This window comes from Lagopus muta, chromosome 3, assembly GCF_023343835.1.
Source record: "Lagopus muta isolate bLagMut1 chromosome 3, bLagMut1 primary, whole genome shotgun sequence".
NCBI classification, from domain to species: Eukaryota; Metazoa; Chordata; class Aves; order Galliformes; family Phasianidae; genus Lagopus; species Lagopus muta.
Window position 1 is genome coordinate 73,266,433 of NC_064435.1, and position 576,716 is coordinate 73,843,148.

General features: G+C 35.5%; 1 protein-coding gene and 1 long non-coding RNA gene across 7 annotated transcripts; one reads left to right on the forward strand and one right to left on the reverse strand.

Annotated features, from left to right (window-relative positions):
• Positions 1–29,471: 29,471 nt before the first annotated feature.
• CDH18 (cadherin 18) lies at positions 29,472–470,728 on the reverse strand. Of its 5 annotated transcripts, XM_048939478.1 has the most exons (15): positions 470,480–470,728; positions 315,746–315,827; positions 230,698–230,733; positions 208,354–208,427; positions 189,057–189,537; positions 156,752–157,046; positions 148,150–148,269; positions 97,597–97,764; positions 87,868–88,055; positions 81,264–81,517; positions 66,757–66,893; positions 53,683–53,804; positions 48,933–49,050; positions 36,688–36,939; positions 29,472–35,149 (listed from the first exon to the last, which is right to left on the reverse strand). In XM_048939478.1, exons 5-15 carry the CDS (start codon positions 189,282–189,284, stop codon positions 34,647–34,649), a joined length of 2,385 nt encoding a protein of 794 aa, XP_048795435.1. In that variant the 5' UTR covers positions 189,285–189,537; positions 208,354–208,427; positions 230,698–230,733; positions 315,746–315,827; positions 470,480–470,728; the 3' UTR covers positions 29,472–34,646. The 5 variants fall into 5 exon arrangements, with proteins under 5 accessions (XP_048795435.1, XP_048795436.1, XP_048795433.1 ...); XM_048939479.1 differs by lacking the exons at positions 230,698–230,733; positions 315,746–315,827; positions 470,480–470,728 and adding an exon at positions 267,103–267,218 and having other exon boundaries at positions 29,472–35,137; XM_048939476.1 differs by lacking the exons at positions 230,698–230,733; positions 315,746–315,827; positions 470,480–470,728 and adding an exon at positions 267,103–267,218.
• Positions 470,729–526,881: 56,153 nt separating this feature from the next.
• On the forward strand, positions 526,882–542,808 carry LOC125690761 (uncharacterized). Of its 2 annotated transcripts, none has more exons than XR_007375781.1 (4): positions 526,882–527,027; positions 529,678–529,784; positions 533,754–533,845; positions 542,304–542,808. It is a non-coding gene; the product is annotated as an uncharacterized LOC125690761 (long non-coding RNA). The 2 variants fall into 2 exon arrangements; XR_007375780.1 differs by lacking the exon at positions 542,304–542,808 and adding an exon at positions 535,841–536,834.
• Positions 542,809–576,716: the final 33,908 nt, after the last annotated feature.

A 576,716-nucleotide genomic window follows, 5' to 3' on the forward strand; every position in this document is an offset into this window, starting at 1 on the left:
AACCCAAACCATTCTAGGGTTATGATTCTATGAATGTGCTTCATTCCAGGGATCTCTATATGTCTCTCCACACTCTCTGAAGTTTCAGGCAATCACTCTCCAGAGAACTGAGTTTTATCAATTAACAGTTTGTTCAACCTAATTGCTTCTTGTACATTATCTGGGGACAGAATGGAAGAAAGCGTTATCCCATCTCTGCCCACATATTACAGACTTGTTTTATTTTAAATGCAAGTACTTACTGTTATCAACAATAGGTGAAGAAAACTGCATAGTTGTGGATGAGGACAATTACTTCCAAGTGCAGCCTTATCATGGGGAAATCGCTCCAGTACCTGAATGCAGCATAAAAGATCTGTCAGGTTTGCCCTTTCAGCTTCAGAAGGCTGTTAAGTGAAATGCAGTATAATGAGGAAAAGCATGGCTTTAACTGTTATATAGGAAGGATATTTTGAGTTTCTTTGTGCAGATGTACTTAAGACAAATAAAACTATCCTAAAAATTGAGTTTTACAATTTTCTGGAAAGCCCTCCTGGGTCAGTCAGCCTAAATTTCATTTACTGCATGCTGTCTTTAACCTTGCAGAATTCCATCTTAACAATCAAGCGCTATTATTGGGAATAGTTTTCATTTTGTTTTTTTTTCTAGATAACATGAAGTCAAGCTAAGAAGAATTTGGATAAAGGTTGCAAATAGAGGTAATAATTCAAGGAAAGTTTGTTCAGAAAATACTAAGATTGCAGTGTTCGTATATGAGGAAGGAAATGAGACTTTCTGTGGTGAGCTTCACTTTCTGAACACATCTTCACACAAGCATCTCTGTTACACGTTTGCCAGTAAAAGTTCAGAACACAGCTAACACCACACTAAATTAGAAGGTTCATAGAAGTGTTATTACATATTACTTTTCCTGTCTAGAAAGAAAGCGGAAATACTTTTTGAGGAATGTGTCACACTGCTCAAATAGCTCAGTAACTAATGGAGAATAGCTCAAGTGATGAATTACATGTCACAGGATGGTATTTGCAGTTCCAGATAGACCCCATCTACACATTTAGGTTTCTAAATACACTTTGTTTTCAACTATTGAAAACACTTTGCCTCAAATATTTAGGCGCTTGAAAATGAGTCTTGGACTTCTATGTCAGTTGCATGGTTTTGTGTAAATTACCTTAAATATTTTAAAATTCCTGCGCAGTTAACAGTTGTGCAAGTGCAGAGCTTCTATACACTATAGATTATCTTACTTTGCGCCATTATATTTTAGCATAGTTATAGAGGCATACTTAAGGAATACAAATTTAAAACGTAATTAGTTGATAAGAATTCTATATATTCATTACTTCACCCAGAAAGAATGTGTAGATTCACTGGTAATTTCACTTTCCATAATTTGTATCTGGCACTGTAATAAAATAGGTTTTATATCACCACTTTTTGTCATGTCTGCTAATTAGAATAAGCATTAATGCCATTCAGTCATTAAAATTAAGAAAAATACTATAATCATCAGTTTATCCCTGATCATTATTTTGTAGCTGTAATTGTGTCACAAAATGAACACTTTTTTTTGTTCAACAGATCAGATTTTCCTGCTTTGGGCAAAGTTATTGGATGCAGACTTATGACACAGGTAGGCTTTTCTATTAATTGCCAGAGCCCAGATTGCTGCCCAAAACCTGTAGGTGCAAATTAAATGAACTTATACAAGTGGAGAAGTAGCACCCACAAACTATCAAAAACATTATTATGAGATATTTTACAGCTCATTTTGAAAGTGAAACATACAAACTGAAAGATCTATTTGGGTCTGTCACTATTGGCTGTGATCAAGCACAAAGGTACAAAAAACATCACCACTGCTTGCTAGAACAACGATTTTCTTCAGAGCTCAATTTATGTCCATCCTATTATATGAGAAAACAGTAAAAGCTCCAACATTCAACCAAAATATTGTTGTAGGTGATACAATAATTTTCAGTGTTTAAATTCAGATGGCTGAATTTCCTTTAAGTAGACCTCAGAATCTTCCAGTCTGATAAAGCCATGGCAACCAGAAGAGGCTAAATCCCAAGCTACACCACTGTTCACCATTAGCAAATTCACCCATTCTCTTTTGTTCATTATGGACCCTGGGTTGAATCGGTATATTTTATCATGTTTTTTACCTAGAAGTATATTTTATTATTTTATATTTTATTTTTTTTTTATCCAGGATTAAATATCACTGAGCAGTTAAAATTAACAAAGATATCTAAACAGATTCCTGAATAATAGACAAGGATCCTCCAATATTATTTGTGTATTTAATTTGCATCTTTTCTGTAGATAAGATTACTTACTCCTCCCATGGTAAAGATCTATGTATTTTGTACTTTCATAACATAACTTATCCATTATATTTGCAAATGTGCCATGCAGTTATATCTGAAACACTTCTAGAAAGTTGTCTTGATGTATAAAGATACCACTGTGTTATTCCAGCTTGGAAAAAAAAAAAAAAAAAAAGGAATTTACAAAAAAAAAAAAAAAAAAAAAAAGGGACATAGCCTTGACCTTAGTCAAAACTCCAAATGTTGATATTCCTAATAGCTAACACACTACTGTAACACATGAAGGACATGGGTATACCGTATTCTGTATATATGTAAATGCATGTATGCAGTGAAACAACCAGCAAAAATTAAGACTTTAAACACAACGTCTGATGCAAAAGATGGAACTCATTTTAATTATTAAACAAGAGAAACATGGGAGATGAACTTTATCAGTTCAGTGTCAGCTAAGCAGAAAATTCTTTAACGTTGCCTTTCAGAATGTACCTCATGTACCTCTCCTATGAAGAAAGATTGAGAAACCTAGGCTTATTCAAACTGGAGAAGAGAAGACTTTGGAAATCATTATTGTGGCCTTGCAATATTTGAGGGGACTTTATAAACAGGAAAGGCATTGAGTTTTACATGGTCTTATAATGTCAGGACAAGGAAGAAAAGTTTAAAACTAAAAAAATGATGTACAGTTGGAAGAGTAGCACGGTTAGGATGATACTTTACATGTGTTATAGTTGGAAAGTGAGAAAGAAATGAAGACATGCTTACCCACATCCAAGGATCTATGCTCACAGTGGAAAACTCCAAAGAGAAGAATCTCCAGGAAGAGATCCTTCCACCATGGTAGTCAGCCCTTAAGTGGGGGTCTAGGAGAAGTGGAGCCAGATTCCACCCCTTCCAGTCACACAGCTGAATTGCCTTCACCTGTGCTCCCAGGGCTGACTAGTCCTTGCCTCAGGTGATCATTCAGTGGTTCAGGCCATAACTCAACAGTTCCCATACAAGGGGAGATTTACATCAGTTGTTCTGAGGAAATTTTTTACTCAGAGGCTGGTGAAGCACTGAAATCTCTGGTTGCCCAGAGAAATTGTGAATGCCCCATCCCTGGAGATGTTCAAAACCAGACTGGATGGAGACCTGGGTGGCCTGATCTAATGGATGGCTGCCCTGCCAATGATAGAGAGTTGCATGTAGATGATCTTTAATATCCCTTCCAACCTACATCATTCTGCATTTCTATGGCCACTTTTGGCTGGACCTTTGGTATGTGACACAGTGAAGTACTACTATATATGTCACTGGTGAGCAGAGCAAAGTATTAAACATTATTTAAATGGTTTAGTAAAACAAGTTCAAATAACTTCAATGAGTCCAAAGATAAGTAGCAGTGAAGAAAGCCTGTAGTCAGAAATAACCCGTAGTCATATGGCTGCTTCATAACTAATACAACAAACAATTTAAGACAAACTTAGACAAGACTTTGAATTACACTTCTGGGGCTACAGCAGAATGGAGGAATCCAAAAAAAAAAAAAGATTGCTCTGTGCGTTCAAGTCTAGGAGAAAGCTTAATGGCTGTAATCATCTTTCCATGTCAGTACTGCCATAAATTAAGTGTGGAATAATTTCAGTAACTTAAACTAACTTAAAATATTCAATTTTACTTGAATATATTTGGCTCTTTCTCATGAGTGCAGGATTTCAGTGAATGGGTGGGGAGGCTTCACTGTCCACTTACTGCTCCATTAGTAATACTTGACATGTTGCCCTGAAAATCAAAAATGACTCGTGGAAAAATGTGTAACAAAACTGAGATTTACCCATTATTTTTTGTGGAAATTAGCCTTACAGAGGAACCATCACTTTTCTGGAAAGTTTCTGCAAGTATTTCTCTTGGATGTGATGCACTCTATCCTGATTTGGAATATGGTAACGATACCACCTAATGAAAAATTTTTTGAAAAGGCCACCATCTGGTGATTAATATCAGTTAACAACACAGTGATTTTTCTTTTCAAGTGAGCTTCTCCTAAATCAATACAACTTTAGATGTCCCATCTGTTATAAAAGACAACCTCTTACTAATTCAGTGTTAAAATCTCTGCTTGAGTTTGTTGCAACTCTACTTTTCAGCATTTCAGCAAATTTGGTCTGACTTTCCTAACATCCTATATATGCATGCATAATTAACAGAAAGCAAGTAGTTTCAGGAACATTAATAGTGACAGTCATAGCAATAAGACATTTCTCATCTCTTTGGCCAATATGTATCCAGTAATCTTTTTTATACCCTAACACAGACATAGTATAGTACTTGAGAATATCATAAAATGAGATGTGTTTTCAAGACAGTTCTGAAGAAACATAAGGGGAAATTTATCTACATACACAATAGGTGGAGATGTATATAACATCTATGTTGCAGCTATGGAAAAAATTATAATTGAGATTGTAAAAATGTGTTTTTTCTATTTTTATGACTCAGAGATAGAAAGCAGCCACTGTGAAGATACAGTCTTAACTTATGAATCTGAAAATTTATGGAATGTCAACATGATATATTGTTAATATAAAAAAATATACATGGCAGTATTTTTAACTTAAAAGACTAGAAAACAGAATGAGGAAAACATACAAACTCAAATCTTAAGCTGTAGTCTAACTGCTCAGAACTTCGATGCTGAGTTTATAACCCTAACAAGGATGGTAACAACAGTTCGTGTGACACAACATATCTGGGTTTTTGGAGAAGAGTTTTGTGAAATATAAGATGACAGACTGCTGATGAGCTGAGAAGCAAGCACCAGGCATTCAGGGCAGACCCATGAGCAAGGAGACTGGAAGCAGAATTTGAAAGGGATGAGCTCACTTGGTCCTTCAGGGGTCAGAGGCTGCAGTCAGCCACACTTCACACAGGAAAAAAAAAAAAAGAGTGAAAAGTATAAAAAGGTTAAAAAAAACTTCCGTATTGAGCAGCTACCACCTGAGCTTGGTGGATCACCAAGAAGCTTATTTTTCCCTTACTTTTTACATGAAAATGACGTTTTAAGGATGGAACTGTGTTTGAGATGTCTGCAGCTTAGACAACTATTTCTATTATTCTTGCCCAAAGGCTCACAATTCAGTTAACAATGCTAATATGGGCATGGTCTCAGATTGAAACACATTTCTTATGTATATATTCGTAAGTCATAAAATGCCTTGGGTTGGAAGGGACGTCAAAGATCATACAGTTCAAACTCTCTCCACAGGTAGGATCTGCTAGGTTAAGATTCAGATTAGATTGCCCAGGAGCCCACACAACCATAAACTGTTGACAAAACAGCTGCATGCCACTGGGCTGGGGCCAGACGAGGCCTGGCAGTGGGTGCTCAGGGCAGCCTCACTCAAGTCCCTTTGGCCCAGGAGGGATGGAGCCTGTCCAACCCCAGGGCTGGAGTTCTGTCCTGCTCACCTTCCTGCCTCCCCTTACAGCCTCCAGCACCAGTGTTGACAGTGCTGGCCCCAGCACTTGGAAAATTTGTGAGACTTACTGTCAGTTGTGTTAATTCCTCCCTTGTATCAGCACCCATAAGTAATTCATTCACACATTGGCACAGTGTAACTTCCAGCTGTTTGTGCTGCTATCCCACCTGTAGCAATTGGACAGATCAATACAACAGGAAAGGCATTACAACAAAGATGTGATGACAAAAAGGCTAGCACAATGGAGAAGTGTTATAAAGGAAGGGAAGAAGTTTGCTCATCTGTATCCAATTTTAGGTTTGCAGGAGAAAGCTTCACCAAGGTGGGACTTTCAGAAAGAGATCCATCCCCAGTGGCTGTTAGCCCTTAAATGAAGCTTAAGAGAGGTGCAGGCAGGCTCTACCCTTTCCGGTCACACAGCTGAATTGCGTTCACCTGTGTTCCCAGGGCTGACCTGGTCCCTTCTCCGGGTGCTCAATCAGCGGTTCAAGCTGTGACTTAACAGTTACCATACACCACTGCAGCAAATCTCATAGACTACTGTATTTCACTATAATTCTTAAGTTATTCTGGAGGGATCTCCTGTGAGATGCAGCTTTGGTTTCTGATCACAAATCTCAGTAGTCACAGAATCACAGAATGGCCCGTGTTGGAAGGGACCTCGAGGATCATGAATCTCCAACCCCCCTGCCACATGCAGAGCTACTAACCTCCACATTTAATACTAGACCAGGCTGCCCAGGGCCCTATCCAACCTGGCCTTGAACACCTCTAGGGACGGGGTAATCACAACTTCTCTGAGCAGCCTGTTCCAGCACCTCACCACTAATAACAAAGAACTTCCCCCTGATATACAACCTAAGTCTTCCCTTCCTCAACTTAAAACCATTTTCCCTTGTCCTGCTGTTATCTACCCTTGCAAAGAGTCGATTCCCCTCCTTTTTATAGGCTTCTTTTAGGTAGTGAAAGACTGCAATGAGGTCACCCCGCAGCTTCTTTTCTCCAGGCTGAACAAACTGAGTTCCCTCAGCCTGTCTTCGTAGGGGAGGTGCTCCAGTCCCTGATCATCTTTGTGGTCCTCCGCTGGACCCTCTCCAACAGCTTTCTGTCTTTCTTGTTCTGGGAGCTCCAGACCTGGACACAGTACTCCAGATGGGGTCTTACAAGAGCAGAGTAGAGGGGGAGTTGAGATTTTAAAGTATAGAAATCACTAGTTTTTTTATGAATGTAGAGAATCAGATATATTTTTATTAGTTTCCAAGTGCATAGCAACACTTATGCAATGAACCCTTCAAGATCAGCCACTCACTCAGGAGGCTGAGTGAACTAATTGTCCAACTGTGAGTGAAGTGAAAGTGAGTTACCTGTACCTGTTCCCCCTCTTCTTTCCCTCTACACTCCAGTGTCCACCTTAAGTTTAGCAAGATTTTTATTTGGACTTTGCTCTCCTGCTAGGGTTTTTATTTGATTTTTTAATGCTTGTTTTGTCTAACATTGTGCAACACATCACTTGTTTATCATTTAGCTCCTCTTCTGCTCATGGTTAAAATTGAGCAGTAAAATGGAGTCTAGTTGCATCAGCTGAATTTGCTTTAAGAATATAACCAGTAGAGGCATGAATTCACTAAAGCTGAAAGGAAGAATAGCATGCTTTTTTTTTCTTCTTCTTCTTCTTTTTTTCTGTAACTCAAAATGTACAGTCTTTGGTTGTGCTCCAGTTATACAAATTTTGAATTCACTAGGCCCTGCTATGTGAAGTATTTCAAGAGATAATGGCAGTGCATGTTGATCCTGTGTGTGGGACCTGCAATTACCCATGCATTGCAGCTCACTAAATATGAACTGTAGAACATACATCACTTTTAAAAAAATATGCCACTACACGTTAATCCATGCTTAAATTAATCCATGCTTAATCCATGTGCAAAGTTGTTATACATGAACCTAGATCAAAACATCTGTAGTTTTATTTTCAGTATTAAAAGTAAAATTAGAATCCTCTGCCTAAATGCCTGCAAAATCTGGTCTTCTAATAATTACCTGGTTTATCAGAAGTGCGATTGTTTTTATGAAAGAAATCTGTGCTATCTCATTTTGCAGTGTATTTCTGAATAGCTGCTTTTTGTTCTTTCGAATGCAGACAATGCACTGATGCTGGGACTTGATTGCTCAAGTGTAAAGAAGTTCATAGTTTTTTAAAGTTATACCACTCCTCTCAGACTGAGATACAAGGATAGCACTAGGCCTTGGGATAGAATTCTGAATGTGAGATGAATTTTTATAGATGATTAAATTAATATGGGAAGGTGCCCTGTAACTACATAGGATCATTCATATTTTTTTCTGAGCAGAAAAATACAGATCGGATCAACAAAACCAGTCATGTATCAGAAATAAATCTGACAATCACCTTAAGAAATAGTTCTGGATTTTATAACCCACACAATTACAGAATTAATAATTAAAAAAAAAAAAATTAAGCTTATATTAGCAACTAGTCTGCTGAGTGTCTTGAGTTTACCTTGTAAAATGTAGCTTTCAGTTTTAATGAATTTTTAAGATTGAAAAAGCTTTTATAATTTATTTTGGAATCAGCCATGACTAACATTTTCAGTAATATTTGCCTAAATGTTGTTTTTCATATTCAATCTCTGAGGTTGGCTGTGTGGAATTCAGTAGCTCTGAACATCCTCTCTATTATTATTCTAAAGGAGATGGTACTGTAGATACAAAGTTGTCTTTTCCTGATATTTAGATTTTTGAAAAAATACTGTAAAAAAGCCAACAGATTGCAATCTCATCATTGAAATTATAAAATCAGAGTGGGTGGTGTTGATAAATGTGTCATCTTCTTTTGATCACATTCCTTCCAAGACTTCTTACATTTCAGTCCTCTTACTAAAATTCAGGGATGAATCTCTGTTCTACAAAGTCAACAGCAAAAAACAAACAAACAAAAAAACTACTCAGATGTATTCATGTTAAAATCAGAAGTGTTCTCCTGTTAGTGTGCTCTAAATGTAGTGTAATTTAATATTGTAAACTCAACATTGACATAAATGCTATAAGCCTACCTATTCATTTAACAGCTGATGTCTACATCACAGCATGTGAAATTTAGGGAAATTATATATAGAGATATTTAAATGCCTTTCATTGCAGTAATTGTACCAAAAAGAACAAATTGAAGCTGCACATTCTGATATAAGGCCATGTTCAAGACACTGGCATATGAATAACCTAACATAAGATAACATATCACAGGTTATTACTGGCTCACTGACACAGAGAAATAAAAAGAGAGGCTAATAATTAAAAACAATGATGACTCAGAGAAAAGAGAGGAACAATAAATTTAAACAGATAGATAAATTTCCAGAAATGATAAAACATTAAAATGAGTTTCTTCTTCCACTAAGGAGAAAATGTAGTTTTTGGCATGCACACTTTGTGAACTTATGTGATCTGATTATGCTTATTAATGCTGCAGGCTGTATTATTAAGACAGGTGAGGTGAAGAAGCCAGTGGGGGGCCATATTGGCAAAATGATCCCACCTGGATGAGTGCTCCACCTTAATTCCTTTTTCACTGCATGAGTAAATCAAACACCAAAGTTCAAGAAAGTCAGACAAGCAAGTGATGGGATTACAGTTCAAGATGAAAAGGTAGGGATAGGTTGGGGAGGAGTGATGAATGCTCTTTCATCAGAAGAATTATAAGCAAATGTGATATTTCTTCATAGAACACTTAATTCTCTTCCCTGTCTCAGGTCATTTAACACATGCTTTCATGGTAAAATGAAGCAGTGTTTTCCAAAATTACAATTATTTTAATTTGTAATGTGTATTTAAAAAAAAAAAAAAACTGAGTTTACTGTATTCATCCCAGTAGATGAATAAAGAATTTCCGATTTCAAACAGAAATTAGTAACTGAAGATCACAATCTATATTTCTATATGACATGAAAGAAAAACAGAATCACAATGTAGAAAACATATAAATGCTATATTAACGTCATAAACAGTGGGATCAAATATAACTTCAGCAACTTTGCTCATGACAGAAAGCTGAGTGATGGATTTTACACAACAGAAGGAATGGATGCCATCCAGAAGGACATGGACAGGTTTGAGAAGTGGGCTCATGAAAACCTAATGAAGTTCAACAGGACGAAGTGTAGGGCATTGCACTTGGATCAGGACAATCCCAGATATGTTTACAGATAGGGAGAAGAACTCACTGAGAGAATTTTTGCAAAGCACTTGGGGTTCTGGTGGATGAAAAGCCAGACAAGAGCCAACAGAGTATGCTTGCAGTCAGGGCTGTACCCAGGGCTGAATCAACAGAGGGTGATCAGTAGAGAGAGGGTGGGGATTGTCTATGTCTGCTCTGCCCGTATGAGGACCCATCTAGAGAGCTGTGTCCAGGTCTTGGCCCCCAGCACAAGAAAGACATGGAGCTATTGGAGTGGGTCCCAAGGAGGGCCATGAAGATGATGGGCAACTCTCCTGTGAAGACAGGATGAGGGGTTGATGGGATGATGGGCTTGTTCAGCCTGGAGAAGAAAAGGTTCTGGGGACATCTTGTTGCAGCATTCCAGTACTTAAAGGGATCTTGTAAACAAGAGAGAGACTATCTTTCTACATGGGCAGATAGTGATAAGGCAAGGGGAATGACCTTAAAGTAAAAGAGGAGAGAGTTAGGTTAGATGCAAGGAAGAAAATCTTTACTCAAAGGGTGGTGAGGGACTGGAACAGGTTGCTGAGATAAGTTGTGGAGGTCAAGGCCAGATTGGATAGGGCCTTGGCAACCTGATCTACGGCATGGCGTTTTGATGATGATCTTTAAAGTCCTTTCCAACATAAGCCTTCCCTAATTCTCTGATCTGGAGATAGAAACAATGTATATTATTCTGTAAAGATGTGTTTTTCCTGTGTAGCTGAAGTGGACATATTTCTGATCTTGATCAAAGTGGACAATCATACTTACAACCTACAACAGGATTTGGAAATAAGGATTTTGTTAGAGCTATATTTGTATAATCACAGAATCACAGAATTGAAGGGGTTGGAAGGGACCTCCAGAGATCATTAATTCCAACCCCTCTACCAAAGCAGACTCCCTGCAGCAGGTTGCACAGGTAGGTGTCCAGACAAGTCTTGAATATCTCCAAAGAAGGAGATTCCAGAACCTCCTTATAATGCCAGGGTTGTATTTCTCAGAAGAATAAATTTACTGTTTTCTGTCATAATTACTCTCTGTTTCTGGTTCTACTATAGCTTGACTAATATTATTTTGGGGGATCTTAAAACAGGAAAAATAACAAACAAACAAACAAAAACCCCCAGAAAACAAGACAGTGAAATGTACATCTTAGTATATTGTCAAAATTATGATTTAAATGGTTCAGCCTTTGACTGATGGTGTGGATGGTAGGACAGGCAAGAATTAAGAGAAAATAGGGAGTGTACATTCCTTCACATAGAGGTCCAGAAAAATGGAAAACAAACTTTATGAAGGGCTCTGGATCATAGTACATAATATTCCTTACTCAGAAGGAATATATCTAGTCAAGAAAGAAAAATTAGAAAAAAAAATTCTTAACAAAACTATATTAAAAGCACATATTCAAAATTGCCATTTTGGAAGAAAGATGGTAGCCTTAATGAGGGACCAATTTGGCTGTATCATAAGTTCATGAATACAGATGACAGAGAAAGTGGATAATGGCATCTACCAGGAATAAATTCTGAAGTATAGCATGAGCACCAGAATAAAAAATCAAAATAAGAACTTTATTCCCCTCATTCACCAGAAAATTCAGTGGAAAGTTCACTGGCTACTGTGAGAAGAGGTCAGAATTCCTCCACGTCTAACTGCTCTTCTACCCATTAATAACTATTTTGAAAGATAATGGAGGATATGTGGCAGAAGACTAAAAATATTTTTGCCTGTCTTTGAAGGAAAGACTCAAGATACTATGTAATATTAAGCTAAACTACGACTCTCAGAAGAAATTTAAAGCAACTATTGTGAAATAACTATTGTGAGAAACTATTTGTGTTTACCTTAAAAAAAAAGAGCATCAGTGAACACTGACTCTGTGAGGATATTTCTTTGCCCAGATTTCCTCCAATGAATAAAGAATTAAGTGTCACATAATGCAACACAAGTAAAGCCTGAGATGGCATTTAACATAGTCAAATGTCCAGAGACTATGTTCAATAACTAGCAGCAGATTATAGCCAAAACTGAAGAAATGTGTAAAGTACTTTTCTACTGGAGTTTGGGAGTTGGTCTACAGTCTCATATTATTCTATATATTCTAACTCAGAAATGATGGAGTAGCAAGAGTACTTAAGCATACAAACTACACCTGTGTCAGAGATATTGCAAGATGTGAACGAAAATAAGTATTTTATTTTCTTTTTTACACTTGTTATTTTCTTTGTGTAACAGTTTGCTTCTAATGCCATCAGTCAACAATATGCATGCAGTCATGCTATGGCTAGCAATCAGCAGTCCTTAACTCCTCAGTTTCCACAGGGTTTTAATCATAGAATGTTTGTTTATGGTTAGCATCGTGTGGGTAACCTGACATCCTGCTTCACCCTTCAGGAAAGAGTGACGACAAATCATAGTATGAGCTTTAATTTCAGTAAATAACTTGTCTTGTGGTATTTATGCTCTGATTCTTTTTCTTAAGAGACATTATCGTGGTTTAACTCATACGGGTCCAACATTTTGGCTTGCCTGGATGGCACTGAGTAAAGAATTGCCTTGGACTGCATATGAAATACATAATAAAGTTCATTTATATAAGCAAAAAATTCTTTTTAACATAATTTTTATTAAAAAAAAATACATTAATAAAGCAACAAAAAAGTTCGTGGGGCAGGTCATATGCATCTGGTTCTCGTGGGACTGAGTCCAGGTAGGAGCCCTCCTCTCATCCTGCAGCACAGCAGCGCACAGCAGCATTACGCACTGCTTACACTCCCTCTGTGTGTTTCTGCTGCAGGGACAGCCCCTGAACAGTTGCATCTCTGCTTCCAGTGCCTCCTTTGCAGAAACAAGGAGTGATTTTTTTCAGAAATGTTCACCATAGGGATGTAAATCTCACTCAGGTTGGTGTCCTTCTGTCAGCTCCGCAGATTTGAGGCCACAAGAGCTGTGTCAGCCCAGGGACTGCTCTGACAGGCCTGGCCCTCTGGTGTCTGTGAGATTTGGCCTCATCTTCATGGAGAAGCTGGAAACAGGATCTGGGTGGAAGGGCATGATGCCTTGGATCAGCTTTAGTCCAGGAAGTGTGTCCTTCTGACCTTCCTGCCACCAATAAAAGCTCCAGAGCCAACTCATATCTCGTTGACCCCAGCACTGCCGGCAGGGAATGGGGCCAATCCAATGGCTCTGTGGCACCAGAGAGCAGCAGCTCCAGCTGACATCTGGGCAGCATTGGGGACAGCTCACAGTTTTGGGGTGCCTGAGGGCAGCCTGGTACCTGGCCAGTCCAGCCAGACCGATACAGACCAGAGAACAATCCACTCTCCTTTACATAGGGATGAAGATATCTACAACCAGCTCCGAGGATGTCATGGGAGCAGCTGTGCTGCAGTCCTATGGGGTACTGCTGAGAGATTCTACTTTGAGGATGCTGCCAGGCTGGGGATGCCTCAGATCATCAAACACATGAACCACTAATTTCTGACCTGAAATCAGTTTTTATGTATGCTCCTGTATGAGCAACACAGTTACAGCCACTGCCTGTAGACATGATGGCCACCCTTGGTCCAGTTATCTAGAGAAATGTCCCACTTGTCTCTTCCATGATCTGATGTGTTGTATTAGCACACCCAGCTCAAAATGATATCTTTTAATTCAATTTTGAATCTTATAATTCAAAAGTCTTTTCCAGATTAAGAAGTCCAGGAGCAGGGGCAGACATCAGAGAAGCTTTGAGTTGAATGAAGGCAGTGTGGTGTTTTGGGTTCCATTCCAAAAAATCTCCTTCCCCTTTGACAGCTTCATATGGTGGTTTCACGGTCAGTCTGTCGTTTGGTATCCATAATCTACACCATCCTTCCACACCTGAAAAATCTCATAGTTCCTGTTCCAGCTTCAGCACTGGTATTTGACATATCACCTGTTTTTGCTCGACCCCCAGGCTGAGAATGATGGTAAAACCCAGGTAAATCACAGACCAACAAGTTATTTGTGTCTTCTTCTTGGTTGCAGTGTATTCAACAGACTTAAAAAAATGTGGATTTATTGTCAATTATATTATTTCCTTCCGTGTTGCAGCAACTATAAGGAGATCAACTACATATTGCAGCTTCCAGGTGTTCCTGCTGCCATCCTTCCAGTTCCTTAGAAAGCTGATTCCCAAATATAGTCAGGCTATTTTTAAAGTTCTGAGGGAACATAATCCAACATAACTCTATTTTCCTTTCAATTTTGATGTTTTCCCATCCAAATGCAAAGTCTGGCTTGCAGTGTTCCGGGGGATGCTAAAGAAGGTATCCTACATTTGGAGCAGGGGTTGGGTTGTACAAGCTGTGCTGGGACACCTGCAGCCTGTGGGCTGCAGGTTGGAAGTGCCTGGAACAGCTTTTCACTGAAATCCAGACTCATTAAATCATTTTTGCTTGTATTTCTATATACAAAAAATACACATAATGTAATTGCACGTAAGAATGTAAAGTATATATAAGCAGTATAGAAAAAGGACTATTGAGAGGAAAATGAAACACTGAAATCTTTTTAAAAAGATCAGCATTAATTCTGATTGTTTTTGTGTTCAGTTATTCAGACAGTTGGGTAATTGCAAACAGTACAGAAAAAAAAAAAAAAACAACCAAAAACAAAGCACAACAACAAAACAGCAAAAAACAACCTGGTGATCTGCTAATGAACTCTGAGTCCTGAAACCAATGCCAAGCAAAGGGCCGTTGTCTAATCAAGCCAGCTAAAGGACTTAGAGCTTTCAGCTACTTTCAAAGGCAGAAGAGGTCAGCAGTGCTCAGAAACATGCGGCTTCAAATCTATTGACATAATGAGCTAAAACACCGCTTCTGTCTTTAGCAAACACATTAGTGTGAAAGCAAGGATATTAAGTGCAATTTCAGCACAGGAGCATGATTGAAGCATTTACAAGTTTTCACAAATATTCTGTCTCGCTTATAAGAAACAACTCATAATACCAAAGATGTATATAGCCGAACAGCTCGTATTTTAAAAAACTGAGTTCTGAAAATCTGCATATTTAATTATTTTTCAGCAGAATTTGATTTATCTTTGGAAATTAACCAGCAGATTTATAAAAAATGCTATGTTTTCCACAATCTCAGATATTACTTTTGTTAGAAAAATTGTCTAAGGATTAAGCAACTTTTGGGCTTCTGAAGTAGATGGATTCTTTTCTTAACAAAGAAAGAAAGAGAGAGAGAGAGAGAGAGAGAGAGAGAGAGAGAGAGAGAGAGAGAGAGAGAGAGAGAGAGAGAGAAAGAAAGAAAGAAAGAAAGAAAGAAAGAAAGAAAGAAAGAAAGAAAGAAAGAAAGAAAGAAAGAAAGAAAGAAAGAAAGAAAGAAAGAAAGAAAGAAAGAAAGAAAGAAAGAAAGAAAGAAAGAAAGAAAGAAAGAAAGAAAGAAAGAAGAAGAAAGAAAGAAAGAAAGAAAGAAAGGAAAGAAAGAAGGAAAGAAAGAAAGAAGGAAAGAAAGAAGGAAAGAAAGAAGGAAGGAAGGAAGGAAGGAAGGAAGGAAGGAAGGAAGGAAGGAAGGAAGGAAGGAAGGAAGGAAGGAAGGAAGGAAGGAAGGAAGGAAGGAAGGAAGGAAGGAAGGAAAGAAAGAAAGAAAGAAAGAAAGAAAGAAAGAAAGAAAGAAAGAAAGAAAGAAAGAAAGAAAGAAAGAAAGAAAGAAAGAAAGAAAGAAAGAAAGAAAGAAAGAAAGAAAGAAAGAAAGAAAGAAAGAAAGAAAGAAAGAAAGAAAGAAAAGCTAACAAATTCAGTAAAGCAGGACAAGATGTGTAATAAAGGCAACAGTTTATTTTGTCTTTAAGCCCATTTTATTTATAGCAGTCTTCTGAACAGAGAAGAATTCACACAACTAATGACGATCTCAAAGAATCAGTTTAAAATGAACTCACTGCCATTCAAAAATTCGGTGTACCCTCAACAGAATGAATTTATGAACATTATACAGGTATGATAGATGAATACATAAGAAGTAAATAATTTTAGTTTTCCCAGTGTGTATTCTTAGGTGTTCTAAAGTCCTGCTATTGAACTGAGTTAGGAACCTGTTTTGTACAGAGGCTATTCATACACGAGGAATAAGAAAGAACAGAGTACGATCACCTTCCTAAAATGCTAAATTGATGCATAATGAAAGTGCGTAGTTGTCAGTGTCTTTTCATGGGAGTTAACTGAACCACCAGTACCAGCTTGTAGAGACTATCAGTAACTTCAATTGTTTCATTTGGGGAAAGCTTCAAGAACAGACATGATCTGATAGTATTCAACAGCTCGCTGCACTGACATGTCAATCATCTTTACCACTGACTATAAGCAAAGTGAATAAGGATGAAATAGGATAAGATTCTGCAGAATTTAGAGTTAGGGACAGGAAAAGTGCTTGCATGAGAAATTAATACATCCACATGATCTTACATTGCTGTGTCTCTCAGATACAATGTTCTGAAATTGGTCTCCTCTTATGAGATGATTCGGTGAGTGATGATCCTAGGTACAGAAAAATATTTATTTTTACGATTTTCCACACATTTGCATGCTAAAATTGATCAGATCCTGACTAGAATCCTTACCAAACTAAGTATGCTAGTACATTTTTAAAATCTAAGCAGAGAACTTATTTGAAATCTGAATTCATTACTTGTTGGAGCCATTTTACTATGCATCTTTTATTCTCAACAGTATTAAAACAAAAAGCCTTTTCCCTTCAGTGCAATACCAGAATTTTATTCAAAGATGATATTTTTTATTTATTACTCTTGTTCAGAGGGAAAAAAAATAGACTTTTAATTCATGCTTCTAAAGTGCTGCATGACTACTTAGCTAACACAACACAAGGGAATAGTACCCTCCATCAAGCGAAGCAAAAATGACTGAGACTATCTAAAAAGTGTTACAAGAAATTTAAATAAAAAATAAAAGTGCATTGTTGTCTGGCAGATATCATTGTGCATGGTGGTGACATCCAGTACTGACTTAAGAAGTAGATCAAGTACTTTGTGTTGACTACATATTATGCAGTATTCAGCATTTTGTTCTCTATAGATGCTTTTTCCTCCTTTGCTGACAATATTTTGTTTTCCATGGTGTTTTCTATGAAATTTTGACAGAAACTATTTGCCAGAATTTCATTTTGCTCTTTTCTCTCACTGCTTTCCAATCAAACCATGTGGCACGGACATGCTAATGAAGATTGCACTCTGGGTTTGTTCAGTACTGACTGCAGGCTATGTGGCAAGCTGGAAACTGTACTACTGGCCAAAATGTAAGCTGCATTTTTTCACTACTTTTCCACTACAGAGATATTGGTTTTTGGTGTGTATAGTATCTTTTCTCATTTTTGTACATGTAGTATCTCTTATCACGTTAAGTTTTTTTTTAGAGGATCTGCTATCATCATTCACACAAAAAAATCAATTGCATTTTTGGTTGTGCTTCTTCAGATTCAGTTTAAGTTATAGAAGCAGCAAAATCTAGTAGCATGGAAGGAATGCAAAGCGTTTTCAACTCTGCAGCCCTCAATTTGGTAGCTAGGTTTCATTACAAGGCAGAAAAACAATAGATATAGTCTCTGAGCAAGATGTTTAATAACAACTTCAGGCACCCTCAAGCTCTATGCAAAGCAGAAAAATGTGAATAAGTAGGTAAATACTGCATCATCAGAGAGAGCATAAACCACTATTTATGACACAATGCTTGTGTACTTATTTGTGGGTTGCTCCGAAAGTAGTGCCTTCTATTTATTTCCATGGAAACGACAATGATAGAGAAAATTCTCAGCTATAAAATTTGCTTTTTTAATTCACAGCCATTAGCTGTGTATTTTTGCCAGCAGTGAAAACGAGCCTGCATGTTGTGATTGTAAAAATCTACACCAGTGGAGGCACAAGAATACATGTAGAAAAAATCATTATATAGGTATGCGTTCAAACTTCATTTCAGATATTAAACATGAGATTTTTGAAAGCATTTGAGTCGTTAATGATTTCTTTCCCACTATCTGAAGAACATAAAACTAAAATTGTTCAAGAATATCTTTTCTGTTCAATTGTGTCTGTACTATGCCTGAGAGTTAGCTCAACAGAAAAAGGAATAAGTTTAGAATAAATGTACCTACAAATAAATTTAAATAATAAAAATAGGCAGTGGAAATGCAAGGGGGAGGCTGGATTTTGTCCTCTTAGTTTTTAGGTCAACAGATAAAATCAGTTCTCCTACTAGACAGAGGTCTAAATGCCAGACGGCTTGAACAAATACTCCAGTTCCCTGGAGTAATGATATGCTGACAGCAAAGCTCCTGATTCCTTTATGCCCATGTTGCGTGCAGGGAACATGATAAGCAGTTAACAGCCATGACTCCAGTACAGTGCAGTAAAGGAATTTGTTGTATGCTCTGTACGAAAGAAACATTTCTTATTATTGGTTGTCTGGCAACAAATGTGAACACATTGCAGTCGGAAGTGGTGTACAAAAATATTCATTTAGAAAGCTCTGTTGGAAAGTCTATCCAGGAATATACAAAAGGAAGCTCATCATACCCTTATGAAAGATTTAGGCTTCAGGGACAGCCTGGCACTGTGTTTCTGCAGGACTGGGGAATAAAACTCATCACTATTTCTTCTAATAACACAGTCTTGATTTATAGGCCATTACCTGCATTTTATTTTACATGGGATGGTTAGAATAGGAATTTTTTGGATGAACGATGTTTGAAACTCATGTATCAGTCGTATTTTTTTGCTGTATGTAATATTCCACAATGCTCTGTAAGGCTCTCAGGTAGAATCATCAGTCATAGCTAAAATATAGATCAGAACTACTCCTGCCCCAGGCTTTTTGAAACAGAAAAATAAATGCCTCTAGCACAGATATCCACTGTCATTTCACTCCCAATATGCCCCTAGCTTCTTGGAAAGCAAAGAAATTTTCTCCCAGGAGAACCATCAGGGTAACATCTTTGAACTGAGACAAACTGAGACTGTTTCAAAAGGAAACAGCAGGGCAGGCAAGCCAACCCCAAAATAGCCAGTCCCTTCAATCATGAGGTTCATGCAACAGTGGTGAAAAGCAAACACAGACATATAAATGTGAATACACCATACAGAAATAATTTACCTTCAGTGCCACCCTAACTGGCTGAAAATGAATATTCCCATCAGTACATCTAGATTCTGGATGTCTTGTTTCATTATTCTCAACTTCAACAGTTTTCCCATCTTAATAAGTTCTGTATTCCAGAATACATATCTTCAAGCAGAAATTTTTTTCATTTTTTTTTCTTTTTTTGTTTAGTGTAATGGAACAAAACACTTGGATCTATCAAACAAACACAATAGTAAAGATGACGCATTGAAGCATTTCAGTACAAGGATAAAAGCAATCAAGTTTTGACACAAGTATACAGAATTTGTTGTTCTGCTGTGACTTTCGCCTTCTCTCTTTAAAATATTGTCAGTGGTTTAACATCTTTATTCAAACCAAGTTGTTAATTTTACCTTATGATGTTTAATATAAAATGGTATCAAAAGAGACTCCATAAGAAGGTGTGGATCTGAATAAAGTTGTGTTTATAAGCATACCTTCGAACGTAAGGATTTTATTTTTCTGGTATTCCTAGAATATTCTGAATAAAACAAATGGAGTTATTTGCGTCTATGAACAAGATTTTCTCTACCTCTTTGTTCAGAAACACTTTAAGTGCCCATACTTAGCTGGATTGTGTGACTATTGCGGTAAGTATGTTGGTGTGAATTCAGCATAAGTAAATAAAAGTTGTTAACTGTGAGTAGTTGCTGTCATATTTGCACATGACATGGACCAAACTGATAAAGTGCTGTAAGTTAGATATAAACTTCTATTACCTGATAAATTTTAAGTGCAAGAAGAAAACATTTCCTTGACCAAGGAATACACAGCTCACTGCAACGATCAATCCTCCACAAAATCTCATTGCATCATCAGTGAACTCATATTAAATATAAGTAGAATACAATCTTTGTTCTAGAAAAGAACAATAAGAATTACATACGTATACGTAATTGCACATATATACACATACAAAGAACTTAATTAAGCCAATTATAGTTCAAATTGCCTATTTATTTTATAGTAATCTATATGATTGCACCATATTCTGTTAAATTACACATATGGCATTTTTTTTCTCAGCAAACAGCATTTAGAGTTTCTGTATTAAAATGATTCTATTTTTACACAGACTTTATAAAATATTATCAGGTAATATACTTAACAGCAGTTCCTTTACAAGTTTAAGTACTGGAAACAGGAAGAGCAACTCTAATAAATCTACTCACTAATTTACCTGGTAAGAGGTAGATGTCATTTGGTTACAGATGACATTTCCAAAGAATATGAATAATTTATTTGCTTATTACATGGGTAGTGGAGAATTGTGCTTCGTATGCTTAAGATATTAATTTCCTTTCTTTCAAGTTGTCATACGTGTGACAGAAGATGTGATAGTTCAGTGCATTCTTCTCTATTATCATTTCCAATAGTAAGTGGATTTAAACAGTTGGTTGGATTTGCTTTGGATTTTTCAAGTTTTAACATAAATAGTTGTAATCTTTAATGTCAAAGTTTTCTTTGAGCTACCCTGACAATGAATAAAGAACATAGCTAACTTAGTTTCTTAAAAGGTATTTAGTCTGCTACAATCTTGAATATAATATGAAGGAATCTTTCAAATATCAGAACTGATGTGTTTAATAATAGTGAAATAGAATGGTTCACATTTTTATTTCGTTAAAACTGAATCTTTCATGTGGTTGCTCTGTAATTTTCAGCTCTCAGTAATTTAGTTATATAATGATTCACTTCTGAGCAATTTGAATGGGATAATATATGCTTGAGGACAGTATAGGATGAGTCAAGGTCAGCAATTCTTTGACTTCAGTTTCATAATTCAATTGTACTTTAAATTGAGTTGTGGGTTAATTTTCCTGACTGGCATTACCTACACGTGTAACAAGTTAGCTGAAGAAGGTTCATGAACTATACCTGTAACTGGGTGATGGGTGAATTTCAAAGACAAAGGAGGGAATGGAGGTAAGTATTACTGAGCTGGAAATTATTTGACAGTTTCTTCATATTCCAAATTGTCAGGCATGATACATTGGACCAGATTTTTTACAAATAACCATTTTATCTCATTTTTAATATCTCTTCTCTTTGATAGAAGCCATTTCTTTTTTTCTATTTCTACTTAGCAATATTTTCCATTGTCACTTAGCAAAATTTCTTTGAGTTGAAGCAGTTTTCAAAAACAATCCCAGAAGGATGTTGTAGATCAGTCACACTGATGTCTGTGCCCATTAATAAATTGCATTTGTGTGATTTACCAAAGCCTCATCTGGCATGTAAATAAAAGCATCCACAACCTCTCTGGGCAACATGTTCCAGTGTCTGACTACCCATAAAGTAAAGAATTTCTTCCTGATATCTAGTCTAAATCTACCCTCTTTCCATTTAAAGCTGTTTTCCCTCATCCTGTTGCCCTTATAAAAAGTCCCTCCCCAGCTTCCCTGTATACTCCCTTCAGGTATTGGAAGGCTGCTATAAGGTCTCCTAGGAGGCTTCTGTTTTCTACCAAGTGCTGCACCACTCAGCTTGGTGTCATCTGCAAACTTGCCGAGAGTGCATTTGATCCCCCTGTCCATGTCACCTACAAAGACATTAAATAATGCTGGTCCCAGCTCTGATCCTTGAAGAATGCCACTCTTCACCAGTCTCCACTTCGACACTGAGCCACAGACTGTAACTCTCTGAGTGTGACCACCCAGACAATTACTTATCCAGCAAGCAGTCCATCCATCACATCCATTTTTTTTTTTCCAATTTGGTGACCAGGATGTCATGCAGAACAGTTGTCAATGACTTTGCACGAGTACATGTAGATAGTATCAATTGCTCTTCCTTTATCCACTGTCGTTGTAACCCCATCATAAAACGACACCATGTTTGTCAGGAATGACTTACCCTTGGTGAAACCATGTTGGCTACCACCAATCACCTCATCTTTATATTCCGTGTGCCTTAGTAGTGCCTTCAGGATGATCTGCTCCATGATCTTACCAGGCAGAGAGGTGAGACTGACTGGCCTGTAGTTCCCCGGATCTTCTTTTGTTCTGTTCTTGAAAAAGGAGGTTGTTTCCCCTTTCCCAGTGTCCTTAGATAGGTACTTTTACTTTAAACATTTTTCTTGGCTTCTGTGTGCTTTCTCTAGTTTTCCAATGAAAACAGATTGTTTTGCTGAATAGTTGAAATGGGATGGAAGGAGAGAACTGATTTTAGGCAAAATATTTGAACATTTTGTGCCAATTTGTTACACAGTGGAAGAAATAAAAGTAAGTTTCTTGTTAAAAAGCAGATGTCCTCAAGGACAGAGGAAGGATCAGTGGCAGAGACAGGAAAAGATGATGCATTCTATGGATGTATCAACATTTATTTTTCACAACACACTTTCACTTTTATTGGACTTTTTTTTTTTTCCCCCCTACTGTTAATTCTCCAATAGTAAAATATTCAGCTAGCATACTACATCACTATAGAGGTATTTCTTACTACTAAGTGAACTATGGTATCAAGTTCATTATTACAGTTACTCCTTTACTGTGTGTATTGTGTAACACACTATCATGCTTCAAAAACTGTTTTGCTCACCTGTATATTTTCTATTTTTATTGCATAGGAAGATTAAATCACCCTGAAACAACAAGTTACTTAATCTCTTTCTTTCAGAAGTAATTAAACCTTATCTTCCCCTTAGTTAGGCCGTTTATAGGATTTCAATTTTAAAAAAATGTCCTCAGTTAACCCATGTTTTTCTTCACATCGCTTCTGTCACATCAACAGAGTGACAGCTTTCCTGAAGTGTCTTTTAAGTGTTAAGCTTTCCATGATAGAAAATTTCAGCTGCTTTTTATTCAGAACAAAGAAACTCAGATTCTGATCACCCAGAGGTTCAGTATTTTCCTTCAACAGATTTATGAGCATTCTGTATTTTCAGGCCACTGAATAGTCCTTTGCTTAAAAAAGCAGAGGAATTTGCTAGTGGAATTTCTACTGTTTGTTCCTTATCCCACACATGATTCATATAGTTGCCACCATGAAGTTACGTTACTTGGTCTTTTCCTTTGATTTTTAACTGTGAAATACTATGGATCAGGTTCCACTTCAGAAAAGTGAATGCAACATTTAAAGCTAACCTTTACTTTCAGAATGAGAGGAGGTGAGAATTCTAGTTGTATTTTACATAAAGCAAATCAGACAAAAATAAGTTACATTCTATATCCAGGCAGAACACATTCACTTCAATGAATTCTGTAGAAATAATTGTTCAGATTGTGTCAGTTATAAGGGCATGACGATGACCTACTTCAATCTAAAAACACCAGCAGTAATGTAGCAAGGATGGAAGCTGGAGAAAGAATACAATGCTGAATACAGCCACAGTGCTATTTAAAAATTGAATTGTTTACGTTTCTAACTTCCATTTCAAATACGAACTAGTGACCTTGTATTGAAATGCCTGATATTTCATACTGCTCTTTTCAGCCAGAGAAATTTGCCACTATTCCTTTATTTAAAAGTCTATCAAGAATGGGATGCTCTTCAGCAACACCAAGGACCATTCAGAGTAGTCTGCTCTGTCCACAGCTAACAGCACAAGATGTAAAGAGACAGATTAACCATAGCTGCCTCTCACATTCAGCATGAAGTCTTTCAGGTCGTGATAAAGTCTGACATAAAACACCTTGAACACAAGGAAAAGCTTTTCAGTTTCAGAGGGCAAAACTTTTCTTTTTCAAAGAAGTAAATCACAGCAGCATCTTCTTGGCTATCAGAATAATGTAGAAGTTCACAAGACAACAAGTATCTCTTCCACACATTTAAACTAAGATGTTTTTATCTGGTCTTTTTTTCTTACAAGGTGTTCTTTCTTTATAAAATATATCTTGGTAAGAGGCAGTCTGAGTTCAAGTCTAAAATGCCATCCAAAATCACCTACTTTCCATCTGATGAACTGCATATTTGTCATTGACGAGGAGGTTGAGAAATGCAGTGTAGAAGAAGCCAAAGCATTTTTCCTTCTTCACTTTTGACTTGTGATAAATTCTCAGATAGCTTAGCTGAATGTGGAATAAAACAAACAAATTTTTCATCTATGTTTTGTGTTTTACATGTAGTCTATTTTCTTTTGACTTCTTTGAGATAAGATAAACTAAGTCTGAGCAATTAAATCATATCAAATTCACCTATTCTCAAATTTAGTTAAAGTGAAAGAGTTGGAGAAGCACTAGTAGATGTTCTGGCATGTGTGCCACATGGCAGAAGTTTTCTCCAATGTCTTTTGAATTCTGTGAATATTCAGTGTTGATACAAATAAGGAAAAGAGTGCTGGATTCCTGTAAGTAGACACATGACCATTTTCACCTGTGGCCTTCTGTATAGCTGTTGTCCTTCTTGCAATCTTCACCAGAGGAATTAAAATTCTGCTACACAAGTAAGTGAGGAAATTGGCTTTTCACTAGGAAAATACAAACAAAACTTAGTGAGGAACAAACTAAATATTATAAAAAATTCACATGTATAATCAGCAAGCCCAAAACTTAAATATACCATTGGTAATCTGCATGTTGCATCAGTGACCAGGTAGTGTAGAGGGTATCTATAATATTGTCAGATGAAATTAACATTAACTGAATAGTGCGAAGAAACACAAATAAATAACATCTTGTAAGTATGTTATTTTTCACTGTGTTGTTTTCTGAATTTCATATTCTGCCCCAATTGTATAATACACATCACTTCTGTTTTTATTACCTATAATTAAAATGGTCATAAAATAGTTCAGTTTGAAATCATAAAACTTTACAATGGTAATCATAATATATTATTGAAAAATCTGTCCTGCATCACTATATATTTTATGGAATGTGTGGTTTATCTCTAACCGTTTTAACAATAATTGCATCTGTCCTGGATTTTTGCTTTCTATCTACTACCTTTCCATTTCTCTTTATACTTCCTATAATCATTATTCACTTTGTAATATTGGATTCAGAAATCTTGGGCTATAAGCCAGAATTTCTCTAGCCAAACTATGTAATTTTCTATGTGATTCTACAGCACCTACGACAATGCTTAACAAGACCAAGATTTTCAAAGTTACCATAGAAGCTGATAATATTATGCATGGGAAAAATGTAAAGAATTCAGCTGTGATTAAGTCCCATTAAAATGTTTGCCCCAGGGTAAAAAATGAAAATTGGTACATTTAGCAGCAGCTACCAATGACAAGTATTTCCATTTTTAAGAGAGATGAGGTATTATTCCTAGATTCCCCTGGTATTTTTAAGATAAATTATAGTACTACAGTGCTTCAAGCATGTAGGACAAATGGGATCTAGTCCAGGTAGAAAAGAAATGAAATATGAAACAAAGGAAGTGGAATATAAAGTGAACAATACATAAATTTCAGAATCACCCAGCCCTGCAGAGCTTGGCAGACAATAGTAATTCTCTTTTATTGAAAATATTTATTAAGCAATCCACAAAAAAATTGTTGCAGATTGTAACATACATGGGATTATAAAAGGAAGCTGGGAGATACCCATTTAACCTCTTACTCCAAAGTCAGTCTCCCACATCCATGATAAAGTGCTTTGACCAGTGAGTTATTGGTTAGTCCTTGTAGGGTTTGATTTATGATTCTATCTTGGACTTGTTTTGAAAAAGTCCTTGTAATAGACTTTTCATCAAATTCAACAGAAGTGACTTCTCAATGTTCTGATGAAATTAGGAGAAAATTTGTCAGACCTTTTATCCTGTGTTACTGAAATAGTAAAATATTATCAAAAGAGGGGAAAATGCATTAAATGCCCATTTGAAAAATAAATACATGACTTGAAGTGAGTTCTAGAGGGTCGTTTGTTGTTGCTTCCATTTTTAATAACACTATATAGGATAGAATATGCTCATGGGGAAGCAGTTTCAGATGTGCTTAGAGTCTGAACTTACAGAATAATAGAATCATAGAATGGTTTGGGTTGGAAGGGACCTTTGAGACCACCTAATTCCAACCCCCTGCTTTAGGCAGGGACACCTCCCTCTAGACCAGGTTGCTCAAAGCCCCTGGCCTTGAATGCTTCCAATGAGGGGGTACCCACAACCTCTCTGGGCAACATGTTCCAGTGTCTCACCATCCTCACAGTAAAGAATTTCTTCCTGATATCTAGTCAAAATCCACCCTCTTTCCACTTAAAGCCATGTTCCCTCATCCTGTTGTGCTTACAAAAAGTCCCTCCCCAGCTTCCCTGTATGCTCCCTTCAGGTACTGGAAGGCTGCTATAAGGTCTCCTAGGAGCCTTCTCTTTTCTAGATTGAAGAACCCCAGCTCACTTCATCTACAAGATCTGAGAGATTTATATCCCCTTTTTGCTTACTTTTCCTTGTTTCCTTCATTGACTGAGTGTTGTAGTTAAAGAACTCATTTAGTTAATACTTAAAGAACGTTTTGGTGTTGCACCTTAAAAAAGCTCTCTGTCTAAAAACTGTTATAGTAAAATCATCCATCTTGGGACAGGCAATCCAGAAATAATGGATTTCTTATTAAAGGAGAAACTCTTCACATATCAAGTTTGAAACAATTTTGAATTGCACAGCACAAGAAATGGCATCATAGTTTCTGATTTGATACTTCACGATTAAAAGACAGAAAGGACATTATTTTTATTATTATCACATCACGTGTAACTGACTTACTTCTCAGAGCCAATAATCCAAATAGATCTTTTCAAAATAATTAGGGTAACTAGAGTTTAAAAACATATGACCTCAGAATCCTTTTCTTCCATGTTACCATTTTCTACTTGAAAAATTATCTTGCAGAAACATGAATGGAAAATACAAGTTAGTCCAAAAAGCGTAAGTTCAAAGAAGTTGCAAATAGTAGAAAACTCGAACTGTGTTTTTACTTCCTTAGGAGAGCTCCAAATATGGTCTTCATGAAACAGCCAGGATACTTCAAGCATAGTGTTAAATCAGCAGGCCTACACAACTAAATAAATAATTTGCTTATTAAGAGGGAATTTTATTTTTGGTACACAACTAGTATTTTACTTATGCCCCCTCAAGTCCTACTGTGAAAATTGGTTGTTACACATGTTGTACTTGAGACTTCCAAACAGGACTTTTTTATCAAACCAGTTCCAAAAAATGAAATAATATTTTTTTTGCATGGAATGTGGATATTAGTTCAGATTTGATGTAAAAAATGTACAACTTTCACAATAAAGAGCCATCTAGTTTATTTCAAAACCATTACTGTGGAAGGCACATGTGTTTGAAGAACTGTACCACGCTACTTTCACACTAAAAGTCTAGCAAACGCTATGACAAATCTGTTCCTATCCAGGACTTGAAGAAACAAGATGGCAATTAGTAGTTCAAATATTTGAGTACTTCACTTACTTACAGGCACCTTTTTTTTTTTGGCTTCCCATTGGGCTATTTAGATTCTACCACTGATTACCTACGAGGAGAAGTTGCACTACCAACGTTCTGTGAACTATGTGAACTATTTTTTTTAAATTTTTTAATTTTATTTTATTTTTTAAGGTTTTGCTAGTACCTAACATCTCTCGGGCTTTGAGTGCCTCATGAGTTCTAGGAGCCCTAATTCCAATGTTCTTTTTTTTTCCTGAGGATAAGGATGATTCAGTTGATACCCATTGCCTACCAGATATATTGCTTTATTGCATGCACTTCCAAAACAAAACAAAACAAAAAAATAAAAATCAAATTTAGAAGCACCAGCTGTACAACAGCTGCTCTGAAATAACATCTCCTTTTTTATTATGTTGGCCCACCATTTCAGAAGTGGATGCTTGTGGTATGGCAGCAGAGGACAAACATTCCTACCAATAATCTGTTACATTTTGTTGCCATATGACAGATGGCAGCAGAGGGCAGTCTGACAAAATGGCATCTGACATGGAAGTGCACGTAAAACAAAGGCATCGCTCAATTCCTCCACACAGAAAAAATGGCTTCCATTGACATTCACTGACATTTATTGGACCCTTATGGAGACCTAACAGTGGATGTGAACACACTGAGGCAGCAGGGGTTCATTTCAGCGGAGATGACAGTGGATCAGCTCCACTGGTGCAGATTTTTACAAGTGCAGTATTCAGGCTTATTCATCGATGGTGAAAATGCATAACTAACGGTTGTGACTCTTGAAAAAAAGTGCTTCGTAGCTGAGAATTTGCTCTATCAAGTGCTGTGATGGTGCTCGAATCTAATGTATTTTCAATGTAAATAAACAGGAGGCATTACTTTCAGAATGACCAATGTAGGAAGAGTCTATTGGATCTCCAGGACTTACCTGTTAATTAAAGGTTGTAAATGGCCTTTAGAGGAGTCACTTAGCACTAAAGTGCCTCAGGGTGACGTGAAGCCCACAGATACATTCTGTTAAAATCACACAAAAATCTTCATGGCTTAAGAAGATTCTATGTATCTATACATTTATATTAATACATTTTGCCAAGAACAGAAGGAATTGAATGGATTTCAAGGAATGTGAAATTAAATAAATGTAAGAGGATAATGAGCTCTGCTTGAGAGAGACCCAATGAACCACCCCATGAACCTTAGAAAGAAAAGATGATCTAAACTCTTCATAAATATTCTTCAAAATGTGCAAACTCAAATGAGGATCTGAATAAAATAAAGTAGCTTCTCCCCTGGACTTGCATTTGCAGTCAGGCTAATAGTCACCTTGCTATTGAGTGATCTCTCACCATGCTGAGATTCTCCAGGACTATGCCAAGGCACTTGTGACAATTGCATAGACTGGTGCTAGACAGTACGGACTAGCCTATGGGCAGTAACATATAATAAGTAATCACATTTCAATGTCATGTCAGGCTTAGCTTTATTCTCAAATTCTGTCTGTCCAGGAAAGATGTTGTACATTCAACAAGTCATGTGTGAGCCACTATATCTCTGCTTTCTAGGATATAATTTGTAAAGCCTGTTAATTCACTTGAGAAAGAATGAGTGATTCCCATACACAGCTATTTCATTTGACTGATGATTGGGATTATCCTTGCCTGGTTTTTTTTTTCCTCTTCTGTGTAAACTTAGGATATTAACTCTGGCTGTTACCTCCAATCTGGTTCCCTAGATGGGCAATCCCCTAGCTCACTCTTGTGGATAATTTATTCCTCCCATAATGCTGTATTTCAGTTTCAGAACAGTGATGGTTGGAGTGTAATAGTTGCCACAAGTAAAAGTAATGAACCATTTAGCAGTTACACTGCAGTCTGTTGCAGAGTACCTCATGGTGACTGTCTCTCCCTACTCATCTGTAGCAATAATCATTTAAGACAGTCTTTGAAATAGTGACACAAGTGAGTGACTTTACCAGGCATTAAAATCTATTTCAGTAACCACACCGTTTCTGGCCCTGACCTCATTAATACTGCTGTATCACTGCTCATTCTTATAGACAGAGTGCCTTTCGGTAGTTCTAATTCTTTGGTGATTATAAGATACAGGAGTGAAGAGAAAATAACCCATTTTAGTTGTGATGTGGAATACAATAACCCATCACCATAGCAAAGAGCATATTTTATTTGAAAAATACGAATAAAAGGTTTTGTCCCTTTTGTTTATTAAAGGAAAAATGTAACAATTTCTATCAGTAACACTTGCATAAGGAGGTATACTTTACATTAATCTTTTGTTAAAAAAAATATATATTTTGGAGACTTTGGAAAAATAAGGATGGCCCAATACTTGCAACACGCTCCTAATGTTCCTTAGAATGCACTGTGCCATTTATATGTACTGCAAGTACAAGGTCTTAGCACTTTATAATCCACAAAGTTACCTTAGGCAGCATAATTTCATATTCTCCTCCACATATAGAACATTTCCTTTGTGTGAGTCTATGAGTTTGGTTAACTCCAGATCGGCCCAAGATTTGTATTTTTTCTCCTAAAGGATGATTTTACAAAGGCTTAGAGCACAGAAATTTTGCAATTCCTTCTAAACACCAGTGAGAATATTCATGTAGACATTTTCTCACATTATTCGCAATTGAAACAACAGCATCAATTAGAGCTTGAAAAAAAATGTTTACAAGTATTTTGATTTTCTACAAAGAAATGCAAAAAAAATAAAGTGCATAACAGTGAAATTACTTTCGACTTTTACAGTTTTCTGTTTATGCAATAAATGGCAACACTGATAAACAAATGTCTTCAGTGTCTGAATCTTAATCAGAAGCCAGCTGAATTACACTTCCTTTTCTTCAAAATGCATTAAATCACATTTTTTTACTCTTTCAAAGTTTACACTATATTTTTACATTTCCTACTTACAGAGACCATTTTCTCAGATAACATATCCTTTACAGCATACTATGCACTCCCACTATTACAAGAAAGAGAATTTATTTGAGGTAATGTGACAAATTAATTGTGTGTAAGTGCATGACTATTTCAATAGCTGTTGCAGAATTAAAATTCTACATCTGAAATCTCTTAGGCACCCCTTTCTATGTGCCGTTTAATGTTCCTATGCATCTTCTAGCTTAAATAAAACTGGCAGTTATCAGCATTTATTTGTTCGCTGACAACAGGATTACTATTTAGGGTAATGGGAACGTGTTGTATACTCATGTTCTCAAATACATCTATGAAAGCTTTAAGCAAAACCCATACAATCAGACTTAAACATAATCCTGGTAAGATTTTCCCCACAACACTGTCACTGAATTTACACCGAATTTAAATCAGCAACACTACAAAATGACTGTACCTTCCATGAAACACAGTATTAGTTTTCTTTCAGTTTAATCAATGTGAACATAGAAACTCTCAAATATCTTTTAAATTTGTTCATAGGACATGAAAGATCAAAGGAAAATTCTGTGGGATAAAGGAAATAAATCTGAAAAGTGTTCTTTTTGCATCATGAGGCCTGCTTCTGTGGCCCTGAAGATTTAGTATTCTGCTATTTGTCATGCAAACAACACGGCACAGCAATGTGCATTTGAGTAGAAAACATTAAGCATAGCAAGCATGCAGACGCATCATGACAGAAAAGCACATTTGGCGACCATCATGGATAGGACAAACCAAACAGAACACACTGCAGCATTGCTGAAGTACAGCCTCAATAGCCCTGCAGAATTTTAAATGACTCAGAATCCCCAGGGCTTTGGGTAAAATGTGCATGTTGTATAGCAGCAAGAGAGCACCAGGAACAGTGAAAAGGAGGCTTCTTAATTCTGTGAGATATGACCTCCTCTTTTCATTAACTTAATGAGAACATGAGCATAAAGAGCGATTGTTTGTGTTGCCGCACTTAACTTCTGTTGGCTTTAAGCCTGAGTGTTCTATAAAGCAAATAAAAATAAAACAACGACTGGAGTACTATTTAAAGCACAATACACATTCAATTTTCCCTGCTTTGGTGTAGGACAAGTGGGAACAGACATAAAGATAACTAACACTAGTTCTCAAAATCACTGTATAACAATGAATGCTGCTGTCTCATGTACATGCAGTACAAACTACCGTGACTCATGATACTACCAGCGTTCAAAGTTTTTCTTCTTAGCACTCTACTCATACTGTATAAAAACTGAGAAGTCAGAAAAAGCAAATGTAATCTAAATCAAAAGAAAATTTATCCTCATAAAAAACTTGCAGTTCTAGTTGTTTTATTCGGGATGAAATTGAAACACATCCTAACTCTCAGAAAAGATACATAAACCGTTTCAGGGTAAGAACAAAGGTCACTGCTTTAAAGCAGCTGTTAAACTGTACTCTGCAATGAGGATGGCTTCAGTAAATGTATTGCTAGAAGATCCTGTATTTGGTAGAAATTAAATAACAAAGTCTGAATATAGATTACAAAACTACTCTCAAATCATCAGTAGAACTTGTTAGGTGTTGGATGCTTTCCCCTCTAAACTGGTTTCTGAATTTGGTTGGTTGTTGATTGAAACAATACAATTTCCAAATTGAAATGAAAACATGTTTAAAAAACCCTGGAAATAACTGCAAATAATTTTTTAATTTTTTTAAAGTGTTTGAGAAGTTTCTTTCAAAGCTACTTATTTCTCCAGAAGACTGTGAAAACCAAAAGCAATCATCAGCTTATCGGTAAGGAGTTCATTGAATACAGACTCAGCATGGATGAGCAAGAATTGGAATACATTCAGAAGAGAGCAACAGAGATGGTGAAGGGCATAGAAAACAGAGTTATGAAAAGTGGCTGAAGGGAACCGGAGCTGCTTAGCCTGGAGGAGACCTCATTGCTCTCCACAACTACCTAACAGGACGTTGTAGCGAGGAGGGTGTTGGTCTTTCTTCTCAGGTGAAAAGTGAAAGGACATGAGTCAACAGTCCCAAGTTGCATCAGAGGAGGTGTAGATTGGATGCTAGGAAGAATTTATTCATGGAAAGGATAGCTAGACATTGCTAGGGGCTGCCCAAGGAGATGGTAGAGTCACCATTCCCAGAGGTATCTCTGAGACATGTGGGTGTGATACTTAGGGACAGAGTTTAGTGGTGAACGTGCTTTGTTAGGTGACAATGCTTAACCTGCTGATCTTGTAGGTCTTTTTCAAGTTAAACGATTCTATGATTGTATGTAATTCTTTCCCTACCAGTCTGAATCTCTCCATACCAGCCCAAAGTAGACAAAACAATACACAGCTTCTGCCCTGAACAGTTTCTCTATAAAATGCATACCATAAAAGCCCACATCTCTAAGTAGAGCTCCAATCATTTTAAAAGCACTAGACTTCAGTAGATAGCAAACCTATTCAGTCATAATCCTTCATGGGTGTTAATGTTACAGCTAGAAAGATTATCATGGTGAAAACAGGAAAAGAAACAAACAGGGAAAGAATGCTCACCCATATCCAAAGATCTAAGTTCACAGAAAAGAATCCCCAGAGGAAGAATCTCTTTCTGGAAACCCTTTCCTAGTGGCAGTCAGCCCTTAAATGGGTTTACTGCCAGTCACACAGCTGAAATGCCTTCACCTGTGCTCCCATGGCTGATTCAGCCCTTTCCTCAGGTGATCAATCAGTGGTTCAGGCCATGACTCAACACTTCCCACACAGTGGGATACTGTGTTCTCCTTGTTCTCTCATAGTATTATCAGAAGACAGAGAAACAAAAGGTTAAACTTTCAAAGAAACCAAGGGGAAACACAAATCTTACAGATATTAAGCAGCCTAAAGATCAAGTTCTGCAATGCAATGCAATGCAATGCAATGCAATGCAAAAAAAAAAAAAAAAAAAAAAAAAAAAAGAGATTGATTTATTTCATCCATAAGAAATCCAAAATGACACATTTTCTTTCTTTCACCCTCCACTGGCTTAAGATGTTTATCTTCCCATGATGTTTGAAATAAGGAGAAAAAAGGTTTGTTCTGCTTAGATAGAAATTACTCTAAAACAAATTAAATATCTATATATTGAACAAGAAAAACAAGAAAACAAGCATCATCATTTTGATCACCTTGTTTAAATCTTGTGTCTCACCAGCAGCAATATTTTGCTTTTAGCCACACACACAAACAGACACATTATGGTTAAGAACACTGTCATAAAGTGACTTTTGTAGCTCTTGGATTAAGACCAGCAAAAGACTTCAAAAGTTCTGTCTATTGCCATAAGTGAAGCACAGTGAACCGAACAACTGCATACTTTTAATTGTGCTGCCATTCTTGTTTTTACTGAAAGAACCCACACTTCATCTGCTCTGCTGCATGAAGAGTACTTCAGATTCATTTACATGAATGATGTTCCCATGAAAAGACAAAAAGCACACACATTGAAGACAACGCTTCTTCCAGAGCAAGTCTGGGGTTATGGTCTAGCATTGTGTTTGCACTGACAGCTAAAGATGCTCTCCCTCTGCTAGCTGGTTAGGGATAAAAAGATTATGAGGGACATAATGAAATGACATTTTCACATTGCAACCTGCCAATTCAAACAGATTAAACCATCAAAGGACCATTTATTTTAGAAGACAGGTGTGGATTATCACTGCTGTTAAAGGAAAATGACTCCTAGGACTTCTCACACTGATAGTAAACCCCATTAGCTACCTTACATTGGGATCACAAGGCCTAGAGCACAGCTAGCAAGGCAACCTCAAAACCATCTGCAAATGATTTGCTCTTCCATTAGTTATCTTCCTAAACAGGAATGATCAGAAACATACTGTAGTTCAGAGATGTTAAGCATATTGCAATAAAAGTGTCATTGCCCGGCTTTACTTTAGGTACTGTTACAGATGCAGTACCATAGACTTTATTGAGCAATTAAAAATATACACAAGGGACAATTGCTTCTTTTCTCTGTATTTTTCAAAATTTTACTTTCTTCCAATTGGAGAACCCAGTTTCAAACATGAAAAGGGCACTTGTTCTACAGTAACTGTGTACAACTTGCTCGGTTCCAAGCACTGTATTCATTTGCTGTCATCACTGTTGTCGTTCTATCTCCAGCTGTTTAGGAATTTCTCTGTTCTGGGAATTACAGCTAAGTTGTTCTTTCTGATTCTATTTCCCCATAGAGTTCAGCTAGCTTCTTGAACTCAGGCCCCCAGTCTCCAAGGTAATTATAATCCTGGTCAGACTGTGTCGTGACTGAATCCAGAGAGCTGATAGATCCAGCTTCCGATCTATGGCCCTCATAGGCATATGTCTGTAAGGAGTCATATGGGGGCACACTGGGGTCCAGATCAGCCTCTGCAAGTCTTTGTTTAATGAACTCCTGAACATTTATACTGTCAAGGCTTGAAGAAGGATGATGCCTGGGTGCAGGCTTAACTTCAGGGCGGACATCTCTCCGATACTTCAGCTCTTCTGCAGCTGATGGATTACGTAGTGCGGTGATATCAAATGCTTCTGTGTCTTCTTCTCCACCGCCCTCATCGTCATATGTCACAACATTTTCTCTGACATCTTCTTCTGAAATGATCAAAGGCTCCTTCTTGCTACGTCTTAGGGTGATGAAAAGGACCACAATTGCTAAAGAGAAAACTGCAGATTTTAGATTAGGTTTAAAGTTTACAGTTGAGGTAAGCAGATATATGCTACAAAAACAGTAGCTACTAAGTCATGAATTGAAATACTTGCCAGCTAATATTTGTATTCTGATGTTATTAAGCTGGCCTTGCACTGGAGTATCGTAACATTAGGCACATACCCAATTTGGAAAAGAGCCTACTTAGAGTCCCTAAGTGAGCAGTACCTTTTTTGTGTAATGTTATACGAAATTATATGAAGATAGATTACTGTATTCCCAGAAAGCACTCACGAATTCTACACAGTTGAGTTTTGACATAGCAAAATGCCAAAAACAACAAATAGAGATCACACATAATTAAGGAGAAATTTAATAATCCTACTGTAAAAGGACAAACTTCCAATACAGCCTGGTCTTCCAAAGGGCCAGTAAAGAACACATTCCTATTTACTTTGCAGGAATTTCTACTGTTTCTTGAGCCAATAATTAAATCCAGTTGTTAAGATTACTAGGGATCTCATATAGGACACAAAAAAAGATAATATACTAGCAGTTAGATGAGAAAGGAATAACTAAGGGTGACATTTTTGGGATGCATTGTTAAAGGCTTTCTGAGCTTCATTAAGACTAATATTCAGCATTTGACATATAATTAAAATGTACAAGCTTTATTTTTTTCTCTTATGAATGTTCAATCTTCTATGATAAAATACTAGATTAAAAACCAAATGTATTACTGTATATTTTAAATCTTTTTTTTGCAGAAGGAATTTCTGAACTAAGATGTGAGAGGTGCACTTTTAGAAAACGTTGACTCTTCAGAAAAAAAATCCTCAAAGTATCCTATGTGAGTCACCATGCAATTCCTACTATTTCCAGCTCTATTAGAATGCAGAGAGACACCTGAATAGATGAATATTACAGAAATATGTACCCAGCAAGTTTTGCCTCTGCCACACAAAAAAAAAAAATTAACTAATGGGTAACATTTAAATTGGCCCGGGTAGGAAAAAAAAAAAAATGGAAAGAAAACACACTTGCAAGGACATTTATCTAATGGAGCCATCATATTATCTCACATGTCCCTTGCCCCCAAGGAGTATGTTGTGCACTGCTATCAGCTTATCTCACAAAGGTAATTAATGGCTTTTGTATAGTGCTAATGGTGCTTCTTACAGTGTAATGCATTTCAAAAAGCTTTCCTCATCATCTCTTTTCTATCATTTTTTGCACTGTTCTAGGCATGGAATTAGCCAGTGGTTTTTTGAAATCTTTTCAAATTACAGAAAAATGGTCTGCAGTGCTAATTACTTGATAACCCCTGAAAAATTATTTCTAGTGGATTCCAGATATTCATGAATGTGCTTTAAAGGCTTTTTTTCCTATTAATTTTAGCCGAACCTTTCCCCTCTAATCACAGCTATGTGTTTCTAATTACTTTCTTCTACCAGGCAGCTTCTGGTTCAAAAACATATCATATTAAATATTTCTGCCCTGTCACATTCATAGAGCCAGCAGAAGATGGCAGTACTTAATATTGAAAATGACTTACCAAGAAGAATGACAACACAGAGCAGGATTGCAATTAAAGCTCCTGTGCTCAAGCCAGCTGAGGAGAGGAAAGCTTCAGCATGGCAAGTTCTCACACGTCCATCTCTCTCACATGCACAAACTCTAACAGTGAGAGTACTGCTGCTGCTGAGAGGGGGCACTCCACCATCAGAAATCAAAATTGGGAGGTAATAGATATCTTGAGTGGTTCGACTGTATCTCCTTCGTCTTGTCAGGATACTGGCTGTGTTATCTACAACATCATAAAAAAGAACAGAATCAGAAGCAAAATGAAAAATATGATTGACCGTTCATTCCCCATCCAGCAGAAGCACCAGGCATTTTAATATTCCACAATCTTAATCTGTGAAAATACACAATCTAGATTAAAATTGAGTGAGTACCATTTCTGACCATTTTCTCAAAGGAGGAAAAAGAGGAGGCAGGAAAAAGTAACTAGAACTAAATAAATAAGCCTTATTTAAGCTTGTGTCTTGAAGTCAAACTGGATTTTGACAAACATTTTGAACCCAGGTTGCAAGTGTTTTAATCCCATGATACACTTGTAAATGTGAATATCTAGAATTCTGCAAATTTCTGTTGTGGAATTTTTCCACAACAGAAGTCCTTTTGATTCTCAAAAAAGTGTTTAAATGTCTCTACTAAAAGTTAAAATTAAATTTTCATATGTTAAGGTCTGTGACAGATTTTATAGATGAATTGAGCTTTCAGAAAATATCTGAAAGGACTCCTGCAGTAGGGAGATCAGGAAGAAGAGAGAGGTGGAAGGGAAGGGAGAGGGGAGTGGCAGAGAGTGCAGATACTAGATAGTTTAAACTGATGAAGATATAAGGTAAATAAGGATGGTAGAGAGAAAGCGATGCAAAATTCTGTCACTGTTATTTTCATCTGGCATGTATTACAGTTAGTGAGAATACTAAAGCTTACTACATGCACACTGAAAGAGCATTTATGAGCACTAATTAGGATGGTAAACTGCCACCCATGTTTCTTCAAGTCTAAAAAATGTAAGGAGCATAAAGAGAATGCAGAGGAAGAAATGCTATGATAATATACAGTTACATCTTGATTTCAAATGTAATATTTCATTTTGATTAGTCGCCCCAACTTTAAAAGTATGGGCACTTCAACAACAGTCTGTAAGTAAAGCAAACAAAACTAGAGACTGAGATATTGGAAGAGTGAGGTGATCCAGAGAGAAATCATGATCAAGAAGCATGGAGAGAGGTTGGAAGAAATATGCTCTCCCCTCGTTGCACTTGCACATGATGCGGATTCCCAACAGCAGGTTTGTGGTTTTAAAGATTTTTTAAAAATAACGAAGAGGTGATAAGTGCAAAAAAAAAAAAAAAAAGTCTTCTGGATTTTTCTTTGTATTACAAAAACAAACAAACAAAAATGAACACAGAAAACTTATTTTTCCTTACCACTGCAGACACAGCACTAAATGTGTTTTCCATAAATTATGAAAAAATGAAGCCTGTGCCACTTTGTGAAAATTTAGCATGACAACACATCTAGTGTGGCATATTCCAGTCCATGGGATTGCTTATTTTCTGCACAGGTATTTGAACACAGGAATTATTTTCCATCTAAACTGGGTGCAAACTATATACCAGATGATTATGTTTCACGCCACGTCATCTGTCCAGCTCTATACCAAACTTTAAAGCATTAATTTTAAATCACCTCTCTACATTTTATTTTGGTGTATCACTGAGTAATAGTACTGATAATATCTGTTAGTGTAGCCTGCAGGCATAATATCGTAATATATTTGGTAACAGCTTTCACATGAGAAATATGTATGAAGTAGGAATTACCCACGGTCACAGAGGAGCCAGGCTTCTGACCCCAAAACTGCACAATGTCAGATTCTCCTGCATTGAACCTGATTAGCTCTCTTCTCCATCTTCCCTAATTCTTGCAAATCTTCAGTATGGTTATTTTGCTACAAACTCATTCAGTTTTGTTCTCATTTGCAATGGGTGCAAAATATGATTTCTATTTGTTTATCTGTTTTCAGTAGGCCTCTTCAACTTTGTCATGCCACAGCGCACTTTTGAGGACTGAAACTTGAGATTCATGCCAATTTCTTCCTCAGAGGCATGACACCAGCCCCATACAATGTCATTCACATTCATTCAATTTACAAAACCCTATTTAAGCCAAGATGGTATGAACAAATAATTTTGTCACCTGAAACAATCTTATACAAAGCAAGATCACAACATTATGGAAATAAATAATATTTGCAAGAGTTTATAAAATATCTTTGATACATTCACATGCCATAATAAAAATAATTTCAATAATGAGCAGAAGACTTCCAACACAGAGTTAATAGAAAAAAAGGTAAATCACTTTTAACACAGGGTGATGAAAGGGATTCCTGTATAAATGAAAACTTAAGAAATGCAGAAAGATGTCTCTTATAAACATTCTGATAAACTTTAACACTATTCCATATTGCTTAATCTGGGTCTATGAAACCCTATTCAAAATGCTCTGATGTTCTTAGCAATGTTGAAATTTTTAATTATTATGTTGTTAAGAAATACACAATTTCCAAGTTATTCTGCACCTAGACTAGGGAGTGAATTGTTCTATTTTACAAAAGAAGGAAGAAATCAAACTTGATAACACCAAGACTCAGACTACATTTATTTTATAAATAAAATTCTTCTCTAAAGCAGAGTGAGCAGTGATCTTTGGTCCATAATTACAGTCTGTGCCCACCTGGAGAGGTCTTACTTGGCTTTTCTGACCTAATTTTAAAATCCAAGCAAAAATCTCATTTAAGAAAATTGAACAAACTTGTTCTTTGATAAAAGTGTGGTCTATTTTTTGATTAAATGCAGTACCTGAACAATCAAAATGATATATTTTAAAATGCTCCTGAAAAAAACACATAATGTCATGGAGCACAGATTGCAGGTAGATCACCTACATGGCTTTGAAATTAAAAAGCGGAGAGTAAAGTAAGCAGCTTTACTTTAGCTGCAGAAAGTTTCAACTTTCTGCTACCTAATGTTGCAAAAAAAAAAAAACAACTTTTTTTTTAAATAATATTTAACCTATTTGCCACTTCTTTTTTTTTTTTCAATGCCTGGACTGTCAGTCCCAGCTTCCCTAATGGTGCTGTAGGTGTGGATAAAAGTCTTTCAGGGTTCAAGCAGAATACAAAATGACCTTCAGTTTGTTGGTCTGTCAGCTGCCAAAGCAGTGGCAGATTAGGCTCTGGACACAGCACAAGAGCAGAAAAAAAAAACAAACCGTAAATTTGTGATTAATAAGGAATTTCAAATGAATGCATATTTTGCATGAAAATAAAGTAACACACTCTTTATACACACAATGCGATGATTGCTGCTTCTGTCTTTCTCTATTCAGGAAGAAACTTCTCATCATCATCTTCCTCATAAGGACGATAGACTTTACAAACTTTCTGGTTCTTCAGTATCCAATTTATAATTGCTTCCTTCCTCGAAATGCACCTTGTTACAACTTACTAGCTGAGCTCCTCTCTAACAATTTCCTTTTTTTATCTCTGTCATGGTTTCATGGTTTTTCATCAGTATTCCACATCATGAAATCATGTGGTGCACGGGGAGTTAGAGTTAATGCTGCAGTTGCGTGGATTGTCAATATACTTCATGAGTTCTGGTCTCCTGGAGTCAGAAGAGAAGAATGAACTACAACTCCCAGACTTCATTTTACCATTTCCATTTTCCATTTGGAGGGAAAGATAAAACAGACTGGAAGTAACAAGACTTCCACTCTTTGCTCCCTGGCTGTTTTTACCCATGGCATTAAAGTAATGACTTTGGTTTTGGAAACTCTATCTTATTTTATTTGGTTTCTTAGATTCAAATTCAATCACTGTATTACAATATTGTACTATACTGTGCCATCTCACATTCTGCCACTATATTTAGTAATTTTTTTTTTTTTTCTTAGCTCATTGCCTTTGTTATCATTTGTCCAGACCCCTTTCCCTCCCTTTTCCCTTTCCCCCCCGCCTCCTTCCCTTTCCATGGCATGGGTCCGTGGGTCCCTTTGCCCCCTCATCACAGAACCTAGGCTGAGCCGGGCTGAACCATGGCAATCTTCTGTGCTCTGCAGACTGTTAAACAAAACAAGGCTGGGGAGCAAGTAAGATCTCAGAAGAGTGATCACTCACATTGCTGAATTTTAGCACTCTCCCTGGGATGCTGTTTGGGCCAGCTAAGAGTCTGTCACATAAAACCCAGCCTGACGCAATTGCATACAGCAGGGATCTTCCCAGCAGGCAGTGTGGACATGAGTGCACCAGTCTGCCTCGTGTTGAAAAAGGAAAAGGTGAAGAACCATTTCCTAACAGCGAGCTGCCCCTCCCCTGACACAGCTCCATGCTGCTGTTGCTGTCACAGAGAGCAGAGCTCTGTGCTGCCCCGAGCTGCAGCTGCCATGAGGCCTCCCCTCAGCTCCTCTGCTCTGCGCTGAGCAAACCCAGGGATTACAATCACTCCTTGTATGTCTTGGCCACCAGATATATCACTATCTCTGTTGTTTTCTTTTGGACACGTTAATTATTCCAACAGCCTGTGGGTCCTCAAGCATCCTCAACAGCTCTGTGCTACACTCGCAGCACGTAGCTTCTTTTCATGCTATGGTAATACTGCTCTGTTGGGCTGCCATACAGCTTTCATATTATTTCATAACCTCATAAAAAACAAAACAACAACAACAAAAACATAATGATGAAATCTAAGCACCTTTGGGTCCTGAGGAGTTACAAGGACAACTGCTATGCAATTGTTACAGTCAGCCTGTGTTATTATGCTTCATTGCAAGAAAACAATCACAGTTCTAGCTTTTCTTTTAAGTTACATTTTTCAATTTTTTTCCTCCTCAGCATCAATACTGCTACAATAAACTATTGTCTACTGGTCACCTAGAATTTCCCCTGAAGTCATTAGAGAGGCACAGCACTCCCATGTGCACATTTTAGGGCACACACTTAACAGGAAGAGAAAGCAATTTCAAAAAAGTGGCATTTCTAAGGAGAAATCTATTTCAAGTTGCAACAAGTGAAGAAATGACAATCATACAACAAAGTTATCCAGAACTAATACCTTAAAAACCTAAGGATGTGTTCAAGGACTTAGCTTGAAACTTAATTCCCTATTTCCATATCCATAAGCTAAGCGTTAACATCTGTCATGTCTCACATTCTAGAAGAAAAAAATTCTCAGATCTTATTCTGATAACTTCAATGGGTGACAGCAAGTGTTTTTACCAAGAATAAGAACAACATTTCATCTCTAATTAGAACTTTACATTATTTTTCTTACTCTGTTTACAAACCCTGAAGACTTTAGTTCAGCTACCTTGTCCATATATGCAAGAAAATTCTACCAAATTTGTAGAAGCAAATCTTCCTGAGCTTGTACCCAAAGAAGGTCCAATATTCAAATTTGAACAGGAAAGCAAAAACTTCTCCTTAACTTCCCTGGCACAAATCTGAAAAAGAGTGAGCAAGTCAATGTTACCTTACAGCTACAGAGGCAATCATGAAAATACAGGCTGAAAAGAAAAGCATCACTAACCTAATATAAAAAAGAAAAATTGATAATTCCTGAGCAGGAAAGGTTTCTGATAACTAAAAAAAAAACCCTCAAAGTTTAGCCAAACTGCACTACCAACTGCATCCTGACAGCTAGTCTGATATTCTAAGCAATCATCTTTTATTAAATTGTTTACATTCTATATCAAAAACCATGGGAGGATCCATTGAGAGGGCAAGTAGGAAAACAGCTTTTATGAGAAGGGTCTTGACATCACCTGAAAAATCCCAAACTAAAGGTAGCCCAGTATGAAGACAGATGTCAAGAGCTTACTGAGAGAATTAAAAAACAAACAAACAAAAACAACTTTGTTATATCAACAGAACTAGTTTGAAAGATAAGAGAGAGGGGATTATGAATTGAGAAATTCCTTTGATGTCTGAAAATACATACACCAACCATACACAGAACACAAGTATAGGATAGTAGCAATAGTACTAAGATGCTGGGAACTGCAAATCTGATGATTCTTCTAGGCCTCGAAAGAAAATTGTTTTTCTTTACAGATTTAAACTGTGAACTTTGCTTCTGAAAGCTGGAAAAGAACCAGGACTTGCTGAAGATGAAAGGGCTGGCTGCTAAGGGAAAATTAACAGCAACATAGAGAAAGAATGACTCATCTGTTTCCCTGTGGTGTACACTGCCCCAGTGCACGACCACTAAGCCTTCTCACATTTGAACTGTTACTTAGCAAACACAGCAAGTTAGAACATAAGATTCCTCTTCTGTGGATCTGAGGTTACAGATGGGAAATTCTGCATGGCTGTAAAACAGCAGCTCTTCACACTCTAAAGATGTGGCAGTTTGTTAAGCCACACTGCACACTGCAGGCAAGGCTGTTATCACATTCCTCTTTCCATTATCTCTGTCTTTTCATGTTGAGCTTCTGAACAAAGACAAGGCAGAAAGGCATAGGGAAATCAAAGAAGCTGAAATACAATGATAACACCAAGGAAGGTGACTACTGCAGCACTTTGGAGAATACAAATTTATTTATTATTCACAATTTGAGAATTCCTTTGACACGTTATATATTGCAGGCAGGCACCAGAGAAATGGAAATTAAAAAATAGAGTAAAGCCTTGTTAATAGATTAAGACATGTTTTAATTTTCAGTTATAAATGTTCTAAAAGGTTGTAATTAATTAAAACCCAAACAAAATACATTGGAATGAGAGGCATTTCCAAAGTGAGAACATGTAATTTGTTTATGTGGGATTATACTGATAGACATTTATTTTTCATTTCTTTACTGATATCTCCTGGAAGTACCTTTTTGTTTTTTATTGGTTTCAAAGATGCAAAACACGAACAGATAGCAGCACTGAAGTAGAAGGCATGAAGAACCTGTACACTATGAACTAACTAACTTATCGGGTCAGTCTTGGAACCAGTTTGAACCAATCAAAGAAAAACTGAAGATGCTCACAGAGCTGATGAAAAATTCCCTTTTTACCATTGTATGTTGATTGTTTGATAATGGCTCCCCAGGATGGCACTCAACCTGTTTATACTGACAGATGTTCTATGGATTGTGCTTGCAGTCACTACATATAATGCTAATTTGCACTTTCTCAGATATTATTTATCTCTTCCACATAATTCTCCTACTGTTACAGCTTCTCTTCATTACAGGATGGTATTTCATTGAAGGGCAGTAAGAACATACATTACTGTGGAACCTGAGAGAGCATGCCACATCTTTGATATAAACAAAGGAGAGAATTTCATAAATGTTTCCCATTGATGTTGGGTAGCAAAGAATAGGGTTTAACTTGACCTTCAGTGCCACTTCAGATGCTCCAAAGTGGTATGGTGTGAATGGCCTAAATAACAGCCATGCAAGGTAAAACTGATTCTTTTTCTTACTAAGTTTTGATAATTAACATGGGAAAAACACTCATTTGCATCACAGTCATGGTGGATGAATGCATTACTAATTTTGTCTTATACAGACACTGTAGAACTCAGCGTGCTCTAGATCTTTCACAAAAGCATTTCACTTCTGTGGATATTAAAATAACTTGTGACCACAACATTATAGAACATTAACAAAAAGGAATTCCCAAAGAGTCAGAATTAGAAAATCAGTGCACCTTTGTTTCAGTTCCAGAACATTCTTCATTACGGTGCCATTTTCAGAAAGCCAAATCTTTGAGAAAAGTGGAAAAGTGGGCAGATGGGAAAAATAAAATTGCAATTTTAATTTTTATGTATGTATGTATGTATTTATTTATTTATTTACTTTTGTGAAATGTAACCTATGTCCTGAAGAAATAAAAGGAAAGCAGACAAAATCCTACGTATTCTGAGTTGCTCTTCCTTGAAAGTAAGATAAACTTTGTCTAGCTTCAAAAGATTGCAGTCAAAACTTCCAAAGGCAAGATAATGTACAAATCTTTTTGGCAGTGTTGGGTGAATTTGTACAGTCTGCTCAAACCCTTACCGCCCAGGAAGTTTACAGGACTTATTGAAGCATCCATTATAGACTGTATATCTTGTGAAAAAAAAAAAATACCACCAGCAAAACATTGCTTTACAGTGCGTAAAATTCATAAATGCTCTCTCGCACCAAAGTGACCTGTCCTCTGGGGATTCAACCTTTTGCTAAGTCTCTTAAAAGTGTGGCATAACTTCTGCTAGAGGTCTCTAGTGGGTAACAAAATTGGCAAGGAGAGAGAATATATATACATATTTTAAATTCAGGCAGTGAGAGAGACTGTGCATCCATGTATTAATGGATAGGGGTATCATAACAGTGAAATATTCTTACATGATTTTCCATCAAACTAATGAATTCTGACAAATATATCAACCATACTTTGACGATCTGGAAAAATACTATGATTCTTTCAGGATTAAAAAATAAAAAGAAGAAAAAAAGTGTAATTATTAAATTCAATGGGTTGAAAGGATGCCATCTAGAGGGACTTTGGCAAACTTGAGATGTAGGTCCTTGTGAATCTCATGAAGGTAGACAAGGCCAAGTGCAATGCCCTGCACCTGATTTGAGATGGTCCCAAGCAGAAGAACAAACTGGGCAGAGAATGGATTGAGAGCATCCTGAGGAGAAGGATTTGGAGGTGCTCACTAATGAAAAACCCATATGAGCCAACAGTGTGTGTCTGTAGCCCAGATGGCCAACTATATCCTTATCATCAAAATAAGAGTGACCACCATTGTTGAGGGAAATGATCCTCCCCCTCTACTCTGCTCTTGTGAGACCCCACTTAGAGTACTGCATTCAGATCTGGGGTCTCAAGGACACAGACCTGATGGAGTGAGTCCAGAGGAGGAACATGCAGATGATTAGAGGGCTGGAGCACATCTCCTGTGAAGAGAGGCTGAGAAAGCTGGGGTTGTTCAGCCTGTAGAAGAGAACTCTCTGGGGAAACCTTATACTAGCTTTCCAGTGCCTAAACGGAGAAAGGGGATCTACAGGAAAGATAGGGAGAGATTCTCTCTATCAGAGAGGGAGTGTAGTGTTAGGACAAGAGGTAACAGCTTAAGACTAAAAGAGGGTAGATTTATATTGGAAATAATTAAGAAATTCTTTACTCAGGGGGCGGTAAGGCCATGAAACAGGTTGACTGGAGAAGTTACAGATATTCCATCCCTGGAAGTGTTCAAGACCAGGTTGGTTGGGGATTTGGACAACCTGATTTAGTGGAAGGTTTACCTGCCCATGGCAGAGGAGATAGGTCCATTACAACCCAAATGACTGCAGTTCTACAATTCTATGAAACAGCTCTGTTCTGAAGAGGCTCTTCCATCATAATGCCCAGGCAAATTTTAAATTGACTTGCAGTAGCTGATACTTCTGATGAGGCAAAAACTGCAAATTTAAGGCATTACACAAAAGTGATCTGGATTTCTAAATTATCTATTGCAACATAGTAAAAAACAATGTCAGAAGAACATGTACAACAAATAACTCAGATACGTAACATCAAAATAGCAAGAAAAAAGGCACTTCCAAATTAAATAACAATTTGGCTGTTCAGGTTTTAGTAGAAGTTGCAACACTTCCCTGGACAGAATAAATTGTAAACAGCCCTGTTTTCATTAAAAAGCCATCGTAAGTACAATTCTCAAACAAAGAGGTATGTTTCGCGGGTTTGCTTTCTAAAATTGCAGACTTCAGGGAATGATTACAACCTAATGCATTTTCTTTGTATTGCAAAGAAATTTTATAGCCCTGCTTGCTTACACCAGTATGGATACTGCATCATTTTGCTGGCTGTCCTCTTGCTCATGCTCTTAATTTTTTTTTTCTCTCTGAACTGTCAAAACAAAAAACTTCAGCGAGCAAAGAATGTACTGTAGCACAAGGTAGTCAGCAGGGAAAAAAATATCCTATTCTGTATTCTCTATATTTTTTCTCTAAAATGAAAATCATCAACATCATCAGAATCCAGAAGGTGATCCAACCAATTCTTAGGTTCAGATAGACTACATGCTAGATATAGTCCAATATCGTCCTCGAAGGGTTTTAACTTCTGTATTTTGAGGGTATGTACTCAAGGACTGGAGCTTTAAAACCATGGATTGTTAACGAGCAAAGGCTCAAGCTCAGACTCAAGGGAGATAATCTTACCTGGTCATACAGTCAATTGTATGGACTGACAGTTTAATATCTATTTCCCATGCTGAAGCAATGGGATACTACTAATCTGAATCATACGTATGTTGAGATTATGCAGGTACACAGGGATAAATTAGGAAATGTTATGCTTGTGTAACTCTTCTAGATTTCAGTGAAAGTGCATGGATGTGTTAAAATGTAAGGATCTAATTTACTACTGTAGAGTCTTGATCTTGTAGCTGTACTGATAATAGAGTAGAACAGAACATTTATGCAATAATGCAGCTCAAAGTCAGAGCAGTCTCATGTTGTTTAGGGTTGTGAAAACAAGGGAAGAAAATGTCTCCTGAGATTTTTGTGAAATTATTCCTTTGTCCTGAAAAATAAAAAGAGAGGATGACCTGATTCAAAAAAGTCTGCAAGAGAAATATAGCTTTGCATTCACAGATAAATCTATCACTGACCACCATATTCAATGCAGTGTTGAGCTTTTGTTTTTTAGCACTTTGCAAAATACTGAAAACTCTCTTAAGGCAATTGTTGGTAAATTTCTACAGAAACAAAACAGAACAAAAGAAATCCTAGAATCCCAACCATTATTGGATTATTAAATCCAGAAATAAAATAGCAAACTTAACGAACATAAGAAAAATTTATGCCCACCATTTCCTGGGATACAAAATAACAGAAATCCAGTTTCTGAATAGAGACAGGGACAAGTGTGAATGGAAAATAACTGGCTATAGTGAATGTGCTTAATCAATTTAACTTGTATTGTACATATAGAGTATTTTATCACGGAGAAAAATAGCCCAAAATGGCAGTTTTAAAACAGAATCAAAAGGTAATATGTTGAGTAAAACTGTAACAATACTTTAATTTTAAAGTTTTCTGGTTGTTCACCAACTTGAGTTTCTTGTTACGATTTAAGCTAAAATATCTTTGCGTATGCAAATTAGAAACTGTATTATTGGAGTTTCTGTTTGCCTTGTAGTTTTATGTATGATGTTACAGAAAATGCATACTTATTCTTTATCTTCTTAGATTAAACAAAAGACTATTTTAATACTTTTCTAATATTGATAGATGGATTTATTTTTTCTGTGCTATGAACAGTTAAACACTGGAACAGATTCCTAGGAAGATTATGCAGTCTCTCTTCCTTCAAAATATCTTTGAAGAATAGTTTCATTTGTACAGTGATGGAGCTAATGCTTCTCAGTCATTACAGATGTGCAGTGATCTATAAGATCTCAGAGTATCCCACGGAATTTTGCAAAAATACAACTATGCAAAAGCCAGCTACTACCTATTTCCACACACAAGAACACAATACACTCTTACACCAAAAAGTCCCTGAAGAAAGCAACAGACAGGCATTTTAAGTTTACTTTCATTTTCAACAGAGTGAAAAATAGAAACAATTACATAAATTGTATGGTTGATTCTTCTTGGGTTATTTGATTTTATTTTTTGAAAAGCTAGATGGTTCTTTGTTGCAAGAAATGTTCACAAAAACTCAGCCAGGTGACTCTAAAGGCAGCTACTAGGTGCAACCCAACTACTTTTTAGACATGCCTTATTAGGAAGAGCATGAAGAGGTAGACTACCACTCAGGAAGCACTGAAAGACCTACTCTTGGTATCATATCCATAAATGCAAGCACAAATTCAACTTTTTATTCACCTTAAATTCTTAGTTCCTCCCCTAAGGAAGGCAATAACTGTGAAAGTACTCACTCAATACTACCTACCTAGAAACAGATGAAAATGTCAACACTTATTAATTAATCCACTTTCTGGAAACATTTGTGAATATTTGAACTACAAATGCTAAAATGTATAAAGGAAATAGAGTATCTGATTATTCATAATTTGCAGTATATTCTATGCACCATGACCTTGATATTAACCAGTTTGATGATGACATACTAATTTTCCCCTTCTGTCAAGAAATGCATGGAGATTACTCTGTTAAATGAAACATCCCAGACAAAACAGAGATCCATTTTGTACTGTGTGTTTGATTTACCTTCATTATCCTTTAGAGTAAAGTTGGGATTCAAAGAAAGCCCTTCATCAAGAGAAAAATGGAATCTGGCCCCATTTGCAGAGTTATCTTTGTCAGTTGCAGTGATGGTCTGAATTACCTGAAATAAAAATTAACAATGAATATGCTGAAATTTAAACTTGACCCCAATATTATCTGACCTTAGTAGAATGTTCAAATTTTGCTTATTTTAATTTTCTACTTGACTGCTGCTAAATTCAACAGATGATATGATTGGGTCATTAGCTTGATTCTTCTAGCATGAAATGTTTCAGGAGCTAGATAAAAGCATCTAAAGCATCTACACTTCCCAACATTCGGATATGGTACAGACATGGAGATTTTCATCATCTGCAGTACCTCTTATTGACCTTCAGAATTACACTTTTGCCTAGGCTTTAATTAGAGCCTAAATTCAGGCTGAACCAGAATGGTCTGTCCAGTGCACCATCTTGCTTGACATTCTAACAATGAGATGTACTTCAGTATTGGTTAGGAAAAATAATCTTTTTAAGGAAAATGGCAAGCTCTGTTTAAAATTTTGGATAAGAATCAGTTTTTAAATTGTCAGAAAATAGAAAATAAAAAACAGCTGCCACTCCTGGGTATAGTTTGATTTGCCCCAAAGGAACAGAATTAGATGTAGCAACTATGTACAGGAGGGGTATTTTTGAAAGGTAAGACTTCTACCTTCAAAAGCCCTGATGATTTTTAAAATTTACTTTCAACTAAAACTGAGCTAAGCTTTTGGAATCTGTGACCAAGCAATATTTCTAACTCTACTTTCATTTTCATGCTGGGCCTGGAAGCTCAAGTGATAAAGTAGAATTTAATAAAAGTTGTTCTTGTGATATATCCAGTGAAGCCCTCATAGAGTGCTGCATAGAACTGATAGATATCCTGAGGGAAATGTAAAAGGGGGAGGGAGAAAGGCTCTTTTCATGAGAATTTTTCTGTTCAGTGTTCAGCTGCAGTCTGCCTGGGCTGAACCTGAAGCATAAACAGTGTGGGCTCCAGAGGGTTGATCTATTTTGAAATGAAAAGGCAGCACACAGTTCTCTACCACCATTCATGTACGAGAAGAAAAACAAATACATTTTAAAGCCAATAGACTACAATGATTATTCTGCTGAACATATACAAGATAACATATTCTTTAGACTGTGCTAGTTTTAAACAATTAACAATACTGCTGGATAACTACAGAGAATATTTTCACATGGTACCTTTTTACTGACCTGTAGAAGAATAAGATCAAATTGAAATGTCTATAATCACGAAGTTTTCCAAAGACATGATAATACAGATGAAAATGTTTGGTAAAAGCTAGTTGTTCTCTACTGAATTTTGAAAAAAATGAATATAAAATTGAAATAATTACCATGTAAAAACATTTATTTATCCTAGATACATATTTTAAGTTAATAATGTTCACAAGTTATGAGCAAAGCAAGACAAAAACAGGAGTTAATGTAAGTACATTTTCAAGACAATCAGTTTCCATTATTACTCAAATACCAAAAATACAGTCAAATGCAATTCACAGCTGCAATAAATACACACCAGAACTTAAAAAATGTGAATTGCTAAATACTGCTCATGTATCATACATGCTCATGCGTAATCATCATTGAAAGATATGTCACTTAGCTATGTACTTTCAGATTTTATTTGATGGCCTCGTAGATAAACTTTTGTCCTGTTGTCCTCTCTTAAATAAAATGTTCTATGATAGTTTACAGAACCTGGCTTCAAGAATATGGTTTTTTTTGCAAAAAAGGTACTTTTGATCAAGACCCCACTACCAAAAGACTAAAATTAATGAATAAGATGCATTAAAACTCAACATTCTACCTACTTTCTTATACGTGGAAATTTGAGTATCCCTTGAATACATCAACCCGTGTAAAAAGTACAGCATCAGATGGTATAGAAACTATGCTTTTCCAAGTGAAAAATGGACAGCGTGTGTGTAATGGAATAGGTCAAAAGAGCATCAGAACGATTCTTAAAAGAAAAATGGCCATGCTCTTTCTGAATAAGCCCTTGTTTTCCAAGGGAAAGATTTTGAAGACAGTCTTTTAGAGGCGAAGAACAAAAACGTGCATCTATCTGACATCCATATGCACTCCTAGCCCTTTTCTAATTAATAGGCCAACTAATTATTAGCTTAATAACAGATGTTAACATGCACCTTATCAGAGTTGCTGATTAAAATAAAAATGTAGACAGAGAAACTCATCTTCTGTAATCCTCACTGACACCACTGAAGAGATTAAACTGAAAGGTTATGGTATTTTTTTTAAAGGTAAGAGTTGTCCAGATGAAAAAGTATTTCAGTAATGAAGAAGTAATTGAAAAGGATATAGAGCAGGAATTCAGTCCAGCTCAGTTACTTTTCAGAACTGAATCAATAAACAAGTAAATATACATACGGCCAATTTACAGCAGAGGTGTGCCTTGCCAGCTATGATTCACTTCCTTTGACTATTAGAAATAACAGTGCCCAGGATAAGGTAGCTCTTCTTGGCAGCACAATGTTTATACACCCTGATTCTGAAAAACTGTTGTGTGTTTGTACACGTACGCATGTGTGTTACTTACAGTAATACATAGTGTCAGGGAAATTACATTTCATTATTACCATAATTTTTTCTATTATTCTTCTGAAAAACACCCAGAAATAATGTTATTTTTTGTCATCAATATAACTAGTAGACCTAGAGAGACATTTTAACAACCTAATACTCTGTCAGGACAAGCAGTGAACTTGGAAACATTCAGAAAACTGTCAGCATTTCACTCCTGCAATGTTCATAACAAAACACTTGAACTTTTTTTAAACCACTATTTACTCTCATTTTCTTAAAATTAATAAAATGAGACGTGTTTTAAACAAAGGAAAATTTCTTTTGTAATGGCACTTCATTGAAGATTCTGAAATATCATTCTTCTCCACTGGCTGTATTTCACAACCATACAGAAAATGAGCGTATTTCTAGAACTCAGGGTTCTCCAACTCTGTTTATTATCTAAGATCAAAATCACAACTGCTTCATTTACATTAATATGTATTATCTATTAGGCTTCATCTGAAAGCTGTTGAAGATACAGAATTTATTTTCTCAGTGACTACTAATACAGAAAAACTATCACTTCACTGTGGAAATTATCATCTTCTCAAAAACATTTTTGAGATGCTTTAGGGGGTTCATTGAAGTACATTTTCTTATGTTGTATTATTATTATTTTGGAAACTAAATAAATTGAGCTACTGAGAGAAAAAGAATCAGGAGACCGATTCTGTCTCTCATTTCTCTCTGTAGATGCCTCTCCTGAAAATAAATAGGCAAACAAAATTTTGTTAATGATAAAAAATCAGTTTATTTTATAATATATATATAATAAGTATATATATATATACACACATATATATATATATAATAAGTTATATATATATTATAAATATATAATAAATTCAAAATAGATGTGCTAGGACAAACGCCCTCAATGGCTATGCAGCTTATCTCCTTAGATTTCCTGAAGAAAGAAACAAGAACTCATACAGGACAGAGCAGAGCTGCAGCCCAACCTCAAACATCAGTCAAGTAGCTGTGCCTGGCAATGTCTGACAGAATTTATTCTTTAGTGATATTTTGTACTACTCATTCTTACCAGATGATGGATAATTCAGAATAAATGCTGTCTTTGTAGTGATTCAAAACTATTCAGCTCGACATGTTTTCTAGCACATGGAAAGTTGTCTTATTCTGCAATCTTTGCTTATTTGTTCTTCTTTAATACTTGTTGTTCATTGACTTTTTTTTTCCTTAAAATAGTTGTCTTCTGAGCGAGAGCCAGGTACTTTTGTATCTTTTTGTAGTTGTTTTCATGTGTTTTGTTTTGTTGTTGTTGTTGTTTTTTTAATAGCCCAAGGACATCACATTCTCTTCTGAAGCCTAGCTGTTTACTAAATATAGAAGTCATAGCATGTCTCATACAGCCTTGACGCAAGCTCATCATTCCAACCTACAACCTGTGTAATAATGCATAACTGCCATGAAGATCTGTGTAACAACTCAGTCTATGCAAAGAAGGTACTTCTGGTAAAACAAAACAAAACAACTTGGTAAAGTTCTCAAACTATGGACCACAGTGAAATGCATTAACCAGTGGCAGCTGGAAAGTAATTGTTTTTCAGTTCGAATTACAACCTTCCCTCTGCTCATAGTTTTGGAAGAACTGTTCAGCATATTTTCCTTGAAGACCCTTCACAGTCAGGTTCACCCTCATTTGGCTTTCCATCTGAACACTTCTGAGCAATTAAACATGCAAAAACTGAGGACAGCAGTCATGCTAATCAGTCATTCCACTAAGTTACATTTGAAACCTTTCTCTCACATGGCTCTTAGTGAGAGCTGTTAAATCTACTTTATCCATTTTTTAGAGGATAGTGACTTTTCAAATTCCATCTGGCCAGATTAAGATTTTTGTATTATATTTTCTTGAAATAACAAGAAAATACCTTGAATGAATTCCCAATCTTCTCCCTTTAGTCTAATACAGTTAAAATACAGATTAATACATTTTAAAAGTTGGATGAAATGTGAATTATGAAAATGAAATCAGAAAGATCATACGGCGTGTGATCATAACAAAGTTTTAACACTTCCAGCATTAACAAATGAAACAATTCTTCTTTCACACTGAGAAAAAGGTAACTGAGAGTTACCTGACCAGGCTTTGCATTCTCACAGACCACTACGTCATACTCTCTGGCGAGCTCTGGAGGATTGTCATTGACATCCAGGATTCTAATGCCAACTGGAACATGGCTCACTAGCCCAGGATTGTCTGAAAAATATACAGAGGGTATTTAAATATATTCAATATTCATATAATTAATTACATTATATATAATTTTCAATATTATGCAATATTGAACTTTACATAGATATTATTTTACAAAAACAATTCAAATTATGTTATATATGTAATATTCAATATATTGTGACATCCTCAATATACAGTGACATCCTCAATTAAAACATGATTTCTCAACACAGCAACTGGGTGAGAACTAGATACAGTTGCAAAACTTTAAGTAATAAGATCATGAAAGATGATGTTTGCTGAGCTTCACTTTTTGAAAAGAAATAGGGAAGAAAGCATAGTTAGTTATACCATAGCAATAAAAATACAAGGTACTCTGAGAATGAAGTAAAAGGCTGTTGGTGCTATTGCACGCTGTCAAACTCTATGCAAGAAACGACTGATTATTTTTCAATTAACATCAAAGTGTAATCACATTAAGACCTTTTATATTTTTCTCGGTGCCTCGATGAGTTTAGGAACTAGGAAGGCAGCTCCAAAAGTACTGCCTATTTTATGATGTTGGTTCATGACATCAGAGGCAAATGTTGGTGGTATGGCAGCAGAGGCAGAACCTTCCTACCAACATTCCATTACATTGTGTTGCCATGTGACAGATAGTATCAGATGGGCAGTCTGACAAAATGGCATCAGACATGAAAGTATGGATGAAGCAAAAATGTATCACTGAAATCCTCCATGCAGAAATAATTGTGCCCACTGATATTCATTGATACTTGCTGAATGTTTCTGTAGACCAACAGTTTGCATGTGAGTAGAGTGAGGCAGTGGTTTTCAGCGATGTGAAAGAGAAGACACATTCCAGATGGCCATGCACAGCTGTCACACCACGAAATGAACAGTGTTCCCATCAGCTCATCCATGCAAATCAGTGGATTATGATCAGGGAATTGTGTATGGAGCTGAACATTGCTTTTAACGTATTGGAAATGATGGTGATAACTTTAGACTATTGCAATGCTTGTGTCAAGTGGGTCCCATGAATGCTCACACAGGAACAAAAACACCACTGTATGCAAGTTTGTCAGGATCTACTGAACCAATACAAAACAGAAGGTGATAGTCTACTGGATCACATCATTACCAGTCATGAGACATGACATCATCATCATGAGCCAGAGTCAAAATGGCAGTGCATGGAGTGGTGACGTGAATTCCCCATCAGAGAATTTATAAATGCTGCCACCAGCAATTAAAGTGATGTGCACTGTTCTTTTGAATAGGAAAGGGATCCTTCTGGATCCTTCTGGATTTTTTTGGAAAGCAGACAAATGATCAGTTCTCATCACTACATAGCACTGCTGTCTGTCTCACCTGAAGGCTTGAAATTCCAGAGTCAGGACAAGAGGAAAACAACTTTTCTCTTGGAACATAATAACACCAGATCCCCTAACAGCTTGAAGACCATGGAAGGCACTGCCAATCTTGGTTGAACTATCCAACCACAACGTGGTCATAGCAGCTGTGAAACACTGGGTCACCCCTGCTACTGTAGATTTTTATGAATGTGGCATGCAGGCTCTCATTCATCGCTGGTGAAAATGCACAGCTAATGGTGGTAATGGTGTTGAAAAATAGTGGTTTGTAGTTGAAAATTTGCACTATATCAAATCGTGTTATTGTACTCTTTGCAGCAGTTGTAGTCTCTGTGGAAATAAATTGGAGCCATTATTTTCAGAGTAATGCATGCAAAGTTCAGAAATTATATGGAACTAAAAGCACACAGACATACATAAACCATTACCAAGGCTGGTTTAAACCTTCTCACAAGTTACCGTGTTGTTACACAAAGTAGTCAATAAGTCTTGTATTTTCTGTGAAAATTCAGCATCAGTGACACATCAGTTAGAAAATGTTTAAGTAATGGTGTCTTAGGGTATGATCTATAGTTGTTTGAGAGCTCACCTTCAAAAAGAGATCACTTGCAAAAAGCACAATAATTTTTTTTTTTCAGTGAAAATAAACTTTCTGTTTTAAGATGGGAAAAAAAATACAAATCTTAATGCATCATTCTTCTGTTCTTACTACTATGTACCAAGACACTTATATTTGATTAGAAGAATTATATTTTGAAGCCATTTTAAAATTAGGGGCAATATATCTTCCAAAGTCTGTGCAAGTATCCATCTTGTAGATAACAAAGTTCATTTTGTTTTTTACCAATTAAATTAAACTATCAGTAGAAAAAAACTAAGTCCATCATTCATGCACAAGGTAGAAGAATGGGTTTTACAGGTTTATTTTTTTAAATGTGCGTGTTTTATTTTTAATTATGTTTGTTCATGTGAAGGAAAACGAAGCAGAAATATTAAGGATCCAAAGTTCACCTGTCCTGGTTATTTCTTCTGTATTCAGCCAAATTATGTTTCCATCAAAAAAAGAGTCATTTGTAAAATGCTTCAGATTTTTCATGCCTTTGAAGGCATTTGCTCAGAATTCTATTATCATTCATTAGTTTAGACATTTAGAATCAAAACCACCAGTAATGTAGCCTCCTACTAAAAGAATATTTGAGAGCACTGGAGTTTATTTTGACAAAGTGAGAGATATATCCTTCTATGTTTTCATCTGGGATATTAGTAAAAGAGCCTGGATTTGAAAGTTTTTTTCAGATTTTTCATATTCTCTTTTTGATTAATATGACTGTTTGCATGATGATTTTCATTCACTTTTGGAAATTAGTCATCCATCCCCATGAAAAGGGGTTAGGAGGGAAATCAAAATGATAAACAGAAAAGGAAGACTTAATTTAGATAAGATAGGAACCTCACTGTCATTTCCAATTAACATTAGTATTAAAAGTTATAAGAATACATTCAGAAGAGCTATAGACTCACAAATTCCATTTTTTTTTACTGTGAATGTTCAGTTGCAAAATTAGGAATATGTTTAATATATAGTACTTAAGTAGATTATTTTAGTAGTCTAGAGGAGTGTTTAAGTGCTGTGAATACACAAAGGGAAAGTGAAGAACGGTTGGCTGTTTGCTATATGGTTGGATGCAAAAAACCATCCATCTCAAATTATGAAAGAAAGAAAAGCAGTCTTCTCCCTTTGAACTTTGAGAATTGACTGAAAAGATGTTTGGCCCTTCCTTGGTAGTAGACTTTAAGATTGTGCAGAACAGCACAGTACAAAGCAATAAAGATTAATGCTCACTAACATATTGTACAAAATATTTTAGGTAAATTGTTCTGTCAGTGCTAACAGACAAACAAATTACAAAAATCCTATAGTCACAATTACAGGATATGAGATCGAATAATATGTTATCTAATCTCTAGTTTAGGAAAATATCTATGTTCTTGAGCCTGGAATGCTCTAACTCAAATTCTGTGAGGTATCAATTCATAGAATCAAAGAATCATTAAGGTTGGAAAAGAACTCTAGAATCACGTAGTGTGACCGTCAACACATTACCACCACTCCCAGTAAACCATGTCTCCAAATGCTGCATCTTCTCTCTTCTTGAAAACCTCCAGGGATGGTAACTTCACCATCTCCCTGAGCTGCCTTTTCCAATGTATTATCACTTTCCAAGAATTTTTCCTAATATACAATCTGAATCTCCCCTGATGAAACTTAACGTCATTCCCTCTCATCCTGTCACTGATAACTGGGATAAGAAGCTGATCTCCATCTTGATATAATGCCTTGCAGGTTGTGGAGAACTATAAGGTCTTCCCTGTGCCTCCTTCTCCACAATAATTTCAGGCATATGAACTAGAAAAAGTTATAAATTACAGGAAAGATACAAAGTAGACAAAGGAAGAGTACACAAAAGAATAGTACATAGATCAAAGGCAGATATTATAGTAAAGGGGTAAGGAAGAATCCACCTGGGAGTGGCTTCAAAAGATACAGTGAAAGCGATGAAGATCTTAATATTAGAAAAAGCCTGAAGGTTTTGTCAGAAGGCAGAAGTATTTGTGACAACTAGATAATCATAGAATCTTAGCTGAAAGGGACCTCTGCAGGTCATTGGTCTGGTCATCAGTTCAAAGCAGTGCCATCTTCAAAGCTAGAAGAGGTCATAATACATCTAAGAGGAAGGGAGAAAGAAATCCGGAAAAGCTCAGGGCAGAAGGTAACAGAGACAGAGAACTGTTCTGTTGATCTGGCATGTTTGGAATATTTACTGAGGAAAGAAAATCAAATGTTTTAATCCAGTGTGTTCCTGTCTGGCAACAGACAGGTAAATTCCTGTGTTTCAGTACAGTATATCAGAACCCTTTCCCATTCCTGAACAGTGTCCTCCTGTATACCTGTCAATACTTTCCAATGCATCTTACTCCAGTCTGTTGAGCTTGCATTACTTTCACTGAGATTTCACAAAGATTCAGAGAGCTGTTGGTTTGTTTGTTTGTTTGTTTTTGGTTGCGTATTATCTATCTATCTATCTATCTATCTATCTATCTATCTATCTATCTATCTATCTATCTATCTATCTAGTTAGCTAGCTACTACCTAGCTACCTACCTATCTACCTATTTATTTTTGGCAGCTATTTTGCACAAGGAATTACTTTTTACCTTACCAGTTCAAAAGAGTACAGGGAATTGCTGGTATCTTTCTGGAAGCAGTTACCTTATAGGATCTCTGACCTTTGCAGGCAAATTTCCATACTGACAGCCTACTTATTACAAAATGCTAATACGGAAAGTATTAACATCACTTTCCAAAATGGTCTTGAAGTTTGTCAGATTGTGTATACTACATCAATGTGTATGCAAGATGATAACACAGGTTATAAGGGAGAGAGGGAATAACAAATTAACAAGGTCCTTATAAGCAGGTTGTATTTTAGTTTGTATTATTACAAATTATATATTTTATTACAAAATAAACATAAACTACAGCCTTTTGCAGGTGTGCTGCTCACCTGCAATCCCACACACACACTGATAACTGATCCCTTTTATATTAATTAGACAAATGCAATGCAGTAGTTTGGCAGATTTCCAGTTTTGAGATAATCAGTGCTGATGTATATTTCAGTCCTGTGCATTAAAAAACAACCAGATACATTCTGTATCCTATTAGCATTATGCCTCAAGAGAAGATTTTTCAACGTGAACGCTCACTGTTTTAAGGGATAACTGAAGCAGAAATATTGTTTTGATTCACCTACATTAGGGGCTTACTTTCTTATGCTTGAAATTTTTCCCGGAATAAATTCTTCTACCAGAACACTAAAAATTTGTAAAGCAATCAGTTTCATTGAGTATCAGTGCTGCATCCAGGCAGGCCTCGCTGAAGTTGTAGAATTCCTTATCAACTGCCAATCTGGAAGCCTAAATCTTCTCCCAGTTAACTTGATTGGGGAAACTTTAAAAACTCCCTTCAAGAAGAAAGCTTATTTTTAATATAGCTTCTGTTGTCTAAGACTCCTTTTTCACATCAACAAAATTCCCGCGAGCTTTATGAAGATAAATTCAACTTGAGTAACACTAACAGTTCTGATGTCAATAATCTTGTGCTTTTATTTATTTATTTATGTAGTGTGCGTGTGCATAAAGTTACAATGGTATAGTTTAAGACTTATGAAAGTTAAGTAGATAATTTAACACAGAATAAGCCTGAACTATTTTAATAGTGTGAAGAACTTTGCAAAAAAAAAAAAATTGTTTTTTTGACCTTCTCATGATGTAGCACAAAGATTTTCACCTAATTTAGGTTTATAATGAATGTCTATGCTTTTTCATGATTAGTGTTAAATATCATTCTTAATCACAACAAAAACATTTTCTTTTCCTTTTGACAGCTTTTCAAGACCTTATGACGCAAACCAATATTTGGGAAGTTCAACCAGCTATTTTTTCTGGGACTTTTCAAAGAGAAGTAGATCATCAGCAAAATAGTCTTAGAACACAGATCTTGTATTTTTAAACATCTGCTTTAATCTGCTTTCCATTTAGGGGAAAAGTAGGAAATATTTTGTGGCAGATTCTGTTTCTTGGAAAAATAAAAAAATGTCATTGGTATCAGTACCAAAACTCTTTCTGTAACTGAATTAGCTAGCAGAATGTAAGTTAAGTAAAAACGAAGAATGAGTGTGATTTTTTTTCTTGCGTGATTGGGAATTTATGGGAGATGCTGGCCTTAAGGTAGCACTGTAGGATCTGGCTCTGTAACATATCTATAATCACAAATGCAGCAAAACAATATATAAGGAAAATTTCCCTTTACTGATGTCAAACTAAACGTGTTCATAATTTATACTTTTTATTATTTATACTTATTATTAATACTTATCCACACTTCACTTTGTCAAAAAAAAAAAAAAATTAACTCTAAAAAATTCTATATTCATTTTAAGGAAAAATTCATTTTGAGGAAACCCAAGGACGCAAAGTCGGCAACAAACTCACTGGTATTAGAAAGAATCATCGTACTGTCCACCAGAGATAAAAGGTTAGGAGATTACAGCACTGTGACAGCACTTCACTCAGATTTATATTACCTTCTGTTAGACCTTGAAAAGGATTCTATTTATTTAGTTTTAATTTTTTTTTTTTTTTTTATGCAAAGTATTAAAACTATTCTTGGTTATTGGAAAATGGTAAAGTGAGAAAATAAAATATCATGAATTCTTGCTCTTTTCTAATTCTTTCAGTGCTATGATCCAGGAAGATAATACTCTATAGACTTATTTCCTCTAGGCAACACATATGTTGTTTTCATGTGTTTCAAAACACAAGGAAAAAAAAAAGATTTTTTTTTGTCTTTTGGTTTTACTTCTTGTAATATAAATCAGTGCACCTTCAAATAGCATTAACAGACCTATTCTGTTTGTTTTACACCTTCTCTCCATCTTCCATTCTCATTCTTCATATGACTGTTAATATCACATGAACACAAGATCTAGAAGCTAGTTTTTCTCTTTGTTAATTAAGAAGATACTGGAAACAGCTTAGCTGTTAGAATTAACATCTAAAAGGAGCTTCTTGATGCAGTCTATCTTGTAGTATTTTCAGGTAGAAATTTATATTGAAAGATATTCTTGATTTCTTTCTCAAAGCAAGCCATTTTATGACTTATGCCAGTTTTTGTCCCCATAGCTATTAGTTGTTCTTCTTGGGCATTAAGGCTTCAAGAATACTACTATTTATTCTGTTCGCATTCTTGCTTTGAAAACTTTAAGTATATGTTTATTTTGCCTTGAAAGTGGCTGTGATTTGGGACTTTGCTGTTGCTTTTAATGTCAGCAATACTATTTGCTACAGAACAACCTTAACTGAATCGCTCACAACTGTTTTTACAACCATTTTCGTTTAGAATGCTTCAGTATTTTGAAATCAGAGAATCACATAACCATAGACTGGCTTAATGATCTAGTTCTAATCACTTTGCCATATGCAGGAAACTTTCCACTAGATCACATTGCTAAAGCCCCATCCAGCTTCAAATGCCGCTAGGGATGGGACATCCACAACTTCTCTGAGCAACTTGATCCAGTGGCTCATAACATTCTGAGTAAATAATTTCTTTACAATATCTAACCTTAATCTCCCCTCCTTTAATTCAAAGCCATTCTCCTTATGCTATCACTATCAGACCATCTAAAATGTTGTTCTCCCTCCTGTTTATAAACTCTGTTTAGGTATTGGAAGGTCTTTTCTTCTTCAGTCTGAACAAGTTCAGCTCCCTCAACCTTTGTTCATAGTAGTGATGCTCCATCCCAACACTCCATGTCTTTGTGTTGGGGACCCCAGGCCTGGATGCAATACGTCACATGGGACCTCATGAGGGCAGAGTAGAGGGGAACAATCACCTCCCTCTCCCTGCTGGTGACATCTCTTTTGACACAGTCCAGGATACAGTTGGCTGTCCAGGCTGCAAGCGCACACACTACTGGCTCACGTCAAGCTTTTAGTTCCCCAGAACCTTTAAGTCCTTCTCTCCAGGGCTGCTCTTAATGAGTTCTTCTCTCAGTCTGCTCTCATGTCTTGGATTGCCCTGACTCAAGTACAGTACCTTGAATTTGGACTTGCTGAGTCACATTCAGCTTACAGGGACCCATTTCTCAAACTTGTCTAGATGCCTTTTGATGACTTCCCTTCCTTCTATTATATCAACGGCACTATTCGGCTTAGTGTCATCTGCAGGCTGCTGAGTGGTTGTTCTTTTTCTTCTACTCATTCAACATGCAGTTCTCAGAGAATCATAGAATGACTGGTGTTGGAAAGTGCCTATGGAGATCATTTCATTCAACTTCCCTGCTCAAAGCAGGGTCAACCAACGTGCGTTGCTCATGACCATATCCATTTGGTTTTTGAGTATCTCCAAGAACACAGAATCCACAATCTCACTTGGCAACTTGTTCACTTGTTTGACATATCTCACAGTAAATTTTATTAAGTGGGATTTTATTTCATTTTGTGTCCTTTGCCTCTTGTCATTTCACTTGGTACATCAGAGATGAGTTTTTACTTATCTTCTTTAATTTCCCCATCAGGTGTTTAAACATACTGGCAAGAACATCCTGAACATTCTCTTCTCCAGGCTGAAAAAAAACCCAATTCTTTCAGCCTTTTATTGTGTGACTGGTACTCCAGTTCCTTAATGATGTCATCCTCCTTCACTAGACTTGTTCCATTTGTTCCACGTCTCTTCTGTCCAGGTGGGCCCAGATCTGAATCCATCACTCCAAAAGTAGTCTTAACAGACTGAGCAGAGCGGAAGGATTACCTCCCTTGACCTGCTGGCAACACTCTTACACATGCAGAGCATGATGTTTTTGGCTGCTTTGCCTCAAGAGAGCACTGCTGAATCACGTTCAACTTGTTGTCCACCAGGATACTCAGCCAGGTATTTTTCTGAAAATCTGCTCTATAGAGAGATGGCCTTCCATATGCACTGGTGCATAGGGTTACTCTACTTGAAATGCTGGATTCCACGTCACAAATTCATAAAGTTCCAGTTCATTCACTTCTCCAGACTGTTGAGATCCTTCTGGATGGCAACACAACCCTCCACCATATCAGCCATTACTCCAGCTTTGTGCCATTTATGCACCTGCTGAATGCACTGTCTCATAAACCAGGTCATTAATGAAAAGATTAAAGAGTACTGCATCCATTATTGGCCCCTGTGGTACTCCACTAATGACTAGCCTCTGGCTGCACTTCAGGCTGCTCATCATAAGCCTTTCAGCTCTCCATTTCAGACAGTTTTCAGTACAACTCACTGCTCATTTATCTATGACATACTTCCACATGTCTTGTTCTTGTGTGAATTTATCTCAATCTTCCTTATTTTTACCAAGTGAGTGTGTTACTTGGCAAGCTCACTTAATCACCTGTTGCCCATTTTATGTGTGCTATCATTACAATGACTTTTAGTTGACATAACATAAATGACTCCTTAAAATAGCTTAACCTTACCTTCTTCCACTCTCAACAACCATTCATTAAGCTATTTCTTTCCTCTAAATTAGTCTTTCATCAGTTATAAAACTGTGCTCTTACTCTGCATTTTCCTATTTCTATTACTCCTGTCAAAGACTTGATCAAATTCTTTAATAGAGCCAAGTAAATTGTATCCCCTCCTTCTTTCGAACTGTATTTTAAAAACCTTTTCAAAGAATTCTAACAAGTTAATGAGACATGTCTAGTTCTAAGTGAAACCATATTTTTAAATCTATTGCCAACAACTTTTAATCCTTTCCCTCACTCCAAACACAGTAGACACTTCAGTGTAAAATACAGTACTGTTTTACCATCTTTCTTGTCCCTTAATGCCACAAGGAGATTTCAGGAAGTACTTTTACTGAAACAATCAAAGAAATAACATCTTCGGTGTTCTCTGGACATCAAAATCCCAGTTTTCGTTCACTACACGCTGCTGTTGAAGAATAATGCATATCAAAGAAAATAAAAGATTGTCCCATTCTTCTAGTAGTGAACTCTGGCAGCATCAATGCAAACACAAAAATCACTGTTCATTACACCAACATTACTTCCATAGAAGAAAGTGGTAGAAGTTACACCAATTTCACAGAAGACATTTGAGCAATGTAGAGTGCATTTGACTCAGTAAGTCCTACAAAGAATGCAAAATTCTTAGGGAGAGTTCAGAAAAAAATGTAAGAAACATATGGATATCATAAATTTGAGGCTAGAAATATAGTGTTGATTTTAAATCTCCTTCATATAAAATAAGCACAGCTACCAGTAGGTTATTGAAAAGGTTTCTGTCACTGAAGTGTGGTGTTAACAAGAAAACACTTTGAGAAACTAACTATAATAGTAACATTATTTCAGCAGAGCACCTCTTATTTTTGAGGCAGAACAATCTTTCTGGGCTTTTCAGATTCTGCAATGCTCTTGGTTAGGGAAATTGTTTCAGAAAGCTATAAATGACTTCCAGTACATCAGACAAATTTGAAGATTGCCCCTCTGACAGCCAAAGCACATTTTGGTCATAGTGCTCTACCTGTTTTTCAACCCCAAGTCTTATTTATGCCAAGCCTTGTGGATGGAAATGAAAATGAATGTCACAAAAGGATGTAGATATGTAATAGGCAGTGCTCACAAGTTCAGGCCTTCATGCTGTATGCACAAAATAAGTTACTTCTTGTCACGGTTCTATGTTTTTTTTGTTTTTGTTTTTGGGTTTCAGTATTCCACATCAAAACATCATGTAGCGTACGGGGCATTAAAGTGTCACTGCCCCAATTCCAAGTACCTATCCCTGTACATGACAGAAGTCACGGGATCTGGCCCTTCCGGGTGGGGGGGGGGGGCGTCCTTTTGCTACCTTGCAGTGGGTGCTGGAGGTGCTTTCCCAGCCGTTCCAAGCTTTTCAGGTTTGAATCGGTCCCGGGAACTCTCTCTCTCATCTTGTCTGATTTATTAATCTCAATTGCAATTAAATTGTATACATTGTGTTATCTTGTATTCCGATATTATAGTAAAATAAGTTTTTCTCCATAGATTGTTGCCGCTGCTCTTTTCCTCCCTTCCTTCTTTCCCATTTTTGTGGGACTGGGGTGGGGGGGGGAGGGCAGAGGCCTGTCACCTCTGTCACAGACATAGATTGATCTGGTCAACTCCGTGACACTTCTTCAATCATATATCCAATTACTGCTTTTACAATGGATTTGGAAGATTGTGCCAGTGTTATAATTTTCAAATTTATATAAGAAAATGGCAAAGAATTAGGCATAAAGAAAGTTTATCTGCCATTTAGTCTGCCTTTCAGTCTGTCTGCCATCCATTTCCTCCTCTATATTCTTTTTTATATTTTTCACTACTGAATTGTTATCCAAGCTGACAATACAGACCTACTTATCTTCCTTATCCCCACTTTGATAGCAAGAAAGGCAATGCAAGGGAAAGAAGAAGACTTATGTTTTTCCCTAGTAAGTAGCACCTTGAATGCAGAATTCTAAGCAGGATTTCTTAGAAGAAAAAAAAAAAGTTATTTCATCCTCATTATCCATTCAGTTATCTTTTAGTTATAAGCATCCTTAGCATAGTAAGTGCAATACCACTCACTAGACCATGTGAAATAAGTAGTGCAGAAAGCTACATTTCAGTTTAATGCTATTGAGATTTATTTCGGCAAATAATAATATTTGGATTGTCTCCCATTGACTGCTCCTTTTTGTATGTTTCAATGTGGCTTTTAAATCTTATTTAAAACTAACACTTATTATTCACCTTCTTATCATAAGGCCCAAACTATATTTCATTTCATGCTGCACTGAAATAACAAATATACTGTTAAGCACAGAGAGGTGCAGTGGTTACCACTTGTGAATAGTTGATCATAAAACTCTAGATTTTATTGTTTAATACAGAAATTTATTTACTTGAAAGTGTCAACTTAGTTGAAACAGCAATAATAAACAAAAACGATTTGTTGTCCTTATAAAATACATAGGTGCTATTAATTCTGTAACATATGCTAGCAGTACAATGGCAGAACAGATTCCATTTAAACCTGGAAATGAAAGAGATGAAAACACAGGGGACTCACTTATGTTAGTGGCACACGTTAGAGGTAACAAAAATGTAGACTGTCATCTGGCAATGATGGCATACACCAAAGAAGAAGAAAAGAAAGGGAAAAATAATAAACATAAGTTTATAGTTTGGATCAAAATCACTTTCCATTGAAAAACAGTATCCCTAAGAGTGCTGAGTAACTAAGTACTGGATTTACTGATACCACACAGGATTTTTTTTTTCATTTGCTTGGCTGGGGTTTTTTTTTTCTCTCTACAACTTTGTGTCAAAGTAAGGACACTGTAATGTAAAAGTTAATCTTTATTTCTTTAAACTGTCCCTGCCTCATGTAAAATATCCCATTTATCTGGGATATTTATTCAGACATTTCCAACTATTTCAATACTTTTTGAGGTAGTGGAAATTCATCACGCTTTGAGGCCTTTTAATGCAGCGGGAAGCCTTTTTTGTCTCTGCCTGTTAAAGGCCAGGAAAGCACACTGACAATCAGCATCTACTAGATACCTGTTGGAAGTAAATTAATATTGGCATAATTCGACAGCATAAACAGTAATTACAAGAAGAAAGGATGAATTTCTCAGACTGTATTATATAATGTTGTCTTCTAAGATAATATAAGTAAGATACACAAATAGGACAAGCTATTCATTTTAGGCCTTTCAATGTCTGCACTATTGGTAAAAAAAAAGTCCTATGACACGCAGAAAAACATGATAAACTTTCATAGTGGACTCATACAGGCTTGTGGGGTTTTGTTTGGTTGTTCTGTGGAATAAAGGAAGTTACACACAGAAATTTCTCCTTTACTGTTGTTAGTTAAAAAAAAAAGTAGCTTTGTTTAAAAAGAACCTAACACTTTGAGACAGTGTTCCTTAAAAACCAATTATTATATTTTCCTTTCAATTTTTTTAATACTATGTGCCACACATATCATTTACCTATCTCAGACGCAGCCACTGTGATGTTGTACCAAGGTGTTTCCTCTCTGTCAAAGATCTTGGCAGTTTTAATGGTTCCAGTATTAGCATCAATGGTGAAATATCTATCTTCTTCTGTGTTATGATCAATGAAATATCTAAGGAGAAATAAAATAGTAAATACATACTCATTGTAAAAAGTATGATCCAAGGTAACAGAAAGCTACATAAGAATATTACTTTCAGTCTTTCAAAGATCTTGGAGATTTTAGATGTTTTCTAACATCTAAGAAACATCCTAAGAAAAATTCTCTATTATGGGGATGCCTGAAATAACATTGTCTTTCACTCCTTTCATAATATTATTTGATCTTTTGATATGTAATAAGATTTCCACTATGAGTCACAAATACATAGATCGCTAACAGGTGATATTTTAGACAGCAGTGCTCATTTCTGTCAGAAGACACTGAGCATATTTACTTTGATTATAACAATGGAAAGGCAGAAAAGAAAACAGAAAAATATTCTTCTGCTTAAACAGCCTGTTCAGTCCCAGAACCTGTTTTGAAGCATGTCTTTTTGACATGAAGTTGACGACATAGCAACATAAGCCATTTTAAACATGTACATTACAAAGACTAGAAGCAGAAACAGCTGATTCCCAGAGATGCTGTTGACATTAGCCTTGAAGCCAAGAAGCATGCCTCCTTAACTCCCTTGGCTTCTGGGCACTTTGCCTAGCAGAGAAAGTATAAACCTTTAAGTGGGTAATGGAAGCAGATGGGAACACAAAAGACGAGATTGACAAGACTTTTCTTTTTTTTTCACAAAGCCTGAATCGCTTACAATAGCTTTTACAAATGAACCAATTACACACCCCTATTAAACCTTCTCTTTTAGACCTGATGAGGAAATAAGGAACAATACAGAGCCTTTTATGTACCATAATTGTTTTCCTTCATAATTTGCCAGCCTTGCTTTGCTTTCATTCTGGGATATTTTTAATATATGGAAGCTACATATAGATTAAAATGATTTATTTGTCCCATCCAACTGCTCTTATTTCTACATCACCAAAGGTTTAATTGCCAACTAATAAAAAGAGTGGTGCACATAAAGGCTGCAGAGCTCAAAAAATTAAAAATAACTTCAGTTTTATTACTCTCATAACGTACTTATTCAGACTATTTACAGAAATGGAAAACAAGCAAGAAACACTTGGATGAATGATACAAAAAAAATATGTTTTCTGAAAAAGCAGAAGAAATAAAGGACTAGAGGAGGAGGTAGCAATTTGAATGAATCACCTTTACTGTTCAAAGGACAGGAGAGAATGTAAAAGCCAGCTAGGATGTAATGATTTTCCCTATAGAAAGAAACTGAACCCATCTCTTCTAGCAGTAAGAAAAAATATACATACGCTTACAATAGGGCAGTTTGGGTTGTGGCATTTAAGATTTGTCTTTTCACGTTTCCTGCGTTTTCAAAAATTAAAAATATGTTCCAGGCACTGGAAATCTGAGCAGACCAAACCAGGCTAGAAAATCTTTTTTTTTTTGACTCTTTGCATCCTTCCTCTCACCATCCTGAAGAGTGAAACAGCTCCCATATGACCATGGGGGTGGTTTGAGCAACAACAAACCTTTATGCTCCTTTGGAATAAAAATTTAACTTACCTTCTCCTATCAAAGTCAGAACCCATGTGATCCATCAATTACCAACACCTGGGAACATCTCATTATAAAATACTTCAGAAGTGCTCAGTGATGAGACTTAAGATGTGAAAGATGGCAGTAGAAGTTGCCTCAAGCAGAAAAGAAGACTTAAAAGGTCTCCATATTAGAAGTAAACTGGAAAGATCTTGAATATGTAGGAGACGGGGGAATCACTTCTAAAGAATTCAAGTCAGGAAGCATTCTTCCAGAAAACATTATTTAATCATTGTGTCCTAAGTTGGATGAAAAAAAAACCAAAAAAACAAAGAAAACACTGATCATGACAAAATAAATGTTACAGATATCCAAGGAAACCTGTATTGCTTTCAAAGAATACTAGAATCCGCTGTGGACACATTGCAAAGCAAGAAAAAGGCCTCCACAGTTATTCTCTTGGTATTATTTTATCTAGAAGAATTGGTCCAAGCTACCCACACACTGGGAATCAAAATTAACTTTTGAGTTTCAGAACAATTGATTTTACCAGTGTTTCTGCTGGTCTTAGTCTACGAAAAAGAAAGCTGTGCAGAGCTGATCAACTGTGAGCAGGATTTGTGGGTTCTCCAAGCAGTTACTTGTAACGGAAATGTTTTGAAAGACTGATCCAATATCAGTGGAAAAGTTTTACTTCCTATGCAGGCAGATAGTTCTACCTTTTCCTAACTACTAAGAAACTTTGTAGCCAGAGTGCAATCAAACTCAGAAAGTACATACAGCTGCCACACTTGGCGCAGAGCTGTGTTAAGATTTGAAGTCTATCCAGAAGATGCATGCTTCAATTGGATCAGTGCCTCCAGGCCTTATACTTCATACTTGGCAATGCAGGCAACTTGACAAATTTTTGGACCATGTTAGCTGTGCTATTGTTAAGGGAGAAATAATGAAGTCTAGTTGTGTTGGACAAGATGGACAGCACATGCATATACAGACCTCTTCTACAAGAAGTGGAATAGTGACAGAGGAAGGATGGAAAGAATAACTGTTCACCAAATAATTTTCCTGGAGACCTTAGCAAGACCCTTTACTGTCACAATTCTCTGTCAGGTATGTGATGACAAAATGTAATTCTTTCTCCCTGACTACAGCCTTGTTCTTGGCTCTAGAGGTCTCCTGAAAATTACATGAATTATTTACAGGAAAACAAAACAAAACAAAATCTTCACTGAGCTATTCTTATGGAATATGTATTCTTAATTAAAACATATATATATATTATACATGAATCTTGCCTCTGCAAACATTTACTACTGTCAACAGCATTTACTTATTGCCAACATCAGACAGAGTGACTACTCTAGAGTCAGAGTAGTGCTAATATTGTGCTAATAACCATAAAAAGTAGGACTATTTGCAGACATAAGCTTAAAAATAGACATAATTTCAAACTGGGGTTAATGAGGAAAAAAAAGCAATAGGAATACACTGCTGCTTTTGTGCATGTCTAATTCACAATCATAACAAATTATTACTTTTCCCTCTATGAGGGAAGCAAGAGAACCAAAAAGAACAAGTATCATATACCAAACATGAAGCTTATGTAGAAAGACTGAAGCTCAACTCTGCTGTGAATTGTGACACCCTAACACATCATTTTCATAGACACATAACAAAACATTGCCTTACATTTTGAAATATGAAAAGTTTTTTTCTAAATCACTTACTTAAATATATCTATATAAGCTGAAAGCTCAGTATTGGATGAATAATTTAAATTGCACTTTCTATGTCACTCATAAAACAATCCTGAGGTGATTCTTTCAGTAACACTTTCATTTCCAGTGACAACAGAAAAATAAGGAATGATAATAATTTATCCACAGTAGCATTTTCTCTCTACATCCTAACTTTTTCATATAGTTACAGCATATTAAAACATCTAGAGCTCAACAGAATTTTTCTTGATCATGTATAAATAAAACAGTGGCCCTGTTTAAGGCTTTCTTATTATGAAGTTTAGTTCTCTTCCACTTATCCATATTCTTCCTAAATATTGCTTTGTGTATCATGCCTAAAGCAGCCATTTGCACTACTGGGGCTCCCATCCTTCATGAATGTCTGTCTGAAACAAGCTACAAATGACATCCTCAAAGAGCAAAGGAAATATGAATATTAATATAAAGCTCTACACTCAGATACCCCAAAAATGTTTTGTAAGATAGAGCCACTCATTCTTGTCACATATAAAAGAACATTTAGAATAAGTTTCATTGCATTTATAAAGCACATAACATTTTAAGGCTTTATAAAATATTAGCCACAAAGTTTTATACGTCCTGATTTTGGCTGGGACAGAGTTAATTTCCTTCCTAGTAGCTGGTATGGCGATTATGGGTTTTTCTAGGTTGCAAAGAGCTATAATGCAAGTTTAGAATTTCAAAGTTACGTCAAAAGTGAATTTTCATCATGACTATGCATGATGCAGATCAGCAACAGAATATGCTCTATTACACTAAATTACATTTAGAAGAGTTCTGAACACAGCAAACCTGTTAGTCACAGTTCCCAAAGAGCGTTTGAAGGAAATTAAATATCAAAACTATAGGCACTGAGAAATTCAATATGTATCATCTTTTTTTTTTTTTCAGGTAGAGTCACTGAATGGAAAGGCATTACCAGCCTTTTCATTCCTACTTCTGATCAAACCCCCAGCTTCTGTGACTTCACATCTTGTTTCCTGGCTTTTAGTGAAGCAGCGGTTCAGTGAGGACAGATATTCCCACTTTTTTTTTTTTAACTTTTTTTTTTTAAATCAAAAGTGCTTGCATGAATTAGGAAATAAAGAGAAAATTATATGCAAGATAGGCCCTAGGCGCTCTTGACATATAAAGCAGTTTGCATTTTAAAGTAGTTGGGTTTTAATAGCACAGAGAATGCTTGAGCATGAAGAAGGTTCTAAAAGATGCTAAAGGTTTCTGAAGATAAAACTCGTAATTATTTTCATAATCTAACTAAATTATTTGGCTTTGAGATAACATTAAAATCAGTTTGGTAATTGATAAGTGCTATAGTCTGTCAAGATCCCAGCGTCCACTTCCAGTTTTTATGTTTCATAGTTAAGCCTTGAATTTGAGATTTTAAATCTTGTTTTGAGCTTTTGACTTGTCTTTTTTTGTTGTTGTTTTTTGTCATTAAGCAAGTCTTTAAAACATTCCTTCCTTATGCCATTATTATTTATTACTAAATTTAATATGAGCAAACAAGAACTCTTTCAGAAATTACTACCTTGTCGACAAAACTTTTAGTTCTAAACTTCTAAAATCACATTTCAGGCAGGTTCAAATTTACAGTTCATAAAATCTCTTTAAGCTTGTATATAGAGATATATCTAATAGTCAGCTCTCAAATAACAACAAAAACTGGTTACAAAGAACCACTAACAAAAGTTCACAGAATCACCCGGGTTGGAAGGGACCCCAAGGATCATGTAGTTCCAACCCCCCTGCCTAGCAGAGCCACCAAACATACACATTCAGATCAGGTTGCCCAGGACCCCGTCCAACCTGGCCTTAAACACGTCCAAGGACGGGGCATCCACAACCTCCCTGGGCAGCCCGTTCCAGGGCCTAACCACTCTCCTAGTAAAGAACTTCCCCCTAACATCTAACCTAAATCTTCCCTCCTTCAACTTAAAACCATTTCCCCTAGTCCTGCTGTTGTCAGCCCTTTTGAAGAGTTTACTCCCCTCCTGGGTGTAGGTTCCCTTCAGGTATTGATAGGCTGCAATGAGGTCACCCCGCAGCCTTCTCTTCTCCAGGCTGAACAAGCCCAACTCCCTCAGCCTGTCCTCATAGGGGAGGTGCTCCAGCCCCTTGATCATCTTAGTCGCCCTCCTCTGGACCCTTTCCAAAATCTCTATGTCTTTCTTGTACTGAGGGCTCCACACTTGGACACAGTACTCCAGGTGGGGCCTCACAAGAGCCGAGTAGAGAGGGACAATCACCTCCCTGTCCCTGCTGGCCACCCCTCTCCTGATGGAGCCCAGGATCCCATTTGCCTTTCGAGCTGCCAGAGCGCACTGCTGGCTCATATTCAGTCTCTCGTCCATCAGGACCCCCAGGTCCTTCTCTGCCGAGCTGCTCTCAAGGACCACTCCTCCCAGCCTGTACAGGTGCCTGGGGTTCTTCCGGCCCAAATGCAAAACCTTGCACTTTGCCGTGTTGAACCTCATCAGGTTCACCCGAGCCCAGCCCTCCAGCCTGTCGAGGTCCCTCTGAATGGCATCCCTTCCTTCCACCGTATCAACCGCACCACTCAGCTTGGTGTCGTCAGCAAACTTGCTGAGGGTGCACTCGATTCCCTCATCGATGTCATTAATAAAGATGTTAAAGAGCACCGGTCCCAAGACAGACCCTTGGGGGACACCACCTGGACATAGAGCCATTGACCACCACCCTCTGTCTGCGGCCTTTCAACCAATTGCTTATCCATCGGGTCGTCCACCCATCAAATCCACTTCCCTCCAATTTGGAGATGAGGATGTGGTGGGGGACCATGTCAAAGGCCTTGCTCAGGTCCAGGTAAATGACATCGGTCGCCTTCCCTTCGTCCACCAATGCCGTCATTCCATCATAGAAGGCCACAAGATTAGTTAGGCATGACCTTCCTTTGGTGAAGCCATGCTGGCTGTCTCGGATCACATGCTCATTCTTTATGTGACCGAGCATGTTGTCCAGGAGGATCTGTTCCATGATCTTCCCAGGCACGGAGGTGAGACTCACCGGCCTGTAGTTCCCCGGGTCCTCCCTGCTCCCCTTCTTGTATATGGGAGTGACGTGACCCTTCCTCCAGTCGTCCGGGACCTCACCTGACAGCCACGACTTCTCAAATATGATGGAGAGCGGCTCGGCAACCACCTCAGCCAGCTCCTTCAGGACCCTGGGATGCACGCCATCCGGCCCCATAGACTTGTATTCATTCAGTCTAAGGAGGCACTCTCGGACTTGCTCTGCCCTTACAGTGGGGAGGGATTTACCTCCTTGGTCCCCACATAGAGGTTTGGGGATGCAGGGTTCAGGGACGTGAAAAAGACTAGAATCCTGGCCGCCAGTGAAGACCGAGGTGAAGAACTCATTCAGCACCTCAGCTTTCTCTTCATCTGTTGAAGCCAGTTCTCCTTTTAAATTTACCAATGTAAGTACGCCCGTTTTGGCCTGTCTCTTCTGGGCAATGTACCTGTAGAAGGTTTTCTTATTGTTTTTCACGTCCCTTGCCAAGTTCAGTTCTGCCTGCGCCTTGGCTTCCCTGATCCCACGTCTGCAAGTCCGGACGGCATTCCTGTACTCGGTTAGTGGGAATACTGTTAATATCAGTTAGTGGGAATACTGGCCAAACTGATCAGTCATGCCATCTAAACGCTATAAGAAATCAAATACTATTAAAAGGAAGTCTGTTGGGTTGATTAAATACGTTAGTGAATAATCTCAGAAGAAAAATATCCAGATTCAAAGGACAGAGAATTTAAAAACAAAACAAACAAATAACATCAACAAAAAAATAGAAAATAAACGTGTGAGGAACAACTATACAGTGCATGGGAGGTATACAAGGAAGAAAAGCAAGGAAATTGATTGGCTGCAGCTCCCTGTGTTTGGCCAGCTGGAGAGCTGCAGGAAGTGTGCCATGGTGGGCCTTAACTCTGGTGCATGCCCTTCATCTTCCATCTCCCTCCTGGCAGCAGCACTGCCAGCGAGCTCTGAAGACAAACGAGGTGGTGGGAAGGCAGTCTGTTGTCACACTTGTCTTGTACCACACTGCCTCCCTTTCAGGGACAGTCTATTTCCCCATAGTTCAAACAAACTTCTCCAGGAGAGAAAAGCAATTGGGAAGTGTGACACGGTAGTCATCTGCCAAAACAGCAGGTAACCAATTTTCTCCCTGCAGCATGTCTGGTAAAGGAGACATTAGATGTTCCAGAGTTCTGCAGCACCTTAGGCTGTGCTTTCCAGTTGTGAAAATGAAATACATTTGAAGAGAGCTTGGAGAAGATGATCTCTGTTTACCATTTCTTCACTTTTTTCAGATAGGTATAGCATTACTTTGAAGAGAATACTGCTCCTCCTGGAGTGCTTGCAGGATATGCTGTTCCCACTGAGTTAGCTCCGGTGCTGGCTGCCAGCTGATCAGCAGTACCTTAACATCTCCTGCCCAACACTCCCAAGCTCACCTCTTGTATCAAAATCTGCGCTTGGCAGATGTGACAGAGTCTTCCTTCTCCTCATCCCAAGAAGGTGAGGTAGCAGGTCCCAGGAGGTGCGGAGGAGCTGCAAATTGCTGCCTCCCCCCTCAGCCAAGCCTTTGAGTGGCAGCTGCTGCTGGTTTGCATTTCATGCAGAAGTTGGCTCCCTGCTGCTGCTCCTGTTCCCACTGCCTGAGCACTGCTGGCACACTGCTCACCTTGGACACTGGAAACTAGGGATGTTGTTCACTTGAAGGAAATGAGACATTTCTGTATTCCCATCTCTCTAGCTGACAATTTCTGTCTACATGTGCTAAAACCACTGATCATCTTTCCTAGCTAATTCTGCCAGTAAATGTAGGCTAAGAATATCACACACTCACAGAGGCATAATTCAGAAGTCAAATCAAGATAAAAGTTTTTCTTCTTTTCCTGACTTCATGAATTTCTTCAGAGGATTTCAACTGTCCAACTGCATTTTTAATAGACGCCTTGATGGTAGAACTGTTACATCACAGTTTATTTTTATTCAGACACATTAACATTAGATTCCAATGTTGCCAAAAAATAAAGTACAGTTGGTGTTATATGACAATCACTTTTTGCTCCCAAAGGTTCACCAGCTAAATAATGGAATTCTACTTACACATTTTTTTCACGCTAAAGAGCAAACCAAATAAAAGCAACATCAATAGATTAATACTTATTTATGGAAGTGAACAGCCCTACCAAAAGACTTCGTTACAGAGACTATTCAAATATAAACGCCAATTCCTAAAACCATAAAAGAATTTTAAATATTGTAGGCACTCTGAAGCCAGAGGAAATTACACTTAAACAAACAAGCAAACAAGCAAACAAACAAAGATGTACTGGAATGAAAAATCAGGCTCTCACAGCCACAGTACTAGGATGTTCTGTCAGTATTTCTATCAAAAATTTAAGTAAGGGATGGAGGTGGCTCTGGTTGCTGTGTGATGTTGACCACCATCCTGAACTGGATGCTTCCCAGAGAGAACAGCTGTCAGAACATCTTACCAGCTCCTGAACAGAGAGGTGGATGTTTTTGTTAGGCAGATTTGTTTTGGGGATGGCAGCAGCGCCATTTCATGGGAAAGTGGGAGGCCTGGGATGTGCAGCTTGACAAGAATCAAAAATAAATTGAGGCCTCAGGGAAAAAGTCAGCAACAGATCTCCGACCTCAGCACAGTAAAGAAAGGTATTAAAATGGTTACTCCCTGTGAAGACAGAGAGAATCAGAGAAGAAATTGGAGAAAGAAATCCACTCTGGCTTTAGCTGTTCCAAAAAGGAATAGTTCTTTTTCTATTCTGATTTACAGATGCTCTTGATGAAGAATACTGAAGGAATGCAGAAAGCAAATGAATGAAAAAGAAGATGAGATGGAGGAGGTCACAGCTCCTTTCTGCTAGCTGTGAGGCATTCACATACTCTGGAAAGATACTTTAGTGTCTCTGTAGGTGTTGGTCACAGGGTTGTGACAGTGTCATGCTCCGAGGGCTTGAGCAAAGAGGTGCCTCACTCCACAAGCTCAGGGATGGCAAGATCTGGGGAGATGCTTCCCCTTTGGGCATGTGAGGTGACACTGATCACAGCAAGCTGCCTTAAGTACAGCTAACAAAGCATCCTATGCGCAGGATATAAAACAGCAAACTGACCTTATTCAACTTATAGGTCATCCAATTAACAACTAAGATGCATCTATACAAAAAGATGAAGAGGATTCTTATATTTTCCAGCAAGAATGGCATAGAAACTGATATTGTTCTCCTAGGACAGGAAGAAAATAAATTGAAAAGTATAATTTTCATCTTCAACGTCCTTAGTCCCAGCACATGGCTGAGATCATCTCCCTCCCCTAAACATGCCAATACTGTACAATCAAAATTTGAGTGAATGGCTGAATCAGAATTTCATGTTTTATTCTACCTCCAGTAAATATAAACTTCACATCAGAAAAAATACAATATAAACAGAATTCTCTGGAACATTTTTTAAGCCTTTCTCCTACTCTTACCACAAAATGAATTGTCTGACATTCACAAAAATAAAAAGGCCTTTTCTGACTTTGTGTGGGTCATTTTTGTTTAATATTTTGTTTTTATTGTTTCATTATCAGTTGGCTAATTCCTGGAATTGAAGGAATGGTTTTCAGCAAAAGGAAAACCATGTGTAACTTTTTTTTCTTTTTTTTTCCTTTTTCTTTTCCTGCCTATTACTTTTAAGGAGTAGTGACAAGAGAACCGAGTAGAAAGTTATTTTAGAATGACATCAGGAAGTCAGTAAGATCACTCCAATTTCCTATAGCTAATCAATTTCAGTCCCAACTAATAAAATTCATTCTAACAAGGTAAGATTACAGAGTAGCCAGAGTCCAACATGAAAATGATTTGAATTTCAATGCATTAATATAACAAGACCTAATATGGTGCTTCTGTAATAGTGCGACTTTTTTTTCCACATACTACACTTACCAGGATCCAATCAATGTTAAAGAAGGCACTCAGCTCCTTTTAAGATAGTATTAGCCTGGGATAAAGTTAATATGAAAGAATTTGCCCATGTCATACAATTATTTTCACTGTTCTATCAGAGTTCAATAAAGTTTTGTGGTCCTGTAACCATGCCTTTGCTCTTTTCTGACCCATTAACTTGGAAGGGGCTTGGGGAATGGCAGCAGTGTTATCTTTCTGAAAAGCATTCCACAGAAAATAGAGCAGATGCAATCAGAAAGCTCCAAGGAATGTTGTAAGCATTCACTGTGGCTAAGACACACTATCTAAATATCACCTATAGGAAGATGGCAGGGTTTCAACAGGCAAAACTGCAGCCCTGAGGCAGTATTAGCAGCCTAGGGCTGCTCCCATTGCACATATGCATCCTGCCAATTAAAAACTTTTTCAGCTCTAATCTCCACAGAATTCTGCTGTGTATGGGTTCAGGAAGAAAAAAAGATGATATCTAAGTAAGTGCAGAGAGATTTAAAATGAATGATTTATTAAAATAAAACAACAGTAAGTGAATTCAATCTTTATCCATTCTTTAATGTTGTATTGGCAACTTTCAAGATTTGCTTGCACATCAGATATTTTATAAGACATAACCCTGATATTTAAAAGCAATAAAATATTTTGGTATGGAAGTAGACTACCTGGCACAAATGTAATGAGTCTGTAATCTCTCTGAATAAGTTACAATTTGGGATATTTTCTCTTCATTTAGAAGATAAATTTTTTAGCACATGGTTATTTTCCAAACCACTCACAAATAGTTAAAATTAATATATGATGAAGTTTATTTATTTGTCTTTCTTGTGTTTTCTATGGCTATGTTTACTTTTGCTATTTCAATAGAATTATAATTTTCAAAATACAGGACTTCAAAAAGTTTCATTGAAAATGCATTTCTATTTATGCAAAAAATATATAGTCACTTAAAAAGAAAAATCCTTTAAAACTGCCAAACTGCCAACCAGATAATATCTGAAGAAAATAAACCAATAATAGCTACAGTTGTTATGAGAAGTTCTTTTGCTAGGATTGAAAAAGTTAGTGTTACAAGAATTGGCACAAAGTCAGAGGCCTCTGAGATGACTTGGTTCAGAAGCAAGCTGAAATTACTGGGATGAAATTGCAGTGACAAAATGAGAAAAAAAGCATTCCGACTCTTCACCACTGATAACAACAGAAGTCATTATTTATTTATTTTTCTAGCTTCAATAATTAAATTTTATAAGGATTTCCCCTCAGCATTGTTAATTACTTTAACTACTCCTCTCACCATTATTCTAGTTATAAGAATCATTGCAGCCACCAAAATAAAGTGATAGCTAATTGGAGAGTGAATAAATCACAGCACCATATCTTTTCTAGCAGATGGACAATAGAGAAATGATATGGCTGCATCTGTGTGTGTATTGCTTTATCAGTTTCACACATAGCAATGAGCACCCTTACAAAGTAGAAAGGATGCAGAAGTAGATAAGGAAAAGCTGTGAAGCAAATTGCTGCTCCATAGCTGTCCTGTAGACTTACAGCATTGGGAAATGCATCCAATTCTCTTGGCAAAGGAAACATTATTCTATGCAGATCAGCTGTTCACGTCTTACTCTGTAGCTATCTGCTGTGGAGACTATGTGATATGTGCTTTCTTATATTGAAACTTTCTGTCTTTTATTTCTATAATTACTTTTTTTTTATATAATAAACTTGGAACTGTTCATGTATGAGGGAAAACGATGGTCTTTCAGAATCACTGGGGTTTAGTTGAACAGTGAAGGATACCCTTGCAGATTGGCACAGGACATAAGGACACCACACATACACACTTCTGAGAAAAACCACCTCCTAAGGTTCCTCCTTTAGGACCTGCCTCTGGCCAAGCACTAGTTCAGCTAAGCCACTCCGTGTGGCCCATGGCTGGTGATGTGTTGCATTAAACGTTATGGATACTTGATTTGCTAAGGACTGGCAGAACCCCTCTGAGGGGTGAATCCTTTCAGAAGCAAAAATTCAGTACATTCTGCCAGCATTTTATATAATTTCCTAATTCAACAGAAAGAAATGGAAGGAAAGGCACAAAAATGGGCAGAATACAGGAAAAAAAGTCAACTAACTTATTTGAATAATATGGATATTTCATATTCTGACCTCAATCATTGGTTACAAGTTCTTGTTTGGGAAAATAAAAGGCCAACACAAAAAGTAAAATATTTGGAAATTCCAGTCGCCCTTCCTACTAATTAATTGCTGTTTCACTGAAAAAAATCCATTTCTGCCCTTCCCAGACATTATGCAAACTGCAGTAGCTTTTCTGTCACCATTACTGTCTTATAGTTTTCTATACAACAATTTCAATGCCCACAGATTGCTGAAATATAGTAGAACTGGTCAAATCTGCACTTGTCCTTTCTATTTCCAATCTACTACAACTTCTAATGTGGCAGTGCTAGCTGCTGTTTCAGAATTATACTATTAAAAACCACAGGCACTTAGGAGTTGTTTTTAGTGGTATTTTCTAATTTGTGTTACGATTTGGACATAAATAATACAGTGCTGATTTTTCAAAGGCAATAAGTTGCCACTAAGAAATTGCATATATTGATTTTCTGACACTAAATATTTTGAATCCTCAAACAATTCACACAAGAGAACCATAAAAACTGGATTATTTCATTGTTCTGCAAAAACTGTTTCATCCTACCAAAAACTATCACACATATCCAGCAGACTTCAGCTCAGTCAGGAGTCCAATTAGCTTCTGAAATACTGTTCTCCAAGTAAATTCTCATATAATATCCAGAAAAGCTATACCATTCTGTCATAAAAAGAGGTAACCCCAAATATATGTTCATGAATGTTTTTTTCCTGAAACATTTTAAATCCAGTACCAATTTCAAGACAAATGCAGATAAAGTGAAGACAAAAAATGAAGACAAAATTCATACGTTGCATGTCAGTTTAGAAAGTAACATATCCAGCAGATAAAGTGAATAAAATACATTATCAGATCCTACTACAGGTGAAAACATGGTACTAAAGTCATCTTCTAAACCAGTAATGAAATCAAGCCTTAGTTCCAGGGCAGTCAACGTTAAATCCAGATGCTTTTAAATTTAGAAGAAGCCAGATTATCATCCATATGCATATTTTTGGCATCAATGCTTTTTCAAGCTTGCTGTGGGGGCATTTCCAGTTTGATTTCAGTTCCTTAGTTCAGATCATGACTTATTTCCAACCCAGTTCTGTTGCTATATGAACTATTTCAATTAGGGCAACAACATAGAATTCTCCCTTTTTTTTTTCTTTCTTTAAGAGCAAATTCAATTGAAAGGCTATCAAAATCTTGCCTTCCTAATATGTAACAGTTGTTTAGTTTTCAAATGATACATCTGATATTATAAGCGTTTACTTTTCAGCACTTGCACCAGACCTTGCAATTAGAGATAGCCTGACACATGATTAGCAATGTCAGTGAGCTGCATTATTAATTTTTTTTTTTCATTATTCTACTAAAACTGTAGTATATAAGAAAATAATGACTTCCTCTAGAAATACAATTTTGCCGCAATTACACTGCAATTACAGCATGACTGTCAGGAAAAGAGCACCTAACACAGCTCCTGCCTTGCACAAGCACCTGGCACAACAAGTGTGGGAGGAGTGCAGAGGACCATCTCAGTATCTGCATATATCTGAATAATATCTGAATAACAGGAAAAAATCAGCATTATGATCATGAATTGATTTATAACCAGTGGTACAAGACTCACTGGCAGAAGGACAGTGAAATGCATAATTTTACACGATGTGTTAACATGCACTGGTCTTGTGTAGTGGTTTGCTTGGAGAAGTGCTGCTGATGTATGAATAACATACATGTAATGTACATTATTGCTCAGACTGACGACTGAATGATGATTTTATGTAATGCAACAAAAGTTTGAATTTACATTATTAAATCAGATCCATGTAGGCAGACTGCAACACTATGAATACCAACGTACTTTTTCCTTGTGTGTACTAAAATAAAATAAAATACACTGTTTCATTACCCCAAATCTCACTAAACATTTAGCAGATGGAATTCAACCCAGTATAACTTGAACTTACTATACCTCACTAAACTGTTGGCAGTGTCAGGATCTTGTGCCGTCACAGTGCCAACAGGTGTCCCGATCTTTGCATTTTCATAAACTTCCATGAGATAGGAAGGCATAGTGAAGAGAGGAGGTTCATCCACATCGCCAACTATGATCTTCAGCATTGTTACATCCTTGAATGGTCCCAGGTGCGAAAAGCGGAAGTCAAGATGAGTATTTGCTCCTTCTATATTAAGCGTATAGGATTTCTTCTTTTCATAGTTGAGCGGCTGTTGGCAGAAAAAAGTATTTCTCATTACCATTCTGTGCTTCAGTTTAGCCTGGTAGCTAACTATATCTTTTCAGTTTAGTTTGGTAGCAGGTTACTGTGAAGGGACAACATTCTGTGATATTTCGACAGTCACTGACATACATTGTAAGTAGAAGGTGATACATGGAGTAGGATGACTCAGGTTTTCTCTCCAACAGAATTTTGTTCTGGAAGAACTTAGGATTGTGACTGAATGTCAAATTCTTCTTCTGTGATAATGCAGTCTCTGGATTTTATCACTCTTCAAAATTTAGTGGTTATTGCTAGATGCTTAAAAAGTATTCCAAATTAAATTAAATTCATACCTTTAATTAACATGTTTAATAGACAGTGATGGGGATTTAGAATTATTTTGGGCACCTCTTCTCTTAAACCTCCAACTGAAAAGCAACTCCTTGCATGAAAACACTCTTATAATACAATAAATTTAAATACGTAAGGATGGCCTGAACACAGGCATGCATGCTTTTCTAAAGAAAGGCAAATGAATGGTGTATACCTCTAGTCTAGACCCTTTTATTTTAAATTCTTTACCAGCAGCAACCTGAGGGACAACCTCTCAGTCTGTCTTACTATGTGCTGCTTCATTGCACATGTATTAAATGGCCATAAGTGGAAAGAAAGTCTGCAGCTGTAGACGTGTCTTCTACAAGGCATAATGTTCAAATAAAACCCAACAGAAAGCAAATCCCTGTCTGTACAATCCACAAGAAGTGCTACTGCCACTTTAGTCTTACCTTTAAAATTAATTAATGATTTTAATAATATCAATTAAAATTATCAATTAAGGTATTAAAATCAATAGATTTCCACTAGGAATCGTACAGCTCCACTAGGAAGAGGACGGTTTAACTCATGTATCACATAGCACTTCCTTTCTTCGGAGTAGTATTTCTAGTTAGCTATTTACATGACTACATTTTATCTGTTTCACTCCTTTTATATCTCTTTTAATCCTCTGAAATATTTTAGGCTTACTAATAAAAAAAAATGATGGCCTTGCAAATCATGAAAATGAAATTCATGTATGCAGATTCAGCTGCACGCTGTTAAATAATAAGTTTTATGGACAATATTTTGTTACAGAGACATTGAAATTAATATTAAAATCGGGAGCATGAACTGGCTAATAGTCTTCAATTTTTGTGTAAAGCAGTAAGTTATGAAACCTTTTACTGCAGTTAGAACCAGCCTGAGCTCACAGGACAGGCCATGACACACCCCATTCCCAACTCTTCCAGTATTGGATGGTTACATAGTGGGGGTGACTGAAAGAACCACAGCTATTTTGGGCTGTTTTCTTTTACGTCACTAAAATAATTTACTACTTTTCATGGAGAGTAAATCACGACCTTACTGTGAGAAGTTACCTTTTCCATATATTGTTTGCTGGAGTTTATTGCTGAAATGTCTATAAAAATACATTTTCCATTTACATGCATTAAACATGTTAAGATACTGATCTCAAAACCAGTAAGAAATAACAAAAACCGCATTACATGATGGATTGTACAAATTCTACATACAATAGTTTATAACCTGAGAGGTCAACATTTTTTTTGGTTTTGCAGAGAAGGATAAATGTGTAAATGAAGAACTATACTTGTACTATACTGACCGTAGAGACTAAATGCAATGATGAGGACAAGGCCAACAGGAGAAAAGCCTGAGAAAGCAGCCATAAAACACGGCACTTTGGACCAAAGCTATTTAAATGTACAAGCATCAAGACCAATCCCTGTTGCAATTTTTTGAACTTTTATCAGTATCTGTCTGCAATTACATGAAGTTCAGCAAGTTTCCACAAATCAGTTAGACTCATGAGGCTATAAAGAATGCCAAGTGGTCATTCATCAGTCTCAAGAAAATATGTAATTTCAGGCAGTCACTGAATAGGCTGCTAAACTTCACAGTGTTACATTTTAAATGCATTCCTCTGAGTGCATTTAAATGTTGAGGAAAAGCGCCCATATGTGATAATAAATACCTCAAGACTTTACTGGGTTACAACTTTCTGCCTTCAGTTGATTTATAAAGAAGGATAGGTAGTTAATACATATTGCCATGCTGAGCAAAGCAGATAGTTTGTACAGAAATGTACTACCAGTAAATTTCAAACAGACTCAGAACACAGCATAACAATAATTTGCACATTCATGCAATACGATTCTACTACAGAAATTTATCTCAGTAGAAAAATAGATCTCAAAATATTATACAAGGTAAATGTATATTCTTCTCTTTCACCTCCTGTGCCATGCTTTAGCCCACATCCCACAAGGTCAATGATCTAACTGGAATCCCCACAGGTAGAAATTTTGGTGTGACAGAATGTCATAAAAATCAATATTGTTTTGTGTGGACCTACAGCCTGACTGAACAGAAATCAATGGAAGTGTTCAAGACTCCGATCAATGATAAATTCTTATTTCCTATCACACTAGAGAGTTGAAAAGAAATACTTAAGCCAAGAATTATGAGGAACTCAATGTGTGATTTATCAATGTCTGTATATTTTGTAGATAAAATCTAAAGTAAATTTGACTGTTGATGTATAAGAAATATAGCTGGTCAGGATTTATATATATTTCTTTGATTTCTCCTCTTTGTGTTGAAGAAAAACAATTTAATTCTCTTAAAAATAATAGTATGAAACATTCTTATTTCTCATCTCCCTTTCTTGAATGTACAAATAAAAATACTAAAGGCATGGAAATTTACCATTATGAGATAATTTTTTGCGATGAAAAAAAGAGCTAAAAATACTACTCCTAATAGGTCAATTCGTACAGAAATATATCCAGTAAATACAATTTTATGTAATCTATACAATTTCATACTCTAAAATTCTCCAATTTTAATTTAGATGACATTCATTTACTTATACTATATTACTGCTATGAACAGGTCAAATATTAAATAATTATTTGCACTGCTTTGTAGCATATATACTCTAAGATTAAACAAATTCAAAATAGGATGGCAAATTTTAAATAGAAGATTTGGGAAAATAAAATTTACACTGACAATATTTGGATTAAGTTGTACAAGAACGTTAATTTCTCTCAAAAAACATTAGGCATAATATGGATCCTAAAGTCTTGTTTTCTCTTCTGTAGTTATTCAATTGGACAATACTAATGTTTTTTATTTAGAAGTACATTCCAGACAATCAGAAAAAGCTGATGTTTCAAGAAACCTAAGTTTTTAAAACTATAGCCAGAGCAGTTTTTTTTCTCTTAATTTTCTTTAGTCTTCTTTCCACAATTTCTGCAAAATAAAAATCATACACTTGGGCACAGAAGAAAAAAAAAAAAAAAAAAGAAAAAAGGAAAAGCCTACACTCCTGCACAGTGATTCACATAGGTAAAGAAAAAAAAAAAAAACAACACAAAAACAACAACACTACTTTCAACATTTTGAGATATCTTGGAGAAAAGATACACACTGTGCTACAGAATACTATTACCAGGGGTCCCAATTAGTACTAATTTTTTGGTTTTGCTTGTTCTCTCCTGAGAAGTAAGGAACTTTTCAATCAAAGGAAGCCAGATTCTACATATTTGAAGTGCTCACAAGTATTTTTCATTGTATATTTGATAAAATATTCAATAACTGAAATCTGTTTGCAATTTGAATGTACAGAATTTTATTTTGTTGGAATACTGCTTAAAATGCTGTATTAAAATTGACATTTATTTTACATTTACAGCTTGTCCAATGCTGTGCTAAGACCTTTGCTCATCTACTGTCTCAGGTGATCTGTGCTGTTTAGCTGTAGAAGGAGAGAATGGAAGTATTGCACACCAGCTTGTGACTTGTTAAGTGTTACATCTCTCAGTTGAAATAAAACATTAACCAAGTAAAATGGACCCTTTCTTGTCTTGATAGGAAAGAGACTCAAGTTTCTGTCATGTGTATGTAAAGGAATAAGAAACATATGCTTTTGTCATATTCTAAAACACAGAGAAATGTCTGCCAACAACAATAAGAAACGGTATTTTACATATTGAATATAAGAACTACTTTTGTTTTGTTTAAGATTCTTCCTTTGTTCTTCACATTCTTAATATGCATCTCTGTCGTACTTAATGAATAATAGCCATGGTGAACTTTTAAGCAGAACAATGTTCATTTTGAGGAAGCAGTAACAAATTATAGCATCACCTCCATCTAGGCCACCATTAGCTTCACTGGTATAAAAAAGTCAAGAGTTTATTTTTATGGCTGAAAGGCTAAAATACAGTGAATTGAAGTTTTTTATGACTCTGAGAAAGAAAGGAACCATTTTAAATCATTATAAATGATGAAAATTACATTTCCTTCAGTTACAAATACATGCATAAATACTTATCCAGATGCAAAAGAAACACATTTACTACAATGTTGTCATTTGTTTAGATTCCCTTTTCTCACAATATCTCTTTCAGAGGTTCTGGTTTTCATCCTTCCTAGCTTCAGTTGAGCACAGAATACATGAGCTAAATATGAATGTCAATTCACTACCATTTTTTAGGGCACATGGATATAATTGCTGCCTCAAAACAGTAACAACAAAGCCATGTAAGAATTGATAATTGAAATCTGTTAGCCCAAATGAAAAAAAAAATAATAACCAAGAAAGGATTTCCCTTGTTGGAAACATTTCAAAAAAACCTTTTAAAACATAACAACTTTCTGTACTATTATTAAAGTAAAGTCAGTTTTATTCATAGGATATTAACATAAATAGGCAAGTATTTCAGGAAAGATTTGCCATGAACTCATGTCAGGGGGTTTAATACACAGATGAAATTATCTGTGGAATTATATTTTTGTACGGAACTTAGTTAAGAGTGAACTTAAATGGCAAGAACACTTTATGATTAATAGTTTAAATAGACAGGCATAAATGCAGGGAATACATATAATAGAATCACAGAATCATAGAATGGCCTGGGTCTAAAAGGACCACAGTGAACAACTAGTTTCAAACCCCATGCCCTGGGCAGGGTTGCCAATCACTAGACCAGGCTGCCCAGAGCCACATCCTGCCATCCAGCCTTGAATGCCTCTAGGGATGGAGCATCCACAACCTCCTTGAGTAATCTGTTTCAATGCATCACCACCCTCTGTGTGAAGAAATTCCTCTCAATATCTAATCAAAATCTCCCCTGTCTTAGTTTAAAACCATTCCTCTTTGTCCTATCACCACCTATCCATGTAAACAGTTGCTCCCCCTCCAGTATATGCTCCCTTCAAGTACTACAAGGCCACAATGAGGTCTCCCAGGAGCATTCCCTCATCCAAGCTAAACAAGCCCAGCTCAACCTTCCTTCGTAGGAGAGGTGCTCCAGCCCTCTGATCATCTTAGCGGCCTTCTTTTGGACCTGTTCCAAGACTCCTGCATCTTTCTTATGCTGAGGGCCTGGACGCAGTATCCTAGATGGGGCCTCACAAGAACCAAGTAGAGGGGGACAATCTCCTCCCTCTCCCTGCTGGCCACCCCTTTCTTAATGCAGCCCAGGATACAGTTAGCCTTCCGGGCTGCAAGCCCACACTGCTAACTTATGTCCACCTTCTTATCCACCAGGACCTCCAAGTTCTTCTCTGCAGGCTTGCTCTCGAGCTGTTTTTCCCCCAGCCTATATAAATATCCGGAACTGCCCTGATCCAAGTGCAATACTTTGTACTTGGTCTTGTTGAACCTCATTAGGTTCTCATGGGCTCACTTCTTCAGCCTGTCCAGGTCCCTCTGGATGGCTTCCCTTCTCTCCAATGTATCAGCTACATCATTCAGATATATACTGTAACTGTGTGATGTTTAGGCTAGTTAAGTTTTGAATCTTTTTGAGTTAGTGTCTGTATTATACAATGCAAAATACTTAGCACAGTAGATAGCCAGCTAGGAAGAAATTCAAGTAAAAAAGGTATATGAAAACTTAAGTATACATTCATTTCCATAGATAAGCTTTGCATATAAAATTTCATCCATTTCTGTACAACTTAAAGCCAAATTTCTTTTTTTTTTTTTTAAATGAAATTTGATGAGTAAAACATCAGCAAAGTAAAATTATTTACCCAAAACAAACCAATCAACCAACCAAAGAAACCCACAAATGATATAAATGTTTCTGTCTTTGATTTTTTTTTCCTCCCTGCTCTCTCTGAAATGGCTTAAGGTGTTCTACAGAGGAACATGGATAAACTTACACTGCTGAATTTAATAGGGCGACACAGAAAAAAAATAATTACAGCACCTGCTTATTTGACATTCAACATAATATTTTTAATGACATACTCCAGCAACTTTCAATATCTGCTGCTTACCTTCTTCAGGGAAAGAATTCCTTCCCGTGTTTCTTTGTCAGTGGATATGGAAAACACCCCAGCACCATCACCATTTATAATTGTGTACTTCATGTCAGCATTTGAGCCAGTGTCTGCATCATTTGCCTTGATTTTGCCAACTGCTGATCCAACCTGAGCTGATTCAGGAACATAGAGCTGATAATGTTCTGAGGGTAAAAAAACAAACAAAAAACAGCTTGGACGTTTTTTAGCCAAACTAAATTAAAGAACCATTATGTACGTAATTATCCTATGAAAATGGATAATACTTCATAGAGAAAGCAGACAAATAAACCTATGAACATATTTAGGTTCCCTAAAGATTCCAAATGGAAACTGTACCTTCCATAGGATAGCTTAGCTCAAAATCCAAAAGACCTAAAGCAGGATTTGTTTTTTTTACAGCTCTTTTTGCTGCTCATCACATATCACAGAAATTAACTCTGAACTTTACTTATAGAATTTTTACAGTATTTTTAAAAGTTTACCTTCTCTATAGTCTAAATATATACACCTTCAGCCAGTTACCACAAAATGAGTAAGCACAGGAACATATTTCATCTGGAAGAACTTTGCATACTATATTAATGATTTGTTTTCCTGAAATTTTATCATCTGTCTTAGTACCTTTGAATCAACACATTTTTTGCCACAGAAAAATGTAATAAATCCTTAATACTTTACCATTATTGCTTACCAGTATTGTCCTTTTGCACATATTTTTCCGTTGGTATCCAAAATAAAGGAAAATGAACATAATGGGTACATAAATGAACTATAGAATAGTGACTATAAAAGGCACCCTTAACAACTTTCAGTGTTTTTATGTTAGGTTAATCAATGGAAAATAAATTTTTTGGATGATAATTTTCTTAACTGCGAGTATCATTTTGGCTTAAATTTTATGACAGGTACAAAGTTCTTATTGGGACACAAAGGTTCTACAAAGAGAAGAAAGTCATAAACAGGCATGATACAATTACGTAAAACTCAATTTCCATCTGAAACTAGGCCAGCAAGATGGCTTAAAGACATTTTCTCCAATAATGTTAGTGCTGTAAGACAGCAGGGACATTTAAACCATAGACTTATAACAACAGAAGTTATGAACATACAAAAGTCCCCCCCAAAGATAACTCATTTATGACCCTATCAAGCATCTGCAGAGTTTATATCACATGTCAACCTCCAACACAGAAAAAAAAAAAAAAAGGCAAAAAGTCAACTTCAGTTACTACGTATCTCCTGGAAACTCTAGAATTTTTTCTAACTTCTTAAAGCATTCTGCAATACCGAATGCAATAGTGAAACACTGAGGTGCAAGAGAGTGGATAAGTATATTCTAAATAACAAAGCCAACACAGTTACAATTTGCTGGGTTTAAGCCAGCTAGTATGACTGCAGATGTACCTCAGTAAGCACACAGAAATAGAAAGTTTTAAAATGAACTCAGAGATTCTATGATTACATGTGCATTATGGCAGAAAAACACTGACTGGTGAATTGAAGAAGCCTACAAATCTACAGAAGTTTCAACTGCAAAGGGAATGCACATTATTGCTAAAATAATTTAAGGCACTGGTTAGAAAATAGATGATTTTATTAATAATTTCTCTAATTCGTTGCGCAATGGTTCTTAAACCTTATGATAGCCAACTGTTTTTGCAATACTGATCTATAAGAATTAGTAATTAATACTAATACACATAAACAGAAAGATAGATGAGTGCACAAAATGTGATAAAACAAAGAGAAACAAAGAAGAGGTTTACTAGGAAAATAAAGGATGGGTTACAAAAAAAAAAAAAAAAAAAATCAAATTAATCTAAAGAAAACAAGAAATGTCCAGCAAAACAAGTGAAAAAGTAAAACCTATCATGCAAATCAGAAAACGGCAACTCTGATGCAGTGAAAAAAATTCTGCTCAATCACTGATTCAATTAAAATACACAGCAGATTCTTTGACATGCGTATAAAAGCCATTCTTACAAATTTTGATATAAATGCACTGCATTAAATTCTACTGCAATGTTTTATGCATATAGATGACATCAAGTGACATTTTCACACTGCTAGTTGCTTTATTTTGTACATAAAATTATAGTGATGAGATTCATTCTGGAATTTATTGTTAAAAAAAAAAAAAAAACAAAAAACAAGGAATGCTGTCTTTTGACACTTCATCTCTGACTAATGCATGCCAAAAAAAAAAAAAGAGGCCATAAAGAATGTTACATAATCAAGACACTCCAACAACTGGAAGTGTTATATCCCATATGATAGGGTGAACTAATTAGAGACTTCCAAATAGTTAAGCTCTTCAAACATACCCACATGACACTACACTTTGCTTCATAATCACACTCCAAGCGTTAGCCATCTGTTTCAGAAAATTGTGTTACTGATATCAAATTCAAACATTCTGAAATTCTAAGCCCTCAAGGAAAATAAGTATCTGGAATCACTTACTTATTAGTTACCTGTCCGTATTTGTAGAATTGAAATGTTTTGGGAAAAAAGTTAAAACAGTTGCAAATTAAAACTGCTGCATTAAGAGGTCAGAAATGAGAATTTAACCACTGCTTCACACAGAGATCGTGAAAGTACGTAACACTGAAGTGAGCTACTCAATAATTACAAGGAATATTATCTCAAAATGACACAGAAGAGGTTAGGATTTGGCAACATGAAGGTTAGATAAATAAATAAATAAATTTACACCAGAGGTGGAAATCAGAAATGTTCTTTCCAATCACTAAATAGTTGTAAACTTTATTACTGGAAGGTACAGGAATGAACCAGTGACATAACAGAACATTTCCCTGTGCATGAACTACATTCTGATAGGGCATTCAACACAAGGTTTGTGGGATGAGTATGCTATGAATTCATGACTTGGTACCACAAACTACGAGTCTGTGTCATTTCCTAAAATCTGACTGGACACTGAAAGTTTTGATACTGTTCTGTATCAAAACTGTTTCATAAAACCCGCCTGAGTTGAACAGATTGTTTCCACGCTCCCAGCATCAGAGGCTTCCAGCAGCTTCTATAAGGAAGAAATTTCAAAGTCTTCATGATGTTCTATGTTGCTTTAAGTGGTGGCTTGGCAACTCATAGATCATAATTCTGAAAAGGCTGATTTGGTTCTTAATGTAATGTTAGCGTTCACTGGGATGCATTCACGTGGCTCATGAAATTAATGCTATTTTCCTTTCAATGTATTATAAAGAATAGTCATACAAAGTTTTATGCTAATTGAAACACTGTTCAAATACACATAAGAGATCTTATTTCTTTCAATAAACTGTATGGCTTATCTGTCATTACAGTACAGAAACAACTTAAAGATTTGTAGAATGATTTACTTCCCATTTCAGTTGGCCTACAGGCAACCTATAATGCTGTTTTACTCTCAGAAAAACAATTTATTTGTCTGAATCTCTTCAAAAAAGAAATATGACAATATATACAGCAACTCAACAAGTAGATCATACACTGCATTTATTAATCTATTTTTCGTGATAAATTTGAACTACTTTTCTAACTTGTAACATTCTCTGGAACAGTAAGAATTACTTTCCTTAGTACAGGAAGATGCAGATGCAATACTGGGCTGACAGAAAAATAAGTAAATATTTGACCAGATGCTATTTGTTTATCCAAGAGTATAGTTTGAATAAGGTTTACCGATTGTTGGTAGTGGTGGTTCTTTTTTTATTCCTGGTACTAGCACAGCCTGGATTGTACTCTCATTTAGGCTTAGATTAATGAAAAGCATGAAAATTAAGGTAGTTCTGAAGAGCAACCCTTAAAATTGTGCAGTCCTATTTCCATTTCTTCACTCAGTAAACAAACGAGAACTCGCTTAACTCTCCAAACCATTACTGCCTCAAACATCAGAAACCATATGGGATGAAAATGATTTCAGAGTACTTCAAAATGGTTTTGTTTGATTTTGATATGTATGAGATATGCATTGAATAATCTATCTTGTACATAGAAACCCTATGATACCTAAGAAGCGAAATACAAAGCACTGCTAGATTCCATATACTTACTGTTAGAAATAAAGTCGTGACATGAAGTTGACATTAAAGCTCTCTATATGAAACATATATTGTCCATGAATATTTAACCAGATTTGATGTAAACATACTTCTACCCCTCCTAGATTCCTTTTATATTTGAAGTCTATAAAAATGTGTTATCAAAGTTTCGTGAATTCTTGCTAATGGAGAATTTTATAAAAATGTTTAACTGAAATAGTTCTCTAGCTTTAAGAATATGGAAAAAGCAAAATATTTGCTAGCACCAGAACTATGACATGACTGTAATTCAAATATGAACAATATCCAATTTTAATAGCTAATCCTGATTTTTAATAGCAAATCCTAAGATGTACATTCCCCATGAACTGCGCTGCCAGAATTTTACAGTTACCTGAAACACAGTCCTAACAGCATTCTAACCAAAAGAAAATCTTCCTACCTTCCTTTCATTCTGCAAATAACTAAAAATCTAACTTACACAGATACCATTATGCTTTCAAAAGTCCTTACTGAACTACTGTTTACATCTAATCAGCACTAAAAGCTACAACTATTTTTTTGCAGAAAAATTATGATATTAACAATGTCTAAATATTAACATAGAAAAAAAGAGCTTAGATTTTCTCACGAGTCTACCCGTTAAATTGTCTTATGATGACTTAAATTACGAAACAGAGCGGAAAAAAAAGCAGCTACATTTGATTTCAAGCTGTTTCAAGCATAAAATAAAGCAATATAGGCAGCTGTATTTCTCTATCACCTACAAATACATGATTTTCTCTATGAAGTGTGTAGAAACTACTTAATCTTTCAGAGAGATTAATAATAGTCTTCTAGAAGATTGATCATGCACACCAGGATCAAAGTACTTGAGTATACTACTTATCCAAAGAGCTGTTTCTGAACCTGATTTTGCTTCACTTCCAGGAAAGAAGAATGTTCTTCTCTAAATACTAGACTGGAAGAAATAATCAAATAAAATGACTATCATTTAAATTTCTTTAATCAACATGGCATGTATGCATGGAAAAAATGTTGGTAATGTCAAGACTTGAAACTTTCATGTACAAAATATGTAAACTATGACTTAAAAAAAAAATACATGTCCCAAATCATGAACCACCTGCAAAAAAAAAAAAAAAAGGCTAAATACAGTATTACAGAAAGCTCATGTGTGGAACACTGAAATAAGAAAAATGAGAAATGAAATTTCAAGATTAGTAGCTTAAGTTTTGAAGAACGAGTGTGAAGTTGTTAGGACATCCAGAAAAAAATGTTCTGAAGAACAGAAACAGCAGCCTTTTGTGGAAGTCTGGCTTCAAATCAGCTTTCTACCCTGACTTAAGGTCTTTTTGAAAGACCTAAGCATGTATTCAGCAATTACTGATACTTGGGTCTTTTCCATTTTACAAAGTTTTAGTATACTGGGACAGTCACAAAGGCAATAAGCATTACAGTGTGAAATATGAAAAAGACACACCTCAACATACTAATAAAAAATAATCTCATTAAATGCACAAAATTTAAACATAGAACAGTCTAGGAAATTAAATGCTTCCCAATACTCCCTGGCCACTGAATTATCACTGGACTTACCATCATCTGTCTCATAAACAATACAATGAAAAGTAAACTAGATAATTAAATATGAATCAAAGTTACAGAAATTCAACTCTAAAATGGAGATATATGGATTTGAAGAATGGACTATTTAGTGGATAAGGAATTGGTTGGAGGTCGCAACCAGAGGGTTGTGGTCAAAGGCTGTATGTCCAGGGGAAGCCATTAATGGGTGGTGTTTCCCAAGGGCCCATCTATGGTCAGGGAGATTCATATTAGATGTCAGGGGAAAGTTTTTTACTGAGAGAGTGGTGAGGTGCTGGAACAGGTAGCCCTGATAGGTGCTGGATGCCCTGTCCCTATATGCCAAGTTGGATGGGACTTCGAGCAATTTAGTATTTGATCTAGTGGGTGGCAACCCTGCCTGTGGCAGAGGGGTTAACAGAGGGGTAGAACTTGATGATCCTTAAGGTCCTTTCCAGCCCAAGCCATTCTATGGTTCTATATCATAAAATGACATTTAAAAAAAGTGAGGTAAAACAAATTTCGCATATACATATTTTCATACTATTATACAAAGTTTCAACAATCAAGCTTTATAAAAACTCTTTCCTTCGTGAATTATATTTAAATTCCACCTTATCCTAAAGAACAGAGTCAGATGTATGAAAGAAGAAAATCTACAAATGGGGAATCAGGAAGTTATTTCCTTGTAAAACTGTGCTCAAGACATAATGCTATAGATCTACTACACACTATCTGGACTGTAGTCATTAGCATTTGATGTACAAAACATGTCAGTGTAAGCATCTGCCAAGTGTGATGATCTTGATGCAATCAAAATGTATTCATCCTAAACAAAGGAAAAACATGTCTAATCTACTCATTCTAAGCAAGACCAGAGAGAATTAACAAAACAGAAGTATACAGAAAATTCTTATGTAAATCAAGCTTGATACAACTGTTTCATCAGCAGATGAAAATTCATTAACAGATTACTGAAGTAAATTTATGACTATGAAATTTGTGCCTTCAACTATCAGCCAAATACATCCATCAATGCTAAAACTGACAAGAACTGAGTGATGCTGATTACTGATAAGACCTTCCCATGCAGAGCACTGTCTGCCAGCTTACATTACATAGCTAGTTCGTGTATAACTAGACTCTAAAAAGAAGAAATGCGTGGTAATAAGGGAAAATAAATAAGAATTGTATAAGATGCAATAAGCAGATGAAAAGCAAAATGCATAGGAAGATTCAGTTCACGATTCTGATGAATTTACAACCCCTTGCCTACTTCTGATACATACCACTGTGTTTTGCAAACAGAATTTTTCAGCTATGCATCTTATCTCAGAGATTATTATTACCACGTATTCACTTCTATTTCAGAACTGCAATCACACCGATCCATTTATGCAGAAGGCTTCCATAATCTTCCTTATAGTCTTTTTGGTACTTTGGAACACTGTAGATCTTCTAATAATTTCTTTGGAAAGTCAGTTATATTTTGAGTGAAGTTACAGTAAATTCATATTAAGAGATAGATTTATAATTTCTTATTCAGGTTTCAATTAGTTTTTTGAAGAATTTATTCACAAAGGACAAATCTAGCTTACCCTAGTCCATATGCATGAACTCCTATCTACAGGGCCAGAAAAATAGACCTTTTAAATACATACAGCAAAGTGTGTTTCTAGATAAAACAAATAATAGAAGCACCAATCAGACATGCTTCCTAGCTTGTACTGTACTCATACAGTTACAGTCAGACTCACAACTCACATGTACGGCTATGAAGAAAAAGAAAACTAACCAAAACAGAATTCTGATGTAGCTTAGGCTCAGCCTGTCCCAAGATTTATACACTATATACGTAGGTTTGGTTAGTACTTCCCTTGAATTCAGTTCTGAATATGACAAACCTCAGTAAGAGCCATTTAGCGTTTCACCTAATAAGGAAATTGAAGGGAAACTTAACTGAAAAGCATGGCATACAATTAGAGAAGAAAAATAAACAGCAAAGTTGTTTTTATTAACATAATAGTCATATATTACTGCAGTATTTCAAGACAGTGAGATAGGCTGAGTTTAGATCATCTGCTTTGATTCATTATTACTAACATACAGCTACCATTCTTTTGCAATGGCTTTCAATTACACTGGTTGAAATGAAGTGAAAAAAGCAATGTACAGTCAAAGTTGCACTATACCAATTCTGTGTAAGGAAAAATAAGTGTTGTAACCAACAATACTTGTTCCAGGATTAACATTTTCTGGTAAAAATGGTACATGTTAAAACATAGGGTTTTTACCCTGCTTTACTAAACAATGACTTTCCATTAGAAATGAAATGATGCTTTGTAGTTTTTGAAAATATTTTATGCAATTATTAGAGTCCCTTAAACTGTGTAGAAGATAATGTGAAGATGTTATATTCTCAATTTCCTAAAATACTAATTCAAATTAAGAAATATATGTGCTGATGTACAATTTTGTGTTAGTCAGCTTGCCAAAAACTTCCACTCAAAATAAAAGGGAGCAAACATAGGGATCCATTTCTTCCTGAATATGCAGAAAAACTGAGACATTTTCTGTAGCTTAACTGCTTTATCTTATTTGATCAAAGATATGGCTTTCCCTTTGTCTTTTCAAAAGTTCAGAATTATTAAATACAACACAGAGTATATTGACAATTTCGTGAAACCTAAAACCAAACATACTTTATTAAAGGTTGTTTTTAAAAGGCTTGTGTATGCACATGTGAGGCACTAAAAACCACTCTTTTCTGCTATACTTTTAATGAGCCTTCTTATTGCTTGACCAGGTTTTACATAACATGCACTGCCAAGGAGCTTTGTTTTTCCCTGGAGCATTGTGATCTCTACTATTGTTCATAAATCTCCTCATTCAAATAGCTTATGTATTTCCCAGTGGATGTACCTATAGCTACTAGTCCATTATGTTCTACAAGGGCTCATGCAACGTCTGAGTCCAGATTACAAGATTCTTACTGGCCTTGAGCCAATCGGCAAAGGGAGTAGGTTTTGCTATGCAATTTCATTCCAGAAGACTTTCAAATAAATTGTCAACTGAATCCTGAGTACTTACAGGGCTCCAGCTGTTGTGTCAGATCACTATACACAAAATGAGCTGGATAAAAGTGAGCTTCCTATTAGTGGTGTCATAGCTGGCAGTTGCTGAACGAGACTGTCTCTTTTTCTGCTCATCATCCTGGCAGTGCATCCCCTAGCCGTTTTGCCTTCAGTTCCCAGGGCATGGATCTGTGGATCCCCTGTCCCATTAGTCAAAGAACCAGGTTGAATCAGCTCATAAACCATCAACCCCCCCCTCTTTTTTTCGGGGGGGGGACGCCCTGCGGGCCTGCTGTCCCCCTATCATGTACACAGATATAGAGATAACTCTGTGACAAGTGGTCACACAAAGATTTTCTAACAAGAGTATGCTGGCTTACACTTTTACATACATAAGTGTAAGAACATTCAGTTTGACACTAACACTGCCAAAACATTTAATTAGGAGAAAGACAGACTTCACAGCAGTTCAACAATTGTTAACGGCTCAGATTTTGTTTGTAGTGCAAAAAGTGATCTTAAAAGTTTGCAAGAGTTTAGAGAAAGAAATAGAAGAAGAAAACTGATAAATATGTATGGAAGCAGCCAAATGCAGATTTGAACTTTGAATGTGTTACTTTCTGTTGTTTTGAATGATGGAACAACATTTTGATTCCACAGGTGAATTATGTGGTTACTGCTTTATGCACATTCTAAAAGGTGTGGAGAACAACCCACATGTGACATGAGTATTTACTTATCACCCATCTCTCTCTTACTCAGTGTTTAATTGAAATAAATCTTCATGCTTTCAGTATTTCAGTTGTTTCATACCTGTGCTTCACACGAAAACACGAGAAAATTGAAAAAAATATTAGAGAAACAATATTCGTGAAATCATACCATTCCCTCAGTAGCCTTCTCCCCCTTGAATTTGAATTGATTTCACTAGTAGCTTCCTACTTCACTGACAAACAACACAACTTCCACAACAAAATATATATTGAAACTGTACATACTCTGAGGAAACCTGGGTGGATTGTCGTTGACATCAGTGAGCGTGATATTTACTGTTGTTGACCCTGACAGCCCTCCAACCTGCCCAGCCATATCTTTGGCTTGAATGACAACAGAATAATGCTCTCTGGCTTCCCTGTCCATGTTATGCAAGGCAGTCCTGATGACTCCTGTGGTGGAAAGAAAACAAACAAAAGAAAGAAAAGTGAGGATTAGCTTGTTATAGTAAAGGGAAATGCTAAGCACAACTGTTCTTTTCAGGAAAGGTAGAAGAATAGAATGTTTTTTCTGGAAACACAAAGCTTTTCTATAATCCAGATCAACTGGGTTAAGATGATATTCATAGTTAAAAGCCAATTGGTTTCTTCCTGTGTACAAACAAATAATAAATAATGGATTATATACAGAGTGTTTGAGAGTGCTTCACTGTCTCTTCTTAGAGCAAACATGCCAGATGCTAGCCAGTCAACTTGCTTGAGACTACGAAAAAACCCACAAAACCTCTTTGTCAGGTTGCTCTGAAAGTAATGCCTCCTGTTTATTTACATGAAAACTACAACAAAGAGCACAGTCACTCCATCTGACAGAGCAAATGCACAGCTACAAAACACTGTTTTCAAAGACAGTTATCACTAGCTATGCATTTTGGCAGCAATGAACAAGAGCCTGGATGCTGCTCTGACAAAAATCTGCTTGAGCAGAAGTGACCTACTGTTGTCACTGCTGAAATGCACCAACCCATGCCATGGTGTCAACATAATAAAACAGCAGTCATTACTTTAGGAGCAGCCCTCAACAGCTACATTAGTAAATTAACAAATAATGAATCCAGCATCATTAAAATGAACTCAGTTACTATAACTGTTTAAATATATACTTAACAGAACTATTAATGAGAATACTTAAGTGGAGAAGACATAACTTTTTTTTTTTTAAATAAAAGTTAACTTCAGAATAAGGCTGCTTCCCTTTGAAAACTACGCCAACACGTACTTCCTTATTTACATTTATCAATCATGCACACTTCTCTTCATAAGTGTATGAAAAGTGAAGGATAAGCTTTCATTGTTTCTACTACTGTACAGAAAGAAAAATAAAACTGAGTAAGACTAAAATTCTATTTATCTTTATGCATAATAACCAGGAATTTATCTTAACATTTAGTCAATCATAAATGCACAAGGAAAGATTAGTATAAAGGAGTAACAGTCAAATCTGTGAGTTCAGTTCTAGTGTTGGTATATCTTTCATTCATTATGATGTCTGCAAATGGTAATTTATTTGATCACAGGCTGACAGAAAGTTCATGGAGTTCAGTAAACGGAAACGTCAAGTGCTGCAATAGGGAAGAAATAAGACCAGACACAACCAGTCCATGCTGTGATGAGATGGAAAAATAATTCCACTGGTGAAAAAGCAATTGAAAAAAGACAGTTGTAAGAAACTTTAGGTTTCTGAAGTACACAATAGGTGGCTTGTTACTTAAAATTTCCCAAAGGTATCAGTATCAGGAAGTGCTATGCTTAAACCTGGCAGCAGCTCAGCACCAGTTTTTACTCCCTCCTCCCTCCTAGAGGAATGGGGGAAGAGAAATAGAAAAAAAAATAGTAATGACAATAGTTATATTAGTAGTATATTAATAGTAAACATATATATTAAAAAAAAAAAGACAACACAATTGCTCACTATCTGTCTAACAGCGCACAGCCTGTACCAAGGAGAAGCTGCTTCCCTGGCCAACTCCCCTCAACGTTCAAGTTTTTTCATTTCCATAGGCCTTTTAAATTCAAATACAGCCTGAATCTTTGTCTTGTATTTGTTGGGCACTATTGTTACCTTGCTAGTTGGCTACTTCTCAGCTGTATTTCCAATATATATTCATCTTTATTGAAAAAGGAAAGCAAGAACAAAAAAGTAAGATGTATAAATCATTACAAAAACTCCTCCATACTGTCTTTGATATTAAGGATGAGTTACATTAAGGAAGAGACAATTAGATTAAAAACTGTATGCATCACGTGGAAGTTTAGACCGCAGTGCAGAGTTGCAGATGCAGCTCTGGATCACTGGACTGCTAAGTCTAGTCATATCAATTTCTATCTTAAATTATGTGAGAGCTGTTTTCCCACATGGAATACTACTCTTGAACACACTTTTTCTTCAAACTCATCTAAATTTATGCACCCCTACATCATAGTCATTTTTGTTGTTTTATTTTTTTTCCCCTGATAATTTCTAGTCTTGAACTGTACAATTTGAGTTTATCTTACTTGATCATTAATGACCAGATACTTGCCTGCATTCCAGGTCAGACTTCATAACCACAATTATAAAAAACAACAACAACAACAAAAAAAAACAAAAACAAAAAAAAACCCAAACCACTTTTGCTTCAGCAACAGTCTACTTTGTTATGGGCTAGTTAATTTTTTGTATGGAAAATATCCACCCCGCTGTTGTACCATGTGTACAGTCAATGAACATATAAATGTTATAATTACAAAATAAACAAGAGATTTTAACAAAGCAGATTATAATAACAAAAAGAGAATAGATAGAAAGCTTACCCACATCCTGGGCTCACTACAAAACTCCAGAGAAGGGATCTCCAGAAAAGACCCTTCCCCACTGCTAGTCAGCTCTTAAATGGGTCTAGGAGAGGTGCAGCCAGGCTCCACCCCTTCCAGCAGCACAGGTGAATTGCCTTCACTTGTGCTCCTAGGGCTGACTCATTGCTCACCTCAGGTGATCAATCAGAGGTTCAGGCAGTGATTCAGCAGTTCCCATACAATCCTGCTAATTAGTAGAGATTTTCTGAATGACCAATAGGTTTCACTAGATCTCTTATACTCTAGTTTCTTATTTGTGTGTCTTGTCATAAACACAACCACCAAACTGATTTTGTAAATTTTACTAATTACTGAGGAAAGAGAACTGCTACAGATGGCAGTTTCATTAGTATTACTTTTATATTTTTAACAAAAATACCTATTTTTATACCTGTGTTGCTTTAGGATACATAGTTAACTTTTTTATTTTATCTTAATGTGCTGAATATATTATATATACTAACATACATTTCAAGATCTAGTACTATTCTTCCTTGAAAGAACTTGACATATCCCTTTGTGAGAAGGAAGGAGGACTTCTATGGGTTTTGACTTTCAATTTATTATTAGTGGTGAAACCTCTTAATGAGTAACAGCCTGAATTTAGAAAAAAAAAAAGAAAAAAAACAAAACTTCTGCCAAAGCCTCCCAAATTAAGGGACTAGAAGAGATCTTCACTGACTGAGCAGAAAACACACCAATTTATGTGGTAATTGCAAGGATGCCAAATGAAATCATAGCATCTTCCACTGTTTTCATAATGAAAAACATAATCAAATGAATTAAATTAAGAATATGCTGCCATACTGCCTGCCAACAAGCAGAGAAGCAATACAGATCTGCCACATAAAATTGCTGCAAATCAAAGGAATCCATGTTACAGAAATACCATAGCAACCGGACACCCTATTTGAGCAGGAAGCTGTCATTCTTTCTCTTGTCAATACTTAAAGCATATGCATATAGCTTACAAATTTTTCAATTCTGTTCAATTAAAATTGTTCATACTTTCTGAAAAAAGTAATTTTTTTTCTCAGCATCTTGTAATCTGGTTGAATTAGGACACTACCACTAGGGATGTCTCTTCACTGAAATGATGTACATGTTCCACTGACTTCAGAGCACTAATACTTCCAAATTACTGCCCTTTGGAAAGGTATCTACTGGATTTAGAAGTATTGGATTGCTGGTTTATTCCACTCTGATTGTAGTTATTCCTGCAAACATTAACTCTTCCCTTTGGCTCAGAAATCTGCATTAAAATTATCAGCTAATACAGTATTGAAATAAAACCAATATTCTGGTGCAAATCTTAGTATCTAATAACATAAAAGATCAGCCTGCTGCACTGACATTTCCATGCTGCTTTCATACTCAAATTCTTTCATCAAATCTAAGCCTGGTGTGACTCAACGTGGCTGTAAAGATAGGGGTGTCTTTTATTCTTTTCTGTTGAATAGTTACACACAGGTCTCTATGTCTGAGGACCTCTACACAGTAAAACTGAAGTTTTTAGCACAACTCCAGTGGTAGCTGGTAGGTTGTCTGGCAGTAACTTGAAGTACAGTGTATAATTTTTTTTTCTGTGTTTCTGTTTCCAACAAGAAAGAGTTAATCATGATGAGTAAAATGGGTCTATATTGTGGACCAATGAAGCTAGAAATGGTTTTTAATACAAAAATGAAGATGAAACAGAAAAAGATGCTTCTACCATAATAATGAAACAGTAAAATATCGAGTCATTAGATTTAGTTGGGCACATTATGACATGCAGCATCAATTCTGTAAATATTTCCTAGTTCAAGGGAACATCTTATAACTATCTACACAAAACAAGCATGAGCTGAACTATAAGAGTGCAGATGGCCTTGATTTTCCAAAAATATTTTCAGATTCTCTAAGACAAAACAAATCAGTAGTGGGGAAGTCATGCAGTCACCACCTGGGCAGTCCAAAAGGTGGGCTGCAGAGTCACTGGATGCTACAAAATTGTCCAAAGCTCCTAATACCTAGTTTAAATCTACCCTCTACCCATTTAAAGCTATTTCCTTCATCCTATCACTACATGCCCTAATAAAAAGTCCGTCCTCAGCCTTCCTGTAGGCCCCTTCAGGTACTGGAAGGCCATTTAAGGTCTCCTCAGAACCTTCTCTTCTCCAGACTGAAGAGCCCTATCTCTCTCAGCCTGTCCCCATAGCGGAGGTGCTCCAGCCCTCTGATCATCTTCATGGCCCTCCTCTGGACCTGCCCCAACAACTCCATGTTCTTCTTGTGTTCGGGGCTCCAGAACTGGATGTAGCATTGCAGGTGGTGTCTCTTGAGATTATTATCAAACTCATTGCACCAAAGTAGATATAAATTTTGAAATTAGTCAAAACTTTGCAATTCAGATGCTTCTTAAGCAACATTTCCAATATTTCTTGGAAAGTAATGTAAGCATAGCTTATGTTTTAGTATAATTTATACAACTTGATACACTCACTGTCAAAATACATTTCTCCAAATAACTGATACTGAAGCTTAATGGTAAATTATTTATCTAAAGATTCCCTGTGTTAAAAGGCATATGGTACCACAAGATCTCACATAAAACTCAGACCATTGACAGAACTAGCACTGTACTGAAACTAGCAGTTTGATTTTGGCTAAAGCGCATTCTACTAAAAGCATGTAATTTTAAACTGAAGCAATCAAGAAGTACAAGATATTATCTATTTTCTCAACTGAATATTCCAATTCCTAATCATGAAGTCAAAAGTCTACCCTTCATTTGGTGGTATGCAACTTCAAATTCAAAGCTTTGAATTTTGTTAACCATGAGTTTGCTCTTTTTCATTTTGTAAAGATATATTCTCATGAATCTACATTTCTGATAAAATAAATTGTAAAAATAAGTAACTGGAAAGCCATTTTTCTTACTCAAAACTCAGTATTATTTTCTCTTTTCAGTTTCAAAAAACATTTTATTAAGAGAACTAAGGACACATTATGTGAATATTGGTATCACAATTCTACTCTCTCCTCCCTGTACTAACTTCTGATGTAAATTTTGTATCAGAAATAGTGTAGGCATCAGGAGCAAGGACATGACTGTCCCCCTGTACTCAGCTCTGCTGAGGCTTCACCTTAAGTACTGTGTTCAGTTTGGGACCCCTCATTACAAGAAAGACACCGATGCCGTGGATTGCGTACAGAGAAGGGCAATGAAGCTGTGAGGGGTCTGGTGCACAAGTCTTGTGGGGAGCAGCTGAGGGAACTGCTGTTGTTCTGTCTGAAGAAGAGGTGGCTCAAGGGAGATCTTACTGCCCTCTCCATCTCCCTCAAAGGAGGTTGCAAGGTGGGGGTCAACCTCTTCTCCCACATAACTAGTGATAGGATAAGAGGGAGTGTCCCCAAGTTGAATCAGGAGAAGTTCAAGTTAGATATTACAAAAATCTTCTCTAAAAGAGCAGTCGGGCACTGGAATGGGCTACACAGGGAAGTGGCTGAGTCACCATCCCTGAAGGCGTTCAAGAAACATGTAGATATGGTACTAAGGAACATGAATTAGAGGGAAACAGGTCGACATTGGTGGTAGTTGGACTAGATTATCTTTTCCAACCTCAGTGGTTCTATGATTCTATAGTTGTATGAAATCTTGCTTTTCTAATCTTTTGCAATACATTACAAAATCAATTTGAGAAATGTGCTAGGGTTTTTTTGTTGTTGTTGTTGTTTGGGTTTTTTTTTTTTTTTTTTTTGCTTAATAGTGCAATAGTAATTCATTTTTAATTGCCTTATTCTTATTTTATGATGTAGTTCTCCTGGATACATTTCTACCTTCCTCACTTCTACTATAAATCCCGCATCCCAAATTGTAGGACTTTGCATTTATTGAACTGAATAGCACAGTCTTTCAAGTAAACCAGGTTATTCCACCAGGATGTGCTGTTTTCATCTGTGTTCAATATTCTGTCCATTTTGTGTCACCCAAAACTTTTATCAGTAATACTTTCATACTTCTAAACCACAAAGAAGTTGAATAGATTTGTTTTTACACCAATCCCGTTAACTTCTGGTTGTACCTCTTTCTTTCTAAATGATCCTGCCTTGATGACAATTTTTTGCTACCTCCCAGGTAGCTGGCTCAAATCCAGTTAATGTGTGCTTTGTTGCTACTACTCATTGCTATGTATTTTATTAGAATGCTGCGTAACCCCTCATTTCATGAAACACTGTAATTGGGTTTAACTTGGTGTTTTTACAGAAAACTTACTGAAAGGCATTACTGCAATTTTTAATAAGCTAAATACTTTCTCAACTATTTCATTTTGTTTTTGCATAAATTTGCCAGCCTAATGTTAAAGATTTTCTTTAGCTGGTCCTTTCATAAAATTTGCACACATTTACATTCTGAAAATTCTGGTTCTGGTATTTCTCTAGTAATACAGTATTTAAAGTGAGAATTTTCATGATCAAAACTGCATTAGCAAGTTATTCAAGTAGTTAAGAATTTATCTGAGACTGTTTCTTGGAAGATACTTTTCCCCAAGCAGATGTGACACAGTGTTCTTCATAGCTACTATTAAGACTACATGGTGTGATAAGCAAATAATTGCTTCTTTCTAAATACTGCATAGATCTAATTCCTGTAGCATTCTTACAGTTTTCTACATCTTCACTCATTTTTGTTCATGTTGTTATGTTCCATTTTTTCTCCTCTCTTCTTGCTTGAAAAATTATACTAAACCTATTTAAACTGTTGTCTTGTCTTTCATGGATTCATAGTTTCCAATGTTTTTAGCTTTCTTCATGTTATCTACTCGGTAATTTATAATTGCCATGTAGGTGTTCTGAAAGTAATGCCTCCTATATATTTCCATGGAAATGAAAATGAAAAGCCCAATAACTCCATCTGACAGAACAAATTCTCAGCTACAAAACTCTGTTTTTCAACACAGTCATCACCACTAGCTATGCATGTTTACCAGCAATGAACAAGAGCCTGGATGCTGCAGTGGTAAAAATCTGCTCAAGCAGAAGTGATCCACTGTTGTTATCGTCACTGCTGAAACACACCATCCAGTGCCTCACTGTGCTCACATCCACTGTTTGGTCATTCAGCAAGCATTGATGAATGTCAATTGCAGCACTTTTTTTCTGCAAGGAGGAACTGAATGACACACCTTTGCTCCATATGCACTCCGATGACAGACATCACTTCATCAGATTACCCTCTGCTGCCATCTGTTACACAGCAACACAATGTATCGGAATATTGGTGGGAAGGTTTGACATCTACTGCCATACCACCAATGACATCATGGGCCAACACAATAAAATAGAAGACATCACTTCTGGAGCTGGAGCTGTCTTATATGAGGATAAGTCCGTAACTTTGCACTGACTACTATCTTTTCCTTGGGACTGAATTAGCAGTTCTTTCATTGTTCTGAAGAAATATATGGTTAGAAGCAAACAGGTCTCAATGATTATTTCTCCAACTTCAACAATATAGCAATCAAATTTTTGATGTGTTTCTGTTAAAGCAGTATGGTCGTGCCTTACATAAAGTAGCACAAGGCAAGGCTAATGTTCCTGCTTTTGAAAATGAAGTTTTGGGTTTTTTGATTTTTTGACAATTCAGTTAAACATGTATTCAAAACCGAAGATGAAACTGTACTCTACGGAAAAAAAAAAAAAAAAAAAAAAAGAAAAAAAAAAAAAGATTGCTGAAACCCCTAAATTAATGAATACTGGCTGCGTAATGGAATACCTAATTATGCTCAAGATAACTATGTATCTATACAAATACATATACATACAGATATACAAAACTAACAGATTAATGTTGTTATTGAAAAATTCTCCATTATAGATTACTTGTCATGTAGACAAGTATAAGGATCAAGCAAATGATGTGCACATGAACATAAGGAAGAGGCAAAAAACACTGGGAAGAGGGAAATTATTCATTAAGGGTGATTTCTTCACAATGTGAACTTGGGGTTGCATTTAATCCTTAAACGACATTATGACACTTGAGAAGAACAAAACAGTTAAGTAGACAGGGGATGCTTCAGTAACCCCTGGTCACAGCAGATGGGAATTAAGTACCAGAATCCTCTAAAAGAAAATCCCATTTGACAAGAAAAAGCTTAGAACTATTTGAAGACTGGTTGCTAATATTCACCAGCTTTGAAATACCCTTCCCTTAAAACAGAAATAGTGTTTACTACTAGCATCAAATACTGCTTCTTGTAATGTCACATACCTACATACCTATCTACATGAAAATCTTTTTAATATGTAGTTTGAATGAAATGAAAAAATAACAGAGAGCTCAAGGTTAAAGTCACTAACATTTCACCCATAATCCTCAGCTCCTCCATAATAGAAAGGAAAATTGATTGACTCACAGACATTATTTTACATTTCTCATCTATTATTATTATTTAGACTTTTATGCAAATTTAACTTTTTGTCCTTAATAAGCATATGAGAATATATCTAAATAATTTGAGATAATTAACACAGTTGCCCATGATGTTGAATAATATTGTGTTTTCTTTTCAAGCAAGTCACCTTGATAAAGAGAGACAAGAAGACAGTGATTATTAGCCTGACAAAAAAGCCTTCAAATAAGGTCAAAATAGTGTCCAGCTAATTAAAACCTGAATGCAGCCACACAATCTTGGAAAGATTCCACATTTGAACAAATTTCATATGCTGACTGGTTTAATTGTAATTGACAGACAGTGTCTAGACTTATAACTCCACTCATCCTCTAGTAAGAAAGTTTGCTTAGCCAATAGACCAAGCTTTTACATGGTTGTGCTTTTTTCTACCCACGACACTCACAACATAACCATGAGTGTGCCACTTAACCTCAGTGCATCACTGACCTGTATGTAACACCTTAAGGACTTCATAGCAGTATAGCTGAATTTATATGTAATTGGCGTAAGGTACTTAGATTTCAACCTTAGTCATCATCTAAGTATGCTTATTTATAAATTTCAAGTGCAAATGAAATACAGTGGGACTGATGTCAATATGGAAATGCAAAATGTATAACCTAGGTACTTGAACAACAATTAAACTAATACTACAATGTGTGATTGTGGCCATGCAAGTTAATGACTACTGAAAGTAAAATCATCAAATTTAACCATCAGTAAAATACAATCAGCAAAAATTCTTTAGAAATGGTTTAGTAGCAAATTTAGTACAACTGAATATAACTATCTATACAATTATAGTATAGATAGTATCTATCCATGTATTACAATAAGTGAAAATGATTACATATGAGATTAACAGATATGCTTGAAGAAAAAATCTTAGAAAAAAAATTTTATTGTATTTTCTAGAAAAAAAACCTTTTAACTGAAGTATGTATATATTTCATATATACATACATATATATTTCAACATGTTTCATATATTTATATCTATATCTATATATATATATAAGTTCACTGAAAGCTTAGTTCTTATAACAAAATTCCAAGATAGTGAAAGAAACAGTTTAAATTCCACATAGAAGTAGAGATGTTTAAGAAATTTAATCGGAGTAAACAGAATGCTGACTTAAGAACAACAGTTGTTCAAAATAGATATTTTTGAATGCTGAAAATGTGTAAACAGCACATTTTTCACAACTTCCTTTTTCACATGGAAAACACAATGATTTTATATGCAGAAAATTTAAAGTTATCCTATATTAAAACTTCTGATCCAGTTGCTCATAAATATTTCCTGTCTTAGACCTAACACACAGAAAACCTTTGTCTATTAGGTGACACAAAAGGTAGTAATTTACTTCTGCTGAGATTCAGCTGGGATGCATTGATCTGAGAGTTAGATATTGATTTGGTCAGAGTAAAGATAAATCTCTACCTAGAGGCACAATAAATCAAATAGTTGGCTGAGAACAGAAGTCTGTGCTGTTCCACTGCTATGGGTGCACTGCTATCAAGAAAATAACTACTGAATTAGAGAAGTATTGTAGTACATTGAAAAGAAACACCCTCACACTAAAGTTAACTGAAAAAGCATCAAAATAGTCACACAAAATACAAAATATGATTGCTCCATGACAACACACAGTTTTAAAAGTTGTTTCATTTCTCGATTTGTCTGAATACATTATTCTGCAAGGTGCCTGAATATTAGTATGGAAAACACTTTTATGTTAAAACTGAAGCTTGACTCCATTTGAAATGATTCTGCATTCAGATAAAGCACAAATCTGAAAATACAAAAGCCTTCCCTTAAAACTTCTTACTGAATACTAATACTTCTGGGAATAACTCCATATGTATTTAGTTTTCAGCCCTGGGAAAGCCAGGACCCCATTTACAATGAAGAAAGCAACTTTATTAACCAAGTCACAAGTACCACAGTTTTATGCAATCTTCTATGATGAGTGCTGGAAAATAAATAAATACAAATTAATAAAAAAATATTCAAAAGATCACCTTTCATTTCCTCTTCCTACCTGTCATTTTCATCTGCAGTCACTGAAAAATGTAATAGCCTTCATGCTATACCTCCAAGTTTCCATTATTTTTTTGAGAAGACAATAAAACCTTAAAACTGCAGTTCCATAAACTGCACTGATCTACACAACCCCTTCAGATGAACACAATAACAAATGCATAAATATGCCTTTTAAAGCTCAGTGTAGAAAAATTAAAATGCACAAATTCAATTAAAGATTAAGTAAGCCTGAGTAATTGGTATGTCTCTTTTAAGTGCTTCATATTTTTGTACAGTTTGATTGTGCTATGCAGCTTAACACATTACAATGTTTCAAACATGCACTGAACCAACATTAGCTGTCTAAAAGTTTGACAAAATGTAATCTTGACCAAAGATGAAGGTGTGACATTCGAATTTTTTAGAGATAAAATATTTGGGAAGATGTCAAAAAAATGAAATAACAACTGGTGCAAATTTCCACTGACCTTCTGAAAATAAACTTTCCCTAGGATTGATACCTTGAATGAGTTTATTTGTCTCCATGATTTATTTGTTGTCTATACAGGGAAGAAAACAGATCAGAAGCAGTGTTATATTAGAGCTTTTTTCCTTCTCTAGAATTACATGCTGTGCAAATGTTTACCTCATGCAGGCCCAGAATGAACAAAAACGGGGATATTAACTAACTGTCCCTTTCACAAGAAATGATTTCCTAAAATTATATCTGTTTTCTCTATTTCTTGTTAAAGAATCCACTGTACAATAATATAGAGAAAAGATAATAGGAATAAATTGATTGACCATTCGGTATGAAGTCAATGATTGCTTACTAAATGTGTGTTCTAAGTAGTGATGGGAATTAATATGACAAAATAAAATGGAGAGTCAGAGAAGAATTCCAGTTTTTCACTCCATATTTTATTCACTATATTACTTTAATCAAAAGAAATTATTAAAGTATTATTTTCCTGGTGTTCTCTTTGTGTAAGCTTCAGAGGAAGAATTCCTTTAAGCTTCACCTACAGTAGTAAGCACTGTTCCTTGTATGTAACTCAGTTCTCCAGAATAACCTGAGACAATATGAAACAGTGTGTCTAAAGTAATTTAAATGTACCTACATATATGATAACTGATATGTAAATAAATGTTTTAAAAAGAGCATCTTATCTCATGTACCAAGTTAGAACCTATAAAAATCAATGGGATCAGGTCAGCCATAGTAAATCCTAATTCAAGTAGACAGGAGCTTTCCTTGTGCAGAAAAAGCAGCAATTATGGTTTGCCATGTTTGGAACAGTAAAGTGTTTTTCTTGTCTGCTCTTAAGACCTTAAAGTACATATATATAATTAAGATGAGCAGGGGCTCACATTGTTGATCTCAATCTGGTGTAAATCCAGACACTTCAAATAAAGATAATGAAGCTGCAACGATTTACATCAATAAATAATCTTATCTTTTATTTTTAGTCGAAAAAGCTTCTTACCATGATTAGGGCTAAGTTGTCAATACAGTACTCTAGATGATGAATTCTCACTCTTCAGCTATTAATAGCAAGAGGAGCTCATGTTAGCAAAGGCTGCCTTTATGAGAAAGCTCCTGAAAATCTGGCAAAAAATGGCAATTTTTTTTATACCATTATGTTCATACCATTATGTTTTCAGCATGCCTACTTGAGCCATTACCTTTCTCTTAGGCAATTCAATTAATTTCTCTATCCTTCTACTCACAATCATATATTTTCTTTCATGTTTATATTTTAGGCTGTACTGAATTTTTTACCATTTTGCGTTATCAGAAAGTTCATCAGTGAGACCTGATATCCGCTACAGACACAAAGTGGCTCCTGAATACACAATGTGCAGTAATTATCAATACCTACTTATAAAAACAATGCATTTCTGCTGATGAAGTGCATCTTTTGAGAAAAGCAGTAAGTAAACCAACACTGGGAATGTAACTGGAAGAAAGCTCAAGTACTATAAATTATCCTGAACAGAGGAAATTAAATAGGTTTAAGTGGGGAAACATCTATGAAGTAGAATTTATTTCCTGGATGTAGTATATTTATTTGCAGCAAAGTTAGTCACTGTAACATTCAGAAAAGTGAAAATTCAAATGGGCCATATATATTTTAAGTATTTCAGATTTAAATAAATGACATCTATAGACTGCTGCATTTGAAGAGTTCTGCTGGCTATATTAGAAAACTTAACTTCCAACATATAATAGTCCAGAAAATGGCAATGTGCATAGTAGCTGGTTCAGCACTAGTAGAGGCTGATCATTTATGTCCACATTATCTTCTTAGTTTTGATCAAGACTAATAGTACACTTGTAAAAACCACTTTTATGGAGCAACATTTCCCTATACATAGGACAATTGTCAGCTTGACCTCAGAGAACATAGTACCCTAATAAATCCTCTTTAATACTTTTGAAACTAAGTAAGAAGTAGCATTTTGAATGTTAAAGTCTGAACAGTAAAACTCAAAACATATTTTGACGTGCATAAAACTTTTGCACTGTGATCCATTACCGTTATACAATATCACTTAGATTGTTTATGAACTGTGTTGCAGAAACCATTTACAAAAAGATTGGAGAACAAACTTTTATAACCCTTTCTAGAAGATATCATTTATCAAATGGAAAATGGCACACAAATCCTCAGAATCTTAAGAAAATTTAATGGGATACACATATATAGTTTGCAAAGGACACAGCTATATCACTCTGCTTTGAATGAATTAATATATTTTTCAAGAACAATTTTCTAAAAGCTGTCTGCAAGCATTATATCTTTTATTTTTGGTCTTACCACTCTGAACAAAAAAGCAAATCTTAGCAAAATAGTTTTCCTTACACAATAGCAAGACAATGTGGATGAAACCAGTAATTTTCAAGCATAAATGTCTGAAAACAGTCATTTAAAAACATGGCCTCAAAATAAGTGTGCCCACTTACATCTGAGAAACCGTACCTAACACTAGGCAATGATATTTCAAAATATTGATTTCACCATTAGTTCCCTGTATCTAAAAGATTGTTTTTCAACAGAACACAAGGCACAGGTTTAAAGATTCTGTTTTACTGTATGAGGCAGGGAAAGTTATTATCTTTGATAAACATTACGTTAGAAAATGGAATAACTGGAGATTCCATCATTTATTATGCCATAGCTTGAATGATGTTAACAATTAGTACCATCTGAAACTCTTCTTAACTATATTTACAGTGTGTGACAGCATGATTAATATTACATAAATAGTTAGAATACTCTTACTACCATAATCCAAGCAGTCCAGTGATAGCCACTTTCTCACTTAATGTCATGTGAAAATCATTAACTGGGACTACCCCAATCCTGGGAACTGACAGCGTGCCCACAACACCTAGTCTGTGCAGAGCACTAGATCAAGCAACTACATTTCACCCAGGTCCACAAAATTGTTCCTGGAAACTTTTTAAAGAGCTATTTCAAGCAAAGAATAGAAGAGGTTTTAGCTGTCCACACAGTTCCACACAAATACTACAACATTGTGAATTCTACTGTAAAGATGAAATTTTCACTTTCTATTGTAAGGCTCCTGTTATTATAACGGCATATAAAAAGAGTGACTTGACAAATCTGAGCATTTTTCATTAAATTTTCATTAAATCAGAAATGGTACGAAGAGCATCTTAATAATTAGAGATCTGTTTACTGTGTATAATATTTAAAGGGACACAAGTAGAAAACAGTGAGAAAATACATAGAGAACTGTAATTCATCTCAAACTTCAGAGAGTTTAGATTTTTCTCCATTTGCATGCCATATTTAACAGACTGAATTCCAGAGCTTTGTTTTATTCCCTTCACATACAGTGAAATCAATAGGTTAGAGCCCTGGGTCTCCACACTTTAATACAGAGGACCTAAATACGAAGTAGAAGAACATTCCCTAATTATCCCATGGAAGCATGGACGTCAGTTTCCCCCAAAAAAGTCAAGTCATTCTGCTTGCAAAAACTTTCAGTTTTGCTTTCAGAAATGTTTCAGAGTCCAACTGAATCATGACATAGTTTGCAGCTTTTCTTCTCCTGCCAGCTGTGTTCTGACTATCTAGCTATTTCTCTGTGTAGAACACAATTATGTGAAGATTCTCTGTTTCTAAAGACTGCACACCAGGATGCCTGTGGTCTCTGACATTAAATACAAATTCATTATGCAAAGGCATGCCAGTCCTGCAACTTATCAGAGTGTGTCCACTTAGAGGACAAACATGATTTCCAGCAGCTGAACACTGGAAGAAACCCCCCAACATGAAATATAACAAATAATTTAGATCACTTAACAAGAGTCTTTACCTGCATTTTATGTTTTATTATTTTAATATCTTCATCACTAATTGCTTTAAATGGCTAGAAAAACATCAGTGATTGTGGTAGTGATGTTGTTTGACAGGGCTTGGTATAGCAGTGCATGAGTTAAATAGTATAGAACAGTATAAAATAGTATAGAATAAAAATAAAATAGTATAGAACGCAAACACTGCACATTTGAAAACAAGAGGCAAGCTGAACTCTACTTGGTAAGTCCTCCATTGTGTATTTACTGCATGTCAGTGACTTTCATTTTATTCTATCAGTTTGTTTTTATTTTTTAGCTACCAGCCCTCCTTTTTTATTTAGCACTGTGCCAGCTTTAACTATATTTCATGCTTTTCTCAGTGGTAGTAACTGACAAGAGTTAACTGTGTCACACAATACATTCTAACATAAAGCTTTTGAGCAACACTGAAATCATTTTCCAGGCCATTAGGTGCATTCCCCAACTAAAAGACTGATATGTTGATAATAGAATAGAGATAATTCAAACAAGTACATGCAGGTGCAAACCTGTAAAATGACAGAACGCTGCAAGGATAATGGATTTTCAGCCACCACTTATAATCCTCTCCTTGAATGCAATGTTTGTGTTTGGTAAATTTCTCCTGTGCAGCTGGCATATTATTGCCCCACAGTAACAGCATTTGGAGAAACAAAAGAATGAAACCAAATTCTGAGTGAACAAACAGAATTTCACAAATAATTCTGGAGGGAATGGAGGAGGAGTCACAACATCTTTCAGAGCCAAATGGTACAGTTTCTCCAGTATGAACGATATGACTGTGTTTACATGAATAAGGAACTTTCAACTAGAAATTACAAGCATTTGTTTCTTGAGCAGTTGTGGCCTTGTGCCATTATATCTATTCAACCATGCAGTGATTCAAAACACACAAAGGAAATAAAATGTCTTGATGCATACTTATGAAAAAGGAAGCAGTAGAGCTCACCTACGGTTCTGCCCAAAATGAATAGCAAGAAATACCCAAATCCTTAACTCTTCTGATGCATTTCCAATGAGAACTGTCTATTCAACTCTTTAAAATCTATGATTTTCCCAAATTACTCAACACATTCACAATTCCTATGCAAAAAACTACAATGGTTATTTTGCAATAGATACTACAGCAATTGAAATGGCAGTGCTATGCAGAAATCTTACATTCAAACATCCAAAACAACCCCTCCAAAGTCTAGATGTTAAAAGCTAACGTTTTGAATTACTGTAACCAGAATATGCTTGTTTGATAGTACATTTTTTTTCTATTGTGTTATGCAGCGTTTTTTACAAGAAGCACAGCTAAACCATCATGTAAAGAACAAGCTAGGTGCCAGTTGACTGCTGAAGTTCCTAATCTAATCTCATACCCATCACACCATTTTTATTATTCTTCCTAAGCCTCACATTTAAATCACAGATAATCCAGAACCACAACATAATCTGATTACAATTACTGAGCCTTCCATACTCAGAAGCTCTGTCCTATGTGCAGGTATTCCATACTTACCAAAGGAAAGATAATCTAGTTGCAGTAGAAAAGATTTAAAACAAACAAACAAACAAACAAAAAACAAACAAAAAAACCCTACAGTTTGTTTCAGCAAAAAACAGAACAAAATGCCATCTAATTCACAGTTCATGCTGTGAACTGGAAACCTGACACTGCCTGTCTTAAAACTGAAGGCATTTCAATTGCAAATATTTATTATGTAGGTTGCTCTAAAAGTAGTACCTTCTATTTATTTCCATGGAAACTACAACTGCTACAAAGAGCACAGTAACACTATTTTATAGAGCAAATTCTCAGCTTCAAAACACTGTTTTTCAGCATAATCACCACTATTAGCTTTGCATTTTCACTAGCAATAAATAAGAGCCTGTGTGCCATACTCATAAAAGTCTGCACCAGTGCAGGTGAACCACTGTTTCATAGATGCTATGATGGCATTGTTGCTAGGAAAATGTTGCCCACACAGTCATCAATTCAAATACATGGATGTCAGAAGGCCCCAAATCCACACGATACAGTGGTATAGTAGGACAGTCCAGCCAAGACTGGCAATATGCTTTATGATCTTCAAACTGGCATAGGGCTTGGCATTATCCTGTTGCAAGAGAGAGACTGTCTGCTTCTCTGGCATGAGCCTTTAGCTTAGCCAGCATCATGACAACAAGCTGAGTGTTACCCAGAGAGGTTGTGGATGCCCCTTCCCTGGAAGCATTCCAAATGGGGCTTTGAGCAACCTGGTCCAGTGGGACATGTCCCTGCCTATAGCAGGGTATTGGAACAGGACACCCTTCCACGGACTGCTGTTTTGACTCCAGCTCATAGCAGTGACACATTTCATCACTGGTAATGACGTGATCCAGGAAACTGTCACCTTTAGCTTTGTATTGGTTCAATAGATTCTGACAAATTTGCATATACTGTTCTTTCTGGTCCTGTGTGAGCATTCAAGGGACTCATCTGGCACAAACTTTGCAAAATTCCATTCCAACATTGCCACCATTGTTTCCAGTGCATCAAACCCAATATTCAGCTCCATACACAGATGCCTGGTTGTAGTTCACCAATTTGTGCAGAGTTGCTGATTGAGACATTTTTGTGGTGTGACAGCTGTGTGTGGCCATCTGGAACGTGGCTTGTCTTCCACATCACTGTTGCCACTGTTGAAACACACCACCCATCACCTCTCTTTGCTCACAATTGGTGTTTGGCCTGCATGGAGGAATTCAGTTCCACAATCTGCTTCATATGCACTGTCATGTCAGATGCCATTTTGTCAGATTGCCCCTCTGCTGTCATCTATCACATGGAAACAACATGGAACGTAATAGGACATTGGCGAGATGATTCATCCTCTACTGTCATACCACCAACATCTGCTACTGACACTGTGTGCCAACGTAATAAAATAGAAGGCATTACTTTTGTAGCAACTCTTTATTTTGACCAGGCCAAAAGCATGTAAAACACTGTGCAAATATTCAGAAATTAAAATACACTTGTTTTGATCAGAAAAAATATCCTCCTACTATGCAATTTTGAATTTGTGTGCTCACGTATCATTCACTGGGCATTTAATCTTTCTGAAATTCAGGAAATCAGGAAACAGTAGAAGACTGATGAATAAATTTGAAGAAATGTATTTAAAATCTCTACATGAGTCAAGTAGAAAAGAAGTGGGAAGCAAAGATAGACAGGTAGGAGACACTGCACACTGAATTGGCATTATACATGTCAAGGGTTTCTCTGTCTCAAACAACTAATCCACAAAATGTTTCCAAATATTAACCGAGGGAATAGTGTAAAACTTAATGGAAACAAACAAATAAACAAACTGCCCAGCAACAAAATGAAATTCTGCAGTCCTGTGCTTTATATAGAATGTACTGCCATATGATGTCTGGTAAGAAATTAAAGGGAAAGGACAGCTTTAACTTGGTTTTCCTTTACATTTCCCGTTAAAGTTTTATGTTATCTTTATACAAATGTTTATAAACTGTGACTCAAATAATTATAATGTTGTTACAATCTGATGGTAAAAAGAACACACAGGATACATTACTCAAATATATGCTTTTTAAGTCATAGGCCTGTGTTGGCAACAGTCCATTACAAATCTCATCTTTTTGGCTAAAATATGTCATTCTTTAGCATCATATAATTTTAGTTGTACAAGAAGCTCTTTTTAGTTTCATATATGACCTCCTAATTATTTTGAATTTAAACAGCTGTCCACGTTATATTTCTCAGTGGCTTTTCACAACTATGACCATAGTTCTCCTTTAAGAAACGTGAAATTAATTCCTGTTCCTGAAACTGTAATTGAAAAATCGTCATTTGTTCTGTCTGGTTCAGAAGAATAAAAACATACATTTTTTCCCAGACACAAAGGAGATTCCAAACTTTCAAATTTATTCTCAACCATAGAAATACACTGTCATGATGTTATTAACTAGACAGTTGTGAAAACAGATTGAAAACATAATTATTTACAATTACAATTATTTTATCATAATATTATTTCACACATGCTGAAGGGACATGGTAAAACAAGACCCTGACTACGACTCTTGACGTTATCTCTGGTAGATCTCAAGTATGTTTTGGAATTGCTTCTTTTGTCTGGAAAAGCTTGAACTAGCGAAATATTTCCCCATTCAAAATTGCAGTGAAAGCAAAACAACCTCAAGAATATTTATGAAAAAGTATTCTAGAAATGAGTAATATTGAGAAGTTTTTTTTTACCAAAACTAAGTCCTTTTAATTTGAGTTGAATTCTCATTTATAAATATAAAAAAAAGCTTTTCAAAAAGTTTTTTTTGTCTGTTTAATATAACCGACTGATCTGTATGTATTGTTTTAATAGCAGTCATCTAGGATTTTCTAGCAATATTTTCTAACAGAATCATGTTTGGCAGTCATTGAAAACTGTACATATTCAAAAGCATGAAGAGGAGCTTTTTTTTGCCAGAGAATTCTTATTTTTATATCTTGATATTTCTGTATCTTGACTTTATGAGAAAAAATATGCATGTGTGTAACTAAAATGCTTAAATATTGAAATTTTCTGCCGGAAGTGAATGTTGGAAGCTTTACAGTTTTTACTACTGTTCAGTCATCGTGTTTGTCTTTCAGGACAGCAGCCTAGAAGGTGGCAGACTAAATTTATATTGTTTAAATTATTTTTTGTTATAAGCCTCTAATAGCATAGCCCCTAACCATCTGTCAAACTTCCTTCCTCAGTCTTGTCCTGAGATGTTACGCTTATAAAAAATTATACTTTACAGATCATAACTAAATCTACTTTAGAGCAAGTAATTTTATCTATACTGCTGCATTAGCACAGGGCAATGAAATTCACACTTCTATGGCTTCCATTTCTTTTTCTCCATCTTACAGTTCTAATCATTTTCCCTATGTTCTGCAAGTAACTTACTTCTTAATAAACATTCCCTGACAGTGGAAATGTCCTGATTGCCAGTTTTGCTTAGTTTTTAAGCATTTTGGTGAAGTAGTACTAATGAGTTGCTAAGAAGAAGAGTTTTTCTTCCTAGATAAAAGTTAATTTGCATTGGAACACACAATAAAATATCAATATACATAACCAGATTTTAGTTCTGCAGCTATATCTTCTAATTGTCTCTCATAACAAATACACTTTATAATCAGTGGTCCAAGAAAACACTGAATCAGTTAAAAGGAAAGTTTGTGCAATCACCTTCTTAGTGATTCTATAGGGAAAAAACCCAGTTAAAGTGCATAGATCTACATGTATACAAATGTAGAACAAATGAAACAAAACAAAAATTCAAGGACTGCATGAGCTCACTGCAGAGCTGCTCAAGAAGTATATTACAAATACAGAACAAGTCTTCCCTGATCAACTTAACTACTGTTTGTGGAAATCAACCCACGTCCATTTTTGAAGCAGGAAGTAAGAGACTTGCAAAGCCATCAGACTGTGTTGATTATTTTATATCATGCAACAGTAACTTTCAGCAACATCTGGCTTTATTTTTACTTTCCTTACTAACATATATGTTGTTAAAACTATCAGAATATTTTTAAAAAGTAATTGCCTCATGTTAATTACTGAAATCTGAAGGAAGACTAACAGAAATTAACATTTTCTCCATCTCTCATGAGAATCAGTGTCTACAGAACACGCTCTTTTTTCTTTCAATATAGGGACAGGGAAGAAGTGATTGTATGTGCTGGCTAAAGGACAGAATACACAGCAAAAAAAAAAAAAAAAAGTTCTTTTAAAACCAGCTGGAAGTCAGCAACTGCTGCTTCTTCAAGGACCGGGTCACAGCAATGCCCTTGGTACAGTGTAGCTCAAACTACCCTATACAAGTGTGTGAGAGAAAAGAATAGAGGGAATAAGGACTCAATACAGGAAGTCTGTTCATTTCTCACTACAAGTTTATGGGATTGAATTTCTGACCAAGAAAAACTCAATATTTGTTTCCATAATATATTACATCCTAAACAGATATTGCATCATCTGTGAGTTATTGCACGCGTTATCTGCAAAAAAATATTTAATAGGCACTACATGTTAATAACTGATAAACAATGGTTACAGTAATGCTACACAGAAAGCAAACTGTTTTTAACTTGATAATACCTAGCTTCCTAATGTCCTTTAACACTGAAGAACATTAAAAAATATATATATATCCCTCCTCTACAGTCTGCTTTTCCTCCTTGGGCACTAATGCACTTAATCTAAAATCAAATAAGCTAAACAAAGACAGACACTGTCTAATACATTCATCATACTAATTATGTGTTGCATGGTATGTTTCTTCCATCAAGTGCCTCCTATGTATTTGATATAAACCTTTCAAATCAAAAAGAAGAAAAATGAGAACAAGTTTCTAAGCCAAGCTTGAGAGCATCACTTATCCTAGTGTCACTGAACTACAAAATCAATTAATGTCTTTTATCATCTTCAGAAAGTACTATCTAACAGTCAGCCTGCAACAAATTACACTAGATATTCCAGAAAGCAATTTCTTCTTCCATTTAGGATTAGGATGTAGGTAAATTGACCCTTTCTCTGTATGCTCACAGTGCAAGGAAACAGATCACTTTTCTTATGCAAACCTTTCAAAAAGATTCTGAATGACTTGATAAGATGAACCATGGTGTAATTTAAATTCTGGCTCAGGAACTTAGGAAGGAATATTTAACTGAGGTGTAATTTCTATGTAAAGTAACTTTCTGTAGATGCATTAGTACGTCATATAATTTAAACAGTGGAATTGACCTTGCTCCTAAATGGATTTAAAAAAAAATAAAATAAAATAAAAATCAACCTAGACGGTGTCTTCTTGAGTTAACAAATCTGCACTGCTATTTCATTACCATATTCGGTATCTCTGTTTTCTCTGTTTCAATTTCCCAAATGTGAGTAATCATCTCAGTGTCAAGATATCTGATTCCTTTCTCACAGCATTTTCCCAAAATTCATCTGACAGCGTATCCAAGTTTCACAGTACCAACCACATTTTAACAATAAATCCTTCCCCCTTTCCACTGTCAGTTTGGAAATAAAATGTATTTCTGAAAGTAAGTGAAAAAGGATTAGTATTATTGCTGGAAAAAAACTGCCTAGAAGACAAGAGAGCTCTTTTCTTTCTGTGTTACTGATCTCACTGTAGCCTGAGACACAACTTTGTTCTGAACATGAGGGTACCTCTATTTACTTTCCAATTTTGTCGTTTCTTACCTGTTTCTGAATGGAAGTCAAGCAGTTCATTTTTAGCTGCAACACTTCATAATGTAGGCACTGACATTCAGAAAGAATTCATTGCTTTCATTTGCCATTTCAGAGAGCTAAATTATCTAAGATAGCATTCACTAGCTTGAACTAGTATTTGGAGTTTAAATGTGGCAACTTTCAGTAGGAGACCTTTGTCTGAAAGCTCCACAAAGCACATGCAGTTTTGCTGATGCACACAAATGGCTGCAAAGCCTCTTTACCTAAACTTTCCTGTGAAAACAGATCTATACAACAATCTGCCATTTACATGACACAGACCAGTATTACGTTATGAGGAAGGAGAAATAAGAAATCTACGCAGTTTTCTTTGCCTTTCTTTCCTCCTAACAGGGCCTCTGCATTTTCTTCCTGCCAGAAACCATTGTCCTGAAGGTCAGCCTATGTCATTACATTTCTGAGATTGTCAGTAACATATTTCATGGATGATATTCAAAATTTAACCCATCTTAAATAAAAAGAATGAAAAATCTCTGCTTGATTTCCTATTTTGGTAATCAGGACAAAGTATAGCAGCCCTCCTGGGCCTCTAAATACTCCACTGGGGATTGGCTTTAACTTATGATCCACTCATTTTTCCATGTTTAAATTCAAAGCATGACACGATGTAATTTTTGCATAAGGAAATACACCAGTCCACTTTTGGCTGGCTATTTTTTAAAGGACATTACCTAAACTCTGAACAACCGAGGCATTTAATACTTAATATCCTGACATGGCTCAAAAATACATAGTACCCAAATAGATATACACAGGTACAAATTTAGCAGATAGAAAAACACAGAGAGAACAGTGAATTTTACAGTCCTTTACATAATGCTTGCTTTGAATGTGTCATTTGTGTATTCAGTGCAGTTTCCCCCTTGTGTAGATAGTACATTACTAACCCAGTAATTGAATATTTTTAAAGCCAAAACAAAAATTAAAAATTTTGGCAATATTAGACAGTCTCTAAAAAGTCTGAGGGGAAAAAGGTATGGTATCCAAAGGAACTACAAATGTTCCAATTTTCCTCACTTCAAAACAAGCAATAGCTTTTAAGAGTCTTTCATTCCTCCTTCATTCTCCTTCCTTTTGTCTCAGGGGCCACATAAAACTGTGACCATCCTCCTAGCTAAAAGAGCTTGGGTACAACTTCAGGTGTCTGCCAGAAAAGGATGCTTCTGAATGACATAAAGTATTCCCAAGCTTCAAGAGTACATTTGGTTTCTCTGCAGTAGTGAATATTTATACAAAGGGTTTTGCTGCAGTGGAACAGGGAGGGAAATACTGCTATCACTTTTTTGCTGAAGTTTTATATTCTACCAAAAATGATATTTATTATTCTGAAAGAAGCAGTAGAACAAATAATGCATCTGGATTTATATAAAGATCTTTACACAAGACTCACTTTAGTACCATCTATTCTTGCATGCAAATCATCTACATTCCATTTAAAGCTACTATATCTATTCCTTATGTACATACATGTACACAAACTGCAACATACTTATTTTTCCTCTGATGCTTTTAAGAAGTACCTCCTGTAAATCTTCACTTAAGCATGAAAATGTGAAATGGCAAGCTTGAATTTCAAGCAAGAATTATAGTAAGATTAAAATTCTTAATTCTTTTGTGCATTTTGTGAATATCTGCAGGTATGCAAAAGAAAGGGATATGAAAAGTCTATGTGATTGACTGCCTAACTATGACGTGGATGTCACCCACATCAACAGTTGCCAGTAACTCTATTCTTAGTACAAATACCATGCAAGTCACATTTATGTCAAGATGTTTCTTGGGGAGACAAGTGCAGAACTGCACTGATCTTCTTGTTTACAGAGAAATAATGCCCCTCAGTTTTTGTTTTCTTTTGATTTTCTAATCTAGGAGGAGATGCAAACTGATACAACATTAAATTTTAAGAAAACACTCTCCAATATAGTAGAGACTCATTCTTTTAATGAACTGAATGCATGACTAGGAATGAATTCTTCACAGAGATGTCCACATGAAAAACCAGGCTACACATCTGAGCCTACATGATTTCCTTCAATGTAAAGGAACAAGAATATCTTGCTTTCTTTTGGTTTGGAAATACAAGCAGAAAAGGACATTGCAGCTTCCTGGTTCTACTCCTTTTGCTAATGAAGGTCTAATACTCAGAAAATGGAAAATCTCGTGATGAAAGAGTATTTGATGCATCTTTCATTTTTCTACCATGCAGGTGGCTGAAAATTATTTTATTACAGTGAACATAGTTTTATTACAGCAAACACATTGAAAATATTACAAGGTGAATGGAAACAAACACAGATTTATTAACTATTTTTAAAATGTCTATTAATAGAATAATCTGATTTTTCTAAGAAGCCATCTAATCAACTATTTATGTAGCCATACCATATAAATGACATAAAGATACAGAATCTGGAGACACAAATAATCTTAGAATCCCCCTTGTTTCTGTCTAATTTATCAGCACAACAAGATGAGGAACAGAATAGGCTGATGGCTCGAGTCTATGCAGTAACAAACCTGGGTATTTGCAAATCTGTTTTAAAAAACTGCACAGTGACATCACTCATACTATGAACAGCTCAAATGTTCTCAGTATATACTCAGCATATATTCAACATACATTCTAGGCCTTTCTCACCTCAAATTAGCCTGGAGAAACTATGGTATACCATGTGTCATTACACTTACGAGTAGCCCATTTCTCATTTTCTCATGTTGCTATTTCCTGTATATAAGAAAAGTACATTTAGCAATGAGACTTAAGCAGATAATATACAACAAAAAATGCACTTGTAGAATTGATTTAATCCACTAATGTATATATTACTCTCAGTTCTTTCCTCTTAGAAGAAGATTCTTCTAGAAGTAGATTCTTAAATTCTTCTAGAAGAATAGAAGAAATAATTTTAAAATGTTATCCTGTAATTTGTTCATGAACTTTCCTCTTAATCTTGTTTTCCTATTCATGCTGCTATTACTGTCATATTAGGAGATAAATTTAAATTTCAAGTGTCAGTTGAAAATATTGCTGTAAAGAGCATGCCCCTTTCAGCACAAGACATACACACACTCTCTGAATTTTTCCCATTGTGGCTATTGTCTTTCACACATTTGGAGTGCAATTATCTCCAATCGACTCAATTATTCTCCAGGCACTGGCTGGCTTGCACTGCAGTTCCCTACCAGTACTGCTTTGAGATTGAACTAATAGAGCATGGAAAGTTTGCATTCTATGCTGAAAGCAGCCCTATGGAGCTTAGACTTCCCAGTTTTGGATTCACAGGCCAGTCAGCCTCAACCCATATCACACAACACTATTCTACCTGCAGTCTTATGGGATCCTATGCTCCCAGGTGCAAACTCGCAAACTCGCAAACTCACAAACTCAGGGACATTATGTCAAGCACTCTTAGCAGGTATTATTTAAATTGGTATTATAACCTTCAACTGTAAGTGTTTTCAAACCACAGTGGGTAAGCTGTTCCCCTAAGTAGCTGTTTGGCTGTTACAAATGTGTTTTTTTAGTCTCTCTTTTTTTTTTTTTTTTTTTTTACCAGATTTTTTTGATGGGTATAAAGTTATTTATTTATGTATTTAAAGGAATGCTTTATATGAAATCTGTCAATACAAATTAATTATCTATCTGCAGCAAACACATAAGATGAATCTTCCTCAGTTCTTTTTTATGTTTTGACAGGCTGCAGTCTTTTCTGGATTTTTAAGAACTCTTATCACTTGTTTCATCAGTCACTTTTTTCCTTCTGACTAACAGGGACAGTTGTTTTAATATTTATTTTCAAATCATTTTTTCTCTAAATTTCTTACTGTTCTCATGATTTTCTTCTGGATCCAAATTGTCTCTTTAGTAGCAGTTGAGATGGAGTAGTAGAGACACAGAAGGGTCTATTTGAACAGATTCACATATATAACGAAATTTCAGAAAACAACAGCTTTTTTGACTAGTAGGGGAAAAAAAATTAGAGGGTAATCAGAGCAAAACTGTAAGCTATTCTAAAAGACTTATGAACTGAAGGAATTGGAAATTCCACTGGCGAGTTCATCCGGGCGTGAAAGAGAGCAGATTTTAAGCTTTTAAACCTTTTTCCCTTGGCATTGCTAGTGGGCATTTCCTAAAGCCTTTCCAAAGGTGACACTCTTCTAAGTAAAACAAGCAAATGTTGAAGAAGGAAGAAACTTACATGGCTAAATTATAAATTAGATCATTTAGTTTGATTATCATCTAGGTCATGTAAAAATTCATAACACTGAGGAAAGTTGAGCTCTTCAGCTTCTAGAAAAGTCACAGAAAAAAGAAACTCTGAACTTCACTTGCTGAAATGGTATATTAACAATAGCAGGCTGAAGACCATTGTTATTTATTGAAGAAGAATTCTTTCAATGCTATTCAATGAAAAATAATTGTTAATTGCAGAGAAGCATTAAAAAAACAATAAGGATTGAGGCTTATGAGTTATCCCCACCATGAAAATGAAAACAAGATTTTCTTTAGAAACAGGGTTTATATTTCCTCAAGAAATTCTGAAGGGATAAATACAATTAATTTGTTATTCAAGTAAAAATATATCTGGTGCTCAAACACAGCAAGGACCAGGGCATGCCAAAGCCAAACAAAATTCTCCTTTCCATATTAACAGGGCATTTGCGAGTTCATCTGATTTAACTTTAAATATCTGTGATAGTTTAGCTTGATCTGCTTGTCTAGATTTTTTTTTCCCAAACAATTAAGAGAACTAGATACTTCCAGGATGCTTTAACCCTTTCAGTGAGATTAGAGATCAGAAAGAACAAAAGTAGAATAAACTGCTTGATAAAACCTCCTCTAGTACTGAAGCAACAGCATGTGATTTATCTTCCTTTTACTACACAGAATGCACTATTTTCAATTACCTATCCAGGAGATGGGTTCTGTAAAGGTATATGTGTGACAGGGAGATTCTAGTTGCCTCCAACATCTAAGAAAATCTGAAAGGTTGAAAGCAGAAGCCTACAGGAATACTGCAAAATAATTTATCCTCCATAGCTGCTAGCAGACAGGCATTTCTGCCACGAAGGATTATAGCAGTCTCCACAATAGAAGACCTACCTGAGGAAAAGAGATCTAAACTACTGGTTTGAGCTGCACTGCAGATGCTTTGTACTTTTGCGTGATGATCTAAGAATACTCCTGCAGCTGGGGGGAACTTCAGAGATAAAAAGAAATGCTGATGGCAGGTGACGGCAGTTGAAAGATTATTAGTCACACAGATAATTAAGTTTTTGATATCTGAAAAGAAGCAGATTAACTTATCTACTAGATGTAAAGGTAATAGGTCTTCTGAGATGTCCGGAGAACTGGGAGATGTGGGGGAGAGGTCAGTTATTGTAATTAATATCACTATCAGTATCAGTACCAGTAAAAAGTGCAGGAGTAATGTTCTGGGAGTTGTCTTCAGGAGTAGGGCACTGGGATCCATGATCCCCATGGAAAAAGACCAGGTTCATATGTAATACCTGAGAGTCAGGCAGAGATTTCCAGCTTCAATAGGTGCATGAGAATTTGGCAGAACCTGAATTGGAGGGGCTGAGCAATATGTTCAGGCTACACTTCAATCACGATTGAGACAGCCTGTTGGCACTAAAAAGCATTTTAAGCCAGGAGAAAAGTTAACAGACAGAGAAGTGCCCTGTTGAGCCTGTTGCAAGTCACAGGGGAGAAACAGCTATCATTTACTGTGACCTTGAAAAGGCAAAGGGGGAAACAAATAGCATAGTAACATCAAATATCAGAAAGGCACCTCAAACAACCAACATCACAACCTCCAGCAGCATGAAACACTAAAGGAAGCTCACAAAACTAGCCGGAAATATGTACTGGACATTAAGGTGCTAGAGCGGCTCCAAAGAAGAGCAAGACTTGTGAAGGGCTTGGAGAACATGCCGTATGAGGAGTGACTGAAGGAACTGGGGCTGCTTAGTATGGGGAAAAGGAGACTGAGGGAAGACCTTATTGCTCTCTTCAAATACCTGAAAGGTGCTTACAGTGAGAGCAGGGTTGGTCTCTTCTCACTGGTGACAGGATGAAGGGAAATGGCCTCAAGTTGCACCAGGGTAAGTTTAGGTTGGATATCAGGAAAAACTTCTTTACTGAAAGGGTTGTTAAGCACTGCAATAGGCTCCCCAGGAAGGTGGTTTGTCGCCTTTGTTTCGGCGACCCTGACTGAAGTCTCCCTGTGAAAGTGTTCCGACAGCCCCGGCCAGTTTCGCACGCTTTTCATGACACCAATATGGTGAGCGGCAAAATGGCATTAATTGCAAGGAGCACACCCTTCTTAAAACTTTCCCCATGCCTTAGGGCTACTACCTGACCAATGGACATGTGGCATGTCTTGTTTCTTCCTTATTTGGTTTATCCTGTTCTTCTCCCTTATCTTCAGGCCATTTGTTGCCATGGTTTCCCAGGGGCCAAGGGGCCCCTGTCGACCCTGTTCGACTGCCTCAGCCCATTCAGTTAACTACAGTGGTTGAGTCACCATCCCTGGACGTGTTTAAAAACCATTTGGATGTGGTGCTCAAGGACGTGATTTAACAGAGGGTTGTTAGAGTTAGGGTAGTATGGTTAGTTGTGGTTGGACTTCATGATCTTGAAGGTTTTTTCCAACCTGAGCAATTCTATGATTCTATCCTATGATTCTACAGAAATGTAAAGTAATGAATTCAGGGAAAATTACTAAAGATATCCATCCATACTGGTAGTTTCAACTAACAAAAACAGAGTTTGCAGTCATTGTCAAGAATTTCAGATCACTGACATAATGATAATTAAAAATTCAACAAAATGCTAGACAGACTGGAAAAGTTACTAGGAACAAAGTGGAGGATGATATTTTGCCACTCTTTAAAATGAATACTGAGATGTTCTGGTCTTAGAAGTTGCCTTAGAACACTCTGAGCTACAGAGAACAAGTAAAGTAAGGCTTGGTGAGGTTCTCTTATGAGGGTATATAAAGGTGGACAGTCTTGGGTCTTCTCAGTTTTATTTAGACAACTACTCAATATTTCTTTCTGAGACAAAGAAGCATGAAGTGAAATCTCACAGTCAGTATGTGACAGGAACATCTTCTGGGTTAATGAAACGGAAGACAATTTAAATGTAGAGCTTTTATTCACCAAATCTAACAATTCTAAAATTGAAATCAGATGATGAAACTTGCCAGAGAGGCTGGTTTAAACTAGAAAGTATTTCTTTAAAAATATAGGTTGCTACTACAGGATAGCATCAGCATGATCAGAAAAGTATTAGATAAACTCATGATCAACAGATTATGAAACTGATAGTGTTGAAATTAGGGAAGATGATATATTTCTGTATCTCTAATAAAACAGCTGTAGATGCAAGTATTAGGGGAGCAATATGCGGAAAGTGTCCTGACAAATATCCTCTCTCAAAACAGCATTTCCCCACTAATGTTGTCAATGGCAGAATACCAGCCTAGATAGACCACTACTGTGACACAGCAGGCTTTTGCTACATCCTGATTTCTGAAAATCTCTTTGTATGATAGCATTTATTGAAAGTCATGAGGATTTTGTATTTTCCATCCTCTCAGTCATCATGAAATATATTACATAAGTCAGAAATCAAATTTTAGACTGTGTTGCTTTATAAAACACCAACATTAGTATTTATATAACTTAATGGTAATCTTATGAAAGGTATATTACATTGATTTATGATGATGTATTTGTCCATGGATCTATGCCAACTTTTTATAAATATATTGTTCTGATTCTTAATTGTAGCTCTATTGTTTTAAACAAAAAACTCAGTTTTCCTTGTATTTCTTTGCTTACCATACTGCTTTTCTACCATTTGCAAATGTGAGACTATTTATGTGAATCTTCCTTTTTTTTTTTTTTTCTGGAAATATTTTCTCAATTATAAATATTTAATGAGCAGTTCCATGTCTTACTTCTTTGATCATGCATTATAAATAGCTAGTAATATTTCTTAGTCTACTACTTCTCATTTAAAGACGTAATCTCCTACCAAGTTTTAAAGTGTGCTTGTTCTTACTGTATAGGTTACTGCATTGGCTTGTTTTCTGAATGCACTTTACATAAAATGTTTGGAAAGTTTAATGAAATGTTAAAGAATTATCTCGACAATTTTACCATGATAACCAGAATCTACTTAAGATTGTACTATTCATGTCTTCATTCAAATAAAATCAGATAGAATATATCTAATGAAATATAGGCTTAGGTCTTAAAGGAAAGTTCAGTTCTAAGAAAAGATGTCAGCTGAGGCTGAAGGCAAGAGTGGCATTGATTTTGAGTTGCATTCACTCAGGAATCCGAAATACTTTGATGTTTTACAGTACTGTAAATAGTACTAACAGCTTACAGAGAAGCACACATACACACACACAAAAAGACAAGAACTGAAGATGTTTATGTCACACATGGGGAAAGAAAGGGCAGAATTCTGGAAACAGAGAACAGAATCTGTTGAATCGATTTGATCTAACAATTTCCCTTGGGCAGCTACTACTGGTGAAATGATATGCCAGCAAAATTGCTTTCCAGAAGCAGCAGCAGCTGGTGCAGGAGTAGATGAGAATAAAAGCAGAGCACAAAATTACAATAAATACACAGGGAGATTATGCAGGGTTTAAACAGCAAAGAAATATGGATTCTTTTAAATGGATTAGCTTAATTTGTACACTTGTATTTAAGTCATCACTTCGTCAATAATTAACTTAAAAGACAGCAACCAGCTTAGTCAGAAATAAATGAATCTGGCTAGAGGTGAAAGTCAGGGTATAAAAGGATAGCAAATAGGAGAAAAAATACATAAACTGTATTCTTTCTTTTTTTTTTTTTTTTTTTTTTTTTCTCCTGTTAATACTAATTAGTGCATTAAAATCATATTTTTCAGGGCATTTCAGTCATTTTTGATACCTGGAAAAACTACAAGCATAACCTGGAGCAGCACTTCTCTTGCTGGAAAATCTTGCAGGACTCTGCAGTTCAGAAAATGGTCTAATGACAAAAGTTAAGAAACACTGAAAACTGAATCAGTCAGTGTATGACTGTATTACAGTTAATAAAAATGGTTTATGATGATTTTAAGTACCATATTCTTCATCAGGGTAGAACAAAGAAGCCAGAATTATGCTTTTAAAATATTGTCAATACATCTTAAACATGTTACAGAATGTCCATTTTTTCCTGAACTGCAGGTCTCCTCTCTTTCTTTCATCTCAACAGTTCTCACAGCAAGCCTTCCTGGGATCCAGAGACTGGGAGCCAGTTGATTATTCACACATCAATACAACTACAGTGGTTCACATCAACTGAGCATTCAGGCAGTGCCGTCATCAAGAATTGCCACAGGGAAAACATTCAACCTATTCACTCTGGATATATTTACATTGGTTGTTTTTATTTTTGTTTTGTTTCTCTCCTTTCTCCTCTCCTCTCCCTTTTCTATTATGTTTTGGTAATATGAGTTGCCTTGCAGCACAGCTACAACAGACAATTACACAATATTTGAATATATGAGGAACAAGTTGTTGCAATCACCAATAAAGCTGTCAAAAACTATACTACAGCTATGAAATCATTGTAAATGCATAATTCCACATTTATTAAACAACACACTCATCTAAACAAGCTAATTTAATCTTTTCATAAACTCAGAAAAACTTGATTTCACAAATCTGCATGTGAATTACCGTATTCCTGTATCTTGCACTTACTTCTCTATTTAAACTAAGTGAGAAATTAAACAGAGTTCTGTGATAGTATGTGATAAAAGCATTATGAAGGTAATGTGAAAGGAAATAGCCTCCAAGCAGCCTCTCTTCTGTAGTATTCTTTTTTATAGTTTCCTGTCCTGACTCTTTCCATTAACCACCACAATTTACTTTTTCCTCCAGTAGATTTCATGTCTCAACTTCCCCAAATATGTTTTTATTTTGCATAGTCTACTTGATAAGGTAGTTTGTCAGAAGAAATGTTTTATCTGAGAAAATAAGTTCAAGAAACGGTACTGTGAGAAGCGATGTATATTATCCATTGGAAAAGAGTACTTCCATTAGGATATATGGCAAGCATAGTCTCAAAATAATTTAATAAATGTTTCAAGATTGAACGCTTAAAAAACAAGAAAATTTGCAGTTCCGTATCGTATATTATGTATATATGTAAGCTATGTAAAAGAATAAAAAGCTTTACATTTTTCTCTATCTTATTAGAAACGTCAAATAGATTAATAACATTTGCATTTTTTCAGTACTTTAATTTATTTTCACCAAATTGATTATTTAAAATTCCATTAATTTAATTCATATTAGATGACTGGATGCTACTTTTGAATACAAAACAATATGGTGCACTTTCACTGTAGAAACAACAAAAAGTTCCATACTGTGGACATGGTTCTGGCTGAACTATTTTATGTCTCATTTTTCTTTCTTCACACAAACCATTCAATGATGCTGTACAATGACACTGGTACAACCTCAGAGATGAGGAAAGTATAGTAATATTAAAGCAAGCATAACATATAGCACTAAAAAAAACAGATCTTGAAAAAATGCTGACATGGAACCTAATCACTTAAAGTGGCCACATGAATTGAAAACATGCTTAATTGTAATTCTGCAATAAATGCTGCCCTAAAATGGGATTAATAGAAGTTTACTTATATATATGTTCCATATATTTGCATGCACCCCGTAAGAAAACACAAATCCTAAGAGATTTTTAAATATTCTCTTCGGTCACAGCAATCCTCCCAGTGGGATGCTATAAGATAGATATGATTGTATGAAACGTTTAATAACTCAGATGACTATATTTTCATTCCAAATAAACTGTCAGAAAAAGGCAGAAGACTAGTATAATAACAGCATATGCTCTCGGTGGTACAGTATCAGTGCAACAAATCTCCTTTTCAAAGAACAGCTTATTCACAGAGGGGGGGAGCCAAACATCTATTTCTTCAATATTTAAGGATTTGTAAAATAAAGTGATTAGCTGTAGGATGGGAGCAGATAATAAATCAGAGGTAGATCCATTGTAATGCCCAATGAAGATAGTTACCCAGTAAGTAGAGAGCCCAGGCCAAAAACAATGCTTTTTGAACTTTTCCATCACGGCTATCTCCTTGTCACTGATTACGGCATTTTCTTCCCTGTTAAAACTCTTTTTTGCTCTGTGTGGGCCACTCCATCGGTCAGCAGGGGATTGACATAAAACTCTAATGCATAAAGCCAAAACACAAAGGAAAAAAAGTAGGCTACATTTAATCCCTGCTACTTTAAGCTTGTCTGGGCTTCACTGAGTAAGGAAGAACAGTGTTGAGCCACATATATTATATATGGTAGTAGCAGTAATATATAAGTATATTATACTTAACATATATAGCTAACGTATATAAGTAACAAAACTTATTTTAATTTTTTTTTTTTTTAATTAAAACCAAAAAAAAGTGACAAAATCATAAAGTTAGTGGGCTGGACACATATGCAAATGAAAACAGTGTCAAAAAGAAAGACTGGGGCATGGGTAGACAAAGATTTTCTCAGGTTCAGACAATACCGGTGCAAAGGAAAAGCGCACAGTTTAAACAAATTAAAAAAAATACTTATCAACTCAGAAGCATCAAAATACTGTCATGCCTCTTCATTCATCCTTGTCAATTTTTTAAAACAAGAAATAAACTTCAGCAACCAAATTTTTATCATCAATTATCAAAATAAAGATAGTAAAATATTTTTACAATGTCCATACCAAATATTTACATTGCAGAAAATTTTCTTTCACTTACAGCAGAAGCAATCATTCACTCTTGCTTACTCAAATCCAATTTTATAAGCAAAACTGCAGTTAAGCAATAATATCTATGGCATTTTTCACAGAATCACAGAATTGCTCAGGTTGGAAAAAACCTTCAAGATCATGAAGTCCAACCACAACTAACCATACTACCCTAACTCTAAAAACTCTCCACTAAATCATGTCCTTGAAAACCACATCCAAATGGTTTTTAAACACATCCAGGGATGGTGATTCAATCACCTTCCTGGGGAGCCTATTCCAGTGCTTAACAACCCTTTCAGTAAAGAAGTTTTTCCTGATATCCAACCTAAACTTACCCTGGTGCAACTTGAGGCCATTTCCCTTCATCCTGTCACCAGTGAGAAGAGACCAACCCTGCTCTCACTGTAAGCACCTTTCAGGTGTTTGAAGAGAGCAGTAAGGTCTCCCCTCTGCCCCTTTTCCCTAGACTAAGCAGCCCCAGTTCCTTCAGTTGCTCCTCATACGGCATGTTCTCCAAGCCCTTCACAAGTCTTGTTGCTCTTCTTTGGATCTGCTATTATAGCAAATATGAGATTAAACATCCCAACCAATTGAATATAACAAACTCCAATTCCTACCAGAAATGAATAATGTAACCTGCATCTTTCCATTGGCAGCTTCTAGTAAAACTAGAATCCAATTTCTCCACTTCTTTATCATGAATGCACCAAAACAACATACTCTGCTTTCATAGGCTCTAAAGAAATTATTGAATAAAAATATCTATTTTTTTTTCAGTTTTGTCTTCATTGGAAGATGTTAAAAAAATTTTAAAAACACTAACATCAGTTTGATATAATTTTTTCCACTCTTCTCCCATCTAACCTGGCCAACAAGATAAACAAGTTTTCTCAGAACTTTATCGACACTAAATGGAATAATATTTTTCCATACCAGTCACAATCTCTTGTCGTTTCAATGACTGTACTCTCATCTGATATAATTGTGAGGAGCTAAATGGAGCCATATAATCTATTAAAGTGAAAAAAAAGTTCAATGTTCTTGTTTTATAATTAGTTGTGATTGATATCTTTCAACATTAAGAAAAAAATGTGACTAAATCAAGCAAAGAACAAATAACATTTCAATTGCTACTGAGAACATATAGGCTGATAACTATAACAGCACAAAAACATTGTCAGCATCTTTTCTACATTATTTTCTGCATCACTTAATACTTAAACTATAATAATTCTATTTTAAATTGTTTAAGATTTACACCTTTAAGATTTACAACTGTGTACCACAATGATACCTGTTTTCCTTTATGACAAACTTTTTTTCACAATAGTGAGACTGGGACCCAAAAATGACCTTGAGAGAATGGAAAATACAAATATCCTACGTCAAAAGAAAACCCTCAAATATTACTTCTTAAAACAAATCTCTCCAGCATAGTTAGTTTTATTTCCTATCTCTCTCTACATGTATATATTGTATATATTGCAGAATGTATTTCGGAATATACATTTTATTATCCATTTAACAATAAAGTGTTAACTTCATTTGGAGCCACGTTTCCTACCTACACAATAAGAAAAAATGTGGACATACGTTAGTTAAGAAAAGAATAATTTAATTTAACTCATGCATGTACTCATATATCTAATCACTGGGAAGGCAACAGAGCATCCAAAAGCATCTACAGGAACTTGAACTGTTATTCTGAACCACTACAGTCTGGTGGCCAGATGGCATCCATAAAAAGATATAGGAGGATAGTGCTTTAAATGTAAGTCATTTTGCTTACACATCTTTAAGTGCTAACATTTTTTGGTGAAAAAAAAGAAGGAAAAAAACCTCAAGAAAACAAAACCAAAAGTCTCTTCCTAAATATAATCACATTTTATACTCAACTCTAGTATTTCCCTTCAACTGGAAATTCCAAATGAATTCTTAAGTACTAAACTTCAGCAGTATCTCCATAAATAATGCTTTTAAAATTTTTATTTTCTTTTGTGCATTTCCACAGAATTCCTGAAGATAACTTTATGTTTTAAATATACAAATGGCATAAGCATTTGTAAGCAAATGAAACTGCCTCCAAACAGTTTACAGATTATGATAATGAAAAGGTCCCACAGGAGAGCAATCACAGAAGATCTGTAGGTTTCCCAAGCTGTAATACTGCAATAATATTATCAGAATGTCTGTCAGTATGGCTCCCCCTGAATGCACACACAAAAACAATGAGGTTTCTTCATGAATGTGAGCAGTTGAAATCACTGAGGATCTTACAGCTACACAGCAGAGGGGAAGATTCTCATCATGATACCAGATATCAATATCGAGCATGTTCTATATTATGTTAAAACAGTTTGCAAAAAGTTCAAACACAAAATTGGCATCTTTGCATTGGTGAGATAAGACTAATTAAGCAGCAAACTAAAGGTACTACTAAAGGTATTTCCATATTAAACTATGAAAAAAAACCACCCTTAAAAGATGCATTAATAGTTTTTCATTGGCATTATTAGATTTGTAAGACTACCAGATATCTGTTGACGTCATGAAGTCAAAAAGTCAGAGTCTCAAGTTCAAATGACCTTCTATTAATGTAAAAAAAGGTATGATAAATATGATAGCTAATACAAATATTTACTGAAACACATGTATCATGAGTAATTAACAGCAAATCAGCAACCATTGTTGTTGGGTCTTTTTTTGCAAAAATAATAACATTTTTCACTTGATGCAAAAACAAAACAAGAAATCACTAGTAAGTGAGAACGATGATGTGCAAACACATTTTCCAGGAAATCAATAATCAGCATCTTTTTAAAATGTCAGATGAAATCTCAACCTGGTAAAGATGTCACTTATGCAATCTATTGTACCCTCCCACCACACCACAACATTTTATCATCTTTTGAGATGAAAAATTATGTAAGCCTTCATCAAAAAAGAGACCTAGAAAAATGAATTTTATGTCTGACTAAAATTCTATATTAACTATGGAATGCATTAAGTTTGGATTATTAATAGCAGAAGAGGAAAATATTTAACTTGCACAAATGAAATGTATCAGAATTGTCCACAACAATGCATATGGTAAGAGGCTGCAATAAAATAGCAGGTAATAAATAACAAACTGCTCGAAGTGGAACTGGAAGTTCCAACGCATGTTAAAGCCAGCATAACAATTTCAGATAAGAACATGAAATGTCTGGATTATGACTACATATCAAATGTACTTTTAGTCACCAGAGAATAAGAGTATGATAGAAAAAAAAGCTACCAGAGCATTTGATATTACACACAGCCCATCTTATGCTCCTAAGTGAGGAAACACAGAAACAGGAACAACAGATCTTGGTACAGTGACCTTTTTATTCTGTAACAGATTTGGCAGGCAAGATTTTTGTAAAGATGCACTGTAAAAAATGAAAAGAAAAAAAAAGAAATGAAAAAGAATATACATTTCAAAGAAACATATTGCTTACATAAATAGAGTCCTAAGGGAACGCATCTCCAGACAAATTATAGCTAGTATAATGAAATAATTCAATTCCACCTCAGCACAGATCTTCATTCATGATATCATTTCATCTTGCCTAGGCTAATGCAGTAATTTATTTCATAGCTTCTTAAAATCCCATTTTTTTGGAGCAGCAGCTGAAATACAGACAGCTCATATTCATCCCCTAGATAATTCCCATTCTTCTTCAAGATTACATTCAAAATAGTTTTTGTTCTCACAATGCTGAAAATAATAGCTTTCCAACTTTCCCCAAAAGTACAATATTTGTTTCTTACTCCTTCTCATTTGCTGAAATCGTATTTTAGTCATTACATACAATGTCACGTTCCATTTCAGCAAAATAGCTTTTACTTGCTTCTGCACCTCATAAGACCATAGTGCATAAACAAATGCACAGTACTGAAAAGATGTGACATGGCGTCCTTGGAGCCTTCTGTTCTCCAGGCTAAACAAGAACAGTTCCCTCAGCCTTTCTTCATAGGAGATGTATTCTAGCTCTCTTGTCAACATGCACTCCTCTGGACTCTCTTCAAAAGATCCACATCTTTCTTGTGCTTGGGGCTCTATGTCGAGACACAGTACTGCAAGTGAGGCCTGAACAGATGGCAGAGGAAAGGGGCCCAATCACTTCCACTGCCCTGCTAGCCATCCCTCTTTTGATGCAGTCTATGACACAGATGACACACCGCTGGCTCCTGTCCAGCTTTTTATCCACCAGGACCCCCAAGTTCTTCTCTATAGTGCTGCTTTCAGTGAGTTCTTCTCCCAGTCTGTACACATATCTGGGATTGCTGTGACAAAGACGCAGCACACTTTGCACTCGGCCTTGTTGAAACTCATTCAGTTCTTGTTGGTCCACTTCTTAAGACTGTCCATGTCCCTTCCTCCTGTCATATCAACTGGACCACTCAGCTTAGTGTTACTGTCAAACTTGCTGAGGGTGTGCTCAATCCTACTATCAAAGTAATTGATAAAGATGTTAAAGAGCACCAGTCACAAGATGACCCCTGGGGGACATCACTCATCACTGGCCTTTACCTGGACATAAAGCTTCCAGGTGGATTTGTTCCACAGTTTTTCCAGGCTCACTGGTCTGTAGTTCCCAAGCTCTTCCTTTCCACACCCTTAAAAATGGGTGTAATTTTTTCCTTTTTCCAAACAGAAAGTGATAGTATAATGGAGAACAGTTTTAAACTAAAAGATGGAAGATTTAGATTAGATATTAGGAGGAAGTTTATTCAGGTGTTGAGTAAAAAGCACAGTGAGGCACTGGCATGGGCTGCCCAGAGATGCCGTGGATCTCTCATTCCTGGATGTGTTCAAGGCCAGGGTGGTGTTTTTGGGCAGCCTGATCTGCTGGGTGGCAGCCCTGGTTATGACAGGGAGCTGGAATTAGATGACAATTCATAATTTCCAAACCAAGCCTTTTTTTTTTTTTTATATATTCTGTAAAAATGTAATTAAGGAAGAAAAAAGCATAAAAACATTTTTCTCCTTTTCCTGGAAAGGCATGAGGCTAGGTAATAAGTATGGAGCGAATGAATTCACGTGTTTGTCTCCTCACTGCAAGAGTTACAGTTCTTATGTTGAGTTCTTGGTACTCTTCATACATTTCAAAAAAACTGTTACATACTACTCCAAAAACTGTTTGCAAATCTTGGAACATAAACTGTTAGTATATCTAGAAATTGATTGTCTAAATTGACAAGTGACAAACAAAAAGAAGTATTCAAATGAGAAAATGCAAGTTTGCTCCAAATTTTCCAGTAGAAATTGTTTTTCAAAGACAAATACAGTTTCTTGGAACTGTTCGTTTGTTTGGGGGAACAGGCTGTGTTGGTCAGGAAAAATTCTGCTTCCTCCTCACTTTATCACTATCTAGAAATCTTTAACTAACAATAATCTAATGAAAAAAAGCCCACAACATTGTGGCTATTAATCTGAACAGTGATTTTCACAAATTAGAGACTTGATGTTCAATCAGAGGTGCATTATTTCATAATTGACACTTTTAAACTACCAAACACATTAATGACAATTTCATTCTGATTCAGAACAAACTGAAAAGGTAATTATTAAATGTTTCTTGTAAGACAGCTATTCAAAGCACTAATTAGTTATTTTAGTTAAAACTAGAATGACAATAACTCCATAAAAACTCTCTAAATAGGACATGATGTGATATTTTGAAAGAGATGGAAAAATACGGACTTTTTAAAAAATTCCTTTGCACTTCAAATGGACTCAATCTTCTTTTTTTTTTTTTTTTTTTTTTTTTTTTTTTTTTTTTTTTTTTTTTTTTTTTCCCCTCTCTGTTGTTCTTTCTAATGGGAAAAAGAAGAAAAAACTTCAATTTAGCCAGATAATAATAAAAATACACTCCTATGCTGTTGCCTTAACTTAAAATTTAGTACTGAAATGTTAGACTTCAGAAGCTTAATGCAAAGTTCACTGAATACTAAGTGAAACATTTCAAATGAGCAGATTTCAAGCAAATTTTATAAAACTGATCTGCATTATGTCACGGACGTAGTCCATCACTGGCCAGTGAAAGAGTAGTAATGGCATTCTATTACATTCTGTACTAAACTATGGTCCTCTTGAAACAGTAACACAGTTATATAGATAAATATATTGCTGTGCTTGTAAAATTAAATCTAAACAAACCTAATTTGGAGTGGAACGTCAGAAGTGTTTCCCACGAAACCAGATGGCACCAAAACATCACTGAAGCACTGCAATGATTACTGTCAGACAGGAGACCCTCCTTCTGCCATGAGGAGAAAGACCGGAGATCCTCAGACTCTCCTTCCATAAGACATAGTGATGTTTCAGTGTCCATGTTGCAAGAAATTGGCTAGCACCAGGATATGCTAACGTGTGTCTAGCCAAGGTGAACAGAGACAAAAGGAAAGTCCTTTTCTATTCTGGTCTTTATGTACTAGGCAAAAGTTGAAAGCTATAGAGAATACTGGAGCGTTCTTTCTTAGTAATAAATCATACAAGATCTGCAGAGGGTCCCAGGTATGGAGTGAAATGAGCTAGCACCACAGAGGCAGGTGCTCCAACATGCCTGAGCCATGGACAGCACACACTTTAAAAGAACCACAGATGCTGTAAACACCAAAAAAAGCTTCTTGGATATTATTCCAAGCTCTAAATTCTAAATTTTCTAAAATCTAAATAATTCCTCTTTATGTAGGGCAATATATGCTGCAATTCATACAGTGTATAGAGAGAAGCTATCTGTCATATATCAAATAGATTCTTATCTATAGAAATTAATAATAATGCAGTAAAAAGTTAAGGTGGACTTAAAAATCCTAGCATTCAATGTGAGTTAACAAACATTGCTCCTTGTTTACCTATAACCTCGTATGCACAGGTTCACTAAGTTCTTTTAAGAAAAATGTGTGACCTGAGAGAAAATGTAAAATACATTTGTTTTTTGTTTGTTATTCTGCTTCTGCCTACGAGCATGTGTCAGCAGCTACACGAACTATTTTTAATTTCAAGGCCTTGAATTTCACCCTGAGCACTTCTTGCAAAGGGAAAGGATCTTCAGAGTCAAAAGAAGAAAGTAATAAAAACATTGTAACTGTCATCTGGAAACAGTTGCATCTTACCCCAAATCAATTAGTTGCATCTTACTCCAAAATGAGTAAAAAACCCCACAGTGAATGCCCACAGAGGTTAAAACACTTCTAAAGTCTTGCCAGAGTTACTGTTAAAAGGAGGACAAAACTCCTGCTAAGTGGGCAACTACAAGGAATCACATTCAAAAGAAATACATCTGTGAGTCCTTCACCTCTTATGGTTCATTCGTCTAGAAAAACAGTTAGTGCCTCCATTCCACTTTCTTATTGTGTATTCAACAGAAGATAACTTATAACAGATATCTGACATACAGATCAATGAAAATTACTGTCCCTGGATGTCACTCCTATGAGAAACAAGAAATTAATTGCCTCTCATACCTATAAAGAACAACATATCCTGAGAAAAGTGAGAAGTACATGGATGGCAAGCATGTATCATCTGTCTCTTCATAGCTACGCCAAGAAGTCTCAATCTAATAATCTATGTTTACATTCACAATTATTTAAGATCTACTTTCCCATAGGCCTTTCTCTGAAAATCAACTCCACAAATGTATGCTTTAAACTTTTTAAAAACAATCAGGTATTGGCTTTTTGTGCAATCATTTTGTGCCAGCAGCCCAGTCCAAGCAAGCAAGCAAGCAAGCAAGCAAACAAACAAAACTACTTAGAAGTGCTTTATAATGGAAATACTTCTTTATGTATATTCATATATGCGATAATGTGAAAAGTAGTGGATAGACAGAATTTAACAAGAATAATGAATATTGACTTACTACGTAATGAAACAATGTTTAAAATAATGTCAAATTCAACTGTATTACTCAGATAATATTACATTGCAATTACTGCTATTTTTTGACTTATTACTGTCAGCTGGACATGGAGATGGTGCATCAAAATAAAACAAACATGTCTACATGCTAAAAAATTAATGTTTTATATAATTTAAAGTATAATTGTATTAAATAAAATTATTACTAAGTACACTTTTGTAGAATACCAGTTTTTAGTTGTTTAGAAAAAGTGCATTTTTCTCTGGATTTTTTTTAACCTTATTTCATCTTATCTGATAAGTTATATGTGATATTTTATATTATATATATATAATAATTCACTATGGCATTGATTACATAAATAATTTGCTGATACATCTTAAAGCACAATATTATTTTTATTACTTCATTATACCTTGCAACTGTTGCTTTGCCAGACCATTATAAAACCCTTGCAGAACATGCAGAAATTTGAGATTATGAGCCAAATTTTCTGAGTAATTTACAATAAGATGATATTGCCATTTATGGAAACTGTTTCAGAATCAGAAAATGCAACTGTTGACATGTACTGTCTATACCGCTGAAAAACCCTTGCAGATGATATCACATCTGAACTAAACATAATGCCTCACACAAAATATGCAGAATAGCCACTATGAGTATGAAACTCTATAAAAAACAAACAAACAAACAAACAAAAAACAACACAAAAGGCAAGAAAACAGCAGGCTCCCACCTGCGAGGTATAAAACAAGTTAGATATTTATCATAAAGACCATCCATTTGGAAAACAAAGGCCTCCTCAGTACAGCAAAGAATACCGTATTGAAGTTCAAATGCCAATGATTAGCAAAATAAACACACTGGGATGCACTTTCAGTCATTCAGATACTTCTGCAGAATGTTATGGATAAGGTGAACAAACCACGTCACTGTGATACCAACTTTTTTGAAGACTGATTACAAACAGATTAAAGCTAAGACTTGAGAAACACATTTAAGGGAGAGGATCTGCATTACGTTACCAGTTCTTGCCATTGCACATCATAGGCAAGATGTGCATCTGAAGAAAATCTCAACATAAAGAGATATTCTTCAGGAGAAAATAACTGATAAGTCCCTCATTTTATTTTCGTCTTTCATTCAAGTGTAGCCTAACTTGCATCATGGTTAGATATATATGGAATTGCAGCATTTTCTGCCCGAGCACTTTTAGATGCAATCTATTGATCTAAAATGTATTTCTTGAAAGAACAGTTTGAGAGAGAGCAAAACCTCATTTAATCTACACTTTTCCCTGAGGACTGCTCTCCTGATGGCTATATCTACTTCTAGGAGTGCAAGAGCTTTACTAAATTCCAGGAAGGCTTCAACTCCTACAGCTTCCCTAACGTTACAAATGCAATTGAATTTTTCCTTACAAATATTGTAAGCTTCACCTCACAATACTACACAACTGAAATACTGGTTGTTTCATGGACCAGCTAAGGAAAAAGAAAGAGCAACAGCATATTTTAATACTGTAATCATAACTACAGATATTATTCAGAGACTATCCACAATCTTAAGCTCACTGTGCTGTTTCTGTTAATGCTTGTTATTCAACCCTTCAGGCACCATAGTACCACAAAGCCATTCATTCCAGTGGGAGAGAACTGGAAAAAAGGTAAAACTTCTTGGCTGAGATAAAGTGATGCACAGTGCAATTGCTCACCACTGACAACTGATGCCCAACCAGTTCCTGAGCAAGCAACTGCACCCCCAGCCAACTCTCCCAGTTTTATTACTGGGCATGACATCGCATGGTATAGAATGTCCCTTTGGGCAGTCGGGGTCATCTTTCCTGGTACTGTCCCTTCACAGATGTTTGTGCACTGCCAGCCTCCTCACTGGCAGTTCAGTGTGAGAATCTGAAAAGTCATTGACACTGTGTAAGCACTGCTCAGCAATAACTACAACCCTGGTATGTAAGCAACACTGTCGGTTTTTTTTTTTTTTCCTATATCCAAAATATGGCATTATACCAGCCACCATGAAGACAATTATCTCAGCTGAAACCAGAAAGCTTGGCAAAGATAGAAAGGGATGGAATACTGCAGGGGCTGGAAATGCACTCTGAGGCAAACTCAGAAAATATGGACCCAACAGAAGGGAAACCAGGCAATCCTACTCACAGGTTTTATGTCCCCCCTTCACACAGGCACTGACCTTGTGAGTGGTACTAAGCAGAATACTGATGGGAGGATAAGTGCTGTCATACAGCTGATAAAGGTCAAATTTCCCAGACGGATCACAGTTCTGCTGATGGTTTATGAAAGTGGTTTCTCATACTCTTCCTTTCAGATAAGAATTGAATTACAGAGGTCCTCCAGATGTCATCTTTGTTATCATATTTTAAAAATGTGGTAAAATTAGTTCATAGATACCTTGTGATTTTTGGCCAATTGATATGGAGCTTGTGTTAATTCACTTTTCTTATGAAGTATTTCAACTGCTGGAAAATATGTCTTGAAAAGTATTGTTTTTATACATAATCTTTGGAAAATAATTGTTTCCACATCATTTGATGTGATTTTCTGTATAGTTTACTCCTAGATATTATCAGTTACTTTTATTCAAATGGTAACTAAAATGTTTGCCTTGTTCTGATGCACATATTTATTTCATCGAATGTAGATTATGCACAAATTATATTCTGAGAGTCCAGGATTTGTGTGCATCATAAAAATCAATGTTTATATGCAACTACTGAAGGAAAAAGTATTTTCAATCAATTCTGTATGCCTAACTTCTTTTTCACAAGTCTGCCACCCCTGCCTTTTGTTTGCCTCCAGTCCAGAAATAAATGTAATTTCTCAAAACAAGAAAGGCAAAAATGTCAGTTTACTCAAACTAATTACTGAAGCAATAGCATTATCAACACAATGTATTTGTTAAAAGAAAAAAAAAAAAATCTCGTAGAATAGGCACAAGAAGTTCATTCATTGAATAAGTATATCTACTGTGTCTGCAATTGCAGGCATCCTACCATTACCAAACCAGCAGGTCTTGGAAAAGTACCTCAGTATTGCTTCTCACTCTTATTTTTATTGCCATCGAAGAATTTTATTGCCACTAGATAACTGCATTTCTGAAATTATAATCCTCAATAATACCAACACTGACAACAACTAGTGAAAAGGAAAACTGAACTGAAAAACAGAGCATGGATCATGAAGCAGAGTTATGTATTTAGAAGGGAATTCAATGCATTTCGCTAAAACTTTATTTCACTTCTCAAGCCAAAAAAATAAGGCAACAGACTCAACAGCCTAGTAACTCTTTCCTCTAGAAAAAGAGATAGAAGTAGGACTCTACTGTCTAGAAAAATTACATGTATTAGAACAATTAAAGCAAAATAGTCACTGCTTAGTTCCATAGCATTACAGATTGATCTACTATCTACTGCTAGCAAGTGGACTGGTCCTTGGGTAAAGTCTTTAAACACAGAGTGTAGTGAATTAATCTTCTGAGTCAGTGTCCTGGCAATCATCCCAGCTGAGCTAAAAATTACAGTAACGTATATATAGATTAAGGATGAAGTCTTATTCATTCCTACCCCTTCAAGTTAAACACAGTCTATCACATGTGCAATTTCCACATGTTGTTTTGATAGAATATTAGCTTTCCTTATTTAAAAACAGAGAAGTAGTTGTTCATATATCTGTTGTGAAAAGTTCAAAGATGCAGAGATATACACCTGTTCATAGTGTTAATCATCTACTGGCAAAAAAAAAGACATTTACAGATAATTACCAAAGAACTCTTTACTCACACCAGTATCATTATCTTGTGTAATAGATACAGCATAGTATTTTAGACCTTCAGAAAAAAAAAAAAAAAGAAAAAAACAGCATGCTATTATCCTCAGTACATTTGAAAAGACATGAATATCTAGAAGCATAGAAAAGCAATCTTAATAAACACAAACCTTAGGGAACTTTATACAATGGCCCATAGAACATAAAAGTACAACCTGGCATTGGTGAACAGATAACGTTTTTACAACTATGAAAAAGACTATAAAAGAATAAGGCAATAGACTCCAATCCTCTATGTGTCTCATTGCTTTTGCAGTGACTCTAAACAAACAAACATTGTTCTTCTCCTGGCATTAAAGGAAACTGGGCATTAATGGGTGTATTAGGAGTCTGCGGAGTTAAGGGAACTTCATGAAGTTCCCTTCCCTTAACTCCTTTAGAGCAGAAGCACTTGGATTATGTAGAACACTTACATAGCCCCATAAAGCCATTAAAATGATACTGGAGGATCTGAGCATGAAAGAAAGAGATAGATTAAACACAGAACTCTCCAACTTGGGTATATCTACAATACACCAAACCTGCATTTCCGCAGGGCATAGTTAATCCTAATAAACTTACTTATTTTAAGCAAATGTCACCAAGTCAGACATTTCAACTAAAAAAAGTAAGAATTTCTTATGCCAGAAATAGGTATGCTTATTAAAGTAAACAGCACAATTTGAATTCTGAAATGATTTTATTACCTAATATGGCTATTCTACTAAGCCACATAAAGAGCACTCTTCCTTCTTGCACTCAAAAGTTTATGTAATTCTTTTAGTGTAAGATACCTTTAAGTGAAGAAATGAGGTAGATATTTAGCCATTAAATCCATAATTATTACCTCAGTATTAAAATAACTTGATTTAATTCTAATTTTAACATATTTCTCCAATGAACTACGTTGTATTGTACGCACTCATACATCAATATTAAAGCTGTAAATAACTTTGTAAACTATCAACATTTTTTTATTGTTTCTCCAAAAGAATATGTGTACACTTGCCTACTTAAAATTATGCTGTGCAGATTAATAAGGTCACAAAATATGCCGATCCCACATCAATAATGAAATTTTAAAACAGATAACAATATTTTTAATTCAGGACGAAGATATAGAACTTTGAAGTTTGCTCATTTAGTGCCCATGAGACACACCTTTACATTTGGAGGCATCTATCCATCCATTAACTGTCTTTATTGTCTGTATTTTGCTTAAGAACCAAATTAGAGAATTTGGTCATTTCTTATAGGCATGCTAGAAGCCATTATTTGTATTATTGTGAAGAGTGAAAAGCTGAAGGAGCACTCTTCTCACACTTAATTATTAAGTCTGTACTAATTTGCAGTGTCATTCTTTCACAAATAGGCATACATATTTATTTACTGTTCAGTATCTTCAAGTTAAAAACAAACAGAAACCCTAATTTGTGATTAAGAACTTCATAATACTACTGCTAAAACAACAGATCATTATAAACACAAATGAATACAAATACTTTTTTCACTGTTGTTCAGTTTAAGAGTACATGATTTCTCCTCCCACCACATTTCAATTCGAAACTGCAGTGAACAGTTTTCAAACTCTTATTTCATCATAGTTACAAGAACCACTGAGAGAACAGATGTTCCACCAAAGGTGTCCACTCTTTATTTTCTGCTCTGAGATACTGATGCAGTGTGTCAGGCAATAGCAGAGTTTAGGTATGAGCTTACTATATAAGAACTAGAGCTGCACTATGGATTTCTCTTTCATTCCTTAAGTATGTGGCAATTGAAAGCAGGCTGCTACAGGTGCTGGAAAATGCACAGTCTAATTTGAGATTTCCCAAGGTAAAAAAGAAGGGCTTATGAGCTAGGGCCTCCCAGTCAGATGTTTGATGAGCTGCACTTGACATGAGCAATGAACAAGGAAGGACAGATCCTATGAGTTAATGGATCAAAAGACCTTATGGTTTGAGAAAGATGAGGTACGTTCGGAACTCAGACTCCCAGAAGAAGTTTTGCATATTTGGGCATTTCAGAAAATTTTCAGGGTTCTGTAGAGTAATGGAAGAATAGTTCTAGAGAAGAGTACTATATTAAATATAAAAAGAATATTAATATTTTTCAATCCCACTGCTGATATCTAAGGGTTTTTTTATTTGCTTTAGTGAAATTAATGGTAGCATAAATGAAAAGTGACTTACGTTCTCTGGAGTCCCTTGCATATTTTAAAATATATTTTAAAATATTTTTTTTAAAAGTTAAAAAAAAAAAAAGTCACATGCCCCTACATATATAATCTTTGCAAAAACATTTAGGATTTAGACCTTCACTTCTCTTGCATCAGCTTTATTAACATGTACTTATAAAAATGCAGCAGAATATTTTGCAGCAATTAAGAAGGAAAGTAAATGGAAACCATAGGCTATCCCAGATAATTACTAATTACATAGCTAATTACAATTATATAACACAGCTAATTACTAAACATAATTAATAGACTCAAACAAAACATCTCCTAGAATATCATTCAAATTCAAAGCATTTTCTGAATCTTTAAATTTCTTGTTATGCATGGACAGTAGTTTTGAAATTCACAGTTGTAACTGTACAGCTGTAGCAAGTTTCTACCAATAGAATTCACAATTGTTCTTTTCCAGGGAGGAGGGTGAAACAAACAAAACAAACAGATTCCCCATGTAAACATTCAAATAGAATAAGGAATCAAAAACATTTTCATATTCTGTACACATATTAAAAACAATTTAAGTTCATAGATGTTATTAAAATCATGGCCTAAGGCTTTCAGAATGAAAACATACTTCCATCTGGTTTCTTTATAACAGAAACAATTAGTGACATAACAATATTATTTTCTTTTATGATACAGATCTGGTATTGAGAACACCCATTATGATTCTTCATTGAATAAATAACAGCTCCAGACTACATGTTCCACACTATTGTCAAAAGAAAAAATATAGGGCACTGACTCAGAGTGACAAAAGAGAAATAAAAATGTAGGCCAGAATTGTATATATAAATAAAAGAAGGGCAGAGAGAGCTTCAGTACTGTGCCACTGATTTGCTGTACATACTCCAGAATGCTTTTACTTGTGTCAGCTCATAGTCTGTAGGCTGAGGTGTGCAACCAGCAGTCATTTCTGGAACATGGTACAAACAGGATTGCATCAAGTTTACCCCCAAGCACTTTATACAATCCTTCAGTGCTACCCCTTTCAGGCCTTGCACTCTTAGGTCTTTCTAAAATGAGTTTAGCAATTTACAGAATGAGTTATGTCAAGAGACATCTTGGAGTCATCTAGTCCAGCCTCCTACTCAAAGGAAGTATAACCCAAAAGCCACCTTAGGTGCTACAGACAAATTTCTCTTGTACTGAAGCAAGTGCATGCCTCCAAATTCCACGGAGACTAACATACATAAGAATTCTAAATGGAAAAAAAGTTGCAATAGAAACAATTTCTACTACACTTTCTTCACTTCAGCACAATTGTCTTCCATACATTAAGTGTATGGATCATGACAGATAAGTAGAAAGGATTTCATTCTTCGATAAGAAAAGGGAAAAATAGTTTAAAAGTTCAGATGCAAAAAGACCTCTCACATTTTACTTGTTTAATATTAAGGACTATAAATATATTCTAAAGAAAATGCCATCATATTTATAAAGAAAATGGCCTTCATATAATCTAAAGATATTAACCTGCAGCTCCAAAGGACATTTCTTCTACTGATGCACAGTGTAAGCATAAATAATTTCACTTATTCTACTTCTTGAATCAGAGAATACAATTTCAATGCAATGACAAAACAGTAGTTTTATAAATACAACAATGATATTAATTTATAATGTGATATGTACTCAGGCACATAATAATCCTCCTAAGCCAACCCTTCAGGCAAAACAAAGCATTTAAAATCATAATATATTCAGCACACTTGAGTCAATTCCTAAACAGAGACTTGAAGAGATGTAAAAGTGCTATTCCACTTTTGCTGAATGGCTCATATCATGGTATAATGCAGAATTAATTCGGTACCCAGTTGGCTCATTTTAGTACTCAGTGAAACATAGCAACTCTAAAATTTTAGTGTTAAAGCCAAAAGTAGGATATAACAGGAACTAAAGAAAAAAAAATTGCCACCCACCCACATATTTTCTACACTGGATTCCATCTACCAAACTTTATTAACTGCAATATATTAACCAAATCACATTGATAGATACGTAAAACACTCACCTGTTTTAGGGTCAACAGAGAAATATGGCTGTCCCTGAAGAATACTGTATACTACTCTGGCGCTGTTTCCATACGTAGGGTCATCTGCATCTGTTGCTGTCACCTGTAGAACAGATGTACCTGTGTATATAGGAAAATAGAAGTTAGTGTAATTTTATGGCAAATAGGAAACATTTATAGGTACATTTCTAAAACACTTGCATTCCTCATATTCTCATATTGAGAGATCAGTGGCATTGTCTCTGTATTATTATTATTAGTATTAGAATTAGTACACAGGGAGTACTGAACGTAATGCCTCCAATTTATTTCCATGGAAACTACAACAGATACAAAGAGCACAATAACACTATTTGACAAAGCAAATTATCAGCTACAAAATACTATTTTCCAACACCATCAGACCTACTAGCTATGCATTTTAGCCAGTGATAAACAAGAGCCTGCATGCCACACTCGTAAAAATCTGCACCAGCACAGGTGACTCAGTACCACTTTTGCCACTGCTGAAACCCATTACATGTCACCTCACTGTGCTCACATCCACTACTTGGTTGCCATAAAATTTCAGCAATTTTCTATGAATGTCAGTTGAGGCAATTTTTTTCTGCATGGAGAAATTAAATTCCTTTGCTTTGTACACATTCTCATGTCAGACACCATCCTTTCAGGAAAACATAAAATATGAAGCATTACTTTTGGAGCAGTCCTCAGTTTATGGGAGCTGGTTTAGCCTAGTAACTGGAGTGCTCATCCAGTGTCAGTTTCATGTAACGAAGGATGCAGGTTTGAGCTCTGGCTGTTTTTAGAGTGGTAAGGCACTGGAACACGTTGCCCAGATGTGCTGCAGATGCCTTATGCCTGGAGATGCTCAAGGCCAGATTGTATAGGGTCCTGAGCCCCATCAGGTTGATCTAGTGCCTGACCTAGTGGTTGGCAACTCTGCCCATGGTAGGGGGTGTGTAACCAGATGTTTTTTAAGGTCCCTTCCAACCCAAGCCATTCTATGATCCTGTGATTCATTCACTGATGATGATGACTGCAGTATATTTTTATGCTCACTTGAAAAAAACAATTCTCATTCTCCCTATATGTATAAAAGTAACTTAATTACACATATACAAATATATGTAACTTTGCAGCATATGTATTCGTGCTTGTTCACACATACAGACCCTAAATCTGGTAATACTTAAGAGTTATGAACAACTCATATTCGCAGACTTCAGGATTATCATCATTTGTGGTACAAATTACTGCTAAACACATATTTAACATTATTTTCATAAATGGCCTCAAAGCAATAAAAGACACCAAAGGATTAAAAAAAAAAAATCAAGCTATCAGAAGGTATAAAAGATCTGCGAATCAAATAATTACATAAGAGCTGATGTAATTCCAGTGATGAATACAATATTAAAAAAATAATAATAGAATAAGGAGTTTAAAAACCAAACATTTGTATGCAGCTAAAAGATACCATTGGAAAAAATGATGTGCCAGCAATTGTGATTAAGATAACGTATCAGATATAATGAAGATAAGCGATTTTAAATGCACTGTATTTTTCAAGACATTTAATGATGAATCTGTTTTTCTATCTTTGCCCAGCACTTCACATAAAAAAACAGTAAAAGAAAGTTAATCAAGGTGTTGTCTTCTTCCCATACGCATATTCTTCTATAGACACAGCTTTCAGCAGACTCTTTTGGTTCAGTATTAAAATACAGAAAAAAAAACAGAGGAAAGGTTTATTAAAATAAAGGAGAGCACAGGCTGTTCTTCCATAATTCTGAAAATGGCTTCCCAGCTAAATTAGCCATGAGGGATCACTCGCACTTTGGGGTGTTCAATTTCACACTTCAGTTCTGAAGAGAAAGATGCTTTTGACTTGAATCCCTTGATCTCCCTCATTGTACTTCGATTTGCCTCATGGAATGCCAGAGCATGCCAATTAGATTCCTTCCAATCAAACTAAACCAGAAGATGTGCAGTAGAAGCATGGCTAATTTACCCTGACTGCAGAGAGGCATTTGGTCTCAACCAGACCAGAGCTAATCTGAAAGGTTTCCCAAGAACATATGGTAGGAACATGGAATCCAAGTTACACAGTCTCAACTATCCAACTTTGTAGATCAGTTTCCAATGCACAGAGCTATTTGTTAATGTAACATGAACTAATTTTTATGTTAATACTCAGTCTACATTGGGAACTGAAATACTTAAAATCATTGGTTCTCACTTAGAGTACTGGATTCAAATCTTGGCAGATACATACTTATTGCTGTTTCAAAAAGTATTCCTTCATTCTAATATACTAACTTGGACACAGAAAGACTCTTCTTGTGTCCCTTCCAGAGCTTTAGTAAAAGGTACAGTAAATGCGTCTGCATACTTAAATACAGTACCTTGTGGTCTCTGAAACAGCCCAAATGCATAGTCTCACAGCTGTATATATTCATACAGTAGATAAAAGGATACCTTGATGAATTTGAAAACTTGAAAATTGTAATAAAAATCAAGCTGAAGCTAGTAAGCTATTTATAGTTATTCAGGAGTTAATGGTAAAATTGACTAAATCACTGAGAAAATTAAATATGAAGTAAAGTTCATGCGATTTTCTTAGAATATTGTAGGAATCTATTCATCCATGTTGATTGTTATCTCATTTTAGCACAAGAATTCATGCAAACAGCAACAGGTCACCTAAAATACAGAAAATGAGGGGTTTACACCCTTTTTTACAGCTCCTCTAAACACTATTAGAATGTACTACTGTAGCTCAGCTGTTGTATTTAGAGGTGAAAATTAATCCATAATTCATTTATTGCTTACAGCCCTATTTATGGTTTATCATTTTAAATTGAAATTTTTCTTGTGGAATTTTTAACATTGCCAAGTTAGTGAGACACACTGATTTTATTCTTTTCAACTGCATACAACAAAATAAATCTATCCAACCGGTAGCCACCTACCAGGCTTTGTTACCAGGGTGGTGGGCAACTTTTGTACCTTTTTATATAGAGATTTTCCTGCTTTTAGAAACAACGGTTTCTGCAGCGCCCTACTCTTCTTACAAGTTATCTACTCATTCGCTCTTTTTCATAGAACTCTTGAAATTCAAGGTAGGCTTTGGAATGTATGAGCCTAGCTATTTCAGATAATAAAAATACATGAAATAGATTTAACATTTAATGGTACTATCATTCCTCACATACTTTCTTCTCCACTTCCCTTATTTTAAAAAATAGGGGATCAAATCTGAGTGCTTGTGTTGCTAGTTGGTGTGGGACAAAGAAAGAGGGTTAAAGAAAGGAGATATTTCACACGAGCAGCTGGCAGGTCATTTTAGCATGAATGAAATGCTATTATACCTTAAATTCCGGTTAAGTGATTTTCTAATACATATGTATCTCTTTCCCAGCAAACACCAGATAATAGCAATTTCGGTCTGAATAGTGGGAAAATGTTCTCTTTACATCTGAGAGAACACTTAGAATCACAGGTTTTAACTTTGCACCACCACCCCAACTCTCAAGCACTCTTTCAGTGCAAAGTAGCCCATCAGGTGCTAACCTTTTCACTGTACTAGGCAAGCGTTCCATTGTATTAAGCAAGTGTGCTCAGTATCTTACAGAATATGCCTATAATCGGCCTGTTGTCTAACTCGTTTATTTGGAAACAGTTTGGAAAACTGTAGGTTAGAATGCCTCATAGGAAAAAAAAAAAAAAAAAAAGAAAGAAAAAAGCTTAAAAGCGTATCTTTGCCTTTCAGTTACTCCTTCAAAGTTAACTTACTCAGCTCATTAAAATGACAAATCATGATTTGTACCATTCAGATACAGCATCAGTTTTTTGTTGCTGAGCTGCATGTAGCAACTAGGTGTAGCGAACAATTTAGATGGAAAAGAATACAGTACAACTGAGATGCCATTTTTAATGTTAAACATTCTGAATAAAATAATGTAGTACAAAAAATAAGCATCTAATTTCCCTGCAGACTTCAGAATAGATACAAACATTGGACCCAGAGGCATGCCTTCCATACTTTCTTCACTAACGTACTGTGAAAGTGCCTGTCAAGGAAAACTCAAAAATTCTGCCACGAAAGCATTCTGACACTCCACTTAGGCAATAAAAAGACTTCTTTTCCCCAAAGTGGAAGCTCTGCTTATTCAGAATACAACTACCATTCCACATGATTTCCCCCTTCAGTTTAGAGATTACATATTGGGAATTCCATTTTCTTAGCTGTTTTATTCTGTAAAATACATCTGCATGCTCTGAGCATCACTCTGGTAACTCTGCCATTTTTCCTGTTATCAAAAATAACAATCATTCTATTTGGGAAATCAAATTGTAGTTTTGTATTGAAATATTTTTTGTTTTTATTTTTGTTAATATTTTTACAGTAAAAATGTTTAAATATCAAGGAAAAACTGAAAGGAATACTTCAAACCATCTCTCTGAAGACAAATTTTTAATGTTTAATGAAGTAGTTCAATAAAACATGTCTGTTGAGAATGTAAATCTGTATGCATGACTTCCCATAGTTTGCAGTACTGTTAAAAACTCAAATGGATCAATATTGGAAAAAAAAAGTCCAAGTGAAAATAAGGTTAAGTTTAATGAACACAGGGATTTCCTGCCTAACTAAACTAATTCCTAAGCTAGTATTAAATCAGAAACAAGCCAACACGTTTTAGTTTCATCCTACATTAGAAAAATGATTTCACCAGAAAATTAACTCTTGGAAGCCAGTGACAACAGCACTGATCCAAGATCATACTGTAAAAAACTCCCCATATTTTTGAGTCAGCTATCTTTATTAGAAGACCAAAATCAAACCCACAAAAAGATTAACATTTCTTATGCAAATCACATTTATGAACACGTGAACAATGCCTTTCAAATTATCTGGAATTATGACTGTCTCACATTACAATAACCTGGGAAGAAGTATAGAACTGCCCAGCGTGTCTATTAATTGCCTAAGTAGGATGTATTGGGAATACTCTTCTTTATGAAAGAACTCAACACTGGAAAAGTTAACATGCAATATTTCATTATTTTCAAGCCATATATAGAAATGAGCAGATACGGAAGGCTTTCACTGACTGAAAATGATTCTATTTCCTTTTACATTTAGATAATCAGCACTCATATAAACCATAAAACAGAGTGCAGTTGTAGCTCTCATGGTAGGAGAAGTCATTTCAGACAGAAACATTGGCTCTTCAACCAACCTTTAGAAAAGAGGTTCAGTGAAGGCAAGGAATAGGCCAGTTGTTTCTTTTTTTTTTTCTTCCCAGCTCTTTCAGTGAAGGAGATAAAGCATAAGCAACACGTTCATTCTCTGCAACTGTGAATACTGTGATCTAATATTTGGCAAATAGTTCAATAAAAGTTCACTGTACTCTCTTGACAGTGACTTAAAAATGAAGAACGTTAAAGGTTCTACACCTACTTTCTTGATCTTTTAATAAAAGAGAAAGTTACAACATGTGGGAAAAACACCATCTAACTTCTTGAGGACAGACAGGAATCTGCTGCAGAAACTAAGCAGCATAGCAAAGATGAAAAATATCATCCATCACTTTGCATGAATATTGTAAAGAGTTTTCAGTTTTAACATCTCTGTAACAAGTTCAAGTAAATAAAAATGGAAGGACTGACGACTCCCTAGGAATTCATAAAATAACAACATCTTAAGTCACATATAGAATCCACAGCTAAATGTTAAAACTCAAGCTAATTACAGACCAAATGAAAATGGCATAAGGATAATGAATCTCTATTATTTGACAGAAAGAATATATCCTATATAAGCCCTAATGGAATTATTCTTCCAGAGACCACAAGCAGAAACTTGTTTACAATATGCAATAAACACAAAAATTCAGTAAATGGAAAAGAATGATAAAAAATAGAAAATACAACGCATGCCTACAGCAGATTGCCTGTATGGAAGGATATGAAAACTCTACTTTATTCATACCACAGGAAAGTTCTGTGGAACAGGTTGCTGACCTTGGGTACAAGCAGTAAAGTATTTTATTTATAAAACATAACATTAATGCTCTATCTTCAAAACTTCCTTGGTTTATTGTAATCCACTCTGATTTATAACCCAAAATGTCATTATAGGATAATTAAAATTGCTCTCTGGAAAATCTGTACTGTAATACTTAGATTCAGATGACTACAAAATTATGACTAACATCTAAATACTAATGATGTATTTTTGAGATAACAAAAATACATACAGAAAATAATAATACTGGCTGCTCTTGACTTGGAGGATATCATTGACTTACTTTCCCCTCTGTCCTCCCATCCAGTAAATAACAGTATTCCACAAACAAGGAAGAAAATACTCAATTAATTTGAATTGTCTTCTTTAAAGACAAAGGAAAACTGAGGAAAGAGAAGACAGAAAAGAAACTCACTGTTCAAAGAGGAAAATTCATAAAAGGGAAGTTAAAAACCAATATAGGAATAACAATGAAAGAAGAAGAGAGAAGGAAATAAAATGAGACCAAAGAAAGCTGTTTTTCCTTTTATACATTCTTGTTGTAAGAAGGACTGCAGGAAGAAAAGGCTCAGAATTATCCATGGCTGAGAGGAGACATCTGAAATAGCATACAGTGTGGGAGGACTTGGGAAGAGGACAGAAAAAGGATAAAAATGCTACAAGAAACTATGCAGAATGAAATGTCAGATTAAGACAATTATCATGCAGAGACGTATGTATTTTTCAGAACATCATATATAGAGGACATTTTAAGAAGAAAAATCAAGGAATTATTCCTACATTTCAGGGAACTAGAAGTGACAGAAAGAACAAAGAGGCAGTAATGAAAGCAAGAAGAAAGCGAGAAGAGAAAATGTTATGTACTTTTGATACATGATATTTGGTGAGCTTCAAAGTCCATTTAATATAGTCTGATTTTGCATGAAAGTTAGAGTACAGTAGATAGTGTTCTTTTCAATCCAAAATAAACATCACTCGGGTCAACAAAAAATCTACTGATTTAGAAATCAGTCTGACTTTAAACTGTCACAAAACTGAAATCAATGGCTCAGAAATAATATTTAATACATTTTGGTCTTTCCAGAATTGGATTACTAGATTACTACAGTTTCGCAAATCAATCAAATGCCACAGTTCACTTGTATGTGCAAGAAAAGAAATGTAGATGTGGAATATACTATTTCACTTATCTGTAATGTAGGTCAGGATTTTGACCCATTTAATCTCTCCATGTATTTGTTTGCATACTGTGAAATTGGTCTCCTTACATACACAGGTTAAAACTCCCTCATTACATAGTAAGATATGTTTGAACTCAGCACAATAACGTCATGAGGTACCAGAGAATATCAATCAAATGCAGATCTCTAGTTTAAAATTATTTTCAATTACATACACTTGGAGAATTCCACAAGGTACTCTCCCATTCAAAATAACACCAACAAGACAAAGCATCTGATTTTCAAGTTTGAAACAAACTATTTTTGTTATTTTCTGAGCTACTCATATGAACCATCATCACCACTCAAAGTGATCAAACGGTTGCAAAACATTAAGATTCAGTGACAACAGTAATGTTTGTATACAGTGATGAATATTGTTGTCACAGTTGAGCAACTACACATTTTTGGTTATTTTTCCCTTTTGACTTTACAATTGTACTCTGCAGAAGTTTAAAACCTATCATCTGCTTATCTGACAAACAGCAAGCAGAGAAGAGAATAAAGGTTAAACATCTGACACATCTGGGACTCTAAGCTAGTTTCTTAGATGGAGTGCACAGGTATTTTAATGGACAGGGTAAAGTGCATGTTCATTAAATAATGATATGTACTGTCCAGTCATTAATAAATACAGTAGACTTAGTTAGGTTGAATGTCATGACTGTTCTTTAAAAGTACTTATCACAAAAGCTGTATTTGCCTGTCAATCCTGAGCTAATTATGTATGTTTGATATTGAGATCTTACAGTTATAAATTAATTTCAACAGCAGAGAAGCTATAAAGAAAATTGATTGTATAATAAGGCACGTCAAAGAATAAGAATATCTGAACTACATTTCTAAAACACATAAAAAAAACAATTATCAACACTTAGGTGCATCTCATTTCACTTTATAAGAATTAAAAAAGTAAACAAAGATAAGAGGGTATGGTCTAAAATAATCTAGTGAACTACTGTTCCTTCGAATTTGTTTAATTCAGTGGATTGCATATACTGCTTTTGTAAACATAAAGGAATGAAATAAACAGTGTAGCTGAATAAGGATATACAAATATATCTTGTTTCTAGAATGCAAATGGAACTTGCCTAGAAGTGCAATGGAACATGTATCATAAACCAGTCAAGAATGAGGGTAACACTCCTTTGCAGTCAGCATGTATGCGTACTGTTTTCTCAGAAGGAAAATCATTAGTAATGTACAAGATCTGGTGACTTCTTCTGTAATACTGTAATATTTTTCACATACAGCCAATGATACAATACAGCATCATAAAATTGTCAAACAGCATGTGGTTTTTTTCTTTGTTAAAAGACTGCTGAATGGAGTAACTTGTTTTCCTTACCCATTTCAGACATCTCTGGCACAGTAACAATGTATGGTCCATCTGTAAATTTTGGTGCATTGTCATTGATATCCTGTACTTTGATAATAAACTCAGATTCAGGCTCAAGTGGCTTGTTTGTCCTTCTATCAATAGCTTGGGCATGAAGCACATAATGTGTCTTCTGTTCTCGATCAAGGCTTTTGGTTGAATGGATGTCTCCTGTTGTGTCATCAATAATAAATATAGTTCCTGCTCCTTCTCCAGTTAGAATGTATTTGACTGATCCATCACCTTTGTCGGAATTGGAGTGCAGCTGTAGAATAAATACACATAAAATCACATAAAATGACTTATTAAGTTTCACAAAAGGTTATTGCACAAAAGACATAAAAATTATAATACTACTGTTAACATTGTTTTGCCTAGTTTTTAACCCACTCAACTCCTGCTATAATCCCTCATGCATTATTACTGACAAGACAATCATTTTACTCAGGGTCATTTCCAAGTCAGTACAGTTCTTTTTTTCTTTTTTTTCTTTTTTTTTTTTTTCCTGCGGTCCTAGTTCATTCTAGAAAAGTTTCCCTGAATCAGTAACATAGTAACATTCTACTAAATGAGATATTTTTTGTTTTATTTTGGTTTGGTTTTAATCCTTTAAGCAGCTGCCTTGAAGCACTCATTGCAAGAAAAACAGCCTCAAGTGTTAAGTCTGAAGCAGTCACACTGAGGATTAAATACGCTCAAATGACTATAACTCAGTCCAGTCACCTATACTATCTCCTATGGCCCAAGGATAGCATCACTTTCTACTGTGTCATGTGTCAGAAACAGATGTCTGTCCAGGATTTCTCTACCCCTCCACAAAGTGTAAGCATTTCTTTTCCTTTCTGCCTCATTTGCATGCATTTGAACTATGTACAATGAAATAATGAACTCTGACTGATAATTCTGCCATTTGCATTGTTCCTAGTGCATACTCGGTGCTACAAAATATATGTAAAGTACAATACACCACCCTTTGAGTAGAACAAAACTTATAATTTATCAAAAAATCCTGGAAAATCACTAAGTACCTTGGTACATTAACAGATAATAAAAAGCACTCATCCATCCAGCTCAGTGCTTCTAACTCGACTCTAATGAATTGCCTATTTAGATATGAAATGATTGTGTTCTCTAGAAGGGAAGAAATGATTTTTTTCCTAGGCTAAGAATCTTTGCATTTTTGTTTGTTTGTTTGTTTTAATTCAAAACTGTTTTGAGAAAAAAATGTATTTATTGAGATATTCAATAAGAAAAAGGGATAATGCTGAAATGATCAGTCTCAGCTATTGGTCAGATATACAGAGCTGTTAAATCAGAAGGGGAACTTCATGATTTTAAGTACTTGTTCTCATTCTTATAAGATAGTCCTTACTGTCTCCCAGTATCTGAAAAGTAGCATTACTAACTTTCCATGCAATGTCTGAGCTAAGCAAAAACAGAATGCCAATTACTATTAACAATTATTGTTGCACAAGGTGTCAATTTCCAGATTCCTTTTGGTAAAGGAACAGTTCATTAACTACAAATACTTCTGGAGGTTCAAACAAATCATAAAATACAGATATACTGCTGTTTTCTCACTCCTTCCTTGTTTTCTTGGTTTTTTTTTTTTTTTTTTTTTTTTTTTCTTTTTTGGGGGGAGGGGCAGGTCTTTGTCTTGAATTTAAAATGAACAATCATGCTATTTGTAAAAGGAATAAGCATATGAGGCTTGATGACATTTTCCATCTTGTCTGTATCAAAACTACAGAATTAGGGTGACAAATTTTGTATCTTGTTCTCTAGGAGGCTGGGCAGGCTGAAGCTAAAGGAAGCATCTAGTAAAGTAAGAAAAATCAGCAGATATAAACTTTAGCCTATTTTCAGTTAATTAACCTTATTTTCATCAAAGCCACAAGAGGATCCAATTGAATAACCAAAACAACTGTGGACCTATTTTATTTCAAGAAGAAAAAAGAGAGAGAGAGAGAAGAAAGGTCTGCATACTTAGCTTTGCATTTAAAGGACAGCAGGATAGTTTTACAGTTTTACACCTTTCTTTTTGAGTAGTGATAGACAAAACTCCAGTTACATCCCTTATCATCTTCAGAGTACTATTGGATTCTGTGTATATTGAGTAATGCACTCAAATTGCCAGCAATTCAAACGTTATAAAAAACCAAAATAGTCTCTAAAGAGATTCATTAAAGCCAACAGTAGAAGGTACTTCAGCATCTAAGTTCTTGTTCACAAGCAGAGCAACACAGACTCAGCATACCATATTCTCTTCAACAGTTCCAACTTTACTTGTGTGACCTTAGAGAAGATATCTTACTCCAGACTCCTAAAAAGCATGTGGCCATTTTGTTTCCATGAGACGCTACCATACCTGTCAATGGTTACTGCAGGAGCACATGCACACTAGAGAATGAGACACTAACGCACTTCAGTAATGCAAATAAATATCTCACATAAACAGAAGATGCAGGGGTGTTTTTCCCCTTCCCTGCCACTGTAACACCATATAAAGAATAGCAATAGTAACTTCGTAGCAAACTCCCAGGTTGCAGAAAGTGAGGAAAAGCTCAAATGCAGCAGACATGGGTGCAGAAATAACAGAAAGAAGCTGCTTACCCCTGGAATGCCTCTGATACACAAAGATCTCCAGCAAGAGACTTTTACCTCCACTGCCAACCCAGATATGAGGTCTGGGAAAGGGTAGATCCTGCCTCCACCCATTGCATTCACTCAGGCACACTGCATGCAGCTGAACTCCCCTGGGTTGGCCCTGCCTTTACACCAGGTGCTCAGTCACTGGGTCAGGCCATGACAGCATTTCTGCTACACCCAGTCAGAGCTAGAAAGTTGGAACTTTGCAGGAATCTCTCAGGAAGAAATACAAACATATCTCGAACTGAAACATGATTACTCAAAATGTTGAGAGAAGTAATGAACATCATTGAAAAGAAAAAAAGAGTGCTATGTCAAGCAATTACAATACAGCTCTGTGATATTATTTACTGACATTCGATTCCAACTTTTAAACTGCTGCTGAAAGCAGGTTTGTTTGTTTGTTTTTCCCTTTATGAAGTAGCTTCAACTTGCTTCCTAAAGCACTCTCACCTTAGATCTGTTCTACTGTGATCTTACAAATCAGCAGTTAACCAGTAGAGACTAACACATCTTGGACTCACCATGAGACCCAGCCGTTCCTGTTCAGGCCCCTGTTAGGCTGTAATGGGCCTGGAACCCAACGTGCCACAGCCCTGCCCTTTCTATCCATGGTCTCCACCCAGCCAGTCTCACTAGCAAGACCACAGCCCAGCCTTGCCTGTACCTGTGGCTGGGGTTATCCAAGTACCCTGGAGCACACCTGGCCCACTCGGGGATACCCTACATTTTGGCCCCTGGGTGTTGTCTCATTCTGCTGCTCTGACAGCACCACCTCCAATCTACCAACATCTAGTCTGTGTCCAGAATTTCTTGTGAAAAGCAGTTTCTATTCTAAGCGATGTGGTGGCTTCTAGAAATGTTACTTATCATTGCTTATTATGCTATATTCCTAATGAGAATATATACACTAAATATTCTGAATCTGCCCACAGTCAGAAGAAGCCAGAAGGTATTTATTTTTTCATCCCCTGTTGGGTCTTATTTTCATCTTTACTTTTCTGAATTGAAGAAACTGAAAATACTAGCTGAAGAACATATCTGGAATGTCACCTTTATCAACTTAGTGAGCTCCACTTCTTGACATATTTAATAACAAGTTGGCTTCAGGATGATTTATGATGGTTCCTCAATCTTTAACTAGCCTGTATCAGCAGTGTGTGACTGATTCAGCAGAGCAGCAAGCAAGGTGTCCTTGTTTTCTTAAGACTTAAACATTTCTCTTCCGAAAGTCTAATTGAATACTTTCCATTAGTATTTCTTCACAAATTACAGAAAGATAACATTTTCCAAAGGCATCACTTGAAGAGATATAACAAACTTTTCAGTTAATCAGTTTCTTTATATTTTTATATTAACTTTAATACTACAAATCTTTAAATAGATATAATTTGCTGCATTAGCATATTGACAGCTTTTAAATGAAGACACTGTAGGCTTGCTGCCCTGTTAATACAGTATTATCACTGCAATTAATTGCTAAACTGCAGACCCAAATGTTCAGGTTCCTATGGCTTAACTAAAGGCCTGCTCACCACCCTTAGTCTTCATACATTTTTACTAAATTACTTAATTGCTTTATCTAATTCTTACTGACAATATACTTTAAGAAGTTTGCCTTTAAGTATTTTTCAAAAGTCAATCAAATGACTATAATTAAGCAGCAACTAGTAGACAGTATAGAAGTGGAAATCAATAGGAAAGAAGCACACAAATGAAACATAAAAATAAACCTAAACCAATACAAAGAGTAGGAAAACAATATCCTACTTCTGGTGGGATGTGGTATGCTAGCAACTCCCACCCATTATCATGCTCCCCTGTGCTTGCATGAGGGAGACAAGTGGCAATTAGAAACAAGGCATGATAAGAAGAATGAAGAAGAAATCTGACAAAGTATGTTTATTAGTGATTTAATTGTAGGACTGCTTTCCCCCTTTTGCTTTAATTGAATAATTCTGATTCTTGGTGTGTTGTGTGGGTGGGATTTTAGGTGCATCAGTAATCAATTTTGCAATATTTTAACTAGACTACCAATAAAATCTTGGACCTGAATATAAGATGCATGCTGTTCTGTTGAAAATGAAGTATTATGAAGAGATTCCCAAAAGCATGCTAAATTGAAATCTGAAGCTGATTTGAAAATCAAGAACCGTTGCACTAATCTAATGGAATTAAACAGGGCAGAAATGGCTATGCATACAATACATATAGATTATTTTGAAGTGACTGCATATATTAACTTAAAACTTACTGTTGACAAATAATGAACAAGAATATTATGTACATAATTTCAAAATCAAAACTTGAGTTCTGGCAATTACACTGACTGATTACATGATGCCTTATCTAGAAGACATTGACTCACTTTGCCAGAGATTCACAGACTTTTGCAGAGAGGAATGCAACAATGAAACTTATGAAGACTAAATTTAATTTTATAGACCAGAGGAGAATATGCTCTATTGATTACAGATTCCTCTGTCTCATCTTTCCCTCTCAGTTTCCAGCCAATCTTCCTTCACCTAGGCACAAACTCTTTCTAAACCTAGCAGACTCTCTCTTCATGTTGCATGCCACCCAGTCTCTATCCCTCTGCCAAACTCAAACTCTTACTCTAACAGTCTGCTTTTAAGCTTTCTATCCACACAGTTCTGGACTTCTGTATAATGATCTGTAATTTTTCTATGCTCTTATTCACTGTCTAAATGAGAAGCTGGACATAAGCCAGCAGCGTTCACTTGCTGCCTGAAAGGCAACTGTGTTCTGGGCTGCATTAAAAGAGGAGTGGCCAGCAGGGAGAGGAGGGTGATTGTACCACTCTATTCGGCTCTTGTGAGGCCCCATCTGGTATAGTGCATCCAGGCCTGGGGCCCCCAATTCAAGAAAGACGTGGAATTCATGGAGCGGCTCCAAAGGAGGGCCACTAAGGTGATCAGAGGGCTGGAGCACCTTTTCTACGAGGAAAGGTTGGGGGAACTGAGCTTGTTTAGCTTGGAGAAGAGAAGGCTCTGGGGAGACCTCATTGTGGCCTTCCAGTACTTGAAGGGAGCATATAAACAGGAGAGGGAATGACTGTTTACAAGGGTGGATAGTGATAGGACAATGGGGAATGGTTTTAAACTAAGACGGGGGGATTTAGGTTAGACATTAGGAGGAAGTTTTCCACTTAGAGAGTGGTGATGCACTGGAACAGGTTGCCCAAGGTGACTGTGAATGTCCCATCCCTAAAGCCAGGCTGGATGTGGCTCTGGGCAATCTGGTCTGGTGGTTGGTGACCCAGCACACAGCAGGGGGGTTGAAATGAGATGATCAATGTGGTCCTTTTCAACCCAAGCCATCCTATGATTCTATTTTATTACTATTTTTTACTTCATGCCTCCTAGTGCTTTTCGATGATTTTATATCTGGTCCTTGGCTTCCTTTATCCCTATCTAAACTAATTTTAATTTTGCATTTCTTTGTTCAAATAGACTGTAACTCTCCACCCTGGGTTACCTTTGTTTGTAGAAAGTAATTCTTGCAGGGTTAGCACATACAACTTAACAGTATAAAGCAGTTATTTGGTAGCTAACATCCAAAAGATATGTAGGATTTTATAAACTACTAGACTAGGTATTGGTACATTCCAGCCCTGAAAAAAAACCAACACGAAGCATCAAGCATCATTCACAATGAGAAGAATCAACTTCAGCTACTGTCTGGAATGAATATTTGATGATTTACAATCTTTATCACACCTCCCATCTATTTTCCCACCCAAATGTTTTTTGTCTCTTTTCTTCTCAGATCATTGAACTACTAGCAATCCCTGGCTCAATAACCCTACTGCTACAGCTTTGCCTTCTTTAACTTGTGTAGTTCTACAGTCTTCCTCACAGTCCTTCACAACTTGCTGATTTCTTCAATGGTACAAGGTTACAAAGCTGGACCATATCACTGCTTGGCTGTGGATTACAAATAACTGAATCCATGGAGGATGGAGGAAGATGATAAGCCCCACTCCTTTTCCTCAAATCACTAGTTCTCTCTTTTGCAACAGGATTCAATCACAGTCTCTCTCCTTTGCCTGTCTCTCATGAGTTGAAATTCCTTCAACTTAGTATCCTGACTACATTCATTCTGCACTTCTCCAAATTACTGAACAATTTTAACTGAAAATAAGAGAAAAAAAAATAGACTTTCTCCCTAATAATTCCTCCCATCTCAAACAGCTTTATAAAAGTAGGGGAAAAAAAAAAGTAAAATAATAAGAAAAGGGACAGCTATAATGGCAGCTCATACCATCTTATGTTAAGAAAAGCAGTGTTGAAGAAATCCCCTACCATTCCAAGCACTTATTGCTTCAGTTTACTGGGAAGCAAAAACTTAAAAAGATACAATGGACATCAAAATACCTGCACGTATGAAGCGAAGGGAGAGAAATTCAGCTGACCGAAAATAGCTTAGAGCTGAAGTTATTCTTTTGAATTTAAAAAAAAAAAAAAAAAAAAAAAAAAAAAAAAAAAAGCAGATGATGAATTTAGCTATTCCATGACATTTCACAACAGTAAAAAAATATTGATTTTATTTCCACAAGAAAAAAAAAAATATTTATTATGATTACTTTTTATTATTTTCAAATAATTTTTTGTTTTCTGTTTTGAGAGCAGCAGATTCTTTCAAGAAGAGTGGAAAACTCCCCATTCTCAAGCCTGTTGTCGTTGCCAATCAGTTTAACCAAATGCTAAGAGGGCTCCAGCATGGAAATACCAGGGAAATCTACCAATGCTTGTCCTACCCAGAGGAATCACAAAATTATGCACAAACAACACGAGCTTCGAGCTTAACAAGGGACAGGAGGATACACACACACAAAAAATCGGTTATTTTACTTGTGTTATGCAACACTAATTAATAATATAAAAATGCGGAAATGTATAAAGAATTGATAATACAATACTAAAAACACTGAGTACAAAATATTTTACTCTTGTAGTAGCACAAAGAGTCATCAGGTTAAGTTTCTTTGATGTTTATGTAGACACAACATGTAATCTAAAACAAATGATACAATAACAGCAGTAGTAAAATATGCACACCAAATTATTCTGATCGGTGCGTGCTGCAAAACAAGAGTCTAGCTGATACTACTGAAATTTTCATTAAGCCTCTGCAGTAAAAGCATCCTCAGATTTGCCACAGACTTGCTTCCTTTGGTCTGAGCTATAAGATATGTTTTAATGAAATATACTGCTCTGGGCAATGTCACACCTTTTGATGGAATTCTCAGGGGGAATCATTAGCCCTGGAGATAACTGTATAATCCATACCAGTATCCACGAATTGAGAAGAAGCTATTCTACACCCTTGCAAAACAGAGGAAGAAAATGAATACTAAACTGCAATTGTCTACATCTGCTGAATAGGCTTTCTGACATGGATAGAAAAAAAAAAAATGCACTGCAATCATCCAGAAAAAAACATGATGAAAACAGTATTAACTTCACAGTACAACAGTACAGCACACAAACATCTGTTCTGCAAGTTCTGAACTCTTGCTGCTACTTTTTTGGGAGTAGTTATGGGGTGAGTAATGGTGAAATATACAGGTATATAAGCAAACATCTGAAATAACAGCAGGTGTACTAAAGCTGACACAAGTGGTCAATATTAGCTTCTAATTTCTCTCTGTACCAAAGGACAACTGTAGTGAATGACAAGAAAAATAGCAAATAGAAAATAGAATCTTCAAACAACACAATATGTATTTATGTATAAAACTGTTATGTTTTCAAGGAACACTATGCATTTTAGGAAAAATAGAACCTGAAATTGCACTTGTATAAGAAAAATAATTCAACTCTGCTGAAGTCTTCACATGAACTCTGTCTACAGCAGTATTTCAGACTTTTATTTCACATTTTTTATTAGGATTAATAATATGATGGACATAGAAATAATTATTTTTCCCATAAAATAGGACTGCATTATGTATTGTATTATATATTTATTTTATAGGTTTTAAAGAGCTAGACAGACATCCTTCTTGCAGAACATGATAACCAAACACTACTAAAAAGCATGATATAATTGTGAATATATTTGTTCGCAGGTCCCAGGGCTAAATGACTGCAGCTTGTTGAACAGCTACTCTAATACACATCTTTTTTGTCGGTCTTTTTGTTTGGGTCTTATTTGAAAATAAAACCACTCTTATTTTTAAACAGATATCAAAACATGATTTTTCATTCCCCAGTTCTGCTCTATAACCAGAATAATTGTTTCAGATCGGAGACATATTGCATTTAACCTATGGAACACTCAACAGCAGCATTCAGGCACAATGGCAACTAGGTATGACTGTAAAATAAGTGGCTGTCTCTCATAGCAAATTGCCCTACTTTCCTCCTAAGCAATAGCCTCTCGTTGAAGAGCTTTTAATTTTCAGATTTCAAAGTCTCATTGAAATGCAAGTATAATCATCCGTGTTTCACAGATGAGTAAACTGAGGTATATTTAAACTACCATATTTACCCAGAAATAAACACATACGAGATACAAAAAGACACAAAAAAACTCCCATTTATCCAGCTGTGATATATTGGCGATACTGAACACTACAATTCTCAGAGAAAGCAAAAGGGACGAATTCATAAAGCCATAGAAATATTCCTCAAGGACTACAGAATTTCAGAACAATTAGAAACTTTCCCATGCCATCAAAAAAGCATCATCTATAGAAAAGCCCACTAAATGCCAAGAGATAAAAAATTAGACTTCAAATGAGTACTTCATTGTTACATTCAGTAAAGAAATTCTCAAAATCTAGGATGGATTTCTTCTGTTTTTTGGTAGCCAAGAGTCTGGCTTTAATGAATGTGAGCAAGTAGTTAATGTCTGGGTGAATGATATATTACTTCACAATGTTCTGTTCTGCAATGTACATTTCTTTTTGTTACTTCCGATGTCGCATGCCACAAAGCAGCATAGGAAACTTACGCACTCTAGACAAGTACATAAAATTGCCCTGATCTTCCAAGTTTTGAATATGCCCTCATCCACTGTTACTAAAACTCATTTAACAACAAGTATCACATTTTACCACAATGAATAATTGTGGTAACAACTTAGGATTACTTAATCCATGTAGGAGGACCATACATTTAACTAGAGTTGAACTCAAAGGCCTTGCTGATACACTGACACTAGAAGAAGCCCTGGCCATATGACACTGCTACTGGGAGAAGAATTTTGTTTCAGTTATGTGCTGTTCCTAAAATCCAAAGAGGAGGTATGATGCCAACAGAAAGCATTTTGAAAACTCTTGCCTCTCTGACATATGGGTACAAGTACACATCAAAAATGTTTCTGTTCTGTGTTTCTTTGCACAGAAAACAACTGATTTTCTTTACAACATGGAAGCACTGCTATGTTTGTAAATGTCTTATTGTTCAGCTATACTCTCACAGATGCGAACATCTGTGACCTCAACAGTGCAAAAAGTAGTCTTAGAATGAGTGATGATATCATAAATATCTTCACCTGGAGAAGTAAAGCCACTGTTACACAATAAATAGTTTGCTTAAGATAGTAAAAAAGTCAAGGTTAGAAAAAAAGTGAAGTACATATATTCTTTGAAAACCCCACAAGATGCTAGAATCTGGAATTTCAACAAAGCAATGAAAAGCTATTTTTTTAATGAAAAAATGTAGAACATTTGAAATAATTATGGAGTAAACATGCAGTTCCTGATTTCACATACTGTTTCTGTAGACTTTCTACATTCTCTTGACCCTCAGCTCTGGTGCTTTCCCCATCAAGCTAGTCTGATTGCCGTACATTTATGTTCTTTATATACACAAAGAGAGAACTCTGCTTTTCCATTCCATCTGCAGTACAGAGGGAAAAAAAAAGGGAATACACCTAGTGTAAAAATTTCTTCCAAAAGACAATACATATATGTCTTCGGTGAACAGGAATGCCAAGCTGTGGATTATTTCAGGTTTTTCCAAAAGACAAAGAGCTATTACTTCCACAAAACTCTTATTAATTCTATATTAGGTGATATCTTCCTCTATATAATTCCTTCTGATATTAATTGGGAGGGATGAAAATAGCTCACTGGAGCTGAAAGCTGTAACAGTACTAAAACTCTTATGGAAAGTATGATTAATTTGCTTGTTTGGTTGTTTGTCTGTCAGTGCTACTGCAAATAAAGTGCACTCACTGAGTGATCTTGAAACAGCATATTCAATTCTGAGCTGTAGGAAAAAAAACTGCAGTGCATCTATGCGATATTCTAAATCACTTGTTACTCTTTTCTGTTCCAAAATAATATCGTGAAGATAGAAATAAATGTGTTATTTTCTAATGTAGTATTTGTCAGCTGTGTAAACTCAGCTAGAGAAAAATTTATGTTAGCAGCTCAATTACAGAGTTTGATTAGAGAAAAAACATTACGTACGAAAGTTCAAGGAGAGATAATTAATTTACCAGCTTCCTTTTATCCTGTACTTCCAAATATCTTTCACACATTTTTGGTTTTCAAGTCTTTGAAGCTAATTTGCTGAGAAATTGGTAAGTCTGTGGAAAGAAAACAGGTCAGCTACTGTCCAATGGCTTTTATGTCAGGTGAAAAAAAATTATTTCATTCTCAAGAAATAGAAAAGAATGCACTACCACATACTGTCAAGAACTGCAAAGATCACTGTTTCAAAAGGAATTCATTCATATTTTTGTGAGCTATTTACAAATTAATGCTAACGCACTTATCCAGGTAAAAGAAATGCATGTATTTTTAATTGTTCAGTCATTTTATTTGCTATATATTGCTATATTTGTTATATAATTTTTAAATATTGAAATGTAGTATGACAATACAATCAGAATATTGATGATCTGGAGTACTGATTCACAGCCCCTGCAGTACTTAACACTTTAAGGAATGTTTTGGTTCTGAGTCCAGAATGCCATTTGTCTCTTTAGCAGCTTGTATTCTTACTGTGTGGAATTCAGATTTGTAAAAAACAAACTTGCTTATTTACAGTTTCAATCACAAGTTTCACAAGTGGTAGCTTTTTCTTTACATCTCCTGTAAAAGAGAGTACTTCTTTTTTCCTTTTACATCTTCTTTTTTCCTGTCGTTTTTCCTTTCCCTCCATCATCATCGTACTCTTGCTTTTTGCTGGAGGCAAAAAGTGCCACATGACATAAGAGCCCTGTACCATCATGACAAGGACATGTTTCTGCAAGTTTCTTTAAAAGGTCACTATCACCACAACATCTGTTGATAATACAGAATGCCAAGTACACTGCTCTTGACACCTCTGTTGGATAATTCAGAGGAGTATTAGTATTCACAACATCCGTTTAACACTAGCCCTCTCCACAGATGAAAGTCATGTAATGAGTGTAACAAAAGCGACAAACTAGTCATGCTTTCACAGTGGTGACTGTGCTTTTACAAGTATAAATAGAAAACAGAGAATATAACAATTCCAGTGAATAGGAATATAAAGACATGCTTTCCATGAAGTATAGAAAATGCCTTCTGGATCTCAAACTGATCTTAATTGGGCAGTTTCAAGAACCTTATTTGTATATGTCCATACTTCATGAAATCATGATCAAGGAGAAGTTTCTGAGCTGAAGTTTTTTAAGCAGGTAATTAAGTATTTTAATAAAGTAAAGCCTACCACCAAACACAGTTCTTTCTCAAAGAGGTAATGTGCTAATATTTCCATATTCTTCCCAGAGTCATCATGACATCTACCTTTCTATAAACATCTGTACTTGTCACTATTGCAAAGTTTTCATCTGGTAACATGGAATAAAACCCCCGTTGATTAGACTTCGTTCAGGACAACTCCTGGACTATTAAGACAAATGTTCTGAAAATTGTTACAAGCCTATTTGATATCACAATTTATGACTGACTTATGTTTTGGCTTAACAGCATTTGTATAGAGGCATTGTGAAATCTATAACTGTTGGTAGTTTTTACACCTTACAAAGTCATTATGAGTCCCACACGCTATCTTTTCAGTACAGTGCAGAGCATTTCCCTCCTTTCATGGTCAGTGATTCTCACTGTGAATGACAGTGATATTTAATGAGAAAAAGAAATGATGCTCAACTTCTGCAACTACAACCAGAAAGACAAAGCTTTCTACATTCCTAGAAAATCATAATATACATAGATTCCAAACATTCTTAATTGTTCCCGTGTTCTTGTCTTGTATGTTTAATTGTTCTTGCATTGAATCCATTAAATGTCTGTTTCTAAAATCAGCTGTAGTCTTCTCTGTGTACACTGGGACATATAAGAAGAATCTACAAACATATATCAGGTATTCATACATGATGTAAAATATGTATGTCCAAGATATTGTCATGGTTTTATGATTGTTTGTTATCAATATTCCACATCATAACATCACGTAGAGCACTGGGAGTTAAAGAGTTAATGCTCCAGTTCTGTGGATTGTCCATATTTCAAGGTACCTGGTCCTCAGAAAATAAGAACTATATATCCCAGAAGACTTTCACTGTTCCATTTCCATTTTTTATTTAGAGGGAAAGATAAAACTGTTTGCAAGTCATGAAACAGCCTCCTTCTGCTGCTGCTTGTCTCTGCTGTGTGTGCTCCCTAGCCGTCTAGCCTTCAGCATTAGAGCAAGGCCCTCTGCTTTGGATGCTCTCTCTCTCTTTGATTTGATTTATTAGCCTCAGTTCCAATTATATTGTATTATATAGTGTTATCTTGTATTCTGATATAATATTCAGTAAATTAGTTTTCTCCCTCAGCTCAATGCTGCTATTTTGTTTTTAGACCCATCTCCATACCCTTTCCCCCTTTCCCCGGACATGGATCCGTGGGTACCCCCACCTCATTAGTCACAGAATCAGGCCAAAAATGGCCCATAAACAATTGACAAATATTATGAGAAATACTTTTTTTATATACAAAAACTCCCTTGTGTGTTCAAAAACATGGAAGGTGTGCTGAAGAACTGAAGCTTTGGATATATGAATTTTAAAAGTTAAAAACTTATCCTCTAAGTTTTACAATTCTCACTGAAAATATATGTTCCTTATTATCCAGTGTAAAGTCACACGTACTTGATATTTGAACTTCTTTCATTTGTCTGCAGGACAGATGTATTTAATCAAATTATATTGAATTTAGCATTAAAAAAGTGAGTTCAGAAATAATTTCCACAATTGCACTTTGATTACATTTAACAGCAAGTATTTCAACAAATCATATGAGAATCTAATTGGTTTACTAAAACAGTAATATATTCTGCACATTACATTTGAGAGGAAAATTATGTCTATCATGATGCAGTGTCCTATATCCATGATATCTAACTCCAATAAGGAACGTTAAGATTTACTTTCTCTACATGTAAGGGATTGCAGACTTGCTGCTCCATTCACTGCTATCACTTAATTGTTAAAATCTGACCTTTCTCCAGCACCAGTTTTCCAAGTACACAAAATGCCACAAACAGACTATTCAACCTTTGAGGCAGTATCTTTCTCTCGTTGGTGTCTGTTATGTCTATGCTGACATATCAATACAGATGCCATTTATCACGAACATTTCAGAGATTGTTCTTCTCAGACATTCTCTGACACATTCTCCGCTCTCAAAAAATGCTCAGGCAGAATAGCATTACCATCTCCAGTGATTCTGACTGCCAAGAAAATGGTGAGTACAAGTAATGTTTTGAAACAGTATGTGTAAAATGATAGAAAAATTAATATAAAAGTTAATTTCAGAACATAATTAGAATTTCAGCATGTAAAATAAATTATTGCTAGCAGTAAAGGGAGGTGCCAAAAAAGAGTATCTACAGTCTCTTTCTGATACACAGTTATTTCATTAACACATAATAGAACTCAGTTTAACTTATACTAGGAAGATGTTTCCAGAAGATTAAAAACATTAATTATTTTTCAGGAAAAAAAAATATAGCTTGGTACTTCAAACAGCTCCTGAGTACAAACTTTCACTCTGTCATCCAAAAGTAAGTAAATGTTACTTGCACTGCTAAAACCAGATTTATCCTACATAAGGAGTAATCTAGTGGGTTGCCATTGTCCACTAGTACAGTATAGCCCTAACATCAGTTAACAGTAACAAAGCAGACTGCTCATTAGTCAGCATGAAAGCAAATTTCATTCTGGTTAGAGTTGAACAATTTTTTTTCTTCCAAGTAATTGTCTTTAACGTTATTCCATCAGCTGGAATTATCTTCCTTCCTTAAATCATAAAATCATTCCTTAATGATTTTATATCTTCACAACTAGTAAAAGCCAAGAAAAATGCTCGAAATGTAAATTTCACATTCCCTAATGGACTGTTCAAGAAAATTCCGAAGGAAAACTGAAAGGGCCCCCATCCTCCTTTCATTTACTTTTAAAAACAAACAAACAAACAAAAAAACAGAAAACAACCTTTGATTAGGCAAAAATATAGACTATATAGAATTTCATTTGTAAGCATGAGAAGCAAACTGATAGAATAAGTATTCAACATCACAACAGAAACTGGGAAAATGAGGGAAGCTAAATAAGATTGTCTCAAAGCTGATTCTCAGTAAATGTCAGCGAGACACATTCAACCTGTCATTGGAAAGGTATGGCTAGGAGTCAAATTAACATCAAAGAAAAAAAACAAGAAATACTTAAAATCAGGCACTGATCTATTAGGTTCTGATAATATTAGCACTCAAAGAGCTTTATTTCACGTTATATTGACTTTTTATCTGGCTTATGACTACTCCAAAAAGCAGCCAAATTAAATTTTTTGCAGATGTTTTGTATCATTTTTTTGTGCAAAATTAGCTTCAAAACTAAATGTTCTACCTAATTTTATATCTGTTTTTTCCTTGAAATGGATTAAGTTAGAAATGGGAAATGAAGTTGTGCACTTTAAATGTAATTATTTTTACTATTTTAAATGTATTTTTGTTTTTAAAATCATACTAAGTTCTTACCCTTACAAGAATCCTGTTGTCAGTCTGAATTCCACAAATCCTTAAGTTCTGTATGACAGAGAAGTACTTATTTCTCTGAATTGGTTTCAGGATCATTATCATTTTAATTGACATAATTATTTTCTTTTAAATTATGAAATGCAGAATACAATACTAGTGGACTTAGGATCAGACCACTAACCCTCATAGATAAAACTAGGGAAAGAATGATTTTTTTAATAACAAATACTGCATTTAACAATGCTTGTTTTGATTTATAATACTTACAATGAATAATTTATACATAATGAATGATAATATGTAACTACTAAATAGCATCATAAAGATAGAAACTTGAAGTTTTAGAAGATTTCAGATTTTCAGGATAGTAGGGGCAAAGAAGAAAGAGGGGGAGGGGAAGAGAGAACAGGGAGTTGGAATCATCTCCTGTATCTGCTGTTAGATGACCTGGAAAAGAGCATAGAGCATATAGTTTTTCTGTGATGGCTTTATTGCTTCCAAAGTACTTGGCATTTCTGGGAACCACTCACACTGACGTGGGTGTACAACACCTTGCCATGTCATAACAGCCCTACTCAGAAACTTCTGTGGTAATGGCAAGTCATCTAGGTAGAGATATTACAAAAGGAGAGTTACTTCAGACCAAGGACTAAATTCAAACTGAAAGAAAAAGGAACAAAAGGAGAAAATGTGTCCTATTTCAAGGATGAAGGCCTGTCGAGCACAGGGGTGATAATCACTCTGCTGTCAGCAACATCTGCAAACATTATGTAGCTGAAATACCACTTAGGCACTAAGTTAATTCACACTGAGTCATGAAGAGAAGGATAAGTTGATCCTCAAAACATTAGAACCTGCTGCCTTACCAGTTGCTTGTTCAGGTCCAGTGCCATGTCAGTCAAGCTGAGCTCTGAGCTGCAGTGTCTGCAGGTGCAGGAGATTAAATGTAGTAGTTTTCTGATGTGAAGAGCTCTGAGAGTTTTCACAGTGGAATAACTTTTTTTTCTTCCCTCCCAGAAACAGTAGGTGGTTTGCTGCATCAACTCCAAGGAGACAACAATCCCACTCTGTAGCTCAGTATATCACACTGTCATCTAATCAACTTTTCCCAATCTAGTACTTCAGAATATTCATATATATGTTTCATATACTGCCACCTTGCCTCTTTCTTTTGTTCTTCTTTCCTTCACCCTGGACTCTCTTATACAACCTAGCCTGAAACAGCCATCTATTTCTATGCTCCACATACAAGACTGTTCCTTAAAGTCCATCTCCAACTGCATTCACATTGAATGCACTGATATACTATGATGCCAAGGACACATGAAAATTTAAACTTCAGCCTGTAGTGTTCTAAAGTTTTGCAGAATTAAATAGAGAATTTTGGGAGCATAACTGGATGCAGAACTGTACAATGAATGGAAGATTATAGAAAGGGATATGGCAAATAAAATGTATATTTGTGTATATAGCTCACATACTATCTTAAGTTAAGAAGTACTGCTTAGATGTAAAAATATTTTAGAAAATTGAACTTCCATTTTACCTTTAATTTTGAATGGAGAATTAAGGTAATTTTCACAATTCTACATATTTTTCTAATACAAAGAAGAAAGTCTCTGGCAGTCAGCTAAAGCACAAGATATGGCTATGATAAATTTGCAGAAAGGCATTAAGAACACTCACAATCAGTAAACATGAGTTCATATGCTATTTTTTTTTCCTCCTTGGAAGTGGTGCCTTCAGTATCATTCAGGAAATTAGTGTTTGATGATTACAGTTGCTTGTGAAATTCTCAAAGTGCTCAATGTGAAGCCTTGTGAAAGCAGAATTCAATTTATAATAAAAATCCAGAAAACAGTTTCACAGCCCAAAGTACACTGTGATTAGCACAGCTAATTGTAGGCTGTGTGCCTTATGGTAACTAATGTTATGAACTTGTGTTACAGTAGTGTTATGAGTTTACCTCTACCCATGTATTTTACTGCTTACAATGCACAAACACCTCATGCTATGCTTTGTGAGTTCAGTATTTTTTCTTCTAATTTAAAATAATTATTTTTCAAGTTTCATTTGATCTTAAAAGATGTTCTTGGAGAAAACTAAAGCCTGTGCAACATAACATTACCTGACAATAAAACAGTACATTTACTTTCAACAAATGCAGATGTTCCATACCCACATTTAACTAGCAGCAAGCAGGCCTAATGTGTACGAATTCATCCAAAAACATTTTAAGCAGTTTTCAATTTCAATTCAATTCAGTAACCAACAGAAGAGTTTTGACAAAGTAGTCTTGCCACTACTCCATTCAACCACCTCCAGTAATAATAATCACGCTAATTTATTTTTTTTAATATTATCCAATTGTAAAAAGCCAGAAATGGGAAAGTTCACCTGTTGCACTGTTAAAAAAAAATCAATTTTTTATTGTAATAATCTCTAAACTTTATAGTTTATAAATCCTACATAGCACTATCCTTCTCTTATCCAAACTAAAGCGTTCCCTTCACTCGTTCACTTTTATAGACAATAAAAAATATATTCTTCACTTCATGGTAGAGGAGCAAATTATTTTCAAAGCTACGCTTCTCTACCTACTGCAAAAGAGGAAGAAAGGTGAAATAAAATCTGAGCTGGTGAGGTAACTGGACCTGAAGGAAGTGAAGGAATACTATACCTATGTTGTCACATCCAAAATTACTAGCCATGTACTAACCAAGATTGCATTTTTCTTCCTAAAGCTTTAAGAAGACAGGTCGCTTTCTGCATAAGCTGTATGGACTGCACTGCACCAGCACTCTCAGAACATTTCATATACACTTAATAACTGTGTACTCAATCACTCTGGCTGGATGAATATCTCTAGCTAATTAGTTTTGAATACAACTTCAGTTTGTGTCATGATTATTTTAGTTATTTCCCTCCAACATCCCCTCCATGTGCATGTTCCTTCAAGAATTAATACAAAAGTAACTCTGGCATGTGGACAAGTGCTTTGCAAAAAAAAAAAAAAAAAAAAAAAGAACGGAAAAAATTATCAGATAGGGAAAAAAACTGAATGAATGAGATGATGCAAAAGAGTACAGATTAAATGAGACAGAACTGATAAAAATCTGTCAGGAAAGGTTTAGTCATAACTATTCCCATCATGGGCTATGGGTCTGGAATGGATGGTCTCTTGAGGTTTCTTCCTGAACTATGAAACTGTGGCCTTTTAAAAAAACATTTTAGCTACTTCATGTATAAATCATCTCCTCCTAATCTGTAATCTTGCTTTGATTAAAGATAGGTAAACTAGTTCACTTCCATGAATAAATCAAACTTTAACATTCAAGGAAGCATTTGTAAAGGGTTGGAAAAAGGTTTCATTTTTATTCAGGGAATCATTATTTCATTATATGCCAGCATCATTTTTTTTATCTTATGGGCAAGGGTGCTGAAATACTATCAAAACACATTTTCCTTGATCAAAACAAAATCTACACACACAAAAAAACAAACAAGTACTCAAAAATCCCCCAAATAACAAGCATCTTGTAAGAAAGGCTGTTCTTTTTCAGATTTCTTAGTAGACAGAAGGCTTTATAAACAAGCAGATTTATCCGTTTTCTTACATTTCTTAAAACAGATATTAATATTTATCTTTTTCTCACCAGAATAGGCTTACATGCAAAAATAATGTAATCATATCAATAATTCTTTCTTAGAGCATTTATCATTTGTTAATTATTGTTCTGTCTGAATAATATATAAACAACAGGGCAATATTCTGCTTTATTCTGCACAAATTTTATGTACTACACAAGTTTATTAAAAGAATTTCTTCACTTTTAGAAACATGAGGGGATTTATTGGAGTTCTATAAACAGAGGAATGCTGAAAGAAAAGAACATGTTTTGAACTTACAAGGGTGCATACACATTTGTTATACATTCCCTTTTATCTGTAGTCCATTATTCAAAAAAAGTGGTTAGACCTCAAATACATGGAGATCCTCATTTGTAAGGGAGTTCTATCTTTCCTCACTTTACCATCCTTTTATACTTTTCATGTTTCCAGCTCTGGCTGCCAATCTCATCAAATTTTCTTGTTCATACTCACACCTTTTTCTTTCTCCACGTTTTCCCTGTCTTTAACTCACCCCTCCTCCACTTATGTCCCTTCTTGCTGTCCTGAGTCATGAGAAACTGGATCAGTACTGGAGCAGGCAAGAAAATCACTACTGTTGGTGCACATCTGCAGTGCACCCTGTGCACCTGCAATGCCCTCCTCTGTTTTACAGCTTGGCTCTGGATGCTGTCTCCCTCCACCACCCACCCTGCCTTCAAAATACAATTCAGTGCTTCAATGAAGAGTCCAACCCTCCTTTTTAGATGAAAAACACAGAACAAAACAAAACCAACTGATAGACAGTTTAACTATTTTAGCTTGGTAAGCATTTGTGAAATCAAAATGAACAAACAAAAAACAGCTGTAAGGGAGCAGCTCAAATATAAAAATATCAACTCAAAGAGTAAAGTATGTCTACAGAAGATATTCAGACCCAGTGCAAAAAACCTGTAAAAATATTCTTGACATCTTTGAGCAAACAGAAAAATAAAGAGGAAACATGAAATATACAGAAATTATAGCACTGGTCTTCTTGCTGTTTAATTCTAATTTCTCAAACAGGAAAATAAATGCTATTCTATTACAAACATTTTCTTTAACAGACATACAGTTAAATTTTCAGCTGAACTGGGAATCACTCCTTCTCCTTTGTCAACGGGTTTATACATATGCAGAAACAGATGCCTTTGGCACTCAGTTTCCCTTCTTGTCAGTAAAATAAATTTACTATCAGAGGCCTTCAAGCAAAACACTCACTGCTCAACTAACCAATGTACATTATGGTTAATTAATCAATTAATTATTCAACTTGTTTTTCTTGTACATCTCACACACAGGAATAGTCCAGTCACAGTCACACAGTTTCTCAATCAAGCTCTAGAGAAAAACTGTCTTTTTACACAATGTCCAAGTGGATAGATGATTCAGACTCTTTTACACATTACTTTACCCAGGCCCTGCCACATCCACATAACAAAAACTTTTCAAACAAAAGCCAACTGCAAATGTAGCATCTGCTTGTTAGCAGGATAACAAGCATTACTGTAATGCTTAGAGGCCTTTCTGAGGTAAGAGGGTCTGCAAAATTCCCTGAAAGTACATATATTGATTTTGATGAATCCAAAGCTTTTGCAGTTTCATTTCATTTTTCAAAGCAGCATCTAACAATTCACATTTGCAACTGTTTTGCTTCAACTCGAAAGGCAACAAGAAAAGTTACCTACCAGTAGATACAGTAATTGCACAGGAATTGTAAAAAGTATAAAAATTCTGCATTCTGATACGAATCATCCATTTTAGGATTATAGGCAAGCATTTTATTTAGATTCATAATTTAGACAAGCCCCAAAATTATCTATATATCCAAAAATATCCATGTGTTGCAAGAAGGATAGAACTGAAAAGATGACCCAAATGAGCTTTCAACAAATAATGAAATATCCTTAATGGTAACCAAACAAGTTCAGTGTACCAACTGCACCCTTGTTCCTGTGTACAGACACCAACTGAACAGCAGACATTCGGGCAAGTTCTTCTAATATTTGAACTTTCTGCTCCACATGTGATATTTTTCCAATGGCTACCAGAAGAAAAAGCAAGTTCCTCATATGTCATCTCATAACCACACTTCCCAAAGCGCCTTACTTGACAAAGTTGATTCATGATCGCTTCTCTGGAAAAACTTCACAGACAAAACTTATAACCAGTTCCTGCTAGAAACTCTTCAGAAGGTGCATCAAACAAACAACTAACACAGATCTCAGAATACAACTATGTTGTAAAAAAACTCTCCTTGATTCCCTATGGATGAAGATGGATCTCCAAATACAGTTCAGAGAATAAATCCAGTGTTTTGCATCCTACATTAGCTGAGAAGCCAGTCTGTGAAATTTAGATTATCTCCACGTTAGCATGGTTTGCTAGAGTTACTCAGAAACTCAGTGTAAACACACAAAACTCATTAATATGTTAATATCTACAAGATGTTATTAATTACCATATGAGACGCTATTCCTACTGTTTAGTAGGCTGCAGATCTTCAACTCTTCAATCTTTCTGTTCTGCTGAAGCAAGACAGCAGAGATGCATACTGCTCTCTGTGCAATACCTAAACATAGAGGACAAGAAAATGGGAGGAACAGAGTCCTCTTTTATACAGCACAACTACTTGTTAATTATGGGCTTCACTGGAGTGATGAACATTTCAGAGTGCAAAAGAATTGTAGACACAATACAACGACACAAGACAAAAAGTACCACATGCAATAATGAATTTCTGGAAAATAGGAACTGCAATCTTACAGTGAAATTTTAAGTAGTGAAGGGAATTCGAATGAGTAATAAAGAGTGAGGAGAAAATATTTCTGCAGAATCTCAACACGCTTGAAGAACAGTTTGTCTCCACTTCTTCAGTGGCATTATTGATGGGGGAAGGATGTAGGTGTTGGGAAATGCAGTAACCACTGGCTGGAAACAACCAGGCAGAATGGAATAACATGGGGAAGAAAGAGCATATTAAATGAGAGCTCAAGGTAAAAGAGAATGGCTGACAAACCGGTGCTTCTCTCTCTTCTATAAACTGATGCAGTGGAAAAATTTCGTTTCCTGCATTTACTTGGTTTTCCAAGTTACACAATGCAGATCATTTTTCTTGAGTAAAAAGTACCATCAATTAAAAAAGACTTCAGCTTAATAAACCATTATTGCACCTACAGATGTACTCAGGGCATTACATTGATGAAAATAGTTACTGAATAACAGCGAGTTTCCAATTTTCTCTTAAAACCAAAAAAAAAAAAAAAAAAGAGAGAGAGAAAGAGAACACTGATTTTCAAAAGTAGAAACAGTTCTAGCAATTCTGAAGAAACCTTAATGTACAAAACTGTGAACTGTGGTAGACAGAGAACTTACACATTCTCCCTGGAGTACCTGTGAGTATTGATGCTCTTGTATCACCTTTCCACCTAGGGATTTTTTCATTATTGTTTGCTACAAAAGGCTGACAGAGCAAAACATTGTCCTCCTGCTGTCCTGGTTTCAGCTGTAACAGAGTTGTTGTTTTCTTCATAGCATCTGGTATGATGCTATGCTTTGACTTCAGGAGGAAAACAATGTTGATAACACACCAGTGTTTCAGTTGATTCTGAGCACTGCTATACAGCGCTAAGGACAGTTCAGCTTCTCCTACTGTCATACTAGTGGAGGGCTGAGGGGACACAAGAATCTGAAATGGGATTTTACCAGGACAGTTGACTCACAGTGGCCAAAGGGATATTCCATACCATATGGCATCATGTGAAAAAACTATAAAACTGAGAGGCTGCTGAGCAGGGTTGAGGAGGCGGCTGCTGCTCAGGGACTGGCTGCGCTTTAGTCAGAGGGCAATGAACAATTGTGTATCAACTGTTTTGTAAATATATATGTATATGTATGTGTATACATGTATAATTATCCTCACTATTATTTCTCTTTTCCTTTTCTGTCTTAGTAAATAGATTTTATTTCAACTTAAAAGTTCTATCCTTTTTTCCCCATTCTCTCCCTCATTCCTGTGGGAGGGTGGAGTGAGTGAATGGCTGTGTGGTGCTGAGCTGCCTGTCAGGTTAAGCCACAATGCTCCCTTAGAAAATAAAACAGAAAATAAATAAATACTAATATGTAGGCTGGAGCACTTCTGAGACATCTAGAAGAATGTCTGTTTACTGTGTCAGCATGTGCCTTGTGAACAACTTAATTTCCCCTGAAATAGCAATGTAAAAAATAAATTTTAGCATTAATTCTGCTGTAGGAAATCGTGGGTCCCACCTTCTTGGACAATAAGCAGTTCACACTAATATCAGATTTCTTCTACTCTATATCAAAATAGACCAAATGAAAAAGTAGCCATAGAAAATTTACTGTGTATTACTACCAATACTGCATAGTGCTACTTAATAATATTTTTCTTCCCAAAAGAACCAGGAATATTACTCTAACCCTCGATTTGCAATCAACTATATCCCTATGTGCTACCTAGTCCAATGATTTGCATCTTTCTGCTACTATGAATTACTGTAGTTAGTACTGGCATCTTTGGTGAAGACAAAGATGCGGCTGTACTTTGAGGGACACTGAAAACTGTAATGAAAAATGTTGCTCTCTGCAGTGGAGAAATTGATACATAATAGATGAAAGATTATAGCTCAAGGTGGAAGTTTAACAGCTAGTTTGTAAGAAAGTGGCCACAAATGAAAACAGTTACAGAATTTTCACCTCTGATAATTTATTTTTTCCCTTATTTATGCCAGAAGTAGAGTATTCCGGGTCTCTGCTTTGGGTTTCTTACATAGGACCTCATCAATGGCATCTGATTTTCAAGAAATATTAAATATCTATCATCTTTAGTCAGAACTAGAAAGGGACAAATAATATCAATTTAAAAACAAAAGCTACAATACCACCAATATTTGGAGCTGCTGACTGAGCAAGCAACCAAACAAAAAAACCTTTTTCTTTTTTCTTTTTTTTTTTACAGAAAACGTAGTTAATTATAAAAACAACACTATAATGAATATTTGCCTTTTTGCTTGGAAAGAAACACGCCCCATTGATTTCAGACAATACAGAGATGTTAAAACTACTTCCACATTAACTGAAGGAGAGGACTTGTCATGCTAATACAGACATATAAAGGAATAGTTATCTAAGAAGGAAGCATGGACTGGGAATGCCGAGTTCATCAGCAACAGCCTCTGACACAACCAAACATGGAACAATATTTAATATAAGAATAAATGTTTCTGACAGTCAATATTTATTTTATCCAAATTTCAACTGCCTACAATTACAAATACACAGCTCTGATTTCTTAAATGAATGGGTTTTCTATCAAACTGTGGCTTGCTCAACATCTTAGTGTGCTTTTTTTTATCTGCTGAATTACCTCAATTCATTACTTATGAATTAGGAGTATAGTACAATTTCACACAGACTGCATTATTTTCCATAGTCTGTTTCTGTTTTGTTTTTATTTTTATTGTGGATGACTTTTACTGCTTATAAGAAGGTAGCAAAATATAGGGAAATTCATTCCCGATTCACACATTCCTCACACTACTCATGACTGCCTGTCCACTACCAAACTCACTTTTTTTCATCTCTTTTCAGTCAGAAGAGCTCCCCTACACTCAGCTGTTCCCTGTACAACTTCCAAGGAAGTAAAACAGCCTCTTCCTATGAAAAATCCTCTTTTCAAAACAAACAAACAGAAAGAACAGCTGCAAATAGTTCTAGAATATGGTTTAAGTTGTTCCTCATGCAGAATTTTTTTTTTTTTTTTAATATATATAAATCTTGTAGCACATCTCTTTTTATTGTTGTTGTAAGACTGAGGAAAAGGAGAAGAAAATGAGAAGTGTTCTTTGTATTTGAGGTGCAGGTATGTTCTGGATTGAAACAGTAAACATGTTTGGTCCTGTTATTTTTTCCCTTCTAGTAATTCCTAATATTCAGATTGCTCATTGGATTGTTCCTAAGCACAGAGCTGATGGAAGTTTTTCAAGGAACTAACAAGACTGTAAGGTCATATTAGAAGTAACTGACAACTCATTTAAAACAGTTGCAGCTCATGTCCTATTCTATATTTATCTGTATTGAATTTCACTCAGTCTAGGAAAACTCTTTTGCTGCATTTCTCTATGGCTAGTATTTCCAATTTTCTCAGTGGATTTTACAATTAATGCAAATTTTCACTTGACTAATCACTGTTTTACCTTAATATATTCCTTTACTATTAAATGCCATTTGGTTTTTCCCCGCATACAAGTTTTATATTACTATTAATAATACTGAGATCACTGCACCTTTCATTACTTGGATATCGACATATGAAGATAGTTTTAGATGAGAATTTATGTACTAGAATTACTGCTTTCGGTACATTTCCTCAGATCACTGCATCAAGTACATGCGATAATTACTGTTCATCTGTTGATTTGCTCCACAGCCTTTTGCACTGATACCTCAGTTTGATACTGACAAACTGTATAAAACTTCCTCACAAAACCAGAATTATTTTGACATATTAGATTCCATGTTGCTGTTTTGACATAAAGGACCAAGTTTATTCCTGGTGCCATTCCACATCAACTTAAATCAAGTTAAACCAGGTAAATACTATATCCCATTTCTTTGGTCTGAGAGTGAACTTCAGTGTGTTTATGCTTTTCTGTTTGTTTAGTCCGTCAAGTCAAAATGCCCGTCAGTTTGTACATAGCCATTTTCTGTCTAGGATTACAATACAAGAGCTCACTAGGAGAAAGTCGGATTGATCAGGCTGATGAAAGCACTTCCTTCTTTTGATTTTTCCCTAGATAACTTTTCAATGTTTAGAAATTCCATTTGAAAATAATAAATAAAAAGTAAACGTCCACAGCACGCTATGACTGGTAGAACTTGAATAAAGTGCCCTCATCCCCTCAAAAACAAAATATTTGGCTAATAAAGACAGTGTTACTATCAGCATGGAGGCAGCACAGGAGACTGTCTATCATCAGAACTCAAGAAAAAGCAAGTGCACTTGTGAATTTTTGGTATGAAAAGATTTGGGGTGACAAGTCCTTAGTCAGCTTTTTGTAAAAATAAGCAGAAAATGAGGCAGCTGATATCATATAGGATATATAATGTCACATATTACTAACTTCAGGTTACATAATAGCTGTACGATGGAGAGGGGCCACTTCCTCAGTTTCTTGGCAAACCTACTCCTTGAGCAACAGTAGGAGATAAAGATAGAAAAAAAGAAATAGACACTGCCTTGTCCGACCAGTGTCAGCTTCCCATCAACTTAAAAGGCACTGACTCAAGATGCTATTTATCAATATTCATGGTGACATTAATGAGGACCTGAGTAAGCAGGGAGCAGAAAGCCGTAAAAATGGGTACAAAGTCCACTAAAACCAAGAGACACACACAGTAGAGAAACTGTAAAAGGAGTATGTGTGTGATATAAAGTAAGAAAGGATCTATTAAAGTACATAGCTCTACTTATCCAGTACCAACATCTATAAACTCAGTCTCACAGATTCCTCTGGAGATGTCCTCCAGTAGAAGCTGGAGACATCTCTCAGCCTTAAAATGAATTAAAATAGTTAAAATGTTTCCTTAAATGTTAATTCTATTTATTCAATGTTAATCTTCCTTACTTCAAAGAATCTCTAGAAGAATTAAAAAGAAGCACAAATAAAAACCTTTTTCACACCAAACACATTATATTTGTAATTTAAAAGCTTGCTGAGCCTTCACTCCATTCCTTTTCATTACGCTTTCTTTTCTACATAAGTAAATTTGAATGTAAAAATTTAAAGAAGCAAAGTCCATAAAAGAATAGAAAAATGTTCATTTGCACATTTATGTTTTCATTGCTACCATGCTTTTACTAGACAAAGGAAAATTATTTTGCCTAAATTTGTAAAAGGAGCACCTTAAATGGTAGAAAATTGGACGCACATTGTGCAGGATACTGTTTATGCCCCTCAGACTCATTTTACAAAGGGATGACAATGGTTAGCAAGCTATGTGCAAAATCTTTAGACTACAGCATTTAAACTTACCTTTTAATTTTCTTTAAATTAAAATAAAACCGCGTTTTAAATTAGACTAAATTTTGGAACTGTTTGCTAGTTTTTTAAAATGATGAAACATCTTATATTCTTTATTTTACTTAAACCTCTGCCATTGAATGAAGTCTTTTTAATTGTAAAATTCAGGTTTTGTTTCTTCCTTAGCATTTATTCTGAAGGATAGATTTTTCTCTACTGTTATTAAATCTGAAATGTGAAATTGTCTTGATATGATCAGAGAAGACTAAATTCACTTTCCTGTACTAGAACTAATTTCTTGCAATGATACATCTTCATTTCGACTTGAAAATGAATTCTGAATGACAAGTTTGTTATGCAGTATTTCTGTTTTCAAGACTACAATAACAAATTAATAGATCTATTAACTTGAAAATTCAGCATAACACCAGAGATGACTTTCCTTACCTAACTTACAGTACTACGATTCTAGGACTTTTTAAGAGTTAAATTTTCCTCTTTTCTTTCCTGTATTCACACTCATTCCCATCTGTTCCATACTTCCTTACACACCCCATCAAAACAAATTATTTTTGTATTACAGGTAAAAGAACTGAGTAAACTAAGAATCTCCCTCCCCATCCCCCAAATTTAGGAAGAAAAGTTGTTAAAAAGCTATACACAGTTGAATACCTGAAAAGCCATCCCTGCCCTGTGGGGTATATTTGAAGTGGATTTAGAGGTATATATTCAGTATTTCAAAGATCCGAAAGGTCTACAGAGAAATCAAGTATCAGTCTAATTCATTATATTCTTGTGCTATTCCCTCTAATAGCACAAATCACTCAGATTCTAACCAATATCGATCTCCTCTTTTACACTACACATTTATTTCTCTCCCAGAGTCAAAAAACACAGTGAATGTGTAGCTATGACTTGCTTCCAGTGTAACTTCTAAGTTATATCACAGGGACTAGACAGCTACTCTGGAGACAATGACATTCAAAATGAAAAAGAATGGTAAAGACTGAAAGATATATTCTCTTCTTTTCTCTCCTAAAATCTGCTGCTCTCCAATTCCTGACATATGAATTATGAAACATGGAAACATGGAAGAAATGCAAAGGAAATGCAACTTGGATTTTTTAAAAATGTTAGTTTGCAGCACTACAGCACAAGTTATTCTAAGTTTCCTCAGGAGGGTCTTCATTCTCCTGAATGGGGAACAGAAGGATGGTATCTGACCATCTATCAGCTCACACTGCTCTTACTAGTCCCTTTTTCAGTACTCACAGTCACGTTTTAAGTAGCATAGTTTTCATCTGGGAATGCAAAGTCTCACATTTGCTCTTGTAGCTGGAAGCTCGGTTCTGTGGATTCAACTGCTTGGGACAAAGGCATTTGTTTCTGCTTAGTGGAATTTCTTCATTGCACACATGCACATACACACAGAGATAAGCAGTCTGCCTGAATACTGTTAGACATTGGTCTTAGGAAGTTTTCAAGAAAGCCACCCCAAATGATTCATGACTGCAGAAAAAAAGTCACTGTGGTTTTAACTTCTTTACAGATACCTTTTTAAATACGAAACTGCTTTTGGAATTGTCTTTTAGGGAGAGCAAGCTGTGAAACATTGAAGACTGATCCCAAATAAAACAACAGAGAACCAGTTCAATAATGCCAGTACCATGGAAAATATTTAAAATCTACAAAATGTTTGTTTCTTATCTCTATCACAACCTAATTTTTCCAAGATCTGTGTTTTGCCTTATTCCTTGTTCCTATAAAAGTCTCATAATCATTACTAATACACATTAGTTTTATACACATTTCTAGTCTCCAAACTATATTTTCTTACAGAAAAGAAGTAATGATTGAGAAACGGAGATATGTTTGATATTAAAATATAAAGATGACTTGTTGTCCTAACTTTTGGTGTATAACAGATGATAGCAGTAAAATTATCCACAGTCTTGACAGTCATTTCCTGATAAGAATGAGAAACCTTACTATATTCATTGCAGGCCTATCCTATTCTTGTCCTCAGTGTACATTTCCATGACAATGACTGTAATCATTATAACAGCATTGTACATAATGACTCTGCTTTCTGTGATGATGCTTCTAAAATGAGTGTGAAAAATGTGAAAGGACAGATATCAAATGGCGAAACACTCACCAGTGAAGCAGAGTAGTCTACAAAATTAATAATTGACAGAATTGATAGGGTGCTGCCACTGAATGGAAGACCGGAATTAAAGGGCAACACTCACATTGCCTTCTTTCATAATCTGAGGGGTTTTTAAAGAAAATCTCTTATTCAATTAGTCAGGTCAAATGAGGCCTTGTGAGGTATGTATAATTAAATGTAACATCAACTAAACATCTATTTTTCAAAATGAAAAGCAACTGATACACAATGATTACTACTCAATCTTCATTACTAACATAACATCAGTCTCACCTAGTCATTTCTTTTTTTCCAAATTAAAAGTAAATGAAGTAATGTGATTGATATTTGCAGTAACTCAGATCATCAGAACCATCACAACTTTATTTACCAAATATAAAGTAGAGTAATAGACCTTCTAAGTCCCACAGAGCTTCTGCAAAAATGAGTTTACAAATGTTGTGATGTACTCAGTATAGAAAACTATGTACAGCACAGGGAATTCTTACAGGAAAAGGAAGAAAAATATTGGTAAGTACAGAGGAAGAAATGTCCTCAGATAAGGAATGTGCTTCTGACCACAAGGGATTAAACACAGTCCTACTTATTGATCTTTTTAAATGTAGCATTAATATAGAGGTCAGAGGATGAAAGAATATTTCCAACATTATCATAGCAACATAAAATTGAAAGGGATCATTCTATAGGTCACCAAATCCTCATATAGATGTCTACTCTTTCATGCAATCATCTTTGAGAACGCTATCATAAAGACAAGGATGCTTTATTTTGAAATCCTTTCAGATCCTGTCCACTCTTCCTATTAACAGCCTCTTTGAGAATCTCACTTTCTTATTTCCATCCTAAATAAACTCATTGTGAACAAAACCTAACTTTTTTCAGAAACAAGCTGAATCAACTTAAATAAGTCTCTTTCCCCTGTGGTTTCCTCTGAAGTGTATTTGCAAAATATATACATAGTCTCTGTTATTATTTTTGATGGCAATTATCCAATCATGTTTTACTTTCCATTACCACTTCCAACCACAGTGTTGGATTTTCTGCATGTAGCTTCACAGGTAAATTCTTTTTTTTAAAATTAATTTTTTTTTTAAACAAAATTAAAGACAGCAGTAAACATGTTAGCATTGTTTTGTACAGCTGCCTTAATACTACGTTGTCTCTGTTTTCCCCATCCCAGCTTTTGCAGCTTCAAATCATATCTACCTTATTTAATGTATAACAGTAGAATCTATAACTGATCTGATAACCAGATTTTTGTCTTTCTCTGTCCCTTACACTTGATGAATCAACAGTGTACAACTGTTGAAATTCATGATCTTGCTCTACATGAGAGTTATTAGACTGTGGTCTTGATGTTTACCCTTTATCTTGCTGTACCAATATTCTTCATGCTATCTGCCTCTACCAGATGATCTTTAGATTCTCCTGCAAAGACGCACATTGGCAACACGTTTATAGAATATTTCTTCTATTCCAAACTCATACATGAAAATGTTAATCAGACTAACATGGTCTCTGGAGGAATATTCTCTCATCAGTTCACCTACCTTATAAACTTTTAATTCAATGTAACAACGTATTTCCATTTAGAAACGTCATTCCCCAGTCTACATTTCCCTCACAAATCCTAAAGATTTCCAGTGTGCCAAGTACTTGGCATTTTACTAAGGCATTTTACTAAAAAAACAGGGTATTTTTCTGATTTTTTGTGTTGACAGTATCTTATATGCAAATGCTCCAGTTGCTATTTTGGGTAAGATGATACTGTTCAAATTTGAAAGCCCTGGCTACTAGACATCTGTGATTTCAGGAGCTACTGGTTTCCTTGGATATTTTGTATATTCTAAAATATAATTTTAAAGACTTTCATCTTCAGGGCAAAATGAAGGCAAAACAAAATAGTTCATTTACCATGCTTTACTCCCATTAACCATCTTTCTTTACCACTCACATTTAACATACTTCTCCAATTTCATTACAGAAATAAAGATTCTTCTAGGTTACATAATAAGAAATTTTATCATTATGCTGACAGTATTCATGGGGAAAAAACTCCATCTGTCATGTGTCTTGCTATAAAGCTACACAGAATGATTTCTGTGCTTTTTTTTTAATGTAAATTTAAAACAGAAATTATACAGACAATATTACACATAATAAACTAGAATTCTGTTGGATAGCCTACAATTGTATAAGCATGAACCTTATGCCTGAAACTCACCATGTAAATAAAAACATAAATATAGGGCCTGCTGTTTCTACAGGCTTCTTATGTGTTATAGCAAGTAACATACCATCTGCATCTCATTATAAGAATGCTACAGAGAGCTCTCCCTTTGAAGGAGTCCTTTTCCAACTTACGCTTACATATCTAAATTAATATGTTCTTGAATCTAGACTGTATTTATTATATTTCCCGATGTAGAACTGAACCTTATTTTTAAATACTCCATAAAAGGATTTAGCACTGACATATTTAAATATTATTCACTTAGGGGTCTACAAAATCCGATGTAAGCCACATTTACTGCATGTACAGCTGAGCTCAGAATAAATACTCTAACTTCATCCTATTTGCTTTTATTGATATTTTTGCTTATAATAAACAAAGAAAGCATACTTAGGGAACTGGTAAGCTCACTGTGCTTGTATACAACAAACTGAGAGGTGCCCACCATTAAAATGAAGTGACATCTAAGGAGATATCTGGTTTTCCTCTATCAGTGCCACGTTTCAGGAGACGGAAAAATAAAAACAAAAAGATAATACCTTACCTTTCCTACATACTGAGGATCTGGTCCCATGTGTTCTTCTAAAACAAAGAACTGATTCCACACCCATCCACGCTTGGGACGATGATGTACTTCTGTTTCACCTTCTGTATGCCTGGTTTGATTTCTAGTCACCTTGATGGAGCCATGATGAGCAGCTCCATAACACCTCTGCACAAAACAGAGACAAACTAGGACTGGGCAGATACAAGATGTACTTGTAATTCTCATTGTAGGATAGGGTTCCTGTTCAAGGTTTTCTTTCTCTTGTCTTTTTCAGCTGTAATCCTTTAAAAAGTTCTCGAGATGGAAGGTGAAGCCTGGTTCAGAAATACAGTCCAAAAAGGGTTTTTCTGCTTGTTCATGGCTTAGCTGCCCATTGGGGGAAGCTCAAACTATATTTACATTATGAAAAGCTGACTGGAAAAACTGATATTTCTTCTGAGGTCTTCACCATAGAGCTCCACAGACGACCATTGTCTATCTAATAGGGAAAGAAAAGAAAGCCACTTACTCATCACTAAAACCAGTAGTTTTCAGTTTTTGACCTTAGATTACACTCACAGCTTTATTAACCAGTCTCTCAAAGACTCTCACTGTAGCTAAAATTTCAGTCCTTTCTGTAAAAGTGCTTTTTGATTTTTTTTATTAAAGTATCTTAAGAATTAGCATGTTTTTTTCCAAGCTATGAAGAACATATACTTCATTAAAAATTCAGTGACCTGGGCAAGTTAAATTGGTGATTACCTGCAAATAAATCACTGATCTGGTCTGGCAGTTAAAATCATTCCTACAGTGTCATTAGATAGATGCTAGATAGATAAGGAATTTCTGATAAGTTCTTGATCTTCCATACACTGCACAGAGATCCAACATTGTAAAAAAAACAATAGCTATCATGGCTTTCAAAGGAAAATCTCCAAAATGGGCTTTGAGGTTTCTGAATGAGTATTAGAGCATACTGAAAGAGACTTTCAATCAAAATGTGCATTTTTACTCAAGTGTTTACTTAAATTCCAACCAATACCATGGTGGCATTTCATAAAATTAGATAGTATTGACAGAAAATTCAGATATTGCTGTTTAAATGGTTATTTTTATAGAAGGACCAAAATTCCCAGTGACAATATTTTCTCAGCTTCAAAAGAAAAATATGATCTTGTTGCACACAATGGTAAAATATGAAAATTTACACAGAAGTTAATGTTGTATATAAAGCAAAATACCTAGGAAAAAAAAAAAAAATACGTTTTAACCTCAGAGGAATAATTACTCTGAGCGAACAGTTCGATCCCTTATCTGAATGTACCAAGAATCAATCAAGGTAGGAGACTCCAACCATGTAAATAAATCTACTCCCACCAAAAAAATTAGAACTCTTTTGGGTTTGTTTAGGTACCATAAAGTTATTAAAATCTATATGAACTTGCCAACAGAAAGAAACAGGATTTTTTTTTCTCCACAATAATGGAAGAGTACTTCAAGACTTTGCTGTGCAATAGAAATACCCTTAGTGACATATTTTCTGTTGCCATTATTCATTTTATTACAAAGGGTTATAATGAAGTAAGGGAAGACCACCAGTCACTTATGTCTGGCGAGGAGTCAAAAAAAGGAAACTCAGTACAGTATTTTCTACTGGAGAAAGGAATTTTTAGCATTCAGTTTTACCCTTCTTTCCATTTCTATATCAGTGTAATCACTCATCAACCTCAAGAAAGACCAAGCCGCTGATCTCTCAAAAGCCTTGCATCTCATTTCAGAACAGTTTTCATGCATCAATAATGTATTGTTACCTTCTTTACATAGAAATGTGACTTAATAGGAATTTTTCACAGCTAAATGTTGTATGAAGTCATACCAGAGAACAAATCCAGAGATTCCAAGTCACATTTGTTTCTAACTGTAACTTGCTCCTTGATTTCCTCCCCTTTTTGCATTTTTTCCTTTATTCATGCTAGAAATCAGTTTTGTCTTGAAGAATGAAGTTTCCTCCTAAAGATTCCTATAATTGCAGATGAGCTTCTTAAATAAATACTTAAGTCATTGTTATATTTCAGGTGTACATTAAATTAAATGGTACCTTACAAAACAGTAAGGCTACTATTTTATTTATTCAAGTACTATTATTCTTCCTTTTCTCTCCATCTTGGGAAATGCCTGGGAGCCATTTATAAGACTATCACCAGTGCATAATAATGCAAAAAATTGTATATAAGGTGCATTGAGATTTCTTAGATGGCACATTTAAAATGTATTTAAAAACCATTGCTACTAAACTTTCCTTCATAAAAACTGTTAAGATGATACTAGTGGAAAACTCATACTTTCTAAAAGAATAAATATATATGAGTGCAGAATATAGCAATAAATCACGATTTACTATACAGATCTTTGTTTCTCACTCCTCTCAAAAGTCATCTACAGAGTAAATTCAAAAACACCAAGATGGATCATTTAAACTGTGTTATTTACACAATCAAAACAAATAATAATAATTTTTAAAAGTGACAAAATTCAAAGGGCGTCTTCATCTCTTAAATGCCTGCTCTGCTTAGGTGTAATGGTAAGCAGAAGAAAATGAATTAAGTGGATTTACTTTGTTTCAAAAACACTATGTTATTTAATTCCATTCTGAGATTATTAGTTAAAAAAAACACCAAAAATTGAAGGCTTATTTTTTTTTAATTCTCATATATTTTAAAATTAGAGAGAGAGAGAGAGAGAGAGAGAGAAAAGATGACAATGGAGTCTGCTTCCTGTTATAAACAGGAATTCAGGCTTCAAGAGTTACTGAATTGTATTTTAAGCCTGGAGAATCATTTCCACATGAGAAGTTCGACAATTAAAGGAAGAAGGATATGTAGTGAAGATTCTTCAAAGTGTTTTGGCTCTTGTAAACTTATATTAAAACTAAAGCTTAATTAATGCTCAGTATAAAACTATTCTGAGTTACTCAGCATCCTTCTATTAAAGGTTTACTAGAAACATTCATTTAAAAACAAATAAACAAAACAAAGCAATTTGCCATGAGGACAGCAAAGCTAGTCTACAGGGGCAAGTACAGATGGGAAGATCTGAAATGGATAACAAGGAGATAGGAAATATACAAAATGTGTGCAATTGTAAAAGGATTGAACTTTTTGGAATGCCTTCATTTGCTGCCTTACACTCTCATACTGAGATTCTGACTGCTCAGGGCTCGTCTGTAGCTTCAGATTAAGTGTCCTGCTTCATGGATTTTTTTTATAATGATGCATGCAGCTGCAAAGCAGTATTCTGTTATTGCTGTCTCCTGGGAGCCCCTGATGAAAATGAGCTGTGTATCTCAAGGGACTGTCAGAATGAGTTAAAATTAAAATAAATAAATAAATAAATAAATAAATAAGATGAGGTGGGAGAGTCCCACCAGCACTACTGAATATCATTACGGGAGAGTAGTTACTGCTTAGCATGGCAGCAAGCCTCAGTAATGAACTCCCAGGAAACCAGTAAAAGCGTAGTGATACAAAATGTGTATGCACCATGAGGAGTAGATGCATCCTTAATAGTGGAGACTTGTCCTGAAACTCAGTGTTTCCTAACTCTCATAATCAAATTGATCATGTATCTGTATTCATCTGAATAATTTACCTTTGTAAATGCACATGCAGTGCAGCTCCACATTAATTATTTATTTATGTGATTATTTATTGTGATGCAGTTACAATAAGTTATGGTACTTGTAATTAACTGCACTTCTCATTTACTTTCTGAATTCCCCCTTTGCACTCTGCCCTATAGGCTTCTTCCCTTCCAGAAAAAATTCTGACATTATCAAAATCTGACCAACTCCAATAACATTATTTGAATATAAACTATCAGGCAGGAAAATAATCTTTTTCTTTCTGTTTTTCCTCTGCTTAGTCCATTGCCTGTGTTACATCCTTCACCACCACAGAAATAATTTTATACTGATCTTGAGATCAAAGACAGAAAAGTGAGCTAGCATTGAAATGAAAAGTTTGTTACTATTTTATCTTCAGGAAGAAGAGTTTCACAGATTGTCAAAAGCATATATACAGGACTCCAGTGGACATCTGACAACTAGCAGGGAAAAAAAATTGTCGTTAGATGAAGAGAAATGGTTCATTAAACTTATCTGTAGTTGATCTCTCCTCTCTTTCCCCAGGCTGTGGCAGAGATGAGCTATTGGACTTTGCATTAGAAGAAGAAGAACAAAGTTCTCAGCCAGTATGATACAGACAACATACAACCATCTGTTGAGCAATGCATTCTGCACGTACTGACAGAGATAGCATCCAAATTGTTTTGGAGAGAACTTTAAAGCTGTATTGCATATTGTTATCTTGTCCCTTCATTGCATTTATGTTGTAGGTATGCGAATCAACGTTAAAAGAAACAAGGCTCATCTCTAAGCCAATCACCCCCACTCACGGGTGAAAAGTGTCCAAGGTGTGATTCTATGTACCTCTTTCACACTTCCACACAGTCCTTTGGTAAAGATCATTTCTCCTAATCAAAGAAACCAAAAAAACTCTGTTAAGCTAGAATTGAATTTTTTTCCCTTAACAAATTATTTTACATAAACTATAAATATTTTTCTTTCATTTAAGGAAACAGAAAATCTATTGTGGAGTTAAAAGTGGGGAAAAATGTGAGCAAAAAAAGGATCAAAGAAAGACTAGAAATCAGATATTATAAGATAAGTACAATAAGTACAATTATAAGATAAGTAAAAAGAAAAAATTAGAATAAGATAAAACAAGGACATTGAAAAATTCACTGAAGAAATAAAACAAGATAAAGAAGAAAACTGGAAAGTTCAACAGGAAAAAGCTGCAGCTGTCGAAGCTGCTTCATGAAGCTATCAGAGACAAATTTTTCCTAAGATTTACAAGTGTGTGTGAAAAAGCCATAAGCAGTACAATTCCTATAGTGTAAGAGTATACTGAGTACAAGAAAGCCAGTTTGCGTAGTTCACTAGGAAAAAAGATAAGGAAAAAATTAACTGAAAACAAAAATAATGAAAAGAAATTCCACATAAAATATGTGAATCTGTGATCCGGCATGCTGAGATTGCCAAGAGAAGTGAAAATGTAGCATTTAATCCCCTTTTTACCTTCTATACCAGAGACGCTTTTTCTTTTGGGGCTTTCTAAAACAAAATATAACAACACTCCAGACAAATCCTTCCATTTAGAAAGCAAGTTGTCCTTCTGGAAAGTAAATTATTATTCCACATAACAAAAAGCTAATTTGACAGCACAGAACTGGTTGCAACGTGTCCTAATGCTGTCATTAGACGCCCAGAATTAGACACTACCCAATTTATTAGAATTAATAAATTACTCTTCCAAATTGATTTTTTAAAGTTAACAATAGTTGCATTTAGTTGCAGAGTAAGCATTAATTTTAAAAAAAATTCATCAGATTATCTCATATAGAAAAATGTGATGAATTTTTCAGTAACACACTGACTGACAGACACATGTCAAACAATTCCTACTTAGGAGATTCCTTTCTTCCAGTTGCCTCAGGCCTTCATAGAAACAATGTCAGAAGCTTCAGTGAAGTCTTCAGTCTTTAGAAGATAGTTTTGTCATAAGTGCTCCTAATCCAGACTATTTTCTAAATCTTCAAATCAATATATTTCTCTCCCTAGTTCTTCCTTAAATTCAAGGTGGAGATTATTCTCAAATATCCATTTTACCTATATCATTAGGTATATTGCTAGTTTTTTATTAATTGAAATGCCCTATTTTACTAACTGAAAATTTTCCATGCTTTAATTGCACTATTAATTCCCTGTAAAAATCACAAAAAAATAAAGCTCAGATATCCCCTTGGGTTTAATTTGTGAAATGTGATCTTAGAATTGAAATAATTTGGAGTTCCAAGATTTAATTAAACAATTCTTATGTTTTTATTCTTATTTCCATTGTAGGTCTTATTTTAGACAATTAATACCTAAAAGCTCAACACAGCACAAATTTATTTCTAACACAATAGTTTGTTCTAATCTTTTCCTTTGTAAATCTATTGCAGCAAACCAACTATACCTTGAGACTGAAGAGGAAAAAAATACAGCCCAGAGAAAACTTTTCATCCAGCATTAACACACTGACATTCCTAGTTTTCTGGTAAATTACTGACTGCTTTGTGAAGAATGAATAAAGAAATGTAAAACCTTCATTTAAAATTCTGGCTGCAGCCCTAACAATTAGCCAACATTGACTTGACTTAACCTTAACTTTCATTACCATTATTAAAGTAGTTTGCAGTCCACATTCCCTGTTAGTCTAACAGGTCCTCATAAAATTATCTCACTGGTTAGAACAGGTGGCATCGTTTAAACTAGCCAGGTCATAAAACAGAACCAACCAACCAAGTTCTGTGTCCATCCAGCCTTTTCATTTTGACTCTGCCAATATCAGTTTTTTGTGGGGCTTTTTTGTTTTGTTTTGTTTTTTTAACATATTAACCATCAATGCTCCTTAACAAAACCCACAACAATGAAGAAAATCCATTGGAATTAGCACATAATTCAAGTTATATTATTACAACAGAAATTTTAAAAGTGAACCCAAATGATACTTTGGTTAGATGATAAATAAGATAAGCTATGACCTCAACACTGCCATTAACAGTGAATAGGTCCAGTAAGCAGTAGCTATAGAGATTATTTAAAACTCATTCATTCAAAAAATATGTTGAAAGCAGTTAATAAAATACATTTTATATGAATGGGTATAAGAAGGCATTAAACACTATGAATCAATTAATTTGTTACCCTGCTAGTAAGTGCATTTTATGAAAGAGTGTAAATGTGCAGAGAAACCCATCTTTCTTGAACAAAGGAAGACATGCAAAGTTTGCAAACAGTACAGGAGCAGTACTTAATTGTACTTAGTATGTACACATAGACAGTCAATTAACAGCTATGTTAGCTAGTGGAAATAAGACATTAAAACATGATTAAAGGTTTCAAAGCCTGTCCTCAGCTGGCAAATACAGAACTTTTTTTTTAATGTAAAACAAGTAAACACATAGCAACTTCAGGGTAACAACAGTGCTCTGCCGCAATGAACATCTGTAAAAATTTTGTTTCCAACTACACAATGCTACCGGCAGAACCACAACACAGTAACAACACAATTACTCAGATAAAACCCAGCCACTGTTTCTATAGCTGTAATTGCATACACAGTGCTACTAGCCTTTTCATGCTGTGAAAGAACAACTGTGAAACAGAGAAAGATGAATCATGAATCTGACTCACACCTTTCTCTTTGTCTCAGTTGGAGACCAATCCACCTACAATTATATCTACAGTTCCCGTATGTAGCCAGGAATAATAAAGATATGCAAGACAGCACAAAGATGCTTTTATATTCCCAAAGCAGCAGAGCCTTTTCTTATGTTTTGTTTCCCTTCCCAAGAAACTTGCTAGCAGAATAAAAATTTCGGTGATTTTGTGAGTCATTTCCCTCATTTATAAAGGTCAGGTCAGTCAGTCAGGGACAAAAGCAAATATATGAGACTCTGATGACCAATAACCTAGTTTAAATAGGAAGAACTTGGAACATTCTATTTCTGTATAATACACAGGTACTGTTTATTCTAAGAAATTATTTCTCAAAGCTGAATAGCGAGATCTCCTTTGGAAAGTACAATAACATTCCAAATTACTGGTAAAACAAAAGGAAAAGAAAGGGAAGTCCGTAGACATTAGAAAGAATTACAGACATTTAGCTCCCATATTTTGCTGCTAGTTCAGCACTGTGTGCTTGAAACTCTTAAAGTTGTGTAAATTATTACAGTTTTGCTATCAAAATTATGGAATATAATGTACACAATGTAATGCACATACATTTCTTAGAAGAATGATAAATATGTCATTGTTCACACAAACCTGGAACTCAAAGTTTCAGAGAGAAATATTAAGTGACCTACCCTCATAAACAAATCTTACTCTCTATGCTTGAAAATTGAAAATATTTTTTTTCTAGTATGCCAAGAAGGGTGATTGTTCTGTGAGAATCACACCAATTTTTTTTTTAAAGTATATTTCATCATAGAACATAATAAATGTGGTTGTAGATATTATGGGAGCAAAAGACCACAGTAAGAATAAAAAGAAACTATTACAGCTACATTAAATTATGGCTACATACAAAAAGAAGAATTTACATGTGGCTGATAAAATATTTCAGAATGCCCTGTTAATTTGTACAGTAAGCAAGGTTTTTGTGAAATCAGCAAGCAGCACCCAAGTTTTGGCAGATAGCAGCATCTGTTTGGGTCAGTTACTGTCAAATTAATGCAAAAACACTAAGATCATCTTTCTTACTGCAAAGAAGAAATAGTAACATGACTTCTATTTCAGGCTAGAATTTTTGAGTGCCATGTGAAATTAGAGCAAATTGCAGCTGGCTTCAATGAATGTACCATAAAGTTTTTTGAGTTTTTTTCTCAAATCTACTGATTTAAGAATACTCTGAAACCACATGTATTATCACACAAAAAACTGAAGTCAAGAAGAATCTTTGGGCATCACCTCGTCCAACCTGCTGCACAAAGTAGGGTCAGCTTCTAGGTTGGACACAACTGTATAGCGTAGCTGTAGATAAGCCTGAGGGAAAGGAATATGTGTTGACCTGGGGTTAAGTTAGCTGAACAAGAGGTCAAAAGCCACTGAGTACGACAAAACTTGCTATATACAAAAGATTATAACAATATAAGAAGTTACAGAGAAGGAACAGCTGGATCTCAGAGACTTGAAAACCAGCTGAACTTCACAGACAGTGAAGAAGAATACAGGACCCCTATAGAGAGTAAAATATCTCAGAGTCCACAGTGTCTAGGCAACCTGCAATACTACTTTACAGAGTTGAGATTACCAAGGGAACACTATCAGACATACTGAATCTGGATGCAATCCAAAAACAAAGCAACAACAACAACAAAAACAAATACATAAGTCACACATAAAGAAAAAAATGAAATAAAATCTTTCACAGAAATAAAACACTGAGTGACAGGAGGCTGGAAAGAAGTGCTGTGGAAAGGGATCTGGGGGTTCTGGTAGACAGCAAGCTGAATGTGAGGCAACAGTATGCCCTGGCACCCCAAAGGGCCAATCATACCCTGGGGTGCACCAGACCCAGCACTGCCAACCAGGAAGGGGAAAAATTGTTCCACTCTGCTCTGTGCAGCCACAGCTTCAGCCCTGTGGGCAGTTTGGGTGCCACGATACAAGAAGGACATAAAACTATGAGAGAGTGTCCAAAGAAAAGCTACAAAGATTGGGAATAGAAGGTTGGTGGCCCTGCCTAGGGTAGGGGGATTGGAGCTTCATGATCCTTGAAGTCCCCTCCAATCCAAGCCTTTCTATGACTCCATGACTCTATGAGTGTGGAGCGGCTGAAGTTCCTGGGTTGCTCAGCTCAGAGCAGAGATGCTGAAGGGAGGCCTCATGGCAGCTGCGGCTCCTCACAGGGAGTGGAGGGCAGCATGGAGCTGCTTCAAGGGAAGATCAGGTTGGGAATTAGGAAAAGGTTCTTCACTGAGAGTGTAGTCAGGCACCAGAACGTGCTCCCTGGTGCACCAAGCTTGTCAGAGTTAAAGAAGCGTTTGGACAACACTCTTAGATATTTGGCTTGAATTTTGGATGGTCCTGTGCCAAGAATCTCAGAATCAAAGAAGTTGAATAATTTCAGAGAAGGAGGCACTGCAGCCTCTCTGGTTAGCTTGTTCCAGTGCTTAGTCACATCCCCAAGCAGATACACTCCAGTTATTGCCTTGCATAAGCAACTCCATTGTCACATCCAGCTGGCCTGCCTTTCCTAAAAAGTATATAACGATCCATGACAGCATTCCAGTCATGTAAGCTGTCCCATGATGTCTTTGTGACCACAGTGAAATCATGGCCTTGCAATTGTACACATCTTTAGTTCTTCCTGTTCATTTTCCATGCTGTATGCATTGGTATACAGGCACTTCAGAGATAAAAAAAGGAGCAAAGGATGCAGGTTTCCCAACAAGGATGCTAGAGGATAGATATACAGCTATACGCACCCTTGAGGTGGCTGGCACTCTGGCTAGCCACAGGAGGCAGCTAAGGAACATCTGTCAGTGTCCTGGTTGGTCTGGTTTATTCCCCAGTCAGTTGTAATCTTATGAGCATTTCCATTTTGGACCCCACCACTCAAGTCCTTCAGTTTAAAGCCCGCATCACTAGGTTAGCTAGTCTGCTGCCAGAGGTCTTCCTGTCTCTTCTAGATGGGTGGATCCCATCCCTCTCTAACAGGTTATAATCTTCATAGAACATCCCATTGTCGTGAAAACCAAAACCCACATGTGAGCACCTGCCACGTAACTATATATTGATATGCATTACACATTATTTCTGACTTCTCCCCTTTCCTCCAGCAGGCAAAACTAATAAAAGCTAATAATAAAAGATAATTCAGGCACCATTTCTTTTTCCCACTTGTACTCCTGGGGCTTTATGGTCTTCTTTGGTTCTGTTCACGTTCTGACTTCCAGTGTCATTCATGCAGGAGTTGGACTCAGTGATCCTTGTGAGTCCTCTGCAATTCAGAATATTTTACAGTTCTGTAATCATTGATTCTATCACTCAGGAATTGAACTCTGTGATTAGGGAATAATTTTAAAAGAAATAGTAGTGAATAACAGTTGTTGGCAGTTCCAAGATTTCTCTTGTATTGATAATAATAATAAACATCACAAGTAAAGAAAAAGAAAAAGCTAAGGAGATATGCATGTATGTAATGAGGTAATGGTCTCAACGTACCAAAGAAGGTTCAGGTTGGATACCACTCTGGAAAGAGTAGCAATGCTTAGAACAGGCTGCCCACAACAGTGGTAGAGATTCTGGAGGTGTTCAAGAGAAGGGTAGATGTGGCACTGAGGGACACGTTTGAGTAGGCATGGTGATGACTACATGGTTGACGGTTGGACAAGATGATCTTAGTGGTCTTTTCCAATCTTAACAATTCTATCATTCTATGTCAGGTCTAAATTTATATTTATAAACATGCCTTCTTGACATCACACTTCTGATATTTCTTTAAGTCACTGACTTTCCCCATAACATTATTTCTGCCAACTATACTATAATCACTGTCAACCATACAACATTACTGCTATTATGTTGATTTCTTCCCATCTCACTGAAAATATTTTGTATTTATATGGTAAAACTAGATTCTTATCTGGCTGTACCGATCCTTTCATTATTCTTAGCTTTCTCTATTCTCTTGAACTGTACATAATGTGCATTTCTTTTATTGTTATTATTATCTTCAGGTCTTCTTTTCTCACTTTTCCAGCTCAGTTAGTATTAAACCATCATGGTTCTCAAATTATCGTTTCTATCATTAAATGTGTTTAGTTCCATTTTAGACTGCCTTACTCATAAATACTGAATTCCTCAATGGGTATGTCACATCTTTCTCATGCATATCTATAGTAAAATACATTATCTCTTAAATGCAAGCAGTATAACTCAGCAACTCATTTTGCAAAGTATTAAAAAGTCAGAACCGATATACAAAACAATCACATCAATTACAAAAGCAGCTTTTCCCAGATGGGTGAATGAAAGGGATACAGATAAAAATGTTTTTGGGAAGTCTGCCTAATAACAACCAAAGGGAAAAAAAAAAAAAAAAAAAAAAAAAAAAAAAAGGAAGAAGAAAATTACTACAGTTTGCTATTGGAAATTTCTATGTATAATCACTATTGAAAACACAGAAATATCATTGTTAACTACTTTGGTTATCTTGGCAAGAAAAGTTTCTAGTAATTAGATAATACACTTCTTCCATAAGGCTGCTTTGATGGATGAGTAAATGTAAATCTTCATGCCAGGCTTTAAATATTCTTATACCTTGAAAGAAATCAGAACTATGTTTATGGCCACAAGTACTTTTATTGCCACTCTGTAACAGAAATGAACATAAGTATTAAACATTTACTTGAAAGTTTTTACTCTATGGCCAAGGTTGAATAGAAGAATGGATTTTTGCTATTTTATTTTTGAAGACATTTCTTATGTTGGAGGTTTTCCCAAGCCCAGACAATTAGATTTCCTATGTGTGGCACTGGCAAGAAAATCCAGTCATTTGTACTTTATGAGACACAACTTCTGTATGGTAGTATAGTCAATATAACATAGTCATGTCAGACATAGAAAATTTCCAGAATATTCAAAGAAAACATTTTCTTAAGCTTTCTAATTTGCTTCACTGCAAAGTCAGAAAGAAGTGATGTACTAAATTCAGGTGAAATACAAACTGGAAAAGATCTCAGGATTACCTTTTAAAAATCTTACTGAAATGTCTGAGGTGTTCTACGTAATTTAACCTAATTTCATCATTTTTTCAGATCTGAAGATAAATTAATATTTTATAAAGCAGACAATTTTCATGTACTAGTTTGTAATATTCTTCAAATCTCGAAATGTGTTAAATTCACTAGTTCCATTAAATTGCTATAGACTTAGTACATACAACTTCACTATATTCTCATGAAAATTTTAGTTTCCATTCTTGTCCAATTACTTTCCGGGAACAGAATAAGAATGGAGATGAATTGAGATTGAATGTCAAAGCCATAACACCAGCAAATCCTCAGGAACAGAAGGGGGATGTGAAATAAGGTTAATCAGTGGGATCACATCTTAAGTTCTGATTGTGCAAACAAAAAAAGACCTACTTAACTTCAAATCTATTAATGAAAAGCTCATTGAAGTTAATGGGATTGTTTGCTTAAGACTAAGCTTAAAACATAACTTTTTAAAGATCAGGTCACAAGCATTTTAATGGGGAACAAGGAAAATGAGCTACTGTGAAAAAATAACATCACAGATTAAAAGGTACCAGGTAAATTTAAGAACGTAGCATTCAGTTTTAAAATGTTTTTCTTTCATTACCATTTTAATAATAACCTAAAAATAAATGAAACATTGAAAGATCATTTTTATATTGTTTATAAATAAGAGTCATGGCATTTGATACTTGGCTTTCTAATGAGGGTTCAAAGTCTTCAAGAAATCACTCACAGTATGCTTAAAAGTTTAAAACAAAGAAAAGTTTTATATTGAATTCTTTGCATCCAGTGGGCAACTCTAACTGTAATATAAATGCTCTCTGGAGCTCTGCTTTGTTTCTGTAAGTGAGCAGGATGAAAGTTTAGCACAATCCTCCGATTTAATAATCATCCAGCATCATAAAGAGAGCACCACAGTCAGCTGAACATCCAGAAAAGCTATGCTCTTACTTTAAGAAGGAATGTATTTCATAGAAAAGATCAGTTTCTGATAAAAATCTTATATCTCAGTCTCATTTTGAGCCTTACATGACATTGCTTACAACAACACTGTTTCCATAGTACACTATTCAAACAAGGTGAAAAGTGGCAGACTGAGGTCCCTATGTGCAACATGTGAGGTATATGAGAAGGTTGGTGGACAAGTTTTAATAAACTATGTCCTATTTTTGAAAATACTCATCCAACAGAATTAGTAAAGAGAAGATCATTTAATAAGGAATACAGCAATGAAAAGATAAATTTGCAAGAGTATCAGCTCCAAAGATGTATAATAAGACCTGGAATATTCACTATGAAAACAGTCAAGAGAAACAGAAAAATAAACATTTTTTTAGTAATATTATCACTAGCCAGCCAAAGTGACATTCAAGTTCTCTACAGGCTGCTTTGTAGTCTTGCATTTCAGCATTCTGTGTTTCCTCAGTCCATTACTTTTATCCATTACTTTTTCAAAAAATTACTAAGAGGAATACTTACACCTCTACATATTCTAGGATGGAGCTATAATTAGTAGAAAAAGTTTGCACTGTAGGCAATAAGACTAGAAAACCTTCATCATCAACTTTTGAGAATTCAAAGTGCACAGATATTAAACAAACCACCACAAACTTCAGGACAAAAGAACAGTATCAATAAATAAATAAATAATAGTGCTTAGAGAAGCTTAAAAACCTAATAAAAGTTCATGATCGTGAACTGGTGTAGATGTAATAGTTTCAGGGCAACTTCAGGTCTATGCAGAAAACAGTGCAGTAGCCTGAAGTAACTAATCAAATATGAGATTAAACACAGAGGCTTGCTATAAGCATCTTAAACACCCAAGAAAATGGCTAATGGAATGAAAGCCAGTATAGCAAGGGTGCTCCATCCCAAAACTCACTCTAACCTGAAGAAATAATAGTTAAATATTCTGGGCTGCTTACTGTCAAAGTGGAAGGAAAAAGCTGCTTTTTTTTTTTCCCTCACTTCATAAACATCATCATGTATTTCTAATGTAATATTTTCACAATTTTCAAACATAAAAATTAGTACTATATTTCTGGAATTATACATTTATTGAGACTAAGCAGACTCTGTAGAGGACACATATGCCAGATTTGAGCAGCACTGACTAGTATTAAGCACTCATGCATACCCTGTGCATGAAAGCAAAGGGTTCTTATGTGATTATTGTATTAACAGAGATTTCTTATGCATTAAAAGGTAAATAGACTCCTAAAAAGATACTTATACATATAGCAGCGCAAGTATTCAGTAAAGAATGTCACACTCAGTGCTTCATCTAAAGCTAACAACAATGAAGAGTAAAACTCTCTAAGAAAATAATAGTTCTAAATCAACCCCGATGACTGAACAGATTAATTTTATGAGATCTGCTCCAAAGGTAATGCTTCCTGTTTTGTTATGTTTGCCTGTGACATCGGAGTTGGATGTTGGTGGTACAGCAGCAGAGGCTGAACCTCTGAACGGAATGATGTCTGACTTGGAAATGTGTATGAAGAAAAGGTGTATCACCGGATGCCTTCATGTGGAAAAAATTGCCCCCACTGACATTCATTGATACTTACTGAATGTATGTGGAGATTGAAGAGTGGATGTGAGCACAGTGAAGGGGGTGAGCACGTTTCAGAACCGGTGGCAGTAACAGTGGATCGCCTCTGCTAGTGCAGATTTTTATGATTGTAACATATAGGCTCTTGTTCATTGCTGGTGAAAATGCATACTTTGGTGGTAATTATTTTGAAAAATAGTGTCTTAGAGCTGAGAATTAGCACTATCAGATAAAGTTTCTGTGCTTTTTTTTATCGTAGTTTCTGTGGAAATAAATAGGAGGCATTACTTTCAGAGCAACCTACATTTTACAATGTTTTACTTAAAAATAGAGAGCATAGAACGACAATCATCCATTCAACTTTTCCTAAGAGTCTAATATCTTTTTTTCTTTCTAGAGAGCCTATTATAAGATACATAGTTTAGAAAATGTTAAGTTTTAAGTTTTATATTACAAATTTATAATGTAAGCATTACATTAGCCTTCATAACAATTTACCTAAAACTTCCTACAACCTCTTATGAATACAGATATTCTTTTGCACAGTTAATTCAATCGATGGAGATGAAATAATAAAAAGGAGTTCAGTATCAGATTACATTTTAAACATTACTCTTGGATTCCATTTGGGAAAAGGATTTAAATGAGATTTATTCATCAATCTTCAGTGTTAGCTTCTGCATATGTTTTCATAAGTTAATTGTGTTTGTTAGTACAAAATCCAGGCTTTCACTTATTAAAATATGTCTTACTTGGTTATTTTGAGGTCTTATCATTCAAAATCCAAATTTCTATTTACTGTCTAAAATTACAAGAAATGGTTGAAATGAATAACAAAAAAGAAAGGAGGGGAAAAAAGTGAACAGAAACTCAAGATGTTAACCAGTTATCTGCTTCCTGGTTGTTTACATTTCTGTGAGTTTTTCCGTCTGAAAATGCAGAATACATTTAAGAGCAGTTACTTACTACTTGTGAACAGCAGCTCTTGAGCTCTGACAGCAAAGCAGTCAGCTTGGGCTGCATAACACACTCAGGAAACCAGAAATGGATATCCATACTGTGCTCAGAACAATAACACTGCAGCAATACACATGAGCTCATTTTACCAAACCTTGTTTGAACGTATCTGCGTTATACCAAAGATGTTGCCAATCAGTGACATCTGCCTATGTCAAAAAGGTCAAGAACATATCAATGCATTATCGCATGACAGAGTTCAACCCTGTTTATTTCAGCATGTTTGTTTAAATAAACAAATGCCTGAGAAACTTGGCCTACTACAAGGATACGGGAGTTTTAATGCATGAATGAGGGCATTTGTTACATAAACGTCCTTTTAAAAGTTCTCAGTTGTTAAAGGATAGATATATACTGTACATACTATAACATTAACTAAATGTACATGTGGGTAGTAAATCACTTGAACTTGCTATTCAAAGCAGAAATTCATTCACTTTAGCTATTCAATAAAAATAGATGCAAAGTACTGATCCATCTCAATAATATTAGATCTGCATGTTTTCTAGACATGCTTTTTTATAGCATATATTCTATTTGGTTTGCATGTGCCTTTTAGCTTTTTGTCATATGTGAGAGAGAACTAATCCAATTCTGTCAATTTGTAACTTTTGCCAAAGAGATACTATACAGCTAAACAAAAAAATCTTGTAGGTTTACCATTGTTATTATTTTCAACCTTTTATCCTTCACTACTTTTATTTATGTGGGCTGAAATTAATTTGTACTGCATTTTCACCAAGAAGAGAGAATATGGGACCCCAGAGGAGCAGACTACATATGCCAGTGTTAAGATAGAGCTCACAAGGCATCAATCCTTTGGTATGTGCCAAAATAAACAATAGAAAGGAAACATTTTATGAGGCAGTTGTAACTCCATTTCTACATGCAAACAGAAAATCCAATGTATCAAAAATGTTCATGCCAAAATAATACCAACCAGAAACTACGCAGAATAACAAGTTCTTAAATAAGCAGAGTGACAGTTACATGGTAGTAGTGTCAATATACTCCCACTCTGCATATACATACAGACCATCAAAACAAAGCATTTATCTTTTCTCATATTTTCTTATTTTTTTTCCTCCTCTGTCTTAACACTATCAAAAATCACAAACCTTCTCATAGACACTGTCCTGAACAGTCAGTGTCAAAGTAATCTTGCTTTACCCCTGACACATGCACATTCAAATGTGTTCTGTTTCTGTTCTGAAAAAAAAAAAAAAAAAAAAATTCTTTCTGAAAATAGAGGAGAAAACATTCTAGAAACCAACAACATGGGGATTCTTTTCCATCTCTTCTCTCAAGACCTTTAATAATGAAATGGTTAGTTCAAATGTGTAGAAAAATCATTAGGAAGCAAGTCTCCTGATCCAGCTGGACTAGGCAGGATTTGTACTGCTAAACTAAGATCAGCATCTCTGCTTCTAAGAATAAGGTCATTAGTAATCTTAATCCAAAAATTTAGTTGGAGCACTTAGAAGTCATATATTCTTTTCCATTCTTTCCAATGTTTTATTAAAAGCTTTGTTTTCACTTGTATCATTCTCACATTTCAATGACTACAGTCTACCGAACCAACCTTGGCACTGATTTTTAAAACTTTAGTGCAATTATATCCACAAGGCATTTTGTTTTCAGGTAACTTCTCCAGCAGTACAGCTACCAGTCACAGGAGATGGCCTATATTATTACAGTTGTTCCTAAAATTTGTAATATTTATTTCAAAAATCCAATCATCCATTATCAACATACAACCCATCTAATTTGTGTGATGTGTCAATTCATCCTCAATTCCTCTGTTCCTTCCTTGTTTTCTATCAAGGCAATATTAATTATTCAGCAGTTCACATTTGCTTCCACCCAAAGCCCAGTGAAATGGCAGGCAAGAGGTGTACAGTCCCTCAGAGAAAAAAGGTATTGATTCTAAGCTGAACAGATGGAGGAAGGTTGTGGGTTGGCAAGACAGATTATTTCCTCCAGCATAGCTCCAGCGGTTACTGAAATATGCAGTCCACTTCCTCTGGCTTTCTAATTCTCTGTCATCTCACTTCAATCTAGCCCACTTAGCGGACAATAAACCACTCTGCTTTTTGGCTGGGTTAGTTTTTCTCTGGTTATTGTGCTGAGCTGCTTCCCCAAGGATATGAGTAAGTATCAGATTTGGTACCTCAAAGGAAAGAGGAAAACAGCTGGGAGGCGTTCATCTGGCAGCAATGAGCAGCAGATTGGTTTGTCCCCTTCCAATCCACATCCTGGTTACATCCTCACAAAAAAAAGCATTCCCACTCCTTCTAGCTACTCCAATAAAAAGCAACATTGTTCCTTTGCTTTCTAAGCCTGCTGTCTATCCCAAAATCAAGGACATACTAATGCATTCTCCTTCTCTGCACACACACATATAAACAAATGGCATTACAACATACTAAGGCAATGTCCGTAATTCCTAAGCTAATATATCTCCAACAACCTATCATTCTGATCTTCTGTCTCAGATGCTTTCATACTTTCATTTCTAAGAAAAAGCATAAATTCAGTTTTTAAACTAATTTGCTGAAGTAGCAACAATTTTAGAAGTATTGTATTCTGGGTGCAGAATTTAATGATTTTTTTTATGCGACTGATCTCTAGCAACAGCTTTAGTGCTTAATACAAATGCAAATATGTCTAAACATTTATGAGTTCAAGCTTCACAGCTATTTATGTTTTACTTTAATTTCTCACATCATGTTACCAGGTCTAACCAGTAAGATTCATTATTATACATCACTTTCTTTTGCAGATATTTTCTCTTGGGAAGAAACAGAAAGCAGTTAACACCTGTACTATGAAAAATCTGACATGATGTAAAAAACACTTAAATTAACAGAGAAGCACACTGCAAATAAAGCTGACAGTCATTTACAGTACAAACCAGAGTGACATTTTTAGTAGCATGAAAGTATAGATGACAGGCAAATCTTTATTCAATTAGTTCCTACTTTCCAAGGGCAGAGTTGTATGTGCACATCCAAACTGCTTCTTCTAATTCGAGAGACTTTCTATGCTGAATATTTAAAACTACTTAGTATCTAAATCAATTTAACAGAATGCCACTTAACTTACTTCTCACTTTCAGCTTTCAATAATTTACTCTGTATACTTCAATGTTGCATACAATCCAATTCCTAAATACAATCAAACAGATCTGCTGGCCTTTTTGAAATGTATTTCAGTTTCAAAATAGCTAGACTTAAATGTGTGCAAGATGCAGAGAATGAAATGACAGCATCATATTTATATTCTTCTTAGTATTATAAAAGTTTCATACCAATCCATCTGCATATCCTACTTACTTCGGCAGCTAAAATAGCAGGTAAAACAGGTACTTACTGTTCAGTGGTTACAGGACACTTCTCCACTCCTTTTCCAAGCAACTTGCCAAATCAAACCTACTGCCTCTGTAGCTGCAAGCAAACAAAAAAAAGAGTCAGATTTCAAGGAACTGAGAGAGAGGACATTTTACTAAAAAAATGTCTTTCAGATGAAGTAAAAAGTATGTGATATTAACCCTTAAACCTTTTCATCATAAAAGCTATTAATAATCTATAAGCATGAAATGCCTTCACAAGTATACAGTTAAAATCTTTAGCAAGAAAAAAAAAAAACCAAAAACAGAAGCAGTTAGATAACAAACAGATGCAAAAAAAAAAAAAAAAAAAAAAAAACAACCCAAAACAAAACAAAAACAAAAATCCATTGCTTCTGCACCAGCTCAATTTTCTAGCCTTTTACCACAGCATGAACCATGAATATTTCAATAGTGAATTCTTCTCATTCCTTTTCCATTGTCCACTGCATTCAAGGATTGGGCAGGGTTTGTGCCTATTCCCATGTTAGTGTCACATACTTTTTTGTTGTTGTTCATTCAAAAGTCCAATTATGTTGCCTTATGATTATGAAATTATATTTCTTTAAACAAGCTTTTTTATTTATTTATCTTAAAGCTAGAAATTTCCATTGGTGAAAATGCTATTGAAAAAAAGGCAGTTGTAGGAAATTTTCACTTTGTGAACTACAGAACATTTACTGCATTACTTATCATTTCCTAAATGTATCAGTATCAGCAAGCTTTAGGGTTTAACACAGCAGGAATCTCAGCACTTTGCTGACTTTGTTGAATTTGCTGATTCCACCCTCCTAGTGAGATTGAGGAGACAACCTGAAAAAACACCAACAAAGTAGAACTTATGTGTTTAGATAAGAACTATTTACAAAGAAAAGAAAGAGAAAAGAAAAATAATAACAGTAGTGATAATAATGCACTATAAGTAGGTTGCTCCAAAAGTAATGCCTCCTTATTTATTTCCATGGAAATTATAACTGATAGAAAAGGTAAATTAATGCTATTTCGTAGAAAAAAATTCTCAGCTACAAAACATTATTTTTCAACACAGTGACAACCATTAGGCATGCATTTTCACTAGTAATGAACAAAAGCCTGCATGCTACTCTCTCAAAAATTGCACCGGCAAAGATGACTCACAGTTTCACAGACGTTAAGAAAGCACTGTTGCTAGGAAAATTCTGCCCATACACTCTGTCATACATTGGCCCAGAAAGGTGGAAGTCAGAAGGCATCAAATCTGGACTACACAGGGGGTGTCAGGACAGTCCAGCCAAAGTTGGCAATGTGTTCATGGTCTTCAAACTTGTACTGGGCCTGGTGTTATCGTGTTGCAGGATAAAGCTTGTCCTCTTCTTTGGTCTGACTATGGAAGTTTAGCTTTCAGACTAGCTAGCATCTCAAAGCAGTGATCAGAATTGATAGTTTGTCTGCATTCCAGGAAATTCAGAAGGATCACCCATTTTCTATCACACAACACTGTGCAAATCACTTTACCCAATGAGGACTACATGTTGAACTTCTTTTTCGATGTGGAATTCACATGACACCACTCCACGGACTGCAGTTTTTACTCTGGCATGTAGCGGGGACACCACATCACCATTAAGTATGGAATTCTGGAAACTGCCATCTTCAGCCTTGTATTGGTTCAATAGGTCCAGACAAACTTGCTTACCATGTTCTTCTTCTTCCTGAGTCAGCAGTTTTGGGACCCACCTGATGCAAACTTTGCAATACTCCAACACTGTAACCATTGTTTCCAATGCACTGAAGTCGATATTCAGCTCCCTGATCATAATCAACCATTATGTGTGGATGAGCAGATCAAGAAGTTCTTTTCATGGTACAACCGTTGCACATGGCCATCCAGATTGTGGCTTGCCTTTCACGTTGCTGTCACCACTGCTGAAACATGCTACCCACCTCTCACTGTGCTCACATCCACAGAAACATTCCAAGAAGCATTACTTTCAGAGTAGCCCTCTTATATTTACAAAACAAGCGTGCAATTGCTTCTGCATTATCACCCCCCAACTAATATCCTCAGTCCTTCTACATCCCTCCCTTTGGCCAGGTTAGGTCATAGATTCTCGTTCTATCTCCTCTCAGCTCCTTGTGGTTCTTTAACTCCTCACCAGCAGGACAGTGTGAGGAGGTGATAAACTCAGATGTCTCTGTACAGCACCGCTCAGCAACAGCTAACACATTGAGTGTTATCAACATTGTTTTTCTCCTAAAGCCAAAACACAGCATCATACCAAACACTATTAATAATAATAATTTAAAAAAAAAAAAAAAAAAAAATCAACTCTGTGCCAGCTAAAACCAGGACATTATGCAATGCAACACATACCAGCCATTCGGAAGAGTTATTAATAATTGCTGCTCTACCACAAATCAAATATGCTGGAACTGTTCCTACAACAGTAGCATGCAGAAGCATCTGCAATTTACAGCAAGCCTCACTTACAAGACACCAGATAGCATCTTAGAAAATTAAATTTTAAACAGTCATTTCAGACCTAGTGTATGTTAGAGAAGTCACTGCATTAAAGACAGGTTTTTTTCCCATGAAGTATGCAAATCTCATAACGACTACAAAGTGAAATATTAACAGTCTGCTTTCTGAAAGAGGTCTGTGTTATTCTCAGACCTCTCATCAGCACCACAAGTAACCAGTAAGTACTTGCTTTTAAATGACCACTGCTAGCTGCTACATTCCTGTCTGTCCAGAGCAGTAGGTGGTGATGGGAGTACAAGAAGTCCCCATGCTGTCCTCTGCATGCCCACTCCTTACACACTGCTAGGAGACGGCCCCCAGCACTGCGCAGGTGAAAATGAATTAAAAACACTATTTTAAAAAGAAATGTTCTCTGAATGAAAATGGACATTACTACTGTCTTCTAAGTTGAAAAAATGAGACGTCAAGCATCACAGGATAAAACCTGCTTGAAAGCATGGATTAGGCAAAACATCTGCCCACTTTAATTCTCAGAGGAGAAGTGTAGATGAACCTCTGCCAACTTCTATGTCCCTGCAACACCATCAGGGCAGAAGACCAGCAGTGACAGCAAGCTGCCTAACAGCTGTGCACTGGCTTAAGCTATGGGGAAGGCAAAAGCAACTAGCCCCAAGTGAGGGTCAAAGGCCCCTGCCTCAGTTATCTAGATGCCTGCTGCCTTCTATATTCCAAAGAATGCTGTGCATCAAATGCATGACAAGGGCCTGAAATATGTTTCTTTAAAAAATCTTTAAACTATCCTGCTCTTGCTTCTGTAGTTCAGTACAATGAACAAAAAGTGGCTTTTGAAAATCTATTTATTAACAAGTGATTTAGCAGTGGAAAGAAGTCTTCAAAAAGAGAAAAAATGTGTTAATGTTCTTGTACTGTAGCAAAATAAAACACAGCAGTTACTGGAACTACACTCATTTAAATCAAGTGCAGAACTCTTATGCTACTCAGAGTGACAGCACTAGACACGAGAGCGTATTTGTTTATGAACATAAGGGTAGTTCCTGTGGGTTTTCAAGGCTGAAGTCTGGGATTTACCTGATGAAAATATGCTCCACAACTTCTAACATCAAATGTAGTAAAGTTATTGATTATACTAATCCAATAGTATATATTAATACCACAATACTGTAGCACTAATAACATTGCTTATTGCTCCCAGTTCTCAAGCTTGCCTTCCTCATCCTACTACTTTTCTACATACTCTAAGAGTATTGATATTATTATAATTAAAAGTCTTCATTTCAACTACAGATATGACTGAGCTTTACCAATTGCTTTTTTTTTTTATCCAGAAATAAAATGATCATTAAGTGATTTCAGAAATCAATTGCTTTACTTCAAATCATCAATATATAGTATCCCTTAGAAACTTCCGAATGCTCTGCATTCCTACAGATGTCCTCTGTCCTGCTACAGCTTTTGGATAATCCTTGAATATTATAGTATCAACCAACCATCTGCTTTTTGTTGCTATTAATATTTTCACAATTGTTCTCTAGAAAATTACAGTATAGAATTACACATCCAATTACACAACACATAATAATCATGTCTGGTAATAGAATGACCCTAGATGATCCTCCAGAAACCTGAAACATTTACAAAATGTGGTCATAGTAAAAAAAGAAAAAAATAAAAAATAAAAAAAAAATTACACTGATTAACAGAAATACTTTCTGTACTGTACTTGCTAAGGAAAGGCTAGCTATATCAGGCCTGAGAGTGACTGATAAGAACCTTTAGGAAACAAATTCGAGGAATCAAATTAAAGTGCTAAAAATGCTGGTTCAAGAATGGTTATTTGAAATATATTTAGTCACACCTGTCATTGCATAGTGTTTATTATTACCAGGATGGAACAAACACTCTTATTCATTTAATACTTGCTATTAAAACAAAATGAAATATGATGTAGTACACCATCTGACCAAATATCGGAGAAGAGTGTGGAATCAAAGCCTTTACTTGAGCTGCTGGTGGTGCCATCCCTTATGTGTCCCCAATAATTGCAGCAGGCTTACGGCAGGAACAGCCCAAAGCTTTGTGGACAGTGCAGAACACATGGAGCTAATCTTTGTAAACTGCAACACATTTCTGATCTGAGCAAGCCGTTAACTCATACTCCTACTGTGTCAACAGAAAAGCTTATGGCAGATTAAGGAAAGCAGCAAAGTTCAGCACTGTCTTCTATATCAAGCAAGTACAATATAAAAACAGCATTTTAAAATAATGAGAGGTATTATCAATTATGCACAAAGTGAGCAAGATGGTGTTTGTTGTTTTTTTTTTTTTTTTTTCTTTTCACTAATTCTTTCCTGAGATGAAGCAGCATAAGATCATTAAGATCATTTGCCATTATCAAAGTGCAAGGATGGAAGCTTTCAGGTCTCTGTTAGGTGCACGCATTCCCTAGCGTGCTGTTCTTTCTATACATAGCTGGAATCCAACTGAGCAAATAGACTGCATGTGCAAGAGCAGAAAGAAATCGGGCTTTTAGTGCTACAGCTTTTTCCCACACTGGCTGGGGAGAAAGAATATCTAACACAGAAAAAAATAATACATATAGATATATATATAGATATATAGATATATATATATATATATACACATGCGCGCAGAAAATCTACTTACTAAGAATGTGTGTAACAGCTTTAAAAAAACCCACAAAAACACAACAACACATATCACTGAGGTTTAGATGTAATCAACATTTGCTAAATACTTATGCCATAATATATAATCTGTAAAGTTCAAGAAGTAGTGAAAATAAATTAACTGATAAGCCACTTAACTCTTTTCAGCAGTGTTTACTCAGCATGAAAACAAAATTAGCTTAATAAGGGAACAAGCACCAGCATGACATAACTATTTCTATACAGTACAAACAGCAGATCCAAGGAAAGTACCCTGTAACCTGTTTGCATTCCACATAGAAATCAGAAAATGTGAAATCCTCTGGGACTTTGGCACTCCCTGTTATGACACAGAAGGAAGGTATACCATGCAAAGGGACCTGAACAAGCTTAGGAAGTTAAGCCATGCAAATCTAATGAGGTTCAACAAAACGAAGTGCAAGGTGCTGCGCTTGGGTCTTGGCATTCTCAATATGAGAACTGAGGGGGAGAACTCATTGAGAGCAGCCCTGCTGAAAAAGACGTGAGGGATCCTGGTGGATGAAAAGCAGGACATGAGCCAGCAGTCTGCTCTTGCAGCCAGAAGGTCAACAGTAACCTGGACTGCATCAAAAGAGGTGATTGTCCTCTTCTGCCATCATGAGGCCTCAGTTAGAGTATGGCACCCAGGTCTGGAGCTTCCAGCACAAGAAAGACGTGGAGCTCTGGAAGCAGATCTAGAGAAGGGCCACGAAATGATCAGAGGGCTGAAGCACCTCTCTCACAAAAACAGGCTGAAGGAGCTGGGTTTGTTCAGCCTGGAGAAGAGAACACTCTAGGGAGATCTCACTGTGGCTTTCCACTACTTAAAGGGAGCTTATAAACAAGAGAGAGAACAACTTTTTGCATAGAATCACAGAATGGCTTAGGTTGGAAGGGACATTAAATATCACCCAGACCAATCCCATGCTGTGAGCAGGGCTGCCACCCATTGGATCAGGCTGTCCAGGGCTCCATCCAAGCTAGCCTTTAATGCCTTCAGGGATGGGGCATCCACAGCTTCTCTGTGCAGCCTGTGCCAGTGCATCACCACCCTCAGCAAAGAATTTTTTCATAACATCTAACCTAAATCTCCCCTCTTTTAGTTAAAACCATTCCCCCTTGTCTTGTCACTATCAAACCACGTAAAAAGTTTGTCTCCCTCCTGCTTGAAAGGCCCTTAAAATACTGAGAGACATCAATGAGGTCTCCCTTGAGTCTTTTCCAAGTTATACAAACCAAACTCCCACAAGTCTGTCTTTGCAAGAGAGGTGCTCCAGCCCTCTCTTCATGGCCCTTCTCCAGACTCACTCAAACAGCTCTGCATTCTTCCTGTGCAGACATGCTCTGATTGTGATGGGGCAAGAAGGAATGATTTTAAACTAGAAGAGACAGGATTAGATTAGTTGTTAAGGCCCTGTGTAAAATCTTCATCAATGACCTAGATAGTAGGCAGAATATGCATCCTAGGATGGAAAAGCATGGCCAGCAAATCACAGGAGGCAACATTTTTCCTCTACACAGCTCTGGTGAGATTCATCCAGAGTGTTCTATCCACTTCTGAGCTACCTAGCACAAGAGAGACCTAGACATACTGCAGTAAGTCCAGTGAGCTCTGCTCACTGCTAGTGAGGGCAACCAACTCTGCTAGCCTGTCCCACGTACAGTCTGCTGCTTTCTTGCTTAAACTGAAAGGCAGATGATCTTTTTCTCCTGCTGTTCTTTGGGTTTCTGTCATATCTTGAAAGTTTTGAAGTGACCAGAACTCTGTGGCAATTAATGCTAATACATACAATGATTCGTATAACCTTAAGATCCACCTTACATTTGTTCTTCAGAAACCAGAACCTGTGCTCATGATGATCAGTGCTTTAGTAGAGACCAAATGTATGCATGCTCTCAATACAAAAATCATAAACTAAAAATGCAGCCTACCTCCACAGGGAAAAAAACAAAAAACAACAAAAAAAAAACCTCTACTCACCTGAATGCCTTCTTTGCATCAACAAAGAAATGGGTTTAGAGAATTGAGACTTAAAAGTACAATTAGCAATCCAACCAAAATCTTTCAGCCTGTGTAAATTCTTCAGAATCAAACATCCCAACATTATGCAGTACACATGCTAGTAATTTTTAAAATAGACAGTATGAACACTTATTGCTGTTTCCTGCATGTACCCGCCTATCTTCTTGTTCAAATACAAAAGTACATAAATAAGTTACCTAAATCTGCTGTTTGTCTGATCTCAGTGATCTCAACTTTATCACTCAGTGGTATTATTCTACAGATTTCTTTGTCTCAGACACAATTTTAAAGTGCATGTATCTATAGAATGCATACAACAAAAGTAACAAAAGCCATCCTACAACAAAATGTGAAATGCCACCAAGATCTCTTGCTAACTTCACTGTGAAAAGCTTTTGATCAAGTGTGAATGAACGTAGAGTAAAACCCTGACTGCCATCTTGACAGCATGGACATTACGCCAATGTGATGAGGAAGAAACAAATACATGATGCAAGGTATGTGCAGCAACATTAACTACAACTGTTTTTATTTAATCTTTGTAAATTATAAATGTTTTTAGATGTGATCTACTTTCAATGCTATAGAGAAATGCCAGTAATTGAATTTTATCTTAAGGTTTTTTATTTAGTTAAGTTTAATTAACAGCCACTGGATAATAAAGTATTTATTACCTAAGTTTGTCTAAATTTTATAAACCGGATCTTGGAGAAGACTAAAAAAAGCCTTTCTGCCACCCTTCGTTCAGCCTGTCTGAGGCTGCAGTTGATATTACAGGGCTAATGGAGGCAGCAGTATCTTAGGGATCTCTGGAGGACAGAAAGGTCTTGAGGTACACACTTAATCCCCTAGAGCTATAGGAGTATAGCTGTCTTTGCCTACTTAGTATTGAGGTGTGATGTTTGGATGATTTATAGTATATGAATATGAAGAAATACAACTTCACACTACCAGGACAAAACATAACCTACTTTTCACGGGTTTACTAGTGTATGCGATTCAAGGATACTTGCCAGTTCCTTTTAGGGTATAAAAATACTTTAAGAATTCTAACATGCTTCTGTAGGTGTTATTCAATGTACTTGCAGAGCAAGATTTGCTATCACCAGATCCATAGAGTAAGCACAAACATCTCTTACAACTTTCATAAATCTTTGAAGTTGTTTCCCACATATGCAAATATTTTGTTTGGTTCCAAGCACATCTAATTTGAAAATTCAAAGCAAAAACATAGATCTTCACTTGAAACAGAACATGTAAACTTACTTTACTGTTGTACAAAGATAAATGAACCATATGACATCCTAAAATGATCTCAACAGACAGATTTATGACTCTAGGCTATCTAACCTGCCCTGCTTTTGCAAGAAAGGAGTAAAATTGCCCAGAGTATTAAAATTCTTTAAAAATATGTATACTTTCCTGAAATATCATTGCTTGTAATAAATAATGTAAGGCATTGGTAATTCTATGATTTTGCCTTGCCTATAAGCTTCTGTGATTTTTCTGATGCTAGTTTCTACCATTATTCTTTTCAAACAAAAGTAATTTATTCCTTTTCATCATTTGAGGAAAAAACAAGTATTTGAGATTATTAAGTGGATCTAAACATTTTCCCTCCTATATTCCTTACACAGCATCTTTCATCAATCATTTTAAAACACTGCTGAAAGAAAAGAGAATCAACATGTCAGCAACATTTCTTTAGGATACATACTAAAAAGATCTACTCCCAACAATGTTATGAACATATCATGCTTTCAGACACTGCTTTGAACAAGCAATCACATTCCGTACAACATCACAGAGAAATGACAGCTGAAACACACATCAGCCCAAAACATTTCCCTTTTTCCAAGGTCACCTCAGTGGATTAGTTCTGATGAGGGGATGTGTATGGGAAGTATAAACAGTGGGAATCCTTTCCATTCTCCTTTTTCCATTTATATATATATTATTATATATATTATAATATATATTATAATTATATAATAATAATAATAATAATAATAATAATAATAATAATAATAATAATAATAATAATAATAATAATATATATTATAATATATATATATTATATATTATATATATATTGCATATATATATAAGGCCATTTATATATACATCTCAGATGTATACAGAATCTGAATACGCCCAAAAAACTGCATAAGTTGGGCAGATCTATAAACAAAATCACATAAGCAATCACGTAAGGACATGAGGGACCCATATATACATGTAAGATTACAGGCTGAACTTGCCATTGTTTTTCTGACTGGTGCTTTAATAAAACAGCCACAATTGAAGAGTAATGATCATCATGTAAAGGTGTATTTTAAAATGGTAAGGAAAAAAAAAAAGTATCTCTAAAAGTTTCTGAAGATCCAATGAAAGCAGTTTTTAAAAAGAGAGAACATAGATAAGGATGCATTGCAAAGGTACAACAAAAAGCTCTTAATGCTGGAGATAATTTAGACACAAGAAAACCATTCTGTTCATACACTAAGCTTCCTTCAAAACTTCATCAAACATCTGTCATACACTGTTGCTTTTTGTTGTTTTTGTTTTTCTTTTTTTTTTTTAAATCATTTCCCAACTGGAAAATGGTCCAGAACAATGTTTTATTTTATTAAGTACGTCTTGAGTAATGAGAGAAAACATGTTAGAAGAAATATATTCTATGGCCTTCTAAATGTGAACACAAAGTCCAGTGGGGATGTGTTTTCCCTTTGGAGTAACAGAAGATGACATTATATTAACTCCTAAAAAATTTTGTTTTCCAGTTTTGGTTTTGTATTCTGCTGTGTAAATAATTATCATCAATACAGTGATCAGTCTAATTTTTTTTTTCCTTTTATATTATCTTAGAAAGGTCAATAACTAGGAAAACAATCAAGAAATCAATTTTCTTGAATGACAGTAAGGACATTTTACTAGAGAAACCTAATCCTCTAGAGCATACTTTGCCAAGACTTACTTTATTTATTTCTAAATGTAGCTTCTATAGTCTGTATGTTGATAATTAAATTTCTGATTTGGCTTTCAGGTGCTGTACACAAAGCAGTTTCCAGTGAAATATTGAGACCCACTCCAAAAATGCATATTGAGTCATAAACATTGCTGCCTTCTCTTACTATAACTTTGCTGTCAGTACAAACTATAAAATCTTTTTATTTCTTCTTTATTTTTTCCCCCTCCTATCATTTTAAGAACCATCTGGAAGGGAAGAATAAGGTCAATAAATAAAAAAATTGGTCAAGATTCGAGATAGTATCCTTGTATTTGGAAAATATCTATTGCCTTCCTTCCTTGGAAATAGACATTTGTGGTTTTTTGCTCTTCATTCATAACTGCCCTTTCCTACCTCAAAGATATGATATTCATACAATATTGATATTAAATGGGTACAATCTATATAATAAATAAGCAAAATATTACCAGTAGAATAGCTAAAGTATTCTTATAGTTGCTCTTTTCCAAAAATCAATAATCTAAGGAGACATCTACAAACAACTTGCAAATACAAAAACAAATAAACAAGTGTACTGAATAAAGAATTCATAAGATAACTCATTTAAATGGCAAGATAGATTTCACCAAGCTGGATAAGACTGTTGTTTGTGTTTTTTTTTTTTTTGTTTTGTTTTGTTTTTCTTTTTTTTTAAAAAAAAAAAAAAACCTTTTTAACCTTCATTTCTTCTTTCCTTAAAACAAGATCAGCTTTACTTCACAGAAATAAAAAAGTGAGAAAAAAATTAATAGACATAGTCAAAGCAGTCTTAAATTTCATACAATTTGAAATGCACAAATATGCATATGAAAGAAATACTTTATCGGAAAATTTTGATCTGATATATATGAAGTGAAATATCCCTTTCCTTTATGTGGAGGGACAAAATGTTTTTAAAAAAAGAGGAATATCTGTAGTTTCTGAAGAACTGCTTTGTATTAACGTACAAATTGTACATCAAAAACCTCAAAATCCGCACATTTAAATCTCATATACAAACTTTGTAATGCACAAAGAAATGGCTATTCATATCAACTCAGGCTTGAAAAATTAGGAGAAAAGCTCTGAAGTAATTTAAGGCTGTTAACAAATATTACGTTGTCACTGAAAAATATTTCATAAGCTAAAGCTAAACACGCTTGGCTGCTATACTAGAAAAGATCTGAGGAGCTACTGAGGAGATGAATTGGAAAAAATATTTAAAAAAATAATAATAATAATTTTCCCAATGCAAATGTTACAGTAGTTAGGACAGAAGTCCTAATGTAAATTATTAAGAAAAAAAATAAATAATTAAAAAATGATGTCAAATCTTCATAATACTTGCTCATGGTAATTTCATTTATATTATTTAGCAATTAACAATTAGTTTGCTGATTTGTAAGTAGTAGACCAGAGCTGGTATTCTTCAGAGCCTTTAAATTCTATGAACAGTTTACTCCCAAGCCTGAGCAAAATGAGAAACACAAAGCTTGATCCAGCATCTCTTGTGCTGCATCTGAGTCTTTTCTTAAAGATCAGTAAAAATCATCATACGTTCTATGCGAAGTCTAAGGGTAAATCCTCATAGGTCAATGGAATAAACAAACTTTAATCTAAATTTCCCATGTGGGACAGACTCTGAACTTATTCACCACCTGCTCTGGCAACATAATTCTCTCTGATCCAGAAAAACCTTTCCATTCCTCAGATTACATCCATGTCAGAACCAGCTAAATCCACCTCTCAGTGTAACTCAAAGATAACTATCCTGAATTTGTATAACAGGATTTTTGCATTTGTCACTGAAATTGCCCAGCAAAAGAACTTCATATTGCTTCTTGCGAAAGTCTGAGAAGTTCACACAGAATGTAACAGACTTAGCATGATAAGAAAATCACCTGCCAAGCTTAAATCCTCCCACCAACAAACTCGGTAGATGATTACAGCAAAGTAGCTGAGTCAATAAATCACTTTTCATATTTGTGAAATAACCACTTTACAGGAAGTTATTAGAGGATTCCCAGGTACACCAGCCCTGGCTGCCGTGCTTGGAGGTCAATCAATTACAAATGTAAACTCTATATTGCAGAATACTGAAGAACAAGGTAAAAAATAATTATTACTTGCTGCTTAATGTTAGTCTTTTAATATGCATATTTATAAGACTATGTCTTATCTATGCTTAAACTATATTCACCCCACAGAGAGAATATTCTAAGAATTTCCTTCACTCATACTGCAACTAAGTTTCACGGGCTTCAAAGTATTTATTTCCTCTCCACCATGCCATTATTTTCATGTGAAGCAAAGCATACGCTGTCAAGCAAACATGCAAAATATTAGGCCCTTTTATAAAGAAACTTGTGAATAGGCCATCTTCCCAACTGATTTCCAACAAACAGCTAATGGGAAGTAAAATTATAGCTATAGTCTGATCCTGTCTTACAGCAAAGCCTTACAATGAAACTCACAGAAGGGTCACCTCCTTCGGTCCATCTCTAAGTAGAAAGCAACAACAACACACATCTATCACTTATCTCTGACTAGAATTTTGACAATTTAATAGTAAAGCCCCGTAAGGTTTATCAGGATGCTGTTGATATTGCACTTAACAATGTATAAAAATTTACACCTCCATCACTTTAGTATGAAGAATTATCAGTGAAGTTCCATTAATACTTGCTTATCTTAGTTGGCATACATACAGCTTATACACCTTTACTGACATAATGTAAGTATACGTCTTTGTTCATGTACTTCGGGTACATCAGAAGAATATCCATTTAATCTGCATAAAGGTATGAATGGCTGAAGACAAGGTACACTATAACTGCTGCAGTTAAAAAGATATTTGTATAAATCTTACAGAAAGCTGTTTGCTCTTCGTAGTCATATAAACCTTTAGTTTGTGTTTGTTATATCATCAGATCTCAGAACTCCTGGCAAACAAACAGCATTAGAATATTTTGTCCAGATGAGAGCACATCTCTCACTCAATGGATTTAAAACATAAAGAAAAATAAACAAACCAAAAACCTCTAAAAACCAAATCAGTCTTAATTACCACTGGGACTTTATTTATATCCTTAGATATTCATAAATTTTGACTAGGAGTAGAATATGCCTACTGCTACAAATATTAACAACTATGAATCTTACTGCAGGCTTACTTTGAGATTAATCAAGGTTAATTTTCAAGTTTTCAAGTTTTTTTGTTTTATTTCATGTGGTTGTTTTTTGTTTTTTTTTTTTGTTTTGTTTTTAAGTATTATATTTAAATGACAAAGCAATATTAAGGCTCTGACTCTGCTTCCAAAAAGGCATGAATTCTTTTAATGAAAATGCAGAACATGGTTTCCACTGAACAATGCTTTCATATAACAAAAAAATATTTGTCATACAAAAAGCTTTTAGCAATTGCTTTCTTTTAACAAGTGTATACAAAAAAAAGAAACAAAGAAACAAAAAACCCACAAGAAATATCCACAAACATAGCACTGTGAGGTTGGTCTTGCTTCTATTTATTTTAAGAATAATAAATAATGAAGTGTTTTTTTTTTTTGGACAATGGCGTTCAAGCTCAGGAGCTACTGACAGGAGTTTTCCTATGCACTTTTCCTCATTTTTGCTAGAAACACACCAATAATTCTGCATTTCTGAGTTCCTATTTAGTTTCTCAGAAATAGAACCAAAGTACATATTCAAGAAATAAAGGAGATATTAAGTTTAAAATACTTATGAATATTACAAATATTTCTTTTGCACTCGTTTCACTTTTGAGCTCTGCACAAATCAGGAATCAATGAGATAAAGTTACTTGTTCAGACAGATTTACCTTTAAAGGTACAGACTCCAACCACACTGGGAAATCTTGTCCAATATTTGATTGCTACCATAATCTTATTTTTTTTTCTGACCAAAGTTTCTCACATTCCAGCTTGAGCCCCTTGTATTGTGCTTTATTGCCATGCACGCTGAGAATACAGTTCCATCTACTCTATACTCTCCCATTAAGTAGCCAAAGACAGCAGCAAGATCTCCACAAAGCCTTATATTCTTAGGGATAAAAACTACTTTAAATATCATCTCAGCAGCTTGTCTTTGAATTTACTTCACTACATCAATGTATTTTCTGCCACGGGGTGCTCAAACTGGACACAGTACTTCACGTGCAGTCTTAAAAGTGTTTAGTAGAAAGGAAAAATTACTCCCCTCAACCTACTACTTTCTTGCTCATGCAAAGCTGAATACAGTTGGCTTTCTTTGCACAACTTTCTTTAGTAGGACTCCCATGACCTTTTCTGCAAAGATGCTGCCTGTCCTGCTGGCACCAAGCCTGTACTGCTGCATGCTACATTATTCCACCCCAGATGCCAAGATTTAACATTTGCCTTTGTTGAGCTTCTGTCAGCTCATTTTCCCTGTCTGTAAATGTTCTTTTGCAATCTTCATGAGAGTGCAGTCCACCTAATTTTCTAGGTCATTATTATAGATGTTAGAACAGCACATACTCTAGCTGCAGTTCTTGAGGGATACCAATATTCACTGGCCCCCAGCTGGACTTCTTACCACTGATAGGATGAGGGGAAAAAGCCAGGGTAAGTTAAGGTTGGATATCAGAAAGAACTTCTTTACAGAAAGGTTTGTTAAGTCTATTCCATAGACTCCCAAGGGAGGTGGTTGAGTCACCATCCTTGAACATGTTTAAAAACCGTTCGGATCTGGTGCTCAGGGACATGATTCAGCAGAGGGTTGTTAGAGTTAGCGTAGTTTGGTTAGGTTGTGGTTGGACTTGATGATCTTTAAGGTCTTTTCCAACCTGAGCAATTCTATGATTCTATGACCACAACCTTAAGATCCTTGTGGTTCAGTCAACCTTTGCAGTCTGTATCGCACAAATCTGGCTGTAAGATCACAGAATCACTAACATTGAAAAAGACCTCCAAGATCATCCAGTCCAATTGTCCACCTATTACCAATATCTCCCACTAAACCACACCCCTCAGTACAAAATCTAAATGTTTCTTAAACACCTCCATGGACTGTGACTCCACCCCCTCCTCCTGGCAGCCTGTTCCAGTGCCTGACCACTCTTCAGGAGAAGACTTTTTTCCTAACATCCCAACTGAATCTCCTTGGCGCAACTTGAGGCCATTCTCTCCAGACCTATCAGTAGTTACATGGGAGAAGATGCCAACCACCACCTCACCACTACCTCCCTCCAGGGAGCTGTAGAGAGTGATGAGGTCTCCCCCGAGCCTCCTTTTCTCCAGAGGACATATTCCCAGCTCCCTAAGCCAGTCCTCATAAGACCTGTGCTCTAGACTCCTCACCAGCTTTATTGCCCTTTTCTGAACATACTTCAGGGTCTCAATGTCTTTCTTGTAGTGAAGGATCCAAAACTGCACACAGTTCTTGAGGTGCAGCCTCACCAGTGCTTTGTACATAGAGATGATCATTCCCTTAGTCCTGCTGGCAGAATACAAGCCAGAATACCATCAGCCTTCTTGGCCACCTGGGAACGCTGCTGGCTCACGTTCAGCCAATTGTCGATCAAAACCCCCTGGTCCATTTCCTCTACACAGTCTTCCAGCCACTCTGTTCCAAGTCTGTAGCGTTGCCTTGTGTTGTTGTAGCCGTAGTGCAAGACCCCACACTTGGTCTTGTTGAACTTCACCCCTTTGGCCTCAGCTATCCAGATCCCTCCTAATTGCAGGCAGATCAGCACTTCCTGCCAACTTGGCATCACGTGCAAACTTAATGAGTGCGCTCAATTCCCTCATACATGTCATCAGTAAAGATACTGAACAGGACAAGTAACAACCCCTGGAGAACACTACTTGTGACCAGTTACCAGCTGGATTTAACCCCATTCACCACCACACAATAATAATACAGGAAAAAGTGTTGGAAGTCTTTCTAAAATCAAGTTAAACAACTTCCATTCCCATTCATCATCCTTCAGAAAAGACACTTAGACTGGTCAGTCATGGTTTGCCCTCATTAAATCAATGCTGATTGCACATATTCACTGTGTTTTCCTTAATGTCTTTAGAAATGGCTTCTGAAAGGTTTTGCTCAGTAGCTTGCTAAGAAACTTTCTGAGGTTGACCAGTCCCAAGTTACCTGGATCCTTCTTGAAGACAGCTTTGGCTTTTGCCTTTCTCCAGTCATCAGATGTTTTCCTTGATCACCACAACCTTTCAAGGATGAGAGCAGCCTCACACAGACATTGGGCAACATTCTCAGCCCCCTCAGATACAGCCTACTTGGTCCCATTATGTTAGGTATGTTTAATTGACTTAAGAACTTCCTAGTTCTGTCCAAACCTGTAGAGAGTAATACCTGACACCCAGCTTCTGCTGGTAGGCTCAGGAACCTAGAAAGTCTATAAATCTGGGTAACACCCCTGTAGTGATGTAGTGTAGACCCTGTAGGATGCATCCAGGAAGCCCATCTCATCTTCCACATAATGTGTTTTCTCATTTTACTAATGTTCAGTCAAGAGCCTCTTATTCATCTGTGCTGGTATTCCACCATACATGTGTAACTTTCTGTACACCGATGTGATCCACTGTAACTCTAATTATGTTGTCCCTTTAGGTCAAACAGAGACTCCAGATCCTTTAGTCCTCCACTGCAGACCCCTATAGGATTCAGCCCAGAAGATTCTGAAGCATGACAAAATTTGCTGCCCTAAAGTTCAGGTTTGTAATTTGATTTGCCTTACTCATTTTTCTTTCAGAATTTTAAACTCCACAGTCACTACAATTAAATCTGCTGCTGACTTCCACATCTGCTGCCAGTTCTTCCACTTCTGTGAATAACAGGTCTGCAGAGCACCTGCCCTTATTGGTTTAATAATCATCTGTGTCACGAAGTTGTCTTCAATACATGATAGGAATCTCCTGTTTCGTTTGCTCTTTGTCATGTCATTCTGCCCTTCCTGTAGATAACAAGGTTGTTTTAATCACCTATGTCATAAGAATTCCTGAAGTTGTTCATCTACTTCTGTTTGGTCATGTTATTTGAAGTAGATATCTAGTGCTGAATTACTCACATTGGCCTGTCTCTTGAGACTTGCAGCTCTTAAAAGGCTCACCCCCTGCACCAATGCAAAGCTCTGCGTGTATGAGACACTTCTTTGTGCAAAAATTCTGTGGTCACTTTCACACACTTCTGTTACCATGAAATAGCACAGCAATCACTCTTTCTGAAAATAAATATTTATATGGTATGGAACTTGCCTGCACCTTCTGGATTACTGTAGCTTCCAGCAAATTTTGCAATTTTTTTTAACCCTGCAACTCTGAGGGAACAATAACTTCAGTTTTGAGGTTTGTTTTCCAAGTCCTTTAACATCCATAGATAATATCTAATTGTAAGATGTATATAGTTTTCTTTTGTCTTTCAATGGACCAAAAAACCCAGTCCTTTACAGCATTTTCAATATAAAGGCCAGCTAATGTTTTATTATTAAGAGTTGCATACATTTGTCACATTTATGTTTCCTCCCATGTATAAGTAAAAGGAATGTTTCATATGACTCATTTCATTTAAACTGATTTAATAAATCATACCAGGCACAGCACTCATCTGAACCAATTGGTCATTTAAAATTTGTTTCTGCACTTCATTTATTCACTTGCTACCTTTGAGCAGCACGTTGATGGTCTGCTTCAGGAATTAAAAAAAAAAATTTTTTTTAAGAAAATAGTTTCTACTACTTATATACAATTAGGAATGTAGCTTTGGATTACTACATAGCAAAGAAAAATAATAAACAATAATACATAGACTACTGTATAATTATATTGTCTCACACTTCATGTCTATACGTGGGCTCTATTGTGAGAAGTTTATACAGAACAGTATTTTTTTCACTTATTTCATTTTACATATTAATATTGCTGATGCATTTGATCACAGAAATATGACTTCTCAAGAATAAATTCTGTTTTGGTATTTCAAATTTAAGTAATTCTTATGGAAGCTTAATACTGATAGCCCTTAGCACTAAGCTACCAGAGGTCAATTTCAAAGGAAAAAATTTTTTTAATATAATGAATGTTGACTTCTTATAATTTGCTCCTGAGCCCAGAGGGTACAGTGAGATAGTATTTTCAATCTTTCATACGTGCCAATGGAAGCAGAATCCAGCTGATTTTCTTTTTAAATTAAAGCTGGAATTCTTAAATAAATTGCTTGGTCCAGAAACTGCAGCTTAAGAGAGCCCACAAAAAAAAAAATAAATAAATAAAATAAAAAAGAAGAAAACATTGATGGAATGCAGTCCTCACGGTTTCAGGAGGAGCTAGCTAGACAACAGGCCAAACAATTCTTCCAGAAAAAGTACTTTAAAATAATCATAAGAGGTAATAACTAACAGTATGGGAAAAGGCTGTCAAAGAGAAAATCAACTTATATGAAGTGTATAAACATGCTGCTCCTATTTCTTCTTGCAATCGCTCTATACTTAATTTGTTGCTATTTATTCGTACAGTATGGAATATCTCACCTCTGTATTTGCTATTTGTTTTTATTCAGTCATGAACAATCAAGGCCTCAGCCTGTATTGTGGATCAGCATTTTACTGCTGTACAAACTATGGATCTTTGGACTGGACTTTAAGATGGGAGCAAGGATAGTCAAAATGGCCATAGTTTTAACAGTGCACAAAACACACAATTACAACAGGCAAGTCTACTCTGAATTCCAAATACATATCATGTGAACTATATAGAGATCCTCTCAGGGAATCTATAATACTGTCAAGGGTATCCTTAGTGAGAAAGACAAAGATCACAGCTGAGGTAGGTGCATTAATTCAGGGGAAAGCATGAGCTGGGGTGAGAAGGGTCCCTACAGGTTAGCTCCAATAAAGATAGCACTGTAGCCAAGACTAAAAGAAAATTGGCTTTGCATGCTCATCAGTGGCTTTTTTTTTTTTTTTTTTTTTTTTTTAATGAAACTTGTTAAAAGATAGCCACAACCAAAAAACATCATTGTGTTAGGTGAGATCACAGATCATTCTGCTCACTTACAGTGAACATAACTTGTATGACTTACTTACGTGGTAGAAAGCAACACGCAATAATTAACTCACAGTAACGTAAAAGTGATTGCATGCACATTTCTTGATAAAATGTTTTGCTTTGTTTTTTAAATACAGCTTCTCAGTCACCATATTATTATGCTTTTCCTTGCATATTTTTGTGTGGTTTATTTTATTTTGGGCACCTACCTATATATATAAATGATAGCTACAAGATACATGAATTTTCATCTGCTTTCAATTTTAGATTATATTCTTATTCCTGAACAGTGTATGCATTCCTACACCTTAAAATACTATCTTCAGTGGTTACCTACTTTCTCCATGCAGACAGAACTAGACACTACGTCTAGGCTGGACTGCTCGCTTGCAGAGTAAGAAATCCTGTTAGATTTCATAGTGAAGTTACATTACAAATACATTTTTTCCAGTAATGACAAATGGTAAAGTGGTTTGGTTGGGACCGCAGCAGTGCATTTGATCTGCAGCGGCTGACATTTAACTTAGCAGACACCCAGCTGTGGTTTCCACACTGGAAGACGCTGGACAGTGGAGGTTCCTCCTTGCTGCTGCCAGGGTTTGGGATTTAATCAAGTTCCAGAATCACAAGCAGTTCCCTTCATCTGGATCCAGTTTATGCCACTATAAACCTGCCCAGTGTTACTCATTTTGGGAATCTGAACAAGCAACATAAAACCTTAAGCAATTTAATCAGTGACCCTTCCAATCAGGACATACTAGCCCTAAGTACAAATGCAGTGTGGGGTAACACGTGGGATCTGTTTTATGTTAGTATAAATCAAAGTCAAGCACAGAAGATCTTCCTTATCCTCAGGCCATTTGAACAAATCTTTCATGTGTGAAATGCAAATGAAGTAAACAAATTCAAGCAGAGGATCTGTCAGTCTCTGACACTATCCTTACTACGAAAGTGGTATTAACCACATCCTGAAAGAATGTCTCTGATGACTCAGTGCTGGGTATTTCTTGTTTGCTTCTCTAAAAACCTCATCAGAATTATAAAATAAGCTAATCACAGAAGAAACAGATTTCTCTTTACTAATGCTTTGGCTTTCACTGTATACATATGCACATAATAATAATTGTATACCATCACTTAAACAGTAGCATGGGAAAAAGGAAAAAGATAATAAATAGGGGTCTGACCATGAGACTCAGGCTACTGCAAAGTATCAGTAACATTCTTCAAGCCTCAATATCATAATTATTTCCACAAGATCTTAGATACAAGTGAAGAACTGCAAACTCTGAACAATCAAATAAATCAAAATGGAACAGGTATGGCTCTTGTGATGGCCCTGCCAAAAAGAGAACAAGCATCTCTTCACTGAAGGAGAAGAGCAGTAACAAGGATGCCAATGTAACAGCTGGGGTTTTGATGACTGTAATACCAAGAAAAAAAGTCTTTTGTGGAACTCTTAAGGTTATGTGTATGCTTAAGCAATATGACTGGCATCATTTAGGAACCATCCTTTTTTTTTTTTTTCCTCTCTATAAATACATACACATACATATGGCCTGAGAATTACAATACACTCAAGATGTTACGATGAGTATTTTTAATAAGAGTATGAATAAAAAGAAAACATAATGAAAATTTTACAAGTTGGTAGAAAAAAAAAAAACAAAAACAAAACAGTAGTATGCCATTGCAATCAGTTTTTGTGACTGACTTCAACATAACATTAGGCTTATATTCCTTCAAGGTTTTTTTTGTATTCACTTGTTTTTCTTCCCCTCAATTTCTAAACAAATAGCTCCAAGCTTTTTAAAAACTGAAGCAGAAAACATACATAAAAGTGACATATATAACTTAGTTAACCAATTCTTTGATTCCTCAAAGAAACAGGACAGATTTAAGTAAGGTTTACTGCCACAGAAAAATTCTTCAATAAAACCAAGAAAATGCACTGCAACAACAGATTGTCATGGAAGCCCCACACATTCCTTGGCTATCATGGCGAACAATTTTGAGCTTCAGCAGAGGCAAAATCCCTACAGTGAATGCAGTGCCCCAGCCAAGGAGCCCAAGTCCTACAACTGCTTTACCACAGTGACTGACATAGAAAAACAAAGAAGTTCAATCAAGCTAACTCTAATGAACTTAGAGCACTTGTATGAAGCTGAACCGAGCATACAGACTCTCAGCTCTCAGCTGAAGATGACATTTGGATTCAACTGTCTTGCTATCTGCAAACTTTAGTCTGTAATTCATCACCTAAACGGAGAGCAATGTAATTTACATGCACGTCTTTAACACAAATAAAATGTTTGTACATACAGATACATAAAGAATAATTTTGGAGGAGTTTCTACTGCTTTACATCATTTTTTTTCCCTTAATCTTTCTTATCCGTTCTGCAATATTTCTGATTCAATTTTAACAATAAAGTCTTAGAAGATCTTGAAAAAGCCCAAAGCAGCTCCACTGTTTCAACTAAAAAACAGAACATGCATAACTAACAAGATAATGAAGTTTTTCAATATTTTTTTAACCACCTCTTCTGAATTTTGTGAGCTTTACATTGATATTTTGTAGTTATTAAGCATTTATTTGGAATTATATAATCATTAAATTTTTTTCTTTTAAATAAACTATATTAAATGAAAGCTGTTGCACTAATCATGAAGTAAAATTTGCCCCATTTTATAATTCAGGATGTTGAGGAGAAACAGCTTAAGTAACCATAAAGAATCATTGCCAAAATTCATGGGCGGAGCCCAATGCGCTTTGGGAAGACTGTAAGTAACTCCCACCATCTTCCAAGTTAGTCCCAGGCCACAAAACTGTTCTTGTTTCCTACTCATATAAACACTGGTATAACTGGTATAACATTGTTACAACTCAATGGCATTAGAATGTTCTTGTCACAGAATTTGTCTGAATTATATAAAACTTGCCTTTGACTATACTTGTATCTGAAAAACAAATGTGTTACTACTTTAAAATCGCTTCAAGGTATCTGAAAATGCATTGAATTCATTTTATTCTAAAAAAAAAAAAAAAAAAAAGAGCTATGAAACAATGGTTTCAATTGTTTATATCTACAGTTTTCAGAAATACTCACTTTGTTCAAAGCTAATCTTTTCCCAAGTTTTGGCCACTGCAAGTTACAGAAAGAGAAAAATCAATTAAAATGTAACAATGAACTTGAAAATTGAAAAGGTATCATAAGAAGTAGGAGCCAGCAGTATCAAATAACAATAAACAACTTTGTCTTATTCTAGGAATGCTCCTCACCTGGAGGTCTTAGAATACCTACTAATATCTTTGTAAACAATTTATTAGCAAGTTTATATTTATTAATGCATGACAAGTCATATTATTTTTCAAAATACATATTCACAAAGATGAGAATAAAGTCAATTTAATAATACAAGGTGTTATAATTTTTTTTCTATTTGTGCAATTTATAACATTAAGAGTAATTAATGCAAAGTAAAACTCACTAATAAAAGACAAAAATAGATATAACTTGCCTAATTGTGTATGCATGTGAGGCAAACACTATACTGACATATATAAAGTTAGAAAGATTATGATCAAACATTTTTAAAACCAAACTGTAATATTAAATTACAAGATGTAACATTTAGGACGCTATAAATCATTTTACTGTTAAGATATAAAATTGGCTGTGAAGATTTGATACATTTGTAGTTTTAAGGCAGATAATAAGAAAACACTGCTTTTTCAATGTGTGACTAATGTTAACATTAAACAGCTCTACTATACCTTGGGATTTTGATGGTAATTGGAGCACACTACCAGAACCCACACTGCTCAGTGCTTCAAAATGAATGGCTGAACTGGATAAATGCCAGGAGCTTAAGGTATCTGTTTTCAATCTTCATAATTAGTGACAAGGCATGAATTGAATACTTAAAGGAGTGAAAACATTCCTCGACTGAATCTTAGTATGCAAAAACCATCCTACTGAATTATCTCCTTGGCTGGCATCATGAAATGTGTGATCTGGCAAGAGGTATAGATCCAGCTCAGCCTAACTGACTGCATTAACTCCTGTAATGTTATAGGAATGGAATTATAATATTTTTTGATGGCTCTGAAGATAAAAGTGTCTCAGCTATTTTATGAACAGGATACAGAAAGGAACAAACCATTTGTTCGAGGTACTCAGTTGTGGAAAAACTTTTCTCAGAATAGAATAGATTTTATAGAACGATTCATTAAGGAGGCAAATTTTACAACTGTTATATACTTCATATTTTCTGAAATAAAAATTACATATGGCACTGTATTCTTTTTTCCCCACTCGATTTTGATCTGAAAAAAAAAAAAAAAAAAAAAAAAAAAGTACGTTTGTAGAACACCTTGCACATCCTGTACAACATGGTTTGATAATTAAATCAGCAACAGATGAAAATGCATTAAACCATGAAGAGGTCACTTGCAGTACTAAATGGATACCCTAAACTTCGCTTAACCTTGAGAACAGATGCAAAGCTAGTTGTTGGCATAATTCTGCCCAAATTTAAAAAACAAATCAAATAGATCAAAACAAAGGCCTTCAGGATTTTTAGGGGACTAAGTTTGCTAAAGACTGTGGACAAGCAGTCCTGATAAAAGCCTGAGAGAATGCTGGTTAAATGTGCTAGCTAAAAGCTATCCCTTAATGTTTATGAGTTGAGCTACTTCAAAAACAAAAATCCATATTTAAAAAAAAACAAAAACACATCCTCCAAGATCTGTTCTGAACTTCCAAGTTCCCACTGTCCCTATGAGACACATCCTGCAGACTCTCCTTTTGCCTTGGTGTTAATCTGGCTCAATCACCTTCCAGAAGGTAATAGGTCTTTTCCTATAGGAATAGGTCTGGGTGATAGGTCTTTTCAAAATTTGCTGAAAGTGTTACCAAAGCAGAGTATCTGACAAATCCATGGTGCTAAAAGCAACTATAGCACTCCATATATTTCATTTTCCTTGTTTCTTGACATTTGGTACCATGTAAACCAGGGACTACACCATAAACTTTCACTTTTGTCATCTTTTCCTGCACATTAAGAATCAAGAAACATAATTCCTATTCAGGTCAGAATTATTTTCTCTATCTATAATGCCAACTTTGTTACAAGAAGTGTTTGGGAAACAAAGTATTTCTGAAAGCAAAAAAAAACCATGTATTCTATACTTTTGTACTGTTTGTGAAGAGGAGCTCATATGTAGTAGCTGGAATGCCAAGACTTCACTCATTTTTTTTTTTAACTGAAAGTAATAAATTTGACTTTCCTCTCAAATTAAATCTCTTAGGTTGCAACTGCCTATCTTGAAGATGACATACTGCCATCAAACATTTGTTTTTTTACTGGTTGCCATGGAAATGAAGTGGAAAGTTCATTCTACAGCCCTTTCCGCTTGTTCCCTTTGTTCTATTTTAATAGGAAAATTGGTTATCACAAGCACTTTGTGAGCTATTTTTCTTTCAGATGGTCATAGAAAAGCTCTATCAGTTACTTGCTATTTCCCTATTTCATTATGTCTCAACTACTTACCTTGGATAATACAGATGTTATACCCAGAACTATTCTTACATCTCTTTGTCAGAATTCTGATTCTTTTCCCAGATATAAAAATTAAACCAGCCTAATAATCATACACACCCTCACATTGTGTTCTCCTGCCAAATCAGAACTTTCTATACATTCCTTTCTTCTTACCCATTTAAACTTCTAAATGGATCTCTCTGTTCAGCCTTTAACATACTGTGCAACATAGAATTCATTTCCTACTTCTTGTAAAGTAACCAACAACTATTAGTGTCAATCTGGGCAAGTACACCCATGGATTCCTCTCATAACAACAAGGAGAGAAAACAGTTTTATAATGCTTTCAGAACTACAGAGAGAAAAGAAAAACAGGCTAGTAATTGCATAATTGCCTTTGTTTTCTGAAGAACAAGGGGGCATTCCTTAAAGAGCTATGATGGTAATGATGATTATGGACACAAATGATTTCATGAACTAGGGAAGTACTTGATCAAAATTCCTTTCCTTTAATATCTGTCAGTTTACTGAAAACTTGCAGGATGTACAAGATTTTAGTCAAAGTAACAGGAGGTAAAACTTCTGGAAGCATTAAGGTCAACATTAAGCTCAGAAAGATATTTCACTAGCAGCTTCCAAAGAAAGAATATATTGACTAATGAGAGCTGAATATCACTTTGAAGTACTGAGAAATGGCACACATACACACAAAAACCCCTCAGCATCAAGAAGGAGGCATCAAAACAGCGAGATAACAAACCTACAATGTTATTTAGAGAAATTTATGATCTTTCCTATCTGAGTCACAGAATACAGAGAATGAAAGTGTGGCTAGTGTATTTATATCCAAATTATTTTCAAATGCCTTAAATCCATATGTCAAACAAAACAGCAGAGTAGTAATATAGCATTAAGGATCACATTTCACTCTGGGGCACAATTCTAGTCCTGCAGAGAAACCTGAGGAGACCTGACCTGCATAGATATAGCGTAATCCTTCAGTTGTGCTTCAAGCTGGGATTTGGACAAACTCTCTGGTTGAGAAGAGACTATCATCCTTACACAGGACAATTAGGGTGTCCATACCTGCAATTTTGCTGTTTCTTTAGGAGCAGATGTGTAAGACAAGTGAATAATTTGGCTAGATTCCTATTCCCTTCAACTGCAGACAAAGTTTTATTGTAGTTATTCACGTGGTCTCCATTTTTGCAACAAAGTACCTTTTAAATCAGAAAACTGAATAAAATTCATAGTGCCTCAACTTTCTTCCTCTTCCCCTTCATCAAGCAGGCTAAAAACAATACAGAGTGTATAACTGCATGGTTCCTTCTCTGCTTGCTGTTTCTGCAAGTAAGTATACAGAGAGCAGAAGAGAAAATAGACTAAATTATTATCTGAGCTGGAATAAATTACGTGCTCCATATAGCAAAAGAAGAGCAGGTGTTCCTTTTGGAGCAGAGCAACACGCTCTGGTGTGAGCTTAATAAGTTAAGCAGACTCCACTGAGACAGACTGAAGATATCAGTCGCAATGCACCTAGTACCAAGAACTCTGTTTATCTTAAATTCCTCAAGTAGTTGTATCATATTTGTCAAGGCTATTTAATTTAAATAAACTCTTCAGGAACCAGAACCACAAGCAGCAAAAATCTATATCTACATGGGCAGCAGCAGAGATACATGGCTATACCAGCTTAGAATGTGTAAATCAAAATCATAATAAAAGGCTTAAAAATGTATTTGATCATACCACTGTTGCTACTCCTTTAGCAAGAAGAAGGACGTGGAGCAATACAGAGATTTGCTGAACAAACAGACTCATGGAAAACCATATTACTACAGTAAACTTGATAGAAAATGAATAAATTCTGCTGAATGGTTTCCGCAGAAAACTCATGATTCCCTATATAGCAGATCTCAGCTGCAGAGGTTACTATACCTTGCAGAATACAGTAAACTCTTAATGCATGACGACTAGCCCTAACAGCAGGCAACTGTAGAAATTTATGAATGAAAGTATCTTTATTTAATCATTTATTTCAGAAAAGAATATTTTCACTGTTTATATTCTGACAAGATAATCAGTCAGCACAATTTTGATTATATTTTTCATTGATCTATCATTTTTCAATGCACTTTTAAAAACTGTACAAATAAATACACACCCTTCCTCACATATACACAAGTGTTATTTTACTGCGCTCATTCCAGATTCTGTTGTTGAAGGTTCAAATGAGCATGTGAGTAAGCCCTTACTGATGTAAATGCTGCTTATCCCAGAAAGTAGTCAGTCTCACATTGATGACCCTATTCATACCACTGAAACTTCAAACAGAACTTTCAGACAGATTTAATATGCTCATTACATGCATTTTAAATTGCATTTTCTTCTCTGTGAGTTCCAAAGTGGAAAAAAACAGATTTTTTTTTTTTTTTCCATGATAATTTATACTAAAATAATCCCTGGACTACAATTATATATTCATTCAAAATAAGGAAGAAAATTATTCTGGCTCTAAACTGGGGATACCTGTTACATCCTCATCTTAAGAGACAAAATTCAATTTTCACTGCAAACAAATGTAGCTATGAAACAACTAGTGCCATATCAAAGCTTTTAACTGCTTTTAATTTTTGCTTGTTTATTTTAGACTTTTAAGGATCACTTCATAAACATGTCATGGCAAATGTTTTTCTATTTCTACTTTTAGAAAAGGTTTCAAGTGCTATCATCAATCCTTCTGTCTTACAGTACCTGATATAGTTGCAAACAGTAAACATACTGTGAATAATGTGAACTTAACAGTTTTAAGTGGTCCCTGGTGACAATATTAAATTTGATGATAATTTTTCATTGAAGTACACAACAATAGTTTAGCACCTTCTAACTGCGCATCAGTTCTTCACCAGCAGACAAGAGAGCTTCTGAGGGATGTCTTACCAAAGTCCTCAACTCACAGTTGTTTCAGTGGGGATAAGAAATGGAATTAATAGTTATAATGGGCGTGCCAAGAGTGGATGCTTTCAGGGCTGCATAAATATAACAGCAATGAAAGAGTGAACAGAAACACATACTATATTGAATTTTATATAGACATTTTATATTTGATGATGAACTCTTGTGAAATTTTAAGACCCTCATCAACATGTACAACAACTGTGACATACAGGTACTGTTAGACACTGAAGGCACTATAAAATATTCTTGGCGCTACCATATGTTCTCAGTGCTCCTCAAGTCACAAAAAGTTATCAGAGATCAAAAAAGACAAGTTAGTATGATAGTCACCTGATATCTCTGTTCTATCTGTCCAAACAGTCAGGGAAAAGACATAGTGAATTAAGAACTAATTAAGAACCAATGATTTCCTAAGTAAATATAATGGCTCTAAAAACTTACACTCCTTTTCTGAAATGCATCACACAGTTGACAAACGCTTATGTTCTCAAGATCCTAGTTGTGTTTTCTCTTTTCTCCCAAATACCTTTTTTACTAAATGCTTTTGAAAAGACTATCATTTCTTGAGTAGGAAGCAAGATATTTTCATGCAGTATTAACATGCCATTACAAAGAAATACACAACTCCTTTCACACTTCATAAATAGAGGCTTTTTCTTAACAAACACAGAACATTTAGCTATCTCTACATATTTCATCTAAAGAGATTACTAAGAAATAATTATTCTTTAAATGACAGCAAATAACATTTCTAACACATAGGCTGAAAAAAAGTTTCAACCTTTAATGCACTTGAAAATAATTTTATAATCCAGGAATGAAAATAAAGTTTGGAATTTTTACTTTACTCAGAGAATGTACAGAAGACAACAGGCTAAATTAAATCCCCTGTAGCATACTTATTTTTGTCAGTGTTTGATCAGGATAGGTCTACCTACTTATAACATAGTCATTTTGTTATCAGAAGTCTGATGAAGCAAAGTATTTCAGCATCAAGCCGCATAATTTGATGCCATTTTGAACATCAAGAAATACCATAATACTCAAATACATACAAGCAATGCATTTAGCACAGTGCCTGCAAATAAACTTACTGGTTTATATTAACAGCACTCAAGAAGGAAGAAAAGAAAAAATCAGCTAACCAAAGTATAGGAATCAATACTGTTACAGTTCCTTGATAAAAATACACAGTACATAATCCCTTTACTCATTTGGAGCTTTACAATGATGACAGAGTACAGATGATCCATCAAAGACACTTTTTATGCATTTGGCTGTAGAAGTAATACTATTTTTTATTTAGACTACTTGAATAACCAAAGTGAATACTTTTGGCTACAATGGATCATCCAACAATAGCTATTGAAACAGTACTACCAAAAGCTAGAATGCTTTACCAGATGATTTACAGGGCCACAGGACTAAGCTTTTTTTTTTTTTTTTTTTTTTTTTTTTTTTTTTTTTTTTTTTAAAAACCAACACATAGAGCAGGTATACAAAATTTTCTGCTTTCTTCTGTAAGATTTCTATTGATACTGACAAGGCAACATTCTGTAAAGCAAAAGTTGAAGGTACTCTACTAACATCCCAAAGACAAACTCTCAAAACATATAAGTAAAATACACAGTAACAAGGACATCTTTTATTCAAAGTTTCAGATCCCTTAATATCACAGAGCATTTACAACTAAAGTAATAATTGTTGTTAAGTACAATGAAATCCAAGAAGGAAAATTTTTACATACTTGAATACAGAATATACATCATTCTCTCTTTCTTCCTTACACTGAATAATGGCTTATTCAAAGTAAGTAAGTACATCAGAATCACCATCATAGACAACTAGCTATTCACTGAAAAGCTTAAATTTTCAGCACAAGATTTAGCAAATAATCATAAAGTTCACATTTAACAAACTTTAAACTCAGTCACTAGTAAGGAAGACAGAAAGAAAACAGCATTAGTTTTGGGTATGTTGTATAAATGAAATGGCATAGCATGAGAAGAGGAAGGGTTCTTTTTGTTTGTTTGTTTTACAATTGCTAAATGATCCTGGAGTTTATATACTACTTTTCAAAAGAAAATCAGCAAGACCTCAATTACATGATGCTATTGTACCAGACCACTGAAAAAACACTTCATCTATGTTATGCCAGTAAATCCTTGCAAGACAAGTCATGGCGATGTCAACAGGTTACAGGCTAAAGACATGGTCTTGCGAAGGAGCCCTGTGGAGACAGGACAGCCCTGCTCTGTCCTAAATTCTCCTGTTTGCTACGGAAGTTTTGAATGCAAACTTGCTTACGGTGAACATGTTGACAATGAACCTCATTAATCTAGCAGATACAAAAGGATGCTTGGTGACACTTTGAGGCTGTAGCACTTTAGAACTTTCGGACAAGCACTCTCACAGACCAACAACCACCGCACTTGGCAGACCAACATCAGAAACCAGACTGGTGACTTTTTCCCTCCCCCCCATTTCTCTCCTTTCTTCCAGATAAAGTTGTTAAGTAAAGCAAGGCTTATTTTGATTTCTTATGAAGTTGCATCATTTAGCTGCACAGCTTAGATGAATATAACCGTACGAGTTCCAATACTTGTAAGTTAAATGTGCTACAGAGAGTCTCCTTAAAACTGATGATTCTGCTTGGACCCTGAGGATCAATTTCACCATAATTTAATCCAGAAGATTTTCAAGTCTGGTCACCACTCCCACCCTTCACAGGCAATACATAACAATTTTGCTTTGAAAACTTCAAGTTTTTTTTTTTTTTTTTTTTTTTTTTTTAAGTCTCATATTCCTATATAAACTCATAATATTGCATTACTGTAACAATCAGAAAGACCAACACAATGGAATGGCATTACAAGAGATGTACTGACAAGGGAACTACAGTGACAGAAAGGCGTTATAAAGAAAAAGGGAAGCGCTCACCCATCTCTGAAGATCTAGGCTCACAGGGAAGACTTCACAAGGAAGGGATCTCCAACCAGAGATCCTTCCACAGTGGCAGTCAGCCCTTAATTGGGGTCTAGGAGAGAGGCACAGCCAGGCTCAACCCCTTCTGGTCACACAGCTGAATGACTTCACCTGTGCTCCCATGACCGACTCAGTCCTTACCTCAGGTGACCAATCAGTGGTCGAGGCCCTAACTCAACAGGTCCCACACACACTGCAAATATTTTGCAAATATTTATTAACTGAAAGAATCCAGAGAATATATGTCCTACAACGGAAAAAATTCCAGTTCTTTAAGTTGGAGTTTCTTCCATTTTCATCAATATCTGCATTCAAATATTTAACAAATATATAAATCCAATTCTTGTAAATACAGACATACAAATTCTATTTTGCTAGTTTATTTCTCATCCTACATCCAGACAGAGTTTGTTGTCAGAGCTTGACTCTTGGATCTGTCCTTCTTTACTTGCTAGTCTGTCTTGAATTGCACTTTCCTAGCATGCATAATCCTCTACCTTCTACTTAAACACAATCTGTCGCTCGCATGTTGAACAAACTAATAACACCAAGCTACCTTTAAGCTTTGAGTCACTTGTGTTTGGACTTTAGTAAGAGTCTATGATAAGAGTCTATGATAATTAGTAAGAGTCTAATAATAATGCATTTTGGTAATAGCTGTGTATAATGCATACTATCAGTCACTTGACTGTGTAAAGATGATATATTTGCAGATAACTGTACTAAACAACTGCTGCAGAAGCATCATCTTTTCTTTGTATCTAAGAATAAAATAACTTAAAATTGTCTAAGTAATTAATCCCAAAAGAATGTGCTATAAATAATGGGCTGACAGTAAACCAGCATTCTATATGATGAAAATAATGGTCTCCTGACATTATTTTCTGTAAGCTCCTAATATCCTTATTTAAACTGTCCATAAATTGTCATCCTTCTGACAGGCTCTTCCTCCTACATCTACATTCCCAAGTATCACTCTTTTCACCTGATTAAAGCAATTCTACTCTCATTAAATGCTGAGATTCTTTCTACAGTTGCAGAATATATTCTTACCATGTTCTCATGCAGAAAGGTTTTACACATTGATAATTATCACATTTCTCACATGCATGCACAGTGTAACAAAACAACAAAATAACCATAAAAATCCTCCAGTAGTTTCAATAAAAATTGGAAAATCAAAAACAAAACAAAACGAAACCCTGTTTTGAGATTTGCTAATTATTTAGCAATAGCTTCATTACTTTGGTGATGCATACTGGCACAACACTGAATAGCACGTAGTCCAGAAATGAGTCAGAAAAATAGCTTCCCTGCACAAAACTTTCCACTGGAATGTTTGCAAAAACTGAATTATTATCTGGTATGCAAGATTTTAACTATTCATGTATTTACAATAAAAGCAACAAAAATGCATCTGTTAGTTCTTTAAACTGTAAGCCATTTTAATTTTGAAGACTCCCTAGTATTACTTCTGACATAATCAGCACCTTATTTCCTATCAGCCCTAAAAAGAAATGCACGTCATAAAGTATAAGCTCAGAAATACACAATTTTATCATATAAACAAAGTCAAAATAACCCAAGTACTTTCCTGACTGTGGGATAGTTAGTAGAAGGTGTTATCACACAGCAGTCTTTCCTTTAGAAACAGAACTTATTTTTGTAAAATTTATAGAAAACTTTGTATCTTTGAGACTTCTAACCATCTGTGGAAGTTGGCAAGAGATGGCCAACGGTTAAAAAACTTGTTAGTTGTGGAGGAGAGCAGGATAACACATACACATGCATACACAGACAGAATGTATTATTAGACTGAGTTCCTTTACTTCTGAAACAGTGTACTAATGTCAGAGATGTTTAAATAGACATCCCAGATTGCCTTTACAGTGTCTAAAGTTTTCAGTGCATCTGATCAGAAAGAAATCCAGAATATTTTATACATAATGTATGACTACTAAACACAAAACTAAACTTTAGTATATTAAATCATTAAAGACACGACAAGACATGACATTAAAGACATGACAAAGGTATTCTGCTAGTTGTAATCTTAAAGCAAGCATGTGCCTATGGCATTCGTTTTTCTATTTTGGAACTTGCATTTTCAAACATGCACACAAACTTCTGAAGCAATACATAAAACCAGCTAGTACGCTGAATTTTCTCCACATAGAATATTCCAATAATTTTTGATCTGTTCATTCCAAATATCAGTGTGTCCAAATTCAACCTGAAGATAAATTGACTCTTTCAGAAATGAGATTGAGAATGGCTAGTACCAAAAACAGCCTGTTACCTTTCCAGTAAAAGATCTGATCATGACCTTTATTATGCGCAAACTGCTTCTAATTAACAACATTTTGAACTGGGACATCTACAAAATGCATATGCAAGTCTTTGCCAAGAAACAAGTCCCACTGGTATAAGAAATTTTATTTCAGATACTGCAAAAGAGTTGAACAACTGGTATCATCTATGTTACTTTGTTCATTAGCCAGCGTACACCATTAAATTTTATACAGCTGTGCCAGTGAAAAGTACACTCTACTTCAAGGCACAATTCTCCACTCGATGTTAAGTTTCTTCATTCCAGACAACTTGACAAAAGATAAATTCTATTGTTCTGTAACTACCAGGACAAATGTAAGATCACAGTGTAAAGGGATTAACATTTATTTTTTTGCAGCAATATAATACATGCACGTGGCATGTTACTATCAACATCATTTTTATATTAAGAGAGCAAACAATAATTATAATGGGATTATTTAAAAGTTGTGAAGGATTTAAGGACATACTCCCCGTAATTCGAATGTGTATAATTACGAGCAGTATAGCAAATTGCTGTTACCAGACTGTTCAGTTTAGGTATGTTGTCATGAATACTAGGTTTAATTAGTATTTGGAAGGATATTAAATCTTTCCGTTTCAGATGCCAATTCAATCATAATTTCTACCTGCTTTCAGTGAGGTATTGCTCTTTGGAATAAACTCAGTACAGAGATACATCTAAAAAGCTTGTAGAAATAGCAACTAATGCAGAGTTCACTTAATAAACACTAAATCATTTCAATGTTACTCTTCTATTCTCTGCCTCTGCAAACCTATGTAATTTGAAGACCTCATTTACCAGAGAGTCTTTTTGCATCTTTTTCATACAACTGTATTTGTCATAATCACAAACTTTCCAGATGAAAAAAGTCATCTGTGAGAAAAATAACATGACATTTCATGTGAAAAATCTTCTGAAAATCACTTCCTTCCAAAGCACAACAGACTGAGAGAATGAAGAAAAGCATCTCTGAACAAGTGAAAATTAAGTGTTTTCATTAAGGTGTACTTTGCTATCTACTCCCCAGCAATGGCTCTGTACTACACAATAATGCATACCTTTCAAAACAAATGTTATTTTTTCCATAATTCACTCAGCTTTCAAGTCTGTCCCTCAACTGTTACACAGAGGCAACAAAATAAGGAAACATTTTGCATTAGCTAAACAAGACAAACAAATCTGCACCATCACTTCAGCCAGTTCTTTCTTCTGAGTACTACAAAGACCTGCAATCTTCTGCCTGAATTTAACATCTTTCATAGAGAACACTTTTTTTCATGCTCCCAGACCTCATTAGATGTTCAAAAGAAAGCTGATTTATGTCTCTTCCTTTCTTTTCACTTACTATTTTCCTCACCTCTACTCTTTCTCTTCGATTGAGTGGCATTACACTCAACCACCACCTTAATATCTGTCTGAATCCAACATCTGTTACCCAGTTGCTGAATTTCCAAATAAATCTCTCTGAATTTTCTCTCATGCCATTTACAATTTCTCCATAAACATTACTGTATTTTCCAGTATAAATCCCTCCTTTATCTCCATGCTAAAAATGTAATGCTTAAGTATTGTACTGACAAACATGTTTTATTTTCTGTTACTTGTAATTCTGTCAACAATATTTGCTGTCCACAGCAACCATGCTGTTGATTTGGTCTGACTTACACATTTTATTTCAAACCCAAGAGAATTAGAATTTTGACTTTGTTGGGTCTGTATGCTAAAAATACGGACAATAATATAAAAATAAAATGAAAGCATCCAAAAATATTTTTTTTATATTGTATTTAATTTCATTGGAAAAGAGAATGTGTCAGTTTAACACATAGAAACGATATTATCAAAAAATCACTTGTAAGGTTTCCCCTAGTTCATTTTACAAAGATACAGGTTTTGAAAGATCTTATTAGCAGTACCATGGCTGTTTATGAATAGCAACACCATCAGTCATTTTAACACTAAGGGTGCAAGACCAAATTACTATAAACTTACAAGCAATTTGGAATGAATCCATCATGAACTGCATTTCACAACTTTATAAAAGAAATCCTGTGGAGAAGAACCTGGGGTTCCTGGTGGATGACAGGTTGGCCATGAGCCAGCAATGTGCCCTGGTGGACAAGAAGGCCAATGGGATCCTGGGGCGCATTAAAAAGAGAGTGGCGAGCAGGTGAAGGGAGGAACCTCAGCACTGTCAAGGCCACTTGTTCAGGCAGCTGGATTTAGTTCTGGGCTCTCCAGAACAGGTGTGATAGGGAGATATTAGGGAGAATCCAAAGAAGGGCCACAAATATATTAAAGGGATAGAACTACCTATACTATAAACAGAAGATGAAACTTAGCGTGGAGATGAGAAAGTTCAAGGAAGGGGGATCTTAATAATGTGTATAAACACCTCCAGAGAGGGAAAAAGAAGAACCAGGCTCTTCTGACTAATTCTCAATGAACAGAACAAAAGGCAATAGGCACAAAATGAAACATGGGAGATTCCAAATGAACACGTGAAAAAACTTTTTGATCGTGAGGGTGGAACAGAATGCCCAGTGAGGCTGCACAGGTTCCACCTGTGAATTTATGCCAAACCCCTGGCAGTGGGCATCATGAAGTGATCTGCAGAGGTCCCACCAGCCCAAACCACTCAAGTTCTATTTTTTTATTTCTAGGCAGCCACACACACAACAACATACAAATAATTATACTAAAACAGCAAATTAGCTATAACACAAAGCAATTCCAACAAAGACTTCGTTTTAATTTATCAATGCCGTGGCCAGACTCATTTATTATCCTAACCATGGCATGTAGGAGGTGATATCATAATAGAATATATAAAAGATAACAATGGCCATGAAGCAGAAGGTGAAAAAAATGTTCATTTCTTATGGGTAATAGTGAGTAATAGTGAGCCAGTGTTTAGAAATACATGGTAAAAAAAAAAAAAAAAAAAAAAGAAAAACAAACTTTCTTTAGTCTTATTAAAATCAAGAGAAGATTTCTTCATTTTGTTGGCATGTCAAGTATTTCAAGCTTCACAGATAAGATTTTAGAAGTGCACATCTGCACAATACATAACCGCATGACAGATAAAGAAAACATGAACAACAGCTCCTCACAGTGAGCTCTAAGTAATTAATTAGTTCATGCTTTAATATAATTAGCTTCTTACACATTACGGAGCAGTTAGTTGTATTGAGAGTGACGAGTACAACCCCAGCCTAAAAGAAAGCGAATAATTACTCTGATCAGCCTGACTCTTCAGAAGAGAAACACTGATAAGGAAAAGTAGAACCTATAGCATCAAGGAACCCATAAATTTTTAGAGTCTGACTTAAAATTCTCCCTGTAGGTTCTACCCACTCCTACATTTCAAATTCACACTTGCAGCTGTTCTCCTGTCTCTCTAGAAGACTTAGATTTCATTTTTATCACGTGAATGTAAAATCTGATTTACAGCTTGGCCAGCAAGGGTAAGTAATATAACAAAGGAACACACTACGTCAAATGGAGCGGGGGAGCAGTGAAGATGATCAGAATTGTGGCTGGATATGTCTGAGATTTTTTATGGCTAGACAAACATTCTATTTAACATAAATATTGTCTATAAATCAGCAATTCCACAGATTAAATTCTATGCAGTTATTGACATTATTTAACACTACCTCTTATTACTGTTACAAGCAGAAACAGCCAAAAGGTTCAGAAGTTGATTTATGCAGCTCAACAGTGTAAAATTTGCATTGAATCTTAAATCAACACACCCCAGACTTTTCTGATCATGGACATACTCATTTTCAATTGCAGTTTTACTAGTCAGAAGGGGCAAGAAAATTCCACACCATTTCCATGACTAACACTTCCAAGCATGTGAATCCATAATAAAAGCTTTATGTTGTAACAGTTTTATTATAAAGTCACTTCAAAGCTGATCAGTTTCTTCTCTCGGGGAGAAGAAATTCATCAAGTTAAACAGACAACTTGCTCAGGTTACCGCTTATAGGCATGCTTGCCCAAGTGGACACTTGCTGAGTTATCGCAGTAGGAAAAGTTCAGTATTTATTTTGTGTTCTTAAATGTACACAGAAACACTGTAACTCAGACACCATATTGTGGAAAGAACAGATAAAAGATAACATGTAATGCCAACACCTTTCCGTATGGTATTTGCCAGAAAAAAAAAACTTTCTTTATATATGAAAAATATACACAGACTAGACTGTTCATCAGCACTGGCAATCAACAGGCTCAAAAAAGCCACATGCTTTACAGGTCTTTCATCGTAATTATTGGAAGACATTGCTGACAATATATAAGACAATAAGGCGAATAAAAACTGTATCATAGAAAGAAAAGATTTAAGGCATACCAAAAACGAGCTTCAGATACCAGAACATGTAAATAAACATGCAATTGTTAACTGCGATGACTGTTTCATATATTACTATCTTTTTGTATAGGTTAGCTTCAAAGCACAAAATTCAAAAACTTTGAACTTCAGAAGATACTTTTTTAATATCAGACAAGTAATAATGTAAAAACAGCTAGCAATTCAAGTACACATGAAATACAAAACCAGAAATATATTATTTGCAACATTTCAAACACACAAACAAATTATCACACTTTTGAGAAAGTGTCATCCATGATTCCAATATGTTTTATAGTTTACCTAACAGCATACCAGCAAATGAGATCATTAAAAGGCAACAAACCAAATTTACATGGCTAGCCTTGCCAAACCTCAACTAGTAAGTTATCTTATGATATAAAATGCTTCTCACTCTTTAGAAATGAGGGCAAGGTGCAAAGTGAAACATCTTTCTGTAACTGTACAGTACAAACTAGATAGTAGAACTCCATAAAAACTCTTATTTATGACTTATGTTTAAGCAAAGAGTTAGAAAACATCATAAACTACAGCCATTCACAGCAGTAAATATCAAACATCTAAACAACTTCATTACGTAAATGAAGTCTGCTTTTCTTTCCATATCAAGGTTAATTTATCTGACAGAATAAATCCATACAATGAACAAACAATGCATAAGATCACAAAAGTGTTGGCATATGTTACTGAATTGCATCACAGCAGCGTGAAACCAACAGCTGAGAGTGCTGAGCTGGGTGCCTGCTGCCTATCACTCAGAGTCATTGGAAATACCTATCAGCTTTTCCCTTTTGCCTTCTACCCATCAGGTGTGTGTTTTTCTTTTCATAAAATTAAAATAACCACTGGGAATGTCTACAGCCAACATCACTCACAAGTAAATCTTATTAACACATAAGCTAAGGTCTTTCAATGGAATAGTTAAATGTCTAGAAAACAGAAGCACAATCAAGTAAGAATCTGTCTACAGAGGACAGTTTCATTATAGAAGTTAATATTTAATACATGAGCAGTAGACATATTTGATCAAAAATTATTTTAATAATTTTCTGTAAAAAAAAAAGTTCTAACTCTGAAACAATACCTTCTATTTATATCAATTAGGTACAAAAATATGACTTTATGAGGACTCCCCAAAATTAGCTTTAACGACATCAGAAAGCAACCCAGCATTTATGCCATAGTCTTTGAATATGCCCTATCCCCAGAGATGCTCAAGGCCAGGTTGGATGGGGCAGTAGGAAGCCTCATCTGGATGGTGACTGGGGAGAAGAAACTGGAGGAAGGGTGCTGGAATGGCATGGCCTTTAATGTATCTTCCAACTAAAGCCATTCTATGATTCTATGATTCCAAGCAAAACAAGAGCTTTTGTAAAAAAAAAATATCATTAGTATACAGGTTCTAGATTTGATTTTTCTTTCCTATACAAAGGTGAATAAAGTGATATACTTTCTATATACTTCCAGTTCAAATTTTAACCACTTGAAGCAATTGAAATAGGTAACACTTTGGAACACCAGGGGGCCAGTAAAAGAAAGTCAAGAGATTTCATGCTTGTATCAGAAAACAGTTTTTACAATGCCAGTCTTGCAAACCAGAAGCAACACATAATTAACCACTGAAAATACCTGTTGATTTAACAAAATATTGCAATGAATATTTTTCTCCTCAATTTGAATAATTAACTATGAAATAGAAATACACCTCTGACTAGAAAATCAAGATGTTGAATTCTCCAATGTTATACAAAGTTTCTTATTTACAAATAGCTAACTCATTCAGAATGGAAATGACCTTTATTTAATTCCTTAATGAGAACTTTCATAAATCTTGAAGTCAGTGTCGGGTGCTAATTACTTGAAAATACAGCTTTAAGACCTTTGACAAAATAATCACACAGCTAGGCCAAATCTACCAGCTTCAAATTCTCTCTACTAACTTTATCACCATGCATTGCTCTTCAGTTAATCACCATAATAAAGGATGAGACTTACAATTGGAAAATTATCCTTGTAATAATTAAACATGTAATAGAACTTACCATGAATATAAAAAATGAATTTCATTCATTTTTTTCTGAAACCACCTAGAGGTCATGGGTTTTTTTGTTTTTGTTTTTGTTTTAACAGATGCATGCCATAGAATTTATCAGGAAATAAGTTACATAATAAGCTTTTCTCTGGAAAAGATTTGCATAGCAGAACCTAATATCTACCCCAAAATTCTAACATGATATTAGGATGTGATGCCAAAGGTTTATTCCTTACAAGATGGGTTATTTTTTCAGTTATAATTCAACAATACAAAACAGAGACAGATGGAAACTGTAGCCAGTTCCTGAGATAATTACTGAGCTTCATTTGCTACAGAAAGAATTCTTTGCCGTAGCGTGAACACTAAGAGCAGTTTTATTTGATTAGTTACTATTACAGATACAGTACAATACGATTAACAGCATAATTAGTAATTTTTTTTTCTTTTCTTTTTTTTAATTGTTGTTCTTCACCCAGTATCATATTTCAGGAATGTGGGGAATTTGAATTTTCTTCAGTGCTAGATTTGAGAAATAATTGCTTTTTTTTCTTTAAAATATCCTGCATCCCTGGGATATCAAAGTACACTGCACACAAATTAATACTTGTTCAAGTGCCGGCAGAATCAGTTGCATTGCTCATAGCCCTCTCTGACCAACAGTAACATCTGAGAAATTTGGTATTTGTTTAAGTACCAAAAGCTTCTACATAGATGTAAAAAGCTAAAGCAAACTCTCAGTTTCAAATATTCAGGCGTGCTGCTGGGTGTTTTGCCACATACTTTTGCATCCTTTGCATCAATGGAAAGCATGTTTTTTCCTCTGCTAATATTTGTATACAAGCTCTGGAATCAATGCACATGAAGTCTTTTACCTTTGAAAATTCTGTAAAATGCTGGAAATCCCTACTTGTGTGAACATGCAATTGCTCTGAGCCCAAACCAAGTCAACACTCTCACTAAATCATTTTTCTTTTTTTGTTGTTGCTGTTATTTATACTTTTTTAACTCAAAGAAAACCCAAAGCTCTCTCACACACAGAAAGACAGTTATCTTAAAAGAGATTTTACAAAATGCCCTTGTAAAGGTAAAAAATGTTTACTCTAAAACAAGGCTGAATCTGAACTACAGCCAGCTGACTTGTTACAGGCTCTTGCTATAAGCCAGGCTGGACTCCTTAGAGAACACCTTGTCATGATGGAGCATTGCTAGTTCCCACAGACAAACTGCACACTGGAGTTAAGCTCAGCAGACCTAATTTCTTTCATACATGAACCCTTGAAAATAGTTGTTAACCTATCCAGAAGACATTTTTGGTATCTTGACATTTTTCACTCTTTGGCATTACATTAAGTGTTGCTTCCCCTCTCTGGATGTTGCTTTGTCAGACAAGACTAGCCTACAATAGCAATCAGTCACCTCAGGACTCAGGATAACAGAAAAGTTAAAAAAAAAAAAAAAAAAAAAAAAAAAAAAAAGTCTTCTAAAGATGTAACGACAAAAAGATCTCCCTGGAAAATAATCAAAGATTTTCACATTATATTTTTCACAAGTTTTAGTTGCTAAATCACCCGCAGCCTAAAACTCATCCATCTGAGAAGAAAACATAACCTTCCACTCTGTGTGACTTTTATCTTCATCATGCTTTGTGGATACTTTTATAGATTTAACAGCTGAACCTTCCCGTTTCATGTCAAATATGTTGCACACATTCTAAGGAAAGAAGCAAACATCACTGAGTCTTCCTCAATTTTCTCTTTTCTCTTTCAGCCTTTGCCACCTACACAGCAGCAGGTTACCTGATTCTGATTCTCTGCACGTTTATTGAGCATTACAAACCTAGTTGTCCCACCACTGGAATGCAATCAGTCACAGCATAGTAAGTTAAATACCTGTGAAAGCACATATCAGCACATAGACCATAGTCCCTTTGATATTATCAGTAGGGCTCTGACACTAGGTAAGCATGCTCAGTGGCCACTTTTCAGATTTTCTTTAAAAAAATTTCCCTGTTAGGAAGGTTCATGTGACACGTATATTAAACTTTCAATGATTAAAGTGACTGCAAATTATTTACGTTGTGAAAAGCTGCAAACTAAATATAAACAAGCAGTGCTGTAGTTAACTAAGGTAGTTCAGTCGCAGAAATGGTTTGCTCCAGTAAAGTAGTCTTCTACAGTTTCATGAGTTCCAGCCAATTTCCAGTATTCATTGAAAAAATTAATGAAAGTAGAACACTCACTAAAAACAGTTCAGTATGTAGGCCATAACCCCATTTTTCCTTACATAACTAGTCTGTACATTGAGCTATAAACCCACCTTTATTTCTCCAGGCTCACTGGAACACAGAATCATAGAATCAAAGAATCACAGAATGGCCTGGGTTGAAAAGGACCTCAAAGATCATCTAGTTTCAACTCTCTGCTATGTGCAGGGTCACCAACCACCAGACCAGGCTGCCACATCCAACCTGGCCTTGAATGCTTCCAGGGATGGGGCATCCACAACCTCCTTGGGCAACCTGTTCCAGTGTGTCACCATCTTCTAAGCGAAAAACTTCCCTTTAATATCTAACCTAAATTTCCTCTGTCTTAATTTAATACCATTCCCCCTTTTCCTATCATTATCAACCCATGTAAACAGTCATTCCCCTTCCTGTTTATACACTCCCTTCAAGTACTGGCAGGCCACAATGAGGTCTCCCCAGAGCCGTCTCTTCAAGCTAAACAAGCCCAGTTCCCTCAACCTTTCCTCGTAGGAGAGATGCTCCAGCCCTCTCATGATCTTTGTGGCCCTCGTCTGGACCCACTCCAAGAGCTCCACATCCTTTCTGTGGTGGGGGCCCCAGGCCTGGATGCAGTACTCCAGATGGGGCCTCACAAGAGCTGAGTAGAAAGGGACAATCACTTCCCTCTCCCTGCTGTCCACCCCTTTTTTAATACAGCCCAGGATATAGTTGGCTTTTTGGGCTGCAAGCGCACACTGATAGCTCATGTCCAGCTTCTCATCCAGCAGGATGAGACATACATAGGAACTATATGTAAGAACTTATACCTCTCCATGGATCTCTAGCTAATCATTAGACAAATGAATCAAGTAAATAAAGTGAGCTGTTATTAAAAATTAAAATAAAAATAATAATAATAATAATCCAGTGAGCACAGTGCCTGTGTCTTTTTACTTGTTTCTTTTTCTAGGTGTTTATCACAAAGTCCTTATATGAACACAGATAAATACCACAGATATAAGCAAACATACATCCAACTATATTTACATTCCTAACTTCCTATATTTGCATTTCAGAAAAGCACCCTGTATTGCCTGCCCAACAGCACCGGAAAAAAATCAAGATCAATTTCTCAAAACTTCCAGGGTAGCTCTTGGCTGAAAGAAAACAAACAAACAAACAAAAAAAAAAAAACAACCCACACCTTAGACACAATGGACATTTCAACAGCTGTACCACCTGCAGGCCTAATCATGACTTTTGACAGTAACAACCCAGGTCTACAGGTACTCGGAAATACTTGCAAGAATTTGGAATAAAAAAACTGCCAGCAGAGAGATTACTGCTCATGTTCACAGCTTAATTCTGAGTCACACTACATGCAATAGTTTTGACTTGACTAATGCTGCATCAGGCATTAATCAGCAAAATTTCTGGCTCATTATCTTCAGAGTTAATTTTAGTGAGTCCTGTTTAATGAGCAGGATTCGTTCCCCCATTTCTTAAGTTAAAATTAGGTGTTTAAAATAAAAACTAATTTCACACAGAGGCGTTACTGCCCACTTGCTCACAGGATAAAAATATATTGTTACAAGTAAGAAAACTAGCATTTGAGAACAAATACAGCATGAAAAGATGGGAAAGTGAAGGTCTAGAAAAAAAAAATTGTCACTGAATCAATGGCATATCTTGCTAGTTTTCCACCCACCTTTTCACACCTCTAGAACTACACAGTTGTTACCAGATATCTCTCTGGCTGACAGAGAGCTAAGCAAAGAAGTTACCATCCACGAACTGCCCCAGTTGCACACTAACATCATCTTTATATTGCTGCCTCCTCAGATCATTAAAAACATACACGGCCATTCCTGACACCAGCTAAAATGTCTAGTTAGACTAAATCTTGCTTTTATATGTGGGTTATTTGACAGAGAAGTTAAGGAGAGGCTACAGGTGCAATTCTAGAGCCAGAAAGGAGAACACAGGAACTTTTTGCAGGATGTGGTAAAAAGCAGCTGAGGTAGACTTGGAGCTGTAAGCTTTTCACCAGTCTCAGCTGTCATCAAGACAGCACTTCAGACCATATGATAAGAGAAAGAAGTCACATAATACCACAAACACAGCAATTGTTATTGGAGATTGGCTTTAGCCTGTAACAATGTCTTATGGAACTAAAAAAGTAACAAAACACCTTTATTTTCTAAGATATCTTACATTTATGGGATATCCAATACATGAAAAATACTAGACCTGAAGAATTCTCACAGGCCAGGTGGGGATATTTAATGAAACTATATCCTTACAGAACAGGATATATTCCAGGAGAAGCCAGATTCATACAGGAAAGCAGCTGATATGATGCTCTCACTGAGCTCAGTGGCATTTAAAGTCTGCTATGCAAGCCAAAAAAGGTACTATGATTACAGTTCTTTAATGAGACAGTTCAGACAACTTCTCCTTGGAGCTGCCCAATTCCTTCCTTTTCTTGGCTATCTTATAGTTACAACAAGCTCCAGAGCCTCTTAGCTGGACACACGCAAAACCTGGCCTTAAGAGTTCATTCGTTTCCAAGTCTCAGATTCCTACAGGTGAAAATTAGGCTGTGGCTTAACCCATTTGGATGCGTACCTAACCAAGACTGAGCAATAAATTCAAGTAAATGTCTCCTTCTACACAAGTAAAGACTGCTCTGTTGCAGTGACTAAGGAAACATTGAATTCACCTTACTTCTTTGACTCCAGACCAGAGCTTTGACAGCAGGCTTTATCTCTCCTCTCTGCTTACTTCAAAAAAAATATTATTTCTCTGCTCATTTCACAATGGGTGCAAATGAGAAACAGGATCTTACAGAGATGTCACAGGAAGTAATTGTTTAATTTAGCTGCTTTTCAATAACTGTATTAGAAGGTATGTGCAGGCCTAATTCTGTGTGGATCATAAATTTCAGAGGAGAATATCAAAGGCATTTGAAAACAACATCACCACATTGCTAACTCCGCATCTTTATCCCCTCAAATTATAAAAAAGACAAGTAGTCACTAATAAACATCAGAAATATGCTACTTTTTCTTTTTCCACTATCAGCAATTAGTAATAAATTCAAGTAGATGACACATTGGTTTAATGGAAAAGAAAGAAAAAATAAGAGCAAAGTACTTACTTTCATAATTTCTGTCTGGACAGAACCCCCTCTAATTTGATTTATATTCCAGAAGGAAAATGAAGAAAAATGTAAAATACACTCTCTCATACAGGAAAAAAAAAAAAAAAAAGAGTTCTCAAGGGGGTAGGGAAGAAAAAAAATGGTTTAGACAATACTATAGCAACAGTAGAAATGATACAGTATTTTTGCTGCTTCTAAGGAAAAAAAAAAAGAAAGTACTATGTTGAAGCAGCTGGCCAGAGCTGGCAGCTGAACTCAATTATTACTCTGTCAGGTGCCATCTGATAAATTCTATACAGTATGAGAGAAGATAAATACAGTAGCTCATGCAAATCACAAAAGAAAGTAATCTCACCAAGCAGACAAACAAATACATAGTATTATCCTTCCTGGAAAGGATTACAAGTAATGAAAAAGATGGTATCTTAGGTAATGTAATGTCCACATTGTTTTCGATGTCCATCTACTGAAGACCTGTTTTTTCCACACTTCTTAGCAAGTGCTTTGGGGAGATAATAATAAGGTTGTTTGAGATTTCTACCAGGGTTGAACAATACACAACACATGTGCTACACACATAGCAATTACTTCAGATTATCAAACGCAGCTGCATCACGTATTGGGAGAACACAAAATACCCAGAAGTGACACAGCACTCAGTCCCTCAGCGTAGCTGCTTCTTCCTTTTGCTTAATGCCATCACTGAAAAAATTACTACAGATTTGTATTTGCTGCTAGGCCATGTTATAAATCAACATTCTCAATCATTCTGGGATGCAGCATGATTTCTTTCAAAACTCAGAGAAATCAGAAGGACTGTAAAGTCTCTTCTACTAATTAAGAGGCTAATCTTATAATTAAGGCATTCTTGGGGTTTTTTTGTTTGTTTTTTTAAGCACATAAAGAAGCTTTTTCTCATCATTACTTTCTAGAACATTCTGTTTAGTTCATCTGAACAATTTCACTGCCTGGGACTTTTCTTCAGACTCTGCTCCATAGCCAAACAGGTCTTTCTGGTAAACAAACTCCATCTTCTGTATCTTACCCTAAGATACCATAAGTGTTCTGTTTTACGCTCACAGGTTCCTCTTTAGCTTCAGGGACTTTAGATGCTGCAAATCAATTGTGCTTCTGCCATGAGGATGAGCAAGCACTACTTGCCCTTTCTGTGGCTCAAGTTCTTGAATTTTTCTGTTTAATAATGCTCTCATCTCTCCACAAAAACTCTTAACTCTCCATGAAAATACAGATTTCTGGGAGAAGCCAGCTTGACTTCATAATTAGTGCAAAAGAAAACATATCCTCAAAGAGAAAGGCATTTAACCTTTAGGAACTTCAGGAAGGAAATTTTAACCACTCTCTTCACCTGTGACAGCAGCAAAGGAGGCCTGCCTAAGATTCAGTTAAGTTTAGGGAAGTCGTTATCATCCAAGGTGACAAGTAACAAGCAGAACCCATATTATATTGTCACACGGGGTATTTTTTTTGTTTTGTGATATGACAAAAAATTTGAAGTGCATTTAACTATTCTGATCATTTTGCCTACTTCATTGTTCAAATTTACTCATATAATTTATAAAGATTATTCTTTTCCTATTTTAATTCATGACACATTACTTCGGAATAAAATCATTTTTTTCAGTTTTTTTTAATACAAGCAGAACATCATTTTGTAACTTACTGTCCCTCATGCTGAAATTTTCCTCAGAAAATGGCTACACTGTACATGCATAGCCTTCAAATAAGCAAAATAAACACTTGTTAGATGTAATGCTTTCCTACATCAAGACTGCTAAAGCACACTGCTAAAGATTCAGACTTAGATTTTAAATACGTGAAATCAGTACATAACTCCACAGAACTCAGCAGGTTATTTTAGAAAACAGCAAATAAAAAATAAACAATAACCAAAAGTAAGACTCGTGAACAGAATATTAAGGCAAAATTTAGGTTGAAAGGGACTTTGTGACCTCCCTCTTGTTTCAAGAGACTGCAAAGTAGGCACAGAAGCCCAGGACTGCCTGCCTCCAGGCTGTAGTGTTGACCTGGGTCATGCCAAACCAGGTGCTGAACTTTGAGCTGCATGTGAGAGTACTATTCAAAAGGAGTTTGAAGACAAACAATCCTATTCTAAGGAATTCATACCTATAACAGATGAGAAGCAGATGAGACTGGATGAAAACTTAAGAACAGGATTTTGAGGGAACATAAAGACAAAAGCAAATTTGAGAATTCTGGGTTAAGGTGTGGCGGAGACAACAGAGATGCTAATTCAGGAATGGGTGACAGAGATTAAAAAAAAAACAAAAACAAGAGCATCTGAGGTCCACCTGGACATAAGACATAAGAAAGATTGAAAGCAAAATAAAATTATGTACAACCTTAGGCATGTAGTTCATCTCTTGATTCAAGTAATTTTTTTTAATTTTTTCCCGCTTCTGAGATTTCAATTAGGCAACATCAAAGATAATACAAGACACACACAAAGTCTTCAAAAGGAAAAGTAGTACTGCAGCCCACCAGAGCTAGCTGACAAGGAAAAGTTCAATAATCCTTTACTGCACTTGAGCAATGAGAAGTGAAAAATATAAGCTTAGAGTATAAGTAATGTAAAGATATAGGTATGTGCCTGAAAGGAAATCTCAAATTCATCATGCTAGGCTTTCAAAGACAAACTTTAAACAAAATGGAGGGAGCTGAAAATACCTATTCATTCTGCTTGTGAGAAAAACGAATCTCTCATGCCTTCAGGCAGTAGAGAGTTATGTGGTCTTTTGAACAGAAAAAGTGCAAACTGTAAAGGATCAGAATGAATAAATGTTAAGATGCCAGTCTGACAGGGCTTCTGGGAATCTACTCAATAACAATATTTTTTAGATGTTTCACATAGGAATGGTGTATTTGTTATAGTTATTTACACCTCACAAAGTAAGCCAATAAAAATGAAAGGATGTGTTTATGCATGAAAGAATAAAGATGGACAAAAAGAAATATCTGCATGAGAACACATAAAAGGTTTACCAGTCACTTCCAGGTAAGCTGAAAAAGAGTAAACAAACAAACCAAAAATACTTGGAAACTTTTAACTGGACCAGATTGTAAAAAAAGATTAATGTTGTCCACTTAGTGCCTTTCAAGTATTGAAAGATTAGCCTGATTTGTAGGGCTCTTTCTCTCAATTTACAGAAAGCCTTGAAATGCAAGATTCATTGAGTCCTTATTGCAAGAAGAAGCCTCTTTATCATGAAAAGGCAGAGGCAAGTAATCCAGTGGAGGAAGTTTCCTACTGTTATGGTTGTAGCAATTAAGACAAGGGTAGCATCCAATGAAAATGAGATTTAAACATCTGAAGAAAACTTCATCAGGCATCCCTGGTGTTCGGCCTGCTGCAAAGATCCCTGATTATTGGAGTAGGATAATGGAGTAGCTGTGGAGAAGCCACAGAAAAGGTCAGTATGATGAGGAAGTTAATATCAACAGATCTCATCTCCGCTGCAAAAATTCTTCCTGTTCTACTGGCAGGAGTTCCAGTAAAAAAATAAAAAATAAAATAAAAAAAAGAGGGAGAATTTTGGCCTAGACAGAGTACACCTTAGGGTTGAGATTCACCTTGATATGCAAATATATATTGCCCTGACGAGCCAAAATTAAGCATATGATAGCTATAATCTCCAGGATCTAATGTATTACTCATAGCATCCTAAAGTGATTTATAAATACTGATTATTAGGTCTAAGCTTATAATCTTCAAGAGTAAGATACCCATTGCATAAGCAGCTTGCAATATATAAAATAAAGCTGCTCATAGTATATGCTAATTGAAAGAACTTGAAAGAAAGGCCAACAAGACCACATATCCTCTAAGATCAAATTAAGTTCCACACCTCTCAAACTCAAACCCAGAGAAAAAAAGAAATCAACTTCCTAATGTGACAAACTGTATAATTAACTATACATTCTTAGAAAAAGAAAAAAGATAAGGAGGCATCAAGTAGCTGACTCTAATTGACACCCTTACTGCAATAACCTGCAATAATACTTCAAGAACAGGAAAAAGAACAGGTTTAACCATGTTCTTCTTTTCTTGTATCATATCAAAAAAAAAAAAAAAAAAAAAAAAAAAAAAAAAAGACTTCAATCTCTTCCTCAAATGACACTTTCACTACTTTATTGAATTCTTTATTTCATATCTTTTATCCTTTCCTTTCTGCTTTTTTTAATCAATTTCTAAAATTACTCAGCAAAATTGCACATCAACTTACTTTCATTGCATGAGATATATGGGAGACAGGGACTTAAAAGGCCAATCATTACAGGGAGTTCATACACTAAGTTTTCCTGCAGACAAAATATGTTCAGCAGAACTGGGGGTTGAAACTATATGATCACTGTGGTCCTTTTTAACCCAGGCCATTCTATGATTCTTTGACTTATAGCAAGGATGGGGCAAAACTGCATTCAAACTATGCATTTAAAATATGTTTCTTCAACTGATCAAGGCCCATCTTTGTTCCAAATATTATGTTCTCCAATGCATGATATATTAAGGGCTTCATTAAAATGGAGCAAAGAAGTGGATCCTTTAATGTACCTCCAACTAAAACAGAAACAGAATTAAAAAATGCAGAATGGACAGTAGTTGATACACAAACATGAGGAAGTATAAAAACATGGACAAAACCATGGAGGACTGGAAGGCAAAACCTCCCAAAGACCAATGATTGCTCCATTACAGGCAGCAGTGGAGGCCAAGGCTCCCCCACTTGAATGATAACTGCTGGGCATGCAGGGTTTCAAACAGGAATCTATATCTCAGCAAGCACTGTAATGTTCTAGCTAAGAGGTGAGACTTATTAGTCAATAAATAACTAATGAGTATTCATAAATACAGTAAAATCCTGTTTCCAAGTCCCTGGGGATGGTAATAGATATTCAAACAGAAGTGAAACAACAGAGGAAGGGTTACAGAAAGTAAAAATACAGCTTGATTAACTATCTATCAGTTTAAGTTTGCTGATACTGAAGTTTTTAAATTAAGAAAGTGAAGATGGCCTTCAGGTTTCATAAAGGATAAACAACTTTGCTACAGAGGAAAACCAGTTTTAATATTTTAAGTTTGAATGTTGATAAAACATAAGGTGCTTGTGTAGCAGCATCAGGAGATGATAGAGAAAAATAAAATGCTTACCTTTAGGGCTAATGCTCTATGTGGACATTTCAGGAATGTCATTATCAAAAGCTTTGGTGACACAGCAAGATCACCAGCAATCAACAAAGATTCACTATACAGGCTGAAAGGCTTAAGACAGCATCTACAAACCAATTTGGATGGAATTTAGTTTCTAGTTCTTCTTTTCCTCAATACACTGATGTCACAATGTCAAAGATCCTCAGCAGACAAAAGCCAATTCTATTTAAGAGCTCAAATATTTAGTTTATAAATGTCACAAACATTCCTAGATATTTATTAACATTTTCCAAAAGACATAAATCTGAATCTTCAAGTTTCAAATTTGCAGGGAGTAACATATCAAATCACATTAATTTGTGAGCTTTAATTTTAATGAACAAAATAAAGTCATGAACAAAACATTTGCAAGCTTTATTTTAATACAGGAGTCTGTTGATAAAGCTACTTTTCTTTCACATAGTCTGAAATGCAAATACGCAGCATGAGAAACACTCAAGTTTTTGGGCTTTTATAAAGTTAGAAAAAATAATATCCTATTTCTAAAAGCAAAATTAAAGCTATGCTTTGCAAGTAAGTATATGCACAGAAGTCACACATTGCATAACACATCCATTAGAACAAGCCACATGTACAGAGATGATCTTCAGTTTTGTTCTGCAGGGTAGTCACAACACATTAAAATATCATAAGCTCCAAAATGAATAGAGCAAGTGCTCTTTAGAAAGTAATGAGCACTAATTATCACACAATGGTCATGTGGAGTAAACGCATTGCATTTCAAGAACATGACTCCTTTTTTGTTTCAGCATACATGGGGGCCTTTCCAGTCTCAGTGCAGAGCCAGGAAACAGGCAGACATCTTCACGTGCCATAATATATCCAAACAAACAGTATTGTAATGTGGCAATGAAAACCAGACTGACTTCTGTAACACAGTGGGCCCAACACTGTTCTCACCCAACTTCATATAGTCTGAAACTGGCTCAAGCTCATTAGTCTTCAAGTCACAATGCAGGGCTTATGAAGAAAAAGCTTTTCCTGATGGAATTGCTTGAGAGATATTTACAAATCTGCTGAACTGGTTTCTAGGAAGCTTCTTTTCAAAGGCATGTAAAAAGAAACATGCCTACGGTCATCTTTTCCATTCATTTGCCACAAAGAAAAATTATCTAAATAAAGGGGCCTTGTCTATCCTTCCACATATCCAGCCTGTTGCTTCCATGCATTAGACATGAAATATGCCAAATGTTTATACAAAATGACATCCGGCAGTGCATGGGAACTGCTGAATCACAGCCTGAACCTCTGACTGATCATCTGAGGCAAGCAATGAGTCAGCCAGCACAGGTAAGGAACCTGTGGCTCCACCTCTCCTATCACAAAATCACAGAATGGCCAGGGTTGGAAGGGACCACAAGGATCATGAATCTCCAACCCCCCTGCCACATGCAGGGCCACCAACCTCCCCATTTAATACTACACCAGGCTGCCCAGGGCCCCACCCAATCTGGCCTTGAACATCTCCTAGACTCCATTTTAAGTGCAGACTGCCACTGAGGAAGGATCTCTTCCTGGAGATCTCTCCTTGTGGAGAACATTGTGAGCCTACAACATCGGTAAGCATTTTCTGTTTATTATTCTCCTGTTGCAATAATCTTACTTTGCCTAACTTTCCTGGATATTTCTTAATTATAACATCTGTATATTCATTGATTATACAGGCAGAAAATTAACCCACGAAGAAATATATATGCAAAAAAAAAAAGCAGCAACTTGTTGGATGAGTCATCTTAAATTCTCTGCAATCCTACCTAAGTTCTCTAGGTCTTGCTTCTCCTACAAAACACATACATCTACATCCACCTAGTTAAGAGACCAAGAGGTCTCATGTTATGTTTTCTACCTCCAGCATAAAACGTGATTGGTATTAGTGTGTTGCTGTCATTCTGGCTGGACTTGAGGAACACAAATGTCTCCTTCAGTCCTATATCCCAACAGTAGGATCACCAAGAACATTCCTGTCCTAGCAGCAAGCCAAAATGTGGCTGCCAGCAACAGGACCCACTCCCCACACACAAAATACACAGCCTCTCCCCATGCCAATGGCCTGTCCAGCCAGCACTGGGGCAGAGGCTGCCACTGCTGAAGACCACCTCATCTGCAGAGGGATGGGGAGGACAGGGCCTGCTGCCTGTGACCTTCAGCAGCCCTGGGCATCCCACAAACCTCACACATACTATAGCTTGACAACATCCAGAACAGCAAATAAATCCAGCTTGTGTAGGAAACACTGCACCTAGCATGAATCAGTTGTACCGTGAACACTTTATGGACTTTATCTATCAGTGAGAGAAACTCAACCAGCTAGAATTGTTGAGCATCACTTGAAAACATGTATTTGCTTACAGATTGTCTTACTGCTTCCCATAATCATTTAGAAGGGTTTCTAATGAGAAGCTCCACTGGATTTCAAAATGAAACAAATGAATATAACAACAAACCCTACACTTTAGCAGTTTTCTCAAAGTAGTCTAAGCTGCTTCACAATTTAAAACAGAAAAAAAAAACAAAAAACAAACACAACAACCAGGCAAACAAACAAAAAAAAAGAAACAACAAAAAACAAAGAAAAAGAGTAAAACAACTGATGGCAAAGCAAAAACCACACTGCAAAATGAAGTGATTATTTTATACTTTCTTCCATGCAAATACAAAATATTTAAGATCTCTCTAGACTGAATAGGCAAGATAGTAACTCTAAGCTCAAATTCCCTAATACAAATGCAAGAAATCATGCTCTAATGAATGGCAAATATATAATAAATATTCTCCATCAGCAAAGCGTGTAGAAATTGCACATAATAAACAATGTGTAGATTTTTTTTTTTACCACTCCAAAAGAAGGCTTATTATTTATTAGAAAGAACAAAATGTAAAATGTAAAAGAAATTGTGATTAAGGACTGTAATCCAGATGTAAATTAGTTTCCTTTTTATTTTTAAATATTGGCAGTTCCCATAGGCAGTTAATAGCTGCCATGCTACGATGCTGTTCATATGCCCTAGTTTTATTTCAACTCTCCTGAAAGCCAACATTTTACACTTGGAAGAGTCAGCAGTTCCCTGGTACTAATACTATATATCAGCATTAAAAATACCTTCTTACAGCCAAATGAAATCCTTCTCACTACTGTAAAAACTAAAGGAGCTACTTCCCTTTTAGATGAGACTTTTTCCTTCAAATATATGCAATAACATGCATATGCACTCCAACACTCTCAGAATTCATAGCCATGATTTTTCTGTCCTGTCACCAATATTGAACTATTTAAATTGCTGTTAATTGCAGAAAGGCTCTCTACTAAAGGAGCACTTACACTTTATGAATAGAATATGATTTACTGGGGAAGAGTCTCAGGCTTGGTTCTGAATATCCCAAATGCATGCCAGACTATGGAGTCTCTACATTGCTAATTGCTTTATTATTATTATTATTATTATCATTATTATCATTATTATCATTATTTTCTATCAGTTTGAATACAACTAATAGCACGTGAGAGAGAGTTTGAAACCAAATCCTAGCCAGATAACCACTAGCCCAAATTCCAAATGTTACCTTCAGCCTTGTTTTAACAACTACCCTAGAAAATATACTTGCAAAGAAAGGAAAGAAGAAAAAAATTTTCATTCATAGCTTTCCCACCGTATGAAATGTGAATTAAACAGAATTCAAATCCAAATGTAAAACTAACTCTTGTGTAACAATATATTAGTCATTAGATTAAGTGATCTAATCATAGAATATTATTCAAAATAAATCATTTAATGTAATTATGGAAATGCACATTTACATCTGTGAAAATAAGCAGATAGGTCAAAGAATAGCTCATTGTAGATAATTTGATCAGGAACTTTAATATGCTTTTGAACAGCACCAAGCTGGTTTTCACTCTTCTGTATCCTCTCAAATGAACATGGGGGTGCATATTTTTACACGAATCCATAAATGTGTCTGTAAGATCTTAATAGTTCTTAATTGTGAGATAATACAGTGCATTGTACACTGTGAAATACCAAGAAAGGTAGCCAACAAAACAGGAAATTGTTTCCCACAGGAATACAGAAAGAGAAGATATGATGGGCAGGCAGTATTTATACCCCCTGCACCTAGATACGAACTTTGGTTCAAGCTACTTTTTATCACCAGCAGGGAGAGCAGGCTTCACCACACAAGCTCAAACACCCAAGCAGAAGACTCCATCACAAACCATGCAGAACCTGAAGCCAATCTGCAATGTCAGGTCCCCCGCACCCTGTGAAGAGCTGGATGAGGATGTAGCAGACATGTTCTACCTCTGGCAACCTTCCTGAGGAGCAAGAGGCCCTGACATCGGCTTCCCATCTGCTACATTGACACAACGTGACCAATCTCTTTTGGAAACTACTCAAAAGGTTCAATCTCATAGACACCGTTGGATACATTTGCTGTATATGACAGACTATGCCCATTTTTGTGAGTCTCAAACAACAATCATTTCGTATCACAAACTGCACAGCATCAGTTCTCAAATAAAACTGGCTAACTAGTCCCTATTACTTACACTACCATCATAAAAGAATAAAACAATACCTTTTCTTGATCCTTACTGCTTTAATTATCTTATATGCCTAGAAGTTCTAAACCAAACACAGTGGGTTTTAAAATGAAGCTATCTCAACATAAAACAAAAAATCTCACCAGCCCCTGCAGTCCCAATGTAGAAATGCAACCAGAACCTGAGCTGGCTTGGGTATATTTTAATACAACCCTGCATAAACATCCTTTAAAAGTTGTCCATATAAGCACTAATTAAATTGTACCAAAACTTAGGCAAAGTGGAGTCAGGATAGGAAATACATATGTGACCTAAGTATATGCCACCTTGGAAGAATACCTGTTTAAAAGAAGCAAGCAGGTTACAAAAGAATGGGGAGACAGGTGTTGAGATTTTAATTAAAACAAACAAACAAACAAAAAAAAAACAAAAAAAAAAACAGGAAACTCTCAAATATCTTTTCAGCAATATTTTCATATTTGTGCAGACATCACCAAATTGTTTATCCCTTGCATACAGAGCCAAAAATAAATAAATAATAATGATACACTGCTCAAAGCATCTTAACATCAGCAGTTTGCTTCTGATTTTGGAGGAAAAATAATAATTATTCTGTCAGCCCTCCTTCTCCCTTAAGGGAGAAATGCTTTTTTGGCTCCCACTTGAGGAACTTCTTAAAAATTCTACGCCAATTCCTGAATTGAACTTCTAGGTTCTATGTAACTTCTTTTGTTGGAAATGGAAAGCAGAACCATGTTTATAATGGAAACTGACTTTAAAGAGTAACGAACACACTAACACTGCAGCATTGGATCTGCAGTGTTCCTTTGAAACAATACTACACAGTGTTTGTTCTGTAGTTATCATGTCAGCATTCGTTTTACGCATTACTGAGTGCTGTTCGTTTTATACATTACTAACTGCTTCAGGGACTTGTCTAAGATTGCTTATCAGGTAAGTCATGATACTAAAGCAGCATATCCTGATCCACTGGACTGTACTCTCTTTCAACTAGAACACTGCTGACCAAGGAAAAGGTTTTCTATTGTAATCTCTGAACAAATACTAGTGAGACTTATGTGCTGGATTACATAAATCTTCATAGGCAATTTTCAGTTTTCCACATTATTTATGCTTATGACCTTCACATATATACCTCTTTCCTCCGGAAGATGAACAGAATCTCCTCTATGAATAGAATCTATTTACATTGATTTTTTTTTTCCCCCTCTGTGTTTCCTCCCTTTTTGTCATATCAGCTGCCACCTTTATTTTACATTGCCTACAAGCAAGCTGAGCCACAGTGGGTCACAATGGCCAGTTTAGCTCAGGCCTGCATTTCAGGCAGATCTTCCAGAGCTAACTAGCTGTTATCTGTCTGAGGAGGAGCTCATGTCCATCTGCATGGAAAAGATGACTCACTGGTATTTAGCTGGTTTGATTCAATCCGATAACATTGATAATTTGCAGCACTACTTGCCGTAACAGAACTGTAGTTCTTAACTGGAACAGGAGCTTCCAGACACTTCACAGAATCTTTCATACCCTTCAAATTGCATTTATCAGATTGAGATCTCAGCTGAAGTCTACGACACAATCATGTTTAGAACTAACAACTCACATTTCAAAGGTGTTTATTTCTAGATGATGGCAAATTCCAAGTCCTTATCAAAAACAGTAAATAAAGTAAAGCAGAGTTAAGAGACAAAATGATTGTTTTTAAATAATTTTGTGATTACATTCAGACTTTCATAGACTTTTCTGAAGGATATCATGTAAATGTTACACATCATGGGGAAGGCAGTATAGTGCAAGAACAGCTGTACTTCTGGCACGCACGCACACACTCATGCATTTTGAATGTTGAAGACACTTCTCCCAAGTTGTTTTATAACACTACTTGTGTTCACCAGAACTAGTTCCTAAGCAATAGCACTGCATGCACAGAGGCAATGAGTTAAGAGTCTCTGCACTGCAGGGCAAAAACACTATACAGCAATATTTAGGAAGCAAAGAATTAAACTGTCTTGGGAATTAAACTGGCTAAAGTATAAAAACTTCTGCTGGTATTTTATCTTACCAGCAGGGTCAGCACTCTGATCCTGGTGAAGCTTTATGGGATTCTCAGTACAGACAAATGGACAGAATTTAATTTTGAACTTCATCTGGAAATGGTTCAGTCAGCAACACAGTGCCCCCTAAGCCATGCTTATATACTGGATCTACTTCTGTTTGAAGGAAGGGGTGCTGTCTGAGACACTGCCTTTTGTGGAGGGAGAAGCAGAAGAGTGGGTTAGAGTTTTGTTTGTTTTTGCTTTTTCCTTCTTGTTTCTATTTCAAGTAGATATGAACTAAAATTCTCCATTGGGTTCCTTAGGTAGGATTATTAGTAACTTTAACTAGATACAGAAGAAAAGTATTGCACTACTTCCATAGGTCCATATCTAAGAGAGCCACACCTTATTTTGCATTAGCTAGCTATAATGTACTATGTCTTCTTTAGAAAAGTCTGAAATGAAATGTGCTGTGAAAGGCAGGGGACTAGTTAGGGAAGCCTTCAGTTTATTTCCATAAATCAGACTCCTTACCTGTAAAGCTGAGCAAAACACCAAACATATGCTAAACTTCAAATGAATATTTCCCCTGAAGGTAAGCATTTACTATTATCGAGGAAGAGCACAACTAGTGCAGATGGAAGGCTTCAGTGTTTTCACACAACTGTATATGATTGACTGCAGCAAAGGAGTAAAGCTCTGGAAACACAGGAGCTATGGTCAGTGTCTTGGAATGAAAAATAAAAGCTGATTTTATCATCCATGCTAATTTCAAGTCATAATTTTACTTGTGTTCTCCATCATATGTCTTTTGATCGTGAAAAACTAATGGGGTATCAATGCTCATGAAATTGGATTTCTCCTAAGCCCTGATTTGAATGATGAACTACGTTAAAATATAAGAAATGCTCATAGTGCTTCACAGCGACCAGCTCAGACAAATACATGCAGGGGTATACATTTGCCACATCTCATTGGCTTCTATACCCTCTCCACTCTGTATCTGCTTACTCGCATACACAGAACAGACTCTCAGAGGCACACACACACACACACACACACACACACACACACAGATGTACAGGACTACTTTGGCTTCAAAGATGCATGCTATGGAAGGCACACTGAGCTTGTAGAAAGCTTCTGGCTTGCAGAAACACTCAGTTCCAGACCACTGGCAGTGCAATGGGGGAAAACGTGTGAACAAAAGGTACACGGTGTTTTCTGTTCACTAATAAGGATACCATGGGGGTGGACTGGGAGGAGATGAAGAGAAGATTTATTTCTGGCTGTGCATTATTTACAGTGCCCTTTACACAAAGTAAAGTTGGGTCACTGCTTAAGCTTTAACAAACAGCTCGGGGTACATCTGCAAGAAGACTTTCCTGCTGCAATTTCAGCCCTCAGTTTTCACACAATATTACAGATACAGAGAGAAAAAGGAAAAAGAAAAAAAGAAAAAAAAAAAAACACAGGAATTTCTATTCCTATATCAAGTTCTTCACGTACAGTCTCACATGGCATGCTTTCTGAGCAGCACGGCACACAGATGTGAGTTGAGCTAAAGATCTGCCCGCAATCACCATGCAATCCCATCTGCACGTCACCCCTGAAGTTAAACGGCAGAACGGCAGGTACTACGGACACACACACACACACAGCACGGCTGCCTCTCTCTACCTGTATTTCGCCAGGTCCCCTTCCAGCCGTACCGGAGAAACGCGATTCTAACACGCCACAGGGGTGAAGCATACGTACCGGCGGTAACTTCAAGACAGACACACCGCAGGATGCCGCGCAGCCCGCCGCCTCCGCACCCCGCTCTCCTTCAGCCCTCCCCGCCGCGGTGCGTTGCCCGCTGCAGGCCGCCTGCCCTCAGGACGTGCGGGGACTTCCGCGGCACCCACCGCCCTCGGGGAGCGCCCGGCCCCGGCTGCGCGGCCCCGGAGCCGCCGCTCGGCAGCGCGGGGCCCGACTCGTCGGTGCGCCGCCTCCCTCGCTCCCTCCCGCCCCGCTCCGCCGTCCCTGCCCGCCGCACGTACCGGTAAGAGGGGCGCAGCGCCGCGCGGCTTCGCCCGGCATCGGCGCGGCTGCCCGGAGCGAAGCACCCTTCGTGCCGGAGCGCCAAGCCCACGCAAGGCAGGGAGGGCCGGGCCGGCAGATGGGGCGGGAGTGCACGGAAGGAGCGCGCGGCTCGGCCCCGTCGTGGCAATAAATCCTCGTATTTCTGTGCAAAGTCGTCACAGGCTGCTAAATATTCAGCTGCCGCCTCGTCCGTCAGCGAGCCACATGGCCTCGCTGGCTGCGGGACTCAAGGGGGAGGGATGTCCTCTAACCCTCGCTCCAGCCCTGCTGGAGCGCGGGGGTTCCCTGTCATCCACCTCCAGGTCAGCCCCACGCGTGTCGGGATTCCCTGCCCTTCAGCACTCACATCGATGCGCTATATGTTGGAAGATATTTGTATCTTTTTGGGCTGGGCTGGACCAGGGCAGGCTGTCTGAGGCAAAAGTAGTCCAAAATCTAGCGCTCGTGTAACAGCTTTACTCAAAACCTACCTTATTTGGAATTAAGATTAATGGCATTCTCCTGATTGAGGTTTTCAGTCATGGAGTAAACACGTGTCCGACCCTGCTTATCCAACTTGCTAAGGCAGTGCATTAAAAATGTAATTAACATGTAAGAGAAAGCCCTGGCACGTTCCCGCCTGGCAGAGTGGAGCCCTGCTTCCAGCCAGCAGGACGAGCGCTCTGGGCGTGCTCAGCTGCTACAGCCCTGGCAGAGAGAAAGGTCACCGGAATCAGCAGGGGAAAGGAGCATCCCGAGTGCAAAGGCGCAGCACCCAACGTTGTGAATGGTCGAGACAGGAGAAGGGCTGAAAAGAGCAATTCTATCATGTTAAATAACTGGAAAAGAAACCGTTACACCTGATCAGATGGAAAGCATAAGAGTGTACACTGATTGCTTAAATCAAAGATGGGATAAAATCCAGTGCTGGATTTGGGGAACTTTTCAAACAAAAGCACATTTAGCTGCTCAGCACCATATACATTAAACATAATTTTGCAAGCAGGGCTGGGATTGAATGCAAGAGGTGGACAGGTGTTTGAATGGGGAGAGGTAAGCCCTGAGAAGGAGCAAAAAAGAAATTGCTTCCATTTGCTATTTATACATCCTCTGGCTTGCAACTGCAGCATGTATGAATCAATGCTTTAATAGACAGTCTTCAGAACATTCTCTCTCATGTCACTTCTTTCTGATTTTGCATAGCTCCCATCTCAGATCTCGTGATCTGGAGGATGGGTTGCTGTCATCCAGATGCTCTTTCTGTGTTACCTCACCAAGAGGGAAGCAACTTCCACATCTCTTTGCCAGGGAAGTGGTTAGATTAGTAACACTGGAGGAAAAGGGTGAGAAATATGACAACTCTGCATAAGTCCATACAATTCAATTTGAATTCACACCGAGGCACCTTCCCAAAAATGCCCTCCTCACTGCCTCCAATGAGAGAAGGAAAGCTGGAGCCTTTCATCCTACGCCATTTGGTGAAATGCTGCTGACATGGAACAACCAGGGTGAGGGATGGAAACAAAGCATTTTGTTTTATATCTTTTTCAGCAATTATCAGCAACTAAGCCAGAAATATGAATATGCACCAGATACTGAAAGCATAAATCACAAGTCATTTGTTTCTGCAGTAAGCAGTATGACAAGCAGAGGGAAGTCTTGATGCTCCAGAAAAGCACTTCAAAGGTAGAATCTACGCTATTCTTTCTTCCTGTGTATGTATACATATATGTATAATAAATGTATACATGTACATCCGTATCTAGGTATTTCAAAGATTTCTCATAGGGAGGAGCAAAGAACATCCGCATAAAGAGATTATGAGCAGTACTGCAGGATAATTTGATACAAAATTGCCAGATATATTCTTAACAGCTTAAAATTTCTGTGCCATTTCAAGGAAGAAGCTGACACTTCGAAAAAAAGTTACCCTTAGTGAACTCTGACACTTCTAAGCCAATATTTCAAGACTAAATACAAAGGTTTGGTGTTCTTGATGTTAGACCACTTATTTTACTGGTACAAGTGTTAAAAGAATCTACATTTGTCATAGGAAAGGTACTTCGTGAACTACAAAATGAAATTAATGTCTGGAGCTGCAGCAGTAGTGCTGAAAAAATTCCAGGGAAATTTGGGTATAATGCATGGAGTCAGTATTGACGTACATTCACCTAAGGAGTCAGTGGACTCACGATTTCAGCTGTATAGCAAAACAGAAACTTTGTAGACTACATTCAGGAAGTTTGTTCCCCAGAACTGAGAGCTTGTGGCAGTAGTTACAGAGGTGGGTAGGTGGGAGGAAAGTGGGTATTTTCATACCTTCAAGTATGTGGATTTTTACATGTTTTGGAGCAATAAAAAATGTTGATGAACTAGTTCTAAAGTAGAACATATAGCTCTACCACGAACTAACAAGTTTCTACAGATTTAAAATGAAAAAAAGTTCAGCTTTTGCTGCTGTTTAAATCATCTTTGTTAGATAAGAAGCTCCAGTTAATCATTTATAGGATATGCCTGCAAAACCAATCTCTCTCTTTGTTGGTAGCTTAATATGCTAAACAAGTATTGATCATCTTGCAGGTAACTGCTAGAAACTGATAATTCAGCTAACATTCAACCAGTTATAAAAAGACTTAGTGGTTCATTAATAAATCAGGTAATGAAAAAATCCTGGTCATGTATAGATTACAAATTTCCTGTACCCTAGGTACATTAAGAATGTTCAGATCATATTGCAATAACGTTACCAAGTTCAGTCCAACTCTTTCTCTTAGGCACGTGTACTCTAATAGCTGTAGTCAAGAAAAATTAGCACAGCTGCTGCCAAGAATTTCCCTTCACACACACAGAACAGTTATACCAGTAGTTCTCATGTTCTTGTTGTAAGGCATCAGGAATACCCCTGCTACACACACCTCCAACAGAAACTTTCCAGTCCTCCAAATGTAGTTACATACTTCTTTCCTTTCTCCTACAGTGAAAGGGCTAAAAAAAAAAAAGAAAAAATTCTCCCAATGTGTGCCATCAACTTTGTAATGCATGCAAAGGAATAGCATCACCCCTGAAAATAAATATCAGTTAACACTGGCTATGTAATTGCTTGTTGTTTTTTCTTTTTGATTAAATTACATCATTATTTTTGTTCTCAGCTGCAGTGGGTAAGAATCAGTCACAGTAAAATGTCTGAAAACTGAGACTCCCTCACATCGCTATTTCTCTTCCTATTTAATAAACACTTCTGATTCAAACAGAGCTACTAATAGATATTCTTACAAGTACCATTGCATGAAGAGAGAAATTTTCTTAAGTTTGTATGTGATTTACTATGATAGGTCTCTAGAAAAGATAGTCTAAAATTATCTCAATGACTGCAATTAACAATTAGTTCTAAAGAGCATAGAAGGAAAAGTTGTCAAGGAAGATGTATAAATTAATGTATATCTTTGATATGCATCACAGTCTAACAATAACTGACTCACCATATCATTGCTATTTCTATGTAAAAGAGGACCTAAGAGTAATAAAACATAAAAATACTACAAACAAAACTAAATTTGAAATCAAATACATCACAGAATATTGTTGCTTTTCTATCTTTGCATTTCTTAACAAAAATCATGTCCAAATTGATCACAGCAGTCAACATTTTCATTTTTATCTAAACATCATTTTCTGATATAAAATGATGGGACAGAAATTTTCAACTTCGATGAGTGGATGAACATCTTTATTAGCCATCTTTATGTTCTGCAAAAATCTCAGATTGTGCCTGCTATATATTATGATTTAATTTTTTAACTTGGTAATGTGCACAAATGTTCAGAGGGAATAGGGCTAAAACAATGCCATTTGTCCATGGTCTCTGAATATTCTTTAAGCCATATATTTCCTTTGAAATGGCTGATTAGGAAAACTAAATTTTTTAACGCAGGTTAGCAAATGCTAAACAATACTAATCACAGAGGGAATGGCAATGCTGCTGATACTGCCTTGGCTCCTTCAACACTGAGCATCACTGGAGTATTTTCTAATAAAACAACAACAGCTGTTCCTAGATATATGATGCCAATAACAGTTGCCAGTCACAGAAAACTTACAATAATACAGTCATTTGCCTGTAGTATTGCATGAAATGACAGGTAAAACATACTGGCAGAACTTGGAGGAAACAACATAATACCTGGCATTTTGCTACCTGTTACCATAAAATTCCGAGCTAATCAGTCCCTCTCCAAATGCAGAAAAGCGCAGATGGTACATAAAGGGCATCAGCAACAGCACAGTGATTCAGCCCCAAGTCTCAGCCTCATAACACCATGGGAAGTAGAAGAAAGACCCAGCTAAAGACATTGAAATGATTGACTCAGACATCAGGAGACTTTTCTACCTATCATATGGAATTTCACGTTAGTGTACATGCAATGGACACCATTCAACCTTCAAACTTGCATAATTGGGATATTTCCCAGGAAACCAGCACAACCAACATAACTCTGTAACAGTGTGTACAGCAGTGACCACTGTAAAATGGGATGCTCCCTGATAACTATGTAAGGTTTATGTGCAATTGATAATGTTTCTGTAAATTGAAACCTGTAAAGAAAGTCACTCTTAAGTCTTTTGAAACTAGTGAAGGCAAAAATAATCATTTTTCATTCACAGGCCAATATTAAATCCTCACAGATTATGGTTCTTTCTGGATTGTTGCAAATGGTAACTTAGATACCTTGTTTTTTATATAATATATGAACAGATTACAGGCATGTCTGATTTCAAATTATGAATATTATATTTGGTTGAATTTGGTGGCTTTTACAACCATCCTTCCCAGCTATAATAGGTTTTTTAAAGAAAATTTTACTTAAAAGTAGAGAAATACTGATAGGCAAAATCTTCTTGGACAGCCTGAAGACAGATTTTCTTAAAAATTATTTCCAGGACTTACTATATACTTCTTACCTTTACTGAGATAAAGATATTTCTTCTCTTAGACTCCACATTCAGTAGGCTCAGAGCAGATAAAAAGAAGAATTCTAAAATCAGAACTTCAAAAATGAGAATTCTAAAATGTTACAAGTTGATGGTGAGATTACTGTTGAAGTGAGAACATCCTTTTCATTGAAACCATAATGCTGAAACACCCTGGAGCTGATTAAAGGAAAAAGTGGATAATTTTCTTTTATGTAGATGATTCTATAGGATGCTGGAGTCCTCACTTTATTTTTTTTCCACTTCTTACAAATATTAAAATGCAGTCTGATTTCCCTTTGCTCAGTATACCAATGCTTCTTATCTACAGGATCATGAACTCCAAAATCTAAAACACCATTCACAGAATCACTGAGATCAGAAGGAACCTTTAGAGATCATTTAGTCCAAGAACTACTGTTCACAGCCATGTCCAGCCCGTCTCTGAATGTCACCAAGGAAGGAGACTCCAAAACCTTGCTGAGTAACCTGTTCCGGTATCTGAGTACTCTCATGCTGAGAAGAGTTTTTACATATGTTTAAACATAACAATTGCTGCTTATTGCTTCATGCCTTGTCTGTGTGCACGTTTTCCACTCTCCATCAGATATTCATACATACTGGCAAAACTCCCAAGAATCTTCAGTTCTCCAGGCCAAACAGTACCATATCTGTCATATCTCTGCTCTACCTGATATGATATATGCTCTTATCCCCGTATCTCCTTCATGACTCTTCAGTAGACCCGCTCCAATATGATCATGCCTCACTTAGGAACTCAGAACTGGACTTAGCACTCCAAAAGAATTTCACCAGGGCTGAAGCAATGGATGACCTCCTTTGACCTGCTGATGATGCTCTTTCCAAACAAATTCAGGGTGCTCTTAGCCTTCTTTGGTAGAAGGAGACAAATTTGCACTGTATCTGTAGTAATTTTACTTTGTGATTATATTGCGCTGTACTATAGGACCAGAGCTGGATTTTGAAAATCACAGAGCTGTTATGCAGAGATCTTCATTGCCAAATCATCACAGCTTTCGGGACAACTGTATTTAGTACAGGGTTGTAGAGTCAATTAGTATCTAATCCCAGTGCTTCCCTTAACTAGATTAACCTAGTTTCTGATTATAGCAGGAAAAAGAATAAATCCAAGCAGACTTCTGACAGAGAAAGAAGCCGAGAGGAAGAAAAACAAATGACAAACTTCTTGGATGCTTCCAGCGTCTAAAAGCTGAAATTGACAAACTTTTCATTTAGAAGTGTCTAATGACAAAACAAAACTGAAGCATATTCTTTAGAGGTAGTCTTACAGCACTGTAGCTGATGAGGAATCCCTGCTACAAAGGTGTACTGAGCAGGCACAGCACACTCAAACATACTTCTTGTTCTGAGATTCCAGATCTGCTGCTAGCATGTTCCTTTCTCTTATGTGCTGTTATCAAATGGAAAATTATGAGATTGGCCTGAGGATTTTGACACTGCAGTGGAGATACCACTGATATCCATGATATCACTGAAGGAGAAGCTCCTCTGCCTTATATTCCTCTAGCCAGACAATGAGACAGTTGAAGTAATGTTCAAGAAACAATGTTCAAGAAACAGACTGATTATTATTCGCTATGTTTTACTTGAAGAAGCACTCCAGTTCTACCAGCCAACTACATGCTTCGTTTTAGGAAATGTCACTGACTGTCATTTATCTAGATTAAAATAAACAAACAAACAAAAGCATAAACAACAAAACCCTCCTAGAATGCTGCTCAGGATGTGCTCTTCTTGTCCCATTTACAGCTCACTACAATTTGTTAGAATTGATAAAAATGAAAAATTTCACTAGTATGTTTTGTTCTGTAGGCCAAAAAAACAACGAGAAATAACCTCATGGTAAATGGTGGCAAATAATGAAGCAGACACATATGTTTGCCTTTTTTCCCTGAGCATAAACAGAACATAGAATTTCTCTGACTAATAAATTTACTTTCATTTTAATTAAAACAGAACATTTAGTTAGATTTCCTCTGAGCTGTCAAAGAATTAAATAGATAAATGGCTAGCAGGGGAAAAAATGACAACATTTTCTTTAGTACCCCAATTGTAAACATAATCGATTGCTACCCATCTGTTCACAAAAGGTGTTTTGGAAAGACACATCAGACAAAGCCTTATTTCCTATAAAAAGCTTTACTAAAGCACTTTGCTTTTGATCTTGTAACTTCCAAAATGAAAGAATCTTTTTGCAAAGTGGAAACTGCCAGTTCTTTTTCAACGTATCTTTACATAAAACTGTCATTATTGGTTTACTCTTCCTGCTATTAAATCACAACTACTGAAGAATGGCTCCCTATCACAATGCCAAGCACACAGATTCTAATCAAGACTGAAACTATTATGTAAGAATCACAGAATGGCTTGAATTGGAAGAGAACCCTAAAGATTACCTAATTTCAATCCCCTAACCTTAATCTGGGTCATCTTTCCACTACCAGAACAGGTTACTCACAGCCCAGTCCAACCTGATTTGATGCCACCTTCCAGTGATGTAACATTCACAACTTCTCTCCCAGCACCTCACCACTCTCATTTAAAAAAAAAAATCTTCCTTACATCCAATTCAATGTCATGTACACGAAAAGGAGAAAGACTACTCCTTTTCTATGGTATTTAGCCTAACTACCAAAGTTTGATCAATGCATATTGTCCAGGAAAATAATAGGTTTGGTTTTTTGTTTTTGTTTTTTGATAGTTTATTCACTTCATGTCCTCTCCTTCTTATCTCTCATTCTTTCAGACTTAGGGATATGTAGTTAAACAGTTAAACTGGAGAAATACAAAATAAGTCAGGTTGCATCCAGCAGTACGAGTAGGATGAATGCCATCACTCGTCTCTACTATCTTCCAATCTGTTTGTCTTCCCAGAAAAGTAAGAAGGAAGAGCTGCAGAGCTACAAATGGTCAGTCTTATCATCACGAAATCCCTTCCAAGTTTGTAGAGCAAATCCTCCTGGAAATAATTTCCAAGCTCTTGCGGAAAAAAAAAACAAACAAAAAAAAAAACACCAAGCTGTCTAGCAAGTGTAGATTTACCAAGTATAAATCCTGCCTGTCCAATGTATCTTCTATGGTGGAATGTAGACAAACAGCAGTGCTGACTACTTTTCTTGAATTTATTAAGGTCTTTAGCCCAGCCTTCCACAGTATCCTTATAGCCAAACTATGGAGTGTTGGACCCAGTAGGCCACAAGGTAGTAGAAATCCAACTGAAGCATAAATCTGTTTCCAGAAATATGTTTGTCAAGAGTTGATACCGGTTCAGATACTTATTATTGTCTTCATCAGCAATACGAATAGTGAATCACAATGCAGGCTGACAGATGACATCAGATTGGGGGGAGTGGTTAAAGCTAGGGAGGGATGGGGTGGTATGAGAAAGTCTATTCTCAATTGGCTCTGCTGAAGAAAATAAATTCGAATTTTCAGTTTTATAGGAGCAGCAGTGAGAAAGAAAAAATGTATTTATTAATAAAATGCATGTGTTAATAAAAGGGACAGACATAGCTATATATATGCAGAGGACAGACCTATTTGAAAAGTAGTATTTTTACAATATTATTTCTGTATGTCTGAAAAATATGATGTATACACACACAAAAACATTTAAAAGGTTAAAATCGATCTTTAAAGAAATTTTTAAATAGAAATATCTGCAGCATTTTTTTCAAAGCTAGAATCTTACTATTTCCTTCCAGTTCCTTATAGTGGAAGGCTACAGATTAATGATCCTTTTTTTTTTTTTCTTCCAAACGCTTCAATAATAGTAGTAGTTCATAGCTGCAAATGAAAACTCAGCATACAGTATGCATATATTTATGCAACTAATATTACACTGCTTGAAGATGATTGTTGCAGCACTTACAATATAAAGACTGTTTTATGTTCAGATGGCTCAAGTTAATACTAGTTACTATTATTTTCATTTAACATCCATTTGATTTTGACCTTACTTGCATGCTACATTGTACCACATCTGAAAATATTTGCTGCACAGACACTTAGTGGAAACAGTACATCATCATGACTCAAATAAATAGAAAAAAAAATTGAACTCCAGCATTGTCCTGTTTTGTGTCAATGCAGTGTCAGTTTTGATAAACAGATATTAATTCCAACACAGATATTAGATTTGGAGGTTTATTTCCATGGCCATGACCTAAGTCCTTTCATATGTCTTTAATTAATAATGTATTATCTAATTTCATGGCTCATACTTTTGCATGTGTTTTTAAACCAATCCTATCAATTCTAAAAGACTCCTTACTATCACCACAGTTTTAAGATAACCCACTTGTCAGTTAATAGTTATTAACTTGCTGCTGTTAATTTTAAAAAAATGCAAGTCCAAGGAGCTTATTACAGAATGTGCACTTTCTTAGAAACAGGGCAGGACACAAATATCTCTGTTTGGAAACAGCAAAAAGGTTCTCTAAAATCCTCACTCTACTGGGAAAAAGGAGAAAGATCCAGAGGCAGAATGCTCAAGTGGCTGGAGATGCCAGCTGCGCAGTGGCAGCAGGCAATCAGGAACCAAACTGATCGGTGTGTCAGAACTGCGTGTATGACAGTGAGGCTAGGGTGGATACATACAAGCTAAAGATGCTGGAAGACAGCTGTTTCCAATTGTGAACAGACATTCATACTTGTTTTCTCTTGTTATTTCTTAGCCAAACCTCTGCCTCCTGTAGGTAAGGTTGGCTCTGAGATTCATCTGTCAACACACAAAAAAAAAGTGAAGAAACCCTTGCTGGGTCCAGACAAGGCGATGCAACATTATTCATGCTTAAACATGCTTAAAAGTTGTTTGTTGACTTGTAAGGTGCACAGGATCTGCTAATGCCAGGGAAATACCAATATTGCAGTTGTGACAATGATTAAATTCATAGATTGAAATCTCATGGATTTATCTCAGATTCCACCAATTTTTGTTGCATCTAAGTGACATCTAACGTGGCTCTTAATTAAATTCAAAATCTCTTTTAGAAGTAATATTTTTTCACCTTAAGATAAAAAAATGTCTTTGTAACGCAATGTAGGTTTCAATATATTTTAAGCGCTAGTCTGTCTTTTCAACCAGAACATTTTCTATTAAGAGTATCATGTTGAACTAATATTTTGAGTGAGAGGCTCTAGAGACAGCATGATTAAAATGCTCTTAATTGACAGTGTTTGAAAGAATAAAAACATACGGGAATGATGACAGAGATTACACTCACAGCTGCCTGATAAATTGGATATAACTGCCAATGGAGAAATTAAGAAATAAAATGTTTAGTCAGTGTCAAAGTCGTCATTCTCAGAATCTAAGACAAGTTCCATCCTGCTTCATAACTGACAGCTGAAATATGCAGGAACTTAAAAACACTCTTCTCTTTCTTTCTTATAGAGACAATCTGCAGACAAACTCTCTAAAATCCATTCATTTCTTTCCTGTTATTAAGGAAGTAGGCAAAACAAATTGCAAAAATTCCAGTGATAGAGTTGCTATTTCTTTAAATGGAGCGCATGGCTATGATTTTTATCAGTCTTAAATTTCACATTTTGTTTTGTCAATAGAACCAATTTCTTGACATTCCACAGATTTCAGTGTCATCATGTGCAGCAGAAGAGAGGTATATACATTTACATGGCTGGCACTTCATGCAATTTTATCTTTTGTTATTACTGGAATAGGATAGAACAGAAAAGTTCAATTGGCAAGGACCTTCAAAGATCATCTAGTCCAACTAGTCCAACTGCCCAACCTTTAAGGCTAACCAAAAAGCATATTACTGAGGGTATTGTCTTCTCATTGTCCTCTTGAGCACTGGCAGGCATGGAGCATCAACCTCCAGGAAGCTTTCCCAAGTGTTTGACCACCCTTATAATAGAGACTTTTCCTAATGTCCAGTCTGAACCTACTCTGGTGCGGCTTTGTGCTATTCCCTCACGTTCTGCCATTGCTGAGCAGGAGCAGACCCTGGCACCTCCCTCTGCTTTCCCTCTGCAGTGAGCTCTCACTTTCAGGCTCCTCTTCTCCAAACCAGGTTAATATCAAGCTAGTCCCAGGATTCCACAAAGATCCTTGTGTACAACCTAATTACAGTAATCATATTCTATGATTACAGCGGACAAAATTGGATCTGTGTGTGTTTTCAGGATCTTTAAATTGTCACTGCTGACTTCCTTGCATTGTTCATTTTAGGATATTTAGTACAGTTTAGACTGTACTAATGTTATCATATTCTTCAACCACCAGAAACATGTCACTATTTCTCAATTAATTTAAACACTATATTCATATTTAGGAGAAATCATCTGTGACAGAAACAAAAGTTTTTGTTCCCATACGTCTATTTCCAATAATCTTAAGACAATAATTAGTACTGTGTACAACAGCAATACGAAAAATCATTTAGCAGTAAACACTAGAGTACACTAATTTTTGTTAAATATTTAACAAACTGAAGATCAGCTCCCATAGCATATTCACAAAGGAGCTCCACAGCATGTTCAATTCTCCATTAACTTCACTGAGGTGCAGTAAGATCACCAAGAGTTCACTAACTCTTCACTTCACAACCAAGATTTAAGTCATCTGCTTTGAATTATGTCAACATGATTAATTAACAAAGAACTCATTAGTAAGACCTTCATAAAATGCAGATAAACGGAACGAGACTTGGGAATTAAATTCTGCTACTGTTAACAAATTTTACTATTGTTTCCTCATGTTTACATTACTACTGAAGGCTATCTAGCAGTTGGATCACTAAGAAAGGTGACAAGTCACTTTGCTGGTATATTACAAAAAGATATAACAACACTTATATATTCCACATATGATATGGATGTAAAATATTCATGCTATGGAGGTGTGTTTATGTATGTGAAAAGTATTACAGAGTTCTGCATGGTCTAGGAGTAAACAGCCATCGGTCAATGAAGAAAATGAAGAATGTGTCTTCACTTACATGTACATACATATACTTAGGACTGCTGAATCAGAAAAAAAGACATCTGAGGACCACATGCACTAAGATATTTAGATATTTTCACACAAGAGTTTCAGTGAAAGGATTCAAGGTAATATCTCCACCTCCTCTGTAAAAGGATCTTACACTATATGTTTGATGTGTTTTATTTATTTATTTATTTATTATTATTATTATTATCTTTTATTATTATTTTTAACTGTAAAATCTAGCTCAAACTGCTCGTTTGAATTTCTTGCTACCTTTTGTGGTTTTCTCTCATAAAACCACAGAAAATAATTTTAGATTCCTCCCTCTGCAATTTCTATGTCTTTCAAGTACCTCATACTGTGAGATTGTCCATAATATTCAAAAAGGTTCCTGTTGGGGAAATAACAGAAGTAGCAAATCTCTCCATCTCTCAGGATTTGCTACTTTTTCTTATTCCCGTTTCAGTCCTAGAGTTGAAACACAGATCCTGTGATATATTGGTATTTTATTCCCTTGAAAAATTATCTCATTCAATTCCCTAGACTTTTTTTATAATGGCTTCTTTTTGACAAAAGAATGAAAATTTATTTTCAAGTGTTTTTTTCTTCCACTAGCTCTTGCAACATAGTGAAATACTCCAATACTCCATATGCCCTTACCATTACAATTTCATCTATATCTTTTGAGTCTTATGCTTTTAACAGGTATTAAATAAAGTTAGTTTCAGAGTTTTCAGGAATTATTTTGATTCATACTGTTCCCTTCTTGTCTTTTTCAACGTCATTTAAATATGATACTTTTTTTTTTTTGTATTTTTTTATTTTCTATGCTTTCCTTTGTTCCTTTTTTTCTTTTCTTTTTTCCTTTGTTCTCAGTATAGAAAAATGCAAATTTCCAGGTATTTACTGGTTTTTGGATGTGAGCATTTCTTTTCTATTGACATTTGCTCTCATATTTGTAAATTCATGTAGTAATTCTTACATATATATATATATATACTTTTTTTTTTTTTTTTTTTCCCCTCCACTGCTGGTACATTTTTTCAACCTATTTTTTCTGTCTGTGACTGCTACAACGTTATCTTATTCCTTGGAGATCAAGAAAAGACCTCTTTGTGCTAAGGAAACTGTCTCTGAATAAAATTCTTATTTTGAATTTCATACTTATGCTCTTCCTTTTCAAAGGAATGGGTAGATTAAAATGTTTAAAGAAAAGGATTCTGTCCCTTTTCCCTCTTTGTAATTTGTTCTTCAAACAATTATTGCTGAGTACCAAAACACTTTAGAAATGCCTGTGCTGAAAGGGGGAAAACTGTGACTGACAACGTTGTTTCTGAAATACAGTCTTCCTCTCTACTGCCAGAGTAGAGCAGATTTTCTGTGTTCTGTACAGAGCTTTCTTGAGAATTGATGGGAGACCATAAAGCAAACTACTACTTTCATTACATTGCACTTCAAATGCAAGATGTATTTCTTCAGCTGCATCTTCTTGAACATAAACATAAACCTTAATTTACTTGTGCATTTCTACAGAAAGTACTACATCATACACATGCTTCCAAGATAATGAACAAGAAAACAGCACGGAAGACTGCCGTCCCTGACATAAGTGCAAGCTAATGCAAACGTAACTGTTTGTGAAATTGGTTTAGGACTACTGGTCTCTGGAAAATGTTCCCACAATTTCCCTATTGGAAAGGCACAGAAAAATTGCAGTGAACATCAAATAATCTGTTTTAAGGGAAATAACTGCCTGATGAATCAGGCATTATACATACTTAATTTAAAGGGAAGTAAGAAAATTTCTTTAGGATGATATAAGGAGATACAAATGAAATGGTAAGCCACATACTAAACATTCTTGAACAAAGAAAGTGAAAAGCCAACAAGCTACCAACCAGCAGTAACCCAGTATAACATGGAGATCCCAGCCCATCTAACATTATATTACTGTTTCCATTGCAGCTGACCACTCAGGCTTGGATAAAGGATAAAAAGTTTACCATGTAACAAAACAATCTAATTTAAATGTATTAACTGAGAAGTGTCATCTCTGCCACTGGGGGACTATCCTGGTCTTCAAAAAACATGCAAAAGCAGATGCTTTGAGGTACTTATTATCTCTTCTAAGTATAAACTTAGTTCATTGCTTGAAATAAATGGGGTTTAAGTATTTATTTAAATTCTTTGCTTAAAGCGCTAATGTATCAGAAATTTCTTTGGCAAAATAGATCTTCACTACCTAACTATACTTAATAGAAGGTGGATGAAACAACGCTACAGTAATCAATTAGAAGTAATTTGAAGTTGATCCTCTTTCCCCTTCTGCCAAACCATCGTAACTCAAGGTTACTTTGATCTACAGCATGATTTCTGTTTGTCACAAAAATCACTCACTCTCATCCGTCCTGATGTTCTATTTATGAACTTCAATAACAAGAATTTGATACTAAATATTGTCCTCTTCCAGGACAGTCTCAGCAGGAGTGTTGTGTTATGCTTCTGTTTCCTTCTTTGAAATGTCTTTCCTCTTTCCTAAATATGAGGCAAAAATTCCAGCAGATATCCCATTTGCTACATGTAAAAACTACCACTACCAGACACTCCCTGATTCTCACATTTTCACAGAATTTTCATATCACTACTACTATTCAGTCTCTACTTTTTGCCTTCATTTCTAACATTACTCATCCATAAATTTTTCCTTAACATGCCACTGCTGTCTCTCTTCATTGCACATAATGTGAAAGCCTGAAATTTAATCAAGATTAGTGTACCAGTTTCCATACATCAAGTGAAATGCCAATATAGAAGTTATTTTGCAGTAGGCATCTGTCAACATTTCTTGCATGCACTATTAATTAGTACAATATTTACTGCACCAGGGCAAGCAGGGCACAGACAAGTAAAGCGGCACATGGTTACAATGGTCAAGGTGCTTGAAGCTCAGATAAGTGAAAAAGTATAAGCCTAAACCTGACTGTTAGAGATAAAACCTCAATTATGAGCTCATTCTCCATATTCTTTCCTCTCCCTTCTGACCTGATACTAAGAAACTTGAGAGCTAGAGATGCTCTGACAAACAGCTGCAGTTTTGATTCAATGTGGCTATTTCCCAATCACTCAGGACCGCTGACTCCCACTTAATTAGCTGCCAGTGAAGTTGTCAGTTCCTTTTCACTCTTTGCATGTATTCCAGATTGTGGAAATGTGATCATTTTCTTACTTTCTGAATGCAATTTTATTACTTTTAAGTATTTTGAATACAGTTCTATGGATGCTACATTTTGTCAGAAGTATAACAATATATATACTGTTATACAATAGACATGCAAAACATACATACAGTATATACGTATGCATACCAACAACAAACCTAATCAACACAGAAGGGCTAATAGGGGGATACTTATTCACAAAACCTCAAAAAGCAAGCATCCCTTCTCATCCAGCTCTTGAATAAAATCCTCCCATGGTCTGAATTTCACATGATCTGATCGGAAACCTGAAATACAGCATTGGGTTTTTTTTGTAGAAGTACTCTGTCTTCTAACAGATTGTTGGAATATTTTAACAAGCAAAAAGCCCTTCCAGTAGAGAAAGCAAAGAAAGCAAAAAGAACACTGATTTTTTGGCACTAGAGAAGTGAACTATATTTTACTGACGTTGTAATGACTACAGATGGTGTCCCACACACTTAGGCTAGTAAATGGAAAAGCACAACAGGAAACAACAAACAAAGAGTGACAAGTGCAAAGAGACAATAAAATGTACACCAAACTTCATACTCTGAGTATGTTATGGCTACCCTGTATAATTGCAGTAACATAAGCCAACAGGATCCAACAGATCACCTAATCTGACCTGGTGCAAATTACAGTGAATTCAGGATGGAGCAGGAGTGTGAGTTCCTGTGCAACAGAGCAGAGCCAGGGACAATTCTGGGCCCTACCATGAGCTCAAGGAGTTCATGGTGGAGGCAGTGGATTAGATATGCTTGGGTGACCCACGAGGACAATCCATAATCTGAGCTGAAGGAGAACACAGCTACTTATCATTCCCTCAAGGCTCCTTACACAAGATGAGACGAAATAAAATTATATTCGCTTTCCAGCTGTAAATCTGCTTATTACTGTCATCCTGGCTTTGTGAGAAAGATACATCAGTCAGATAAGTAAACAGGATTTTCCATACTGCTTCAGAATACTGGACCAACACTACTCCATGTCCCATATTAAGACCAAGATAAATCACAAAAAAGCTTGTATTCATGCTCAGAGAAATGTGTTTTTCAGTGGTTGTGCTTAGGAACTTAGTCCTCCCTGAGTCCAGAGAAAAACTGGTGAAAGCCCTGGAACCTAGGAGTACAAGGATGGAGCTCTTATATAATGAAAACTGAAAGCATTATGATGAGCATGTGGAAGCCGAGTAGAATAATCCTATTTGCTTCTGAGCTTTTGAAGAATGATTAGAGTAACTCAGATGTTAACAAGTTCTAAGGCTAGAAGGATAAACAGTACAACCCAATCAAACAATTTCTACCAACCAGAAAAGCCTCACCATAAAAAACATAAAAAAAACAAAAAACACAACAACAAAAACAAAAACTCACTTCATCTTACTGTAATAAGATACTGATATGCTTTCTTTTTCCTCAGTTTATTAATTAAGCTATATTAATTTTCCTTACATCTAGAATGTTAGTAAAATTGTGATTTTTGATAAAATTTTCAAAGTATATTGTTACACTTCCAACATCAGGACTCCAAAACAACAAAAAATGAGCTATCTTGTCTAAGGCTGAAATAAACTGAACTCTTCAGCTCTCATTATGGAAGACTTATTTTTCTCATCTTGGATAATTCTTTTGCCACTTTGTCAACAGTACTGAGCAACAAAAGCAATCTGAGCTATATACAGTATTCTACCAGTGGCCTTTCAGTGTACGGAAACAGAATATCAGTTCCCTTTTCTTCTTCTTTGACTCCTACTCAGTCAAGGTCCAATTCAGACTTTCATTTTTACATAATGAGGTACTGAAAATTTCCTGCTAAGATCATTTTCTGTAAAGATTCATTAGCACTTTCCTGACAGAGTATTTAAGAAAAAAGGTCTGCCATCATAAAATAACTTTATCTTGCAGTATTAAAATTATTTCTGTTGAATTACTATAATTTCATTAGAAAATGCAAGATCATTCTACAAGTAGTGTCTATCCTTTCTTATAATTTGTTACATTAACAATATACATTCCACTTGCATATTGTCCTAGGTTATTTTTAAGCTGCAAACTACCAACATGAGATTATGTACAAACCTAAATGATTCAGATATTTAACAAAAATGATTACCTTGTTCCTTATGTAGATTTCATGGTCTGAAATCACCTCTTTGAGAAAAGGTTTTTGATATTTCAGTTTTGAATCTGCATAGTATATGCAAACAACTATATAAAATAAGATAACTTGAATATACATGTTGCTGGTAGAAAAAATAATGCAGACAATTAGGACTACACGATATCAACCCTCATGTATTACTAGATCAGATGTTCAGCATAAGTATAAACTTAAGACTATACAAATCCTAAAGCTTTATTTCTTTTTATACTCTACATCTTTTATGATCAAGTATTCAACTTTATTTAAAAAAATTAACAACAGAGGCTCAAAAACATTCTGAACATTTCCAAAGGACAGAACCACAGAATCACAGGCCCAGGTTGGAAGGGACCTCAAGGATCAGGAAGCTCCAACCCCCTTGCCATATGCAGGGTCACCAAACTCCACATTTAATACTAGACCAGGTTGCCCATGGCCCCATCCAATCTGGCCTTGAACACCTCCAGGAATGGAATGCATCCACAACCTCTCTGGGCAGCCTGTTCCAGCACCTCACCACTCTCATAGTAAAGAACCTCCCCCTGACATCCAACCTAAATCTTCCCTCCCTCAACTTAAAAAACATTTTCCCTTGTCCTGCTGTTATCCACCCTTCCAAAGAGTCACATCAATTTTATTATGTGCTCCTCTTCTGATTATCTTAACATTAGGTGGTGCTAATTAAGCAGTCATATGAGAAAGAGGAGGCCTGTGCTTCTTTTCAAACACGTTTCTGTCCAAAAGTATAAAGACATGTGGGCCAGCTGAAAAGATGAGCTAAAGTTATTCAGCAAGAGGAACTTCAAACCCATGTTGTATGAAAGTTAAACAAAATTTTATTTAAACGTTTATTCCACAGAAAATAATGTGTTGTTTTGTTTTGTTTTACTTCATTTGTTTTATACGAAAATTTCTATATAATAGAGTTTTGAGCTCTGGGTAGGAACCTGTGTGCATCAAGTATAAATGCATTGATGGTATGTCAAATGTAAAACACATAACTATAATATTCTTAACTTCTTTGTTAGTGTATCAACCAGAAACTGAAGTCATTCATTATTAAAATGTGCAACTTTTACAAATACTATAAATCTCAGTGCAGACTTACTTGAGAAAAGTAATTATGCTCATATCTAGATTCATTTTAAAGACTCTTTTTTCCATTGGTTCCCAAAACTAACAGAAAAAGTCTTAGAAGGTCGTAGAAGAAAAGGACCTTATAAGGCCTAAGAACCTGAAAGGAAATATAGCGAAGTCAAAAGACTATCTCCTGTGCTAGGAGAAAGAAAGAAAAATACTTATTTTTACATTTGTTTTCAATTTATACATTCAATTTTGATTTTATGATCTGAAAATCTTTACTTTTCATAATATTTGTATTCTTTGAAAAGAAAACCAACCAAACAAACAAAACTCCATAAAATCTAGCAACATTAGATGGCATCAGGGCCCTTTAAACTCTCTAGTTTCACTGTACCAATTTAGTGGCTGAATTTTTGTTTTCGTTTTTTTCATTGATGTGAAAAAGCAGTAGAGGGCAGACTAATTACCTCTCAACACAGGTATGAAATGGTTGTTATATATTGCTAAGTACCAAATGGTAGCTGGCTTTTATGTTTGTACATGAGTGAGAAGTTATTAGCAGCCTTGGTTTCCTAAAGAGCACACAGGCTGGCTTTGTCCACGCTGTCTAGTTTTGTACAAGCAGTAACACTAGGGTTCAAATGTTGCCATTTGAGTGGAAAAGAGAAAAGATTTGCTAAATATCTACAAATTCTGCACTATACTTTAGCTAAATTCTTCTGACCCATGTAGGAAGTAACAGTCTACTAGACAGTCACTTCAAAATTGAAAAAATAAAATGATTAAGTTGCTAAGACAAGTAACAATCTTGACAGTGTTGCACTTCCCGGTTTGAAAGGTATGGCTGTTCCTACTTTTTTTTCAAATTTGCCAAAGAGAATTACACTGTAAAAGATGAGAGTCCAAATATGATAATACCACACATCTTGCAGTTTTGTCTTTAAAACCAGTGGGCCTCTGACCTATCCCAGCTGTGAATCTGTATCAGCTTGATTCCTAACAATATTATTCAGTCTCTTCCTCTACCAAATTCCTGTACGCTCTTCCTTCTGATACCTTGGAAATGTAGGAAGTGGATGAGGAAAAAGTATGTGTTATCTCAAGGTAAAAGTTCTGGCTACTACAACAACAGCAGTAAACACACAATAGTTTAGGAAAAGACTGAGTGCGTCATTTTCAATTACAATACTCAGAACTGATTTAGATTGTGTTCTAAGTCAAAATACAGGTAAACAATTCATTTTTTAAAATCAGTTTCCTACTAACATGCCAAAACAAGAGTTTCATTTGAGATTCTGTAGCAAGTTACAATTGTTATAAAATTTATCAACTTTTTTTTTTATGAGACAAGATACTTCTGATTTCAAACAGCTCATCAGATAATCCCTTAGAAACAACTGAAAGTGTAGCCAAAGTAAATATAAATTTAGAACTAAATCTAAATGGAAGAATGTCATTTATGTATTCATTTCTTTAAAAACCTATGTATTATCTAGTGGTCATACTACTTAATACTACATAAAAGACAGAAACTGCAATATCTGCCTAAGTTGTGGGTAAATATTTCATGGGTGGAGACATTAAAAAACAAATAAACAAAAAAACAACAAAAGGCAATGAAAGTGCTGAAGCTCATCTAAGCAGCAGTAGTTCAGAATCAGAGAAAACAATAAAGCTTATAACCCCAATTATCCAGAAGTCTAAAGGGACACAAGAAAACTTGAGATAATTGGAAAAGCCAGCTGGCAGGCTTCTAAGTTCCTTGATCCCAAACACAGAGTTCACACTTACTAACAGCCTCTCCTACTCCCAGGGTTCCAAAGCTCAGTGAATGGAGTTGCACTCAGCTCAATAGTGCATACCTCACAATGAGGATCAAATACAGACATTGAGGCTTGAGCACAAGAACACCTCTATGCTGATGTCTGTGTAGTCTAAACTTACATTCTGGAATAAACCATGAAGAACAATTCTGCTTCCTACAGCTTTGTAAGAATGTGATGGTTAGGAATTTGACAAGGTCAGCAAATGAGAGAATTTGGGTAAGAGAGAAGCTGACAAAGAATTACAGCTGGAACTGTAGCATCATATTTAAGTCAGTATTATTTTTGACACAAACATTAATCAAAGATGGCTCTCCTAGACTCCATGGCCAAAACTGATTAACTACAATTAAGTATTTACAAAGATATATTGGTTTTCAAAGCCCACTGATATTGAACACATATTTATAAGATCTCTATGGTCTCATTATTACAGTCTCCATGTATCAGCATTTGAACAATGCTCTTCCAACCTGAGAAGCTTTGCTTATTTGGTTTTGTACTTAAGGAACAATATAGAGGAACACAGAAAGGTGAAGCAAGTACGTAAAAGTCCAAAAGAAAACACAAAGAAATCCATTCTGTACATCCCTCATCAAGCTTACTAGCTGCTCATGACCCATTTTTAGCAAAATATCGGAATCTCCAAAGACAGACAGATAAGTCCACTTAGCAGAAAGCTGTAAATAGCTACAGAAAAGCTGGCTTAGGCATAAACTAACCAGCAAATAAATACTTCTGTTTAAAATACAACCAGCCCCAAGTATTACCTTTCTGCTACCTTGGGTAAATGGTCAGTGTTCTTCCAAAATATCTACAACGGCTGCCCCAAAAGTAATGTCTCCTATTTTATTGTATTGACCTGTGATGTCAGAGCGGATGCTGGTGGTATGTGGTGGTATGGCAGTAGAAGTTGAACCTTTCTGCCAATATTCTATTTCATTTTGTTGCCATGCGATGGATGGCAACAGTCACAGTCTGACACAATGGCTTCTGATATAGAGTTCATAGGAAGCAAAGGTGTGGAATTGAAATCTTCCATGCAGGAAAAAAAAAAGGCTTCCTTTGACATTCATCAACACTTGCTGAATGTTTATGGAGATCAAATAGTGTACGTGGGCACAGTGAGGCGCTAGGTGGCAGCAGTGGCATTAGTGGGTCACCTCCATTGGTGCAGATTTTAAGAGAGCATCATGCAGGCTCTTGTTCATCACAACTGAAAATCCATAGCTAATGTCAGTGACTGTTGAAAAATAGCATTTTGTAGCTGAAAATTTGCTCTATCAAATAGCATTATTGTGCTCTTTATATCTGCTGTAGTGTCCATGGAATTAAGAAGCATTACTTTTGGAGCTACCTATGTATAATAAGATTTTACTGTGTTTCAGAGTTATTGGGCCCTGCTCAGTGGAATTCTGCAAGCAAATGCTTTTTACCTTTTGGAGGAAAGCTAGGGCTTTAGTGTTCCTCAGGTATTATCCAGAATCAATTTATTGTTAAGCTTCTCATACTCTAACTGATAAATTTTGATTTTTAGCTGAGGAAAGGAACAGAATCAAATATTAAATGTGATCAATAACCTTGCAGGTTACTTCATGTTACTAAATTAGAAATGGTTTTCAATCCATATGAATTTATTATACAAAAATACATGAATATCTATTGACTTTGCTACATGCACGCTCACTAAACGAAATGTCAGTGCACACTGTTCTATGCCACTGTTACTCTGTAAACTGTTGAACAGAAAGTTCTTCTCTCCACACAGAGATGTAAGCCATACACTTTTATAGAGTTATGGTGAGAAGATATGTTGCATATGGCACTTGAGGCTGAGGATTTAGAAGAGGCTGAAGAACTGTGTTGAGAATTAATGGGCTGATAAGATTCAGCTCAAAAGCTGTAGATATATTCTTATATCTCCTCCCCAGATTGTCTTGTCCAGTACACCTCCATGCAAAATCTTAAACTTGAGGAAATGAAAAATCAAGCTATTTTACCTGAATTTGCTCCCAAAGACTCTCGAGATCAACACCAGAAAGTTTCCACATTAGTTCCCAAAATTGTAACAGATTTAAGCAAGTTTATAACATACAATTCAAAACTCTTCTTCCCTTCCCACAATTTCTTTCTCAAAGCTACTGAAAAACAAACTGTATTTTTGGAAGGCGCTCAAAGGAATTAATAGAATTTTCTAAGTGTCCGAGTATAAAGCAACACAAGAAGGTGGATGGATTACTGCACTACATCAGTATAAAGTATAATTTAAAAGAATGGACACTTAGCTTTTATTTTTCTAGCCTGAAGTGGTTAGGAGTGTTTGGTGCATTTTCTGTGAGGCTCATACTCAGTTCACTGAGGCACAAAAGCATTGAGAGTACCACTGTCAGAAGGTAAGTACTGGGGAGTAAGAACAGCAGGTGAAAGCCACATTGCCTCTCCTTGCACAGAAACTTCTTAATTGATCTGACCCTGTTTCTGACATCTTTGGAGATGGCTAAAACTTACCTATGCTAAATACTGCAGAAGACTTCTTCAGTTTTTTTTTTTTTTAAATGTGAACATCAAATACATTTTAAGATGCAAATTTTCTGAATCAAACTAGAAGCAACAGTCTTTTTCTTATTGCATGACCAGGTCACTGTCGGTGTTAAGTGAATTAAATACATAATTTATTGAATTGTCTCTCTGAGGACTGCAATCTATCTGATCAGGTTCAGTATGCCATCACTGTTTTGGAGAGATTACAGACATTAATTTTTTTCTTTCTTTCCTCCTCCTATTCAACACCATTCACAGCATCATTTTTATAGCTATCATTCACCTGCACTTTATATGGGAAACTGAAGAGGTTTTTATTCCCAGGATGAAAGATCCTGATTTCAGGATTTCTACCTCATAAGAAAGAATTGTCCAAGCACTTCGCGGGCGCCTTGTATTGACTGTTTTTGTTGAGAAGTGGCTATTTGCTGAAGATTGAGGTTCAGACTTCATTTCTAGTTTTTACTCTAGCTAATTCTTAGAAGCAAATGTTAGTCCTTACTCTGAAAGCTAGATCCAATGGAACAATTCTTGCAAGCAATAGACTTTGCACTAAACCCTACTGATGCTGACACTAGTAACATTCAGATAAATGTAAGGACAACACAATGTAATGAGTTGCAAATTGTCTTGATGTGAACAGCTCTTACAGGACTCTCTCTGCTGAACCAAAAATTAGGACAAACATTTAATATTGGTTTTTACTTCTCAGAGATTACTCTGGTCTTGCTGCCAAATGCGAAGACCTTTGTTGATGCCCAAGTGAAAGCATGTTGGGATAGGCAGCTGGAAGAGAAGGAAGATAAATACACTGATTCAGTGCACTCACTCAGCTCCTTTTGGGAGCCACTAAGGAGGGATAGCATGATTTTCTTTGCCAAACTCCCAGTTTTTCTACTTGTTGCCTTTTACCATTTTTTGAAAACAAAAAAGACAAGTTTGCATCACTGATCTGTTTTCTAAAGTCTCTAAAAAGGAAATAGTTTTGACATTTAATACAGATGGTGAAAACAAGCACATGTTTTGAATGTAACACTTTAGTTTCTTGGTACAAGCTCAAGCTTAAAAGCATATGTATATAAATCCATATGCCATTTCTTCTAAGTAAGGAATCTCATTCATGTTTCCAGATAAAACTAGGTATCTGAGAGGAAAGATTTGTAAAGAGGAAGCTCAAATACGAACTTAATATTGTATGTAAAACTAACTGCTTACAGATTTTGAACATTACCTCAGCATTTTTTAAATAATACAAATACAAACCCTGGGCAGAGGAAGGGGGACTGAGGAAGCTGTCTTCAGACTGTTTTTCTCCTTTCTCAGGGCTTCCACATGGTCTTCCTCCATGACCTTGAAAAAGTAGTAACTCCACTTATGAATGGGACACAGCCAACCTTGAAGATTCAATCAAAACCTACAGAGAGTCCTGATGCTTGCAACACCAACACACTTCTGATGCCTTAGGAATTCCTCTCAGGCCAATCCGCAACCTTCTCAGGTCATGAAGTAAAGTTCAGGTGTGAGCAGGTCTTAGGACTGAGGTTATGTAGAGTGTCTTTGCCATTTAGAAAACCACATATTCTGCTTCCCTCACAGGCAGCCTACCTTCATTGTTTTGCTCTTCCTAATATGATGAGAGCAAAATTCAAAATTTCTTACCATATTGTTTTCATATTCAAACAAATGTTACAAGAACTAATGACTAAGAGGAGGTGAAATAATCTCCTTCATGTTGTTTTTTTTCTTCCCTGAAGAGATGCAAAGACAGTGAAATTAATACTTGATTTGACTGTGTATTTTAGGGTCAAAAGGAATAAAGAAAAGTTCATATCTACCCACTGACTGCCTAAGGCGACATTAAAAATGAGCCAGTCAAGCAGAATAATGACAGTGTTCTTATTATGTCCCAAATAAGACAAAACCATCTTCTGTAATCACTACACATATTGCTTCTGCATTCCTTAACCCTCATGAAAACCATGGCGTTATCTGGCGTTTTGCTGGGAAGGAGTTTTTTTTTTTTCCTATGAGAGTGGTAGGAAAGTAGAGTGTGTGGGTTTCTTTCTTTTTTTTTTTTTTTTTTTAATTAAAAGTGAAATAAACCGATCTTTAAAAGGACATTCTGACAGAAAAGAAAAAAGAAAGAAGATCTTCTAATCTGTAGTTTGTCAATTATACAGAGATTGTAAAACAATATCCTTATGTTCTGTTCAGTAGATCAGCATGTAATTGAATGTAGTGTACATTTGTGCACATCTTTGTCTTTAGATAACATTAAATGATTAGTGTCACAAAGTGATTTTTCATTTAGGCAAATTGTAACTTGAAGAGAAATAACCTCTAAGTCCTGCAGATCAAAACCAAGCTACATCTTTCTCTTCCACTCCCAAAAAGTAGCAAGTATTCCAATCCGATCTCAACAAGAGCCAATAACAAGCTTCCTGTTTTTTTGTTTTGTTGTTGTTTTTCTGATAAGCCTTTTTAAGTTGCTAAGCATACATCTCTTTACCATTATTTTCACATCCATGTTCTAGATGTGTACAAATACTGTTGCTGTGTTTAATTAGAACTCTGGTTTAAAAGGGATCAGGTATTCCAAAGTACTATTACTTATAAAGCTAGGAGCTTCTAAATTTCATAGAATTTGCATGGAGACAGAGTAGCTTTTAATTTAAAATCCTGATTCCCCTTAATATTTTTTATGAGAAGCTGACTGGTAGGAGTCCTGGCCTCACATCTCTCTCCTGCACATTTCATGCTATTACACTGCTCCTTTCTGCCCCCTCCACCCAGTAAGTGCAATCTCTGCTTCTAAAATACTAAGCCTGGCCTGTCTTGCTTATGTTAAATGTAACAGCCTTTTGGCACTTAGTGTAACTTTTATAATATCATACTATGAAATTTCAAGCGGTATTATTCATCACTACTAAGCGCTTCTTCCTGAAACAGAAAACTTTACAGACATTTCCAAGTCTGAAAAAGAAATGTTGATTAGCAAAATCTTTAGATATTAATGATCTACTTCCAGAATGAATGAGAATACCAAATTGAATGCAAACACTGCCTAACAGTTTAATTCAACCAATCTTGCTTGCTAACTTTTTCCATTCTAGCTCTCTATTCTCTTGTTTCATTACACTACTAACAGCTATTCTTACATATTACTTCTTCAGCAATAATCCCCAGTACAGTGCCCTGTGCTCTGACATCAGCTCCACCCAATAGCTCCATGTGATAAAACCAAATTCAACTACATTTATTCATTCTAAGCTAATTCCAGACGTGGGTGGTATGGACAATATTAGTCCATATTTTACCAAATGTGGTGAACATGCCTGCCCTTTCGATATACAGCCCTGTGTTGCCAAATTATAAAAGCCATACTTTAGAGATATTTTCAATGACTTGTTAGGTGATTATCTAGTGCAGTACTGACGAAAATGAGAAAAAGCAAACATGACTGCAGTTTAGTTTTAGTTTAGTTTCTCTTAATGCAAATAAGCAGCTGGAAACTAGAACCCATTCCATAAACCTGAAGCTCATTTTCGCCACTCTGTGCTTAATAATTATGCTCAAAAATGTTTGAGAAGATTCAAGATCAATCACTGAAATACAGAGGGGCTTTTTATTTAAGAAGTATCCATAATTTTATGTCAGTATCATTATACTATTTCAGATTTGTTGTTTCTTTTAAATAATTAACAAATTGCACATCAGCAAACTGACACACTAAACTGATATAAAGCCAAACATTCTTAAATATTTAAAAACACTTTGCAGAATTTTTCAATTAAATCAAGAACATTGACTTCTGATGCACTGGTGAAAAATCAGTTCTTACCTAGCTCTAAAAGCAAGTTATTCAATTTCCCTCAATGTTGTATTTCTATCAAATAAATTTATCAGAATATGACAGGAATTAGGAAAAAAAAAAATTGTCAAAGTGATCTGTATTGGGGTAACAGAATTAGAATGTGATCCCAGCAGATTATGATCACCCCAGCCATCTTTGACAAAAAACAAAAATAAAATAAAATAAAAATCCTACACAATGCGATAAGCGTGAATCTAATACCATCTGAAAGGAGCGTAGTGCACTTCACCATCCATTTTCTTCCATCTCTCCTGTACACACACAAATCTAATTTTTAAAAGATGACTGGTTGTAAATCTCTGTTTCAATAGGAGCTCCTGTCACAGTAACCTTTCTCCCAAGAGATTGTATGAATAATGCCGGAAAGTAATATTTTGCATGCTTGAACATAAAACAATAATGCCAGTGGTAACATGTGCCTTCTCTTCTTGTGATCGACAAAATTCTATCCGTTCATATTCTGTGATTAAATTATAACTGTAAATCTACATCTGAATATGCCAACCTGATCTTTATGATGGGTTTATCATTTCCCATCATCCAGCCGTCATGAGGATTGCTCAGTAAAATTACCTTCCTCATCAGAGGACCAAAATTCTACGTTGCAACTGGGACAGATACCTACTTGTCAGGACTCTACAGGCATCAACACATGTTTATCACCCTGAACAGCCTCACCAGGGAACTGGTGTGATCAATCTGTTAAAGATGCTGGCTTCAAACTCCAAGGATAAATTCCTAGCGTAATCAGACACCAAGTGAAGAGTCTACAGTACTGACTATGGACAGACTGGCAATATATCACAGTGAAATTAAAAACTATGTATCTGCAGAAAATATAAAGGGCTAAGAAGGCAAAGGAAACATTACGCGAAAGATGTATATATTCACTGTGATTCTACATTTCTGAGAGAGGACAGAGATTAAATATCTTCATTTCTACTCACTGACGAAGGAACACATGTAAGAATTTAGGAAAGATGTTTTATCATCTACTGATCACAGATGTTGTGAATAACTTAGGGCTTTCTTTACAGACAGGCATGTCTAGGATACCAGCAAATGTAAAATTTTAGTGAGATGAGCATATAAAAATGTCATAAAAATGTCCTGGTCAACCATAAGATGGTATTATGTGATAATGGCAAGGGCCATGTCTGCTGGCACAACCAAAAGCTAGATATCTAGTTGCCATTTGTAGATGCAAATATTGTTTGAAACAACTAAAGAAAGGGCATTACCCTACTAAGCTGAAAAAAAAAAAAAAAGTCCATTAAGTGTGGCTATTACCATTTTGTAAAACTCATGCACCTTTATCCCTCTTCAATTCGATCAAATGTCCCAAAGTCAAGGTGGTCAGTAATTGTAAGGAAATATCTTGGTAATCATTATGAAAGCTAAAATCTTTAAAAACCCATTAATGAAGAAATATTACAGAATAAATCAGTTTCATGTGAGGCTGGAAAGCAGGACACAATTTTCACACAATCATTAGATGCAGAAAATTTTAGAACACAGACTGGATGGTACTTCAACAAGTCCAGCACCCGCCAGTTAAATTGATGTAAAATGAACATATTAAGAGGAATTGAGAAAAAAAAAAAAAAAAAAAAACCACAACATTTATTCTTGTATTTAGAAACTACTTTATTCCACAGAATTAAAATAACAATAAAGATGTAAAGTTCATCTTCCTAATTGAACCAGGAACTAAGCTTCTTCCCTACTTGCACATTACGCCAAGCAAATACATGTTTAACTCAATAACTTGTTAACGCTGGCTATAAAACTAGACAGTTCACTGCACTGTGCATTTTCATCAGAACTGAACAAGGAAAGTAGAACTGGCTCCTTCTTGAAGTCCCAGATCTAGCTAAGCAGAGGAAGATAGCCCCACTACATATAACATTTCTTTTCTTCCAGATTTAATCATAATATTCATCAAAGATTTCTGAATTCTAACACAGTACCTACTGGTTAAATGAAATTAGATGAAAGCAATTCAATGATTAATGGAAAGTTTATTTCTAATAGCAAAAGCATAAATTAACATCCACTTACTAATAAATGATGTTACATTGAATGCCAGCACCTAAAACATACATCAAGTTTAATTGAACATGTTGATGCTGTTAATGCTTTATTGCCTTTATTTTGTTTCTATTCATTTGAGTTCTGGAATATGACATGCACTAATACAATGGCTCTGTTACTGGTATACTTCCAAACTTAAATCATTCAATGAAGAATTGCCTACTGCTACTTAATAATGCCCTTTAGAACAAGGTAAAAAAAAAAAAAATTGTAAATGCAAATTCCCCTCCAACCTCCCCTCCCCCCCCCCTTTTTTTTTCTCTTTAATTAATTGTAAAGTCTTGATGAAAGTTGAGGAAAAACACTAAAGATGTTTCAGGAAGAAGGTTAGAAATTATAAATATCAGTCAAGCACTATTTCTGTTCCTCAGAATAATGATACTGTGAACAGAAACATCCTAGAGATTTACTTCTTTATATGTCCAAACCCCCACTGGATGAAAGATCACAGAAAAATTAGAATGCTTATTTTGCAGTGTCCTGAACAGTTGCCAAGAAACTTAAAAGTAGTGGAAAAAAGAAATAAACAAAAATCCCACCAAGAAACTCACATAACCAAAACTGTCATTATTAGTGCATTCATAAAAAACCTAAATTTAAGTGTCAGCAAAAACTCAAAGCAGAAAATTTAAAATACATTATTATTTTTTAGCAAATTAATGACTATTACAGTATACATTAGAATTGCTAGTTTCAGCATTATGACAAAACTGTTTTCAAAGGAGCAAAACACAATCAAAAAACTGGGAGTGTTCACATAAACAAAAATTCAAGAATGAAAATGAAATATTTATTTCAATATTTATGCAACTTTATTTGCAGACTGCACGTTCTATTTTTAAGCAAGGTCTAAGCTCTCCGCTTGGAAGATGCATGTACTGGTTTTGTTACAAAGCAGAATAGATGCAGACTACAGAGTGAAACTGGAAGCACCACGATCTCTACAGGGTACATACCAGCTTTTAAGTGACCTACTTCTAACCTCATCCTGAGAATGATGTGCCATAAAATAAATGAAAAACACAGAGAAATGTGCTTACAGAACACTTCTTCCACCTTATTATTCTGTGAGAGAAAAACATGTTGAAAATGCTCAATGAGGCAAAATCAAAAATGATAGCTGGTAAAGATAGATTTTTAGATTTAGATTTTTAACTGAAAGCTGACATTTTCTTAAGAACAAGAAAAAACACCCTTAAGCTAGAAGTAACAATTAATAGTTATAATAAATAAAACTATGTATCTTTTTTCTGACAATGCTTTTTTATACAATAAATCTTCACTTTTATATAAAATTTTAAACCTCGAAAGTTGAAAAACAAAGATGTATGTTACATCTTTCTGTGTCTGAATATCTAAGAAAATTTGTAATCTCAAAAATCACATTACTTAGTATTAAACTGTCAGCACATGCATACCTAGATTTAGACGAGAGAGTGAAAGTGTTAAAATATATCATATTGATTATATATAATCTAATGCATGCTTGAAGATTTTTTTTTCTGTTCCTGTGAAGAGCGTATTTGATATATAAGAAGTCAATTTACTTAGCAAACCTGAATATTAAGAAATGTTTGATGTTTCTTCCCAAATCACAGTTAACACATTAATAAAGACAGCTAGGTTTTTGCAAATGTTGGACTTGTGAATATTATCTAAAGTCAAATATGTCTACCACAGAATAAATAAATGTTGAAAAAAAATGTTTTATAATGGTGTTTTAATGAACTTTTTATTATAGTATTCTTTTCAACACAAGATAAAAACTATTCTAAACTTTAAGGCATAAAATTTGAAGTCTATAGTACAGGAAATTCACCCACTCACTCACTTCAGCACATAACTTTACATCTTAACAACCCAACTTTAAAAACACAGAGTGGAAACCTGGAATGTTATGCTAATAATATGCATATCAGAATAGCCGTGAGAAGCTTCAGATAAAAGCTACCATATGAAAGCTACATTCCAAAATCCTCTAAATTTTTAAACGCAAAAGAATAATTCACACTGCAATTTGGCTGACATCTATTCTTCATTTCTCAATCCAATCAATTTTGCCAAAGTCACTTCAGAGGCATTCTCATTTGCCTTAGTTATGAGGTCTTGCATCACATAAAGTTATGCTCCAGTTTGTCTATAATCAACAAGAACACCCAACTTCGCACATTTCTAATTTTCAATCATACAAAAAATATAACCAATCCTGTACTTCATATCACAATTTTCACTGTTATGTGTGAAAATGAGATATTTACACAAATGAAACAGTGCCATCTTGCGTATTAAGGATTTTCTCTCTTGTCAAAATAGGAATATCGCCCCGGGGGTTCATGGGGTTTTTGTTTGCATAGTAGATTTTTATTTATATTATTTTTCCCTAAGAATAATATGAAGTGTTGCAGATAAAATCTGAAGTTAACTGAATAGAATCATCACTCAAGTAATTCACAAACTTCTATTAAAGTATCTCCTTCTACAACACACAAAATCAAACAGTTTTCATATGAAAGACTACAGGAAAGTATTGGCAGCCTGTAGTAGATACTGTAAAAAGAAACACTAAGTATTTGTAGTGGGTGATTCCTTGTCAAAAAGAAAAGTTGAGTTTTTTTAGAGATTGATTCCCTGTTCCCCTGAGACAGGAAGTCTCAAAAACCAGAAATCCAGCCATCTCAAGGGTGTGTATAGCTACTGGGAGATTTCTTGCATCTCTTAAGATAAACCTACATCCTCTGGCCCTTTCTTCTCTGAAGTGCCTGTATGCTCACACTGTGGAGATTAAACATAAGAACTAGAGATCCGAAAGTAGTCTACTTGTATCCAACAAGGGGAAATCATGCTTGATGAACGTGGCAGCCTTCCATGATATTGTGACCAGATGGGTAGATGGGGGGAGAGCAGCGGGTGTTTTGTACTTTGATTTCATAAAGGTTTTTGACATCATCTCACGTAACATACTCTCAAATAAACTTAGAAAGTATGGGATAGACAAGTGGACAGTAAAGTGGACTGGGAACTGGCTGACTGGTAGACCTCAGATGGATGATCAGTGTAGCAGAGTCTAGCTGAAGGCCTATAACTAGCAGTGTTGCCCAGGGGACGGTCCTAGATTTGATCTTATTTAACATCTTCAACAATGACCTGGATGGAGGAATAGAGTACACCTTCAGCAAGTTTGATGTTGATACTGAAGCTGGGAGGAGTGGCTGGCACAACAGAAGGCTGTGTTGTCATTCAATAAGGCCTGGGCAGGCTCAATAGTTGAGCAAAGAGGAATACCATTTCATTCAACAAGAAGTGTAGAGTCCTACACCTGTGGAAGAATATCAACAAACCAGTACAGCTACAGAGCTAATCTGCTGGAAAGGAGCTCTATAGAGAAGGGTCTGGTTGTCCTGGTGTACAACAGCTAGATCATGAGACAGCAGTGTGCCCTTGTAGCTAAGAAAACTCATTTCCTGGGATGCATTAAAAAGAGTGCGGCCAGCAGGCTGAGGGAGGTTATCCTCCTCCTCTGCTCTGCCCTGGTGAGGTTACATCTGGAGTACTGCATCAAATTCTGGCCTCCTTGATTTAGGAAGGACAGAGAACTTCTAGAGAGTGCAGCAGAGGGTCACAAAGACATTTACGGACCTGGGACTGTTCAGCCTGGTGAAAAGACTGAATGGGTATCTTATCAATCTTACCAAGAGAATGGGGTCAGCTCTTTCCAGTAGGTCCCAGTGAAAGAACAAGGGACAGTAGTCAAAAACTGGAACACAGACATCAATAAGGATACAGTGTACCTGATCGCTCTGGAGCATCTCTTGCCGAATGCTTTGATAATTTAAAAGCTATGTAACAATATGTACTGTCTGTAATTTGATAGACACATGCACAAAACATTGATTTAGCTGATTAAACAACTATCTTCTGCATCCATAAAATTATTATTTCCCTCTGATTACTTCCAACTTTGCTTAGAAAAGCTGGCTGAAGGACACTGCTGCTTATAGTACAAGCTCAATACTGGTGATAAATATGGATATGCCTCATCCATTTCTGTAATCATTCAAAAAAAAAAAAAGAATGCCCCAACCTTTTTGTACCTTGACACAAATATTGCAAAGCTTTTGATACATAGACATTTTTAGAAACAACAGATAAACACAATTAATTACGTAGCCCCATACTTCAGAAAGTGTAAGAAATAAAAAACAATTATGAATTAAGTGATGCTTACATTAGGAATTAAAACTCTCTCACAGATATAACTTTAGGAGTACTTCATGTCATTCAACTTCCTCTGCTGAAAGCAATAGAAAAGTAACTTTTCCATTAAAAAAAAAAAAAAAAGCAGGCAGCACATCTGGAGAAGCTTGCTTTTAAGTCAAATTTTTCAAGACAAAGCTTCCACTAATTTTCTTAGAGTTCATATGATGGCTAAGATACAAAAATAACTCACTGAGAAATAAAAGCCAAGTAGGGAAAACGTGCAGATTGCTCCACAGCACAATCCAATCCACACCAATCCATTTCATGATAAATCACATAGATTTTTCGTATGCAGTAGAAAAAAATTAGAAAAATTCTTTGACTAACAATCTCCCAGTGTTATCTCTTAGCTCAATATGTTCAGTATGACATTTTAAACATATCATTGCAAAGAGCTTACTTGGTTTGAACCCTACTATTTGGAAGTCATAGAAATAAGAGGAATTCAGTTATCTGATAATTGTAATGACTGATTTGACAAACATCATGCATAAATTACAAAGAAAGTAGCTACTTTATTAGCATGTAGGAACTGTACTCAGAATTTAGTTAACCTAACATGAAATTGAGGGTTTCAGGTTACAGATTTGAATGCACTTGTATACCAGTTGCAAAATAAGATATATCACAATAATAAAGTGACAGTGTTTTAAACTTAAGAGCACACATGCAGCAAGGTTATCAAAGCATGACAGTCTTACACATTCCAACTGGTCCTTTGGTATAAGTTCTTGATCTCGGTATTTGTTCTCTAATTTCACTAATGTTTTATTTACTCAATTAAATTACAATGATAAATTAAACTGCCTTTTAGTTACCTTCATTTTGTATTTTATTATTTATTATTATTTTATAAGTAGTCATGCACAAGTGGACATCTTCCATGCACAGTTCATACACAACCTTAGTGATCCTGTACTGGGACATCTGCTACTTAAAATGCTTTATATATATATATAATATATAATACATATCCATATTTATATATATGTATATATATGTATATATATACACACACACACACACACCACCCATTCTCTTGAAATGAATTGAAAATATTAAAATGTATTCACAATTTCTCAAAAGCTGGCTGTATCTTCATAACTTAATTTTCTTTCTTATTTGTCAGTCATGAAATAAAGCTTGCTGACAGTATAATTTAATTTTGCTGTAAAAGAAATTAGTGTAATCTTTGATTACCTAAGGTCATTTGTAAGTGATTCTTACGTAAATAATTTACAAGTGCACCATAAATAAATAAATATATATATATATATACAATTATATTTTTATATTTTCTTTATCGCCCAAAATATAAGAAGGAATTCTCATCCTGAAAACTTAAGCAACTTGGAAATAAACTGTACTATACTAAGTTAATATTAGACAAATTACACCCATTTGAAAATATCTGACTCTTCTATATTTTAGCTGCTATAGTTGTGTCATCTCACATATCTTACATGAAGATCTGGCACAAGCTGGAGGGACATGACAGTACAGATACAAGAGAGACTGTAAAAGCTAATAGAATATATCCTTTGATTTAAATTGAGTGCCAAATTATTTGTAGAATGTCTTTTCAATACAATATAAGAATTTGAGCAATCAAGAGAAATTCTATGCCACCAACTAATTAACTACCTACACACACCTACTACACTCACTGCAATGGCAAGCAGTTGTCTTTTCACACACTTTCTAAGTCTAATCTTAGTAAAGGCTTTTTTTTTTTTTTTAAAGAGAGTTTTCAGCAGGAGGCTAGTAGAAGGGAAGGGTAAAATACATTTTCCATGTAATGGAAGTGTAATCTTCTTTTAGACACAGCATGCAAGTGCTGTGTTAACAAAATAGAGCTGCAGACATTCTAAAAACAGGTTTCAGTGCAGACTGTCAATGAGCCACACATTTCAATGAAAAGGTACAGTAACACTAAAATGCACCTTAACTGAAGGAGAGAAACAGGTAATCCCATCTGGCAATAGAAAAATATCTGAGTCATATTCTTCAATTTATTGATTCTGTTTTAACTTCTAGATTTAATTATTTACTAATAGCATAGCAAGGGGTCTGGAGCGCAGGTCTTGTGAGGAGCAGCAGAGGAACTGTGACTGTTCAGCCTAGAGGAATCTCAGGGGGTGACCTTACTGCTCTCTACAACTCCCTGAAGAGAGGCTGTGGTGAGGTAGCTGTCAGCCTCTTCTGACATACAGCTAGTGATATGACTAGGAGGAAGTTACATCAAGTTGCGTCAGAAGATATTCTGGTTGGAATGAGAGAGTGGAATGGGCTGCCCAGAGAGGTGGTAGAATCACTGATCCCGGAGTTGTTCTAGAGGCATTAAACATTGCACTAAGGGATATTGTTGAGTGGGAAATATTGATAAGTGGATGGATGGACTGAATGATCTTAGATATCATCAAGATTAGTAAAGATTCTATGATTATTTATTGTATTAATTGTTAATATTGTTTACAGTCTAAGTACTAAAATTATTTTGAAACTTGAGAAATGTAAAGATCTGAAATAAATAGGACAGCTCTCAAAGCCTAAGAAATTTACTCATTAATTGCTGTAAAGTCTTGCAAAATACAATAACCATTAAGAAGCCTCAAGAAATTACAAGGGGAATAGTATCCAGCTTTTCATATACACAGACTGTTTTGAAAGCAATGCCTTTCTTTTTATTATGCTGGCCTATGACATCAGAGATGGATGTTGGTCATACGGCAGTAGAGGTTGAACCATCCTAGCAATACTCCATTACATTCTGTTGCTGTGACAGATGGTAGGAGAGAGGCATTTTGACAGATTTCAAAATACTAAGAAAAGGAAAAGCTAGCAAGAAATCTTTCTGTGAACTAATATTTAATAATTTTGCCACACCAATTTATATCAGTTATTATCTATTTTAAGATGTATCACCATCTTAGATGTCACAAAATCAACACATAACTCCTTTAGGGTTTAGATTGATCATCCAGAATTCAAATATATTTTTTTTCTTGAATTAGCAACCTAATATTCCTAATATTCATTGGTATGAATATTAGTAGAAAGCAAATAGATGTATACAAAGTAATAGTTCACCTTCAGTTTTTAAAATCAAGAAAATGAACTACAAAACAAAACAAATTCCAATAAGATCGATAACAGATACAGCCTAGTTAGAATGAAAATTCAGTACTAAAATTCACTACTCTTTCATTATTAAAATTTCACTATTAAAATACTGATCAAGTAAAAAAAATACCTTGTGTCATACATATTTTCACTATATTATGTATCGTTCAAGGCAAGTGTGTGAAAGCCCAGAGTTATAAATGACCATAACTGACTTGATCCAAGAATTACCACTTGTCGTGAATATTAAAGTGTGAGAAAGAAAAGTCTGACAGTAATGTAAATGCTTTGCTTCTGTTACCCGATCTCTTCAGCTCTCCTAAAGGAAGTTGACCTCAGCAAGTCTACCAGACATTACTGAAAAACATGACAGTGAGAATATGACAAATTGCCAAGTCCTCATTTCTAATATCTACTTATCCACATACATATCTATCTTTACAAGTGACTAGGAATTTGTATGTAAGCCTTGTTTTCTATTTGTATCTGTATAAATTAAACCTAATTCATATAATTCCTGCTTAAGTCAAGAGTCTACTGATACTGGAAGCATGTAGTGGATACAACTCTAGCAACATATAGTATAACGGCCCCATCCATTTTTCAGGACCCTGAAAGCTTATTTCAAAATTGAATGAAATCAAATGGCACAAGCCAGGATACATAATCCTTTGCATATGATCAACACAGCTTCCACAGAAGATAAAAAAAAATTACATTTATCAGATACGTTCCGGTGTACAGCAGTGGTAAATACATTTCCTTAAATGCAGTTAGGTGCCATATTTGGCAGCAAAGTGCTCCCTAATTAATTTTATGCATCATGTTACTGAATATTTAAGGAAATCTTTCATATTGATACTTTTGTATCAAATACATTTCCAAAGCATGCATTCTTGATTCTATCCATTGTCTCCTAGAGCTGCTGCTGCAACAAGGCTAGTGTCACACACAGACCATTGTATCCATCACCCCATATCCTGTGTACAACACCGAACAACATCCACACTTGGCTGAAAGGAAATGTAAGAGATCACTGCAGGTAATACTTGATGGAGAAAACAGTAAGAAAGATGGAGTTATGCTCCCCTCAGCAATGCCCAGTGACAGAACATTGGACAATAGGCACAAGTTGAAATACAAGAAGTCATCTTAAAGATAAAAGTAATGTTTCGTAAGGGTTATGGAACATGAGAACATGCTGCAGAGCTATCCATATCCTTGGGGACATTTTGAATCTGCCTAGACAACCTCAGACAATCTGCTCTTTTTGACCCTACTCTGCTCTTTCCATTGGACTTCTCTTCCTCCTTATGTCCTTCACAGGTCCTTTGTGTTTCATTTTGACTAGTAAGATTCAGCAAATCAGAGTACTTTGCACAGCTAGAACTCCTGAAGCAGTAGCAAACAGTTCCCAGCCTAGTTACATTGTTAGAGGAGCTTTTCAAACCAGTGAAACAGTGTTGCATTTCTGCTCCAAAACAAATTCCTTCAGCAATCTTCCAACATAACATCCTTCAGAGCAAAGAACTGTGAATTTAGGCCTTTATTACATAATTTTTTTGAAAAAAAAAAAATGACAAAAGCTTGTCAGTTAAAGTGTCTTTAATCTTTCTTACCTCCTTAATTCTGGAAATAGAATGCCATTGTTTCAAAACTGAGTTACAAGGCAGTATCTCTTGGCAGCTTATTAACAAGGCTTTCACCTTGCTACAGAAAATATTTTTCTTCTTTCTTACACTGAAAGCCTTTTTAAGATCCAATGAATTGTTGGCAATGAAATGGTATTACACCTCACCACTGCTTTGAAAAGTGGCTGGTATTAAAACTATGGATCAGAGAAAAACAGCAGTGTTTCAAGTCAAAAGGAAGTTCCTGTGAATGCTACTGGAGTGAGTGCTAGGTCATGTTTTAATTAAATTTCTCATTATTGATCTGAAAAAGTATATAAAGAGCATGCTAATGAGATTCACATATCTATAATGGAAGGTGTCACAATCCAAACAGCACAGACATTTGGAATGCACAAGAAGAAAATCTCCTATCCTTGATTAAAAAAAATTTCTATTATCCAGCAGTTCTTTTTTTGTTGTTGTTGTTTTTAAATCAAGTCCAGAAGGAAGATACTATAGTATTTTTCCATCAGAAATGGGAAGCTTTTCTAATGAAAGGTATTCTGGAGACAGTGGTAGCGACCAAGTTAGACAGGACTTTTAAGTACTGTTATATGCAGAGGTAGATGTAGCCCAGATAACACTAGTGAGAATAGAATGCTCTATCATATCTGAGACTGTGTGCACTCTTAACAGTGTACTACTGTGCAGAGATTAGCCTCTACCCAATCACAAAACTATTTACACTGGATGGAACTTCCAGAGGCCACATGATTTAACCTGCACTGCCCTCTTTACACCCTACCCCACCAGAAAATAGATCAAATATCACCACAGTAACCAAAGGGAATAAAATACTCATATGCAAAAATACTCATATTCATAGGCGTATGAGTATTGGCACAGTATTGCCTAACAAAGAGGTCATTTTAGACAATTCAGCATAAATATTTTATTTTTTAAATTAGTTAAGATGACTTTTTAATAGCCAGGAAAGTGGTTGAGTATTGAGTTAAGAGTAATTGAGAAGTAAGGACATTGTTTTCTTAAAAAAAAAAAGGCTTACATTTAAGAATAAAATCACTGAATCCCGAGCACCTCCAGTGGGATACAGATTTTCAACCTCCTTTTTCACTGTACAATGGAAAGACCAGATGCTTTTAGGAATGAATTGTCAAATGTTTTAACTCTATTGTTAGAGAAATGCTGTGGGAACGGTAAAAAGATGTTTTTAAGGGTTAGTGAAAAATGCATGCTGCACTCATGCAGTTTGTCTACAAATATGTTTAAAGTTTCAGAATCAAGCCCAAATCAAATATGGACATCCTAAACTACTGGAGAATAAACAGAGCTTTTATGTTTCCTCATCAGATCTTTATGTTACCAATACACGCTGTTAAAACTGCTGGAGAAAGTTGGAACTAACTTTAGTCAAAGGCAAAACTTGCTGGCCCTTTCCTTTCTACAACTTTCTGCAAGTGATAAATCCAAAAAATTCCAAATTGCCCACCCAGAGACAATCAAAGCAGCAATAGGAAAAGATGCAATGAGCACAAACTGGAACATACAAATTGCCATACAAACACCCAAAAGAACTTCTTTACTATGAGGGTGACAGAGCACTGGAACAAGCTGCATGGAGAGGTAGAGTCTCTTTCTCTGGAGATACTTAAAATCTGCCCAGATGACTTGCTATACAACTTAGTGTAGCAAACTTGCTTTAGCAGGGGAGTTAGACTCTATATTCTCCAGAGGTCCTTTCTAATCCCTGTAATTCTATGAAAGGCTACCTGTTTTTAAAGAGATACTAAGCAAAGATCTCATAATTTGACTCACATTAGGATTTCCCACTGGAAAAAAAAAATTTGAAATACCCTAAATCTCATGATAGTTTCACCAGTATTTACAATAATATATACACCTTTACATTTAACTTGCTGAAAAATAATTATGAAGGCATATTTTTTAAGAATTTTCATTAGCTATATTTATTTAATAACATATGTTTACTTATAGCATGCACATAATGAAAAAAATTTGAAATTTCTTGTTGGGTACAGTTTAAGCAATTTCCTTCATGTTACTGGAGTGTGCTTTGAGCTTAATTTACCTTAAAGAGAAGTTAAATTTCTATAACCTATGCAGTCCTGTTAATACTTTTTCCTAATCAGGAATCTTAATGAATTTCTCTTTCTACTACTAAATTAAATGGATGTTCATTTAATTATGATAGCACTTATTAAACAAAATAGAATGTAAGTGAACTTTCACTTAACTTTAACACTGCTTGAAAACCATGGGTATCAGAGATGAATTACAAGTATTCAAAGCTTCAACTTGCTTGGTTTAGAACTGCTAGGGTCACACTATTAAGAAAACACGCAATGGAAAACCTTTCAGGATCTGAAAAACTATGAAACTGTGGCCAAACTGTTAGTTTTCTCAGAGGCAGTCAACCATGTAATACATCAAAATTTAACAGGTTTAGGCAATTAAAACTGTCATGTTACAGAGTTTTCTTATCACATCAGGAGAACCAAAAGATAAAGTTACCTTGTCCCAGAATATACCATGAAAATAGAAGCCTGAAAATTAAACATTAACCAAAAGGCTTATTAATAGCGGTAGTACAGAAAATTTAAGTGGTTTTTCTAAGCAGATAGGGACTTTTCTTAGTATATTTTCCTTTTTTTCTTGCTTTTTTTTTTTTTTGCAAGAAATATTATAACAACACATTAAAACTTCAGCAACCCAAAACACATCAGAAAAAAAGAGTACTGTAGACTGCCTTCAATGCATTTGACTTGGTTTATACTCTGTAAATTAACTAACTTTAAACTGTAATGAGAAAGCAATATAAAGGTGGTCTTAAAAGATACTCCTGACATATCCATATCCAGTTGAAATTGAAGGGAACATAACAGTAACTGTTATGACTTATTAAAAACACAAGCAAGAAAAAAAACTCCTCACTGAAGTAAACAAATAATGCTATCAACACAATGAGTCAGTGTTTTTTTTTCCCCACTTAGAAATGATCTGTATAACTAGCATTCCATAAACACCTAAGTTAATATAAACAAATGTATCATAACATACTTCAAACTCTCCTACTACACATCTTACTGTCTAGATGGGAGAGTTACGAATTTGAAGGATGGACTATTCAGTGGATTAAGAACTGGTTGGCTGCTCACAGCCAAAGTGTTGCAATCTATGTTGTATGTCTGGATAGAGGCCAGTCAGAAGTGGCAACCCCCAAGACTCAGTCTAAGGCTCAGTGCTCTTCAATGTTTTCATCAGTGACACAGACAACAGAATCAAGTGCACACACAGCAAGTTTGCAGACAACACTAAGCTGAGCAATGCAGTCAGTACACTGGAGGGAGGGGAAGCCATCCAGAGGGACCTGGACAGGCTAGAGAAGTGAGCCCATGTGAACCTAATGAGGTTCAAAAGGCCAGGTGCAAGGTGCTGCATGAGCCAGTGCGTGTACACAGCCCAGAAAGCCAACTATATCCTGGGCTGCATTAAAAAAGGGGTGGACAGCAGGGAGAGGTGGTTTCTCCCCCTCTACTTGGCTCTTGTGAGGCCCCATCTGGAGTACTGTGTGGGGCCCCCAGCACAAGAAAGACACAGAGCTCTTGGAACAGGTCCAGAGGAGGGCCATAAGGTGATCAGAGGGCTGGGGGGGAGCACCACTCCTAAGAAGAAAGGTTGAGGGAGCTGGGCTTGTTTAGCCTGGAGAAGAGAAGACTCTGGGGAGACCTGGTTGTGGCCTTCCAGTACTTGAAGGCAGCATATAAACAGGAGGGGGAATGGCTGTTGACAAGGGTGGATAGTGATAGGACATGGGCAAGAGTTTAAACTGAGATAGGGGAGGTTTAGGTTAGATAGATGGCTATTTTTCTTCCCTAAAAATATTTCATGTGTAACGTTTAGTCAGCTGTCAATTATTGGTGAACTCACAAGCTATTTGGGTTATAGAAATAGTATGTTTTTAAAGCAAAAATGTGTATCTGAAGCCTTCAGTGAGTGCTATACTGAGGATGTTTATGTTATGTCCTCATCTGCTTTACCAAACCTTCTCATTTACATCTTGTGTATTAAAACTTTTAAGAATGCATTATTAACCATGCTTCTTACTTAATCTGTATAAATCCCCTCCTTAATTGCCTTTGAAAATAAGAACATCCAGTCTGCCCCAAAACGTGGTCTGTCACCCTTTGTCCCCAAAACAGTCTCAATGCCTGATAAAAAAAATTCTCTTATGATACTTACAGGTAAAGTATTATAATTATTATTACTTTAAAAGCTAGCTTTAGAAACCTGAAGTAAAAAAGCCTTTCATCATACTAAGGATGATCTCATTAATATTCAATGAATGTTAATATTAATAGAATAATACCTGAGGAGTAATTCTTTATTGTGAAATTTAGCAATTCAGATTTGAACTACAGGACCTCATTAGCTGCCAGTATTCAGCATAAATATTTTAGGGATTACATGTGTCTATGAATCACAACACAATATTAAACTTTATGCATAATTTTTTTCCCCTTCAACATTTTGATGATGTATGAGGCTGACTATGAAGACAGTTACTTGTGTCTTTGGTTGCTTTTCTTGAAACCTGATGTCCAGTTGAACTCAAAGACACTAAGAGGAGGAGTTAGAATTTGTGCAATTGGGTCACTGATTTGTACTTTACAAAGAGAAACAACTGTTTCACTGCTTCCACACAGAACATCATTAAGCTGAACATGGAGTGTCCTAATCCGGCCTACATGAGAAATATTTAGGAATTAAAACATGAAGAATTAAAATTCCCTGTGCACTCTAAATAAGTACGAAGTGAGTGGAAAAAAAAAAAAAAAAGCTACTTACTGGTGCTATCCTCAAAAATATGTAAAACTGCTCATGCATATATCACTGGCTTCATTCAATTAGAAAAGGCAATAAATTATTCAGTGAGCATTTTGGCCTTTTTAAGAAATAAAAAAATGCTGAAAATCTAGGTAGTGCAAGACGTTAATGGAAGTGCTATTTGTGGGATTATACCATCACTCTGGAAACTACTAGTACAGGAAAAAAAATGGAAAAAAGTATGAAGAAATAGTCCCCATCCAGTGTAAAAAGCATTATTATTCATGAGTCAGGAAAACCTAAGAGCTGCTAAGATGCTATAACACTGTGCTGGCACATGCATTGTGAAGACCTTCACTGATACTGGCGAAAGCAAGCAACAAAAATGCAATGAAGAAACATCAGGAGCTGTGCATGAGGGTAAGTTCTGAGAAATAATGCTCACAGAAGGAAAAGAAAGATGGACTGATGAGGAGATTGGAGCTCAGGGAGTAGAGAAGATAGCTTTTAAAAAATAGAAGTAGTCATTGTAAAAGGCAGTTTAAAAAACAATGACAAATGCACATAATGAAGAAATACCTGCCTGAAAGTAGCAGATTGCTTTATTTCTGAGATACTAGCACAAGGTCTCCTGTATAAAGTTTTGTAAAAGAAGAGTAAAATCACATCTGAGCAGACCAAGGGATATTGACGACTGTCAAAGAACAGTGATTCTTCCATGAGACCACACGCTTCAAATGCAAAGGAAGGTGATAAAAAACATCTTCCTGTTCAGAATTTAAACATTTGAGGAAAAAATGTCAGGGTTAACGTTTCTGCAAAATAGTCCTGTATATTTCTGAATCTTATAGCAATGGAACTAACAGTGATGCCTGTATAGCTCTTCCTGTGAAGATAACATTATTTAAACTCTCATCTTAAAAGAAAAATAACCAAACATTTGTATTACTTTCATCACACTGTACAAAGCTTGGTACTTATCCCAGTTTCACCCATTGAGACTGCTGTACGACTGGAAGTTCTGAGGAGCAGCTGTCTCACAATCCAACTTCCAACTCCCAGTTTGAACTCCAGAAGGAAGTAGGATAGAACTTCTGGCTAATGACAAGTATGATAAATTTTCAAGCACTGTTACTATTTGCTATTTTTTTACCCCCCAGTACCAAGAATTTCTAGAAAAATCATATTAAGGAGAAATGCATGCAGTTTTAAAAGAAGCTGTTTTACAGTGTTTTGAATTAATTTCTGCTTGAAAATCTCTACTTGAGGAAAACTGTAACTCATGAGATTTGATACATTCAGATCTACTAGTGAACCACTAGCTAATGAAGATTTTCATCTTACTCTAAAAATGAGCACAAAAATTCTGATGACTCCAGCCTTAACAATCAAATGGATGCAGTCACTTGTTTTAAATCCCTGAGATACACTTAGTGTCTAGTTTCTGCTTCTTCCCTTGTCAGATCAGGTTGTAATAAGCCATTCATTTTGTTCCTTACAGTTTCTGCATCATTTTGGATTAGAGCCTGGACTAATGCTATGCTTGTTCTTAGTGTTTCTAAATCAAAACCATGCATTTGATTTCCATTGTTTGGAGGAGCACAGTAGCAGGATTTCACAGGACATCCCTGCTACCTCCTCAAAGAAACCGAACACAAAGAATTCTCTACAGAAATAACTTGAAAATCAACACAGTTAAAACAAAAATCACATCAGTGTGCTTCAAAAGGCTCAAAAATAAATGGCAAAATATATACAACAACTGAAACTAGTATGAAATAACACCAAAGTATTTCCATTACCATACATAATTTATTTGAAAATATATGTAATAGTCAACTGTTACTTATTGCAGACATATGTATGAGGATTTTCCTCATCTGCATTAATGAACAGGAAAAATGACGTGTCAGATAGGTTTTAACTAAGCTTGAACAAATCTCTTACGCCATTATCATCCACCAGAAAATTAAACAAGTTTCATTCCTTTTGTTCTCACAGCCTACCTTTGCCATTTCCAGAGCCATGCCCCTCACAACCTATTTCTCAGTAAAGATCACCTCACAACAAACAGCAGTTACTGTCACTACATACTAGATAGAAAAAAATGAATGCAAACTTCTTTAGTCTCATTTTTTAGCTACAAGTTATTCTATAATCACACAAGTCATGTTCTGAGAAATCTGTGTATCAAAATCTAAGATTTCTGGGAAAAGCTCTTCACATTCTTAAAGTAGTCTGCATTTATAGATATTTCTATACACAGAAAGTTCATAAGACAATCTTCTCATCTTTCCATTTCATAATGTCATTGAATTATACGTTTTTGGGTCATTCATTGTGTTTCCCTCATGCCAAGGTCTCCGTGCATTTGGTCAGGCACCATTATAGCGTACTCCTTGCATCTCAGGTGTTTTTTTTTCCACTCTCTAGCATTCTGTCATAACATTCCTGATTAAGAATTTGAAGAACCCCATCATTTCACTTAGGCTGTTCCCATCTCAGCCTAGTACTGCCATTGCTTTTTTAGACTAACCTGTGTCATACATTGGTTGCAGGAATAACCACATTCTTTGCTTGTATTCCCTCAGCTCTTCCTTCCTGTTAGTCTTAATTTCCTGACAAATAATTTATCCAGTGTCAAGTCTACAACTAATTTAGTTATTTTCCAGTGTGAACATAATCCCCACTAGGGTGACATCACCTAGGAAGCTAAGTGCTGATATCAATCAATCCTGCGACCTAATTACAAACCCATTAAAATTGACACAGAACACACATGAAAAGAAAAAGACAGTTTATGTATCACACATATTTCCTTCCTGGCTTTCCCTTTTTTTCCCCTCAAGTTAATTGTGTGCTATCTATAGATAGTTGGAATGTTATCAGAAGAACTGGGACAGTTTCAGCATTTGAAAACGAATCCATTAAAAGTAAACAGAAATATTCCACTGAGTGTGAGCCAGATCTGTAATTTTAAAGTATTTGGAAGAAAGAAACTTCTCTATTCATCATCAGGCAGTTTTACAGTGATACAAATCCAGTGAAAACTGGTAGTAGACATTTAAAGCTGTGTCCTTCTTGATCTGTCATATTTTGAATATTCATATAAACAAAATTAGACATCATGCAAATACAAATAGTAGGGTAGCAGGCACCGGAATGAGCCAATTGTAATCAGACTTCAAGGAACAACATGACCTACCCGCGCTGATTAGATCTCATCAAACCCATGATTTTCATGCAAGAAATAAACTCATCTCTTACTCTGCTGCTTCAAATGGGATGACTCCTGCAGCTTAACCACCGTCATAGCCCTTGCCCTGTCATGGAACACTGGGGCTCTGCTGGCTCACCATCCAGGGCTTGGTGCCACAAGAAGGCAAACAAGTTGCCAGCAAACAGGCACACACTTGTCCTTATCACTGAGCATCACTGCAGCCCCAGCATGCAAAGAGGCCTCCCAGATTCTGCAAGCTGAGGCCGGCAGCTCAGCCACCTCTACCAGGAATGCTAAGCAGTGCTTCCTTTGAATACGCAGTTTATAATCTTCCCCTTTTTGTACAACATCTGGCTCTACCAGCTGCTGCATTTCACATGCAGCCTTGTTGTTCTATTACTATAGTCCCAGAATAAAAAACACATCCCACTGAATTCACATAGGAAAACAAATCTCATGAGGAAAAAGCTTCAGAGCTTTTCCTTATGGAACCATACAGGCTACATGGAAAGAAGCTGAGACTAAATTAGCTAGAAGCATACAAAACACTTAGGTTTTTTGTTTTTTTTTTTTTTTTTGCTATTGGAGAACTGATGGTACAAATAAAAACAACAGATAGATTTCAACTAAGGAAAGATGATAAGCTGTCAATCAGGCAAATCTATGAAGTGACAGAACCGTTGAACAAATCATGATTAAGTAATCCAGCAGGATTGAATGAGAAAGGCTAGACATGTTATGAAGTAAAATAAAACAAAACATACTAGTTTGTCTGGTGCTTCATAATTCTCTCATCACAACAGAAAATGAAGATTCATATAGAAAATTATCTAATAGAACAATTTTTGAGAAAATAGAGGAATAAGATTGGACAAAGCATCAAATTTATAAGTATCTACTGATCAAATACTGTTTAATGTTATACTTGCTGTCTTGCTTCAGAAGACCGAGTAAAATAAAATTTTCTTCTTAAAAAAAAAAAAAAAATGTAATAACTGAATAGAAGAGTATTGCCTTTCCTTAGTTCTGAAAGCTACATGTATTTAACAATTAGGCTACGAGTTTCCATCCTTAAAACCAAAAACAATTTGTGAGACAAACTGCGTTCTAGAGAACAAGTATGTATCTAAATGGAAGTCATGAAAAGATAAAAAAGATTTATTTATCAACAAGCATTTCTCTGAAATGTCACTGACATATATGCAGAGACTCATCTAAGATTCAAAAACAACATCCTTTTTCTGATAAAAAAAAATTTGAATTTGCATGCAGATAAGAGAATGATAGGTTAAATGTGTATATGCTGATTTCTCTCAGGTCATTTATTACAGTACCTCAAATACTATTTCTACAAGGAAATAAGATTGGCACTAAAAGAGAAGTACTTGTGATTAAAAAGGTGGGAAAGTGTTCTGAATTGTGAATGACATCACACAAAAATAGTTCAGAGAACTCAACTTTTTGTCTTCAAAGGCCACAGACCTGTTACTAAGCACCAAAAGCAAAGCAAAAAGAAAGGATCCTAGAGATCAACTGTCTTGAACAGGCACATAGTTGTTAAAGGAAGCTGAAATAAATATGGCCTTCCGAGGAAGAAGAAAGTATCAGGTTTTTTTTCCTGGTATTGTGATCATTCTTGTTCTTCTTTGATTTTGATACTTCGTTAAGCAGAAGGACATTTTTAACTAAAATGTGTTACAGTAGTGGCTTGCATTATTTAATAGCCCATGAGAAGTCTGTGTCATTAGTTACAACTTCCATGTGGTTTCCTGCCAAGCAAAAAATTAACAAGTCTACAAAGATTTTGATGGGAACATAGACAGAACACAGTCTACTCTGAAGAGATGCACATTTGGCAAAAAGAAATAAGATTCAGGTGAAGACAGAAAGAATCATAAGCAGTGTTTCTGTGAAAGAAAGAGTCTTCAAGAGAAAATAAGTTATCCTTTGAAACTGGATATATTGTTACAAAAAACTATGGTTGGAAGAAGTTCCAAAAATGTAACCCAGGCATAAATACTTCCTAATTGTAATCAAAATAATATCCAACATTTTTGACAGCATGAAGAAAATTTGCTGTCTGTTCATAGGTTAACAATCCTAAACAAAGTAAAAATTAAACCTAAAACAAAATTAGCATCAATTTGATTAATTAAAAGTAGATTTACAAACATAGAATACAACTTATGACTTCAAACAATTCATGCAACTGATGAACAATTAGAGAGGCTGGTTTTAGACTTGCAGAAAAGCAGCTCAAAAGCAGGTAAGTTCCCTTAGAATGATCTCCATTATTCAGTCAAACTACAGATGACTTTCTGTTGTCTCCTCTACTTAATTATTTGTAAATATTTTTGTTATCATTTCCTTTCCATTATATCAAACTGAGAAGTGTTTATTATACCTATTTAGAGCACAGAAATGCATATTGCACACAAAATGGGAAGAGCTTATAGCTTTTTTTTTATTTTTCTCCTGCAGCAACTATGGTACACAGAAAACTGTAAATGAGAAGTCACAAAGAAGATAGAACTCTAGATTTCTTAATTTGTATTTGACTTTCTAGTTTTGTATATAGAAATATAAAATAGCATCAGATAAAAGAAAAGCAAATTTCTATTTAATTAATTCCCATGCTTTTCAAAAATAGAAGGGGAAAAGGCATATTTTGAAATTTAATTTCAAAATAAGTATTTCACATTTGAAGATGTCACTAACATTCAAAAGCACTCATATAACAGCAAGAATAATATATGTTTAACAGCAATTTTTAAATGAACATACCTCAAAGACAGTCACTTAATTCTTCTGAAGAATTATTAGCTCGCTGCCTTTTTGTCTTCTCGTCTTGAATTTGTTGTGTAACCTAGGAAAAATAAATCTCAGCTTACTTTAAACTGAGAGCATAAGGCTAGATCCAAGGAAGGAAAAAAGTTAATAGCATTGCTGTTAATTCCTCTGTAATCCTACCTCATTATCTTAAGCAAATAAATCTCTGAAAAGGGTTGCCTTATTAAAAGCGAATTAGAAAACTGAATGTCATGTGGGCAGTGAGATATTCTCTTAAAATGCAATCTACAAGGAAACTCATAAATAGAGCACTTTAGAAAAAATGCTACTATCAGGCAATCTTCATAGCAGATCTTCAACAGATGTGTATGTGACTATGATTTCACAAATTCATAAAGTAAAAATGTGTCAACATCATTTACCACTAACTTTCAAGTGTCTAAAGAAACATACTCAATTTAAATCCTACTAAATAACTTTATAAAGATATGTGAAGTGTAGTAAGAGTGTATATAGAATTTTTAATCCTACTACGCACACCATCATGTGCAGCTAACCAAGAAAAATTATAAAAAGAAGAAAAGTTGTCTTTATTTTGTCAAATAAATTACCTACAGTTCAAGAGGTACAGCCTCTAGGTACTTCTTTACATTCCTTATACATTTTTAGAATTTCACTCAAAGGGTATAAGGAGAGAAAAAGTAGCATATGCTATAGAGAAAAATTTAACAGGCCACTGACAGTTTTGTCATTGTTAGAAAACCATTTTGTTTTTTATAAATGTTTATTGCTTGTAAGCATCATTTCTCAATACCTTAGTTAAAAAACAGATAACATAAGGTATCGTATCTAAAAAGTTCAAAATAAACGTAAGAACAAAAATCTTTTTATTGAGAATCAACCACTTCACTAAAGTTGACTTAAAGGAAACATAACAGACAAGTGCAGAAACCAATTGCCCTTTTTATTTTTTAGCTTCAGTGATACTGAACTTCTCAGCTTCACTTTATAAAGCTATTCGTAACTTCTGCTAAGGACTACTTACTTCTAATTGCCTTGAACATCTATATCAATGCAATGGAATTATTTTACCAGAAAACAATACAGAGCACAACTTGCTGAAAGGGTATGCAGTGATAACAGAACCATATGAACCCATCTCTAGAAGATGACGGTTACAGAGACATTATAAGATTTCTTTATAAGAAATAACTAATCAAGATAGTATTCAAACAAAAGGAATACAAGGTAGACAAAGGAAGAGAAATTAGAAAAAAACTAATAAGAGTTAATTGGAGCTTCATTTCACACTCAAAAGCCAACAATGATGTTGCAAATAAGAAAGCAGCCAGGAAACTCATTTTCTAACAACACCTGGTCCTAAAGTCCTGAGTTCAGTATTTCTCTGGAAGAGGGAAGAGTATGAAATCTCATGGGCAAATTTGAACATGTGAAAGCACGCATATGCTATGCAAAAGAAAAACAGCGTCCAGTATTTATAAGACACAATAGATGGCATGAGTATCAAGTAAGACTAAAAACTAGAAGGCTGTGTTTCAGTTTCAGTAAATTAAACAAATAACAGAGCTAACATTAAGGTCAAATATTTATTCATAACAGAAGAAGACACAATGTCCAAATGTCCTTAGATAGAGAGTTTTATATTACTTTTTCAAATAAGAGTAAAATGGAGCCTCATACAATTTGTCAAATTGTCAGGTAATAATTTTTCTAGATTTTCAAGGTTCAGACTCAACCAAAAGCTTCTCTTTATCCAACAGATATTTGAACATGCGTGCTATAAACTTTCCATAGCCTTTTGAAAACATGATAACTGAGCAACAGCGGTGAAATTCTAGCTCAAATTTTATGTTTTTACAGATGTTTAGCTGTGAACGGTCAATGCAATTTCCTTTTTTTCCACATTGTTTATTTTTTTAGATACGAACAGAAGACTTTCTCCACTAAACAACATCTGAAAGTCGATAGCAGCCCCTCACACAAGTTCTTATACCTTTGTATTGCTTAAGTGTTTAATCAGATTTATTGACTTCACGGTATTCTCAAAAACTTGCAAAAATGTCTGACTGTGTCAGTAAGGCAATTCTGAGGTTTTCTTCTCTTACTGTGTTTAAGATCCACAATGGCAGTTCACTATGTACCCACATTTGTCAAAAATGTTGATAAATGACAATTTCTTCTTAGTTATATGAATGAGAAAAAGAAACAACAACATGGATTTAGTCTCTCCAGACACCTGAAGATTCATGTTCCTCACTAGAAAGGCTTTACTCTAGCAAACAAACAAATGCAGCTTGTTTCGCTCAACAGCTTAATTCCTGTAGAGGAAAACTGCTTACAATGTTATATAGAATTACTAATCAATTTATACCCTATTATTCAGATGACTTGAATTTTAATTGGTATCTAGTGCCCTACCTTCTTTAAGAAAATTCCTCCCACTAATCCTTTACCAATTAAAATGATTTAAAAAACAACAATAAGTAACAGGCAGCTTATTCATGAAGCTTAGGACTGGGTGAACTCTGTTGCATTACAACCCACAGATGCAAGAGTTCAATTCTGGATGTTTTTTGCACCATTATTTTTCCTTTGTATTTCTTATGTAGATGGGTTTCTCTACACAAGTTAAATAATATAATGCTTTCTGTGTGTTTTAGTTCATTTCAGAGTGCAAAAATAATGATGAAAAATATTCAAACGTGTTTCAGATAAGAACTGCCACATTTTAAAGTAGACTTCACTAGTTTACTTGACAATAGCAAAAACCACTGGCACAATTAAACCTAGAAACACCATTCTTACAGTACTAGTTCTAGACAATGAGTGACTGAATTGCAGCACTACTTGTTGCTTCTCGTTTCCTTGAAGAAGTTAAAAAAAACTTAAAAATATGCACTGGAGGTGATTTATGTTATTTAGTTAGTGACATTCACTATATTGGAGAAATCCTACTTGTCTATCATTGACTCCTTATAAAGAATTAACAAGGACATGGAACTATAGTGACACAGATCTTCATTATTTCTGTTTCTTGACTGAAAACTGATTCAATATTCAGGATTCCACCTGTACCTGTTACAGCATCCTTAAATATTTATCAGCCTTCATTTTTGTTGAGAAGAAATCAAAGATATGCTTCTGTGTCACCTAACGTAGTATTTTTAAGTATTTCTGCAGCGGTATTCTTAAGAGATTTTTTTCTCTAATATATCCTTTTCTGGAAACACTGGAAAAGTTCATAGAAATTCCTGCTTTTTTGAGTATTAACTCCCCCAATACACCAATAAGCGTGAAATATGCAAAGTTACAGTCAAAAGAATTGTATCACCAAATCATAAGAGTGTATGCTTGCTACATCTTAAAAAGTACAGATACAGTAGTTGAAAAGAAAAACCATCTGAAAAACCAAGGAGACTAGCAGAGTACAAACCATTGTGAACCAAAACAAAAACTACAGAAGAGATAAAAATTATTTATGCTCTATAGACACACGTACTCCAGAAACCACGCTTTCATTATACTTTGTCAATAAAAGCTGAATATTTTTACACAGGACATTCTTGCCTTCCAGTACTAGCTCTGTAATAGTCCAGTTATTTTGCTATCAAGTATATAGCGTTCATAGAGATCATAAAGCAGATACAGCTGCTTTAAAAATAAATAAATAAATAGATAGATAAAATGAAATAAAATACACTTACCCATTTCAGAGGATCAGGGCTCACCAGATACCCCAAAGGAAGTTATGCTCCCAATAAAGATCTCTCTGTTACAGCCACCAGCCCTTAAATAAGGTTAGGGAAGGGTGGAGCCAGGCATTCAATCAAATGGGTGAATTGCTTCCACCTTTGATCCCAGGGTTGGCAACACCCCTTCAGCTGGTGCTCACATGCTGGTTCAGGCTGTGTCTTAACAGTTCCCATACAGTCTTATTTTCTTCAAATTTCTTTTTTATCTTATTGCTGATTTTTCTTTGTTTGTTTTTCCTTAGAGTAAAATAAGATCTGAGTTATTAAAAACTAGTGGATTACCAATCTTCCTTGAAGGAAGGACTAATGCAGTTTCTCACTGATAGAAGAAAAAACCTAAGCCATAGTTTTTACACAAACTACAGTTCTGTCTCTACAACTAGTATTTCTATTTGTGAAGAGGGAAACTGTATTGCTTTTCTCCTTATGCACTCTTTTAGCTAAACAAATATGGATTTAGATTAGAAGTTAGGGGGGAATGTTCTTTACTCAGAGGGTGGTGATGCACTGGGAGACGTTGCTCAGAGATGATGGGGATGCCCCTTGGAGGTGTTGAAGACCAAGTTGGATGGAACCCTGAGTAAGAAGAACTACAATAGGTGATCCAAAGGGTGACAACTCTGCCACAGGAAGGAGCTGGAATTGGGCAGTCTTTAAGGTCTCTTGCAGGTTGAATGTCAATGGTTTACAGGCTGGTTTGGCCCATTCCGTAACTTGTAATGTGGAGGGATTTTGTGAATCCAAGCCTTTGGAAAAGGGAGATGGGACCCCAAAATAATTAAAAACATCGGCAATGGTCTGAGGAGAAACAAACTAATTTACTAAATATAGCATCAGAATCCAATATAACACACTATAATACAATATAATTAGAATTGAACCTAATAAATCAAATATAATGAGGGGGAAAGATTGTCCAAAAGCTGGAGGCCTTACGCTAATGCTGAAGCAATGCGTGCAGTCAGGACCAGAAGCAGAGAGCAGAGCTAAAGGAAAAAAGGGACATCAGGTGACCTTGCCAGGGGTTATATCTCTTCTCTGACCGCAAAGCCCCCTGAGGTATGTAATTCTTCTTCTCTTCTGGACAGGTGCCCAGAACTGGAGCATGAACAGTTTAACTCCCAGTGCACTACATGATGTTACAATGTGGAATACCATTAACCAAAAATCATAAAACCATGACATCAAACAATGTTATGATTCTGTGAGTCTTTCTTCCTACTCTGTACAGGTTATACTAAGGCATAAGTACTAAGATTTCATTTAGTTCATACATACCTGAGCCAAAATATACGATATCCATGTACACGAATCTCTAACCCATATACAGAGGCTCAAATTCATATCCAAAGGTATAAAACAAATAAACAAAAAAGAAACTTGCACTGAAATGCTCATTATAATTTCATTGTTTATAGATGAAGTCCAATCATTAAATTAAAACTATCACTATCACTATTTCTACAGACATCTCTATTTTACATTATGCATCATATAAATTCTGTATGATTTCAAGAATCAAATGTTACTACCCTGTTCCATTTTCATTTAAACGCTTTGCTTAAATAAATTCCACAACTGCTTAAATCTATATTATCAACTTTTAATGGTCTATCCAGCACCTTTTCAGAGTGCAGAAGTGGAAGCATAATTTGGGCACAGACAATAGGCTTCAGTTATCTCTAATAACTACAAAATTTATCAGAAATGTCACAAGTTCATCTACACTTCTAGTTACTCATGTTTACAAATTGGCAAACAGCAGTTGGAGATCACATTACAATTCCACCAGAAAAAAGTAACCTTTCACTTACTAAAGTATTAATTTACAAGAAAATCATAATGAATTAGTTCGCTAAATTTCTGTCTGAAAGAGATCATAGCTATGTTTTTCCAATTAACCTTTCAATGCACAAACCCCCAAATGATTTCTAATGATTTTATTTCAATCTAATTGTCAATGGAAAGCATAATCATTCGTGAATTATGATTCAATAACAGATCAGTTCATACAGTAACATCCTACACATAAAAAGATTGAAGAAAATGAAAGAAAAACATATTTTAATATTTTAAGTAAAACTATATTTCTGTTATTCACTTTCAATTAAAAAGTATAAGGCAGGTCCCAGGAAATAAATAAATAAATAAATAAATAAATAAAATGGAAAAACATGTAAGGGATGAAATTCCTAGTCAAAGTTCTGAATCAATGGAAAGTTTATTGGAATGCTTTATTTCAATCTATACCTTGTATATGTTATAGATAGAGCCACATGTCTACTAAATATTTTACATAACTTATGTATTTAATGACAGTCAAAAATGTATAAACATTATACACTACTATTACCAGAGTACCAGAATGTTGTATGCCTTTCCAAAGCAAAATTTCTAAATTCAGTATACCTTGCTTTAAACAAACATACATTTTCTGACACAAAAATACATTGTTTTTAGAACTCCAGAAAATTTAACCATGACATACTCAATTCAGACATCAAATTTCTGGCTGCAGTGACATTTTAATTTCTATTATCAAAAGACAGAATTAAAAGTTAACACCACGAGAAGACAAGACTTACTAAAGAAGAAATGTTCAAGGAAGACGAATACAGTTCTGTTAAGCAGAAATAGAATGAAATAGAAAGCTAAGGAACAACCTTTAGATTCACAATTGGAACATCAAATTTTCTTCAGATAATGACAGCGAAAACAAGCACTGGTATGAGCTTATTCTCCTGTCAAACAATCAGGAGTAGTTTTTGAAAGCTCCCCTTAGGTATATAGAAGTAAAGGCATTGCTTTCCGGTGGGCCTCTTAAAGCCTGATCTTTACATAAAAAAGAGACATCCCAAGATAAAAGAAACAAGTAATATTTATAAGCTGCCACTTAGAAGTTCATGGAAAGCCCCACAGCACATTCTAAATAGCACACTAGTATACAATCTTTTCTTCATAGAGTATAATTGCGTTTCTGGCTGTTCAGTCAGATTACAACAAAATTTTCCAATTCACAAAAAATTGACTCTCAGTTGAAAGCAATCTGTGACTCCAGGATGAGGACAGGTTTTGAAGTGACTGAATGTTTTGAATGTACAGTGCAGACTGTAGCCATCTGTGTTTTAGATGGAGACCAAATCCTTCTGCTAGTCTGGGTTAAGAGGTAAAAGGATGAGATAGAGCTACAACAGTACTTGCATTAGGAGAAACATTAGGGAAATTCTTTGTTTTCATAGAACAGCTGAGCTTTAGCTGCAGCCACAGTTTTTTAGACCCCAAAATAAAGTAAGTAAAAAATACAAATGAATATATTGGTCTGTCAGTTATTTGAAACTTGTTCATTACTTTGCACAATTTTGACATAAGAACAAATTAATAATTTGCTAAACTATTTATCACTGTAGAATCTAAGCAGTTTAGTAGGTAGATGTTGCTTCCTACCTATCTAGTGTGAATAATAATATTTATTTTCCTGCCCACTTTCCTTTTCTGGAGCTTGGGGGTAATCTTGAACTGACTAAGACAATTTCTGGGGCCTAAGTGAAAGCAACAGCAGGAATGCATGTGTAGGAAAAGGACAATCATAGAATCATAGAATAGTTTGAGTTGAAAGGGACCATAAAATGTCATCTAATCAAACTCCCCTGCAATAAATGGAGACATCTACGGCTAGATCAGGTTGATTGGAGCCTCATCCAGCCTGATCTTGAATGTCTCTGGGGATGGGGCTACACCATCTCTCCGGGCAAACTGTTTTAGTGGCTCATTACCCTTTATTGTAAAAAACTACTTCCTTATATCCAGAGTAAATCTCCACTTCTTTAGTTTGAAATAACTTCCCCTTGTTCTATTGCAACATTGTTAAAGAGTCTGTTCTTTTAGCCCCTCTTTCCTGTTAGATTCCCCGAAGTGACCTATGACACATCATTGTAAACTCACTGTAAGGACTGTCTCCAGGATAGATAACTACTGTTCCTAAATGCTTCTTCAATAATGAATTCCTCTGCACTACTTTAAAACAATATTAGAATTCATGTTAAATACAGACATATATTTCCTCACTATCTAATTACTTCAAAGTGAAAATGCTATGTTTGAATTCAATATAAGAATAGTGTAACATTTGGACTGTGTAATTGAAAACACATTAAGTGCTTGTTTGTAGAAATAACTGAGCACCAAGACAAATGAAAGAACATCAGAAATTTGTCTGTTTTATTTTGTCTATAAATGAAGGCTGAAATGAAATCACAGGAAACCATAAGTATTAGGATTTAATGACTTTTATCACAGCTATGCCAATGGCCTCTGTCTCCAGCCACTCAGCTTGTTTTTAAAACTCCTCACTGTTCATCCTGCCCATGCTGCACTAGCTTCTCTATAGGAGATAGTGTCAAAGGCCTTACTGAAAGCCTAGGTAAACAATATCCAGTTCTTTCTCCTTGTACCAAGAAGTCATTTAATCATAGGAGTTTATAAAGTTGGTCAAAAGTGACTCTTCATCAGGGCCCAAGATTTATTCATGTCCAGGATAGTTGAGTGTTATCAGGCCCACATTTTCCCTAGCCTTCCCTTTTTGCCACCTTTATCATTATAGAAGTCCTTGTTTCCTTTGACAACTCTTGCCAAATTCAGATGGCTTTCCTAACAGTGACTTTGCAGGCTTAAAGGTGTCTGTATTCCTTCCAGCTCAAATCATCTGCATGTTTTCTTTTTCTGTTTGAGTTTTGCCGGGAGCTTTCTTCCATCCAGACAGACCTTCTGGTATTTTTGTCTAACCTCCTGGTCAGCTGGATGGACAGACAGCAACAAAATATAAAACTCCTTAAGTACCAATCAGATGGTTTTCGCTGTAGCATGCTCCATGGGAGAAGTTCACTAATCTTTGCATGCGGAGAACGCGTTTAATAATATGTAAGCAATTTCCACATTAGAAGGTAACTTACAGGAAATGAAAATAGGCAAAAGATAGATAGCACTGTTCTCATTTTATTCTAAACTCTCTGGAAAATCAGTACAGCACAGGGGAAATACACTCAAGCTGTGAAATGCTCTTCCAACATCCAAAGGTTTTTGTTAGGGCATTTTCTCAAGTCATTAGTTTCTAAGTAATATTTAAAATAAGTGAAAACTGAGGAGTTACATGGTTCTACTGAAACTTAACATATTGATCTGAAAATAAGCAGAGCAAAAATCATCTATGGTAACACTATTTCTCCCAAACAACTAAAATGTTTCTTATAACACACATAAGTAAAGACCTTCTATTAGTAATTCACCTTTGCTTAAGAGTCTGTGAGTATCCTTCTTTGTTTTTTGGCTTGCTTCCTCAGGTATTTCTTGTGATAAGACTCTGATTGATTTATTGAGGAGGCAAGTGATGGATGCTACCGTGAGGCAATCAACATCACTTTGTGGACATTTGAAAGCACCTTCCTCCAGACCTGCTTGCCTCCGGAAGAGACTGCTCAGGAGTGTTTACTTGCAGAAGATTTGGCCTGTGACTAAATAGCTCCAGCTTCGTATGGGAAAACTGATACCATTGTGTCCTGTGAAAAACAGGATGCAGGTGAATATTCCTACTCCCTCTCATCTGCTGGCAAGGCCCAGAAGATGGGAACAAAGGAGTTTCTGCTGAGATTCCAGAGCCACAAGCTGCCACTCCAAAGAGAGCTAACTCAACCACTTTGGAACCATTGAAAAGGGCCCATCATTGCCACGGTCACCTTCGTCGTCAACATAACAACAATGCTGATAACCCACCACTACTGAAGATCAGTGGCTGAACTACAAGCCATGCTGGATCCATGGTGGTGACTATCTCCCTCTTGCTTCCTATAAAGACTTCTTGCTTCTTCTTTCCTATCTTTTCTATTGTCTTCCTTCCCTTCCCCATTACCCTAATTCATAATAGTGTCCGTCCTCCCCTTTCCCATCTCCCTGATTAAGATCTGTAATAAACTGGTCAGACCAACATTTGAACCGTTGCTTCTTAATCTCATGCCGGCTATACAGATATTAAAAAGAACCTCCTCTCCCTCCTATAAATTGGAGCGAGACAGTGTCCAACTTACTGCTTTTCAGACTGCAGGTAGTTAGTCCAAATCCCAATAAAGCAAAGCTTTATGTACACTCAAAAAGTACTTAAACTAAAGCAGCTGATTTAGTGCTGCTGTCTGGATCATTAGTGTATTAGCAGGGACTCCCAAATCACGAGTTTAAGAAATGCTAGTCAGTTGTTACAGATTTTTTCAAAAAAGTGCTGCACCAGCATTCAGGGAACCTCAAAACTTCAAAAATTTAACTGTTCTGTACCCTGACAGTTATGTACACTTCTCAATTACTGTGACACTTCGCACTAATTTTGAAGAAGCGTGAGATCTGCCCAACATGATTAAGTACTGTAATTGCAACAATTGCAGTTATCCAGAATGTTCTGTTATGGGCCAATTATGTGACAGCTCCTGAGGGATACACATTATTGCAGTAAAGTAATGAATAATCACCTCAATCAGACTACTAAATTTGTTTTGTGAAGAACAGAAAATACCTACAAGAAGAAAACATAACAGCTAGTGACTCTCTTCTAAGAGACAGAATTATTTTCCATTTTAAGATTTTCTTTCTTGCTACCCATGTAAAATCACATGACAAACATAAGTAAGTCAAGCAAGCTGTTGTCTGTGCGAACACATCCACACATATTCTGTATCACATACCCCCCACTTAGCACTGCAGTAATTCTGAATGAAATTGTTGTGTCCTTTGCATGACAGACAAAAAAAAAAACCCAAAAAAAAAACCAGAACAGTTTACTCATTTAGGCAGATAACATGTTCTTAGCAACAAATGTTACTAAAAATTGTATGAGAGGGAAAGTACTAAGTACTTGAAAAAAAAAAAAAAAAAAGGAAATGATCAAGAATAGTCATCATTACCACCCCCTACTGCGCAGATCCACTTCACTGTATCCAGCCCCTATACTCTAATCTGGGACTCTATTGCTGCTTCTCAGCAGATTTTTTGGGAAGATAAATTCTCCTCCTTTTTCCTTCCTCTCCTTTCATTTTTATTTTCTCCTGAAGTGTATTTTGTTGTTAGACCTTATATGTCGTCGACTACAGGCTTAGGTAATAAATGCTTCTGTATGTGAACATGACTCGACATGCTTTGCTCAACAAAGCAGTAAAAACAAAACAAAAATATTACATTGCTTAGCTTTGGATGTTTCAATTCAGTACAGTAGTGGTAGGCAGGTTTCACTGTTCCCCACCAAACTAATAATAATAAGAAGAAGAAGTAGAAATAAAGGCAGGGTGTGACAAGATTTTCTTGTATGCAGAAAAGAAAACTCATTTTGTCTCATGGGATGCATAGAACATGTAGACTGTTAACAAACACTATTTCACTTCATGTCAGAGTTTTTTATTACCAGCATTTATAGAAAAGCTGCGTGTGTAGACTTCTGGCAGGTGTTCATATAAAAAGGAACTGTATTTTAAATGGGTGTTTAAATATTTGAGATGAGTACCTTACACATTCTCTTACTAGTTCAAAATTGATCTGCCACTGCTGATGTTTAAAATTCCTCACAGTACCTTTAAGCACTCTGGATATTAGTCATATCTTCTCTAGGGCTTCAGAAGAAATATTTGTTTTTTCTTTCCATTGGAAGGTTGTATTGCCTTATAAAGTTGCTGCTTAACAAAGTTGTTTTATTCTTTTATTTTTTTTATAACAGAGTAATGGGGAAGAATATAGCAATATGAAGTAATTACAATGTGAAGGGGAGAGAATATGTTTATCATCCTTAGGATTGAAAAAACAGAGGAGCAAATATTATGGCTCTCTCCCCCAAAAAATTTGAAATGGAAATAAAAGCAAATTTTCCATAACTTTATAAATGTGAAAAAATGTTATGAAGCCTCATTAAAATGTTTTGCAACCATTAGAAAGAGATGAAAGTGTAGATTCATTATAACATAACATGATAATTTAAATATTTTAGACTGCATTACAGTGCCTCTTGCTTGAAGGTTCATGCTGCCATTCACATTCTCAGTACAACAAAGATGATTGCAACTGATTTATCTAAGTATTCCTATTGGTAGTGAACCAACACAAAAGTTCCATTCAGGTCTTAATGGAAAATAATTTAGCAATTATCAGATTCTTCTAACGAGTTGTTTCCTCAGCATTGCAGAACTACATTTTTGTAGTGTTTATTTAGTAAAGTGCTTTTTAAATATAATTATATTATGTATCTGAATTTGCCCATAAAATTATTAACATTAATACAATTGTCAAATTATTTTGACAATAGAACCTGATAGGGGTTATGTTTACTTTATAATAGAGACTGAAAATATGTGCACGTTAAGAGATTGTCAGTGGATGAAGCTGCCCACTTTTAAAATATCTATATTACACATAGAATCTCTTTAGGGTCATAGGGGGGAAACAATTTCACAGTGCAACCTATTTTATCCTAACCTAGACATCTGTAACAAGTCAGACCAAACAACTATTTCCAAAAATTATAAAAATATGACCAAACTTACCAGGAAAAAAAAAAAAATCCTAGTCAAATATTATGTCATTCAAGATATGAAGGCCTTTCTAACATTTGATGTTTGAGTTCTAGATTCTGAGATGAATCTCTACCTACCAGGAGCTTCAGAACAGAAGCTTCAGAACATAAAGTCCTGGTACTCTTTGTTGCTTCACAAAACCTTAAAAGTTTCCAGCAATGGACAGCAAAGAACCATTCCCTCATGTGTGCTTTACTCCAGCTGAAGCCAGTCTTGGAAGCCAAACCACATGTAGACAACTTCCTCCGCTGGTATCACACACCCTGCCTTTAAATAGAATGAATTCCTATAAGTTTTCACAAGCATCATTTTGGCATCCCATCCCACATACCATCTGCCTCCTTCTAGGATCATGTTCTTTTTTTTTTTTTTTTGTCATATTTGATGGTACAGTTAAGAACATTAAAACTATCTTTTTATTAAAGATCTTCCAGAAAAAAAAGTAGCTTACCAGTCAGCTATTTAAAATCTGCTAAGGCAAACCAATTCTAGAGGCCTGTTTTCTTCATAAATGACTTGGCCTGCTCAATGAATGTACACTGGGTTTTTGATTACTGTACATTATCAGTAAATAAAACAAAAATAAATAAAAATAAATCAGTAAAACTAAAAACAGACCACGCAAATTTGAAAATATTCAATATATTCTTCCTAGTGATATGTTTGTCATAATGACAGAGACATCAGTTCCCCCACATCCTTATCACACTCCTGCTAAAGTAAATATTGCACATGACATACTATCAGCTATTTGCATACTGCAAGGTTGGTTAGAACAAATAGGATGACTGGCTGATTAGCTGCCATAAGCAGCAGGTGGAATGCTCAAGTCCCATCCTGTCTGTCTTCCCCTCAAGGAAGCATTACGTAGTTCTTCTGTTCAAGTGGTCAATCAGTTCGCACACCAATAATGTACAAACATAATGCCCTTTTAGCCTTCTTCTTTCCTTTTACCTTTGGTAGAAAATGGCAAACCAATTCAGAAGTCAGAAGGGACTGGCAGACAGAGGTAGGAATCCTCATTATACCACATATAAAAGGTAAAGCAGGCCAAGAACAACCTCATCATTTAATGACAGTACAGATGAAGGATTTATATATAGAAAAGTATTTTAAAAAATTCTTATAAATTGAATTGTAAGACAATAGATACTGATGGACTATAATAGTTATGCAGATTTTGTTCTATTTCTCTGCGAAGACAGTCTTGATCAGCTGTGCTCAGTACAGCACTGTGAATGAGAACAAGCCTCAGACTTGCTAGCACTATGCTTTCTATATTTGTAGTGCTTTTTGCTTAAAGAAGCTGTATGTTGTTTTAATACCCTTTTAACACACTTGAAAATAGGATGTAAATTCAAGGACTATGACTGTATCAGCATGGGATCATAAATGTAAAAATATGAGGACTATAAATAATGTGTAGTCCAAAAATTTTGAAGAAAACTAATAGTAGCTCGAAAAAATAATCATCTTCTTTCTCTCGGATTTTCACCAGTCTTATTTTCATTATATGTCATAGGCACAACAAACAAAACAATATCCTGAATAATAGAATCAAAAATAAAATAACAAGTACAATTCTGAATTTATCTTTATTTTAATTTTTCTATTTTGAAACTTATCATGATTATTCCTGCCATTTCTGGAGTGAGAATTTCTTCCCCCCACCAATGCTAGCTGAATTTTTTTCCTTCATGAAGATTTTCAGAAAAATGAATTCTTTCAAATAATGTGAGTTGAATGTTGTGGAATAACAGTCTTTTTTACACTCCAATGCACATGGTAAGAAAGATTATTCATTAGAAACTGGAAACAAAATGTGGAATGGTCTTTGAATGCTGTCCACTTAATTGTCTTTATTTAAATAAGTATTAAGTGCAGTCTTGAGAGATTGCATCTATACTTGGTCCTTATTATACTTGGTATAATTCAAGAAAGAAATCATTTTTTATTGACTTCTCTAACAGCATAAAGATCAAATGTTAAACTGGAGTTGTACATTTAAATTTTTCTTTAACGATGAAAACAGTATTACTATACTAGCATTACTACACTGTTAGTTGTTAACACAAATGTATTATTGATACTACTGTATTCCTTTATTATTGCAATATTATGGTAATAAAAATATTCGAGATCATTAATATCAGACCCTCACTTTGAAGAACAAGTGAAACTAAAGTGCTGACTGAACAGAAGCTGGAACTGACTTAAAACAGAGTTCTAGAAAGAAAATTCTTAATGAATGAAAAATCTGGGAATGGAACATTTACAGATGTAAAAATCTATTTTTGAGACATACTGGGTTAAGTTACCAAAACTCTTTTCCTTCTGTATTAAAATAATAATTTTAAAAGCCCACTACTTTTGAGATAAAGACAGATAGTTTACAAAACTGAAGTATCTGTTACCTAATTACCATTTTCAGTTGTAGAATTGGCACAAAAAACTTCTAAATAAAGTGTTACTTTAAAAGAGGCAAAAAAAGTTATGAATATACACATCTATTTCCTTAAAGACATCATCTTATTAATAACAAATAATGAACACCAATCTTTATAACCACTGAATATCCAGTTTATTCCAGAAACTATTAAGTTCTACTAGGCATCATTTCTCTGGGAATGTAGTGTTCCTAGCCTGGGAAAAATGAAGGCAGCTGTGCATTTTCTTATTCCTGCTTTCTTCTTTCAAAAAGAAATCTTCTCTAAATATCTAACATCTTGTTATTAGAGTAAATGTGAAATACTGGCTTATTTTCACATCCTTCAAGTTCACTGCTCCTACAAAAGATAATCAGGTGTTGTGGCCCATTTCTGGACAGGTTCACAAACAGAAAACAAAGCAGGTTAGGTACCATTCTGATCCAATAAGAAGCACAGTTTGCTAAAAATCTTGCTGCATCCATTCAGCAAATTTTCTCCTCCGGTTCCAAAAGCACAGATGTCAACTTAATTAATGTCTGTATTGTAGCATTCCTCACAGTACATCTGCCTTTACTTGCTTCTGAGTTTGTCGAGACTACTGACTGCCTTCTCTGTTGAAAAGGATATTTCCTATGCAGTTGTCTCACTAGCTTAAAAAATAAAGCATACATTTAAATTTGTGCCAAAGTTTGATGATTTGGAGGAGCTTATACTCAAATAAATGCACATCAGAGAAATCAGATAAGACATAGACCCTTTAGGCAATATTCTTCATTCAACATGTACTTTGCAATCTTATTTTCATGTGCAACTGTTAAGTGCAGAAAGACAAAACTGCAAATGTTGTGTAAAGCACAGTGAATTTCAGTGGGGAAAAAAAGTAAGAAGAGAAGCAACACTGAATGACTTAAGTTAAATATATAAAACAAACAAACAAAAAAACCCACAGAACAGAAAACCCATCTCTTCAGCTTTAATTTGAAATTAAACCAGAAAAATTAGAAGAAATTTACCCAGAAACAAACACTATTTCCTAAGATGCACCACAGTGTAGTCCATATTTAAGAACATATTTGAATTTCAGATTATGACACAGGTAAGTAATAATCTAAGAAGTGTGAAGAGTGCACCCTCCATTAGGAATAATACATAGCTGGCAAAAATATTAGCAACAGCTGCAAACTAAAATGGTATAGAACTTGATTTTATATTGTCTTCCAAACAAACTATGCTGGTAATCTAACCAGCTGCATTGATTGTTGAACTTCATGAGCAGAGATTTTATTTTGTAGTATACATACAACTTAAATCTGAGTTTATATACTTTCCATCAAGGAACACGTGCATGAATGGCTTACTTACACTTGGCTGACATAAACAAGAGCAAAATGCAAGTATTAACTAAGTGAATGAAGGTACTGTTATATAAAATTCAGGAAAAAATTTACTAACCTATTGAAGTATCATCAAGTACCATTCCTTTGATCATTTCAGTGCCCTCTTCTGGACATGCTCCAACAGTTCTATGTCTCTCCTGTACTGAGGACTCCACATCAGGTGAGATCTCACTAGCACAAAGTAGAGAGACAGAACAACCTCCCCAAATCTGCTGGTCATGATATTTTTGACGCAAGAGCCAGTGGGCAGTGAAAGACTAAGCAGAATCATAGAAATGCTCAGGTTGGAAAAGACCTTCAAGATCATCAGGTCCAACTGCAACCCGTCCATACTGCTCTAACAACCCTCTGGTAAATCATGTCCCTGAGCACCATATCTAAATTGTTTTTAAATACATTCAGGGATGGTAACACAATCACCTCCCTAGGGAGCCTATTCCAGTGCTCAACAATCCTTTTTGAAAAGGTATTTTTCTTGATTTCCAACCTAAGCCTCCCCTGGTGCAAATTGAGGCCATTTTCCCTCATCCTGCCACCTGTCACAAGTAAGAAAAGACCAACCCCACTCTCGCTGTAAGCACCTTGAAGGTACTTGAAGAGAGCAATATGGTCTCCCCTGAGCCCCCTTTTCCCCAGACTAAAGAGCCCCAGTTTCTTCAGTTGCTCCTCATAGGGTATATTCTTCAAGTCCTTCACAAGCCTTGCTGCCCACCGTTGTTGTGTGGCATGTTGCTCATTGCCAGCATGTGGCATATGGCACGTAACTTGCATGTTGCACTTGGCTTACAGCTGGCCTGTGGCTTGTGGTTTGTAACATATGGCTCATGGCTAGTGTGTGACATATGGCCTGTGACACATACCCTGTGGCTCAGTTGTGGTTTGCATACTGTTGGCAAGCAGCATGCAGCCAGTATACAGCTGGTATGTGATTAATACATATATTTTTTATATGTAAAAAATAAGAAGAAACAGATGCTATGCAAAGGGACCTGAAAAAGTTAAGAACTGGGACCATATGAACCTAATGAGGTTCAGCAAGTCCAAGTGCAAGATACAGGGTAATATCAAGCATGAAAGGATAGATTGCTAGAAATTTTGCATTTATCTTAATTGAATACACAAAGCTGAATTCCTATTGTTAGCATTATTGTAACTGAATTAATAGCAATTTGCTTATTAAACTAAAAATTAGACAATGTAAATTCTTGGCTTTGCATATATAAGCTATTTCTGCCAAAGATTTTGACTGTAAATAATTGATGGAAATTGAAACAAACCAATCTGTAACTTGGATGCAAGAAACTGATAGCAATTTTATGTGTCATTTTCACTTACCACTCTGCTGTCTTCTTGCAGACATAATAAAAATAATTAATTTAATTAATAGTATGATAATACTGAAATGCTTTATCTGTGTCTGATAATGTATCCTTTTGTTTTATGTCATTTTTTAAAATCAATGCTACTCTGATGAAAACCCTTTCCTTAACTGATAAGTTAAGGACATACTTGATTTTGTGAGATTTTTAAAAATTTGATGATAACTGCATTATTATACTATCCCTCTTATACATTTGTTTCAAAGCTTCTGCAACTGCTTAGGGAAAAAATATGTGCTCAAACATGGAGGTGGGGATTTGTTCTGAAAAATGGCAGAAACTCACAACTTACACATTGGAGGGATGCTGCTAATAATCTGAACAGCAAGAGGCATCCACACTCTAGTAAGATTGGAAATTATCAGACATGCAGCCAAGAGCCTCTGCCTGACAGAAGCAAGAAATTATCAGTGAGGTGACTGTGTCACTGCTGAGAACAGTTGTAGTCAGCTGGAGATGCTGCTTTTCCAAAGGGTTGGACAACTTCCAGAAGAAACAAAACAACAAACAACAAAAAAGCAAACAAAAAAACAAAAAAAAACAACAAAAACAGATTTTGATCTTAGAGCTCACACCTCATTTTCACTATTACAAAATGTTACATTTGACACACTTTGTTTGGAAAGAGACTTATCCCCAGCATTTGCGAAAACTTTGTGGAAGCAGTATCTCACGTGTTAAAAGAGACATTGTTGGTAAGCTATTTTCTCCATAGAAATTGGCACAAAAAAAAAAAAAAAAAAACACCCTACCAGGATTGTATTTTAAAAAGACCAATACCAAGGTCACCGAGTTCAAACTTCTTACCTGGTATCCAGTATGCCCAGCTTAATTTATCTCACAACTGTACACAATCAAGTGCAAAATCTCCTACACTGAGAAATAATCAGACTACTATAAAAAAGATAATTTATCTCAGTCAATGTCAACATTTTTCACTGACTGAGAATTCTGTATTCTCACACTAATCAAAACAAACAAACAAACAAACAAACAAACAAGTTGATAATTTCTATCATACAAAAAAAATACTACTACTACTACTAATAATAATAATAATAATTAAAAAAACATACTACTCAAATGAAATTATGTAAATGTTCATGAAAATTCCTGGCAAATTTCAATGTCAAGAGAAAACTGCTCATAAAATTTCATGTCATGAAGAAATGAGTAACTTTTAGGAAAAGTTCCTCCTTACAAAAAAACGAGAGATGAATTACGTTCTGAAAAATTAAGAGCTTTCACGTGAGAACTGCGCTGTTAATTACAGGACTGTAAGCCTCTCAGATCACTAATAAAACTGGCTGAAATGAATGGATGTGTCATTTCACTAACATTGCCTTCATTAATGACAATTATTGCAAAAACTTACTCCCCATCACTGCAGAGAGAAACCCAGATACTTAGCAGGTTTTTATCCCCGCTTTTCTAAAACTGCATTTACAATTAAAGAAGGAAAATATTTAACACATGAAAAGTCATCATGCTAAGGCAAACAACTGTTCTTTATAAACATAAAGATATTATTACAAGTTAATTTAATCAGAAAAGCATCATCAAAACAGATGTATAATCTGTGATTTTATTTTCAGCACGCCAACCTTACTCTCCCTAAAAGTAGAAATATTTTCTTTAACTCAGAAAATCACTTTTTTTTTTCTTTCCAATTTTAGAAGGAGAATTACTGATTTTCTATGATAAATTAAAACAACAACAACAACCAAAAAAAAAGGTCACAAAGGAGGGAAAACAACTAGGGCTAGAGCTCATTCAGGAATCATAAGGAGGAAAGAAATTTGCAGATAAAGTGACATTGCCTATGTGTAGTTAAGGCTCTTTCAAATACATTGAATGAAGCAGTTTATTTTTTTTTATATGCACATACAGGCTGGATATTTAAAAACAGTTTGGCCTGCAATTTTGTTTTCTAATGTCCAAATATATAATTTTCCTTTCACATGGCATATATCCTTCATGGACATATTTCTTCCTGAGCTATTCCTTTCATTACTTGAAAAAGTTAGGTCCTAAACTTTGGATTTCTCCTCTACTCTTTTTGTGTTTTGTGTTTGCAATGTGTAAATCTAGATAACCCGGTAAATTCTCTTATAATTTCTACTTTTGGAGCATATTTTGTAAAAAAGGAGATTGTATTAATTGAACCACGTAACAGTTTACCTTGCCCTTTTAATATATTAATATTATGTTATATTAATAATTTACTAGAATTTAAAATGAAGATGTAATTATTTTGGTTTTACAACACGATGGCTGTAAAAATGTTGCAACAAGAACAGGTCATCCATTTGCCATTATTACTGAAACCAAATGTAGCTTTTAGAAAATGAAGTGTAGATTTTTTAATTTAATGATGTTATCTTCATCATAAAAACCTTTTGCATAGGTTTTTAACTGCAGTATACTATAACAATTTTAGTATTAATTCCATGTTCACAACTCTCAAGAATATACACAAAATGTGCTAATGGAGGTAGTAAGGAATACTTGCAGATTTGCAAGTTCATCTTTAAATTTCTCATCCTGCCTGGAATTTCATCAGTAATAAGACATTTTTATGGCTAACAGTATTCTCATTATTCTTCATTTATCCTTCAATTGAAATAGTCATCTTCATTTTTTTCATTAATGGAAACAGTAGTTCTTATTGCAGTTTCTCTGCCCCAGTGAATAGCCCTTTGAAATAAGTCAGTTCAGATGAAATTTGTTCTCTTTAGTGGCTAGACTTTGGAATAATTTACTTTCATAATTACTACTTTTATTGAAGAATGTTGAACCTACAACTCTTTTTCATGTTGAATTGTAACTATAGGAGTTAAAAATAAAGGAGCAATTTAAGGAGCAAATGAAAAGTAAAAAAAAAAACAAAAAACAAAAAACCAACAAACTTAACCGATGAAAATTATGTCTGCAGAACTGGCATTCTAGCCATACAGTAGTATATGTTTGGTGTTTTAGTAAAATGATAAGTAAAGGACAGCTCAGTTGTGCTGACATTATTGCATTTATCTCCCTTTTCCTACATGGAGTCTCGTGTTCCAAAAAAAAGTATGATCTAGTACATTCTAGTACTAGTCCATTCTGCACATGATGACAACTCACTCTTCAACTTCCATGAGCTTAAACTTTCTTTTGAATACGCACCATGGCAATTTTTATCCCAAATTAATTGGAAGACAAATAAACTGATAAGAGGGACATAAAATATTTCCATTTGCAAATACTGAATTAAGTTACTACATTCTATGACAGGTTCTATTTGTAGTATTTGACTGACTCTTTTCAATATTTTTTGAATTTTATTTGCAATTAAACACTAATTTTAAAAGATCTTGTCTTAACTGGGGAAACCCCTAAATATGCAATGTTAACATTTATTATTACATTTATTTAAACTGCTAAGTCTTCTAAGTGGTTCTCCACTTCAAAATACATAAATCTTTCCTCTAAACAATACTCTCTGAAATCATTCCAACGATTTGCTGCTTTTGTTCCTATATCTAACTAGAATCACAATCTAACAGTAAAAATATTGTGAATAAGTATTCCAGGAATGTAAAAGTCATAAATCCCAGTCCTCATATGTGAAACATTCAAAGATAGATTAATTTAGGCATACACCAGGAGCCCTAAAATTTCTTTTGAAAAATTCTTCCTTTAGCTGACTAAATGAATTTCTATGTTTTTCTCATGGGTATCTAGGCACCTTACAAGAAGCTCTCAGTTTTTTATTCATCTATCATAATTTAGTACTCAAGAATGGTTACTAGGAGAAAAAAAAACAACACAAACATTAATAGAAAGGCTATGTACCCAAGCTGAGATTTTTTTTATCTGATTTGCTTGAATTTTTTTCACAAGAATACTGTTACACACTCATATTCTCATTCTGACCTTTCATGAAAGCATTTCATATGTGCAGTCCATATAACCACATAGCACAGGTTAAACTGCTTTTCTACTGATAAAGCTGGCAGCAAGCATTTTAAGAAGGAGCATACTCTGCTACTCAGTGAAATTCTTCATGAAATAACCATAACCACATCACCAGAAGAGAGAATTTAACTTCAACTATATATGCCAGACATTTAGAGATGTGTCCACATACTCTCCATGATAACGAATATGAGAAGCTAAATCCTCCACTAAATATACACCCTTACCTTTTAAAACTTCATTTTAAATTTCATAAAATTATTTATTCCTCTATAATATTCATGATAATATCAGGTCATCATAAATAACTGTGCAATATGCACATACATATCAACTCTAAGAATCTATAAAATGGGTTTGACAATCTCACAAGGGCAAGTCAGTCTCATACAGGCTTTATCCCAATTTTATGATGCAGCAACTGAAATAACTGAAACAATAAAGTTGCTCCAGCAAACAGAAATTAGTCTTAATTTGATCAATAAAATTTTCAGTTCCACAAGGTGGCTAAAAGTAAGAATGAGTTTGAATTTGTAACTACAAAGCTGTCAGTAACTATTAATATTATGGTCCTTTTTTTCATAGAAATCTGAGGTGTGGATCACAAAATTTGGGAGTATGTATGAAGATCTCTCTGTCCATATTATTTTCTTATGCTCTTCCACAATTACCGACTTGGCACTGCTAGAGATACATTAGTTATCTGCACATAACATTTGTTTGTCAGTGATTGGCAGGTGTGTAATCTACTGTGTTTAGGCCTTGTTGCTTTCTTACAAAGGTTACTCAGCAAGACCTTTGTTTTGTGTGCTCACTACATAGTGATGAAAAAAACCCAGTATCGTAAGGATACTTTTAAATTTGAGTTTCAAATGGCAATTCCACACCTAAGAAAGAGAGGCAGGCCTGCATCATTCTGACTCCACAAACAAGAGTCCAACTGAGGAACAATTTAGTGCATGTAAAACCGCATATGTCTTATCCAATTTAATGTAAGTCATACTTGCATGACCTCAGAGCGCATTATACTAGACATGCTGAAACCATTTTTTAACTTGAAACAAACCTTAGATGCATATTCGTACAGCCCTACGGGTACATAATATTCTTTAAAAGTGAATCAAATAAAGTTGGATTGCTTAAAACAGAAATGTTTATCCACATTGCAAATTAAAAACTAACTACAAAAATTAGTTTTATCTAAGAATAAATCAATACTTATTATCTACTAATATCTTCCGCAATTTTCAATTTACAGTTTTTCAATTGTTTTCAAGGACTTCTTTCTCTGTCACATTCTCTATTCTGGTGTAGGAGGGTGAGAGATCATATGCTGACAAAAGTGAAGACGAAACAAAACAAAGCACATTTTATTAGACAAAAACGTCAAAATTGCAAATATTTTGGAATTCAAAATCTGTACTACTTGTCTTTTTTCTTTTCTCTTAGGAAAAACAGTGAATTGCAAGTAATTTCAGATCAGACATCCCCTTTCAGACCTCCGAAACCCTGTGGGCCTAATCACTGACACTATAATCATGTATTCCCATTCTGTATGACAATATAAACAAGTTCATTAATCAAAGTAATTGATTATGCAGATCAAATTTAAGTTCAGTCTCACAGGTAATTCCATTTACTGCTTTAGTTTCATAGTACTTAAGCATGGGTAATGGCTGGAATGGAATTTTTCTTCTGGAAAATGAATAGAAAATAAATTCACCCACTAAGCTGAACTTTCTTGTGAGTTTTCCTTCTCAATCATGATCTTTCCTGTATTTCACAGTTTAAAGACTATTTAAGGAAACTATAGGGTAATTTGCTGTTTTGTTTTTTAATTTCTGAAGGACAGATAATTCAGTTTCTGGAGATCCCTTCCACCTTTTAATTTTTGTAATCAACCAACCATTAAACATGCTTAAACAAAGCCAAATGGAGCCACCTGCACTTTCATTCAGATTATTCACACCACTAAAGCCTTACAGGGCAAAGAGCAGTTAATCACAAGGCCATCATCCTACAGCAAACTGGGAAACCAGCTTCATTCTAGCCTGACAGATGTTTCAAAGAGGGACACATTCACTAAGAATCTGCCCATTATTCAGACAAGGGATACATCTATTTCTTTATTTCTAGAAATATTTTTAATGTTTCTCAACAATATTAAAAAGTTAACTAAGTTTATAAAAACAGAATTACAAGTCCATTCACATTGTCAGCCTCAGATGCCCTGTCATGGGTAGACATTCTCATTATTAAAATTAGCCAAAGTTTCAAGAAAAAATCCAAACATTTTGAAAGACACACAGAAAAGTTAATATTGTTGTTGAAATATTCGATATGGTTTAGAACAGACATTCAATGATAATATAAAAATGTCCCATTTTAGACAGTAAGGACCAACATTATTTGCAGTTGCCAGACTGCAAACTATCAGAGATATCCTGCAAACTGAACTTTTGTAATTAATGTAACTAAGGGCCTGAGACACAAGGAATAGTCTGCTAGTACCATGAATGTATCACTCACATGAGTCATTTTCACATTGTTGCTTAATTGAAGTAACTTTTGCTTCAGCTACACTACAGGTACAATTACATGTTATGTTACTAGTAGAACAGAGAAAAATATTGACAAAATTACCATTATATGTATATAATTTTATTTTATTTTTAAGGGAAAAAAATCCAATTAAAAGCTATAAAATCTCCCAGTGAAAATTTGTATAGAAGCACTGGGTATCTATACCTAAAAGTCTTGTATTTTAACACGGGAATGCTGTTTTTGTCACAGATCCAAAACATAGCATGATACTAGACTGTGAAGAAAATTAACTCTCTCAGCCAAAACTTGTTCACTATTTTACCAGAGGAAAGATTTTTTTCTAAGAAAAAAGTTATTTCAACACAATGCAGGAGAATGGACACAGAAATCTAATTTACTCATACAAGTCTATGGAATGCTAAAAGTCAATAACATATCATTGCTAATCAGCAACAACTCCCTATCAGTAATGTGCTAACTTACAAATTTAACAGAATATATGCAAACGGTTTTGAGTATCCCCACAAAACATTTTCCTTATTTCTTCAAGAAAAAAAAAAAACAAAAAACAAAAAACAACACAATGTGCAGCTTAAATCATATAAAGAATGTAAGATTTGCCCACACAAGAATCTGTAGCAAATGACTTTGACAAAGCATGCTTGCAGACACAGAAACATTTCTCCACAAATCACAGGGGATAAGGCAGTCACTGCCACAAAGCATTAAACCCCCATGTTTCAAACTGGCGTATCTCTGGACTCTCAGGTTTTTATCAGAATGAGGCAACACAATCAAAATAAATTAATCACTTCTCACTAAGCTGGAGCTATTTTCTAGACAAAGATCATTCACAAGACTTGGGAGTCTGCATGGAATCCAAACTCCATTAAAGTGTCATTTCATTATGAGTGTGTTGACATATTCATGTGCCATTCCTATTTGCTGTAACTTGTGAACCATTCTAAAAGTTGTTCAAAGTAGCAGGCTCCTACTTTTAGCACTGACATAAGAATTAATTGTGAATATCATCAAGGATATTTTAGATTTGGGACTGTGAGGATTACACAGGATCTCACCGGGACAACTCAGCTGGCTGCCTAGGATTAAAATTTTAAATAAGTGACTGGGTTTGGGAGGGAGGTGAAACAGCAATACTAAGTACTAACCAACCAAAAAACACTTTCTTTGCTCTTTCCTATTTTTTACTTCTTTAAAGAGGAAGAAGTATAAAGCAGAATGGAAAATTCTCTCTAAAGCATGGATTCTCCAGTGTCAGTGTTTCATAGGTACTGATCTGTGTCAACAATGACCCAAGAGAATATCAACATTTTAAAATAAGATATTAATAATTTCACATTGCCTTAAATTCTGCAATACCACAATTCTTTGACATATTTAACCTTTAGTCAGTGTACTACTACATCTACTATTGCTCTGCACTGTAATTTTAAATGGCCTTCATTGCCCTCAATTTCTTTTACTATATATTTCTATTTCTATACCAGCATCTAACTTCTTACAGTTACACGTATTTGAGTAACGCTTTCCCCTCAGCCACCCCATCCCTGGTGCCTCTCACAGAAACTGATCACTCAGACTCCAGCATCATAAATGATTTGCCTTCTTCCTGTAGCAGGAGTTCACACTCTGCTGGCAGCTCAAATTCACATATGAATCTCAATTCTCTTGCAAAAACCATTTGTTGTTTCAGCCCTCCATTCTGCTTACCTGTACAATTCAGTACAGAGATTCATTCTTTGTGCCCTGCTAGTTTAACTTATTGGTGATGATGAGCTTAACTGGCCTAGGATTCCACTTGAGACACTGCTCTGATGACGTATTTCACTTAGAGGTGAAATACTGATGGGCTGAACAGGTAAGAAAATATTACATCAAAATTACTTTCAACAAATGAATTTAAAAAGCAAGGAACAGCTTAGGTGAAGCAGGGTAACAAAACCATGATGATATATGATGGGTGACAAGTTAGTCACCCTAGTCTGACTAAATGCTTGAGAAATAAAATACTAAAATAGAAATACGTATTTTTAAAATTTGGTAGTTTAAATTAGCAACCAAAATATTTGTGATTTACCACACAGACTGGGATTTTGCCGCAACTGCAAGATTAAATACCCTACAGGAATTGGAGAGTCAAAATACCAAATTGGCTTTCCTCAGTGTTGTCAGAAGCTGATTTTCATCTCTTCATTTTGGTGATAAAGAAAGGTTAGAAATGTCTATTTTTTTCTAGCCATAGCCTAAGAAACAAAGCAATTTGAGACTGTGAACTCAGTGTTTTTTCTTTCTATCACAAATGATCTATAAGTTTCATTACTCTCTGATCTTTAATTCCTCAGGCAGAAGTTGTATTATATAAAATAAGCCTCCCAGAAACTGAAACAAAACCAAACATGTGTGGCATTCCAAGCAAAAAACAAACAAATAAGCAAAGCTCAACACAGAGCCTTATTTCAGTTTATCTACTTAGTTCTGCTCTGTAGAGACACTATCCATTTTCAACTTGACAGCAGGTGCTGTATTCAGTTGGTCATACTGAGGAGGAATTTCTAATTATATGGTTGAAAATTTTAGATATATTTCCATTTCAAAACAGAATAGAGTCTATGTAGAATCATCAGTTTTGCTAGTCCAGGAAGACAATTTTAGGTAGGCACATTGACCTTAATTTGTTTAAGTACAGTAAAGTACAGTGATATGAAACAGCCAATGTCACAACAGGAATTATTGCATCTCCAGACTGAGAACTACACTGGGTGGTTACTGAATTAACTCGAGAAACCAACAGTTTTGTTTGAAAAGAAAATGCAGAACAAACAAACAAAAACTATTTGAGATTTTGACCTCAGTAATAAGTACAAAATGCAGAACAACTACAGAAACTGACAATAGATGTTAGGATAGTAATTTGTCCTGTAAAACACTGATTACAAGCAGCTGTCTGCCTGTTTTGGTATGACAGTTGGAACTGGCATTTCCTAACTATGTGAATTACCTGAATCAGTGGAATATTATACTACATCTTTTGCCCCAGTCTTTCTTGCAGAATTATTAGAAATGATATAAAAATATCTAAAAAAAACCAGAAAGTTTGAGGGGAAAATTGCACAATATAAAAATAGCATATGAAATAGCATATGAATGTTGAAATTCATGAAATTTTGAAAAGAACAGGTCTGAATCCTCACTTTTTCTGACTGAGAAAAGAAATTTTTAAACTCTGCCTTCCAGATTTCTATCTTGATTACTGACTGTTTCACTGGGGGTAAGAAAGAGAGTGTACTTTGCATCTACAACCTAGTTTCCCAAGTGGAAACAGGGGAAAGATGGCAAAAGATAAGCACAATCTAAACAAACAAAAAACAAAAACAAAAACAAAGGTGTAATAGTTTTCTAAGAAAAAGTTTAGACAAGACTTTGAAATAAAGCACAAGTATTGATTCCAGCTACTCACACTTCAATTTAAAAATAACCCAAATCAACCAGAGTTCCAATTACTGACTTTAATATTACACTAGACTGAGGAGCAGTATTGCAAAAATTAATTAGGCTGTTTTTTTATATTTTGCCATGTATGTAGTTCAGTGCACCTATGTTAATAATTTCCAATATTTTCTCAGGAAAGAATAGTACTTAACTCTACTCCTGCGACACCTGAAGCCAATCTGCTGGCCCCTGCTCAGGCTCTAACCCCTGTGCCAGCCCCAGGGCCACCAGCCTCTGCCCCAGTGAAGATGCAGAATGCCCTTGTCCTGTCTCCCACTGTCCTGACTTTCTTCACAACCTGCATTTCTTCATTTTACATCCAGCTTTTCCCAAACTTCCACATAGATCCTGAACATTGTTTGACACCTCGCCTGTCTGGCACTCTCAGCATCTCCTGTTACTATGCCCAGCTTGTCCCTGCACTGTGTCAGTGCGAGACCTCAGCACCCAGCGCTTCCTCCCCTGTGAAGCAGCCCAGCTCTTGATGTTCACTAGCATTAAGCTTTCCTTAAGAATAAATTATAATCAAACACGACACTAAAAAATAAGACTTACAGTCATCAAAAATTGTTGATGAACTTATTACTGTTTTCTATTAATTCTCTCAAAGAGATAAGTGACTAGGATCAATATGATAAAGACATATTACATTTATTTCAGTTGTCATGAAAGGGAAGGGCAGGGGAGGGAAGGGAAAGGAAGGGAAGGGAGGAGAAAGGGGAAAAGAAAGGAAAGGGAACACAGAAACAGATGAAATAAATTAGAATTTCATTCTTGAATTCAATTTGACCATGAATTCTTTAAAGAATTGCAGTATCAAGCCTGGACTAAACTCCCTTGCAGAAATAAACTGAATTTATGATTCAGTAATACTTATTTCAAGGTGGTATTCTTATGGTCCTCTTCTCAATCACTTCAGAAATTTTATATTTAAACCTACTATTATTAAATTTGCAGAAGGCAGTAAAAATGCCAATAGTCAGTCAGAACAACAGATGGTTATGATTTGAATTCTAGCCCTTTAATTAGTAAAAATAAATTGTTCTTGCTATCAGAAGCTTACATTCACTTTACCAAGATTTGGCCCCTTCCCTTCACTTTAAATGTATTGTATTCCTTGTTTTTATACAACAAGAATGATCAACAGTATACTTTTGTAACTGTATTTAAGTGATAATAACAAAAGATGCTTTTAAGGACGTTCTTCCATCTTTAACATTCTAATTATTTAAGGGTCTTAACAAAATCCTAAGAAAGGATAAAGTAAATTCACCTGGTGTTACTTTTGCTGAATAACAGCATAGAATAATAGATATTTCACATTTTTTAAAGGAAAATTACTACATTGCATGTGAAGTGCATGTATTATTCAACATTTGGGAAAATTAATTGAAAAGGTAAGACAATCTGTGAGTTACATCATATAATAGTAAATGCAGCATTTTCAGAAAACAACCTCTCCTATTACATGGACATTTTTCTCATGGAAACCGATTATACACTCACTTAATTTATGCTCACATAAAATCAATTGTTCTTGCAGAAAACTTACAAAATATGTCTGCTTAAAAATTCTGACACAGGAAATGCAAAAATATCCACCTTTTCTCTCAAACTACAAAGGAGAAGCTCAATGGATTTTCTTAACACAAAGACAAACAGACAAGACACTTAAGCAACGAATCATCCCCTTACATGAAAGAAATACAGGTGCAGCTGGGAGCAGGGGTTCTCCCTGTCTATTTAACCACTGATCATTGATACAAACACCTTCCCCTGAACAAATTTTATGCATGCATGATGGAGAAAGTGGTTCATGATTCACAAGATCATTATAAACTGAGAGCAAGTAAACGCAAAATGAAATGGTCATGCAAACCTAGCATATGAGCATGCAGTGACTCATAGCTCTTGATGCTCCATTTGTCAGATGTTCATTTGTAATGCAGCCATTAGGGAAGAAGAAAGTATATGGTCTGCTTTTACCACATATTTTATGTTTTGCTTTGTTTTTCAGAGCAGAAAGAACTTAAACCTCACACTAAATTCTGTGTACCAGGACTGAAAAGAGTGAGAGATGCTTCACAAACTGGACAGTGCAAAATATATCCATTATGCTATTCACGTGCTTTTCAGTGCAACTTAGACACAATCAGATTTTTAGACACTTGAAACCTGATGGTATAGACAACATTCACCTGAACAGTACCCAGTAAATGCATACGTCTGTAAATAAGCAGATGTATTTCAGAAATGGTGGAACACGTATGCAAAACTTGATATTAGACAGTATATAGAGTTTGAATTTGGTGGCTAAAGGTAGATGTTTAAGGATAGTGTATTTCATCCACTCTTCTCCTCTATTCCACATTTCATGATCTACAGTATTATTTGTCCATTAGGGAAAGGCACCACTCCAGCAAAATACAGTGGTTAATATATTTCTTTTTTACAGCTAATACACAATATCGAACTTCTTACAAAACAAAATTATAAAATGTTAGTGTATTTATGTTAGCTAATATTAATTTACTTTCAAAAATTCAGTATATTCTAGATATAACTTTTAATTTCAAAAATATATTACAGTCCATGGCCCTTATAATCACATTCCTTTTCATCTGTATCCATAAAGCTTCATCAAATTCCAACTTTTTCCAATTTCAAAGCATAAAAATATCTTGGGAACATCAAATATCCAAATCTGAAAGAAGACTATAATATTCCTAGCATAGCTAGTAGTAATTTTTCACCATTCTTCATGGCCTGAAGAACTTTATTCCGCAGAAAGCATAGTAAGCTTTCCTTTGCATTTTCTAACTGTTTGACTGATGAGAAGAAACTCCTGAAGGAATGAATTCCAACTCTGTTTCTCTGAAAGGAATGGAGATCCTTCCTACAGAAGTTTCTGTATTTGAAAAGCCGTTATTTGAAGAAATTGTAGGGTAGAAAATATGAGCATATGAATGTATTAAAAGATATAAATGTTTTTCTGAATAAGAGAGGAATATATATTTAGCATCTTATTTACAAACAATTTCATTCTCATGTTTCAGTAGCTTTCCAATAAATGGGAACAATTTTCCTAGAAAAAAAGAAAGGATGATAAAATTTCACAAGCTAAGTCCATAGCTGTCAATTTCTCACAGGTCAAATTTCATACGTAAATACTAGAAGTTGCGTTCACAAATGCACAATTTTGAAGAATGAGATTTCACTTTTTTTTTTTTTCTTGTGGAAAATACTTATTTGTTTAAAAATGAAACATTGCAGAACATAAACTGTTATGAAATATGATTGGATGCATGCTGTGCTACCTTTTAAAATAAAAAGCTGTTTTGAGCTGTTTTTATTACTATTGACATTGCATGTGAAAGAAAACAAGATGTTGCCTGATGCCATCACAGTATTCCAATAGTACTCAGGAGTCTTGTGATGAACCTTCAGTTCTTATGCCAATACACTCTCTGGCAATCAACATGGCCTCCATACTCCTAGTTATTATGTTTTATCTTTCTGAAATATAGGAAATTTTACTTCCTTTCCATAAAATTGGTGTGTTTTTTTTTTTTTCCTATAAACTCTTCAGGAGATTGCTGTCTCATACTGGTTACAGAAGGATGGCCTGTCCCATTAAACAAAACTAACTGAACAAATGCCCTTTGTAGCTAAATTAGATAAATGAATGATGGTCAGGGGCCAAAACTTTCGGAAATTCATCACAGAGACATATTTGACAGATTTATCTGTTTGGCTTTTAATCAGTTGTAAATCTCAGATTCATTAAACTGCAATTTAGCACTCACAAGATCACCCATTTTAGTAATTTACAACGATGTCACAAGGCAAATACTGGCTCTTTTTGAATTTAGATATCTGACTACAAAACAAGAATCAGTAATCTTTTTATCTCTAAATGAGTAACACAGGATGGTCCCAGAAGGTAATAGCAAGGAGGAGTCTTTAATGCATCCAACAATCACACACTGTGCAGTTGAAATCTGCAAATTGATGCATTAATTTACTACACTCCACACAAAGACTGGCAGAGATATTTTTGTTTAAACTTATGTAAATGTTCTCTTTTAAACAACAAATCTAATTACAAATTTAATAGATATTATTAACTGTGATTGTGATTCAGACTATTTTGTATATTGCCTAAAGTATTTCTTTTTGTTATTTTCATTCACTTGAATGAAATGTGATATATATTTGAACAGTACCCTATGTGAAAAATGTGAGCAGGAGCTAAGTTTCTTGTTTTGTTTTGTTGTTTGTTTGTTGGGGATGGGGTTAAGAGGTATGGTTGTATTCAATCCTGAGACATGGAAATAATCTCTACTGTTTTTCACAGTGTTTAACATTTCAATAATTTCTAAGATAAAATATTCCTAATCTTAAAAGTCTGCATCTAAACATTTACAAGAAAAAGACAGAAAACTGGTACTCCATTGCCAGAATAGTCTTCAGGTTTCTACTTTCTAATGAACAAATAAAATGTCTAACTGCAATATTTTTAAAGATACTTTCAGCTATAAAGTATAATCATTTTGAAGATTATGTCTCATTATTTCCTGGGATCATAGAATCATAAAATATCCCAAGTTGGATGGGACATGCAAGGACAAGTCCAATGCCTGGAGTATAGAAGTGAATTGTCTTTGAATGTCCTCAAACAATTTTGGCAGACAGGGAAAGAACGATTGAGAATGTTAGTTACACAGACTTCAAGATCAAGTGATGAGTTATCACTATTGCTCTCTGCATCATACAGTACAGAGATGGAGCCATTAACTGCAACCAAATATTCAGTCTAATTCTCCAGTAATTTATAAATGGAACAATTTCTCACAAAGCTAAACATATCATTTTGATACCTTGATTGCAAACCTTTTTTCATATTTTTACATGTCCTCCATGACTTCACTGCCACCTTAAAATTTTCACCTATGTTCCAACATAAAACAATCTTTAATATTTTGATACCTTTGTTGGACGTGTCAGTGATTTGGAAGGATAATACATTCTCATCCAAATCTATCCAATCTAGAAGAGGAGTTCACATTCTGCTGGTAACAAAAAGAGCTATTCCGTCATTTACCGGCAGCACAAAGTATCTTTTCACAAGTGAGTGTCAGAGAACAAGACCAGTTGTTTTGCCAGTTCAATCATTCTCAATGACTATGAGTCCCACTATAATATGATTTATTGGTTCTGCAGAGGATAACTTACTATTTTATGTATTTAAATATTTCTTAGAAATACTTACAGTTGTAATCATCATGTATTTTAAAAGATAAATCAGAAATATTTTTATTATCTACTCTTGTCATTAGAGTTCACAAAGTACACTTCTGGACAAAGCACAGAAAAAGGCTTACAGAAGCTGTTGTTTTTTATGAACTGATGTGTGTAAAGTATTTTTTCCACTTATTTCAGGAAAATGCTGTTATATATTAGGGGATAAATGGAGAATAAAGAAGCAAGAGAGAGGAGAGAGATGGACATGAAAAGATGGAGGATTGTTTCACCCAGGAATGCAACTAAACCAACTACAATCAAATAAATTTCAGACTCAGCTTTAGATTAGGACATCTGCTTTGTGGAAGGACAATATATAGTATACTGTGTGTATATATTCTGTCAAGCAAACTTAGCTTTGCAAAATGTGCAATATGAAATAAAAAAGACTGATGATAATACTGAGTCATGTACAGAATGTTCACTGAGTTATTTTACTGACAAAAAGAAGCCAAGGAGGGAAAAAACAACAATAACAATAAAAATACCCAAAACAACAACAAAAAGTCTTAGGGGGCAAAGATTAAAACACAAAGCCACTGCCACAATTTTATTTCAGATACCCAAACTGTGTTGTGAGATTTTTTTATTTAACACAAAATGAGAACATTCCTTTTTTTGAAATTTTCTTTTTTCTTTTGCTCTTGAATTGCATGTTTTATTAAAAAGAAGTTACTTCAGTAAGAAAGCTTGGCTCTGTTACAATCAGTTACTTGATTGATCAATATAGCTTTCCCTTATTTGTGTAATTAGCAAATTAAACAAGAGTTGCCATCAAAATTAAAGCACATCCAGTAAAATTGAGGGTTTAATGGCCGTTTCAGTATTTTCTCAGCAGATTTTAGGTCTGGTACATAAGGAAAGGAAGAGAATGCATAATTTGATTCAATAGAAGAAAACAAAAAAACAGTCTGCATTTAAATCTTTGTCTCCCGATACGTAAAATATTATCTGTATCAACATTGAAAATATACAGTTAACCAGATCCCAGTTTTCGTTCCTTCCAACTTCTCCTGTCCTATTTACTGCATTTAAAAAGTTCTGTATCATTTCCCAGTTACGTCTGATATTCACAGATTCTTTTCTGCTGTCAGTCCAGGCCAATACAAATGATTTTTTTCTTTTACAAAGGCCAAAGATCAGATACTCCCACCTTACTTTGCCTTGTCTCATTTATGCCCAGGATTTTTGATATCGATTTTGTAATTTTTTGTGTTAGTTTGCACTGTAACATCTTCCTTTCTCCTCACAAAAGGAATTGACTGCTAAAAGAGACGTAACTCCTGCAGGGCTTGAATTATGGTCAGAAATTATTTAGTACTGGAAGAAACGTGAGTACAAATGAAAAAATGCTTCTTCTGAACAGCGTTTGCATTCAATTTAATGGGAAAGATGTCTCAAAAAGTCGTATTTCATTATGTTGGTACTGAGACAGACACAGTTCTTTATGATATTAGTACAAAATGTGTATAGTGTATATCTATATCTTCTACAGGACTCTCTTTGTATAGTATAAGTCTTTCCCAGGACACTCTTTGTACATAAATTTTCTATACTCAATACAGTAGTATAGCATTTGTCATATTAAGAAAACTAACACTCTACAAAAGCTGATTAAGTGATGAAAACCACATAGTACATAAGTATTTATATACTATTCACGTTAAAACAATTAAATATTTTAAACAATATAAATTTTAAAAATGAATTTTCATGTTAAAATATTCATTAACAATTTATAGTAATGGTAGGTTATGATGCATCTCAGGTAGTTGGGATATCTTACAGAATTCTTCATTCAGTCATTGACTAAAGTGTTTCAACAAACAGAAATAAAAAGTGATAGCATCTCATTATTGTTACTTTATTATTTCTGCTTATTTAAAGTAGTGTGTGTTTGCAGCTCAGAGGCCAAAACATATTCTGAGGTACATCAACAGGGGTGGCCATCAGGGCAGGTCAGGGGAGAGTCAGTCCCCTTCTGCTCTGCCCTTGTTAAGTCCCATCTAAAGTACTGCATCCAGGCCTGGGGTCGCCAGTGCAGGAAGGATGCGGAGCTGCTGGAATGTGTTCAGAGGAGGAGCACAAAGATGATTAGAGGGCTGGAACTCTTGTACCATTAAGAAAGGTTGAGGAAAGTGAAGAAGAGGAGGCCCAAGGGGACAACATTGCCTTCCATTGCCTAAAGGAGTTCTACAGAAAAACTGGAATAACCTCCTTACTGGGGAGTGCAGCAACAGGACAAGGAGCAAGGGGTTTGAACTAAAAGAAGGGAGAGTTAAATTAGGTATTAGGAAGAATTTTTTTTTTTACCATGACACACTGGAACAGGTTGCTCAGGGAAGTGGTGAATGCCCCACAAAGCCAGGTTGGTTGGGGCCCTGGGCAGCCTGATTTTGTGGGTAGCATCTCTGCCCAAGGTAAGGGGTTGGAACTAGGTGATATTTCTTCCAATTCTATCCACTCTGTGATTCTATGACTCTTTGATAATAACAGATTTCCGTTCCTCCTGTAATGATACTTAATTGAAAGATTATTTTTCTAAATATATTGGAAGAAATATACAACAAACTTAAATACATAATATAAGAATAAAATAGGATAAAGCCGAAACCACACAGATTCATTAAAACAGAGGAAATGAAAAGCAGGATTTTTTTAGTGAAAAGAAAATGAACCTATCTGATCACAAATACTTGCCTTTATTGATTACAAACCTAAACCTCAAGATAATTGAGTTACTTTTCTGTCTTTCTCTTATTTAAATCTGCTTTAGAAACTCACTCTAAACTCTAGAAACTCTAAATTTTATAATTTAGTTTATTCTTGTCCTATTCAGGCTTTTTGCTTAGTTTCAGTTCTTCTTTTGCCCTCATGACATGAAAGGAGAGCAATTAGTTTTCCACTCAGCCATCATTTTTATAAGCCAAGTAATTGAAGTCTCAAAAGAAAAGACTATTTATCTGACTCTCACATTTAGAACTTCAGCTCTCCTAAATATAGGCTCAGTGTTACCTTACTTATATAGATAGGTTACTATTGTCTTTCTCCACCTTTATCTACCAATAAAACTCTTTTTTTAATAAAAGGTTTCAAAAGACAGGAGTTGCATTTTCTTCTATTTAATTAGATGTTGTCTCAGATTTCAAGGACCCTTTTCACATGACATCTCAGATCACATTTTGTAGCCCAAATGCCTCAAAATTTAGTGTCAGCATTTGTTTGCACCTTATTTTGGAGACAAGGTCAATTTTAAATAAAGTATGAATGAACTCCTAAATAAGGAAAAACACTATCAACTTCCCCCGAGCTAAGTATTTTGTCTTTAAGCTTAACATATTGTCTATCCTTCAGCCACTTCTATCCATTTTAGAACGTTATGACAGTACTATTTTTTCACTAATTGTTTCCTATGGTGCACTGTATCAAATGTACTGTTGAAGTACACAGTTCTCTGGAACTTCCTTTCGCTATATAATTAGTTACCAGAGAGGAAGTCGATCTTCTATATACTTGCTGCATTTAATCTGAAATAGAAATTATGTCAAGCTGCCCAGCAAGATTTCATTTTATTACCCCAAGTGTATCTAAAATTTTTGTTTATCGTATTTAGGGATGTTTTTAAAATCTTAAACATACAAAATAGGTCTTTCTGAAAGATTAAAACCTATCCAGTCTATTTTGTTTCCAATCTTAATAACACACACAGTTACATTGAAGTACTATATATTACTAAGGATAATAATAATAAAAAAAGTTTCAATATTGAATATTTGGTACTTCCAGTAAGAAATTTCTAGGAAGGAACTTTGTGATTTTTTTGCAGTTTGGAGACAAATATCTCAAAAGATGTTAAAAAACATTCCTTCTCATCATTGTTACTGTTATTTAAGTGACAATCAAACTCAAATCCAGCCTAAAATGCTTAATGATATACATTCATTTCATTCTACAAGTTAACTTTGTAAGTGTCAGATAAAAGTATATTTGGACTTGATTATAGATTGTCCAATAATGATTATTAGGCAGTAATTCCATATTTCATTAAAGCTTGGCACAGAAACAAGAGACACAGAAAGAGTAAAAATTCTGCAGAGATAATAGACAATTTGTCAGAATATGTATCTATTTGGATTCTCTTAGAACTTTCCCAGTTGATGGTCAAACTGCTGAGTTCAAAAACAACACAACTTAAATTGAAAGATGAAAGCAAACAAATAGAAACTGATAGATCAAAGTAAAGTGTTCAGTCAATTTTGCTTTTCATCCTTGATTTACTTTACAGATCTTGCTGAACTTAGTAAAAAGCATATTTTTTAATATAAAAGATGGCATTAAAATACCTTCTACTACAATTAGATATAAAGTTTTTCAAACAAAACAAAATAAGATTAACTAACCTGTACTTATAATTATACTATAAAATATGCATGAATTTTGCTGATTTCTTCCAGCTCCAGGCAAAGGCTTCAATAAGGTTTTGCATAATACTGAGTCAAGAGAAACTAATTGATCTACAAGAAAAAGGTAATAAAGAGATCTTAACAAGCAAAGTATATGTTAAAAATACTTTCCTTATGTTAATTACACCATTACTAGAGAAGCCCGCAAAACAATCTGTGGATTCACTGAGGGTGCACACAACCCCACTGTTGAAATTGTCAATGAAGATGATAAACAGGATTGGACTCTGAAGTACTCTGCATGTTATTGGCCTGAAAAATGTGTAGAAATATCTGAGGGGGGAAATGGGATGATGTGAAAAAAGATTCTTCCCAGTGGTGCCCACTGAGAGACCAAAAGGTAACAAATTGAAACACTGAATGATCTGCTTAAACTTAAGTAAAACAGTCTTACTGTACAGGGTGATAAAATGCTGCAATAAGCTGTCAGCAGAGTTGTTGTGAAGTATTCAACCACTGAGATGCTCAAAACCTAGTGATATACAACCATACAACCAGCTATAGCTGAATCTACTTTGAGGAGGCAAGATGAACTAGGCAATTCCCAGAGGTCCCTTCCAGTCTCAACAAGTCTGTGATTGTATTCAATTTAAAGTGTTAGCTGAAACAAGCTAAAATTTGCTTACTGGAAATAGCACAAATTTGATGATTCCCTAGGCATTAAATGCAAATACATTAAAAAGCTTATGAAAAATTTATAGAATCACAGAATCAGAAGGTTGGAAAGGACCTACAAGATCATCTAATTCAACCATTCTTCCATCACCATTGCTACCACAAGCTACTAAACCATATCTCGTAGCTCCTCATCCAGACACCGCTTGAACACTGCCAGGAATGGCGACTCCACCACTTCCCTGGGCAGTCATTCCAGTGCCTGACCGCTCTCTGAGAGAAAAAACTTATCCTTATGTCTAATCTAAACCTTCTCTGGTACAACTTGTGGCCACTTCCCTGGGTCCTGTTCATTGCCTGGGAGAAGAGGCCAAACCCCTCCTCATCACAACCTCCCTTCAGGAAGTTGTAGAGTGCGGTGAGGTCTCCTCTAGCCTCCTCTTCTCCAGACTAAACAATCTAAGCTCCCTCAGCTGCTCCTCATAAGACTTGTGCTCCAGACCCCTCACCTTATGAAAGGTAAGAAACAAAACAGAAGAGCCTGGAATGCTTTACAGTTACTTCAAGGCAATGATGCCACTGGGGAGATCAAGTATAGGTCTTTAAAACAATCAAAGAAAAATTTCTGGAGAAGAAAATAAAAAAGAATTTGCTTCCACATTTGTTTGCAAAGGAAATAAAATTCACCAAAAAAAGTCATATAGTACCAATTTTTCAACAATCTATATATGGCACACTTGTGTAAAAAATTTTTACAGTTTGGCAGACCTCAATTTGAACACCTGATGCTGTGATACTGAAGCACCATTTTAGACCCACCACCAATTTACATAATTCTCAGTCTGATACAGGAGTAGATTATATTACTGTAGTAAACATCTTAATGAAAACACTTCTAAAATCAGACTTTGATCCATATTTAAGGTTATTAAAATGATAGCAGTAAAACTTGAGGTTTATTCCAATATTATCTGCAAATATATCATTCAAAGCAAAAGACCAACCTGTTGAAGGCTGGTATTTCCTGACCATCAATGTAATGAAGACCACAGGGATATGAGTACAGTTTTGCAATCAATTTTTTTTTCCTGAAAAACAAAAATGGGGAATTCTGCCTGTGTAGTAACAGCAGAAAATTTAATTCTGTCCTACTTCTGTCAAAGAGCACTGCCTCAGCACTAGGAAAAATACCTATGCCTTCTCTTCCTCTGCTGTACTGAGTTGGGTATTCTGTTTTTGTCTGTTTATTATTTTATAGCTACCAGATGGGTATGAGACCATTAGATGGATTCATACTGTTTTCCTGTATCTACTAGCCTGACAAGATTTCTATTTTCTGGGTTTTTAAATGTCTGCAGTATGATGGACACTTTGCCATCAGAATCAAATAAAAGCTTCTGAATACTAAAAACATGGAAATACAAATGTAATGAGTGACAACAATGAAAAGACACTTGAAAGGGTTTGGGAGAAATGCAACTGCATGAAGAAGATCTATTCACTATAGAAGATTAACACTCACAGTGTCACTAAAGGTCTCAAGCACACAGTCCCGTTCCACAGTACTTATTTCTATCCATTTATTAGATACATTGGAGCTGAAGCACACTTAGTAATTTTGTTTAAGAAAGACCAGTAATTACAGCAAATATTTTCTTTTTATTTTAATTAATAACAATTAGTTCATACATTCAGACAGCAAGAAACCCAGAATTTATTTTATATGCAAGACAGATAACCCTATAATCTGGAATATTGAAAAGGTCAGGTTGAGTGATTCATGATTAAATCTTGAAAGTTGACAAAAATGTCAGAAGAACAGTGCTAAGACAAGTATTTACTTTGCAATGAGTAGCAGAAATAATACTCAACTGATTTCACAAACAAAATCTGATTTGTTTTATGTAAAACTTCTGGAGGATAAAAATCAATAATTTGCGTACATTCATCACAGTTCTGGAGAAAAAAGAAAATACTTTAAAATTAATTGTATAGAAATATAGCAATTATTACCAAGTTCTCTGATGCTTTGAGGATGGAATATAACAAGGTCAAATATTTTGTCTAGAAAGCAAGAACCAACCACTTAATCCATCATTTTATAAGTAAAGCATGTTCATCAGACAACAAAGCAATTACACAGAAGTTATAAAATTGACAAACATGTTCACAAATAATTAATACTAATGCATGAGTAATAAATTCAATTTTAAGGGAAGAAAAAGAAATTTGATTATGCTATTTATTTACATTTATATGCTTATAAAATGGAAATATTTTCCCCTAGAACTGACACAATACACCAAGATTAATTTTTTTCCGAAGAAGTTTTTACAGCTGGCATATGACTGGTAAAAGACAAATGATACAATAAAAAACCAACATCTTCTATTAGTGGTTGACAAATAGAAAGAAAAGATATGTTACCACATGGTTCAAAAAGAGAATCACAAAACACGGTATGTCTAAGTAATCTTCTCTGGCTGGTAGTAGGAATAGCCATTTTAATAACAAAAGAAATTTTGTTGCTGTTGTGGGCTTTTTTTTTTTTTTTGTACAGAGCAATAGATTTTGAGCATCGAGTACTGTAGTTTTTATATTCCTTCTAGCATGAACTTAACAGGTTTCTTTTTTTTTTTCAGATGTATAAAGACAATTTTATTCAATTCTGCTTTGATGTATATTATTGGCAATAATCGTACATAATTATAGCACATATTTTGTGATGGCAAGTCTGTTTGGGATTTATTCCTCTTTACAAAGAGCCTTTCCAACATATAACATTATACGATATTGCAATAGTAAATTTTAATATAAACTTTGATAATTAATAAATGAGTCATACAATAAACTGAAAGAAGGAAAGTCTGCTGACAGGAATAAGTCGGTAATTAGGATAAAGGCTGACTACACAGAAGCATGGAGATATTGTACAAAATTCTAGGATTAGCAATTTAAATATCAAATGAAACTAAATGCAGGTAACTGTAAAAATGCATGTAAAAGAAAAAAGAAAAAGCAGGTAAAAGAATAATTTCATATATTAAATGGAGAATCAAACAGTGGCCATTAACCATTTCAAAGCAAGATCTCAAGATAAATTTTTCTATGAAAAAGGCAGAAAAACCAATTCTTCAAAGTCAATGAAATATTAAGAAATACTAGCATGATTTAGAGAATAAAGGAGAAACTTTGCTATCTCACAGTAAGAATGCAGAATTCATGGAAATTCTGAATTTTAAATAATTTAGGCAATTCTGATCTCTTATCTTTCAAGGAATGTAGTAGAACAACAAATTAAAATAACGAAGTTACATAAAACTTTATACAGAAAAAATGATTAGTATGGAAAATACTGACAGTGATCACAAATACTGTTACGAAACTGGAATTGTGAATTTGGTATGAGTAATTATTTTTAAATGTATGAGCCACCTCATACATAAAAAAAACCACTTCTTAGGAAGTAAATACATATGCAGAGCCATCTGAAATAATCAGGTACCATTTTTGGTAAGAGGTAGGATTATAAAGAAACAGTGAAATCCTGACCATTCTTAGTTTAATCATACAATAATTCATCTCTGTTTGAATAGAAGATGAGTGAATAACTTCAGGCAACTGGAATACTTATTCATGTCAGTGGACAATAAATCAGATGCTGGTTATGGTACTTTAAATATCAACATCATCAACCTCATTAATTCTTTCACTAGAGAAGGAAGGGTAGAAGAATTGATCACATTAAAAAGAAATTGCACAAGCTACTCTTGCGGACTGCTTGTTAAGGATTGCTTTTATAGTAGATGGTGAAGTTGAAGCAGAGAAAACTGTTTAATCACCCTAGTGCTTAATTTTCAAGTAGATATAAAATTATACTACAGCACAGAAAGACAAATTTTTGTACTGAATTCTCTCATAACTAATTACAAATCTTACCAATTAACATATCCATTACAGTGGGAGGAAAAAAATAATGAAAGGTTTAAGGAGAGATAAAAACAGGAAGATGCAGTCAGGAAAAATTTCTCCTTGAGTAAATTACCTTTGTGCTTTCATCAGCACTGTTTCACTAGTCACAATGCCCAAAGACACAGGAAGGCCTGATTGGGTGACATTATGCATGTGATTCTCTGAACTTATTTGTACACCAAAATAAAATGTTCCTGCTATGCCATAACAGAGAGCAACAGGGTGAAATGCTATTAGCTTTTCTTGTTATGAAGTTACTTAAACTTATATATATATATAGGTTTATAATATAAAAAGTATAATAAGTTTATAATATAAAAATATATATCTAAAGTATTAGTCAGCCCACAGATTAGGAGAATTAATGACAGCAAGCAGATCAAAGTAAGACAGAAAAAGTCAGCATCTTGATACAACAGATTAATCATTTCCTCACAGTTAAAAATCCTCTAACATAGCCAGTGAATATTGAAATGTAGAACTATACACCCTGAGCTGTTACATAATGAAAAACAGTCACATTTCCAAAATAGTATTTAAATAACAGATTACAAAGAATGCAAATTAATATTAGTTGCACATTCCCTTTTTATTGATGGTGTCTGAAAAGAAATGTGAAAGAAGAAAGGAACTCTTTCCGTAACGGTATTGGATCAAAAACATTTCCAGCGTAAAAGGGGATAATAAGAAAGCAAAACATAAGCATATACAGATACGTACCTGATCAACAAACAACGAAGGAAGAACTAAACCTAGTCAATCACATTAATAGATGGGCTAGCCTGAAACTGCAGGAAGTGGTAAGCATACAAACCTGAGGGTCCTGGATGATAGTGGGGCTTGGTGGGACACTGCCAGAGAATGGCTGCTGGAGATGGGGACACTGTGGTTTTCTCTAGTAGGGTGAGGAAAGATGTGGGGAAAGGAAGAGGGAGGAGTAAAAGGGGGGTGGTAACATCAAACTGGTTGAGCCAGAGAACAGGAGGCCTAGAGTCCAGGCAGAAAGCCCATGATAGCACTGTGGGAGTTCTTCAAGCATTAGGTGCTCTATGAACAAGCATTTGAGTGCCATACATCCGACTACAACAAGCATTGCACAGGAGCATCTCAGTGACTCAAGGATACATGAGGCAAGTAAGAAGGCCTGGGATCTTGGCAAGAGGCCATGCTGATTCTCATCATATGAATGCTTGTGAACTTAAGAGTGTCATCATGTGCCTCCGCCAGTGACATTTCATCTCTGCTAGTCAAAGAAGAGAGCAAGAACCAAAGTCTGCAGTAATCTGTGTATCTGCCCATGTCAGCACCCTTCATGCATCCCTGAGTGTCTCTCATCCCAACACAAGAGTGTTAGGCACCTGGCTAACCAGGCTGGGCCTCAGTGAGCAGGAGGAGTGCTGCTGCCAGCTGTGGCAGGATGAGGTCACACCAAGGAGCTGTTAATACTTCCTATTAACCTTTAACTATTGTGATGTATTTCCTGAAATCAGTCCATCCTTCTGCTATATTTTTCAGAATTTCTTTTCCTTCTTTCTTTTTTCTTCCTAATACTCTCCTATGCTGTCATGTCATCCACAAAGCCTCATGCAGCATCTGACTGCACTGACCTGCAACCTAAAATAGGAAATACTATCTTCATTAAATTTGTATTTCAAAACCATGCTGATGGTCAAGCAATTCCTCATGAGATCCCTTTCCTACAAGAGTAAATACCCGGTCAGTGTGTTCATATTACAAGCTGTGTTAAGCAGAGTGTTGGTAGTGTTGAAAGAGTGTTAGAAACAAAGAAATGAAACAATTTGAAACACACTGAGAGTACTGTGTCCCTCTTAAAAAAAAAAAAAAAAAAAAAAAAAAAAAAAAGGCATAGGGCTGTGAGCAACAATAGCTTTTGTTCCATAACAAACTTAGAAAAGAACTAAAGCTAAGTGAAAACCAGAAAAGGCCCATAAAGCAGCTGAGGATGCTTTTGTCCCTTCTCAGCAACCAATGTCATAAGGGTGCAATTAAATTTTATGCTACTGTGAGAGCACTGCATTAAGTGTACATATATTTTATTTGAAAGAAGGTTTGAAGTCTCTCATTCTGCTGAAATAGATTTACTAATGTGGACTTCTGAAATCCTCAAATTATACCTAGGTTGCTCTGAAAGTAATGCCTTCTATTTATTTCCATGCAAACTACAAAAGATACCAAGAGTACAATAGCACTGTTTGAGAAAACAAATCCTCAACTACAGAACCTTATTTTTCAACTTAATCACCACCCATCAGCCATGCATTTTAGCCAATGATGAACAAGAGCCTGCATGCCACATTCGTAAAAACCTGCACCAGTGGAGGTTAACCACTGGCTCACAGGTGTTACCCACCATTTCATTCTGCTCACATCCACTTCTTGTTCTCCATAAGAATACAGGAAGCAGTAGTGAATATCAATGGGTGCAATTTTTTTATGTGGAGGAATTCAGAGAAACATACTTCTTGCACACTTCCAAGTCAGGTATCAGTTTGTCAGACTGCCCTTCTGCTTTTATCTGTTGCACACCAAGAGAATGAAATTGTTGGGAAGGTTCAGCCTCTACTGCTATATCAGCAATATCTGCCTCTGATACTGTAGGCCACCACTATAAAATAGAAGGCATTACTTTCAGAGCTTATACTGTCACTCTCTTTTCACAGTTAATTTTTGCACAGCTTATCAATTTCAAATTGTTTTGCAACTATAAAAATATTTTGCTATTATCTGCTTTTCTCTGTTGTACACTATGACATTTTAAGAATTACTGTTCTGCTCTGCTCATGGGATGTCCACATAGTGCAGACACCTGCAACCTCCCATGTCGACCACTCCATGTTTTGCTAACCAAACTTACTAGAGATGTTGCCATGTAAGTCTGCTTGTTTACAAGCATCTGCTGAACTGCTATGAACTGCAAATGTTTCGCAATTCATGCTGTACAGCTTAAGTAGTCAACAACACTTAAAGATGTACACTCCGTTAAGATCGTATTTTCTAATCAAATTCTCAAAAATAAAACAAAATATGTGCCATTGGATTGCTGAGATACCAGATCAAAATATGAACAGAGTAAACTTCAGGCTGACAACAGCTATTTCTTCTCCATAATGAGACAAAATAAAAATATTAAATTTTAAACTATTAAGTTTTTATTCAAGGCAAATGAAATATTTTATTTTCCATTGTAAGTTACATTTTTAGAAGCTGTATCTTGTAATTCTGATAATGAAGAAAAGGTACACAGCAACCTGACAAGCTTCTTTTGCTCAGTACATTTAAAAAACAGCCCAAATGATGCCTTTTTTTTTGTTTGTTTGATATCAGTCTGAAACTGCATTTTTTGTATGTTTCATAAACTACAAATTGAAGGAAATGGAATGAAGCTCTAAACTAGGCTCAAGGCTGAGAAAAGATAAGATTTGTGAGTATTAAGGTACCTATAAATTTATTACATAATTCTGCTGTTGTTAGCTTTGCTATAGTAAATTTGATTGTAACATTTATTTGTGGTCAGATTTAGTTAACTGAAGACACTGAACAACATCAGTTACAAAAATGGCATATTGGAGCAAGTCCAGCAAAAGGGCACAAAGATAATTAAGGGATTGGAGCACCTGATGTATAAGAAGAGGCTGACAGTTATGGGACTGTTCAGCCTGGAGAAGGCGCAGAGGGATCCTATCAATGTCTATGAATATATGACATGGTGGGAGTAAGAGGTAAAGAAGTTGGAGTAAGACTTTTCTGATTGGCGCCAAGCAGAAGGGCAAGAAACTATGGGCATGTACCGAAATGCTGGAAATTCCATTTATATATAAGAAAACGCTTCAGTGAGGGGGATAAATATTTAAATACATTTTCTATAGAGTGTGAGTTGTTGAAAATATGCAAAGCTCAGTTGGTTATGGTCCTGGGCAACCTGTTCTATTTGAACCTGTTGGAGTAGGAAGGGCATCCTCCTGAGAACACCTCCACAGTTCTGCAATTCTGTGAAAAATAGTAGATGAAGAAATGATATCACAGATCACCTCTAACCAGAATGAAATGAGCTTCAGAGCTGATGAAATGAAAATAAAGATTACTCTCTCGATAAGGAATCCAGACTTTGTAGAAATGATTTCTGTAAGATTCAGACAAATGTAGAGTTGCAGGCAAACAAGTAGCCATATTGACTGAAAGAGTGGGAAAGAAGGAAAAACAAACAACAAATGACAAAAGCATAAACAACAAAAAGTGATAGTGCTATTTTCATTTTAGATTTTAATACCTCTAGATGGCCTGGGCCTGTGTTTTTATGAAGGTATCCCAATCACTATTGTAACTTACACTAAACTACGGAGTCTGTAAACAGATATCTACTTATGCTGACACTAAATTTGTATAGAATTAAAAAGAAAGCTTACAAGAACACGTATAGATTTTAAGAAGACAGGTTTTTAATCGGAATATTATGGAGAAGACTAGAGCTGTTTGAGCATGCAGATGGAAAGACATGCAACATGCACAAAGAAAATCATCTATGGATGTCTTTGAATCTAGAACAGTGGAACAAGGAAGTATATGATGATGACAGCATACTGAAAACAGAAAAGGTTTATAAGACTATGAAAGAGAATGAAATTTCTGGTAACCTCTGCATGGAGAGTACAGAATTGACAGAGAAACTCCTCGTCACTATCAAAACCAAAGTCTGAAATCCAAGAATCCCAGATAAAGCTTTTCTCTAGATTGCTGTCTAGGAGAAGCATGCAATGCTCTACTTTATCAGCAGACCAGAACTGGCTAGCAGAAGTAATGTTGCAAAGTCAGCCTCTATCAAGTATACAACAAAATCCAGAGACAATAGCTGTTAATATGTTATTGGAAACACAAGTTGTTGGTTTTTTTTTCCCCCCACATTTGAAAAGGTAGTAGAGCCTAACAGGAGAACTTTTTGTCTTCTCTGAGTAAAGAATGAGAATGTACTTATTTTACAAGAGAAAGACAGGAATTTACTGTTAATTTAAAAAATAATAATAATAAAAATTGAAGTATCACAAAGTTGCTACAAGTCATGCTGTACATATCTATCCCCTTCATATTTTCAAGCTTCTCAAAGGCAATGATTTTTCCAACAGGAAGAAAAAATAAAGATCACTTCACTGAATTTCTCAGCATGCTTGAATTCAAAATATTCAATGTAAGGTATAAAAATAAAACCAACACAAACAAAAATAAAAACCCAAGATACTGCAAATGCTTTCAGTCAAAGCGCAAATTCTTTATCATTTATTCATAGAAATGGCAATAATCTTAAATTCAGATTTATAATATTTACATCTATAGCTGTAACAGTTCTAAAGAGTGCTACAAAGAATAAAAACAAAAAGAATAAATCCTTATATCTGATCGCAGTTTGCTGGATTCTGTCATTGTGCACGTGTTTTTGCCAATGAATTATTTTTAATGCAAAAAAAAAAAAAATCTGTTATTTAGTCTGTCTCAGAAAAAAATAATATATATATTCCAGAATTACTAGTAAGAAATATCATACCTACGACAAATCATGAAACATAAGTCTGTTATTCTATGCAGATACAGAAAATTTCTAGGATTTCTATTAAATGATAATAATTCGGATTTCCAACTTAAAAACAATCATTATCTACATTATTGACATTTCTCAAAATAATGGAGCATCATACTGTGAGAATCTTGCATTCTGCCTGACGAAGTGACAGTAACCAGTAGGAGGCTTCCAAAACAACAGTTAGCATTGCATACAATGTTCATTAAAACGGTTTAATAATTACAGCTTTTATTTTTTATTAATACTTTGGTGCAATTCAGCTTCATTTTTTCCCTACATGTTTCTTCCACATTTGTTAAAATAACTTTGTGTCATCACTGAGATCACAATTAGTCAAGATTTACTTATAAACATTTAAAAGTTACAAGTTCTGAAAAAATCCTTCTGGACTTTTAGTCTGGAAAGGTCATTGTTCTCAGAATCAAGGTTCTGAAACACAATGTACACTAAACTCAAGATGATCAAAGAATCTTCCAAACAAAGCAAGACTCCAACCATTATCTTTAATGTAGTTTTCTACTTACAATAAAACATTCTGTGAATAATCTAGCTCCAATATATTAATCTGTTCTACCTATATAGAAACAAACAAAACCCTTCCAGTTATATCTATTGGTCTTTATACTGCTCTCATCATTGAAATATGGGATCAGTGGAACTTGAAAATGTGAAGACAAAATTTTGAATATATGAATATTAACTACATGCAAGTGGACAAAGATTGGTAGAAATCCATCCTGTGCATCTTGAAGAATGATACACTGTACTGAAATTCTACAGATTTTGAAATATTTACAATAAACAGAACTCTGTTGAGGAAAGAAAAAAAATAATGAAGACTATCCTTCCTTGAATGTGTTTACCAGACTTAAAAAATGAAAAAGACTGCTGGCATATTTAGCAAGCTAAATTCCACATTAAGCATTCTTATCATAAAATAGTGCCAGTTTGCTTTTTACACACAAGATTTAACTATCAGATGATGAATTTCATTTAGTTCCTTTTCAACACACAGACAGCCATTAACTCCTAATTTACATCTGATCAAAAGTTTTTGAAAGTATGAAGTGAAGGAATCCTTTGTAAAACTGTAATAAACAGAACAACAAATTTGCAGACATCTTTATTACTGAGCTTCTCAGAGTTTTTTTGATTGTTACACATTTGAATCTGAAAGTGACTTTTTGAAAGTGAAATTTGAAATACAGCACAAGGATACTGACTTCGGTAAATTTGGCAGCAAGTAGTTCCTTAAGCATCCTTCTTTTGCAACTAATATAAAAAAAAATAAAATCAAGGATTTACCCATAGAGTCACGAAATGTCTTAAATTGCAAGGGAGCTTAAAAGTCATCTAGTTCCAATGCCCTAGCTATGGACAGGGTTGATATCCGCTGGAACAGCCTGTGCAGGACTCTATCCAGCCTAGTCTTACCTACGAAATTTGCAATCATTTGAATTTGGATAAGGTGTGAGGAGGATTATGAACAAGCTAAAATTTACATTTAAAGAGACACTGAGAAAGCCTTTCTTCTTTGGAAAAAACAAAATGAATAAAATTAAGCTTGTCAATAAAATAAGCTGCTGAACAGTGAACAGATAGGAAAGGTCTGTTCTTGCCTCGCACTTCATGGAAAAAAGGCATTTGGTTCAAATGCATAAAATATACTGCTGAATGGTTGGTTTTTTGTTTTTTTTTTTTGCTTGCTCTTTTTGTAAACTTTTTTGTAAGTTTTTGCATATTTACTCATACATCCGCTCTGCTTTAATTACTACAAAGACTTCATACACAGCAGTTCTGTATGTATATATCTGAATAAGCTAAATCTATTTGATTTGATCTGAGCTGTAGTTGTCATCTACATACTTTCCAGAAAGTATGAGTAAATTCTATTTTTTTTTTAGTTAAATATTCTGCTCAGTATTTCTGTAACATCACTGAAATTCAGAAAATCTTCTATTTGAAGTCATGAGTGACTTTGAATTTTGAATAAATCAGGTAAATTATTAATATTTAATACCTGTTCCAACTTCCATACGTTATTTAGCTGGATGAACCATTTAACTGTGATCAAAACAAAAAACCAACACAATACTGAATGATAATTCTGCTACTTCTCTATTTACCATATATTTTGTTTTCTGTTACTGGATCATTTCATATGCAGATGTCATAATGCCAGAATGTCAGTGTCATCAAAAAAAGGCTAAGATTGAAAGAAAAAATCTACTTCTATTATGTAATAAGTTTATTACGCGTGGAGTTTATCAGATAGTTTTAATTAACAAAACCTCCATATATTATCAGTGCTTAGAATTATCTAATATACTCAAATTGATTTGAACACGATCTAGTGCTGCTTCTAATATATTATTCTGTATTTACATTGTTTCTTTTAGGTTTGGTAGTATATTTACCTTAATATTCATATTTGTTTGCTTAATCACTTTTATTTCAGCATCAAATTTTGATGATTTTCAGTGCTGTTTCCCTATAGCATTTATGACAAATATTAACTTGGGCCATGTATTACAAACAGTAAAATTATTAAACCACTGAAATAATGAAAACAATTCACTTAGAATTATTCTATGTAGCATAAAATTGAATGCTAACACACCTAAGAAAACAACTTTGAGGAGTCTTCATTTTAAACAGTAAAATTAGATAAATATAATTAACAGAAAAAAAAATAATTTTGAGAAAATAGGGAAAATAACACAGAAGAGTCAAGGGAATCATAAGAAGGATTACTACAAAGAGACTTGTACAATTACTACAAAGGGGCTTGTAATTTTGCTAGATTAAATTTTCAGAACACTGAACTCCTCATCTTATCCATGCTGTTGACAGACACTCAGGCTTTGTTTGCTAGGTAAAAATGCTAGTGTTCTAGAGCTTGCTAGTGCAAGTTCTCAATCTTCTGACTTTGTCAAGCCAATAACTTCCTGGTCACTGTTCTCTGGAACAAGTAATTTGACAGTAATAAGTGGTACAAATTAATGAGTATATCTATTAATATACAGTTTTGATACTTGATTGCTTCTGCCCCAATAAGTTTTGTTCTAATGTTACATTTTTACCTGAGGCGATCAGCCAGATTGATATTCCAAGATATTAATCAGTTGTCCCTACAACTGTAGCCATTCATAGCAGAAACTCTAACCTTATTTAGGTAATTTATTTCAGTGCAGCTTCAGTCAATAGAAGTCTGTCTTTGGAATCATAATTTGTATTACACATTACAGTTATTTATTGTGTAGAGCCTTTCAAATAATGCAGTGTTATGAACCTTCAAGTTCACATTAGCATTGTGTTCAAAATTCAAAAAAACTTTTCAATCAAAACAAAGGTGACTCAAATCCTGGTGTTTACAGTACTTCCCCTAGATATTTTTACTTTGAATACAATACTAATAGTCTCACTGCCTAAGTGAGAAGATGACACGCTTCCATAGTGTCTCACTGCTCCACAGATGAGGACTTATTTTGATGCTGCAATACCAAGCTGGAACCAACAATATCTTGCTAATAAATTTGCACAGACACTTGCCTCCTTTAATGTGTTTTCTCTGTATGACTGTCTGGATGCCAAACTATGTCTAAGCTATTCCACTGCTAAGTATAATTTATGGATAAACTTAAATTTATGGATAAACTCAAGTTTCAAACTTCCTGCAGTATAAAGGGATACAATGTTACTGGGATTCTGTCATACCTCGGTAATCAAGGAAGTTACAGTCTCAATTCACATCTACAGGATGTAGATGGGCCATTCCTGGGCTTACAAAAGTAACAGCAACTATGAATCCCCCTTATGAAGTACAGCCATCATTGTAGGTTAGAGTGGGACAGTTACTACAACAAAGCTCCTGAAAAAAGCAAGTCTTCCAAGCAGAGTGCTAGACGATAATCATAGAAGATCATCTAGTCCAACCATCTACTCATTATCCTCTTCTCCAGAAGAAACAATCCCAGCTCCCTCAGCCGCTCCTCATAAGACTTGTGCTCCAGACCCCTCACCAGTTTCATTGCCCTTCTCTGGACACACTCCAGGGCCTCAATGTCTTTCTTGTAGTGAGGGGCCCAAAACTGAACACAGTACAGTGCGGCCTTACCAGTGCTGAGTAGAGGGGGATGATCACCTCCCTGCTCCTGCTGACCACACTATTTCCAATGCAGGCTAGGGTGCCATTGGCACTCTTGGGCACACTGTTAGCTCATGTTCAGCCAAGCATCAACCAACACCCCCAGGTCCCTTTCCTCTTCACAGTCATCCAGCCCTTGTCTCCAAGCCTATAATGCTGCATGGGATTGTTGTGGCCAAAGTGCAGGACCTGACACTTGGTCTTGTTGAACCTCAACCTCATCAGCCCAGCAATCTAGCTTATCTAAATCCCCCTGAAGGGCCCTCCTACCCTCAGGCAGATCAACGCCACCTCCCAACTTGGTGTCATCTGCAAACTTACTGAGGGTACACTCTATCCCCTCATCTAGGTCATCAATAAAGATATTAAACAAGATAGGTCCCAGTACTGACCCCTGGTGGTCACCACTTGAAATGGGTCACCAGCTTAACTCCATCACTACCCATTGGGCACAGCCCTCTAGCCAGTTTCTCACCCAAAGGAATGTATACCTCTCCAGGCCACAGGCAGCCAGTTCCCCCCAGAAGAAGACTGTGAGAGACCGCGTCAAAGGCTTTGCTGAAGTCTAGATAGACTACATCAACAGCCCTTCCCTCATCACAAGGACAAATTAATATTTAGAATGAAGAAAACAAGTCAGTATGTGGTAAAATTTTCCTGGGGAATGATTTTGCTGTTATATAAATCAAACTTTGCCACTGTATACATTCTGTTACTTCTAATACCCTATAACCAAGCATCCTATTGTTAAAATTGCTTAACTACAAAGATCTTCATAGATCTTCATAGAGAAATATAGTTCCAGCAGACTGGAAATGCTGAATCAGGAAATTTTTTGTAAAGAGATGGTTACAAATAACATAAACATCTACTGAAAGACCAGAATAATTCAAATATAAAAACCACTTCCCCATTTTATCACAGAACTACAGAACAACAGAGGTGGGAAGGGACCTGTGGAAGTCCCTTGTTCCACTCCCTGCTCAATAAAGTACACCCAGAACAAGCTGTCCAAGGCGACATCCAAGTCGCTCTAGAAGATCTCCAAGGAGGAGATTCTATAGCCTTTCCAGCAACCTGTGTCATTGCACCATCACAGCAAAGATACTTGTGTTCAGACAGAACCTCCTATGAATAGGAAGATAATGATGCGATGTTTGCTTAGACTGACTTGAATTACTGAATTTCTCCAAAACCAAAAGAGACAGCAGAAGTTAAATTAACTTATGAATAACCATACAACAGATAATTCTCCCCAAGAGGTACAAGCATGATGACCAAAGTAGATGACAACATATGCTTATGCTGTTTACAAAAGCTTCACTGTAAATCTCTACAATCAAAGAGTTCATTTAACTATTCACAACCCAAAGGTTACTAAATATTTAAATTAAACAAAATCAATCTTTCCTTCAGTAAATTTTCTTTTTTTTCCTGGTAGAATTCACAAACCAAACTTACACTATTCCAGTTGCAGTTTCATCAGATTATATGAGCTCATACTAAAATTGTTTGTAATGATCCCTTGTCATATGAACAGCTGAAAACTGATGACTAACAATAGCACCAAAGAAAATTCAGAAGCATGAGAATTGTTTTAGAAGTCACCAAGCTTCTCTTCTGTGATTAACAGAACTATGCAATACTAGCCACTCCATCTCAGGAAAGATTTTCCGTTCTTATTGTCATTTGTTACACAGCCACAGTTGCTTTTTGAGGTTTGCTTAATTTGAATAATGAAAATACTTAAACCTTTTAAAGATCATTCTTTTAGTGCTTTGTCCCCTCAGATGCAAAAGAACAAGACATTATTTTTAACCATAAAGACTGTGAATCACTTTGTTCTTCTAGCTCTAGGAGAAATACACCCTCTGGAAGAAAAGTAAGCTTGATCCTTTGTACTTTTAATTTATTTATTATAATTAAAGGTAGAGGTGTAGATGAAGGTACTTGATAGATGAAGGATTTTAGCAGCGAGAATTTTCCCACTGACTCCACCAAGAAGGCTTCACTAATGTTAGTAACATGAGTAAATATGAAATCTGTGTTACTTGCTAAAGAGTCAATAAACCTGAATGACGAATGCTATCTACTAAAATATTCACACTGGTAAGAAGACATCAGTCTACTTTTAATGACATCATGACTGAATTTCATAGGATAATTTACATGTTTCAAGGGCACCCACTCCATATCCAATAATCCTGATTAGGAGAACTAAATTTATTTGAAACTTCAGTACAAAAGAAGTCCCAACCTATTAATTACAGCAAAAACGACCTTGGTATTACAGATACATCCTCTGTACTGTGACATTCATATAAATCTTGCTGCAGTGTGAATCATGCCCCACATTACTCTGTAGTCATAAATCTATACATGTTTACATATTATTTCATATTCTAGATGAAACAAAATGCTTATTACTTCCAACATCACTATGCATAAACACGCTCAGATGAAAATGTATTAATGGTGGACTATATCTAGTCTGAGAGAAATAACTAGGAAGAAACAATAAATTGCCAGACATCATATTGACTGCTGTATAGAATCCAAAGGTAATTTTATTGTGGTCAACAGTTAAACCTTATGAAGGCAAAATGTTTCCCTATAAATCCATTCAATCACTAAGAAAAGTTGCAAAATTCACAAGTGATTCTATAGCAAGAACTACAACAAACAAACAAATAGAAAACAGTGCTTCAACAATATAATTGTACAGTATTGAAATGCTGTCAGTCCCACCTGAATTCATCAGAAAAAGAGAAAAATAGAGAGGAAAAAAAGATGAACACAGACAAGACCAAGGTAAACTCATATTAGGACAGTTAAGATGTAAAAGTTAAAAGAAAGCTATGACCCTACACAAACAAATCAGAGAGCACAATGGCATTGCAACACTTTTGATACAAAAAATTGATTTATGCATGGAGGAAGATGAGTATAATTTAAATAATCACTTTATGTTGGGGAAGAATATTTTAATTAAAATAGTTACTTTAAGATTGCACATTTGCAATTAATGCTTCAGAGGACTTTAGCAGTGTATAATCAAAGAATATTAGAATGTTATAATCACAAAATAAACAAGAGAGTCAGGCAAAGTAGACTATGATAACAAAAGAGAATAAATGGAAGGCTTACCCTTATCCTGGGCTCACCCACAAAACACCAGTAGAGGCGATCTCCAGACGAGATCCTTCCCCACTGGTAGCCAGCTCTTAAATAGGTCTAGGAGCCTATTCTGGCAGCACAGGTGAATTACCTTCACCTGTGCTTCTCTGGCTGACTCATGGCTCACCTCAGGTGATCAATCGGAGGTTCAGGCCATGACTCAGCAGCTCCCATACAAGCAGCATCAACAAATACAATAGAAAAACTGTGTAAAATAAATAAGATACTAAGCAAAAGGTATGCCTGATACATGCATGGCTAAATTATTTCTTTATTTCTACTTATGATAGGGAACTCTTTGTAGGAAATTCCAAAGCTTAAACCAACATCAGAATTTTACCAATTTTATTAAGCTCTACATCAAGATTATTTATATCTCTAGCAATTCATTCTTATGGCTCAGGTTTCCTTTCTGCCTTATACACAAAATATACCAAAATAAAAATAATCATCTTTGCTTTTCTCCTCTTGCTGTGCTTGCAAGGCTTGTAAGATAAAAGCCTGGCAACAGCTAGAAAATTTCATTCTTTGCCTTAGAGTAAATTATAGCCTCCTTCTGCTGTTGAGCTTCCTTGTTCCTGCAGCGTGGATGATGATTCTCAATTTGTTGTTATAATATAAAATGTGGGAAAACATTTGTAGAAATCTAAGGAAATGCTGTTTCATTTTCAACAAACTTTATAGCATTTATTAGTGTGGCTAAAAACAGACATAAATGTAATTTTGCCAGTGCTGAAAGGACCGAAGTAGGATGTTCTATGAGGTGCCAACAATAATTTCAGTTTACAGTAAACACGCATGAAGAGATAGGCTGAGACTCTAGACTCCTTCATGAATGCACTTATACATGCTTTTGGAAGAACAGTACATTCATTGGCTAATAACAGGAACTTTGTTCTTTCCTGACAACAGCCAGAAAACAGTGTCACACATTCGTTCTCACAAGCATCCCCAGAAACAGAATGCAGCAGCAAGATCAGGTTATTTCCCATGACATCGTCATTGGTGTATAGAATATAGAAGTGAAAACTTTAGTCTTAATTTTTTCTTTTCATTACACTGTGATGCATTACAGCATCTGAAACGATGGATTACCTAAAGTAAAACTCTTTACAACATTCAGAAACTGATTGCTGATATAAATGACATACACAACAATATTTTGAAATGAATCAGAATGATTAAAGTCTCTCCTGTAAGAGCCAAAAGAAGAACGAAATCACACAAAGCAAACAAATAGTGACACTCTATGCAAGCAAGTAACAAAATGATACAGAAAACCACTGTAAAATCTGACCACAGAAGAGTTGATTAACTCAATAAAAATACGGGGAACCAATAAACCTTACTTTCATTTAGCACCTATGACAATTTAGGCAATGAATCACAGCAATATAACTACAGTTGAATAAGAGGAAATAAAGAGTCTTCTCTTTCTGAAACAATGCTATGATATGCTAAGTTCCTTAAGGATGATAGAAGTACACTTTGAGGGATGGCTGAATCATGTGATTCTAGGTAGAGCACTAGAATGATTAGGAGGGAATCTGTTCTTCAGCTGTTATCTGCTGACACATCCACTTCATAACCTAAAACTTCATTTTGCCTTTCAATACGGTTCCTACTTTGTTGCATTTTATATTCAAAGGACAAACAACTAAATTTTCAGAGTGCTGAGGGAGCAATCATTAATAGTATTAATACTATTACAGCTAATATAAAATCACTATTCTGCTCCCAGGAGTCAAAACAGGATCTTGGCCATCTTGGAGTACTTGCTTAATGCTTCCACTCTGCTCTGTGCTTTACGAAAAAAAACTACATCCATGGAAATGGAAATCAAAAAGCTATCATCCTCATTTAGTATAATTTTGCTTTACTTTGCTTTGGTATAGATGACCAAAAAAACCCAGAGAAACACACATCTAAGTTTTACTTGACTTTTTTCAAAATTGTTGTTTCAAAATTTGGCTGCTAGAAAAAAATAGAAACACACAGAAGCATTCCATGTAGAGTAAGGACTACTTGTCTTACACACATACACAGTCACAGCCTTACAACTATATGTTACCTTCAAAAAATAATCTCTGCAGAGAAAGAATTTGGATTATGAGGGAAACTGGACATCTAAAGATTGTCCAACATGATTCAGGAAATTGGTAAGGAAATTTTCACAACGGACTGTGTTTATGAGCTTGTGCCTCTTCCTTAGCAAATCCCATTCTTTTTAAAAACAATTAGAGTGAGATATCTTCTGTAAAAGAAAAAAAAAAGAGTATCAATGGAACAAACAATTTTTCTGCACTAAGGTCCATTTGTTCTGCACTGCATAATTAAAACTCCAAGAAAAGATCAATTGTGCTTCCCACTCAAAATCCAAACCATACAGCACATTTGACACCTGTTATAATTACTGTCCACATAGAAAAGGCAGATTATTTCTTCAAATTTTCAGCCAGCACTTTCACACTGGTTGGTGTCAATTTACTTAAAAAAAAAAAAAAAAAAATACATAGTATCTTTAATATGCACAAATACATAACCAAGCATTAAAGATATTCTTGGTCTTTTTTGGAACATTTGAGCATGGTAACCTGTATCAAATTAAGTGCCACAAAGCATGGTCTCTCAAAATTATTTTCAACAATTAACATAAATAGACACAATTCAGGAGTACATCAAGAGATTACAGAATCTTAGAATATCACAAGTTAGAAGGGATGCATAGGGATCACTTGATTGAACTGCTGACTCTGCATAGGACACCCAAAAATCATACCCTGTATTTGAGAGCATTGTCCAGACACCTCTTGAACTCAGACACATCTTGAACTCTGGCAAACTTGGTGCCATGACCACTGCCCTAGGCAGCCTAACCACTCTTGATGAGAACAACTTTTTCCTAATACCCAGCTTCTCCCTCCTTGATGTAGCTCCATGCCACTCCTTGTGTCCTGAAGCTGTTAGCAGAGAGAAATTTTACCCTATACGTTACAGATGTAACTTCTCTTTATATAAACTTGTCAGAAATAGGAACACAATAAATAAAACACAAAATGCTTCATTGGTTTGAAATAATAAATTAGATAGAAAACTTTCTCATAATAACAATTAAAAATATTAAAGTATTTTAAATCACAGTCAAATCAATTAACCGTAACCATGAGATCAGGTTTCACAGAAAACTTAGAAGCCACCTTATCACCATTCAATAAGTCAGTGATTTGTAAAGTCAGTGAAAATGAGACAATGTGGCTTAGTTCCACCCATCTAGGTGGAATTCTGCCCATGCCCCAAGAGTCTCAACCCTGGAGCAGCAGTTGTACCTTGTACCAGCAGATGAAATCTCAGTCTCTCTCTATCTGAAATTGTTAAATTCTGCTTAGAGCACAAAAACTTACCTTGTCAGAGGGTGCAAGAGTATAATAAGATGCATACTGACTTATACCCAAAAGTAATAAAATAAAGATCACCTTTCACCATGAGAATAAAAAAACTCCACACAAAACTTCTTCCCAGTTTATAAGGGGAAAGTAGAAACAAAATGGACAGAAAATAAAAATACTACACATGAATAATTTATTTTGAACCTTATTCACCTACTTTTTTTGCTCTAACTGCTGTAAGTTCTCTATATGAATTACAGTTCACATTGCACTTGTATGAGTTTCCAGGGCAAACAATAAGGATTGACTTGTTTAATCCAGATTTCATATATACTTTGCAAAAATTTGCATGCACACACACAAAGTGCAGGAAAAGAATATTCTTTTCTTAAATATGCATTTTGTCAGTAACATTCAATTTCTATTCTCACACAAACTAATAAAAATAAATACCACAGAAATATGCCTGCTGGTCTCTTACTGAAAAGATCCTGCAGTTATCATCCTTTCATAAGAGCACAGATTCCTGCTAATCCATTTCTAACAATTGTTTAAAAATACAGAGGATTTTTCACAATCCTGTAGGAATACAGTTGTTTTGTTTTTTTGTTTTTTGTATCTAAAAACAGAAGGAATGTTAAATAATCAAAGCCAAAATTCTTCTGAAATGGATCACTCTCACACTCTTGGCACAAATTACAAATTAATATTCATTCTGTATTTCCCAGCACATACTCTGCACAGTGTTCAAACAGCTTTTAATGAGTCCTACACTCTATACATATTCACTGTAGTTTTCTTTTTATTTCCATAAAAGCCTATATAAGGTGTGTTAGGATGAGATAAGTTACTTTCAGAAAAGTAATTTCAATTATTACTAACAGTCTGTTCCAATGCCGCTCTATAGGCTTCAAAGAGAACTTATACGAGCAAAGACAATGTTTTTCCCACTGTCAGCAACTGTAGTTATGCAGGAATTAGCTGATATGAACCACCATAGAGAAGAAAATAGCATTTATATGAAAAGTGCAAAAGAAATGAGATGCTGTTACCTAAATTAGTTGAATTAAATTTTCATTGGCCTCACTGAATATTAATCACCCACATAATTTGTCTTCATGTTGTAGCCAAAAGCTTCTTCAGTTATCAGAACATGCTGACCTGAAATTCCTATTATAACCTGAACTTGACTCAAGCCATTTAATTCTAACCATGTGATTCATTTTAGAGAAAAAAAAATATATATATATATATACACACACACATATATATATATTCATTCATCAACAGTGAAAGTATACTGTGGTATTTATCAGAGTAATTTGCTATCCAAATAACTCCTTCATATCAGAATGCTATAGGGAAATATCCAGACATTTATTTCTCAGCTTGTTTCTTAAGAAAGTGGTAAGTCTCCATAGAATGTAAGCATACAAGATGCTATATACCACTCCTGCAGAAAAGACAATGTTTAAAAAAAACAAACAAACAAACAAACAAACAGAAGTTCTCCAAATACTGACCTGAAACTCTATTCTGTTGAGACTACTTACTTTTTAACATACTGAAAAGGGTTTAACTTTATTTACTTATTCAAAGTTGAAATATGTTTCTACTAGAAACTTTTCTTTATAAACTCGGTGAATATATTTTGCAAAATAGACCTCTCAGCTTTGGATTGGCCCTTGCAGTGTACATAAGGCAACAGAAAAGAAAAAGTCATCTGCCTATATCACTTTAAAGGAACCTAGTTCTCCTTTCCAGGAAAAAAAAAAAAAAATTCTCCTATCAATTATAGAATGATAGAATTCTTAAAGTTGCAATGGACCTCTAAAGGTCATTTAGACCAATTCCCTTGCAATGAACATACACAGCTAGATCAGGTTGCCCAAGGCTTGATCTGGCCTTGCTTTGAAAGTCTCCAGGACAAGGATTCAAACATACCTCTAAGCAATTCATTCCAGTGCCTCATTACCCTCATCATAAAAGACTTCTTCCTTATATCCAACCTAAATCTACATTCTTTGAGCTTGAAGCCTTTCCCCTTTTTCTATCGCTGCAGACCTTGCTGAAGAGTCTGTCCCCTTCTTTCCTATAGTTCCCCTTTAAGTACTGAAAGGCTGATATCAGGTCACCTCAGAACCTTCTCTTCTCCAAGCTGAACACACTCAGCTCTTTCAGCCTGCCATTCTAGGAGAGGTGTTCCATTACTTGGCTCATTTTTGAAGTCATCCAGATAGATGGCTCTTCCCTTGTCCATTGATGGAGTAACATCATTGTAGAAGGCCACTAGGTTGGTCCAGCAGGATTTGCCCTCGGCGAAGCCATGCTGGTTCTCCTTAGTTACCTCCCTGTCTTCAATGTGCATCAGCGTATCCTCCAGGAGGATCTTCTTCATGATCTTTCCTGGCACAGGTGTGAAGCTGACAGGTCAGTAATTCCTGGGATAATCCTTTTTACCCTTCTAAACAATGGGTGTGATGTTGCCTTTTTTTCCAGTCACCAGGGACTCCAACGTTACATTTAGATGATGGATATTCATGCTTTAATAACCTTTAACCATAAATTAGTCAAACAAATCTTAGCACACCATGTTTCTTTGAAGGTCCTACATACTGAATGATACATGTTCATTTCTAGACTTATGTCTTTTCATTTGTATTCACATAAAATAATGTACAACTTCCTAATCTATCTCTGTTATGCTCCTGTGACATAAATTTAATTGAAAACCCATATTACAAGTGCTTACATTTTACTTAAAATTCATGTATACATTTTTTCAATTCATCTTTTGTTTTAGACTTTTCCCATTTCATTAGTATGCAGCAGAGATGCTGGGATAAACCCAGTTCATATCAGAAGATCTTAGGAAATCTTTGAACTATCTTGCATTAGAAACGAATTACTCTCTGAAATGGGGAAATCTTCCTATAAAATAAGCCAATATGGATTAACACATCCATTCTGTTTAGTCCAAAGAAAGGTGATAGAACTTGTCTTAACATCAGAAGAGTTGTTATGGTGTTATTACAAACCAGTAGCATAGAAATATGTATTCATTTCTCCCACAGCCCAAATTAATTTCAAACCAAATGGCAGAATGATGGCTAATAGCCAGTGTTATTTTAAGCTTGAGAGCTCGAGTTCTGCTGTAGTATACCTGATGGTTTAGTCTCAGTTATTTTACTAGGAAACAGTACTTTTTCTTGATATCATCTTTTGCTTCAAATGCAAAAATGAGTTTCTCTAAAACAAGAAATATTTATGAAGGATAATAATTTTTTTTTCCCCAAAAATAGGAAAGATGAGTAGTTACTGAACATGTACATTTTGCTCTCAGTTCACTGGATAGTACAAATTCCCTAGAATTAAATTCTAGAATTAATAATATCAATAATTGCATTAACATCTACACAGAGAGAAATGGTTTTCTTTCCTATGCAAATGTTGATCCAAGGTCCTGAATCCAAATTTTCTTCTTTCCTTCTAGTTGAAGGAGATGAAACAGGGATAAAATAGTGACCTCAATGAAATACTGAAAAAATTGTTCCTGAATGCTCAGGAAATTTTATTACATTAAGATTACAAGTGAAAATGAAACTACCAAGGCAACATGAGAACGTACATTTACTTGCTTCATTACCTGATCTAGTATTTGCTTAAAACGTTTAGGGTGGCCTATTAAAAGTGATTAAGATCTGATTTTCTCAGTAGCAATATGAAAAATAGTCATCCAAACCTTATCACAGCAAAGGTATGTCTACTACAAACATAAAAGGAAGAAGCACGGTTAAAGCTCTTCAAAGGCTTTGAAAACATATAGCATTGTAATAGCCCCCAAAAAAGATTGTGAACTCTTGTGTCACCTAAAGAGTTCTTTATAACTGTGTATCTGTATTCCAGCTTTCCGCATTACACTTTCACCTATTCAGTGATATCAAGGATTGTGTCAAAACCACTCATGCAACAACGTCTTTAGCTCTGTCTCACTGACATCAATCACACTCTTGCTGTTTTAGGACACCAGATAAAAAAACCTGTCTTCATTTCCTATAAGAGGTTTTTTGTTGATGTTGGGTTTTTTTTGTTTGTTTAGTTTTTTTGCTTTTATGTTAATAGGAGAAAATACAGATGCAAAGCAAGATTATTCATCAGTTAAAAGTGTTGAAAAAAAATGTATTGAAAGTTGCTTTTATCATCCCCATGTTTAAAATATTCTTCTTCTGTAACTTGGTAGTGCATACCTGACACAATGCATACTGCAGATGCTTAGAAATAGTTCCAGCAAAACACACTCATATAATTCATGTTAAATTTCCTAGGTTACATGGAGTTATGGCTGTATACGTCATCTCTTGCTTACATCTGAAGACAGGATAAATGTAACCATTTACACCAACATTTGAACAACATGGAAACATAGAACAACTTAGTGCAGAAAGTACTAGAACACTAACAGGGAGAAGTATGTAAAATAAAAAAATAAATAAAACTATTTGAGAATCAAACAGGTGGATAATGATAAAATCTAACTATTCAGGTACAATTTAACTGTATTTGCCAATTCTAGTAGCTGGTTGCTAGATACTATTCTTATCCATCTCCAGCAGAGAGATGAAGTAATGTACTTTTCACAGATGATCCATTGTATACTTGTTCCTACTTACGCCTTACATTCCAGGAGTAATGAAGGTCACTGAACAGCACTCTGCCAGGTGGTGGACAGGGGTGCAAAAGAAAAAATATTCCCCCAGATGACTTGTAAACACTGGCTTAAGTGCATTAAAACCTTTAAAAAAAAGCAGTAAACATTAAATAGAAATATTTTCATGTGAGAGATAAGAGTAAAAGCAAAGCAACTGTTAAATCAATTGTTATTCACCTAAAGCAGCCTAAAAACTTCACTGGATGTGATGAAAATTTTGAAAATATGTGAGGATCTACATACTAGATAGTGAGTAAATAAGAGGTTTAAAGTATTGTGTACTCAGTCTTGTAACTATACTGAAGGAACAAGAAACCTGACAATTCAGCAACTTTCACTAAAACAGAACAGGTTTGAATATGCTCAAATAATATTTTTTCATTGTGTGATACTTCAATAGACAGGCTACACCATAAGTATTGATCTTTCCCTTGCAATATGACATGAAGAGATTAAGATGCTTATCCCGGCAAATTTATAAAGTCAGTATTTTATGCATGGATTTTTATATTTTGTCAGCTTTTAAAAATTTTAGTTCTTGTACGTTAAAGAAATACTTAAGTATATAGCAGTGGTATAATTAGAAACAACTGTGATATAATTGGCTTAGTAGATATTCAAAAGGCCGCTGCCATGCATCCTTCAAACAAAAGCATTAGTCGTAGAGGTTTAAATATAACTGATATTGCAGCATTTGAGTTCAATAACATTTTTATAAAACTCATACAGAATATTAATCATACTCAAAATGATTTTATTGTATTATACATATATATGAAAAATCAGTCAGTTTTATAAGCTCCAAGCTTCATACAGTACCACTCATATACTATTTCAAGCAGTGAGCTGTAAAAATCCCAAACTACTCAGAAAATTTCAAGAACTTCCAGACGTCTCTTGCATAGTAGAAATTTCAGATGGTGTATAGTTTTATATCTGACATTATACCTTCACATGAAATAATGTAATCCACATTGTAAGCCACACACAGCGCAAACCAAAAATGCTCAGTTGTCCTACTGTGATTTTGAGCCCTTTCTATTGTAAGTTGTGAATATCCATTTTTGCATGATTAACTTCAAACAATAATAATTCTATCGTGAATGAAAATCTAAAAGACTAACTGAAGTGTTATAATTACCACCGTCAGGAATATTAGATCCTGAGGTACGGAAAAGTTTCCAGTAAGACATTGAGATTACACTGTTACTAGACCAGGTAAATAGTTATCCTTTTTTTTTTTTTTTTCTTCTAATGTTAGATATTTCACTTGACTCAGTTACAGAAAATGGAAAATTTGTTATCTACAGAAACTATTGTCTACAGAAAGTTTCTTTCAGTGGGATCTACCAGCAATCTGCTAAGAGGTCCTAAGGATGAACCCAAGCTCTTCACAGAAGTACAGAATGGGAGAACCTAAGAAGTTGATCACACAGAACGTAGAGGAGGTTTGAAACTTGCCACAAGGAAAAAATAATCTACTACAAAAACAGACAGGAATTAGAATGACTTCTAGATAAATGTTGTGCATTCCTTGCAGTTTTCAAGACCCAAATGGACAAAGACCTCAGCCATCTTCCCTGAACAAAGTTCTTTCAGAAACAGATTGCATTACTTAAGCACTAAATTGGTATTCATACAAGTAATATGTATATGTAGACTAGACCACATGTTGCTTCTTTGTCCTTATTTCCTTATCAGAATAATGATAAAACCATAAATAAATAAAGTGGTTGTCAGGTAGAAGTGGAAGTCAGAACTGTGCATTTTTGGTCACATGCATTTATCTGATTGTCACTGTCATTTTGGACTCATGCTTTTGCATACACTGAAATGGTAAACATATGCCCACACTGAAGCATTAAGTGCCTATTGAAGGAGGGACTGCCAACATGTACAGCATTAGCTGTGAGGTATTAGCTCCAGTAGAAGATGATTCAGAAGTTTAATTTTATTCAGGAAATATTTTAAATTCTTCTATTTTCAATTCTATATCACATAGGAAACTATGAGCAAAAAGAGAAAGTAATTGTCAGATTTACTAAAGCCTTATAAAGGCTTTAATTTCTGCTATCTCAAGAGTGAAAGATTTACTAAACGAACATTAGAACTAAAATCTTGTTTGGAGACCTTTCCTTTGTAGCTGATATCTGAATACACAAGAATATAAGCTGTAATAACTGCAGGACATGTGAAGGAATTGTAGGTGGTTTTCCAACATAACACTTCATACAGAACACTTACTGACATCTTTAAAGCCTCTGGCATCCAAAGATTTACTAAAGGAAAAACTCAAATGGATTTCTATATTCATTAGCTTTTACTTCTACTTCAAGATTATTCTTTTGAGTGGACAGCTCTTTGTGCTTAACATCTTAAATGGTACAGAATCAATGCAGATGGGAGCACGGGACAGCTCAGTAATCAGAACAGAAGAAAACAGGAGTGTTCAAGAGGCTTGCTGATCTTTAAGACTTATGAGAGCAAAAGAAAAAAACAACCCAAACAAATTGGAGGAGAAACCCCTAAAACCAGAAAAAATGCCAAAAATAAGTGGGCACAGAAGGTGCCTGTGTCTCCAATACATATTTCTCCTTCAGTGGATACTGATAAAAATTATTTAAGAATGGAATTGAACCTGATGGAGCCTACAGTCAAAGTATGATTACATCAACAAAACTATTTCAAATGGGGATCTGAGAATTGAGAGGAAATAAATATATGACAAGATGAAGAAAGAAGAATCTAAGACAAAACAAGGATGATATATAGGAAACTTTAAAAAACAGCCCATATGTTCACATACAGATATTCAGATTCACAACAGTTCCAGTAAAAACAAGTCCAGCAGAAAAAAAAAGCAGTAAGTAGAATAAACCCAGACTGCAGGAGTGCATATGCTATATCCATAGGGTAACAAATAAATGAATCAGAGGTCTGTGGCTCCTAGAAATTACGAGTGAATTAAGCTTGGACAACTTTAAATGAGTCTTGAACAAATACTGTAAATTGGAAGAACCAGGAGTGATATATTAAGATTTTGTAATGTGACTATAATTGCAAAATGTACAAGCACTTTATGTAACAGAGTAAAGCAACCAAGAGAGGGAAATAAAAGATAAATGCATGTTAACCAAATGACAAATTTTCAGGATAAAGAACAAAGAATGATTGCAATTATGCAAGAGATCCTTCTAAGCAATTAGAAAGACTGACTAGTAAAGTCAAAACCAGGGTTAGAAGCAGCATAAGGAGTATGAGACATTTTGGATGGAGGAGCTTCCCAATGACCTCTCAGGCCAGCTAACTGTCACTAGTACCATTTTACTATCTCTGGGCGTAGTTACCAGTGTTAATTGAGTATCAACTCAGTGGTATTCTGTACTCACAGCTAATTTATGTTACGGCTATTAAAAGTTAGTTATTTAATGTGTGCAATATAAATGATTAATAATACGTAAAAGCTAACCATTGTTGCAGACCTGCATCATTGACTGAATTTAATAAAAGCTTTGTTTTAATATTTAAAATTGTCTTTAAACACTCCAAACAGAATAATCTCTATTTACCTGATATATATTTCATACATATCTATGTATTTATATTCAATTAAAAAAATAAGACAGTCAATTCCTTAGCCATAAGAAAATGGATTCTTAAATTAGCAGAGGAAGTTCCACCACTATATTTCCTTGCAACACACTGAGATACTGATCTATAAACTTACCTAAAACAATAGCTAAAGTAAAGGACTTTTTGATGGATTCTAGAACTCTCTTGAAAGAAAAAATAATAGGCAACCCAATTAGTAGGCAAAGAACTCAAGCGTATGTGAGGAAGAATATCTAAAATCCGAAAATGAACAGGAAGCATTCACCAAACAGTATTTTTCTGGACAGATACCAGCTGAGAATGAGATTGGTATGAACATTAAGAAGATTAAATCAAGAAATAGTTATAAAAATGCAATGACGTGATCTAAATAACTAATTTCAATATATTAGAAGAGGAAAGGTGGGTAAATAAACGTAACGAAAAACAAGTAGTGGATCGGTATGTAGAAATGAATTAACTGGCAGCACCAAGATAGGAAGCACTCTGAAAAGGAATTTGGTCACAAATGCAGTAAGTTTTGAAGAGAAGCTCTAAGAAAAAAAGAAAAAAACAACAAAAAACAGTCATTTATACCGGAAGTATAAACAGTGCAGGGTCTTAAAATACTGGTGAAGAACTCACAAACATATGCAAAATAAAACCAAACAACGTTACAAAAAAAAAAAAAAAAAAAAAAAAAAAAAAAAAAAAACACAAAAGAATCTCTGTGAAATAGCTGTGTCACCACAGCATATTTAGAATGTCCTTTTCTTAAGGCATGTATCAAACAAAAAAAACAGCCAATAATTTTTAGAGACTACAAAAATTGAGAGCACACCTATGAATGGAAAAGTTTACCTGAGTAAAGAAAAAAAAAAAAACAGAAGAAAAAAAGAAGATAAAGTATCCTAGGCTAGGCAGATGAGGTGCTAAAATTGACCCTGACAAATAGCCACACTGGCTGTGCCTGTTCCCCCCCACACACAGGAGAACCAACATTGGGACTGGGTCAGTTGCAAGGTATCGCTTGCTAGAATGAGCAGAGCCTATGAGTTCCCAACATTAATTAGCTTCCTAGATGGAAGCAGGCTTGTCTGTGGACTTTAAAGGTCACACTGATAAACAGAGGAACTTGTCATATTACCATAAACTTTGCTAGCTTTTCCCCAGAAATGTTGTTTCCTGAAGTATCTCACAGTACAAATTATAGCAAACAGTAGGAAGACACCCCATTTTGAATGCAACAGGTAATACTTTATTTCCCAGGAAGACATTAATAGGAACCAATAGGAAATTGATTTCATACATGGTTTTGATGAGAATACTAAAGACCGGAATACAGAAAATGATTCCAAAAATGGCTAGAAAGTTTGAAGGACCTGGTATTACCAGGAATACAGGCCCACACTCCAAGTCAAATGTAGGCTTCAAACAATAACTCCATACTTTCAAGGAAAGACATTGAATGAATAGAAGCTTAGCAGTATAATTCATCATTAATCTGAAGAAAAGCTAATCTATTTCAGATATATCAGAAACCACAGTTCTGACATAATTAAATTAACCATGTTTATGATAATGGTTAAGCTAAAATTAAATTAAATTCTTTACAATGAGAATAGCGAGGTGCTGGAACAGGCTGCCCAGAGAGGCTGTGGATGCCCTGTTCCCGGAAGTGTCCAAGGCCAGGTTGGATGGGGCCCTAGATTGTCTGGCCTAGTATTACATGTGGAAGTTAGCAGCCCTGCCTGTCGCAGAGGAGTTGGAGCTCCATGATCCTTGAGATCCCTCCCAAGCCAGGCCATTCTGTGAAGTTAGTACAATAAAAACAAGTTCTTCCAGTAAAAAGATTCAAAAAAAAAAAGTCATGGGGGTCATCAGTAATGAACATAGAGCAGCAATTACGAGCAATCTAAGTATGTTCACAAAATTAGATTGAGCCTTGCCAGTTTTGAATACCCGGATTGGCAATAGGGCAATGTGAGTAACAGGTATCAGTAGGAACTACCATTGTTAAACTGAACAGAATTCTGTAATCATCAAGATTTTCTATTTTCCCCTGTAGAATTCTGAAATAGATAGCATACTAATTCATCAAAAGTAAACTGTTATTTTATCCTGATGCTCTTTTATTTATTTTTTTTTTTTTAAATAAGAGAAATGATTTCAAGTGGAAAAAAACAAGTGGTTTTAAAACTTCAGTCATTACATAATACAACTTGCATGAGAAACTTATTTCTATAGGAGAATAACTGAATTACTGTAAGATTTTTGAGATGAGTAAGGAACTAATAGAAGAGAATAATGGGTTAGTGGTGAAAATTAAGGTAGGAAAAAAATACTGTTAAAATGCTTCAAGGGCTTCTATTGGGATTTGTATTTTTCATTAACCTTGGTTCAGAATATAGGGCTTTTTAATGAAAAGTGCAAATGACATATTTAGAATTATTGTCAAAGGGCTGGAATATCACACCTGGATAACTACATAACCTTGAAAGAGATATTAGAGTCCTGTCTACAACAAATCAATGACTTCTTCCAATTATTTAATCTGGAGCTTGATGTTCTTGCTTGATTAAAAAAAAAGAAAAAAGTGTTTTAACAACTACTGCATAAATTCTCTCTCTCTCTTTTTTTTTTTTTTTTTTTTTTTTTTTTTTGCTAGAAGAGCCAAAAGGCTGCTCGTAGGTAACAATATTTTATTATGTTGGCCCATGAGATCAGAGGCAGATGTTGGCAGTATGGTAGTAGAAGTTGAACCTTCCCACCAACATTTCAGTGCATTAAGTTGCTGTGTGACAGACGGCAGGAGATAGGGCAGTCTGACACAGAAGTGCAGATGAAGCAAGAGCGTGTACTGAACTATCTTATGTGGAAAAAAATAACACCCCTTGACTTTCACCAATGCTTGCTGAATGTTTCAGAAGACCAAACAGTGGATGTGAGCATAGTGAGGTGGCAAGTCATGCATTTCAGCATCAGTAACAGTGATATGAAAGATGAATCATGCTTGAACAACCATGCAGGTTTTTAAGTGCGCAGCCCCTCTTTCATTACTGGCAAAAATTCACAGCTAATGGTGGTGACTACACTGAAAAATAGTGTTTTAGAGCTGAGAATTTGCTATATCAAGCATTATTGTGCCCTTCTTATTTGTTCTAGTTCCCACAGAAGAGAAGAAATTAGTTTTGGAGTGGACTACATAACAGAACTCTAATGCCTTTCTTTATCCAAGTTTTTGTGCTTAACAGCAGCAATTTTCACTTTGTCATGTCCATGTAATGCAACATAAAATGAACTTCAAAAAAACCTTGAAGAGTGCAATAACACAACAAACATGACATCACTTAGTAAATTGACCTTGTTGTTGCAGGATTAAGTTACTTGGGAAAATAATGCATTTGGTCATTCTTGGTGCTTTGACTTCATTGCAGTAGTTAAGTGTTTCTGCTGAAACTGCCAGTTACCAAAGTGAACATCTGATTAATTCTCATTACTAGATTTAGTTACACTCTACAGAAAACTGTCCATAATTCTCTACCTAAATTCAATATTCATCTCAATTAGAAAGAAACTGCAATAAACACCTGCAGCACTTGTGCAAGGATAAATGAGGCAAGATTTGAGTCTGATGAACATTTGTCTATTAGACTTATTACTCTTTACATTTTTCATATTAAAGCTTGTATCAGGACGCAGTATATTTTAATAGCACAGACATTCCTGGAGCAAGTGTATTACAAAGCCTAACAAGACACTGCAACGCAGAGACTTTCAGCAGCCATCAAACATACATTATGCACATTAAAGTATATATTCTCTTTATGCACACATTTTAAAGATAGATTCTATTTTCATACACTTTCACAAAACTTGCAGGTCCTGAAAGAATTGAATGCTAAAAATAGTTATTGATCTAGCTTCCTTACCCCCCCCCCCCCCCCCAAAAAAAAAACAACCAACAACGGCAACCAACAACCAACAATACAGCACTATTTTAATTGTTTCATTTGCCTTCTAACATTAATACCTATATTAATGAAAAGAAAAAAGATCTCTGTTAAAGGCTCTTGATGGACAAACAATTTGAAGAACAGAAGATTAAACAAAAGAGGAGGCATAGCTGAAAGTGTCATAAGATCTGGTGCTATCCAAATCAAAAACAGTGTTCTCCAAGAATATTCTTCATTGCATTGCTAAGTAATTTGATAGATAGTATTATAATGGCATGCAAGAGAAAAATAACTCCCCATTGAGTTAATATTGACATCTCTGTGATGTCAACTTAACACACAGAGAGCTGAGGAACTGCTTTCCTCCTCCTCCTCTCCCTCCTACTACATCCTCCTTTTCTCTTTTGTGAACACTGTTCCATGCAAAAAGAACAGAAACTGAGATGATACAATTATATTTCAAAAGAAGAGTTCTCTGATATCACCTGGTTATGCCTGTATGAGTGAACTGAAGTGGGACAAAGAAACAAAAATACTAGTTTGTTCTCAGCCACATGCAATCTATGTTTATTCACAGTTGGTAGAAGGACAATAGCAAAACGCTAATAAAGAAAAAATACTCCCACGGTATTCAATAAGCACTGAGGCTATGTTTATTTTCATACACGAAATGATGAAACAGCTTTGTCTCTATCCATTAAGCAAAAATCCCTGTCACCCAAGATGTTGAAAGGGCCTTGTTCAAACTGGGAACAGTCCAGGCATATCTTACTCCTGATCATGGTTTTAGCACGACCATGACATATGAGCTATTAAATATTTAAAAAAAAAAAAAAAAAAAAAAAAGCTTAATGCCAGTGACTCAGCCTAGGCTCTTTTTAGGTAAGTACTACACATGTTGTTTGAGATAGTAAAAACAATGTCTGTTTACTGGCAGCGTTTCAATTAACTTCCTGAATTTGCAATCTTTCTTCTTTAGCACTGACTATAAATAATTTTCAGTGTAACTGAAAGTCTGTAAAAAGAGTCTGATTATTAAGATCAATAACTATGTTAAACTTCTTCGTAAAATTCAGATATGGTTCTCTTCCCTAATAATATCATAAATAAGTAATAAAATAGACTGTTGTAAGACACTTAAAGTGGAAGTAGATTAAAAAACCCAACATTTAACCGGAAACAAGTGATTAATAGTCACTAGACAAACATGTGAAAGAAATAGCTATCAGTGGCTCATGATGGACAAAACATACAAGTATCTAAAAGAAAATTTCAGTGAGAGTTGAAAAAAAGTACTTACCCAGTTTCCATAACTACTTCCTAACACAAAGAAACACTGCATTCATTTTGTAAGGGGAAGACTGAAGTAATGAGTCAGACCAAACATCCTTTGTTCACAGAAAACTGACACTAATATTCATGCCGACACACCACCAGAAGTTGTGAGCATACAAGTGACTTGAGCATCTCATAAATGAAGTCCTTATATAGTTCATCCATATAAATAGCAAACTAATTTAGCCTAAACCCCTGGACTATTAAAGCCTGAAAAGTTCATAATAATGAACGAGTATCTTTATTCTGTGCACTTTGAAAAGAAAAATAGCACTTCCTATGATTTTTAAAGAGCAGCAACAGTTATCCTCCATGCTTAAAAAACAGTCTTTCCCACCTGAAAAATAACTAGCTATAACGGGATGGAAAGTACAGCAATAACAACAGCATGGCTACAGTAAATGAAAACTAACCCCTGTACAGCAGTCACAGATACAGAAACAAAAGAAGAAACTCCAGTTACCTCATGAGGGCCTCAGGAAAACAGGGATCTCCAGAAAAACACCCTCACCTTCACTGCCAGCCCTTCAATGAGGTCTGGGAAGGGGTGGATCCTGGCTCCATCCCTTCTAGTCACTCAAGTGCATTGCATGCAGCTGAACTCCCCTGGGATGGCCCTGCCTTCCTATCAGGTGTTCAATCACTGGTTCAAGCCATGACTTAGTTTTGCTATAAGAGTGTTTAAGAAAGTTTTATTTTTCACATTTGTTCGTATTACTAAAATATGGCTGTATTTTCAATTATTTTCTAGGCAAACATCAACCTTTTGGCTTAATCTTTATACTTATCAGTGTTAAAAAGATATTTTTCAATAATTTATGATATAATTTATAGATTAATTTATAATCTATTAAAAACAAAACAAAACAAAAAAGCACCACAGATTCAGAAAAGCTGATATGGTTGAAAACTTAGTTCCTCATTACTGTTTGCTACCTTTAAAAAGATCTTTTATCGCTGATTCAGGGCTATGATCATACTGAAACAACACTGTAGATGCAAGGAAAATACTGCATAGTATATAATATATTTTCCTGTATCTTAAGAAGACTCAACACTTTTTCAAATTGTACTACTAGATGTACAATGCTTTTCATGAGAAAGTACAATATCCTCTCCTTGGATTCCATAGCATATCATTAACAGCAAAAATTCCTGTAATTTTAGATAATCTAATGACCTTTAGTGAAAATAATATTTGCAGTAACAGTTTTGACAATGTTGTAGCTGAAACACTACAGTCTTATAGCAAATACAGACATGTCTTCCAAGAAGGAAAAGATGTGTTCTCTTTTTAAATGCCAATTCAATTACTATTCAAGTTACAGTACGCAAAACTGATTACGTAAATCAAAAGAGATATTGATTAGAAGTCACACCTCTGTAAACTAAAATGGCATTTCAATATATTATTGACTAGCAACCTAGAATTCAGAAAGCAACCTAATTACTTCTACACTAATGTTATATAGCATGTAAAATCTAATTATTGTTTTTCAACTCATCTTCTCTCTTCTGTCGCAGAGAGGGATCTGGTTTTCTAGCTTTTCACCAAATAAAGCAGGCTGGGAGCTGTGTTGACAAGGGGAGCCATCCCTGCAGAGCTTTTATGTCTTCAAGGATCCAGGTTTAAAAGGAAATAAAACAACTACTTTTTTTTTTCCTTTTTGTTAGGCACTGTTAACTTCAAAAAAGAATATGATAAAATAATGTATAATTTCAGCAAAGAAGCCTTTCAGAGTCAAAAACATATAGCTGTGTAACTTTTATCAAATGATCTCTTACTAATACAGAATTTGAATTGAACCATACCTACAGTGATATATTTCCTCATACTTTGCCATCTTGGCTATGCTAATTGTGTTCAGAAGTTTTAAATCAAGACTTTTTCTATCTGGATTTATTTAAAACAAGTTTTATTTTAACCTCAAAATTTGCCTTCTAATTTCTAATTTCTTTCTCTCTTAACTGCTAACATTTCAAAGACTATTCCTCATCTTTGCAAACACAAAATTCACACTGCAAGCTCATATGTACACAGAAAACTTTCCCCCTGTGTAGCAAGCAGTTAAGTCCATCAGCATGGATGGTATTAGAAGCAAAAGATTTAAGACTACAAACTAATAAGACAATATGAAAATTATTATGAGACCAGAAGGTTCTTCTGTGGTCAGTATTGCCATGATTTTCACTGCTGCAAGAGATTTTACACATTTTATTTCATGGTGATTCAGAAAACATGTGTTACACTTTCTTCACAGATAAAAATGCTAACACATCCTCCTCAACAACTGAAGAGCCATCTGGAAGGTGAGACTTGCGCTGTAAGCTTGTTCATCTATGGGTTGCTCTTTCTTTATATAGATCTGCATCTGCTTCATGACTTCATGAGGCAGCAGCATCATCAACTCTCTGAAGGTCCCTGGAAACTTTCACCTCATCTAATCTTAGTGGTAGGTTTTATTTTAAAGCCCAGAAGCAGTACTGGTTGGCAATGTTTCACTGCACTTGAAGTTGCTTGCTTTCTACCTTCCACTATGGTCCAGAACATGAACAACTTTGCTGACCTTTCCAGCAGGAAATTGCAGAGAACCCTATTGATTCCTGTAGGCTGCTGACCAAAATAGTCCATGACTGGCTAACAAGCCTCAAGAAATTGCACTTATTCACCTCTCTCCATCAACTTGAACTCTGAAGTCTGGCCTGAGTAACAGTCCTCAGTTTCAAGTTTATAAAACACACTATGTATGTTTTGCTAGTTTCCTAATAATAATAACAAAAAATATTATTTTTAATATGGTTGAGGGAAGTGGGCCTATTTAGCTTGGAAAAGGCTCTGGAGAGACCTCATTTTGGCCTTTCAGTACTTGAACGGAACATACAAACAGGAGGGGAAATGGCTGTTTTCATGGGTGGATACTGATAGGACAAGAGGGAATGGTTTTAAACTAAGACAGGGAAGATTTAGGTTAGATATTAGGAGGAAGTTTTTCACACATAGGGTGGTGACATACTGGAAGAAGTTGCCCGAGGAGGCTGTGGATGCTCCATCCTTGGAGGCTTTCAAGGCCAGGCTGGATGTGGCTCTGGCCGCCCTGATCTAGTGGTCGGCAACCCTGCACATAGCAGGGGGGTTGAAACTAGATAATCGTTGTGGTCCTTCTCAACCCAGGTTGTTCTATGATTCTATGAGTCTATGAATTATCAATTGAGGAAAATAATCACTAGAGGTGTAGGTGTAAGCCTCACCCTAAAACCTAAGGTGTAGGCTTTAATGTATTCACCTATTTTTTGTTTTTCACTCTGACTTCACTTGCTACATATTATATCACAGCAGGAAACACGTGTTCTTAGTTTATTTCCTACAAAGTTCTGAATGTCACTGCTAGTTGAGTAGTCCAGGTTGGAGAAGAAAAACTGAATTGAAATTGCATAAGCTGTTTTCCAAACTGCCAAGAAGTAAGCCATTTTTTTCCAGTTTTATCAATTTCACTTTCAGAAATGCTGGGTTAAAAAAAAGTCAAACCAGTATTCTGGACACCTATAGTAATTTAGTAATACAGTAATTAGCTTTCTTTTCCAGGAATGTAGGTAAAGAAGGCTACTACAAAAGAATTCTCATTCTTTAGACAAGGAAACATTGCAACAGCTACAGAATTTATTTTTATAACGCTCAACATCTTTCCAATATGTGAAATTCCCCAACCAACTTACTATTCAACATCCTTTTTGCTCCTCCCTCTGCTCAGAATAACCTTTTATGTATTTTCTTGCTTGAGAAGCTTCATAATTATGACTGAAAACATACATCGACTTTTTCAAAAACTACAGAACTTCTATATTTACTTGCTGTGATATCTTCAGCTACCATACTAATATGACATCAAAGAAAGCCTATGTTTGGATGAAATGCATTCTTCCAAAATGGTTAAAGAATGGTCTGGGTCCACATACTGCAATTCCTTATTACATAGCTGCTATAGGTTCTCAGCGTATTCTCCGGTACTCTTTCAATAATGGCATTAGAGTAAACACTGCAGCCTTGAAAATAAAACAGAAAATTTTGAAGATTCATAATGACCAGGATTATCTAAATTTTCCCCTAGAGAAGCACAGAATGGATACTGAATTGAAGTATCAGATCAACATCTAGATTTAATATAGTGAAATCTTACTTGACTTAAAAAAAGTCAGGTGAATCATTAGAATAGAAAGTAGAAAGTGAACACTTGTCATAAATTAATTAGAGAATTAGGGATTATAAAAATAATTATAGGTAACATTGTAGTCATATTTCAAACATAAATGGGGGAAAAAAACAAACAAACAAACAAAAAAAGCCTACATGAATTCAGTGAAACAAAGAAAAATGTACCTAGACAAAAAAGATTGTTGATAATATAATTTGATGAGAAGCATATCAGAGACTACTTTTTATTGATACTGAATTGCTAAGAAAGTTTTAAAACTCAAAATATGGTCACTGAGGTCCTAATCATCATAGAATTATAGAATGGTTTCGGTTGGAAGGGACATTTAAGATGATCTCATTCCAACCCCCTGCTATAGGCACAAACATCTCCCACTAGACCAAGTTGCTCAAAGTCCCATCCAGCCTGGTTCTGAATGCTTACAGGGAGGAAGCATCCACAGCCTTGCTGGGCAACCTGTCCCTGTGTCTCACCACTTTTACAGTAAAGAATGTCTTCCAGTATCTACTCTAAATCTGCCCTCTTCATTTCTCACAAAAGTTTCTGAAATACCACTCAATTTTATATATACATGTAGTATATATATACTAATACCAACAGATTTCTAAGAAACATCGGTTAAAATTGTTGCATATTCACTTCTCATCTTTAGCTTCCTGTAGTCAAAAAAGTACTATGTTCCCCTTCCTATCCTTCTTAGAGTGTCTAAGATGCTGCCAGATATAGGTGAATGGTTTTTAGGTTATTCAGTGTACATGCCTCTGTATAGAAGACTAGACTGAAATTTTAATAACGCGATAAAATAAATTTAAAATATTTTACAGTCTTTCAAATCAGATTCAAAATCTCATGTTGTCTTCATTACATTATTTTTTTAACTTAAGATCTCTAAAAGGCATAGTTACATGAGAAAAAGCCAAATCATATCTTATTCTTTCTTACACATAGAGAACCAAGATAATTTAGGATTTTCTTACACAGTGAGATGTCTTTAATTTGCAGGAGCAAAAAGAACTGGAAATACTCCTGCAATTACAAGTGGTGTGGTAGGCAGGTCTTTTAAAGAGTCTGTATTTACAGTGATCCCTGGTGCTCACAAATCTGAAAATATTTCCCACCAACAAAACTTGAGTCCACCGTGCATATCAGCAATTCACCTTGGTAATCTGTGACTTTTTCAGCTACAATTGACATGACACAAAACCCACAATGAAGAAAATGAGAAATCATTTCTGGAGCAAATTGCAGGTATTGCGGACTGCTGTTCTCATATACCTACACCAAATGATACAAATTTCAGAGCAACATTCAAGACTACACCCACTAAGTTTGCAAAAGGAAAGGATCCAGCCTCCCTATTAGTCCTATAATACCAGAAGTGTTTTATGATATTCCTCTGTAAAACAGTAAAATTTTCAGTGCAGCAAACAATTAAAAAAACCTGTGGCATCTTCACAAACTGCCTCCTTTCTCTTTCCTGCATCCCCTTTCTCTCCCTACAAAGGCAATTTTCAGTTTCTCTTAGAGCTTAGCTGCATGACGTGCACTGCAATTCTTTGGAAGACTTTAACTTCTCTTCACTTTTTGGTGGCATTAATTAATTCTGGTCAGAATCTTTATCCTTTTATTATCTTTATTCTTCAGGATGTGGAAAATCCTAATGTGATAATTCTTGTAGAAATTTCAAATCATACATAAAAGTCAAAAAGGGCACATTTAATCGAAGGCGTTGTGTACAGAAAATAGTTGAACCATGAGATTTTATGTGGAAACTAAAAAGAAGAATCACAGATTATCTGTGTATGAAGACAAACAAAACTGTTGGGAGGAGAGACAATCCTCTCGTTCTTTGAACTGTTTACAAATCAAATCTAGGCAAAGTGAAATAAAAGGCAGAAGATCAATTTCATTTCACTTCTAGAAAATGAAGAAACATTTCAACTTGCCATAAAACATGTTCTGTTAATTGTCATTATTGATCACTCCAGTTCTGTACTTCACAATTCTAGACCTCTTCTGTTACTGTATGGCTCTATAAAATGAAATGTGCTTTGTTCTTGTGTTCTTGCATTGAAACTACACCTCAAACTTCTAACATTTAAATACTGTATCTGCCTCACAGTTCTGGTCTTTATCGCCCAACTGTTCAACTTCCCTTCACCAATCATGAACAACCATTGCTAATTCTATCTACAATAATATGCTAGTGAGAATAAAAGGAACTCATTCTGTTCTCCTTTTCACTGGGTTGCTCTACCCTGAAGATTGATATCTTTAGCAAAATAAGTTGAGAGTCAATAATGACATCCACTTAAGAAAGTTATTCTTCAATGCAAAATTGTTTTGAATCTTTTTGAATGATTTCGCATATTTCTGAACAGTAACAAAAGTGGAAGGCTGAAATGCATTTTCCTAATTTATTTCTAGAAATCAGAGAAACTCAGATATATCAGAACTATTGCATGTATTAAGACACATATTTTAAGACACATACAAGGCAGAATGTGAGTTTAAATATCTTTAAGAGATCATTCTGACAAACAAGAAGTTACTGAACTGAACTGAAATTTAGATATGTATCTGAAGCCAAAGATTCCAAGAGCTACACTGCAAACAAGCAGGACTTACAGCTGAATTAAAACTCACAAAAAAACTTCTTAACTTGATAGACAATGTTTCTACAAATAGGGCACAGTTGTATCACTTTTGAAGGTACTTAAATAAGCGCTAAGCTACTCAAATAAAAGTGATTTTGTGAGTTGCAGACAAGGAAAAGAAAAAAACAAAAAATGATTAAACACTAAAAACAAGTCACTGTTCAGTGTATACATCCAACTTTTAGCCTAGGTTAGTTAGAGGCAAAACACCTTAGCGGTTAGATCCAGTTCATCAAAGTAAGATATCATTTGAAATAACATTAAAGACTAAAAAAAAATGTTATTTATTCCCACACTGAAGTTAAAAATAAGTGTAATGAGTGGCAGCTCTAGCAATACAGAGGAAATAAGGGGGAAAAATGAACAGTCAGTTTTATAAATCTGATAAAAATATGCAGATTCAGAGCTTACTCAAATTCTCATTTACCAGAGTACAACAATCAAAATACAAATACGGATGCAAATATTATTTCAGGAAATCATTGACATTCTCAGCAGCATAAACTTTACTTTTCAAATATTTGAGGGTATTTATTTTTATTTTCCTCTAAATCCAAAATGCATACAACCTCTAGAATTTGATATGTATAGACTTTGTTAGTTGAGTGTCAGTCTACTTAAGTGAAGAGTCAGGAAAGGTTTGGTAGATTTTTCCAAAATAGTTATACACATTAATAATCCTTAGTTACATTTTTCAGAAGTTATCTTTGGCTCAGTGCTGATACTGGCGTGCCATATGCTTATTTCATACATATATTTTTCTCCATTAATAGGTTAAGAAAGACTTAGATTTGAACTGAAGTTCTGAGGTGCAGAGAATTTTTATCCCCTGGATCTTCTGTATGGCAGATAACACATCAAATTGAGGCCATGCTAAATTCAAATTGAACGATTCATGCTTAAGTTATAAGTTGCTTTTGCTGTGAATGTGTATACACAACCTAAAAGTACTATGTCTCATCTCCCGTTCTATATCAGAACTAGAGAATTTCAGGTCATGGTTCCAATAATTATCAAGGGAATAAAAGCATAAAACTTAACACACTGATATGGCATATTTTCAGTAAAGTTTGGATTTTATATAAAGGAATTAAGGACTAGATTCCTTATTAAATTAGCACAGTGAATTGTACGTACAATGTTCTGTTCTACAGTTATTCAACTTAGGCAGTTTAAATTCAGCTTTTTAAAAAAATCAAATATGATATTTAAAATGTAATTGTAAAGTAGTAACAGTTGTATACAAAAAAGTGAATTCCAATTTTAAAAATTCTACACAATAGAGTGATGCATTTTTGTTAGTAATCTTTTAATACCAAATACAAAATAACCATGTGTTCAGGTTCTAGTTGTCTTTAACAGAAATCAAAATATGCAGATATACCTTCTCTGATCATGGTTCTTGTACAGGTGGTGAAACTCAGTTTATTTAGTAAGTTGACCCAAGGATAACATTTCCAGTTCTGCTTTCACTGTCATACAAAAAGCAGCCTATGCAGTGCAGAGATATGCAGCAAATTTAGCATCATAAAACCAGGATAGTGTTTGTATACAGAAATAGATTTCATAAACAGAAGGACTGCAGATGTCCCCTCAATGTCTTCACTTTTTGTTGCTAACTCACAAACTTAAATTTATAGTTTTTTTTCCCCACACAAAAATAAAATTCTATCACTACATTTGTGGTTCCAGAGCAAATGAAAGTTTTGCCACACTACCAGTGTTTGTACCAGTATAAATGAGTACATATGCTTATGATTTCCAATTAATTAAAAGAATAAAATAGTTGTGACATTTATGAGGATACCATTTGCATGCAATGGAAAATGCAATTTTCAAGCAAGTGTCAATCTGACTTCTAATTTAGGCAAGTGTGCAGACATATAATAAAGAAGTGTATAATATGCTAGTAGCAATGAATTTCAGAACTTTTTATTTGAAATATATTTCTTCAGTGCATCAGAAAACCAACCTCTCCTATATTTAAGATGAAAATGAGCTACATTCACGATTCATAAACAGTAAAAACTTTATTCTTAAAGAGTTTTATTTTTATTGGAGACATATCAATAATCATTATAATCCATGTACTGAACTCTTCTCTTTCACCTCAAAAGAATGAGAAATATTGTTCTCCCTGTTTTCCTGCTACACTGCAAGTTCTCTTTAGAGCTATTCTGTAACACAGAACAAGGTTAAATTTCTCATTAAATATTAATTCAAAACTGCCCCTGAATAAAATAATTCCTGATTCTTAAGCAAATTTATACCATGCCTGAGATATGACAGCTTGTTTAAAGTTAGCGTTAATAACTTTCTGTGCATGTATTCATATACATATTAATACATTCAAGTTCTTTCAAATGAAAGTATGTTGAGTACTATCACAGAATCACAGAATGGCCAGGGGTGGAAAGGACCTCAAGGATCATGAAGTTCCAACCCCCCTGCCACATGCAGGGTCACCAACCTCCACATTCAATACTACACCAAGCTGCCCAGGGCCCCATCCAACCTGGCCTTGAACACCTCCAGGTATGGGGCATTCACAGCCTCTTGGAGCAGCCTGTTCCAGCACCTCACCATTCTCTCTGTAAAGAATTTTCCGCTGACATCCAACCTAAATCTTCCCTTCCTCAACTTAAAATCGTTTCCCCTTGTCCTACAGTTATCAACCCTTTCAAAGAGTTGAATCCCCTCCTGTTTGTAGGCTCCCTTTAGGTATTGAAATGCTGCAATGAGGTCACCCCACAGCCTTCTTTTCTCCAGGCTGAACAAGCCCAGCTCCCTCAGCCTGTCTTCATAGGGGGGTGCTCCAGTCCCCTGATCATCTTCTTGGCTCTCCTTTGAACCCTCTCCAACAGCTCCCTGTCTTTCTTGTACTGGGTTCCAGACCTGGACACTATCAGTATTTACTATCAGTAAACTAACTGCAGTCCTGATCTAGCTCCCAGTAAGAAATTGCACTTTTATTGATTTCATCAGGAAGTGGCTGAACTGTAAGCAATGGATAGATACACTCTACAGTTGTAGAATAAGAACAGCTGTGAGTGAAAATCTGTATCAATTCATTATAGATATTGACATCATAGATGCTATATTTTCTTTTCCTCCTTGAAGAAGTGTCTTACTATTCAGATCCAAAATACTGTGTTTTTATTTTCAAATTGTGAGCCAGAACTAACTGCAGTTATGACAGATCTCTAATTCAGCTTATACTGGCTTACTGTTCTGTCTGCATAACACAGTGTAAAACCACTGTCCATGAGTAAGCCTACATAAATACTTCTCCATTGCCCAAATTTTGTGATCTGCATGGTGAACTACAAAGATTCAACATCTTTTCCGACTTTCATAGGTAAAGATGGAAATGAGAGTATTGAAGAATATTATATGCATGCTTCTTTCTGCCTAGAGACGGAAACGATAAAATCTAGGCTTTCAAAATGTGTTGGGGTGACTTAAAATGTTCTGAAGTTTGTAGGCTTTCCCTAGAGACCTAGAGAAACAAACATCAACCTTGTTTTATAAATACCCACAGGAATTTACATATTACGTACACACTCCTGTAAGTGAGGATTAGAAAGAAAAAGCATTGTTAATGATTAAAGAGAATAAAAGCCTTTAGTGAATAGGTGCAGAAAATAGTTATTATATTTCTCTGTTTTTTTCCTTTGCATCTTGCAAGACACATTGTGTCTCCTAAGACAGAAGGGAAAGACAAAGATACTCTGTAATTCTTACAAGATAACTTAATACCCTATTGTTCAATGTACTTAACTTCCAAGATAATGATTTTTCACCTATTATAGTTTAAACACGTTGTATCACTAAGTTGTATCATTACTTTTGCATAAACAACTCTGCCATTCTCACATTCCTGATTTCTAACATCTAGCAAACTTGTATGGAATATGTGATACGTATTAAATGCAGTACGTGTGTTTTAAATCTACTAATCACTGTTTCATTAAGTCATAAATGGTAGTAGAAATGCTTAGTTGCAGTTCTGTCCTTGTATCATGTATCAGCAGCTTCTACCTTACTTTTGACAGTGAAGAATGATGCTAGGCTAAAGAAACATCTGAAGCCAATATCCAGGCTCAGTGTAAAATTAGTATCAGAGTCCATTCAAAGACATTCTTTACAATCACACTTCCTACCCATTCTGTTTTATACCTCTGAAAACAGAATACCACTGCAGTATGAAAAGAGGTGGACATACTGTTCAGTCCCACAGCCATCACAAACAACAACAACAACAAAAACTCATAGTTTTCCTATTAATTCAGTGGTAGAAATTAGCTGTGTCTCAAGTCTTTTGTAGCTTAAAAGAATTTGACCTCAGTAAGAATTACAAGATGATGCATTTTATTTCCACACTGAACAACCATATATTTTCATTTTTCCCATATTCCTGTGTAAAGAAAGGATTCACATTTTTATTATGGAAACCCCTCAAGTTCACTTACTAATTTTAGCAGGGTTATACCAGAAAATAGTTTTAAGATCATTCTGAGAGCTATGAGAGAAAACAGTAGAAATCAAATTTCTACTCCAAAAGCCTGTTTCCAGCAGATTTTTTTATTCACTCATGTTAAAAAAAAAAAAAAAAAAAAAAAAAAAAAAGGAGGAAGGGAAGGAGGGAGAGAGAGAGAGAAGGGTCAGATGCAAGGCAAGAACATCACAGTTTCATCACTGTCCACTTGACAAACAGTGATTCATTATCTCTGTACTTTGTTATTTGCAGTGGGTCAGACAAACTTCCTCGTGTCCTTGAAGAGATAAGAATTTACATCTCAGAATCTGAACGGTTAAACTACAAGTCATTTTAGAGTCAGATTAAAATATTTCATATGGATTCTTTTCTTCATAAGGAAAAAGTGCAGATGTATGTGAACATATAAAAATAAAAAAACATATAATAACATATATATGTAATACATATTTAAGGGCACATAAAATAGCCTTCCATTTTGTAGTGTCACAGGTATTGCACAATCATAAATTTCCATTCCACTTCCTTTCAATAAAACTTAAAATTGGAAAGAAGTAATTCAGTTTGCTTTAGTTTCATTTTAACAAACAGAACAAAAATAACAGACTTGCATTGAGTAGAAATGTTGTAAGGATTTGTTTCTTAAAATAAACTGAGTTATTTCTTCTACTGAATAAAGGAGTATAATTAACCTCACATTAATCAGGAGGGTAAAAATTAATTCATCCTATTATTAAATAAATATTCTCTCTTATCAACTAGCAACTTGGCTACAGACATGATTTTTCTTGGTATCTTCTCTCTGTGAATTTTTTTTTTTTTATTAATAATTCTTTCTGAGCACTGAGTTTCTAATTCAAGGACTTTTTTTCTGTCTAACTGCCACATGGGAAGTCTGTTCTCTAAATGAATGACAGTAACTTTAAGAATCACAATCCCAGTGTGACTACTCAGATTTGAAAATAAATTCATTCATGGGAAATAAGTCTGAACCATTTTTCTGAACCGATTTTTAAAAGCATTTAAGTGTACATGGTGCATTTTTCAGGCAAGAAATGTCATTCAGTATAACAATTTGCATATTACACCAAGTTAGGCAGGTGCTTGAGGAATCTGTAGAGGGATCTGGATAGGCTGGACTGGTTTGAAGCCAACTGTATGAAGTTCAGAAAGGCTTAGTTCTGAGTTCTTCACTTGTATTACAGCAATCTCATGCACTAGTGGAAGCTTGAGGAAGAGTGGTTGGAAAGTTGCCTGGCAGAAAAAGACCTGGAATGGAATGGTTGAACATGAGCTAACAATACACCCAGGTGACCAAGAAGGTGAATAGCAGCCTGGCATGCATCAGAAATAGAGTGCAGCCAGCAGGATTGGGGAGGTGGTTGGCCGGCTGTACACAGCCTTGATGAGACTGCATCTCAAGTCCTGTGTTCAGTTTTGGGCTCATCACTACAGGAAGCAGATTTAGTTGCATTTGCACAGACGAGCAATAAAGTTGATGAAGGAATTAGAAAACGAGACTTATGAGGACCAACTGAGGGAGCTAGGACTAAACAGTCTGGAGAAGAGGAAGATGAGAGGGGACCCCATTGTTTTCTACAACTGCCTGAGAAGAGGTAACACCAAGTGTGCTGTTGGTCTCTGCTCTCAGGTGTCAGGTGTTACACAAAAGGCAATAACATCAAGTTGCAGCAGAAGAGTTTTAGATTGGACATTATGAAGAATTTCTTCACTGAAAGAGTGGTTAGGCATTGGAACAGGATGCCTGTGTAAGTGGTGGAGTCACTGTCCCTAAATATAGTTAAGAGAGGTGTGGACAGGATACTTAGGGATGTGGTTTAGTGGTGGACTGTGTGATGGTTGGTTCTAAGGGTATTCTCCAACCTACATGATTCTATGATTTTGGATGAAACAAGTGACAGATGTTATAGGTCATATATACATACAGTACCTTCAATATCTGTACATTTTTTTCTTTTCCTCAGAAGATGTAAAAGTTAAATGTGATTTTCTTTTCAAAAAAATGTACCTGGAATATATTATTTTGGCATTTTTTTTTCCCTATTCTTTTTATCTTCAGAACACCTTGAGAAGAAACTTCACTTGGATGCAAAAAGTAAAAAATATATTAAGCTAGTCTAATACTACATTGTAATTGCTTCAAATAAAGAGCATTTTTTTCTCTTAATAAAAACTAAAACAAACAAACAAAAAAACCTAACACACCCACAAAGAAAAAGGTATTGTAAACATTAGGTACTTGCTGAATAATTTGGAATGGTAAATTTGAATCAAAAATTATATTTTCATATGAATTGACTACACATAGATTAAAAATTTTAAGGCACTGAAAAATATAATCATGAATAAAATACTTATTTCTAGAGTATTTCATAGAGTATTTCTATGCTGCTTTCAAAATAGAGTAAGAAATGTTTATACTGAAATTTGTGATGATCTCTGAGAGCTGCTCTAAAAAGTAATACCTTCTATTTTATTAATTTTCCCATATTGTCAGACATAGATGATGGTGGTACAGCAAGAGGTTGAAACTTCTCATCAATATTCTGCTATGTTTTGTTGTCATGCAAAAGGTGGCAGCAGAGGGGCAGTCTCAAAGTATGACAGTCTCAAAGAAAGGCATCTGACATGGAAGAGTGGATGAAGCAATCAGGATTCCAAAGATTTTCTTAAACATTTCTCAGTATCAGTGAAAATCTTGATTCTACTCACCCATGTTATCATCATTGCAACCTGTCTAACCTAAAAGATTATCCAAAACACAAAGGAAAAGCACTGAGTAAATTACAGTTCAATATGATACATCTGTAAACCTTTTTTTTAAAAACAAGATAGAAAATGGAAACACAGTGGATTTATGCTGCCCAACATTAAGATCTATGTCTACAATTCCTTCTTAGATCATGGAATCTTCGTTCTCAAAATGTTAAACAGATTTTCTGAATGCCTGAACATAAAATGAGAAGCTTACTTGATTCTTACTTGACATCTTACATGATTCTCATTTGCCAATAAAACTATTAAGACATAATCCTTTTGATTGCTCCTGTACTGCAAAGCTCTTTCTTCTTCTTTTGTTTTTTTCCTCTCCACTTCACTACGATTGGCAGCTGACTGTGTGGCATTTCTACCTACGCACTTCCTGCTTCAGTAACTGCTGACCAAAGTTATAAGACTACTTTACCTCTGGGCACTGCTCATGAAAAATTAAAAGAAAATACTGCTTGTGGTAATGCTAGTTAAACTTCATAATCAGATTTGAAACTGGCTTATGCTGTACAACATGCTGCCATAGAACACTCTTACTAACAAATGAGTATTCATGCCCTCTGGGAAAAAAAAAATATATATATATTTATATATATTTTATATATATGTATCTTATTCTCAATTTCTAAGTGAACATGTTTAAGCATTGTAAAGAAATTTCTATTTTTTATTTATTGAGCTACTAAATGTATCATGATCTTTATAAAGTCAAAGGTAATCAATGTGCAAACAGATAATATTTCTACAATGAAGGAAGGACATTTAAGGTCCCAAATTAAACAGTTCATAAGCGACTAAAGCTGTGATGATGGTCCCTGCACACTAATACCAACAGTGACAGCAACACAGACTTGGGCTGGCACAAAAATCGCTACATTGCAATTCTCCTTAAGTAACTTTGGCACTAGTGACCAGCAAGATCAGCTATTTTCGGCCTTGGAACAGAGATAAATATGCACCTGTTTTGGTACTGTTTAGATCTGTGTGTTCTGAAATAATATTATTTCTAGGTCATTCTGTTATATGTAAAGCACTACAGTCACTGAATATAGTAACAGATGCCATTTTAGGCATTTAATGCACTGTTTTATGATGTTATTTAAAATCTAGGATGGTGGATGTTCCTTTGTTTTCTTTTTTCTTTCTATTTGCTCTTCTGGTTTTGTCTGCAATGGTGTTGTTTTCTGTATTTAAAAAAAATTAAATCTGGAAATGCTTGTTTAAAAAAAAAAAAAAAAATCCAAATCTTGCTTTGCCTAGTTAACACTTTTAAGTTAATGTTTTTATAATCATTATAGTATATCTCTTTTGCAGATAATGAACAGGAACAGCACTACATGACCCTGGGCTATATTAAATGACAGTGATCTCAGGCTATCTAGTAGTAAGGTAAGTAAGATGCACCTCTGTAAAATAATTGGATACTTACGGTATGTATAATCTTATGCATGTCAATACAGAAAAAAAAAGAACATGCTGGCTAATAAAACAATTACATGAAGAGAGAAGCATCTCAAAACCAGTGATATTTAATGGGGAGATACTTTGGATACACTTTTAAAGAATTAAATTTTATTCTGCATCCACTAGAAAAGCTTATAGCATTTTAAATTGCATTTGTACACATCACTTTATTTGTCATGATAGTCACTGTCATAATACAGCGAAGATGTTTATGTTTACAAGTATGCTTTCCCACTCCACAATGCACTGTTGTCCTCACTCTGAGGACTGTGGGCAGTTTTAGGCACCACAAAAAGAGCATAAACCTATGATAGAGTGTCTAAAGGAGGACTACAAAGATTGTAAAGAGTATAGAGGGCAAGACGCTTGATGAGTGGCTGAAGTCCCTTGGTTTGTTCAGCCTAAAGGCTTACTGGGGACCTCATCATAGCCTACATGTTCCTCATGAGTGGAGGAGCAGGAGCTGATCTCTGTTTCGTGACAGTGACAGCAATACAACCCAAGGGAACGACATAAAGCTATGACAGGGCAGGTTGTATATCAGGAAAAGGTTCTTCACCAAAAAAACAGTTGAGCACTGGAACAGCCTCCCCAGGGCAGTGGTCAAAGCTCCAAGCTGCCAGAGTTCAAGAAATATCTGGACAATTCTGTCAGTCATATGGTCTGATTTTTGGGTGGTTCTGCTTGAAGCCTGGGTGGTGTTTTCTGTGGGTCTCTTCTAACTTAAGAGATTCTATGATTCTATGATTCTATGATTTCTTAAAGTAAATGAAATGAACTTAGAGTTAACAAAATGCTAGTGATCATGTAAACTGACAATGCCATACAATGAACTTTGACAATGTTGTGCAGATTGGTGATACCAAAAGGCCTCCTTGATGTGAGTTTTCATGTGAATGAATTCCTGTATAGTTGGACAGAAAAACCTTTCTAGGAGACAGCACACTGAAAAAAATTGAAATACATTCTGAGAAGATGAAACCATTCAAAGGCACAGCATATCCAGTAATAGCAGCAGGTTATATCTGCTACATAGCTTATGCTGTATAGCTTATGCCACAAAGATATTCAAGAGGGTAGTGGCATGCATATGTACACATATATGTAATGTACATTGTTATTGCATGTGTAGTTCAGAATGCTCACTAGTCCTTCTATGAAAGCTCAAGTTTGGAATAGTTTTTCTCCCTGTGGCTGCTATTAGTGTAAGTAGTTTTACAGAACAGGAGGTGTTGTGTTTAACTCCATTTGGGGACTGAACTGTCTACCACAAGAATTAACAACTCCTACTTATCTATTTGAGCAGGAATTATTCATTGACTGTGATTTAGGGAATAGAGTCTAAGTTAATCTCTGGAACAAGCTCGTTATTTTTACTCATAGCTTCAGGTGCTATTTTTCTCTTTAAATTTCTATTCTATTTGTATTACCTCAATATTTTAATACATAGGTCACTCTGAAAGTAATGACTCCTATTTATTTACATAAAAATTACAACAGATAAAAAGAACACAATAATGCTATTACATAAAGTAAATTCATAGTGGTAAAACACTGTTTTTCATCATAGTCACCACCATTAGCTATGCTTTCTCTCTAGAGGTGACCAAGATGCTGCATGACATTCTACTAAAATTCTGCACCACTGAAGATGATCCATTATTTCATAGCTGCTATGACAGAGTCATTGCAGAAATGCAACACTTACCAACTCACTGTGATCCAATCCACTGTTTGATGTCCATAAATGTTTAGCAAGCATCTGTGAATGTCAATGGATGCAATTTTTTCTGCATGGAATTCAATTCCACACCTTTGCTTCATATGCACTTCCATGTCAGATGCAATTCAGTCAGACTGCCCCTCTGCTGCTATCTGTTTCATGGCAACAAAATGTAACAGAATTTTGGTGAGAAGGTTCAGCCTCTACTACCATACCACTAACATCTGCCCCTGATGTTGTGGGTCAATATAATAAATTAGAAGGCATTACTTTCAGAGCAGCCTTTGTTATATCCTAACACAGTGTCATGTATGTATAGCAACTGATCTATCTTTCTATCTTTCTAATCTTATATTTTTTGTTCAACATGTACATGTGTAAAGAGAAAATTCATCCTCCTTAGAGTAGGTTAAGTCATGGGAAGGAAGAAGTAATCCTCTGCTGTCAGATTAAATAGATAAGTTTCCAAATGGATAAATACTGAAGACTATCTTAAAGTATCACTGAACTGTATCCCTATTAAACCAATCTCACTTTTCCCTCAAAATTGAAAAGTTAAGGCTCATTCCCATGAGAAATGCCAAATCTTTATTGAATCCATTGCATCTTGCATAGATTAAAAGCAGATGTATACCTTTATTAGTTATATGCAATAGGAGCCTCCAAAAGTAGAACAATGGGCTGTATATTTTACTTGCAGTAAAGTTTAATTATATTACCTGACTTTAAGCACCTGTTTTCACTCCAATTATAAGAAAATTGTGTCATGAATGAAACTATACAAATTTTGTTTTTGAAAGATTTGAAAGAGTTGCTAACCTCTATCAACCATGTCAGCATTACTTTCCTTTTATCTTTTGTGCTAAACTACTTATGGGTAATAATATTCTCTTCAGCCAATATACAAATATTTTCACTACAACTACCCATTGTGCCAAGAGTGTCAGTCTGACAAATTATGTTTGACAGAATCTAACATCACTCTAAGAAACCAAATTTAAAATACTCCAGAGCTACCTGTAGAATTTCACTAAGGTAGCCTGGACTTCAGCTACAAAGCATATACTCAAGAAAGCTAAAGGTGAAACATAGACAGGTTTATTCTCTTTCCAGTTAGTAACAAATTCTCATGACTTCAACAAAAGAAAAGTGAAGCTGAAACCAAGAAGTCTTCCAGCAAAGTACATGTGTAAGAAGCAGTTCCACACAGTCAGACTTTCACACAGTCACAAGGAAGGGAACACCTCAAGCACTGTTGAGGAAAATAGAGTGCAACACCCTGTACAGGAAATGATAGATTCCAATATCCACACTCAGGACCTTACTCAAGGGTGCTTCCTAAAGGATTCCTTAGAACAAAAAATTACTTGAGATAAGTGCTGTGAGATCAAAATCTGCAAAAGACTGTGCTGTATTGACTGTTGTCCAGTGCAGCGTTTTTAGCAACATGGTATAATGGCATACATTTTGCAAATACTTACATTGTGCATCCTAAAGTGTGCTAGACCACACTATTAGAGTAGCATGGAGTGGTTGCAGACAAATGATCAGTATTTATATTATATTTGCAGTATTTACATTTTGCAGACTAATATCAGATTTTACTTACGCTCACTACAAAGAAATGCACTAAAATAAATACAATATTGAGAAAAGACTTTTTCTATTGAACTATGAAGGTATAGGAATTAAGTGCCATTAAGACAGTTATCTAGATTCACCTAAAGGTTTCCCAAGAGCTTTTAAATGCTTTGACATTCTGTATGACTATCAACTAATTTGTTAAATTGGAAGAAAAGCTCTTCTGTTTTAATGTAACTAATTACTCCCTCAATAGACTTCTGCTCCACTTATTTTAACTCTGAAACAATATTTTTCACATGTAAACTTCAAAACTGAGTTTTATGCTTTTCTCTCAGCATCATTCAGTGCATAGGCATGCATCTAGATAAACATCTTATAATTAAAAAAAAATTATGCTGTTCAGTTTCTTCAAAAAAGAAGCTAGAATACACTCTTACACTGTCTTATGTATATATATAACACTGGGAATGTTAAAAGTTTATTGAAGTACAGGGTACTAGCCTCAAAACTTAAATTATAAGATTGCTGTATTTGTGTTAAAATATAGTCAAACAGCAGATAGGAATGCTGTTCTTTAAATGATATTCCTATAAAATAATAATCTAACTTAGTTTCCCAGCTGCTAAAACCATTTACTCTTCCTGAGTATCTAAACAACTCCACTGCCAGAAAGCTGGAAAAATCATTGACAGAACTTGCAGAAGAATGACTGTTATTATCATCTTCCCAGCAAAAAGGTAATGCTCCCTTCTTCACCGCTGTGAGAGGCAACCTGTTAACCTTCTGATCACCCTCCAGTCTGTTGTCCAATCCTCTGTAAGCTAAACATCAAACATTTACAAAGCCCCTTTTTTTTTTTTCTTCTGTCAGATGCACATTAACATTTTGAGATTCAACCTGTTATCAAAGAAAAAGGAAAAAAGATTCCCTTCAGAATCTGGAATACGCTGAAGGCAAGAGTAGGCTGTTTAAAAGATATTTAGTGGGTAAGATAAAAGTTACTTTATGATGTTTCCTAAGTTTCAGAATTCCTTGATCTCTGGTCCTCCTAAAGGAAGAAAAGAAGGCCAAAGGGGAAGAAGAAAAATGTGGAAAGGAAATGGAGAAAGGTGGAAGAAAGAAATGTATTCACCCCTATTATACCTGAAGTATCACAAACCAGCTGTCCAGCCAACAATTTGAAGAGGAGTTGGGAGTTTTTCAAAAGCTTCTATTCCACACAGGAATTTCTCAGTTACCTCACAGTTATTCTTTTGAAAGAAACATTAGATTGATATCAGACTATAATAACAAGAAAAACAAATTTTATGAGGCAAACTTGTCTCTGAAGAGAGAAAAATCAGTGAAATTTCAAAGAAAAGCCTAATCTGTATCTTGCAAGTCTGTAATAAATCTCTTCAGTAATTTCTTCCAAAGCAAATTTTACATTCATATGTACAGATATTTCCTCACGAGAGTCTGAATTCCATATCCTATAGTATGTATTCATTTGTAAAATACAATATCACAATTCATCCTCTAGTGATGAAATTGGCTCCATGTCTTCTTTAGTGAGTAGCCTTTATCACAGCTTTCAAATATTCTGGAAGTGCATCATACTATGACAACCATCAACTACTCTAATCTCAGAATGAGAAGGTAATACCGAAACATCCTGTGCGCATCTCCAAGGAGCTACTCAGCATGCTACATCTAGCTCGAGGAAGCCAATTCAATGCTGTAGGATTGCAGTTCCTAACATTTGAAGAGATGTAAGATCAATTAACGCTGTCCTCTCTTTATAACGATTAATCTAATGAATAGCTTTTTAATTGATACTCTACAGAGTATGAGTGCTTTTCTCACTGGTATGAAAAAAGAAACAGGCCCTCCTGATGCAAAGCAACTTTGTGTTTTATTTATTCATAAAGGCCATTATAGCTCTATTGCATATTTAGCAGGATACAGGGGATCATGCATAAATAGCAGGTCTATTAATTACTGGATACTTTGGCTGCAAATGGTATAAGATGGCAGCATACAGAAGGGTAAAAGGAGGTCTGGCAGTGCTTTTTGTTCCTTCCTATGCTCATTCTCCAAAAGATACCCTCCACATTTAACAAATTTGAGTATGAACCAGTAACTTTCTATTTTAGTGGCATTTACAACAAGTTGACAAATGAGAAGAGTAAGCAATTTTCGGATCTGACCCATAAGAAATTCACTCATACCAAGGGTGCAGTGTACAAAATAATGAAAGGAAGAAGTCAAGTGTGACAGTCAAATTACCCATCATTCATATTTGGACAGTGAAGTCCCAATGGCTAGTAATAGCAGTTTCAGGCACTTTAATAACAACAGCAATAGAAAAAACTTTGAAATAAAAGACAGCAAATCAATCTTGCCAACAAAATTCCCATTGCTATCTATATCACACAAACTCCTCTTTTCCTCCTAGGCATACAGTATCTGATTTCCTCTCAGACTGTCTTCTCATTACCATTTCTTAAGCACAAAGCTTAACTTAAGTGGCTCTCTTTGGGACTAGGGCCAGCACAGCTCTTTTCTAAAAAATGTGGTGAGATGCCATGCTGCTGCAGTGAGTCTCTGAGAACTCCCATCATTGCCCCCAGGTTTTCACTGAGTAAACAAAGCTGTTCTGAATTCACCTTTATTGATAAACATTGTATCAGGTATTAATGAAACATCCATAGTGCTATGTACAAGACATAAAATTTAGGTTGAAAGACAGAACAAAAATAAGAAGGAAGCACAAACACCCACTAAAAATGTTAGCAAGCCTCTAACGTATGTTTTCAATGGATACATTCCAGGAATTTAATAGCTATTATACTACCAAGTATACCTATAGATAGTCGTGGAAGAAATCCTGAAGAAACTTCTCTGTTTCTCATCCTGGAAAAAGCCAGCATCTAGTTTAATCTAGAGCCGTAAGACAAAAGAAAAGCTACTGTACTAATCTTCAGAATTCATATTTATCTCAAAACACAAATATTCATGTTTTGTACTTAGAAATCCAAAACACTACAAATTATTAATGTCTTTGGTGAAGTGGATAACATTTTATCAGCTACTTTGCTCATATACATACACATCTTATGCCTTTTGCTAAACCCGGAAAACACTCACAAATAAGGCATTTGCAAATAAAAAGTCTTCAGCAAGTTATTTGTATTCAAGAATATCAGTATCTGAATAACAATATGATTAAATGTATAATGAATGTAAATACTTGTATTGAAGTCTATTTAGCAGTACACACCACACTAGCACACTGGTATTCATAGAACCATTAAATACCACTATCATCTTTAAGCTCATCAAATATCCCTGGCTGGATCCCATGCCCCTCATACAGTCACTAGCTCCTAGATTTTATTGATCAACGTTGAAGGTGGGCAGATAATAAAAATCATGTATTTTTTTTGAAAAATAATTAAAAAAAAAATAGTAACCATGTATTCAAGACACATGCAAAATAATGTCCTTACTGAGTAAATGGAAAAAATCACAGTTATTTTGTGCCCCCAGCAGAAGTTGGCTATAGATAAGGATGCAGCAGGTACTCAGCTTATCAGCATACACACATAGCTCCAAAACGGCCTCAGTGTTGGATCTTTTCTCCAGTGAAAACAGCACAAGTCAAATGGTGAATCTGGAGTTACTGCAGCACAGAATAGAAGAAACAGATTGTAAACAGACACAAGCTGTACACAATCCATACCACAAAAAGTTTTATCATTTAAAATAACTTTTACTAATCGCAGAATTTATCATCATAATTAATAGCCATATGGAGAGAAAGTCAAAGATGATATTAAAAGTAAAGTAATAAAGAGTAAAACAGTTTTTTGTTTGCTTGTTTGTAAATATGATTAAATCACTGCAGTCTGAAAAGAGTATAAAGCAGGGGTTAAAAAATAATGTAAGCTTAATTTCTGTACATTTCATTTTCATGCTGCCTTAAGCTTTCCCATACATAAACACCATTATGCAACTCATCTGTATAAATCTACATAGACATTTTCTCTCTTGTAGCATCATTACCTCTTTTGGTTTCATTACATAAAGCATAAAGAATAGTGCAGTAGCAACATTTTCTCACCATTACAAAAAGAGTTGTTTCTCTTCTGTACTTGTACTGAGATACAGACTAGGTGACAGAAATCCACTTATTGCATAGCAGGAACAATTAAAAACTACTTGTTCAGAATCTCTAAGCACTAAAGGAATCAAACTTTAATTTTCTTTTTGTGACTTTTGAACAACAGCAAGGACCCACTGTCATGAAGTATAAAATTCATTGTCACATATGATCAAGGTTTAAAACATACATATGTTTCACAGCTGAAGCTTTTTGTTTATTTGGGAAAATAAGTACTAGAACATGCAATATTTGTTTAAATACATGTCCTGTCTCTTCTAGCTTGTAAGGTGAATAATGAATAGCACACATATCTTCCATGAACAGAAGAAACTTCCTCTTCCCATTTAAAACACTGGGCTAAAAACTGCAGAAGGTAAAGTGAGACAAGTTCACTATAGATAAACAGATAGACAAAACAGCATAATTTTTGAAAGTATATCCAATGGAAATACTCAAGGGTAAAATCTGGCTGCACACTGAAATTGTCAATAAAACAAAGGCGTTTGAGTTAACACTACTTATTACATTTCTGCAGTCACACATCTGTGTGCGTGAAGCTTGTAGTGTTTCTAAAACATTGCTGGCTTATGGGAATGCTTACAAGTATGCCAGCAAAACTGTATTTTGTAAGAGTTAACAAGGTACTCGGTAACACATCTTTCTGTAGCTAATTGCAATTCTTTGGTAGCACTCCAGTACTTTGAAACTACGACTTGAAAACATTTAGGTACATTGTAGCAAATACACAGAAACATACTGGGTCTGTGTGGCCTGAAACTGATTTGATTTGCAGCAATTCATGCAGTGTTGTGTTCTAGAACTGTGATAAAAGCAATGCTCAGGACACGACAGTGTGCAAGAGGTTACAAATGCATACAACTCAAAGTGACTGATGGGGTACTTCACATTGTGTAACACACAGCTGCAGTTAGGGAGCTCAGCCAACTCTTGCTGAAATGCTCACTGTGCATAGGCTTGTCTGTGAGAGGTGATGAACTGCACTGCATGTTTGTCTTTCTTATCTTTCCATTTCCCTTACATTTCTTTTCCCTGTATTATTGTTATTTTTATTTTTTAATTTTATAATGTTAATTTACTAGTATTCTCTCTCCTATTCTTATTTTCCTCTTTTCCAGTCTCACTGTGTGCAGGCACGCAGGGGAGGAATAAGTGAGCACCTACATGGTGGTTGGCTGGTTGGCTGTTTCATTTGAACTGCAACATTACTTCAGAATATAAATGAAAGTAGTAAATGCTTGCTAAAACAACATACAACACTGTAAAATGCTTTCTGGTATTAAGTGATTTTTTTGTTTGTTTGTTTCTTTTTTTTTTTTTTTTTTTTTTTTTTTTTTTTTAATCAAGCCCAGCAGATAAAAATAAACTCCAGATAAACCCTGTTCTTTTTATCTAGACTGTCTGCATACAGTTTTATCAACCTAATTTGTATATAGTACTTAGGCACTTCTCTCACTATGCTTCCTTCTCTTCACGTTGACTGAGACTTCACCCACACTGTTTGGCTTCATTGTCCTTTTCTAGACAGGTTCTGTTACTATTACTAGGAACTGCTCATCTTAATGAGCATTCTCACAAGAATGTATCACAACAAAAGCAAGCAGAATAATCTCAGTAACTCTTAACTTTCACCTCTTGCTGACCAGCTAGACAGAAGTAATCTTATGGATTACCTCTTGAATTTCTGAATGAGATTTACTGATTAGTAATCTCATTTGGTTCTTTCTTTGCATATTTATTCTGGACAAAACCAGGAATTTCCAAAGCAAAGGGAAGGTAAAGTGTGGGTGTATATCCTCAGATGAGTTTCTCCTTCAATAACCATGAATATATATTGGAATAGTGGTAAAATATGCATAGCTTTTCCTTGAGCAATTATTGATATTCCAACTGGTGGCTACATTTCTCCCTAACATCACACTAGAAAAACTGATTTCTGAGCTCTTAGATGAACTTCAGTTCAAAAACTGAGAAAGGATACTTTTCCCAAATAGTATTTTTTCTCTCCTTTGCAGAATTTATCAACAATATAAAGTTTTTGTAAAACTACTCAGTCTTAAATGAAGATTTTGCTGAATAATTCCAAGTGTTTTAAAGATTTCATAGCATAGATTGAAATCTTGTTATTCTTCTTTACATATTATCCATCTCCATTGGAGAATCTTGTTCACAATCATCATTCTCCTGAGATATTTGTACAGGTAGGTTTAAAATTACTCAGCAAAAGCAGTAAACAGCTGATGTTAAAGGGTTAAGTAACTGGTATAGACTGTGTTAACCTATGATTATGTAAAGAGTTCTTCTACCAAGACTGTTTAACAGAATCCTAGGCCAATCACCTTCAAACCGTGGTTCATTTTTCTCCAAATGTGGAAAAAAATTATGCTTAAATACATTCCCACATAGAATGGGAATCAAGTGTTATCTCACAGCATAGAATAGCACTGAAGCACACACAAAATCCTCCACTTAAAATACAACTAAAGTAACATCATCACAGCACTGACAAGGGTGAAAAACATAGACACATCTTCACAATTATTACATTCTCTAGCAGCGTCCATCTAATCCCTGTTTTGTATAATACTTATTATAGTAGCATATATAAAATAATTTTAAGTCATTACTAAATGAAATATGACAATACAGGCTTAAATTAGCATTCAAGCATTTTCTAAAGGGTTGAGTTGCTTAAGTTGTAACAGACCCAAAAGTACTGTTCCAGACTGGTGTGGAATAAGTTGAAACTTAAACTACAAAGTTTAACTACATCACCCTATTCTCTAACTCAGAGATGCCATCTGTGCATGAAGTTGAAATGAAAGTGCACAACAGAATAAAAGCTTCTTAACAACGTGCAATATTAAAAAGAGAAGCTAACCAAACAGTTCAGAAAAGTTTAAATAAAAGCCTTCTGTTATTTTATGGTAAGCCTCAGAAACAATGGCACAAATTGGCATAATGTATCCAGAAGTTTAAGTTACATTTTGCATCTTATTAAATGAGCAATTTGACTGTACATAACCAATCAAAGAAGAAGTGATGTTTGTAATATAGTCTTTATTGTTCTGTATGTTTTTGTTTTGGATTTGTAGCACAGAGATACTACAAAGCAAGTACAAGGCAGTATCAAAAAAAGAAAAGTTACATTCACTGATAGAGTCAGGAGAAACACTGTAACTGAAGTCAAAACTATCAAGTAACTGCAAGCCTGAGCACAACTTTCTGGGCAAAGAACTGTAGCACTCTGCTAATTGAGAAAAAGGGGTGATGGTGCAGGGATAACGGTTTGAGATTTCCCTCTAAGAGCATAGCACTTCCACAGAGATGTACTGGAAAGCAGCTCTTCTAGCAGCAGATTTACAGTTTGCACACATCAGCACCAGGTACTGCAGGCAGCAAGCAAGGAGTATGTTTACTAAGGATAAAAAGAGAGAACAGCAGCACAGTGACCTGGAACAGAGCAGTGTGACAAACATCAGCTGAAGTTTCAGTAGTGCACAAGGCTCATCCAACAGGAAAGACACATGCTGCACAGAACAGCGTGAGCAAGACGTCTGTCAGGAGACACCATGTTTTGCTCTGACCAGTTTGGTACACAGCACACTGCTCGCTCTAGAGCAAAGCAGAGACTTGCTCCCGATGTCCATTTAGCATTTCTAAGAGAATGTGGAGTAATTTGTAGACATGTTATGGGTTGTTCTTTCAGACTTTGCTGAAAAGCGTAAAGATGGCATAGCCATCACAAAGACACTAGGGAGAATGAAAAGGAGAATAGTATTTAATTCTCTCTCACACACACACATGCACACATTCCAAGCCACTGTCACAACTAAGGAGGTTACCTTCTTGACATGTGTCTATTTCAACACTAAATGATTAAATATGCAGACAGAAATGTTCCAGTTGATGAATCTGAAACACCCATGTAAGGATGTTTGGAATAAATTCCAAATATTTACAGTGTATAAAACCATCGGTAAAATTATCTTCCTGTTATAGGCCTATTATATTCTGCTATATGCTCAACTACCATTGTCTTTATTTAACACTCTGAGCTTTTGACCCTCCACGTCACTGCCTAGCATAACAGGAAGTAAATTGGATTCTAAATATTATGGTTTACTCTGACAGTTCCCTTCTGCAAATTGTAGTGTTTGGAAATTTTTTTGCATAATCTTATTCACTGTAATTCATAACCAAAATATTCATGATATTAAAAAAAAAAAACAAAAAAACAGCTATATGTATTCAAAGTACTGAAAATATTTTTCAGTAGATGTCCCAGTAATTCTGTATTTATAAAACATAAATATACTAAATTTAAAATAAAATGCACCCCCAATCCCCACTTAATTTCTCATTCAGTACAACACCTATAGGATGTGATCTAATAATTTCTGCTTTTATTTCTTTAAGAGAGAATTTTAAAAACAAGCTAAAATGTTATTTTGAAGCTAGTAATTAAAATGAGTATACATTTTAAAACTTACATTAGTACATATTAAACACTTTATATAAAAATGATATTCTTAAGCTGTATTTAAACATGCCATTAATACAAGAATAAAATAGATTTCTTAGCTCCTGAAAATACTAAATGGTTGCAGAGAGTTAGAAGAACTCAAGAAAGTTTGCCTCACAGTACAGTTGCATACTGTCAATCAGAAGAACACTATACATTTCATTCAGAAACAAAATGATGTGAGGAAGCACACATGACCACTACGATAGCCTAGAACCAGCACTGCATAATCATATTTATTTTTTAGCCCAGAAAAGACCATCTCCTTAGCCTCATACTGAATTTTTTTTAAGCTATCATCAATAAAGCTGCAGGAATATTCTATAAGTTTGTATAAAAATAATGGGATAAATTTAGCTTCCGATTTTCATTAAAAAAAAAAAAGAGAGAGATGTAAGAGCTTCACATTTAATTAGAATGAAATAAGCAACATTTTACCTACTGTGAAAGCATTTTAAACTTTTGTTTCAGCTAACAAGTCTGGCCCATGAATGAGTATCTTTATAGGCATTCAAGGACAATTATATCAAAGAGAGCAGAAACTCCAGTGTTCTAATCATAACTGTCCCTCACAGTAATGTGATTTTTACAAGGACATGAAATCATACAGCACAGATTGAAAAGCAATACTGAGGTCTAACATTCCAGGTACTTTCAGTATACAGCTACATACAAATTAGAAGAGCAAAACAAACAAACAAACAAAAAAAATCCACACTATGCCATGTTGAATAGCAAAGTAATTAAAAATAAAAAGAAAAAAATATCATTTTGTTAGGGATCACCAAACAGAATACAAAATCAGTCTAATAAAGATGGTATTACTGGCATACATGCTACTGATAAGGTATAAACAATTACACAAGTTTCGCACATTTTAAACTTTTATTGTTTCATTACCAAGATACTTTAAATATTCTATGACTGCCAAAGCAATAGGAACGAACAGGTTACCAAACATTTCTGGAAATAACCCAGTTAAATAGCACATTCATTACATTTATCTGTGAAGCACACACATTACCAGAAGTGGTGTGAGAACTTTCAGCGATGTATCCCATGGTCGGCACACTGAACTGTGTGCTAACAATAAGTGACAAGAGTAAAACTTTACAGTTTTAAAACAACATTGGCAATTTTCAGTTTGGTCCTCTAACTTATATGAGTAATTCCTTCTTGGGTGAAAACATTATAAATAACCTCAGTAAATGTTTAAACTGCTCCCCAGCTTCTGTTAAAGGTAGGGAAACAAAGTATTATCACTAGTTCGAGGAGAAATGTTTTCTACAGTCATTTAGTAATGCGATGTATTCTAAATTTAGACGTAAAGACACTGGCTTGGTAACATAAAGAATAATGTTTTAAATAGTCTGTGTTTATGAACATAGATTTTGGTTGGAAGTGGTAGAATAAAATGATAGGAATAAAATATTTCAGTTAAAACAGCACTAAGTCCTGAGAGTGGCACATGCAAAAGTGAGATTTTAAAATGATAAACCCAATCACTTAAGGACTTTCAGCGATAACGTACAATGTTGAGGTCTAAACACTGAGATGGTGAATATTGAGAATGGTGAGTATATGAGTATGGTGAGTACTGAGAAATGTATCAACTACGAAATACATTAAGATAAATCCATGTCAAAATGTAACAGGTTGGAATTCTTCACCATCTGGGCAATCTGACCTGAGAGGAGCGTCCTGTTTTGAGAGGCATAATTTTTCCCTTATTGTTACCGATATGGGCAGGTTTTCAGGCTGATGAAAAGTCCAGTAAGTATGAATGCTCTAGAAATTATTGCTAAGTTTTAAGAGAGGTCTCCTACCATAACCTCATCAGAATAAAAGTATGTTTTGAAACACATATTTTCCTGTTTTAGACATTTTAAAAAACTTGCACTAGAAACCAGAGGAGGCAGAAAAGGGAGGTGCTGGAATGGGCACTGTATTTAACTGTGATTATTAAGTAGTTCCCCTTGCTCCACCTTTTGCAACTCTCCTGACAGAGTTCCTTGCTCACTCAGTACCAGAGATACATCAATCACTCCTGAAAGCCACCTGATAATTGCTGAGATGTTCACAAATGCTAAGTCACTTTCAAGGAAGATAATTAAAGCCAAACAATTTTTTTTTTTTCCAAAATGTATCAAGAAAGTCTAATACTCCTGTCTGCTTTATCTTTCCACATGAGCACATATGTAGGGTTTAAAAAAATAAATAAATTCACACAGCATAATGAGTTAAAAACAAAGTCACATTAGCAAAGCTGGATGTTTCGGATTATGAAAGTAATGAAAGGAAAAATACTGAAAGCACAACTCTGCTCTTTGTTGACTTTGCACTGGAATTTAATCAAAAGTACTGATTCACAACTTCTAACCCTGACGTAAAAAATCAGCTTGATACATAGAATCTGTTGCTGTTTATCCCAAATGAGTGCAAAAAACATTTTGACAATCCTATATGATACTCTAACGTTCCCTTCAAACAAACATGCATTTCCTGATCCGAGTTGGAAATTTCCTCTCAGGTAGCATTTGATGAACTGAACAAAGAGTAATCTGCATAACCAAAGGTATGTTGCAGTTCCACAGATAACTAAACATTGAGAGAAAGATTAAGTAATCAGAATGGGAACAGATTTTAAAGACTGACTTTTTCAACATATTACATTTAAAATGAAGAACAAACTATGTTCAGGAAGCTATAGTCATTACAAAATGAAAAGCCAATCTGCTTAACAAACAGCCAGGATAATGAACAGCTCAGTGTGAAAATGATCCTATTGCTTAAAACAGAGCGTCAGGATGAGTAAAGAACATTTCCTGAAATGACAGAATTAGCCTCAAAAAAAAGTTAAGGCTGGTTTTCTTTCACTGCTGAAATAAATTCATCCTGTACCTGGAAGGAATAAAATATCTCTGAGGAGACAAGTGAGGAGACAAGGCGAATTATAGAGGCCCATAAAGAAAAGGTAATTATTTAAAGTTAATTAGGTATTATGTACTGTTGATAATTGACATCTACAGTAAGAATATCCTTATTTATAGATTTATTCTTGTTTAATTCTGAAATACATATCTATTTCTATTCATTCAATGATATTTTAGATTAATATTACAGAACATTGTATCTTAAAATATATACCTAGAAAGATTTTCAAAACAAACAAACACAGGAAATAACTTTATTTCCTTGGACATTATAAGTACTTAAAAAATAAGACATTGCTGAGTTTATTCACAACTCGATTAATTGGTTTCAAAGGATCAGAATTTTACTCGATTAAATAATACAGTTCTTGTATTTTCCATTTAATTATTTATAACTGACAACTGCACTGACTTTTCTAGCTCAAATGTCTAGCCAGTGGACATTTGGATCACACTAAAGCTGTAGTTCTGAACTAACATATGCAAAATGTACTCCTCATATGTAGGAGATGCTAAAGCTCCTTTCTTTCCTAATCATCTTAGTTTATACAAAAAGGAAAATTTATCTGTCTTAATTGAAGCATTCTGTAATAAAGACCTTTAACGGTCTTTAACGGTCTAAAACTCTAAAGCCTACACATGCTTTTAATTGTCTGGCACCTATCTGAGCTGGAAATAAATACATGCTGTCATTTTCTTATCACATGAGTATATCTACTGTTACAGTTTTTATCATCTTGAAAGTTGAAATATTCTTTTCAAATGTTGTTATCCTGTTAAATTTTTCTTTACTTTTAAGTATCATCATGGCTTAGAAATAATTACAGCCAACTAAGTACATCATAAAATCAGCAAGATAATTTCAGCCAAAATTACAATCAAATTATTTTAGCAAAAGCTGAAAGAGACCTAGTTTCTGTGGCTCTCTCTCTGTTTCTCAGAGATAAGCACAAAACACCAATATGATCTTTTTGTAAGAAGGCTTCATTTATTGAGCCTTTATGTTACCTTAAATTCCTACAGAATATGTTCACAAAGAATAATAATAGCAAAAACAACACTACACTGAAGTTATAATACAGTTTATCCAAGAACATGCATTCTGACCTTCCAGTATCAAGCCCTGGTTTTCCATGAAACCCCATAAGTCTCTATGCTCAGAATTTTCCTCAAGAAAGATGGTAAGAAGTGGAATGAAGAACTGAGTTACTTTAAGTTTTTTCCCCCCACGATTCTAGCCAAACTCACCAACAGGGAAGCAATCGCCACTTGCAGAGTCTGGGTATAGTCACACAATCTGAGAATACATAACACAGTCTCCATGATTTTCAGCAAACCACCACGTGGCCTGTTTCTAAACTCACTTTTTCTGGAAATTGTCAGTTATTATCTGATTACTATAAGATTAGAAAGCTATTCAAGGAGACTATTATTAAACAAACATGGGAAAAGGAATCATAACCTATCAGCATACCTAAAAGTCTGCTAGTACATTGTAACTGACAAAAAAAAAAAAAAAAAAAAAAGAAAAAAAGAAAAAAAGAAAAAAAGAAAAAAAGAAAAAAAGAAAAAAAGAAAAAAAGAAAAAAAGAAAAAAAGAAAAAAAGAAAAAAAGAAAAAAAGAAAAAAAAGAAAAAATATTTTGTAACTGTTTAGATCAATGACGTACATCATACATACTCGATAATTTTACTAAGATTTTTTAACTGATGTAATTATTACCAGCATTCACATATCACCTTCCCAAATACCTTTCCTGCAGTATAAGACAGTTGGCCGACAGGGAATTCACATGGACTATTCTAAGCTGCACAACAACTACTTCACTTACAATCATCTTTCATTTATAGTTAACATGATTCCTCCCCAGTTATGTAGCATGCATTTGTTCTGTATGCTGTCATAATGTAACAAACTCAGCTGTAACAGAGTGACCACAACAACAGTGATTTTATTTTCTTCCACTGATACATTATTTGTGCTTTCTCATGCTTGTAAATTTTCTTTACTATTTCAATATTTCAAATACAAACTTTTTGACAGAAAAACAGATATTCAAAACAGCAGCTGTGACATTTATTTATGCCTAGCTCAATGACTCCCATGGTACTACTTCTTTTTCCTATTTAATTAAGACAGTCAATATAATTTTCACTTCAGTGACAGGACTAACTTGCCTAAATAGTCATAAGCATTAAATATGCTTTCCATGTGATATAAAGTGCTCTTTCTCAAAAGGATACTTTATATACACATGTAGAGGACTAAGAGGGTGTCTTATTAATATTTATAAACATCTTTATGCATATCTTTAGTTATGTTTATGAATATCTCAAGCGTGGGAGACAAAGGGACATGGCCAACTTCTTTTCAGTGGTCTATGGGGACAGGACAAGGGGAAACAGCCATAAACTGGAGCATAGGAAGTTACAAAAGAAGTGCCTTCCTTTTGTAATTACAGTGGTCAAAGGGAGAGCACTGGATGTTGACTAACTTAAGTCTAGAAAGATTTTCATTATTATATCCTATCCACTTTGGGATAAATGTACTATATGAAGATTTGGATGTAGCACTGTCTAGACAACTGTCCTCAAAGAATTCAGCAGCAGTCAGTTACTACTGGCATTCCTCAGATGCTGATACTGAAGCTAAAATTCTGTAACATCCTTAATAAAACTGGAGCAATGGGAAAGAATGTACTCTTAGCAAGTTTGATACTGGCGTCAAATATGGGGAAATGACAATACATTGAAAGGTCCACAGAGACTTTAGCAAGTCAGAGAAACAAAATTCATATGGCATTCAGAAAAGTAAAAAAAAAAAAAAAAAAAAAAAAATCAGTACCTTGGGGGGGAAAAAAAACAACAAAAAACAAACAACAAGAAACAAACTAACCTTCACAAACACCAAACATACAGTAATGTAGGCAGAAGACAAGTAACAATCCTACAGAAAACAATTTGGATTTCCAGAGCACCATGAATCCAACATGGGTCACATATGTAACCTTGCAGCAAGGAAGATTATCCACTTGTTAGTCTTCATCAGCAAAAGCACAGTCAAAAACCAAGAGCAATTATACTTTTTCATTTGAAACACAAGGTACGTGTGGAGTATTCCCTCTAGTCCGGGATCTTTTAGTGCAACAGAGAGATCAAACTAGAGAAAATAAGAAGGATAACTAAGATGGTGAGACAGTTTGATCATATGAAATAAAAGGGGGTGAAGGAACACTATTTCACCTTGAGAAAAGAGGGTAATTTATGAATGTAGCTACAGCCTACTTTCTTCTGAAGGTGGTGAAATAAGACAGAGCCAAACTCTTCTCTGAGGTGTTCTTCTGTTGTTCTACATTTTCTATACACTGAAACAGCTTGTCCAGGAAGACTCTGGAATCTTCATTACTGACAACAGAGAAACTTTGACCTAAATGGCACTGAGAAACATGCCCAAACTATGAAGTTGGCTTACTCATTTCACACTGCTTAGGGTATACCTGAACTGTGAAACCAAATTCATAATCAAGTCTGCAGCTGCTCAGATGTTTTCTGTTTAAATGGACATGACATAAGGTGCTGTAGTATTTATTATGAATTAGGAGAGTATTCTTAGTGCAGGATGAAAAGAGCTTTCATTCATGACAGTGTGACATTTGCAAAATTGATTTGTTTTGACATTTAGATCACTACGATTGTGGTTTGAACTAGTGTCTGACGTTAGTCAAAGTAAATTACAGTGGTTTTGCTTAAAAGCTTCCTATAGAACACTTGTTTTATAATGCAAATAACAATTGTTCTAGTAGAAAAAATTTTAAAAAAATACAGCAGGCATACTGACATACCTGAAAACAAAATTGTTAAATGAACCAATCTAGACTATTAAATGTTTATCACTGACAGTGATCTAATGTTTTCACATTTGAAGGGCTATTCACTGAACATAGGATAGAATTAAAAGTCAAGAACATTACCTGTGCATTTCATCTTAAGAGGAAAAAAAAAAAAAAAAAAAAAAAAAAAGTCTTACTCCTGAAAAGGAAACAGGAATCACATCCAAATGAAAAAGAGTGAGAGACTACTGAAGGACAGGAGACTAGCTCACATGTCTCAAGTTATTTTAGTAGTACTAAAGGTCTTTTATCCATCTTGTTTCACAATGCATAAATTGATCAGATAGATAAAGCAGATTAAGTTAAAAAGAGATGGCTAGTTTCCTATTGGATGAATCTTATTTCTGGATGTTTGTTTAATACCAAACTTCAAAGTTTTCAGTGGCTATTTCATGGAGATCCCAAAGTTTTGTACTTTTTTTTTTATTATTAATCACAATTTAAAAAAAAAAACAAAACGGGGTCTTCAAAGGTTCATATCTACAAAACATAAAACACACAATCCAAGATAATTATCCAAAACATTTTTCTTTCTTACATAACAAAACCTCAGGAACTAAGTTAAAGAAAGTTTTATGATTAATCACACAGACACTGAATAGCCCAACAAAGGGTTTTCAAATCATTTAAACGTTAACTCCCCTCATTCTATTCTCCCATGCTAAAACCAGATGAAGACACACAAGTACTACTCCCATGTTGGGAAAATCCCTTAGTTGTGAGATCCTCTGTTAATTGACATGGGTTTCTGCTCACCAGGCACCTCAGAAAGCCATGCAGTCTACATCTGATATTGAGCAATGTGCTCCCTCCTACTTCTCTGACAGTTTAGCAGTGACCACACACCCACATGGAATCTTTCATCTCTTTTGCTTTCTGTATCTCTTCTGTTATATTTGCCCTGGTTACTTGCCAGGTTTTCAGAGTTTGCCAGATGGTCTTCCTGTACTCTATTAGGCAGATCCAAAACAGCTTAATTTCTAAGATCAGGTGAAATCAAACCAATATGATCAACAAGTGGAGTACATATACAGATGTTAATAGTTGCCACGTATTCCTTTCATAAAGTTTTATCTCAATAATATTAATAAAAAAAAAATTCCACAGAGAATTATTCTAAGCTAGAAAAACACTTATTTTTATTTCTTCTTCAAACTAACTTTTTTTTTTTTTTTTTTTTTTTTTTTTTTTTGTGTGTGTGTGTGTGTGTGTGTGTGTGTGTGTGTGTGTTGTATAGCAATTATAGAATCATATAGGTTGGAAAAAACCCTCAAAACCATGTCCGACTATCAGTCTGACCTACAACAAAACTACATCCCTAAGAATCATATCCACTGCATATATTAAATACATATTAAATACATACAGATATTAAATATCTGTATGTAGTGTGACTTTATCACCTTCCAAGGTGGGCTGCTCCAATGCCTAATGACCTCTTCAGAGAAGAAATCCTCGTTCACCTAATCTAAACCTGATGAAACTCGAGATCATTTCCTTGTACTCTTTCACTTGTCACCTACGAAAAGGGGCTGATACCCTCCTTACTTCAACCTCCTTCCAGGTAGCTCTATAGAGCAACATGATCTCCTCTAAGTCTCCTCCAGGGTAAAGAGCCCAGTTCACCTATTCTTTCACATGATATTCTTTTCCATGGATTTTTACATATAACTACTAAAAAATCGATTTTCTCCTTTTGAAATAAACACGGTATTCAAGATGTTGTCCAGTCATCAGCTCTGAGACATTTATTTTCACAGTTTCTTGCAGAATTGCTCTGTATCCATCCTAATATGTCTCTTCCTTCCTTTAAACTGCCCAATTTGATGTGCAGCCCTTTCCCATCATAATTACAATTAAATTTAACTTACTACTTGGAAAGGAAAAAATAATGAAAGTTATTTGTTCCAAAGCAAACTGTACTCCATTTGTGAGCACTGCAAACACCACCACCCTGTTCACTTTCCTAGACAAGTTTTCCCCCTAGTCTTATCCACACTAGGCTAAACTCATGATTTTGCAAGAGCTATAATTTTCCATTTTGGAATAGTCTCTTTGGTTTGCAATAATTAAGGAAAATACAATATCAAGTCTGAGAGAACTCATATCAAAGGTTTTATTCTGAAGGACAAATCTAGAACTCATGCTATCTATAATCTTTCAATTTTTCTTCTAATGATTAGTGCAAAAACCAAAAAACAACAACTTGAGCACCATAACACTGTACTGTATTCTAGCAGATTTTCTTTTTCCAATTTGTTTGCAGGACAGTATATGTCTTTTTAGAGTGTACATATACTTATGGTGAAAAAAACAAAAACAAAAAGGTCCTTCCTTTTAAAAAGGAAGTTTAAACTAACAATTAGCTTCTAATCTTCCCATTAACTTTACATAGACCCTACATTAAACAAACTAGGCTATAAGCACTTTTAATTTGAAAATAAAACAAGATCAAGCTGATTTGAATATTCTTAGATAACAACATATTAACACTAATAATGAGTTAAGATTTTTTTTGAAGAATGGAATGAAACAGCTCAACAGCTTCAATTTGCATTTTAATACATTTCTGCAGATTGATATTTCAAGCCAAGGACATCATAATGTGTTTACTTAGAAAGAAAGAACCAACATTATTAAAATGCTAGCGTAAGAGGAAAGGGATTATGAAAGGTATTTTAAATATTCCCATAGTTGATATTTATCTCTATCAGTACCATGACTCTAACCCGAGTTCAGGGACATCTGAAGCCTTAAATCAACATTTAGTACCAGTAGGTAAATCTGATAGTTAATGGTACAAAAAGGTGCTTAATAAAAAGAAGTTTTTATTGTCCACTAATGAAGATGCAAGAAATCGGTAATATCAGCATCATTTTCAAGTGTTAAACACTGTCTATGAGAAAGCAATTATCATGGTTTTAATATGTGCCCATATAGATCCAAAAGAGCAGTACCACTTATTTTCTAATTATGCTAATAAAAGCATAAACATTAAAAATGTATCTGATTACCTACTATTGGTTTCCTTGCCATTTCCATTTTCAGTGACTAATAAATATCAGAAGCTAGGGAATAATTTAAAAGTCCACAGGTAATTACTGAAAAGTAAACTGGATTACTAGTCTGTGATTTATAACAGATCAAGTTAAATGCTCTGTACAAGATTGCTACTGTTATTCAGCACTCGCGGTTGCTTTACCAAAGAACTGATAAGAATTTCCAGTGTACAAAGATAAACAAGTTTGGGTACTTTTATATGTACTAATACTCTTGCAGTAGCATACTATACTGTCTTCAGTTTAAGAGTATTTTAACACAATATTTAGTAAATAGATTATATCTTCATATTTATTAAAATAATATTCTGGACTGCAGTGCTTGATTTCTGTGTCTAATGGCAGTACCTGCCATTGCACCTTGTTCTTTTACTTCAAAGATAAAATGTTAATGCTTCTATACCCTAATAGGCCATTTTTGTTGTTTTACTGTTTCTTTTTAAGTATCTCAAATCCAAACAATGATACAAATATATCTAAAGTGATCTTCACTTCGCAAACAGCTATACCATAAAGTCAGAAAGATATTGCAAGCTTCATGGTGTATATCAGCCTCTCCAGACTTACTTCATAAGCAATTACATGTCTTCAGATTCATCATGGTTATTAAATTCAAAGGGCTTTGTTTGGTTGTGTTATTAAGGGCAAATTTACATAAACACCCAGAAGCACAGAAGAACAGTGACAGGCCAAGGAACCACAGTTACCTCAGGCACCAGAGCAAACCAAAATCCCTGATCAAGCTCTCTCCAGGGCTGAGAAAGGAGATGGGTTAATCAGCTCACTGTTCTGTTGTTACTGTTGTTCTACCAGTGAACAGTACTGTCCCAGTATGGGACAGGCTCTCCTATCATCTTACTGACGGAGAACTTTACCTTCAGTTTTCAAAATCAAGAACAGCTTTGCCACATTTCCATTCTTTCAGTTTTAAAGATGCCAATATTATGAACAAATGGCAAATCAATTGACAGAACTGAAACTTACCTACTGGAAAAATACTGCATTGTTGAAAATTGAAAACCTGGTAATAAAAAGTAATCAGAAGCAAAATTTGGGGAATCTTCACTTTGCTTTGAGAACATCTTTTGATTTATTCCAGATCATAGACCATAATACATATAAAGTGTAGCATTTCTCTATCAAAAGTCCTACTTTCTACTTGTCTTATAACGTACCTATATTACTTACGTACTTATAAATTACTAGAAATTCTGAAGTTTCTGGTAAACAAGATCAATGGACAATCTATCCCAAGAATAGGCATGCAAAGATATATGTATATGCATATCCTGAGACATTCACTGAGTTTCTGAAATTACTTTCAACAAATCTAGAGAAAATGGAAAGTAGTCTGATGTGTCTGAAGGTGAAAATCCTAATTATAAAAACACTCCCCCAAAATCACTATCAATGCTACTTTTTGAAATCTTAAATGTTCCACTGTCAGAACTTACACTAAATTATTGCTTACCAAACATTAACTCAGTCTTAACCTGTCTACTTTGGTCTAGAGAGTGGCTTAAGATAATAATTTTTAACTTGATGTATTTATACTTAAACTATTTAGAGCAGAAAGTTAATTTATCACTTTTTTTTTTTTCCCTTGAGAAAGCTCATATAAAACTGAATATTTCAATAAGTAATACAAGGGTGATGAATTATAAGATCTGAATACTTACTTTGTTGATTCAACATTGGAACAGAGAAATGCTTTAGTTTAAAGTTTTAGTTATGATGATATTTGCATATTTTTAGAATCTTCACCTACATTAAAAATGTGGATAAATACATTTTGTAGCAGTGTTGAAAACTCGGTGAGAAGAAAGTTTTCACATGACTGCATACATGTAAAATTAAGACATTCAGAGTACAGAGATCTTACTGAAGCACATGGAGTTTTGGTTCTACTTGAAAAAAAAAATAAAATCAAATGTATTTTGTTAAATACACAATATTCAAAGACCAGCAAATACAAAGTTCACAAGTTTGGCAGAAAAATGATGCTTAAAACATAGCTAAGTAAAGAACTACAGTGGGTTAATGTGCTGACATTGAAATAAAATGAACCAGAGAAGGGGAAATTATTATTTGTACACATAACAGTTATTGGAAGTACAGGACTGATTCAAAGCACATGGACAGATACTTGTTACTGGAAATCTTATTAGTCCTATCAAAAATACACTTTAAGTGCATTTTTTCTAGTACATTTACTGAATAAGTAATCCTTGTGAAAATCAGCTTTGGCCTGCTGCCACCCGCTTACTTCATTTGCTGACTTTTCATACTCAGCACTTCAGATTTATGTAATGACTATTTACAAGACAGGAATTTAAAAGGATGAACGGATATTAGGGAAGTCGCTCATGAACAGTACAGTCTTTAACCAAAAAAAGAAAGTTACTTCAGACACAGTGTAGAACAACAAATGCTGGGATCCATATTCAAGCCTAATCACCCTAAAGCACAGGTAAGTTTTCTTTCTCTTGATTTTATCTCTCTAAACCTCAAAAATACATGTGTTTAACACTGTCTGAATAGACACACCTGATTATAACCCACTCAGAAAAATTGAAGAGAAATACTGCAATGAAGATTAATGGAGAACAGAAAAGTAAACATTCCAAGCTACCAGGAAAGACATCAGCAAACCCTGCTGTAAAATACTGATACACAAAACTATTGAGACATCACATCTCAGAAAATATAGCTTTTAAGCTCAATAGTATAACACCAAGTATTCTTTAGATCAGATAATATAAAGCACGGTACTAGCTTCTGTAAAGACAAAGATGGCACTGATCAGTGGGTATAAGTTTCTAAGAACAGAAGCTGCAACATTGCTGGAATACATTATGTACTCTTTTCCTAAGGTTATATGTTCTAATTTTTATTCAGTAATTTAAATTTCTAGGGCAGATCAGGATTCTGAATAGCCAGTTGTAGAAAAAATAAAAATACAATGCAAAAGACATGAGCACTACAAAAAAAATAAAAAACAAAAAAACAACAAACTCCATGTTCTACTAATGACTAAACACAAAATTTACCAAAATGTTGATAACATAAGGAAGTTTCACAGTGTTTCTGAAGCTCATTAAACTGAAACTCCTACAGAGAACGCGTGCTGGGTATGCCGGCTTAACTGTAGAGACAGTAACTTCAGGTCTTCCTGAAGTGCCCAAAATAATTCCTGAAACACCTTTCATCTTTCAAGAGCACAAGCAAAAAGAAACAAAAGCACATTAACAAGTGACAAAAAAATAGAATAGAAACCAAGCACACAAAAAAGGGAGAGGCATTGCAACCATAGCAGAGAAGCTCATTTTCTTTGCCTTTCCCCAAAGCATTGTGCGTCTTCATAGAACAGCCTGTGAACCCATACGTTCTGGTGTCAGGGCACCTTGTAAGCATTTCTAACTAACTCCATTTCCTCTGGAGGGAACAGGAGCTGAAAGCAGCTGGAACTGAGGGACTCCGGAACTTGAAATTACACGTAAGTTACAATGTGTTAGATCTGTGTCTTCACAAAAATTGCTATCCTTAGAGTTTTAATGCATACTGACATTTCTTGAAGTGCCACTGCTTTACACAAGGAAGCAGCACAATGCACCCTGGTTGCCACAGAAACCAGGACAGTTCACACAGGTTTTATTTCAAATTCCTCTGCAGTGCTGAACAGCACCGCCGCTGCATCACAAACCATGCTTGATAGTGAAGGATCCTGCTCCTATGTAATATCTGCAAGGTCACAACAATAAGAAAGTCCACTACACAAGAATTCCGTTCAATTTTAACTCACCTGCTGTACTAATAACAGCATCATAAAGAGTCCTATAAATAGAAAAAACTCCACCAATCCTCTACCAAAAATATATATAACATTATGTCTGTTGTGCTTCACTACACATGGAAAGAAAAGCTTTTCTCAACTGTTTAATACATGAGACTCTGTCCATTGCAGTATTAAAGGCTGACAGTACTGGGTCATTTTTTGCACACCGGGAAAACATGTGAAACAAGAAACATTGTGGTAAGTTACTAAAAATAGTATTAGACAAAAAGAACATAACCTTGCTATATGCAACCCAGGAAGTCTAGATATAACCAGCCTCTCATTTATCCTATGACCAGGAGCTGCCACGCTTGTGATTGCCCTAGCAGAGCTGAGCAGTTAGAAGCTTGAGCAACACACACAGGAACCTGAGTTCACAGCAGGAAGAAGGGCTGCAGCCTCCACCTTCTTTCTTGCTCTTTAGCAATCTCAGATTTCACATGATTTGTTACAGAAGGTTCAAGTCACATCTGGTTGCAATAATGCTATTGAATGAAACAAACGCACCCTTCTGTAGAAGCATTTCTACACATTGACCGTTGTTCATATTCTTATAGAACTATAAAAATCCAATTCTGCTATTAAGGACTAAAACATACCTTTGTATTTTCCACATTGTTATGCCAATATGTGAAGTAGTTATTATATTATTATATTATTATTACAGTTATTATAGCTGTTACAAGGTTTTAATCACTTGAATGAGTGAATATTTGCTTTTGTAGTAATAAACTACCCATTTGTTCAAAACTAGCTGAAAAATATGGCACAATACAAGGACAATACCATTAAACCACCAATGATTCAAAACTTACTTTAAGACTTCAGACTTTGCTATGTGACTTTTGAAAAGTATAAATGAAAAGGCAGGATTACTACAAAAACTGCAAAATAAAAACCAGAAATATTCTTCCATCTCCTGAGGAGGCGGCCAATATGATGCAGCCTTCTTCCTTAAGATCAAATGCTGGATTTGCTGGTTAATCCCCACTATCTGCAACAAGGTCTGGTCAAGCTGAATCAAATACAATTTCAAACATCACTGAAACTGTCTTCCCTTCAGAGAACACAATCAGACACAAGACTGAAAACCTATTCACAATCAGAAGAAGATTAACAATTCTCCTGTTACACATAGCAAGAGGATTACAAAGGGTCTTCCCAACTAACAGGCCAATTTCTTTTCACTCTCCTCACCACACTCTCCCAAAGCACTCTGATAATTAGTCAGGTGTCAAGAATACGTTAGTTCGCAGAACAAAACAGTCTTATTTTTTTCTTCCAGTGCATTAGATTATTAAAGAAAATATTGAAAAATACTCTACTCTTCTCACCATGAGATTGAATACAGAATATATAAAGCAAGGAAAATTTATAGTAAGAAATAGCTAACTCAAAAAAATAGAAGAGCAGGTGCTAGCCTACTAACTTCCTCCAACACCATTTTGTTTTTTATGAATGATTATACTTTTTGTTGACTACAACACTTACACATTAACAAATGTGAAAACAAACAAACTAGAACTTGAAACAGTGCATCCCAACAATAGTTGTGAACTGATACCATTCGAAGACAACATTTTCCCAGCAAAATTCTAGAGAATAATCAGGAAGCATCTTCACTGCCACTACTCATGGCATACACAAAGACATTTAGTGCCAGATGTCCACTAAAACAAGTAGCTGTCCATGCTTATCTCAAAAGTCAAAGTATTCCAAAGATCATTCAGGAAGTTATGTAAAGCATTCACCTATGCAACAATGACAGCTAAATTTATGGCTCAACTGATTATTATTTTTATTGTGAGAGTTCAACTCTAAATAATTTACTTCATTGAAGATTACATATTGCATTTTTCAACACATTTTTAACTACAAACATAGAACAAGATGAAATCAGAGAAAATTTCTGAATTGTAAATTAATTTGACTTTTAGCTTTCATAACCAAATAATTACGTAGAAGATAAAAAAGAACATCTATGTGCAAAAGAAAAAAAAACCCTAACAATTTCTCTTCAAATATATGATTAATTCCAAGGACTAGGAAACAGTTATCTAATTAGATAACACTACTGTAGAGGCTCTGAATTTAAAGATGCTATCTGTCAGTCACTTAAATTTACATACCTTTAAAACCTTACAAGTTTAAACTGCATCATACTTGCAGAGGCTCAGCAAGTTGCTACCCGCTAGCAGGATTTCAGTGAACGATTCTGAATCTCTATCTATATGTTATGACACAGTAAGCTACAAGATAATATATTTAGTAACAGAACTTAAATTCAATGAGTTTTTTCCATTTTTCATTTTCCTCACTGTAAAAACTTTAAGATTAAAAATGTTAATATTTAAAATAATCTGAAAAGACATACTTTTAGGTACACAAAATGTATTTTTTATGTTGCACTTGTACAGGCTAGCCTCTTGATAACAGTCACTAATTAGCTCTCACAAACATTTGCAGGCATGTTTAAATAGGTATATTTTTGGCCAATTGTGAATGCATGAGATTTTCTCTTCTTTCCAAAAGACAAATATCTTTCTGACATTCAGATATTCTTAGTGTCACAGGTCCACTTTGGTAGTTTGCAAATATCCTTCAAAACCTTGTTTTATATACAGAAGTTCTGTGGACACTGAACTAATTGAAGTATGCACAAGTAGAAACAGCAAATAAGCATAGTTTATATTTGGCGGTTGCATGCAGTTCTGCATTGCAGGGTCAAATTTAATGTCTGTGTGCTATAAAAATTGACTTTGTTAGAATTGACTTGAGATGGATAGAATTGACTTTCGTGGTTAGGATTCAGTCTATAGTGAAACACTGAACAAAATCCTGTATGCCACGCAAATAACAATTTGCACCAGCAGAGGTGATCTACTGTCACTACCTCCACTTCTGAAAGAAACCACTCATTGTCCCGCTGTGCTCACATTCACTGTTTGGTCTCCATCAGCATTCACCAAGCACTGGTAATGGTCAGTGAATGCAATTATGTGTAAAGGAATATTTGTGGGAAGTCTTAACCTCCACTACCATGCCACCAACATCTGCCTTTGATGTTGTGAGCCAATACATAATAAATGTATAAATACATAATAAAATAGAAGGCATTACTTTCAGAAGAGCCCTTGTATAAAGATAGATTCTTAACTGTACTTTACAACTTCAGAAAATTAGCTGCAGTTGTTATTTTAAAAGAACCAGGAGACTATCAAGGCAAGAGTATAAGTTCATCTTGCTACATTGTAAGAGCAAGACCATTCTCAGAGCCCCATTCACAGCTTCTAGGGCATCACCACCCATACACTGGCTGTGCCCCTGTAAGTAGTTAACATGGACCTAGTACTTAAGCAAAGGTAAAATCTGTCAATTTCCTCATTTTACACATCATTTAGAGCAGTGATCTGTGAGTTAGATATGGAGTGTGTTTCTCCAATAGAGAAATTCATCTATTCATCTGAACATTTGAGTCACTGAAAGTAGCAAAATGAAAGTATCATCTCCACAATAAGCATACACTCAGTGGTTCAAAGATGAATCAATGTTTTTCTGTGCTTGCATGTAAAAATCACTTATTAGTGTACCATTCTTTCAAAAAAACTAAACAAATTTTGTTTTTGAAAATTTATATATATTAAAAAGCATGCTAGCAAAGCTTCACAGCTGAAAAAAAGCAGTATCAGGTTCTAGTTGCTCTGTGAGAATACTGCACAAATCTAAAGCACTTAATTTTTTATAGATTGAAAGAAAAGTACTTCAGTTCTCATTACAATATATTCTCCCCTCCTCCTTCTGCTGCTGTCTCTGCTTATATTTTTCTTCCCTATATCCTTTCCTGCTGTTTCTTCTTTCCCCTACCCTGCTGACTTCCAGCTACTTCATTCCATTGTCCAATTCATCCTGTATCATTATCAACAGATCTCCTTGCACAATCTTCAATTATTACAAAAAAGCTCTCAGAAATAATTTAACAAGAATTTTTATTTTTTTATTCTAATTACTTAGCTGTGATTACAGCCAAAACACTTTGAGACAATACTTGAAGATTATAAAAAGCTTCTTTCCTATGAACCATACTTTCTATTTGGAGTTTGTCTTAAAGTCTTATTTCTCTCAAGCAGCCCTTTTCACTTCATTTTTTATCATTTACAGGGACCTAAAAGGCAACAGAGATGTGACATCTGAAATCGGTGATGAATGAGCTATTGATGAACACACCCAGGACATCTGGTAGCCATTCCCATTCAGCCCAGTAATACTGCCATTATCTTGTTTCAGAGATCAGTAAAGGTAACCAATGTGCTAAAGGAGTTTCAATGTTACAACACGCAGTTTCAACCTTATTGAGAAATGATGTCATTTTAGGCATATCCAGAAGTGCTATAAAGAAAGCAGGTCATGAAGAAGCAAGGAAAAAAATTACATTCATCCAGAAAAGCGAACTTAGAAAAATCTCAGTCTGATCAAGTACCTCACCTTTTGCCAAATTGCCTTGATGAGCTCAGTGAAATATTTAGCATGAGTTTATTCTTCAGTTGTTACCCTTGTCCCAGGACTGTTAACCTATACAGCTTGGCATTTAGAATAGAACCCTAAATGTGAAATTTTCAAGACATTTACATACAGCACGATCTGTTATGGAAGAAAATGAGTTGCTGAAAGAAAAAAAAAAAAAAAAAAGGCTTTAGGTCTTCCATTAGTCTTCTAAAGCTAATTAAGAAAAGTTATATGAACCTGTATTCCTGGGTAAAGTAATGAAGCAGCATTGCTATTTTCAGCGTGACATACTAGGCATAGAAAAGAAAAATATTTAAAATGCTGCTTGGCATAACTTGATACCAATATGAACTGAATAAAAATAATCTGCTGTTTCTATTTTAATTTCCTGTTTTCTCCTCTTAATCTACATCCTTGCCTCTTTATTGCTGCCCTACTATTCCGAGTTCTTTTTTCAACCCCTTCCAGTGTTTATGTGAAATGTTGAAGCTAGAATTACAACCATATAACCCACTGAAGAGAGAATAAAATAAAACAACATTCATTCTGCATCATCACTCCCATGCATCATCTGTGACTGCTGATTTAGGTTGAGATACTTGTGCAGGATTAAGCAGTCTTTTCTTTTTTACCAGTCTGGCTCCATGACTGATTTGCATACTCTGCTGACAGAGCTGCTTTCTCCAATAGTCACATGCAAAATTTAATACATGCAAAGTTTGATAGGAACTCTACTGAAGCTTATAGAAAATTAACCCTACACTACACTCTAGACAACTTTTTTTAGCCATTGTATAGCCTTAAAATTGAAGGCCTACAGCTAAACAGGCCTTTATTGCTCATTTTTACTTGTCCTCTGAAGCCCCAACTATTTTTTGTATGTAAGTCTGTACAATTTATCAGTCTCTTGTAAAAGAAAACAACATGCTGATAAACTACTTTTTTTTTTTTTTTTTTTTTTTTTTTTTTTTTAAATACAGAGAGAAGACTTTAATCTTTTTGGGAACCATTCACAATCAAACAATACAAAAGAGAAAGGCTTTTCAAAGTAAAATAGGGGAGAATATCATAATGCAGTTCATCCTTAATCTTAATAAAAATCCCTGCATCTCTTAACGAAAAATCTTAGTACTTAAGAATTACACAGCACATTCCATTTCAGTTTCTCATTAGTAATGCCCATTAAATTTTATATATCATCTATTGGGTTCTGCTCTTTGTGTTTTAGTGTACCCCAGGATACCAATGGCCTTCTTGGCCCCAAGGGCATATGATGACTCATGGTCCACCTGTCCAGCAGGACACCTAGGTCTCTGTAGAACTCCTTTCCTGGTGTGACAGATATCCCTCCCAGATTTGTATCATCAGCAAACTTGCTAAGCGTACATTCTATCCTTTCATCCAGGTCATTGATGAATAGTTTGAACAAAATTGGACCCCGCACTGACCCCTGGGGAGCACCTCTAGTTACAGGCCTCCAGCCAGTCTCTGCTCCACTGATTACCCTATGAGCCCTGCCAGTCAGCCAGTTTTCAATATACCTCACTGTGTACTCATCTATCCCACTCTTCCTAAGTTCACCTACAAGGAGGTCATGGGAGACAGCATCAAATGCCTCACTGAAATCAAGAAACAGAACATCTAGTGCTCTTCCCTCATCTACCCAGCCAAATTAATTAAAGTTTAAGAATGACTTTTTCACTGTCACTCTGCAGATCAGAAGTTTATATTCAGAGTGACTTGCTTGCAACAGCCAAACTGACTTCTTATGCTCTTGAAATTCTTCTTTTTGTCAAACCTTGCTCAAACAATATAGGTGAAAGGAAGGAGAAAAGGTTGCTTCCATACTCAGTCATCATTCATACTATTAAATACAAATCAAGAGTTAGATCACAATTTTTTGGAGTATCAAAATGTTTTTTTCTTCCCCAGCACAAAGTCCTATTTGTAGGCCTAATTTTTTTTCCTTATAGCTATTTCAACTATATAATAGGACAACTGAAAAAATGAAAGCAATCTAGGAACTCTCAGAAGAGCAACACAAATTCTCAGTCTTTAAAAACACTACAGTCACCTTGATCGGTAATACGTCAAACTGTACAACATCCTCAACAGAATGTATGAGTTTCTGAGATCATTGGTCAGTTCAGTCCAGCTCATTCTCACTGGTGTTAATGCAGGATACAATAAGATATACTTCATTCCTGAATACACAAAGTGTACACAATACAATATTTCTCATATAAGTTGGATACAGTTTCATTGTTTTCCTTCTGAAATTTCTGTTTTCCAACTGAAAAGCTTTTGACTCTTAAGGTATTCCACCATATTTGGCCCGAGTGTCATGGTTTCAGTCTGATATTTATAGAAATCTGAAGTTTCAACTGGAATTTCCTCTAGCTATGTATAACACAGCTAAAATGTGTCCTATTTTTACAACTTTCTTATACTCATTTGGATATGAATAAGTGTTTATTCTAGAGAAAAATATTTTTGTTAGTAAATGCATTTTAGCAAACTTCAAGTTGCATGCCACTGTTTAGCTTAGCTTAGTGTCACTTCCAGCTAGAATCCTACACCTTTCTATAGTCTCTGCTGGGGAAAAATATTATTCCTTTCAATTCCAAGCTATATTATATGCCATTAAAACTTAAGCTTTAAAAAACAATAACAGTGGTTACCAAATATTTATAAGCATAAATATTCAATTACACCTTACAGCACATGCAAGTAAAGCAATCTTTTACAGACCTTTTGCTCCTGAGCTAGATCTTCCAGCTTTAGAATAGGTCTATATAATCTGTTTCTTCCATTTAGGCAGATTCATCATATGGAAATATTCAGGTAAAAAAAGTCAGCGGTGACTCATTACAACTAAACTATGCTTTCTATCCAGAGAATTCATACTTGACAGCAGCAGTGAAATTTTTAAACAAAGGGAAACAAACCCTCCATTCCTGTGCTGAGTCTTTTTCTGTTAACAGCTTTCAGGCCCATTAGAGGACATTATATCGTGGTCCCCACTACAAAAAAAATGAGCCTTCCTGTCTCGCTCCAATTTATAGGAGGGAGAGGAGGTTCTTTTATTATCTATATACCCGGTGTGAGATTAAGAAGCAATGGTTCAAATGTTGGTCCGACCAGTTTATTACAGATCTTAATTAGGGAGATGAGGAAGGGGAGGACGGACACTATTATGAATTAGGGTAATGGGAAAGGGAAGGAGGGCAATAGAAAAGATAGGAAAGAAGAAGCAAGGAGTCTTGATAGGCAGCAAGAGGGACATAGTCACCACCATGGATCCAGCTTGGTTTGTAGTTCAGTCTTTGATCTTCAGTAGCGGTGGGTCGTCAGGCAGAGTTGTCCTGCTGCCAATGACGACGACGACCATGGTGATGATGGCCCTTTTTCAATGCTTCAAAGTGGTTGAGTCAGCTCTTTTTGGAGTGACAGCTCAAATCCAAAGTGGTCGAATCAGCTCTCCTTTGAGTGACAGCTCAAACCCAAGGTGGTTGAGTCAGTTCTCCTTGCGGTGGCAGCTTCTGGCTCTGGGATCTCAGCAGGAACCTCCTTTGTTCTTATCTTTCTGGCCTTGCCAGCAGATAAGAGGAAGCAGGGAGGCACCAACTTGCATCTTGCCTTCGCAAGATACAATGGTATCATCCCCCAGCCTTCCATACTTAGCTGGAGCGGTTTGGCCACAGGCCAGATCTTCCGCCAGTGAACACTGCTGAGCACTCTCTTCCGCTCTTCTACAGAGCAAGCAGCTCTGGGGGAAGGGGCTTGCAAATGTTCCCAAAGCGATATCGATTGTCACACAGTTAGCACCCATCTCTTGCCTCCTTGACAAGTCACTCAGAGTCTTATCACAAGAAAAACCTCAGGAAGCAAGCTTTGAGCCAAAAAAAAAAAAAAAACCCAAAGAAGGATTCTCACACTTCCTTATATTTATTTCATGGTATAATGTTACACTTGACCTTCTGTGCTCTACAATATCGAATTTTTATTGAATTTTCATCTTCTACCCTTAGAACAGTATACTATTAAAATCATTTTGTAGTGTACTTAGGATGTCTGTTCATTTAAATGCATACATTCTTAATACACACATCCACAAATACAAGAAATCTTACTATTCTTGTTTAATGTCTTAGAACACCTGGGGAAATGGGAAAATTTTTTATTATGCACAAATTTACAGTGCACATCAAATTGTACAAAACAATATATATATTTTTTCATTTGGCACTTCACTATTGAATCTCCATGTTTCTTTAATATGGAGAAAACTGGAAATGTACCAGATCTGTTAGGGTTGAGTTCTTCCACATATTCACAAAGCAGCGAAGTCCATTAAAAAAAAAAAAAAAAAAAAAAAAAAAAAAAAAAAGAGTCAAAGCTTCTGTACAATATCCTAGCAGCACTGAGAGTTCAATATATACAGGCTACATGAGATATAATGTAATTCTGTCTGAAGATGTTTAAAAGATATCTACTGTAATTTATCCACATTAGTAAGCCACGACAACTGTGGTTTTCAGTTAATACTAAGAGCTGTAAGTCCAATATCAAATACTTAAGTTACCCTCTGCTATTTGCATAATTGACATTTTTGTGGTTTGAAATATAAATTTACAAAAAATTAATACATGATAGCATTAATTTGTGCACAGCAAAAGGGGAGAAATAGTAAATTACATAGCTTAAATGATCAAAAATCTTGTGTTAGGCAAACTTTATTCCAGTTTCTGATAAGGAGACCATTCAAGCATGACAAGAAGAAAGGGGTCTGGATGATATTTAAGAGAACCAAGTTTTCACTGCACGTATAGCTTTATGCACGTATGTCTCTTCACTCTTATTTTCCTATTTACCCCTTCACATATGATTATGCCTCGACTGGCATGCAAGACATTACAACAGTTCTTTACTAAAAGACAAGTTGAACTAAAGAGTAATTTTAAAGACTTCTAAAGATGAGGATAATTTTACAAATTACACTACAGTCCAACTAACCTCTTTTCACATTTTCAACAAAATAGTCCTCTTTGGCTGACAATGCATCAGGCTTCTTTTCTCTCCCTGCACCATGCTTACTAAAATAAAGTTCTGAAAGTTCCACTCCCATGCTTCAGCCATAGGATGAAGTAAAATATCTTTTTGGAATAATTATAAAAACCTCAAGAATAAGGAAATGTTACAATATTGAGAGACTACTTTGAACATTACATACAAGTATGCTATCCTCAACATTTCTTTAAAGTAGGTAAGAAAGTGCATAAATGACTTATGAAAACTCACTTCAAACCAGCACATTAAAAATTATTATTTTGCTCTAGCAGGAGATCACTAGGGCTTCCAAAATAATTCTACACATGATTGTATTTGAACATGGTGAACAAAAATTTACATTAGCTTTTCATTTCCCTACCTGTAGAGAGACAGAAAGTTAATTGACAGGGGAAACTGATAGTGATCAGAGAGAGAAAAAAAATCACTCCTAGGAACAGCTACAGATTAACGCAATGACCTTTGATTTTGTTCTATCTCTAGTTAATGTGGCATTTCTGTAAAGAAATAAATTTTTCAAACTCTAAACCTTAGAAGAATTGATTTTTTTTATTCTTTTTTTTCCTGAACTGTTCTCACTAGTTTGCCATCTCACCATCAGTCAAAATAAAAACAAGATTTGAATCTCAATACATGCATCCCAGGCATGGGGCTGTATCCCAATTTACAACTATTCAAGGCAAATTCTTGGATTCCAAAGGATTCGTGCTGCTAGAAGACTTGAGAAATCATTCAGACAGATATCAAATTCCCCAAAATTGGCAGAGAATTATGTTTTTGACAATTTTTTCCTCTGTAATAGATTAGAAAGTAATGGACTCTTCCATCGGGATATGGGCTATATTCATTTCTCATCTATTAATACTTGCTACAGGATACAGAGAAAACAATTGTAACTAATAAGATACTGTCTGAAAATTGAATGATGCACTGAAAATAGCTTTGAAATAAAGATTTTTCCAGCTTCGCTTTGTAATAAGAATATTAATTTGTACATCTATTACAGAAAATAGGATAGGGAGAATGGAAGAAAACCATGAGAAAAAAATAGAATGATAAGAAAGTTGAATTAATTCAATAGTTATTGGTAACTCACAAACAACATAGCCATTATTTGCCTAAAAGAATGTTAGTTTACCACCAACATTACTTCAGCATTGCTTGAAAATTTTTCAAAGTCACTTTCAAAACAGACAAGTAATTACATGTAAAAAGTTAGAAATGGAATAGATCAACAAGCAGAAGAAAAGCATCCCATCAGACCGCAGCATGCCTACTAATATTTTAAGAGAAACATCCATGAGCAGAATAATTGTGAACAAAACTACTATTGTTATTAAGTGTAGCATTGCTGCAGATGCCAAAAAGGAGAAACAAACATGGGAACAAAATAAATGAATACAAAATGAAATTCTCCAGAACGACATTGGTTAGTATAAGAAAATATCTCACACATGCACAGCAGTAATATATTTGTTGCAGTTTATACCAGCAGGCAGCTCAGCACCGTAGAGACATTTTATCTCTTCCCCTGTTAGACAAGGAAAAAAACTGTAAACAAAAGAGAACTTAAGAATGAGATAAAACTGTTTATTAAGACAGAAAAGAAAAATAGAAACAAGAATACAATCATAATTACATATAGATATCTACAATGCAATTACTCGTTTTCAACTAACAACCACTCACCAATCAATACCTTGCAATGTTCCACCAAGACCCAGCCAATTCCCAAGCAGTAGCTGTTCCCTTTCTACTGTCTGTCCATATGGTGTCACTTGGCCTAATTCAAGCACCTGTCCCTGTGTCTGCTGCATAGATGCAGCTCTTCCCTACTGAGCAGCCTCACCTGACCCTGGGTGTGCTCCCATCACTCAGCAAAAAATAAACAAAACATTTTAGTGTACTATTAACATTGTTTTACTGAAACCACAATAACTTTTAAGCCTTAAATCAGAAAGAGTAACATGGAGATAAAATTGGACAATACCTACGAATATTTTTATTAAGTTAGTGTTATAGCTGTTAGCTGAAAAGTTTCAGCAGAAATAATTCTCCTAGAAACATCAATTACATTTGTATACTGTCCAGCCCCAACAGGACTAACAATACTACTCATGATTTACCAGTATACAGAGCTTATCTCTTTCCAAGTGCTGTGTCTGTGTTGCTGTATCTTAGATTTAGGGTTGCTTTTCTTCTTTTGATCAAACAGAGCATAGGAGCATTTTAAGCTTTACCAATATTTTTAAAGATATGCATATTTAATACACCATAATTTTTCCCTTCAAATATACAGGAAACAATTTCTTCTGTAAGTCTTCTGCTGTTCATTGATCCAAGTCCCACATGGCAGAATAACTCTTAGGTCAAAACTTGAAACAGTTATATAAAACAAAATAAAAAATTAAGAGCTGCATTCTTTCCAAATGAATGAATAACAAGAGCAGAATACTTTCTGTCATCTAGTAAAAAATATAAAATTCTATTATACCCTCAAAATTGCATATTACATACAGGGAATAATTTAAGCATCTTAATAATTTACAGCATAATAATGATTTGTAAAACTGAATTATTGATGAAAAATGCTATTCTTTAAAGGAATAATAAATCAGAAGTTCCATGTCTGTATGCACTAGTTTCATCTTATTTACAGAATTCATATCATCCTTAGAAAAGCAGTTACCCCAGCAGAAAATCTTCACTGCATAAGGGTTCCTGCTTATTAAAAAAGGATACAGCAAAATATATAATACACTACCATGTTTTATTTATGGGACGGTCTTTTTCCCACTCACCACTATTCACAGCCTTCCACTGCTATCACTGATGCTTCTTTTGGGGGTTTACTCCTTATGCTTTGGCTCATTCATTAAGATAATTTTTAATGGGCTTCTGTGAAAAGGCTTCGGTAACCATGAGGCTGTGTGAGTAGGAGCCCAATGGTACTCCATATCAGATCAAAGCAGCTCCAGCTGCCCTAAGGGAACCCAGTGCTGGCACAGCTGAGCTGTGAGCATGCCTCAGAGAGAGCAGATTTGAGAAAGAGGAAAATCTGCTGTGCTACAGCAGCTGGGAGAGAGGAGCAAGAGGTCTGAGAGAACAGCCCTGCAGGCACCTGGGTCAGGACTCAAGCTAGTCCCCTTATATAACAATCTCAGTTTTTACTATATGCACATCAATGTGGACAAGGAAACAGTAATGTAATAATATGCCTTACAGCACTGAGAAATATCATTTTTTAGAACTTCTTGTTTTAAATGTTCCGTTTTTCTAGATCTCCTGTTCATACAAGCTTATATCTTAGTATTTTCATACAAGCAAATTTTACTTTGAAAATATTGAATCAGAAACTAAAGAAAGCTTTCATACTCTCCTTTGGCACACACTAATTGGTTTTCTTCCTGAGACCTGAAATGAGAGTTCTGACACTGTCTCAAGTGAGTTTCTAAAGGTTTTCATGTTATGTTCATAATTCCCTGAAAGTTCCTTCCATCTACATTTTCTGTATAGAAAATGGTGATTTAATATGCAGAAAATACTAGCTTAATACTTTTTTTATTAGAATGATTATCTTTGTTTCACTTTCTTTTAAAATTATTTTACAGATCTGATTAAAAATAGACACAAACTAATTATTAATTATAATAGTTTTATCACTAAAAAAGTACACTCCTTTTATAAGAAAACTGAGGGACTACATGAAGGAGCCTGTATTTGTTGTTGTTGTTTATTCTATATATGCTTAGTTAATTTCTTGGGATCAGAGAAAAAAACAGCAACAAAAACACTGTATTCCAGATGTAGAGAGAGTTTGAGTTCGAATGTTTGAGGACAGTCTTATCGTAAACCATTACCCTCAAGAAAAGATGCTGTCATTTTGTAACTAGTGTGAAGCTAAAAGCTTCCACCCATGCAAGAGATAAAAAAAAAAAAAACACACCTCTCCTAATGCTTCATAAAGCATCTGAAATTCCTTCCACATTTCACCTTTTACTTTACTGTTTGAAACAGAAAAACAGTTGTACATAGCATGCGACTTCTGAAGGAGAGGAGAGGAGAGGAGAGGAGAGGAGAGGAGAGGAAAGACCCTTTTCCTTTACAGGCCCTATTTTCCCAATGGGCCCCTTTACAATTCAGAGCATACTTAGGTAACATCTACTCTGTCCAAGTATCCAAAATCTCAATAGCCCAGAGCTGCCATGGAAACCAATATTTATAATTTTTATAATTTTTATGTATTTTTCCCCTCATTGAGCAACTGTGTAATATGACAGTCACTGTATAGTCTTTGATCACAGGATAACAGAAACTACATATTCTGAAAAGAAAATACCTCAAAAAGCATTTGTGTTCTATTTCCTCCAGCTCTTTGATCATTTTGATAAACTTCAGAATTAGAAAATAAACGCCTGGAAAAAGCCATTAGCAACTCCAAACACACTTAACTAACTTCATTAGTCAAATAATGGTTGTTTAATGAAATACATTAGAAACATTAACAGCAATGAACAAGTAAGTAAAATGCAAAATTAAAGACTTGGAAAAACAAACAAATCCATGTTTCTCTGTGGGTTTTTGCTTATCTGGTTTGCTTTTTGTTGTTGTTTTTCTGCATTAATTTAGACTATGATGTAACAACTTTATCCTCTAAAAATATTTCAGTGTATTTTTCTGTTGTTGTTACAATTAGTAAATAAAACATACTGCCACACAGAAAAGATAAAAGGAGTTTAGTAGACATCCTTCACCTTTGTTTTACCAAGGGCTTAATCACTGTCACATACAATACTCTTATTCCCAAGTGATGGTGTTATGATTTGGGCAAACACAGGCTGAATATTCACCAGCAGTTCATTCTGACCACAGTACAACTAGGAGATTGAGCTGGGGACAATCCCCCTCTACTCAACACTCATGATATCACCTCGCAGAAACAAGACCCAGTTTTCTGCATTCTTGAACATCAGAATTACATATCAGTGAATTGCAGCACATTTAGAAAATGACCACAAATAGAGTCAGTGGCTGGTGCACTGTCTCTTTGAAGAATAGCTGAGAGAATGGGGCTTTTTCAGACTCCAGAGAAGTTGTAGCATAGAAGGATCTAACAGTGGTCAGCCTGACCATAGCAACTGGCTTTTAATGGTGCTTCACTCCAAAAAGGCAAGAAGTAACAGACATAAGTAGAAATAAAAGACTCAGGCACTAGACAGAAAGAAATAATGTTTTCAACCTGAACCATGAATCACAGTTTGGAACTTGGTCCCCTGTAACCAAAGCCATTCCTTTGATTCTATGATAAACTAGTGAACTGGGTGGCCCAGACAGGCTAAACAGTCTCCATCCTTCAAGATCCAATTGGGAAAACTGATTTGTTTTGCTTTGAGAAGGAGATAGTAACAAGGGTATCTGAGATCCCTATAACTAGGATCATCTTATGTTCTGTATAACGTGAGATAAAAATTAACCTAAAACCTTTATTTTTTTTTAAGGCTATTCTTATTTTAAGGTTTTGCAGCCATCAAAGTCTGCATATCACTTGTATTTCTTGTTTTTTGGTTGTTTGTTTTTAATACAACTATCTAACTGCAAAAGAAAACCACAGACCTGAAGAAGTTTACGAGTCATTTAAATCCTTTAAAATAAGTTATCTTGTGAGCTTGAAAGAATTCAACAGTGAACAAATACCAAGCTAACATTCCATAAAAAGATAAATTTTGTGGTGTTAGTGAAGATGGCACATTTGAATGAAGAACTTAAAGAATACAAGGAATGATTTTGATACACAAGCACAGCTGTTACATGTATACTGAATTAAAAATATATATATACACAATTAGAAAACTAGAAAATGCTTGTTCACACACAGTTGGTATGCAACAGGTATTGGATATTTGGATCATCCTACTCTTGATAGAAATAGATGGGTAACATCTACCTAAATAGAAAGTGAAGGACGTGATTTGCTCCTAGCAGTTTTATGTTTCTGGGAGGGTCATATAAGTAAGTTCAAAAATGGCTAATTACCTGGAGATGAAAGGTAGATGTACAAAAAAGAATAAGTCAAAAGAAATAGAAATAAGGAGTTAATTTTAAATTCAGGATGTTAGGGAATCCATTAGAGAAAAAAAATCTACACGCATTATCATTTAGATATCTGCAAGGAAATAATGTGATAGAGGCCAAAGTGAGAAAACAAACAAATCTAAACTGAAGCTTTTATAAGACAACTCAGTACAGAAGTAATTCAGTGAGTCCCAAAGAGTGCATTTTCATAAAGCTTAAGAACAACTTGTACATTCTGTGTGTAATCAAGAAGAAACAGAAAACCAGTCAGCTGGGAAACTATCACAGAGCTCAAGGAACAGCATGAGCACAAAACATTCTTTAGGAAAATAAAGATAATAATGACCAGTAAGGACAAATGCTACATCATGGAATAAATAATTTTTGATATCATATTCCTTTTGTCCCCAGCAAAAGACTTTTTGCATTTAAGCTGCATCACGTCGGAATATGTAATGATCACAATTCTCTGCTAAATGTCTAAATTAAGCAAATGCTTAACAGAGACAAGACATCAGTTCACTTGGAGAAACCGCTCAACTGAAATGACAAAAGAAACAGTCGCAAAATTTATCATCATAAGAATTACAGGATTAAGCAAAATGTGCACTAAACAAATCGGCATAAAATAAAGCCAGAAAGATAAAAGCCTATTATAATAATTATCAAATCTCAAAATGAAAGATGAATGACTATCTCCTTAGTTAAGGGTTGGCTGAACATCTTTTGGTATGACAGATTGATGCCTGAGAAGCTATTTGAAAAACATACTATAGTATGAATTTATTATTCCATTCACATTGACTTTATCAACTGATTTCCATCTACACTAATACCTGACCCTCAGTCGTGACTAAAATACTTTCTTCCGAGTTAGATACATTGGTTATTCTCTCAATTACCTTCCAAGGTGGGGGGAATTAAGAAGAAAGGGGTGAGTGGAAGGATAGAGAAATAAGGTTGTAGTACTTTGAAGACTTAAAATTTTTATAGAAAGAGGGTAAGTAAGATGGATGGATTTGCTTCTTTTATCATAGTCCGAGATAAAATCTTTTTCATTTTCTTTTTTCTTTTTTATATCAGTGTGCTGGTTTTAGTCAAATTCTGGCTATGACTAATGAAATTCTAAGCAGGAGAAATAATCCAACAAGGGTATTTGTACAGAGTCAATACTTTATGTCTCTAGTTAAAATTAGACCAACATAGTTTCTCATGCCAGTGAGTAATATTAAGCTAGCCATCTCAATCATCTCAGCCTTTACCTTTCCTCCCTGGAAACATTCTGCAACGTATTCCAGCACATCACCACCCTCTGAGTAAAATATTTCTTCCAAACATCTAACCGAAATTTCCCCTCTTTCAGTTTAAAGCCAATCCCCTTTGATCTTCCTCAGTTTGCCTGTGTAAAACATCAGTCCACCTACTGCTTGTAATTTCCCTTCAAGTACTGGAAGACTGCAATAAGATCTTCCAAAAGTCTTTTCTTCTCCAAGCTAAACAAGCCCAGCTTCCTCAACTTTTCCTCATAGGAAAGGTGCTTCAGCCTTCTGAACACCTTAGTGGCCACCCTCTGGGCCTGCTCCTACAGCTCTGCGTCCTTCCTGTACTGGGGGCCTCAGACCTGAATGCAGCACTCCTAATGACACCTCGCAAGGGGAGAGAAGAGGGGGAAAGTCATCTCCCTCTCTCTGCTGGCCAACCTTCTAGTCCAGGGTGCTATTGGCCTTTCTGGCTTCAAGAGGACTGTTGGCTCATGTCTAGCTTCTTGTAATTTAGGACTCCTAAGACCTTCTCAACAGGCCTACTCTCAATGAGTTCTTCTGTCTGTATGTTGTTCAGTCTGTACTTATATCTGGGATTGCCTCACTCAAAGTGCAACACTTTACACATGACCTTGTTATACTTCATTAGACTCTTGTGTGCCCAAATTTCAAGCATGTGAAGGACTCTTGGTATGGTATTCCTTCATTCTCAGTTTTGAAAACAAACAAATAAACAACATAGGATTGTAAACCAAACACCATTTTCATTGATAACTGTTGACTTCTAAGCATCTGGAAGCTTTGAGTGGTGTAAATAATAACAGCATTTGATTTCATTTTACAGAGTTATAGCATATTGAAAGTACTGTAAAACAATCTTGGAAAACTACAGTATCAAATTTTTCTTTCACATGATGTGCTTCATCTTCCCTGCCATGCTTAATATGTGGGGTGTTGCAAATATGAAACCTTTCCTAATCATCACTGGAAACCTTGGCTCATCTGCTTTTTTTGGTCATAAATAATGAGCCAGTTTGCATGCTTAATACAGGAAAAAGACTTTGTACAAGCTGCATAGTTTAATTGAAGCATAAATCATGCAGCTGGTTATAACTTAGAACTATTATAATAATAAATGATTATATTTTTTTCTACTTGCTTTGCATGCTTAATATGAAAATAAATTAATGCTCATCTGGTAGCCACTACATACCAGTAGTTGTAATTTGCTGCCAAGAAGCTATTAATCTAGCTGCCAGGTGATTCAGAAAGTTGAAGTAGCCATGCTTTTTAGAAATAATTATTAGTGAAAAGCCACAAAAAAAATACCCTGTTCAGTGAATAATTTCAAGTCTGTGGTTAATTATAAACATAAAGGTATTCTGATCTTTTCAGCAAAAGATTTGGGCACATAATTCAATTCTTCCTTCCATATGCTTAGGCCTTAATTGTGTTTTAATGACTTGGCAATTCACCAGGGCAACAAAATCAGTTACTTGGGATAGATTTTGATTTTAATTTGTCATTCTGATCTAGCAACTACAAGGAAAATATGATTCAAGATAGGCACATTCATGTTCTTATAGCAATTCTGATAAATTTTATCTCATTGTATACTCCGGAAACCACTGATAGATGAAGTTTTCCTGAAGCCTACTTGTAGTTTGAACCTCTAAATCAGTGCTCAGTCATTTGGACTCTTCTTTTGAATAGATATTATATACAGAGGAGGAGAACATTCCACATAGATATAGAATGGGACCAATTTATTTTCTATTGCAAGCAAATTAATCCATGTAGAAAAAAATAAAGATTTTTTGATAAACTTTTTTAAGCATATTTTATAACCATATTAACCAGAAACCTTTTCTGCACTTCCTAATGGTAATAATAGCACACCATAATACTGTGATATACTTTATTAGTTTATGTTGGGCATTCTGGTAGCCCTAGACTGTAGACGAATCTCAAAGAAAGTAAACCACGTTGTTCCATACCTATTGCAGTGTAAAACTACTCCACATCTTCATAAAGCTAAATCTAAAGATAAAGATAAGGTAAAACAAAATTGGTAGTTATGTGTGAACTCAAAGTTTGGAGCAGTTCAGGATTAAAAAGTAGTCCCAAGTCTGAGCATGTTGTTTCCTGATTCTTTTTTAGCAAATCTCAGCAACTTCCACAGTGTAAACACTTGGCTCAATTATAAAATCTATGTTCAACAAAACCACAAAATTTTCAGAGCAGATCAGTACACAGCTACTGAAAACAAATTTGTCAGCTGTGCTAATGCAAAGAATACAAAGTATTTTATCTTGTTTCTCCTAAACTTCAAATCCACACATGTATGAGAGGATAATACTGGAAAACATCTTTGTGAAGCTTTGCACTATAAAAGTGTTGGACACAAACTATCTATGAACACTTTCATGTGTTCAAAAGAACTTGTGGCAGAACAATACTAAAATTGCCTGTGCAGAAGTTTTAACACTGATTTTCTTTCTTTTTTTAATAACTGTGTTGATATGTCTCAAAGAAAAAGTTTTTTTTTTTGAAAATGTTTTTAAATTTTTATGTACTGACTCATACCATCTTGTTTGTCAGTCAATTTTTTTAACTTTTTAACTTTTTTTTTTTTTTTTTTTTTTTTTTTTCCTACAAAGTAATAGTGAAGAACTTAGACTGGAATAATCTGAGATGTTTAACAGCATTTCTTAAAGTTAATATCTGCATTCTGTGAAATTTTTCTTCTTGCAAGAGAGCAGAAGAATGAAAGATTAATATGCATATGGCCTGGTCACCATACTCACTGGAATTAAAAGAAGAATGTGAAATTCTACTGAAATAGTCTCAAAAGAAGAAATCCTGAATCTTAATGCTGCTAATACAAAGAAGCATACACTACACTATTTTTGAGAAACTACCATGATGGTGCTTTTCTTAAGACTCAAGCTAGAATGGATTTCAAAGTTGAGTAAGTTCAATTCAAACTGAAATACCAGGAGTTATTAATTACACCACCTGACCACAACAAATGCCATCTATCTTAATCAGCTTCACGATACTTTGCATCATTTATATTAAAATCCTTCTTACCCAGTGCCAAGATAAATAAACTGAAGAACAGTGGTAGCACCAGTACTTCCCAGCTTTTTTGAAGAAGGTATTTCAGAATTGAATTTTTCTCCTTCAGAGAGAACAGTCATCTGTTAGAAATGCTGAAAAATGCTGAAAGATTAAATATTATCAAATAGAGTGTGGGAGTTTTCCAAAACATGAACAGGTTGTATGATAAATATTTGTATCCTTTTTTTTTTTTTCCCCCTTTTTTTGTATAAAAATATGCAATTGTAGAGACAATAAGTCTCATATTATGAATTCCAACTTTGTCTTTAAAACTTGTTCAAGTCGTGTTTCTACTGAGGTGAAGAATATCTGAATTACAAGGAGGATGAGGTCTACATGTCTTGATAAGAAACTGAGGGACAGGCAGATAACAATGTCAACAATTTTCCAGAACACAGTTCTCTATACAGAATTGTAAATATTGCACCTATATGTTCAAAGAAAATTCTCAAATAATTCGTGTTACAGATAAAAAATTATCTCCCTACCAAGAACACGTCATATACAGAAACCTTAATGTAAGAGATCATAAGAACTTTTTGATTTACCCACGCTCAGAGTTCATCCCTCATCAACATTATATTCACAAGGAATCTGGCAATATTTCTATTAGCCAGTGTATTATCTGTTCAACCTGTTTACATACTGCAGATGATCAGACTTCTCTGAATTTACTATTGACTAAGTCTATGAGCTTGTCTAGGAAATCCCCTTAGAAAGTCATTCAACATCATGACCTAAAAGTGTTTTCAACAGAACCAAGAAAACTTCAGCACAATTTGTACTATAGTATCATCCTCAGAGCAATGTGAAATGTACATACAGATACATTATGACTCATGGCAATTTGTGTTGATTTTCTAATCACTTTGCACTGTAACATTGTGTCAAGTTTATAGTAACAAATTATTTTTTAAAAAGGTCAATCTTGCACTGCAAATTAGATGATTAAGTTATTTTCTCCATAAATGGTACTACTTAACTAAATTCACTCAGGTAGATTTATATTTACAGTGCTCTGAATTAGGCAACTAAGTGATTTAAATTTTATCAAGATTCTCTGGAAAACACAAAGTTCTGAAATCGACTGTTTCCTATTGTAGTTAGAGCCTGAATGTGAACTTTTGGAGTCTCACTTTGGAACCATGGTTTATCTGCAGCATTGTGTTGAACTCAAATCCACAATTGGTTGGATACAGTGAGAAGAAAAGGAATTTGGAAATTGTCCATTGCCATCACACATTTGAAAGTTTAACTATACTCTGGATCTGATTTTGACAATGCCAACATCAGAAATGAGCTCTTAAAAAGTAACGTGGATGACAAAACCCAAATAGTTATATGTCATGTAAGACTGCAAAGAATGAATGGTTTTCCTAGATGCCAAGCTAATGTAAATGGAGGCAAAACAACTGAAAATATATTTGCAAAATCTAATAGGGGATATCCTCCCTATCCTGGGCTGCTGTATTGCTAACTTCATCTGTTCCACATTTATTCTTATGCTGAATATTTGTTCCCATGAGTCTTAGAAAGACATGGTAGAGGTTACTGACAGTGGATGGCAGGCCACCCTGGAAAGGGGAGGGGAGGAAAAAAAAATGTTTGTATTATACTTCACAGAGAAATGAATCAATAATATAAGTCAATTAAAAAAAAAAAAAAAGTGCTCATTTTCTTATAAAAAATCATTTTGGTTCTTATGGAGTGTCTTATATACAGTAATGTTAATTAACCAACGCTATGAAGTTCTGACAGGACATTTGTCAATTATAAATTTACACTAGGGAATTAAAATGGAATTCACTGTTACAGTATTCATTATAAAATTCTGTGAGTATATTAAACAGAAGTCCAAATTATCATAGTAATAGAACAGTTGGGAAAATGCATTTGTGCCATTTGTTTAAATATATGTATATGTATCAATGTTATATGAAGATCAATGTAATTTCAAATCGATTGTCTTCTTCAGTTTCAGAGAGATGTCTATAACCAAAACCAAACAAACAATTATCTTCTGTCAGCTAGTCTATGCTTGAAATAGTGCATTGTATTCCACAAGAGTTTGATAACATTGTTGAGAGTATACGAGAGCATTCAGAGAACGATTCACTTTTTCAGAAAAGAGCTGCCTCAGTGTAAATCCAAATTTTTGTGTATTAAATGCTACAATAGAAATATCCTATATTATGGAACTCTGAATTTTTTTTTTCGCAGATTTTATCTGGGGATCTAAAATGTACCTCCAGTAATTTTTTTTTTTTAAATGTTATAATAAAAGTTTGCTTATACAAGTAAACAATATAAAAACTACAGTAAAATTTCAAAGACAAGAAAATATTATCCACATTTTCTCACGGTGATAGCAAAAATAATATTAGCATATGGAAATGTATTTGTTTTGGAAAACAAAACAAAACAAAACTGAGTGCAATCTACAGAATCACTTTGTATCAAACCAACTGAAACACTTCTTGCATTTAGGTTGAGATGAACTTAACTTTCATCATGATACTCAAAGAATATGGAAATGAGCTTTCTTAACCATAGTATCTTCTAACAGCAGAATCTGCTTATAAACTCATTGTAAAGGAAACATCTAGGAAAATTAATTTAAATGAGACTACACAAGACCTTTACAACTTCTAAGAGAGTCTCTGTTTAGTCCTAAAACATGATCTCTGAAATAAGCTGCCTAAAGAGGCTGTGGAGTTTCCTCCGAAGACAGTCAAAGCCTGCCTGAACTCTTTCCTCTACAATGTGTTTACAACCCTTTTCTCTTTAGTGGTGGTTGGACTAGATGACCTCCAGAGTACAATTCAATCTCTAAAATTCTGTGATTCTGTGATTAACACAGAGAAGAAAATCATAATAATTCTCTATACTCATTCCATGGTAATGTGTGAACCCCAATTCTCTGTGTGTGAAACTCCAATTCTCTACTTTTTTTCTCTTAATATATACTCTTACTCATGGGTGCCCAACATTTTGGCTTGCCTGGACCGCATTGAATAAAGGGGAATTGTCTTAGGTGACATATACATAGGCAGTTTTAAAAATAATGCCTCCTATTTATTTTCATGGAAACTAAAACAAATATAAAGAGCAGAGTAACTTCATTTCATAGAGCAAATTCTCAGCTACAGAACACTATTTCTGAACACAGTCATCACCATTAGCTATGCATTTTCACCAGCAATGGTGAAACAGCTTGCATGACAGGCTTCTCAAAACCTCAAAAGCAGAGGTGACCCACACTTGCTATTGCAATGCTGAAATATACCACCCACCTCTTATGGTGCTCACATGTACTGTCTAGCATCCATAATTATTCAGGAAACATGAATTTCAATTTATACCATGTAGAGGAAATCAAGGACACAGCTTTGCTTCATCCATGCTTCCATGTCAGACATCATTTTGTCAGACATCATTTTGTCAGACTGTCTCTGTACTATCATTTGTCGCGCAGCAAAAACATATAACAGAACATTTGCAGGAAGATTCAATATCTTCTGCCATCCTGCTGACATCTGCCTCTGACATCATGGGCTAACATAATAAAATAGGATTCATTACCTTTGGAGCAACTCAGGTAACTAATAGCGATTTGTATATCACCTAAGGTTTCAGAATACAGCATGTACAATAGTGGAAACTCCTCTTACTGACAGTAACATATAGACGAGCTTCTTCTTCACAATGAAGTAGAAAGATGTCTGAATCACCTCAGCAATATCCAGTTAGCAATATGGTACTAAGGATGTCCTATGTATCTGATGGAGCATAGAGTAAATGGGAGCATAGAGTGAATGTGTAACTTATGAAGGGCCTGGAATTAAATGTTATTATATTTTTGGTACACTAGTATGGCAGTCATTGCACATGCTTCAGCTGGTACTAAGTCATTCAATTACAGAATGTCTTTGTATAATCAATGCTAAATAAAACTGCATTAAATTACTCTCAAGTGATGAGAAAGCATCTCCAAAAGTAATCTGTGGCATGTAACTGCACAATTATTTAATTTTACTATCACCTAATTCTCCTATTTCATATGGAATTAATATTTTTAAATAAAGATAGTTCGGCTCTAAAATATTACCATCTTAGATAATTCAAAAGAAAAAACTACAAGTTACACATTCAGTACTAGAACTGCACTAATGAAAAGTAGAAACCTAAAGCATAACCTTCGGGTTTTTATCAAGCTATATGGATAAAGGTATATGTGCATAATGTAGCATTTTCTCCACAATAAGAATACAAGAATCACTACTGTATGAAGCCACAAATCTGCAGGGAGTTAATCACAATCATTAATCATTACACCACATCCTTTTTTTTTTTTTTTTTTTTGTGTTGTTCTTTCCCCAATTGGAGGAATAAATAATGGTGATAAAAATAGACTTCATTTTGTTTACTGTATAAATTAAGTTCAAATCAGCATCACACCTTGTTGTTGAGCTGGAAAGAAAAGTCAATGAGTATGCTTTGTCTGAAGACTGATTATCTCAAAATTCTGAACATTTATTAATATAAAAGGTCTTCTCAACTCAAGGTTGGTGATTCACAGCCAAGAAACAAATATGATACTTATAAGCTAAGATTAATGATGAATATCGAGGTTATAACACAAAGATATCCTATTCAGCAAACAAACTTTACCTTCCTATGTATTCTCATAGTAAGGAGCAGAAGGGAAGGAACAAGAAAAATGAGATACACCTGATTCTTGATAGCAGAGATAGACTATTTTTTCAGACAAGTTCAATTGTCCTTGCTCCTGCTTTCCCTTTTGGGGAATGACAAAAGAAACAAGAAGCATATTATCTGAAAAAGAAATTACAACATCTGAGCCATGTCAATCACCTTCCTTTCTTCAACATATGCAAAACCAAGAACGCAATTTAAAATAAAAAATTATGCATCGTTCTAAAGTTTAGAAATATTTTTCTCTGTATTAATAAACACTTGCAATTTTACTGCAATAGCAGTAAAAATACTGCCATTTTTAAGGAGACATTTTCATTTAATTTAAACCTTCAAAAGTTTTTGTTTTGGAAAAGGTTTTGTGGTGTGATTTCTTTTTTAAACTACTGCATAGTGATAAACAACCAGTTAGAAATATTTCATATGACAGGAAGACACTTTTGTATACTGCTTGGCTAGCATTTGCCTAGAAATACAACTTTTGATGTGCTGCTGTTCCCAGGAAATTCACGAACCACAGCTCAGGCCTAAGAATCAGCAACATTCTTGTTTAAGTGAAGAGTAAGCTATTCAAATCCCCTTTACCCACTTTCTTTTCCTCTCAGAGCATCACAGGCTTTTCACTACTCGTAATTTCATTTACCATAAGAGTGTCTTTCACCATCATCCTGAAATTACAGTGTAACTTTATAGTATATCAATTTGCTAAGATTATAATAAGCAGAGCTCTTAAGATAGCAGACAAAGAAGGATTCAAAGTAATCTCCAAGGTCAAAATTAAGCATTACTACTTCTTTTTATGACTAGCTAGAAGGAAAATCTGTGCTATTCAGATGCGTAAAGGAGATCCTGAAGTTTGCAACAGGAGAGGGATTTTCTGAATTATATCTTCGAATACTTATCACTACTTATCATTTAATAATAATAATAATAGAAAAGGTTTATCAGCATTTTAACACTAAACTTCTGGGAAACAGGTGTTATGTGTGATCTTGATGAAGACATTGCAAGACTAAGAAGAACCGCAGTCCTCTTTCTTAAGTCTTTCAAAAGGAAAATTTCAAGCAGAGAGAAGATGATATGAGGTACATTTCAAACTAATTTTTATAAAATTTAAGCCATCATTTATTTCAAGGAATATTCAGCCCAATGAATATCCAAAGTCATGCCTTAATTATGACATTAAACATGTTTAGTATTTTGCAATACTAAAGGGGTCTAAAAAGAGATGATAATCTTATAAACCTACTACATAATCTAATTTCTCTTTAATATCATCTCCTTAGCTTTGAGCAGAAGTGGCTTCTAAAAGTTTCCTCAAAGTCTTTCACTACAATTTTAAAAGGTGAAGAAAATGATAAACTGCCTCATCAACACCAACTTTTACTGCTCCAGTTTGCTATTTGCTAATTTTGTCTAAGACAGGGATAAAGTATATTTCATCTTTATTAGAGTACCAGAACTGTTCTTCACAGCATCTTTATTTTTGTTAGGTGTTACATGGTGGTCAAGAGTATTTACTGTTCATTCACTTACCCTGCTAGGTTGTGTCTATAAGATTATTTCTGGTGGTATCAAAGTACAGGACAAGATGACCAGGTTCATATATCGGAAAACATGTGATTTATTACAAGCTCACAAGGGATATCAAACAAAACAACCCATCTGAGGGTCTCCCATCATTGTACTCTCCTTTACGTGAGATCTACATTAACTATGACTAGCTCTAAATTATACATTGTTTGAGACATACTGAAACAACATATTTTAATTAATCAAGTTTCTACATTAGTTAAGGCATGAGTGCATACAAGCAAGAAATTTCCACAGCACTTGTCACTTCTAGAATATTAGTAACATTACATTCTCTAATAATGTTTCATTTGACTATCAACAGCCATTTTTTGTCACTACTCCATACCAATATTGATTTTGCAGCAGAATTAGAGTCAGTAAAAATTACTAATAAAGCACAAGCAGGTAGTTTTATTCAGTTTTCTGAATAAAAGAGTCACATTCCTAATTTTAGCTGCCACTTTCTGCTTTCCTTAAATGAGAAAATGAGAGGAAGTAACTACACAAGGTCTGTAAGGGAAGGCTGATAAAGTAGGTGACAAGATACAGACTTAAGCACTCTTTGCACCTCCTTCTTTCCATTCTCATCTCCCAACCACCCCATTTCCCTGTTATCAGAAGAGTCATCTTTTCTTCTTTGTACATTTATCATGCTCGATGTAGACAAAAATTGTATCTTTAACAAGAAAGGCCAAGATTCAAAAATTCTGAATGGTAGGTAGGTATGAGGGAGACAATTCCCTCTGCAACTCCTCTGCATGAATAGCAATCTATTTTTTTCTTCTAATATTTTTCAATTTCCTTTGTTACTTCCAGAATTTCAGTACCTCATACTTGTCCCTATGAAAAGGGAGCTGTCTTAAGAACATTATCCACAGACTTGTAAATCCTTGAATTGCTCCTACACATTGCAGATACAACATGCTATTCAAAAGAAATAAAACAACTTTGAAAAGTAAGAAAATAAACAAGCTTACCACAAATTTCAAAAAACAATCAATCCAGCTTAACTGTAGAAAAAAAACCCAACAATTTTATTACTGGAATCTCATATAATCTAAAACAACAATCTATGCCTTACAAGCATAAAATAGCTATGATGTAAACAAAAATAAATAAATTATTAAAAAAAAAAAAAAGATTAAATGAGTTATTACCTTGAATTATTTCCTTTATGGGAAGGTACGTGAGGTAAGAGGAAGACAGAGATCGTGATTATTTGTACTGAAGCTCTTGCATGATGAAAGGCACAGAACTTTACCTGTACTGTTCCACATGAAAAAAATCACAGAATCACAGAATAGCCTGGGTTGGAAGGAACCTCTAGAAACATGAATCTCCAACCCCCCCGCCACAGGAAGGGCCACCAACCTCCACATTTAATACTAGACCAGGCTGCCCAGAGCCCCATGCAATGTCTTTCAACATCTCCAGGGAAAGGGCATTCACAACCTCTTTGGACAGCCTGTTCCAGCATCTCACCACTCTCTCTGTAAAGAATTTCCCTGACACCCAACTGAAATCTTCACTCCTTCAACTTAAAACTATTTCCCCTTGTCCTGCTGTTATCTACCCTTCCAAAGAGTTGATTCCCCTCCTGTTTATAGGCTTCCTTTAGGTACTGACAGGCTGCAATGAGGTCACCCTGCAGCCTTCTTTTCTCCAGGCTGAACAAGCCCAGCTCCCTCAGCCTGTCTTCGTAGCGGAGGTGCTCCAGTCCTCTAATACTCTTTGTGGCTCTCCTCTGGACCCTCTCCAACAGCTCTCTGTCTTTATTGTACTGGGGGACACCAGACCTGGACACAGTACCACAGGTGGGACCTTACAAGAGCAGAGTAGAGGGGGATAATCACTTCCCTGTTCCTTCTGGTCACCCTTCTTCTGTTGGAGCCCAGGATACCATTTGCTTTCCCAGCTGCAAGAGCACACTGCTGGCTCATGTTAAGTTTTTCATCCATCAGAACCCCAAGGTCCTTCTCTGCAGGGCTACTCTCAAGGACTGCTCCTTCCAGTTTGTATAAATGCCTTGAATTCCTCCAGCCCAAGTGGAAAACCTTGCACTTGCTTGTGTTGAACCCCATTAAGTTCCCCCATGCCCATCTTTCAAGTCTGTTGATGTCCATCTGAATGCACCCCTTCCTTCCACCATGTGAAACGCAGAACTCAGTTTGGTGTCATCAGCAAACTTGCTGAGGGTGCACTCAATATTAACTTAAACTATAATTCTTGAAAAATATTAAAATATTCAATCTTCTTTCTTTTTAAATTAATTATACGATTAATAATCCGTCATTTCCTTTAGGAAGTATCTTAATTATAATTAATAGCAATCAATGTTATGGTTTTGATATCAATGCATACCTACCTTTAAATTCCACCTTTAAAGAATGTAACTCAGACATGATTTTTGTCCAAGGAGTAATGTGGTTGTAAGGTGTAACTAATATTGTTACTATATTCGCAACAGTTAGCAATTTCTTCTTTCTCCGTAATCACTGTCAGTTTTTTAAAAAATTATAGTCCTCTTTGATAGGTAAGCAATCAAAAGTTAAAATCTTACAATAGCAATTTAATAAAAAATGAATGTCTATTCACAATCATGTAAACAAATAGCATGCTTCATGGATTATATTATATCTTCAGATAGATTAGAATCTAAATGGTGGCCTGCACCAAGTTCAATTTAATGCTGTATCAAAACAACTACAACAGATCTAGGAAATTGCAAGCTATTATCTAGTTGAGGACTTTCTACTCACAAATACAACAAAAAGGTTTTATTTTAAGATTACATAAAGGCCAGATAGACAGAAATACCGAGGAAATAAACAACCATGAACTCACTGCTCTTTCTTACACCTGTGCACTTTTCCTACTGATTCACCAAGAAAGATTTTGGTCATTTTCCTCAGGATTTTTCTATGCATGCAATTCTCTCTTTTGGATTGCCACACAAATTTCTGACAATATATTAAAAACCGGGATGTAATGTCATCAAAATATATGACAATTTAGCCTGAGCAGGAAAGAAAACACTTTATCAGAAATCAAAAATACAGTCAAGACTTCAAAATAGGAGGGAATTAAAAAACATGGCAATCTTATTAAATAAATAACATGGATAAGCAACAGCCCACACTGACCATGTTCCAATGGTAATTTTAAAAGAACAGATGGCACAGAGCTCTGTGTATTTCATCAGCCTTTGGTAGCAGTTTTGGTAGTGATTTTGAAAATTATAATTTGAGCACACGGCTATTATATTATATTAAAAAATACCTGATCTAGTTGGGTATTTCAGAAACCTACAAACAACACAGTAAAATCCCTACTGTCATGAGTTAAACACACACCAAACAGTAACAGTTTGTTTATTTATTTGTTTGTACATTAAAGGACCCTTTGCTAGAAGTTAAACTCAAGAGTCTTCAGATAGCACAAAGCTCTGAAATAATAATTTTGTCCTTAGAATAAACAAATCATCTAAAATACACTCCTCTGCAAATAACCCTGATTCTATCTGGAAGAATAATCTTAGAAAGTTATTCATCTTGAAGTGTACCTGAATAGAGAAACAGTCTTAAACCAAATTCACCGACAGTAGTCTATGTGAACAGATCATGCTTTTCATTACCACCAGTGTCTCAAGAAATATAGTTTCTTTTCCACATTCCAATCTACAGAGCAGTTTCTAAATTCACCAAAATACATCTAGCAATCATCTCCTCTCTTATAGTCCCATAAAGAGTCTAGATAACTGTTTTTTCACAGAAGATCATTTTCTACAACCTTTTTGAGAATGTCAGTAATGCAGAAGAAATATTTTAGAGGCTAATTGCTGAAGTGTTGCATGCCGTTGCGGGTGACTTAAAGATGAAGAACAAGGAGAACAGCGAAGTATTTTAAAGTATATTTAAGTTTTACCAACACTCTAGAAGCCTTCAAGAAAAGGTAAACTGATCTTTTACAAAACATAAGAACTTTTTTTTTTACTGCTATAGTATTCATCATAATCCAAATTTACACTGGAAATCCCCAGCTGGTCTTTTCTATTTCTAGTCTAACACTTGATAAAGAAGAGTGCAGAATTTGGTGAAGATTTGGAGTGAAAGCTTACATCTCATATAGGTTTGTTATGTTGTTGTTATAAGAATTTTTTGTCTGATTTTTTTTTCTAGTTGTCACATATGACAAAGCACTAGCGCTAACTTGATTTCACACAGAAAAATTAGTAAACATGTTTTAAAAAAAATCTGGATGTTAGCTCAGCAACTAAATTTTTGTTTTGGGCGATGTATCTGAGGAGGAGGGAAGAAAGAAGGTTGCTCACACTCCCCCCGTGCATTTTTGAAAATAGTATTTTCACAACAGCTGTCCAAATGGGATCAGTTATGAGTCTATTAATTCAGAAGCATCTTTTCTAGGAAATGTGTGACTTGCAGGAAACACCTGTTCTGAGATCAGTATGACATACATTGCGAGAGAGGGCAAAATTAACTTCTGAAAGAGGCCCATAATTCTCATTATTATTGTTTTTTTCCAACAGGTTGACAGCTTGAGTAAATAAAGCATTCTGTTTAAAAAAAAAAAAAAAAAAAAAAAAAGATCATTCAACAAGGAGGTCACAGTTAACAGAAAGCCATGTTACTCACTTGCAACAGATCAGGCAGTAGTAAATAACAACATTTCTACAAGGGCTACTTTGGCCATTGTCGCTGAAACTACAAGATTAAGTAAGGCAAAAGATCAGGGAGTCCTTTCATCTGCCATTTTGATTTCTAAGGCACACATGTATGTAACTAAATGCAATGACAAGAAAAATATGACCAGACACATATAAATGTGAAACAACTCAAGTATTATGTGAACCTTAAATCCTAAGGTTTGTGCCTGAATGAGCACAAAGGGAAAACCACAACTTTTACACAAACTGCCCCTCCTGGGAAGTGACTAGCAGGGTTCCAATGCTGCTGAGTTTGGAACAGCCACTGACAACAATACCAGAATGCTTAACCCATCAGTCTCACAAGCGCCTCTTCTAGACAAATAGCAAACACACACCATAGCAGTACTTCTGAAGAAGAGAAACAAACAAACAAACAAAAAAACAATATTGTGACTGTATTACATGTCAAACCTGATTCCTGCCTTTCTGGTCCTTTTCCTATGCCCTTTCTAGTCATTATATCTATTTGAGTCTGGATTTCTTGATGTTTGCATTGACTGTGACCCTCCCCTGGACCTGTTCCTGTACTGAGAATGCACATCTGGATGGAATACTCCAGGTAAAATCTCAAAAGTACAGAACACTGGGGCAGAATCCCTCCCTCAATCTGCTGACCACACTTCTTTTGATACAGTCGAGGATGTGGATCTTTGTTTGCACAGTATATTTGGATATTCCCACTGATTCATGGGAGATGTTAGATTAAGATTTACATTTCTGTATATCAATCTTATAACATACAAAATACCAAAATGTTGAACTTGGATTGTGTACTGGAAGTCACAGCCTGAACCAGTGATTAAGCACCTGGAAGAAGACAGGGCAACCCAGGGGAGCTCAGGTGTATGCAAGGCACATGAGTGACCACAAGAGGTGGAGCCAGGATCCACCCCTTCCCAGACTTCATTTAAGGATTGGCAGTGGAGGTGAGGGCATTTTGATGGAGATTCCTATCTATTGGAGACCTTTAAAGGTAAGCAGTTTTTCTTTCTTTATTTCTGCCCAAGAACATGGCTGCTGCATTTGGCCTTGTTCTCATTTGTTGCAACCTAGGATTGTGCTACTCCACTGGTATTGTTGTACTTTCCACATTTTACTTTCCATCACGTTATAGCACGCAGCATTACAGCTTGTCAAGCATAATGAAATTTTAATTAACTTGAATATATTGTATATTGGTGAATATATCTATCAGATTCACACAGTTTAAAAATAAACACTTGCTACAGTTATACTGCATTCAAATACAATATAACTGTTTGGGATACACCATCCCATTTTCCTGCAAAATGTAAGAGCGAGGTAAGTTGCTTGGTGAGTTTATTGTGGCTTGTTTTTTTTTAAAAAAAAGCAAGTACTCATCAACAGAAGAACAGTTCTAACAGAAAAAAAGAAAATAACGAAGGGCAGTTCATTGCATATTCTGTGTAGAAGGCTGATTGCTTTAAGTTACTTTATTGACCCATGGCTCTGCTCAGGTTACTGCACTTTGGTGAACCAAACAATGAATATATGCTAAATTCAGGTAAGGGGGTTATTCACAGTGAAGTATTTCTGCTGAAAAAGCATTCTGTTTTGTTACTGTGCAAAGTTGTTTCTCTTTTGATTTCTTTTGTGGGTTCATCTTATTTTTCCAAATCCTTGACCATTGGAACACTGCAGTACTTAAAAGCAGAAGCTAGTTGATTGTGTTCATGTGAACGCTGGTTGTAGGTATCCATCTATGAATACAAGTAAATACACTTTTACACATGTATCATATCTGTAATTTCCATTGCAGTTGGGTTTATATATGAATATAATTATATATTATATATTAATATAATTAATAGTAATATATTTATGTCATCATTGTAACTTCTAAACAGCAGAAATTGTTTCGTTTTTTGTTTCAGACTAGTGTTTTCAGGATAGATTTTTGAATTCAATAATACACTAAAAGTTGAATTAATTCTGTTAAATATTTATATATATTTTCATAGTACTTTAAGGGGAATACTATTATATAACTCTAGTTACTAGTACTATCACTCATTCCAGAGTAATTGATTCTCTAATTGCTAAAATCATTAATATTCAAAGTAACTGTCAAGTAAGGAGAGTAATATTTTTCAGTAATTTTTAATTTAAATCATTAAATTAAATATGCTTCTCTCCCATCATGAACTATTTGCATCTATATGGTTCTCATGTGCCAGGTTTAGTTTTTGAATCTTTTGATAGTGATATTAAGTTACTTTAATCAGAACTTGTATGTAAGAAGTCCAGCATCCAGGATGACATGTACATGAAATGCATTTCACAGCTTCAAAATTCTAAGCTGTTGTGTGAAACATTTTGACTAGTATTCCTGGACTTTCAGGATTTTTATGGATAACATCAACAAGAATCAGGTTTACAGTCTGCCTCCAGAAGTATAATGACTTTAGAAGTATCCTGTTTGTAAGGTAAGGATAAAGATACTAGAAGTATTTTAGTTTGAAGGTGCAGGCTAAGAAAAATCTAACTTGACTTTAACTTCTATTGTAGAAATGGTGAAATTGATTGTGCTAGCAGTTCAACTTGCCTGTTCCATGACTTCAAAAATAAGGTTTTAATACATTAAAGCCCAAATCAGTTTTCAATTTCTGCAGAAATATATTCAAATTAGCACTTGGTAGAAGTTACAAAATCAGGTAAGTCATTTTGCTGTTTTAAAACTCACATTTGTTTATTTAGATCAGTGCCTCTAAAAATAGCATTGAATCAGGATGTTTGTATTTAGAGCTTTTTTTATTGTAATTCTTGTGCAGTTGCAATAGTCAGCTCTTGCAGTATTACCCTGATTCTCTCAAACACTTACAGGAGGAAAAATATGCATCAGGAAACTAGTAGCTTTATAGTCCTGTGCACAGGTAAAGAAAATTTTATTTTCAAGTAATTCTCTTATTCAGAGAAAGCTTAAACTGATTTTGAGTTACCATTCAAGGAAAGGCCAGTTACTTTTTTTAAAAATTCTAGCATTGTAGCATTTTGTAAGAGTAATGGCTGGTTTCTTGTTATTTAAGTGCAGCCTTATTATTCAACAGGAATGAAGAACAGTGGCTGATACATCAGATACAGATTCAGTGCACACACTGCAATCACTAATGCTCTCTTTGTTAGGTAATTTATGGTAAAATAATTATTTCGTTAACATAATTCTTTAGCTCTTCACTTGTCCTTTAAAAATTGTGTATTTATCACATATATAAAAGTATTCTTCTCTGGATATTATTAGGTCTGAAGTAGGTCTGAAACTTCTACAGATGTGTTACGAAAGTCAAGGCAACAAAGAATCGGAAAACAGGAGATGTGACAGTGATATCCCTTGGATTTGTGTAGCCAGTAAGATTGGACTTTAATTTACTTTCTGAAAAAGTTCAGTGGCAGTTCCTGAGAATGTAAAAACATGACAGTTTCAAAGAAAATATCTGGAGGTAGACCAGAATAAGGATTTTCAGTGTGTCATTTATTACCTAATGTCTGCACATATCCTCTTCTGCCACTGTAATACAAAGTAAGGAAAGACATTTCACCTCACAAAAAGGTGGCTAACATGTTTGGAGTGAGGAAAGTTTGTGGGTGACATCCTGTAATTCCTGATATTAACTTTTTGGGCAGACCAATCTGTATCAACTACACAAACTGACAGCACTTCCTCTGGTGGGGCCTCTCTGTAGTACTGCCAAAGGTTCTTGTTTATAAAAATGGGAGGATATTTTCTTCAAGATATTCATAGTTTTTGCATGGATTTGTACTCTTATGAACAAGCAAATAGGTAGAAATTTAAATGTCATAGAATTATGTAACTATCAGACTAAGTACTTAATAAATGTATTTTTGTTGTTTCATATTGACATTTAATATAAATAGAACTTACACAATTGTTTTCCTTCTGCTTAGTGGCATTTGATCTAATCTAATTACTTAAATTATTAAGAAGTTTGATTTGTTCCAGGCATGCTGCATTTGCTGCACTTTGGCAGGACACTTGCATTAATAAAAGCCCAGTGAAGCCAGCACAGAAGTTTCTGGAAGCCTTGCAGCCAGTCCCAAACTTACATTCTTTTTGATCTCCAGCATATTTCCTGGAAGAATAAGACTGCGTAGCTGAATGAGACCAAACATGTAGCTCTTTAAAACCTGTTAATCTCTGCTCATAATATTTTGTAGACTTAATAATTTTATTTTTTTTTTTTGGCTGTTCTTAAGGTAAGTGTACTTTTTCCTCTATTTAGTTGTCAAAAACAGAAAACGGAAAAGAAAAGATGAGCTAGATCTGGGAGATGGCTGCAATTCATGCTGGAGAAAAACAAACATAGAAACAAACTGAAAATAATAAAAAAAAAAAGGGTGGGGGAATTATCCAGTTGTTTCTCCCAAAAGTACAGGTAACTTACTCTGTCCTTTTAGAGTAAGACAGAACTTTGGTCTAGACAAATCTCCCTAGTAGTATGTGATTAACTTGTGGTAAATTATTTTTACCCTTATACCACTTTATGCCATCTTCCTATTCCCATGTACCTTCAAATTAGTCAGCCCAGATAACTGATAAGCAGTTGTCCAAGAATGTCTTTGTGACGTTCAAAGAACACATGGATTCATGCTGGTAAAGAAACTTGCGCCTTCCCTGAATATTCTTTCTGATCACCAAAGTAAAATATGCACAACAAATCCTGCTTGAAGAGGTATACAAAAATACAATGAAGGATTGGACATTGTAGAACTTTCAGGCTTTGCTACGGCCTTGTTAGTGATAAGCAGTGTCATAACTGCAATGGTGGTCACTGATGCTTGTTTTACCAGTGGGAGGTAATAAGTAGTACACAGTAACAGCATTGCTGAAATTTTACTTATTAAATTCTATACTTCACTATGAGATGGTGTTTGAAAAATCATCAAGGTAGTGCTTGATGTACTACAGTGATTAGTATTAATGGGCAAACATCCAAGACTGGATGTCTTACAACACAGAAGCTTACCTGAAAACTGCTTCACATTTACAGTGTTTCAAAATAGCTCAAGGATCTTTTAAAAGAGACTGGGAAGTGTTTTCTTTTGATCTCAGGCAAGACAGTAATTTCAAATGCTAGTTTCTCACATGGTATTGAGAAGGGTACTCTGTTACAAGTGAAAATACAGAAATAAGAAAAACATGTTTGTATTACTCAATCAAACTCCAGAAAATGTACTAGGTACAGGACTTTTGCCTTGTGCACAAGCTAAAATATTTGTTCTTATCTCCAGAAAGAAATTACAGTACAGATTTCAGAAATGTGCCTACTACTGTTATAAGGAATCCGGGAACTACCGGTGAATCCAAAAAATTATGGAAGAACAAAGCACTGTAATATATTCAGTTATTTTTAGAAATAAAAACAGTCTATGTATCCCTATCAGAAATGCATTTAATTGTAATATAAATCTAAGATTACAAATGACTTTTACTGTATAAACCTGTTCCTGTTTCAGAGAAAATAAGTGTTGAGAAATATTATTTCTATGTTATTTTTTTCTAGTAAGGCAACTAAATATAAGAACTCTTCCTGTTAATTTTTTTTTTTTTTTGTCTCCATTGTTATTATGTCATTAAAATGTTTTCATAATACACTGAAATAACCAGGGAAGGTCTTGGGTTGCATGGGTCTAGATCATCTAGTTTGAACCTTTCCCAGGGCCCCATCCAACCTAGCCTTGAACATCTCCAGGGAAAGGGCATCCAAGCTTCACTGAGCAGTCTGTACCACTGCCTCATCCCCCTCTATGTGAAGATTATTCCCTTAACATCTAACCTAGGTCTCACTCTTAAACCCATTTTCCTTTGTGCTACCACTATTGGACTGTGTAAAATTAAATTTCCCTCTTGGTCATAAGCTCCCCTCAAGTACATGCTAGCACCTTAAATATATGAATGATTCCTTGATATATTTTAAGAGAGCATGAAACAGGAAAAAAAAATTTAAGCTGTTTTGAAAAAATGAAATGCATGCCTGAAGATTTTTTTTAAAATAAGACTAAGTGTTCATCAGAAATTAATGATTTATTCATGCTTAACAGAGCATTGCATACTACTGAAGGTTTAATTAGATGAAATTTGAGTGATTTCTGTTTACCATAATAATACTTCACATTTATACAACAATTGTCATTCAAAAGTATTTGAGTGGTTTGTGTATTGTGTGTATATAAGGGATAAATTAACCAACCAGTAAATTAGACACCTCTGGATTGAAACTCTACAACAACTCTGAGGCAATAATACTTTTTTAAGTGAAATGTCATTGATTTCAAGGAAGCAGAGCACACACTTGAATTAAACTGCTTTATAGAGAAGACAACAGGCCTCTAGCTGGGGCACCTGACTCCTACCAAGAAGGCAGTCTCTGCTACAGACTTTCATTCATTTTTCAGGCTATTCATGTACCTGACTTGGACCTTAAATAAAATGTAGATAAATAGTACTAGCTCAGCTTTTGTGGCTGTTTGTGTATATATTGTTAATTGCTTTAAATCCAAGCTAGTCACAGTTAATTACAGTTACCTTCTAGTGATGTAGAAGTATTTTTCCACTGATGGTAAACTAACCTGGGTGGTACTGTGTTTGCCACATGCTAATGACATGGTTATTTGAGATAACATACCTTGAGTCTGAACTGTCAGTGACATATGCCAGAATAATACTTAATTCACTCAATTTTTATTTTACTACATGAACTGTGAATGAAGACTGTTTTCTTCAGATCCTTATTGGAATTTCTAGGCGCTATTCAATAGAATGTTTCCTTCCTTTTCTGTAACAAAATACTTGGTTTAAGTACACATATAAGTTGAGAGACAACAAAGATCTGGAGTAGATGAAGAGGGGTCTTGATATTTGTTTTCATATTTAGGTTTGTTGTATATTTATTATCATTATTTGTAAGTGTAAGCAAGTGGAGCCATTGCGACAAGGTAGCCAGGCCAGGGAACAATCCAACAACACAGGATTTTTTCTAGCAAGGCTGATAGGAATTAGAAATTTCCTCAAAACTATCAGAACAAGTGGACAACACTTTCACATGCATTCTGACACTTGTGTTTCTCCTGCCTTCCCTCATATGGAATGACTGAATTCAAAATTGGACACATTGCTTCCAATTTTCTGGAAGAGCTGAACTGAGATAAGCAAGTGTCTCTAGCCCATTTGCTGTATATTACAACAGATGTATTACATCTGTGTTTGACTATTCTTTAATTACTTCTGTCACCCGCAACAGTACAAAGGCCTAATTACAACTAGTTCCTGGTATGCTACTTTGGTCTCTTGAAACAGAACTATAGCATAATTAAATTAAAAGCATTTCTAAGAGCAAAAGGATACTAGAATTTGGTCCACAGTAACTTTAGTACAGCTGCTCAATTCCACTTATGCTTGCTGAATCATTCTGTTTAACTTGATGCAAGTAGCAATCATTCCAGACCCCTAGTCATACATTCTGTCCTTCTGAAAGCAAGTTACATAGGTATTAAGCATATCTATTCTCCATATTTATGGTTCTTATTGGTACAATATAACAGTAGTCAGATAGGTAATATTTTTCATATATAACTGCAGTATTGGTTGTTACTTAAGTGCATGCAAGTTTTTTGGACGTTAGTAGTGCTCCATATTCTGTCTGATCAGACTATTAGCTGTTGACTTAACTGCAGAGACCACTTCTAAATAGGGAGCTCACACTAAACATATTCCTTGCTTCTGTTATCTGGCTACAAGATGACTTCAAAATATAACCATTTAATTAACAGTGGAATAATTATCCTCATTTAGTTACCTACATATTTAAAAAAAAAAAAATCAATAAAAATTTTTAGTTGCTCTGTAACATTGAAGTGATCTACACCCAGAATAAATCAATTCAAACAGGACTTGCTTTGGTAATAAGGCTAGTCAAGAGTTGTAACTGCTTAACGCAGCTTTCTGTGCAATACCATAGGTGGAAAGAGCCCCCTAATGGCTTTAAGTTATCTGGAAAAAAAAAAAATGAAATTTCATTTTCAGCAAGTTAAAGCTGGAAAACAAAGCAAAGTGATTTTCAAAAATGCTAGATTTGTTTTTTTGAGAACCAGTGATACAACTGAATCAGTTTAAAGTGATGCAAAAAGCCTGGATTAAGAACATGGTAAACCCAAAAGTAAATGTACAGTTTGTAGAATATAAACTCAATCTTTTTTGGTTTGGGGGTTTCTCAGTCATTTTTGCCTGAAACTGATGATTGACTGAAGGAGATAATTACATTGCAAATATTTACTATGGAAATCGATAATGCATTTCATGGACATAAGCTTAGAAAATTATAAATCCAAACAAATGGATATGTTATTAAAAATGTAGTAATCCTTTTGCAAAAATAAATACCTCTTCTTAGGAATTTCTTAATTTCCTTTTGAAGTGTAACCTGACTGCAAAAAAAAAAAAAGATACTAAACTTGAAACAACTTGATCTGTCTTATGCCAATTCTGTGATTTCAATTACAAAATAGTGTTGTATCTTAACATATAGTTAGAGAGCATAAGTGTAAACAAGGCTTTTAGAGAGAAAAGCATGGTGAGTATGGCCTGTTGGAAAGTTTTGAGCACATGTAAAGGATTGTTTCTGCAACTTAAACTTCATGAAATAGTCCCAGGCAAGATTCACAAGGAACCAAACTGAATTAGGCATCCAGTTACATCCTCCTTACAAAATTCTGTCTATAAATAATAGATCTAATTCTTCTGATATAGGAGAATCTTCTCATTGAAATTTTTAGTTAGTTAATTAAAACTGAATGGGTGTTTATCACCATTATTTATGGTGATATTTTGGCACCTGCATTTGACATATGCAGATATCTCTTCTTGATAGTATTTCCACTGTATTCATAACACTGTTAATTGAGTAAAATACCTCTGGACAAAAGCTAACATGACAGAATATGTCCACAGAAGACTTTCTTGCTACTTAGAAATAATTTAAATCGAAATATAGAAATTGCTGTCCAGAATAAATTGTATGGATAAAAAACCAGCACAAGTGTTATCCATATAAATTATAAAAATCAATAAAACAGCTCAGATCTCATTTTATGTAAAACTTTACTTTTGGTTCATCAGTATAGTTTTTATTTCTGCTAATATTTATTTGTCAAAGACATTGAAGCTCTCTCTTAAGCCTTACATACTTTATTCATGTGATCATCTAGGCACCCCTCTCCTTCAAATTATTGTTAGTTCTAAAAGTCTTAATATTTAGTTTCTAAAGTTCCCATCTGTGATTTTGTGACATCAAGATTTGAATATGGTGCTTTCTAGAAATTTATAGAAATACCTGGGTCAAGCAAGTGATTTTTCTCTATTTTTGATATATTTGCAATCAGATAAAACATATCACAATTAGATTCTAGTTTAGAAGTAATGAACTAATTTCTTATTTGGATAATCCAATGGAAATTTGTGCTTGGATATGTGACAATCTACTTAAACTCTTAGGTTAAGTAGACTGATAATTTTTCCTCCTGAGTGAAGTTATGGTAGCTGGTGTATCAAAAATTTGTTTGGATCAATGAACAGAGGGCGCAGACTGATGAGGAAGGTGGTACAGATTAACACCAGCTAAAAGAACTGTACTCTTAATGAAGTCATTGTGCTAGATTCTTAGACATTCTCTCATAGCCCGTAAACCTCCAAGTCAACCAGCTTCCTGACTTGTATAACCAAAAACTTGTTAATTTCCACTTTAATCCATTACCTTCCACAGAAACAGGAAAACCATAAACATCACAGCTGAAGGAAATGATGTGCAGAAAGTTTATGTAGAGCAAAGGCAGTTTAGAGACAGTGGTGTCAATGTCACATCAAAATAAGCAATGGGATGTCTGCTTTAAACACACAGCACTGCATCACTGAACATCCTAGAATACATACTTCAGGTCATAAGCCTTGATCTTCACTTTGAAGGCAGAATGTTAGCAATAACTACAGTATCTATAAAAAGATGGCAGTCTAACGCCGTATTATTTAAGGCAGATCATGTTTGTGCAGCAGAGGTAAGCTTGCAGTCAAATGACATACTGCTTCAAACTACTGACAAGCACTGAGAAATCCTGTAGCTGAATGTTCTCCCTGCCTGTCTTAACATGAACAGTAAGGAATTAATAACGACAGCTTGAGTGCTGTTACAACTCCAGGCTGTTTAGCATGTGTGGGACAGGTTAAATGAAAACATCACACAAGTAGTTAGAAATTGTCTTTTCTTGCTGCTTTATCCCTGTTTACCTGAAGGGTTAAGTATAATAATGCAATGTCCAAACCATGTCTTGTTCTTAATCTGCTTTAGGCATGTATAATATTAGCTGCATTTCATCCATGAATGAGAAAATCTAAGCATTCTATACACAAATTCCAAAGTTTGTATTTAACATGCAAAATACAAAAATAAATTCTTTTTGTAGCTGCTCACAAAAATCAAAGGATGATTTCCTTACCTGGAAGATGAAACTCTCTGTATTATCAAGTACTATGTGAACTAAGGGGACAGGATGATTTTTTTCTTCTGTAATAAGCTGCTTCTTCAGAGATGCAGAGAATTGAGACAATTATAAGTAAAATTAACTATTCCAAGGTACAATCTGTTATCAGTTGTACTGGTGAAGAGCTGGTATCCTCTTGCAAATGCTAAAAGGTAGCTCAGCAAGTTGTCCACTTCAAGAGCAAAATACCAGTGTTGTCAGGCACCAGCAGTCACATACAGATTCTACAGTATGTACAGTCTCCCTTGCTTGTGCTCTCTCTCTCACCCTGACGTTCTCTCAGCTCTGAGCTCCTTCTGCTGCTGTATAATCAATCTAGCCTGTCTGAATCTAATAGGCCTCTATTTAACCAGCCAATCAATAGCACAGATTCCACTGCTGCTCCCCAGAGGCTTTTCTAAGAGTGGTGCAAGCAGTAGGAGTTTGGCCAGCACTTTAACAAAGTATTTATCATTATTTTATTTCTCTTTAAGGAAAATTTATGAGAGCTCAGGTTCAAAGCTCTCTTTTTTCATGTGAGCTACATAAATACATACACTGTGCTGTATTTTTTAATAGCTCTATGCAGTTTAGAATATGTATATAAATATAAAAAATAGAGAGCTCACCCCAAACTAGAAATTAACTTATGAACCTGCAGAGCAAGCCTCAGCCTTAAGGTTGTGAAAGCTCAAGTAGCAAGTTCTGTAACTTAATCTGTTTTAACAAGCGTGAAAATTGAACATAAATAAGAAACAGGAGAATTGAAATTCACAGACTGCATTAATAACCCCAGTCTCCTGAACTGCCTTCTTTCCTACAGTTTTATCTCACATGATTATTTTTATTTTTTTAAGTTCTTATCCGTATGGAAAGAACATATGTTAAGATACGTAAATATTCAGAGACACAATATTTACTCATCACCATGTTTACACTGTACAGATTCTTCTACTAAAAGAACAATCAGAACTAACTTGAACATAGAGTTAAAACAAATAGTTATTGTGCTCCACCAGTATACTGTTTTGGACTGCATTATGCTCTCCAGGTCTGTAAGCAATAAAGACTATCACAGTACAGCTAAAACAAAACTTCATGATGGACACTGTGAGAAGTATTTTTATTGAGGCAGCCTGACTTTTGGAGGTAGTGATTTGGATCTGCTTTGCTGTGTTGGTGTATCTGCCTCTCTTCCCCCATTTTCTACCTTTTCTCTTTATCTTCCTTTATTAAAAAAAATCTCTTAGTAGTAACCCTTGTCTAAAGTTGTTGTACCTGTAATGCTTATTAATTGTAATTACCCAATTAATCCAGTTTACCTCCAAGTAGTCGCTGTAAGCTGTTAAGAGAGCTCTCAGTAAATTGATATGAATTACTCCTTTCAGTCTTGGATGACTCCATCGCAGTAACACCCCTGCTGAGTAGGGGAGGCATGATTCATAAGACAGAAAAATACCTCCCTTGAAACCCACTGAGTGGCACAAGACAGTAGGTTTCCTCAATCTTCATTCCTTCCACAAAGAATATTAATGTTATTGAATTGCTGTTCTATCACTTGAAAAAAAAATTGTCTGCAAGTCTGAAGTAGGAAGAGTACAATGTATTAGCTGTCTCCCTACTGAGTATGCCTCATTCTTAGTGAGGCCTTCATGTATGACTCTTGCAGAAATTTGTTAAGTTGCTGACAAAAAAATTTCAGAAACAAAGTTTTGATTTTCTGCTTCTTCAGCACTTTGACTCTGTTAGTCTCAGGATCAGTCATCACATTCATTGCTTTAAGACCTTGTATCCTTCCCTGAAAACTTGAACTTGCAGTCAAACTTCTTACTCTATGACTAAAATATGCTAACATGTCAACAAAGCAATCTCAAACCTCTTGCTGGTGTATAATCAGTCTAATCTAATGCCCGATCTGACCAGAAGCACATGGATCATGAAGCTCCAACCCCCCTGCTGCAGGCAGGCCCACCAACCTCCACATTCAATACTAAACAAGGCTGCCCAGGGCCCCATCCAATCTGTCCTTCAACACCTCCATGGAAGGGGCATCCACTACCTCTCTAGGCAGCCTGTTCTAGCACCTCACCACTCTCATAGTAAAGAGCCTCCCCCTGACATATAACTGAAATCTTTCCTCCTTCAACTTAAAACCATTTCCCCTTGTCATGCTGTTATTTACCCTTTCAAAGAGTTGATTCTCCACCTGTTTGCACATTCCCTTTAGGTACTGAGAGACTGCAATGAGGTCACCCCACAGCCTTCTTTTCCTCAGGACTCAACTCAAGACTGAAAAAAAAACAGGAAAGAAAAAAAGAGACCCACTATTAAACAGTAAGAGACACTTCTAAGCCTATTCAGACATACAGCTATAAGAAAAACAGTTCTGTTTAGTATCAGCATTTACCCATATAGGAAGAGGTAATTGCAGATAACCAGTTCCAAACCACCCAAAAAAGCGCAATGGTGACAACCCAGTTAAATAAAGATTTGCTTACCCATCCCAAGGAACAGGGCTCACCACATACTCCATAAGGAGTTATTTCCAACCAGAGACCTCTCCTGTGTGGCACTAGGAAGAGCAGAACCTGATTTCACCTGGTAGCACAGGTCAATTCCTTTCACCTGTACTACCTACTTCCCTTCAGAATACCTGTCAGGTCCTCAAATAGACAGCAATCTCCAGCAGGATGCTCCCATCTCCACTGCCAACCCTTAAATAAGGTCTGGGAAGGGGTATGTCCTGGCACCACCCCTTCTGGTCACTCAGGCACATTGCATACAGCTGAGCTCCACTGGTGCCCACTTTCCACCAGGTGCTCAATCACTGCTTCAAGCTGTAAGTCAGCATTTTCATTACCAAGGTGTTATGGAATTATCTAGATCTATCTGTGTTTGTGACAGGGGAACAGGAGACCCACAGGCCCAAAAAGGGTAAGGGGAAGGGTAGGGAGATGGGAGCTGGGCTAGAAGCAGAACAGTGGCAATGATCTTAGTAGGATAGTTAGTTTACTAAATCTGATATTGAAATGCAAGATATCACAATATAATATAATATAATATAATATAATTGGAATTGAGGCTAATAAATAAATAAAATGAGAAAGAGTATGTCTGAAACCAAAGACCTTATGCTGAATTGAAAGCAAAAGGTCTGGGGGGCACACCCACGCACTATCAGGCAGTGAGAGAGAGAGAGTCCCATGAGTTGCCAGCTTTATCTTCCTCTCTGAATGCAAACTCATCTGAAGTATGCAGTTCTTCTCTTCTGAGAGCCAGATATTAGGAAAATCAATGGTTCATAGAAGTGGGGCATCAGTTCTTTAACTTCCAGTGCTTTACATGCTGTTATGATGTGGAATGCCAATAACAAAAATCATAAAACCATGGAAAAATGGTAAATCTTGTATCACTCCAAGAACTCTTCTTTCAACATGAAATGATATCTGGATGAATTTTACCACAGCATGCTGTGCATATTCCTTTCTCATTCCCATGACATTGTGTCTTTTATTTAGTGTATCAAATAGAATTACATACCATTCCTTGACAGGCTGGGTATTGTTTCTGTCGTAACACCACTGATGCACAGCGTGAGCTGGCAAAGCATGCAACAGCAGGTTCCTTTCCAGTGGCTGTCTGTGCTTACCTATGAGGTACTAAGGCCCTAAGCACGGGGCCAGAAGCGTAGATGTGGCCTGTCCTAATACCTAGCTTCTTCAGTGCTGTATCTGTCACAAGACTGATGGTACAGTGGGAGGAGTGCTGTGATAGGAGGCTGAGAGAAAGGAGTTCACTTTCCAAGTATCCTTTTGAAATCTTACTTCATGAGAAAGTCCTAACTTTGTTCTGTATCTAATGTAAGGTAGTTCATTTGAGGCCATAAATCAAGAAGCTACACGTGAGATACTATTACAAAATCATACTTTGTGCAGTGATGCCTTAGAGTTTGATTTTTATTTTCTAGTTAAAACCAAAACTGTCAGGATGACCTTGTTAAGGTCAAGATAAATGTTTAGATCGCAAGAGCTGACCTTTTATGCAAACACAATCGTTCAAGTAATGCTTACTAAAATTTTATTTATGCTTTGGAAACATAAAAGCTGGCATGTAGTTGTTAACAGACAAGTTTTAAATGCCTGTGCTCAGTACTGGGACATGTTCATATTGGATATATGGTGAAAGTAACTTGTGGACAACATAGCAGTGGAGCATGATACTGCTTTATGTATATATATAATGTATTACAAAAAAAATGCTTTCACACTGAAGAAATTTATTATGTTTTTTTTTCTGAATCATATAAACAGTTACTATCTAGATAAATAGATGTTTAATACTGCCATGTTAAATATTAGGACCAGTATTCAAGTTTGAAACACTGAGCTAAAGAAAGTCAGATTGGTTTAAAGTGCAAGGAAGCATGAAGATACTTTGGTTAGAAATCCTGGCACCTCTTCTGCTCCAGGACGGAAGCAAGTCTTTGTGTGTATGGTATGTACAGGTACTGGTGGTAGTGAATTATAAGTGCAGCCTGCCATTTAAACTACTGTATCCACTGTACACAGAAGAAATACCCTTTAGTCCTTTTACTAAACACAGATTCTTATTTTGTACATAAACTTAATCACAAAATTACTAATCAACATCTTGATCTTTCCTGTCCTCTTTAAAGCTGGGACAATTAATAAGAGAAAATTAATAAGGATTTATAGTCTTTAGCATGATTTCAATATAGGAAACCATCTCTGGAATGAATAACTTTTTACATAGTATTGAGAGGTTGCCAAGAAAAAGAGAACCCAATGGATAAAAGCTGCATTAATGAGCATAGAGAAGTACATAGTATATGTTATTAATTTAATGTTAAATCTCAAACAGAGACTTAGCAGCTAAGGAAGATATAACAGAAACTTCTGAGTTAAAAACTGTGGTTTGAAAAGAAGAGGTATTTCTTTCAAATAGTATCAATATCTTTTTTTGGGGGGAGGGTGGAAGAACAAGCAATCAAAAAACATTTAAATCTTAAATTTAAAGAACAGTTTTAGACTCTACTTATGACATATTAGAATTAGATTTTTATCCAATTCTAAACAATTTAACTATTTGTTGTTGTTATCTCTACAAAATTAAAATTGTATTATATGAAGATAAGCCAAAGAAATTAGCTATAGCCATGTGGTCAAAGGAACCACTATTGCTAGAGTTAAACAAGTTGGAACATATCCCAGGTTCAGACAATGTAGGCCTGACAAACCCCAGTTCTGAGAACTGCAATATAAATGAATGAATTGTGCTGTCATTGTGTTACATTGCAGCTGTTTTTAAAATTGCAGTCATTGTTTCTTCTGCAGTATATGCAGTGCATAATTTTTCTGAAGAAAATACATATAGAGGCAAATGTCAATCTACTTTTCCTTTTTATTATTTTTTTTTTTTTGGCGTTGTTATGACTAATGGTACAGCAGTAACATTTAGAAGTCCACACATTGCACGATATCCCGTTAATTTACAAGACAAGATCTTAAATAACAAATACATTTTTAACTGAAAACATAGTTACTGTACAACAAAACTGTAATTTTGTAGAACACATAGTATCTCTCTCTAGGCTTCTATGAAACATATACTGCGATTGATATTTGAATTAGGGCCACAGAATTTGATTTACAAACCTGTAGCAAAAATGTTAAGTCACAGATTAAACCAGTGATTCAGCACCTGGTGGGAAGACAGAGCCAATCCAGGGAAGCTCAGCTGCATGTAATGCACTTGGGTGACTGGAAGGGTTGGAACCAGGATCCACACATTCCCAGACCTCATTTAAGGGTTGGTAGTGAAGGGAAGGGTCTCTTGGTGGAGATATTTGCCTATCTGAGGCCTTCTGAAGAAAAGTAGCTTCTTTCCTTCATTTCTTTGCTCAAAGCTGTTGTGTTTGAATAAGTCCTTACTTATGGAAGCCTAGGACTCTGCTGCCATTCCTGTGCTTTTTATTGTGTTATGGAATTATGATACCAAAGTTAGTGTACTTTCAATTTTGTCAGTTGGAAGAAAGAGAGAAATTAGGAAAAGGTATATAGTGCGTGTGTCTTCCTTACTATATTACTAATATTGGCACAAGGGTTTTGTTTTTTATGACCCTTGGGCTCTCTATGAAGGCTATCACATGTTAGGGAAGGATAGAATCTTCCTGCCTAGAAGGGGCAGGGAGACCTTTGGCAAAATGTTAGCCAAAGTAGTGGAGCGGGCTTTAACGGAAGAACGGTGGGGGCGTGGTCCAAAATGACAATACTTGTGCTATTGCAACCAACTGGGGATTAAATCAGGCCTACCAGAACAGTAACTAATATTCCTTAGCTGTCTCCCATGATAGGAGCCAGAAGACCAGCTACATCAGGAGTGTATATAGCGATAAAGGACTCTCTTGCATCCTTCTTGGGAAACCTACATCATCTTCTCTGTAACTCTTTTTTCTGAAGTAGCTTTATATATACACAGCTGTCATGGAATTGACTAGTTCAATCTATGCCTGTGATAGAGGGGCAGTAGGCCCCTGGCCTCTCTCCCCCTACCCCAGCCCCACAAAAATGGGAAGGAAGGGGGAAAATAAACAGTGGCAACAATCAATGGAGGAAAACTTATTTTACTAGCTGTGATATTGGAATGCAAGATAATGCAATATAATACAATCTAATTGAAATTGAGACTAATAAATCAAATAAGATAGGAGAGAGAGAGAGTTCCTGACACCGAGTCAAACCTGAAAAGCTTGGAACAGCTAGGAAACCCTCCAACATCCACTGCCAAGCAATAAGAGACCGCCCCACCCGGAAGGGCCAGATCCCGTGACTTCTGTAATGTACAGGGATAGGATAGGTACCTGGAATTGGAGCATTAACACTTTAATGCCCGGTACACTACATGATGTTTTGATGTGGAATACTGAAAACCAAAAAAAAAAAAACAACCATAAAACCATGACAACAGCATGGAGAATAAACAGAGAGAATTAGAGATCTGCTTGCATTTGCAGGTCTCTGATCTTACTGCAGTGACAGAGAGATGTAGTGGGAGAGTATGCATGACTAGAATGTTGCCATGGATGTTTACGTTCTTTTTAGGAAAGACAGGCCAGTAAGGCAAGGTGGTAGAGTTGATCTTTATGTGAGAGAGCTAGATGAGGAAACATGGCTAACCCAAGGAGCTCAGGTGCAAGCTACGTACCTGAGTAACTGGAAGGATTGGAGCCAGGATTCACCTCTCCTTACCCACATTTAACGGTTAGCAGCGTCTCCTGGAGGTAGAGACTGCAGTCTTCTTGAGTCATCACTGGTTTCCAGAGGGAGTGAACCAATTTGCTGCCTTTATTACCTGCTCTTACTTCATTGTGACTGTATCCTATTCAAATGTACTGTAATTGCCTTCTTTTGCCATATAGTTCTTAGGTAAATTATTGGCCTGTCAACTGTGCTTTTTGTTCTATCTTTTCCAATGGTCACAATAGTGTTAAAAGAGGGATATTTGACAGTGCTGAAATGCAGTGTTTATTTTAGTGTGAGGCAGTTGATCCCTATGTAAGAGGCAGTATAGTCTTCTTGAATTCATTGGAGAGGATCTTGTGAAAACTTGAACTTAATGTTTGGCCTGAAGGCCAGAGATTTAAACAAACAAACAACAAAAAAAAAAAATACCACAGTATGAGACTAAAGAAGGTTTAGCAAGATTTGGGAAGGAAAATAGTTTGAAATAGTAATTCAGGATTGTTCACTTCTGCTAAATACTGAGATTGAACCCTATGAAAAAGAGTTGCTAATATCTGATTAATATCCTGGGCCATTAGGAAGAGGACAGCGTCTGCTACACTTTCAGACTCTTAGTATAGTCTTTTTTAACTTACTGCTAATATTTGCTTAATATTATCCTTTTTTCTCTCACTATTTAAAAAAAAAAAAGAAAAAAAAAAAACAATAATTAATTTCCTGCCCTTCTTCTAGCTCTCTACTTTGATTATGAAATGATACACAAAGACAGGGTTACATGTCTGCTGTGTGACCTTTGTGACAGTGCCTTTTGTATCAAAAGGAACAGCTTCTTGTGATTTGATCTTCTTGAAGGTCTTTTCCAACCTGAGCAATTCTATGATTCCATGATCTTTCTTGACAAACTTACAATAATACAACCTGAACTGCTGCTAAAAATGTAAGCAAGGCAGTTCAAAAGATCTCACTTTTGATCTTTACATAAAGCAGTGCTAATTTGCAGTGGCTGGTCCAGCTTTATTGCAGATACATTGTGAAGTGGGAATAATGGGATTATACCTACACTGTAAAATAATTTTCAGCTCCTTATTGCTCTGATGTTCTTTCTAACCATCTCCCTGGCAGAGAAACACGTTCATTCAGACATAAAATCTGTGTGCAGTTCTGGCTAAAATTCCTTTCTGAACTGATCCAGAAACTGCAGTTTGACTCCTTATGCATTACGTGATTCTCTAGCTTTATCCTGGAATTCCCTGGGGCATTTATCTCAAATATCTCTCACATTGTATCAGGTCCTATAATACAGAACTTCAATATCTAGCCTTGAAAATACTAGCCTGCAATGGAGCTCTTCCTTGTTTTTGACAGGTTGCCCTGGCTGGCAGAGGAATGGATTTAAGAAAAATGATGCTTATATCTTAGAAATAGTGATCTCAATGTCATACAGTGAGCTTGCAGCTGGTATGCCACACAGGAATCTAGTTGTAAGCCATGTGTAAACAAGGCTTTCTGCACCATTTGGCTGAGAGATGGGAGCTTTCCTTTTATGAAATACTTCAGCAATCTTTTTCTCTACCTTGTTTTCTACAAAGGTGAAAGGATGCACTCAGTATGTGCTCATGTACTCTTGGGTGGACTCAGTGAAATTAACAGTCTTTCATATTGTAAATGAAGTTGGATGCTTGTCTAAGTCATGCAGAATGATGACATTTGTATGCTCAATATGCACATAATTGAAGTAATAGTTTTACAGATACACGTATAACTGTATGTAGTTTTTACAGTGTGAAGCCAAGGTTCTGACATCTACATTAAGATTGCCCAAACAGTGAAACAAAACCTGAGGAAATATTTCACTCTCATTCTATTTTGAAGTTAATTTGCTGTGAAGTGTACCCGTTGCTTGGGTTTTTGGGAGAAAGATTTATGGCTTTAACTTTTATAATATTTTAATAAAAATGGCATACGGCATATTTGAAGTAAGGAATTTCACTTGCAATTTATTATGGTATGGATGATGATGTGCCTCTATTCCAACTTTCAGAATTGCATCAAGAATCTTGGTACTTATTCAAGACAAATGTGGAAATGAAATTTGTAAAATGTATATTTTCCTCAGACTCTTAAGAGAAGATTTAGTAGTGATAATGTTATATACTGTTACATACTTAAAATAATCTAGCTGAGATATTCTTTCCAGATGTGATTAAGGGAGTTTCATACATACTCATAGATAGAAGAAATTAATATTAGGATACAAGGAATATAAGTTTTACACCATCTTTTTGCATAAATTCTTCTTTGAAAGAGAGCTATATCTTTCAAGAAAATTTCTTAAAGTATTTTCACTGTTTTAACTTTAAGAAAGCTCAACAAAAAAAGGAGTCTGTTTACTATAAGTAAAGAAGTAGGAAATACGCTTTTACTATTCACAGTTGATGATATCCACTCTTTGTAGATTTGAGAAAACTAGCATATCAGTACCATGTAAAAACTGCACTGGCTTTCACACTACCGAGCTGATACAATTACTTTTATGTCAGCGTCTCAAGAGTGGCTTTTTCTCAGTTCAGTTTAGACTAATCAAAGCTAACATTCTTTGTTGTCCTTTACAGCAAGGATTACTTCCACTCTGGGTCATTTGCTTTAGACGTGACATAAAAATGGTATAGTAATAACAATTTTTTTTTTTTAAAGCATATATTTATCTCTTTTCATATCCTTTCACTCCTATCATCATTGTATAATTACTTCAGAGTACCTTGTGTAACACAAGGAGCAGGCTTTCTCCAAGTTTCTTTCCATAAACTGCCACTATCATTTGAATTTTGAACTCATCTTAAACACTAGAATTTGTTTAATTTACCCCAGAAAAAATGATCAGTTCTTATGGTGAGTTAACAGTATTTTTTTTTTTAAATAAATGCTATTCTTTTGTGCAATACATTAGAGGACTCACATTTCCCATCTTCACAGTGTCTTTTTCCAAGATCTAATTCTCTGTAAGTTATTTTGGTTTTACTCTAATTACACATTGAGAAGAATCTATAAACACTTTTGGATACTTTTCTATCCAATTATGACAATGAAACAAATGAGATATTTGTACAATAATACTATTCAGGGAGTAACTTCTAGAAGTTACTATAAGGAAGGCACATTCTAAAATAAGATTTTGAATTTCATATTGCAAATTTTATTAGTCATTCTTGATCTGGATAAATGCAAGAACTTTTTTGAGGGATAAAGTGTTTATTCAGATCAGTGGATCATAAAATAAGACTACTCAAGGGATTTACATTCTACAGTTTAAAAAAATCCCGATTATGAAATGAAAGGAAATCACAGAATAACAAGATGTCAGAACTTCTATTCAGAGAAAGGAAAACGTGTTATTTCTTCAGCTCTTATAAAATGCAGAAGCCTTTTTCTTTTGAACTTTGCCTTTCAATTGTTGTCAAAAAATGAATATTGAAACATTAAAAACAGAGACGAGAAAGTTATTCCATAACTTGCATATGTTAGGAATATATCAGTCTTTCACTGGAGTAGGAGACTGAGAAAGAGGAAAAGGGATAAGTTCTTTCAGAACAATGAAAGAAAGCTAAGTCATTTAAGCTACAGACATCATGAGAGTCATGTATGTTATATCAATAATGAAAGTTAGGAATCATTTTTTTAGTTAAATTCTATCTGATAATAAGAGCTGTAGATATTCAGAATATGAAGCATAAGGAATAACAACATATTTGAAAAAAATACCAGAATGTTATTCTGCATCTTGGAAACTGTTTACTTGGTATCTCCTACATTCTCAGGAAAAAAGGTTTCTGTCTATAAGGAGTTCATCTTAAAAATGGGTTAGAATAGCATTTTTACAATCGAGCCCTGTGAACGTTTGTCCAGTACTTTACACATAAGGCAATTACACTATGCTAAATTTTTAGAGAATAAACAGAAGAAAAAGAGAAAATAACAATGCATAAGTTCTTATAAGAAAAAGATGAATGCATTATAGTATTTCTCAGTGAGAATTGTCCCGAGAGTACTGTGAGATTCCTGAAGTTTCTGAAGAATCTGTGGTATGTGCAACAGTGGCAATGCTAAATACTGAAAAAAGTCTCTATGATACATGGTACATGGTACATGATACATGGACTCATGGTACAGTGAGTACAGTGAGAAAAGGAATGGCAAAAACTTTACTAAGCTGAGAATTATTTTGCAAGCAATTTATATCCACCCTTTGAACAGCATGGCCAAATTATTTAGATTTAGGATTTTTTAAATATTTCTTTAAGGATTATCAGGTAAGCAGTATTCACTTCTTTTGCATAACTCTTGTACTGTGTTCTTCATACAGAGCATACAACAGTCTCTGCACTGAAAATACCTTGAAATTTTAACTGATTCTTTCTTAAAATACCAGAGGGGGGAATTTAGAGTGCTGTTGGCAGTCCTTGCCAGAATTAAAATCTTAAAGGACCAAGTGATGAAAATATCCTTAAAGGCAGCAATAGCTTCAGGATCTGGAATTAGAGAATTAGATGTAGTTTTTTGTGAAAAAGATCTGAATTATTTTTGTTGTGAAAAAATGATAACGTAGAACTTTTCTAAAGGGATTCTCTGGAGAATGAAGATGACTAAAGGCAGTGGTTTATTCTTTATTCTGGCCTTAAAGGGAGAGGTTCTGGATCTGCAAAACAAGCTTGTATCAAGAAGAATGTAGAAATTACATTCACACTTCCAAGAAAAAAAATTGTTGAGGGAAAAATAACATATTTCTTCAGAACAAAGAGTGTTTTTATAAGTTCTCTATAAACAAGTTTAATACATTAATGTTAAACACTCATTCTGTACTTACAGTGATTCTGGACTAAATTCAGCATCTACCTGAGGAGCACACAAAGAATCACCATTGATAGCTGCCAGGAAAACATGAGATACATAGGTCTACAGCACAAAATCTAGGTCAGGTAATGAAGCACCTTTTCATTTATGTTCTCTGGATCATTTCCTTAACCAGTAAAATGAGACTTCCTTGCCCAGTTTTTCTGGAACACTAAATACATTATCTATCAGAAAACCAAAGAATCATAGAATTTTTTGGGTTGGAAGGGGCCGCATATACCATCTAGTTAAACACCCTTTCCATGGGTACACTTTTGAAGTCGCACTTCTACACGCAGGGCATTTTCATATTACTGAAATGTGAAAATTGTGGACTAATTCTTTTCCTTCAAGGAGCACAAGAGCACAGTATTATTGACAAAGAACATCTCATTTCCCAAACTAATTTCCCAAATATTTTCTCAGTGAAAGTATGCAAATTTCTCCACTCTCGAAGTTGTGTTTGTTAAATCTATTCAGCATTGTCTCAGAACAGATGCTTTTTCTTTCATTGCTAATTCTAAATAAGAAAATAAGGACACATAACATGAACTACTACTTTCTTTTCCTTTATCCTAGTAAATTTCGTTATCAATGAGAGTCTCTCTGTTGAGTACTTAAGCCTTTGTACTTTCCTCGGATGAACCTCTGAACTTTTTCAGTGTGCACTTTGTTTCTTCAAATGACAGCCATAAAGAAAGAGCTTGGAGAAACCCATGTTATGAAAATAAATCCATTCTACTCCTCCATTTTTACCAGATAAAATCTCTTTTGCATACATACTATTCCATGACCGATAACAGTTTAGGGTAGAGATACTACCTTCATTCTCAGTATCTTCAGCTCAGAACTGTGATAAGAAATAAAGGGGAAAATATTTCACACTGTCAAACAGGAATCTGAGATTATCATCTAGTCACACTTTCCCACTTAGTGAACATTTCACTTGATGTTGTTAACTTATATCATGTACTTTTCAGTAAGCAAAAATTACCTCAGCTATAGGAGTCAGTTTGGTACACAAATGACTTATGCATTTGATTAATGGCGTAACATGTTCTAGGAATATCATTAAATGAAGAATTTAGCAAACTATTCAGAATAAATTGCTTCATTATGTCAATGAAAGTTATGATCTTTCTCTGAACTGAAGTTTGAATGCTTACTTTTGCATTAGTTCTTGTGACTGTGTGCAAAGGAATGATATTTCACTTTAAACTCTCCCATATAATTGGTTGCTTACTTCTGCAGCTTTACAAAATAGGGGAGTGCCCATAATGATCTAACAGCAGTTGTTTAAAAGTGTGCTTTTAGTTGTTTGTATGTATGCATTGTGTCCAGTAAACTAACGAGAATTTCAAATCCTTGTGAATATATTACATCATTTCTGGATATGTTCTAAAATAACACGTGCTCTTGTTTTACTCAATTTTCATCAGACTTCTCACGGTATATTTCTTCTGTATTAGGGCAGTAGTAACATTGAACCAAGTGACAAATAAGTTGATAAATATAATGAAACTGGAGCAAGGAGTAACTTATTTTTTTCCCAAACAAACTGAAACAGTTGCTTACATTCTTTGCTTCAGTGTTGCAGAAATGGAATGTGAAATAGAAGCTGGAGGCAGACATGTTTTAAGCATTCATAATACCCTAGGAAAGAAAGCAGTCCAACAATATAAAGCTAGCTGAACCCCAGGGTACAGAGGCTGCAGTGCAGACACAGAGAAGCATGGAGTGCAGCAATAACAGAGCCTGAAAAAATAAACACATGAAAAGCCTAAACTGGTGAGTGCTCCAGAGGTGACAGCAAGTTTGATGTGGCAGATATAACCTTTGCCTTGCAGCTGCTCAGAAGAGGAATGTCTAGCATTCCTCTGGCATCACACACCTTTGCAAGCAAGATAGGAAGCAGGAATTAGAAAACGCAAGTAGCAGTTTTGCTAAACTTTCACATTAAATCAAATGGATGACTGTGAAAAGAATAATTAGTAAATGTTAGTGAGGCAAATTACTGATTACAGGTGCTATTCTAATATTTGTGTTGTATTGAGACATGAGCACTATATAGAGAGATCTTTCTCATATCTTCTTCTGTATGGCTTCCCATACACGACTGTAGAGCCACTGTGTCCTAACAAAACCACTGAGCTCTGGCAGGGTCATTTGGTGCATCTTTTTGGTCTGTTGTGTGACAGTTATTTCTGACAGAACTGTAGGAAGAAGCGAAGGAGAAGATACTACTTAGGAAGTGTGGCTTTTTGTCCTTTTGTTTTCCCCTAAATGAATATCAATTCCTTTTCTTGTACTGTTCTATAGCATCCATGCAGATTTAGTTCATTATTTAACTATCTGATTGTTCTGTAATGTGGAAAAATAAAGTTTTATCTAGAGTTCTGTCAACTTATTTTATAAAACTGATCAGTGCATACTTTTCTAGCTCTTTGTATTTCAACAAATGCAAATCAGACAGACAAATACAGGGAGTGTTAAAAACAATGTATATTTTAAATCAGATGCCTTCAAGCCAGCACTCAAATTACTCTTCTGTAGGAATTAAAAAAAAAAAAAAAAAAAAAAAAAAAAAAAAAAAATAACAGAAGCAAATTTTAAAGTTTTGGAGATTGTTGCTTTTTTTTTTTTTTTTTTTTTTTTTTTTTAACTGTGAAATATTTTTAAAATCAAGCATTGTTTTCCATTTAAATCAGAAAAAGTTACAGGTGTTTGGCATTTGCATAGTAGTCCTCTAGATAATTTAATCATGATGTCTTTCAGGAATAGGAATATAGGCACTTAGTTTTTTGGGAAAACGTCTTGAATATTCTTTCCATCTTCTTGAGGAGCAGGGCTGAAATATGACTGATAATATACTCATCAAATATGATATGACTGCAGAAGACAAGGCTTTGAGAGGAAACAGGAGGAAAAATTAGTATATTATATTTTTTGTGAGGAACTGGGATGGGATTTAAAAATGCAGATCAAAACTGGAGGATGTCAGGTTTGTATAATTATTTTAGTACTTTCTGGAAGAAAATAAAACTATGTCATTGTCCATTCTGCTTAGATGTGGGAGAAGAGTGGACCTATTGAAGATGCGTCTTTGTGCTCAGTGCCTGAATCAGAATGACTTTCTTGAAAATGGAGTTTTCTTCAGTGCTGCAAATCTAACTAGGTTATCTACCTCTTTTAGGTTTCCAGCTCAGAGCACAATATTTCTGTATTCACTATCATTCTCAGTGTCAATCTTTTTCACACAAAACTGTATATGTTTATATATTAGGTTAATCTGAATTTGCGCTCAATTTCTAGTAATATGTGAAACATTTTGTGAAATTTAATTTAGTAGAACATCAGTGCAATACCTATACTAATTATGAACAAGTTTTATTAAAAGCTTTAAATTGTTGTTCCTTGTGGTGCTGAAACATGAAGGTTTCACCTGGAAAAAAAAAATGCTGGAGGATTTAATATTTTTTTGTTTATTCCTTAGCAGATTTGATGAGTAATACACCGATGAAAATGAGTTCTCTTTTAATATGCTGTGAGAAAAAAATACAAATATCAGCTATTTTTCCAGTACCAGTTTAAGATTCTCTATTAATTTTGTAAAAGGAGGTAGAAACATTAAGAAGAAGTTATAAATGTGTGTTGATATTTCTGGAATACATTCAGAAATTATAGACAGTAGATATTTTTCATAAGAAGATTTTTCTAGGGAGATAAAATTATCATATCTTGCTTTAAAATCAATATCAAAAGGAGCTGTGATTTCAGGATGAAATTTTCTTTAATTTCGTTTCAGGAAGACAAATATTTGTTGGCAATGTTTCTAAAACTTCAATCTTATCAAGGTTAAAGTTATAATCATCTAATTTGCACGATTGGTTTCAAGCTCATGTAGTTATTTAATTATAGGTTATTTGAATTTGTGTTCCTGAAAAGTTAAAGCTTTTATCATTCATCATTGTGAAGAAAAGCTTAGAAGATACGTTCAAAATAAAAGCAAACAAACAAACAAACAAACAAACAAAATACAGGCTGGTAAAGGTAAATAAGGATGTTCATCCTTGTGACAAATACAGCCAATAGCTTCTTGGGCTACATGTAGAAGAGGACTGCTCACAAGCTGGGAACAATGACCCTTCTCTGCTCATCCCTGATGAGACATATCTCATGTGCAGAACCTAGTTCTGGATTCCCTGGTGAAAGAAAAATGTGGACACGCTGGCAGAAGTCTAGAAAACAGCAGTAATGAGAAAGATAAGGGATTTGGACATTCTTCATATGAAGTGAGAGACAGCTGGGACTATTCTACCTGGAGAACAATTTGAGAAATGTAGAATATCAATTTGTTTAAATTCCTGAAAAGAGAAAATAGGAAACAGGAATACTATCTTACAACATCCGGCAATATAACATGAGCCTGCAGACACAAATAAATAAAAAAAATCCACTTTCATATAAGATTCTTCTCTTTTCAAACAGAAGAATGATTTAGCAATGAAAATGGATGCCCACTGTTTATGGAATCCTTGCTCAAAATTTAGCTAGGCATGTCCCTGAGCAAGTAGTGGTTGCCCCTGCTTTGAGCTGGAGAGATGGACTAGATGACATCCTAAGGCACTCAAATGATTTATTTAGGACTTTGAACAATGTAAGACTTAGTTCAGGAATGTTAGTAGTCTGGTAATAAGAAGTTATCTCTCAAACCTGGCAAGTGACGATCTGGCTGCTGGCATAATGACATTTCAGTTTCCTTGTGATACTCTGCTCTAGGAAAGCCTTTGCTTTCCTGGCCTGACACCTAACCTCTTTGGTGTTCAGAAGGTCTGCAGATACTTTCTGCTCTCCTTCAATTCCTTATCGTCTCTTTTCTGAAAATATAGTTATGCTGCTTGAACAACTTTGGTTGTCTTTTATACATCTACTCTTCCCAAACTCATTAATCCTCATATGAATAAAGATTCTGTCAATTTCCTTCTTTGAAGATATTTCTCACATGCATTTTTTCTCATTCTGTTTGGTTTTAATTAATGGTATAATGATCTTTAACAACATTTCAGTAGCATCTGGAAATCACCTTTATTTTCTCAATTTCTTTTTTTTTTGTTAGCATTTTTTTCTATTTTGTGTGTTTTGTTGTTATGTATTCATATTACTCTATTAACACATCTTGTCAATCTCATTTGAGGATGAACTCATATAGTTCATCCTGGGTTACCGTTACGGGCTACTGCTGATTTGCTGTGGCAACATCTGTATGTTTTATTTCTCTCCTTTGCCTTCCACACTTAAGGATGACAATCAGCAGTGAGTGATACTTCCAATTTAATTTCTTTGCACTTTGATAAGAGTCTGTACTGAACCACCTCACTAACTTTCTTTCTAATTAAATTCCAAAGCCTTAGAATTTTCATCAGCCTTTCTAAATGGTTTCCCCTTCTGTCTGTCGTCGTCGTTGTCTCCCCCCCCCCCCCCCTTTTTTTTTTTGTAGTAGTAAGAATGTTATTTTCCCTTCTTAGTTTCTGTATCTCTTGCAGTGTAGAAAGTCTCTCAAGGTATCAGAGTAGTTAATTACCCACGTATCTAAGTGTAATGAAAAGATTATCATACCTTCTCACAGTTTCTTTTGAAGGATACGTTCTATTTAAGCCCTTTATTTTCTTTTTGTTTGCTATATTGGAAGACATGTTCCTGTGCATGACCTATCACACCATATCTTCAGTTGTACACCTTATTAAATTTACTTCCTTTTAATCTCTACAGATCTCCTAGTGTCAGCCTACTGAGTTTCCCTTAGTCAAAAGCCAGTTAACTAACACTAAATAGTGTCAAGACAAAAGTTTTTTGCTTACAATGTCTTTTCTACTGACATGCTGTTTCACTTGCTGACATCTGTAAGTATCCTCGCACCTTCACAGCACCAAGGAGATCTTGCTTTTTCAAGAATATTTAGGCTTCTTTCAACGCTTCTTTCAACTTGAAGTCACTGAATGAAATTGTAACTCCATTAAGAGCTATGGTACATGTCTCTATACTGTTCAACATGTCAAGAATTAATTCATACTCTATAAAAATATATGAATTGTCAAATGGCACTGTTTTATCCTCTTTATCCTAGCACAATATCATCAATATTTCTCAAGGCCGCATTTGCTCCCAAATTGTACTGAAATCTCAAGTTCTTTTCACAGGTAGAATTCACTCAGTAACAAATGAAGAATGCTGTTGTTGTTTTTTTTTATTTAATGTAATTATAGAATTAAATAATCTTATTTTCAATCAAAATTAAATGTTGACATCAAACACGATTTACAGCTGATGTAGGTTATATGTGTGGCACCTCTTGAAAGTTAAGATACTTTGTATTTGTGCTCATGTTCACATTCTTTCTTGGCTGCAGATGTGCGTTTTCTGTTTGAACTAATGTAACACATACATATCAAAGGGAAAATATGTCTCAGAAGTTACACTGGAAATAGAAATGTCTGGAAGAAATATTTTGTTAGGTTGTCCTCATGCATTATTCTTGCAAGTGACAGTATCACTACTGATTTTACAACAAATAGGAAATCATTAGCAGTTCATTTTCTAATTCATTTCCTGATTTAGATAATTTCTTTCATTTTCATCCACCTCCTGCTTATCTCCTTTCTCCTCAGAATGCTAATTTCCCTTTCAAATCAAGTTCTGCTGAAGTCAGCACAGATATTAAAAAAAAAAAAAAAAAAATGGAGTTCTTAAACAGTTTGCTCCTGTTAGAATCAAATCTCATTTGATGCCAAGATACTTCATATCTTTATCCAAGTCTTAATGCATTTTCCATGTAACACTTTTGTTTCAGTATATTGGCAGTATTCTAAGGTCATATGTAGAAATGAAAAAGACAGATTTTTTTGTCTGCACTTACTGAAAAATGTTCTCCCTTTAGATTTTCAAGGTTCAAGAGAATCTAAACTATTACAATTTTTAATTTGCATTTATTTTCATTTTAAGGATGTTGCTGGTGTGGTGCTGTCATCTTTGTACTAAACCCAAAGTCATCAATAATATACACTTTGCAATGAAGAGAGGAAATGTCTGCATGTGTTCTATATTAATTTGGCAGATATTTTTCATTAAATTGCTAAATGTTTTTTTTCTTTACATCTTTACAACTGAGTGAACAAACATTTCTTAAATACACTGATCAATAAAGACCAATTATATTCATATACTCACTAGAGTATAGTAAACTTGTACAGGTGTACACTTCTATGATATATAGACGATGGTACAGATCCCAGCCTTGGCTCCAATTCTTTTCTTTCCCATCATTAATAATGATATCTGTAACCCCATTAAACCCAACCATGTTTTATTTCCAGCCATATTGAGTTTTTGTTTGTTTGTTTGCTTTTTTTGTGGTTGTTTAAAATGCCCAGTATATTAAAGATGAGCTCTGAAAGGAAATGTTTGTTCAACAAAGTTTATGTTTCACTATAAAGAAAACGATATCTGCTATTAATCTTATAAAAAGCCTGCAGTATTAGAATTCCATATCCTATAATCTTATTCCTTGAAATTAAATGTTTGTTCTTGGCAAATGTACCTCTCTCTTTGTCAGTTTTGGCATACTGACATCAACACAGCATTCCAAGATCATGTCTGCATGTACACAACTCTTTTCTGCATTTGTGGTTAGTTGCCAACAACTATTTCTTCTCTAATTGACTTATTCATCATTTTTTGGCGTACTTTTTATTTTGTAGTCTGTGAGATGCTTATTGTATTAAATTATATTAAAAATCATTTCAGTGCATGTAATTAACTATATCTAAATGAAGTAGATTTTCCTTTGCCAACTGTTTCAACTTCTATTAATGACATATGTACACTAATATGCTGTGCTTTAATTTGGGAAATAGAACTGGAATTTACAAAGTCTCTCAACACTTGTTTTTTTCTCATAGAGTGCTTCCTACTTCTCACATTGTATCTTTTGTCTGGAGCATCTTGCAAAGTGTCACAAGGCAAATGTGAATTTAGAGGCACAGTTGAAAACTATAGTCTGTTACTATGATATTTTTCCTTGTAAAAAGGTATTTCACATATGTTATAAATTGATTAATCTTTGTTCCTTTATAGTAGGAGATATAGTCCTGATTTCTTGGATCCTCTTGTTTTCCTTCTCAGTCTGCTTATGATAAAAGAAAATTCTCATATTTGTAAAGAAACAGGTAAAGTTAATGTGGTTGTAGTATGTTTTCAGTGAATACAAAAAAATGTAAAATACTCAGATACATACTATTTCTTACATTTTCAAAATACATTTTAAGATAAGCACAAACATTTCTGTCTGCCTTCAAATAGATTTCACATTGAATTATTCCAACAGTTTTGTGCTTCATATTTTCTTTACTCAATCAGAAAATATTAAGTTGTTATCACGAATATTTAACAACTCTAGGTAAAATTGTGTATTCTTGAGGAAGTGTTGTGAACAATAAGTAAGGGTAAATCTGTACTGAGTTTTCATCTTAAAAAAAAAAAAAAAAAAAAAAAAAAAGCACATAAATACAGAAGTGCCAACAAAACTGGTTGTAACTCTATGCTCAGAATAATACTCACCAGTTTTTTTTTTTTAAATTAGAAGTAAGTCCAGATTTGAATTTCACCAGAGTTCAAGAGTACAAAAAATGGCTTATTACAGATACAGGAAGTAGAGCTTCAGGCCGGCTCTGCACTGACATATAATCTTCTGTTTTTCCTGTTTTTCCCTCACAGCTTGCTTGGAAACATCCTCTTAGTTGTTTCAGCATTCAAATTATTTGAACAACAACACAAAGCTAATGTCCTCCAGAGGTTTTCTTTTTTATTTTGTTCAGGACTTTTCAAGGCCTTTTTTTTCCCACTGAATGTGTTGGTTTTTTTTCCCGAAGTTTCAAAATGAAAATGTTAAAATACTTTGTAGAGGCACCTCTCTATCAGATATATAAATCTACTGCTCAAATTTTGAGGAGAAATACGTCATGATGCCTAATTCAGTCTTGCTTGCTCACTGTATATAGTACCTAACATGAAAGACATTTAACACAGGAAGAGAGTTTCAAGCTTTTCTCCTGAACCCACAGAACTGTCAAAATAAATCATGTACATAATAGGATTGTTCTGCACTATTTCAAAGCACTAATATTTTTTTCCTTGTATCCTAACATTGATTTTTAAGACATGCTATTATTTTATTATTTTAAGCAGTGACAGTAATAGGATTGCAACCAAGGCATGATCATTTTAAGCACAAAAGTAACTTGATCATGATGCATTAATAAGGTTTTACCAGTTTGTAATCCCTTTAAGTATTTATACTGCTATCATTTCATTGTACTATAATTTTGGGGGGTTAGAACTATATGATTTTTAATGCCCCTTCAACTTGAAGCATTCTAAATAATCCTCATAAATTTTAAAAGGAAATATTTAGAATGCTATATTGCAAAAAGAGATGTAATTCTCTTTAAGATAACTGCTTTCTTTAAGGTGATGCCTGTAGCAGAACTGAGAAAAGATTATCAGATCCTGACTCTGAATTCAACAATTTGTTCAGTAAATCCTTTTTTACCCTGGGTATTCTGGTGGGTTTTGTTTTGCTTTGCTTTTTCTTCTTTTAATATAATTTCTCCAAATGATTCAGTATTGTTTAGTAAAATCAGCACTTGCAAGAATATTTTATACATAATAGTCGCGACAGAGTAATTTTTCAGTACTTGCCTGCCATGTGGATACATCTCGCTGTTAAGATATCTCCATATCAACGCTTAAATATGGGCAAATCTAGTAGAATCATTTGTCACCAACTATGGTTTGTGAATATTGAGTAAAACGTGCTTGAAAGTTCTGCCCTATTAATGTTAAAAACTAAGTATAGGTATGGAAAGGACATAGTAGATGTCATAGTTTGTTATAATGGCTATCAAAATATTCTGCTAAGGTAGACGAGAGGGAGTTTTAGAGCAAGACAGAGGAGAGACAGCACAGATAATGCTATGACAAGATAAGAATGCTGCAGTCTCTACACAGTTAACTCAATCAAATCAGTGATAGGATTACTTGGAGCAGAGTAAAGGGAATGTAGGAGAAAGCATTCTCCTCTTTTATAACTAAAATAGTAACAGTCCATAGAAATGATAGTATGTTGGTGGATCTATTTGGTGGTTCTATTTGGTGGATAATACAGACAAGGTCATTGGAAACTTTCTAAAAGGCTAATATTTGAATCCATTTTAGCCTAGGACATCTGTTTGCCACATTACATAGGTTGTTCTCATACTCTCACACTTTCTGCCTCTGATGTTTAAGCTTTGCTGCACAGCAGAACATTGTGAACTGAAAGGCTTCATATGATTTTGTGGGTACAATTGTTATGGTACTGACAAGTTGTGATGTGGTATTGAAATAACATTCAAGGCCATGTAAGTTACCGTTATCATCACACAACAGTTTCAAGAAATAAGCCTCCAGCTTGGATCTCATTGATATATGCTGATACAGTGCTTTTTCCTGATATCTGTTGTCTTGTTGCTTTCCTCTGCCTGTATGTGTGAGAGGTATGTATTTTTCTTGCACGTTTTCTTGTATTTACTGCCCATTTCAAAATATTATTATTAATAGTAATAATAGTAAATTCAACATATATTATTCACAGTCATAAAAGACTAATCTCCAAATACTATACACTGGTAAAACTCAACTATCATTATTAGTAATAAGTAAGTTTAAGCTATTTAAATGATTTGCTGTATCAGCCCATTCATACTTCTATTTTAATATAATGGCTGATTTTGTTTTGTATAGACTTATGACACAGAAATCTATGAAGACCAACAGATAATATGGTGCTCTATTCTACTTTTAGCCATGTAGAATATCTGTCAAGTAAAAGATTATATATACCTCATTGTGCATTAGTTGTTATGTCAATCATTCTCAAACATCAACACGGAATTTAACAGCCTAAAACAAGAATAAAGAAGATGCCTGCAGACTATTTGTCTCTGTCAGGGCACAGAGAGTCTATACTGTATTTTGGAATTTGTTAGGAAAATTATGCAGTATTGTGTATTCAAGTTGCCAGCTCTTGTTGAGATATACTATGTTGTGTCTGATAACTTACTGCCTGCAATAGTCCCTCTTTGGAAAGCCACTGGCTGTTCTGGTATTTTTTTCTCCCTATAGTTCAGCAAATGTATTAAAAGATATCTTTCTGCTATGTGGCAAAATTCCCAAGAAATGCTGCCTAACATTTCTTCATAAGTATTATAATCAGCTGAAGTGTTTTGTTCGTTTGTTTTAAAGATGAAGTGGCATGGAGCATTCCTAGCTGCCAGTGAAAAACTTCCACTCTGTTAAAAATGCCTATGTAACCCTCAATTTTCAAACTAATATGTAAGTATACACCTAGGATTAAGCATACTTCTAAATATAGATATCTTAATAATCCAGGTTTCAGTGTTCGGTCACAATAGACCAAATTTCATATGTTAAATATTCAAAACAGTGCTCATTAACAAGCAGCTGTCAAGTAATTGTTCATATAAAACATTTTTTTTTTAAAAAAAGAAAATTCAAGAAAATCATAGCACATTGGCAGCCATATTCTAAGCATGGAAAGAGGTGAAACACAGCTCAAACTGCATGCTTGACTCAATCCTTTAGTTACTCTGTATCAATACTCTGTACTATTCAAAAAGAGGTATTAGTACTTTCTTAGAAGCAAAGTCACATAATTAACTACTGACATAAATAAGGTATGGAGACATAAGTCTATGAGTTGGGTTTTTTGAGACCCTTTTCTTTTTATAAATTAAGAAACTTCCTCACTCAGGAGAAGAAATATTTGTTACGATAGCAGTAAATACACACTGCTATAGCCATGGTCTGCTTGAATATTCTTTGGCAGAGATTTATAGAACATATAGTTGTTATGCTGTACTTCACACTTCTCTAATATCACAGCCTCTTCATGACCTCCTCAGTTTCTGGTTTCAACTCTCACACATAGTACTGTAATTCTGGAATTATAGGTGATGGGGAGGAAAAAAAAGTTGAACACTGCAGATGTCAACTTAAATTGGACATGGCCATAAGCAAATAGCAAATCTGATGTAACATTTGTTGGCAGACTGTTGAAGAAATTATGATGAAGCCAAAGAATTGTTCTCTTGGAAATTCTTCCTAAATTTTCAACTGCTTCTGCGTTCATACACAGATTTATCTGACGTTGAGCACAAAGGAATGCTGATTGCAACTTAGGCAGAGTTAAAAGGCAGCTATTGTACAATAGTGAATAAGTGAGATGATGATGATACTTAGTAGATTGTGACTTCTCCTTCTGAGCCAGCAGTTTACCTCAAATTGTTACCAAGCACATGGAAACTTTACACTTAAGATCTCATAAAAGTATGCATTTGAGCTTTTGATGGTATCAAATTGTAACCATTTGCTGCATGTGTGCAACAGTTTTCTCCCTTTGTCTGCTTACAGGAAAGATGATTATCTGAAAGAATTAACTTTTCCCAGGTTTATAAGCAGAAATATATATATATTTTATCCCCTAGATAATATATATATATATATATATATATATGTATGTATATATATATATATATATATATATTATCTAGGGGATAAAATCTGTTGACAAAAACAGTTACAGTTACTGTAGATGCATTCTGTTTCTGTGCTTAGGCCAAATAAAAAATAACTGAGGACTATTAGGTATTGGCTTCTGTCGTGAACAATCGGTGATTGTGGTCAAATTTTGGAGAGGCACTGGGGTGTGTTTGTGCTTTTTGCAAGTGTTATCTCTCAAGAAGCAGTGCTGGTCAGGGTTGTCCATAGCTACCTAACAAATGCTGTGAGGCATTAATGGTCACAGAAACTACACAATACAGGGTTACATATGGTGATACTGCTTAACATATTTTTAATTTATTTCATAAATCACACAGACAGCTATCTGCTCTCTGCAGGCATAGAGTGTTTGTGGCAGTCTAGGAAAAATGATCTCATTTTAGCACTGGGCTATCAAGTGATAGTGATGCTCACAGTTTGTATCACTGCAGAACTAGATCCTTCTGAACAAAGCATGAAGAAAAAAACATTTACCAGGTCTCTGTAGGAGAATAGAAAAGAAATGTCTTCAACGTAGTAGAGTAAAAGATAACAAGGGACATGAGCAGACCAATATTACAGAATAACCAAGGTTGGAAAAGGCCCCCATGATCGTCCCATCCAATTGTCCGCATGTCATCAATATTTCCCACTAAATCATATCCCTCAGTACAACATCTAAGCGTTTCTTGCATGCCTCCAGGGATGACGACTCAACCACCTCCCTGGTCAGCCTTTTCCATTGCATGACCATATCTTCAGAAAATAATTTTTTTTCCAATATCCAATCTGAATTTCTCCTAGTGCAGCTTGAGTACATCCCCTCTTGTCCTATCACTAGTTATGTGGGAGAAGAGGCCAATATCTACCTTGCCACAATCTTATTTAAGGTAGTAGTAGAGAGTGATGAGGTTTCCTCTGAGCCTCCTCATTCTTTTATCTACAGCAGCAAGAAATATTTAAACCTCATTAAAATTCATTTCAGTCCTCCCTGGATGTTCTTGCTGAGGTAGCTGCCATGGCAGCTTGCAGCATTCCAGCACTTTCTGGCACTTCCCTGTTAGTGGTAGCCCACCCCTGATCTGCCTAGGATCCTGCCCAACATCATATGCTTGGATCGTATTCCATGATCAGTGTGTACGAAGTAATGAATGAAAAGGGAAGCTGAAATATGACCTCCTCATGTACCATTTAGTACAAAAATAAGGATTCACTTGTAGCTAAAGATGCCATTGGAGATAACTAGGAGAAAAGAAGGCTCTGGGGAGACTTCACTGTGGCCTTCCAGTACTTGAAGGGAGCATATAAACAGTAGGGGGAATGATTTTACATGGGTTGATAGTGATAGGACAAGGGGGAATGGTTTTAAACTAAGACAAGGGAGATTTAGGTTAGACATTAGGAGGAAGTTTTCACTCAGAGGGTAGTGACACATTGGAACAGGTTGCCCAAGGAGGTTGTGGATGCCCCATCCCTGAAGGCGTTCTGGGCCAAACTGGCTGGGGCTCTGGGCAGCTTGCTCTAGTGACCCTGCCCAAGACTGGGGGGTTGAAACAAGCTGATTTTTGAAGTTCTTTTCAACCCAGGCCATTCTATGTTCTACTGAAGCTATAATTAAAAAAAAAAGGGCCACTAAAGACAGCAGGATGTTATCAAAATTACTTCAACAGAACTTGTAAAAGCTGAAATAGTTGTGAAAATTATGAAATAAAATTTAGGGTCTTATTTAAATATGTCACAGTTATGTATGTCCTTTTTTAGTTTTCTGATTACATATAGACTATCAGCATGCAGGAAATCTGTCTGTTCCTCTTAATCTTGACCCTAGAAACCAGTTCTCACCCTTATTGACTGTGGATTGGTCTCTGAGAAAACAATATGACAAGTTATGTGATGTTAAATGAAATATTCTTTGACTTGTGGTATTCTGCACAAAAACATCAGAAAGCATGTCTTCTCATGCTAAAATAATTATATTTTTTTTACTTCTTTTATCTTACCACTCACTCTGTCAAATTTCAGACTAACAGGAACCATTTTTGATTTTCTTTCCAACCTGCAGGGTTTGAAGTTGTATCTTGAGGTTTAGTGGGACATTACATACCACTTCAACAATTGCTGAAAAATCGTCATCCTCAGTGCCACTGAGTGCCACTACTGAACAGAATTCACAGCAGAAGAGAAGAATAGGTTTTCTAGGCTTTAATAGGCAAACAAACATAGAAGGTGTAAATTCACAGAACAATTCTGTTTTTTACTAAATATGTTAAGTTATCTGATAGAGTTCTTACAGAAGGAATCTTTTTAAGTCCTTGAACTGAAATGTCAGTAATATTTGAATTATTATTTTTGAATCAGTTCTTCTGTATGCTGCTCAGCTCTGTGAGGCTGTAGGGCTGAAAGAATCTGAAAGAGCTAAAAACCAAACTGTAGAAGTAAAAGAAGAGAAATTCTGCCCAGGATATAGAAGCCTATTTTTAGTTATCAGAAGATAACAAAAGAGAGAGTATATAGGTCAAACTCTGTGCTGTACACAGGAAGTCTATATAGCATTTTTCGTGTGGGACTGAACACTGTGGACACAGCAACACATGATGAGGAGTGCATCAGCTTGAAGTAGGTAGCAAAGCTGTTCCCCTTACTGCAAATACATCCTCATCATAAAGGGACATACGAAGGAACAAATGGCAACCATAAGGATTATTCTGACATCTAGGTTGTTGTGTATTTCAAACTTCAAAGTATTTATTTGAGTGCATGTGAAAGATTAAAGATGCTTTCTCTTCTGCTTTGTTGATAGTTCGACTGCCCTAAAGTTCTTAACGAGAGATGTAGCATTCTTGAAGAGGTTATTTTAGCAGGCATCCTAGTTAGTGCGTTTAAAAATTCAGGGGCCATGAGGCACTGGAAGTATTCAGAGCTTCTTCAGAGATAAGTGTCTCTTATCTCTGTCAGCCCCCTTAAGTTATGGTCGGGACAGTTAAATCCAGATTGTTATGTTATATTTCTTTTTTTCTTGTTATTAAGAAAATAATAAAAATAATAGAATTATAGAATTTCTTAGATTGGAGGGGACTTTAATTCCCATCAAATTCCAATCCCCCTGCCATGGGCAGAGTTACCAGTCACTAGATTAGGCTGCCCAGGGCCCCATCCAGCCTGGCCTTACAGTGGAAAGTGAACATTTTGAACAAATGTTTCTTTGGAATGAATTCTATTATTTCTCTTAAGGCATTCTTTCCAAACACTGTTTTAGAATCATCTATACTCTCACAGTGTCACGAGCCAAACCCACATTTTTGGTGCCGGTATTTTATACCTATTCTTCCTGCTAAAAGCAGGATTGGCTTTTTTTTTGTTTGTTTGTTTCTTTTCTTTAAGAAGACGTTACGTTAGAACAATATAAACGGTAATAATGTTAAAGCCAGCCTAGCTGTTAAAACATTCAAGCTGTCTGTTTATTTGAAACTTTGACTATGAAAGCAGATTTTGATTAGAATACAATTCTAGTGTAGAACAAAAAGATTTTTAAGAGGTTATATTTTCTCATTTTTATCAGAAAGACTGAAAATTCATTAAAAACATGTACTTTTTGTCCACGTGAATTAGCTTTGCTGAGTTAAAAAAAAAAATAGTGATTCACTTAATTACAATGTAATAATTATGATGTAATACACTCTGAAATTTGGAATATTTTCACACTGTACTCTTGGCTGGAAATATCTGAACATGAATTTCTGCCATATCTTTATACTTCTCTGAGTTGTAGATAGAGATTGCACCTTGTTCCAAAAAGACAAATACACTTAAAATTAAGCTAATATCAGTAGGTATTTTATATTGTAAACATGATTGAATTAATAGTCATGACTTTATTTTTTTATGACTCCAATACTGCAAAGTGCCCAGGGTTGCAGAACAAACAAAATTAGTGAGAAAGTATTACTGCAATTAAATGTGATAGTTGTGTTATGCAGACTTAAAATAGAGCAGCATCTTCTCAATGCTGTCCTGTAATTATTAATATAGAGAATAGAGGTATCACAAAAGGTTGAAAGAGGTAGCTTAACTTCATAATACAGAAAAACAGAACTTGACCATTCCTGTTCTAAAGATTCCCTTGCATTATCACAGAATCTCCAAATCACAGAATTGTAGGGATTGGAAGGGATCTCTGAGGATCATCTAGTCCAATCCCCTACTAAAGCAAGTTCCATAAAGCAGTTGCAATTATCCTCAAAATGGTCTTCAAAACAGGTTTTCCTAAGTTAGCATGCTAGAACCTATCTTCTGCCTTGTGAAGAGCCCAGACCTCTTCCAAGAACAGTAAAACATTTCCGCCCTCTTCTAGTCCATGTAGTATAAGCTCTCATTTTAAAATCAAATTTTGAAGGGGAAAATTAAGAGGAATTTAGATATACTATGGTATTACCTAGACAGACTCTAGAATAAATACCTGATTGTTTATGCCACAATTCATTGTCCAACTGCCAAATGTGAAATGCCAGTTCTGATTCTTGTTTGCTTCTGTACTTATTCTCTATCTTATTGAGTTTCTGTTTTAAGACTATAGTTACAAATAATAACTCTTATTCCACTTAAAAGTACTTCCTAAACAAAACTAGTAAAAGATGGTAAGAGATTAGTCCAGTAAATCATGTTTTCCATGTGATCAATTTCAAGGATCTGTAGATTTGTTGCTAGATCAGACTAAGCTTTAGAAATCTGAGATTTTTTCTTCCAGAGGTTTGGGGATTTTTGCAACCCTGAACTTTTTAATCTCTCACTGCTATCTTTCCACATACACCGACACAAGTGTAGTACTAAAGTTCTTCTGTCAAGGATTGCCATGTGTATTTCTTCAGTCATTCCCTGACACCTAATCATTTAGCAGTTGATTATTACTTCTATGGAAGGGAATATACATTTGATATGGATTTTTCTTCTATTTGCCTATTCATGTCACTGCTATTGATACGGGCATTTTAAACAGCCACCTAAAACTTCTGGTTGAGATAATTGAAGTGCTGATGAGATTTAAAATTTAATTATTTGTTATTTAATATAAGTATTATGCCAGTTTTAATGGAGTTAACTGTTGGATGTCATTAAGTCTACCACTCGTTATTTCACCTGTCTCAATGCTGATTCTTGTTTCTTCTACAATTTCTTTAGTTGCACATTGTAAATACTTTCCCAATTGCTATCAGGTTCATGCTCTTCTGACTTCCAGTGGGGTCTTCTGTTTCTTTTCCTGCCTCAGTTCTTAAAACTTTAGAGGTACAATGTTCGTGTCTGTACATAAGATAAGCATGCATAACATTTTATTTTGCATCTTTATTTTTATATTTATATATTTTATATGTATGGAAGAGTTCTTTGATCAAATTCACTGAATATTTTTGAGCTATACAGGCTCTCCCCATCTTTTTTTCTTATTACATTTGGAAAAACAGCAGCTGACAAATACATAGGCCTCTGTGGTGCATGAGTAATTGATGCTATTTACTCTACCGTACTTTAAAATTCAAAAAAAGGTATTTATATTGATTGATCTCTCACCAGCAATCTGAAATTGCTCTAGGTTTCGTTATCTTCATTTTGACTGATTTATTCATGTTTTATCATTTTTTGATTTTTCAGGTGTTTCATTTTTCCTGTTCCTTAACAGTGAATGACATTCAATTATTTTAGCTCTTTCTTTTAGTATCTCATAAACATGTTTGGACTTGGTACAAATGGACCACTGATCCATTGTTTTTTCACTTCTGATAATTTTCTGAGCACAGGTCTATATTAATTGGTTAACTACTTTTAATTTATGGCTGCACCAGGTCTCCGCTCTGTCTACAGTTTGTGCACATAGTTGCTGTTGACTGTTCTCGATACACTGTTTCACTTTCCCAGAATTCAGCTAACTAAAAATTTCTCTGTAATGCTTCTCCTAAATAACACTCAGCAGACTGGGGAAGAGAATTTTTCCTCTGCAAAATCCATCTCTTTTGTCTTTGTTGAATGATTTTGCACTGTACTTTCATTTACTATAAAAAGTATCAGAGGGACTTCAGCACTCAGTATTCTCAGAAATTTTTCAGGCTGTGAACCAAATTTGATTTCTGAAGATTAGTTACAAATTATTGAAATATCTTAACAAACAACCTTCAAAATTATTCTATTACATGAGCTTTAAATGGGAGCTAATTGAGCTAAGGTAGGTTTATCTGCAATAAAACTTAGTCACTTCTCAGAAGCCAGAGCACTAGAGCAATGCCAGCAAACTTACAGTAAGTTAGAGAATAGTTATTGTCACAGAACTTCATTTGCAGAGGTAACTGGACCCACCAGACCACAGACCTTGAACTCACAGTGCTGCAGCTCTCTGGTGATGTTCTGTAATATTTTCCTAAACTTCTTTATTAATGTATACCCTTTAAGCTAGTGATATATCTGTTACAGTCTGATGAATTAAGTTTTTGAAGCCATGTTCATTAAATTGCTCCTAAGTGCTAATTAAAGTCTAGTTTCTTTGAGTAAGTAAGTTTCTTTTCCACAACTCTAGAGATTAGTTTATGGGTGTTTTTTTTCCCACCTCTCAATCTTGCATTTGAATAATTTTTAGAGCAAATGTGTTTGTACTACTGGTGTTTGAAGAGCAGCTTATTGAATACTAATTGCTATGTCTGGTACATAACTGAAATATTCTTGAAAAGCTACAACAGCAAAGAAGCTTTCTGAACATCTGTCTTCCTCTGAACTCGCAAATAATTTACTATATCACTAAGACCCTGTGCTTTCCTTGGTGGAAGAAACTGTACTGAAAATCAAATAGCTTTTATAATGCTGGTTATTTCAAAAATATTTGTAAAGAGTTGCTTCCAGAAAGAATATTCATTTTAACAAGCTTAACTGAAAACTAGAAATGTTCAATTCTGCCTTTAAAAAAAATATATATTTTTATGTATTTAAAGACTTGGGAAGCAAAAATTAAACTATTTTTGTTCTGGTTGACTCCACAGTGCCAATAAATGGCTGGATTATGGAGGCTGAGTTCAGTGATTTAAGGCAAAATCTTTCTTGCAGGATGATTCTTTACTTCCAAGGTTTACTTCTTTTGGCTCAACATCTTCCTAAACTGCAGCAGACTCTGTTGAGCCTTCTCTGGTACCTGGGAGGTCCATTAGCCAAGTCTGTCTGTTTTCTCAATATGAGTGTTCTTCTAGATATGCAGCTTTCTTCTTCCTCCTGCTACCTGGCCCAGTGCCTCTATTTCAACTTCAGATAGCTGACTCTCTTTCTTTAACTGCCAGACTCTGAATCCCCTGGAAATGTTTCTGCTTCAGACAAATAAATTGGATCATACAGCAAGATATGTTTTCCTGCTTCTTTCAGGGATATCACATGACTCTACATTGCTTTTTTAAAATGAATAATGATCTATGTCTCAAAGAGTTGAGAAAAAATGACCAGAAATATATTATCCACTAAAGGAATTGATTATTTCTTGATAGAAATAAAAGAACAGAGTTCATTTATCTCCCAAAAGACAACACATAGAGCAGTTATGAACAATACAAAGAGCGGCAGACGGTGAAGAAACAATAGGCTTCTTTAGCTTCCTAATATGAAGTCCATTATTTATATTAAATTTTCTGTAAATTACATGCAAGTGCTGCTACGAACTTGCCAAACTTCCTGTTTGTTCTCTTTTGATTCTGAGGGAATCCAGTATCTCTATGAAAAGCTTGAACAAGAAATGTTTTGTTTTTTTTTTTCCCCCTCTTCTTGTTCCTGTGACCTGTATGAATATGAAGCAGGTATTATAAATGGTATTATTTAATCAGAAAATTCACTACTCTCAGTCTAGTACAATTTAATATGAGCAATTTCCTTCTGCATAATATAACATAGTTATAAGTCATAGTACAGCTGAAGTAGCTACAAAATGATACTAGCCATTTCAAGAAGCATCAAGTCAAGTAAGAAAGAAGATTTTATGTCTCTGTTATGAAGGACTACGTAGTCCTCAATCTTACTTACATTCAGTAAATCCATTGCATGTCTGAGACCCCTTTTAAAATACTCTTAGGGGTTGAAAGGGATGGCTGGAGATTATCTAGTCCAACATATACCTATTTTTGTGCTGCTTATATGAATGTACTTGTATGCACAAGAATCACTCAGTCTGTCTGAATATTAATGCCAGTATAGCTTGTGTGGAAATGAGGAAGTAAGTATTAATTATGCTGATATGGAATAGTGAATGCTCCATACTGGATTGTTATATTGTAACCTTGTAAATTAATTCTGCATTAATATGTGATAAAAGAAAATGTTAAAATTCCCATATCATAATGCTCATGCTAGAAGGAACATCTGAAAGACAGACATCTTTGACATTCTGAGCAGCTTTTTACAGTGTTGCAAGCTTGGGCAGTCATGTAGTTTTTGCAAGTACCGTGTCTAGTAACATTGATATTTTTTGTGGAATTTGGCTGCAAGCTTGATATGGAAGGCATTCTGTCTGGAATACAAATGGATTCTTCCCTAAAGGCATACTAATTTAAGAAATTCAATTTCATCTCAGCACTTCTCACTGTTTCTTGTTTTGTATTTTTGTATGTGTGTGTGTTTGTAGAATAATTTCAATTAGAGCTAAAACTATCTCAAGCTGTTCACAGGGGTCACACTCTGGCAAGCATATTTCTGTAATCCTGTTGTTAGCAGACATATGTTTCATTTAGGACTGAATAAGATGTCTTTTTATTTTGCATTCCTTCTAGTATGTTTCACATTGTCAAAACTAAAAGAGTTATCATTCAATCCTAATTTTTTGACAGGCCTGAGAAAATCATTTTCTATCAATTTATGTAAGAAACAATAACCTTTTGTAGATTAAGAGATTATGTCCAGTTGTTCTGCACAGATTAAAATAATTTCTGTTATGAGAGATGGCAAAAATGGCATAGCTCTCCAATCACATTATTTTTCTCTTAAATTTCTGCTAATTAGTAGGTTTTAATCTAGGGCTTCCCAAAATCTTCTTGAAACTTAAGAGTTTAATTACATTTCTGATTAAATAATTAAATATGGTATTATTTTTTCTCTAAAAGAATCTTTATTCCATAGCAGTGTAGTATCCTCTTTTTATTATTATTCCATTCTTTAGTTACATAATCTTTTTGTGTGTGTGTGTGTGTGTGTGTTTGTGTTGTATAGCACAAGAAATTGCTATGTCATACCAGTTTTGCAGCATTCTTTGTTTTCTTTTCTCATTTATTTTATTGCAGTATTTAGCACTTTAATAAAATTCTTGCTATCTTCTACCACAAAATCCTGTCCTTTTTCTGTTGGATTCCTTGAACACTCATGAATGCTGTGCTAAAATATGAGACCAGCAGCATTCAATCAAGGACTGAGAACAGTGTGCTTTGTGCAATCCAGTTTTATTATTGCAGAAACCATATGATTGTTGACAAAATGCTCTGATAAGAAAAAAAAGTACCAGAAAAAAAGTACCAAAAGATTATGATTCCCTAATCGCTGAATCCTGTTACCATTCCTTTCTTCCACTGTAGTAAAAATCACTATAGTATGTTTTGAGATAATGCTTCTGTTAATCAGACTTTTATTTTTTGTTTTAGTTTAGATATAAGTAAAGGTATTTCATTTCAAATATACAACTTCAGGTATTGTTTAAAAGTGACAAGTCAATTCAGAGTGGATATCCCAATTTTTTAATGTGATATTCCCATCTTTGATGCCCTCATTTATATTTACAGATACATAAATTTATTTATTCCTTTGGAAAAAAAAAAAAAGAAGTGTGTTTTGTTTTTGAATGTGATTAACAATGAAAACAGTTACTGAAATACCTGAAATACATGGATATTGCTGGGAATGTAAGGATTCATCAGTTCAAACTTGATGTTAATTAGAATAATGGAAAGAAAAAGTCAACAAAATTGCTCAGTATTTCCCCCTTGTGACCAAAGTGGCAGAGACAGCTGTTGTGGAAGTCTACAATCTAAACGTAATTAATAAGGAAATAAAAGAAACACTTTGGTCATCCTGGAGAGATCTGCTGCAGATTAGAAGGCTTTGAAGAGGGGCCAGTATAGTGAAGTCAGCCTAGGAAGTGAGAATCATCCCAAGTGAGGTGAGAATGTATGGATGCAGTCTTTGATTATCAATTAAAACAACAACAAAAAGGTTGAACTTGGGAGCCAGAAGAAAATGTTTATTTTCTTGCATTACATTTTCCCTCAAAAATGGGAATGAGAGTTCTGCATGGAAAAGGTTAAGGACTTTGAGGAAAAATTCCTTAAATAACTTGCATCCTTCGAAACCTTGGGCTTTGGCTTGAAATCTATTGCCCATGAAGTTGGAAATCTAAATTGATTGCTGTAGCAAAAAATGGGCAGGGATGAAAGAACATGAATCCTGATCACAGGAAAACAAAGCGAGTTCTGCATAGTGCCAATAGCCAATATAAACTGAAAAAAATCCCTTGTCGGTGCTTATGTTTTCCTGTGCCTGGAGACTGCCATGCATCCATACACCAAAGCAGCAGTCACTGTTCTTCAAAGCAGCTTATGTGGAAAACAATTTTATCTGAACTAGAAAGGGAAACTTGAGATGAGTGGCAGGAGTAGCATTTCCACAGAGAGTATATGTCAGCTACAAAATGCACCACTGGTTTAAAATAAAAGACTATATTGTTTTATATCAATAAATTGATATGTACGTCAGAGACTCCATCACAGATACAGTAAAAATGATATAGTGTCTCTCAAACTGTTAAAACTGTTAGGGCAAGAGCAAAAGTGAACACAGAAGGTAATGGCAGAAGAGGTATAAGGAATAGAAAACTCAGAAAATATGCTTTAAAATTACTCAGAACACAGGAGGAAAAAGCACTGGATGGATAAGACTGATGGAAGTTAAAAATGAAAGCTATTGGATACTGATTAAAGCACGTGCAAAAAAAAAAGGCACATTGCAAGGAAAAAAAAGACAAAAAAAGCTTCCACTGGCCTCTAATGAAACTACTTGGCTTAGCTAATAACAGATAGGAAAAATATATGGAATAGAAAGAGGCTGGAGTCATGACAGTCTGAGGGATATGACATTTAATCTTTAGAACAGTCAAATTCACGTGATGTGTGATGGTTTTCATCTGTATCAATGAAGGATTTTTTAAATTTTAGCACATAATACAAACATAGGAAAAATAAGTACATATCTGAAAGTTAGCCAAAGAGAAATGTTAAAGTCAAAGAAAAATATTTCTACATTTAAAAAGAAACTTTTTTAAAAATAAGAGAAATATCACAGATCAGAATCACAGAATCACCCGGGTTGGAAGGGACCCCAAGGATCATGTAGTTCCAACCCCCCTGCCTAGCAGGGCCACCAAACATACACATTCAGATCAGGTTGCCCAGGACCCCGTCCAACCTGGCCTTAAACACGTCCAAGGACGGGGCATCCACAACCTCCCTGGGCAGCCCGTTCCAGGGCCTAACCACTCTCCTTGTAAAGAACTTCCCCCTAACATCCAACCTAAATCTTCCCTCCTTCAACTTAAAACCATTTCCCCTAGTCCTGCTATTGTCAGCCCTTTTGAAGAGTTTACTCCCCTCCTGGGTGTAGGTTCCCTTCAGGTATTGATAGGCTGCAATGAGGTCACCCCTCAGCCTTCTCTTCTCCAGGCTGAACAAGCCCAACTCCCTCAGCCTGTCCTCATAGGGGAGGTGCTCCAGCCCCTTGATCATCTTAGTCGCCCTCCTCTGGACCCTTTCCAAAATCTCAATGTCTTTCTTGTACTGAGGGCTCCACACCTGGACACAGTACTCCAGATGGGGCCTCACAAGAGCCGAGTAGAGAGGGACAATCACCTCCCTGTCCCTGCTGGCCACCCCTCTCCTGATGGAGCCCAGGATCCCATTTGCCTTTCGAGCTGCCAGAGCGCACTGCTGGCTCATATTCAGTCTCTCGTCCATCAGGACCCCCAGGTCCTTCTCTGCCGAGCTGCTCTCAAGGACCACTCCTCCCAGCCTGTACAGGTGCCTGGGGTTCTTCCGGCCCAAATGCAAAACCCTGCACTTTGCCGTGTTGAACCTCATCAGGTTCACCCGAGCCCAGCCCTCCAGCCTGTCGAGGTCCCTCTGAATGGCATCCCTTCCTTCCACCGTATCAACCGCACCACTCAGCTTGGTGTCGTCAGCAAACTTGCTGAGGGTGCACTCAATTCCCTCATCGATGTCATTAATAAAGATGTTAAAGAGCACCGGTCCCAAGACAGACCCTTGGGGGACACCACTTGTTGCCGGCCTCCACCTGGACATAGAGCCATTGACCACCACCCTCTGTCTGCGGCCTTTCAACCAATTGCTTATCCATCGGGTCGTCCACCCATCAAATCCACTTCCCTCCAATTTGGAGATGAGGATGTGGTGGGGGACCATGTCAAAGGCCTTGCTCAGGTCCAGGTAAATGACATCGGTCGCCTTCCCTTCGTCCACCAATGCCGTCACTCCATCATAGAAGGCCACAAGATTAGTTAGGCATGACCTTCCTTTGGTGAAGCCGTGCTGGCTGTCTCGGATCACATGCTCATTCTTTATGTGATCGAGCATGTTGTCCAGGAAGATCTGTTCCATGATCTTCCCAGGCACAGAGGTGAGACTCACCGGCCTGTAGTTCCCCGGGTCCTCCCTACTCCCCTTCTTGTATATGGGAGTGACATGACCCTTCCTCCAGTCGTCCGGGACCTCACCTGACAGCCACGACTTCTCAAATATGATGGAGAGCGGCTCGGCAACCACCTCAGCCAGCTCCTTCAGGACCCTGGGATGCACGCCATCCGGCCCCATAGACTTGTATTCATTCAGTCTAAGGAGGCACTCTCAGACTTGCTCTGCCCTTACAGTGGGGAGGGATTTACCTCCTTGGTCCCCACATAGAGGTTTGGGGATGCAGGGTTCAGGGACGTGAAAAAGACTAGAATCCTGGCCACCAGTGAAGACCGAGGTGAAGAACTCATTCAGCACCTCGGCTTTCTCTTCATCTGTTGAAGCCAGTTCTCCTTTTAAATTTACCAAAGTAGGTATGCCCGTTTTGGCCTGTCTCTTCTGGGCAATGTACCTGTAGAAGGTTTTCTTATTGTTTTTCACGTCCCTTGCCAAGTTCAGTTCTGCCTGCGCCTTGGCTTCCCTGATCCCACGTCTGCAAGTCCGGACGGCATTCCTGTACTCTTCCCAGGTGACACAGCCTTGTTTCCAGAGCTTGTACACCCCTTTCTTCGCCCTCAGTTCTCTCAGCAGGTCCTTGCTGAGCCATGCCGGTTTCCTACCTCGCCTGCCCACTTTCTTATTCAGAGTATCATTCTTTTGCATGGAAAGGAAAAAAGACAAAGATCTTATGCAATATTGTAGTACATAGAATGCTAACAATCTGAAAAAAATCTGGTTCAAACAAATTCAAAACAAGATCTTAATATTTTGTCTGCTGCATTCTTACAAGTTAACCATCAGAATAATGTCTGTGAAGGAAAAAATTCTCATATTTTCTTCATTTTGGATGAAAATGACTTCCAGAACTGCAGATGGGTATCACAGAATCACAGAATCACCAGGGTTGGAAGGGACCTCAAGGATCATGAATCTCCAACCCCCCTGCCACAGACAGGGCCACTAATCTCTTAATTTTTTGAGAAAAAGGGAACAATTAAGTGGTACACTCTAAAAATTGAAGAATTAAAATATGTATTTCACCTTTTGAAGTCTCACAACTTTTAAGAAAATAGCAAATGAGATAGTAGCCTGAGACTAATCGGACAGTAAGAGGTGGCAGGAAAGAAAAGCATTATATTCTGCTACCAGAATCAACAAAACTGGCCTTTAAATTTGACTGTTCGCACCCACACATTTTGGATTTCCTTTCCTATGCTGCTTTACTAAGTCTTTTAGATTTATCCTATTACCAGTTCTGTCATGAGTCCTCTATATTTTATTCAAGCAAAATGAAAAGCTAAAAATTGTACGCAATTTGTTCACGTCTTTGGGGAAATATAAGCGATGAATGTAAATAAGGATTTTAAATGAGTTCATGTCCTACCTGACCTTTGCTAAAACACACATACTTAGTAATACCAACAGAGCTGATTATCAAATGAATTAGACTTGTCCAAACACTGTTGCATATTTTCCAGTTCCATGTAATTATGAATATCAGATTCATTGTGAGTAGTGACTGGTAGAAATAATGCTTATACTAAATCTAATCCTTTGTCTTAGGCAAATGCACACATTATCAAGAGTGCATTCTTGTCTTGGGTTGTTTACAGACTAGCAGACCTAAATCCTGGAAAAACTTGTACAGGATATTAAAATGAAGTGACTGAGTAGTCACATTGTTCATCAGATTTTGCACCTGGCATCAATGTAAGCAAATACATTTATAAATACAAAATAAAAGTCCATGTAGACAAAACAATTAAGAAAATTGTGACACCTTATATAAAGAGGCAGATGAACAACTACTCAAAGAATTAAGTTAAGGTTTTTGGGGAATAATATTTCTAGTTAGTTCTTGGAAATCAGAATTGGAATCCCATTGAAAGTAGAAGATGCAGTGATCTGCAGCAACCAATTTAGTCAGGTTTACTTTTCATACACAATGCTTCCTATTTTTCTTGTGTTTTAAACAAAGACAAAATCTTCACAGATTTTCAAATTTTACCAAAATCACTGACTTATTAGTGATGAACTCTGGAGATTTTACAGAGTAACGTAATGGTTCATTTTCAGCCAGTAGAAATAAAATGCTGAAAGATTAAAAAACAATTGAGACAAATTCTTCTGTGGTATTGGAAATAGCAGGAAGTGAGAAAAAATCTCCTTTTGCTTTTTAATTGTCTCTGGTAAAGGTGGAGGAAGGCTACTGAACATTGGAGGGAATTTGGCCTTGGAGCAAAAGCCTCTTCTGGAAACATATTTCAGGGTAGTAACTATACTGGTGAGGGAATTGAATATAATGAAGTGTTTAAAAAAAAACAGTAAAAGAGACCTATTTTAATATCCCACTGATTTTTTTTTGTCATTGCAGAGTCATTCATTTTGTTCTCTGTTTTTGTGCATAATTTTAAGAAATTGAAAAACTTCTTTCAATAAGCCTAAACTATCTCCCACTTGGAAGACTTTTGTTCTTCCTTCATTTTATATTACATTAAGTTTGCCATTATTTGCTTACTTCCTTTTCTTCTTATCTGATGCAGTCAATAGACTAAGCATAGGATTATGTATCACAGCAAAAGCAGGAAAATATTCATAATGTACAGGGAAAGAGGTTTAGGGAAGTAATTTTGTTTCATTCTTAGTCACACCACTGACTCACATCTTCTGTAAAAATGTTTTGCTTTGTGTGGAAAGGTCAAATCTGATGCTTATTTCTTCAGAGACATTGAAATCTTCAATATTATGAAGTTCAGTGTTTGAATATAGCAGTACCATGTCATTGCTGGTTGCCTGATACCTACATGTGTGGAAAAATAACTATGGAAACATTTTAAAATGCCTTTAGAGAAAATATTTATTTTGAGTGAAAGGTAGCAAGTCCCATTACTAGTGAAATACTATACACTGAAATGTTGTCACCCACACATCTCAGTTCCAGCAGTGAGGAGGATGTCACAGAGAAGCCTTCCTTCTTTTCTGTAGAGAAGCAGGAAATATGATCAGAATGCTCAGGACTGTTGACAAATTACCTGATTATTAATATCTAAGAAGCTACCAGGAGTTGTCCTGAGGTTCCAGTGAGCCATCACAGTAGCTGAAAGATAATGTGACACTGTTCATGCAGATTTTACATCTAAAATCACTCTAAGGGAGAAATATCCCAATGACCATGAATAACTATACTGGAAATGTGTTGCAGTGGATGCAATGCAGTACTTAATAATCCCATTATTAACTTCAGTTTTCTTCATCTTACTTTTCTTCGGCTCTTTTAGCTTGTTGCTCACAGGCCTGGCAATGGGAATCACTTTGGTCTGGGAACTACTGTTGTTTGCCTTTTGCTTCTGCTTTTTTGAACTGGAGCTTTGTGTCTGTGCTCACTTGGGCCTGCTGGTGGGCTCCTGTGTGGTAATGATGAAGAGCTAAGTGGCAATTCACAGTCAAACTAAAGTGATGGATGCTGCCAGATAATGAGCTGTGTTAAAATTCTAGAAGAATAATCAGTTGACAGATGAACATATCTGACAGCAAACTAATGTTTGTTTTCAGCTTCTGCGTGCATCTGTCCTTGTATCCCACTACAGTCTCCTCTGAGTGTTGTTTCTTGAGGAAAAAACAACAAAAAAGAGGATGCACAAGCTAGTCATATTTCACTTTAAAATGAAAGAGAGGAGATTTAGATTAGGTGTTAGGAGGAAATATTTTACTTAGAGGGTAGAGAGGCACTGTAACGTTGCCCAGAGAATCTGTGCATGTCCCATCCTGGAGGTGTTCAAGGCCAGGTTGGATGGGGCCCTGGACAGCCTGAAGAAGTAGGTTGTATTACTGCCCACAGCAGGGTTATTAGATCTAGATGATCTTTATGTTCCCTTCCAACCCAAAAATTCTATAAAAAACTAATGATTAAAAAAAGTGCATAAACAACTTAACCTCTTTGAATGATTGCATATGTGCAATAGAAGTAAATCACTACTGTACTCATTTGTAAAGAAGATTTAAAATGGAGAAACTAACTATCCAACAAATTGCAATAATATTTTAGATCTCTCACAAATGAAATTTTACCATTATCCTACAGAGGATAATAATCTTTTTAGGAGACACACTGACACCAGCTCCACATGTTTTAAACCCCTTTGATAGCCCTTTATATTGCAAGAGAAATATAGAGTAGCATACAGCTAAGAATATAGTATCAGCTAAGAAGCAGATACAAGACTAGAATCAGATCCACAGTAAAGACTCCTTCATAATAACTGCCATTGTTGCCACCCCCATGTGGCCTTCACTTAATACCATAGCACCAGCAGTACCAATGCAGGTGACTCCTTGCTAGTGAAGAGAGGATGCATTTTCCTTGCAAACAGGTTTCCAGCCAATGGAATCAGGCAGGGGATGAATGATAGCTATTATTTCAATCTCCCGTATATTACTTTTGCACCTCCATCAGAGAAAAAAATCTCTGCTTTCTTCTGAACACTAGTACTACATTGGCACTTGTGCACATCTTACTAAATTGAGGTTTAAGTCCAAATCTATCTTGCTTCCATGTTTTCTGCAAGGTCATACTCAATGATAGGGAACTGCTGAACTCCTGAGTATTCTAGAGAGAAACATAGACCTTTGTAACTATTTAGTATAAGCTCTTAACGACATGACGTTCATTTTAGCCCTTCATTTTCTATCTGTTTTTCAGGTGTTGATATAAGGTCAAAGCTCAAATGGTATCCTTTTTACAGGCCGAGAGAAAAGCAGGAATTTGGAAGGATCTTGTACTTGGCCTTTTCTTGTAATATAGTAGGTGTGCTACCCCTAAGTGCTGAGGCTTATGTAAGGTATATCAGCTTGGAAGTCTCCTTTGATGTCCTCTAGCATACTCCTGATTTCTTCCCACTAAAGAGAATCCTGTGAATGCTCTTAAATCCTGTAATCTAAACTATTTTTATGACAGTATTCCATCATACGCTAATAATTCTTTCAGCTTCAGGATGACAGTTGTTTTCGGATTTCTAACTTGATAGTTATGTTGGATTTTTTTATGTAGCTTTTTACAGTTCTTTTATATGTATATATATACATATAATATATATATATATTTCCTTTTGTGTTTGTCAGTTTTGAAACAGTGTTTTTGCAATTGTAGCATGGGACTACAGGCTAGCTGTTCAGGCACTTTACCAAATAGTTGAACTTTTATCTTTGAAGATACTGCAAAGCTTTGTGTCTGGTTATTGTTCCATATTAAAATGAAATAAAACATCAATAAATGCAGAGTTCCATGGTACAGCTGCCTGTACCAGTTGAAATCTGAAGTCCAGATATAAGCTGAATAAAAGACAAATGAAGGTCTAACATCCCTCTGTTTGGAACTGAAATTTGTGTCTCATCTCGTACCAGTCTGTTTAAATGCTTGCAAATTCTGCTGTAAAAAGAACTTGGAAGTGCTCATACATAAGCTCTTAACACTAGATTTCTACATGTCAATAAACTTACAATGAATTGTTAATAATATCCCATGCTTAGAATAGAGAAATCTCACTGGAGAATTTGAAACACTATTATAAAATAAAACTTTGAGATATTTTTCACTAGCTCAGTCTTGAAGACCAATGAGAAATACTTAAATTCTGAAAATTTAATTAGAATGAAAATTTTTGAGTGAAATAAGCATTATTTAATGCAAATCCATGCAAATGACACTCCAGTCTATTTTCGTGTTTCATATTTGGAAGATCTTTATTATTTTAGTTTTATTGTATTTTATGATATGCCAGTCAGTAATAAGAACATGATAGCTTATTATTCCTGCCTCTGCAATAAGGAGGAGTTGTTCTGACTCCCATGGAACTATTGAGTTGGTTCCAAACAGTGCACACTCCACATATTCTGTGCTATCTTCTTCTGTTAAAATTTTTAGGAGAAATAGGTAGCTGTCAGACAAAATTTCAGCTGATGTTGTTTAGGTTTCAGTGGATTTTGAGCAAAGATAATTCATATTCACATTTCTCCAATTTAGTTGGCAGCAAAAAAAACTACGTATAGAACTTCACTAATAGTGTGAGGATTTTCAAGTGACTTAATTTAGAGGAGTTTTATTAGACTTGTCTTTCATTATGCTTTCTTACATTTATATGCTATTTATAAATTGCTAAACTGTGGCAACACTTAGGGAAATTCTGTTACTACTTCAGAGTTCTTTGCTAAATCGACACATGGAAGTACTCACAAATTACAGTTGCTAAGGTAGGTGTGGTAGGCAAGGTTATTTTTATAATCAGACACAGCAGCATATGGACAAATGTGGCTAGGGCCTGGGGCTGGCTGGGGCCAGAGCTGTCCAGACAAGGCAGTGGCAACAAAGCAGGTGTTGGCTTAAGCCAGGAAGTGGGGATGCTGAAGACTCAGTATGCCCAAGACTAAGGTTCTGTTCACAGAAAATGTTATGTTTAATCTGCTTTTGTTTTACAGTCATATTTTGTTGATCTAATGATGTAGCTTGTAGGAGTGCAAGTTCTGTGTTTTAGTGCAAAGCCATTCAGGTTGATCCAAGCAACTTTTCAGAAATTGCAGTGGAATGCCTCACATTCTCATATTATCTTTAAAATGTTTAACTAGAATCACTGCACTTTATTTATTTGCATATTTTCCATAAAGATAAACTTTGTATATGTCAAGGATATATATTTTGATCACATAAGCTCAGTTCAACTGCAATAAGATCTGCTTGGAGTGCCACTTGTGCTACTTATTTTAATATACAGAATAACAAGAAAATGGAGGCCAACAGTCTTGAAGTAGAGCAAAGAAGCTTTAAACAACACAATATTAGCTGCAGCCCATTTTTTTTAAATGAATAGCCTACAATGTTCCACTTGATTACCTGTGGTTCATATGCATTAGCTTTTCTTAAAGCCAAACAGCAAAAAAGTACAGATTGTGCTTTTGCTGGAAGCAGATCTAGATTTTCTAATTTGAAAGCCTGGAGTCACCTGTCAATTTCGAGAGCCCCATAAAGATTTCAAAGCAACATCACCTCAGGGCTGTTTCCTCTTGAGTAATTTACCTGAATTGGAGCTACTTGGCTGTTCTTCCTGGCACCAACCCCATCTCACCATTTGCATTGAGCTTACATCACATCTAGCATAGGAGCTGAAAACATGTGTTTGTTTTCACATGAAAGATGTCAGATAAGAAATCCTGCAAAGTTAGTCTTACAAAACTAGTGAATCATAACTACTGAAAATTATATTGATGTATACAGTTACTTACTGCAAGGAGGCTTATTACTTTTTACTGTATGTAACATAATTGGTAGAATTCTAAATTTGTAAGTGTAGATTCCCTAGATACAAGAAGACCCTGAAAATACTGCATTACAAACAATATAGTTGCAAAAGGACTTACCTAATTTCTAGTCGGCTAATTATACTTTCAAGGGCAGTGTGTTCCTTTCCTGGCCTTGCAGGAAAGGAGAAACTAAAAACAAAAGAGATTCAGGATCACAGCACAATGCTAGGTTGCCTAAACTGCCCTCAGACATCAAATCTATGGACTTCTTGGAGTTACAGTTCAGCCCTGTGAAACAAACTACTGTGAAAATATTGAAATTCTTTCTAATGTAACAAAATTAAAATCTCAGTTACTGGATATTCATATTGGCCTAAATATTATGTAAAACAGAATCTTGTTATTCTTATTAAAGAATTATTTATTTTTTTAGATTTCATTTTTAATGCAATTATTCACTATTCATAATTAAATTAAGCTTCGTCAATCTCTATGTATTCCTATATGAAGTTTTCTGTTCTTGCTCTTTTGAGTACTTTAGAACACAATTGCCTTGAGATCCTAAGTTATATATGAAATAAAAAATATACTTTATTTAGGTAAATGAAATCATTGCTAAAATAATAGTGTTGCAGACACTTCAAAGTAATTTGATTTCCAGTTCATATTCCTGGTATCAAAATAAAATAACCCCTGATGCAACATAATATTTAATAGTAATAATAATAATAACTGAGAATGAGCTACTACAGTGTTTAGAGAATATGCTCTTTCAAAATAAGCTAAATACAGGTTACTTTTATGTAGTAAGAAATCTAAAAGATTTTTTTTTCTTTTGAAGGAATACAATAATCTGAAAACATCCCCAATATAACACTTGAACCTTAGAAATGATATCAGCTACTATCCAACCAATATGCTGATAGGTTATCTGTGAATGAATTATAATACTTGCAAATGGGTTTGTAGCTTAAATACTTTTTGAATAAATGCAACAAATACACTGACCCTATAGAGTTCTGAGAATTAAAATAGCTCACATAATCACAAAGGAAATGTGACATTTTAACTATCTTAATTTTTTAAGTGACCATTGATGTCTCAGCTTCTTAATTCAGGGCCTAATTCAGGTCACTTTTATCCCAGTGATGATGGTATTTTTAAGGACATGTTTATCTAAGGGCAGTTGTTCACATCTCTTTGATGTACAGAGTAATTTAAGCAAGGACTAGAAAATAAAAACAACTACAAGCTTGCATGAAATCATGAAATAGGGTCTACCCTGTTAAAAAAATACAAGAAAATAATATTTGTTGCCTCTCTAGATTCTTGTGTAAAAAACTGTAAAAAGCAGCTTAAAATTTGCAATATACTGAGTACTCCATTTCTGGAGGTGCTGGGATGTTGTATCTGGAGGTGATGGCATATCCCTGTAACAAAATTGAAAAATTGATAACTATTTGGTGATGTGTATCTCAAGCAATTCTGCTTGATTCTTTCTGTCCATTTGAATTTGTGGTACAGGAAGACTGAAATTGCAGACATATATAAGATATCTTAGCATGACCTAATAACAATATCAAAAACATTTAAACAAGCGCAACTAACTTTCTTTCTTTCTTTCTTTCTTTCTTTCTTTCTTTCTTTCTTTCTTTCTTTCTTTCTTTCTTTCTTTCTTTCTTTCTTTCTTTCTTTCTTTCTTTCTTTCTTTCTTTCTTTCTTTCTTTCTTTCTTTCTTTCTTTCTTTCTTTCTTTCTTTCTTTTCTATCATGTGTAGTGTTTTAATATAACATGCTAATACTTTTGATCATTTATGGAAAACATTGGACAGTTGCATAACTTTAAAATACTTCTGTCAGAAAGGATGGCACATTTACAAATGTGTAAATTTCCTGCCCCCCTATCCCTCCTTTTTTTTTTTTTCTCCCTTGCATCCAAAATCAACCATATTTTCAGCTTTAAGTATTTTCTTTTCTTATTAGGTCACTACTTTTGGTTAATGGTACTTGAATAGCTCTTAATGATGGCCCTATGCTTAAACAGTAGATGTTTCACATAGAAAATGTTTTATGCTGAAGAAGGCCCTCTGAAATTATTTTAAATTAAGAGCACAGCAGAACTCTGCAGAGCTTGCCAGCAAAACTTATTGCAACACATTTTGCAAATTTCATGTAATTACTTAAACTTTCTACAAAGTATATGAAAGTAGATTTGTGTCTCTTGAAAGCCATTCCCTTTGATGTTTTTCAATTAGTAGTGAGTGAACTAATTAAGATTTTGGACATTCTAAGCTTGTTACAAATCTAAAATGATTTAGTAATATTGACATAGAAGTTAATTTTCAAAAGTTAATATTCAAATTCATATTATGGAGGAAGAAGAATGTTTGAAACTTATTTCATTGGTTTAATCAGCTGTACATTTTATCAGGGAAGTATTATAGATTTTGTTCCTATTTGGGTCTGACAGAATCCTGCTCTTAAGCATGGCCTTATTAAAGTCAATCAGGAAGGATATCTTATATATTAAAAAAATAATAATAATAAAATAAAATAAAATAAAATAAATAAAATAAAATAAAATAAAATAAAGCTTTATTGGCTCTTTTTCTTCCCTTTCTGATAGGAAGAATTTGGTAGTTGTCTTGGTGGATGAAAATTAGCATGAGATTTGTAGTCAATGTAGTTTATAATCTGAAATTTTTGAACCGTTTTAGATTTGTTTTCCATAACAGTATTTGATTCGAGGAATGTATTTTAACTATTTATCTGTGGTTTTAGACACATACATAATTTCTCTTTTTCAGTCTTTGATGTGACATGCTAAACATTTTAGCTTTGAATATTTTTCTTCATCTTTTTTGATTATGTAATTACAATGTGCACTTAAAATACAATCCTGTACAAATTGTGATAGTCTTCATTCACTGTTCCAATTCACCATTTCATTCCATTATCAGGTATTTGCATTTACAGTGTGGATAATTCATATATTTCCTTGACTAAAACCTGCTACTGTATATGGTTTTTAATTCAAATCTTACAATTTTGCTCAAGTCTCCTTCAATGGCTTTACTGTGTCATCAATAAGTTATGGATATGGATCTGTGGATTTCTGGATACAGATGTGAGATTTATGTTGAAACTGGAAACAGAACAGAAACATTCAACATGGCAACGTAGAGAAAGATAGAGGAAGAGTGGAGTATTTACTAATGTCCAGAATCAAAAATGGAGTAAATTTAGATAGTACCATTCATATAGATATATAGCAGTTGAGCATTTAAACTTTTAAAAGCTGTGCTAATGCTTGATAAAACTTACTCATAAAACTACATGTTAGTATACTATCAAAACTAGGGACAAAACTTTTGGGAATGTTTTGAAAGGAAGAAATATGTATTTCCAGCCTTTATTTTCTTGTGCATTAAGTACAAAGCAGTTGGTGAACAACCTTTCCAAATGTTCATTAAACCAAACTGCCAACAAACACCATGAAAAAGATTTTCCTTTTCCATTTGCTTAAGATGGAGCTGGACCCAACCCTCCTATGACATACACAGCTATATTTCAGGGAGAATAGTGTCCAAAGTAGATTATTTGCAGTGAGAATGCTCTCTAATTGCTGCAAACCATGGCTACATTTTCTGTTTGTTATGCTGCTGCACTTCACCAGTATATGTTGCCTAAATCTACTGAAATTCCCTTGGAGTCTTGATGGACTGCAGTTATTTCATCATCTAAATTTGCTTTCACTTCCTGTTCTATGTTGAGTCACTTCTCTATTTCTCTCAGTTTTAAAAATCAATTTGCATCAAATACAAATATATTTGTAAACTAGATCATGAATATTTTCCTGCTTTCTATTTTACTTATGCTTTTTTATCATATTCCATGGTTATGCAAACATGACATATGTCTATACTGAAAACAGGTTTGAAATCTGGAGAAATGCTTTGTGACTCTTTTTGGTTTCTGGATACATGTTACATTTACATTCAATACTGTCTACTAAAACTGTATTCAATGTAACACTAAGTATTTGTACTCCCAACACATTTCAGACTCACAAATTTATGCCATGGAGTGGAAATTTGAAAAGGTTTTTTTTTTTTTTTTTGTTTTTTTTTTTTTTTTTTTTCTCTAAGTGGCTGAAGCACTGTTTGAAATCTGAAGATTACTTAAAATTATCACTTTCCTTCAAGGTGCAGCTTTTAGACTCTGTAAAGCTTTTGCTGAAAAAAGTTTTGTTTTGTTTTGTTTTGTTTTGTTTTGTTTTTAGCTACTAGACAAATACTTCCCATGTATGACCTGAAAACAACCTTACATTCCAAAATTTCTCAGACTGGGAAAACTTCTACTGAAAGAATAAATTATCTGACAGAAACGCTAGTGACATAAAGTTAGTTAAGTTTCAATTAATGAATATTTAAAATACTATAGGTCATCCTTTCATCCGGAGGTGAAAACTGGTTTTTCATACTGAACAACAATAAGAAAGAACCTACTGTAGGGAACCTGCAACACAATATAGGGATGTGCTTTAGCAGAGAAGTTGGACTTAATCCCTCCCAAACCCTGCAATTCTTTGATTCTGTGATTGATGCTTTGGTTTTTCAAGGTAATTCTGACAGTGGTCAGAATCCTATTCTTGCGATACCCAGACAGTGAATGAAAATTTCACATACTTTCCTGATGATGATTATTGTATTAGTTCTGAGCAAGTAGAATTAACTTAGTTTGCTGGCTTCACTTTCATTAGTCAGACAGAAGATAAATTGAACTGAAGAATGAAGCCTGAAGAATGTTATATGTAGGTTGTAATTGTTGTAAAACTACTATCTCCTCTTTATTTCCTTTGGAAACTGAAACGGATGCAACGAGCACAGTAACTCCAATTGGTAGAGCAAATTCTCAGCTAGAAAATACTATTTTTTAACATAGTCATCATTGTTAGCTATGCATTTTAACCAGTGATGATGAAGAGACCAAATGCCATGCTTTTAAAAATCTTCACCAGTGAAGGTGACCCATTGTTGTTGTTGCCACTGTTGAAACATACCACCTACTGCCTCACTGTTCTCACATCCTGTGTTTGGTCTTCATAAATGTTTAGCAAGTGCTGATAATTGTCAGTGGGTGAAATTTTTCTGCATAGAGGAATTCAGTTCTTCATCTTTCCTTCCGTGTCAGATGCTATTTTGCCAGACTACGCTCTGCTGCTGTCTGTTGCATGACAACAAAAAGTAACAGGATATTGGTGGGAAGCTTCATCCCCTACTGCCATACCAATATCTGCCTCTGATATTGTTAGCCAATATAATAAAGCAGGAGACACATTTATTCAGGAAACAAGTGATGAGTGCACTGCATAGAGTCTTCTGAAACATACTTTAGTTCATCTCTGCTCATCTATAGAGACCAATTTAATTAGCTTGTAGATCTAACTTTCTTTTGACATGTTACATGATAGTTTGTAAATTCTCCCCCTCTTTTGGAATCAAAGGTTATTGCTTCTCCGTTTAGCGATCAGACATTTGTGAATACCAAGAATAAATGCAAGGGTCATCCTATAGCATTAATAAATAGTAAAATACAAAGCTGTGCTTTAAATGTGTTGTTTGTTAAGAAAATCACATCAGTTCTTAGTAAAAAAGCTCAGAGCTAAAGTAATTAGGCAAAAATCTAGAAGCTTTTTAATGACTCTTCTCCAGATTAAGTACACTCTTACACATGCAGCCTAAGGTTTTTTTCCTAAAGTAGTCTGTGAAGACATCATATGTTCTAGTGTGATATGCTTTTTACTGCATATTGACAGTTTTGCCATAAGACACACAGACAAATTTAGATTTGGCTACTTCTATGACCACCAACATTTTACTGTAATTGAAATGCCTACCACTTTCTAATGAAATAAACATTCTAGCTACACTAAAACCAATATGTCTTGATGTGTCAAAAAGTAATAGTAAACATGGAAAAATAACACATGCTGAACCATTGAACAGAAAGGTATAGGGTAGATAGAAATAAAGGAAAGGGTGTTGAAAAAATCAGTGTGTACCTTATGAAGAGCAACTTCATCTTCACCATCTGATTTTCCAATCCACAGATGACTAAACTAGGAATGGTCGTGGAAGAAAAAGACATGATCTGGTCCTATTTCAGTTCGTTGTGAGAAATACCAAGTGGATGAAACTAGGCGTGTTCTTTTACAAAACAAGCTACAATTGCTTTACAGATATAGATAAAAGTATTACAGATACTTTGTATTTTAATAATGGGATCTAGCTGGATCTATTTCAGTTAGTACAACATCTCCTAACTGAACCTCAGAAGTAATTTCAAGTCAGTTTGGCACTGATAATTAAATAGTGAAGTCAAAAAGAGATGTTTTTACTAGAGAAATTACCCTCAGTAACCTCACTTCTAAATTTATGGCTTGTACTATAAATGTTCTTGTTCATATAAAAGCTTCAATTACAGAAAAGCTTGACTGGTGTTTGAAGCTGAATTTATTATGAACATTATTATTGAAGTTGGACTGCGTGTAAGCATATGAAAGTGATAAACTAAATTGCAGGGATTATTTTACTGTACAAGGTTTGGTACCTTTTAGTTGAGAATATTTGAGAGAAGTTTTATAGAAAATGCTTTTATTACCAGGTATTACTAGACCTAAAAGTAGAATCACATTCTGTGATCTTCAATTCTGCTCTGAAATTACCTTCTGGTAGCGTGAAACTCAAAAGTATCAGAAGGTGATACAAATAAAGGGAACTCCTCTGTTTCCTTCACACATTTAGGTATCAGTATATTCCTTAGTGGCAGTAGATATTTTAGACAGTGAAATATAAATAAATCAGGACTGTGAGGTATTTTTAAATAAATCTTTTCTGACTTTTATTTTTCATTTGTTTTAGTTATTTTCATAGTAGCATTTTGGATTAGAATCTGCTTTATGTTCCGTCTGTCTAAGTAAATAATTTCAGAGAAATATCTTTATTTTAACAGTATCTTGGAATACGTCAGAAGCTGAACAATAAAAAATTACTTTCTTTCATCTTTGTTGCTACGTGCTGTATCTTCACAAAGAAAAAAGGCAATTTTTGAGCACTGTAGAGTAGCCATAAATTTACTTTTAGGAAGAAAATAAAGCTTTATAAATCTATTGTTGAAAACAGGATTCTTAACAAAATACAAAAATGAACTCTGTGGAATTTGGTCAATCTGAGAAATCTGGAATCCTGATAATTTAATTAACATACAAACAAATACATATATAAATAAAAAATCCGCCTGGTGTCTTGAAACTTCACAGTCCTTTAGTTTCCTTGTGTATTTTATGTTTCCACGAAGATAGAATAGCCAAGTCTGTGAAAATATAAAAATTAAAATATTTTCCCGAGAGGTTAGAAGCTGGTGTAATACTTTCCATAAAGGATGGGATGAAGTTGATTGATACAATTTAACAATCTGAAAATGTATTCAGCTGAGAGAAACTCAACATACAAAAAAGAGGAGTGATGGCTCCAGTGGAAGAGCCTTGATAAAGTAAGGTAATGTAACTAGCAAAATTTCTGGATATCTTCAAATTCAATGAACAGGAATTTTCAAGGTTTATCTAACAGATACATTATTAGACAGCCTATCACATTTGGTTGTAGTAATTGATAAATTTCTTTATTATAGAAACATTTAATTTTAATATAATGTAATTTAAGAAGACTTGAATATTTTATATACAGTTTAGTCAGAATGTTGCTCTGATGATTTCAGCTGTGGTTAGGTATGAGAGAAGGAATAGTTTTATTATTGTAACATGCTTTGAACCTCGGAGAGACATAAAAGTATGAGTTGACTTATTGTATTATTACTATGTAAGTGTGAATTTGTTTTCCACTGGAAGCAACTGGTGGCAGCAGCATGACAGCCAGACTAGTGTCAGGTTAGTCTAGTGGCTTGTGGAAAGCCCAAAAGGGAAGTTGTGGATTTGCATGCTAGAATATGGATTAAAACCTTTTTCCAGTGGAAAATGAGATCCTGAAGAGTGAAGAGAGCAGTCCTGTTGTGCTTCTAAGGCTCGCTTGGTTCTCTGACCTGCAACAGTTCTGTGTCTGTGCAACAGACTTTTCTGTTCAGTAGAAATAATACTGTGTTCAGAAAGGTTCAATTATTGCTTATACTGGCATGTAACTAAAATAATGAGGAATATAGAGAATTTTTCAGACTTCATGCTTAATATAACACAGCAGAAGGAACAGATAGTAAAAGGGGAACATTCCCAGCTTGAACAATTCTACTGATTTATATACATATTTTAATGATATGCCTTTTAATAATGTTGTTTTAATCCTAAAAGAAAGCTAAGGAAAAACTTGTCTATACAGCAAAAAATCGACTATTCATCAGTACACAAGCCTATGGCTGGCAAATCTAGGAGCATCATTAACTAGCCAAGCCTTGAGCATTTAGGGATGAGATAGGTAATTTTTCTTCTCCAACATGATAATTCTCTGGGGTGAATGAATTTTGAAGGTCTTATCCTGTCTGTGTTCTAGGAATGACTAATATTGGCAATAGAGTTTATTTTTCAGGGAGGTCGTACTGAGAACACATGCTGGCTCCAGCCTGGTCTGAATCCCTCACAATAGATCTGTATGAAGTCACTGGCTTCTTCCCATATGCCCAGAAGGCTATCATCACTCTAAAATGTGTTGTGAAGTTGTCCTTCTCCTTCAGGTCCAATGTTTATCTCCAGGACAGTGCTTGTGAATGTCTGAGACATTTTGAGCTTTTCCTGAATCATTTCACTGATTCCCTGCATACCAAATATTGTGAGATTCAGACTGAACAGTCAAGGATGCCACATAGAGTTGTTATGAGATTACTATGTTATTATGAGATTAAATATGTTTAAAGCTAGGAAAAAAATCATTAGATCAGTATCCTGTTCTCACAGTGTATCATAAACATGATATCTAACTCAGTTTTCTCCCTAAAAATTCCTAGGATTAGACACTACTTAAAGGCAATAATTCTTTTGGAGGAATCCCCACTGTTCCAGTTGTAACGATCTTTTAAATACAGACAGCCTCTGCATGGTCCTATTCAGCTTTTTAGTGAGACTATTTTTTACAGCACATATTGGAAGTTGTAGTCCGCACTGAACACACAAACATAGATGCTAATTTAAAACTGAAAGGGCATTAGTACGTTGAGTTATAGTCTTTAAACTGTCATTGTTTTTGTTGAAAAGAATATATATTAACTCAATTAGAATTTGTGCAAAGTATTTCTAAATGAAAATTTTATTTGTTTTGTAGAATGTCCTATTATATTGTTGTAATAGTTTCTTTGGCTGTTTAATCTGGTAGAACTTATTATTTTTACGAAAGAGAAATTGAGATATGGCTAATGTTCATTCTCTGCTGCAACAATTCAAATATAGGCTAAGTTGTAATCTTTATTTTTATCTCCATCACTTTCAGTAGCAAGCAAGTAATGTTTAACCATACATTAATAGCTGGAGTATTCAGGAAGGGAGCAGTCTCTAGCAGTGCTATCCTCAGCTACACTTATGCCATATTTTGCCACCTTGTTGCATGAAAGGATGTACATAAAGAAGAGCCGTCTGGAAATAGCAAACAGCTGATTTAGCATTGTTTAATGAGAGCACTGGCAGATACTTGGAGCTGTAATAAGAAGAAAATAGCATAGATGAACCTAGTCACTTACTTCCATGCTAACTGTGTTGCTAACTGTGACAGTGAATCAGAACCAAATGTTGGAAATGACTGGGCCAAATACATAGAAAGAGAAGTATAAAGGGGAAAAGTCTGAATTAGCTTAAGTATATTCTCTCTGCAGGCTCTGGTGTGATCTCATCCCACACTGAAACAAGGAATAGCCTCAGCAGGGCAAATGAACTCCTGTCAGAGATAAGCTCTTGGTGCCATTACTTTCTGCAGGGCAATTGGCTCTGGCGAGCTGGGGGCAGGGTCCAGAGGAAAGGCATCACACCCTTTATTTACAAAAGCAGCCCCAGGGAATGCAGCTCCCAAAAGTGCAGTGAACAGTGGACAAATACAGCATGGTACGTCAATAAGAGTGTTAGTTTATGCAGAGAAAGCAGAGTATCCCCCACCACTCGGGAAACTGGCTCACCTATCAGCTGCCTTCTAGATAACAAATCTAGCCATGATCTTTACTTGGCAGAAAGTTCTTGCCAAAAAGAATATGGCTAACTAGGCTGAGTGTGTGCACAGAAAGGCAGCAGTTCCAGTCTCTGGCTACACGGAGTGCCTGAGCCTGCTGCTGCCATCAGTGAGTGGCAGGCATACCATCTGCATGAGGTGTGAGCAGGCAGATGACCTGCTCAGCCTGGTGGCAGAGCTCAAGGAGGAGATGGAGACATTAAGAAGCATTAGAGATTGTGAGTAGAAGATAGGCTAGTAGAATAACTTCCTGCTGTACCTACTAGAAATGTACCAGGTCAATACATCCCAAATAGTGAGACACTCTGTCCTGTCACTGTTGGGCAAAGGGAGAGGACCTAAAAAATGGGGAGAAATTGAAGCAGGTCTCTGCTCACAATCACAAGCAATCCCACTCCCTATCTACCTCACCTTCCCAGGTGCGCTTACTCAATAGATTGAGACTCTGGAACTCAAGGAACAAGTAAGCGAGGATGTGGTAGAAGGTGCACCCAGGAGGATGTCTAGGGCAAGGAAGTCAACTCCACAGCTCAAAATTGGCTCTTCCTCTAGCTACAAGTGTTGGGATAGCAGGCTCTCATCCTCCTGGGGGACTTCAGCCACTCTGACATCTTCTGGAAAAGTAGTGTAATGAGCTGTAGACAATTCACGAGGCTTGGGGAATGTATTGAGTATAACTTCCTGAGCCAGGAAAAAGACAGCAAGGTCCAGCAAGGGTGATGCAATGCTGGACCTGTTGCTCACCAATGCAAGTGAACTGACTAATGACATCAGGAGTGGGGGTTGCCATGTAATGGTGGAGTTCAAACTCCTGAGCAGTATCACACAGGTAAAGAGCAAAATCAGGAAGTTTAATTTTAGGAAAGCAAACATCCAGTTCTTAAGAGAGTTAGTCAACAAAGCCCTCTGGGAATCTGGAAAGACAAGGGAGTTGAGCAGAGGTGGCAGATTTTTAAGGAAGCCTTCTTTAGGGCACAAGAACTCTCCATCCCCAGGTGTATGATATCTGGTAAGAAAGGCAAGAAACAGAAAACAGGGAGCTGATCCTGCCTCTCTACTTTGCACTGGTGAGACCTCACCTAGACTATTGCGTTCAGATGTAGAATCCTCAGTACAGGAGAGTTGTAGACCTGTTAGCACATCCAGAAGAGAGACAAAAAAGTGATTCAAGGGATGGAACATCTCTCCAATAAGGACAGGCTGAGAGAGCTGAGGATTCAGCCTGGAGAAGAGAAGACTCTGATGAGACCTGTTAGTAGCCTGTCAATATCTAAAGAGGGACTATAAGAAGGAAACAGACAGACACCTTAGCAGGGCCTGTTGTGATAGAACAAGGGGAAGTGGTTTCAAACTAAAAGAGAGGAGATTTAGACCGGATATAAAGAAGGTTGTTTTGTGTTTTTTTTAATAGCAAAGTTGGTGAGGCTCAGGAGCTGATTATCTGGAAGATGGTGGATGCTTCAACCCTGGAGACATTCAAGGTAAGACTGGATGGGGCTTTGAGCAATCTGGTCTAAGTGTAGATTTGTTGCATGGGAGCAGGAATAGATGGTCTTCAGAGGTTCTTTCCAAGTTCAAAGATTCTATGTCTTTATGATTCTAAGTGTAAGAATCTGACAGCTGAAATAACTGGCTTTTCTTTCTTGTATAGCTTAATTTCAATATTTGTACTTGACATATTTCCCTTCTATTGCATGTGAGATTTTGCTAAAACTTTTCATCTGTATGTTCCCCTGAATCCTTGTTCTCTACTTTTTATGCTCACTTTTCAGGTCTCGTTAAACAGAATTATTTGCTTCACTTCTCATTGTAAGACCCAGATACTTTGTATAGTCAGTCCAGCCCACTGCATTCTTTTTTCTTCTGATAGCTTTTGTTATGGTCTGCGAACTTCATATCAATCTGCTCTTGCCCTCTTTTTCTTCTCAATAATTAACCCAGGGAGGTGTTTTTTTTTTTTTTGGTGCATACCTTAGTTCTGAGAGAAGAAAATCTCCCTTATCCTTTGTTGAGGTATTTGAACTGTTCACAAAATGTACCATCTCAGTGCAGCAGAAGTAATAGGAAGTTCTGTCCTTGAACATATATTCTTTCTTTTGTGGGAAGTATGCAAAGGGAAAAAATGAAGAAAAGGATAAATACTAGATAATCAGAACAACATTTCTTGCTTGGTTATTTTGTTGTTGTTTTGATTTTTTGTTTGTTTTATTCTCTTCCATGCCCTCTGACACTGTCAGTGGTGAGTGGGAAGGAAATGCTGAAATCTTTTCTACCATTAGAATAAAGCAGAGTAAACATATTGTAATTTCCATATTACATATTTCCATTCCGTTACATTATGTGGATTTGATTATCTAATTCCTTCAAATGTATATATAAAATAATGAAAATGTTATAAGGTAAAATTAAAGGGTTAAAATGTTAAAGGGTAAAATTGCTTTATGGTGACTGCATTTAATTGCATTTCCTGAGTTTCATGTTCCACAGGCTTGCTTTTATTTTCTTTTCCTCTGTTCCTGTTGAATTTTAGTAGTCTGTAAATAAAATTCAAGACTTTTTAAAAATAAATAGTTGCAAATAGTGGTGTTAACTCCTAGGGATTAACAGTTAGTTAGGACATCCTCACTGCATTCTTTTCAGTTAAGTTCAAAGTGTACATGGTAGCTTTATACTTCATCTTCTATTTATTATATTTCAGTTCAGGAAAGGAATGGACAATCCCTTAACAGGGATTAGAAATAAAAAGAAATAGAAGTTATTAACAAACGTAATGACTGATGTATATCAGAGGGCAAAGTAACAAAAGGCATAAGTAATCTCTTGGAGTTGGCTGTGCAAGGCAAGAAAGAGAAGGATCCCACTCTGGCTGGGCCTTACAGGAGATTGCGTTACAATGAACTACAGAAGAGTTCAAGAAGACGTGAGTTTTACCCATTTTGTCCTGTGTTATTTTTCTTTGTATCATGCTTCCATTCCAGGTTTTCTCTTTTGCTATATTAGTTTTGAAAGTACAACATAGACTAAGGTGGGGGGGAAGCATTCTTTATTTTGAGAATGATGCTATAAAAAATAGCTTACATATATTTTATAGGCAAAAAAAAAATAGGACCTCTGAGACTGGCAGGAACAGTACTTTAGGTAAAAACTATACAGGTATTCTAACAGTTTCTAGCTGGGTATTTATCTGTTTTGCAAGATAAGCTGTCTGCATTATCTATTGCTCTTTAACACCTCTGATAATATCTTTCTCTCTGCTTTTTATTTATTTCAGTTGTCACAAGCTACAATATAACTAATTTCAAAACATTCTAATCAATTTGATTTTCATACAATAAAAGAAAAATATCATTCATTTTGCGCCCACTGGCAATGGCAGCTCAGTTCAACTATATTAATGCATGCCAGAAGATCTCTAGAATATGCATGGGCTGTTATTCATCTAATACTGCTTTGTGAGATTGTTAAATGACTTTTTGCTGCTCTAATGTGGAGAACATACTTGAAGACGAATGCAAACAATAAATATTTAAGTTAACTTTCAGATTTTTCTACACCAGAGCTAATCTGCTGCCTGTGACATTGCAAAAAAATCTTGGGAACTTGTTCTGTAACTCTTGCTTTATATAGCAACAAGACATGCAAAAACTCTGAAGTTCTGTAGTACCTTTTTTTGTTTGTTTGTGTTTAATCTCCAACCATCTTACTGACTCACCAGCTCTGCCTCTAACCAGATTGTAAGGTGCTCATTAGTGGGCTGCCTAGTGGCTGTTTTTCTCAAAGCTTGAACTAAGGGAACCTTCCCACAGCTAGAAATGAGACTTTGCCTTGTGGGTCTTTGGCACAGGTCTGTGTTTCAGCTCCTGAAGTAGAATTCAATTTATCTAGGTATTTTTCTTTTTTCTTTCTTTTTTTTTTTTTTTACTGTTGAATATAAACCTCTTGCAATTCAGCTATATCAATAAATATCAAATAATATTGTGGACTTGGCCTTGAAATTATGAATTATTTCTAATTAAGATCTGTACAATAGTCACTGTTATTTATTTCTGTATTTTTAAGAGAAACAGCAAATACTTGAATGAATAATAGGAACACAAAGTCTTTATGTTCCAAATGTCTACTGTCTTTCAGCTGTTTGCAGTGCACCCTAGTGCAACCAAGTCTTCTTGATTAGTATATCTGAAAACTGAGTTCTGAGTTGGTGTGGGTACAAAACTTCTAGTAGGGGAAAATCAGTGGTAAGTACTACATTTAAACACTTCTGCATTTTTTTTTTTTAGTAACAGTAACATGTAAAGAAAACCACATGGCATAATATCTGTATAACATAGAAATATATTATTTTTTTTCAAGGAACTGCTTTATCTCTCTTCAAACTCCTTACAATGTTTCAATAAATATATTTATTATTCAGTTCTTTTCTTGAACTCTGTAAACTTTAATTTTGTATAAAGTGATTTTTCCTCCTATGTAGGAGAAATTGTGCCAATGCATAGGTCTTTCTTATAGACTTGCAATCCAAGTATGATGATGTAAAGAAACAAGTTATTTTCAGATACTTGGATAAAAACAGACACAGGAATCTCTCATATAATGTAAATATTTTGCTATAATTATATATTTTTATATATGCTTTTCTGATTTGCATTGTATTCTATGTGTTTACCAGAAAGCATTATTTTACTATCTCAGGCATTTCTGAGTACTATAGCAACTAAGGCAGAAATACAACATTTAAATGAACAAACTACTAAATGAATGAGAGATCTTCAGAATTTTGTCCATTAGTATTCTACAACATTTTCATAATAATATTAGGAAATAAGAGAGCAGTCACATGCTTGGGAGACAAACTGTAGATTAGACAAAACATTAAACAAATGCCAATTTTTGTACAATTATCTCCACTGCAATGTCTCATTATGTCAAGTGCAAATGATTTGCTGAACAAGTATTTACATTGTCTTTTTCTGTCTCTTTGCTAATGACAACATATTAAGTTCTGATTAACTGTTCTTTATTGTAACAGCTTAGAGATGTTCTACTGTCATGGTTTTCATATTAGAATAAGAAAAATCCTTTAAGAAATATAATGTTTATTTCTTGGGAGGGGGAGGAGGGGGAGGTTGTTCTGTTTTTAAGTGAGAGAAAACGTAGCGCTCTGTTTATGAGTCTTTAGGTTTTATAAAAGGAAAGATTCAGGTGCTTTATGTACATTTTTTTATAATTTCTATTTCTGAAAGCTGCATAAAGACAAACTGCTCAAGTAGATATTAAAAGCAGAGTTTCAATACATTTGATATTTGTACAGCTGTCTCTCATTTGGAACCATGACTTTTGTATTTAACACTTTCCTGAGACTTTCCCAATGTCTTTCCCAAGAATCTTACCTGCTAAACAGTGAAGGATTACAGAATATACTAAGTGAAATGTTAATATTTCTCAGAATAATTCTCAGTTACTAGATGCCACTGAAGGCAGACAAACCAAAAAACATCTAACTTCAGTCTTCAGCCTGAAGCCACTGCCTATGAATTTTTTCCTGAAAAATAGATCTGGTCAAGTATTGACATGTTTCATCTATGTTTTTAACAAACTTCCTGTATTTTCTCTAAGAAGTAATCATTGTAGCTACTGTCAAGGTAAAATTCTTCATGCATTAAAATAAGGATGAAATTGGAGCAATATTCAATTGAAATTAGAATGCTTTGGTGGTCTATCAATGGGATTCTATTCTACTTTAAGCAACATAGCTATGCATTTTATAGTCTGAAGTGCCAAATATTTCTGAGAAAGAATTTTACATGTAATAGCACGAACCTTGTGACAGAAATTGTCATAGTTCTGTAATTCTCTGTCACCAGGAGAATAGCTATGTACAGATGCTCATGTTGAACTCCCTGTGCTAATGTAGGTTGAACAGTACCTCGACCTCCACAATACTAATCTAATAATTATAAAATAAAAAAAAAGTCAGTGAGACAATACTTATATTTTAAACTAAGTGATATGAAAGGATGAGTATAGTTGGAGTGCAGCCCATTGAAGATAGTTTCCACATTTGGAGGCTGAATATGGGGTAGAATACAAAGATATAAATCCTGCTTTCCGAGTCTAAATGTGCTGAAGAAATAATAATGTCCAGAGCTTCATCACTGTACCAGCCATTTTGTAGGTACGTTACTTGAATGCTCATTCAGTTCATTGTATTACACTTCTAATGACCTGAGAACAGATGGGATACAGTCTACATAGACAGCCAAGAATTTAGTGTTACTGCAAACTTTTAAGAGTCAAATCGAATAATTACTGTTACTCTAGTTGCAGTGATACAAACAGGGAGTATTTGAATTGCGTCCCATTAAAACAGAATACAATCTTCCAATCTCCTTTGACTGTGGTGATTTTTTTATTTGCTAAAACCATATTCTTTCTTCTTTTACTTACATTTACCTACTATGCCCAAATTTATATAGTGTGTTATGTAGATATAAGTTACTTTTAGTTCTTTTCTTACTATTTACATGCTTTTGGCCAGTTCCTGTCACTACACTCTTTCTGGCCCGTAAGGAACCACTGATAGTTAGTAACCACTGGTTGTACTTTGCTTGTAATTCTTTATCCTGTAATTGATTCTAGATTCATAGATAGTTCATTCTACAGAGACTGATAACATTATTCTCAAAATCTTGGCACAGTAACTTCCTTACAGTTCCCATGGGTTTTCCTGTCTGGGCTCAGAGCCAGGTTTTGGTGACCTAGAACCAGGCTCTGGGGAAAAAGCTGATTGTGCAAATGAGCCACGAGAAGTGTGCTGGACCCTCTCATGCTCAGAATGCATAGCAGATCAGATCTCAAGCCATGGCCCGCTACCAGTAGTTACTACTATAAAAATATTCACAAAATAATTCATTAAGCTAAGTGAAAACTAGAAACACAAGGGCTGTTCCAGTTTTGTTTATCAGTAGTTCCTCCTATTTTATTATGTTGACCCATGAGTCAGAGGCAGCTGTTGGTGGTATGGCAGTAGAGCTTGAACTTTCCTACCAATATTCTGTTATATTTTGTTGTGCAAGAAATGGCAGCAGAAGGGCAGTCTGATAGTGTGGCATCTGACATGGAAGTGGGTATGAATTCCTCTATGTGAAAAAGAATTGCACCCACTGACATTCGCTGATGTTGCTGAATGTTTCTAGAGTCTAAACATTGCTTGTAAGCACAGTAAGATGATGGATGGTGCAGTTCAACAACAGTGCCGCCATAGCATGTGTGATACAGTGGGTCACCTCCACTGTAGCAGATGTTTACAAACATGGCATTCAGGCTCTTGTTCAATGCTGGTGAAAATACATAGCTAATGGTGACTAGCTTGATTTTTCTCACCCTGTTGAATGCTGGTTTCTCTACTTATTATATATTCATCACTCTGGTTATTTATATCAGCCGCTATCCAACCAGGTGCCAAGTAACGCCATGGTAAAAAAAAAAAAAAAAAAAAAAAAAAAAAAAAAAAAGGCAAAAAACCAACAGAACAAAATTCCTATGATTGCACCAGCTTCTCAGCTACATAGTCATGAAATGGGCTTTCCTGTTCTTAGTATCCTTTTCTGCCATTAATGGGTAGAAGAAAATACAACCTGTACTCCTGCTCTTTGTGCTAGCCGCTCCGGTTCCCTGAAGTCCTTTTTGGTAGTCCTCAGGCTTCTCTCAGCCATTATTGTCAGCATGAGTTATCAGTAAAGGATAATAATCAAAGGGGCTAATCAAAATAGGAAGTTTCCTAGAAATATTCCTGGCCTGGACACCAGACAGGTGGCACACTTTCCTATATGTAGGATCTGGTGACATATAGGGTCCTTTGTTCCCCTCAGAAGGGAGTGGCCTATGACAATTACACTTCTTTCCTTTTTGGCAGAGGCAGTCTTGAAGTATGGAGTCAACCATCTTACCCTAGACAACCTTGTGGGTGGACCTTCCACTGCATCTTCCCTCATCTCATCCTTGTTGATACTTTGCAACAAGTTGTGCTCTCTTGGCACTGCTTGTTCACATCATAACTTGAGTAGATTTCCATAAAGATTAAATTGACTATATTTGTATGTACAAACCTTGAAATTTCAATGGTGTTTTACATCTGTTTTTGTCTTGACTGAAAAACATGACTTTTTTTTTTTTGTATTCTTTACAAATGCTCATGTTGCATGCAGATGAAACATAGGATGATATTGCAGCCAGCTGAATCGATCTACTTCTTGTCTCTGTTTTTATCTTGGCCTTAGGAATGACATATTTTATGAAGGTGGGTTTTAATTATTATTTATATGTCTCTTTTCTATAAATATTATTTCTCTCTTACTCATACTGTATTATTTCTCTCATTTTAGGAGTTTAGGTAGATCTACAAGAAAACTTTGTATGCAACAGTATTTTCAAAAGGATTCACCTGTTGTTTTTCCTTGTCCCAACCAAGTAACAGTAAAACATTCACTTACAAATGAATAAGGTGCTTTCTGGACACACACATGTCTACTGAAATGCACTTGCCAACCAAGTATTTGCTACATGAGAAATTTGTAGTTATCTGGTTGTACTATGATTTTTTCCCACACTTCTTAATTTATTTTTATTTATTTTTTTTTTTTATGACTTAAAATACTTTGTGTTCACTTGTACTGAAGATATCCAGAGGCGCTGACATTTAATTAAAGAAGACTCACTATTGTATGACCTATAAAATAATATTTTTTTTTCTTTTAGTAGTAGATACTATCTAGTAAGCTTCCCAAAAATATTCTTCTTTCTGAGAAGACTTCTGGAAAGATAATCACACATGAACATGGATTGATCTAATAACCACCTGTTAATTATTGGATTTGTAACTATAAACTGCTGAAGCCAAATCATTTCAGTTAGACATTCCAAATACAAGTACTGAAGTATATCTAGAAATCTTTTCTGTGTCTGCTATATCCTATCCTCAGGTGCAGCTACTGCATAGTTCTCTCAAAACTGCTCATCTGATGTTTCCTTTCTGTTTGCAGTGAACTATTTTCTTTGTAAAAATATGAAGAACTGTCTGCCTATGTATCTTAAGCTCCTGTTTGCTTAGCTGAGCCTATTGCTTTATTTATTGCTCAGCTTTATTCATGTAAGATTCTGTCCAGTCTCTTAATCTTGGAACTGACCAACTGCTTTTCAGAAGAATACTGAACTGTGGTTATTTTAGGACAGGTTAGCTGTAATTTTTCAGGAAAGTTGGGTAGTATTTTTTCTATTTGTTGACTAAACATGTACCATTTATAATATTCAGAAGACATGAAAGCATTTGATCTCTAAATCTCTGAAGGAATCATGTTAAACAAATAGAGAATTTTATGTACCTTAGAAGTTTTTCCTTTCCAAGCCAAACAGAAAGTGATGTGTTATTCTTGGGGGAAAGCAAACTAATACCTTGGAGAGAGAGCTTTCACAATTCAAAGCATAGCTTTCTGCCACTTTATCTAAAGGTCATCATCCTTGTTCCACAGCCACAAGAAAATCCCTATAGGTGCTTCAATGAGGCACAAGAAGAAGGCATAAATGCATGCAGTGGATCAGATTATGTGAAAAGGGTTTTACCCTCATGTTTCACACTTGTCTATTAGGCCTAAGTTGGAGGATAACACTTGGTCTTGGCCTAAGATTGGTGGCTGTACAACTGGAGCTTGAGCTCTTGTAACCAGACTGCTATGAAAATGTTTGCAATAACCGTAGTTATGCTGTTATATCACTTGGTATCCCTTACTTCATTTTTGAAGAAATATATGAGCATGAGGTTTCACTTAAACTGTGCAAATGTCTGTTTTCAGTAGTTTATGGAAAAGTAATTCAATGATACATTCCTTACAATGGTTAAATTTAATATTGCCTTGAACAACAATAGTAAAGTCCTTTACAAAACCTTCAACAGATACTACGTCTGGGAGAATGAAGTACTTCAGCTATTCTGAAAGGCTAACCTGTTTTTAATGATGTCATTTCCAGTTACAGGGGAAATATGGGTACTGCTTTTAGTAAAAGACAGAGTAAAATCCACTGTGGGTCCTTGAAATATGAAGAGATGTCTCTAGAAATATTCTACACATTAGTTAGTTTATTTAGCTTACCTAGGGTTTTTTTACATTGGTATTTATTTTTTCCTTCTAAGGCTTAGTGTGTCATTTTACTGACTTATCAGCAGGAAGCTCAGCAGGAAGCTGACTGGCTCTAGCTTTGACAAGTCAGCCACATACTGCATGTCTTTTTGTGTCCACAGATCACAATGATGAGCTGGAACAACTATTTGGAAAGAATGGGAATAACAGGAAATGAAGAATTTCCTTTTATAATTCAGTTGATTTCAATGGACATGCAAAATCACTTTCCGCTAGGGACAGGTATTGGATGCAGCATTTGCATAGACTTGTGGTAGATTTTATTGTCTTCTGAATTAAGAGAAGCTAAAAATAAGTCAGTTTGAATGAAGGGAAATTCTTGCCAAGAATTTACTCCATGTACAGTTGAAATGCATGTACACATTGTAGTGAAAATTAGCAAATGTTATTTAATAGAATATTTCTCAACATGTTTGATGTGAACATTACATGTTGTAGATATAATAGTAATTTCTGAAATTTGAGCAAATGGCAGAAAGTGTACTTAAAACTGCATTGTGATAGGAAACAGAAACCATTTGTTTGAAATACCGGAGCAGAGCCTTGCAAATAAAGAAGTCAGAATTGTACCCACTTCTTTTTTTGGTATGCATATGGTGTCTAATGCTATCAGGTTGAGGTGTAGTTTCAGCTATCAGATGCATTTTGGATTCTGGGGAAACTAAATTGTCTTACTCATTTCTACTTCTAAGGTGTCCTCCTGTGTGATCTTCTCCCTGGCAACTTCTTTAGACACTGCTTACACTCCAGTATACATGTATCTCTGCACACAAAGTGATAGAAACTCATTCAGTTGGAGTTAGATGGAAGGCATCATGGCATGTTTCCCCCTGTGTATACTCTGTAACATTTTTATATAACTAAAACACAAAGTATCTGCCTACCATCTTCTTTCAGTGGGTTGATTACAGTTACCATACTCTAAGGCAGTACTTGATCTGACTAAACTAATCCATACTTGCATTCTTTTAATATTGAATATATACAAACTGACACATGTGGATACAAAATCCATCACAGCTTCTGTGACCAACACAAAATTAAAATGCTGAGCTTTAATTAGATCAGGTCTAGCTCTAGTCTGAAGTTGTGGTTTCTCCAAACCAGGTGTGGTGTCAGTCACATGCTGTGAGTGAATGTGCCAGATATGTTTTCAGGCCATTGGTGCGCCATCATGCTGAAATTTATTCTTATCTAAAGGCTGAAGCCTCCCTTACAGCAAGGAAGAGAAAGTAACTGGGTAAGATGATGTTAAAAAGAAACTATTGCATTTCTTGTTCTTCAATGCAAAATAGGCTGCAGGACTTTGATCAAATACAGTCAAATGCAGTCTTATTTCATTTCCTTCTCAAGTTGGAGCTGTTGCGGAGCTGCTTCTTTGTCTTGCAAAAGCTTTAGTGGTGGGCAAATGCTTGTGCAATTAAAAGGAAATTACGTACATAAAGAAATTTGAAAAACAAACCAAACCAACTGACCAACCAATCCAACCCAACAGGAAAAAAAAAAAAACCCCACAAAAACAAATAAACAAAACAAAAACCCAGCTCCACATCACTATTAAGTATGTGGAACTGTCAAGAGGTAGCATACTAGATCTGAGTAAAAAGAATTCTGGCTCTCTTGGCATATATGTAAATTCATATATGTAGTATGTGAACAAATAGAAATTTAAACCTAAATTTAAATAAATGGTTTTGCCTCCTACAGATAACATTGGATTTTAATGGATAAATATTGCATGAAGTTGCAAGTAAATGTTGCCTCTTAAAATTTGCTTGTTTTCTAAATTAACTGCTAAAACAATTTCTATCAGCTATATTTGAGTGGTAGACAAAGTGTAAAAAAGTAGTTAATAAATGAAATAGATCCAGTGTTTGGTAGTGTTTCATTGTGATTAAAACAATGGTTGCTTTCTCTTCTCTTCCCTTTCTGGCAATGCTATCATATGGGAAAATGGGGGCAAAAAAATACATTGTAATGAGAACAAGGAAAACTTTTGTAAGAAAATTCACTGTTTTTACATTGTAATACTGAGTTTAGAGAACATGAAAGACAGTGAAATGCAAGTAAAATGCAGTGAAAAGTCAGTAAATCAGAATGAAAATTTATGGATAAGAGAAGAAGTAATATGATGTTTTACTTGATTTAATGAATTTGATAAAAGTTGAAGAATATTTTATATGGAATAAAAAAGCATGAACTGAAGCTATTCAGTATAAATGTAAATTTGGTTATTTGATTCTGTAATGTGCTTTGCCTTGCCATCAATCAATTCAGAGGCTTTCTTTAATTTTGGTACTTACCTTTCTTACAGGACTGAGGTTGAAACAATTTTAACAGTTCTTAGATTTTTACCTTTGGAATGAATATTTCCTTGTGTATACACAGACAGAAGAATTTTGTCCTGTACCTGTAACTAGCAACTTTAGAGTTGCTAATGCTAAGTATGTTACATACACTGTCCCTATAGTATTCTTTTTGTTTATTTGCTTTTTTGGTGTTGTTTGGATGTTTCATATTTTTGAGGGGGTGTGAGTGTTCAGAATAGAACACTAAATTTTGTCTTACTTTTTGTTTGTGTACACTGGGTGGGGCTAATCTTGGCTCATTAATCATACAGGTGCACATACTTTCATTTTTTGCCTTCAAAAGGAATTCATCCAGGCAATTCAGAATTCACCACTTTAACTATCTATGCAGGGGTTTTGACGTGATTCATTAAATAAACTACATGTGAGCTTCTTAATTTGAGGTCATAAAATTTGGATTATTATCAGTGTATTACTGTTAGATGAGAAAGACTTTAGAGATCCCTCTTCCACCACCTTTCAGTGCAAATGCAGGCCCAAGATCTCAGAAGGTCTTGACCAGAATATGTTTTCAAAAATAAACAATGACTGCAATTACTTTTATTTTTCTCATTTGAAACTGCTGCCTGAAGAGGACAGTAGCATTAGGCTCTCAAATTCTTCTAATAGAAAGATGAACAAGAGGGACAGCTTTCATCTCTAGTAAGTTAGAAAAAAAGACTTTGCTATCTCACTGGCTTTTCTAATGGTTCTGTAAGTAGTGACTTTCAGAATCAAAAGATTAGAATACATGTTTCTACTTTTGTTTTACCCAGTAATGTCAACACGTTGCTGGTTGTTTTGCAAAGATCGGAGTAAGATGATTTTTGTGCATGGTCCTATTAAGAGAGAACATTTTTTATTTTACATCCTGCAGCTGTTGCTCTGTAAATTGAGGTTACTAGATATCTGCCTGTAGTCTGAATCTCTAAGATGAGCATGTTCAACCTGCAGCCTATGGGCCACATACAGCTCAGCTCAGCTCATGCTGTGGCTGCCCCTTGCCCCACTCCATCATGGCAGCAGGTCTTCCTTGCCAAGCAGCCTCACCTGGCCCTCAGCGTGCACACATCGCTCAGCAACAATCAAACATCAGTGTGCCATTAACAATTCCTTAGCTGAAACTGAGACATTTGTAGTATACAGTGCAGTGCTAACTCAGGATTTGGCGAATAATTTTATGCATTTTAATACATTGGCTAAACACAATAGTTTGCATAGCAAAACTTACGTAGCTGTGATTTTTGATAAAGGAATTTGAGAACAGTTTTCGAGATTGCAATAAAATAATATTTTGGTATATTTGCAATTCCTTTTCAGTTGATATTTCACTATATATTTGTGTATATATATGTATGCATATATATATATGTAAAAAGTTCTGTTGCCTATATACATTAACTATATTGCATACTTTATATGTGGGCTAAGGTAATTTCTTTCCACTAACTGCAGCCCAGAGAAGCGAAAAGTTTGGACACCTGTGCCCTGAGACGTCTCCTCACACTAGCTTCCTTTTGTTCTTTTGCATGCTTTATATGTAAAATCTCTGATATTTCTGTTCAACAATAGTAAAACAATGTTACAGCAGTAATTAAAAAATCCCTACATGCTGGATGCTGATTTAAGCATACTTTAACAACTCATAAATTACTGGAATGCTGATTTGGTGTAATATATTGTTGATATATTCAAAGCACACAGAAAAGAACGTAGAGGAGAGGGGAGAAATTATTTTATCTTGTAGCCCAGCATGATAGGCTTAAATTGTCTGTTATTCTTTGAGTGCTTTTCTAGTATGGTTGGTCACTGAAGACTTTGTGCCTGAATTGAAATAATAACAGCACTGACTCTGAAAAGGCTTAAGCATGCTAATAATTTCCATCTCATGAATACTTCTATCAATTCTGATGAGACTATAGAAGTTCATGAAGTCCTGTGGGCACTCAAACTTTAAAATCCACACCTGAGGCCATAGATGATCTCATTATTTAGTGTTTAAGATTCTGTAAGACAACAAAGAACATAGCTTGCAATTTGGATCACATCTAGGTAAGATATTTTTAGTATCTTAAGTACTTTAGATACTAAGTATAAGTACTGTAGCTTTATAGTACTTATTGTTTCCAAGTCAGTTTTAGTGGTAAACTGAAAGCTGCCACACCTCTGAATCCAGCTTGCTTCCATTGTGTGAGAATTACCTTGCTAGTTCTCAAGGACAGGTCAACAATAGTCTCTATGTATTATGGGTAACAGCAGAAAGGAATTCTCACAGCATCCTGCCCTTCTGCAGGAGGTTGCAATAGCAATGTAGTATGATGCACCTCAGGCTGCTGCTAGTTTTCTTCTCACAAACCATAGGCCTCTGAGCTTCTTCATCTCTACAAAAGCAGCTCTCAAATCTCTGAAGTCTCCTAAGTGCCAGAGTGTCAGCTGAAAAACCTGCACTTCTATGCTGCTGTCAGGAGACAGAACATGAAAGTAGAAACATTTCCAATAGTCATGTCCTTGTCCTTTTCATAATTCTGAGTTTCAGCCAATTCTGATCAAGTTGCAAATCATAAATTGCAAATAAAAAATTTACAAGAATCTCCTTAATCTGTAACTGCTAAGTGTAAAAAAAGACACACTGTGCATCTTTTCTTAGTTTTCTAAGCTTGTTTATTTTAGCTCCTGGAAACTTAAACATCTTGTTGATAGACAAATAATTGTCTGCAGAAATATCCATGTGTGCAGGTCTCACTGAACATAATGCCTCCTATTTATTTCCATAGAAATTACACCTGGCACGAAGAGCACAATAATATTTGATAGAACAAATTCTCAGCTATGAAACACTGTTTTCCAATATAACCACCACCATTAGCAATGCATTTTTGCCAGTGATGAACAAGATCCTGCATGTCTTACTTATAAATACCAGCACCAGTGAAAGTAACACACTGTTGCTGTTACTGCTGCTGAAAGGCTCCACCCACCTGCTCACGGTGCTCACATTCACTGTCTGACGTCCAGAAATGTTCAGCAAGTGCCAGTGACTGTCAATAGGTGGAAATTTTTCCTGTATGGGGGAATTCAATTCTACACCTTTGCTTCCTACCCACTTCCATGTCAAACACTATTTTGTCAGACTTCTCTGCTGTCATCAGTAGCATGACAACAAAATGTAATGGAATATTGGTGGGAGGACTCTTTCTCTACTGTCATACCACCAACATCTGCCTCTGACTTTGTGGGCCAATGTAATTAAATAGGAGGCATTGCTTTTGGAGCATATTTATTCAGGTAAGACCTATATCCAAGTAATGAGTGCACTACATAGAGTCTTAAAAAACATACTTCACCTCTTCTCTGGTCATCTGCTGAGACTGATTTATTTATTTATTTATTTATTTATTCCTCAGTTCTGACATTTCCTTAGGTGTAATATTCCTGATTCTGAGGTTATTGCTTTTAAGTGTGGTTGACATAGTTCAAGTTCAATAAAATAGCCCCCTCTCTATGTGAGTGACAGACAATCCTTTTAATGTAAATTGAGGTTATTTCAGTATTGAGTGTGAAACTATGCCTGAAAGCGAAAACCACCTGAGAAAATTGTTGCCTAATTACCTTTTAATTCCTTGAGAATACAGAATTTCTTCATGAATGAAATTGTAAAAGAAGTGACAAAATAAAGATATCTTGTGCTTTATCATTGATCGTTCACTTGTCTTTATGTTTCTAAGATTAATGTTTTTTTCAACAGATTTTATCTAAGATCGATTTTTTAAGCCAATGAACATTGAACTGAATTAGCATTCTGTAACTACCCTTTTATGTGAGATAGTCTAGATAAATAAATATTTGCATATGAAACAGGAAAAGCATCAGCTTTCTATAATGCCATCAGAGTATCTTGCATGTTCTGCATTTCTCCCTACATAAGAGATCATTCCAATATAAATAATGTTTGCCTTTAAAATAGAATAACTATCATTAGTTTCTCCTTTTTGATTTAAAAAATGCTCTCACTCTGTTATTTGTCAGTATTCTTTTCTGGAAATCTTTTGATATTGACTTGCCAAATAAACTAGATAGAAAATAGTTTAAAAAAATTACTTCTTCTTTTAGAAAGATAGGTTGGAATTAGTCAAATTCATGTTTTTTATTCTGCTTTTGATATTACATGCAAATTCTTACCTTTATTTATTGATTTATTTTTCTCCTTTTATTGCAGATGGTCTGCTGAACCTCTGGAGTACATATCAACAGATAGAAGGCTTCTTCATGCCATACTGTCTCCATAATCTCAAATCCCTTTCCACATCTCTAAGAAAACTGTATCAGATATTTTATTTATTTATTTTTTAAATAATAAAATTAATGCATAGAATCCCTTTATTTTGGAGTGCTAGCATATCATATTTTTAGATATAGACACACTGTACCTTGTTTATACCTGCAGATTATTTTGGAAACCTATTGAGTTATCTGGTGATTTACACAATTTTGAAACCAAAACTAACAAGTTCTTTTCTTATCACTGTTGATACTGACAATGACATGAAAAGGAATCAGTAAGATCACACAATAGGTACAAAATTCTGTATAGCTTTCAGAAGCTTTACGCAAGTAGTCTGAAAGAAGGAAAGAACAAAAGCAATTTTCTGAAATATGTAAGTTATTGAGATTGAGGCCAAAGAATGTAGTAAAAAGTTTATTTAAATAGGTGAGACAAAGTGTGAATATGTAATAAACAAAGCCAGAACAGCTGCTAGTAATATCTACACAAATTATGAATATGTCAGAAAGCATTATTTTTACGCTTTGTAAAGAACTGATAATAGTATTACTGATTCTATGAACACCTAATGTGAAAGAAAATGTCTGAGATCCTTTTGAAGTTCTAAGCATTTCTGAAGCTAAACTAAGCTACGTTAAGCTATTTCTGAATAATTCAAGTGCCTGCACAGGCAAATGCACCAAAATCTAGGTGAGCTAGTGCTTTGTATCCCTTCTAGTTCATGATCTATAACACGTGTAGACTGTTATCTGGCAGTAGCCACCTAGAAGGACTCTAGTTCTTGTACCATTTATGTTTGTAAATGAGAGGTGGATAGCACAGGAGTCTGTGACATTTTTTCAGACTTATAAAGAAACCAAGGAGTTGTGTAACAGCCTTATGTTACACTCTGTAAGTCAGACTGAAAGATCTTATATATTTTTATGGTTCCTAACATTAATTTTGTAGATATAAAGAAATAGATTACCAAAGCATATCTCAAATATAGGGCTTCTGCAATAGTGGTTAATTTATTTTTCTTATTTTTAGCTTTGCTGCATCAATACTGTAATCCATATGTATGGGAACTGCTGAGTCACGGCCTGAACCTCTGATTAATCACCTGAGGGGAGCCATGAGTCAGCCAGAGGAGCACAGGTGAAGGCAATTCACCTGTGCTGCCGGAAGGGGTGGAGCCAGGCTCCAGCCCTCCTGGACCTATTTAAGAGCTGGCTGGATCTCTTCTGGAGATCCTCCTCTTTTGGTATCTTCTAGTGAGCTCAACCCAAGGGTAAGCTCTTCTACTTATTCTCTTTTGTGATCCTTGTTTGCTTTGCCTTACTCTTTTGATTATATTGCAATTATAACATCTTGGTTATACACTTGGCGAGCCAGGCAGGCTGAATATACTGAAATTAACATCATGTCTTTCCTGTGGAATTTCTATAAATGGGTCAAGGGGGAGAACAATACTCCTCTAGAGAAAATGATTCCAGGGCAGATCCCAGGATTTGAGGGATCGCCCTATTATGAGTTAGCTGCCATCATTGAAAAATGGGGTCCCTTACGTGTTATGGGCAATCTCTCCCCATATCGCATGGCGGACTATTTTCAAGGACTTGGCAAGGATATCCTCATTACCAAAGAAAGACAATTGGCTGCCTCCATGGTGGCATGGCCACTATTAACCGCTTTAAATCATGCGGACTTAAGAAACAATACTTTAGAAACCGAAAATCAGCTTTTGAAAGATAGCATTGAAAAGCTGGAGCACGAACTTGGCGTTTTAACGGGGAAGAAGCCAATTCTACATCTTCCTGTAAGCCAAATTTGTAATATTTCAATAAATGATGACCAGGCTCCTGAATCAACAGACTTCGTTGATCAGGACAACAAGAAATCCAAATCAGACCTTGAATGTCCAATTCAAACTGATCCATTGGAAGTCTGTCCTGTTGTAACCCAGAAAACAAAAAAAGTACAGGACAGACCGGCAGGGGTGCCGCCTGATCAATGGCTCCCTGCCCAGACTCATTTACATGTTACAGCTCGGCCGTACACGGCAACAGAATTAATGGACTTAGTACAACGATTTCGGCAGAAGCCTAGAGAAAGTGTGCCGGCTTGGTTATTGAGATTGTGGGATTCTGGGGCAGAAAGTGTTTTGGTGAATGGCCCAGAAATATCTAAGTTGGCCACCATGACTGTCCATCCTGCTCTCAGGCAGAGGTTATACGTAGGCAATCAATATCGTGATGAAAGCCATTCCATACTAGAATGGTTAATGGCGGCCTGCCGTATGGTATGGCCAAATAAATCAGACATACCGTTACATACAGGTATGTGGTCCTCCATGGAGGACCTTCAAAACTATATCCGTGAACTGGGTGTAAGAGAGGCCATCTATGAAGATACATTTGATGGCCCTGATATGGTTAAATTTTCAGCAGGGATGAGAGATTTAATTCTACAGCAAGCTCCCTCCCATCTGTACGGCACCCTAGTTTCGATATTAAATCCCCTTGTAGCATCAGAAGCCGTAGTCCAGCAGGCTGTCCAGTTAGTTGCCGATTTGGGAGAAACAGAATGCCTGCGGACTAGGCGCAATATTCGGTTTTTGGAGGAAGCAGAGGTCCCGCCGGTAAATAAAACCAAAATGCCGGCTACTCGAGCTCCTCCATCGGGACCCATAAGGGTATCCCGAAAACAAATGTTTAATGATTTAATTTGGGCTGGGGTCCAATTTGCTAAGATCGACCGCCAGCCCAACCACGTCCTTCTCCAGCTCTGGAGACAACTAAAGGACAATCAAAAATTCCAGAGCTACCCTAAGAAATCAAGGGTAAGAGCTATAGAGAGGGTTCCAACAACAACATGGAACCTAGAAGATTTTATTATTCCAAACAGGAAAAAGAAGCCACCTCAGGTGTCTCGGGCCACAATGCCTGAGCCGTCAGAAGCAAAAGAACTGGCCCTAGCACAATTCATGCAGTGACAAGGGATGTTAGTCCCCGTAGGGCCTCCAGACGGGACCGGAGGCCCTATGTAGAATTAACGATTTATTGGTCCCGAAAAAATATTCAGAGAGTTATGGCACTAGTAGATACTGGAGCAGAAACATCAATTATCTATGGAGATCCGGGAAAATTTCATGGCGACAGAGTGATGATTGGTGGTTTTGGGGGACAGACTATTCCTGTCACCCAAACATGGTTAAAATTGGGGGTTGGGCGTCTCCCACCCCGGGAGTACAAGGTGTCTATTGCCCCAGTCCAAGAATACATCCTGGGCATAGACATTCTATGGGGTCTGGCTCTCCAAACAACTGTGGGAGAGTTCAGACTTCGACAAAGATGTATCAGTATCCAGGCGGTGCAGGCAATATTAAGAGGCCATGCGAAACATGAGCCTGTTTGCCTGCCGAAACCGCGCCGGATTACTAATGTTAGACAGTATAGACTCCCGGGTGGGCAAGATGAAATATCGAGAACGGTGCAGGAATTAGAAAAAGTGGGCATTATAAGACCTGCACACAGCCCGTATAACTCCCCCATATGGCCGGTGCGAAAGTCGGATGGCACATGGAGGATGACAGTAGATTACAGAGAATTAAATAAGGTCACGCCGCCTATTCATGCGGCCGTACCCAATATTGCTTCCCTAATGGACACATTGAGTAGGGAGATAAAAAAACCTATCATTGTGTCCTAGATCTAGCAAATGCATTCTTCAGTATCCCAATTGCTGAGGAATCACAAGATCAGTTTGCGTTTACGTGGGGAGGCAGGCAGTGGACCTTTCAGGTCCTGCCACAGGGATATATGCATTCACCAACGTATTGTCACAATCTAGTGGCGCGTGACCTGGCTGACTGGAGAAAACCTAATGATGTTAACCTATATCATTATATTGATGATCTCCTGTTGACATCCGACTCACTGGAGGTAGTAGGACAGGCAGCAGATTCATTAACTGCCTATTTACAACAAAGGGGATGGGCTATAAATCCCCAAAAGGTGCAAGGTCCAGGCCTGTCCGTAAAATTCCTGGGGGTGGTTTGGTCAGGAAAGACCAAAGTGCTACCCAGTGCTGTTATAGATAAGGTTCAGGCATTCCCAGTCCCTACAACATCAAAGCAGCTGCAAGAGTTTCTAGGTATATTGGGTTATTGGCGTTCCTTTATACCTCACCTTAGCAGCTGCTAAGGCCACTATACAGACTCACAAAAAAGGGGCAGCTATGGGACTGGGGGAAAACCGAACAGGATGCTTTCCAACAAGCAAAACTGGCATTTAAACAAGCTCAGGCATTGGGTATATTCGATCCTACCCTCCCAGCCGAGTTGGACATTCATGTTACTCAAGACGGCTTCGGTTGGGGCCTGTGGCAACGCCAGAGTTCTGTTCGGACCCCCATTGGTTTCTGGTCTCAGGTTTGGCACGGAGCAGAAGAAAGATACAGTATGATTGAAAAACAGTTATTGGCTGCCTATTCGGCATTACAGGCAGTAGAGCCAATAACTCAGACAGCTGCAGTTATAGTCAAGACCACTCTGCCAATTCAGGGGTGGGTGAAGGATCTGACCCACCTTCCTAAGACAGGGGTGGCCCAAGCACAAACAGTGGCACGATGGGTTGCCTATCTCAGCCAAAGGAGCAGTCTGTCTTCATCCCCCTTGAAAGAAGAACTTCAGAAGATCCTAGGCCCAGTTACGTATCACAGTGATGCACCAAAAGAAATACTGGTCGCTCCACCAGAGAAGAGTCCCGTTCAGGAGGGAAAATATCCTATCCCTGAAGATGCCTGGTACACAGATGGGTCCAGCAAGGGCAACCCGAGCAAGTGGAGAGCAATAGCATACCATCCTTCCACCGAGACAATCTGGTTCGATGAAGGGGATGGTCAGAGCAGCCAATGGGCAGAACTGCGAGCCGTGTGGATGGTTATAACCAAGGAACCCGGTGATGGTATCCTGAACATCTGCACAGATAGTTGGGCTGTGTACCGGGGGCTCACTCTCTGGATTGCACAGTGGGCCACCCAGGAATGGACTATCCATGCCCGACCGATCTGGGGCAAAGACATGTGGTTAGATATATGGAATACGGTCAAACACAGGACTGTACGTGTCTACCATGTTTCTGGTCATCAGCCCCTACAGTCACCGGGAAACGATGAAGCCGACACATTGGCCCGAGTTCGATGGATTGAGAATTCACCATCTGAGAACATCGCCCGCTGGTTACATCAGAAGCTACGGCATGCTGGACAAAAGACAATGTGGGCAGCTGCTAAAGCATGGGGACTGCCCATACAACTATCTGATATTGTCCAGGCATGCCAGGATTGCGACGCTTGCTCCAAGATGAGACCGAGATCGTTGCCCGAAACAACAGCCCATCTTGCTAGGGGACACAATCCTCTCCAGCGATGGCAGGTCGATTACATCGGGCCCCTTCCTCGTTCCGAAGGGGCAAGATATGCCCTGACCTGTGTCGACACTGCAAGTGGGCTACTGCAGGCCTATCCAGTACCGAAAGCAAACCAGGCATATACCATCAAGGCACTCACTAAACTGATGTCTGCCTACGGGACACCTCAAGTCATCGAGAGCGACCAAGGGACTCATTTTACTGGTGCAACGATACAGCGCTGGGCAGAAGAAAATAACATAGAATGGACTTGCACCTCAGGACCTCATGCCTCCAGGCACATCATCGAGCACTGGCCCATAGAAGAGTATGGACATCCACTAATCATCACTTGTCTTGAACTGTACCAACAGACGTCGCGATAAAATTGTATAAGCGTCGCGATATACCGGATCTCTGTATTAGGGAAAGCTTACCCTTTTGTTAACCTGATCATTGGTTCACGCCGTGAAGGGGTGGAGTGTATGGGAACTGCTGAGTCACGGCCTGAACCTCTGATTAATCACCTGAGGGGAGCCATGAGTCAGCCAGAGGAGCACAGGTGAAGGCAATTCACCTGTGCTGCCGGAAGGGGTGGAGCCTGGCTCCACCCCTCCTGGACCTATTTAAGAGCTGGCTACCAGAGGGGAAGGATCTCTTCTGGAGATCCTCCTCTTTTGGTATCTTCTAGTGAGCTCAACCCAAGGGTAAGCTCTTCTACTTATTCTCTTTTGTGATCCTTGTTTGCTTTGCCTTACTCTTTTGATTATATTGCAATTATAACATCTTGGTTATACACCATATATTAAATTGCCTAAATTTGGAAGTAGAAAATAGTGGAAGTTGTGCATTTTGTGTGGCTTCCTTTGATGGTTAACTTGTATTTAGGGAACTCAGCTGAAAAAGAACTGGAGACAAACTGCAAGCATCAACATAAAGTTAAACTGGCCATGGTAACGATTGGGTGAGGGTGATGGTGTTTGTACTCCATAGAGCTTAGAAATGTTTAGGTTGCCTGCTATTAAGAAAAATGTCTCTCATTCAATAATATTATATTGTAGTATAAATGCTAAGTTGTGGCTTGAAGCAGTGATTGAGCGCCTGGTAGGAAGGCAGGGCCAACCCAGTTGAACTCAGGTGCAAGTAATGCACCTGAGTGACCAGAAAGGGTGGAGCCAGGATTGACCCCTTCTCAGACCTCATTTTAGAGTTGGTAGTGTATGGGATGTATCTTACCTGGTGATTCCTGTCTACCTGAAGGCCTGGTGTGTCTTTTGGAGGTAAGCAGTTTCTTATTCTTATTTCTGTGCTTACTACTATCATGTTTAAGCAGATCCTCTTTTGCTATTTTTTCTATATTAAAATGTTGGATTGCAGGATGTCCTTGCTTTGTTTCGTTCTGATGATAATGACAGTTCTCAGGCAACGTTGTGGAAAACATTTGATGAACTATTTTTACATTCTCTTTCTACATTGCTTCAATATTGAAAACACTGTTGGTTACCATTTTCTTTAGCATGAATTCCTTTTTCATCTTGATCTTAAACAAAATCCATACACATAGCTCAAATTAGTAAGTGAAAATTGATACCTTTATTCCATAATTAGTACATAAAATAATACAACACATTTGAAGGAATATCTTGTATTTGCATGAAATTACTTCTACCTGAGCTCCTGAGATTAGAAATTTGAACTTGGAGATATATGCTACTGCTTTCAACTACTTTAGGCAGTACTTTATATATTTTGAAACTGATCCCAAACTTGATGGGTCACATTTAACTCTGCATTTTAGTGGAAGCTGTAAACTTTTGCCATATATCCTGTGACGCACATGCGCGCGCACACACACATATATATATATTTTCAGTGATATTACTTTCAGACTAATTTTTGAGAACTTGCAACTGGGAGGCTTTTAGTGGAGGCTGAGATAGTCTTAGTTGAGATACACAGTGGTTCTGACAAATTATGTTGTCTGTAACATAGGTCACAAAGCATCTTCTTGATTTTAATGGTTCAGGCACTCAGAAGCATCTTATGTGGGAAGTTAGGAAAGAAACTTTAAGCAGGAGGAAGGAGAAGCAAACTTTTAATGTGGTAAAATAAAATGAAAATTCAAGTTATATCAGTACAGAGAAAAGACGGTTTTACTCCTGAAAATGTCAGTGTTCTAATGGGGGTGTCATAAAGCCTAAAAAGTAATCATAAAAATTATTTTTCATGTAATTTCATAAAATGCATTTCAAGAGGAAAGCATCAGTAGGCACAGTCACTGAGCACAGGTATGTGAGTCTGCATTAATTGTCCATCTCCTTCTGCTTGAGTAGGACCAAGAAATTAATAGATCAATTACAACAGTGAGAGGGGCAATGTATTCAATGTATTCTCTTATTATAAGAACTCCATGCCAATGCTGAGTTCTTTGGTTGCAAACTGTTAAGCAGTGCAGTAGAGTTGTAACAATAACTAGAAGGCAAGCTGCTGACTTTGTTGAAGCTTAAGACTATTGTCAAATGTTATATATTTTTATTGTAACATAAAAAAAACAGTGCACATGAGTTAGTTGAACTGCATGAAAATATATTTGAAGTCTTTCAGTGTGTCTTCTTCACCCAATTTACCCCTTCTTAATGTTGACTTATGAACCATAGTCTGTATTAATGCCAGTTCAATACTTCAGCTTAATGTACCATATTAAGAAATATTTAGCACCTAGAGAATATAATGAACTTGTATTTGTGATTAGGTATTCAGATTAGACAGACATATATTGTCATGTTTCGAGAAAGATTAAAAATAATATAGAAATAAATATTTTATTTTCCATATCATACCTAACTTCTCATAAGCATTTTTTAATCAATGCAGCATAGCTGGGATGAGCTCCTAAAGAAACCTTATATGGATGGATTATTTTTAGAGATAGACATAAGCTAAATCATTTTTAATTTGCCAGATTTCCCTTTTATGCCATGACTATTAAAATGGCTGAGAGCAGATATTCCACTACATTTTTATGGAGTTACTTAAATCTTGATTTCTGGGTGTGAATTAACTTCATCTGTAGTGAAGTTCTGAATAAGGGATGAACATTTTGGGTTTTAACTAGTCAGGTTGGAAGTGGATATGGTAAGTTTGTATTTGACATTCCATTTTAATTTATACTGGGTATCAATTTGCTAATGTTTCTAAATTTATGTAGTGTGAAGACTTACTAAAATAAGTTGACTGAAATCTCTTGTGCCTACTATATCTTCTCATACTCTTTCTCATCTTCTCCAGTTATATGATCTCAATAAACTTTATTCTAGATTGAAAAGTAACAAGCACCTTTTTAAATAAATTAGTTGTTTTAGTATGTGATGCTTTTCTTCTTGATTATGTATGTAGGTGGCTTGGTATAAGAATGACTGCAGGGTTTTTTTCTGTTGCTGTCTCTATGACTGAAGAGCTCTAGGAAGAATCCTGTCTGTAGAACTTCAAGTGTCTTCGTCAAATGAAGACATACAGATGTACTTTCTTTAACTGACAGTGAAACTGCTTAGTAAATTTGTCTCTAAATTATGCAAATATTATTGTCTTTAGAACACACCTCCAATTGTTTGTAGCTTCTTCATGAGAATAAAGCAAATCAGTATCTTTGCATGCAAAAAGAAAATTTCTTCTGTTGTCCTGGCTTTTACATAGCAGCATTGTCTGAAGATGTTCTCTTAAGCTACCAGAAAATAAACACCAAGTAATGCTCATTCCAGCTCAAGTAATTAGAAGGTTATCATGAAAAATTGAAACAGGCACCTATATTTCATGTTCTACATAAACATGTAGCAGAATAAGCCTAACTGAGGTTTTCTCTTAGGATCATCTATCTTAAACATGCATAAGATAAGTGTTTAGCACTTAAAATGGTGATCTACCCATTGCTGATGCCTTGAAAACAAGTTACAGATACAATCACCTTAATACTGTTTCAGTACATGTATTTGAACTGAACTAGAATGAATTAAGCTGAAATTTATTACAAACAAATGTAGTTCATCAGTAAATAATATATACATCTTTGTTGCCAACTGCATTGAGCAAGTATGTGGTTATCAGGTAAAATTCCTTCCTTTCAGTCTGCTAATCAGCACTGCCACTGCCCTCTGCCAATCTACCTAGAAACTCTTGCAGCTGCTTCAGTGTTGTAGGGACTAGGAATGCCTGAATCTTATCTATGACAGCACTGGGTGGTACTTTAGTCTTTCCTGACCAAACCAGTCCCAGAAATTTTTTGGATGGGCCCAAACCTCGCACCTTTTGAGAATTTATAGCCAATCCTCTCTGTCGCAGATAGGCAGTTAATGAATCTGCTGCCTATCCTACTACCTCCACTGAGTCAGATGTCAACAGGAGATCATCAATATAATGATATAAGTAAATACGATCTGATTTTTTTCTAATTAACCAGGTCACATGCCACTAGATTATGACAATATGTTGGCGAATGCATATATCCCTGTGGCAGGACCTGAAAGGTCCACTGACTGCCTCCCCACGTAAATGCAAACTGATCTTGCAATTCTTTAGCAATTGGGATACTTAAGAACACATTTGCTAAATCTAGGACACAATGATAGGTTTTTTTATCTCCCTACTCAATGCCTCCATTAGGGAGGCAACACTGGGTACGGCCTCACCAGATGGTCAATCAGAGGTTCAGGCCGTGATTTGGCAGTTCCCATACAGTAAGATTAATCAAGTTTGTGTGCTCTCAACAAACAGCATCATAATATGTTCCTTAGTTCAAACAGATGTCTTGTCCTACTTTTCCCACACTTGTGCTAGACTTTTTGGCTTGATTTAAGCTGAATGGAGGGGAGTATGCAGATAATGTTTGGAAGGAAGAAGCAATTGGACACAAAATTCTTACTGTTAAACCTTTCTTTTTCTAAATGGTAGCTATCTACTGCTAGTCAAGACCACACAGCATTCTTTGGATATGTTATCAAGAGTATCAAGTATACTTGCATTCTATGGTAAATGGCAATATATTAACTATGCTCATGTGAATAGCTTTTTTTTTTTTTTTTTTTTTTTGGCTGAAGTTAAAAACAAAGCAGAGGTACAAACAAGAACAAACTTCTATTTTTATTTATTTATTTATTTATTTTGGAAGTCACACAGAATATTTCTTTTGATCCAAATGAAGTGTGTGAATCGGCAGGTATTTTGTCTTTATTTCTCATGTGGGTAACCCATGCTATTCAGGAAGAATTCCGATGACTTTCACTTGCTCTCTGAGCAACTGAATTATTCATCTAAATCTTTTCTCCTAATCCTGATTAGCACTGCACAGTATTAGACTCCTGGAGTCCAAACATACAAAGCTTGATTGCTTTAGTTCGCATGCTTGCAATGGTATACATTCCCTGATAAAACCATCTTGTATGTGGCACAGCAACCCTGTTGTTCAGCAAGTAATGTTACTGTGAATATGCAAAGTTCTATGTGTATTGCTTTGTTTTCCCACTGGACACGAGGATTTTTGCTTTAATGTTCAAAGCTCTTTATGGGACTAGGCTGTGCTATTTCAGACACCTGGATAACATTTTCTTTCTCATGTTAACTCTCATCTGTGCAGCTTGATGAGAGAAGGGTGGAAAACTGCAGCAGTACTGTGATAAATATGAATTTTGATTGTGATATTACATAGTGAAATCCCTTCTATTTTGTTAAGCAGTGCTTGTGGAAGTTTAAACATTCTCTGTTTATAATGTCCAGGTACTGTGCAGAGCATCCTTGACAAGATTATGAATGAAGTTGGTCACAAAATTGAACAAAAACATATTTGTGATTTGACTGCTTTGATATCCTCATATGTTGTTTTGAAATTCGGGCAAAAATTCAACAATTTTGTCTTTCGTTATCAGATCAATTAGAAAACAATAGAAGTCAACTGTGTTCCTATAGGCTTCTTACACCTGAAGTTTTCCCTCACTAGTATTTCAAAATCTGTCAGAAATAGTCTTACTTTAGCATCTGACCTTTGTAAACCCTGGTGGTGTGCAGAATTTAAAAAAAAATAAAAAAGAAGAGATACAATCTTCCACTTCAAAATGCTACAGTTTCTGAAAGCAGCAATGACTTAATGACGTATAAAGTTCAAGGTTCTGCTAGCTTACTTTCCCCTTCACTTTCCTTAGCTTCTAACTTTGGTAGTGTCTTATACCTGTCTGTCTAAGCTGTTAATTTGTCCTTTTCAAATATCTTAAATATGACATGGAATAAATTCTCTGTCCGGAGTTGACAGATTATGCCTTCACAGAGAGTTTCATAATGCCGGTTGGGAGTTTGAACTTTTGGGTTATAGCTTAAGCCTGCTAAACCCTGCATAGGTTTGCTCAGAAGGGAGCTGCTTCTGAAACACACTGAACTACTGCTACCTCATGAGGCTACATGGCCCTTTATTGCAGAATCTGTATAATCTGCTGGATTTGGTCACACCAACACAGTTTAACTTCTGTGGTTCTTCAAAACCCTGGGTTACTTAAACAAAGGGACAAAATAATGCTTAAGGCAGCTGACTGGAAAAGGAAAAAATAGGTGATTTTTGGTGTATTTATGGAGATATGGTAAAACCTGTAATAAATAGTTCATAAAAGAACAAAATGGACAAAGATATGACTGAGCAAATAGCTAATGTTTAATACTGTTCTAAGGATCAAATGTTTTGGCTGAAGTCATGCCTTTATTTAAACAGTAGTTCACTGTTCGTATCAAGAAGAGGAAACAGTTTTGTCTTGTTCATATGTTTTGTCAAATTCCTGTTGTGAAGGATTGCATACAGCTACTATAAATTTTTTCACTTTGAAATTCATTCACAGAATCCTCCACCATTCCTACAGTAATAGTAAATGACGTATGAAATATGACATTTTTGTTGACTGATTGTACTAAGAATTCAGAGAATACAGTTATAGTCACCTCAGAGGCAAGTTTATCTTGTTTGCTGTAATATTTGATAGTAAGAAAAGCTGTCAGAAGTTTACTTGGATCAAAAGAGCTAGAGAATGAGGATGGGATTTTTAAGGCAAATAAGCAATTCTAGGGAAAAGAAAAAATGATTTTCCTTTCCTTACTGTCACTGTAAAACACAATTTTTATACCACATCTCAGAAGTAGGTCACCTTTTCTAAGGAAGGATGAGATTGCCCTGGAGATGGAGTAATGCAAGGTTAATGCAATGATTCAGGTCTTAAAAACATTCCTTAGAAATAAAGTTTGTGCCTATTCTATGTGATGTAGGATTTAGACTGTATGATATCGAGTAATTATAGCTATGATTACAAGGGAAACTGAAAATTCAAATGATGTGAAGATCTTAATATTTATTTTCTATGTTTAAATCAGTGAGGCATGTGATTTATTTATTTCTTTTGTTTGAGAAAACAAAAGAAATCTTTTCATTTGAAGTCCAGATAGCCATATTCTCAAATAAGCCTATTGACATAGACTTGCTTTTCTTCATGAGCTTTTGCATACGAGTATTCTGACTTCATAAGCAGTATGTTTAAAATCACAGTTTTGAATATGCTGCCATTTTTAAATCACAACTTCAGAATGTCAAGGTGCTTTATTTTAAAGGTGAGTGAATGCACCCACACAAGCATGCACAAATACCGATAACTTCATTCAAATTTTGAGATACAGTATTCTGACTTGTTTTACTTGGGTTTGCTTTCATCTTCACAGTTACTATGACTTGTGTTTGGTGCTAATAACACTGAGATCTTTAATGTATTGGTCTGGTGTTCTTTTTTTGTCTCTTTTGACCTTCACGTTCAAAACCATTGGCACAGAAAACTGATAGGCTTTTGTAAAACAGAAGTTAAAAAGTCTTCCCTCTGATTCCCTGGTAACTACTTCTTTTTACCCTACCTAAATCAAAGATAAGAAAAAGATGCAAAACAAAGTATGCATCAGTGCAATATATAACTAATGGTCCAGCAACATACTTGTTGACATTGACTTTCTTTAGAGACATCAGCTTTGTTTTGTAGAGAAAAGTACTTCTGTGTTTAATACATGATTGGAAGCAGAGACCTTTGAGTTCTGTTCTTCCCCTCCATCTTGTGCAGGCTCTCAGCACAATTTGTAGGATTCATAATAATTTTTGTGTTTTAGTGATACTCAGAATGGAATATTTTCTGTGGCAACTGTCTACATTGTTGAGTTCAAGACTGTTGTTTTTTTATATGGAAAACATCTAATTTTAGGAATGTAAACATTTTATAATGGAAATAAAATTTGGGAATTTTCGTGGTCCAGAGAGAGGACTTCTAGTGGGCAGACATTCTGCGAAAATGCATGTTGATTTTGTATCTTTTGGAGTCTCAGGAGGTAGACAGAAGGCAGGTCATTCTGGAAAAAAACTTTTATTTACTTTTTACAAGAATGTGATAAACTCTGTGGACTCTCCACCTTGATGGTTTTTTAACCCTACAGGTCTGAACTGTCTTAAGAAGAAAAAAAAAAAACTTTATGAAAGTCTTAGCTGATGGTTGCATTTCCCTCTTGTAAACAGAATATGCCAGAAGTATTAAACAAAGCCATTTCAGGTAACTAAGCAATAATATGCAAATCTTTACTATTTTCATTTCAGTTTCATGTGTGAGGAAGACGCAGCATCTGAAAAGAAAGTATAATTATTTTTATATACCTTCTTCTCCTATTGTTTTTCTTTTTTCTTTTTTTTTTTCCTTCATTTCATTTTAAAGTATGTTGTTCCTGTTCTTCAATAACAGCTGATGCTGTACTCCAATAAACTTTGTCTCATTAAGTGTTAGTGTCTGGTACAGCCCCAGTAGCCCTCAACAAGACTCATTGGAGGCACTGAGCAAATCGAAAAGCAATTAGCATTCTGGCTTGTGATAATTACCTGCAGTATGGGAGGTTTATCCAAGATGTAGTTTCCACTGTGTCTAATAATAGGATTCTTTAAGCACTGATATATTTTCATGGACACACCAGTGCTCTCATTTCAACTCTGTCACTTATTTCAGATAGGGGGAATAAGTGTCCCTCACACATTCTTTTTTTTTTTTTTTTCCCTTCATAAAGTACACTGCTGTTCTGATAACTCATAGTGTCACCTAAAAGTCACCTTGAATCATGTTTTAATCAGCTGGAACAAGGCAACATCTCATTTATTTCTGCAGTTTCATTGCTCTGCAATGCACTGATTGCTGAGACACAGAAATCCAAATTGAGCTCTGATTAAAGTGGAATGAGGATGCAGATGCTGCTGTTGGTTCAGAGGGACACTCTGCTCTGTGCTAGGAAAGGTCAACGTGATTCAAGTTCCAATTAAAACAAAGATTTGTTATCATTCTGGAATATGTTGCTTTATAACAAGTTTATGCTCTGACTGGTTAAATAGTTTTAATAATTTTTCTTTGATCTACTAATTTTTATTAGCATAAGAGCACACTTAATATCAGTATTCCTTACATACAGCAGCGGAGTGTATTCCTGTTCCCATACACAGTAGTATTTCAGGGATTCTGAAATCACACATCACCTTCCAAATGAAACCGGTACCGCAAAGAAATTTTAGGTGCTTATGAATTTTGATCTATTGGTAGTTTCGGAGAAGTAAGTTTTTGGTTCAAACTTGCTTTCATTTTGAACTAAGCCTAAAACAATGCATAAATAAATGGCTGGTTGTCTGGATGCACTCAAGATGAGACATCTGTGCTGTCTTTAGCTCCCAGCTAAATACAGCTAAAGAATAAATGATTACAATAACATGTACCATGCAGAAATAGACTCTGATGGCTGAGTGGCAGCATCTAGAAATTGTTCATCATTTTTACAGTTCAGACATCTGCTGCAAGACTGTCTTGGTAGGTAGTATTTTATAGCAGATTCCCGTTTAACATTCCCATATCCATATATTATAAAAGAAAAAAAAAATGCCGCTATTCTCAGCTGCAGAAATCATGCTTTGAGTTCTGGGAAAGCAGTTATGTTGTTGAGACAAAATGCCAGTTCTCTCATTGTACTACCTGTAATCTTCAAAGAAGTAGAAACAGAAAAAGACTAAGGAGAGGGCTAAAATGATCTTTAATTCTACTTGGAGACTAAAAATAGGTAACATATACATCCTGGAAGAACATGGTAGTTATTTCTATTTTTCTAATTTATATTTCCTAAGAGTGTTGAGAATACTGACTGAATACTATTGAGAATAGTGCTGGGATTTTTCCTGAATTAAACTGTACAACTTCTCAAAACTGATATGAAATACAGTGCAGTCTCATTGTACTGCCTCGCCATTACACTGGAGAAGGCAGTCAGAAAGGGAAGAAAAATAAACCTAAAACTACTTCATAAAATTCAGTGAGAGTCTGAAGATATAAAATGTGAGAGCGTGTCTCCATTAGTGAACAAAAACAATGCAAAAATGCCAAGCAGGAAATCTGTGGAAGCAAAGCAAACAAACAAAAACTTCAATGAATGTTCTCATGAGAATGGGTTTCTCAGCATTATTCCATATTAATAATGTAACAGTGCACCAATTACATGCATGATTTCTGTGGCCCTGTACAGGGCACAAAGATCTGTGGCATGTTTCCATGAGGTGTGTGCTTGGTCAAGTGAAGCACCATAGTTTTGCAGCAACTTGTGATGTTCCTACACAGAACTGTTTGTGCTTTTTGCCTTAGAGATTTGGGCAGACTGCTGAAGAGTGACTCTAAACCCATACTTGCTTTACTTACTGTAAGGTCTCGTCAAAAAGACTTCTATGGGTTTTCTTTGTTTTGTGTGTATGCCTTGCTTCAATTTATAGGAGGGAGATGAGGTTCTTTTAATATCTTTATACCTAGCTTGAGATTAAGAAACCATGGTTCAAATGTTGGTTCAACCAATTTATTATAAATCCTAATTAGGGAGATGAGGAAGAGAAGGAGGGTGATAGGAAAGAAGCAAGAATTGTGTAAAGCGGGGATAGTCACCATCAGGATCCAGCAGCGGTCCCATTGCACAATGTTTCGAAGGTTCAAGGCAAAAGCAGTGGGGGGGGGGGGGGGGGGGGGGAAGGGAGCAGCAGTGTGGCTCTCTGCAATCTAGTTTAAAGCCTTCTTAATTAGCCCTGCTAGTTCTTGGGCTATGATCCATTTCCCTCTTAGAGACGAGTGACACCTATCTGCAGCCATTAGACCATCTTGTCAGTAAGAGGCTGCACTTGAGTCTAGATTAATGTACTTGCTACCTTATAGATTTCTCACAGGACTGTAGGTGGAGAGCATTTCAGACCATATCCTCCAAGTGATTTTGTGTCATGTCTCGTGAATTAAGTATTTTACACATGCTTTATTATAGGCCTTAATCTCATCAGTTCTTTTTTGAACTGTTGCTTGAAATGTGCATGAGAAAAGTGAAGAGTGTCAAGGGAAACTAAGCACTAGGATCTGTATTTTTGCTCATTCTTCCACCTGGCTGTTAGCCACGTTGCATTTTGGTTCACATGAGTTGTGCTATACGGAAGCTGGATATGCATTAGATACATATTTTCATCTGTATGAATTTAGTTCATTTGTGGCCAGTCTGTTCAGCCACCATGAAGCACTCACTCCAACATGCTGAGGATGGCTACGCTTTCCTGCAGTGAAGAAGATTGTTTATGACTCCTCAGAGCATAGCCTTGTATGGAAACACATACTGAACTGGTCTCCTTTTGAAGTCTTCAGCTTTTGCTCTTACAAAAGATTCAGGCCCAGGTTCTGCATGTAAGAGTGGACTTGCACACTTATGAAGCAGATACTTCTATCTCTTTCCCTCGCACATCAAAGTCTATCAAGGTCGATGGGAAAAACTGAGCAATGTAAACGTAGTTTCTTCCTAGGTAGAAGATTATTTAATTCTGTCTACAAATGGTCAGTATGAAGCCATTGTGTTTACAAATGCATTCTAAACTTTTCACATATTCTGAGTTTTGAATGCATAGGAAGATTTAAAGGATAAAAAGAGATGGAAGTCATTGTGAATAACTCAATAAATATGTACAGTATACAATAGTTATAAAAATATGTACATTTAGAAAACAACATAACTGCTTTCTTCTAGAAAATAATTTTTCAGTAATGTATCTAACTAGTTCCTGACTTTTAAGAAAAATTAATCTGAAAATGCAACATAGCACAGAGCAGGAACATTGAAGTAGCTTTTTCTGTAAAGCTGGAGAGAATTTAGGTTTGCTAAATAAATCAGGAGAAAAAAGCTTATTTGGTGTACAGGATTACTAAGTTTATATTGACAGGTTTGGTTACATCTTTAAGATTCTGGTGCAGCATAAAAGGATAACCGATACTTAAATGAATGGGCAGTAGTTTAAAAAAGGGTATTTACCTCCTTTAGTGTATAAATCACCTTATGAAGCGATTCTTCAAGAGACAGTTGAGTTTAATAGGGTGGGTAGACTTGAAATATGTCTAACGTCACAGTTGTGCAAATTAAATGAAGGCTAATGAAGGTTCATGCTTCATATCACAAGATGATCACTTGGTAGGGCAAGAAAGATCTTTCTCTTGAGGAGCCTTGTACACATTAGCTATTTAGATTACTGGGAAGAGTTTAATCTCCAATTATTCAAGTAGAAAAAGATAAATCTTCTCTTCATTATGCTGTTCATGAAGACTGAATATATTGAATTGTCTAACAGCTCAAGGAAATATATAATTTAAGAGCTTATTGGATCTAAGAGAACAAGTACATATGCAGGACATGTACTCTGTACTTCTACCTCTAGTCTAAAAATGGTGTTAACAGACCTTGTACATCTTATAAGACAACTGTTTACTGTTTTTGATTTATGGTGCAAAGGATTTGTGCTATGAAACAAAACCTCTCTAGAACTAGAAGTGTGCGGAAATTCCCATTCCCCAATTCAATGTGGTACGGAAATCTCATGTGTTTTTAATCAGAGAAATAAGTTATTTGAACCAACTCAGTGGAGACAGGTAGAAGTGGAAAATTTCTACGTTAACATGTTTTGTTTTTGTAAGTATATTAGATGGCCAACTTTTTTGCTTCTGTTTTGCTTCTCTTCTCTTTGCTTCAATGATAATATTTACTGAGCAATAAAATAAAATTTATGAAATGCATAAACTAAGGATTCATGTGTAAGAAGTTCAGCTAAATAAACACTTCTTGTGAAATGAGGGGAAAAAAATAATTCTAAGAGTAATGTTGATCCAGCCATCCCAAAGAAAGCCTTCACTTGGCTCTTCATTTCAGAGATTTATTTAATACCTGGCAACTTGACTCCATTTTTTGATAAATACAGCTGATAGCAACTTAGTCTAGAATGCCAGTGCTGATCATTTAAAAGAAAACCTTAAGTAGAAATATGCCTGTAAGTAAAAATGAATCCTTGCAATAATAATTTATTTCTTTAAAGGGTAATGCAAAACAAAGTTCTGTTGTGTTTTTTTTTTTTTAAACTATTTACAATGCCATTTGAGATGTTAGATCAGAAAATGTGTACGTTTTTTAACTAAAAGTCTTTGAGTTCTTTGAATTGGAAAGAGAGATCTTAAAAAAAAAAAAAAACACCTCAATCTTCTCTTACTATAGTTCTTCACATCTGTTTTCACAAATTCTAATTATTTGTATAAAATATGATATATTTTAAGTCATTAAGAAGCATAAACTGATGGAAGAGATTTGCAATTAGAAAATAACAAATAGATTTTTCTTAAAAGCAGACTTCACACATAATAGCTATTAAAATAATGCCTAGGTCAAAGATGAGTTGTTTTCTTCTCTTTGTTTGGGTTTTAACTATTATGTGGCTAAAGAGCTCCATCTTAACATCAGTGTTTATAAATGGTAAACATCGTGTTCCACTGATGGCTATATTGCCTCTTTAGTTTCTGGTAACACAAATCTATTTTAAAATACCTTCAAACAGATGGGAATTTGGAGGGACACTTATAATCTTTTCAAGCTGAAAATTAGGTTTTAAATGAAAAAATTGCAAAGAAATATTTAAGGACTTCAAACCTTTCAATAACTTGTTGCTGCATAGTTTGTGGGATAGTCAATGGATATCAGTGCGTTTTGCTAAACTTTGTTTTCTGCATCGTGTCTCTTTGCGGCTTATTTTTCTTATTTCCTACCTTGAAGTTCACTGTAAGCACTAGAAAAAATGTCGTTATCAGCTGGAAACTGGTTAAGTGCCATGTATTATTTTATAACTTTTGCTAACAGCGTATTAAGCTCCCAGCAGAAAAAATCCATCTGTTTATTCTAGGCAGTAGCATGAATAAAATGAATAGCATAGACAATAGTATTTTTATATGTTTCTATTAGGTGTTAACTTGAGCTGTGTATTTATGTATACACACACGTGTGTGTTTTCCTCCACCCCCCTCTGCCCCCTTAGGAAGGATATCTTCTTTCACAGTGCTTAGGATTCTTGTGTATGCTTTCCCTCAAAAATTTACATTGTTGATTCTTACCTGTTTTAGATATGCCAAACTTCTATTTTTTCTCCTTATAAAGCCATAATTGTTGAGATACTGCAAAACATTTTCACTGAAAATATGAACCAAATCACAATTTTTCAGATCTTATACACACGTGTCAATGTACACTTGAATTAAACATATAGTAGTTGTGGGTCTAATACAGGTATTAGCCTGATAAGCTAGTCACTCTGACTCACAAACACTGTACTGCTTTATGACAAAGACATATTGCTGAAAACACATTATTTATTCACAGATGATAAAAGAAGCCTTGCATAACACTAGAGTAAGAGTACCCTTTTTTTGGACTAGGGATTCACTTGCTCAAATGCTTTTAATTTAAACTGAAACTTCTTTCTTCAGTGTCAGCATTTTCAATGCTGAAGTACAAATTTAGTATGTATACAAATATGTACATACATATACAAACATATACAAAGCAAAACAATCCAATGCTCCATGAATTGAATAGACATATTCCTACAGAAAGTACCAGAAAGAATTTAGTCTAAAACTCATAGGAAAGGCAATTTACAGCAGTGAAAATAGGAACCCTAGTTTCATGGAATGTAATTGATCAGTATTTGAACTACTGATCAGTTTTACAACAGATAATTAAATTTTACCTTGTTTTATTGTGGACAGTTAAAAAAATATGATTAAGAGGAATAAGTTAAAGAACACTCTAACAGTAACTAGCCCATTGATTCTGAATCATTTACCTAACAATTACCTACCCTTAGTACACATTTTTGACAGAGCAAGATATGAATTTTTATGTTAGTTCCTATTGGCCATCTCTTCACATTTTCTTCTATGTGAGCGGCAGTCAAAGAATTTTCCTGGTTTCAGTTTGGAAAGAGATGTTGTAAAAGGGCAGCTGATCTGAAGACTTACTGATTACTTAGGTTATTTGTCTTCTGGACTGAATGCCACTGAGACCAGAAATCAATACAGACAACAAAGCCATGCGAAAAGATTTTAGTGGAGTCTATATAGTTCCAGAGGGAACCTCTAGTCCTTTCCTCAGTGATATATAAAGACTCTTGGTGTAAATAGTTTTAAGAAGCTTTTTTTAATTGCTTCCTCTGCCAAAGAAAAACAGAAGACTTCAATGTCAGTATACTTAGTTTGATATCCTTCTGGTTGTTGTTTTTTCACTTCCTGATAAAAATGAACAGCCAAAACAGCAGATAGTTGGTATCAGTGGCAGGAACTGAGCAGTAAGTGGGGTCAGCTTGCAATGGCAGTATTTTAAATGATAGATAATACAAGGTTCTACAAAGAGTAAATTTTTTTTTTTTTTTTTTTTTTTTTCTTCCAATAAGCTAAAAATTCAAATGGAAAACTATGTTAGAGTAAAAAGTGAAATAAGCAACCCAAGCAATTTTTCCATTTCAATTTGCTGGAGGTAATCTCTGAAACATAGTATTTCTATCACAGAAGAGAGGAATTTATATGTATGCTGTACTAATTATTTATCTACTTTCTCAGACATTTCTTTTTAAGTTAACAGATATTGATGTTTATACATGGAAGTAAAAGGAAATTCTGCTTGTGGTTTTGATCCCAGTTCCAGATGTTCACAAGATTTTTTTCACTTTTACTCTAGTAAATTTCAACAGCTACTGTTCAATTTTTCACTTTACAGAAAAGCAGAATTAAAAATAGTTCTTGCGTTAATATGTGTGTGTATCAGCATTTCTTTTCCCTACACAGACTGTTTTTACTGATACTTTCAACTTGGCTGAAAGGAAGGAAAATATTTGGCTGTAAACAGATGGTGTTAGCTGAGTGAGAAGTACTTTCAAAGACACTGTAATGTCAGCAAAATGAATACAATATGTTTTAGTACATTTATATTATAAGAAGGAAATTGGATTAAAGTGTTAGATAAAATATTTTTGGGGTTACATAATACTTCATACTGAAAAAGCTGAAGTTTACGGTCATCTTATTCATGTCAATAAAGTATTGATTCTTTGCTTTTGTGGGTGTGAATACATAATTACTTAAATTAAGGCAATGACTAAAGGCCTGAACTAATTCAGAAAAACATTTCATTTTATGTCTAAATCAGACTTAGAGAGATCTGCTGTCCTAATAGTTTATAGCTGTAAGGAGACTAAGATTCTCCTAGACAGCAGAGGAAACAAGGTAAAAAAAGGAGAATTTGCTTTTAGGTATTTACAGATAAATTGAGTTTACAGAATAACATTCTATTCCAGGTGTGAGTAGCATGTAAGCATCATATATTCCAGGAGCATCTTTATTACAATAATTCCCTGTGACAGCTTCAATGAAGTCCTTACAAAAGAGATTGAGATTTACTGTAGGCCTGCCATGGCAGACCTTTGCTACATAGACTTGCATGAACTTTGGATGTACAATTAGAAGTGTCAGAGCTCAAATCACATCTTAGACATCATTACATATATCGACACTAGAGGACAGAATACACTCCTGTGACTGATAGATGCCTTCTTAAACTCTTCAGAGAAAGTAGGCCTAACAGTTGTCATATACAAATGATCAAAATAGGAAAACTGAAATTAAAAAAAAAAAATCTTAAATGCAAATAAGTGTCTGAACCAAAGAAAAATTTTTTATTTATTTTTTCCTCTGCAGAATCAAAAGAATTCAGAAAGCTTAAGTCACTTTATTTTTTTTTAATTTAATTTTATGTTTCCTTTGGATTCCAGATAAAGGTCCAAATTAGAGAAAGCAAAACAATATAAGAAATCATCATATTTACTGCTTAATGCAACTACCAATTTTTCCTCAGCTACAGCACAGATAGATGACTCAAATTATGTTAGAACTAGCTTTTCAATTATGCAGTATTGTCTTAATATTATAGGCATCTATAAAATTTTTCCATGATTGGCAATCACTCTGCAATGTTTTCTAGAGAGAAAGTAGAGTTTTGATATAAATTACTTCAATGTGAAAGTTTGTCTTAAGTATTTTTATTCCAGAGGAAAATGAAAGAGCACATGTCTTCACAGAAAAACTCTACTAATAATCTCATAGTAAATTACACTAATAATTTCCACCCTTGAATAATTAGTGTTGGGTAGACCAAAAGTATAAGACAAAAGTTAAAGGAGGCTCAAGTACAAATATAAGAAGTAGACTTTAATTTGGTCTGTGGAGAAAAAATGTGAAATATTCATAACAGATCATTAAATACTGAAATCATAAAATTACTCGGGTTGGAAGGGACCTCAAGGATTATCAAGTCCAACCACAGCCTAAACACAGTACCCTAACTCTAACAACCCTCTGCTAAATCTTATCTCTGAGCACCACATCCAAATGGCTCTTAAACACATCCAGTGACGGTGACTCAACCACATACCTGGGGAGCCTATTCCAATGTTTTACCACCCTTTCTGTAAAGAAGTGTTTCCTAACATTCAATCTAAACTTACCTTGGCGCAACTTGAGGCCATTTCCCCTTGTCTTGTCACCTGTTACCGATGAGAAGAGACCTACCCTGCTCTCACTGTAAGCAGATTTCAGGTACTGGAAGAGAGTAATAAGGTATCCCCTCAGCCACCTCTTCCCCAGAAGTTTTGCCTTTCATAATTGAAATATGTTTGAAGAAGACTAGTAATACTGTTGCTTCAAGTTACCTTTAGGCAAATGACAGAGAAAATAAAAGTTAGTTATGTTAAGTAAGTGCCAACTCACGTGCTCAGTAAATTTGACTAATTTCTGCCAAGTCACTATAGAAACCAGTAAAGTTACAGGAAAGACACAAAACAGTGAGAAGTTAAAGACAAATACAGCCTAAAATAAATGATGTTTGAGAGCACCTTAACCCAGTTAATCTATGCTGTTATTATCCATTAGGTATCATCTACCTAGTGTCAACTACAGCTCATTAGAAAAGTGTAAAATCACCACATGGTTGAGATTAAGATAAGCAGGTAACTTGTTTACACTGAATTTTTCTCAGAGTTGTTTCAGAGATCAAAAGTCTAGGAAAAAAACAGCTTAGGCTATACCTGTGCATATAATTAACAAATGTACAGTTAGCAGTCATGTGGTTAAGATACTATTTTACAGGTTTATAGTTAGAAAGATTATCATATCAGAAAGCAACAATTTAAAGTGAAATACTCACCCTTGCCCTAAGCTTGCAATAGAAAATTCTAAAGGAAGCAATCTTTGAAAAGAGGTCTTTCCATTATGGTAGTAAGCCCTTAAATGGGGTCTAGGAGAGGTGGAACCAGGCTGCACCCGTTCTGGTCACACAAGAAATTGCCTTCACCTGAGCTCCTAGGGCTGAGTCAGTCCTTGCCTTGGACAATCAATTAGTGGTTCAGGCTGTGACTCAGCAGTTACCATACACTGTGTAACTCTTTTTGCACTTGGATAATATAGTTATGGTACAAAGTCTGCTGGGTCTCCTGCAGGGCTGACCCAGTGTTACCGAGCTCTACTTAGTTGTAGAGGAGAGAGATGATCAGGGATTGCTGGTAATTTGGGTTTTGGAAAGAAGTTTCTTTCTGTCCCCTTACCCCTCTTTTCAGCATTTATTTCTCCTTTTTTCTCCAATGTTTAGACATCTCCTTATGGGTTTATTTTTCATTTATTTAGTCTTTCCTCAGTTGTTGTTGGTGGAGATGATGTCTGCTGATTTTTTTAGGGCTAAGGGGAGGAGGGCTGGGAGGAGATTTTTATTTATTTAGGCAGGTTTTTTAATTGTTTTTTTGTTGTTGTTGTTGAATTTATTTTTTAATTTTTTTCAGTAAACGTTTATCACTCTACCAGCTGTTTCAGAGCTGGATGTTCAGCCAGGTAAGTACTTATTGGCTCTGTCTGTTTTTTGTAATAAACCCTATCTATCACTTCTAGCACCTTCTGTTGTCTTTCAGAAGCTTCTCCAGGGCTTAGCCCATGTTAGCTTGTATCAGTGGGGCCTTCATTGTTAGCTGTTGTCTGGTGGCTTGGCAAATAAAAGGTCCCATGATACACCCATGGACCTGGTGCTTATGTGCTGCAGTAGTATTGCAGGGAAGTTGCTTGAGCCTCCCCAAGGCCCTCTGGAATAACTTGGTGGTGGTTTGTTGAAAACTGTGGTCCAGATGATGCTCCTGAGGAGTACCCTGGATCTTAAGTTCTGTAGAGAGAAACTGTAGAGGACTTCAGGCTCATAACTATTAAAGACAGTCCCAAATCAGAAGGGACACATAAGTATCATTGAGTTCAACTCCTGGCTCTATGTAGAACCACTCAAAATTCAACCCCAGTGTCTGAGGGCATTAACCAAATGCTTCTTGAATTCCGACAGCTTGTCATGCTTATTGTGCTGGGAAGCCTGCTCCAGTACCCAGACAGCCTACAGATGAGAATGTCTGGATAGGAAAGGTAGAGGGAACATGAGTAACAGAGAAGCCATTCAAAAATGTGGATCTTCCTCGTATGGAGGACTTGCAACAAACTTCTCCAGTAAACGCACATGTGCATGATGGCTTCCACAAATAGGTTGATATTGCTAGGATGCTCTTTGTCTTTCCCGGATGGCCATAGAAGTGAGAAGATATCTTCAGCGACTGGAGAAGAGCAGGTGTTGCACTACTCTTAAAAAGTATGTGGTAAAAATCTTTGGAGCGCCAGTCTGAGTGTGGTCACAGAATAATAAAATGGTTTGGGTTGAAACAGTTATTTATGATCATCTAGTCCCAACTAGCCCGCTATAGATAAGGACACCACCTGCTAAACTGTGTTGCTCAAAGCCCCACCAGCCTGGACTTGAATGCCTCCAGGGAGGCATTCTATAACCTCTCAGTGCAGTCTCACTTCAGCAGTAGAAGCGCTATCAAGTGAGGGGAACACGTATGAAGTATATGAAGGTGATTAGGAGTATATTATATCATGGGTATTCTGTGACTAAATCAAGATTGACTAACCTCCTGTCTGTGATAAAGTCATTGCATGTTGCTGTGCTTGTGGTTGTTAGGAAGATGGTGGCTACTGTCTGCTGTGACTAAGAAAAGTGTTGACCTTGTTTACCAAGTGTCACTGTATTCTGGGTAGGAGATTACTGCGTGAATGAATGGACTAGTAATGTGATGCTGGCTGGGTTGTTAATCTGGAAGGAAATAAATTGTGAGAATCCTTCTCTGTTTTTTTTGGCTCAAAGCTTGCTTCCTGAGGTATTTCTTGCGATAAGACTCTGAATGATTTGTTGAGGAGGCAACTAATGGGTGCTAACCGTGTGACAATGGATATCCCTTTGGGAACATTTGAAAGCCCCTTCCCCCAGAGCTGCTTGCTCTGTAGAAGAGCAGAAGAGAGTGCTCAGCAGTGTTCACTGGCGGAAGATCTGGCCTGTGGCCAAACCGCTCCAGCTAAGTATGGTAGGCTGGGGGATGATACCATTGTATCTTGCGAAGGCAAGATGCAAGTTGGTGCCTCCCTGCTTCCTCTTATCTGCTGGCAAGGCCAGAAAGATAAGAACAAAGGAGGTTCCTGCTGAGATTCCGGAGCCAGAAGCTGCCACCGCAAGGAGAACTGACTCAACCACCTTGGGTTTGAGCTGTCACTCAAAGGAGAGCTGATTCGACCACTTTGGATTTGAGCTGTCACTCCAAAAAGAGCTGACTCAACCACTTTGAAGCATTGAAAAAGGGCCATCATCACCATGGTCGTCGTCGTCATTGGCAACAGGACAACTCTGCCTGATGACCCACCGCTACTGAGGATCAAAGACTGAACTACGAACCTCGCTGGATCCATGGTGGTGACTTTGTCCCTCTTGCTGCCTATAAAGACTCCTTGCTTCTTCTTTTCTATCTTTTCTATCGCCCTCCTTCCCTTCCCCCATTACCCTAATCATAGTAGTGTCCGTTCTCCCCTTCCCCATTTCCCCTGATTAAGATTTGTAATAAACTGGTTGGACCAACATTTGAACCGTTGCTTCTTAATCTCACGCCGGGTATATAGATAATAAAAGAACCTCCTCTCCCTCCTATAAATTGGAGCGAGACATAAATGAACAGTATATTATCCTACCTGAAGTAACAAGTAATGTTAGGGTCGAGAACCTCAATTAACTTTTTAGGTAGCAGGAATTCTGAATTGAGTTTTAAGATGATTTCTGGTTACAAGTTAGCTAAGAAAAATAATGATAATGAATGTTTTTGCTTTGATCCTTTTTTCTTTGCATATACGAGTATGCATAAAATAGTACATTACTAATAGTACATTACTATGTACCACTACTCACTGACACCTTGCAAAATTTTTTTTTTTTTTGTACTTAAGAGCCCCTCAGTTCTCTTTGTCATGGTAGTCATTCATATCTTTTTTTTTAAAGGAAGTATAGTGAGATACTTACCCTGTTTTTAAAATTGGTTCCTGTGACAAATCCGTTGCCTGATTATGTGCAACTGATGTCATATTAGGTTCTGAATGTATCCTGCTAGGCTGCTCGAACCTTTTCTATTGGAAGAACAGGTCCTATATAACACTGAACAGCTTCTGAGAACATTGCATCATGACGTTATTATGATTTGACACTTGAAATAAGCATGAATGTGTGTCACAAAGCAGATGGATGAAGGCAGTCCCATGATAAAAAGCAAAAATTTTCTTCTTCTGATTCTGGAGAATATTCAAAGTTCACAGGCTAGGTCGTGAGGAGTGCTCCAAAAGATATGCCTCCTATTTTATTATATTGGCCTATGACGTCAGGAGTGGGTGTTAGTGGTATAGCAATAGAGCTTAAACCTCTCACCAGTGTTCTGTGACTTTTTGTTGCAGTGCAACAGATGGCAGCAGAGGAGCAGCCTGACAGAAAAGGTATCTGTCATAAAAATATATATCAAGCAAAGGTGTGTCATTGAACTCCTTTATGCAAAAAAATGGTGTACACTGACATTAATGGACACCCGTTGGATGTTTTTGGAGACCAAACAATGGTGGGTGGGTGGGTGGGTGGTTTGTTTCAGCAGTGGTAAAAGAAGGTCATCTTCACCAGTGCAGATTTTGATGAGCAAAACATGCAGGTTCTTGTTGATTACTGGTAAAAATGCATAGCTAGCAGTGATGATTTTGCTGGAAAAGTAGTGTTTTGTAGCTGAGAATTTGCTCTATCAAGAAGGGTTGCTGTGCTCTTTGTATCTGTTTTAGTTTGTATGGAAACAAATAAGAGGCATTACTTTAGGAACAGCCTATGTATATCCTTGATGGATGGCTCTTAAAATTAGCAAGAGTACAAATTTAAAATCCAAAACACTTAGCTTTAATTACAGATATGAGCCATCTAATCAAATTTGATAAATAAGCATTAATTTTCCTTGTTTACTGCATATAAATTGTAAATTATAAATAATAATTTGTTTTGGCTTACTGGGATTTTTATGCTTCATTCTACCATATTTGAGTTATGTTCCAGTTCAGTTGAGAAACATGAGGAACACATACACAACCTAATTAAAAAAAAAAAATCATTGGTATAGAAACAGGATTTTTTAATATCAGTATATCAGTTTTTTGGTAAATCAGTTTTTTGGTAAAAAAAAAAAAAAAGGCAATTCAAAGAAACAAAAATCATGGGCTTAAAATACCCTGTTGTGTTTCTACCAGATCCAGAATATTAATAAAATCACTTCTCTCTGTTTCCCACATAAGTGTCAATGCCAAATGTCTTTACTCAGCCTTGCACTAGTATGTCAGCAACAAAAAGGACTGAAAAAGAGGTCTCTGTACTGAGGAAAGATGTATCAGATACCTTTAAATCTGCACAGGCTAGAATGTTAACTGTTTAAGTCTTCATTTCAATTGATGGTTTTGAAACATTTATTTTTCTTAGACAAAAGGAGAGGCAAGCATGGATGCAAATGTTGTGCCTCTATAAATTTTAAGTTCTTTTATAGCTGAAGTCAGTCTGGAGCAGGGTATGTAGTAATTTGAGTGAAGAAACCAGTTTTCAACATTTGAATAGATTCAATTGGAATGAAGAACGTTTATGACCTTGTTGTCTCTGTTTCTGATGGCTTTCTAAAATGGTTCCTGTCAGGTCTGGTTGTGTTAGTTCATATTCTGTGTACGGAAGGCTTTGCTACCAACTTCCTTGTGTATGATCTGTCTGGTTAAAGGAGTCTGAGTAATGTATCTGCGGATACAAAGTGCAAAGAAAAAACTCTCCTTTGAGTCTAGAAATGTTCTCCAGTAGCACTAGACAGTCCCCTGATTTCCCACTAGATGCCTGCTTTACTGCCATGAGAGTTCTCAAGGGTGAGCTGAGGGATTATACAGAGCGGAAGAAAGCCTTGGGTCTTGGTTTCTGGCACCAAGATCTGTACTTCCTTCAGTGTAGCTCTCCAAAACTCCCCATAGTGGGAAAATGATGCTGAAAGGGAGTGGTTTGGTGACAATGGTAGCACCTCCCTTACTTCCCACCATGTTGGATAATTTATACCCATGATTCTGATACAGTAATTTTAAATATATATTGGCACTTCCAAACATGGTATCTTTACTTAATTAAAGGGTGACTATATTACATACCAGGAGTAACTGGATACAGCTAAGTATGAATTTTAGCATCTAATAATAAACACTTACTAGCTTCAGTGTACATAAGTGAAGGATGATGGAAGTTTTGAGTAAAACTTTAATACTTAGGCTTCATTAGGAGGTGTTTTTGGCATTCAGGTAAGAAAGTACATTTTCAGAAGGCACAATTTTCATTCTTTTCCAACAGAGTTTTGAAAAAAGAAAATTCAGATTTTAAAATTTAAGAATCTTTACTGAACAAGATTAAGTTTTGTATTTCTGTTGGTACTTAAAGTCTGAACGTACATAGATGTCAAAACATTTCTAAATATGTGCAGTCAAACCCATAAAAAATATTAATAGAACTTCAGCAAGATGCACAGAATTGAAGAACTCTTCTCACTGAAGAGTTACAGGAAGTCCTCAGGAGCTATTTGCACTATTAATTTTCACCAAAACCAGTCAAAATCATACTAAGAATCCAACATAGCTCATGAATTCATAACTCATTTTGGTCTGTTGCCAAAAATGTTCTGGCAGGAAGTGTTATTTCTTACTCCTAGTGTTAGAGTAGCTAACACATCTACCGGTCCTATCTTATTTCATTGTTGCACGTACTGACAGTAGTAACTTACTTTAATAAAGGTGAAGTAAAAATCTTCAGCTTTCAGGAACTGAGAAATTAACTGCTCAATTTACTATGGCGACATAATAGTTCAAATTATTAATATTCATTTTAGATAAAAAACTGCTGTAAAGCCTTCTTGTTTTCAGCTGAGAAAATTAATTTAAAGACAAAATATCTGTTTTAACTGTAGTATTTAATGCATTTAAATAGATCTAGATGGGTATAACCATCCAATACAGTCCCCACTAATAGATACAAACAATTGTTTGAAGGTGCTTTATGATATTGGAGTGCAGTATGAACTGCACAATGTCTTGTACCTCAGCTTGGAAAAGACTAAAAGAGGCTTTTACTTTTTTTATTATTATTGTTGTGATGGTTTTCCTTTTAAAAGGAACAACTAGCAGCAGTGACATTTTTCTATTTTTAAAGGATCTCCTAACTGCACTGTTTTAAACTTCAGAGCATTCAGGCTTTCAAGTTTGACTTCTGTGATACCTTCATTCCTTGAAAGGAAGTTTTGTGGCTAATAGAAGATAGGCACTAATTTCATGATTATTAGTGTACTTGCCATCTCTATTTAGCAGCTTGTGAGGAGTTAAGCATGCAGCTTTGTGGCCAATAGAATGACTGTGTTATCCTTTAGAATAGCTGGAGAACCTCCTAGAAGAAATCTGGAATAAGCTTGTTAGAATAGAGCCCATAGTAAGAATTTAAAGCTATTATCAGTTTCAGGTCTTGTTCAAAAACACTGCTAATTCATAGAATCATAGAATCACCAAGGTTGGAAAAGACCTAAAAGATCATCCAGTCCAACCGTTCACCTATTCCCAATAGCTCCCACTAAACCATGTCCCTCAGCACAACATCCAGCCTTTCCTTGAACACCCCCAGGCTCGGTGACTCCACCACCTCCCTGGGCAGTCCATTCCAGTGCCTGACCACCCTTTCTGAAAAGTAATACTTCCTAATGTCCAGCCTGAATCTCCCCTGCCGTAGCTTGAAACCATTCCCTCTGGTCCTATCACTAATGACATGAGAGAAGAGGCCGACCCCCAGCTCACTACAACCTCCCTTCAGGAAGTTATAGAGAGCAATGAGGTCTCCCCTGAGCCTCCTCTTCTCCAGGCTGAACATTCCCAGCTCCTTCTGCCTCTCCTCTTATGACCTGTGTTCCAGACCCCTCACCAGTATTGTTGCCCTCCTTTGAACACGTTCCAGGGCCTCAATGTCTTTCTTGGAGTGAGGGGGATATTATTTCATAATATGATCCCCAGGCCAGTATTTATAGTATTGCTTAGAGATTTACCTCTCCTGTCTAAAACCTACATGTGCTAGAATATAGAACTCAGTTTGGAGAGTGATGCATTAATAGCATTCTTCTCTATTATTCTTATTGCAGAATATTATCTCTATTATTCTATTGCAGAAGGATTTTTGTTCCCTCATGTACAACAGAGCCCAGCTGGGACCTGTTCTACAGGCTTCAGTGGTGAAATTTTTTTGCATGTTTCCTGAAATAATCTGCTCACGTGGTGAATCAAAGGAGCAGATTCTTCCTTTGAACATCTGTTCTGCACTTGGAAACAATGTCTCTATATGTATACTCTGTTAAAACCACAATCAGCTTCCTTGTCTGTTCAAATACAAGAATTAGGAAGCATGAGTGAAATCAGAATAAATATGTTTCTTTATAGCATACATGATTATACTGTGCAGCTCCTTGCTGCAGAATATTTTGGTTACTGGAAGAGAGATCTTCCAGTATGTATGTATGTATTACTAGTTAATGTCTGGTGAGTTGAAGTCACCCATAAAGACAAGATGGCTGATCTAGAGGTATCTCTTAGTTCCTTAAGGAATGATTTCTCAGTGTCACAGTTCTGGCTGGATAGCCTATATTAAACTCTCACAATGGTATCTGTTTTATTTGCCTTTTCCTATTTCTTACTCAGAGGCTCTCAGCTGTGCTATTGCCAGCTATGAAATTTGTTGCATCCCATCCTCTCCATCACATGAAGAGTAAGAGAAAAGGGTAGCTGAAGAACACTGACTTATGCATGTAAAAGAAGGTGATCAATAATTGTAAAGTGTAAGGGCAGGTTTTTCTGTGAATAAATTTCAAGTAAAATGCAATGTATTTCAGCTTGAAGTGCTGTCCACCTACTTGATTGGTCTGTTTTAGCATGTCCAGAGGAGAACCATGAAAATGATCCCTACCCTGTGAGGACAGGCGGAGAGAACTGGAGTTGTTCAGCTTGAGGAAAAGAGGGCTCCAAGTAAACTTGATAGTGGTCTTTCATTATCTAAGGGGAATTGTAAGAAAGAAGGCAACAGACTCTTTAGCAGGGTCTGTTGTGATAGGACAAGGGAAATTGTTTCAAACTAAGAGAGGTGATTTAGATTGGGCATAAGGAAGAAGGGATTTTTTGCTTTGTTTTTAATAATAAGAGTGGTGAGGCACTGGAATAAAAGACTCAGAAAGGTGGTGGATGCCTCATTCCTTGTCAGGCTGGATGGGTCTCTGAGCAACCTGATCTAGCTGTAGATGTCTATGTTCATTGCAGGGAAGCTGGAACAGACAACTTATAAAGGTTCCTTCCAACTCAGAGGAGTTTATGATCACAGCAGCTGAAGTCAGCAGGCTGATACTAGCTTGCACAGAGGCAGAGCCTAAAGCAGCAAGAGTGATATAAAGCTACTTGGAAGAAAGGTGTTGAGAGAAAATCAATTGTAATGTGCTGAAAATAGGAAATGCAATTGATTAATGCCTGGGGCCCTAGTCCTCAGAAGAAAACAAAGCAGAGAGAGTTGTGACACTTAATGAACATTCAGCAAGCACATGTCACTTTCAATAAGTTTCTCTAGGTTGTCTGTATGTGTCAGAAGTGATGGAGGGAAGTAGAGCATACAACTATCTCTCTAGAGTTGGAGAATATATTTTGAATTATGAGATTATTAGTGAGTATAGAGTATAGCCTTCAAAAAGGACTTCTTTCACAAGTTCTAGTAAGCTTCAAATATCAGTAGAAAAGGGTCCTTAATAACAAGATCCCTCCGCATCTTAGGTTTAATATATATTAAAACCAAGCATGCCTATTGTACATCTTTTATGGCTGTTAATCAGCTGCAGTTGAAATTTCTTATTACTGTAAAGTTGACATCTGCCAAAATAATGCTTTCTCAGCCATTTCAGTTGAGTGTAACAGTCTCTCTTCATAAGAATAAGAGGAGAAGGAAGTGAACAGAGATAAGTTATAACTAAAGTAAAGCAGGAAAGATCTGCTGAACTTAGAACAGTTGCCAGGTTTGGGAACTGAGACTTGTGATGTGCATGTAGAGTTACGTCATAACAAAGTTAGTAGTCTGGGAAGTATTGTTGCTGTGTAGAATTTTCTTTAATAACTTCCTATCCCTTGAAAACCAATTAAGAAAACATCATCCTTCTTTCCTCAAATACAAAAAAATGACAATAAAAAATGCTATTGAACAACTGGGGCTTACATTAAACCAGTCATTTTGTATAATGGAATGTTTTCCATGCAAGATAAGTGTTTGTATCTTGTATGGAAAAAACAACAACAACAACAAAACCCCACAACTTTCTGACATTATTTTCCAACTTCAGCCTAGCCTAGCTAAGGAATATATATATTCTAAATGCAATGTTTCAATGCTCTGTTGCAATGTCTCTAGGCTAGTTTTCTGAGTGGAAGTGTAACCTTTGTGTTTATTTCTGTGGCTTTTCTAATTCTTATTTCATATATTGTGCTTCTCCTTTAAAAAGACAACAAAATTTTTTTGCCTTAATATAAAAAGAAGCATCTGTAGTCCTTCCAAGGGCATCAACCATACTTGGTTATGGTTTTTTGTTTGTTTGTTTCGTTTTTTTTTAGTTACAACAAATGTCTCTTCAAAACCAAAAAAAGCCTATGGGTGTTAACTTGAAAGTTGATGGAGAGGTAGGGGTAGGAGGAAAAAGACCATGATTTTGTTTCCAAGGAGGCTTAGAAATTAACTTTTTCTTTAAAGTTACATCAGTTCTACTGGAAGAGACAAGGAAAAAAACAAACAAACAAACAAAAGAAAACCAAAAAAAAAAACAAAAAAAAAAACCAACAACACAGCAATCATCACTGTTCCACAGAAGCCATAAAATCCTGAGTGCCACTTTGGATTTTCTCCTCAAAAGAAGTGTGTCCCTGTGGCAGTTCTGAAGCTTGAAAGAGCTTTGTTCTCAGCTGGAGTGACAGACTTGAGCTGTACTATTGATGTTCAAATACTTCTCTACAGCTCA

Bases quoted from the DNA above. Each gene is read 5' to 3' on its own strand.
- CDH18 (XM_048939478.1), bottom strand. From the start codon at position 189,284: ATGAGAATTACAAGTACATCTTGTATCTGCCCAGTCCTAGTTTGTCTC. The intron at 88,056-97,596 runs GTATGTACAGTT...TTTTACCCTCAG, and splicing joins TCCACCCAGGTTTCCTCAGA to AACATTATCAGCTCTATGTT. The intron at 81,518-87,867 runs GTAAGCAGCAGA...TTCTGCCAACAG, and splicing joins GAATTCTTTCCCTGAAGAAG to CCGCTCAACTATGAAAAGAA.